General features: G+C 42.4%; 6 protein-coding genes across 24 annotated transcripts; 3 read left to right on the forward strand and 3 right to left on the reverse strand.

Moving 5' to 3' along the window:
* The first annotated feature begins 1,474 nt into the window (after window positions 1-1,474).
* Window positions 1,475-165,731, forward strand: MTSS1 (MTSS I-BAR domain containing 1). 12 transcript variants are annotated; one of them, XM_059902141.1, is made up of 17 exons: window positions 1,475-2,097; window positions 22,568-22,629; window positions 26,844-26,917; window positions 131,495-131,579; window positions 134,073-134,164; window positions 135,546-135,620; window positions 139,660-139,671; window positions 150,836-150,993; window positions 152,206-152,313; window positions 153,592-153,689; window positions 155,982-156,201; window positions 159,918-160,037; window positions 160,874-161,068; window positions 162,352-162,525; window positions 162,878-163,040; window positions 164,423-164,776; window positions 164,885-165,731. In XM_059902141.1, exons 1-17 carry the CDS (start codon window positions 2,026-2,028, stop codon window positions 165,121-165,123), a joined length of 2,301 nt encoding a protein of 766 aa, XP_059758124.1. In that variant the 5' UTR covers window positions 1,475-2,025; the 3' UTR covers window positions 165,124-165,731. The 12 variants fall into 12 exon arrangements, with proteins under 12 accessions (XP_059758124.1, XP_059758123.1, XP_059758129.1 ...); XM_059902140.1 differs by having other exon boundaries at window positions 164,423-165,731; XM_059902146.1 differs by lacking the exon at window positions 160,874-161,068 and having other exon boundaries at window positions 164,423-165,731.
* A 2,418-nt stretch (window positions 165,732-168,149) lies between these two features.
* On the reverse strand, window positions 168,150-176,724 carry NDUFB9 (NADH:ubiquinone oxidoreductase subunit B9). Its single transcript, XM_059902153.1, has 4 exons — window positions 176,583-176,724; window positions 173,382-173,574; window positions 172,687-172,800; window positions 168,150-168,373 (listed from the first exon to the last, which is right to left on the reverse strand). Exons 1-4 carry the CDS (start codon window positions 176,681-176,683, stop codon window positions 168,242-168,244), a joined length of 540 nt encoding a protein of 179 aa, XP_059758136.1. The 5' UTR covers window positions 176,684-176,724; the 3' UTR covers window positions 168,150-168,241.
* Window positions 176,725-176,784: 60 nt separating this feature from the next.
* On the forward strand, window positions 176,785-215,474 carry TATDN1 (TatD DNase domain containing 1). Of its 4 annotated transcripts, XM_059902436.1 has the most exons (12): window positions 176,785-176,842; window positions 187,288-187,353; window positions 187,925-187,974; window positions 192,050-192,113; window positions 193,975-194,118; window positions 194,220-194,262; window positions 202,486-202,571; window positions 202,661-202,701; window positions 204,384-204,460; window positions 210,718-210,788; window positions 211,940-212,066; window positions 215,288-215,474. In XM_059902436.1, the coding sequence occupies exons 1-12, from the start codon at window positions 176,821-176,823 to the stop codon at window positions 215,388-215,390; spliced, it is 894 nt and encodes a 297-aa protein (XP_059758419.1). In that variant the 5' UTR covers window positions 176,785-176,820; the 3' UTR covers window positions 215,391-215,474. The 4 variants fall into 4 exon arrangements, with proteins under 4 accessions (XP_059758419.1, XP_059758422.1, XP_059758421.1 ...); XM_059902438.1 differs by lacking the exons at window positions 176,785-176,842; window positions 187,288-187,353 and adding an exon at window positions 191,498-191,557 and having other exon boundaries at window positions 187,935-187,974; XM_059902439.1 differs by lacking the exons at window positions 204,384-204,460; window positions 210,718-210,788; window positions 211,940-212,066; window positions 215,288-215,474 and adding an exon at window positions 204,077-204,209.
* Window positions 215,475-216,077: 603 nt separating this feature from the next.
* On the reverse strand, window positions 216,078-228,132 carry RNF139 (ring finger protein 139). Its single transcript, XM_059902434.1, has 2 exons — window positions 227,661-228,132; window positions 216,078-218,140 (listed from the first exon to the last, which is right to left on the reverse strand). The coding sequence occupies exons 1-2, from the start codon at window positions 227,839-227,841 to the stop codon at window positions 216,327-216,329; spliced, it is 1,995 nt and encodes a 664-aa protein (XP_059758417.1). The 5' UTR covers window positions 227,842-228,132; the 3' UTR covers window positions 216,078-216,326.
* Window positions 228,133-228,655: 523 nt separating this feature from the next.
* TRMT12 (tRNA methyltransferase 12 homolog) lies at window positions 228,656-241,650 on the reverse strand. Of its 5 annotated transcripts, none has more exons than XM_059901383.1 (3): window positions 240,182-241,650; window positions 231,085-231,154; window positions 228,656-229,148 (listed from the first exon to the last, which is right to left on the reverse strand). In XM_059901383.1, exon 1 carries the CDS (start codon window positions 241,603-241,605, stop codon window positions 240,271-240,273), a length of 1,335 nt encoding a protein of 444 aa, XP_059757366.1. In that variant the 5' UTR covers window positions 241,606-241,650; the 3' UTR covers window positions 228,656-229,148; window positions 231,085-231,154; window positions 240,182-240,270. The 5 variants fall into 5 exon arrangements, with proteins under 5 accessions (XP_059757366.1, XP_059757365.1, XP_059757364.1 ...); XM_059901382.1 differs by adding an exon at window positions 240,032-240,094 and having other exon boundaries at window positions 228,656-231,154; XM_059901381.1 differs by having other exon boundaries at window positions 228,656-231,154.
* Window positions 241,651-295,519: 53,869 nt separating this feature from the next.
* TMEM65 (transmembrane protein 65) lies at window positions 295,520-352,034 on the forward strand. The gene is made up of 7 exons (XM_059901504.1): window positions 295,520-296,317; window positions 334,067-334,111; window positions 337,114-337,181; window positions 341,509-341,563; window positions 342,426-342,468; window positions 344,328-344,433; window positions 346,458-352,034. Exons 1-7 carry the CDS (start codon window positions 296,032-296,034, stop codon window positions 346,557-346,559), a joined length of 705 nt encoding a protein of 234 aa, XP_059757487.1. The 5' UTR covers window positions 295,520-296,031; the 3' UTR covers window positions 346,560-352,034.
* Window positions 352,035-473,647: the final 121,613 nt, after the last annotated feature.

Here is a 473,647-nt window from a genome sequence, read left to right on the forward strand (position 1 = left end):
TGGTTTCTTTTCTTACTACCCCCAGCTATTTCCCTTTGTCCTGCTTTGTGCTTCAAAGGGTCAGCTGGTCCCCAAACAGGTGCTGGCTTTTCAATGTCCTTTTTAAAGGGTCATACAAAGTAAGCCAGCATCACAGTGTACACTATACCTCCTTGGTCTGTACTTGTTTTAACAGCTCTAGATTGCATTGGATTTGGGGGTGGTAGCAGAGTACCAGGGACTTATTGGGTTGCAGACACCTAAATACCTAAGCTTTTTCTTTTGTTCTAAAACCACATGCTGTGAAGCTAAGTCGTCTGCACCCTGTGTTTGGGAAGTTGTTTCAAGATGGGTCTGGGACATAAGCGCAATGAGCTTTGGGAGAAGATTAGCACTCTTTGTGGTCTAGCAGCAAGAAGTAAAACCAGGACCAGCTTGTTGTACTTTATCTGGTGGATTTGGATTAGTTCCAGGCAGCCAGTGGCTGGAAAATTCTTGAGAACTGGGTCTCACTCCTCCGAGTCTCATCAGAATAAGGAGACACTAGCACAGAACCTGGTCAAGGGAACAGCCCAGAGTTGGGGGCTTATGTTTTAAGGTCTTTAAAAAGCTGCTCATTTGATTCCCTTCCTCCTTGCCTATTTGATGTTGATCTAAATGAGAGGTCCGGCTGTGCAGTTAGGCGGTGGAGCTGGGAAAATAAACTACCAGCCCCCAAATCAACCTGGGCCCATTTGTGCTATTTTCAGGTGAAACCTCCCAACAGGGCTCTCTGTAGTGACACCACCACCCGGTGCCCTCAGCGCGCCTGAAAAACAACCGTCCAAAGTCACGGGCAGTCAGCAATCTCCATAAACTGATGAACAGTACACGGAAGCTCTAATGTCATTTATTTTGCAATGGCAAAATCAATCCACTGTCCCAGCATCCTGCAACTTTATTGAACTCGGCATCCCGCTGCGGGATACGTCGCCGAACTCTCCTTAATTACATATTTGGCTGTTTGCAATCGTGACTCGGCGCTGCAGTCCTGATATCAGAACGGGCCTCGACTCAGAAGCCTGCAGTAGTAGCGGCAGTAGCGGCAGCAGCGACAGTTTTCCCGCCCTACCGAGCGCTCCCTAGTTGCGAGGTACTGCGCTAAGCGTGCCACCGTGCGAGTCCCGGGGGTCGGCGGCTGCACCCTTCGCGCTGGGCGGTCGCAGCCATTGTGGGGTGGGCACTCGCCTAGCCGCGTGCTGACACGCCCTCTCGGCTCAGCAACCCGCGGCCGAGATGGGGGGGGGGTGCTCGCGGAGGAGGCTCGCGCGGGGGTTGAATCCCCCCCCTCACCACCGCCCGCGTGCCTGCCTGCTCCTCTCTGCAGCCGGCGCCCCACGCGCCTCGCGGGCACGCGCTTCCAGCCCCGCCCGCGTGCGGCGGACGCACGGGCCCGGGCGCGCGGCGTCCCCGCGCCTCCGCGGCGGACGCACGGCCGCGAGCGCGCGTGCGCCCCCGCGAACGTCCCGGGGAGCCGAGCAGGAGCGAGCGCCGGGGCCGGGCGCGCAGGACTGAAAAGGAGGCGGCGGCCGCGGCTGTGAGCAACAGATCCGGGCTCCGCGAGCAGACCCGCTCTGCTGTTGGGCGATTTTTTTGTTTGTTTGTTTAATTTCAAAGACATTTATTAAATTAGAAAATCTTGCATTTTTAAATGGCGCTGGCCCTGGGTCAGCGGGTGGTTTTCTCTGCTTCAAGATGGGCTTTGCCGTTTCTGTCGTCGGCACCAGTGGTGGCCTGATTGTCAGTCTTCTCCGGGCATTTTTAAGGCCAGGAGCTGAGCGCTGCATGTAGGCGCCCTACAGAGCGGTTTGGCTTTTAAAATTATTTTTCTTATTTTGGGCAGAGAACAGTCGATTCTCGGGCATTTCGTCCTCTTTGGAGAAGAGGCTGCGAGTCGGCGGCGGGTCGCTCGGAGGCTGAAATTCCTCCCGGGGTGAGTGATCCTCGGCCCCGCGCACAGTCCAGGCAGCCCCGAGTGTGTGTCCTGTCCCTGACGACGCCGGGAAAATGGAGGCTGTGATTGAGAAGGAATGCAGCGCGCTCGGAGGCCTCTTCCAGACCATCATCAGCGACATGAAGGTAGGACGCTGGGGGCGCGGCTGCGGCGGCGGCCGCCGCGCACTGACCTCGCCGCGGGGCTTCGCCTCCGCCCTGGGCCAGCCGCCCGGCCCTTGCCTGCGCCGTGGCCTCCGGCCACCTGCGGCAGCGCTCCGGCCCGGCTGTCACCTGCTCACCGGGGCGCCGCTCCGGGCTCTGCTGGGTCACCGGGCGGGCGGCTTTTCTGGGGGTATATGATGCCTCCTGACCTCTCCCCGCTCATTGTCCCAGGGGACGGCACCATCTCGTTTCCCTGGGGGCCCAGGGCCCCGGCTCCAAGTTTTCCATTGTCTGTCGCTGGACGGAGTGTCCGCGACCCGCGGAGGCTGGATGCCTGGGCGGACACCTGATTCCCTGGGGGTACAGGGCGGGGGCTCTTCCCAGCCGTGGGAAGGAGCCCCCCGGCCCGAGAGACTGGGAGGGACCTCCCTCTCCCTTGCTGGCTTTCAGGTCCACCTGGGGGAGATCTGAGCAAATTAGGTATTAATTAGGCTCTTCCAAAGCTGGCGAAGGCGTGCGTGCCTCCCCTCGGCCCTCCCCCGGGGCGCGGAGCAGAAGTTCCCAGAGCAGTTTTGCGGGGACCCCACTTCCCCTGGCTGCGGCTCCCAGCCTGAGGTCCAGACTGGGGCACCTTAAACAACTGTATCCCCTAGCCACCCAACACAAACAGACTCCAGGTTTTCTCTTGGAAGGATTGTGGAGACTCTGTGTGTGTGTCCGCCCGCGCGCGGGCGCCCGTGTGTGTGATGGGGGCGGGGAACAACACCCTGGCATTTTCCTGCAAGGGTGGGACTGGGGAGAACCTGATCTTTTGGATGTGGATTTTCTGTGCACAGAGATAGACCAGGGCCCTGTGTTACTAATCCAAAGGAAATGTATACGAGCGAGCTGGCTGGAGGTGGGAATTGGGGGCGGTGGGGGGATTTTTTTTCATGTGTATTTAGGGAGCTTCTCTTTGGCTGTAGCCCAGCCCCAGTTTGCCTCAACAGATCCGGGGAGGTGGTGTTTAATTGAAAGCTCGACTTCCAAAACGAGTGGGCAGGTTTGGAAAGCTGTGCAGCGAGTGGGTGTGGACAGCCCCTCTTCAGCCGCTGCCTCGGCGCCTGCAGGAGCTTTTGTCTGTTGAAGTGTAAGGTTTGGAGAGGGTTCGGCCTCGGAGATGGACTTTGGGAAGGAATGCTCAGCGGTCATGGCCTGTTTCCCCCTCTTAGAACCAACTGCCACCTCACCCGGGGTGAACTTTTTCCAAGGTGCCTCCGTCCTGGTCTTTTCCATTTTGAAATCCTTATCCAGAGCCTGTGCCTTTTGTCAGAAATTGACATTCGTGTAGCCTTATCTGCAGCGGGACCCTGCTTGCCCAGGAATGCCTCTAATCCAGCCCCTTGGAATTAGATGGATTATTCCCTGTTCAAAGACAGCCCTTTCATTCCTTTGCCCCCAATCCACATTGAATAATTGAAGTGCTCTTTTGAGACAAAGCTTGGTGTTCCCTCTGTAGACTCTGGGGTATTTCTTGTTAACTGAAATTCTATAGGCCTTATAATCAAACAGGATTTGGTTTGAGGCACACGTGTGTTCTGATCACCAGGGGAAGAATTCGAGATGGGTTGGGAGAGCTGCTTGTGTTTTTTTGGAGGGGAGAAATGGATGTTTCCAGTCCCTCTGTAGAAACAAGAACCCAGTGACCTAACCCATCGGCCCACTGCAGTCCCAGAGTGTTCACATCTGGAGTTTTTTCCTCGCTCTTTGTTCCTTAATCCAGAATCTAGGCTCAGTTCTTCCAATGTACAGGTTTGAACCCAAAGCCCTTCAGAAAGTAACTCACTTGAAGGTAGACCCTAATGCTTGCTACCTGCCATCCCGGGACTGTCCTGCAGCACTTTCTGCCTGAGGCATTTGTGGGTGCTAAGGTGGCATGCTTCTCCCTCCCCAAGATTCCAGTTAAAAATACTTATTTAATGCCCTTTCAGTGCTGGATCTATAGTTTGTGGTTCCTGAGTTCTTTCCCTTTGAATTGAGTTGGGTTTGTTCAACATCCTGTTGGGAAGACATTTATTTTAAAGGTTTATTTTGTTTTGGCAGTCAAAGATTTTTAAAGCGAAGTGGAGTGGAAGATGAAAACATGCCTTGGGGTCTGCAGAATTTCAGACTTTTGGGGAATAGAGAGATAAGAAGGAAAAAGAGATGGGGGGTTGTCTAATTTCCAAGATTGTTTATGCTTAAGACAGTGTTTTCATGGAGTTTTCTTTTTAAAAGGCTTCTTCGTGGAGTAGATGGCAGTGACATTTTAAAAGGGAATTTTAAAATTTGGGCATATAGGATAAGCAGTGTATAGTATGCTTACGCATGGAGTTGCCAGCAACAAAAGTCAATTTTTAATATCTGAAATGGGCTGTCTTTCTAAGGACCTGCTTATCCTCCTTTTCACTTCCTTGAACTCCCATGATAGGTTTATGATGCCTTTGGTTCCCTTTCTGTTTGCTATGAAGGACACATGGAAATGTTGGAAACCCATTTGGAATGCCATCTTCAGAACATTTTTAGGTTATTTGCTCAGAAGTGTTGTTGGGGGTGGGGGAGAAAGGGTAAGGAAAACTTTTTTTTTTTTTAAAGTAGCATTTGATTCTCCAAAATGTACAGCAGCACAGGAAGGGAGTCAATTTCCTCTTTGGAGAAAAAAAAAAAAAAGAAAACAGCAAAAAATGGAGTAATTTCAAGGCCTAGCACCATCCATCTTCCCAAACCAAAGAACCTCAAGACATGGAAAAGCTGGAGAGGATTCTTTCTGCATTCTTCTAATGATCTTTCATCTGGCTAAGTCCTGGGCTGTCAGGGTGTGTGTTTTATCCTTTTCAGGGGGTCGGGTGCAGTGAAGAAACCCTCACTTTTCTTCCATTGGGATCCTGCAGCAGCTGTTAAATAACTTATTGATTCCTTGATGAGGGGAAACCCTGTGGTTTTTTCCTTTCTTCCATCCTACTCTGGTGGTCACTAATGAATGGTGGTGTGCAAAATCGCTTACTGGCTGCCCTTCCACCATCCACATAAATCAGGTTGTCTGGAGTGAGCTGGTCCCAAAGGGAAGGGGAGACTAGGGATTCATGTGGCTGGAGGCAAGGGCCCATCGCCAGTTTGTTTAGGGGACGGTAGCTTGGAAGTGACTGTGGAAGCCCAGATGACTGACTTCTGATGTTTAAGCACTGTTGACTGCATTAAGGAGATCCTGGAATCTTTTTGGACTTTCTCTCCAAGTCCTGGGAAAGACAGGCTAATGCTTCAAACAGCAGATTTGTGCCATTACTTTTTCTTTTTTAAAACTTGAGCTGTAATTAATATATAACATTAGTTTCAGGTGTACAACATGCTGATTTGATATTTGTACTTTTAAATTTTTTTAGTTAAGTAATTGAACCAGCATGTAGAATTCAGTGATGTTTGGAGAGCTTTTAAGACCAGAAGACCCTGGCCAAACTTGAGGGTAGCTCAGCCTGTAGATGTCTGTCTTCTTTTAATAACTAACTTAGTTTAAAAAAAAACAGTTGGACGCTAAAATCAAATATTTTCCTCAGCCTTGTTGCTCAAGAATCGGCATGTCAGGAGCTGCATTGGGCCTGATGCAGGGAGAACTTTGTACTAGGTTGGAGAGTGTGTTCGGGGTTGTATAATGTGACTGGGGGTGAAAAAAATACCCAAGCACACCTTGAATTCTCCACCCCACGTCTCACTTTAGGCAGGGGTGTCCTGTTACCAGCACCTGTGCCGAGCAGAATAGGGGCCTTGTTCAGTTTTCCTCCACTGCCCCCCACCTCTGTTTGCCACCAGTATCCTCTCTCCTAAGTTCTGCCTAAAATTAGACCTGCTGAAGGGACTTCTTGAATTCCATGGAAATCTTTTGTGGTTCAAAGACATGTCATGATATTTTTCCTTACTTATCACAAGATCAAGAATGTGGGCAGTGGATCCAGCACTGGATAATGATTTCAGGGTTTTTTTTTCACCTCTACTGTTTTGCTTTGGCTTTGGGGTTCCTGTCAGACAAGAGGTTCACTTCCTCGGTGTTTATTGAGGGCCTGCTGTGTGGAAGGCCTTTTGCTGGGCTATGAGGAGCCAAAGATCCACAAGGGCTGCCCTTGGAGAGTTGCTTGTCCAGTTCAATTCAATATGGCAGGAAGGGCTGGTAGTCCAACCTGGGGAGGGGCATCGGTCATCCCCTGCAGGCCTTCCTTTTGACTTTTCAAAAAAAAAAAAAAAAAGGGGTTTTCTCTAGGAAGATAGTGAAAACCCAGCCATGGCCTCCACCAGTGGCCAGGTGCTCTGAGGGAGGCGGGCTGCTCTGTAAACGGTGACACACAAAGGTAGACAAGCAAAGCCCTTGTAAAGTACAGATGGGCCCCATGTTGCCTTTTCTCTTAGCAAATGGCTGTGTTTGTCCAGGCTTTTACAGCTTCCTCAGTTTAGGCCTGTGGGAGAAGAAGGAGAAGTGAAGATGTCATAAAACCAGCAGCAGGGAACTGCCCAGAATGGTGCCTATTCAGAGATTTAGGGCCTATTCTCTGTAGATCAATCTTTGGGGGCTTTTAGGTGCAAATCTTGTTGTCGAGGTTTGGAAAGAAGTCATTTTTTTTGGTCTTGGCTTGAGTGTCTCTGTGGGGAAAATCCCTTGTATGTCATATTTAACCAAATTGTTTAGAACTTGTTGTTTGATGCTGTGAACGTTTACGTTCTAAGATCCTAGTTGGTAATGCCCCAGATGGAGAGAGAAGGCCATTCCTAGTCACGGTTTGCATGGAAGGTAGGCTGAGTTTGAATTTTGCCCGGTTCAGCTATCACTTAGTTCTTTCTGAGAGTAACGTGAACTCAGTGACATTGCAAGCACCGAGCTTGGTATCAGCAAGCCAAGATACAGGATTCCCAGTTAAATTTGAATTTCAGAGAAACAGTGAACAATTTTTTAGTACAAGTATGTCCCACCCACACTCTGCTGCTGACCTCTTGGCCTTCGAACTCTTTTGCCTCTTGAGGGAGGGAAAAGGAAAAAGTTAAAACAATGTCTGTCAATTTGGCCAGCTCACTTGAGGTTGTTAAAACGCTTGGAGGGTGAAAAGGTTGAAACTATTGATCCATTAGGTGCTTTATCTGTAATTTTCATCTAGGCTTTTTCCATCTTCCTAGGGACGGTCGAGAGCTGGCCAGATTCCTTCTGTAGCAAGACCATTTAGATGTTCAGATCGGGTATGGAAAAATGAGATCATTTTGAGTTTGCCATTACTTCTTGGAACTGCCTTCAGGACACTTTCCCCTAAAACCCACACCTTTGCAAAACCCACACCTTTGCAAAAACAAAGAAATACCTCTCCCTGAACCAAACAAAAGCCAAAGGACAGATTCAGCTGCCTAGGACAGCAGACAGTATGCATTTGGGACTCCTGAAACGGAACTGACTGATGCCTGAAGCCGTTTAACTCAGATTTGCAGATTGCACTGCCGATTGGGCCTTATTAAGTAGCAAACCAGAGAGACAAATGGAATAAATTAATTGGATGAGCATTGAGGAAGCCCATTGTATTTGACTGCCAAGGTTCTCCCTCGAATGAGCTGGAGACTGCAGAAGGTTGCATCTGAGTGTGTGTCACGCGCGCGCACGTGTGTGCGCCCGTGACACACACACACACACACACACACACACACACATATACACGTATGCATATACAACCCCCCTCCAAAAGCAAAACCAAAATCCACCCGGCGTTGATTCCAGAGCAGCCCACGCATTATTAATTCCCCCCCCCCCCCTTAGCCTAGGGAAGACCTTGGTATGGGGCTGTGTCGTCTGCCGCTTCCCAATTTAAGATGCTCTTGGTGCCACCTGGTCCGTGGTAGGTGCTCTGTAATCATTGCATGTAGTGAAGAGGGGGCAGCAAGGGACTCGGTGAGAATCTACTGTGTGCCAGGATTTCCCGTCATCCTCACCATCATCCCCACTTTACAGATGAGAACACTGAGGCTTGAAGAGAGTCGGTAATTCGTTTAATGCCGTGGTGAGGTGGGCTGGCATTCAGACCTTGGTTTATTTGACCTTAAAGCTGGAGCTCTTTAGAGCATGCCTAAGGTAGAGAGGGGGCTGTGGATTTATTTCCACAGCATTTCACTTGCCTGAGTCTTGCAGGAGGCCCAAGGAAGGAATCAAGGTCACATCTCTGTGCCTGCAGCCTGGAGGTGTGAGCCTGAGCTGAGATGCTGGGAGAACTCTGGGGGTGGGGGTGGTGCGCAGCTCCCATCTGGCTGTCACTTTTGTGGAAATGGTTTAATTTGTGATGTATCGACATATTGTGGCTTCCTTCCTTCTCCCACTTACCAATCTTCTCTGACAGACAACCTGCCTTTCCCCTCTCCTCTCCTTCCCCTGGGTGCGCAGAGAGGAAAGTCACCTCCATCCTTGGCTTCTGTCCTTGTCCCCATACAAAGCACCTGCAGTCTTCTCCGTGACTGGCCAGAGGGCTGCCTTTGTATATCTGGGGAGCCCATTGGTCCCTAAGGTTGGGTGACTATGCCCATCTGTCCCCCTAATTATATGAATTAAATAAGTTCACCCGGAGTTCAGTGACTCCTCAAAGAGAACTCCTTGCCTTGAACTCATTTTGTGTCCAGCCCTGGAACACTCTTGTAAAAGGGCTTTCCGTATTTAATTATTTCCCGGTCACCCTCGAGTTGGGTTGAGTCGATTGAGCCATTGCAAGACTGTGTTTGGGGAAGTTGATGGAATTGCCAAAAAACCTCCTTTCTGTGCTGATTTCTTGGCATATACGACCTTGGTCATAGTTTCTAAGTGGTTTTTCTTTTCCTGTCTAGTTTAAGTGGGTGGAAAAAAAAAATCAATGGGGTGCCTTTTGAGCTGTGTGTTTTTGTATTTGCTTTCTTCCCCTCGAAGAATTTGGACAGCAGTGAAAGTATTAGCTTGGTCAGCACCAGCCACCTCCCGAATCTTGGAGGTGGATGACGGGTTTGGTGGATGGCAGCTTTTGCCTGGGCCTCCCTTCCCTGCCACCTCCCACAGACAGGGGTCTCCAGGGTCCCGGAGGAGTGGGTCTGGCTGGAGGAGGAAGAGGCAGTTCTGGGCAGGTGTGCCCGTTTTGGTAGAATGGGCGTGGTCACAGGGATGAGCGCATTGAATTCCCTGGGAGCCATAAGACACTGATGCCTGGACCCTATTCCTCAGAGGGTCTGATTCAGTGCTTCTGGAGTACATCCTGGACATTAGGATTTTTAAAAGCACCCCCAGCTATACACAGTTTAAGCACCCTCAGCGTGTTTTCTCGATCTTGCCTAAGTCTGAGTAAAAGCATCTTTACGTGGTCACACAGCAATGAGAATATGCTTAACACTACTGGGCTTCAGGATGGTAAATTTTATGTGTATTTACTACAGTTAATAAAAATAAGAATAAATTTATAGTGAAACAACGTTGAAGTGAACAAATTGGAAAATAACAAGAGAAAAATCACCTTTAGAATCCTTGGCTGTTTTTAGTTGATCTGTAATAGTCCTGTCCAACATGATTTTCTACAGTCATGGAAATTGTCAGATACATTAGCCACTAGCCACATGTGACTTTTGAGCACTTGAAGTGTGGCTAGTGCAACCGAGGAACTGATTTTTAAATTTTATTTACTTGTAATTTGTTTAAGTTTAAATAGTCATATGTGACTAGTGGCTACCATATTGGACAGTGCAGATCTATAACATACCACCTAAGTAAAAACAGTGTGCTTGCTCGGCCACACAGCTTCCTGCCCACATTCTATTTCCTCCTGGCCACATCACTGCCCCTAAACCCCTCCTGTAGAAATTTTGGAGCTACTGCTGAGCTTGGAGTCAGAGAGGTCTGGTTTTAAATCCTGTGGGCAAATTTCTTCATCTCTCTGAGCCTCATTTTCCTTTTCTGTAAAATGGGTCTCATAAAGTACCCATCTTATAGGGTTGTTGGGGGGATTCTGAAATGAGATGGTACTTGTAAAGGGTTTCGCACAGTGCCTGGATACATGCACTCACATGTTAGCTGCTGTTGTTCTTCTGTCTTGCAGATTTGGGAATGAAGTATGCTGAAGTTTTGAAATCAGTAATTATCTCCACCACTTCTTAGGGCAAACATGACCCCACCCTTTACTGAGCTGTATTTAGAGCTTGCAGTGAAGTTGCAGGAAATGGAGAAGTTGAGTTTTTTTTTTCTTGCTAAGTAAATCACTGCTGAGTTCATTATAACCTCATCTGGCTCAGCAGGGCCTATTGGCATTTCTCTATTTGCAAACCCTCTGTCTGTATATAAAGGCAGGGAAGGGCTGGGTACCTGGCTGAGGTCCTCAGGGTGTTTAATTTAATGCGTAAAAAAAAAAAAACCTTGTAGAGATGTTTACACCAGTGTATGGGGAGACTGAGTTGCTTCATAAGGGCCATCTTTTTCTGTTCACCTTGTTTGAGTCACCCCTTCTTTTTCTGGAGTGACTACCAGGAGAAGTGCCTCATTTGCCTCTAGTCTGCCTTTTAGCAGCAGCTTTGTACTGGCTTCTGTCCCTTCCCAAGACTTGGCCATATTTGGGTTCTTCCTACCTGCCTAGTTGCTGATTATGGGCCACCTGTGACTTGGCCCAGCAGAGTGGCCTGCTCTGTGCCCAGTGTCTCCCAGCCTGGATTCCCTGGGTTCTTTGAACACATCCTGTGCTACTCATTGTTGCTGTTTGTCCCGCTTGGAAGAGCTTCTCTGCCGTTTTTGGCATTATTGAAATCTTTCTCATCCTTCAAGGCCTCACCAGAAAGTTACCTCATTTCTGTACCCTCCTCTGCCTACCAGGTCAGATGCCCTTGGGCATTTTTCCAAGTTCATGTTGATTCTACCTAGTACTTATTACCTTCTACCTTAAGTGGTTGCCCTTGGGCTTTGAAGCCTGGCTCTGCCACTTCCTAGCTCTATTACTCTGGGCAAGTTACTCTTGTTCCTTGAGACTTAATTTTCTTACCTTTAAAATGGGTAGAGTAATACTCTCCTATTAAAGTTGTGGAGGATTAAAAGAGAAAATATATGTAAAGGGCTTAGCACAAAATGAATGCTGAATAAAACTCTCTTATGTATCTATCTGAGCCACCCTAGTAATTTCCAGCAGAGTACCCTGCTGACAGCAGCACTCAGATGTTTCAGAAAATATAAGAAACCTATATCTTCGCTTTGATAATGCAATAAAGACAAGAGTGAAATGCTTTTCAGCTTTCAGCTTGTAAATAATTTGAGAGAACACAGTACACATATTCAACAAATATGATGACTGCTCTGTGCCAGGCACTGCTGGGGATTAGAGATACACCTATGACCTTGCCCGAAAATTGTTTAGTCTAGGGGAGGAACAGACAAGTAACTAGAAATCAGTGTGATCTGTGCCATGAGAGATGTCAGCACAAGATTTTGACGGGGGCCTGGGGAAGCCCTCTGATTCTCATTTGGAGTAGGAGGACAGAATCAGGGGGAGGCTTTTGATACAGGTGACCCCCAAGCTGAGACCTGAGTTTTATTTTACTTATTTAACAAGCATTTTTATGGTACAACCAGGCACTATTCTAGTGCTTTACAAAGACTCTTAATCCTCCCAACAACCCAATGACGTAGTTATTCAATACTAGTCCATCTATCAGTGAGGGACTTACTGCTATAATTCCCATTTTACAGATGGGGAAACTGAGGCGCAGAACAGTTAAGCCATTTGCCCCCATCTTAAAACTATCGAGAGGTACAACTGGGAGTTGAGCCCAGGTAGTCTGGCTCCAGAGTCTGTGCCCTTAATCCACGGTGCTGAGCTGTGTCTCACAGCATTTTAGGATTTCCTTTTCAGATTCCATAATGGGTGTATGTTATCAATTGCTTTGAAGATTATTCTACCTATAGCTTTAGGACTCAGGATGAACCAGAAAAAGCAAGAAAAATCTAGGCTGTCCTCTGAGCTGCTTCAGGAGGCTCAGGAGGCCTCCCTTTATTTCAAGAGGAGTTGGACCGGCCAGCGACATGAAGTTGTTGGGCGGTGGACTCAGCCAGGGGCCGCTGATTAGTCAGCAGAGGAAAGTATGTGGGGGGCAGGCGGGGTGTGGTTCCCAAGGGTCTGACACAGTTGTCCGAGGTGACAACCACATGACACATGTTTGTTTTGCTGGAGAAACCCCCTCTGTCAGGGTCGCCCCAGTAATGGCTCTGCAACCTACAGGACTGCACCTCAGGAAAGGGGGCTGTGTGTAGTAGGAGGCTGGAAAGGCTTCGAGATTAGTTCACAGGGAGACCTCAGTTTCGCTTCTGAGGCCCGGCTTGCCCCAGCCCGGCCGGCAGCTCTGGCAGCTGAGCAGGAGGCCATTAAGGAAGTCTTTGAGTTTGGTTTAATGGTCCCTCTTTGTTTTGAAGTGATTGTTTACTGAACCTTCAAAGCCAGCTCTCCAGCAGGATGTGATCTGGGGCCTGGATAATTGGATGAAGCACCCCAATAGGAAGCAAGTAGCGGGGAGCAGGGCCAGGAGTAGCTAGCTGATGGCCAGGCCCTTGGCGTCCGGGCACTGGGAGGCTCTGAGCTGCTGCTGGGCGACGGGGGTCATCTTGCAACCAGGAGTAGACCTGAAGCAAGGGTCCCCTGGAACCTGTCCTCTTTGATGTTGTGCCGGCCTTAATTAGGGACACCCTAATTAAATCACCAAGGAGAGAGCTTTCCTCTACATTTAGCATAAAGCATTAGCAAATGTTTTGAGAGCATTTCATGAGGGATTACTTCTCCAAGATTATGCAAGTAATAGAAAGTTAATGAAAGGAAAACTAAAACCTCAAGTAAGTAAAAAATAAAAGTCACCCATAACCACTTGATTACAAAGTGGGTTATGGACACACGTTTAGATGAAGGCTCTTGCGGCCTGTGCCCTGCCAGAAGTTTCTTTTTCCACTTAGCTTTTCACTTGTGCTTTCTGTGCATGTAATTAGAAGCCAGGTCAGTTTTAATGGCTGTGTGGTGGTCCATTGTTTTGTTTGTTTGTAGTTAATTCATTTAGTTGACACGTATTTGAGGACCTGCCATGTGCCAAGTTCTGTGTTAAGTGCTAGGGATACAGCAGTAAGTAAAATGGACGCAAATCTCTGCCCTCTTGGAACTTACATTCTAGTGGAGAGGGGGTGGGGGTCTGGGACAGACAGACTGAATAAGTAAATTGTGTTATATTTTAGAAGGATATGTGCAATGGGAAAAAATAAAGCAGGCCCAGTGTGGCAGTTTTTAAATAAGGAAGGCCTCACAGAGAAGCATTTGACATTTGAGCAACAGCTTATGAAGTATGTGGATATTAGAGAAATAATGAATGTTCCAGACAAGGGAAGAACATGTGCAAAGGCCCTGAGGTGGGAGCCAGTTACATACTGATTTGTGATTAGGCTGTGTCCAGTTTTTCACTAATTATAAGCAGCACTCCAGTGAATATATCCTTGTAGCTACACATTGATTTACACTGGTGGTTTCCCCAGAAGGATTTATCCTGGGTCAAAGGTACATACTTTCATGGCTCTTGAAACCCATTGCCAAATGCCTTTCAGAAAATGTGTATCAGTTCACATTCCCATGTGCAAGTGCTTATCACCAGCGATTACTTCTGAAGGAGCAAGGTCTGAACATCAGGACAGAGAAATTGCAGAGGCCACAGCATCCAAGACTTCAGAGGGTTGTGGCATCTTATCTAGAGCGATAATTCTCAAATCTGTATGTGATTGTAGCCATCAGAGCATGAGTGTCCCCTGGGGAATGTGTTAAATGCAGACCCCTGGGCCCCACCCCCAGAGATTCTGATTGTGCAGATCTGGGGTGGGGCTCAGGCATCTGCAGTTTTAGCAGACATTCCCCAGTGGTGAGTCTCTGGGAGGTCGTGCGGGGAGTGTACCATGAGTAAGTAGAAGTGGGGGTGGCTCTTGGGCCACCCTGAGCCACCAAGAGCCTCCTCTGCAGCTCATGAGGTGAGTAGGAAGGATCTCCCTGCTCTTCCCACCCCATCCCCGCCCCCCAGATCACACCCTCCTGGGATGTGTTCCAGGGGAACAAAATGACTCTCATGTCTGAATGTAGCATAGGCTTCTATACTTCCTATCCTTTGCTAATTCTCTTTCTTCTGCAGGGAATGCTTCCTCCTGTCCTTCTTTCTTTCCTTCCTCTTGGCCCAGAAAATTCCCTTTTGTCCTTTAAGGCCTCGGTGAGGAATCACCCCCCTCCAGAAATTTGCACCAACCCCACCTTCCAGTGCTTTATATCTGGAGTGTGGCGCTCTCCGAAGGCTTTGGGATTGGTGGCTTACACAGCAGCATTCCTCAACACTCTGGCCTGTTTTAATCCCCACCCGGTGCCTGTGCATAGTAGGTGCTCATTAAATGTCCGAGTCAGGGTGGCTGGCCTTGTATGTTGACTCATTAAAATAGCAGTTGCTGGCATTTCTGGAGTTCTAAGTGCTAGTCATCTTTATCTGCCCTCGTATTCTTTCACTTACTCTCGTTACCATCCTTTGAGGTGGGAACTACCGTGGGTATCATTTACAGATGAAGACGAGCGGCAATGGATAACTGAGTCACTTAGGGTCCCCAGTGGGGAGATCTGAAGTTGGGCAGCCTGACTCCACCCACTAGACCACACTGATCCTTTTAGACACTGGATTAGACTGCCCATCAGGGCCCTCTATCCAGGCAAAGAGAAGGACATTCAGTGGAAAGACACTAAAAAAGGGCAGTGACTATAGAAGTAACAAACACAGCCCTTTTTCGTGGTACCCACCCGGGTGTCATTCCTAATAGCCCGGCTGGGATTTGGGGCTTGTGGAGTTCAGTGGAAGGGGAAATCTGTTTAGTGGAAGGTGGCAGTGCCCACGAAGTGTGCACAGAGCCGTAAGGTCCTTTTCACAGGCATATTTATTGCTGGTGAGCTTGAGTAGGTGGGTGAGGGTGGGCGTGCAAGGAGGCAACCACTGATTATCCGAGTGGCTGCCATCCACTTGATGGACACGGGTAATTAGTGGATTAGGCAAGCCCCAATCAGAAAATAAAAGCCCAGGAATGGTTTTTATGATGGATGGGCTTACTTAGCGCCTTTCATCAGAGGATCTTGGGCGCCCTTCATCTTGTAGGTTGGGGTGGGGAAAGATGGCTTTGGGGACAGAGCTGTGACAGGCACCCACTTATGGAAGCTGCAGATTCCTGCCTTGTGCTTCAAGAAGCATGGAGTCCAGAGGCACTCCTGCTTTGGTCAGAAACTTCTTCTTGAAGCTTTGCTTTTCGTTTCCCTGAAGCCTGAGGTCACTAAGGGGTGACCCTAGAAGAAGGAGAGGGATGATGTGGACTGCGTTCCTCACACTCACCCTGGGGAGGGACCCGGTGGCAGGGCTGGTGGCAGCAGCCTATAGAGATGCTCCAGACAGGCTGTCCGACCTCCTGGTAGAAGCAGATCAGTTCTGGTATCCACAGGAAACCTGAAGACTTAACAGAATTATCCATAATCACACCGCTAATGATGGTGACTGAACATTTCCCGTGCATTTCTATCAGACGTTTTTTGCACAAAGAGCTTTTCTTTGTTTTGTGTTTTCTTTTTCACATGGTTGAGAATCTTGACCATTCCTAGGTCGACATTACAGCTTGTCCAGCGCCTTTGCAGTTGTAATCGGGGTTTATGTGTTTGGAGCCCTTGCTCTCCACTTTACTTTGTCTGGGCTCCTACTGAACCCAGTATAAAGCAGGACCCAGCCTGCCTACTGAGCGGCTTTCTGCAGCCCTGGGACTGGGCCGGGAGGCTGGGTCTGTGCATCTTGCTGCTTGCACGTCGCAGAATCAGGGCAGTGCTTGGGCCACAAAGTCGGGCAGATTTAGGATCAAGTTTCAGCCTAGACCACTAGGACGCAACCTTCCTGGTCCTTGGTTTCTTCAGCTGTGAGATAATTAGCAGCACCTGCCTCACTGGGTTTTCGTGAACACGTAGTAAGTGTGTGTATCAAGCTGTGCTCCTCCGAGTGTGGTCTGTGGACCAGCAGCCTCGGCATTACTCAGATCAAACAGGCAACACACAGGCCCCATCTCAGACCAAGGGAATCAGGACCTGCGTTTCTGCAAGATCCCCAGGTGATGGATATGAAAGTTAACATTGGAGAAACGCTGATGTATGTATCGGGCATCTAACAACTGTTTAGAACATGGTGATGCTTAATGATGATGGTGGTGACAGTGATGCTTGTCAAGGTGAAGAGAAGGGCTTGGGAGATGACCTGTCCAGTCGTATATCCAACACTTGGATTCTCATCAGCCATAACCACTGGTGAGCCAGCCTCTGTCTGGAACTTTTGAGCTGGAACCCGACTCCCTATAGCCTGTCGGCGCTGGTCCCTGTTTCATTCTCAGCTGAGCCGAATTCTACCTCCTCGTGAGCGTCCCCTCCAGTCTCTGGCTCCTCTCAAACGGTCCCTTCTCTAACCAAGGCTCCCGGCTCTTCTCTGATCCCCGAGTGGCAGCACTGGTGTCTAATTCCCTCAGCTGTCCCCTGAGGTTCTGCTGTCACAGCGGGCGGGGCTGGGAGAGGCAGTTGCTGCATTATTTATGGGGCATCGTTAACCAGCCGGGCTGATGAGTTACACACAGTTTATTCTTCTGTGCTGTGTGTGGGATGCCGTCCCAGGCCTCTGTTTAATACAAAACAAAGCAAAGCAAAAGAGAGCCCCAAGTCAGCATGACCACTGGCTGAGCCCTGTACTCGGGTCAGGCAGGTGGGCTGCCCAGCCGTCTGGCTGTGGGGAAAGCAGAGGAGAGGACAGGAACTCGGGGGTGTTCTTGGAGCTCAACCTGGAGGCGAGGCAGGGCAGGCCACCTGCATATTTGCTTAGGTGGCCACCACACTCTTGGGGAGTCGACGGAGATCAGGTGGTCTTTCTCCCTCAGAAGTAAGAGAGTAACTTCATTCTCCTGCCCACTTCCCCAAGGGACCAGGCTGCCGTCAGGTATGTGATGCGGTAGCCAGGTTCTCTTGTCACCATGCTGGTTTGGGATTTATGTCACTCGCCATCTGGATGAAGGCCCCATTTGTAGTTCAACCCTGGATCTTGCCCTGGATGGCCGCCCATGGTCACCTTGTCCGTCCTTCCATCTCCTGCTTCTCCCAGCATATATGTGCCACTCCAGTGTCCCTTGGAGGAGCCCACTTGCGCTGTTTCTGCTTCCCTGTCTTTGTTCCTCTTACCGGAAATGCTTTTCCTTCCTCCCTCCATTTTTCTGTCCTCGAGCCCACAGTTCAGCGGGGGAGACTCAGGCTCAGAGATGGCTAACTGCATGATATGAGGGAAGCAGGTGGGTCCCAGGATACTCTGCAAAAGGTGACATTTGAGCTGGGTGGTGACGGCTGAGTAGGAGTTTTCCAGATTGCTGAATCCCCCTGGAGGTTAGAAGAGAGAACAGCCTTCAGGGGGGGCTGTGTGGTGGGCGCCCCGTCTGGTGGCTGCAGAGTTAGAGCCCGTCTTCGGGGAAGCCCCATCTCTCTCCCTGTAGGGAAGTGGAGACGGTCAGGCAGCTTGATGCAGAGTCCTCCACGTGCTTGTAAACACACCAGCTTTGACGGGGAACTCTTCCATTCTCCCAGAACCCTGTGTGATCTGAGTTCTATTCTCAGCAAACTGCCAGGGCTTCACAACCTCCCTGCCCCCCTCTCCAAAGAAATTCAGGGGGTTCCAGAGGGAGGAGAGCCTGTTTCCCTTCACCTGTGACTTTGCACTTGGCAGAACCCAGGCGCTCAGTGGGAGTCTTATTTTCGTTGACTTTGGTATGTCTGGAAAGCTGTGAAACCTTTCCGTGTTCTCGGGTGAACTCCGCAGTGGGGTCTGTGTTGAGGCTTTCTCATAGCTCTGGGGATGCATGGTGAATAGCGCCCGCCAGACACACAGCCTCAGGAGACAGCTTTCTGGGACTTCTTGGTGGGCGGTGCAGATTAGAAAATTAAGGACCACATTGACTTGCTTTCTAAAAGGGTTCTCAGCGCACACAGTGTCTCGACTGGCAAATTTCTTCTGAAATTTGAGTCTGCTCCCCTTTACCCAGCCTTGTCGTCTAGAACAACCCAGCGCTTTTTCTCTCAATTACCTTTTTATCTTCCTACGAGTGCCTTCTCCCTCCTTCCTCACTTCCTCCAAGCTTTTGAATTTTTGTAGTAAAACTTTCAGGTGGGTAGAAACTTTTTGTTTTTCCTTGAAAGAAACTTTAAAAAAAAAAATCTGAAACAACCCAACATCACCTTGCCTTTAAATTTTAATAACATTTATACACTTAAAAAAAATTTCTCAACAAGGAGGTTTTTGTCTTCTGTTCTTAGAAGTTCTTTTTTTTTTTTTTTTTAAAGAATCCATTAAATTATATATTGCCTAAAACAGGTGGGCCTGACACTCTTTGAGAGACTGTCAAATATCATCAAGTGGGGAGAGAGCTGCGGTTGGCAGCCTTCTTCTGGCTGAGTGGGTGTTCGTAGGCGGAGAGCTGGGTGCTGTACCCCCTAACTGGAGCGGGGACCCTCCTTTTGTTGCTAATTTGGTAAAGACTGGAATGAGGCTCCCAATGGGGGCAGATAAGTCGTTTTTAAAGTGGTTTGAGCAGCTGTTTTCAGGCACATTCATCTGCGGTTTAAGTACTCCACCTGCCATGTACTTGGGAACGGCAGAGACATTGACACTGTGTGTCCCACTGCCTTGCTCTGTGTCTGCTTTAACTATGGTGAACTCATAGCGAGATGCACAGTCTGAACTGTACTTAGGAGTAAGAATTAGGGATCCCAGCCTGGGTGGACCATCTGACCTTGAGAGTTTTAAACATCTCTCCCAGCATCCCGAAGGAGATTCCTGGGAGCCTGCAGACGCTTGGATCAATCCTGTCAAAGGTTATTGAACACTTACTGAGTGCCTGGCACTGCTCTGAGCCCTTTAGATGTCTGACTTCATTTCTTCCTCATACCAACCCTGGGCAGTGGTGACTTACCCAGGCAGAGGTCGGATGACCTGCCCGATGTCCCATGGCAGACGGGAAAGCTAGGATTCTAGCCAGGAGATGGGCCCCTGGAGTTTGTGTTCCTTATTCCTTCCCAACATTCTTTCAGTGTTCCGTGATGTCAGTGTTCAATAACAGTGATGGAGTTATGCATCTTTTTTGTTGATCATTATAAGAAACTGGCCTGAGAGGTCAAGTGACTTACCCCCCATAATTTACTGCCAGGGCTGTGGCGAGAACTCAGGATTTGGGGCTCCCTGCGCAGGCCTTTTGCCATTCTGGTGTGTTTTCAGTGAATGTGCCTCACCTTTTTCTTTCTTAATTTATTTAATTAATTAATTTATTTTTGGCTGCATTGGGTTTTTGTTGCTGCACGCGGGCTTTCTCTAGTTGCAGCGAGCGGGGGGCTACTCTTCATTGTGGTGCGCGGGCTTCTCATTGCTGTGGCTTCTCTTGTTCTCATTGCGGTGGCTTCTCTTGTTGTGGAGCACGGGCTCTGGGCACGCAGGCTTCAGTAGTTGTGGCACTTGGGCTCAGTAGTTGTGGCTCGGGGGCTCTAGAGCGCAGGCTCAGTAGTTGTGGCGCATGGGCTTAGTTGCTCCGAGGCATGTGGGATCTTCCCGGACCAGGGCTCGAACCCGTGTCCCCTGCTTTGGCAGGCGGATTCTTAACCACTGAGCCACCAGGGGAGCCCCTCACCTTTTTCTTAAGAAATATTATGAATCATCTCAGTGACCTTCTCCAGGGGTTCCGTGGATGGGAGTGGCTGCTGCTGGGGAGAGGAGGACCTGGCTCCCGTGTCCCGTGTGCAGATCAGCGATGGTGGTTCCTTTGGCTAGAAGTTGATGGTCCGTGTCTCTGAACATCCTCAGGCTTTTCATAAAGCTTCTCATACTGTCTTGTGGACCAGAAAGAGAAGGGATGGCTAGATGAGGCTGTAATTGGTTAGTTGTACTCTCGTGCTCTTAAGGATGCTTAACTGATTTCCATCTGGACAGAGATCTCTAGTGACCAGCCAGAGGACTCTGATCTCAGCCTTTACCCTTAATTACTTGGATGTAGATGTAGAAGGCGTGTTCATACCTGGACTTGATAAGAAAATGGTAAATATATTAGGTACTATACTTGGGATTCCCCACAGTGTCTTGATGGGCCTGGAAAGGTAGCCTGAGCCCTCACAAGCTTTCATTCAACACAAATAAAGTTATGCTTTTGGGTTGAACAGACCCCCTGGGGCACAAAGATGGGATGGAGGCTAAGTGGTTTAGCAGATGATGACAGGACCTGTGCATGGGTGTTGGTGTCAATAGCTCAGATGTAGCTGTCAATAGCTCAGATGTAGCTGCCAAAAGGACTTCTGCCAGGAGCCAGTCAGACAGAATCCCTGGCCTGGTGCAGCTCAGTGTCCCATAGGGAGCACATCGCTGCTTGAAGGAATAAATCCAGCACCTGCATTTGGGCCAAGCAGGTCCCAAATGCCCAAATGCAGAATTGATGGTTGTGATCTAGCAGCATGCATGAAACAGACTTTAGGGTTTGGGTGGATTGTAAATTCACGGTGCTGTTGTTGCCAGAAATGCTAATTTGATCTTAAATTTTTTTAATGTAATGACTTCATTGTTTTTATAAAAATGATACATGACCCTTATTTAAAAAAAACAAAACAAAACAAAACTATGGCCATGGAGGAAAGTACAAACAAGAAAACAACACATTGGTCCAAATCTTAGCTCCCAGAAATATTCCATTATAATATTTGGTAGACGGTTTTCCAGATGTCTCTGTGCACATTTTCAGACAGACTTGATAGCTCGTGAAATGTATAAATGGGCACTTTTATTAACATGTTCTATGCAAGATATTTTCAAAATAAAAATATATTTAATTTTACTTTCAGTTAACAGAAGAATTGAAACTGAAGTGAAGTAATACTGAAGAAATTGCTGAACTTCAGATAACTGTTTCTTCTCTAGAAGAAATCAGTTTCTCAGACATTCCTCTCAAGGCAGTGGTTCTTAACTGGGGGTGATTTTGCCCTGTAGGAGACATCTGGCAGTGTCTGGAGACATTTTGTCACATCCAGTGGCATCTGTGAATGTTCCTGACATCTGGTGAATAGAGGTCAGGGATCCTGCTAAACACCCTGCAATGTACAGGAACCCCTCCCCTGCCCCCCACCCCAGCAAAAGAAAGAAAGAAAGAATTATCTGGCTCAGAATGTCAGTAGTGGCAAGGTAGAGAAACTGTGCTCCTAAGCATAAGAGAGAAAGATTATTAAAACCATTAGGAAGGTGAAATTATTATGTTTTAGGTCAGTTTCAGTTTTAGACTATTTTGATGGGGCTTCTATAATAAAAGATGAGATGATTAACTTCATTATAGTTTCTCCATCCCCTCTCCTTAATGACAAAATCAAGAGGTGTCATATGTTATTTTTACCTTGTCAAGGTTCGTAACATTCACATTCTAGCCTGCAGCTGTAACCGCCCCCCTCTAGTTTGCCCCCATCAGAATTGCACCTGCAGTTTTGAGTTCGTGTCTGAGCACCATACTTAGAAGAAAAGTAGAGACATGTGATGGAGTGTCCCCAAGATGCTGTGGGGATGTGAGGCAGGGGCCCGTGTAGACACAGAATTCCATCCGGGAGCTGAAGGAAGGAAAGCTGTGGATGAATGTGCTGCTTATTCTCCGTTCTTTGAAAAGATGTGTGTGGAAGCAGGATTGGTCTTAACTCTGTGGATCCCTAGAAGGTTAGAACTAGGGCTGCGTGGACCTAAAGGACAGGGTGGCTGATGTAGGTAGGCTGCCGTGGAGGGTGATGAGTTCCCTGTTAGCTGCAATGTGCTGCGGAACCACCTGTAACCATGTTGTTTGTAGGTGCTGGGCTCAAGCCATCAGCTGAGCAGCTGTATTTAGGTAACTTCCCAACCGCGAGATTCTGCTAGTCTACTAATGCTTCCCAATAGTCTCCTGTCCCGGAGAGGAGCCCCAGTCACTCTGGTTCCCCCTTCCCTGCCTTCTGGAATAAGGGTGAGAACAGCCAGAGCCATGATCAGGTGGTTCAGGGTAGAGCCTTAAATGGTCTACATATCTTGAATTTGGACCCACCCATCTGTTGACTCAAAAAAGTGATACATCCATGTATGGCTTAGATTCTGCCAAACTTGTTCCACTTGGTATCTGTAGTATTTACAGGATCACAGGGACTGAGCACATTCACAACCCATTTCTGAGCCAATACACTTGTATGTACAGTAATCTGGGCAACATGTCATAGACTGCCAAGGAAGAGAGCATATATAGAGTGTTTCCTGTATAATTGGAATTGAGTGTGCTGTCAATGTCTTCATCAGATGTCTATCACAGCGTGGCTTACTGACGTATGGCTTTGTTTTGTTGTAGGGGAGCTATCCAGTTTGGGAAGATTTCATAAACAAAGCCGGAAAGCTACAGTCCCAGCTTCGGTAAGTAGAAGCATGTCATCCCTAGGAAAACGGCAGCATCGTTAGACAAAGGATGGAATAGGATGGACCCAAGAGGCAAATTAGGGTTAGTTTTGGAAGTGTTGCAGATAGAGAAGCATGCAGTAGCGTTGCCACTTATTAGCCATGCGTCCTGACCTCTGATTTCCCGTATGTAAAATTAAACTCGTATCCGCTCTGTCTCCTTCCACTGGAATTTTGAGAGTCAAATGAAGTATTATATGTAAGGTAATAACGGGCCAGGTACATGGTAACAGTTAAATCTCACAACCCCAAGAGATAAGTAGTGTTGTTACTCCATTTTGCCGATGAGGAAACTGAGGCACAGATAAGCTGAATAACTTATCCAAAGTCACACAGCTAGTATTGATAAATGACGGAGCAGGGAATTGATCTGAGGCAGTCTGGCTCCACAGTCCATTCTGCTTACTGCCTATCCTTACAGAGTTTAAAACTTAGTTTGTATAATTCTATTTACATGAAATGTCTAGATAATGCAAATTTGTAGAGACAGAGGTAGATTTGTGGTTTCCTGGGGCTAGGTTGACTGCATGAGGGACCTTTTTGGGGTGATGGAAATGTTCTAAAATGGGATTGTGGTGGTGTTTGCATAACTCTAAATTTACTGAAAAATCGATGACTTATACACCTAAAAATGGTGAATTTTATGGTATACAAATTATGTCTCAATAAAACTGCTTAAAAACCAAGATCTAATGCTGATGTGCTCTAAGGGGCTATTATTATTGCCTCATCTTGTGCTTGTTAATATATCATTTCATATGAAATAGAAAATACGGCAACATCTTCTTGTTAAAGCTATATGCTTTTGAAATCAGTGAGGGGAGGGGTGCGATTGCACTTAGAGGGTGCTTGAAGAGGGTTGGGACATTAAAAAAAAAAAAAGCAGTTATTTTCACGACCCCTGTTCATGGCGTATTGGTTGGTTTGGATGTATGGGGATGGTTTTCCAGAGAACAAAGCAGGTAGGTGTTTTCTGGGATAAAAAGCCATGTGGATGACAGACAGAGGAGGGAGGAATGGCATGGGGTTCTTAGGACTTTGCCTGTTGGCACCAGAGGTCCCTGCCCAGAACTTTAGCCATAGGACTGGGCATTCCATGGCTCCCCAGTAGATTAGGAGAGAAGAACTTGGGAGACGTGGAACTTTCCCTGTCCATTATTCAGCTTCATGGGGCCTGGGATTTCCAGATCCATGAGTGGGCATCCAGATGGACCATGGGCTCCAGACTATGGCCCCTTTGCCACTTGTCAAGTCCTTTACCATTTCTTTGCTTACGAACCTTCGATTACTTTATCCTGGATCAGATCCAAACCCCTCTGCCCAGAATGTAAGGCCCTCTCCCCCAGCTCTGCCACTATCATCATTTATTTCAAGTAGGTTAGTCTCCATCCTGTAGGAGGTCACCTCCTGTAGTAAAACAGTAAAACATTTAAGTCCAACCCCTCCTTCCAACACTTTTTCTTATCCAGCCTAATTTAATTGTCTGGCAGGTTTTCAGGGTTGACCAAGGAAAAGATGCTCTTCCCCTTTTACCAGTGAGGAAGCTAAAGCTTAAAAGAATTAACTGATGAGTTGTCTTAAACATACAGAGTGAGGCTTAAAGCAATCTTATCCCCACTGGTACAAAGTACCATATATTTATATATATATATATATATATATATATATATATATGTATTTTAACAATACGTAGGCCTCCTGAGGGCAGGGACCATTTCTTTATTTTGTCAAACTACTAGTACCTGGCTGAGAGCACCATAGGAGCCTCAAGCACATGGTTTAATTTTCTGTGTTAGAGAACGCATAAGGATAAGACCGTAGAAGAGGCAAATAGTCTTGGAGCATGTAAGCTGAAGCACTCCTTTCTCCTGTTGATGGATGCGTGTTTGCTCTGCCCCATCAGAGAGAGCTAAGATGTCCTGTGACAAAAGCAGTCAGTGAAATATGGCTCATCGGAAGTCGGTGTTTAAAAGCTCTTAATTCGTCACACTTGACCACAGTCTTCGTTTTCACAGGAGCCCTGGTGACTGTGTAATACTCAAGGCACCTCTCCAGCTGGCTCATTAAATTTGGAAGATTGGCCTTGACTTGAATAAGAATAAATCCAGCTGTTGTATCAGATATAATTATAAATCAGAATGAGCCATTTATAAATCTCAGGGTGTTTGATAAAGCTAACTTTTCCATGGTGCCAACTCTTTAAGAAATATACTTTGAAGTGGTGTGTTTTTTTTGGTTTGGTTTGGTTTGGTTTTGGTTTTGTTTAGTGTGTATGTCATTGTGTCTTTTTTTTTTTTTTTTTTTTTTTGAGCAGGATATTCTCTTGCTCTACTGGAAAATATCAGGCCTCATTTTGAAGTTTGGCTCTGAGGGATCATAGCCCAGGTTTTCCTGGGGACCACTCCCATCACCTTCCAGGAACCTTTTGTTTCATAGCTACTCTTGCTTATGTTCAAAGGTCATTTCTTTCTTTTTTTTTCCCTCTCTGATTTGAACTCATTCCTTTTTAGTCCTTATTCTCATCTTCTTCCTTCAGCAATTTTGCATTGTTAGGAATGCTCAGTGGGGGCTGGATTCATGTGTGAAATACTTGGAAATTAACATCAGGCTGTAAATTCTGTTATAAAGTTCTTGTGAGTGAGCCTGGGGCTTGCTTGCTTGTCCTGGGTAATCACGGCCCTGAGATGCAGTGGTGCTTACTTTTCATTCAGTGGCATCTTGGACCATGACTCTAGGAACCAGGAGACCACAGAGTGCTCAAGGCATCTTCCAGTGCTCAAGGGGATGTGAAGAATTCAGAATAACTTCTAGGGCAGCAAATGAGTATAGTAACTCCTCCTCATTCTCAGCTTTTAGGAATTCAGAAGATGCTGTTTAGGTGGCATTCTAACGTTGAAAAAATAGTATCTCAGTTTCCCTATAATTATGATTTAGGGGGAAAAGTCACATAGCCTGGATCTTGTAGTAGGATGAACACGGCACTGTAAGTCATGCTGGGCTACTGGTCTCTGCCCTGGTATGAGCTAGTGATCTTGACAATCACTATGTAGCTGTGGTCTCAGTTTTCCCAACTCTGAAATGAATTGTTTAACCTAAACGATCACTCTCCAAGATTCCTTCTGCCAATCCATGTAGCTATATCGTTTTCCTACTCTAAAATCACTTTCACCTATACCATGTCTGAAAATTCACAACATGAAAGAAATGTTATAAATTTTCTTTGTAATTGACTCATTCTTAAAGTGATTCTCTATAGTATGGATTTCTAATTAGTTTTCAAAGTACACATTGAAGTGAGATAATTTTGTAGGTACTCATTAAGCAAGAATTCCTAAAAAATTAATAGGTAGTTTTTTCATTTAGTCATTTAGTAATTTTTTGTGTGTCTATTTTGAAGTCTGTTGGAACCATGAATTGAAGTTTATTTCTAGTATGCAAGTAGGTTTAATTTTTACCTAATTTTGTAAGTTATGTGTAAGGAAAGGGACATTGAAAAATGCCAGTCTGGTTTTTTTTTCCTACTGGCTTCCTATGGCAAGTACTGGATATGCCTTATTCATTTTATATATATATATATTCCACCTTATTTAGCAGAAAACTATCTTTTTATTGCCTAAAGATCCTTATTCTATTTTCCGTGCAATATACAATTGCTGTATACTTGTAAGTATGCAAAGTTTATCATAGTGCAGTCTCTTGTGAATTATCTTCATCTTTTGTCCTTTATACTTTGTCATTTCTTTTGGCTGGGGTTTGGACTATGGAATTTACATTAAGAAGAGAGATGTGTGAAAGGACAATAAAATTTAGATTTGGCAACGTCAAAAAAAAAATTTGTTCTTTTAGGCAGAAACACCTTTTTCCTCATTGGTGAAATTTTAACCTGGTGATAATTTATACTGTCAGGTGGAATGGGGTGGGAAGAATTGCTAGCATTTATTGACTAGCGCTGCATGAGCTGGACGTTATCGGGGGAGAGTGCTAATATGAGAAGGAGAAAGTTTTCTTAAGAATAAAGTGGGTCCACAAAGCCAATGGTTGTCCGTGTCCAGTCGGGTTGTCTCTCCTGGAGGGTTACTTTCAGTCCTCAGCAGTGGTTGCAGCCCTTTTGCTGTCATGCATCTGCTAGTGTGAGACATTCCTCATGCTTTTGTTTTCTGTTTGCATCTTAGGACAACAGTAGTAGCAGCAGCTGCCTTCTTGGATGCCTTTCAGAAAGTGGCTGACATGGCCACCAACACACGTGGTAAGCAGGTGGAGGGATGGCTCCCAGCGTTGACGGCGCTCAGTGTGTGGGCTCTTACCCTTGGGCGCTTTACAAGAATATAGAGCTTAAGTTATCAGAGCTTAGCTGACTCATATTTAAAAATATATAGATTTTTTAACTCTGTGGGATTCCACATCGTAGAAGCTGCAAATCGTTCTCTAGATAATAAAGTGCATGAGAAGAGTGAAAAATAAATGAAAGGAACCACTGTTTATGCCTGAGATGGCTTGTTGTGTTTTTAAATTAATTAATCAATCAATCAATTAATTAATTGGCTGCCTTGGGTCTTCATCACTGCACGCGGGCTTTCTCTAGTTGCGGCAAGTAGGGGCTACTCTTCGTTGCGTTGCATGGGCTTCTCATTGCGGTGGCTTCTCTTGTTGCAGAGCACAGGCTGTAGGTGCGCGGGCTCAGTAGTTGTGGCTCGAGGGCTCTAGAGCACAGTCTCAGTAGTTGTGGCACACGGGCTTAGTTGCTCCGTGCCATGTGGGATCTTCCCGGACTAGGGGTCGAACCCATGTCCGCTGCATTGGCAGGCGGATTCTTAATCACTGCGCCACTGGAGAAGTCCTGGCTTGATGTGTTTTTGTGATCGCTTTTAACGATGTGCTGGTTGTAGAGTCCTGAGCTGTGTGTTTGGTTGCAATTTGTTTTTCCCTCTCATGTGTCATCTTAAGATTTTCCTCAATCCCTTGTGGAATGAGAAGCAGTGAGAATGATGGGTTAGACCATTTTTTCTAGGTTCCCATAAAACGAGGAAACCTATTATAAGTAGCATCCTATTGTGTTGTGTCTGTTTATGTGTCTCCCACATTTGACTGCAAACCCCTCCAGGTATAGACTAGACGGTGACGTGTGCATGTCTGAACCCTCCGAAAACATAGTACCTGGAACACAGTAAGTGTTTAAAGTATGTTTATTAAATCAATGAACAAAGGGAACTCTTTTGAAAATTTGTAATGGTTTTTCAGTGACGGTGAATCATAGAAAAGAATATTCATAACGTGAAAGGTGTAGAGAAGAAAGTAAATCTGTCTGTATCCAGCACCAACATTAGAATTATGACATTACCCATAACCTAGAGACCCCCCCATTCAAAGGGGGTGCTTTCCTTTTCATTCTCAGAGAATCTCTCCTGCCTCTTTTTTTGCCTTCTTTCTGGGTCTGCTTGTGCACTGACGGCTATATGCCTGTTCTTGTCATTGTCTTGGTGACATGGGAAAATGTGGGTGTTGGAGGTTAGTGTTGGGGGGATTGCTCCCAGTCACACAAGAGTTAAGCTTATCTGAAGCCCATGATGGGTATGTACCTCCAGTGGGTTTCAGTATGTACCCATTTACCACAGATGCTTAATTAAATATTCAAATGAATTTTTAGTGAGGACTCTTCTCATTTAAGATGCTTGAAAACTGCTGATATTTCAGGCAGTGTCATGGGACCACAAAAATCAGTATATTACTCTACATGTCGTGGAGGAGCTTGTAGTGGCAGAGGGGCAGGGGGGATGCTATGTGCAAATGAAGAATTTCAGTGTAGAAATAATATGTTTGGTATGGTAATAGTGGTAGAACAGAGTGCTGGGAGAGTATGGAAAAGTGAGCAATTAGCTCAGGGAGTCGAGGAAATTCTCCCAGGAGAGGTAGTGTTTCTCCTCATTCCCAAGATGCCAACGGTGTTTCAGAAGGTTCCCTAGGAGAATGTGATGGAGACATCAGAGCATTGGTTTCTTCATGTGGTTTGTCAGCTTGACATGGGTCTTACCCAGTATCTTTTTCTAAGCCTCCTAAAAATTTTTTTACGTAACACGTATGTGTGTGTTATGGAACCTTTAGAATATACAAGTATAAAGAGGAATACAATGGTCATGCCAGTTGCACTGCTGTTAGTGTTATTGGGTCGGTTTTATCATATTTTCTTCGACCGCAGCAGGATCTGGAATTGGACTCATCAGTCATATGGATGTCTTTCTAGAATAGCCATCCGAGTGTGTCTTTCTTAAAAGAGTTGCTCCATTATTTTAAAGAACTTACGTATTTGGTGTTGCATTTTTGAGGCTCTGTGGTTCGTTAGTTTATATTTTAATGTTTAATTACTGGATGGGCCCTAAAGGATGGAATAGAGATGTATCCCCTGATTGTCCATAATTTCCTGCAGTGGGAACCTGGGTTTTTTGCAGACGCCGTTCCTGAGAGTGGTTCTTGGTGGGAAATTGAAGGGCCTGCAAGTTCTCATGGTTGAAGGGAGGAAAAACAATTATTTGTGGGAAAAGAAACCAAAGTAGCCTCTCTGTGGTGCTGGTGGAGGTAGAGAAGGAGTTTGGAGGTGATGTCGTTGACAAATGACAAATAATGTCACAGGGAACAAGATCGCTGCTTTGAGATTATATATATATATATATATATTTTTTTTTTTAATTAATTAATTTAATTTATTTTATTTTTGGCTGCGTTGGGTCTTCGTTGCTGTGCTTGAGCTTTCTCTAGTTGCGGCGAGCGGGGGCTACTCTTCGCTGCGGTGCACGGGCTTCTCATTGCAGTGGCTTCTCTTGTTGCAGAGCATGGGCTCTAGGCGCGCGGGCTTCAGTAATTATGGCATGTGGGCTCAGTAGTTGTGGGTCGTGGGCTCTAGAGTGCAGGCTCAGTAGTTGTGGCGCATGGGCTTAGTTGCTCTGAGGCATGTGGAATCTTCCCAGACCAGGGCTCAAACCCGTGTTCCCTGCCTTGGCAGACGGATTCTTAACCACTGCGCCACTAAGGAAGCCCCCGGCTTTGATATATTTTTAAACCATTTGATGTTAGGTCACTTTTAGCAATACTAGAATACTTTACATCTCGATGTCTAAAATCCATATGCACTGGGAGGAAATAACTTTATTGAATATGGGAGTGTGACAACTCACACGACCTAAAAAATGTATGGTTGATACAAAAAAGATATATTTTATGGAGACGATAAGAGAGAAACTTGAATGCACATCTTATGTTCAGTAAGCATCAAATTAGTTGTATTAAGTTAATTTTTACTTAACAATTGAAAAATATAGAACATGCTCTTTAGTTTAAAAAAAAGTCTTGTAACGAAGTATATAAAGTAAAATCTACCCCTCTCAGTACCCTTTGCAGAGATTGGGCTTAGTGTCTTCTATAGACTTTTTTGCATACTTAAACACATATGGGAGAAAAATTAGTCGTAGAACAATATGTAGGTTGATATATGGAATAAAATATATTCATAAGATCTTTTTCAAAAGGTAACCTATAAGAAACATTGTTCCCGTGCTTTTACTCCACAGTATAATTATCTTTCTATGTCAGTACCTAGAGATCTACCTCATTGGTTCTAGCAGCCAAATGGAATTTCACTGTCTGGATGTAGCACGATTTAATCATTTTTCTTTTGAGGAATATTTAGATTATCTCCACTTATGTACTGTTACAAGCTACGCTGCAGTTAATGTCCATGTATACATCCTTTTGGAGATCTGTGGGTAATCTCTTTTTAATGGTGTATGCACCTCCAAGGAAATGAAGACTGTTAAAAAAAAAAAAAAAAAAAAGCTTCAATCTGTTTTGGTCAGCAGCAAATATATTTGGGCTTGTGGTCATTATAGGCTGTAACTCTGATGCAGTTTGAAGTTTGATATCTACCCTCTGTGGAAAGTCCAGTCTCTTGCTTAGAGCCTTTAGATATCATTTTTTTGAGTCTTTCTTGCTGGAAAGATGAGAAGGGAATAGCAGTTATTCTTTTTTTTTTTTTTAAATTAATTAATTAATTAATTTTATTTATGGCTGTGTTGGGTCTTCGTTTCTGTGCGAGGGCTTTCTCTAGTTGCAGCAAGTGGGGGCCACTCTTCATCGGGGTGCGTGGGCCTCTCACTATCGCGGCCTCTCTTGTTGCGGAGCACAGGCTCCAGACGCGCAGGCTCAGTAGTTGTGGCTCACGGGCCTAGTTGCTTCATGGCATGTGGGATCTTCCCAGATCAGGGCTCGAACCCATGTCCCCTGCATTGGCAGGCAGATTCTCAACCACTGCGCCACCAGGGAAGCCCAGCAGTTATTCTTAAATGCGTCTCTTTTGGGCTAGTATCCAGAATCTCAAGCTAGCAGGTCTCTGGTTTCCAAAATATTAGCATTCCATATTGTTTCCCAAAGGGAATGGCTCTGAAAGGTCTTTGTCCTTTTTAGCAAATATTTTCCTGTAGCTATGAATATAATTTATTTAGGAAAATCTTCTAAAGCTAGGCATTATAAGAACAAAATCAATCTAGTCATATTACTATTAAGTAGAACGTGGAAATACATTAGAACTCTGTTTTATTCATTTTTTTTAACGAAAGAGTGTAAGTCGCTATTATAATGTACATGTTTAGGTGAATAATTAAACCATAATGAAATTTAAGAGTTAATCAACACCATAATACATACAGTTCCATTTTTTTTTGATGTTTGCACTCTGGAATGAATGTACAACTTGTGTTCGGTGTGAAAGTACACCTGTTTCTGTGTTATTGGCCGCAAAGAATTAGTGTCTCGGCATTTGTTGTACAAAGGATGCCTGACTTTTGTGAGGCAGGGTCTGCATTTTCTTCGTGTCCGTGATGGACCAGCACACGGGCTGTCATAGGAGTTGTTGAACTGACTGGTGTGCAGTTGTCTGGGTTGCTTAAAAAAAGAAAAGGAAAAGAACAAAGGTGGGGGGAGGCTTCTCAACCCTCGGTGGCTGGTGTTGGGGAGTAGCATTCCTACACCTGTAAGCGTACAGCCTGGTGCCCCCCTTTCACTGGAAGGCAGGGGCACGTCTTAGTCAGCACTGGCGCTTCGTGGCCCTTGCATCATTTGCTTGTGTCAGCTAGGGCCTTTGAGAGCATAATGCTGTGTGACTTTCATTTTTGGCTGCCTCAGTGTGCCTCTGTAATTACTTTGTAGCTTTGAAAAACCATCTCCGGGATGTTGAGATGATAATTACAGCAAACCCAGAGTGAGGAGTTTAAGATTCTAAGAAGGAAGGAAATGGATCCCCGGCCGACTAGATCATCTCTAATCACCTTTATTGAATACGTAACACGGGCTGGGCTCTGTCCTTCGTGCTTTACATGGATTGAGTCTTTTCATTCTCGAAACAGCGCTGTGAGGTCAGTGCTTATGACGTCCATTCTAGATGATGAAATCTGGACGAAGAGAGCTTCTCTAAGCCGACCAAGGTCACTTGGCTTGGAAGTGGGGAGACAGAAGCCTGGCCCAGAGTCTAGATTTTAACCATTAAATTTTGATTCCTCATTTAAGGTGCTCCTGGATTTAGTATAAACTTAAGTTTGCTTTTAAAGTTACTTGATCCTGAATGCATTAAAAAAACACACACACACAAAAAAACCCAACCTATGTAGCACCTTGGAGTAATGAGTAGATTGGGAGCCGGGATACCTGGGTTTGTCTTCTGCTTGGCCAGCTATGTGACCCTGAATAATTTTGTTTCACTTCTCCGGGCTTTGATTTCCCCACTTGTAAAAGGGGTTTCCCCAGGATCTAGTAGGGTCCTAGATGATCGCAGGTAACCTTTTTCAGCTCTGATATTCTACGATTTAAAAATCTCCTTTTGGCCCTATTAAATCTTAAAATACGAATGAAGTTGGACAGTCTAAAATTTCTCTTTCTATATTATCTTTAGAGTTTCCAATTTTCGCTTTGGGGACAAAGGGAGCGGAAGGAAGCAGAGTTAAGCAGAGGATAAAGGAGAGGGAAGGTTAGGCGAGAAATACGGTTAGAAGAGACCCGCAGTGTGTGTGCGTGAGGAGGGCAGGCGGAAGCTGGAACTTTCGCAACAGCCAGCGAGGTCCAGACGGTCAGAGGTGGACTTTAATCAGTGAGCCTGGATTGCCGAGGTTCCCTGAACTGATGAAGACAGTCTCCACAGCTTAACACTGAATGGCACAGTCGTGGTGCTTAAAAATACATTGTGTTTTTAGTGTAAAGTTTGTTAAATGCCACGCTCTCCTCATCTCGCTGCGTGGATCCTATCGCTTAGGAGGCTTGTTTTAAAGTACAGATTTCAGAGCCCTGCCTTATACCTGTGGTTACTGATTAACTGGGGGGGTGGAGTGGGGTGGCGCTTAGGAATCTCAGATTTTTTAAGGCTTCCCAGGAGAATAAGGCCTCTTGCCATCTTGCCGTCACCCACCTGTCCAATGACATCTCTACCCACGGCCGGCAGTTCCACCCACAAAAAAATGCTCTCTGCTCCCTGAATCCCTTAAAACCGTTGATCCCTTTCTTCTTGCACATGTGCATTCCAGACCTGGAGTGCCCTTCCCAGCCCACCCCCTCTCTGCCCCCTTTAGATGCTTGAGGATCTTCGGCTTGTCTTCCTAAAGCCAGTTTGAGAGTCACATCACCTGTGAACCTTTTGTCCCCACCGCTCCCACTCCTCTGTCCCCAGGGTAAATTGGGTCTCAGGCCTGAGGCCTCTGTAGCACCTTCTCCCGCTACAGTGTTGACCTCCCTGTGTGGTCACCATCTTCCCCACTAGACTCAACTGCCTCCAGGGCAGGGCCTGCATCCTGCTTCTCTCTGAGGAACCCAGGTTCCCAAATGCTGGTAAGTATCTGGCATTTAGCAGGGGGCAGACAGTGTTTGCAAGAAGCCCTTGGAGGATCCAGGTGAAGAAGGCTGTCATCTCTGGGGGCAGGAGGCTGGTGAGATGGGGTCTTTGGCCAAATTCCACTTGGGAGTTCAGAATTTGAATCTTGGGACCCTTCTCTGAGGTTGAGTCTCAGGACTGAGTGAGTTTGTATTTCATTGTAGCCAAAGAGGGCCCAGCAAATCCATGATGGGGGTCCCAGGAAGGGAACAGGTAGGTGAAAGGCAGCTACCTGCTCTTGGCTGGGGTGGGGGAAAAGGGGGAATCTTCCCTTTTAGGGGAGGAGGCGACAGGAAGCTTGTTTTCAAGAGGCAGCCAGACTGGTTTTGTTTGCCCCCAAGTTTTACTTTAACCAGGTTGTTTAATTGAAACTTCACTGGCCCTTAACTTCTGGGTTGACTTCGGTGTTTGAGACTTGAACTTTCTTTCATGTAATTAAGTCATGATTTCTACCTAGGAAGCTACTCAGCCACAAACTGAAAAAAATAAATAAAATAAAATAAGAAAGGTCATAAGAAAAACTTTTTTGCAGGCATGGAACTGCATATTCTTTGAAGATGACCTTAAAGAAACATGGACACTTTCATTCACTTAATTAAAAATAAAAAGGCATAAAACTGCAATCCGCTAATCTATAGATGTGGCGATAGTTCACTAAACTGGTTTTGTACTCGGATGGCCCAGTTCAGGTTCCTTAGTTATTGTCCTTAGGATTCTTAAAGGAGGAGAGACCTTATGAGTATTTGAGAAACAGCTCAATTGTAATTTTTCTTTAAGAGCCAAGCTTATTGTTGTTAAAGATTCAAGGATAGTGTATTAATTTTTCTGATGATCTTATTCCAACTGAGGCTTTATAGGTAATGGGGAGCAAAAGGAATCTAGCAGAATGCATGTGGAGCCTCAAAGTTTTATGGAAACCTGCTGGTGTTAATCTTACTTAGAGTCTGTATATGGTTGCCATAGGGCCAAGCTCTGATTTTCTGGAGGCTTAGCACATTATAGGTGCCCAGGAAGCAGTTGCTGATTTGTTAAATAAAAATTGATAAAGTGAAGTACTTCATATCTTGCTTGCATAGTGGATGGACCAGCAGCTGGTTTCTCTAATGTTTTAAAACATGAATCTAGGCAGGCTGTATTGACAATGACTCTCTATTGCCTTTCATTTTTGGGGTTTTGAATTTGACCTCTTGACTTTGATTCACATGAATTATTCTGAGGAAGCCCGAAGCCAATTTTGCCCTGCTGATAGTTACTTCTTTTTTTTTTTTTTAATTTATTTATTTTTAATTTTTATTTATTTTTCGGCTGCATTGGGTCTTTGTTACTGCACGCTGGCTTTCTCTAGTTGCAGCAAGCGGGGGCTGCTCTTCGTTGTGGTGCGCGGGCTTCTCATTGCGGTGGCTTCTCTTGTCGCGGAGCACGGGCTCTATGTGTGCAGGCTTCAGTAGTTGTGGCTTGTGGGCTCTAGAGCGCAGCCTCAGTAGTTGCGGCTCATGGGCTTAGTTGCTCCCCGGACCAGGGCTCGAACCCGTGTCCCCTGCATTGGCAGGCGGGTTCTTAACCACTGTGCCACCAGAGAAGCCCGGTAGTTACATCTTGAAAATTCTCATTGCTGTATTGTAGGTGGGTGTGGGGAGTAAGTAAGAGCAAAGCTATGAAAAATAACATTTTAGTTGATTAAAGCGGGAAATTGGATTAGCCAAGACAAAGCTACCTTTTCTCCCATATTTCTTGTTTGTTTCCTTTTAATTGCGTTGCTTTTTGCCAGGGCTTAACACATCCTGCGTGTGCCATGGTGAGTGACCCCAATGCGGTCCTGGCCTCATGGAGCTTTTGGGCTGGGCCAGGGCTGTTCTCTGTGATAGAATTTTCTGTGGTGATGGAAATGTTATGCGTTTTTGCTGTCCAGTATGGTAGCCACCAGCTACCTGAGATTATCAAGCACTTAAAAGGGGGCTAGTGTAACTGAAGAACTGAATTTATAATTTTTAAATTTTAATTAGTTTTAATTTAAATAGCCACATATACCTAGTGGCTACCACATGACACAGCATGGATATAAGGAGTATAACAATTCCTACGAAGAAAGGCTAACAGTAAATGTACATATTTTATGAGTCATCTGATTTATTGTTTTATATCAGAAAGCTTTACTGTATACCTAGTATACAGTAAAGCTGAGAGCTTACTGTATACCTAGTAAAGAATGCAAAGAGGTGTTGTTTCTGAGGCACTGGGTCAGTGGGTGGTAGAAAGGTTTAGACAGGCATGTGGTGGTGGAGTGTTAGGTGGAGAGGTACATGTAAACAATAATAATTCCCAACAATAAATGCTTCCACCTTCTTTTTATAGCATGTCCGTTTTATCCGTTTCATGCATTCTCAGTGGATAAGATATCATTCCAAAGGGGGTGGAAATTGGTTCTTGAGCAGAGAAGGGGGTCTTACCCTTTTTATGTATCAGGTACAGATATGCATACAGTAATACGCAGACATACGTAGGTCTGTGGAATTAACATTTTATGAGGAGGGGGGTGATTAGGAAAAATGTGTCCAAAAAAGGCTCTTTATGGGAGCAGAAAAAATGGACAAGCTTGAGAAAACTGTTTTGTGATGAAGCCTAGCTTTTAAGAAAGGTCAGCCTTTTGCTTGTTGCCCCCTTCAAGGTGCATTAAAGGAATTTTCACGAACCTGAGGAGGGTGATTGCTGTTGACGTATCTCCTTTACTTGAAATATCTTGGCAAAATGAATCCGTATTACCAGATTCTGTGGTCAGAAAGTCACCTAGTGTTGAACAGTAAGTGGATTCAGAGGCATCCAAGACTGGGTTTCCTTCTCACGGTTGTGTATTCACCATTTGTAAATATTCTGAACCGTGATGAATGCAAAGAACAACTTTAACGCTGGGTTGTGTCAAACTGCCCTTTATTAATTGGGCTTTGTAGCTGTAATCCTTTTAATGAGGATATGTGTGTGTGTATGTCTGTCTATACACACACATATCTATACAAACAGTATCTGTAACAACATATATAACAACCTTTGTGTATAACATATATATACATGTGTGTGTGTATATATATATAAACATATACATATACATACATATATATATTAGCTGAAAGAACTGAAGCATCGGACTGGTCTTAGCAGATTCTTGCTTAGAATGACAGAGAGACAAATACTCTGTTCCAGGATTACTGGTTTCTTTGTAGAGCTCATCTTTGCTGAGGGCTATGGTGGGACCAAAACCTGGAATAGCTTTACTGTAGCCTTATTCACTTCCTTCAGCCCCTTAAGCCACTCCGAATGTGTGTATATATATGTGTATGTAATCTATGTTTATATTGAATACCTATGAGTTTCAATCTTATATGAAGTACAAAAAAACTTTTGTAAATTATTGCTATTTCTAATAATATGTAACCTAGCTAAAAACTGTACGCCTATTAAATATAGCTTCAAGATATAAAGTTTCCATCTCTTCTGAGATTTTGGAGCTATCGTTGACCTAGTAAGGGATGACATAAAAAGATATAATGCCTTTTAAAATGAGCTCATAAATGTGCATTCTGCTTTGGGTTTCATTATTTTGATGTTTTTCTACTCTGATAGACCTTGAGTCCTTTTAATTCATCAGCACAATACATTTAATCCTACATATTCTGCTTAGGATAAAACAACTTTTTAAAAATGGCCCTGTGAATGTGAGGTTTGTTTTATTACCATTTTCCATTTTTTAAAAACGTGATTATTTTTTGGTTTGCTTTATATGAAACTCAGACTTGGTGTTGAGTCTAGCACAGTAGGGAGACATGTGGATTTTAAACTTTTTTTTTTTTTTTTTACAAAGCACACTATAGGTAAGGACTAGGAATAACAAAGGAATCCATATATTTATTGAGTATTTTAATTTAATAAATTTCTAAAAGAAAATCTTATTTTCTGTTTTTTTCCCCTCCTTTTTTGTGTTAAAGGAGTTAGGAGATGGGGACTTTGTATATTCAATTAATCTGATGGGCAAATTTGTATATTCCAGGAGATTTGGAATCATGAGCCAAGCATCACTGGTGCTGAAATGAAAATCCCTCGTTTCCAATCCTATCTTGATATTAAAAGTGATCCCTGACGATAGCATCGTTTCCCGCTCTACAAGTGGCTTATTATTGATCTCTGATTGGGTAGCAACAGTTGCCAGAGATGGGCTGTTTCCTTGTGGTTCCTTGTGTCCTGCCTAGATGGTATTTGGCTTTGCACTGCACCTTCCCGAAATGACCCTTGAACAGTTATTGTGCGTTAGCCTGAAGGGCACTAACCTGAGTCCCACTTTTACATACTTATGTTCTGGGTGTCCAGAGCAGGATGTCACTAGAATCCTAATATCCTCTACCAGGGAGAGTTAGGGATGTAAAAATCCCACCCCCAAGCCCTTGTGTCCAGTTAAGGCTCTTCCTCCCACTAACCAAGAGGAGCATTTGCTCCCGCTGAAGTCAGTAGTGTTTCTCTGGTTTGACTTAATTCAAGCAACGCCAGGGAAAATATGATGCGTGCTGTTCTGTTTAACCTCGGCAGCCTTAATAAACGCTGGTGAATTACATGGTGGTGGTGGTAGCAGTGGCAGTGGGGAGGAAGGTCCAAGCGTGGAGGGGATGTGTATTTTTATGGGTGACTGGGTTGGTCTGCGTGCAGCATGGTTATTTGTGTCATTAGGCAGTTTACATAATGAAGTGGTTTACTCAGCAGCTCCATCCTTCCAGCTGCCTGCAGGGCTGTCTGCACAAGCAGGGGGGACTCTCCCACCATCATCTGCCTCCCGCCCTCCTCCCCACCCTAGCTCTTTCCCTTTGCTTTTCGTTTTGGCGTAAAATAACTAATAGCCCTCCATCCCACCCCGCTGCCACACACGCAGACATACCAGAGTCACGTTTGGTAAAATATAATTTAGCATTAATGAAAAAGTGCAATTATTTGAATTCATACAGATGAGGCAATTTTTTTTTTTTTTAAACAATGCTTGCTTATGGAAGATCATTTGCCATAGAGTTGTGAACTTGGTTTGTTCTGCCTGCCTCAGATAAAAATAACCATTTGTAGTGTAAGCGTGAACTTGAAGACACTAGAAGTTGTCAAACTAGTATTTTTCTAGGCTGAGTCTATTCTGCCTGATTGCATAGCTGCCTCCCCTCTGCTCTGATAATAAAGCCCCAGCCTGAAAACATGCACAAAATGTGAAAACTACTTTGAACTAAAAATTTCACCTTAGCTGTTCATTTGTGCTCTGCTGGAAGAAACATGTGTTATTGGGAAATCACTCAGAGAAGAGAGAAAGAGAAAGAATATTGCAAAGGTCTGCCCTCACCAAGAATCTGGCAGTGAATTCTCCTGATACAATTTAAAGAAATTTGATTTTTATACACTGCTTTTGGAAACATATCTGTGGCCTGACATGAGAATTACCTGGAGGTTTGATGCCTTGTTCTGTCTTGTTTAACATAACGCTCTGGTTTTTCATTTTTAGAAGGTAGAGAGTCTCTCTTCTAGACCATCTAGTATGTAGTGCAACCTTTTCATTTTTACAGGGCACACTCAGCGAGCTGAAGTCACTTGCCTGAGGCCGCTAAGCTTGCAGGGGGGACAGTGGGATTCTCACTCTAGGTCAGGGCTTTCTGTCCTGCGGTTTCCCCTGAAAGCCACCTGGCCAACTGCTTGTTGACTTCAGCTCTTGAGACCATTCAAGTAGGAAAGAACATGAGCTATGGAAAAAAGCTCCGTCCTGGGCTCTCAGTTGATTATCGTTAGTCAAGACTTTTGTTGGCTTGTTTGTTTATACAGAATCCTTGGTTGTCTGGTTTCCCAAAATAGTTTTCCACTTCCATTGCAGTCCTTTCCTTTTCTATGGAAGATGTTTTTGTTTTCTTTTAGCCCTCTGTGTGTGTGTGTGAGTGTGTGACAGCCTGTTTTGCTTATATTTTAATCATCTGTTATGTTTGACATAAGCATATTTATCTGTGAGAATAACTAGGCTTCTTTCATCTACGTTGTCTTAGTTTTGTGAATATATTGATCTACACGCGCGGCACACACATACACACACGCACATACACACACACACACGGTATGTTTTTTGATTCCCAAATGTTTAAAATTGCCATGAGACATCTTATGTCTAGTAAAAAGATACTGCTATGGAAATCTGCAGCATTTCCTGCTGTGAGTGCCAGGGCCCAGGGACCCCGGTTACCATGGAAACCAGCATGGAGCCGCTGGGTGGTGCTTTCCTTTAGAGCTGCATTTGAGTGCATTTTGCAGTCCGCTACAATGCTGCATCTTCCCCCCACCCCCTTTCAAATTAGGAGGGGGAGAATGCTGAGTGATTACAAATAAAAAGAAACTACTGTTTCAGCCAAGGCAGAAAGAGATCTTTAAAATGTACTGTTTTAATGTGATTGTCCATAGTGGGGCAATACAGTTCTCTGAAGATGGCCAAAGGTACCTGATAAAATACAAAGGAATTGTGGAGGAGATAGTGAAAATGGAACCTTCATCCTGTGCTACTGACCTGCAGGCTTCTCTTTCGGAATGACGGGCGTGCAAGACTTACACGGGCTTTATTCCCACTGACTCTGGTTGAGCCCATTCAGTTTGTCACAAGGGCTTGACGGCAGACAAAAGACCTTCAGCACTCTGCACGTGCCTGCCACCCTCCATTTCCTGACCCCTCTCTCTCAGAACCCAGCCGGAGAACCAGATCTGAGAGCCTGGAGAGCTCCCCCAAATTTTAGCCCTCGATTTGCCATTTAAGCACATGAGTGCCATCTGTGCTTGTTGAAAGGCAGTGCTGATTATGAGAGCGGTACTTCATTCGGATGATACCATTTAAAGCCAAGCGCAAGATGGCGTTGCTTGTGCTGGACCTGGAGGAAAAAACGAACCGTGTAAACACACCCCTGACCTCCCAGTGGTGGTGGTCCCGTTGGTCACTGGCCACAGGTGGGCTTCCAGCATGTTTGTGAGGGAGATGCAGTGATCCCCAATGCCAGGCTCCCACTGCTCATCAACAGACTCCTGTTTCATGAGACTGAAGGATAATAAAATTGCATCCAACCATGTTAGATGGATGCCTTTGTGCTCTGGTGTTTGCTTTTCCAAATGTGTGTGTATAAAGCAAATGCCAGGAGTGTGTGCTATTCGGAAACAGTGAAGTACCTTGGAGCCTTTGCCTGTCGCAGGCGGCTGGGACCTTAGTCCAGCCTTGGCCTTGAGGATCTATGGAGGGCCCTCTACCTGTTGAGGCTCTCAGCTAGCCCTTCAGCTGCTTGATCTCATTGAGGAAGGTAGAAGGAACCCCGTTTTGCAAACAAGGGAAACCGGCCGGTGACTTGAAGTGCCTTGGTTAAAATGCCACACAGCTCTGAAGCAGCAGGGCCTGGAGTGTGTGTATCCGCTCTTCAGGACCCATCAATCCACCTTCTTTCCACCTCTGAGTTCAGTTGGATATATGGAATCACCTGGGAATTTAGAATCTCAGTCCGTCACTCTAGACATTTCGGGCTGCATAATTCTTTGTTGTGAGGGCTCTCCTGTGCATTACAGGCTGTTCAGCAGCATCTCTGGTCTCTGCTCCCCGGTTGTGAAAATCAAAAATATTTGTAGCCATTGCTGAATGTCCCTTGGTGGGGCAAAATGACCCTGGTCGAGAACCACTGAGCTAGACCTCTTAGGTGTTTTTATTTGGCAGTTTGATGGACCCGCGGCTCTGCCTCTTCTTGAGGCAGTTGTGGGCAGCTTGGTTCATTTAAGCTAGGCTTTAAATTATTCATAACTATTTTAGGATTTTAGAAATTTGACGGTCCATGCATTGTTTCATCTGGGAAATGACCACCATGCTGAGTTGTGTGTAAAACTTTGTGAAGAGTCCACATGTTACCAAAAAGGAATGCTTCCTTTTTACTCGAAAGGCCATTTCCCACAGTGAAAATATGCAGGGTTTTTTGTTTTTTTTGTTTTTTTTCCAAAAGATTAACTCAAATAAGAACAGTGAAGGAGTTGAACAGAGTGCTGGAGTTTTCATTCTAGCTGAGCTGCCCTCCTTCTCGGAGAGGCTGTGCCTGGGTCAGGAGGCTGGCTGCAGGCCATGCAGGCCATGTGGCCTTGGTGGGTCAGTCTGAGCGGACACCCTTTGGTTTTGTCATCTATGAGAGGACAGTCGGGTCTGCTGTACCTGCTTGTCAGGGTGACCGTGGAGCTCCAATGAGGTCGAGGCCGTGAGAACCCCAAACAGCTGTGACACAAGATTACCTGTCCCTTCTGGGGCCTCTGCTCACATCAAGACGCGGTGGGTTCCCGGTCACTTCTAGATCCCGGCACTCACTCCTGATTCCACTTCTGATTTGTTTGCCTGTCTCCTCCCAGCTTTTGCCCCTACTCCAGATCCACTGAGGTCACTGTTTTTCCTCCCAAAAGACTTTTTTTTTTTTGACATTTACAAATTCCCCTATTACTATTTTGTTTATTACTCTTATATTTTATTATGTTTTTTCTAATTATTACGAATATTTACATATATTACATATAATGATTATTTTATTATACTGCTTATTAGATTTGGGGTATTATAATGGGAAAATGAATGAATTTTGATTTTTGATTTTTTGAATTTTTGATTTTTCTTTTAATGTTTCATTTTTTTTCCTGCTTTACTGAAGTACGACTGACAAATGAAAATGTGTATATTTAGGTTGCACAGTGAGATTTTTAAAGTTGTACAGTGTGATAACTTAATATACGTATTATACGTTGCGAAATGATGTCCACAGTCAAGTTAGTTAATAGATCCATCACCTGACATAGTTACCAGTTTATGAAATGAACGTTGAGTGTTTTAGTTATCTCCCCCCTGCTGGTGGATAGGGAATCTCACCTTCCCCTGCGTGGGATGTTCTTCTCCCTTACCTCCCCCCGCATACTCTAGCTGATCCCTTAAGGCTTCTCTCAGGCAGTCTGTCCTCTGGGAACCTTTTTCTCAGTCCTCAAAGGGGTTAGGAGCTGCCCCGTTTTGCTCCAAGCCCAGAATCTGGGCACCTCCTGCTCTCTCCCTGTTCCCTTACCAACCCATGAGCTTCCTTAACGCCAGGACTCATTCATTTATTAACAAATAGTGAGCGCAGTAGTGTGCCAGGCACTGTTCTGTTTTAATGTGAAATTCACATAGCACAAAATTAACCAATTTAAAGTGAATGATTCAGTGGCATTTAGTATTGTGCAACCACCACCCTTGTCTACTTGCAAAGCACTTGCATCACCCCAAATTAAACCCTGGACCCAGGATGATGAAAGAGGTCTGGAAATGGCTAGGATAGTGGTGATGGTTGTACAACCGTGTGGATGTACTTGAATGCCGCTGAACTGTAGCCTTAAAAATGGTTAACAGTGCAAAGCCGACTTTTAGGGCAGTGAAAACACTCTGTGTGATACCATATAATGGATACGTGTCCTTAAACATTTGTTCACATCCATAGAATGTACAACACCAACAGTGAACCCTAATGTAAGCTGGGGACTTTGGGTGATAATGATGTATTTGTGTAAAATTCATCAGTTGTAACAAAGGTACCACTTTATTGGTAGATGTTGATTAGTTAGGGAAGCTATGCATGTATGGGACAGGGAATATATGAGAAATCTCAGTACTTTCCCCTCAATTTTGTTATGAACCTTAAACTGCTTTGAAGAAATAAAATCCTAATTAAAAAATGGTTATAATGGTAAATCTTAGGTATATTTCACCACAAAAAAACAAAAAACCATGCCCATCAAGCATTTACTCTTCCCTCCCTTACCCTGGCCTGTTTTGTGTTGTATTCATCATTTCCTTAGCCATTAACAAAGTTGTTACTAAATAAAACTTTGTCTTTGTAATCTCTTCAACAGCTCTGTAATGGGAGCTGTACAAAGACAACTGATTTGTTTTTGTAATCTCTTCAATAGCTCTGTAATGGGAAAAGTTATCTTTAAGGCAATTTATTTATTTAAGGGTTTTCTACTTCTCTACCAATATCTCCATAGAAATGCCTCTTAAACCAAAGCTAATTTGTAAGTTTATCTGCCCATCTTGGTTATTTTTAGTTGACATTTTGGGCTGATAATGGTGATCTTGGTTCTGTACCTGGTGATGTGTGTCTGGCACACTTGGGAACAAAGAGGTATTGAGTCTTTCAAATACATGTAGTCATACCACATCTAAGGATGTTAAAAGTTTTTGATTACTCTTTCTCACGGAGGAGACAGAAAATGAAACCATCCTTTCAGAAATCAACATTTTTACTCCGATTTTGTCCTTGAAGTATGGCTGCCTCGTTAATCCTTTTCTTTCTGCTCACAAGTCACAAAATCTTGTTTTTCTCTGTTGCTCTATAATTTATAAAATTGTATTGCAGTTGGCTTGGGTAGAATTTACTTAAGCATAGTTGAGCCTCTAGATTTTCTTTCTGGCATAGACAAAAGCATCATTAATTATGAATATGAATTCCTTTTGCAAAATGACAAGATTGAACATTTCCTCATGCCAGTATCCCAGCTGTCTCATTCTGATGCTCAACAAAGACTTCTAGAGATTGTTTTTAACAGCCATGGTATCAGATACTAAAAAGAAAAGCTGAAAAGAATGCAGAGTAGCTTACTGTTCATTTGTCTAGAAAAAAAAACAAAACATAATGAAGGGTTTTGGTTTTAATGTGGCCGTTTCCACTCTTGTGATGCATTTGAGGTCTCAAAGTTTTGGCCATGGCTGCAAACCAAAGGATCATTTCCGTTCTCTAAAGTGTTCTGCTGTTGACAGATGCAAAATTCCATTTGTTCAGATGATCAGTGCTTGAGAATCCCAAGACTCAGGTCACCTTGTTGCCCGCCCTCTGAGGAGCTGAAGCTCAGTCTTGGTTTGGCGATGGAGGTGATGGGATGGGAGGTGATGGGATGGGAGGGGATGGGAGGTGATGGGATGGGAGGTGATGGGATGGGAGGTGATGGGATGGGAGGTGATGGGAGGGGCATCGGTAGCCAGTCAGTGCTGAGCCCTCACTGTTTGCCATCACTGAATCATTATGGCCTCACCACAGTCACAGGGTAGCTTCTATTCCTACCACTGCAGGAAGTGAACTAGGGTCTGATTTCAGAACCTTCAGGCTTTTCACCACCATGTTCTGTTGCCTCAGTCCTGAGTGTGTCTGCCCAGCCATCGGTTGACCATCTCAGTGAGTCAGTTTCTGATGTTCCTACTTGCCCTGTATCCTGTATTTGCTGCCAGAGAAGTTGACCCAGATGTGGTCCTTCGTGTTAAAACCCTGGGAAGAGGTTGTCTTGCCTCTGGCCTCCAGCTGGGGTTTTCTAGACTGGAGATGGACCTATGTTGTTACATTTCTTTCCAGCCTATCAAAGAAGCCATTACTCTTGGGAATTCCCTCCTAAGTTCAGAGCTCAAGGCTCAGAGATTTTGTGTGTGCATGTGTTCATGCATGTGCTATTATTTGATAATATGCCACAGGTTGTTGAAAGACTTGGTTTCTGCTCAGTTTCTTGAGTAAGGATGTTTTGGGTCACTGTCCCCCTTCTGTTTTAAAATTTAATTTTCTGTTTTTGAATTTTGGACACTTCCTTTTTTTTTTTAACATCTTTATTGGAGTATAATTGCTTTACAATGGTGTGTTAGTTGCTGCTGTATAACAAAGTGAAGCGGCTATATGTATACGTATATCCTCATATCTCCTCCTTCTTGCGTCTCCCTCCCACCCTCCCTATCCCACCCCTCTAGGTGGTCACAAAGCACCGAGCTGATCTCCCTGTGCTATGCAGCTGCTTCCCACTAGCTATCTATTCTACATTTGGTAGTGTACATATGTCCATGCCACTCTCTCACTTCGTCCCAGTTTTCCCTTCTGCCTCCCCGTGTCCTCAAGTCCATTCTCTATGTCTGTGTCTTTATTCCTGTCCTGGCCCTAGGTTCATCTGAACCATTCTTTTTTTTTTAGATTCCATATATATGCATTAGCACACGGTATTTGTTTTTCTCTTTCTGACTTACTTTACTCTGTATGACAGACTCTAGGTCCATCCACCTCACTACAAATAACTCAATTTCATTTCTTTTTATGGCTGAGTAACATTTCATTGTATATATGTGCCACATCTTCTTTATCCATTCATCTGTTGATGGACACTTAGGTTGCTTCCATGTCCTGGCTACTGTAAATAGTGCTGCAGTGAACATTGTGGTACATGACTCTTTTTGAATTATGGTTTTCTCAGGGTATATGCCCAGTAGTGGGATTGCTGGGTCATGTGGTAGTTCTACTTTTAGTTTTTTAAGGAACCTCCATACTGTTTTCCATAGTGGCTGTATCAATTTAACCTCAAAATGGATTAAAGACCTAAATGTAAGGCCAGACACTATAAAACTCTTAGAAGAAAACATACGCAGAACACTCTATGACATAAATCACAGCAAGATCCTTTTTGACCCACCTCCTAGAGAAACGGACACTTCCTTTTGAACCAAATGCATTTGTGCGTAAGAAACTTTATTATTCTCATTTTTGGCTTACTTTAAATGGAAGCACTATAACATTAAACATGAACCCATCTGGCTTAGGTCACATGGAAAGAAAATGGGCCAGACAGTTCAATGTACTGTTGATTGACTACTTTAGAAAACATCAGGAGATGATCCAAGATGGCCTGTTATGGTCAGAGGTTGAGGAAGGAAGGGCCGGACGCCCACTTGTCAGTGTTTAAAGAGCAAGACAGACGGTTAGCCATATTTCTAAGCCCATCCATTCTTTTCCTGTCTTTCCATATTTTTTAAATTGAAGTATAGTTGCCGTACAGTGTTATATAAGTTACAGGTGTACAATATAGTGATTCACAATTCTTAAAGGTTATGCTCCATTTATAGTTATTATAAAGTATTGGTTATATGCCCGGTGATATACAGTATATGCTTGTAGCCTTTTTTTAAAAATTAATTTATTTTATTTTATTTATTTTTGGCTGCATTGGGTCTTTGTTGCTGCGCGCGGGCTTTCTCTAGTTGTGGCGAGCGGGGGCTACTCTTCATTGCGGCTCGCGGGCTTCTCATTGCGGTGGCTTCTCTTGCTTTGGAGCACGGGCTCTAGGCACGTGGGCTTCAGTAGTTGTGGCGTGCGGGCTCAGTAGTTGTGGCTCGCAGGCTCTGGAGCACAGGCTCAGTAGTTGTGGCGCATGGGCTTAGTTGCTCCGCGGCATGTGGGATCTTCCCGGACCAGATATTGAACCTGTGTCCCCTGCATTGGCAGGCGGATTCTTAACCATGGTGCCACCACGGAAGTCCCTATGCTTATAGCTTATTTTATACCTGACAGTTTGTACCTCTTAATCCCCTACTCCTGTATTGCCCCTCTCCCCTTCCCTGTCCCCACTGGTAAACACTAGTTTGTTCTCTGTATCTGTGAGTCTGCTTCTTTTTTGTTATATTTGTTAGTTTGTTGCATTTTTTAGATTCCACAGATAAGTGATATCATATATAGTATTTGTCTTTCTCTGACTTTTCACTTCGCATAATGCCCTCCAGGTCCATCCATGTTGCTGCAAATGGCCAATTTTCATTCTTTTTTATGGCTGAGTAGTATTCCATTATATATACATGTGTATATATATATATATTTGCGTGTGTGTGTGTATATATATGTACCACATCTTCTTTATCCATTCATCGGTTGATGGACACTTAGGTTACTTCTGTATCTTGGCAATTGTAAATAATGCTTAAGCCCATCCATTTTTGGTTTCTTCATAGTGTGATTTGGCTTTAGAAACTCTCTTTTTTCCTTTGATTGTATTTAGTATAAATTTGGCATGAAATGCTATTTCACATTACTGTATCTAGTCATGGGCTGTGTGTGTGTGTGTGTGCACCATAGGAAGATGTTCTACCATGTCCTTGCCTCTCCCCACTTTGTCACTCTGTCCCCCTTCTCTGAAGTAAGAACTTTGCGGGCAGCTGAGCTGAGCTGGCCTTGCGGTTAGCCACTGGCCCCGGCAGCTCGCTTCACTCTCTGTACTCCTTCCAGTAGCCTGGACCCCCGCTTCCTGAATCCAGGCTTCCTCTTGCCTCCCAGGGGCCAAGACAGGACACTCCAGCCTCCTCTCTGCTGTCTTCTTACCCCGTAAGAATTGAGGCTACAGGGAGAACCTCAGCAAGCAGTGCTGAGCCCAGCATGAGGGAGGCTGCCAAAGATGGTGATGGGCACACACGTTGATAAACGGCTTCCCCACCCTGCTCTCATTCCACATAAAAAAGACCACAAAAATCATTGCAGCATGAAATGGAAGAGAGGGTAGATGATTCTGGTGCACACTCTGCCCTGTTGTTAGTTAGGAAATTGCATGGCATGCTGGTGAAGAACCTTTGATTTAGATTAAATCACAGCCTGCTTTTTTTTGCAGCGTGACCTTTGGCAAGTTGCTTTAACCTCCGTGTACATCAGTTTTCTCGTCTGTAAATTGAACTTGATAATGGCACCTATGTAGGATTGTGCGGAAGAATCTTTGAGAATGTGTGTAAAGGGCAGAGTTCAGTGCCTGGTCCATGGTAGCCTTTAGAAGCTATTATTATGAATAAGGAGAGCTCCTGTGTATCGGTACACACGAATGTGCCAGGCACTGTGCTACGTGCTTGGTATGTATAGATTAATTTTTATAGAGAGTTGTTCTGAGACAGGTGGTGGTGCTTTAAACTAAACAGCGGTCAGGTTGCTTCCGTCATTGAAACAATATGAAGTATATGTAGGATGGGTACATTTTCATTGTGGATATTTTAAATAACACTCCCCCCCCCAACGACCACAACCAGGAATGGTACAAAAGAGTCCCTTTTGTGCCTGAAATAGCTTCTCTGATGTAACCACATGCAGGAGTCCTGCGGCTGGCATTTCTCTCTGTCGAGAGGGGATTAGTGACGCAGAGCGGAAGGTTAGTTACTTGAGTTTATCATTTGCTTTATTTTTTTAAAGCATGCTACTGCTTCCCTGTGTTGTTTTGAACTCGACAGTCTGTGTAAGGATTCCAAAGTCCAGCTTTTCACTTGGGAAGAGGCTGAATGCAATAATCCTCCTTTTTGTTTCTAACGCTGACCTTTGGAGTTTACTCCACCCGGGGGAAACCTTCCTACTCTGTGCTCTTTGGCTTCATCCCCAGGTGGCCTTGAATAGATCATTGACTTGCTTACATGTGATTAGGGAGCTCCTTCCCTGTGGTCTAAGGAAATCACCACTCTGGCCGCGAGGGTCTTTGTGGCCTGGCTTAGCTTTCCTCCCTTAGGAAGGAGAGCTGGGGTAAGAATCAATGTAGAGTAGCAGGGCGTTAGAGGCAGTGGGGGCGGCAGTGAGAGCTCCTGCAGCCTGCCCTGCTCTGCTGAGGGGCGTGCCCTTCATTCATATGGTAGAAACCCTGTGCCTGGCCCCAGCGAATGTTCTCTGACCCAGGTGATGGGTTGTCAAGTTTCTCTATTAAGAGTACCTTGGTGGTCAGGTCCTTTCAAAGGTGTTCTTTCAAAGAGACGACTATAATAGGAGTACTGTAATAGCATTCTATTAGTGTAATAGGTATATTATATACTATTAATACAATAGAAATGGTATATTGGATTCTGGAAGCTAAGTGCCCTAGTTGTGGCATGTGAAGAGCCTTTGTTTTTTCTTATAATCCTCTTCCCTATCTTTCCCTTGGAGTAATGCCCTCCTCTCCGCGTGCCCTAACCTTGCACGGGGCTTCCTTCTTTGTCACATTTAGCTGAGACTGGAGGCCGCAGCTGACTGGCCCTGGCCCCTGCAGGTTTGATGTGGAGAGGTGAAGGGCTGTAGGTGACTCATCTCCTTCCCGGTCCGGGCTGCCTGCCTCTGGGCCTTGCCTGGTACTCTGTATCAACGCCCGATTCCTGAGCTGGGGATTGAGTTGTTCTGCTTGGGAGAAGCCCCATGTTCCAGATGTGGTCTGAGCCAGTGGGAAAGACGTTGTCACTTAAAAATCTCTTCCAAGGGGACCATTCTGTCTTTCGCACTTTATGTACTAAAAACGGAAACTCCCATATGACTCTTCATTTTCCCTGTGTGTTTCCCAGGGTTTAGTATATAAATAGCAATCAGGAAAACCTGAGTTACTATTTTGCTAACCCTAGATCCTAAAAAAGAAAAGTTCTGGAGAGGATAATAAAAGACTAAAGAATGTCTTGGCAGTGGTTAGAGGAGATTTTAATTAAATCTGAAACTAGTGGCTTTGTGAGATTAAGATTGTGAGATTGGGTTTAGTCCTGGTTAAATCCAGGTACAAAGTGTTGTATGAATTTTCTCCCATTGAAGAGTTACACAGCTTCCCAAGCTCTCTCTCCTAAACCCTGTTGTGAATGTGTGGGTAATTGTGAGATGCTTACATCTATAAATCTTCTGCTGGCATTCTCTGAGGTTCACTTAGAGCCCGGATAAGGAGGAGTTACGAGTCGACTGATTGTGGGTTTTTGCACTGCACCCAGGTTTCCCATTGTGACCAAATGGCGGTTGGTTCCTTGGTTCAGCCAACATAGTCTGAGCACGTTCCACAGTTAGAGGACTGGGCCAGCTTCTGGAAGGAGCTTCTGAAGCAGATCAGCCAAGGATTGGGCCCAGAAGGGCTAACTGTCCAGAATGGGAGAGAATGCACGTACCTTAACACCTGTCCCTCAAAGGAGAAAGGAACCATTTCTATGGGTATCGAAATATTGGTAGGCAGGGGATGAACCTGATCTTTCAAATCACAGGGAACCATGTAGGACAAGTACACGTTCATCATGCAGAGACCGAGTCCAAAAGCCAGAAGGTCATTTGTCAGGTAGATTCCACTGTCATACTGGTTAACCCTCCCTCTGTAGTAAAAACAGAGGGAGATGCAAGGAGAGAGGGAGGGAGAAAGGAAACACACAGTCCATACAGTTAGGCTTTAGAGGTGAAGACTTTGAATCTGTCTGATCAAGCCCTTGGGCAAGTTTTATTTAGCACGTGTAATGTCTAGGTAGGGTTTGCGTATGAGGTCTAAGGGACGGGCAGGTCGTGTAAATGAATGAATGGAGTCAGGTTGCCAATGAGAAAGCGTGCGCCCTGTCTAGAGCAGACAGACGACCCTCTGGCCGGTGTTGTGTTGTTGGATTGTGGGCCTCGATTCTTGGATTTTTATGAACAGCACTGTCCAATAGAAGGCTTGGTGATGATGGAAGTGTCCCATATCTGTGTCATCCAGTAAGGCGGCCACATGTGGCTCTTGAGCCCTTGAAATGTGGCTAGTATGACCAAGGAATCAAATTCCTAATTTTATTTCAATTGCATTAATTTAAAGAGCCACTGGTGACCCATGGCTACTATGTTGGGCAGCGTAGTTGTAGATGCAGCCGGAATCTGGGCATTATGTGAAATCTTCTGATTTTTAAGAGTTTTCAGGCTAAATTTGGCCTATGGGCTGTCACTTTCCAACCTCCACCCAGAGATTCAGAGGAACTTTTAAAAAGTCCTAATGCTTGGGGCTCACTCCCAGATGGTCTGATTTGACTCGTTGGAAGTGGGGCCTGGGCATCAGTATTTTCTGAAGCTCCCAGGTTGATTGTAAGGGCAGCTGAGGTCAGGAACCACCGCTTAGACCCTAAACATTGGAGAGTGACAGCGCAAGATCCTTGTGGATTTTCAAATGCTAAAAAGCCTGTACTGTGTGCAGTTACTTTCAGATTCCATACGTGGTCAATGAAGATGGTTATAACTATCTCTTAGAGTAATTGCAAGGATAAAATAAAACCATTTGTTAAGTGAAAAGAACAAAAGTGAGTTGAGATGCGGGTGCTAGGCTTGGCTTACTCACTAGCCAAACTACTTGCCCTCACAAACCAACCTTGCCTCTGTAGGGGAGGAAGAAACGTCTTTTTCTATGACCTTCCTAGGTTTTCTGTCTGGGGCACTGTATATTCGACTGACGCAAGACAGGTTAACAAGAGAAAAGCATACAAATCTATTTAATGTAAGTTTTATGTGACATGAGAGCCTTCACAAGGAAATGAAGCCCCCGAGAAACAGTTCAACCTGGGCGTTTTTATAGTAAGTTTAAGGAAGAGTGGAAAGTCGTGGGAAAATGTGATGGGACAGGAGGGAATGAACTAAGGGCTGTTACTGGGGGAAACACAGCAAGGACTGTTTGTTTGGATCCCTCTCGACGCCCCTCCGAGGTCAGCGAGTGCTTCCTGCACCTGCCATTTCTCAAATCCCTTCAGTTTAAAATATTTCTTACACAGAAGCGGCATCTTTTGGGGGCAGCATATCCTGCCTTGCCTTGGCAAAACCATGAGTTAGCACTTGCCATGGACTATAGAATTTTTTAAGCGTAGTCTCAATCAGGAATGTTTAAATCATTGAATGCCAGCGGTCTCCTGAAATCACGCAAAAATGGCAGATATTTGATAGACGTTGTGCATTGATCTGGGTCTGTAAGATTCCAAAGCTGGTGTCACTCTCAGAATTACAGGTTGAAATGGAATTAAAAGTAGAGAAAGTGAAGGAAGGATAGGCGTTTTATAGTCTAAGGAGCATTTTAGGCATGCATGTTTGTTTTTAAAGAAAAAACCAACAAGTTCCCATTGGTCTGTAAGTTCCACAATGTTGGAGACTGGATCTGCCTTGTTCATTGTGTTCCTGGGGCCCTGTACATTGTAGGGGCTCATTGAACCTTTGTTGAATGAGAGGATGAATTAGTGCCTACCGGGCCCTGCACCAGAGTGTCAGGATTATTTGAGGAAATTTTTATTTTTGTTCTTATTAGGATAGAGGATTTGGAGAGGTTAATTAGTTTTCCCAGGGTTGCAGAGCTAAGTGGCAGAATCAGTATTTTAAAGTTTGGAATTGTTCCTACAGGACCATGCTAACTTTGTTGCTATAAATATGTATACTGCTAACCCCTAGCTAAAATCATCTCTAAAATGCGTGCAGTGGATCAAAGGGGGATCAACTGGGATCATGGTTTGGGAGGGATCAGCCTATTTTATCGCCTCCATTCTGAGGCTCTACCCCTGAAACCTCTTGGGGATCAAAGACCGTTAGGGGAAAAGATATATTTTGATGTCCTTTACATCCATCACCGTGACCAGTGCTGAACACACAGAGGCATCTAGTGAGTACCTACCGACCTGATTCAGAAAATATAAATAATGTCTCTTATATGCTTCTTTAGATGAGAAGGGAGTGAAACATTTAACTTTTAGAAGTAAGCAGGCACATTTTAAAATTTGTAGCCCTCTGCCAAGAGGTGATTAAAAGAGTTTTCAAAGTGTCTTGGGATTTACGTAACAGTGGTATGTGTTTTCTTTCTGAAATACACTGTTGTAACACTCCCCTTGCCTAGTTCTGTTCTGCTTTATGCAGAACTCTAAGCCTCCCTTGCCTCTAAAAAAAAAAAAAAAAAAAAAAAAAAGAAAGAGAAAACCATATATACCGCATCCCTAAAAATTCAAAGGGTTGGCAAACTATAACCCGTGTACCAAATCCAGCCTACTGCTGGCCTACAAGCTAAGAATGTTTGTTTTAAATAGTTGGAAAAAAATGAAAAGACTAATATTTTGTGACATGTGAAAGTTAATGTGAAATTCAAATTTAAAAGTCCATCCATAAAGCTTTACTGGAACACAGCCAGCCCATTTTTGTTCACGGTTGGTCTGTGGCTACTTTCGTGCAGCCGTGGCAGAGTGGAGGAGCAGAGACCGAATGGCCCACAAAGCCTAAAATATTTACTAAAGGACCCCTTACAGAAAAAGTGTGCCGACCCCTGATTTAAAGCCAAGTAGCTTAAATGTAGAAAACAAACTTATGGTTACCAGGGGGGATGGGAGGGTGAGGGATAAATTGGGAGATTGGGATTGATGTATACACACTACTACATATAAAATAGATAACTAATAAGGACCTACTGTAGAGCACAGGGAACTCTACTCAATACTCTGCAATGGCCTATATGGGAACAGAATCTAAAAAAGAGTGGATATATGTGTATGTATAACTGATTCACTTTGCTGTACACCTGAAACTAACACACCATTGTAAATCAACTGTACTCCAATAAAAATTAAAAAAAAAAAAAAGCAACGGAGCTTGCTTGAGAAGAGGGAGTGGGGGGTAGGGGGAGTAGAGGTAGAAAATTTGTTATTCCTTACTTTTCTCCTGCTTCGGGTAAAATTTGAATGTTTAAAATGAATCTCTTAAAGGTTTTCCCCCCCTCCTGATTTGCATATCCCTGAATTCAGAGTCTTGACTGGGGAAGACAAAAGAAAAAAGTTAACAAGTGGTGATAGTGGTGACAGCGAAAAGGAAGGCTCTGATACAGTTTTCAGCAAAAGGATTCATATGGTTCTCACCCCCTTCCCTTCTGTGTCTCACCCCAAGACCTTTAACAATTTGAACAGTTTTTTCCTTTGCATCACATAGGGAACACAGTATGAGAATGTTCATCTGACTGACTTTATTAGGGCTACAATGAAGAGTACTTGACACGGCACAGTGAGTGGTACCAAGCTCTCTTTTTTTTTTTTTTTTTTTTTATAAAGGAGGGTAGGTAGATTGAGAATTCATTCGGTACAAGGGATCACAGTTTTTATTTATTTATTTATTTGTTTGTTTATTTATTTATTTATTTTTGGCTGTGTTGGGTCTTCGTTTCTGTGCGAGGGCTCTCTCCAGTTGCGGCAAGTGGGGGCCACCCTTCATCGCGGTGCGCGGGCCTCTCACTATCGCGGCTTCTCTTGTTGCGGAGCACAGGCTCCAGACGCGCAGGCTCAGTAATTGTGGCTCACGGGCCCAGTCGCTCCACGGCATGTGGGATCCTCCCAGACCAGGGCCCGAACCCATGTCCCCTGCATTGGCAGGCAGATTCTCAACCACTGCGCCACCAGGGAAGCCCCCAAGCTCTCTTAATCAGTGTGTGCTGGGTGCCTGCGGCTGGCAAGCCTGTTTCCTAGGGTGAGGTTGCATTTGCCCTTTCAAGGAGCCTCTTGTGATGGGATTCACTTTATACTGTATCTGAAGCCCCAAACCTTAAATGAACAAAGAATTCAAGGGCACTGAGACTTATTTCTTGACAACTTAAGCCTCTTAACACCAACAAGGAGTTGGGTCTCTTTGCCTCGATGAGGAGTGGTCTTGGAAACCAAATAATGCCCGTGTTAATTTGCCAAAGTTTAGATTTGAGCAAATTGTCCTTCCATTTTGACGAGTGCAGCGAGGGTCTGTGAGGGTCCCTCACATCCGTGGTTGCTCACGGGTTGCCTGCCTTGCTTATATAGGGTTTTGAGCTGAAAATCTCTGGACAGTAGTGAAAGCTTTGACATGATTAAATGGTCCTGTCCGAGGGAAGGTCTGCATGTTCTGAAGGCCGTGAATGAGTTGTTGGGGAAGGTCTGAAACAGGGATGAGCGTTTGTTCTCTCCCGTGTCTCATTTACTTTTTAAAGTATTGAATCTTGGGGCTTCCCTGGTGGCTCAGTGGTTAAGAATCCGCCTGCCAATGCAGGGGACACGGGTTTGAGCCCTGGTCTGGGAAGATCCCACATGCCACGGAGCAGCTAAGCCCATGCGCCACAACTACTGAGCCTGTGCTCTAGAGCTTGCAAGCCACAACTACTGAGCCCAAGTGCCACAACTACTGAAACCTGTGCTCCTGGAGCCTGTGCTCCTCAACAAGAGAAGTCACCGCAATGAGAAGCCCACACGCCGCAAGGAAGAGTAGCCCCTGCTCACCGCAACTAGAGAAAGCCCACGCAGCAAGGAAGACCTAACACAGCCAAAAATAAACAAATAAAATAAATAAATTTATTAAAAAAAAAGTATTGAATCTTTTTACTGCAGTATCTTTACTCTTTAAAGAATTTAATGTTTTTTACAGCCTTTACGTTTTCCACACGTTAGGAGTGATGTCCAGGTTTGTGAAAGTCCTGTTATACATGCTCAGTTATGATGAATTAAAAAAAATCAGATCATTAATAAACATCTTTTCATTCCTTGCTTCAGAAAGTCCTTGTGTGTCTGACTTGGGCTCAGAAGTCCTTTGCCATTTTTCTTTCTTTTTTAACATCTTTATTGGAGTATAATTGCTTAACAACGGTGTGTTAGCTTCTGCTTTATAACAAAGTGAATCAGTTGTACATATACATATATCCCCATATCTCTTCCCTCTTGTGTCTCCCTCTCTCCGACCCTCCCTATCCCACCCCTCTAGGTGGTCACAAAGCACAGAGCTGATTTCCCTGTGCTATGTGGCTGCTTCCCACTAGCTATCTGTTTTACATTCGATAGTGTATATACGTTCATGCCACTCTCTCACTTCGTCCCAACTTACCCTTCCCCCTCCCCGTATCCTCAAGTCCATTCTCTAGTAAGTCTGCATCTTTATTCCCGTCTTGCCCCTAGGTTCTTCATGACCATTTTTTTTGTTCTTTAGATTCCATATATATGTGTTAGCATACGGTATTTGTTTTTCTCTTTCTGACTTACTTCACTCTGTATGACAGTCTCTAGGTCCATCCACCTCACTACAAATAACTCAATTTCATTTCTTTTTATGGCTGAGTAATATTCCATTGTATATATGTGCCACATCTTCTTTATCCATTCATCTGTCGATGGACACTTAGGTTGCTTCCATGTCCTGGCTATTGTAAATAGAGCTGCAGTGAACATTGTGGTACATGACTCTTTTTGAATTATGGTTTTCTCAGGGTATATGCCCAGTAGTGGGATTTCTGGGTCGTATGGTAGTTCTATTTTTAGTTTTTTAAGGAACCTCCATACTGTTCTTCATAGTGGCTGTATCAATTTACATTCCCACCAACAGTGCAAGAGGGTTCCCTTTTCTCCACACCCTCTCCAGCATTTATTGTTTCTAGATTGTTTGATGATGGCCATTCTGACCGGTGTGAGATGATATCTCATTGTAGTTTTATTTGCATTTCTCTAATGATTAATGATGTTGAGCATTCTTTCATGTGTTTGTTGGCAATCTGTATATCTTCTTTGGAGAAATGTCTATTTAGGTCTTCTGCCCATTTTTGGATTGGGTTGTTTGTTTTTCTGATATTGAGCTGCATGAGCTGCTTGTAAATTTTGGAGATTAATCCTTTGTCAGTTGCTTCATTTGCAAATATTTTCTCCTGTTCTGAAGGTTGTCTTTTCGTCTTGTTTATGGTTTCCTTTGCTGTGCAAAAGCTTTTAAGTTTCATTAGGTCCCATTTATTTATTTGTGTTTTTATTTCCATTTCTCTAGGAGGTGGGTCAAAAAGGATCTTGCTGTGATGTATGTCATAGAGTGTTCTGCCTATGTTTTCCTCTAAGAGTTTGATAGTGTCTGGCCTTACATTTAGGTCTTTAATCCATTTTGAGTTTATTTTTGTGTATGGTGTTAGGGAGCGTTCTAATTTCATTCTTTTACATGTAGCTGTCCAGTTTTCCCAGCACCACTTATTGAAGAGGCTATCTTTTCTCCACTGTATATTCTTGCCTCTTTTATCAAAGATAAGGTGACCAGGGCTTCCCTGGTGGCGCAGTGGTTGAGAGTCTGCCTGCCAATGCAGGGGACACGGGTTCGAGCCCTGGTCTGGGAGGATCCCACATGCCGCGGAGCGACTAAGCCCGTGAGCCACAATTGCTGAGCCTGTGCGTCTGGAGCCTGTGCTCCGCAACGGGAGAGGCCACGATAGTGAGAGGCCTGCGCACCGCGATGAAGAGTGGCCCCCACTTGCCGCAACTAGAGAAAGCCCTCACACAGAAACGAAGACCCAACACAGCCAAAAATAAATAAATAAATAAAATTTAAAAAAAAAAAAAAAAAAAAAAAGATAAGGTGACCATATGTGCGTGGGTTTATCTCTGGACTTTCTTTCCTGTTCCATTGATCTATATTTCTGTTTTTGTCCCAGTACCATGCTGTCCTGATTACTGTAGCTTTGTAATATAGTCTGAAGTCAGGGAGCCTGATTCCTCCAGATCCATTTTTCTTTCTCAAGATGGCTTTGGCTATTTGAGGTCTTTCATGTTTCCATACAAATTGTGAAAGTTTTTGTTCTAGTTCTGTGAAAAATGCCATTGGTAGTTTGATAGGGATTGCATTGAATCTGTAGATTGCTTTGGGTAGTAGAGTCATTTTCACAATGTTGATTCTTCCAATCCAAGAACATGGTATATCTCTCCATCTATTTGTATCGTCTTGAATTTCTTTCATCAGTGTCTTATAGTTTTCTGCATACAGGTCTTTTGTCTCCTTTGGTAGGTTTATTCCTATGTATTTTATTCTTTTTGTTGCACTGGTAAATGGGAGTGTTTTCTTAATTTCACTTTCAGAGTTTTCATCAGTAGTGTATAGAAATGCAAGAGATTTCTGTGCATTAATTTTGTATCCTGCAGCTTTACCAAATTCATTGATTAGCTCTAGTAGATTTCTGGTAGCATCTTTAGGATTCTCTATGGTACAGTATCATGTCATCTGCAAACAGTGACAGCTTTACTTCTTCTTTTCCGATTTGGATTCCTTTTATTTCTTTTTCTTCTCTGATTGCTGTGGCTAGAACTTCTAAAACTATGTTGAATAATAGTGGTGAGAGTGGGCAGCCTTGTCTTGTTCCTGATCTTAGTGGAAATGGTTTCAGTTTTTCACCATTGAGGATGATGTTGGCTGTGGGTTTGTCATATATGGCCTTTATTATGTTGAGGAAAGTTCCCTCTATGCTTACTTTCTGGAGGGTATTTATTATAAATGAGTGTTGAATTTTGTCAAAAGCTTTTTCTGCATCTATTGAGATGATCATATGGTTTTTCTCCTTCAATTTGTTAATATGGTGTATCACATTGATCGATTTGTGTATATTGAAGAATCCTTGCATTCCTGGGATAAACCCCACTTGATCATGGTGTATGATCCTTTTCATGTGCTGTTGGATTCTGTTTGCTAGCATTTTGTTGAGGATTTTTACATCTATGTTCATCAGTGATCTTGGCCTGTAGTTTTCTTTCTTTGTGACATCTTTGTCTGGTTTTGGTATCAGGGTGATGGTGGCCTCGTAGAATGAGTTTGGGAGTGTTCCTCCCTCTGCTCTATTTTGGAAGAGTTTGAGAAGGATAGGTGTTAGCTCTTCTCTAAATGTTTGATAGAATTCACCTGTGAAGCCATCTGGTCCTGGGCTTTTGTTTGTTGGAAGATTTTTAATCACAGTTTCAATTTCAGTGCTTGTGATTGGTCTGTTCATATTTTCTATTTCTTCCTGGTTCAGTCTCGGAAGGTTGTGCATTTCTAAGAATTTGTCCATTTCTTCCAGGTTGTCCATTTTATTGGCATAGAGTTGCTTGTAGTAATCTCTCATGATCCTTTGTATTTCTGCAGTGTCAGTTGTTACTTCTTCTTTTTCATTTCTAATTCTGTTGATTTGAGTCTTCTCCCTTATTTTCTTGATGAGTCTGGCTAATGGTTTATCAATTTTGTTTATCTTCTCAAAGAACGAGCTTTTAGTTTTATTGATCTTTGCTATCATTTCCTTCATTTATTTCTGATCTGATCTTTATGATTTCTTTCCTTCTGCCAACTTTGGGTTTTTTTTCTTCTTCTTTCTCTGATTGCTTTAGGTGTAAGGTTAGGTTGTTTATTTGAGATGTTTCTTGTTTGTTAAGGTAGGATTGTATTGCTATAAACTTCCCTCTTAGAACTGCTTTTGCTGCATCCCATAGGTTTTGGGTCATCGTGTTTTAATTGTCATTTGTTTCTAGGTATTTTTTGATTTCCTCTTTGATTTCTTCAGTGATCTCTTGGTTATTAAGTAGTGTATTTCTTTCTTTTTTTTTAAATTGAAGTATAGTTGATCTACAATGTTGAGTTAATTTCAGGTGTATAGCAAAGTTATTTAGTTTTATACATGTATTCTTTTTCAGATTCTTTTCCATTGTAGGTTATTACAAGATATTGAATATAGTTCCCTGTGCTATATAGTAGGTCCTTGTTGTTTATTTTATATATGGTAGTTTGTATCTGTTAATCCCAAATTCCCAATTTATCTCTCCCCCACCCTTCCCCTTTGGTAATCATAAGTTTGTTTTCTATATCTGTGAGTCTGTGTTTTATAAATATCATTTTTTAGATTCCACATATACATGATATTGTATCACATATATGTGATACTTATCTTTGACTTACTTCACTTAGTATGATAATCTCTAGGTCCATCCATGTTGCTGCAAGTGGCATTATTTTATTCTTTTTTATGGCTGAGTAGTATTCCATTGTGTGTATGTGTGTGTGTGTGTGTGTGTGTGTGTGTGTGTGTGTGTGTATATATATATATATATACCACAAGTTTATCCATTCATCTGTTGATGGACATTTAGTTTGCTTCTAAGTCTTGGCTGTTGTGGATAGTGCTGCAGTGAACATTGGAGTGCATGTATCTTTTCAAATGAGAGTTTTCATCTTTTCTGGATATTTGCCCAGGAGTCATTTTTATCGATTAAAAAAAAAGGGGGGAGAGGGGTTCGAGTGTGATAAGTTAATGAAGAAGGCAGCGCACCTCAAATATTATTCGTAGGACTGAGGTCTACCTCACAGACTTGTCAGGATCAAATGTAAAAGTGCTTTAAGAGAGAACCTGCCACATGAATGTTCATAGCAGCACTATTCACAATAGCTAAAAGGTGGAAACAGCCCTGCTGTCCATCCTGGGGTGAATGGATAAACTACTCTGATATATCCACACAATGGAATATTATTCAGCTATAAAAAGGAATGAAGTACTGGTATTTGCTACAACTCGGATGGACCTTGAAAACATTATGCTACATGAAAGTCAGGCACAAAAGGTCTCATGATTCCACTTATGTGAAATGTTCAGAGTAGGTAAATCCACAGAGACAAAAAGCAGGTTCGTGGTGGGAAGGGGAGATGGAGACTGACTGTCATGTGGGCATGGGAGTTTATTTTGCAGCGATGAAAATATTTTGGAATTAGATGGAGGTGGTCATTACAAAGTTGTGGTGAATATACTAAATGCCACTGAATTGTTCACTTTAAAATGGCTACTTTTATGTTATGTCAATTTCAATTCCATTAAAAAATGTGTGTATATGTGTATATATATACACACACATATACATACGCACACACATACATACACACACAGAACACCTGTGTCAGTGCCACCATGTATGGCACACCTGCTGAATTGCCAGGAATTGTCAGTCCTTGATGTGCTTGGTCTCCAGCCTGTAACAGAAGGAGAACTAAACACAGCTTTGCATATGGGGGGCCTGAGGCTCAAGGGTGAGGCTCGAGGGTCATTAGGAAGTGGCAGTTGTAGGACTGGCTCCTGGGTTTTCCTGTCCTTCTTCTCTATTTCCATATGATGGTTGCTGGCAGGGTGACAGAAGCTGACAAACTGGATAGACTAGGGAAAGATCAGGATTCCTCCGGAAACTTCAAGTCTGCCTCTCTCAAAGAGAGAATTTCTTGACAGCCCCCACCATGGTGCAGAAAGGATAGTCTTTGCTCTGACTCTTACTAGCTGTGTGCTTTTGGCCTGGTTCCTTCCCCGCCTCTTTGATCTGGTTTTCTTTCTTTTAAAATAGAAATGATAAGAATTATAAGAGGATCGTTAGGAGTTCTTCATAAGATGTACAACGCCTGGGAGAGGTGTAGTAAATGTAATCTGTTATGTATATACCTGCCCCTTGTACAGTCTGGTTCATTAAGTTTCTTGGCAAGCTTCAAGGAAAAGCTCTGTGCCTTTAGAGGTATATTTGCATAATGAGATGTGTGGGAACCCCAGTGACCTTAAACTGAGCTCCAGCTTGAATTGTGGGCATTTTCCCTTTTCCTGCTCTCTGACCAGGACCAGCCTTCCCGTGTCTAGAGTGGCCGGGGCTGTTCTCGCAGTTGGGTGGCTTCGACAAAACCAAAAAGGTTAATAAAGTGCTTTCCCAGCAGTTGACCTTGTGCCATTTTTCAGGTGGATCTGGTTTCTAGTTCCAAGAAACATGGCAATGTTTGTGAAATGCTCTTGGCTTAAAAAAAAAAAAAAAAAAAAAAAAGGAAAGAAACGAAAAGGAACAGTGCTTTCAGCTGCTTACATGCCACGGTTCCAGCTTGTTAATGCCGTAACAGGAGGCAAGAGAAAGATGCTGCTTCAAGCCTGGGTCTCCTTATCTTCCTGTAGTAACAGAAATTGATGCGGCCCATCTGTGCTGCTTCAGAACAAACAAGAATGAAGTCATGGTGCTTAAAATAGCACAGGGTGGCGGGGCCGACCGCAGCCCTCTCTCTCTAATCTCCCTTGGGGACTTTCACCCAGGATTTCAGCATCTCGGCCCATGCTGGGCTCACTTGGCATGGCCACATCTGGGTCAGGCGTGTGCTCGTGACCAGCTTTGCTCCATGCGCAGCCCTCCTAGGAGTGATTTTCTCCGAGAGGGAGAATGTGTGTGGTCTCCTCTTTGGCTTAGTGTTTCATTTTACGTGGCCTGCCCTCCTTCACCTCTATGGAGCTGTCATTGCGTATTTGAGAACCACTTTAAAGCAAAGCTCGCCTTACTAACATAACACATCAGTCCAGTGTGGAGCTTTTCATTTTAAACTTGGGGAGTCCCTGGAGGAGACCCTGGCTACTTAGCCCCAGAGCCAGGTGCATGGATAGGATTCTTGAGGTTTAACTTAAGAGGAGAGGAAGTAGAAGTCAGCTTGATTCTCTTTCCTGGACAATGAATGAAAGGCCATATTTCTCATGATGCCTGTCTCCTTTCTCCATAATTTTAAGTGGATGAAAATAATATGAATGGGTCGATACTGCCTTTGTGTCCCTTACAGTCTGGGTGCATCTGGTTATTCCACATGCTTAAAAAAAGTGCATCTTAATTAGCATTCCTTGAGCTAATTATGAAGCATGTATTCCAGTTGACATCCCTAAAGATGCAGGGTGGTTTTGACTGCTTAATTTCCCGTAAAACTTCTGCAGAATAGTACTTACTAGGTGTGGAGACATGTATTCTTAGTGTGTGTTGCATCGGTTGGGAATTTTCCTATAAAGCCACCGAAAATAGCAGAAATCGAGCTTTTGTTTGTCTTCTTGTTGTCCTGTGCAAATAGTTTTGATCATGATGTTTATGAATGGAGGCTCTCAATCTCTTTTTCCTAAGTTGTGTTTACAAAGGAAATGGATGTTGATCGTGGCGGGATTTCTTGGGGAAGGAGTATACTTGGAGAGAGGTATCTAAGGAGGGCTAGATGGACCCGGAAAGGAGCCCAGTTTAGAAAGACGGTGGTTGGAGCCACCCAGACCTGATGAACTTAGCAGCAGTAGGGAAGCAGAGTCACTCCAGGAACAAACAAACATACACAACCCCCCAAAAGGCAAGTGTTCCAGAAGGTCTCAGGGGAACCAATCAACATGGAGAATTAAGGATGCCTGTGTCTTGTATTTTAATATGACAGGTGTGGGTTTTGTTGTTTGTTTTCTTTTTTTTTTGGTGACCAGGCCTTTTGGACTCATGGGTCTGTATCTGAAGCTGTGTTAAAGAGATGATTTGAAGTCTTTAGTGGGAGAAGAGCCCTAAAGCCACCTTCTTTCACCTGCAGTCTCTGGAGTTGTCTTCTTTAACCACTTTAGAGATGGGATGAATTGGTTTCTAGTAATTAAGAGCTTGTTCTTAACCTCTGATGCTCCTTGCCTTCGACGTGACCATCTAAATGAGATGCTGTGAATGCTGTTGGTAGGCCCTAGGGTGCTGTACAAATGGTGTTTATCATAAGCCCACTTCCCTATTTTTAATCCTCCAAAACCATCAATTCTAAATGTAGTATGTTTGCTGAGAGCGTCCGTATATTTGTATTTAAAGTAGTAGCTCTTTGTTGATTTCTGTGACTCCTTTGCAGGTAGAACACAGTCAAAAGTTCCTAACCACAGCCTGCAAGGCTGCATGGTACCACTTCCTGATCTCTAACCCACCCCCCCATCACTTGTCCCCCCAGTTTATTGTGCTCAATCATACTGGCCAGATGTTTTTCCATCCCAGGATTATTGTACTTGCAGGTTCCTCTGCCTGGAATTTTCTTCCCCAGACTTTTGTATGATTTCAGCTCAAATGTAATCTTGGAAGGACCTTCTGACCAGTCTAGAGAAAATACCCCCATCCTCCTAATTCTGCACTCTCCTTCCCGCATTCACTCTCTCTTCCACAGCCGTGTTTTATGGCACTTGGAATTATATGGAGCTTTAATTTGTTTGCATGACCTGTTTCATCTCTTTCCTTTCCACTAGCACGTAAGTGGAAAGGAAAGAGATAAATTCTGCCCTCCATGAGGGCAACGTATCTCTGTATCCACAGTACCTGGCACTCAGTAAAGATATATTGAATGAATGAATGAATCAGAATTTTAAATGAATGAACTTAAAAATAGCCTGTGCTTGCAGGCACATCCTTCTGCGGAGATGATATTTGGATACTATTAGTAGAGCAGGAGCGAGACGCTTGGACCATCTGCCTTTATGTAGTGGAGGGAGACTCTAGTGTTACAACTATCCATTTTCTTTTACCAGAACTGAACCAAGAAAAACAAATATTAACTTCGCTTAGTCAAGTGGAATGAGCCCATTTTAGCACATGAGCTATAAAGGTCATCACTTTGCCTTGTATCCCTGAGTTTGTGTAGACAGGGATGCTGAACATCAGTAAAAAACCAACCAGAAATACGTGGTTCATTGTCTTTGACTCATTTCTGGCTGGGGCCTTTTGCAGTACTGTAGCATCCTATAAAACAACAAACAAAAAATCTGCCTTGATGTATTCCCTAGCCAGCTCTTTTTTTTTTTTCTTCCCGCCCAGTCCAAGAAATCTAGGCTATATCTAAAGGGACTGTTTTCCATTTAGGATGTCTGTCATTAAGAGCGTATATTTCAGACTTGGAGCAAGCTGTGTTTTAAAAGTCAGGCTGGATGGGTCATCACAGCTTGTGTAAACATTCGGAGCCAAACATGTTTTATTCGCCCCTTGGCTAGCATCATTTGTCACACTATCTCCGTGTAGTAAGATGGTGACACCCACGTAGTTTCTCAGGCTGTGCTTTCTACTAATTGTTTGTTGAATTAGAAAATGAGTAAGTATTTATAGGGAAAATCTAAAACTGTGGGGATGAAACCTTCTCTAATTGTACCATGTTATCACCATCTCCTAAGGATTACACTTTTGGAGTGTGTAGGTGGTGCGGGTCTTATTTTGCTGCTGGTGTTTGCTGAGAGATTCTGCTGAAAGTTTCAAGTGCAGCAAAATGAAATCCAGTGGCAGTAAACCCACTATGAAACAAGGGTTCAGAAGCCAAATAGACCAAAAATGTCCGTCTAAACCACGAGGCTTGTGTTCATTCAGCAGCTTTGACTAGGAACCTGATACATTCAAGTCGTCTTTGAAGGCCCATAGCTGGATGGAAAGGGCCCATGTGTACCAAAAGGTGTTTCTTTTATGTCACAGGAACAAAGTGAGTCAAACCTTGATAAGCTTTGTAGAATTTGCTGGATCAAAGCTTGGAGCAGGTGAGATCTGTAGATAAAGCTAAGAATGGAGTTTGGGTTCTGGGTATAGGAGTTGTTTTCAAAAGGGTGGTCAGTTTTGACTGGTTGACTGAATACACTGAGATCTTGATTTCAACTTCACTGCTTTTAGGCATCTTTGCATTTTGGTTGTCTGGTCACATTCAGAGGTATTGATTCCCACCCACGTCCCCACCACCCCCCCACCCCACCCCGCCGCCCCGATAACCAAATCTGCCGTGTTGTTGACTAGTGTCAAGGATGTATGTGAAGTTGACCTTGTAGGACTAAACAGAATGGCTGAAATAAAATGGCGGATGGGAAGTTTTTAGCTGGCCATGGTCACATGGAGTGAGGAATCCATTTGCAGACCCAGTAGGGGTAGGAAAGAGAAAGGGGAGGTTGAGAATGGAGAAGAGACGGGATGAAATTCCTGCTGTAACTGTGAACTGAGGTGTGGCAACCTAGCTTTGTGTCTTTTGGATCAAGCAGGTTTGATGACACCTCCTGTCTACAGCGTCATTCTCCATGCAGACATCTCTCGGTTTAGGGCCATAATAAAACATGCCTGACAAGATGTGGCATGCGGAGCTGATCGAGCTTGTAAGAACACAACAATGGAGTAGAATTCTGTCAGGCCGCCCTCCTCCAGCCCCTCAGCAGCACTGTGGGAATTCATGTGGCCTGTTGACCTGGGCTGGCCCCATCCTGCTGCCATCTTGGTTGTAGAGTCAGCGGTGGGGGTGAAAGCCGTGGAGCCTTTGGATCTTAGCACCGCAGCTTAGCAGCTGTGCGACCTCGTCGTAATTACAGAACCTTTCTAAGCCTCAGTTTCCTCACTTGCCTGAAATGATAATTACACCTCCCTTGCAGGGTTATTATTTTTTATTGAAGTAAAATATATATAACATAAAATTTACCACTTTCAACACTTTTTTTTTTTTTTTTGGCCACGCCACGCAGCATATGGGATTTTAGTTCCCCATCCAGGGATTGAACCTGTGCCCGCTGCATTGGACGCACAGAGCCCTAACCACTGGACTGCCAGGGAATTCCCACCACTTTCACCATCTTTAAGTGTACAGTTCAGTGACATCAAGTACATTCACATTGTTGTCCATCCGTCTCCAGAACTGTTTCATTTTCCCAAACTGAAAACCTATACCCAATTAAACAAAAATTCCCCATTCTCTCGCCCAAAAGAACTGAGATTTGAACCCAGGATTTTTGGCTCTGTGGTGTCTTTTCTACCACATCACAACTCAAGAGGGTTTGCTGTCTTAAATGTTGCACATTTCCTAAGAATTTGTTACGTTAATTGGTACCATCTACAAAGATGCATTTTTCTCAATGAACGCATACCCTATTCCCTGATCTGTCACTAAGGGTGGGTTGAGAGTTAGGACGAATGAGGCTTGCTATTGCATTCTGCTGAAGTTCTCGCCGATGACGACACTGTAGATCCCCCGGGAAGAGTGACCCATGGATGTCCTGCCCACACCTCCAACTTACAAACTAAAATCAAATTCTAAGAGAGGAGGAAATGGAGGCATTGCTTTCCCCTCCACTTGAACCCCAGCCTGCTTCCTGATTTGTTCTTCTTTCCTCTTTATAGAGCTCGCAAGGCTAGACTTCTGTCTGCGGGGCACTGGAGCATTTCCTTGCTCCTCAGATGGGAGCCTTGCTCTCTGTTCTTATTCCCACCCGCGTTTGCACCTCTCTCTCCTGAACTCCACCAGCGGTCTCCCAACCTGTCTTCCTCTTCCTCTCTCCTGGTCAGCCTCCATGTGCTGATGGGTTTTCTTTCCTGCAGTTCAAATCTGATCACCCCACTTCCCTATTTGAAAACCCTCCATGGCTCCCCATTGCTGCGTAATAAACCTCAAACTCTGCCAACTAGCATTCTAACCCTCTTCCAGCTGGGCTCATTCTGAAATGTGTGACCCCTTTCATTCTCCCTCTACTCTCCCCATCCACTAACCAGGAAGCCAGGACACTACAGGAGGCTGGAGGCAAGGAGAGGGGAGAGAGAGAGAGAGTAGCCAAGAGGAAATCCCTGAAGGCTTCCTGGAGGAGGGTGCAGGATAGAGAGAAAGTAAGCCAAGGGCCAAAGGCAAGGCTGAGTGAGTGAATGAACTTGGGATGAAATTTTATGAACGAAGGTCTGTAGAGCTAGGAAAGGGGAGGAAGGCAGTGTTCACTGAATAGACCGAGGGACAAAATAGAATTAACCACTGAGCAGATTGTTGAATTGAGCAGAGGAATCTTTAAAGAACCCCAGGGAGCGAAATGTCTTAGACCCTGCAGAGCTAATTTTTGTTTTCAGTGTTGGAAGGCAGCGCTGCTTCTTGAATATACACACGTTCAAGTATTTACATGCTGAAAGGCACCCAGCAGATTACCTGGCATAAGCCTTTGCATTAGGGCAAGTTATTTACCCTCTCCCTGCTCAGTGTCCCTATCAGGAAGAGCAGGATAAAAATAGATACTTCCTCAAACCCAAGATAACCTCAGTTAAGCTGCAACTTTAATTTTTCGTACCACTAAGGAAAGAAGTCCTGCCAATGAAACTGTGACATGCTTTTCAGAGATGTTAAAATGTGGGGCAAAAAAGGATTGGCCACAGAATTGAGCCTAGGATTGTCCTAGAATCAATGAAATACAGTATCTACTTCGTAGGGTTACTGTGGACAGTGCTGGACAGGCAGTAAGTACTCAGACTGCTGTGGTGATGGTGGCGGCGATATTTATATAGAGAAGGAAGCAGGTCTGGAGGCTGCAGTGTCTAATAACTTGATGCAAGCAAAAGCTATCAGGGAAGTGCTCTTTTTGCAGATTTCGCAGATCTCAGACTGGCCGGGTATCCAGACAGGCGAGAGCCCCTGTTGCCTGTAATTCCGTGTTACTGCAGGCTGGGACCGTGTATGCTTTTAGGCATGATACAACCCAGTGGTCATCGAGCTTTTCCAAGCCTGAGGGGAACAAAGGGCTCAATTGCAGGGCCTGGCCTCTAATCTCGCCTTAGCCCTGCACTCTGATCTATACATTCCCAACCATTAGAGAGACATTCTGTAACCATAATGGTCCGGTGCCGGCCAGAGTGCCTGGGTGCTACCAAATTAAAGGCCAGTGGGAAGCTGCGCGGAGAACCTGGCTTCTGGCGCTTGTGGTCGAGAAGCCGTTATGTAGCGACGGGCCTTGCTGGGAGGAGGTGGCCACGCCTGTGCTCAGGCGACTTTAATTAGGGCTGTAGACTTGGTTGCCCTGTGATGACAGGTTGAAGTAAGGTCTGTGGTTCTATGTCATGAAACCACTCCTGGGAAAAGCCTAGCAAAACCGTGGGCGGCACCTTGGGGATTCAAGAGAGGGTGGCCCTACAGCGCTGGCCCCTGCCCGCCATACCCCACCTGTACTGCACCTGCTCGTCACACTCAGGTGTCGAGTTTCTTCTCGCAGACCCAGACACAGGGTTCCTTCTGTGCTTTGCTTACCGTCTGCAAACACCACTCGGCCATCCCCGACTCGTCCTTGGTCTTTTGGCCTCAAGCTGGGCACCACCTCCCAGAAGGCTGTCCATGATCCTTGCTCAGCCCCTGTGCTCCTGAGATGCCCTGGCTTATCTCTTTTGTCGTGTTTTTCTATCCCAATTTTCTGTTCTCTGTGTCTTTGCATCTTATTTATCTTTGTGTCTACTATGCTCGGCACATAGTAGGCTGTTTACAAAAGGGCAGTGGAATGGACAAAGCAGAATAGCAAAGGTGATACTCTGAGCGTCCTTGGAGGAGGAGGAAGGGGAAGGCAGCCCTTGAATGCAGATGAATAGTGGCCACATGGGCAGGGGAGCCAAGAAAGGGAAGAGAATTCACAAAGTCTGCTGCAGTAAGGAGTGTGGGGGAAGGGAGGTGAGGACAGCCCTCCTTGACGTTGATGGGGGCACGGTTCGGGCAGGTGGATGATTCGGGGCTGGTCGTGCACACGTGAACCTGGGTTCCTGTTGGCCTCCTGAATCCCCAGTCCTGCTCTTGGAGGCTTCGGGAGGAGGGGGGCTATGGACCATTCAGCACGCACCAGATGCTGGGATTTTCTTCACTCTAGGGAAGAAACTCCACTGCACCTCTTTGCCGAGGCCTCTGGAAGCAGAGGGCACCTGAGGCTACAGCTTTCTCAGCAAGCGTGCGGTGTTCACTTAGCGTGAGGTTTTAGCAGGTGGCCTAAGGAGACCTCCAACCGCGGTGTGCTGCTAATTCCCAGAAGGGAGTTTCGGGCTGCGGGTGCTCCTTCTCTCCTGAAGAGACGTGCTCACAGACCTCAGGGTGCAGGCCAGCGCTGGCTGCCACTTTCTGGAGAGCACGTAGGCAACTCCTGGCACAGTGGCCCCAAGAGGTGGTGTCAAGTGGGGGAGCTGACATCCAATGTCATCGTGTGGCTAAAGAGAGCAGCTGCCCCTCCGCTCCGAAATGGCTCAGCGTCATGGCTCTATCCACTTGGACCCTTAGGGAGTTGCCCTTGATCTCTGCCTGCTTGGTATTATGGCAAAGTGCTGTCAGGGTTAGAAAAGCTGAGGGTGGGAAGGGAGGTATTAGTGCTTACAAAAAAAAAATAAGAAAAAATGACTGCACTCCAATATTTATAAATATTATAACAGTAGCTTGATTTTACTCTCTGGAGCAGAGGTTCTTAACTTAGTGTCAGAATCACTTGGGTAGCTCTTTGAAAAGTACGCGTGCCAGACCCTGTCTTCAGAGGTAGTTCAGGAGGTCAGGGACAGAGCATGGCTCCTGAGTATTTTGGAAAGGGTAATTGTTATGGGTGCCTAGATCAAGAACCACTGCCTTAGATGGGAAGGCTTCTTGGTGACAGAGACTGAGTCCTCTGTATATCTTGGGGTCCCCTGCTCTACCTGGCATGTAGTACCTTTTATCATTCACTCAGAAGTGTTTATTGAACACCTGCTGTGGGCCAGGCCCTGGAATACAGTGCTGAGCACCACTGTTGTTGGTACTCCTGGAGCTTCCCCCCGGAGCGGGGGGATCCCTGTTTGTGTTAGAAGCAAGAAAGTGTGGAGACCAGCTTCTCTTCATTCTCAGGCATCACTGGATCCTGGACTTCCCAGGTGCCATCAGGGAGGTACCAAGTATCAACAGCATGGAGGTTACCCCCTTTCCCACAGTGAACCTGGAGCCCGGCTCACCAAGAAGGGACCCCTGGAATATTGTCAGTGTTAGCAAACGGGATAAATAGATCTAAAACTCCAACCATGACTTTCCCATTGAGACTAAAGAACAGAGCCTGCAGACAAGACTGGGATGGATCCTGCCCCTTTAATGTAAAAGGAAACTGAAGTTGGCCACCTCTTTCATTTTCAAGGCTTGTCTCTTCCATCACCTCCTTGTATTCGTGGGTTAGTACTTGGTATTCATGGGTTATGTACTCGGTAGACATTTCTTGAGCGCCAACTAGACACAGAGGGCACGAAGATGAATGAAGCGCAGCCCCAGACCTTAAGGATTGCTTAGTTAGTCTGAGTTGGGAGACAGACACGTGCAGAGAAGTGTAACAGGTTCATCGCTAAAGTGGCTTTGGTGGCTTCAGTGAATAGGGGAAGCCTTTATGGGGCTGTGCTGATCCCCAGGTCCCCCCAGCCTCGTCTGTGAAGGATGAGGCTGGTCCAGGAAGGAAGCCTTGCACTCCTCACCTGGGCAGGGGAGGCTCTGCTGTATGTTCTCTCTCAGCGGTGTCTGCCCCCGTGGCCTTGCTAAGATCCCACTATCTGACCATTTGGCCAGTTTTCCTGCGTGATGGTCACGTGCACAGTCCCAACTGCAGGTTTCTTTTTGAATTAGCCTGAGACAATAGTAGCTTCTGTTTCTAAGACGGAGCGCTCTGGTGGGAACTGGGGATGATGAAACTCGCTCTTTGTCTAGATACTGTAATAATCAGCTTGTGCAGGCATGAATTGTTTGCAAATATCCATCTGTTTACAGGACCAAAAAACCCGAGAAGGAAATAAACTGACATATATAATTTTTGGAGTTGTTTCTGGGTGGTGGGTTTTATGGGTGATGGTTTCCCAGCCTTTTTACATTTCACTGTTCCCCTTTGGTTTTGGAAAAAGCGATCAACTTTATTTTAGAAAACAGGGATGTGTTAGTGAGTTTTGCTTACGGAAACTCTTTTTCCTCAGAGGGTGAAGGTTCTGAGTGATAAACATTCTACTGACCACACTCATCCTCCTGCCCTCTGGCATTTTGCTTGGGGGCTGTTTCTGGTTTTTCCTGTTCACCAGTTTGTCTCTGTAGATTAAAAATGGCCTCAGGGCTGAGAGGGGTGGTGCCTTTTAGAGGACAGAGTGTGATCCAGGTTAATTGTGTGTGCGTGTGTGTGCCTGCGTTCCCGGTCCCTTTAGGGTGTCAATCCCTCATCCTTTTGCCCTCCTGGGGAGGATACTGAAAGAAGCCCCTTCACAGAGGGGAGAGCCAGGATATCCCGGGGAGGGGGTGGACCCAGGAGGAAGGGAGGCGTGGAAGAGTTCGGGGGCTTCTGGGATTGAACTAGCTCGAAACTGCACCACGTTCAGAATTTCAGAACCATTGGTGTCATGTGCACTGAGAACGTGCTTCACAGAAAGAAGTGTTGTGACTGTGTGGATTCCCTCACGAAGCCATGGCCTCATTTTTGGCCAACGGCGGGAGGCGTGTGGGAGGGGGTTAAGCTCCAACCCAGGAGGTGCCGTTCTTTTGGAGGGATGGGGTAGTGATCTGTGCTGCTGTGGGAGAGGCCTTGCTGGTTTATTGCCGTGATCTTGCCTCCCCTGTTTAAGGGTGTGTGTGTGTGTGTGTGTGTGTGTACTTCTTTCTAAATACCAAAATATACCTTCTAATTATAAACTTGTGTCATTGGTTCTCTGCCCCCTCCCTCCGCTGTTGACTTTCTGTGGGTTAAAATGCTTCTTGTTTAGGCCTCGTGTTTCTGGGGCCCAGCCTATTCTAACCCGCTCCAATGATTATTTGTGCTGTTTTGAAACCTAACTCTGGGCTGCCGGGTGCCTTTTTATCTCCCGCAGTTGAGCCCAGAGAAGAGTAGGGCTTTTCAAAGTTCTTTTCTGACGTGGCCGTGGGTTGACGCTCTTGAAGTCCAAGGATGGCATTGGGACAGTTGTGTGGTTTTGAGATCTACCTGGTTAGAACGACTATCCCACCTGCCACATTTGGCATGGGGGACGGGCGTGTCGAGGCAGAGCCTTTGAGTCTGTGAAAATAGAGACTGTTTCTAATTCTCTGTGGCTTTTGTTATTCAAGTTCCTTGGGAAATGGAGCACAAGGTCTGGTTTTAACAGACACACAGAGTCAGGAGGAGGGATTATTCCTTCCAGTGGTGTATATGTGGATGTATTTCTACTTACGTAGTTATTTTATTTGGACTCTCATTTAATTCTGTGTTCAGGACAGCTCTCACTGCCTGAAGTTGATTTAATTGTTCCTCATAAAAATATCCATACCTTAATGTCAGGGTATTTTAGTTCATTCTGTTTCTTCTGTATATTTCATTAATTTTTCAGGATACAGGTTCTCTACACATTCATCCATCCACCTACTGTTCACTCAGCAGGCATTTGAGTGCCAGCTGTGTGCCAGGCATGGTGCTTGATGCTGCTGATTTGAAGATGTGTGAGTCACAGGCCTCTCCTTCAGGGACTTGGTCTAGGTGGACATATCCCTGGGAAACCAGCCCCAGGGAAAATGGGGTCCAGGGGCTGGAGGGGCTTCTGTAAGAGGTCAGGGAGGGCACCCAGGTGGGAGTGGAGTGGCCCAGGTGGTGTCCCATCAGTGTGCTTAGGGAGAGGATCCAGATGATGACCAGGTACTTTTATGTGGTCTCTTTTGATACTGTGACCATTGTATTTTGTTTCCTCCCAAGGATTTCTGTGGACTTTATAACTTAACCAATGGGAACAATTTGGTTTAAGTGTATTGGCTCTGTGCTTCTGAAGTCAAATCATAATTCTCAGCCTTAATCTCCTGAGAAATGAGCTGAGTAGCTCCATGTGATTTTTAGGTAGCTTTTCTGGAATAAGCCTAGAGTGGTGATCCATGTGTTGTGATCCAAGTGTTTTGCTTTATTTAAAGGGAAACTTTCCTGATATTGTCAAATAAAGGCACGCCATATCTGTGATCATTCCTGAGATGCGAGTTACTGAAATGGATTAAGACTCATGGGGAAAATTTAATAAATGATAACTTTCAGATACACAGAATCTGAGCTCTTAAATCAGTGTGGTAATAGATACCATTTGGCTATTATTAAAGTTGCCCTAATGTCAGAAATAACTATTGTGAACAGGGCAGAAAGGTCCTTTTCATAGCAAATTGTGGACTTCATCTCTGATCATCCATGATTCCAGTTATATCAGGTCCTTAACCAGTGTTAAGTTCTTGTAAAGGAATTATTTATCAGAATTAAATTGATAGATTGTTAGCATATATAACAAAGTTCAAAATCACTGGGGTTTATTCAGATTCATTTGAAATAATGCAAAGATGGTGTCTTATTCAGTTCGGGCTGCTGTAACAAAAATATCATAGACTGGGTGGCTTAACCAACAGAAATTTATTTTTCATAGTTCTGGAGGCTGTGAAGTCCAAGATCAAAGTGCCAGGCAATTCGGTTCTTTGTGAGGGCCTTCTTCCTGATTTGCAGATGGCCACCTTCTTGCTGTGTCCTCACATGGCAGAGAAAGATCATGTCTCTTGTGTCTCTTCTTATAAGGGCACTAATCCCATTTGTGAGGGCTCCACCCTCATGATCTAATTACCTCTCAAAGGCCCTACCTTCAAATACAATCACACTGAGGATTAGGGCTTCGATATGTGAATTTGGGGGTCCACAAACATTCAGCCATAGCAGTTGGAGAGGGACTTCATTTTGTAATGCTTGTTGTAACCTGACAACTTGAAATGGGTCAACAGTGAGATTTTAGGGTGGGTTCCACCCCACCTACAGATGCACATGTGAGCCGAGGGTCTCATGCTTCATTTATGGAGGTAGGTACCTGGGGGTCCTGTGCAATCCTGGTCTCCGGGTTAAATTTGGATTGGACAGTTGCCTTGTCCACAGTGTATGTGCAGTAGGCTTGGGGCTGACCCCGGAACCCTCTTTGGCACAGTGTTGCTGATGAGCCTTTGTGTCTTCACACTCTCTTTTTGCTCTGTGCAGAGGGAACTAGCCTCTGTTCACACCCAGTCCATCTGTGACTGTGTCCTTTTTCTTTTTTCTTTTTTTTAAGCTGACTGCCTTTAGTGACGTGTCTAGGGAAGAAGGAAAACCATCTTTCTTTTCTAATTTTTGTGACTTCATTTAAAAAAACTTTTTAGTATGGAAAGCAGAAAGCTTTAATCTTCATCTTTGGCTTTTGCCAGGCAAGTCCATGTCCCAGGACATGGTATAAGTTGAATATTTGTGGAGTTTCATGGACTCTGATTGCTCTCACCTGTGTTGAGGCCACTGTGGTGACCCCTTCTTGCTCTGCTGACGTCAGGAAGGGGATATGTAACTCCATACTCGGGAATTCCACGGACCTCTAGGCCCAGCTGTGGGAGTCAGAAGTCCCAGGCGCCCAGAAATGCCTTTCTCTTTGTCCAGTGGGCTGTGGCAGCAGAGTCAGCGTCTATCACGTTGCCTTTTAGAACCATTTGCAGTGACTTCAGGAACAAAAGCTTCCCTAGAAGGGGTCAGTGGACTTGGTTTGTAGGCCAGGCAGGGCTCTGTGGGCCCTCCTGGCAGGTACCCAAGCCTGGGTGTCAACAGTTAGAGCTGCAGTGATCACTCCTCTCTCATAATCGCATCATTTTCCAGGCCACATTCTGCTCTGCTTTTTGCGGGGCTGCAGAGTAGAAGAGGGAGGATGGCGTGGTGCTTCACTCGGGAAGTGCCTTTATGATTCAGAATCAAGTGCCTAATTGATCTTTTAGCCTTATTATTAGACTCTTAGAAGTATTGGTGTCGGAAAACTAGAGCCCAGCACCCTGTTCTGTTACTTTCTAACTTTGTGGCCTTGAACAGCTTATCAGTGTTACAGGCAGTCCTCGGAGGTATTGTGGGTTTGAGTCCAGACCACTGCAATAAACCAAACATTGCAATAAAACGAGTCACATGAGTTTATTTGGTTTCCCAATACATACAAACGTTACATCTGTGCTCTACTGTAAGTCTGTTAAGTGTTATAATAGCATTATGTCTAAAACAACCATATACATTCCTTAATAAAAAAATACTTTATTGCTAAAAAATGCTATCAATTGAGGCTTCATTGAGTCGTCATCTTTTTGCAATAGTAACATCAAAGACCCTTGATCACAGGTCACCATAACAAATATAATAATGAAAAAGTTTGAAATACTGCAAGAATTACCAAAGTGTGACACAGAGGCACAAAGTGAGCAATTTGTGTTGGAAAAATGGCACCGGTAGACTTGCTCAACGCAGGATTGCTACAAACCTTCAATTTATATATCTAAAAAAGCAATATCTGTGAAGCACAATATAGCGAAGCACAATGAAACGAGGTGTGCCTGTATTTGAGCCTCAACTTGTTCTTTTCTAGAATGTGCAGAAGATACTTCTTCTTTGATTGAGACGTGTAAGTAAACTGTAAAGGCTGTTTGCGTTAGTTATCAGGTTTGCTAATAGGTGGGTTACATTATGCTCCTCACAGAATAGTCATATGAATTATGCCCTCCCTTTGTTAGTACAGCATCTGAGACCTAGAAAGGTTCCCAGCTGGTTAAGGTTATCTTGTTAGCTGGGTTTAGGGTCAAGGTTCTTGGTGTTCTTGGCATAAGAATATATGTCATGTGGTTTAGTATGAACCTTTATTTATACTTAATGGAACTCTTGTTTTTCTTAAAACTCTCCATAATTTTGATGTATCCTTTCTCGTGATCTATGGAGAGGGAAGAAGGACTTCTCTGCTATATAATTTAACGCGCTTTGCATTTACAGACGCTTTTATCCCCATGGAAAGTGGCAGAGACTGAGGGAGAGGCAAGGACTTTTGCTTCTGTTACGCTTCTCACGACAGCGAATTCTTTCTTTGTTAATGACGCGTTTCTTTTAAATGAAGACTTGATGGGAGAAGAGGGTCAAACGTTTAAATACAGGTTAATAATTCATTTGGCAAAGATCTTCATCCTCAGGATTTTCTTGGCAGCCGTCCTCAGGAATGCCTCAGGCCTGTCCTTCCTTTCTGTGGAGTTGAGGCTGCTCTGTTAGCTGGCCGGTTAGGGACGCTGATACAGCTCATTACCCTCGTGTGGGGTAGTGGTAAGATATTTCCGGAGGCATCCGCCCAGCAGTAGGAGCTCTGGAATGCAAATAACCTGAGACGTTGCTGCTCTGCTTCAGTCTGTGATAGGAAAGAGGACTTCTTTGCAACCAAGGCCTCCAGCTGCCTCCTGATGGGCACTCCCGGGGTGGGGGGGGGGCGGTGGGGGGGGATCAGTGAGTTAAGATTTTTTTAAGTTTTCAGCATTCTTCGACAGCATGTTACTTCTAGTGGTTCTGTGGACTGTAGACCTCCCCCAACATTGTCACAGAAAGTCATATATGTTGTATGTCCTAGGAGGAAAGGAGTATTTCTATGCATAGTAGTGTTATGAAGGCCTGTTCTGTACTGTTTTAAAGATAGCACATATCATGGATGGACCTAGAGATTATCATACTAAGTGAAATAAGACAGAGAAAGACAAATATCATAGGATATCACTCATATGTGGAATCTAATTTAAAAACATGATACAAATGAACTTATTTACAAAACAGAAACAGACTCACAGATTTCGAAAACAAGCCTATGGGTTACCAAAGGAGAGACGTGGTTTGGGGGGGGTGGGATGGAGGGATAAATCAGGAGCTTGGGATTAACATACATACACTACTATATATAAAATAGATATTCAACAAGGACCTACTGTATAGCAGAGGGAACTCTACTCAATATTCTGTAATAACCTATCCAGGTAAAAAATCTGAAAAAGAATGAATATATGTATAACTGAATCACTTTGCTGTACACCTGAAGCTAACATGATTTTGTAAATCAACTCTACGCCAATAAAATTTAAGAAAGAAAAAAAAGATAGCACGTATCTCCTTTTCCCTGATGTTCTACCAACATAGTTGTAATGAAGAAAAACTTAATAAAAGCCACAGCATGTGGAAAGTTATTAGCCGGCCTTTTTTTTGAAGATGGCAGACTAAAGCCACACAGCGTACTTGGCATAACTTTGAGCCGAAGCCTTTCTGTACTGTCCCCAACTGTCAGTGCACAGAAGGCTGCTGGTTACCCCCTTGTTGGCACAGGAACCAGTCTGCGCTTTCCTATCAGATTCAGCTTTCTGAATTCCCACGCCATCTCCTCTCCCACTCCCGTCTGCCTTGTGCTTGTGCCCCATCCAGGCAATCTAGATAAAGGCCAGCCCCCGTGTATCTGGGCACAGAACGGAATATGTCTTGGCTTTAAATCAGTCACTTTTTTTTTTTTTTTTTTTCTTGGCCTCGCTGTGCAGCATTCGGTATCTTAGTTTCCTGACCAGGGATCGAACCCATGCCCCCAGCAGTGGAAGCGTGAGCCCTAACCACTGGACTGCCAGGGAATTCCCCAGTCACTTCCTTTTGAAAGTTGCCCCCAAATGGACAGATAGCTTGGAATACAGGTGGTCCAGGTGAGGCAGAGAATTCATTTCGGTCAAGCCATGATGTGAACGAGATTGCAGAGATTAACTCATCACAGGTGTCTCACACAAGGGCAGAACTTCAGAGTGTTTAGGTGGTTATTCATTAAAACAGAACCAACGGGATCAATATTTGGAAGCACTTTTGATGGCAGTTATTACAGATTCCTACCCAATTTCGAAAGATAGGAAGGTTCACTGTCTTAGTATGTCCATTGGAGGTGGGTGTGTCTTAAAGGCCTCTAGACTAGAGAAATACTGCTTATTTTGTACATTTAGTTAAGAGGCATGCTTGGTGTGCCTGTGACTATCTTTGTTTTTTTGTTTTTTCTTGTGCTATTCCTCACGTCCCAGTTAAGGATGGGAAGGGGGAACATTGGACTGAATTGGTGAGACTCTGTTGAATTTCCTACGTCTCAGAAATTTAGGGCTTATTTGGAGGAAGCAGAGTTGTGCTGCCTTCTAAAACAGTTTTGATCTTAAATTATGCGTAGACTACAACGGTGGTGACCAAATAGATATATGGTTGTGTGTGTGTGTGTGATATTTAATATTTGAAGAACCCGTGACTGGACATCTAGATTTGAGGCCTCTGTCTGCTATTATCTGTGTGATTTCAGATTATTCACGTAAATTTTCTGGGTCTCAGTGTCCTCATCTGTCAAGTTGGACAATGAAACCACTCAGGTCCCTTCCTGTTCTAGTGAATTAACAGGGAAATGCTGGGCCTCCTGCATGTGCCCTGTGTTTTCCAGCCATGGTAGCCTTTGCTGATTTACTAATGTGCTGTGTTTGTAGGAAGGAACTGTGTTTTTCCTATGTATTGTTTAAAGGAGCACACTCCTTGCACAGACCATGGTATAGAACTGCCCTGTCCCATACTGTAGCCACTGGCCACGTACAGCTCTTGAGCACTTGAAATGTGACCGGTCTTGATGGAGATGTATTTTCCAGTGGAAATCACATACTAGATTCCAAAGACTTAGTATGGGGAAAAAAAGAATTAAAATATCTCTTTAATAATTTGTATGTTGGTTTCATATGGAAATGACAATATTGTAGATATATTGGGTTACATAAAACATATTATTAAAATTATTTTCATACATCTCTTTTTATGTTAATGTGGTCACTAGAAATTTGAAAATTACTTATGTGGCTTGCCTAATGTTTCTCTAGGACATTGCTAATGTATAAGTACATTCCTGTACTGGGTAGGAAATTAGAATGGATATTCTCTGGGTCTCATCTAGTTATTACGGAGTTTATGATTATGGGTAGACAGGGAGGGAGGATGAGGAGAAGGGACCCCCAGGGATGGTTGAAATGGGTGGAACTAGCAGGAAAGGGCTCCAGGGGCAGGTGACCTTTAGACTGAGTTTTGAAGTTGGGGAGTGAAAATCCTTTAGGGAAAAGGAAATAGAATGGGGCCCTCTCTGACAGACAGGCATGGCCCACGCCCGCCCCCGAGGAGGAACAGGGGTCTGGGAGACAATCACAAAAGAAACTCTCCCTCTAGTATGGCGTGTATGGCAGCTCTGAGACAGGAAAGGGTGAAACCCAGCAAACAGGAAGTCACTGGGTCCCCTAATCCGGGGATCAGGGTGACCCAGGCTCAGTGCATTTTCCTGTCCTTGTGCCCCTTGGGCGATTTAGCAAGTTCTTCCTGAGCGAGGGTTTTTTCCTGCTGGGTGTCAGCGGGGACTGTGCGACTCGGTGGAGACTCAGGTCCCAGATTGGCTGAAATAACTGCTTTTCTTGCGAAGGCTTTCACGTTGTTCTTTATCTGGTCTGTGGTTTCAGAGAAGGGCCCTTCTACAGTCAGAATTCATCAGCGGCCTTTATTTAGAGGGCAGAACTCCAGAGAAATGTTTTTAATGTGACATGTTCCCAACTATAGTCATCTCTGGCCAAAAAAATGGGCCACGAGGACCGTGTTTGGTAGCTCGAAGCAGGTGGAGCTGATCAGTGTAACTTCTGTGAGCGTGCTACATGTGTGCTACGTGTGTGTAACAGAAACGCTCTTTGAGGGGGTGTGTCCTACTCAAGTTCTTGTTTTAGACTTCCTCGCATGACCAGTGGGTGCTATCAGCTTTCTTTGTGGCATGTTATCAGCTTAAGCCAGATGTCCTTTGGAAAAAGGCTCTTGTTGCCTGGTGCTTTAACACAACCTAGGAGGTGGCTTTTCTTAGATCATAATTTTAAAAATTGCCATACGTGTGTTTGGGCAATGACGGTGTGAATGAGAAGGCAGAGGTGGTCCAAAGATTTGGGTTGAAGTCAGATAGACTTGATTCAGCAGATGGCCAACATTTAATGGATTCGTACTTGGTGGTAGGCGCTGTCCTGGGCACTCTTCAGGTATTAACTCACTTAGGCCTCATGACAACCCCGTGTGCTAGGTTACTGTTTTTTCCATTTCACAGAAGAGTGGACTTGGGCAGAGGGAGGTAAATTGACATCCCCAAGGTCAACAGCTAGTAGATGGGCACCCATATTAGCTACCAAGGTCTTGCTGGCCCCAGGGATGGATGTGGAGTGGTGGATAAGTCTGATAGCTGTGATTTTGCTGCTAGGTCATACCGACTTTCTGAGCCTCAGTTTCCCTAACTCTAAAACTGGTACCCAAACCCTGCCTACTTTATGAGATTTGTTTTTTACGGTCGGTTGCCCTGACATAGGGTGATGTCATGTTAATGTCTGGGGGCAGTGTGGAGTGGTTGAAGGTTGTGTGTGTGCATGGCTCTGGTTTGTAAGTGTCCAAGAAGATGGGGTGGAAACGGGAGGGCAGGAGTGGGGGGGGGAGGAGACATGGCTGCCCTGGCCTGGGACATTGTCGTGATTTGGTTGTGTCGGACACCACATCCTGGTGACCTGGTTCCTTGTCATCACTATGTGCTCTGGCTGGAGCAACCCCTCCTCTCAGCACGAAGCAACAGGAGCCTGATTTCACAGCCCTTTAAAATGTCGTCTCCTCACCGCCCTGGCTGGCCCGTGGTGTGATTTGGTCACCATCTGGGGATCCCCCGTTCCACTTGATGCCTGTTAATAAGGTTACACACGGTGTTTGAAGGCAGACTCTGGGCGGCTGGCTAAGCTCTGGGTCTTTTCCGTATCCAGGAGGCAGCCTTCCATTTAGTATTGAAGGAGTTCATCCTCAGACAGTTCACAGTATTTTCCCCCAAGCATAAGAACAAAATCCTGAGCCTTTAACTTTCTATAACTTTCTAAGAGCATTGCACCCTTTCCTTGCATTACAGTGCTCTGAGTCTGTGATCTTTCGAGATCACGACGAGAGGGGCCTTAATGACTAAAAGTAGTATCTCAGTGATTCACATTTAGTTCTAAATTCTTACTCAGGGAGCCGTGGTGGGTCATTAGCATTAATGGAGGACCTTGAAGAACCAGGCCTGGTTCTAGGGGCTTTTTATATATGCCTTCTTGTCTGAGCCTCACAACTGCCTTGTAAAGCTGGTATCGATGCCCTTAGTGTATAGACAGAGGAGCTGCGCCCTGCCAGGGTCATGTGGTGGCCATGAAAACTGGTAAGAAGCAGGGCCCCCAGCCCTCTGTCCACACCAGCGCATTGTTTAGGTGAGGGCTGCTTCCTGCTGATAATGGTATGTACACCCTAGAGGTTCAAATGCTTTGTGCCATTTAGGGGAAAATTTTTCTGTAAAGGCCACAGAGTAAATAGTTTAGTCTTTGAGAGCCATCACGTCTCTGTCACAACTGCCCAACTCTGCCATTGTTGAGCAAAAGCAGCCAAAGGAAATAGGTAAATGGGTGGGCCTGGCTGTGTTTCAATAAAACTTTATTTACAAACACAGGCAGTGGGGCTGAGTTGGCCTGCAGTGTGTGGTTTGCCAACTCCTGATTAAGGGTTTAGTCTGAATGGAAATGGCTATTATTATTATTATTTTTTTAGTTAGTTATTTACTTACTTTTTTTTTTCACACACACACACACACACACACACACACACACACACTGTATTTTATTTTTACAAGAGATAAATAGACTGACACCAAGCATTGTAAATGGATGACCACAACAAAAGCAACAATGATTGCAATTACCAAACATGAAACACACTCATACTATGTCATAATATTGACATTCAGTCCAGTAATCCTCCACTGTAACAGCTCCTTTACTTTGCAGTAAAAATTGATTTGTATATTCTTTGCCTCTGAGTCCTTGTGGGATTTTTTTTTTTTAATTCAAACAGAAAGTCACAAAAATTATAATCATCCTCATCAGTTCACTCAGTCCCATGTAATTAATTTTTTTTTCATCTTGATCTTTTGTTAGCACTTTTATGAGTTCATCAGTTTTTCATTATGAATGCTTATTCATTCAGTTCAGCAGTATAGTCAGTTACCAGAAACCTGTACTTGTCAGAGTCTTTTCCATGAATTCCTTGAAGATGAAACCCTTTTATAGGAACATATTTGCAAAAGCATCAGAGTACACCCAGAACTGTCTGTAAATGACAAAAGACTTAAAAATGACCACGGTTAAAGATTTGATGAAAGTTCATAATAATGCAATTGACAAGGAAATTTAGTTATTTCTGAGATATACATTTTAAAGTAATAACTAGAATTATGACTTATAACATTATACCAGAACATATAAGATTTTTAGAAATTTCATGTAATGTCTGAAACATTTATATTAACATATTTCCATACAAATAACCCAATGAAAGTTTAGTTTTAGTTGTTTTGTTTGTTTGTTTTTTTATACTGCAGGTTCATATTAGTCATCAATTTTATACACATCAGTGTATACATGTCAATCCCAATCGCCCAATTCAGCACACCACCATCCCCACCCCACCGCAGTTTTCCCCCCTTGGTGTCCATATGTCTGTTCTCTACATCTGTGTCTCAACATCTGCCCTGCAAACCGGCTCATCTGTACCATTTTTCTAGGTTCCACATACATGCGTTAATATGCGATATTTGTTTTTCTCTTTCTGACTTACTTCACTCTGTATGACAGTCTCTAGATCCATCCATGTCTCAACAAATGACTCAATTTCATTCTTTTTTATGGCTGAGTAATGTTCCATTGTATATATGTACCACAACTTCTTTATCCATTCGTCTGTCGATGGGCATTTAGGTTGCTTCCATGACCTGGCTATTGTAAATAGTGCTGCAATGAACATTCGGGTGCATGTGTCTTTTGGAATTATGGTTTTCTCTGGGTATACGCCCAGTAGTGGGATTGCTGGATCATATGGTAAATCTATTTTTAGTTTTTTAAGGAACCTCCATACTGTTCTCCATAGTGGCTGTATCAATTTACATTCCCACCAACAGTGCAAGAGGGTTCCCTTTTCTCCACACCCTCTCCAGCATTTGTTGTTTGTAGGTTTTCTGATGATGCCCATTCTAACTGGTGTGAGGTGATACCTCATTGTAGTTTTGATTTGCAGGAAATGGCTATTATTATTAGGACTATTACTTTCTGACACTTTTGGAAGATGGATAACAGGTAGCTCACAAAAGATAGGAAGGGTAACTCTTTTTTGGAGGAGATTAAATCACAATCCATTCTTGCTTGAGGCTGGATATTGTAGAAGCTGTGGGAGGGCTGGCTGTGTGCACCCCACGGCTTGGTGATTGCAGACGTGGACCCCATGGGTGTTGGTTAAATTAGGCATTTTTCATCGTGGCATAGTCACAGCCATATGATGTCGGTTTCACTGCAGCTCCCGCAGCCTTGGAGTCTCACTTTATTTCACTTTGTGATGAAACATCTCCTGGTCAGGAGCTGGGAGTGGATGCAGTTTGAGGGGAGGGTGGCTTTTGCTTCCTGCCTCCTGAACCTGAGACCAGGGCGTGGGTGGCTGCTGGGCTTCCTTGGGAAATGTCACTGCGCTTCCCACTGGCTTTGGTGCAAAGGCCCCAAGCCTTTCCAAGTTAATGTATTTTCTGGAAATAGGGTGCACTCCTATGAGTGCTAGTCTTGTCGTCTTGCTCAGGAGCTAGATGAGCTTCTTTGTGGGCCTGAGGAATTAGGGGAGGAGGGCAAAGTGAGCTCTCAGTGTGTGGGTAATAGCTTTCTAATGGCTCTCTTCAGTATGAAAGGCTTAAAACTCAGGGGCATTTAGTCTTTTTTTAAAAAATAAATTTATTTATTTATTTATTTTTGGTTGTGTTGGGTCTTCGTTGCTGTGCACAGGCTTTCTCTAGTTGTGGTGAACAGGGGCTACTCTTTGTTTTCTCATTACAGTGGCTTCTCTTGTTGTGGAGCACGGGCTCTAGACTCACGGGCTTCAGTAATTGCGGCACACAGGCTCAGTAGTTGTGGCTCATGGGCTCTAGAGCTCAGGTTCAGTAGTTGTGGTGCACGGGCTTAGTTGCTCCGCGGCATGTGGGATCTTCCTGGACCAGGGCTCAAACCCGTGTCCCCTGCATTGGCAGGTGGATTCTTAACCACTGCGCCACCAGGGAAGCCCGGCATTTAGTCTTTTAAAGCACTTGGGAAACCTTGGTTCTGTTGTATCCAAATATTGCATACCATTTTCTCAGTAGTAGTTTAAGTTTTGAAGGATTTGCCATTGGATTTCTTGCAGGTTGTCTAAATTATCAAAGTATGGATTTAACTTGCTTTTAAAAATCATTGAGGGCTTCCCAGGTGGCGCAGTGGTTGAGAGTCTGCCTGCCAATGCAGGGGACACGGGTTCGAGCCCTGGTCTGGGAAGATCCCACATGCCGCGGAGCAACTGGGCCCGTGAGCCACAACTACTGAGCCTGCGTGTCTGGAGCCTGTGCTCCGCAACAAGAGAGGCCGCGATAGTGAGAGGCCCGTGCACTGTGATGAAGAGTGGCCCCCACTTGCCGCAACTAGAGAAAGCCCTCGCACAGAAATGAAGACCCAACACAGCCAACAATTAAATAAATAAATAAATAAAAATTAAAAATCAGTGAATGTGTAAGAGATGCCTTATTTAAAAGATAATTTGAGAAACTCCCGGACTTATTCTTTGTGATCCAGGAAAATATGTTTAGAAGCTTAAAAAAATTTCCTAGTATCTGATTATTTATTCCATTTATTTACAAAGAAATGCTGATTAGATGTCAGCTATATTTATTATTGCACATTTTCCAGATCATAAACTGTATAATATATAATTGACTAAAGATGAGATGGCAGAGCCATTAGGTTAAAGGACTAAAGCTTGTGAACTCAGCCTTGGTAATATTACCTTGAGAGGAAGGGAAGAAAATACAAAGGAAATGGATTCCTGGTTTCCTGAAGTTGAGGTTTCAGCATGGCCCAGGACTGCCTTTAAAAAATGAATTAAGGACTTCCCTGGCTGTCTGGTGGTTAAGACTCCGCGCTTCCACTGCAGGGGGCGCGGGTTCGATCCCTGGTTGGGGAACTAAGATCCTACATGCCGTGTGGTGCCGCCAAAAAAAAAAAAAAGAAAAGAATTAAATACAATTAAAAAAAAAAACCCACTGTCCATTAAATGTATTTTGAATACATCATCATTTTTTCTAAATAGACATATTTACAGCAGGGGGTGGTGGTGGGGGAGAAATATAGCAGGAACTATTGGGATTCGTTTGCCTTAGCAGCTCATGGTGGTACCACAGTCTTTTTGAAGTTAGGTGAGGGTCATTGACCTTTCTGCCCCTAGAGAGCAAAGGTCCTTGTGTTACCACCTGGGCTGAGGGAGAAGGACGCTGGGTTTTGTCTTTTTGGGAACTTGGACAACTGTTTTCCGCTGAAAGCTTAGAAGCTCTCAGAATAGTAAGATGCACGTGGTCATTATTGCTTTCCGGGCACTTATGATAAGGAGTTGAAGTCAAACGTTTGAGCTTAAAATTGGAAATCATGCTGAGCTATATAACAGAGAAAATGAGACTTGGGAAAATAGTTTAAAAATTGTTTTTGTAAAGGAATCACAAGCTTTAAGCTTGTGATTCCACAGTGGACGCACATTACTGTAGCTGCTCTAAGATCAGTGTTATTAGGGTTTTTGTGGGGAAGAACAATTCTACCAACCACCCTGCGTGCGTGGGAGCCCCTGTTTTGTTCTGTACACGGAAAGATGTATATTTTGACAAACCCGAGAAAGTGTCTGAGTCAGGCGACCTTTTTTCACTTTTGGGTCCCCAAGACCTATCACAATGCCAGCCTAATGGTCGGCCCCCACTAAGTGTTTATGGTTAAAAAACTGCATGACATGCCTAACTTGAGCCAGTTTATTTAGACAGACACATCCTTAGAAAAATGACTTAAGGGGCAGACACATTTTCATAAAATGTTTTAAGTCCTCTTATAGTTACCGGATCATAAATGGATGACTTACAGTTTCCTCATCCCCTGTTTGAAATTATCTCCTGGTTTCTCCATAATATTCTGCCTGTAGTGTTCAGATGTCAAAGCCTTGCTCACAGACCCTGGAAGGTTTTTTTCCCCATTTTGACATTCACTTGTTAAAATTAGGTTTGGGAAACCCCCCACTTGCTGCTCAAGGGACCCCAGGTGGAGACAGCAGATAAATGTTTAGACTTTGGTACTGTTTAGCAAAGTTAGAGACTTAAATGTAATTTCCTTTTTCCCTCCTCTTAGTGAAAAAGATTAATTATGTTTACATGATGCTAAAATTAAATTTTGGTAACATATGAAAATCAGACAGTTTGGAACTCAAATGGTGACGATATCAAGATTCCACTCTTTAAGATCCATTGTGTTATGAAAAAATTTGTTGATTAGAACTTCTTTCTTAGCGAGTGAGCATTCTGCCATGGTCGGCCACTCTGGAGCTGGCAGTGGATCTCAGGGACTTTGGAGGACCAAGATGATTTCATCTGTGGCTGAGATCAAAGAAGACAGAGATAAGGTTGCCGGGGAAACCAAAGTGCTACAGAATTATGTGCTACTCATGCATTTAAATGTGGTTTTGGTTTGGGAGCTCACACACACACACACACACAGATGATCATACATACGTGGAAATGGGCAATGCCCAGGTCTTCAAGGAAATGACCCCAAGCTTAATGTGTCTCAAACTGTGGGCCTAAGGGGATCATATTCTGTCCCCTCTTTCAGTGTGTTCAAACATCAGCTACTAACAGTGTGCCTCTAATTGGTTTTCATGAAGATAGGCTGTGGAGATATCTCTTTAATGTACTTTCTCTCTCTCCATCACACACACTTCACAAACCTTTTTTTATACTCTTTTTATAGTTATTATAAAATCTTGGCTATATTCCCCATGTTGTACAATAAATACATCCTTGTAGCTTGTTTTATACCTAATAATCTTCTACCCCTATACTGCCCCTCCCCCTTCCCTCTCCCACAAACTTGTTGATAACTTTTTTTTCTGATTTTTAAAATAAATTCTTTGCACAGAATTTCAAAAACACAGAGCAGTTATCCTCTTACAAATGTGTAAAAATAACCTGTAATTTCACCATCTGGAAATACCTAACATAATATTTTATTGTACTTCTAATATTTTTCCATAAATATGTATATACATATATACATGCATATGTGTATAGTTCAACTGTGTGAATGCACAATATTTTAAATATATTAATATATTACACATAAAGTCTGTAAGTTTGGGGTACAGATTTTAATTTTTAAATTATATTGTAATAATTTTTTCATGGCTGCAGAAACATGAACTCATATGAACATACAACTGTTTCTTCAGCCATTTCCCGGCTGTTGATTTTATCTTTGTTCCCAGCATTCCAGTATTATAAATGATGCCACAACAAGCATTACTGTGCATTTTTTTGCATATCTTATTTCCCTAGGTTAGAGTCCTAAGGTAGAATTACTGAGTCAAGGCACAAGCATTTTTAAGGCTTTTGTTCTTTATTGCCAAATGCTTTTTTTGGAAGGATTTGGCCAGATACCCTCTCACTGGATGGAGAGTTGTCTCCTTTACACTAAGTGTTAGCAGTTTTTTTTCACTCTGCCAAGTTTATTGATCGAAGATCCTTACTTTTTTTTTCTTTTTTTTTGCTAATTATATAGAGCAGAAGAATGATAGCAGCTACTATGGATTGAGGAGTTATTATGCAGGGAGTTCTAAGTCTGTTATGTATCTTTAGTTCTCACAACAGCTGTCTGAAATAGGTTCCACTATCCCCATTTCACAGATGAGGAAACTGAGGCTTAGAGAAACAGAGGCCATTGACTGTTTTCATATTTTCTTTAAGTTACATAGAAGAAAAGTGAGGTTGCCTTAAGAGACTTATTATTTCCCATTTGGGTGGGTTAATGCATATGTTACTAGCTGAGGAAATATCTGGAGTTTTAAAGCTTAGTGACACCCACATGGGTTGTTGGAAGGAAGATGGGAATTAGCTGAAACTGAGAAGGGTAAGCTGACTTTGGCTCCTTTTAAAATTGAGATGTTTTTCTTCTGAGTATAGTTTCCCCTCCCAAGGTATTTTGGGTGTGTCTTCTTGAACTTTGAGCTTTTGTTTAAAAAAAAAATCTACAGAATAAGTGAAAGCTTTATCTGCTGTGATTGATTCCATTAAAAAAACTTAAGATGTGCTGAGCTTAGGGCCTTCCATTCTGCCTGCTTTTTCATTCATACCACTTCCACCACAGAAAGTGTGTATTCTGCACTTGCTTCATTTCAGAGTTTAAACATCTTTCCAGTTAACTGTGCATTTTATGAAATGCTAAGTATTGTACTTGAAACCAAGCCACATGGTTGTCCTTCTGCAACTATTTTCCTTTTAACCTTTTTAGACTTGCTGTTTATTGAAAACAAAAGGTAAATAATTTAACTTTTTGCTGGATTTAGTTGTCTATGCATTTCTCTGCCCCTTGGAAAAAAACCACACTCGTTCTCCTGTATCCTCATTCTCAGTAACTGCAATTGGAAGGAAGAGGGAAAAAAGATGTATCCACCAGTGAGCCAGTTCTTTTGTTTAACATCCGGGACTGATACTTTCTGAATTCTCTTCTACTTGCCTCTCTTCCTTTTATCCATGTTGTTGATAAAATTAGAATTCATTCATCTTTTGGTGGGGAAAACTCTGCTTCAGGATATAGCTTCTTGATTCATTTATTTGGGCTGTGTGAGCCAAGGAAGTTACTAAAATGAAGGGTTTTTAAAGTTCTGCCACCACACCAGCTGTCCTTCTGGCTCTCCTTCTGTCTGTCTGTGCATCCCTCCATCCATCCATCCATCCATCCATCCATCCATCCATCCATCTTCAGTGCTTTCGACTTTGAAGCACGTTGCTAGCCGCTGAGGGAGAAAGGTACACAGGCAGAGAAGGAGCTCATGATTATCGAGCATTTCTATGTTCCAAGGCTGGGGCTGGGTGCTTTCTCTATATTCTTATTGAATTTTTGTGGCAGCTGTGTGAGGAACACTGTTTTAACCACTCATTCCGGGAATTGAGGCTCACAGAGGTCCTGGGGCTTGTGAAGGTCATGGTTATTTAGAACCATGTTTGTTGGGGCTCACCTTTTCTCCTGCTCTAATACTGCTCTGCTTTCTGATGGAATCGCCCAGTGTTTGTCCCAAGGCACTTACAGGTGTGTGTGACAAACCCTATCTTAACTGGCCTCCAGTGGGCAGAGATGCTGCCCTCCCTCCCCGTGGTCCACAGTGGGGGTGTGATTGCTCCCTTGTCTGTCCCCTACCACATCTGCTCCCTCCAGAGGAGTGTGCTCTGCTTCCTGGTTAGTTGTGTTTTGTCCCCCAAAGTTGTTTTTACCACTAGTACTTGCTTTTTGTAATTATGTAATTGAATGAAATATATTAACAGATGAATTCTGAGGGTGAAGAGACACGGTTTTTCTTAAAACTACATTGTGTGTTTTGGAAAGACTTGAAAAACTACGTATTAAAAAAAAATCCTGGTGTTTTAGGTATGGTTGAGCTGAATCGGTTTAAAAAGTGGTGGTGGGGGGATCGTGGTGGTTCAAATCTAGAAGGACTCTTCTCTTTGCAAGTAGTGAAACTCTCCTTAAAGGAACCTGAAACCACACATTGCAGGGTGTGGTTTTTTGCTAGAAAGACCACAGACCTCCATACAGCAGATCCATACTCGAAAGGAAAGACCTTGGCCCTTTATCACAAGACTGAATAATGAATGTTTTAAGTTAAAGTGTTTAAAGAGTGTGTATAATTTCTGAGTCCTTTCCTGCTCTGACTTCTTAAAATAATCAAACAACCATCACATCAGACAGGATAGTTTTTCTACTGACCCAGAGTGACTGCATTTCTTAGCATTGCCTCCAGTTGCTTGGTGGGAAATAGGCTCAAGAGGGTGAAAGAACAGGGAGTGGGCTGCCTGGGAGTCGAGAGAGCTGGGTTCTTAGCCCAGCATGATCAGTTGTAAGAACTAAGGGAAGCCACTCAGTTTCCTCATCTGTGAAATGGGATGAACAGCTCTTCTTCAACACTGAAGTTGAGAGGGGTCCAGCTAGTAAACAGTATATGTGAAAGAGCCTTTCACATAGTAGGTGCTCATTAAATGTCAGCTCAGTGTGATAGGCTTATTATATTAGTCTGTCTTTATAATGTTTATCTCATTCACTATGATTATTAGTTTTGGGGGGCAGGCAGTTTAGCAGAAATCTTGTTCAATTAGGCTTCCCAGCTCCCAAGTTTATGCACATTTAGACAATAACGGTCTTAACACTACATAGAAAAGAAATCTATGAGGCAAGTTAATACTATCAGAAAGATTGTCTGTTTAATAGCATCTGCTTTTATAGCACTTTAGAGAAGCTTGTTTACACAGTTTTGTTGTGAGAATTTTACATCTTCATTAAAGCAGGTTGCTAGGACTTCTGCTTGCCAACACCTTTTAACCTAGCTCATTACTGTATATGCATTTGAAAAATAGAAGTCCTTTTTTTGTTGTTAAAATGTCTAGTTAATACATCCATTTGTATCGCCAGTTCAGCCTTTCGATGAATTCAAAGTGGCCTTCCCAGTTAATTAAAATTCTTTACCTTGTGAGGGCTGTTTCTGTATTTCCGACATGATATTTATCATTTGTTTGCTTTTAACATTAAGGCACTAATCACTAGTGATTAAGAAATGGATCATTGTCCTCTGCTACTCATTCTTTCGTGGCCTCAGGGTCCCTGTCACCCTCCTGTGTCCTGACCAAAGTGGCAGGAAGTATGTCTATGATGAGTGTTAATCTAAAAACTCCTAGGTTATTATAAGGGAAGCATTTGGGGGATATTTCAGCTTCATGCTTGAATGGTAGTAATTAGCTCTGTGGCCCTTTCTGTTCTCTTGGAGCACCGGGGAGACCAGAACTGCTCTGAGGATGTGGGGACCGCAGGTGTCTGCTTATCCCACCATGGACCCTGCGGTTTCCTGACAGTGTTCCAAAGGGCACGGATCTCCTCCAGGGAAGGAACTTTGGAAATGGAATGTGCGAGTGTGATCCCTTTTCCTGTTTCTTCTCTTTCCAAGCTTATTTTTGGATGATTGGGGCTTCCTTTGAAGCTCCATTCAGCAGCATTACTGAATTCTAAGGGCCAGTTTGGTTGTGGATTTGATCACAAACACTTCTGTGTACTTTCTTAACTATGTCTTCTCCATTGATCAAAGGGAATGACCTTTAACATTGGGTAGCAGTGTTCAATCTTTAAACCTTTTGTAGTCATGACATTTGAAATTTCCTTAGATCTCTCTAAGGTTAAAAAAAATTATGATTAACATCTTTATTAGATTTATTGTCAAAGGCTACATTCTCTGACTTAAAGGAAAATACCATAAAGTCAATGTCTTCTGCCCTAAAAAAAGATAGAGGAATCACGGAATTTCATGAGAAGGAAGGGAAGGTTTCTCAGGTGATTTTTATTATGCACAGTAAAGCTTGGGAAGCACTATCCTAACTCCCAACTGAAATTAATACATCTCCTTTATAAACTCCCAAACCTGTTTCACCTCCTTAATTTATCTAACTTGTGTCTAAGTCTTCTATGAGAGCAGACTTTCTTTGAGGGCAAGTTCAGACTGATTTGGTTTCGTGTTCCCATAGCAACCTTCACACCTGGGCTCAGTCAGAGTTTGTATGAAACGAATGAATGAGCAAGTGCATGCATCCAAAGTGTAGCTATGAAACCCAGCCCTCTAGCTTTTAGAGGCAGATCACCCCTTCACTTAAAGGCTCGTCAGGAGAACACTGCTTTGGGTGAAGAATCTGAGGCCCAAATGTGACACAGAAATTCCATTCCTGCCAGGATGTGAATGGAAATGACCACCTGTTTCCTGCAGGCCCCAGCATGAAACAGCAGCTGGGCCAAGGCCAGAGGTTTGCAGATGCTCTAACCCCCTCCTGCCTGCATTTCTGCAAGTGTTTAGTGCTCACCTTCCAGTACCAAGCCCCGCACCAGCCCATCCACATCAGAGCCCTGTACTCTGCTTCCCCCTTGGGAGAAGGGCTTCCTTGGGCTTGTATCCCCCGCCTCAGCCCACTCAGGCACCTCACCCCATGCAACCCTCATGTGGTACTGGCCGTGAGTGATGCTTTTTTAAAAAAAAATTAATTAATTTATTTACTTTTGGCTGCGTTGGGTCTTTGTTGCTATGCGCGGGCTTTCTCTAGTTGGCGGCGAGCCGGGGCTACTCTTCGTTGCAGTGCGCAGGCTTCTCATTGCGGTGGCTTCTCTTGTTGCGGAGCACGGGCTCTAGGCGCACCGGCTTCAGTAGCTGTGGCTCGCGGGCTCTAGAGCGCAGACTCAGTAGTGGCGCATGGGCTTAGTTGCTCTGCAGAATGTGGGATCTTCCCGGGGGTCCCCTGCATTGGCAGGCGGATTCTTAATCACTGCACCACCAGGGAAGTCCCGTGAGTGATTCTTTATTGTCACCATCCGAAACCTCTCTTGCTTCTGTTTGCTTCTCTAGTTCCCACCCCGTTTCCCTGTTCTCTTTCACAGAATATATCCTTGGGAGGGATTAGATTAATAAATTGATTTTAAAATCTAGCCACCTTAATCTGAACTCCCTTTTGAGGGAACAGGATGGCCCTTTAGAAAAGTATGAACAAGTGTACTTGTTTTGGAGTAGACAGTCCTGGAGCCTGGTACTTACTTCTGGGGCCTTAGCAGGGCCACAGTTTCCTGGCCTTTGGGGTAAATGTCTGACTCTCTGGGTTGTTGTGATATCAGAGTGGGGGACCATGTAAGGTACAGGGCATGCAGCAGAAGATTAAAAGATCCTTCCTTCCTTAGCTATTTCCATGGACACCAGAGGAAAGTCTCATCTTAGTTCCAGGTTTTATACCTTTGAATTTTTAAATGATGTAAGCAAGTCCTGAAAGATCATGCAGTTGGTAGAGTCAGTTGCCATTGGCTCCCTGCCCACAGCAGATGCTGACCTTTGGTTCCGCTAAAGAGGCTCTGAGGCCATCACACAAGGTCATGATGGAGCCCCATGTACCAAGATGTGAGGCAGCCCCCTCTCGAAGGCGCCCTTCTCGATGGTGATGGTGTTCGGGTGCTTTCTGTTCGTTGTACAGGAATACTTGGAGACTCAATCTGTGAGCTCTGAGGCTCTGAGTGACAGCTGGGTGTGCCTTTCCTCAGCTAGGATCATGAGGCCTCAGTGATCACAGCTAAATGAACAGGGAGGGCTCTTGGGCAAATAAAGCTTAATTTGTCATAGCTGTCAGAATGATCGTGTCACATTGGCTGCCCTTTGGAAAACTTTTTGGAGGTAAGCTCCCTGAGTTAATAATAAGCTTTGTTACAGTTTCCTCGCATTTGGAGTCTCAAAACATGTTTAATAAAAAAGAGAGAAAGAGATCTGCCAGTAACTGCAAATAAACCCAGGAACTTGTGCCTGAGGCTGCTTTGGACTTAGTGTCATAGCCCGAGGAGCCTGGCAAACAGACCCTCTCACCTTTGTGTTCAAGACCTTCCTCAGAGACCCGTGCAATACTTGGTGTATGTACAGGGCATTTTATTTAGCCTAGGTGAGAATACTGAGAAAGTAAACTTCCTCATTATTTTGTTTAGCAGCCAGATGGAAAGCATGATAGCAGTCGAACAAAAGAGAAATCAGGGGGGCCATAAAATAAGTGGAGTCCACCTCGAAATAGGGCAATTGCAGTACAGACAATAACAGCTCAGGATGTCCTCGCAACAGCAGTGATTGAACACCCACTGTCTCCTGGGTCTTGCAGTGCTTTGGAGGGTGTAAAGATGAATAAGCCACTCTCTCCAGCCTCAAGCAACTTAGCGTGGCAGATGGGAGATAACCCACAATAGGTGACAGTGATAATGATTTTCCTGCGCTCTGGCTAGAGGGACCTGGGGGCTTTATAGGAACAGCGGTGTTAGGGCCTTTGGCTGGGATGTATCAAGCATTACACATTTCTCTGTTTACATGTAAATTTACAGCTGAGTGTTTTAGGAAAGAAGTCTAAGTCTTCTTAAGCTTTGGGGACCGCAGCCATGTTTCTGGGCTGACTGGAGTTGATCTGCTACCTGAAGGGGAAGCTACAACCAGCATCCTTTCACTTTATTTACTTACTTTTGAGGCAAAGTAGAGCAGCTGTGTCCTGTGACTTGTTCTCTGCATTTGTTTCCTCCTCTTCTCTCAAGTGCTGTTCCTTAGTCTTTCTCCTTTTCAACCCCAAAATGAGGTTTGCTTAGAGGAAGAAAGGGAGAGGAGAGAAGTGATGATTGGAGGGTTAAGAAGTGGGCGTTTAACGGAGCGCCTTTTATGTTCCAGGCTCTGAGCAAGGCTGATTCCGCATTAACTTAACAAAAATCCAGGGAGATTGTGCAGGGTTGAGAATGTGCCGTGTTGCCTTTTAGTAAATGAGGAAACGGAGTCAGAGGAGAGTTTGTTGTTTTGTAAAAACAAAAAGTTGAGGGTTCATTATTTTGTAAAGACAAAACATTCATTAGGGCTCTTTAAAATCATTTGCTGTCTTTTAAAACTGTCACATAGAGCAGCGTTTTTCAAACACTGATGTGCACAGGCATCACTCGGGGTCTTGTAACATGCAGGTTCTGAGTCAGCCAGTCTGGGTGAGGCCGGGGATGCTGCATTCCTGTTGAGCTCCCGGACGCTGGTGCTGCTGATTCAGGGACCACGCACTGAATACCAAGGGCGTGGACTGTACATCTGCCCGATGTTGTTTTTAGCAACAGGGGAGAAAAGGGATTTAGATCAAGGAAATGTGAAGGCTCTAGTTAGCTGATCACAGAAATCAGGCTGGTGACTTATATTTTCCAGTTGTCATAACCCTTTTGGTAAACGGTGTGTCCTTGGTGACAGGTGGAGATCTCTTCGTATTTGTAAATATTTATACAATGTGGTTTGAAAGGAGGATGAAGGAAAGTACAAAGAAACATAGGGGTCATTGGAGCTTTGTGTATCTCACTTAGAAGAAGGACTGGCCTATATAGTATCCTTCTTACTGGTCTCAAAGGAAGCTATCTGGAGAAGGTCATGGCTGTTTTGTCATTTTGATGGATGTCTACTTTCATACCTAAATTTGGATCTGGATCACACCTTGAAGTGTGAGAGCAGTCATTGCATTAATTGCTCTCGGCAACTAATTTCACTTTGCTCCATCAGTGTGGCCATTGCTCAGATCTTCCAGGGAACCATTTCTAGAACCACCATCAGAACTCTACACAAATATCAAATTGGAATCAACAAACATTACTTTAAAACCATTCACTGTGGTAAATTTGTTTTTTAAATTAGTTAATTTATTTATATTTGGCTGTGTTGCGTCTTTGTTGCTGTGCACAGGCTTTTCTCTAGTTGTGGCGAGTGGGGCTACTGTGTATTGCGGTGCGCGGGCTTCTCATTGCAGTGGTTTCTCCTGTTGCGGAGCATGGGCTCTAGGCATGAGGGCTCAGTAGTTGTGGCTCGCGGGCTTAGTTGCTCCGTGGCATGTGGGATCTTCCCGGACCAGGGCTCAAACCCGTGTCCCCTGCGCTGGCAGGTGGTTTCTTAACCACTGCACCACCAGGGAAGTCCCCACTGTGGTAACTTTGTACCCCACTGAGATCGGACCTAATTTTTCCAATAGGAGTTGGAGCCAAGTCCTGGTACCAGGTTGGGTGACAAAGCTGTTCAGTACTGCTTACGATCAGAACGTGCATATGACCGTGAAACAGTCGCAGAAACGGGTTTTCTTAAGTTACTTATAAACCTGATTCTGAATGCTGTCTTTAAATGTGAGTTCCCAAAAGTTTCTGACCAACAGTAGGTTTATTAAAGTGTTGGCTCCTAAGACAGCAACAGCCCCATGGTTGGAGAAATTTCCAGTTGGTAGCAAGATCCAGCTTATTTTTTGCTGACTTTGGCTTGTGGTGTGTGCGCGCTAATAAAGGGCAGCGTGGAGAGTCAGCTCCTTACCTCTTCCTCCCTGTTCTGTTTACCTTCTGTTAAAACCAAACCAGCAGGACAACCATCACCACCAGCCAACTCCAGATCTGTTATCTCAGGGGCGAGGCCAGAAGGCTGGGCGTGGGTGGTCGGGCAGTGATGGGAGCCTTAGCTTTGCTGCCTTTGACTCTGGAAAGCCCTGGGTCTTATTCTGTAAGCAGTAGGGCCCGATGAGGCAGGATCTGTTGTAGGAGGTTGACAAAGATGAGAGTGGTGCTGCAAATGGTTTGAGCTGGGAAGAGACAGAAGCCGGTAGACCCAGGGGCCTTTGGGAGTGAAGTGCACCGTATGGAACCAGAGACATCTTAGGACACAGTTGGGGAGCCTTGAGATGAGTGAGGGACAGGTAAGAGTTGACCAGGACTCGAGGCCAAGTGCCTGGTGAGGCTCAGGGGAAAAGCAGGGTTGTGAGCGGGGTAACGGCCAGCTGCCCGGGACAGGCTCTGACCTGCACAGAGGTGTTGGGACCCTGTTGTGTAGACAAAACCTTTACTTCGTACGTGCCTTCGGTGTCTGGAAGGGCTCACGTGTTGTGTGTCTTGTGTTTACTGGCCCTGAAGTAAAGGACATTTTGTGTCAATGGGGAGATTCTTGGGTCAAGGTAGAGACCATGTTCTCAGGGCCCCCAGCTGTGGCAACTCGCCTGGAATCAGAGTCCAGAAGAGCTGGCCTGTCCCGTCCCCCGGCTTCCTTGCCTTTGACCTCAGTGCCTGGTGTGTGAATCCAGCTTTGAGCTTTAGGCTCAAGGGCAAAGCCTTGTGGTGCTGGCTGACGAGATGTGTAAGTGCCACCGTTAGGCACTATTTTCCCTTCCTTACACAAGTGGGTCTTTGGCTCCAAGTGTGGTTGGCAGCTTTATCTCGGTGACGATGCTGTGTTAAACTGTGTATTTAAGACACAGTGGTGGGTGGCAGAACATTGCAACCTACCAGGCAGGTTCTGGAGTACCTTGGCCAGAGGTTTCCCGAAGGATGAAAGTAATGAGAGGCGGGATGTGGTGACTTGGGTTCTACCCTTAAATGTTGGCAATAGCAGAGCTCACTGCTATTTTGGGGGGCGGGTAATGATTTTGTGCTAAGTGCTTTACATGCATTATTTGTTTACTTCTTACAACTTCCTTGTCAATAAGTACTGCTTTACAGATGAGAGTCTTCAGGCCTGTAGGGCTACGTAGCTGGCTGTGAGTCACATGGCCAGTGAATAGTGTTGCTGGAACCGGAACCCAGATTCTTCTGACCTCAAAGCCTGTGCACTAGACCAGCATATCTCAAACTTGAAAGTGCCTGCAAATCACTGGGGGTCTTGTTGGGATGCAGGCCGTGATGTAGGAGGTCTGGAGCAGGGGCTCCCAGGTCTTGCTGCTGGTCCGTGGGTCCCGTTGTACAGCAAGTGTCTATACCACCTGGTATGTGGCTGAATTTCTTTGACTCTCTCTTCCACTGTTTGTAAACCAAGGACAGCAGTTCTCACTTGCTCCTCCTTCCTTAGAATTGTGGGGAGAAATCAGATCGTAGATGTGACATCTTTGAAAATCAAGGGCTTCCCTGGTGGCGCAGTGGTTAAGAGTCTGCCTGCCAATGCAGGAGACATGGGTTCGGGCTCTGGTCCGGGAGGATCCCACATGCCGTGGAGCAGCTAAGTCTGTGCGCCACAACTACTGAGCCTGCGCTCTCGAAATAGAGAAAGCCCGTGCAGCAACGAAGACCCAACGCAGCCAAAAATAAATAAACAAATAAATTAAAAAAAAAAAAAAAAGGAAAATCAAAATAATGAAAACTATCAGTGGCCTCTCTCGTCCTTTTTCTTCCCAGTCCTTCCCCTTCCTCATCCTCCAGGTCTCATGCTCTGCTCCATCCCCGAGTCGCCTTTTCCCCGTGTGCATGACATCCCTCTGTGTAACAGGGGCCTGCTTGGCTCTCAGTGGCTGTGTTGACAGATGGCATAATATGTGCAATGTGTTTTTAAAAAGCTCACAGTTAAAATGAAGATGAAGTCTCATGATGCTCACAGAGGGAATTTTCGTTGTCCGGATGATTCACTTAGGGAGACCTCTTGTTCTTCCAGGGTGTTGGGGAGGCCTTACGGTGTGCTGTCTGGGAGAAGGGACCCACTCTTCCGTCAGGCTCTGTGTGGGTTGGGATGGAAACAATGCCTGCCCAACCTCCACCAGGACAGGAGGCTACTTACATCGGAGGCGCTTGTCTGTCTCAGCAACTGGGAATGTAGACACTTGTACTTGGGGTCTGTTTTGGGGAGGGGCTTACAGAAAATCCAGCTGTAGTGTGGCTCAGTGGTCAGATCTTGGGTGTCAGAGTCAGGTACCCTTAGAGCTCAGTACCCAGCTCGAGCATTTCTTAAGCTGTGTCACTTTAAGTGACCTAATTGCCCTGAGTCTCAGTTTCCTCGTCTATAAAATGGGCATGATAATAGTACCTCCTCACAAGTTTGCTAGAGGGACTAAAATAAATGAACGTGTGTATAAAGCTTAAGCCTTGGCCTGGCTCATGAGCACTCCGTGTATGTTAACTGTCATTGCCCTTTTTGCCCCGTGGGCCCTCTTGGTGGATAAAACTTTCCTGTAGATAGTCTAGGATGACATGAAATCTATGCATGTTCCCTCCAGAACGTGCCATGGTGTAATGGGACCTGAAGGACAGACTTTGGAGCTAGACCCTATCTGGATTTGAATCCTAGGTTGACCCACATACAGAAACTTTCTCTTAGCCTCAGTTTCCCCATCTTTAAAATGGAGGTGGGGACTTCCCTGGTGGTCCATTGGTTAAGAATCTGTCTTGCAATACAGGGGACGCCGGTTCAATCCCTAGTCCGGGGACTAAGATCCCACGTGCTGCGGGGCAGCTAAGCCTGCGCGCCACAACTAGGGAGCCCACGTGCTGCAACTACAGAGCCCACGCGCTCTGGAGCCCGCACGCCACAACTAGAGAGAAGCCTGAGTGCCACAACTAGAGAGAAGCCTGCGTGCCTCAACGAAAGATCCCACGTGCCGCAATTCAGACCCGATGCAGCCAAAAATAAATAATAAATACATTAAATAAATAAATAATAAAAAAATAAAATGGAAGTAGGTGGATAATGTAACACTTGTCTCCGAGGATTGCCATGAGTGAGGATTAAATGAAATTATATCAGGTGCTTCTCACAGTTTCTGGCCCACTGTAGACACCCAAGCTTAGGAGTCTATTAGTGAACTAACAAAATGCTTGTAACTTGGATGTTCTGTAAATTGCTCTTGTCAGTGGGGAAAGAACCCCCTTTGGGATTGGTGCCATTGCCTTTGGCATCCCGAAAGCCTCCTTGCCCAGGACAGTGGACTTGAAGGTGAGCGAGCCCTGTCTTCTGCAGGTCCTGCCGTCGGTGTCTTCTAGCCCTTTTCCAGAGCCCCTGCTGTGTGGGCCTGTGGGGGATGGAGGTTGGGTTCCCGCTGGGCTCACCTGCGGTCCCAGGTTCCCTGGGCTAGCTGTGGGGAGCAGGAGATGGAGCTTTCCTGCTACTCAGGGGCATAAATGCCAGCCCGGGGCTGGGTAAGCATCCTGCTGCTGGTTTGTGTCATTGGATCTAGTGTCCTGTGGCAGTGCTTTAATTGGAACAGATAATTGGTGCTGTGTACTGGGAGCATGATCCAAGAGTGAGAAGGCCAGGAGCGGCGAGGTTGATGGAGCTCAGACTTGCTGCCTGTGACGGGAAGCACCCCTCTTCCCCTGCCAAGCTTTTAGCCTCTGCTCCTTTTAGGGACCTGTCCTGTACCTTGCATCACAGCTAGTATTCTATCCATCGGGTAGTTCTATCCCTAGGAAATGGCGATTTTTTTTTTTCTAAAGTGTGGCTCATGTGGCTTCCCCGGTCTTCTTTCCCTGGCTCTCTGTGACCTGTGGAAATTCAGACACCTCAGGCTGGCACCCGAGGCCTCTCACCTCCCTACCTGACCCCCTGGGCGGTCCCTGGGGGACCCACGGTGCTGCTCGGGCTCTGATCCCATCCTCCCTTCTCTGTGACTTATTCCTGGCACCTTCCTGTCTTCCTGGTCCCGTGTCACCTCTTCTCCTTGGCTGCAGCTCTGTGTTATGGAGGAGGAGTTGAGAATGGGGTTTTGGGACCTGACAACCCCGGTTTGAATCCTTGCTCCAACACATTCTCATCTTGTGACCTTGGATAAGTGACAACCTCTGTGAGCCTCAGTCTCCTTCTTTATCAAGTAGAGGTGCCTGCCTTGTGGGACTGTGGAGAAGGGAAAGTGTCGAGTGCCCAGTGCACGCAGTGGAGCCCAGAAGTGTTAGCTCATGCAGTGATGGGGCTCCAGTTTCTCCCTGGTCGCCAACCCTCATCCTTCAAGCACTCACTTAAATAATTTAATGGAACCAGTTCTAGATAGTTTAAGAGGACTCCGGGTCTTCAGATAGCCCAAAGGCACCGTGAAGACGCCATCAGAGGTGCCAGGGAGCGGGAGAGTCAACCATAACATAGCCTAAACATAGCCTCAGTTTCTCTTTTGAGAACCGGCTGACAGCTTCTTGAGGCCCTGGAAAGTTTTCTCTGTGCGAACTTTGACCTGGTGAACGGGAATGTGGGGAGGACCCCAGGGGTGGAGCAGTATCCTGTGACAGGCTCACTTCCGCCTCCAGGTGTGCAGGCTGGCCAGGGGCTGGGGACAAACTGCTGGCTCATCAGCCACAGTGACCGGGAGATGCCTCGGGAGACCTTAGTGCCAGGGAAGCATGCGCCAGCCCCTGCGACCGTCACCATGTAGATGCCATCCCTGCTTCCTTTCTCTTCTGTCTGCTGGAGCAGAGGCTGGGGCCACGCCCAGAGGAAGAAACCTGCAACCAGATATCCCAGATGGAATTTGCAGGGCACTCTGATCTGTTCTCACTGAGCTTTGGTCATTTCTGACCACCCTGTCCTGTGGTCAGGTACATCTCATCACCTCTTTTCCAAGGGCAGGAGGAGTGCTTCCCAATAAACACTGCCTCATGGAATGGAATCGCACTAGATTCCTATGACCCCCTGCTCTGTGGCTGAGATTGCTAATTTCTGGACTTCATGCTTCTCAGGTCTTTTTGACTGGGGCTACCTGGGCTATGGGATCGTTTTCTAGCTCAAGCATCTTGGCAGAAAAGGCAGCTGAAAAGCTGTCTGTGGGCTGGACCAACCCATGTAGAATGCATGTAGAAGGTTCTCCAGAAAAGAACCAGTGAAACATTAGAAAGGCTCCGTGTAGTGAGAAATTATTCTACTTCTGGAAGATCCATGCACCCCAACTTCCTCTCCTGTACCCTTCAGATAGGCTGTGGTTTTGCCTTTGTCTGGTTCCTTCACTCATTATCATCATCATCATCATCATTATCCTTGTCAGCATAGTGTGGTGCTTAAGAGCCCTGGCCCTGGAGGCGTAATGGGGTTTGAATCTCAGCCTCCCCCTTCCTGTCCTCATCAGGCTTTGCACAGTACCCTGCATGTAGTGGGTGCTCATTTTGCTTACATCGAAGGTGCACACTATGGAAAATTGACCCGGTAAGCCCCCTGGGAGGTGCAGGCGGGCACTGGGGACATTGCCCGGATGTAATCCTGTCATCTGGATTTCTTGGATGGACACACTGCTGTGTATGAGGGTTTGCTCATGAAAATGGATGTGTAGCCTTCCTGTTCTGTAGCAGCGCCTAGGAGTCTGTTCATTAAGAAATTAAAGAAAACTCGATGTGTTTAAAGAAGGCAGCATAGCCGCACTTGCAGCTGGAGCATTTAAGTGCCTTTCACAGTGGTTCTCAAAGCTGCAGTTTTTGTGTGTGTATTTGGGGTTTGGGGTCCCTTAACTAGCCTTCTCTCTCAGAGCCAAGACTGGGCTGCCCCTGGGGGTAGAGTTGCCTCGCAAGCAGATGGTCTGTACCAGCTGAACTTGGCCATGAAAGCCACCTGTGTTGGGGAACTAAAAGTCTGTGTCTGAAAGTACTGGTCTGTCTAAAGTTTTGGGTTTTATTATTATCCTTAAGTTCTCTACCACGCGTTCATTTCTCTGGACTGGACTCCGGCCTATAAGAATGAGTCAGAATTATTGTGATAGGTTCAATGCAAAGATTAGAAGGATTCTGCCACTTGCCCTTGTGGAGCTCTTTGCATTTTGTAGTGTATTCTCAGGTGATTTATCTCATATGTTCCCTGAGTAGAATCTTAAAAGGCCCACTTTGCTGACAAGCACGCCGAGGCTCAGAGAAATCCTTCCCAGGGTCACATAACTAGCAGGAGGCAGAGCCCAGACATGAGTCTGATTCTGCACAACAAAGAGGACAGCCGTTCACATGTGCCTTCTCATTCACTCTTCTTTCTGGCTCCCAAACCCCAAGTCCTGCCCAGAAAACCATTTCCCCTAAAAGGGGATGATTTGCATATTTGGATCTGAAACCCCGACAGATTGGGGGCCTCGTGCTCTTCCAGCCGCTGAAGTATCTATCGGGGAAATGTGGCCGTGTCGTTTATAGCATTTATCTATGAAACAAGGGCAAGGAGCTGAGTGTCAGGAAGTTTCCAGGCATTTGCCAGACATCTGCCATTTGTCATGTGGAGGGTAGGGAACAGCTTTGGGTGAGGGCTTCGTTCATTCTCGTGCCCACACCTCCCCACTCTGGGCCAGTCCACCCCTTTGGGTCAGCCTGCAGTCTCCTCCCGCTGTCTGCTGGTTGGTCTCCATTTATCCGGACAGACATCTGTTTCAGCGCCATCAACACACCTGGCACAATACAGGGATATTTGGCCCTCCCAGTGGTACCTGAGACTCAGCCAAACCAAACTGCCGCCTCTTGATTTCCGTGTCTGTTCATAGAACTCCCAGTCGAGGTTGCCTGTGCCTTGGATGTCAAACTTACTTTCCATTCCTGGTCCTGCCTCGCGCATCACCCTCCGCTCTCAGGGTGAACGGATACTGCTCCCTGCAGCCCTCCCATACCCATCCCTTCCTTTTTTTTTCTCTCTGTCACATCACCCCCTGAGTCTAGACTGCTTTGGGTCACCTCCCCTCTGAACTTTGGTCCATGCCTCTCGCCAGCCCTTCCGCAACCTGGACAGAAAATCTTGCGCCACGGCCCTGCCCTGCTCAGAAAGATGGCACTCCCTTGCCATCGGTTTGGAGCTCTTTTGTAGCTCATGTTAAACAGTATGTGTGGGCTCCTATCTCCCCTACTCTGGGATCCGGTCCTTGGGAGCAGGGCTGTCTTGTTCTTCTTTTGTCTGTACAGGTCTTTGCACACTGACGAGTTTTCTCGACTCTGTGCATGAGTGCTGACTAGCATGTTTCAATGGGGCCTGCAAGGAAATCTCTCCCCTTTGTTTTAAGCTGATTTAAGCAGCACTTATCCGTTCACCCAGGGGAGCAAAGGTTGATAGCTCTGATGAGCTGACGGGAGAAGGCCGAGTTTCCGATCTTCTCAGGGAAGGACAAGATGGCAACATATTTTGGAAGGTGTTTGTGTTTTAGGTGCTTTTTATTTGTTTGATTTTGTTTTTTAAGCCAAATGCTTAAACTGGATGGTTGATATTATAAATTTCGCTTTCTGGCCGATTTGTTAGTTCAACAGAAATTCACTGTGCAGATGAGTGAGTGGTTTTGGGAGAAGGTCAGGGCACCAAACTCTTTTGGGTGCTGGATTTATTTATGTTGGGTGAAAAGGAAATGTGGTGTTCACAGAATTGAGCCTAAACCACGTTTTCTAATAATTTCAGCCTTTCAGTATTTGCCACCTGTGAAGGTGATGGATCAGTACCTTAATGGAAATTATCTGGGGGAAATATGACAAGTTTAATACCTATGTATGAACACGTGCAGTTTAGTCCCCTGTGTTCTTTGTAAGAAGGATAAATACTTGTGTGCGTTCAGATGACAACAAATGAAGTTAAACATTTTCCATAGGGTAACCATACCCTGTAACAGCTAAATTGAGTAGTTTGGGGAGTCTTCTGTTACTGGAATCCTTCAGATGAAACAGTTCTCTGGATTAGGTATCACTTGGATGCTTCCTCTAATACCCAAGACTTCAGCTCCTGAAAGGACTGATAAAGGCAAGTAGGTTGGCTTGTTCTTACTCTTGTAGGGGGGTGGTGTGTGTGTGCCTGTACTCTGACCTTGCCCTGAGGCCCCCTCCCCTTATTTTCTTGCGACTCCAGTCAGGGAGGGTCTTTTGAACTGAGAGAGTAAAGCCAGCTCGTGGTAGCACATCACCCCAGAGAAGCAAAACCCAACCAATTCCTGAACCGTACGGTTCAGTGCCAAGAGCCCCCTCGAGAATCCTGGTGTCTCTCCAAGGGTTAAGAGGGATTTCTCTGGGAAAAGCGATAGGGAATAGTCCATGAGAGGTCACGGCCTCTGCTTCTGTGTTATCAAGAGATGATGCTACATTGCTGGCCCCGCTCCCACCCCCGAGCCTGCTTCCCAGGCTTCTCTGGTTTAGGGCAGCCCGCCCTCCCCTGAGCCCCTCTCTCTTCCTGGGGCCGACCCCTTCACTCATGAGACCATGGCCAGCGCTGACACGACACAGCCATCAGCAGTGCCTCAAACAAAACCTAAGGCCATTGAATATTTAATTGAATTATTTCACTGCGGGGATATTGTGACTCACGTTGAAAACAAATCACCTGCCTTTTTATCGGGCCCTTAAAAAAATAGATCCGTGGTTAAACATTTAAAGGTCAGAGTCATGGTGATTGCAGTGGCGTCATTGCTTTCTTTCCTTGTGGGTTTGGGTGGGGAATGGGAAGAAAGGGGCGTGTGGGAAGGAAGATGGTTTGATAGAAGTTGCCTTTATGGGTGAAGGGATTCCAGGTGGTCAGGGTGGATGTGCTTTTCTTTTCTTTTTTTTTTTATTTTTGCCTTCTCTTGTCTTGATTCTCCAGAGGGATGCCGGGAAGGGGCTGGAATGTGGGCGAGGACGGCCTTTGAACTAGACAGCCGAGCTCAATAGGAGAAACCGTATTCCCTGTCCAGTCATTCAAGATAGTGTTTCATTTGCCCTCTCAGAGCCCGGTGAGGCATTGAAATCCCATTGTTCTGCTTTTTAATTTAATTTTGCAAACAGGCAGAAGAAAAGATGTTTGGAAATTCTGGGAGTGTTGCTGTGTGCACAAGCCAGCCGTTCCTGCCACTGTAACGTCTGTCCTCACACAGACATTACTCTGCTCTAAAACTGGTTGACTTAATTAGCTTTAGGTGAGTCCTAGAAAGTGCTTTGCCCTGCTCTACCTGATGGGAATTTAAGGGGAAGGAATTGAGGACCTCGAAAGGGAAGGTGTGTGGTTGACATTGGATTGATGTTGGTAAAGACCAACTGTGAAATATTTTGAGTGTCCACTGCACGCCAAGACCTTGCTAAGCACCCTTGGGAGTTAGAGTTGGTCCGATGACCTCCCTGAGTGCCTTATCTAGCGGGGACGAGCAAAAGCTATCCCTTTCAGAAGACTGCTCCATGCCATTTTCCCGAGGGCAAACATGCCCAGCTATGGGTATGAAGCCCTAACTCCCAAGTTTCTTTGCATCTGTTGGAGAGGACAAGCAGGGAGAAAGCTGAAGCAGTGGTAAGAAAAGAATTCGGCTGTAATTTGTGTACTGTTATTCTCCGGCTTGCAGTCGATGGCTTTTTTGGGGAGAAATGTCTGCCAGGGTAACAGAGCATCAGTGGTGTGTTTGGGAGCAAAGCAGACACATGTTTCCTGCATTATACAGACGCTGGGCCACGTGACCGAGGATCCCTTCCAGTTCCGTGAGTCTAATAAACTCTGTGGTACTTAATATCTAACCAGCTAGAGATGTCAAAAAGTCTTTTGAAGCAAGTCTGAAAGAGAAACCAAATCTATTTTGTGTGAATTTGTTTGCATTCCCATTGGCTTTAATGAGCCTCGCCGCCCTCACCCACCATTTCCCAAGTGATTTCTTCCTTCCCAGCTTCCCGGTTTCCATTATTCAGCAAATATCTTTTGAGTGTTGCCCGTGCCGGGCACTGTGCAACGGACAGGAGCCCCACCTGCAAGAAGCCTAGTCTTGACGGAGGAGACAGCGTGAAGAAGCAATGGCAGGATGGTGTGTGATGGGCTGTGATGGGCGCAGAGATCAAGCAGAGAGGGGGCCACTTGCAGGCAGAGCTCCCGGAATGCTGCTCCGTCCCGGTGACACCCAGGCAGGGTCACACGGGGGCACAGACGCCGGCAGGCAGGGCAGAGTCCCAGTGGAGGGAACAGCGTGTACCGAGGCCGAGAGACGAGGGGAAGGGAGGACGGGGCATTTGGGAGCTGCTGGGAAGCCTGTCGTCTGGAGCGTGTGTGTTGGCAGTTGGTGCCGATCGTTTTTTGCAAAGACTCTCAAGTGCCAGTTTAAAAGAACATTCACAGATCTGTCTTTCTGTCTGTTGACTTTAATAGATGTCAACTCTATGAAATTCAGGTGAAATCCTCCTCCCGTGAATACTAATTACCTCCCGTTAACCGCGTGCAAGGAAATTTGCAATAACCCAATTTAGCAAGCATCTGTCCAAATCATTTGGAGCAAAGCACTTCATCTTTACATTTTTCCAGCCATTTTATCCCAAAATGTTATAAATCTGTTGTCGTGGAATGACTTTGAGGGTGTGTAAAAGTCATTGTTAAGCCCGAGACTGTATCACATCTGTTCCCTTTAACGTTGGTCATTGGAACCATACTTCAGTATGCTCATTATTAGCTGACGCTTTGGGGGGTTTGTTTGCTTTTCCATCCTTGTCCCTTGTGTCTGGGGAAGCCTCTTCTTCTTGCCCCATGTCTGTGGTGCTGTGGGTGGGCAGGCTCCTGGCTTATGAAGGCTGCTGGGGACCAGAGTCATCGCGGAGCCGATTCGGGGAAGGCTGTGCAGGGAACCCCGTACTTGGTGTCCCCTTGGGAATGAAAGGAGTGACAGCGGGCTCCTGCTCCTCTTTGCCGTCCCTCCACCTGGTCACAACGCGCGTACAAGGCAGTGCGGTTTTAGCAGGGTCACCAAGTCTGGTCTGCCAGCTGCCCAGGTGTTTGTTTTGTCAACTGCAGATTAAATATGAAAAGCTTGGCACTCAGACTCTGTCCTGTTGACGTCATCTTTGGAAACCTGTCTTGTGATAATGCGCAAGGACGCAGTGGCGGCAGCTTCCTCTCTGCATGAACGAAGGCCAGACACATTGTGAAGCAGAAGAGTGTTTTGGGTACTTGTCCGCTCGCATGTGAAAAATTGGTACGGACTGGGGTGGTGACTGGTCCTCCTCAGCTCCCCTGAGGCCTGGTCAGCAGCCCTAGGGATTTCAGTTAGACAAGCAGGTGGGGTCTGATGGAACGTGCATGGGCTTTGGAGGCACAGAACCTGATCTGCAGGCCAGCTCCCTTGCATGTTAGCTGTGTGACCTGTGGCAGGTTACTTACCCTTTCTGTGCACAGGCAGCTTGAGAATGTTTTAGAGGAAGTGTTTAGATAGTAGTCCGTCTGGAAGGAGTACTTTTACATGGTACTTATACAAGACTGAGAGAGCGTGCATAGCATATGTAAGGAGTCCCCCTTCCAAAAACAGAGTTGGGGGCAGGGTGAGGGATAAAGCACCAGGCCACCTCTTGGAATCACTGTAGTCTCTGTAGCTTATTTTCCTCATCCGTGATGGGAATATTCATGCCCACCGCAAACGTTGACATGAATACTAGAAATACAGTATATGCGTTGCCTAGCACAAGATTGCTGTCCCAAGCAGGAATTGTAACACGTCGTTGCCAGTGGCCCTTTTTTTTGTTTTGTTTTAAATCTCAGAGGTCTCTAAAGTTCAGGTATGCTCTGGTTTTCAGTGGCATTGTCAGGTGGGTGCGCTCTTGGAGGGTGCCCAGGCCCTTGGGGTGGAGAATGGTGTCTGCAAAGACCCCTTGCACGTCCCTACCCGCTCCGGCCAGAGCTGGACCTCTTTTCTCCATTGAAACATCTCAAATCTAAATAGCATTTTGCTGCTTAAAAGTTACTCTTTTGCAAACCTCTGGTTCAGGCAAGATCCCTTCTGAAGTACCAGATGGTTTTTCAAGGATCCTCCCAGCTCCCCTGGTTCTCTCATTCCTAAGGAGTAGGAACTGAATTTTAGGTCTTCTATCATTGACTGGCCAGGAAAATTTAAGTAAGCGGGTTCAGGGAGTTAATGGCTTTTGCGCCTGAATGTCTGCTCCCTCCCGACCTGAGTGGGGACTCCCTGGGACCCTACTGGCCCTCTGGTGGGTACTTGTTCTCCTGCAAATGGAAGGGAGAGGCATGGGACCCCACCTCGTGGCGGCAGCTGCTGGTCTCCCGATGATTCCAGGCTGCGTGGCGGCCACATGACGACCTCTTAGAGCAGGGAGGAAGCCCTCACTGGATGCCCAGGCCGCCTGCAAAGCATCTTTTTGCCACCAGTGTTCTGGGAAGGAATCCTGGGAAGAACATTAGGCACGGACTTTGAAGGCTGAAGGAGACACCCTGCCCTCACTCTGAGCAGAGAACCTTTCCAGCTGTGGGTCGCCTACTTACATAATCCTGATTGGAAAAACATTAGGATTTGCCGCAGGCAGAGAGCCGATGAAATGCTAGTCCTTAGGTGTGGATTTCTGCGAGTTAATCTGATTGTTTGCTGATCAATCCCTGTTTTCCTAAAGGAGCTCAAAATTTGAAATGAAAAAGCAATCAAGATTTCAACAGGGAAATGCCTTATTGCTCGAGGGGTGAATTGAGAAAGAGTTTAATTCTCTCCCAGATATTAGCAGCAGCAGCAATCACTTCAGACTCAGGAAGGGAGTGTGTTAGAGGATTGGCGGGGGAGGGGTACTCACCGGATCCAGTCATTCCATCTTCTTCCTTTCATGCCCCCTAGTCCATCATAGTACCTGTGAGGAACAGGTGCCCAGCAGCTTCCGTATCTAACGCTCTTAGGAGACCACAGACTCTTGGCAGCAGGGATGGCCTTACTTGTTTTCATACCTCCCGTGCCCAGCGCTGGCACGTGGGCAGGATGTCAGAACATACTGAGGCATACCGGTGGGCTAAGCCCACGTAACAGAGCAGTGCTGATGGTGTGTTTTTACTGCTCAAGACGAAGCACACTTGCAGCAGTGGCAGCAGCAGCAACACAAACAGACTGAGAAGGTGCCTGAGGCCGTGTTCTTAACCTCCACCAGCTTCCCAGTCAACCCAGATGCACATGAACATGGCTCTGTGTGCAGTTCATTGCCCTGGAGTCACGTGTTGCAGACGCAAGCCTAGGACAGTGCAGAGCCTTCTGACACAGTCTCGGCAGAGTGTTTGCACGCTCCTTTGTACGCTGAGCGTCTTCGTATTTGGTCTGGTGGATCCGCTCCCTGCATTTGCAAACAGGAAATTGCATTCCTGTTTCGGTTGGAGGCAGATGTGGCCCAGAGGCGTGAGGACCTGATGTTGTCACCTCTGATGGTGGCAAAGGGGAAAGTGGTACTGAGGAGGGACAGGGGATCCTGCAGGTTCAGAGGCCCTGGAGCCCGGGCTGGTTCACCCTGTGATTCTGAATGACTCGTTCTAAGGCCACCAGACTGATCTGGTCAGACTCGGCATCCCATTCCTGTGCTGGCCTCAGTTCCTCCTCCAGAGCCATCCCTAAAGCGGAAACAGGCTGAGATGAGATTGTTGCGATCCTTTGAAATGTTTCATTTAGTTTTTAATAGTGGGAAAATACATATAACAATTTCCATCTTTATATTAAAAAATGCCATTTTTCAGTGTACAGCTCAGTAGTGTTAAGTGTATTCACATTGCCGTGTAGCCAGTGTCTAGCACTTGCCCATCTTGCAAGATTGGAACTATACCCATTAGATGACAGTTCCCCATTTTCTTCTTACTCCAGCCCCTGGCTTTTCCACATTCTTTTTCCATGATTTGGATTACTCTGGACACCTCCTGTGAGTAGAATCAGACAGTATTTGTCTTTTTGTGACTGTCTTATTTCACTCAGCTGAATGTCTTCAAGGTTCACCTATGCCGTAGCCTGTGTCAGGATTTCTTGCCTTCTTTTTTTTTTTTTTTTTTTTTTAAATTAATTAATTAATTTATTTATTTTTGGCTGTGTTGGGTCTTCATTTCTGTGCGAGGGCTTTCTCCAGTTGCGGCAAGCGGGGGCCACTCTTCATCGCGGTGCGCAGGCCTCTCACTGCCGCGGCCTCTCTTGTTGCGGAGCACAGGCTCCAGATGCGCAGGCTCAGTAGTTGTGGCTCACGGGCCCAGTTGCTCCGCGGCATGTGGGATCTTCCCGGACCAGGGCTCGAACCCGTGTCCCCTGCATTGGCAGGCAGATTCTCAACCACTGCGCCACCAGGGAAGCCCCCACTTCCTCTGCTTTTAAGAAGTGTTATGATTCATATGCACCAAGTACGACTGTTGCATTTGTTGAAAGGTTTTGCCAGTGCTTCACTTGGGCCTGGAAGCCACAGCTGCCATTTTGTTGAATAGTTTTGAATGGACATTACCATTAAAAAATTTTTTTTATTAATTGCGCTGGATACAGTGTTAGGGACTCTACAAATAACAGCCAGCACGTTAGTGCTGATTGTGTGCTTGGCCCTGTGTCTCACAGGTGCCTTCTCACTGAGTCCTCTCAACAACCTGCTACTGTTACCCCTCACTTTAGAGATGAGGACACTGAGGCTTGGGAAGGTGAGGACTGGTAGGGACTGGGGGAACTGGGATTTGAACCGAGTTCTGACTCTGGTGCTTGTGCCCTTGAACCACTGTTCTTCAGGGGGCCCTGGCCAAGGACTGGGCTTTCCATTAGGAACACAGGCGAGAGGGGAGACAAATAACTAACTCAGTGCACAGAGGAGTTGTTCGGGTATGTGTATCAGAAACGCCCCGGGCTTAAGTAGGTCGTTGCAGGCAGGCATGAAAGCAGGCACTTCCTGTAGGAGCATCTCATTCACAGATCTTCCACCTGCCAATGCCCGTGGACACCTGTTTCATGAGAGGCGGTCCCTGCTGTCAAAGAGCTTAAAATGGATGTGAGTGACTATTATTTGTTATTTTATTATTTTTTTGAAAAAAGAAAAACCTATAGCCAAGGACTGATCGTTTCATCTGGGACCTCTGCCATTCACACCTGACTTTTACATTAGTTGATGAATTATCATCTTAACCATTTAAAGTATGCAGTCCAGTAGTGTTAAATATATCTACATTGTGCTGCAACAGATCTCCAGAACTTTTTCATCTTGCAAACCGACTCTATACCCATTAAACAATTCTCCATTTCCCCCTGCCCCCAGCCCCTGATAACCACCATTCTACTTTCTTCTCTATGAACTTGACCATATTAGGTACCTCATATATGTAGAATCATATAGTATTTGCCTTTTTGTGTCTGGCTTTCTTCACTTGATGTCATACCCCCGAGGTTCATCCATGTTTGTAGCATGTCACTGGATTTCCTTCCTTTTAAAGGCTGAATTATATTCCACTGTGTGTATATACCACATCTTGTTTATCCATCATCCGTGGGCAGACATGGGTTGCTTCCACCTCTTGGCCATACACCTTCTTTTAAACCTTTCTGTGGCTCCCATTTGCCTTGGGGTGAAGTTACCCATCCCACAAAGCTTGACCTTATTGCTGAGACCATTTCAAATCCTGCCCTCTCCCTCCAGCCTCATCCTCTGAGCCACCCCCATGTCTGTGATGCTCTAGCCACTTTGGACTCCTTAGAGGCCCCCAGACACACTCTGTTCCCTCTTGCTGCCTGGCCTTTGCACATGTTCTTCTCTCTGTCTGGAATGCTCTATCTTCCCAACCTTCTGGACCCTCCAATATCCTGTCTTAGCCTGTCTGGGCCCTTCTGTCTCAGCTTAGACAAGCTCTCCTTGACTCCCCAAATCTGGAACCTTATCACCTTGGATCATCCATTCCTATTTAGCTGTCGTTTTGTACTCCAGGCTTGGGAGCTTTTTTTAGAGCGAGGACTGTTTTATTGACTCATCGTGGTGTTTGTGCGTGGAGGGTGTAGAATATTTATTAAGTGCAGGAAGTGTCGTCCTTTCAAATGCAGGAGTCTCCTCCTTTTCTCTCTCTGCCCTTTTCTCTTTGCCACTAAAACCCATGTCCCAAGTTGAAAATGAGTACTTTTTTCCGATAGAAACACTTAGGTTCAGTAGTACCTGGGTTAGATATGCAATGGGTTCAGTTTGTCAGTTACCCTGAGAACATAATTACCATTCACGACATTGCTTCTTTGGGGGAAAAAATCATGTCTATTTCCAAAACAGCTGAAGTATAAACAGTTTTCTGGAACATGCACCTCTTTGGTAAGTTGAAGTCAGCTGGTGAGTCTGCTGTTGGTTTGGAAATCAGAGATGATTTTCCAGCCCCATAATGAGGGCAAAGATGGATGAGTGGTCCTCTCTACATCAGGAAAACAAATCTACCCATCCACCCAGAAAGGAGAGGAAAAGGGTGTTGCAACCTCATTCTTAGTTGAGTAATTCCCGAGAATTTAATGTGTGACTTTTTTTTTAAACATATGTGGGTGGGCCATCGGTACTACCCTCTGTTTAAACCAGGTTTCAGTAGTAAATAATCATCCCATTCTGTCCTCCAGCTGTCTGGGGTGGGAGCTGTCCCTTTGCTGAGAGTGAATTAGTCTATTTTAAAGCTTACCAAGAGACGAAACGAAAGAAGAGGGTGCGGGATGGGGGATGGCAGAGCTGGCAGTGCCATGACTCAGATTCCACTCAGACCTCATTCCAGACTTGACTGGGATAGAAACCAGACTTTAGGGTGCTCACGACTCATTGTCTATGGGAATGGTGTCCCCTGGAGTTGTGCAGTGCACAACCTGTGCAGCCATATATAGCAGCCCCAAGAGGCTTGAAGGGCCTGTGGCTGTCTTTGAAGGCAGTAACCTCCTCCTCGTAATTGATCATAACACAAATTTCTGCTGCCATTGAGGTACTAAACAGAAAGCTCAAATGCATTTTGGAATGAGGTGAGATGTAAATCCAAAACCAGATTTAGTTGAGAGAGTCTTGTGTGAAGTTGTGCGCAGAAAGGCAGTGAAGAGGTCTGGAAACAGAGAGCTGCAGTTTTGAATGTTAATAGCAAGTATCTGTTGTGCACTTAACTCCGTCCGCACAGGGCCTGGTGCTCAGCATCCTACTTGGATTATCTCTCTCAATCCTAATGGGTCTGTGGAGGAGGTACTGTCTGAGGAGGAAACTGAGGGTCAGAGTGGGTATCACCCAAGGTTGTACCATTGGTTGGAGGGAGAGCTGGAACAGTGACGAGGGATGTCCAACACCTGAACCCAGTTCTGAACCTTGGTGGGACACTGCTGCTTGGCTGGCTTGCCCTGAGCTAACTGAGAGGTGGTGTACCCGGGGGCCTGGGTCTAGATTCGTGACCGGCTGGCCCTGTTACTGTCCGTTGCAGGCGTTCAGTAACAGGCCATCTCTCCAGGGCCAGAGAAACGTTCCCTAGGGTTCCGTTCTCCCTGTTTCCTGAAGAATGAAATTAGAGGAATAGCCTGCATATGGGATTTGGTTGTTTCTCTGGTGGGGCACTCAGCTGGATGGTGGGTGTCCTGGGCTTATTAATCCACCAGATGGGTCTCAGTCTTTTGACCTTAAAAAATAAGAAAATTGGCAAAAATAATAAGAAGAAGAAAATTGGGTTTCTTTAGTCTCTCTCTTTTTTTAAGCAGTTATTAATCTGCTTTTGAATGCTTGTTTGTGGGCTGAATACAATTCTGTGTTAACCTAGTGGTTTAGTATTGTCAGGTGCCTTAACCTGTCCCTACTCTTGGGTTCACTCGTGTCTGTATCTGTCTCTCCTAGACACCCAGACACACAGATGCACACAGACACACTCTTTATACTTGGCCTCATTCAAATGTCATAGCTTTTCCTGTTTTCTTGCTTGGAACCAGAAGGTCCCCGATGCTAAGACTTCTACCTGAATGGTCAGTTGCAGCTTTGTAATAACTGGTAATTGTCTCCTAAAATAAACCAGCCTCTCCAGGGCTGGGGTCTGGTCTTTTCAGCCATCCGGACACAGAGCCATTCTTAACTAATGGCTGTCCGCCTGTGCCACTTCCTGTGGCCCTGCGTGGTCATCTGGAAACTTGGCTGACAGGCCCACAGAGGGGGAGGGCCAGCTCTTTCTCTGGACCAGGAACAAGCCTACTAACCTGCCCGTCCCACCCTCTTTGTCCTCCGCCTTCTGGTCGGGAGCCACTCTCTGCCTTTGTCTCCCCCAGTTGTCACCACTGGTTTGGAGTGGTGTAATGCCATCTCTCTGGGATGCCCACAGAATCGACACGGATTCTTACTGGAGCTAATTCCTGCCTCAAACTTTAAAGTTTGCTGATGGAGTGCTATCAAGATGGTTTGCTGGGTTCTGCACCAGAGGAGTGCTGGGTTCCTGATTGGAAACGTTGGTGGCAAACCCTGGGGGGCTGCATGGCAGCCTTTTGGGGAGACCCCTGCTCACTGGTGCTGTCTTCATATCAAATCTGTTCCCGTGAAAATAAGCCCACTTGGGTGTCTGGTATCAAGGAGAGTACTGCAGGTCATGCAAAATCTTTTTCATTTTTTCAAAGTCTTCTTTTGGGATGGTAGAAATTCTTTATAAGGCACCAAGTACACTGGAGTTTAAGAATAGATTCTTTCCTTTACACTTTTCTGACTCTTTCGCATATGAAATGAGCCATTAAGCTTGCTTCATGGTGGTGGTCCCAGGTACCGCTGCACTGGCCCAGAGTGTCTGTTGGAAGATGCAGATGGTGTCCAGAGCCATCTGGGAAGTGGTGAGCTGCAGGGCACAGTGAATTGAAGGAAGCTGCGGACAGAATGGAAGCAGGCACCTAGGAGAGCTTCCTGGGCACCTGCTGTCTTGGTACCTCACCATGATGGGGTGGTGTCAGGAGATACTTGGAGGTCGCCTCTTCAGGTTGGCTTGATCTGGAAGGCTCCTCTGCAGGCCGTGCCACTTCTCATAGCAGCACATGTGGGCGAGGTGTGGGTTTTCCCCTTCAGTAAGGTTTGCACCCACTTTTATGAATTACTTACCCTGCAATCCCTCCAGCTCACCCCGTCCTCTTCTCCCAATCCTGGTCTACATAGATGTGTCCCCCTGGGAGTTACCTAAGAATCCACATGCATTCATCTCAAAAAATGACAAGGGCCCTGGGAGAAGCCGTCCTCAATGGTGCTCTGCAGGGTGACTGAAGAGGCACATCGTGGTGGGTTTGTGTGTATGTTCACGCTCACGTGTGCGCTGTGTATACGGCAGGTGGAGAGAAGCCATGTGGTTATGCTTTTGCCATATGTAGCCTCCTAAGTGGTTTACTGAGTACCACCAGGGTCCTTGGTACTCTTTCTGTTTAGGTGACAATTATGAATTTCCAGGTAGTACTCGATGGCTGGAATTAGAAACCAGCTCTGTGCTTAAGACCTGGGAGGAGCTACCTTCCATGGCTGTTCTTGTTTTGTTCAGACTCATTGAACAGTGGCAGCCATTGCCAAAGAGGCCAGAATGCTTTACCCAAACCTTCTGCTTGGGGAGGGAAAGTTTCTTCAAATAACTCCCTCTCTTCCTAAACCTATGCTCACTCCACTCTAAGGATGATGGGGGTAGGGGGGAGAGCTCCCTGCCCTCTTCCTATGAGGGTGGGGCAGAGTAAGATCTCTGGCCCTAGAGATGTTTCAGCTGAGTCTAGGCAACTCAGGCAAGGGTGAGAAAAGAGAAATTGCAGTGACTTGCTAAAACTAGGTTACTCCTAAGGTCTCATTCAGCTTGTAAATTCTGTAACTCCGAGATGCTGAAGGTCCTTTAGAAAGTGGCTTTAAAAAATCTCAGGGCTGACTGTTGAGAATACCATCTGGTAGGTCCTTCGTCCTCCTTTATACTCAGCCAAGTGATTGTTGTCATGGCAACAGAGCTGCTCCTGCAAAGGCTTTTCTAACAGCATATAAGGGGATCTGAAGCTTCCTGAGATTCTTAGTAATTATCTTCTAAAAAAAATATGCTCGGAATATTGTGAACATTTTAATGGACCCTCTTCCATCCTAACGGGGATTTTTGAGGTCCATTATCAACTCCGTATCTTAAAACAAAAAGACTCGATTCTTTGTTTTGCCTTCCTTATTTTTCTTTTGTGTGCGTTCTTACCTGGAAGAAGACTCACCCTCTTATTATTCCTCAACAGCTGGCATGTAGTAGGGGCTCAAATATTTCATTTGAAAGGTTGGCAGAATAGCCAAACATCGGTCTAAATATTCTTTATCAAATTAGCATTTAGATATGCTCTTTCCCTAGACGATATTGAACCTTAAACGAGGCAGGCCTCCCAGAGTTCACAGCTTTTCCATCCAGAACACCTGTTCCCTTTTGTCTTCACATCATGGCAGAGTGGATCCAGGGGTGAGGCTAATACTCATAAAGAACCTCTTAGCACCGTCTCCTGGGAGCTCAGATTTAGCTCAGCTCTTCAGAATAGGATATTATCCAATTATTAAACTTTCCTTTTCTTTTTTTTGCTTTTTTGGTTTCCTTTATCTGCAAAATACCTATTGAGTCAAAGATGGGTCATGTATCTTGCCAGACACTGGGAATTCAGGGGTGGGTCAGAAACTGTCCCTGGAGGTCACCTATCAATGGGGGACACAGGCCCAAGAAGTAGTAAACCCAGGACAGTGCTACAAATGTGACAACATGTGTATATGCGTGGGAACGGGGAGGTGAGCTAGCAATCATCTGGTCCCCTTATTCGCTCCTTCCCTCCGTTATCCCATCCTTAAGTGCCAGTGCTGGAGGCCTCTGAGTTGCTAGTCCTGTGCAAGGCAGAGCAGAAACATTACTCCACGCCCACCTTTTTATACTGAGTTCTCTGCAGGCTTCTTATTGTCCCAGGCATGGGGAGGGATGGAGGCCAGTGGGAACCGAGGACCACTTTGTGACCCGCTCTCAGCTTCCATTGAGCCACTTTGCCCTCAGACGTTGTCTGATGCTCCCAAGCCTCCTCTTTTCTCTGGACCCGGAGTTGCCGTTTCTCTGTTGGCAGGAAGACGTCTGGCAGGGGTGGGGAGGCTTCACCAGCAGGAGCCTGTCCCAGCAAAAGCCCCCACGTCCTATGGGCGTGCAACACGGTGAACAGTCACGTTCGACGTGTCTCTCCTCCCAGTCAAGGACACCTGGTCCACCTGCATTTCACCTGGCACGGTCTGCGTGGTGGTGGAGTTCTCAGGGAATTGGGGAAAGGAATAGTTTTTGGACCCACATTACTACTGCTTGACCTTGAGACTCAATTGGGGAACTAGGAACTAAAATCAGTTTGCATCCCGTATGGAGGATGGGAGGTCAGGGCTGACCTGGCTTGTAGGGTCCTAAGGACACGTTGGTTGTGTCACGGTGCTGCTTTCTTGCCACCTGGAGCCTTAGACCTGCTTTCTCGGTTTGGCTGTAAGAGTCAGCCTCCTGTTGGCTGTACCAGGGTTAGAGTTTCAATTACTCTTAGGTCAGAAACCATCCAGACATTCATTCAGAAACCGTTGGGGGAAGGTACGACTTGAAATAGAAATAGAGGGGAAGAAGACACTAAGATGGTAATTAAGTCTGTTTGAATGATCTTAAGTGAATTTGGCTAGAAAGTTAGCTACAAAAGGGAACTCTGACTGCATTTCCAGTGCCACAGGTGTAGTCTCGGCCTAAGTGCAACCACTTTTCCTGTAGAATCTTAAATCTTAACCTCTCCTAATGGGTTCCTTATTACAGGGATGGGTGGGGTGTGGAGTAGGGATGGAGAAAAGAGTGGGGAGGAGGGAGATGTACTAAGAGAATTGGGAAGAGCCAGTGTTACGGGCCTAGAACTTGAAGCTTGGCATGTCTGCCAGGTCCCACTTAGTCAGGTTCGTTGAGCACCTACTATGTCCAAAGATATGCACTTTATGTGCTGTTTTATGAGAAACACAGTGTTTGTAGAAAACCAAGGGATGCTGAATTCGGCTAAGCAGGGATGGCCGTTTCTGGGAAACGATACTTCAGCGGCCCTTCCTGGGATGGGTCAGTAGCTGAAAGGGTGATTTGGGGAAAGATTCTTCTGGCAAGTAGGGAAGGGTCCTCTGCACGAATAAATAGCACCCCAGTGCCACAGGAAGCTTACAGGAGGTGAGGCATGCTGAGACAGCCCATGCCCACCTGATCCCAGGGCCTTGCATGCAGACCAGCTCGCTCACACACAGTTGAAGTGGCGGCAGTGTGGTTTGAGTCTGGCTGATAACACAGATGTCTGGGTGGCAGGGTTTTTATTTTCCTTCAATCACAGGATGGGGGTGGAGAGCAAACACCTAACTTCTCATCCACCAAATATGTTGGTACATGTTAGCAACAGGGAGATGTCTTCACAGATGGTTAAAAGTTCTAACTATGGACTCAGCCCTGGATGCAGATCCTGAATTCTCCTGTGTAACCGTGGGCAAATTACTTAACTTCTCTGAGCCCCCTTGTCCTCATCTGTAAAATGAGGATAATAATCCTTACCTTACAATGATACCTATAGAAGGAATATCATGAGATTTTAAAAATTGAATACAGTGTGCTTGCAAGTGCCTGTTAGATTGCCAACGCTCAGTAAATGGTAGCTACTCTTAATAATTTGGAAAGCAGCAAGATTGCTTCCTGAGAGATGGTAAAGTCAGCACATTCTGGCGTGGTTCAGGGAGGTATAGAAGCCCCTTAAAAGAACAGAGTAACTCTTAGGCCAGCAACACACAAGGGTAACCTGACTCTAGATACTGGAGATTTTAGGATAAACTGTCCTAAGGATAATCTCTGTCACAAGGAGTCTGGTCACCAACAGAAGCAGAGCCAAAGGAGCAGCTAAAGAGGCATTTCTGGGGTCTCAACCCTTTGGGAGAGATGGGTGCCCCAGGCTCTTAACTCTGACCCCTAAAACACGAACTGCCCTCCTCTGCTTCCATATTCCTCAAGCCACCTTGAGATTTATCCCTGAAAGCCGCCTGGGAGGTAATGCTCAGATCAGTGGCTGTGAGCATCTTATCTGCCTGACAGTTCAATTTCATGAGCTAAGAAAACGACGTGTGGTTTTGCACATCAGCCCACATCTGCATTGCTGGCACGCGTTGGCGTCCTCGAGTTGCTCACGCCTGGCTTCAGCGGGAGCATCTTTCTGCACCCATACGGCAGAGGCAGACCCCGGCAGCGGGAGTTCATGGTGGCAGATGTCGGGGAGCCGGCGGCATTTCCCAGGTGACACTCCCGCAGTACTCTTCAACCAGGCGCCATTCCATCAGAAATGAAGGTGGGGAGAGTCCCTGTCGGAACGCCTTTGCTCTTACTAGGGTTTTTCCTAGAAGTGCGAGCGTGTCCTGTTTTTGTGTTTCCATATTACCGTTCTCACTTTGCTTTTGAAACAGCAACATAAGAAGAGGAATATTGGTCTTTATGGCTGCCAGTACCGTGCATGCCAGAATCTCGTGCTTGCTGGTCTGAAGCCACCAGATGGTGGTGGGACTGTGTGTAGTTTTTTTTTTTTTTTCTTTCTTTCTTGTTTCCTCTGCTTTTTGAAAAGTCGTGAAGTGAGAGAAGCTGGGAAGTGTGAGATTGGCTGAAAGGTTGTCAGCTGATAACAGTTTGCAGTATCTTCCACCCCGCGTGTGGGTACCCCGCGTGCGCGTCTTCCCAAAACCTGTGGCCGATCCTCCCCAGCATTTGCTGCATGTGCAGTATTAGGTGCCCCGTGAACACCAGCTGGATTGTCCCACACATCTCAGCCACATACAGTAGCCCAAGAATACAGTTTCTGAACAGGAAACTGCATGTTTTTCTCTTCCTTGAGGATGGAAGCATGTTAGGACTGCCATTGTAGTAAAAGGGAAGTCAGGCTTCCTTTGTCCAGGAGCTTTCCGGGTTTATTTTTGAAAATCTTTTAAGTTTTTCCACTTTCGTCCTAAGTAACCCTCTGAAGACAAAGGGACAGATCCTTCCACTGCTTAAAATATTATTCATGTTTCTCATTCGTTCGTTTCCTTGAAATCAAATTGTGTATTTGTTGCAAGAATATTTCGGTGATTTAAATAGCACATACAGAAATGTTTGGATAGTTTTGAAACCATTTTAAGGACTAGCATAAGGTATTTGGATATTCTTCAGTGATTTATGGATGACCAGTGTCTCTACTGAGTGGCTGATATAAATGATAGATGGTCTGTATGGTAACTCATAATACCAGGAACTAGTTGTTTATCCCTTTCCCTTCCCTCCCTGTAGTTAAACAGATACAGGGCATTAAATGATGCCACCTCTCCGCTGTCCATCTGTCTGCGCCCAAGAATAAAAATAAAATGCTGAGGAAGCCAGAAGAAACAGTTTGTTTTTTTGATATTCTTAATACCCTGAGTGCCTCCTTAGACCTTTAATGAAAATGACAGTGCCCCCGACAGGAACCAGCCTTCTCACAGGGACACAGTGAAGGACGCGGATGCATTTCCCTGAGCAAGAGAAACGGCAGTGAGTGAGGGACTCCTGAGGGGGCATCCGGAGCTTCTCTGCTCATTAAAGGCAAGCGTTGGGCGCCGAGCAGTAAGGAACCACTGGTCTGTTGCTTCGTGAGTTTTCCGAGGCACCTCCCAGCCCTAAGGTCACCCTGAAATCAGTGGCTTCCGAGTTTAGATGAGCTGTGTCCCAGGAGGGCAGGGGTTGTCTCCTCCGCTGACAGTCCAAGAGTCAGACCACAGTAGCGTCGAACACAGTAGTGTTTGTGGCATATAGGAACGCCCCTTGTCTCTCCTCCAGCATCCCAGCTGCCATAAGATCATTTTTCTTACAGCGCTAAAGGGGGCTCATCTAATCCAGCCTGGAGGTCACCTGGAAGATCCGCTGCCTAGAACCTCAAGCAGGTGTGCCGGCCTCCAGCTGAGGTCCTGCTGGTCCCCTTCCTGGAGTGCCCGAGGGCTCCCTGCTGACCCTGTTGTTGGTCTCACTGTAGGGGTCCATCTAATGGCCTTTTGGACTCGGTCCCTTGGACTGAACATTTGGGTGAAATGTGGTCTTCGTTAGCTGGGCGTCACGGTTGAGCCTCTTCGGGCATCAGAATTGAGTTCCCTTCTTTATTCTTAGAATTCAGGCTCACACCCAGGTGCCACTTTGAGACTCTCTCACTCTACCGTTTGCAGTCCGTGTACCAGCATTTAAGCTTGTGAACTGAAAGCATCCCCGAGCACACTGGCTTCACCGTCAGGCGTGACGCTGGCGTGGCGGTTGCGGAACCGTGGGGGCCCCCGGCACCCCCCAGGCTGGCAGATGGTGTGCCCGCCGGGCCGGCCGGAGTGGCGGCTGCTACACGCAGACGTGGCTCCTGTGATGCGCTGCCCAGGCTGCCCTCTTGCCTGCCATCAAGGTGAAAAGACACCAGACATTTCAGGGTTCTGGGCTCTGAGAGCAGGGGCTTGAGAGGAAGGAGAGTGAGACATTCTTTCCTCGTTTGCTGAACCCGCAACCTGACGCAGGTCATTGCGGAAGTGGTCCTGGATTCCATAGGAACTTCCCTTTCCATTCTTTGTTAGCAGGAGGCTGATGACACAACGGTCTTGAGCTTTGTGACATGAAAATAAACAACAAAGAGAGATCTCGGGCTGGGGGCACCTTTAGAAGCTGGTTAACCAGGAAGGTGTGGGCCCCCGAGAGATGGACTCATTGTAGTTGCTTGACCGTGAACCTCTCAGCGCTACAGCTTTGAGTTCCATCCAGTGACCACTTGGTTGGTGCATAACTGCTGATAAGGAGGAGATCTTTCCCCGGCGGGCCCTCTGGACTATTCCTTCTTGGCCTTTGGTCTTCGAAGATGTTTGGGAAGAGGGAACTGTCAAGGAGGTGGAAGATCCCCCCTCTACCTATCTTGAGTCCTTGTGGCTGCACTAATAATAAAATTGACACAAGACAGATTAGCAGGAGAAAAAGACACACATTTTAATTCGTGTGCATGGAGGTCTCATAGAAATGGGACCAACAAAAGGGCCAAAGCAGGCAACTTTGAGACTTTTTAGACAAAAAAACCCGATAAATTTGTAAGAAATTGACAGGACAAAGAAATGTAGGTTTTGTGTGCCCAATTAGGGAAGAATCTAAACAGAGTTTGGTTTTGGCGTAGTAAATGAAAGAAGTAACAAGGTTTCTTGGCCCACATTCCCCCTCTCTGGCCAAAAGGGTGTCCTTCTACTTTCAGATGCAGGGAGGGCACCTTTCACATGAGAGATGTCTTCCATGCTTTTAGGGAGACAGAAAGGAGAGTCAGAGTGTCCCTCTTGCACTGGCCATTTCTTAAGTAACTTTAATTCAAAATAATCAGTATGCCAGTATGGCACGTTTGGGGGCGGCCCACCCTGAGCCCCAGCGGAACAATTCTGGCTTTGTTCCTTTGTACTCTTACCTTGCCTTCTGTGTACCCATTAGCTAGCTCCTCGGGGAAGGGCGATGTTAGATGCGGGAGAAGTGAGGGCTGTCACACGCTGGCTAGCGCATCGTCGTGGATGGACACTCCAGCCGGGCCTGAGTTAATTACTCTGGCCTTCGCCTTTTTGTAGGGCTTGGCTGATTATTGCTACATCAAAGCCCTACTTAATTGGCCCATCGATGTAACCAGGGCTCTTTATTTTCTCTATAAAATATACCAACCCCTGCCTGCAACAAGCTCGAAGCTAAGTAGGCTTCTCTCTGTGTCCACACACTTCTTCTACCTGAGCTGTCAGCTTAACCAAGGGTCAGTTGTGTGTGTTCCCAAACCTGTATATGCCAATTGTATGTCATTACATTATTTAATTGTAAGGTACATAAATCTTTGGGATAGGAGTGTGAAAATCAAGATTGGTTGTTTCTGCAGAATAAGTGGAATGTTTAGAAAGACAAAAGCAAGTTGCTTTTCAAAAAATATATATATTGCCATCAAATTAAATATGGATGAGGCAGTTGTAAAAGATCCGGGACAAAAATCATAAAAAAAAAAAAAAAGAATCTAGGATACCTCAGATTGTTTCACAAGAAGCCCCAACTGGAAATTACAGATGATGCATTTGGGATGTGGTATTTATATGCAACAAAGATGACATGAAACACCAATTGGCGTAAGCATTTTTTTTGGAGTACAGTCATCAGCATTTGAATCTAAGCAAGTTAGACCCTTCCCAAGGTCACGCAGTTGGCGAATGGGGGAGCTGGGCTTTCAATCCACATTGTCTGATTTCAGAGCCAAGCTCTTAACCCTTTGGCTCTACTGCTTTTCCTCCTGACCCTCACGCTAATTCAGGAGATGCCAAGGACTTTGTGCTAAGACTCCAAATCAGCCACAGTGGGAACGCGGCTGCTTCGGACGCTCTGCGGCTTGCAGGCTGCTTAGGGTCTGCCTGTCACCCAGGTGTGGGGCACGGAGGAGAGGGAGGGTGGGATACAGCTGCTAAGGTGCCCCCAGGACTCTTTTGGGGGTCAATGGGCAGGCGAGGGGGCCCACTTACACCTCAACAGGTAAGATTGGGTGTGGATAAACATACGTTTTGGAAAAAGATTTCTGATAAAAATATGTCACGGGGCAACCTACAGGTGTATTTGATGTTCGGTATGTTTGGTGGTTATGTGCCTGGGAACATGGCCACCTCTCTTAGATCTTTTAAACTTATAAACAACTGGGTGCAGCAAGCAGTTTCACACATCCACAGGAAGAGAGTGCCTGCCAGGTTAGGTGTGCTTGGTGCCTGTTTGGTGTCCAGAGTCACAGATTTTCAGAGATGCTTTGGGGCTGACAGTGCATCGCTGGCTGGTGTCCAGGGAGAAGTCACAAGCCGTTGAGTGGTTTGAGGTCAGTGTCTTACTCCCCTGCCTCTTTTTGGCCTCACAGAGGAGTTCTCCTAACCATACAGATGGTGGGACTTGTGTGCTTAGATTCTGCCTGCCGTGGGCTTCGGGCTCTTTCGTAACCCTTTGGGTATTCTCATATTCTGGACTTGAACACATTCTGCCTCTGGTTGAATTCCTGTGTCCCTAAGTCTGTGGGTGAGGGAGTTTGTGCCTGTTGACTTTGTGGGGAATGTCAATTTCATATTCTGAAATCAGTGTGTCTCTAGTGGCGAGTGGAATCTTTTCTTCATTATGGGGACAGGAGCTGCCTGTCTGAGCTTGTGAAGCTGGGGGTGGGCAGCCAGCTAATAGCTCCCATAGCAGCTGCCGTGACAGTGGAGTGTGTCAGTTGAGGCTCCCCGAGGTCCGGCACTGGAATCAGCGACCCCTCCTCGTGGGTGGACACATGTTCCCCTAGGCCAGTGCTTCTCAATGGGGGCGATTTTGCACCCAGGGGACGATTGACAATGTCTGGAGACATTTCTGGTCGACTTGACTTGCGCGGGGGAGGGCTAACCAAAACATCCCCAGTGCCCAGGACAGCTCCCTCAGCAAAGACGGATCTGGTCCACAATGTCAGCAGTGCTGAGGTCAGGACCTGCCCTGGGTGGGCCTGTCCCTGTGGCCCTCTCCCCTGCAGAGGTTTCAGAGAGCACTTTCCCGTCCAGGGGTGCCGTCTGATTCTTAATTAGCCTCCCAACAACATCAGCGCTCAGAGGGGTGGCCAAGATGCACAGCACCTTATCGTAGCCGTGCGCTTCCACCCAGGCACTTCTTACACCTCGCTTCCTCCAGCCCTGACCCCTCCTGCAGCAGAAGCCGAGCCTGAAAGAACAGCTTTTCAAGCCTTGTTCACCACCTGCACACTGTAAACCGCAAGATGGCCTGTCCATTAGTCCTCCGCTGCGTGGGGAGATGGACGCCACCTGCCAGTGAGGCGGCATGGAGGGATGGGCAATGCCACTTGATGGATGCCACCGGCCCGCCTCTGTCTGCAAAGCCACTGTGGCAGGTGGCGGTCTGGAGGGTGTAACCATGTCAGGCTTTGGGGGGGAAGGAACAGTGGGTCAGTGGCTCTCCTCTCCTTATCCCCCCACTCCCTGTGTCCTCCCCCAATAGGCATTAAAAGGTTTGTATTCTGTTTGGGACTTTAATGTGCCTCTTTGTCCTCGGTGGGGAATGCCTCCAGCTTGTTGTGGTGGGAGAGAGCCTTTCGGTATCCGTAAAAGCAGGGCTTGGATCTTAGCTCTACCGCTTACCAGTTCTGTGGCCCTCAGACAATTAGTTAACCATCCAGAGCCTCAGTTTTTTCCATTTATAAGATGAGGACAATAGTACCTGCCTCATAGGGTTGCTGCAACAATCACATTCCCTGCACCATTTCATAGCAATCCCCCAGCCAGTCTGTGAGCCCCTCCAGGGCTAGGTCTTTGTCATCTTTGGAATCACTTTAATCTTTGTTGTATGGTAGATACTTACTATGGGGTGTGTTGTATTCCCCCGCAAAAGACAAGTTGCATTCTAACTCCCGGTATCTGTGAATGTGACCTCAGTTGGACATAAAGTCTTTGCAGGTGTAATCAAGTTAACATGAGATCATTGGGGTAGGCCCTAATCCAATACAGCTGGTGTCTTTATAAGAAGAAAGAAATTTGGACACAGATACAGGCAGAGAGGAGAATGCCTTCACATATGTCTCACGTGAAGACAGACACACAGGGAAATTGCCATGTGAAGACAGACGCAGAGACTGGAGTGACGCATCTACCAGCTGTGGATTGCCAGCAACCACCAGAGCTAGGAAGAGGCGGGGAAGAATTCCTCCCCTGCAGGTTTCAGAGGGAGCAGGGCCCTGCCGACACCTTGGTTTTGGACTTCTAACTTCCAGAATGGTGAGGCAATAAATTTTGGTTGTTTTAAACCAACCAGTTTGGGGTACTTTGTTACAGCAGCCCTAGGAAACTAATACAATACTGAATAAAATGTGTGTGGAATTTGTGTCTTCTTGTGCAAAACTCATCGTATTCTGCCCCTGTGTTCATACTTTGATAGTCTAACCTCTAGGCTTTTTACTTCTTTCTTTCCACTGGTTATCTCCTTTGCAGATCACCCAGTTTTGATCGTCGGCTTATTTTTCACTAATTTATCATAAAAACCTTTGCTTGTTATGGGAGAAAGTTCTTAACGTGTATCACACTGAAAAGAATGAAGATTTTTGCCATAAAGGATCTGTGCCTCTCTCAGCAGCGAATGATGGACTTAATATTTCTTTTAGCCACGGGGTGGTTCCCGGTGCTGTGAGGAAGCACGAGGCTGTTGCTCCCTTCCCTCTTCTTTAAACTGGCAAAAGAGAGAACCAAATCAAAGTTGCTTTAAAAATAAGGAGATGTGTGACTTTGCAAAACAGGAGCCCCAGGTCCAGGAGAGCAGGCTCCCACTGCGTTAATTTGGCAGCTCAGCGAGGTCACTGGAGACTCGGGCTCCTTCTGTGTTCTGTCCACAGGACGGGCCTCCTCCTAAGGCAGGTGTCGCCACGGCCAGAAAGCGGGCTGACCACGGCAGCTGGGCAGCCTGCTTCCAGTTCATGACCTGTGGGGTCTCTTCGGTGTGTTGATCTTAAGATCAGGGACATTTTCGGGACTTCCCTCGTGGTGCAGTGGTTAAGAATCCGCCTGCCAGTGCAGGGCACACGGGTTTGAGCCCTGGTCCGGGAAGATCCCACATGCTGCAGAGCAACTAAGCCTGAGCGCCACAACTACTGAGCCCGCGCTCTAGAGCCCACGTGCCGCAACTACTGAGCCCGTGTGCCACAACTACTGAATCCTGCATGCAGCAACGAAGACCCAACACAGCCAAAAATAAATAAATAAATAAATTTATTAAAAAAAAAAAAGATCAGGGACATAGGGACATTTCCCCCAAAGGCCTCCCCATCAACCTCTCCATCTTTGTCTCATCCCTGAACCAGCCACTGCCAAAGGGGATGGCATTAGATCATTGGCCCTGATTAATCCTCTGGGGAGGAATACATGGACTCTGGAGAGTGGACCATAGTGCCCCGTGCACTCTCCCCAAATTAACAACTCCTATTCATCTTTGGTAGGCAGAATAATGCCCCCCCAAATACCCAGGTCCTCAACCCCAGAACCTGTGAATATGTTACTGTACATGACAAAAGGGGCTTTGCAGATATGATTCAGCTAAGGATCTTGAGATGGGGGAGATTATCTTGGATTATTAAGGTGGGTCCAGTACAGCACAAGAGTTCTTATAAGAAGGAGGAAGGAGGATCAGAGTCAGAGAAGATGTGAGGACGGAAGCAGAGGTTAGAGAAGACTGAAGTTGTGACGCCACTGACTTTGAAGGTGGAGGAAGGTGCCAGGAGCCAGGGAATGCAGGCGGCCGGTAGAAGCTGGAAGAGGCAAGGAAACAGATTCTCTGGGCCTCCAGAGGAACAAAGCCCTCCTGACACCTTGATTTTAGCCTGGAGAAATTGATTTTGGACTTCCAATTTCCAGAACTGTAAGATAATAAATGTGTGCTGCTTTGAATTAAAATATTTATAAATTTAAATGTAATATATTTAAAATTTAAATAAATTTAAATTTGTGGTAATTTATTACAGCAACAATAGAAAATTAGATAAACAACAAGGTCCTACTGTATAGCACAGGGAACTACATTCAATATCTTGTAATAACCTATAATGGAGAAGAATCTGAAAAAGAATATATAGATATGAATCACTTTGCTGTACACCAGAAACTAACACAACATTGTAAATCAACTATACTGCAATTAAAAAAAAACTAATACACCGTTGTTTCTCCAGGCTGACCTTGAATCAGTATAGACCTTTTGTAAGATAATAAGGATCTTGTATTTATTTTGAGTCTTCTATTGTGTGCCAAAGATGATACACAAATATTTATGTGTTAAACGAAAGACAAACCCAGTCCCTTGCTCTGCCTCCAGGTATAGCAAAAAAAAATGCTCTCCAAGTGGTCCATGTTGGTTTCTTCGGTCTGCACCAGTGTTGGGTGCAGGGAAAACAGAAACAAGTAAGATCTTGTCCTTACTCGCAAGCTGCTGAGTACATCGCAGTCATTTGATTCCATAAATATTCTCTCTGTCAGCCCAGAGCTCTTCCAGATGTCTGCTCTGGCTTTGTAACTAAAGCCAGCTTCCTCTGAAGCTTTTTCAAACCTGCTGATTTTTTTTTTTTTTTTTTTTTTTAGTTCTTAGCAAGGGTCAGGAAGAGCAGAAGACCCTGTTAAGCACATCCATAGATAGAGCTATTTTTAGAGGGCCCTGCGTGGCTGAGATCAGCAGTAATTCTAATGGTTGGGTCCTGGGGTCCACGGAGGATGTCAGCTGCCTGTCTCCTGCCCTCGTGCCACTTGGACAGAGACACTGCTATTTGGGAGTGTGCTCTGGTTCTTCATTTCCTTCTCTCACAGGAAGCCCTGCGCTGCAGAGCACAGTGGTGGGCTGCACACAGCATGTGTAGAAACTGCTTGTTCTCATCCCACAGTTCAGCTGTTTCTGGGAAGCCTTGGGCTTTCCTGGGGATGATAAATGACCAGTGGCAGTGTATGAAAATACCTGGGAAGCTAACAGAAATCGGGAGCAGAGAGATGGGGTCAGGGAGCTGAGCTCTGAGGTGATCTTTTCCAGCTGCAGAATTTTATTTTGAGGAAACTCAAACTCACGGGTAATCAACGAAGCAGCTCTCGCTCACTTAGCTCTGTGTAACAGCTTAGCAAAGATTGGAGCTTAGTTCCCGTGGTGCCAATTCAACAGTTCTAGGCTCAGGAACAAAAATTTGAGAGCTGGACCGTAAAGCCTCAACATCCATAAGAGTGTGTAGTTAAGTTAGCTTAGCGGAGTGTTTTGGGCTCTTGGCTCTGCCCTTTCCCATCTCCCTTTGTCTGTAGTAAGTGCCATGTGCTGAGTGGTTAAATGCATGGACTCCGGAGATTTGGCCTGGGATAGAATCCCACTTACTAGCAGGGTGACGTTGGCCAAATTACGGAAGGTGTTTTTCCTGTCTGGGATGATAGTAACACCAGCATACCTGGGCTTGTTGGGAGGATTAAATGAGCTCACGTGTGCAAAGCACTCATCCCAGGGCCCAGCACATCCTCAGGTCTCTACAAATGACTCACTTCCTGGGACCTGAACCATCGCTCTCCAGCACTTTGGGTGACTGCGTGCTCGTCCGTTGTGTGGCTATGTCCTAGGGTTTATTCAACCTGCTCCCTAGAATGGGATGTTATTTCCAGTTTTTACTGCCGTAAGCAACATTTCAGTGACTGTCCTCATAGGTAAAGATTTGCTCTCACCCTTAATTGTTTCCTCTGGTAAAATTTCTAGGCGTAGAATTGCTGGGTCAAAGAGGGGGCTTGTTTTTAAGGCATTCCTTGATACATGCTGCCAAATTTTCCTCCAGAAAAGTGCTAGTTTACACTCTTGCCAGCTGTGAATGAGTGTGCCAGTTTCCTTGTGTGGCCAGGTTATTAACTTTTAATTAAATGAAGGCCCAGGAAAAATAAGAGATATTTCCCTGCAGATTAAGTGTTCCTCGTCCTTGCTTATAAACAGTAAAGGCTTAAGAACCTGAAGTGAGCCCAGAAGGCAAGTGGCTCATGTGAAAACAGTGCCCTCTACTGGTTTTCCCGGGTGGAGAGGTGCAAGCTGCAGTGTAGATGGTGAGGCTCCGGTGGTCACGAACTCCTGGCAGGTGCCAGTTGCTCTAGGGCAACAGTTTACACTTCTGGCCGTTTAGAAAGTCAGCCTCAGATGACCTTTAATTCTTACTCAGTTTCTTTTACGGAAGTGTTTCTCAACTGGGGGAGAGTTTGCTCCCCAGGGAGCCCTTGGTACTGTCTGGAAACATTTTTGGATATCACAGGCTGGGGGGCTGCTACTGGCTTTTGGTAGGTTGAGGCCAGGAGGCTGCAAACCATCCTACAACGCAAAGGACGGCCCCCTAACAAAGAATCATCCTGGCCCTGTGTGTCAGTAGGGTTCAGATTGAGAAACCCTGTTTTAGAGGAATGGAAGAATTGCTCCAGAAGGCTTCTTTTCAGACTAAAATAAAATATAGAAATATTAAATAGGTATCACCATTATTACTTTATTTTTTGGTTCTGGAGACCTGATAGTTTTGCAGAATAAAATGGAAAACGGGTGGAAGTGAAGCATCACACTGGCATTTCTAGGAGAGAAGGCAGAGCGGAAAATACAGCCCATAATAATGTCACAAGTACTAATAGGGGAGGGAATGTTTTTCCTATTAACTTGATTTGGTTAAACCTGCCATAAATTACTGCGCTTTCCCTTGAAGGCCTTGTCTGTAAAAAAAAAATTAAAAACAAAATAATGGTTTTGGGGACACTTTTCCCTCTGATTTCATGAGCCCCAGTGTTTTCATAACATTTATAATTGTGCTTTCCAGTACTCAGTGCAGAGTTACCATCTGTAGATACAGTCTGCTTCCCCCTCCTCCACGCCCAAGTAAATGCTGATTTAAGCATTGTTTCTAAGGGGAGGAAGGAAGGGAACTTCAAAAATAATCTTAGAAAAGGGTGTGCCTGAAGGGAAAAGTATGACAAGAATTTCAGGAACACTAAGCTGTATTTCAACTTCCTCGACATTTGCTGCGTTTGAGGACTTCTCTCTCTCTGGTGTTACCCAAACCCATCAAAAAACATACCCTGCTCTTTCATCTTGCTTTAGCCCTGCTCTTCTCTACATTACTTGTATTCTAGAATATGTGGCTTTATGGAGTGGCTTCATTGGTGGTTCTGAATAATGCTAAGAGGATTATTTTGCCAGAAGTGGAAAAAATAAAACAAAACTACAGCTTTCCCCTAAATATCAGATACTATGTCAGATACTATTTTAATCATCTTCCTTGAGAAGTATTTTTCAGACTCATGAGTGGGTTGTAAAATCAACTTCTGGGTCACAATCAGCATCAAAAAACCAAAAAAAAAAAAAACAGAATAGAAAATATTAGAGGGTATCGTATATAGTAAAAGTAGCTTTTGTTTTGATGATGATTTCAAGATATGTAGCCATATGTATATGTTTACATCTGTGTACACAAGCCTGGTGAGAAGTCTGAAAGACCGTGGCTTGGGTTTTATAACGTGGTGAAATCTGGCTAGTTTTTTAATTCTTTCATTCTCTCTTTCAGGATCTCAGTGATTCCTCCTTGTCTTCTGTCCCTCATGTTTGCTTCTGTTGCTTTTCCAGGTGGTACCAGGGAGATCGGCTCGGCCTTAACCAGGATGTGCATGAGGCATCGGAGCATAGAAGCCAAGCTGAGGCAGTTTTCCAGGTGAGGACCGTGTTTCCCCAGATCTCAGACGCCCTTGCTGATTTCAGGTTAAGGAAGCGGTGATACGTAGCCTAACTTGCCTCAAGCAGCACTGGTTTCCCCATAACATTAAATCCCCGCAGCCCATCTCTCATCACAGCCCGCCCCTCTGCTCACTCACTGAACAAGTATTTGGCTGGGCATCTGCCAGGCAGCGGTGTGGGCCCTGGGGCTCCAGTGAAGGACCAGACAGCCTGGGGCCCTGCCTCATGGAGCCTGCACCCGCCTCTGGGATCTTCTCTGTGTGTCCCTCCTCACGCTCCATCACTGTGAGGAACCGAGCGCCCTGCTGAGACCTCCGGGTCCCCCACCCCTGCAGGGACCTCGTAGGAAGAGGAGCTGCCGTACTGGAGGGTGAGGCGTGCACTGCTGTCCTGTTACCCGGGACCTGTGTATGTCCTCCAGGCCCGCCGAGGAGGGCAGGGGTGGCTCATAGAACCTTCCACACTGCCAGCCTCTTTCACAAGCGTCCAGAATGGGTAGAAATGGCAGTGGCTGGCACGGGGGTCTACAGTCACCAGTGTTCCAGTGAGAGTGGGACGTTATCCCAAAGAGATCAGCATAATTCAGCACTTCTGCACCGCTCTGCTTTGTGAATTGCCAAGTTGCGTGAGAGGCTGTCACGGTGGAATCCCTCTAACCCTCTTGCAGGACCACCTCAGGAGGCTGCAGAATATAGTGGGAAGCACCTAGTCTTGGAGTCAACCGGGCCTAGGTTTGAACCCCGGGCTGGCCGCTGACATGCCGTAATCTTGGGCTGGGCTCTCAGCCCCTGTCAGATGGGCGTAGGAATCTCTAAAGGGTTCTTGTGCAGATGCACGCAGTGTCCACACAGTGGAAAGCACCTGCTGGAGCGTGTGATAAAATCTGGCTTCCTCCTTCCCTCCTCGCCCCTGGGGAGTGCTCCCCGAGATGGCACCCCCTGCGCCTCCTCCCACACACGTCATCTTGTTTATTCTGGGGCCAGTCCTGTGACACCTCATTCCATTTTAGTGATGAAGAGATGCCAATTCAACAGCCACGGTGTATTGAGCACCTACTATGTGCTGGCATTGTCTTAGGTGTACAGGGCATAGCCCTGATTAGGAAACACATCCTGCACTCATGAAGCTTACGCTCCAGACACTTATGTAAACCTGATAGAATGTCAGGCGGTGATGAGTGACAGGAGGAGGAACACACGGGATGAGGTGGGTGGCGGCTCTTGGACACAGGCTGGTTAGGGAGTGTCTCTGTTCAGAAGGAAGATTTGGACAGAGAGCTGGAGGAAGTGAGGCCAGAGGATGCGCGTGCGAGGGGGGTGGTGCCACTAGACCCTGGTAAGAGAAGCGGGGGTGGTACCAAAAGCTTGGAGATTTTCAGGAGGCCCAGGATCAAAAAGCAGTCTGAGAATACCTTTGTTGCAGTTCTCATCAATGCCATTCAAACAGTTTATGGGCATTCTCTAAGTTCTCAACAACATCTCTGTAATGTAGGATCGGGTCGATTCTACTTCCATTGCACAAAAAACACCGGCTCCCCTGACTCATGATTCCTCTCTGTTGAGGGCTACCTTTCCACTCATTTAACTGCAGTCTGTTTGGGAGAGTGCACAAAATAAGAAGGGATGTACCTGGAGACCCCTCACCCCTCTGATCCTCCCTAGGCTGTCCGCAGTCTACATTCATGACTTATTATCCTGAATGCACGTCAGAATCATGTGGGCCTTTTTTAAAAAAGGTAATGCTGGCCCCCTACCCTCCAGGTTTCTATCAGGTATGGGGTAAGGCCCAGGTGTCCTCAACTTTTAAAAGCTCTCCAGGGCTTCCCTGGTGGCGCAGTGGTTGAGAATCTGCCTGCCAATGCAGGGGACATGGGTTCGAGCCCTGGTCTGGGAAGATCCCACATGCCGTGGAGCAACTAGGCCCGTGAGCCACAACTACTGAGCCTGCACATCTGGAGCCTGTGCCCCACAACAAGAGAGGCTGCGATAGTGAAAGGCCCGCGCACCGCGATGAAGAGTGGCCCCCGCTCGCCGCAACTAGAGAAAGCCCTTGCACGGAAACGAAGACCCAACACAGCCAAAAAAAAAATAAAATACAATAAAATAAAAATAAAGTAACTTTCATCTAAAAAAAAAAAAAGCTCTCCAGCTGGTTCCCTTGTGCAGCCAGAGGTGTGACCCCACTGATCTGCAGCGTTGCTTGTTAATACGAGTGTGGGAATGGAAAAAGGGGCCATGAGAAGAGGTCACGCCCACCAGTCACGTGTACAGCTTCTTAACAGTCATTGAAAAGCCTCCTGAGGACGCAGTTGCTGTGAAATTGGGGGATTTGGATGTGAACTTGGGCTTAGTATGCTGCCTTGTTTTGCTTCAGGTAATTGTGATTCAGGTACGTTTTGACAACTGAGTGTAAACCTTGACAACAGAATGTGTCTGTTTAATGTCTCCTTTTCTTTCTCTTTTGGTACAAGTGCTTTAATCGATTGTCTGATAAACCCACTTCAAGAGCAGATGGAAGAATGGAAGAAAGTGGCCAACCAGCTGGATAAAGACCACGCAAAAGGTACTGGGCAAGGCGGCTGATGCACATTAGTCTCAGGTGGCATGTTGCCGGCTGCTGCCTGTGTCTCTGCTGGGTTCATTGATGTCACCCTGAGGACCTGCTCCTTCCCCACTGCTCCTGTGGACATCTCAGTGTTGGAGGATGAGGGGTCAAAAGTGATCCCACTGCAGGACTCAGTGCTGGGTTTTGGGCATGAAGCATCGCTCAGTGGGTAGCCTGATTGCGCTCCGTGACATTATTTGTGATCAGCTGAATTAAAAGTGATTTGAAACAGCAGGCTTAAATACCAGAGACGCACTTAGGGCATTTCAGCACATTGTGAAAACCAAACTTTTAATGATGTAGGCTAACCTTCAATCAGTGGGTCTCAGTACCTCCTGTGCTAGGTCTGGGGACAGAATGGTCCAGGCAGACGCCACCCCTGTCAGTCTTCCTGGAGCCGAAGGGTGGGGTGCTGGTGGTATGGAAGGGGCAGGAGACCTTGCTTCACGGATCATACAACCTGCAGTAAGTGTGGTGGAGGGAAAGCGTGTGGGCAGATCTGAGGGGATGAAACCGGAAAGGGTTGACTAATAGGTGCTACCAAGAGCATATAAGAGAGAGCCCTGCTCTGATAGGCTCAGGGCTGGTGGGAGGGAAAGGTCGGGGATGGCTTTGTGGGAACTGGTCGAGTTGGTGATTAGTTGATAAGGGTAGCAAAGGAGAGAAGTATCAGAGGTGACTGTCATTTCAGATGTTCATGCCTGGGTGACGGAGATGCCAACAACAGAGATGGAAAAGTCCAGGGTGGGTGTAGGCTGGTGGGGGAAGAGGAAGTGGCCGGTGGGGATGTGAGTCACGCGGGCTGCCCCTCCTCCGTGTCCACAGTGTCTGGCCTTGGTACTAATGTGAAAGTAAGGCAGCTGGGCCTTTCCCAGTTCTTTTCCATGTGGTCTGGTTTCTCCTGCTGTAGTCTGAGGCGCTCTTTTCTGAATTGTAACATTTGGCCAGCATCTTGCCACGTGGGTTCATTTTGGAATGAAACACTGTGGATTTGGGCCTTGGGAAAGTAGATAATACTGAAAATATTTCCTGATACTTAAGCTGAGAAATTGTGAATTTTAAAATTTTTATTAAAATGTTCCCGGGTACCATGTTTCCTCAAAGCTGGTATGAATGAATCCTGTAGGGAAAGACCCCAGTGCATTTTGTTGGTTTTCGTGTTCATATAAGCCCCTTTGCTGTAAAATGTCCTCATGAGATTTTTATCATTTCGTATTCCAGTAAAGCTGTTTATTGCATGTCATAGTTTATGCTTTTGGTGATGAAAGTAGTGGCTGTTGCTAAAGTGTTTTCTGTTGAGCTAAGTGGTAAAATTATTCAATATTCTGCTTTCTCTTAGAATATAAAAAAGCTCGCCAAGAGATAAAAAAGAAGTCCTCAGATACACTGAAACTGCAGAAGAAAGCAAAAAAAGGTAATTCTGCAAATTCTGCTAATGTGTTACTTGGGGAAAATGAGCACGTGCTTGATTTTTCTTTGAAGTGGAAAGTCTTCAATCAGACTGCCTTACATGTAATGGTCCTGTGAACAGATAGGAGCTAATAGAATCTATCTGAACTGAAGTCCCCAAGTGCAGAATATCTATTAATTTGAGACCCTTGCAAAGTTGTACCTGACTCATTCCCTCCCCCCACCCGGTCTCCAAAATTTGACAGTTTCCATGCTTATTGTGTGTTGTGATGAGACCTATAAATTTCTTGGAAGGCTTGGGATAATGCATAAAAGCCTCTTTGCAAATGTTGTATAGTAATTATTGCAGAAATTACGTCATTTTCTCCTCTATCCTTCACAGCCTATAATCTCCAAAACCCTTTATTAAGTCTCGTGAGAATGTTAGAAAAGGCTGCAGTGGGAGCCGGGAATCATTGCTGTGTAGGGAGATTTTTCATGGTGTTCATGAGGGTGGGAGCTGGATAAGGAAAATGAGACTGCTGGTGCAACATGCCCCTCCTTCCCCCCAGCTGATTGTCATTTGCAAACCAGTTAATTATCAGATCCATGACCCAGCTTTGCTCTTCCGGCTTGAACTGGGAGTTTTAAGAGAAAAATCTAGCTCCATCCACTTTGAAAGCATTTGTAACATTTTACTAAGACCTAACAAGATGTAGGGACTCTCTCTCGAACTTGAGCAGGTGACATTCCCTCTAGACTAATTCTTCTCGATACCACGATTTGGAATTTGCTGCATCACAGCTGATAAAATGGGTTTTCTCCCCCCCCCATCAGGATGCTCTGTGGGTGGGTAGTATTTAGCGTTTGTTTGAGACAACAACTTTTTAAGGTAGAAATCCCCAAAACCAAATTTCCTCTTTCCTAAGCAAGCAGTTCTCATTTGGAATTAAAAGAAACATCTGGAGAGATGGGATTCTTTGGTAGAAGAGGGGCGAGGACAGGACAAAGTTTTCAAGCTTTGGCATTTCTGAAAAATGTCCCCCCAGTTCTTATAATAACCAGGAGACCATTTCAAGATAAAGACAGCAGGATATTCACCCACGATCAGTTTTTCTGTTAGTATTGGCCCCATTTGTTTCTTTTGGATGTGTTTTCCTGGTCTTGGTGCTTCTGCGGTTTATGTTCTATCTAACTCAGGTGCCTGAGAGCTAGCATTCGACAAGTGGAATAGGGTTTGTGGCCAGTAACATTTTAGTGAGTCTAAAGGTAAATGTAAATAAAACTGCCACCATATTACATTGAATCTGAGGTTCCATAAAAGAACAGGATGGTAAGAATTTGGAGCTGAACTCTACCTAGTTGACAACACGTCAGCTTTGAGATAGGAGAGATTAATGAGTTTGGAGAGAGGGTCCAAGGAAGATCTGTGGTTTGGAAAAGGTTTGGGAATTTGGTGAAAGGGATGAGGTAAGAAAAAGTAGAGGTTTTCCTTTCTCTCTTCCAGAGTTTTCTTTTCAGAGGCCTTAAGTTCTTGGCTGCAGTGATAATCCTTTTATCTGAATTCTACATGGAGGCTGAAACAGTCTTCATCTGTCACTCAAAGTCACTGGCATTGTCCAATTAGCAGAATTTGGACCTACAGGGGATGCCTGATAGGTTGATTGCAGTGCTGCAACACAAAAGGAAGTTGCTGGTAATTAGACTTTGCCCAGGTCTGCTTAGGCTGCCTAGAGAGGATAATGAGTTTCCCATTAAGGCGCTGGATAGAAAGATTTAGGACACATGGAGGTGCCGGACTGTGTGACATGAGGGGATGCTTCTGGTCCTGGGACTCGGGCATAATTGGCTTTTAGTTGTGAGGTTTCTTGGGGGCACTTGGGCCTGAAGGCTGAGACAGTAGAGGCTGTGATCAGGGGTTTCTGAAGCATCCATCTTTTCAGCCCCAGTCGTATATCTGATGGTCTTGGGCACCATATCCTTTCCAGACAAGGTAGCAGTGATGGTGTTCTTACGCCAAGTCAGATCAGTAGCTTAGAATGTTCTGGATGATTTTCTAGATACTCCAGTGAACAACCAGAAAACAGTTTTTGTTTCTTTCCTTTATAAAAAAATTTTTTTCTAAAATATGTAAGTGCCTTTTAAAACTCACATTTTGTATATTTCTGGGGTGAATGGAGCTTTCTGGGAGGTACCAGAGTTATCATTCTGAGTGAATGTTATGAAGTGCTCTCCTAGAAGCAGTATGGCCAGAGAACGGAAACACTACAAGCTAAGGGCTGGAAGAAATCTGGTTATTAGAGACTCCCAGTTATTTTGGGGTCTGGTTAGCTGCGGTTTCCCTTTTTGCCTAAATGCCTCTCTGTCGGTTTCATCTCCCTCAAGTGCTCAAGTGGTAGCTTCCTAGACTCTTGACTTTTAAAGTGTTGGTAGTTCCTTCTGAGATTTATCCAATGCTTTGGATACATTTTTTTTTTTTTGTCCTGATAGAACTGAATCTGGTTTATACAGTGCAATAATCACTTCCTCTTAAATATGTTTTCAGAAGGTCATCAAACAGCTTTCTGCCACTCCTTTTTCCAAAACTGTGATCTTTGATCTAAAAAAATCTTCTGACTCTCCTTTTCAAAGTTTAAATGCCTTTATGCATTTAAGCATGGGTCTGGTACTTCCCTTTGACCTAGGCAGGCACATAGGGGGTGTGATTTTTGTGTGCGACTAATTTACCTTAACTTTCACTCTGCAGCTGTATCACCTTTTGCCACATTCTTTGTTTGACTCTTTTTTTATTATGCTATAGAAGGGTAATTTGTACTCTAAAGGTATTTAAATATCACTGTCAAAAAACTCTTAATGGTTTTTTGGGTTTGATTAGACTTTACCTTAAAATCATTTTAAAACAACTTGACATGTGCTCCAGCTGTGGGTGAATGTACCTATTTTTGTGGAAGGCAGGCTATTGAACACCTACTGGGCGTAAAAACTAGGCAGGGAGTTGGGGGCTGGAGGAATGGTCCCCGCCCTCCGAGAAGTTCCAGGCCAGCGCCCAGGGTCAGTGCATGGGGCAGAGCCTCCTTGTTGACTGGTCAGGGGGACAAGACAAAGGCAGCCAGGAGGGTGGGGAGGGGGTGTGGAGCTGACCCAGAAGCCCCAGGTTCTGAGTGGCATCTCTTGAACCCTCATCGAGCCCTGCTGCTTGACGTCAGCTCGTGACCCTTGAGGTCCTAGAGCTGGTTGTCACCCAACTGGGGGAAGTAAGAGAGGATCAGAAGTGGGAGACATTTTATGCTGTTTGCCCACTTCTGCCACCTTACTGTATAGCCAGTAAGCCTTATTTCTCATTTAGTTAACTCCCATATTATTATTAATTTTAATTAAAAAATTAATTATGGTAAAGCCTTCTGTTTCCATCTGTAACTACTAAAAGTATATCAGAGACGTTGAGGGAGGGAACTGGAACATTTTAATATGTTAACCCTTGAGCCTGACGTTGAGATAGTTGTTTTCACCAGAGGCTGCAAAGCTAGTATTACAAACCTAATAAACAGACTCCCAGAGTCCCATATTAGCATATTATTTGCTATTATACGAAAATTTTAAGTTCTTTAATTTAAAAAAATTTTTTTAAATTTTCATTTTCACCCCAGCTTGAACTTTCGATCCTGGTTTCCCTAGTTACTTTTCAAGTTACAGTAAATTACACTTGAAAGCTCTTCTTGTTAAAGCATCTTAATTGGCTTCTTACAGGAATATAGTCTTCATCTCTCTTTTTAAGAGAAAACCTTGCTGCATTCTCTAGGGGTGCTGATTACTAACTAGGAAGATGTCTGTTTAGATGGGAAGGAAAGACTATTAGCAAGTCAAGGAAGGGAACTTGGATTTGCAGCTCTTGGTGGATGTGAGTTTAATCGCCCCAATGTAGAATTCGGTGGCAAGCCACGGACTGTTTTAACACATGAAAGAAAGGTAAGACTGCTGCTCGAATACCAGTTTGACTTTATTATTTTCCTTTTTGTGTCAATTGTGTATCCTGCACTTTCTCACCGCACGCCCCCCCCTGCCAGTGGACGCTCTCGGTAAGTCTGTCATCCTGAATCTCTGGTGGCTGGTCACGGTGTGGTCCTTACTGTGGGCTTTCCGTGGTTGTCCAGACCTATGCTAGTTGCCCCAGTTTTCCTGCCAGTTCAGAACAATCAGTGGCGCCTACTTAATCTTCCATAACTTTAAGAAAACTCTGTGTGTGTGTGTGTGTGTCTGTTTCAATCAATCATTTTCTTTCTTTGGAGTCTGGCCCTTTAATGGGTTAGCTCAACATTCTAAGAGTCTTTGCATCCTCATAATTCAGCCTTAGACTCATGGAAAAAAGAAATACAGAGTGACTTAAACCCTCCTTTCTACAGGAAATAAATATAACTATACATACATATCTAAGTGTATATGTGTGTATTTATATCACAAACAAAACGTGGAGAGCTACGCTAAATAACTCCTCAAAATAATTCCCAAATCGGATTTGGTTGTGTTAAGCTTGCCACATATCTTTAACTTTGTCCCCCCAGGACCATATAGTTTTTTCGAAACCAACCATTTATTTTAAAAAAAATCAAAAGTATTTCTTATTTCAGCAGAGTTTGTGGAATGCTTCATTTCAAAGGTATCAGATCTTCAAATTCAGTAATCACAATGATTCTTCTTGACTGAAAATTGACCCTCATTCTGTGGGTGACAACGCTACTAAAACCTCAAGTCGCTTTCGGTGTCTCGTGGCTGTGCCTGTGTCTCGCAGAGGTCTGTCTGTGAGCTGTCCGTTTAGCTTATCTTGCCTGAGTGTGCCCGAGTGTTCTCTGAGCCTTTGCACTGAGCAGCTCCAAAGAGGTTTTTGTGTTGGATTCTGTCATCTACGATGAACCCGAACCACACAGGTCCCCTCTGACAGGTGGGACTGGGATGACCTGCCGTCGCGGGGGACGCAGCTCTGCCTCCCTCCCGTCACGTTGATGTTGGGATAGTGTCCCCCACCTTTTAAAGGTGATAATCCTCTCCAGTCCTCAGTGTTGTGGTTCTGAGACAGCTTGAACAGTTTTTAGTGCACCTTTGGGAGGAAGGTAAGACACAGCCATTCTTTTGCTAATCGTGATAAAATTCATATAACATAAAATGCACTGTTTTAACCATTTTAAAGTGTACATTTCAGTGGCTCTAGTGCATTCTCAATGCTGTGCAACCATCACTACTGTCTAATTTCAGAACGTTTTCATCACCCCAGAAAGAAATCCCTTTCCTTTTAAAGCTATCCTGCCCCATTCTCCCTCCCCCCAGCCCGTGACAGCTGTTCATCTGCTTTCTGTCTCTATGGATTTGCCTATTCTGGACATTTCTTATAAAGGGAATCGTACAATATGTGGCCTGTTTGAGGACACAGAGTTTCACTAGAACCTTTGCTTGAAAGCCTGGCCTGAGTCAGTGGAGTAAATGGGGCGTGCTCTCTGTTTTAAGTGACCGACAGTAGGATTAGGGATGAGAAAAGGAACCACGCAGCCTTTTGTGACTTAGATTCTGCCCATCGTAGGGAGAATCTCTGCAGCCCCCTCTAGTTCTCTGTCTTGCAGGGGCCAGTTCACAGGGCTGAGCCACAGTGACATATTATAGCAGTGAACTTGGGGGTAAAAACTTCAGAAAGCTGTGTGGCTTGAAGCCCTCGTAAATTTAGTTTACAAGTTTTAAATCATGTTTGAACCTGGAGATCTGTATTTTAACAAAGTTTCATGGTAGTTAAAATGTCCTGGTTTAACAAAAGAAGAAAATAATACGTATATACAGAACTTTCCCTCGGTCAGTTAGAAGTATTTACCTTGAATCTTGCATAAGCAATGACTGGGGGCCTCCACAGGGGAGAAATTTACAACTCAATAAAGTGTACTGAGCCAGGGATACACTGCTCCCTCCAGGAACTGAGACTCTAGCGGGAGGAAACCAATTATAGTCGTTCCTTGGTATCCGAGGGGCATTGGTTCCAGGACCTGCCTCAGACTATGAGATGCTCAAGTCCTGTAGTCCGCCCTCCATATCCACGGTTCCGCATCTGCGAAGTCAACCAAGGATTGTGAAGATAGTGCACGATCCATGGTTGGTTGAATCCACGGACGCGGAACCTGTGGATTTGGAAGCCGATTCCATATTTATCGAAAAAGATCCATACATAAGTGGACCCGTGTTCAAACCCGTGTTATTCAAGGGTCAACTGTAGTTTAATCTGGTGAGCTCAGCACCACGATGCGTATAAGCAGAAGATGTAGCAGCTGGGCAAGGCGCAAGGAACCCATGTACGCTTGGTGTGGGTGGGTGATGAGGAGGATGAAGAGGGATGAGCTGGTGGAGAGTGGGACGAGGGCTGCTCAAGGTAGAGGGGACAGTGTGAGCCATCACCATTTAGACGGGAGCACCAGAACCATGGGAAAGGTGACCATGCTGCAGAGGGGGACTGCGGGTGATACCCCAAGTCAGCTTTTGGGGAGACTGCCAGTTCCACCTTGGGTGGACTGAGAACCACAGTGACACCCTGTGTCAGCCTCAGCTACCTGCCTCCAGATGGTTCTATCCCTCGGCCCCATTTCTGATCAGACCCCCATACTGGACTCAACTTCTCCACCCATCACCCTTCTTTTCTTCCACGCGGAGAAAGCAAAAAGCCTGTGCAATGCTGAATCCTTTCCACTGGCGCAGTGGTTTCCGCGGCCCCTGGCTGCATCAGGGTGCATGTTTGCATTTCCTCACCCGTTTCTTCTGTGCTTACAAAACTGGCAAAACTGCAGTCAATGAGTGGATCACTCTCCCTGCCTCAGTGGTGAAAACAGTATGTCTCAGCCACCTCCATCCACTCCCCCTTTTGGTTTTTGAAAAGGAGTAGCCCTGGGAGCCCTCTTGCCCAGAGGGAACTCCCACCTGCAGATCTGAAGTCTGGCTTATCTGTTCATGGGTCAGCTGACTTTCTCGCCTGGCACAGTGCAGAGGCTTCTTTGCTCCGTTCCTACTGCCGAGTTAGGGGAGATGGAGAAGAAGCAGACCGCTCAGAAGGTGGTGTGGCCTGCACAAAGAGACCCTCTCAGCGGTTAACCCCATCTGTCGTGGGTGTGCCTCCAGGAGTGGTCAGGAACTGTCATGCCCCCAGGACCTCCTGGGCCCCTGGAGTCAGCATGGAGCCAAGGGTGGCCCGCCCTGTATTGCCGGCGAGCTAGGTTGCAAGACCCAGCCCTGGAAGAAGGCAGTGACACCCAGAAATCTCCTCTGGATGTTTTCTCCGACCACCTCCCCGTGATGCGTGTCAGCTGTCTGCAAAGGGACAACCGAAAGTAACAACGGTCCTTTCTGAAGGCTGACGTGAGGTGGTGAAAAGAGCTGGTCCATGATTCCAGGCGTCTTCCCCACTTCCTGCTCACCTCCAGTGGGCATCCCTGGAGGGGGATGGATTGCCACACCAGTGCGGTTGGGAAAAGGGTACTTTGAGCCCAAACCAATGCTTGTTCTATATTGGAACTAAAGCTGGAAAAGTTCCTTCTGAGGTCGAGGGGGTGACTGTAAATGCAGACAGGTGATCACTTAGACCTCCAGGGGTTGTTTGACCACTTGTATGTAGCCTAGCGGTCTTTCTGGATATTTAGATGCAACTGCACATAACATAGCAGGGAAGATTATTGAGTCACTGCTTCATTCTAGGCTTGGGAAAGGTGTTATAAGAGTGCACACATTTAATTATGCAGGAAATAATTGAATGGGTACAGTTTTACTAAATGGGACAACCTGTGTGAAATGGACTTTTTAATGAGTCAGAGTTAGAGAACCACAGCCTGACATAAGGTTCTGACCCTAGAAATGCCAGGTAAAGCAGTCAGCAGAGTGAGGAGAGAGAAGGGAGAGGTCAGCGGGTGATGCAGCCGACCCTGCCAGCCTGTGCTAACGGGCCGATGGGGGAAAAGCATAACGAAGGGGCAGCCCGACTCCTTCGATCTTAGTACAAGCAGCGGTGGTCAGACTTTACTTTTTAGACCCCGGTTGGCATTCGGAACGCTGTACCTAACTGCAGTCAATAGGGATGTTGGAATCTAACCCAAGAAGTTCCTGAAAGGGACTGTTGCATTTTGAGATGAAAGCATGTAGTCCTCGGAGGCCAGGGGACTCATTCGTCATACTTCACACCAGGGAACTCTAGGTAAAAACAGACCAAACAGATCCCCCCGAGGCCCAGAGCTATGAGCTCCCTTCCTTCGCAGAGTTGGTCTCTGGGAAAGCCTTGCCCCGATGCAGCTCATCAAGTGCCTTGCTTGTGACTCTGGCTGCAGATGGCTGATTGGGGGAGCGGAAACAGATGCCCTGAAACGTCCCTGTGCATGACGAGACTGTTGGCAAGGTTTGGAGCGCCTGGCTTCCCTGTGGCTGCATTTAGAAGCTGGGAAGATGCATTTACAGTGGGGGAGGCGGGGGGCAGGGAGAGCGCACAGCAGGAGCCCAGTGCTTTTCTCCGTGTTAATTTTGCCGGAGGACGAAAAGGACGACGTGCTTGAAATATCGATTCCTTGCACAACGTGGTTTTGATGTACCCCGAGAACGCTGAGCCGGTGTTGTGGGTGCAGGACTGGACGGCCGGGGTGTAGTCCTGCCCTTCTTGAGTTGCAAGCCATTCACAGTTTTCGCGGGGTTAGTTGCTTCACTTCCGGCGCCTCTCTTTCATTCATACATCCCCAGTGACCGCCGCAGAGGAGCCCTGTGAGGCAAGCGCGCATCTTCGCTCATTCAGGAAGTAGATATAAAGTGCCTCCTCTGGGCTACACCCCCTTGGCAGCCATGGAAGCAGAAGGAGCCTCTGCCCTCAAGCCGTCCCCAGGATGGCGGAGGCCTTTATGTTCTAACATCAGTCCTCTGACACCAACAGGGTGTCCTGCAAGTCACATCCGTTCAGATACTAACTATCCGGAGTTGGCTTAGCTAAGGACTCAGTCCCACAAGACTTCCTCCTCTTCAAGATTCACCAGCCACAAGTGGGGTCCGCAGGCTACCCACCCTTCCTCCCAGCCCATCTCAAGTTTAGGCTCTCACGTGAACCCCCTCAGGTTTGACAATTTGTTATAAGGACTCACAGAACTCAGGAAAGTGCGGTACTTACAGCTGCTGACTTATTATAAAGGAAACCACTGAGCGCCCAGGTGAAGAGCTCCGTAGGATGCAAGGTGGGGCGGGCGTGGGCACAGAGCTTCTGTGCCCTCGCCAGGCACGCTGATGGATTCACTGGAGCTCGCCGCTTCAGAGTTTTTGTCCCATTTTATCGTTACGGAGGCATGCTGTCCCCTGCTGCGGTGCGCCGGGTTAGAAGGACTTCAGAGATGCTGCGCGACTGCCGATGGCACCTGCCACTTCCCGAGCGCTGACCACGTGCTGGCCGTTGTGCTGAATGCTCTAGTGAATGAGTCCATTTGGTTGGTCTTACAACAACCATGTGAACCCGGTACTGTTTTTTATATTTAACAGATGAGTGGAAACTGAGGCACAGCCTGTTGAAAGAGTAACAGAAATTAAGTTTGTTTGAAAATGTTTAAGTCAAAAGAAAAAAAAAAAGGAAATGGTTAAGTCCAAAAGCTTCCAATCTTATCTGATCAAATCTCTCTCTCTTTTGATTTCTGGTTGGTTTTGCTTTTGGGAATTGATCAAAAACCGCTGCAGGATATTAAGAGTGGAAGATAATATATGTAGCGATAATAAGGATAGCCACCTTTTGGTGGAAAAAGAATTTTTCACTCCAAATTCTAATCTCCAGCATCACCTTGCATGTCTATTTCTGAAACTATACCCCCATGTTTCAGTATTTATATCCCGTATTCCATTGACTTCATATTCCATCAGTTGTAAGATGCACTATTATTTTCTGAATGATGAAAAAAGAAAAAAAAAAATGCCGATTACACTATGACATCCCCACTGACTGTAAGACATCTTAATTTGTAAGGTATAAACATGAAAAAGTGGGCATCTTCAGATGAAATTTGGTATTTGCATGAGTGTGTCAGGGGCAGATGGAAGTCATTTTGTGGGATTCTAGTGGCTTCTCCATACGTCTGTCTGGGGGAAAAGAGGACTTCGGATGTGTTCCTGACGGTGAGCTTGGCCCAGTGTGTCTTGGGTTGGTTCTTGCCCGTTGGAAAGCCCTTTGCCTGCATCTGGCTTGGTTCAGCCACGAGGCTCAGGTATGGGCTGCAGTGTGTGTAGGAAGAGGCTGGGAGGTTCCAGATAACGCTAATCACTTGACTGGCTTTTTGATCAGGCTGTTACTATGTAGAACGTTTAGCCCCTTCAGCCTTGTTCCCAGGGTTTATGTTTGCTGTGAGCATGAAGCTACAAAGAATGTGGGCTTCTGAATGAGAAAGACGGAGGGTTGCATCTGTCTGCACCTATTCCTAGCTCAGGGACTTGCAAGCCACCCTAGTTCCCTCAGTCTCAGTTTCCCCCTCTGCCAAATGGGGGTGTTAATTCCTGCGTTGAACGTTTATGTGTATGGAGATTAAGGAAAATTAAAATGTAAATGTTGGGAAAATATGGGATCTTGGTTTCATTCCAGAAAGCTTTGTGACCTCTACCTACTTTAAAAAAAAATCAAATTCTTTTCTCCTTTAGGGGTGCTGCTTTGGCCCATGACATGGCGCCCATTAATAGTGCTTTGCCCCAGGAGCATTTTTTGTAAAGAGAATAATCATCTGATTTCCCCTGTGCAGGGAGTAAGGGGCTGCTGGCTGTTGTTTAGCGGAGTTCTCCAGCATGAATCCAACCAAGACCTGGAAACCGGCAGGGGAAAAAAAAATTCTCGAGACTGAGTTGACTCAGATTTTCCAGAAAAGGTCACAAGCAATGCTTTGCTCAGGAATTTTGTCTGGAAAGCCTGTTTAAGGCACCTCCTCTCTTCTTTTGGCTGATGGGCAGCCCTGGAATTTGCTCATTTTCCATTGTTAGGCCATTTAAGGGCATGATGGTAGAGCCAGGAGCAAACTCAGATCAGGCTATTTTATCAGTGCCTCATTCATTCGCAAATATTTGAGTACCTGCCTTACACGAGCAGGTGTGCTGACAGAGAAGGTACAGCACTGAACAAAAATATTTGTGGTTTCTATCCTCGTGGGGCCTCCTGATCAGTAGGGGAGACTGCCATCAATCAAAGAACTGGAGAAATAAAGATAAAATTAGAATTGGGAGGAGTGTCGTGAAGGCTATGTATAAGGAACTTCTGAGAATCAAGTAAGAGAATTTAATCTGGTGAAAGAGTTCAAGGAGGGCTTTCGTGAAGAACCGGGACCTGCAGGATGAACAGGTGCTAGACGGGTGGGGAGGGAGAGCGGATGTGTAGGTATGGAGCCAGACCCTGGAGAAGCGCCTGGGAAGTGGACAGAGGAGGGAAGGGGGAAAGGCAGAGGGTGGTCTAAGAAGCTGACCCACGCATGCCTTGCGGGACAGGCCATGTTAAGGACATTAGACTTTTCTTGAAAGCAATGGGAGCTACTGAAAAGTGATAAGATTTGCATTTTGAAAGGAATTTGGGGCTGTTCTGGGTGAGCTGGTCCAAATGCAATCAGGGTGGCCTATTAGGGGCTGATGGAGCTGTCCAGGTGAGAGATCAAGATGGCACAGTGAGGGTGGCAGTAGCAGAGGTGAAATAGGTGACAGAGTCGAGTCCATGTGGGAGCTGGTGTGACCAGGACCTGTACTGAGGTCATCGGCAGTGGCTCTCCTCACATTGCTGATGGGAGGAAAATGAACGGGTTTTTGTATATTAAGTCAGTGCCAATACTACTCTGAATTTGTGGACCTAGAAAGACGACTGTATCTTAAAACCAATACATCCAACAGGGACATGGAATAATTTCTTCCACAGTAGTTTTCTTATAAATATAATTACATGTTGTATTAGTGAATTTAAGAAATAAACATTGTGTTTTTAGATTATGATATATCCTACATGGAAATGTACTCACTATAATTATAGCAGTCTTCATAGATTATACTTATTTTAGAATACTACAATTTGGAAGTCCTTTAGTTATAACATAATACACATTGAAAATAACTTGACTAATCATAGAATAATTTAAGTTTATATTTACCAGATTAGGTAACACTTGGTTCTAGTAACTTTGCTTTCCTATGTCAGTGTATTTTTAAAAGTCAGTGTCTTTAATTACAGATAGGTGTGTGCCTTATAACTTGTGAAAGGATGTAAAGATACCTCCCCAATTTCTTAGAGTTATAAGTTGGTATTGAAAGAAATTGCTACCATCATCAAACCTCCCTCCTCTGGAGTTAAGAACACGCTGACTTGGTCTGCAGCCCTTCGTGGTTCCTTAGCTGGAGCATCCTTGGAGAGGCTGAGAGGCTTACAAGGAGGCGTCTGGAGCAGCCGCAACCGTGTGGCCTCACCTGCAGGGCCCGGGGTTGGCCAGGCTGTTTGGCAGGCTGCAGAGACACAGGGAGTTTCATTACCAGAGGGCTTGTATCATGTACACATTCGGTGTATGTGGATTCATCTGCGCAAGCCAGCATTTTATTTATTTAAAAAAAATTTTTTTTTGGCCGTACTGCAGGGCTTGCAGGATGTTAGATCCCCGACCAGGGATCGAACCCCGGGCCCTCCTCAGTGAAAGCATGGAGCCCTAACCACTGGACCTCCAGGGAATTCCCAGAGTTTCCTCTATTTTAAAATGCTGGGGAATTCCCTGGTGGTCCAGTGGTTAGGGCTCCGTGCTTTCACTGCCGAGGGCCTGGGTTCGATCCCTGGTCGGGGAACTAAGATCCCCGACGGCAGCGTGCCGTGTGGCCAAAAAAAAAAAAAAAAAATAGAGAAAACTCCCAATCTCTTGGGGCTGGAGGTGCACCCACCCGCCCACCCTCCATGAGGCCTGTGTCAAGAGGGAGCCCTTGCTTCCCTTCAAGTCCCCTGGGAGAATGGGAGGATGCTTTGACAAGTGTCTTGTCTACCAAAAACTTGTGAAACCTGTGACTCAGGGGCCAGGTAATGTGTGAGGGTGGCTCTCTGGCATTCTGGCGGAAGGAATGGAAACAGTGACCATGGTAGAGAAACTGGAAGACCTGGTGGAATTATGGGTGGGTTGCGGGGGGCGGATGGGAGATGGTGGCTGATGACTGAGTGGAGGAATGGGTGAGTGGGTCACCTTGAAAATACAGCGAAACTTCTCAGAGCAAATTCTCACGTAATGTAATTGTTGGATAAAATCCCTCCAGCGTGGAATTAAACACTGTGTATTGCTGTACCCAGCATACGTTTGTGCTCACCTGACTAGTGAGGTCTCCACATACGGAGCACAGACTGTACTTGAATGCCATCTAAGGCGGTTTCGAGGGTGACCTTTGACTGCCCATGATATTCCCCTTTTGTGCTAACTTAGGACTTAACCCCTGCCAAAAATCCAGTGACTTTTGCTAGTTGGATGTTCTTGACGCCTGACTGCCTCTGTTTCCAAATGAAGCTTTCTCATCTGCTTGTGAGAAAATACAGAATATATTCCTACATACGAGGCAGTTTTCCCTGACCCTCTACTTTTTCAAACCAAATAACACGTTGCATTTAGTGTTCTCTACGGCAGCGGTCCCCAACCTTTTTGGCACCAGGGACCGGTTTCATGGAAGACAATTTTTCCACGGACGGGGGGTGGGGAGGGAGGTTCAGGCGGTGACGTGAGCGATGGGGAGCGATGGGGGGCGGCAGATGGCGCTTCCCTCGCTCGCCCACCGCTCACCTCCTGTTGTGCAGCCCGGTTCCTAACAGGCCTCGGACAGGCCAGGGGTTGGGGACTCCTGCTCTGTGGCATTCGCATTCTTAAGGAGGGGTACGTGGTGACTGGTCAGGCCCCTTCCCAGGAGGCGAGTGGAATCCAGTCCCTCGGCTTGAGGCAGCCGGCGGAGGAGGAGGAGGAGGAGGAGTCCAGGGTCAGAGGGTCAGGCGGTGTGGGCTCTGTCCCAACTCTGCCTGCCCCCCTGAATGGCCCTGGACAGTCCCTCCCCTTCTCTAGGCCTCCACCTCCTCTGAACTGGGAGCAGGTTTGCTTGGATAACCCCTACCGCCCCTCCACTCCAATATTCTGTTTAAAACATCTATTGAGTACTTGTTGTATACACCTATTGAGTACTTGTATACACAGATGGCATTTCACTGGGGGCTGGACTCGGAGAGTCCAAGCCTCCGTCCTGAAGGAGTTTAGAAATTCTTCCTCTGGTTCAGGTGGTAGGTGAGCATGGGAGCCCAGTGTGGAAGCTCAGGCGCTGGTCTCGGGGACAGTCCCCTTCTTGTCCCCAGATCAGGTTTACAGTTGCCACACCCTCTGACACAGTGCCTATTTGCCCATGTTTATACAGACTTCTGTAAAAGGCCAGATTGTAAGTCTTCTCAGTCCAGGGTCCAAACAGTCTGCGTCACAACCACTTTACTCGGCAGTTGTGATGAGAGCGGGTATAGACAACCTGTAAATGAATGGGCGTGGCTGGATTCAAATAAGACTTTATAAAGACAGTTGCCTCACCAAGCTCTAGAGTTGTCAACAAGGCTAGAAATGGGTGCCTCTGCATAACTGGGCTGTGTGGACAGGACCAGATGATGCCCAGGCATGGGCCAGGCTCAGCACCCAGGCCCCCTTCAGTCCTCCACCAGCAGAGACCTGACTGCAGGTCTTTCTGCTGCTGGGCTTGTTCTACAGGAAGGGCATTCAGGACTCTCCACTAGGGAATTAAAGTAACTGCCAAGGCGTCCCAGGGGCCCCCCAGAGCCAAGAGAGCTGATGCGAGCTGATGCTTGCCACCTTTGTATTCCGGGACAGAAACTTCTGTCTAAACAGAGGCTCTTTCATTGAGGATGACCCAACAAAGCCAGCTTGTGCCCATTTTTGGCAACATCCATAGGCCCTCACCTTGTTCATCCCTTAGCCTCTTCAGAATGCAGGTCAGGACGAGTTACCCCAGGAAATTTTACTTGCCATGAATAAACGAGGATAAATATGCTCTTTGGGCATTGGAAATTGGAAGTGGCTGGTCCTAGAAAAACAGCTTCTTTAAATCCTTTCTGGGTATAAATACATACTTTTTAAAAGTCCTGGAAAATTGTGGTTTCTACTCCAGCAAGGACCTGAGGGAGGAGGGCATTGGTTCCAGCAGCTGGTGTTTCAGCATGCCAAGCTTGGGGCTTTGTTTCGTTTGCAGGGCGAGGTGACATCCAGCCCCAGTTGGACAGTGCGCTCCAAGACGTCAACGATAAGTATCTCCTGTTGGAAGAAACAGAAAAGCAGGCAGTCCGGAAGGCTTTGATCGAAGAACGTGGCCGGTTCTGCACCTTCATCTCTATGCTGCGGCCCGTGATTGTGAGTCAGTGGGAAGTTCCAGAAGGCGTAAACTGCCAGTTTGGAGGAGAACCTCCTTATTTATCCTGGAGTCATTAAGAAGCTGCGGTGTGTCAGGAATCATGATGGTGGAGTCATTTTTATGGATGAATAGTTGTCTGCAAGTTGCTGATGGCTGCACGGCCCAGTCTATCTTCTAAGCACTGATGGTTCCACTTACTTTTTCTCCCCAAGTCAAGAAGGCCCTGTAGAGTGGTTCTCAAAAAGTGTGGTCCCCAGGCCAGCCGCAGCACCTGGGAACTGGTTAGAAACGTACATGCTCAGGCCCAACCCAGCCCTACTGAATCCACAACTCTGTGGGTGAGGACCCAGTCATCTGGGTTTTAAACAAGTCCTCCAGCTGATTCTGAGACCCACTGACCAAGCTGAATGCCAAGGAGTGACTGTGAGGTTAATATGGGAAAAGCCTCAGTGAATCAATGCAGACTTATTTTTTAAGTAAATCGGCTACATGCCTTGAACACTTCTGCTGTAGGTGTTCTTGAAGCCGGTAGAAGTGCCCCAGCTCCCTTTGCTCAGCCCTAGCAAGATGCCCAAATCTGAGTTCTTCCCCTGAGCATAGCACTTTTCCATGACTCGTTCTTCCCTGGTCCCACAGCTGCAGCTTGGTACATTGGTAACGTTGAATGACTGTTTCTTCCATAGTCCCCCGTTCCTGCCTCACTTGCCATTGATTAAGTTGGTGGAAAAAACAAGAAAGAAGGGGGAAGTTAACCTCCAGTGAACACACATGTGCTGTCACAAAGGGCTATCAGATCTGGACCAAAATATCTCCAAATGGTTGTCATCCACTGAAGCCGAGTGACTTCGGGGGTGGGGAGGGCGGGTCGTGGCCTGCAGAAGGGGCTGTGCTGCAGGATCCCGTGAGGACACGCAGGCGGACCACCCTAGCAGGCCCACCAGCCCCCAGACACTTCGAGGAAGGCCCACGTGTTTTCTGTGGCTCGTTCACCCCTGTTCCAGGTGCACAAGTCTCTCCATGATTATGGCTGATTTCGTTTTCCTCTCCACTTCCTCGAAAAAAGGGCTGGTAATGGCTTCAGCAAAGATGTACCAGTCCCTGCATGCCTTTTCTGAAAAGCTGAAAGCGTTAGATAGTGTCCCTAATAAAAACAGTTGGATCAAAATGATAAAGTGAATCACTCATGATAACAGGTTGTGAATTACTTTCAGGAAGAAGAAATCTCAATGCTAGGGGAAATAACTCACCTGCAGACCATATCAGAAGATCTGAAAAGCCTGACCATGGACCCTCACAAACTGCCCTCCTCAAGTGAACAGGTAGGAGTCAAGGGGTAAGCATGGGAGAGAAAGCCAAAGAGATGAAGGTTCAATGCCCTGAGGGTTCCTTGCGGCAATATCTCATTTAAAATAACATTCACGTTTTACATTGTGAAGCATAATAATCTTCCCTAGTCATTATACAGCACCTACTGTGTACCAGGCTCTGCTCTAAGCTCTTTACATAGACTTCATCTACTATTATCCCCATTTTACAGAGGAGGACCCTTGAGGCACTGAGAGATAAAGTCACTTAATCAGGTAGTTACTGGTAGAACTGGGATTTAAACCAAGCTGTCAATTTCCAGAGCCCATGCTCTTAACCATGTGTTCACCGACCCTCTAGAAATAAACTCTCCTAGGGACATGTCAGTGGTGTATCTTGGTCATCATTGTGAATCATTCTCACTGAATTTTTCCCATTCTAAGTAAGTAGTGCATGAGGATTTCTCTTATCTTATGAAAAAGGTGACTTTTTAAATGTTGATTCATTTGGTTCATGTGACATTAACACTGTATCCAGTGGGAAGAGACATATTTGGGGGAACAGGTGATAAATCATGTGCTGGCCTTTGCCTTTTGTATAAAGTTCTTATCACTGCCTTGGGAGCCAACTAGGAAGACAAATTTGGGAGTTTATATTTTCCATCCTATGCAATTGTGTTTATCAGACTACAGCCTGCAGGTATTCATTCAGTAAGTAGACATTTATTGAGCACCTACTGTATGAATGGAAGGTAGACCTTATACTCAAACAGCTCTTTGTCAAGTAAGGGAGACAGATGTAGAAGTAATTGTGAAAGAATTGGTTTGCTCTTGATTCTGTCAGGTTTTAAGGGTCAAACAGGGCACAAGTGACCATTGAATATCAGGTAGCTAAGATGTAATAAGATCAACACATCCTGAAACCATTATTGTCTATGTGGTGGTGTAAGCAAAAACCCTACAAATTCTAACCTTGGGTGTAAATGGCTCTTATAAATTGTTAATGTAACTAACTGTAAATTTTTCTCTTTCTTTTTTGACGGATATGTCATGGTTTTCCTCCCCTGTCCGCATTAATTATATTTTTGCTTGTCTCAGAAAAAGGTTTGTGACGTTGATGGATTGGTACTATGATTCTTTAATTAAAAAAAAAAAAATCTTAACAACATGTTTTTCTTTGATCCCCACTCCTCGATGATGGCAGAATTTCCACGTTATGATGGCTGTTAAGATTGGACAGATAACGTTTCGCTTCTCAACACCTTGCTTACCCTCCTGGCTCTGTCCCCTTAGGTGATTTTGGACTTGAAAGGTTCTGATTACAGTTGGTCGTACCAGACTCCACCCTCTTCCCCCAGCACCACCATGTCCCGCAAATCAAGTGTCTGCAGGTAAGTGAGACCGGGCTGGGCCACTGCTTTGGGGACACAGCATTTTTCTTTATGCTAATGTGAGCATTAGAGCCAGTCTTGAGCTCTAAAATGGCTCATTTTAAACAGGAAATGGTGATCAGGTGAAAGGATCCCATCATGATTTTGGTCTCACTCTTTAGTCTCTGGATTAGTTTTGGGTCATAAGGAAAATCCCATCAGGTCTTAGACTAGTGGCCACAGCTTTCTCGCTCAGTGTGCGTTGTACGGATTTTCCCATCTTATGAATTCGCATTGGATCTTCCTGTTTAGCAGAGTAAGAAGCACATGGGCTAAAAAAAGGGCAAACAGAGGTTGATTCTTGTGCAGACTCATCTTGCTGTCGCCAGAACAAGTGAAGGCAGTCACAGTGGCTCATGCCCTCATTTGGCCCCCAGTTTTTGTCTCAGGGCTTCATAAAGTGAATAGAATTCTTGATCTGTTAACCACTCCCACCACTACCATCACTGCTCTGTTAAGCACTAGCGTTACCTAGTGACTCACAGCGGGAATCCATTGGAATAGTTCTGCCATTGGCAACGCTGTTTTCTGGCAGTTTTCTGTTCAGCACCATTCTTGGCTTGCTGACTGCCAAGTTTCTTCTCTTCCCGTGAGGGTGGAAACATCCTCGTGCATCATTCCTTTCTTGGTACACTTCACCTGCTAATCTTTTTCTTTGACTTTTCAAAGCCAAATGAATGTCCACTTCCTGTGAATTAGCCTTGAGAGTAAAAAGCAGGATGGATCTGCCGAATCTGTGTCTGGTAATATCTCTCTACACGTGTGTGTGTGTGTTTCATTTCATAGTTGAGCTTGTGCAGTGAACACGGAGCAGGAAGTTCAGGCTTAAGACGCTCATCCTGACGTTCAGCAACCTGAAGATGTTGGTTTCTTGTCATCCTTTGTGGGCTGTGTGTGTGTGTTCGTGTGTATGACACATCTACTTAAGTTTTTTACTGAGGATGGTTTTTGTTTGGTAACCAAGAAAACTTTATCTCGATTAGTATAAAACAAAGCTGCATGAGTATCTTTTCTTTCTACAGTTTTAGTTTCAATAGAAAATCATGTCACATGGACAACACCAGTTCTGAGCTTGCTGCAGTGGAATTGCAGTGAGCTTTGTTGTCAGTCTCCAAATGCCCTCTTCTGGCTGACTGGGGGAAAAGCAAAAAATCATGATAATTATCCCTGGCAAATGTCCCCAGTGATTTCCCTCCAGCACACTCCCCTATATCTGTTGGAACATTCGCACCAAGTAATTCTGGTGGAGAACAGTCACTCAGCCCTAGACTACCTTATTAGCTGTCTGAGTTTGCAAAATTTGACAAGAATCTCTTGCGGGTTTAGGAGCAGAAACCACAAACATTCTAATCCCAGGCTGGGTTGTTTATTTCACGCCTTCTGATGCTTCTACAGCTGCTCTCGTATGTCAGCTCTGCTTGTTTGGACCACGAGACTTTGTTCAGTTTTCTGGGTTTCGTAATCTGAGTGATTAGACAGAGTGTAGGACGTGTCTCTCACGACTGGAAATGGAACGCAGACAGAACACCAGAGGGCGTGTGTCATTTTCTGAAATCCTGTTTACTGTTCCATCCTGGAAGCAAACAGCTTAGATTGATGACCTTTAGTCCCTGAAAGCTGCTTGCCTCTTGCCTGGTGTTCTGTTTGCTGGGCCCATGGATATTTTAACAGAGAAACACCTGTGTTCAGGGTCAAGCCATTCATTAAAGCACCAACTTTGTAAATAAAATGTAAAACACATGGACACAAAGAGAGTTGATTTGCTGATATTCTGTACGGGGGACTCCTTGAGGAGTCTCTGGGTGCCGAGTGATGGTTGGCCGGGTTGACTTTGGTCTCCTGGACCCAGATGGTCCATCGAAAGGAGACACGTGGACGTGGGTGTTCCAACCGGGTCATGCTGAAGCCTTAGCGGTTTTGGCTTCAGGGTCACAGTTTTTACGAGCAGATGAGATGAGCCCTTTTCATGCCGCGGACATCAGGTCCCCTGGCTTTGGTGGTAGGTGACAGAGCAGAGCTTTTGAATCACGGGCCTCCATCCTAAGGACGCCTCGTTGTGCCGTCGGAGAACTGAGTCTCTGTGGCTGGTGTTCCCCCCTTGCTCACGGGAAAAAAACGTTTTGTTTACTAGCTTCATGATTGGGTGTTTTGAAAACATGGCTCGCCGTTTGCACTGCTTCTTGGGGCAGGGGGCTGATTGCGTGATGTCGTTCTCCCCTGTCCTCTGTCCCCCTTCCCCTGCTGCCCCCGCAGCAGCCTGAACAGTGTCAACAGCAGCGACTCGCGGTCCAGCGGCTCCCACGGCTCCCACTCGCACTCGCCCAGCTCCCACTACCGCTACCGCGGCTCCAGCCTGGCCCAGCAGGCGCCCGTGAGGCTGTCCAGCGTGTCCTCCCATGACTCAGGGTTCATCTCCCAGGACGCCTTCCAGTCAAAGTCGCCATCCCCCATGCCGCCGGAGGCCCCCAACCAGGTAAGGGCCCTTGGCTCCTGGAGCAGCCGCAGCACCTGGGGCCTGGACCACCCTCAGTGGCTGGAACCAGGGAGGGACCTGGGCTTGGACAGACCCCTGTCTTCTGACGGGAAACCTCTGGTTTAATTTCTCATCTCTAGAGGAGCTGTTCCCCTGAAGGGAGAGATACCGTAAGTGGGGGGGGATGGAAGCTTACGATCATCATGCCGGTGATGGTTGAGTCACTGCATTGATTTGGGGAGTTTTCACACGTACACAGACTCAAAGAGGTTTGGCCACTCCCTGGCGTCCTTGTAAGTGCCCGGCTTAGCGCGACGTAGTAATTAACGGGCATTTGCCAATGGGGGCGGAGATTCTGTCATTGAACAGTGCCTTGGAGACCTGCCCTGGCACCCTCAGCTTCCTTTTATCGATTTGTGTTGAGAATGAGAAAGCATCTTCAGAGCCCACGCAGGTAATTCTGTTGGCACCTTGCTCCCGGGAGAAGGGGAGGTGTTGAGTCTCTTTGACCACAGTTGGGTTGGATGGCGCTAGGCGCCCAGCGCAGTGGGTCCAGCCAGAGCAGAAGGCAGGAGCCGGGCATCGGAACACCCTTCACCTGCTCCCCTCTGTCCGCTTTTTGTGCCAGTGGGTTGGCCTCTAGATTAGTAAGCAGCACGACCTGACCTATAGACACCGGGAAGCGTGAACCTCCAGGGTGCCTCTCAGCACCATCCGCTGGGGAGCATGTGGCTCCGAGCCCGTCGTGTACATTTCGAGGCTGACCACAGCCTTTGGTTCAAGATCCTTGGGATTCAGAAGGTCACGTGCTTGTCTTGTTCATCCAGGTATCCAATTTGCCTGACAGTCACCGAATATCTCCTGTGTGCCAGGCACCGTCCGAGGAGCTTCTGCCTGTGTTAACTGTGTAGTCCTGCCAACAACCACGCAGAGTGTTGTTGTCCCTGTTTTGTTGTGGAAACGGAGGCTCAGAGATGTAAAGCAATCTGCCCGAGTTGCACAGTTATGTGACCTGCAGGTTGGGGATCTGGAACCAGGGTTCCTGGCAACTGGTCCAGCACACTTTCTGTACCGCCCTGGCCATAAGGTGCCCCTGGCAGAGTGTTCTGGGGAGCACTCTACGTAGAAGCAGCACCTGAGGTGTTCTGGGAGCCTAGGTCACTCGCCTGGCACGTCTGACGTTGGTGAACCCAGAGCTGCTCAGCCCGGTGCTCCTTTTGGCATCTTACAGCCGTCCCCGGGGACTGTGGCCTGGCTCTGTCTTCCTGGGGTCGACACTCAATTTCAGATGGAAACGCTCGGAGCCAGGAGCTGCAGCTTCAAGTCCTGATGCGCTTGGGGTGCCTTGGCTCAGTCTTTGAGGGGTCAACACCCGCCCCCTGTCCGTCCCCACTATGTGTGGTGCTCAACCGCACCTGCGCGTCTTGCAAGCAGAGAGTGAGAGTGGTCAGAGGGGAAGCAGGGATTTGCAATTTCTCAAAGGCTTTTCTAATGTGCAGCGTCATCCTGTGTGTGTTTTTAACAACTGACACATTAACAAAGTGTTGCGCACTGACACTCCTTTCTAAAAAAAAGAAGCTGTGTGCTCCAGCCTTGCTGTGCGTGTGTGGATCAGGCTGAATGAAGTGGGCTTTCTGTCTCCAGTAACGTCGAGGGAAGCAGAAGGTAGCTTGTTGGGATTTACTGAAATCTGAAAGCCGGTACCCAAGATATGCTTGACTAGCAACTCCAGGGTAGTTTTAATAAACTCAGGGATACTGCAAAATTTAATTGAGAATTCTATTTTTTTAAAAAGGCATTACAGCTGCCTTTAAGGCAGAGGGGAAATTTAAGGAAATTGTACACATCACACAGGCCAGAGGGTACAATCTCCTGGAGGAAGTAGTGTTACCTTAATTTGGGTGGGAGGAAGGGAGCAAACATCCGCAAGGGGGAGATCCCTCAGGTACACGGCTGTAAATGAATGCCGCGTGGCAGGATGTGTTCAGAATTCTCCCGTTTTCCTCCACTCTGCTCTTTTCAAATTGTGCCATGTGTGCCTAGGAGTGAGGGACCACGTGTGCAGCTAGGCTCCTGCCTAGAACCGTTCACTCCATCAAGGCAAGGAGTTCTTCAGGAAAAAAATGAGTAGAAGTCAAAAGAAATATGAACCTGCAGTCCTGGGGTGATTTACTGGTTCTTTTTTCAAATTGAACATATTTGAGTTACAGGAACCAAAATAAATAGTCCTGGTAAATTACAGTGATAACTGATTTTTATTTATAGTTGATTAAGCACTATATACATAGATGCACAAACACAAGATCTCATATAATCTTCATCTGATAGATATTATTGATCCCTATTCTAAAGATGAAGGAAAATTGAGGTTTGGAGAGATTAAGCCCATGGTTCCTTGACTGGGAAGTGGCAGAAAAAAAAGACTTCAATCTAAACCTTCAGACTTCAGATCCTGGACGGTTAACCAGACACCGAGCTGGGGAAGTGGCCAGAACCTCCACCATGGGGCCTGGCCTTGCTTGGGCTCCTCGGAGCTGCATGCATTGTGGAATGCCTTTTCAGTTCCTTGCTCTTGCAGGATGGGAGGCTAAAGATCTGTCCTTTTGTAGGAACCTTTCTTTGGCGGGTGAAAGGGGTGGACAGAAACACGGATCTGGCCTCCTTGCCAGTGAATACAGGGACACTTCCAGGGGAATAGTAGAGAAGGCGCAGACTTCCTTATACAAATGGGATGAGACTGCAGTTAACAGTGAAGAAAAAGCAGATACCTGGGTGGGCCCGAAGCACTATCCTGGGGGACCCAGTTACATGGAAGAGATGGTCATTGTCACTCATCCATTCAGCACTTTTAAACACCTGCCACATGCCAGGACAGGACCAGAACATCGCGAGGTAGTGGTGAACTAACAGGCAGTCTCTGCCTCTGCCGAAGGTTAGGAGCTGGAAGCAGGTTCCCTGGCCCACACCAGGAGACTGGCAGGGACTGGAGGTTTAATAAAATCAGGCTGAAGAGATGTTTTCGCAAGCCAGACTTCCTTTCTGTGATGTCCCAGATCTCGCCAGGATGCTTCATCTCTCCCTACGACGGCCACTGGAAACATTGCCCTAACCACTGGACGTCACTGCCTCAAACCTCAAAATCACTCCCCAGGCAGAGAGACCTAAAATCATGTCTTGTGAAGATGCAGCTTCATAGCTGGAAGCCACCCACATCCAGAGGTTGCATGGGACGAAGGGAGAGAGTCCAGGAATTAGAGCCGTTCTAGGCAGACATGGAGCAAAAAACCCAAGTTGGGGGTCAGTCCTCTTGCAATAACGCCTGGACACCTGAGAGATGTAAAAGTCATGGCATCCCTTGGGCCCTGGGCCTATGGCACTAGAGAACACAGGGAGTCCAGCACCTTGACCACACTCCCCTGTGCCAGGCGCACACACAGATGGCGGGGCTCTGGGGGCCTTGCAGTCCGGCAGGTCTGGGGCTCGCTGGGTCTCATGCTTCCTCTCTCTCCAGGGCTTGGAAGCCTCTGTGTGGGTGCAGCTTTGGGGGAAAAAATAACCCTAACCCTCTGCTTCTCTCATCCTTCCCTCTTCTGTATATTTGTCTGTCTCTCTGTGCGTGCCCTTCTCCCCTCCTGCCCCCCCCATCTTTTTATTTTTTATGACCGTTCTTTTTTGGTGGCGTGTGGTCCCCTCGTGTGGTCCCTCCCCTGCTGCAGAACTCGTCCAGCTCGGCCTCCTCTGAAGCCTCGGAAACCTGCCAGTCAGTGAGCGAGTGCAGCTCGCCCACCTCGGTCAGCTCAGGCTCCACCATGGGCGCCTGGGCGTCCACGGAGAAGGTGACCGGCTGGGGTCCCAGCCTCTCCCCCATCCCCTGCCAGCTGCTCCCCGCACAGCCGCAGGAACCTGGAAACTCAAAATCTCCACCAAGAGTGGCCCCTCTTGGGGACAGAGGGAGGGACAGGACTGAGGGCTTTTTCCAGAATGGGTGCCTGGCCCTGAGCAATGACTTCGCGGTCGTCCGGAGGGAGAGGAAGGGGTATGGGGAACTCGGAGGTGTGAAGGCTTCTTCCCAGGACGTGGATGGTCATCCATCTTCCCCCTTCCCCTCCCCTGCACCCCACCCACCATGGCCTCCTCTTCACCGTGCCCTTGGATGTGACACTTCACTGCGTCAGAGGCTGTGTGCTTTCCTGCCTTTTAGTTGCAATCACCCCACCCTTCACCCTGATTTGGAATCTGCTCCTGAACCGTGATGATTTTGGAAACCTGGAATGAACAGCTTTCAGTTGACAGTTTTGAATTTAAAAATTTGCACAATGAGATGAGCGAATCACCATCACTATGAAATTATTAGTGAAATAAGCGAAAACCATTGAGAGCACCACACATTAGGGACACTGATCATTTCCAAACTATTCTAAAATGTAGATAAAATATTTCCCCAACTGAATACTTACTTGGTGTCAAATACGCGGGCATTGTTTGCACCGTAGCGCTTTTCTCTCGCATCCTGGACCATCCATGAGTGGCAGAGCCCCGATGTTTGTTTTATTTGCAAATATTCAGATCTCCCCTGTCCCTTGAATGTCAATGCCATCTTGTATCTCCACACTCATCCTGTTATATTAATTTTTTTTTTCCTTTTTTCCTCCCTTTTTTTGTTTGTTTCCAGTTGTCTAACGGGTTTTCTCACTATAGTTTATCAAGTGAGTCCCATGTGGGGCCCGTAGGGGCGAGCCTTTTCCCTCATTGCCTGCCCGCCTCCCGCCTGCTCCCTCGGGTCACCTCTGCCCACCTTCCAGACTACGCTCATTATTACACCATTGGGCCCGGCATGTTCCCGTCATCTCAGATCCCTAGCTGGAAGGTTTGTGTCTCTCCGCTCTCCTCTTGCCCTCTCCCCCGTCCCTCATTGCCTCTGTGCTCACCCCTCTGCTGCCCCACGATTCCCCCCCCCCCCCACCCCTTTCCTCTCACACTCTGCCTTCTTCCCCATAACACCTCCTCCCTAAGTAAATCCCCACCGGGGAGAACCGGGAACCAGCAGGCGGCGCTGAGATAGGAATGTCCACATGGAGCTGAGATTGGAGGAGCTCCCTTTAGGAGACACCAGTTAAGCCCCATTAGACCCCAGTAGACCCAGATGCGGCATTGCAGGGATGTCGGTCCCAAGTTGTAAGTCCAAGTTCTGCCCTCCTGGGGGTTTCCTGAGGGTGTCACTGTTACCAGGGAGGGGCTGTCCTCCTCGGCCATGTTGCCCAGACTGTTCCCTTGAACCCTTACGGGGCCATGGTAACAGAACCATGCCCCAAAATGTGGTGTGGCTTCTTATGTTTTTTCTTAAAAGTACCTGCAGACTTTATTTTTAGTCTTAATTGTTTATAGTAAAACATGTTTGCTTTAATATAAAAACGAGAAGTTTTTATATTATTTCCTAGCAAGTCCGATTGATGCCAGGAGGATATTCTACCTTTATTTGGAGAGGAGGTCCCTAATTTGAATAGTAGGCCCCTAGGCGGCCCGCCATTGCGAGCAGGCCTTGACTTCCTCCCTCACAAGTGGTGCGGACCCCTCAGAATCTTTCTTCTGGCCCAGGGGCCTTCCCTTCCTCTGTGAGGACCTCAGAGAGCACATCCTGAAGCGCCCTTTGGGGCGGGTTCCCGGAAGTGAGGTCCAGCCTCAGGGAGAGTGGCTGAAGTCCCTTTAGCGCCCCCTGGTGGCCACTCTAGGCGAGTGAGGTCCTTTGAGCTGCTAGGCCCCGCAGGGGGCCCCCAGACATGGGAGGGGAGGGCCTGGTCCCTGGGGATGTGCTCTTCACTGGCCGGTGCCTTCAGACACCATAGGCAGTTGGTCGGTTGTTTGATGGCTGTAACTAAGAGTCTCCCTCAGGCTACCTGCCCTGTTGTTGCGGGTTTTCAGTCTTTGGGCGGATGTGAGGAAAGGGGACGTACCCAGGGGACCCCCAGAGGATTTTCTGCTCCCTTCCTCTAGTGCCGGGTGAGGGCAGAGGAGGGGCTGCTGGCCTGTCCCAGCCTGAGCTTCCCCCGAGGGGACCAGCTACCTTCTGTGGGCGGGCAGCTGTCTGGAGGCTTCTGTGGCCTCCCGGTGGAGGCAGAGGCCCTGGCGCCTGACCACACTTGTTCCACTTAGGACTGGGCCAAGCCAGGACCTTACGATCAGCCACTGGTGAACACCCTTCAGCGCCGCAAAGACAAGCGAGAGCCAGACCCCAGCGGTGGAGGCCCCGTCGCAGTGGGAGGCGCGCCCACCGCCGCTGAGGAGGCTCAGAGGCCGCGGAGCATGACCGTATCGGCCGCCACCAGGGTGACGCTCTTGTTCTCTACAGCTGGCTGGGCCCCTCGGGACCTGGCGGGGGCCACGTGCTGGCCAGCAACTGGAGGGATCCGAGCCCCTTCCCCCTACTCCCTGCTACAGCATTTAGAAGGCCCCCAGGGAAGGCCTTATATGGGAATTAGACTCTAGAACTTTCTAGAGCCTGGGTAGGGTCCAAGCAAATTGGCAGCCCCCTGGGCCCACAGACAGTGGCGGTCACGGGAGCAGAATAGGAGTCCTGTTGAGGCCCCCACTGGACGAGGAGTGCAGAAAGGCTCTGGGGGTATCAGACAGGGGACTCACGGCCCCGGTGGCTCATCCGTCTCTCTCCTCCCACCTGCAGCCTGGAGAGGAGATGGAGGCTTGTGAGGAACTGGCCCTGGCCCTGTCTCGGGGCCTCCAGCTTGATACCCAGAGGAGCAGCCGGGACTCGCTTCAGTGCTCCAGCGGCTACAGCACCCAGACCACCACTCCCTGCTGTTCCGAGGACACCATCCCCTCCCAAGGTAGGAGCCTGAGCTTTCCAGCCGGGCTTCCTGAGCAGTGCCAGGTGAGGAAGGGGGCCCTCCCCGCTGGGCGGAGGCAGACGTGCGGGAGTCCGTCCAGCCACAGTAGAGCATCTTGGAATGCTCTGGAGGGCTCGTCTGTAGTTGTCGGGTCGCTGCCATGCAGGAAAGTGGCCAGATTTCACAGCTTGGTTTGTTTTTCACCATCAGGGTACAGGGATGTCCCAATTTGAAGGCAGACAGATGCTGTTAATGATAACGACATCATTTGTGTTTGGCACTTCGTACCAAGCACTTTCTTTATTTTCCCATTTATTCTTCACAATCGTTTATGTCATAAGTCTATTTATCCCCATTTTACATACATGGAGACTGAGGCCCAAGTTCACACAATAAGCAGCAGAGCTGGAGTTTGCGTCAAAGGTCTGTCAGAGTCTGAAGCCCAAACTCCAGCCAAATTCTCTATGAACTTGCCTCCCTCACCGCCTTCCCCAGCACACACACACACAAGCCAGCAAGATGGCAGGCTAGCCGCTCGGAGAGATCTGAGAGAGCTGACCAAGCCTATCGGCAGTCCTTCAGTCCAAGTCTCTAGGACAATGGGTCTCAGTGGAGGGCCACTTCGCTGCCCAGGGGACATTTGGCAATGGCTGGAGACATTTTTAGTGGTCACTACTGGAGGGGGTGCTGCTGGCATCTGGTAGCCGGCCAGGGACGCTGCTGACCACCCCTCATACAGCACACAGCCCCGCCCCACCACACAGGACTTACCCGAAGGTCAGAGCGCTGCTCTTCAGAAACGAGCTCTACGATGCTCCGTCTGTATGCTTCCCCCTCCCACGTGACCCCGTTTTTGGAGAGAAAGTGAGCACCCCTCACTGATGGTGCCTTGTTTTCGGAGACTCGTTACCAGTAGCTCCACTGCTTTTCTAGCCCTCGCCTAACGAGTTGGTCATGAGGGAGGTAGTGAGGTCTGTGATGGTCCGTGTGGGGTTTGTCTCTCGCGTCAAATTCCGGGCTGGAGGGCCTGTAGAGGTTATTTGCTCTTTCCTCCCCCTTTACTCCTCCCAGAGGCGCTCAGAGGTAGCCTCGCTGCGGCCTGGCGGTTTTGCACTCGTCACCGCTCAGCGGTATCTGAGTGCGGGGCTGCTGTGTCCAGCGCTGCGCTTGGTGCTCAGCGTTCCCTTGGTGAACGAAACGACGGTCCCTGTCAGGGAGTTCTTAGATGGTGAGGCCTGCTAAGGCTGGCCCGGAAACCCCGGGAGGCTTGGGGTGAGATTGCGGGTGAAGTATGGCCTCGGGGGCCCTTTGTCCTCCCAACACAAAAGAATCAAAAAGCACAGCCACTGCCTCGGCGATTTCTAATCAGATCCTGTGATCAGTTTCAGATTACGATTATTTCTCTGTAAGCGGTGACCAGGAGGCAGATCAGCAGGAGTTTGACAAATCCTCCACCATTCCGAGAAACAGTGACATCAGCCAGTCCTACCGACGGATGTTCCAAGCGAAGCGCCCAGCCTCAACTGCTGGCCTCCCCACCACCCTCGGACCTGCTATGGTCACCCCAGGGGTTGCAACCATCCGACGGACCCCTTCCACCAAGCCTTCTGTCCGCCGGGGGACCATAGGAGCTGGTCCCATCCCCATCAAAACGCCCGTGATCCCTGTCAAGACCCCCACCGTCCCAGACCTCCCTGGGGTGTTGCCAGCCCCTCCAGATGGGCCCGAGGAGCGGGGTGAGCACAGCCCCGAGTCGCCGTCCGTGGGTGAGGGCCCCCAGGGTGGCACCAGCATGCCCTCCTCAATGTGGAGCGGCCAAGCCTCCGTCAACCCTCCTCTTCCAGGCCCGAAGCCGAGCATCCCCGAGGAGCACAGACAAGCAATTCCAGAAAGCGAGGCCGAAGACCAGGAACGGGATCCCCCAAGTGCCAGTGCCTCCCCAGGCCAGATTCCAGAGAGTGACCCTGCAGACCTGAGCCCAAGGGATGCCCCGCAAGGAGAAGACATGCTGAACGCCATCCGCAGGGGCGTGAAACTGAAGAAGACCACGACAAACGACCGCTCAGCCCCGCGCTTCACTTAGGCTCTCTTAGGCTCACAAGAAATGCTGCCAGTGGGGAACGAACTGTCTAATTAATAAGACCTAGTTTGTCTTGATCCATTCCAATCTGTAATCAAACAAAAGATTTTGTAGGCAACTCAGAACACAGCTCTTTTGAAAGTACTCGACACCTTTAGATAAGAATTAAAAGCAACATATGTAACTGACATAACCTTGATCTTTTAATTTGTAAATATTTTTTCTTTCTGCACATTTTAATCTTAAGTTTCCCTTTTGATTTTTCTGAAGGTGCCAAATTCCATTTTTTACAAGTCTTTGTAAAATTTTAAATGCATAATAAGGGGGGGAGGTCGGGCAGGGGAACCACGAAGTAGTAATTTCAGAAAAAAGGATAACTATACTTAGCTTTTTTTTTTTTCTTTTCTTTTCTTTCCTGCAAGCTTTTGTAGATGCATTGTAGTAGTCTGGCTTAGACACAAATTCAAGTTATTGTAATGTACAAACAAAATGGGTAAGGGGTAAAAATCCTTATTCAAGTATACTACACTCGGGATGAGAAAAGCGGGAGTCAGTTGATGCGCAATATTAGGAGTGAGGGAACTCTGGAAATGGTAGGCTGTGTTGGGACCGGGGGGGGGGGGGGGGGGGGGAGGGGGGGGGAGGGTCGCGGGAGGGGCACACTGTCAACACAGCCGATCCTGTTACATTTAAGAGTAGCCTCGTAGGTTGAATTTCTAGTAGCTTCATGGTAAATGCATCCGAATAAGCCACACTGGATTGCAGTGTTTGTTTCTGTAGGGTGTTTAAGGACTTCCTTTCTCCCACCGTTGCTCCTGACTGCACACAGCACCCACCTCCAGTCCCGTGCATGCTGCCGCCACCAGGTAGACATAGAGCCCCCCACTTCAGTTACCTGTTAGTTATACCCACTTTCACTGAATCCAAACACATCCAGAAGGGTAAGGCAGTTTTAAAAATGTGAAAACATTTAAAAATGATTGATAGCAGGGAATTCTTAGATACAGCAAATGCCTTTTACTTAACCGTGCCTAGCAGGCTGGGTGCGTTGAAAAGCCCAAATATTTTGGAAAAACTGGAGCGGATTTAACAAGGGTAACCAGCTTGGAGTCTAGCAACTTGCCAATGTGTTTACCAGTCTGGGGGCTTGTTTTTCTTATCTTCTTTTAAATAATGGCAGTTAACTGGCTTCATACTAAACATCAAAGAGAGGAGGATTTATTTCTCGTCACTGGGAATCTGACCACCATACTGTCCCTTTTTCTTTGTATTCTAGGTAATGTTTTTTGGAATGGATTTCTGTCTTTTCTTTTCTAAGTGAAAGTTAAATTTGTTATAATGCCCATCCCCTAAAGCCAGCAGAGATTTGCAGATTTAAAGGGATCACGTTTGGGGAATGCAATGGTCTTTGTTTAAAAAAGAAAGCCAGTCCCTTCGGGTCAGTTGAAAGTGCTCGTTTAGGACAGAACCTCTCAAGGAATAGGAGCCTGGTGGGTCCCACAGACCCTGCAGATCTCTGTTGGCGCCAATCTTCAATTACATAATCTTCTGCTTTAATACATAACTGCATTGGATGTGAAAGAAACGTACTTGTATAGTCAGTGTTCTCTATATTAACATTTAACACTGCTGTGATTGCTCAAAAACATTTTATGTTATGGCTTTCAAGCAAAGGCATGATTATTAGAAACTGTTTAAGCTTTTTTTCTTTGAAAAACAAGCTCCATTTACAGAATATAAGCAACAGTAGTGCCTGTGGTTTAGCCCACCAATCTTGATGACTAAAAGTAGCTGATGCATTGTGCATATGATGCTTGAGATGGTTTTTGCAAAAGCAGAAATCACTGCAAGGTAATTACGATAGATAAAAGTGGTATTTTAAACCTTTGAAATAAATGGATGTAACTGTACCTTGGTACAGCTTTTCACTTGTTTAGTTTTTAAACGTTAGTATAATCTGAATAAATTTAATATAAAATGTTGCCAAATTCAATGTAGAAAGAATGTGACAAAACGCCTTGGGTAGTTCTGTTTGTGTTTTTGCATATTGTAAAAGCAGTGTCACAGCTAAAAATAAAGAAATCGTTTCTAAAGGTAAATTATTGTGGTTTAGTTGCTAGTTTGTACTGAGAGTTGACCTCTCCCTGTGCAGTTTTTTGTTCTAAACTTGTATAAATAACAATTGTGTAACGTGTCTCCCTTTTACCTTGTATCAGTTGCTTCAGCCTACATTATAAATAAAGAACCACTAGAAAAAAAAAGCCCTGCATTTCAAGTCTTATTAAAATTCAGGTGGAGGTCTTAGTGAAGTGTTAGAAAAATGGACTGAGACTCAGATTGAGCTTAGTTAGAAAACTGACAACATCATTTTTGTGCACTTTAAGAACACTAGTTGCCTGAACAGTGAGTTACCAAGAACTAAAACTAGTTGGGCTTGGTTGAGCTTTAAAAATGGCTTTACCCTTAAAAAAAGAAACCTCAAACATTTAGAGTTCTGCTACCCTTACCTTTGTGTCTGCAGACAATCCAAGCTACGGTAGAGGGAGCAAAGCTGGAAAACTGCCTCCAAAATAAGTGTCACAAAAGTGTCATCCACATTGGATGCCATCAAACTCCACTCCTGAGAACCCCATAAACTCCACGCTTATTTGCTGAATGCGTGCTTCTTAGCGTAGTCCTTTACTCAATCAGAGCTAAAATTCCACTAGTGGAATCTAGAAAACAGAAAAGGTATCTTATGTCCTCAGTATTGGCATGCCTCTTCTTGGCTTCTTATGCCCTCCAGTCACTATAGCTAGTTTAAGCCTTCAACTCAAGTTTGTTCAACTAAATCTTCAGAGTAAATCTTGTATCTGGTTCTGCTGCAGTTTTCCCTCGATAGCATGTGTTATCAATATGACTTAATGGGGAAGAACAGAATACATCTGACTACGTTTCAGGTACTTTTCTTTATATGCTCAACTGCTAAGAAAACGACAGTGGCCCAGTCACCTGGCATCATGTTACTCCTCAGAAGAACACGTCAGTCGTACCATATGGAGTTATTTTATTAGGGCAAGTGTATGTCCTGTAACTTATTTCACTTGCAAGCGTGACTGGTGAGGCATCTTCCTCTCTTTCTCTACATGGGCCGCTCCCGGGGCCTGGTCACAACATGCCACCACAGTGGGGGCAAATCACCTTCCTTTCGGGCTGGGGGCAAAGCTTCAGTTCTGGCACCACCAAGCGGGGTTTCCTCCTGCAGCTGCTTAACCTAGAAGCGGGGGTAAGGAAGGAACAATTAGAAAAGGAGTGGAACTGACTGTCCAATCTCTCTGCTACAGGGAAGTGTTGGCATTGTTTCTACTGTGTCACATGACACACCCTGATCCTCACTACTGAAAAGTGTTGTTTGTATATACCTGCATTCTTTTTTTTTTTTTTCTATGTAGTGTCCTTCCTTGTCTCTTGTAACATTCTTTATTTTAAACTCTATTTTATCTGATATGAGTATAGCTACTCAAGCTTTCTTTTGATTTCCATTTGCATGGAATATCTTTTTCCATCCCCTCACTTTCAGTCTGTATGTGTCCCTAGGTCTGAAGTGGGTCTCTTGTAGACAGCATATACATGGGTCTTGTTTTTGTATCCATTCAGCAAGCCTGTGTCTTTTGGTTGGAGCATTTAATCCATTCACGTTTAAGGTAATTATCAATATGTACGTTCCTATGACCATTTTCTTAATTGTTTGGGGTTTGTTTTTGTAGATCCTTTTCTTCTCTTGTGTTTCCCACTTAGAGAAGTTCCTTTAGCATTTGTTGTAGAGCTGGTTTGGTGGTGCTGAATTCTCCTAGCTTTTGCTTGTCTGTAAAGCTTCTGACTTCTCCTTCGAATCTGAATGAGATCCTTGCCGGGTAGAGTAATCTTGGTTGTAGGTTCTTCCCTTTCATCACTTTAAGTATATCATGCCACGCCCTTCTGGCTTGTAGAGTTTCTGCTGAGAAATCAGCTGTTAACCTTATGGGAGTTCCCTTGTATGTTATTTGTCATTTTTCCCTTGCTGCTTTCAATAATTTTTCTTTGTCTTTAATTTTTGCCAGTTTGATTACTATGTGTCTTGGCATGTTTCTCCTTGGGTTTATCCTGTATGGGACTCTCTGTGCTTCCTGGACTTGGGTGGCTATTTTCTTTTCCATGTTAGGGAAGTTTTCGACTATAATCTCTTCAAATATTTTCTCTGGTCCTTTCTCTCTCTCTTCTCCTTCCGGGACCCCTATAATGCAAATGTCGCTGCATTTAACGTTGTCCCAGAGGTCTCTTAGGCTGTCTTCATTTCTTTTCATTCTTTTTTCTTTATTCTGTTCTGCAGCAGTGAATCCCACCATTCTGTCTTCCAGGTCACTTATCCATTCTTTGGCCTCAGTTATTCTGCTATTGATTCCTTCTAGTGTAGTTTTCATTTCAATTATTGTATTGTTCATCTCTGTTTGTTTGTTCTTTAATTCTTCTAGGTCTTTGTTAAACATTTCTTGCATCTTCTCGATCTTTGCCTCCATTGTTTTTCCGAGGTCCTGGATCATCTTATCATTATTCTGAATTCTTTTTCTGGAAGGTTGCCTATCTCCACTTCATTTAGTTGTTTTTCTGGGGTTTTATCTTGTTCCTTCATCTGGTACAGAGCCCTCTGCCTTTTCATCTTGTCTATCTTTCCATAAATGTGGTTTTTGTTCCACAGGCTGCAGGACTGTAGTTCTTCTTGCTTCTGCTCTCTGCCCTGTGGTGGATGAGGCTATCTAAGAGGCTTGATGGGAGGGACTCTATACCTGCATTATCTTTATGCCCACCTTTTAACTCGGACACAAAAGCTGTTCTCCTTACATGTTTTCCCATTCTTAAAACAGCAATGCTGAGAACAAACCCTCCTACCCCACCCCACTCATTAAGCAAAACCCTGACAATTACCATTCCAATTCCCCCTTGTTATGGTCCCCCCCACCTCTTTCCCCCCCAAAATGTTTATTTTTGTGTCTCAGCTAAGAGGTCTCCAAAAGCACTATTAAGAAACTTCAATTTGAATACATTAGGGATGTTAATTTAAAAGCCCCCCAAATAGCAATGAGGACAAGAAATAACATGAAATCACAGGTACAAGTGCGCTCAGTTCTGCCCCCACTGCCCAGCTACCCCTTTTCCAGCGATCTCCGAGACCATCACTGTCCTAATAGAGGAGGAGACCTAAGACACCCACTTTCCAGATCCATGATTTTTTGAAGCTTCTTCCAGAAAAACCAGCTCTGGATTGTGGCTAATCTGAGCCTCAAGCACACGTGCTGTTTAATAATGTCAAAGAGATGGAATTGGTAAAGGAAGAATGTTTTGGGGAGAAGTGGTTATCACAGAGTTCAACTGCAGGATGAATCTGCTGCTCTCCATGAATAAATATGCCTCGAGTTCCCAAATGCTGACATACTTCTTAGAAAACACTGCCCTCCTTGGTCACAAAAGCATGAATTTAAGTAACCCACTATCCAACCAGTGTCCCCTTCCAGCTCATTTGCTTAAATGCCGCCTTGAAAATAATTCTTGAAACTCACAGATGCTGCCAGTTCACAGGTACTCACACCCAACTTGCCCTGCTTTCTGCATCAGCCTCCCTGTCTACTTCCCTCTTTTATCCAGCTAGATTCCATCACGACAATCACTCCCTCTTGAATAAGTTCCTCGTCACTCTTGACCGTGGACAACCACACCGTCTACCTTCAAACCTGCAACCATACAGCTTAGTATTGCTAAAGAGAAAAAAAAATACTGGAACAAACTGGTGTCACAACATGTTAATTATTCCCAACTTCACATGGGCCTTCACCACCACGTGGCAATCTTACTATTATTCTCCAGCAAGCGCATCCTCTGCCCACAATTATCACACCTTTTCCACATTCTCCAAACATGCTCTGCCCACTTCCTGGCTTTTCCTGACTTCACTTAAAAAAGAGAAGCCATCACATCGAAGTCTGTCATTTCCCCATCATCAAAACTTCTAACCCAAATGTATTTATACACATCTTTTGTCCAATTAGAATGGAGGAAGAATCCCTTCTCCTTCCAAAGGCCCCCACACATGCCTGGGATCCCACCCCTCTTCTCAAAAACTTTCCTTCTGTACCTATTCCACCTCTCTTCAGCATTACCAATTTCTCCCTCACCCCAGATCTAATCAGCATATACGCATCATTTATCTTAAAAGAAAGTAATCCCTCGGCCTCCAGTTACTGCCCCATTTCTTCGTTCTCCTCAGGAAATCTTCTTAAGAGTCATCACTCCCTCCTGTTTACTCTTCCTCACCTTCTGATCAGTCTTTGTGTGACAGAAATGGCTCTAATCAAGGCCACTAATGCCCTTCCTGTAGCCAAAACCTTTGGATGTTATTTCCAGTACTCACTCTATTCCATCAAATCAAAGATGACTTGGCCCCAGCCATTCTTGTTTTGTTTTGTTTTTTTTTGGCCGTGTGGCGCAGCACGTGGGATCTTAGTTCCCCCACCAGGGATCGAACCCATGTCCCCTGCAGTGGAAGTGCAGAGTCTTAACCACTGGGCCACCAGGGAAGTCCCCCGGCCATTCCTGAAACACTTTCTCTTGGATCTAAGGATCTCAAACATTTCTGTGGCTTTCCCTCCACTTCCTTTACTGGGGAGAGGGCACCCAGAGAAGGCCCTCATTCTATGGCTTTTAAAACAACTGATAACTCCCGCATTTCTATTTTGAGCTCAAATCTCTCCTTTGAGTTGAGTTCCAGATTCGTACATCCAAAGTCACCCTCTGACACCTGCACCTGATGTCTCACAGGATTCTCAAATTTAACATTCGTAAATTTAACATTTAAAACTGAACACTTGATTGTCCCTTTGACATCTGTTTTTTCTCCTCTTCCCTATCTCAATAAACACCACCACCAACCTCCAGATGTTGAAGCTTAAAACCTGGAAATCATTCTTGATTCTTCCCTGTCCTTCGCTACCCCCCGCCCCCACCCCCCATCCAATCACTCTTCACATCCCTGCAGACAATATCCTGAATCTACTTCCTTCCATATCCACTGCATCCACCCTAGTGCTAGTTGCCATAATCTTTGGACTACTCTACTGCAGTAACCCCAAACTGGTCTCTCCAATTCTCCACTTGCCCTCTCCAACATATTTTTCACACTACAGCAAGATTGACTGACTTTTTAAAAATATAAATCAGACATCATGAGTGGAAAAATACCCAAGGTGCTGGTGGAGAAGGTTAAGGGACTGTAGGGTAGAGCAAGGTCAGGCAGAGGACTATGGAGGGGAAGGAGGGAAGAAGTAAAATCAGAGAACAGAAAAGCCGAAAGACCAGGGAACACATTTTAACCTATTTCTAAGATGGCTGTAAACGTTACATTTAACACACTTGAAAGAGAAAGTATATCAGAGGCAAGGAGCCAGAGTAACTGTCGGAGCTGGAATCTGGACCTCTGCACATGGGGAACCAAACTTCAGCTCCTTCCAGGTGTTGACCATGTGGGCCAAACTACATGGTAAAACAGGCAACACTCACCTCTCGCTCCCAGCTTTCTCTCCGCAGTTTCTTCCACTGCTCTCTCTTGGCAAAGTAATCAGGATACATTGCCTTCTCGGAAGGATGCCAGTCATCTAAGCACCACTCGGGAACCTGTCAGGAGAGGAAATCACGGCGTCATTCCACAGGATACATTTACATGTCACGGGTAGGGCCTGCTCAAGGGACAGAAGACAAAAATCAAGGTGCATTTTTATAACCATTCGAAGTACCAGACTGTTTCTGACGCTAAGCAATAAACAGCAGAGGACCGAGACAAAGGAGAATGCCTTAGAGTGAAACAGCCTAGGGATGAAAAACAGCAAGGTCAGTCCAAAGAGAACTGGCATCATTCCTCCCCTACCTGAGTTCTCTAAAGATCCAACGTGGCTGTATGTTATTTGAAAATATCACTTAGAATACTAAGCACCAATTGAAATTGGTTAACTTTAAGGTCCAAAAATGAGTTATTTACCAATTCCTTTAGCACTTTGCTTTGCCGGAAAGTTAACTACAAGACCTTGGCACTGAATTTGGAAAGAAAAGTCGTGATGGCATCTGGGAGAGAGAAAACTGACACTGGAAAAAAAAAAAAGTGTAACTGTCAGGAAAGAAATGTCCTAGCTGCCCTTAAAAGGGCAAGTGGTTTCCAAGGCTGAGGTTCGGGATTTGAGACACCTGTGGTCCTCACCTACCTTGTAACACTCGTATCTCTCGTAGGAGGTACCCCCAGGAGACTCAGGGAAGATGTATGGCTGAGGATGCTGACAGTGCCAGAACTCTTCCTCTGCCTCCCTCAGCAGCTGGGTGGCCTTCACCATGTCCTTTTCATTCTTATGTTCATCAAACCGAGCTCTCATCAAACAAGCAAAGTACCGGTATTTGTCCCTTAAACCAAAATGATTTTGGAGATTAGAAATGTTATCTACTCAATCAGGCAGTATTACTGTCTGACAAGAGGCGGTACTTCCACTAACACCTTTCAGGTGAATAGCGTGACTTCCCAGCCCCTCCCTGGACCCTGTCAGTGGAGCAGCCTCATCATTACGATGGCTTCCCTGGCAGCCCCCAAACACCAGCAACAAGCTACTGTATTACTGATAAATACAACCTAACCCCTTTCCCCTGTCTCCTCTATCGCCTCTGTAGGATCATTCAACATTCATTCAATGACAACTTACTGCATTTCCTCCTACCTTGTGCTAGGCACTGTGCTAAATTCTGGAGACACAAAGATGTAGAAGGCACGTATTACTGATACATGGTGCAAAGAGTGGTGCTCAAATCAGACAGACCTGGGTTTGAATTCTGACTCTGACACTAGCTGCCTGACCTTAGGCAAGTTTCGGTCAGGTTCTAGAAGAAACCATGGGCAGAGATCATTTACGGGGCTTTAAAATTTTTTTTTATTTTTCATTATTATTTTTTTTTATTGTAGTTGATTTACAATGTTGTGTTAGTTTCTGGTGTACAGCAAAGTGACTCTGTTATACATACATATATATACTTTTCCATATTCTTTTCCATTATAGTTTATCACAAGATATTAAATATAGTTCCCTGTGCTATACAGTAGAACCCTGTTGTTTAGTTTATATACAGTAGTCTGTATCTGCTAATCCCAAACTCCTAATTTATCCCTCCCCCCAATTTCCCCTTTGGTAACCATAAATTTTTCTTTGTCTGTGAGTCTGTTTCTGTTTTGTAATTAAGTTCATTTGTACCTTATTTCAGATTCCACATATAAGTGATATTTATCTTTCCGTTTGACTTACTTCACTTAATATATAATCTCTAGGTCCATCCATGTTGCTGCAAATGGCATTATTTCATTCTTTTTCATGGCTCAGTAGTAATGGGGCTTTGATAATCCAGGCCACAGATGACAAGGGCTTGAAGCAGGCAACAGTGATGGATGGTGACAAGAGAAAAATATTTAGACTACAAAGTTACAAGAGTAGGCTATGGAGTCAGATAGCTTAAGACTGTTTCAGCTCTGCAGTTCCTAGCTATGTAACCTAGGGTAAATTATTTAAAGTCTTTAGGCCATGGGTTCCTCCTCCATAAAAGAGTTAATAACAGTACCTGTATCTTAAGGTTGTCCTAAAGATTGGAAAGCTACAACATATCAGCACACTTCAGACAGTGCTTAGTACATCCTTAGTGCCCAACGTAAGCTACGAATATTATTACACTGGGGAGAGAATTTACAAAAATCAGTGTCCAATGGCATACAAGTACGTATGTCGCTGGCAGAGGGGCAAGTAGGGAGTACTTGAAAATAATGCTAAGACTTAAAGCTGAGTGACTGTATTACTAGTAATGCCATTAGCTGAGGCAGGGAATTTGGGAAGAGAATCAAAATGAGGTAGTGAAAAGAAAAATACGTTCAGTTTTAGAGAACTGTAGGTAATCTAGCAAACAGCTGGAAATACAGCTCTACAGACAAGTGAGCATAGGTGGTAACTCAAGTCCCAGCATTAGATGAGGCTGCCCAAAGTATACACAGCAATGACCAAGGGCCTAGGATGGACCCATGCAGAACAAATAGCGCTATGAGGGCAAATGGAAGGAAAAAAATCAGGCAAGTACTGAGAAAAGATGTTAGTGAGATTTAAAGAAATGATGAGTCAGTGTTATCATAGTAACTACTTTTATCCTTTCCTCCAAGATAATATTAATATTCTCAGATGTAGTTCAGCACTACCTGAATTCCTGATGGCTTGACTTCCTTCATCTTTATGAAAGATAATTCTCTGTTATCTGTTTGTTTATATGTCCATCTTCCTCATTCATCCATAAATTGCTACAGCTGAGAAAGAAGCCTTATTAACTTTTGTCGGCCACCATAGATCCTGAATTGCAAATTGTCAGATGAATAAAAAAATTAGGGAAGTAACTAACCCTACAGCCTTGAACCTGGCCATCTTCCTGCCTAGCAAAGAAAAGTAGGTCGATGACTTTACAATAATCCCAACTATACAATCTAGGCTTCCAGGATCCTCTCCGCAACTCTTCCAGACATACTCAGTTTCCCATTGTTTAGAGGTTTTTCTCAGAAGCCCTTCTCCTGGGACTAGGTTTTAGGATTCTCCTAAGGGCACGGAGGCGTGGCATTCATACATCTTGGGTTGTCACCCCATTGCACCCCATTGTCACCATGCATTCCATCTAGATCACGAAAACCTATATGTTTTAAGACTGTGTTCTAAGACTAGTCCCAGATGGACAGAGGGAGGAAAGAAGAAGAGAATTATGTGGGAGGTAAAGAATTATGTGGGATGTGAAGCTAATGAAAAGGACTGAATGAAGCTAAAAAGAGGAAAGCTGATGGGAGGGGTGATGATGATGTGTTGGAGTTAAGACACCTGAGTTTTAATCCTGGCTCGGCCACTTACCAGCTGCTGGGCCTTGAGCAAGTCAGTCTCTTGCCTCTTATTTTAGCCTCTTATTTTCTCATCTATAAAATAAGGCTAAATAACCCCTAACACCCAGAGTTGTGAGGACTAAATAACGCATTTATTATTACTGCCAGTACCAGGAACGAGAAGGTCACGAAGGAAGCTATTATTTAGTGAGCGCTGGAGGCATGACCATTTCCATTTTTGGCACCTCCTTTCTCTTAATCGTCATGCAACCCTCTGCGCTGGGTCCCGCGTCCGTTTTCCTGATTAGAAAACTGAGGCCCGGGCCAGATAAACAAGTCTTCAAAGTGTCCCATATATGGGCGACGAAACCTGCATTCGAACCCGGGTCTAGGGGAGGGCTCCGCGGGGCAAAGGGCCGCCTTCCCACCCCGTCCCAGAAGTCCTTGAGCCGCTCGGTCCCCAGAGCCTCTCAGCCTCTGTGGCGGCCCCCGAGGTCACCTCCCCGCGCCCTGGGTCCCCCTCGCCCACCTGTGGATGCACCACGACTCCAGGTGGCGCAACGCCCGCTTATAAAGCCGCAGCACCTTCTGCTGGTGGGTCAGGTAGGCAGCCGGCGCCGAGAACGCCATGTCTGCCGGTTCACCTTCAGCGGCCGCAAGGGCTCCCGGGAAACCGGACGTCGGCGGCGAGGGGGCGGGGCTGCCGGAGGGGCGGGGCGACTGACTGCCGCTTCCGCTTCCGTCAGCGAGGAGTCGGGGACGCAGTCATGAGTCGCTTCAAATTCGTAGGTAAGGCTTTCTCCGGGTTTGGGGCCTTTCTTTCGGTTCCCGGGACTCGCGCACCGCGGCCACAGGGCCCAGAACGTGAGCTCTTCGGCTTTTTGAGGGTTGAAAGTGCACTCCGTGGAGGAGGGTGCGGGGAGGTCTCTGGGTGTTGGTAATGTTCTGGATCTCAGTATGGGTGCTGACTTCACGGGTGTGATTCTTTGTGAAAATTCACGAGCTGCGCAGTTACGATTTATGCTCTTTACAACATATGTGTTGTGTTCAATTAAAAAAAGGAAGCAAAACTACTAAAAAGCAAACGAAAGGCCTGTCACTATATTCCGCTCCATCCCACGTGCACCTCCCCGCGGTTTCCCGTTTCCTTGGCGGAGAGGAGGATGGCTCCGAGGGACTCGTTGACTCACTAATTCATATCACAGTTCATATCACAGTTACTGGGCGCCTCTGGTGGGCCAGGCACTGGCCTGGGAACACAGACACGGCCCCTGCTCTGCTGGCATCACCATCTGGTGGGGGAACTGGAGGACATACACAGTGGAAAGTGAAACAAGTTTTATACTTGGCAAGTACAATAATCCATTCGGCATCGGTAGAACAAGAGATGGAGAATTCGACAGGAACTAAAGGAGTAAGCATATTTAGTACCAGACTTAGGAAAGCCTGGGGGAGGTTGTAAGAGCTAGGATTGGAAGGGTGACTTGGAACTCAAATGTGTTCCTGAGTTTAATTTTCTGTGTATAGAGTAGAGCTTCACTGAAGGCTTTTGACAAGGAGCATTCATTAAGTAAATCATTGAATGCCAGTTACATATTGGGAGCCTTGAGCTATGGGATACAGCAGTGGGTAAAGCTGGGCATGATCCTTGTCTTTGTGAAGTTTCCAGCTACCTGAAGGTGGAAAACGACAGTGATCACGTCTCTGCTTTAGTAAGGTAATCCTGACAGCTGTTGTGTAGGTTTGGTGGGTCATAGGGAGAGACAGGGAAGCATTTCAGAGCTTGAACAAGGGCACTGGAAAAGGGAGAGAGAAATGGAAGAGAGATACATATGCAGCATTTAGCAGCTGAGTGTTTATGGCAGGTAAGGAAGAGTGAACAGTCAGAGATGACTCGGTGTTGGGATAAATACCTAAACATGAAATGGAAGCATGGGTAGCTTGGCAGTGGGTGGGAGATGTAACGAGATCCATTTGGATTAGGTTAAATTTGAGATTCTTACGGAACATCCAGGTGGAGACATTTACTGGGCAATTGGAAATGTCTGGCACTCAGGAGAGAGCTTAGGATTATAAACTTAGATCTAAGAGTTACTTTAGACAATATTTTTTACAGAGACATTGTGCTAAGTATGTGGAATTATAAAAAGAATCTAGTGGTGCAGTTAGTTTTCAGACTGGGGAGGTATGTACAGTCAAAGCAAATGCAGGGGAGAATGTTTAAGTGGCACATTGTTAAAGTGCCACAAAAGAGGTTTTTAAAAATGCTGTGGGAGAGCCTGGGGTGGGGTTGGGGGATGGGAAGGTCATCAGAGGTTTAGACACTTTCCAGGTGTGGTGTCTCTCAGCCTGTTTATTGCAATCTGTGATATAATTGATGGGGGAGATGGGGTAAGAGCCATGAAACACCCCACAAAGAAAAGACAATTATTTTTTTCTTTTAAAGGTTTGTGTTTGTATTGTAATAAAAAAACTAAATCTCTGCCTCAGGTTTTGTCTCCTTCAATCCATCCTCTATGTAGCCTCCAGAGTGGTCTTTATAAAAACCAAGTCAGCTTCATTTTTCTCGTGCTTCAAATCTTTCAGTCACTGTCCTCAGGACAGTTGAAGTGCCTTAACATAGCATACAGAGCCTTTCTGTGGTCTGGTCCTGCCCACTTTTCCGGCCTCATCCTTTTTATGCTCTATAAACACTTGGAGGTGCTGTTTCTTGCCTATGGTAAGGTTTTAGAGTGGCAGTTTGGGGTCGTAATGTCCCCTCTGCCTCTAATATCCTCTTTTTTTTTTTTTTTTTAAATAAATTTATTTATTTATTTATCTACTTTTTGGCTGTGTTGGGTCTTCGTTTCTGTGCGAGGGCTTTCTCCAGTTGCGGAGAGCGGGGGCCACTCTTCATTGCGGTGCGCGGGCCTCTCACTATCGCAGCCTCTCTTGTTGTGGAGCACAGGCTCCAGACGCGCAGGCTCAGTGGTTGTGGCACACGGGCCTAGTTGCTCCACGGCATGTGGGATCTTCCCAGACCAGGGCTCGAACCCGTGTCCCCTGCATTGGCAGGCAGACTCCCAACCACTGTGCCACCAGGGAAGCCCTCTAATATCCTCTTGCCTGTTTGATTTTTACCTGTTCTTTAAGACTACATAACTCTACCCTTTACTTTACCCCGTTATTTTATAATTAAAATATGTATCTGCCTTTCCCACTAGACCACACTCTTTTAAGGCAGATACTTGGTGGTATTTATCTTTGTTTCCCAGAGGCTTAGTACAGTGACTGTTCAATGGAAGTATGAATGAGTGGGTAAAACAAGATGTGTTATATTAGTACTAAGTTCATAAGAAAATTTATAAAGGAATCTCAACCAGATAAGCTAGAAAAGACTTCTTAAAGAAGGTGGGTTTAATTGGAACAATTTTTTTTTTTTGTATGCTCTCCTTCATTTCCACTATCCTGAGGTAACTGGTGTCTAAAGTTTATATCCTTCCCATATTTTTAAATTTATACAGAATCATAAAAATATGCAAACATATCCGATGTGTTTGTCTTTTTTACAACAAAAATGGAATCATACTATACATTCTATCTTTGTTTTGTGACTTACTGATAGTTAATATTTATTCCATGCCATTTAAAAAGTTCTGCCTATGACCCACTACACAAATCTCTGCCCAAAATAGTCATGAGCAGTACTTTGGAAAACAACATATTAGGCCCATGGACAATTGGTCCATGAACAAGCTTTACATGGAACAGTTGCATGAAGAATTAAACCAGTGGAGGAAGTTCTCTGGTGGTCTGGTGGTTGGGATTCGGCGATTTTATTGCCATTGCCCGGGTTCAGTCCCTGGTCGGGTAACTGAAATCCCACAAGACGCCTGGCATGGCCAAAATTTTTTAAATTTAATAATAATAATAGAAAAATTAAACCAGTGTTATAAGAGCAGCCTTAGATTTTGATTTAGGACAGCTGACTATCACCAGGTTGTAATCCTAAATTTCCCCCTTCTCAAATTGTGTAACCAATGGCTGCCCCTTACAACTACAACCAGTGTTTCTAATGTGGGGAAGGAGGGCGGGAAGCAGATGTATTTGTGTTTTATGGGAAACATTGCTCCCTCCTAGAGGACACTTCAACATTGTGTCCTCGGTTATACTTGAGACTAATTTCTGTGACATTGAGTATCATACCACAGATGAGTATATCCTCAGTCTGAATAGCAATAAGAATCTATGCTTAATCATTGCAAAGTGATAGAACTTGGGATGGAGTGGAAGCTCCCTTTTCAATGCTGGCTGGTTCATGCTCTGGAACTCACCCACCAAAGGTCACTTAAGGATATAGAGTGGAGTATACCCCAGGAGTGATGGGGTGGCAGCAGTGATGTGTAAATCTTGATGCATTTACAAAATTTATTTGGATGTCTTGTGTTTAACTTTGAAATAACATAGTGCCCTTTTAAAATTAAAACATATTTTATCCCCTAAATCTTCCAAAGTAAAATTGATACTCCAGGGAATCTCAGGGTGTTACATACTCTCTGGAATACCCCTCCTTTGAGAAGCATAGGTTTAAGGTGATGCCTATCTAGTAGCCTCTGCGCTCCCTCCCACCAAATGAGCCAGTGAGCAGCTGGCAGTAATTAGTAGCAGCCACCCCTTGGGGCCACCCGGCTGGGGGCTATTAGGTATCTAAGATTTGTCTATAGTTGTGTTATTTTAGCGGGATTCTGATCCTGCCCTGTGTCCTTAGAAGCAGGCTGATTGGGGCTGCTGGCCGTCTCTTACAAATCCCATCTCGCTAGGCACTGGGCCTTATTCTCTATTCTCTGTCTTGGATTCCCTTGAGCAACCTGGTCATTCATTCATTCATTCATTCATTCTACAAATATTTACTGAATCTCTGCTGTGTGCCACCTGATGTGCTAAATGCTAGGACTCAGTGGTAGGTAGAAACTAGGTTACAGTCTAGTGGTGGAGACAGCCTTTTAAGTGCACTAATGACTTTACCACAGTGACAGAGAAGAGGGCACTGAAGAAAAGGAATATGGTTCTCTGGGCATTTGATGAGGAACAGAACTTAGACTGGGAGGTCAGAAAAGGCTTCCTTGAGGAAGTGTCACTTGGACTGAGCTCTGAAAGATTAAGAGTTAAGTAGGCAAAGAAAGGCAGGGGGAAGGTTCCCAATACAACAGCCTGTGCAAACGTTCTGTGGCAGGAGGGTGCATAGCACTTTTGAGAAACTGAAAGAAGACCAGTGGGTCTGGAGCAGAGAGAAATGGGGAAGGGGTTGAGGGAGGAGGGAGAATTGTACAGAATCAGCTAGAGGTTTGCAGAGCTAAGATCCTACCATGTTAAGGATGTATCAGGAGTGACAGGTAAGAGTACCATGATCTGACTTATGAATGAAAAGAAACCTTCAGTCAGGTGGAGAACAGAATGAAAGGGGGTCAGAGTAGCATCCAAGCTGGAGTTGGTTGCTTCAAGTGTTATGGTGGTAGTGGAGATGGAAAAGAGTGCACAGATTGAGAGGTTAGGAGATAAAATCCGCCTACTTGGTATATACAGATTGAGAGAGAAGGTGATGTCATAGATTGTCTTAGTCCGTTTTGAGCTGTTGTAACAAAATAGCACAGACTGGGTAGCTTATAAACAACAGAAATATATTTCTCACACTTCTGGAGGCTGGGAAATCTAAGATCAGAGTGCCAGCATGATTACGTTCTGCTGAGGACCCTCTTCCTGGTTCGTGGCTGGTGCCCTCTCACTGTGTCCTCACATGGAAGAAGGGGCAGAGGATTTCTCTGGAGCCTCTTTTACAAGGTGGTCTTGTCCAAAACAGTATCCAATCTGGAGCCATGCATTTGAGTGTCCTTCAGATTTTTAATCTAGCACAGAAATTGGCCAGCTTTCCCTTAAAGGGTCATATGGTATATATTTTTTATTTTGCAGGCCATATATCTCTGTTGCAACTACTCAACTCTGACCTGTCACTCAAAAACAGCCATAGATAGGTACTATATAAACAAATGGGTGTGGCCATGTTCCAGTAAAACTTTGTGAACACTGTGAAACCTTAGTTTCTTATAATTTTTACATGTCATAAGAGCTATTCTTTTGACTTTTTTTTTTTTCAACTTTTAAAAAAACGATTCTTACCTTAGGGGCAAACAAAAATAGGCAATGGCGCGCAGGCCGTAGCTTGCCAACCCCTTGATCTAGCGCATTTCTTCATGGCACTGCCTTGCAGAAGCAACTTGGTCTGCCATGTAGTGGTGGTTAGTTTGTTCTCTAATCGCTTTTATTTCCTGTAAACTTGAAGTTATATCTAAAGGCTAAAACAATCGTAAATTCTCTACTTGCTGTCCCTTTGTATCCCTAGATCATGGCGACGGTGGTATGACATGATTCACTGAGACCAGTGAGGCATCAGTTTGGAGATGTATTTTTCTTTTGGTTACAAACAGTTTTTCACTCTTATATTGTTTTGAAAAATAAAACTTATTAATACTGGCAACAGTTTTTAGCAGTAATGCAGGTAATGCTTTTAAAGCCAGCTAATTAAGGAGAAAATTAATGGAAAAGAAACATTACTTATCCTTATAAGATGGCATGCCACTAAATGTCTGAATCCCTCAGTATTCCACCCCCAATCAGAGTTAGTGATTTTTCTGCTTTGCCTTTTTTTCTTGTCGTGCTCTCTCACCCTTACCTCTCATGTACTTAGTTTTTCAAGCTAGAAGTCGATGTTTGTACAGGATTTAATTTTTTTAGTTTACTGACAGTAGGCATACATCTGATAGGAATTTTTTAATTTAAAAGATACTGTCCCTTATATATCAGAACATTTCGAACAAGTTAAATAAATAGGATTTTGACTGGTTTATTTTCGTGGTTGCATCCTGAATCATAAACAAACTGACTTACATTTGGCTATTTAATAATGAGGTCTTGATTGGGAGTGTTAACCACTTAAGGTAGGATGACAGTATAGCTACTGTTGACTAAAATTCCATTTGTTGTTTGCATGTTACAGAATTTATACTGTGCCCAGTAATAATAATAATAATTACATTTTATAAGGCTTTTAATTTGCAAGATACTTTCACATTCATTTTCCAATTTGAGCCACATTTCACTCCTGGAAGGAGAAATTTTATGCCCACCCTACTAGTGAGGAAACTGAGGCTCAGAGGCCTACTCGTTTGCCCAAAATCATTCAGCTGATGAGTCATAATTCCAAGAATTCTGACTCCAAAGCCCATTCTCTTTCCAAAACTGCAGTTCCCCATTTTATTGTATTTCTTGGAAGTTGCTCACAGATTGAATATTTTTTGATGATCAATTTGAACTTTTCTTTGACTCCTCTATGTTGACTTGTTAATTATCTTAATCACTCTGTTGGTGTTTTCTGGGGAGTCGGTGGGTGGGGAGTGATAGGCCCAGAGGCCACCCAGAATAGGAGAGAGGAGACAGAAGTGAATCACAGTGTCCAGAAAAAAAAGCTGCTTGCCTCCGTAGGGGAGGAAAAACTTCCTCCTACCCTCTTAGGTTCCGTGGCTGGGCCTAAGAATAAAACTGACATAAAGCAGATTAACAGGAGAAAAGCATACTTTTTTTTTATTCATGTACCTGGGAGTTTTCAAAAGGAAAATGAAGACCCAAAGAAGCTTTTAGACCAGAAAGCTTACCAAAAGGCCAAGTGGGGATGTGATAAGACAAAGGGACTTAAGTTATGTAAATTGTGGGACAGTGACTAGGAAGAAATGGGGAAACTGATGGAGGATGGGAGTTATTTTGGGTTTGGCTGTACAGATCCATTTCGACTTGACTCCCAGTCTCTGGTGATAAGAATGTTCTTCTCTTCCTGGTACAGGGAGAGTACCTTTCTCATGGGAAATTTTATGACCCATTTTAGGTAGAAAAGGAGAGATTACGGATCCTTTCCTGCATTTGCTGTTTCTTAAGTGCCTTCAGCTCAAAATAACCAATATGGCAAAGCAGCATATTTTGGGGTGACATCCTGAGCCCCTTCACCAAACTTGACTAAGGTGAAGCAGCCTATTCATCAGAGGATAGAAAGCAGCTTTAATAACTGGCTGGGGAATACACTTCAGGCAAACCACATGTCAGAAAGGAAAGGGGGGCTTCCCTGGTGGCGCAGTGGTTGAGAATCCGCCTGCCAATGCAGGGGACACGGGTTCGATCCCTGGTCCGGGAAGATCCCACATGCCGTGGAGCAACTAAGCTCGTGTGCCACAACTACTGAGCCTGTGCTCTAGAGCCCGTGAGCCACAACTACTGAGCCTGCGTGCTGCAACTACTGAAGCCCACGCGCCTAGAGCCCGTGCTCCACAATGAGAGAAGCCACTGCAATGAGAAGCCTGCGCACCGCAATGAAAAGTAGCCCCCGCTCGCCGCAGCTAGAGAAAGCCCGCGCGCAGCAACGAAGACCCAACACAGCCAAAAATAAATAAGTAAATAAATAAAATTAAAAAAAAAAAAAAGCAAAAATCTGATTCTTTAAAAAAAAAAAAATCTTAGGGCATTTTCATCACCACAAAAAAAAAAAAAAAAAGAAAAAAGAAAGGAAAGGGCCAAGAGCTATAAGTCACGAGAGATTCTTACGTAAAAAGGAAGAAATTGGTGGCTGAGCCAGTGCAGGATATCGTAAAGCCCAAGGCTCACCTGGGTCCAAAGCTGAATATAGATCTTTGATGTACACTATGACTCGGGCCCTCAAAGACTGACCCACATCAGGAAGAGGTAGGTTCTAAGAAGTGGCATCACCTGGAGTTGGCCTCAGGCTGAGCATGGAAGAACGATTTAGCATCCATTCCTGTTAAGGTTGAGACAGGGACAGGGCACGGGAAGGCTTCATAAACTGAGCCTCCAAGTTAATCTTCAATTTGCTTTTAAAATTAGTATCATAAAGTTCACTAGTTAAATTTGCTTGCTGCTGTTTCATTTGTTTTTCACTTGGTTTTCTAGCAAAAGATTGCTTTAGAAGAATTCTGATCTCTTTGTTGCACAAAGGGGTAATGGGCTAGAAGAGACACAGGCCGTTTCTGTGCTCCTAATGCTCATCCGTGGTGGGTGATTGTAGACTGACCGTATGAAGGATTGTTGCAGGCAGAAAGACCTCTGCTCTCTTCCCTGGGTTCCTTTCTCAGTCTGCCCCTTTCCTTACTTGAAAAGAAAGTAGATGCTGATTTCTTGTGATATGGGCCATTCCACTGAACCCCTACCTTGTATTTATAGTATTTGGTAACATTTATGTGTTAATAGCCCTTTAAAGGGTATCAATTGTGAATTCATCTCCTACCCTCTATTGACATATATGCTGTTGCCCAAATATCTTTGAAGTTTTTTGCATTGTGCCTTTCTCTTGCTGTTACAAATGACTAGAATACTCTCCCCACCATCTCTTGGATTATCCAAATTCCCATTCATCTTTCAAGGTCTGGCTTAATGTTGAAGCAGCACAGCTTGTTGAGGGCTAGCTTGGTAGAAATCAGAGTGAGACTATACCAAGAAGCAGCTGAAACTCAGCAGAAATAATTTGGGGGTCTGTGGGTAGGCAACTGTCCTACCCAACCATGAACTTGGAGGTTCTCCTAGGGCTAAAAGCTAAAGGGTGTATATTTTAAATAGGGAAGGTGTTTTTGTTGCCCATGGCCATCACAAGCTGACTTCACATCTCGTTATTCCCCTCGTCGCCTTATACTCTGCAGCAGGATTTATCAAGAACGGCACTTGGTGTGGGGGTCAGATTATTCTTTGTTGTGAGAGGCTATCCTGTGCATTGTAGGATATTTAGCAGCACCCATGGCCTCAAGCCTAGATGCCAGTAGCACTCCCCTCCGTGTGACAACTAGAAATGAATACAGACATTGCTGAATGTTGGGGTGGGGGAACGCAGGGAGGGGAGAGGTTAGAAGAAGAGAGGCACTGCAGAATCGCTCTGCATTGTGAACCTCAGCTCCACAGGCACAGTGAGTCTCTTCCAGGAGTCTCTTCCAGTTCTCCGGATGCAGTGTGTACCTATACACACCTGTATGTAGAATGCCCTTTTCTGTTTGTCAGCTTGTAAGCTTTAGCTTTCAAGATCTAGCTCTCCTGTGAAGCTTTTTCATCATTCTTGCCAAAACTGTTAGTGCTACTTCTTTGTGCTCCAAAGCACAAAGCTGTAAAATAATTATTTACAAGCTTAAAAGTGTATAGAGATCCTACTATATGCCAACTGTTGTGCTAGGTTCTAGGGATGCAGCATTGAAGACGATAAACATTTCTTGCCTCATGTTGCTGACAGTCCGGCTTCTTATATATCACAAATTATATTTGTAGTTCCCATAGAGACTGTAAATTCCTGGAAGGCAGGGACCAAGCGTCGGCTCTTGTTCATTACCCCCTAACTCCTTACATAGTATTTGACATAGTGTTGGTCTTCATAAGTATTTGGTGAATAAAGGAAATAAATAATTTATTGCCCTCTCTGCATCTCCACTCGCATTACCCTAATTCAGGTTCTCTTCATTGCAGATATGAGGTCTTGCCTGTTTCCAAGTAAACTATCCTGACTCCATTTGCCCCCTTTAGATCCCACCTTCTACAAAGACACCAGAATGAGATGTCCAGAATACAAATCTTAAGAAGCCATCAGTGCTTCTTGTTGCATCTGGTATTTTAAAGACAAGTGTCTGTAACATAGCTGAGTCTGCCCTTTTCTGGTCACTCCCTTCCCTACACTTCTCTCCACCAGTCAGAACAGCCTGTAGCTCTCCATGATCACCGTGCTATTTCAGACCCCAGAAGCTTTGCTTCTGCTGCTTCGTCTTATCTGCAATTTCCTGTCTTCTACTGGGTAATTCCAACGCATCCTTTAAGATTCAGTTCAAGAATCCATTCTTTCTGGAAGCCTCTTCTGGGCTAACTACCAGACTAAGTTGGGTGGTCCTCCTCTGTGTCCCACAGTGCTAGTATCTACTTGTGATTTCTTAACTGTCTGTTAATGGGAATGCCTTCCCAATTCTGCAGTGAGTTTCTTGAGAGCAGGACTTAATCTTTCATCTTTGTATCCCAGGTGTCTAGCATAGTGACTGACAAACAGTAGGCACTTAGATTTTGTTTGAATGAATGAATGTGTGAATGAAAAGGTTAGTAACAGGACCTTTTATTTAAAGTAAAAGTTTCAAATAGAGGCTCTTAATGATCAGGTGTTTTATTTTTGCTTTCTACAGATATTGGTATCAACTTGACAGATCCTGTGTTCAGAGGAATTTATAGGGGGGTTCAAAAGCATCAAGGTAAATGTTTCTTTTATTAAGGTAAATAGTTTATCTGTGAAGACAAACTTTCTGACTCAAGGGAGACCTTAAGAAGCTTCACGGACTCTTACAATTGAAATATTAAAGAATTTATTATGCATCTTGGATAAAACTATAAACAAAGTGAAACACATATAAGCTATATTGGTAAACCATGATCATGAACATTTATAAAATACCTATTACAACAAAGTATTATCAAGCCCTTCTTATCTGTAGAAGTTTATAACTTTGAATATAGAACTTTAGATAACCATATGCATAAAAGGCAAACCATAAAGCCAAACAGACTTTTCCCCTTTGTGGTCAACAGAATAAAAATACAATTGAATGGATAACTATTCATCTATTTTGCCTTATATGGGTTTCTTTTTTTTTAAAGTATCTCTAGGTCTTTGCTTATTATATGATAAGCACTCATCAAATAGTATTGATTTGACTTCAGTAAATGTGATTTTTCTATGTATTTTTCTTTCAATAAAGGATAATTAAATTATGGGTAAGTGAATTTTTAGTTACATTTTCTTAATGTGGGGTTCATCTTTTACAGACGACTTACAGGATGTAATAGAGAGAGCTGTTCAGATTGGTGTTAAAAAGGTAACATTTCATTTTTGTTACCCTTATGGTTTTTTTTTTTTAAAACTAAATTTTGGTTAAAGTACTGCAGAAAAGAAGAGAAAGAGCCAAACCACATTTAGCATTTTGTGATATGTATTGTCAACATGTAATATTAGCAAGTTAATGAAATAAAATATCAAAATATTCTGTTCTCAGCAATTTAAGTGACACAAACCTTGTGAGTGGTTCTTCCATGTGATCAGAAGTGTAGTAAATGGCCAAGTCTCGCTGGAAAAGTTTTTTAAAACCCATCTAAATTACCAGGCTTCTTAAGAGGCAACTATTAGTAGATTTTGTAACAATTTAGCATTTGTTAGAAGTAAGCAATCATCAAAAAGACATGTATCTAATCACCAAGTTTAGCTTTTATACTATATATAACATTGCAAATAACTGAGAGAACACTTTAATTTTTATGGTGATAATTTGATAATCAGGAGAATTCCTACTACTTTTAGAGAGTTCTAAGCAAAAGAATTTTAGTTCGTGTCAAAGTTTTTGAATAGATATTTCTTTTTAATCAGTATTTTTTTAAAGTAGCAAGCTAGCCCACACATGCACACAAGAAATAAGATTACGTTCCATAGGGGACTTCCCTGGTGATCCAGTGGGTAAGACTGCATACTCCCACTGCAGGGGGCCTGGCTTCGATCCCTGGTCAGGGAACTAGATCCCACATGCAGCAACTAAAAGAACCCGCATGCCACAACTAAGACCCAGCGCAGCCAAATAAATAAATATTTTTTAAAAAAAAGATCAAGTTCCATAGTGTGGTATCAGGGCATTTAGTAGCTACTGTTTCTAAGTTAAATAAACCTCAGTTTTAAAAAGTGATACTCCTGGCTAAATGAGTTCTGCAGTCTCCAACTCTAAAATTGTATTAGTTATTATTCAGAAGTAATAAGAGGATAAAAGTTACAACATAATTTCTTATTATGTGGTCATTCTTTGCTTGGTAAATCACTTTATAAAATGTTTTTCTGCAAAGTCTGAAATACCAAGCTCCTAAATTTTGTCAACTGAAAAAAAATGCACAACCTAAAGGTTGAGAATTATGTTTTATTTGGCATACTTGCTGAATTACCAGGCTTCTTAAGAGGCAACTAGTAGTTGCCTAATCCTCTCAGGTGGCTCTGAGGGACTGCTCCGAAGAGGTAAGGGAGGAGCCAGGATATATGGGAGTTTTGCCAAAAAAAACAAAACAACAACAAAAAAACAGGTAGTGGAACCTCAAAAGATTACTGCTAATTAAAGAAAAAAATCTCAAGTTAATGAATTTAGCAATTTTCTACATATGGGAAGATGCAAGAGTCTGGGCTCATTGAAATCATTCCTTTGATGTGCACCTTCACTATCTAGAGCAAGTATCCTGTTTTTCTCCATCCTGAATCCCCTCAGGGTGAACAATCAGAGGCAGCTGCAGTGGCTGAGGGCTTGATGACCATAACATCCTTTGTTGACTGATATGGTAGGAGACCTTTTTCATAGACAGTTTTCGTGTGTCATCCATGAATAGTTTAATCTTAACATTTATAACACACACATGGATTTAGGAATGACAGAACTGAAGAACTGAAATCAAATTTACTTGGACATGGTTCCAAATTGAAATTTAATCCAGTACCTTGTAGCTTTATGGTAGTGATTAAAAGCACAGTTACGGCATCACAAACCTTGGTTCCAGCCCCAGCTTCCTTCCTCAGAGCTTTGTAACCTGGGGTGCTTCATCTCTCTAGACTTCAGTTTTCTCATCCCTAAATCAAGAATGATAATAATAGCTAATAAACAGAGTTGTTGTGAAGATTAAATAAAATATAGAATGCAAAGCAATTGATATTGTACCTGGCATAAAGTAGGCAACATTTATTATGTTCATGGTGGAAGCAGTCATTGTCATCATCGTCGTCGTCGTCATCGTAAACTGGGAGACGAAAGTATATGTCCCCTAGTCTTGTCCTTACTTTTTCATCTATTTGGGAAAGTTACAGGTAAAATAAAAGGTAGATTTGATTAGAAACTATTTTACGTAATTGAAAACTGGATGTGGGCACCTGATCCTTTTTTTTTAAAAATTTTTATTGGCGTACGGTTGATTTATAACGTGTTTCAGGTGTACAGCAAAGTGAATCAGTTATACATATACATATATCCACTCTTTTTTAGATTCTTTTCCCATATAGGACGTTACAGAGTATTTTTTTTTTAATTTATTTATTTTTGGCTGCATTGGGTCTTTGTTGCTGTGCGCAGGCTTTCTCCAGTTGTGGCGAGCGGGGGCTTCTCATTGCGATTGGTTCTCTTGTTGCGGAGCATGGGCTCTAGGCACACAGGCTTCAGTAGTTGTGGCATGTGGGCTCCGTAGTTGTGGCTCGCGGGCTCTAGAGCGCAGGCTCAGTAGTTGTGGCACACGGGGTTAGTGGCTCCGCGGCACGTGGGATCTTCTGGGACCAGGGATCGATCCCGTGTCCCCTGCATTGACAGGCGGATTCTTAATCACTGCGCCATCAGGGAAGTCCCCACCTCATCCTTTATTAAAGAATTAGGTAGTGTTAGTAAACAATAGTTTTCTCAATATTTTTGTTACTATATACTATGTTTTACAGGCAGAATAGATACTCAGTGTCTATCATTTCAGAAGTTTATCACTCTGTGAAAATGTCTGTTTATCATTTGCACTATCTCCTGTGTTTTCTATGTGTTCTATTTACGTGTGTACCTAGAATGAATTCTTCATTTTAGCTCAGTGAGTCTCTTGAAGTATGCTTTAAATTTTAAATCACTTCTTCAGAAGAATGTGCACTTAAGCAGCACTGCCTTAGTAGTCACCATCAACACATAGCTCTTTAGTGACATTTTCCCTTAAACAGGTTAGCAAAGGTGGTGTTCTAATTGCAGTGGACTCTGATAGCTACCTCTGTAGAAGGGATTCCTTGCCAAGAGCTATACATTTCCCTACAAAGAATTTTATCAATATACATTAATCCAGTGATTGTCAAACTTGGCCTCAGAACCCCTTCATATTCTTTAAGATTATTGAGGACCCCAAAGAGCTCTTATGTGGGTTCTATCTATTGATACATATTGTATTAGAAATTAAAACAGAAGTTTTAAATGCAGTTATCTTTGAATAACACGGGTTTGAACTGTGAGTTCACCTAGACACAGATTTTTTTCCAGTAGTAAATACTACAGTATTACGTGATCTGAGGTTGGGTGAATATGTAGATGTGGAACCCCTGATACAGAGGGACAACTATAAGTAATATACAGATTTTCAACGGCGCCCCTAACCTCCACATCGTTCAAGGGTTAACCGTATCTATTTATTAATTCATTTTAAAACAGTAGACCATTATGTAAAATAAATAACATATTTTTATGAAAAGTATTTTCTAAACCAAAAACATTTAGTGACATGAGTGGAATTTGTATTTTTTTTTTAATATCTTTTAAATGTCTGACTTAATAGAAGACTGCTGAGCTTTCATATCTGTTTCTGCAGTCTTTTGTGATGTTACACATCATGTAGCCTCTGGAATACTTCACTGCACACGCGTGACAGGTGAGAGTGAATAAGGCAAATAACATCTTAGTATTATTATGATAATAGTTTTGACCTAACATATCCCGTGGAGAGTCCAGGACCACACTTGGAGAACTGTTTAGTCAACACTATTGAATCTCTAATTTAGATTAACAGAATTCTAAATTCAGAAGTTTTTAGTTACTCATTCTTTCCTAATGTGATCTCTGTCCTCAAGAAACTCGTGGTCTAATAGGAAAGACAGACATGTGAATACATTTTAGTAGGAGTCACAAATTCTTTGTAGTGTGTGTATGTGTGTGTGCGTGTGCGTGTGTGCGCATATGGAGAGGGTATTCAGGATCCACTCTGCACAGGATGTGATCTTTCAGCTGAATTTTTAAAGGAGGGTTGGTGTGTGACAGTCAAAGAGAGAGAAGCATTCTGGAAAAAAGCAGCAGGAAAGCACGTTTGGGAAAATGTGGTTGACACCCTGTTAAAGTGGACTTATTTTATTTCTTTCTGTTTCAGTTTATGATTACAGGTGGAAATCTACAAGACAGTAAAGATGCACTGCATTTGGCACAGACAAATGGTATCCTCATATTACTTTTACCCCTCAAAATGTGAATTAAGTTATTTTGAAGAAGTCTTTCTGAGAACTGCCTCAGGTACAAATACTGTAGACACAACAGGAAGATAGACCAATTTCAGTGTGACATGATTAAGATGAAAAAATTGAAAGTGCCCATTGTTATATCAGATGCTTGATGAACCCTCTTGTATTTAGTAAGGATTATTTTAAGATTTCAGTTAATGAGAATTAAGTTCACTAGGCATAGAATTTAACCTCAGATATTCCTGATGTAGAATTTTTGTGTATATGCCATAATGTGTTTAAGATATGAGTTGCTTTTTATTTGCTCTTTTTTAACTTAGGTTGTGAAAGATCATTTATTAAGTATTCATCATGCAGATCAGAGACACTGTGCAAGGCACCAGGAATGCAAATAATAATATAATATATAATCCCTCATATGCTCACTTTATGTTCATATATTTGCATTTATTTAAAGTCTGTAAAGTTTTAGAGTTGATTCCTACCAGAATCCTAGTTACATAAAACACCTCCTTTATCTGGCATTCATTTACCTAACCTTTTTTTTGTTTGTTTTTTGCTGGGGAGCGGCAGGGAGCATACTTCATGTGCTAGACACTGAAGAATTAGGCATTCCATGTTATTTTTCAAAATACTAGTTTGTTCATTAAAAGCTGTTTTTTATTGAAATCTTTCTAAAATGCATACTTCTGTTCAAGATCCACTGACACTTTTTCTAAGTGATTAAAGTCATAAAAATAATCATCTTCCCAGAAGCTTTTGATGTGTATAAGAATATTATCTTGAGTACTTGTTATTCCCCAAACAGATATGCTTTTAAAAGTTCTCGGATCTCCATTGTCAACCCTTTTCCACTCCTCTGCATATACCTGCTACCTCACTGCTTTTTTTTTTTTTTTAAATATAAATCTGATTTTTTAAAAAAATTAATTAATTAATTTATTTATTTTTGGCTGTGTTGGGTCTTCGTTTCTGTGCAATGGCCTTCTCCAGTTGCGGTGAGCGGGGGCCACTTTTCTTCGCGGTGCGCGGGCCTCTCACTGTCGCGGCCTCTCTTGTTGTGGAGCACAGGCTCCAGACGCGCAGGCTCAGTAGTTGTGGCTCACGGGCTTTGTTGCTGTGTGGCATGTGGGATCCTCCCAGACCAGGGCTCGAACCCGTGTCCCCTGCATTGGCAGGCAGACTCTCAACCACTGTGCCACCAGGGAAGCCCTACCTCACTGCTTTAAAAGCTCCTTTTATGCATGAACATATTCGTGGGAGCCTGAGGAAGGCAACAGGTCTCTCCCATGGGCTCATCAGGTGCAAGAGCCTTAAGCTTCTTAAGCCCTTTTCAACCTCACACTTGTGTTCCATACAATTAAGATACCAAAGTACAGCCTCCAAATAAGTGAGCTTTATTTTCTATTAGAAAAATGAATCCTACTTCCACCTCTGTTACCCTTTTTAAGGGAAAGGAATGCATTTTAACTGTTAATACATGGAACCTGAGTCACATGAACAGTGAATATTAAAGATAAAATTGTAGAAAGAAATGTCATTACCTAAGAAATTGTTTCATTTTCCATTCAAAAGGCTCAGTAAATACCAAACTTTGGAAGAGTTGAATTATATTTACCAGTACATTAAGGCAGTTTTCATATTCATGTCCTACTTTATTAGTATTCCAAAAATTCTTATGTGATTAACCCAGTGCAATTCTGGTAGTTTGACTAGTTTATGGGTATTGTTAAAAGCTGACCAGTTGAAATTATTTGATATTATATCATTTTTGCATATTAAGTATAAATATGAAAAAATATCTTGAAAATAATCCTAAGACATTATTTTGTGCTAGATATGTTTTTCAGTACAGTTGGGTGTCATCCTACAAGATGTGATGAATTTGAAAAGAATAACCCTGATCTTTACTTGATGGAGTTACTAAATCTCGCTGAAAACAACAAGGGGAAAGTTGTAGCAATAGGGGAATGTGGACTTGGTAAGTGCCAACTTATCCCGTTAGAGTGACTTTGTTTGAAAATAATTGATTTGTTGTGTCCAAGTCATGAGTAATTATTGATTCTTTTTTATCTTTTAAAGATTTTGACCGACTGCAGTTTTGTCCTAAAGGTACTCAGCTCAAGTAAGGAAATTTGTTGTCTTTAGAAATTATCGTATTGTAAAATCTTAAGGGCGATTTTTAAGTAGATTTTATCAGTTCAGAATGTAGTTAGATTAAGCATGAGGGTTTTTTTGTTTTTCCCTTTGTATATTAAAAGTTAAGTGAAACAAATTCCATGCATACTTGAATGGAATTCATAAGGTATGGAAGCATATAGTTCCCTAATTGTTTAACCATTTAACTTGATTTTAATGGTAGAAACAGGGATGAGTTTACATGATAGACTTTTGATTTTTTTTGTTTAATAATTGCATTCACACATGAACCATTCCAATAAAATGAATTAAATTCTGTTGTGGGGCATATGATTTAAGAATAAAAGATATTATTAATAAAAAGAGATTATAGGATCAATCACCAAAGCTAGAAAAGCATATTTTACTCTTGCTGGGTGTTGGATATTGTCAGTTTGGAACCTGAGAATCCTTTCATAGGATCCATGTTGGGAGTGGTGGCTTCTGAGAAAACTCCAAGCTCACAAGCCTCAGAGACTTCTTATAACCCATGGCCTGTAGCTGTTAGTTGGAACTCCTGCCACCAGACTGGTGGGTAGTGTTGAAGGCTGAAAAGAAAAATTATGTTATAGGTTTAATTTAAGACATAAGCATTTTGTTGAATTTCAAAAACAGTGTATTAATTGTCAAGATAGTAAAACATTAAAATGAGTTTCTAAAGGAGGCTAATTTCATTATTCATCTATTCAGCAAATATTTATGGAGTAATATGTGCTAGAAACTGCTGGGAACTCATAGTATACAAAACTGTGAATAAGGTATAGTATCTGCTCCTAGAGCCATTTAAGAATAAACAACCCTCCATCCTGCTTAGTTTCTCATACATGAAAGAGGAGTCTGGATCAAATTCTCTCAAGATACCATCTAGCTCTCTCATAATATTTAATAATTAACCATTTTTTGTCATATGATCTTGATTAAGCCAGTGCTTGATGGCCTGAAGGGACTTTTTAAATCACACCTGCCAGAAGTGTACTTGCTCCCGCTCCCTCCCCTGCCCACACACGCAATCCCGGCGTGTCTGGTCCAGGTGAAAGTGCCTACAGTGAGGAGCAGATTGACCAGTGAGTCTGTCGTACCCTGGACGTCAGGGTCCAGAATTCCTGAAGGACCGTAACCAAGTGACACAGGATGGGTTAGAGTAACGTTCTATGGGCTCTTCCTTTCACGCTTCACAGTTACAGAACCTTTCAGAGCTGCTTAGTTAGCAGCATATTATTTGCCGTGTTTTTCAGGGACATTCACGTGATTACTGGCAGGATTATTAAATCTCTGTACCTCTCTCGAATATCATGTAGGTCAGTTCACTTAACCTTAAAAGTTCACATGTTCACATTTAAAAAGAGAAACAGTTCGCTGTAATAGCTTCTTCAGTTAAGCCCACAGATCTTAATTCCTCCACTTTCATGTCTGTTTTTGGCCAAGACGAGCCTCATGAGGCAAACAGATTGTGTGGTGTGACCATTGAGGACAGTGGCAGAGTCCTCCATACGACTTTCCATCCAGATGACTTAAACGGATTCTAAAATGCAACTTAAATACTTTAAACCTGATTTGTGTGTGTGTTTAATGAAAACATTGATAGTATCAGCTCTCTTTTACTGCTCCATCATCTTCAGATCAGAACTTAAAACGATGTGTATATAGCAGTATATAGTTTATGCTTCAACACACATGCCACTTGTCCAGATGTTGATCTGTAATAGAGTTGAACTCCATTGATTAAGTGAATGATTACCAAGTGTCTCCTCAGTCTGATACAAAGAAGAATAAGTGCCTCTACAGATAAGAGAGGACATAAATAATTAAAATAGGTTGGAAAGTGCTATCAGAAAGGTATGTAAACAGCAGAGGGAAAGACTCACTTTCTGGGGGAGTCAGAAGGCTTTGCTAAGGTGACGGGATGTGACCTAGGCCTCTTCCAGAACAGGTAAAGCTAAGGACGAATTAAAGTACAGTAGAAATTTTGAATAGATGGGCAGTTCAGTTTGAAATTGCATTTTATTATAGATCATCAAATGACTTAGTGAGTAAAAAAATGACAAACCAGTAGTAATTGCATTTGGATTGTTGTTATGGAAACATATACCCATGTCTTCTACCTTTGCTCCCTCCTTTCCTATAGCACATACTAACAGCATCACCCCTATTCTCTGCCACACAACACTCTGTACTTGTTTCAGCATTTCTCACATTGTAATAAAAGTGTGTTTGTGTTACCACTTCCGCTCCCACAACAAACTAGTGTCTCTGAGTTCTTCAAAGGCACAGACCAAGCCTTCCTCATGTTCTAGTTCCTATGGCACCTAGCACAGTACTCTTAGCACATCGTAAATGTGCACTGAATTTTTAATAATAAGGAAAGTGTCTTTTTGATTCCTGTAGAGCATGATGGATAAAAAGCCTATAATTCAGCTTTTACTGTTGAGTCTATTGAAAGAATTTAGATTTTGGTCTGTGCTTATACATGCCAGTTGTCCATCTGAAACAATTAACTAGTGTGTGATTGTCATTTTTGTTTTACTTTTTAAGTAAAAACATACAGTAAAAAAAAAGACCTGTAAGAAGAGAAAAATAGAAAATAAATTAGTATAATGGATTAGGAGGCAAGACCAAAAAAAAAAAAAAACCCACTACTGTGCAATAGACAAAGTATCTGAAAAATAATGGTAAGTAAAGGCAGTAGACAACATAGTATTAAAAGACCTTTGGAATCAACAAATCTTTAGGTTTGAATCATAACTGCCTTTTGGTACCTATATATTCCTTTGTAAATCTCAATTTCCTCATCTTTAAAATGGGGATAATACCGCCTGCCTTTCTTAACATTTAGTATGTAAAGGCCATTGTGCCGTGCCTGGCACAGAGTCAGAGCTCCATAAATTGTGGCTGTTGTATTATTCTTAGAAATACTGCCAACCTAAAGGAAGCTACTGGCTATAGTTTCTGTTTGGGATTTTTGAAAAGTGCTTTTTAAAGAGCAAAAAGAGAAGAAAAGCAAGAAGACAAGGAAAAGACCTGATTTAGTTATGGAAAGGTTAGCCTTTAGGCATGCCCTGTATTTTCAGTTTCTCTGCCTGGTGCTACTACACTCCTTTCCTTGTTGCAAGTTAGAGTTCTGTTCACTTGAGTGGGAGGCATTTGCTTTGGGCATTTTTCTTGGGGTTTTAGCATGTTAGTACTGTGCAGGTCTTTTTTTTTTTAATCAGACATCAGACAAAATTTCAAAATAATCATTTGCGGATTTAGGAAACCTCAGAGATGATGGCAAGGAGTGCCTCAGTCTCTCCTCTGGCTTAGAGGAGGGAGTAACACTGGGTTCAGGTGTACTGGTGGACCGCTTTGGGTCTTCTGGATTTGCCTCAATCCAAGTTACAGGCATTCCTCTGAGATATTGGGGGTTCAGTTCCAGACCATCACAATAAAGCAAGTCACAGAAATGTTTTGGTTTCCCAGCGCATATAAAAGTTATGTTTACTCTATACTGTAGTCTGTTAAGTGTGTGATAGGATTATGTGTAAAAAAACAATGTACAGACTTTAATTTAAAAATACTTTATTGCTAAAAAAATGCTAACCATCATCTGAGACTTCAGCGAGTCAGTCTTTGTGCTGGTGGAGGGTCTTGCCTCAGTGTTGGTGGCTGCTGACTGATCAGGGTGGTGGTGCTGAAGGCTGGGCTGGCTGCGGCAGTTTCTTAAAATAAGACAGCAGTGAAGTTTGCTGCATCGATTGACTCTTCCTATCACGAACTATTTCTCGGTAGCCCACGATGATGTTTGATAGCATTTTACCCACAGTAGAACTTTCAGAATTGGAGTCAGTCCTCTCAAACCCTGCCACTGCTTCATCAGCTAAGTTTATGTCATGTCATTTCAACAGTCTTCACAGTATCTTCACCAGGAGTAGATTCCATCTCAAGAAACCACTTTCTCTGCTCATCCATAAAAAGAAACTTCTCATTCATTAAAGTTTTATCATGAGATTGCAGCAATTCAGTCCCATCTTCAGGCTCCACTTCTAATTCTAGTTCTCTTGCTGTTTCCATCACATCTGCAGTTACTTTCTCCACTCAAGTCTTAAACCCCTCAAAGTCATCTATGAGTGTTGAAATCAACTTCTTCCAAACTCCTGTTAATGTTGATATTTTGACCTTTTCCCACGAATCACGAATGTTCTTAATGGCATCTAGAATGGTGAATACTTTCCAGGTTTTCAGTTTACTTTGCCCAGATCCATCATCTGTGGCAGCTATAACCTTACAAAATGTTTTTCTTAAATAATAAGACGAGAAAGTAAAAATTACTCTGTGATCCATGGGCTGCAGAATGAATGTTGTGTTAGCAGGCATGACAACAACATGAATCTCTTTGTACGTCCCCATCAGAGCTCTTGGATGAATGGGTGCATTGTCAATGAACAGTAATATTTTGAAAGGAATCTTTTTTTCTGAGCATTAAGTCTCAATAGTATGCTTAAAATATTCAGTAAACCATGTTGTAAACAGATATTTTGTCATCCAGGCTTTTGTTATTCCATTTACAGAGCACAGGCAGAGTAGATTTAGCATAATTCTTAAGGGTTCTAGGATTTTCAGGTTGGTAGATGAGCATAGGCTTCAACTTAAAGTCACCAGTTGCATTAGCCCCTAACAAGGGAGTCAGCCTGTCCTTTGAAGCCAGGCATTGACTTCTCCTCTCTAGCTATGAAAGTCCTAGATGGTATCTTTTTTCAACTTAAGGCTGTTTCATCTACACTGAAAATCTATTGTTTGGTGTAGCGACCTTCATTCATTATCTTCACTGGGGTCTTCTGGATACCTTGCTGCAGCTTCTGCATCAGCACTTGCCGCTTCGCCTTGCACGTTTATGTTCTGGAGGCGGCTTCTTCCCTTAAACCTCATGAACCAACCTCTGCTGGCTTCAAACTTATCTTCTGCAGCTTCCTCACCTCTCTCAGCCTTCACAGAATCGAAGTTAATTAGGGCCTTGCTCTGGATCGCGCTTTGGCTTAAGGGAATGTTATGGCTGGTTTGATCTCATATCTAAACTACTAAAACTTTCTCCATGTCAGCAGTAAGGCTGTTTTGCTTTCTTGTCATTTGTGTGTTCATGGGAGTAGCACTTTGAATTTTGTTTAGGAACTTTAACTTTGCATTCACAACTTGGCTGACTGGCTCAAGAGGCCTAGCTTTTGGCCTGTCTTGGCTTTAAACATGCCTTCCTCACTAAGCTTAAACATTTCTAGCTTTTGATTTAAAGTGTGAGACATGAAACGCTTCCTTTAACTTGAACACTTAGAGGCCATTCATTGTAGTGTTATTAGTTGGCTTAATTTCAATGCTGTTGTGTCTCAGGGAATAGAGAGGCCCAAGGAGAGGAAGAGAGACCAGGGAACACGCTGGTAGGTCAGAACACACAGAATATTTGTTAAGTTCGCTGTCTGGTATGGGCAAGGTTTGTGGCTCTCCAAAACAATTGCTATGGTAACATCAAGGACCACTGATCACAGATACAGTAATGAAAATACAATAATACAATACAAATGCAATAATGAAAAAGTTTGAAATATTGCAAGAATTGCCAAAACGTGACACAGAGACACAAAGTGAGCAAATGCTGTTGGAAAAATGGTGCCGACAGACTTGCTTCATGTTAGAGTTGCCACAGATCTTCAATTTGTAAAAACAAACAAACAAGAAAACAGTATCCAAGAAGCTCAGTAAAACAAGGTATGCCTGTAATAACAGCTGGTACTCTGAAGTTGAACTTTTCAAGCCCTTGTCCTTAGCTATTGTTGACCCTAAAATGTAAGAAGCAGTAATATTTACAATCAGAAGCAAATCACAGCTTTGCTAAAATGAGCAAATCTAACTCAAAGAATGATTCTCATTTATGAATTTTTAAAAATCTTAAAAGAAGCAGAGAAGTCTCTTAATAGGTGCCACTGGTGGTGCAGTGGTTAAGAATCCACCTGTCAATGCAGGGGACACGGGTTCAAGCCCTGGTCCAGGAAATTCCCACATGCCTCGGAGCAACTAAGCCCGTGTGTCACAGCTACTGAGCCTGCGCCCAGAGCCTGCACGCCACAACTGCTGAGCCCGAGTGCCACAACTACTGAAGCCCGCGCGCCTAGAGCCCATGTTCTGCCTCAAGAGAAGCCACTGCAATGAGAAGCCCGCACACCGCAATGAAGAGTAGCCCCCGCTCACCGCAACTAGAGAAAGCCCATGTGCAGCAACGAAGACCCAATGCAGCCATAAATAGATAAATAGATAAATAATAATAAGTAAATCAATAAATACTTTTTTTTAAAAAGCTGAGTTAAAAAAAAATAGGTGCCACTTCCTGCCCTTTAGCTTCTGTTGTTATTCCTAGTTACCATAGTGGGTTGTTTTTTCTTTAAAGACCCTAGTCATTTGATGTTAAGTACCAATTATCCTCAATTTGTATTATTGGGAATGACTTTTTACCACATGGTTTTCTTATGATACCTAGCTGGCTTGAGCACGTCGACCTTTCTTTTCTCAAATTATATAAAATTCTGTAAGCACGTTGCTTGGGCATCTGTTATTTTCATAAATTGTACTTCTGCCTACTCTGCGATAGGAAGGCTTATTTCCAAGCTGATCATTAGATTCTGTAAATCTGTGGCTTGGTTGTATGGCTGTGTGTAGCCAGAAGCCAAATACAGAGTAAAGTTTACATAATGACTGGAGAACACTTAATTGCTGACATTTGAATTACTTTAGAGGTTCTGGAAATAGTGACCAGTAGTAATTATTAAAATATTTTTTTCCAAGTGTTCGTTTATATTTCCTACACTGTGAAGTTTCAGCACCATGCTAACTAAAAATATTTTTGCTTATTCTAGTCCAGCAGAATCTGGAAAAAAAAAACCAAAAAACATTGGATAATAAAGACATAGACCACCAATTTTAGGATGACTGTTTCTTTGAGAAGTACATTTCTATTTCTAATTTTAAAATGTAGCATTTTCAAGAGTTTTACAAAGGGGGTACTCTTAGGAAAATAGTTGTCTAGCACTTCAAGGAGACAAGATATAGGAAAACATAGCAAAAGAGATTTAAGTTATACACGGAGAAATTGTTCCCCCAAATTAGGGGCCTAGAAGAGGTGAAACCCCTTAAGAAAATAATACGACATCTGTTGTCTGTAACTCCTGGTTTAGCTTAAACTACATGACCATTAATGAGAACGAGAGGGAACATTGCTGAAATGAAAAGACACAGAGAACTCCCACCCTGTCATGTCCTCTGGATATTGTCCTTAAATGCTGGGACCAGGAAGAGGCTTCTTGAAAGCCTCTTGTGTGTTGTGATCTTGGACAAGGTCTTACACCCCTCTGACACCAGCTCTTGTCCTATCTGTCCTAGGGTTATTTTGAGGATTAGATGAGACAATGGTATAAGGCACTTAAAAACCTTTTTATGAAGTACTCTAAAATGTTCAGGACTGCCATTTTATCATGTAGTTTTCATTTTTCTGAAAAATAGAGTATTTCAGTTTTTTTGCTCATTTTCATAAATTCTTTGTGTTTAGTTTTTAAGGGAATCCTTCTTTTTGCTCAGTGGCAATAACTCCTTGTATAACAGCACACAGAAAACACTGAGTGTAAAGCCTGGCCTCTCACTGGAGTGAGTTGATTCCCGCTGGCGGTGCTCAGCCAGCTCTCGGGACAAGGGGCTGATGGCCATGTGTTTTCGGCCACCAACACATGCTTCGGGGAAGGGATCCCACGGGTGATAGGAGGGTGTCCACTTCATTTGTTGGGATTTAGTCAGAAAGCAAGTTAAAAGTAATTATTTGGGGGAACAGTCTCCATCACTGGAAACTTAAACCTTACAGCTCTTTACTTCTAGCCATCAATGGTAAAATGCTACCTAATTTACCTGGCAGTTACAATGGAAAAACTAACATTTCTGAAAACAATTTTGTAATCCCAGAAAATGAAGTAACCCTTTCAGGAAGTTTTTATAAAAGCTTTCGGCTAGGTCTGATGTGTTTTAAATGCCTGAATTCACTATTTCTGTTCTATCATTTCTAGAGAATAAAAGCCCTTTAACTTAAAAAAAAAAAAAATCGTGACAATGATTTTTCTCATGCTAAAATAAAACTTTTAATGAGGAAAATTTTTTTCCCATTTTGCAGATATTTTGAAAAACAGTTTGAACTGTCAGAACAAACAAAATTACCAATGTTTCTTCATTGTCGGAACTCACATGCTGAATTTTTGGGTGAGTTAAAGCTAAAATCTCATTTAAAATTTAAGAATTTGCAGAAATCAAGCTATTTGCTACAAGTTGTTTCTGTTTTAAATTCACAGACATAATGAGAAGGAATAGAGATCTGTGTGTAGGTGGAGTGGTAAGTATAGAAACTGCTTTTAATAAATGATGTTGGCCTCTATAAAGTGATTCAAATGCCAGCAATAAAGTTACTAAGGTTCTGCTCTCTCTTATTTGAAGGGCATATAAATTTACTGTTGAATCTATAGATCAGATATGGTACAAACATAAACCACACTATTTTAGTTACATTTACTTTGTTCAGAGTACAAGAATGAGTACAGAATGCTGTTCACAAGAAAACCCCGTGAATTTAGTCCTGCACATTGTAATAGTCTGCATGATCTTCTTTTTCTCTGCTTCTTCCATCAGCCATTCTTTAATGTTCTTCAATTTAAATTTTGAGCAAAATATAAACGAAATTTAATAATATTTTAAAATATTTTAGCACTCTTTTCAGGTTTGCCTTCTTAATTTCTTGTCAACTGTAGTTATTTACTATTACCACTCTGATTAGAGACACATTCTCATTTCTGTAGTTTGCTTCTGCTCGAAACACTTCTCTATGGTCATTTCAGTCATTAGTCTTGAGAAAGTTCCATAAATATTATCTGTCTATCACTTAGCTTGGGTATCCATAGCAGTGATTTTTAATTTTTTTTTTTTTTTTTTGGATCATGGACTCCTTTGAAAATCTGCCTCAGAAAAATGCTCATATGTACAATTTTCACATGTAATTTTAGGAGAGACTCACTGGTCTCTAGCAAAAAGCTGTTATCCACATGTAAGTGGACTTTCTCAGTTCAGGCCTGTGTTGTTAAAGGGTCAGCTGTAGTTTAAAAAAATTAACAGCAACAACAAATCCAACCTAAATGTTTGACTTTTATCAAAAAAAAAATTACCAAATAAATTAATAACTAATTTTCTAAAATGGTTTATGAGGGTCATATTTAAAATTATCTTACATTGTTGGAGGCTATGTTTTCTTTCTAGTCAGCTGGAAGTGCTGAGGGGAAGAACAAACCCTTTTGAGCAGCTGTGTAACAGTTATTTTTGAGAAACATGTTACCCACAGTATATTCAGACTCTCTGGATGCTATATTAACGTGACTTCACTTGTTAGGTGTGTTTAAAGGAGTCTTGTCACTTACTGTTTTGATTACATAAATACATCTGAAGTGTGAAAAATTTTGCTTTAACTCCTTTATCTTTGAAGGAGAAAAATTCCATCTCAATCCTTTTTGCTTGCTGAGCTGATATTATTGACTGTATAACAATTTACAGTTTCTTAGTGATGTTCTTAGAATCTCTTTATAGATCTTAAATTTTTCTCTTAAAATTCACTTGTCTTCTAGAAAAAAAAAAAAGTATCCTCTAACAGAAAAATTGAACATTTAAAAATGTTTTTTAAATAGTCTTGTAACATTTTACCTTTTCCTCATGCTTTTGCCTAGAACGTGGCCCTCTCCTCCAGTCCCCTCCTGGAGGTACAGCAGTAGTGCTGGTGCAGAGACCTCAGCACAGCCACAGACAGAAATGCTAGGCAGACATCTCCGTCTTGCCTCGTCACATTGGAGATGATGACAGGTTATAACTGCGAAATTTGATTTGAAAATAAAAATTGTAGGGGCCACATTTGAAACCCCATGTTCAAAAAACCCCTACCGCGTTTATATTTTTGCTTAGAAAGTCCTATTAATGTTATTTAGAATTTTAAAGAAAAGTAATTATTATAATAAAATTATGCCTTCATGTCCTTAGGTGCATTCATTTGACGGTACCAAGGAAGCAGCAGCTGCTTTGATGGACTTGGGTCTCTACATAGGATTTAATGGTTGGTAGGTCCTTGCGTTGTTTTTTGGTTTTCGTTTTTTTAACTTTTATATTAAGCAGATTCCTTAAGTTGTTTTATAGGGAATTACTGATAAAGATTTAAATTTGTTTTTATTAAAATTTGTGTGTTTTGCATTGACCTTGGTCTGTGAATTTTAGTGATAAATGTAGGAAATTAAACAGAATGTTACTATTACAAATTAAAGCTTGAAAGCTATAAACTGCTATCCTGTGTTCCAGTAATGGAAAACAATTTTCTGTTGAGATTAGCAGGTAGCTTTCTCTAGCAATGCAGTTTATTCTCGGATCAGTTTATCCCTTTAAAACGTATGTGTTCATAGCATTGCATATACATATACACAAGTGATGTCCACCTATGGGGGAAAGGTCATACTATGACATAATCGTCTTCTATATCTCTGTAGGCCAAGAAACTGAGGCTCAGAGAAGTTAAGAAACAGGTGTAAAGTCACTCAAAGTGTGAGAACCTGTATCCTCTTCCTCACTTGGTGACCTTCCTGCTGTTATACACACTAAACCTCATGCACCCAGTACAGTCTGCTAGCACAGCTGGGTCCCTGGGCTCATTTTCTTCCAAATAATTTGGTGAGCTTCTACCAGTGTCTTTCCTCAGGTTATCAGTGTAGTTCATGAAATAAATTGCAAAATAAATTGCAAAAAATAAGACTTCCTTTCCCTCTTCAGTGTTTCATTTCCTTAAAATCACTACTTTTCCAAGTACCTTTTTTTTTTTTTTTTTTTTTACTATACTCCACTTTGGAAAATAGAATCACGAAGTTAATTATTTGCTACAGAGTTCAAACTTATTTAAATGTCCTAGATGCTTCTTTCATATTTTAAATAAATTGATGATTTAATTAATTTATATATTAATATGGAAATAATGCATGCATAAAGAAGTAGTACTAAAAGACTTATAAACACAGTCTCCCAGCATGCCATCTACCCCAAGTTAATTTTTCCAGAGCCAACCACTTTACTCTTTATCGCCTTGTATCTAAATATTACATATATGTTATTAACTCTTAATTCATTCCCTTTGTCTATTTCCATTAAGGTGTTTGAGCACTTTAGTTCTTATATCCAATACTGCCCCCCCACCTCCATTATTTCCTCTATAACCCTCTCAATGTAGTTATTTGAGAATTTTTGGTTATATGCATATTACATGTTTTCATTATTATGTCTGTATAAAATATTGTTGACTGCTGAACCATGTGATGTACCACTTTTTTATTTTCCTGGAGTAACTTTCCTCATATTTTTATTTACTTGTCTTTCTTCAAAACTTGAAGCCTTCTTCACACTTTCCAACAACTCTGTAAAATGCTTTTTTCTATTTTTCCACATGAGGAAACCTGTGTGGATAATCAGATAATTCTTTAGTTCCTGACCCTTCCATCTTTCTGCTACAGTTTGGACTAGTGTCTTTTCTGTGATAGAACTCCTATTTTAAATCTCATGTATTCTATTTTGTTTTGATGGAACACTTGTTTGCAAATGAATTAATTCTGCTCTTCCTCTTGAAAGTTTGCCTGGACAGTCAATGAAAGGGGAAAAAAAAAAAAAAACTTTGACTTGATATTTTTTCTAGGCATAAAATTCTAGATTAGAGATCATTTTCACTGAGGATTTACAATATTCCAGTTATAGGTTCCAGTCTCTATTCTGTTTCCCAATACATTACCTGTGACATACTTTTTTCCCTGTGGAATATTTTAGTTATTTATCTCTGGTATTATCAAAATGTGCAAAGGTGTTTTGATGGGTTTTTGTTATTCTCAACTGGCTCCTTCCAGCTAGAGGCTCATCTTTGTCAGTCCTGAGAAGTTTTCTCAAAATTTTTTTTTTTCTATTCTTTCTTTGGACCTCCCAGGCTGATACTCTGATCTCATTTTTTAAAATTATTTATTGATTGATTGATTTTTGGCTGCGTTGGGTCTTTGTTGCAGTGCGTGGGCTTTCTCTAGTTGCGGCGAGTGGGGCTGCTCTTCGTTGCGGTGCGTGGGTTTCTTATTGCTGTGGCTTCTCTTGTTGCGGAGCGCAGGCTCTAGGTGCGCAGGCTTCAGTAGTTGCACCACGCAGGCTTAGTAGTTGTGGCTCATGGGCTGTAGAGCGCAGGCTCAGTAGCTGTGGCGCACGGGCTTAGTTGCTGCATGGCATGTGGGATCTTCCTGGACCAGGGCTCTAACACGTGTCCCCTGCACTGGCAGGCGGATTCTTAACCACTGCGCCACCAGGGAAGTCCCTGAGCTCATTTTTTTATTCTACAATTTCTATCTAATTTTTTTCCTCCTCTCAAACAAGTGCTTTATTTTTCAACTTTTTTTTTTTTTTTTTGGCTGTACCACACGGCTTGAAGGATTTTAGTTCCCCGACCAGGGATCAAACCTGTGCTCCCTGCAGTGGAAGCCTGGAATCCTAACCACTGGACTGCCAGGGAAATTCCCTTTTTCAACTTTTTAAGGAAGCTTACTTAAGCTTTTGTTTACAGTCTCTGAAAGCTCTCGTTTTTTTTCCTACCGTATTCTTGTTTGGTAGATGCAGCATCTTCCCATCTCTCTAAAGATATGTTATATATATATATGCCATTTAATGCTTTTATTTCCTCTGAGTTCCTTTTCCTCTTTGTTTTGGTCTCTATCATGATAGAGGCTTTCTTCAAATGTCAGGCAGTTCTTTGCTGTATATTTTAAGAGTGAAGGGGGAAAAGCTGTTGGAAGCTCTGTGGGGAGATAGCCCATCAACTGCAGGCCCACAGATGGCCAACTGACTTTCTCACCGGGGAATTCTTAATGTCAGCTTGTCAAGATCTTGCTCTGGGTTTGTTCAGTTTCTCCAGAGAAGGCTCCTCTGATCCCTGCTGGGAGAATGGGATGAGAATTCATACACATACCTCTGTTCTGGAGCAGGATGGTGCTGGAGAGAGGGTGTCTCCATTCAGTAAGCAGTCCATCTCCATTTCTATCCCTGCCTCACCCTGCACTCCTCTGTGTTGCTTGTCTTCCAGTGCAGAGACTGTACACACATCTCTCTCTCTGTCTCTGCCTCTCTCGCTCGGGCCAGGGTACAGGGCAGTTGTCATCTCTGCACCAATTTATTGGAAAGTAATCTGAGAATCCCATCTTCTCTTTACCCTGACTTTTCAAACGATCCCCATTTCAGTCCCCTGCCCTACCCCAGCCTTTCTAGGTACCTAGTTCTTCCCGTTCTTAGAACTTCCTTGGGAGAATTGGTTTGCTTACCTTCAGTATCTCTCTCTACAGGCACATAGCACTTAAGTCACTTAGCACGTAAACACAGATCATTTACCATTTCTCTATCTACTTTCTGCCTTATATTTTGTGATGAGGAGTTAGAAATGTCTCCGAGTTTCATCAAAATATGCTGTTTCTTCTTATTTTGGGATGATTTTCAAGAGAAGGGGGTAGAGACCTTTATTTCACCAACTTGAACTGTACGTATGTCTTAGAGGTTTCTAAATGATCTTGAGTTTATAAAGACTTGGCTTTAAGCTAATTACCTGAGATTTTTTTCTCCTACATTAACTCAGAATTAATGGGTCAGTAGTTTATTTAGTCTAAGTCAATATTTCTATTCTTCTTTTGAAGTTCAGTTTAGAGTAGTCTTAACCTGAGTTTCTGGGGTATGGTAATTTAATCTGTTTACATTATGATATAGTCTTTGGTTTCTAAAGATTAAATTAGAATTTTTCCCCCCAAGAAAATGGGAAAGTTTCAAATTTGACCATAGAATTATGCAGATGCTCTTCCTTAAATGGGAAACCTTATTAGAGATTCTGGCTTTGATTAAAAATATTTCTTCTGATAATATATAGTTCTGTATTTAGATCAATTTTTTTTAACCGATGTGTAGTTTATTTAAATGTTTCAAGTGTACAGCAAAGTGATTCAGTTATACATCTTTTCCATTATAGTTTATGACAAGATATTGAATACAGTTCCCCGTGCTATACAGCAAATCCTTCTCGTTTATCTATTTATATATGGTAGTATACATCTGTTAATCCCATACTCCCGGTTTATCCCTCCCCGCCTCCCTTTCCCCTTTGGTAACCATAAGTTTGTTTTCTATGTCTGTGTAGAACAGTTTTTACAAGCATTAATATATGTAGGAAAAGAGTCAATCAGACAATTTGTTTTCATGAGATTAAAAGTATGCAAATACTCCAAAACTTTGGTGATGTTTTAAATTTAGTATCCATATCAAATATATCAGCATATTTTAGAAAATATATTGACCAAGTATTAAGCTGGCTGAAAATAAGAATTTTGTTTTTTCTAGAGAACACTAACAAAAGGCTGGTACTTACGGCAAACTGGACACACATTTCCCGCCTACCCCTCCTAAAATCCTGCTAAAATAAAATTATATTCAAAAAGGAAAAGTAAAGAAAACAAGGCCAAAGTTTTGCTAATGGAGAAATGTTCTGTAGATTTCTGGAAGACAGATGAAATTGGAAGAGAAAACTTAGACTGTACCACTAAACGGCCTCAGAGGAGATGGGAGCAGGTGTAGCAGACAGAATCCCAGAAAGGCTTCGGGCTTAGAATTGCGACCAAAACAGGGTGATTGAAGGCCTATACAGAGAAAGATACCAATCCCCATATCCACTCCCACGCACAGAGTTCAGAAGCAGCAAGCATTTATACTCAGGGGGAAAAGTAATTTTTTCTCAAGAAAACTGAACAAACTGGATTATTGAGGACTAAGACTTGGAATGCTTATGTCGATCCCAGAGGAGAGCATTCAGTGGATGGAACAGGATCAGCCAGGAGTTGATAATTGATGGGGCTAGGTAATAAATACATGGAGATGGGAGGTTCTGTGTTATTCTAGTTATGTGTATATTTGAAACTCTCCATGATGAAAAGTTATATCAAGTCCTGAAATTAAAAATGCAACATAAGGACAGTATTAGTTCGTCATCACATATATAGCAAACCATCCCAAAACTCATTGACATATTACAGTAAAATTTTTTTTTTTTAAACCCTCATGGGTCTTTGGGTCAGCTGGGGTTTAATTGATAGAGGTGAGCTCTGCCACAGGCTCCATGTTGGGTTCAGATCTTCACCATGTGTTTTCATTCTGGGTGCCTAGGCTGAAGAGGTAACAGTTACTTAGTGCATGCTAATCTCAGAAGATCATGAGAGTGCCATTGCAAATCACGAAAGTGCATTCCAAGCCTCTTGGCCATATCATCCCATTGGTCAAAGCAAGTCTTGAGGCCATGGCCAGATTCAGGTTCCTTCTTCCTACTAAGAAATCATGGCAAGGGTGCAGATATATAATTCTGTCAAATGAGAGAGAATTGGAACCAATAATCCAGTCTATCTCAGGGTGTGAAAATGAAAATTAATTCCCCAGAAAAAAAGGTATGAAAGAAACAGGGCCTCGGAGACCAATCCAGGAGTCCTAAAATTGACTAATAAAAGCCCCAGAGAGAAGAAAGAAAATGAAAGAGGAAAAGTCCTGTTTTTCCATAATGTTTTCCCAGTTAGGGGTGGGGAAGAGTCTAAACTGGAAGATTCCAACTGCCTAAATGGATGAAAAAGTTTTATGCCTGGACACATTATCAAGTTTCAGAATATCAAGAGTAACGGAAGATCTTAAACGTTTCCAGATTTGGGGGTGGGTTGCAGTGGGGTCTAAACGGGAATAATAAAACTGACATCTCCTAACCAGCTTTCTAGTTTCATACCATGTTAGATACTCATAGTTCTAACAGTGATTGTGATCTTCATCCTTTGTGAAGATTCTATTTCTGATTAGTGAAACATGAACCTTGAGTATCTGATTCCTTCATACCAGTGAATCCCTGGGTATTTGGCCCATAAAGAAATTGGCCATACCTTCAAATGCAGCCTTATGAGCTCGAAATTATGCAAATTACCCGGAGACGCAAATAAATTCTTTTCAAAGAATTGTTTAACATAGACTGTTACAGAAAGTTATTGGACGATCAACTGATAGGCACAAAAAATTGCACCCCCTAAAGGCAGGATCTGGTTGGAATAGATCTTAATCTGGATTCTGTAAGGATGGGAATGTGCAAATACTTTCTAAAGTATACTTCCATTGTAGCCAACCAAAGTTTTGTTTCAGGATTTTGGGTTAGTTCTGTAATCTGTTTTAGACAAGTTTATAATATGAAAAAGTTGCTGTTCATTAAATGCACCTTTTTATTTTATATATGAATAACTTTTTTTTTTTCAAGCTCACTGAAAACTGAGGCTAATTTGGAAGTTCTGAAGTCAATACCTAGTGAAAAATTAATGATTGAGACTGGTAAGTTTGCTTTTAGAACTTAATTTTCATATTAAACCATACCCAAAAAGAGCTAGAGAAAAGTAAACAAGTATTATTTTATTAGCATGCTCAACCTCAACAATTATACTTTTCAGGAAGTCTTTGGGAGTTGTAATGGAAAAATATTTATGCAAGCAATTTTTTCAATTTTAGAAGTCTGACTAAGCCTAAGCACTTAAAAATGGAATGTCAGACTATGTGGTAACTAAGGAGGTTGTTTTATTAAACAAGGAGTCTTAGCTAAGCATTTCACCTCAGGGTTGCAAAAACTATTCAGAATTTTTTTTAAACAATGTCTTCTTTGTAATGGCTTAATTGTACAATACTTTTTAAGTAAAGTGCAAACATTTAAATCAAATTGGATTTAAGAATTTTAGAAATTAACCTGCTGCCTCTCAAAATAAGACAAAGTTAGAAACTAAAAATTTTCTCTCTACCCTGAACTCAAGGCTCTTCTTATACACATGGACTTTTTTAGTAAAGTCAAGACGGAGCCATTCTGAAGAAATCAGGTGTATTTCCCTGGGGAGTCATGAAAACTAAATTATCTTATTAAAAATACAATGGTTGTAAAATGTATAAGCCATTATAATTCTTTATTAGAGATTTAGGTAAATAAATAATCCCAGTATTCAAAGCCACTGTTTTTGGGACTTCGCTGGCTGTCCAGTGGTTAAGCTTCCACTGCAGGGGGGACGGGGTTCGATCCCTGGTCATCAGGGAACTAGGATCCCGCATGCCACGTGGCATGGCCAAAAAAACAAACAACAAAAAACAAAAAAATCAAAGCCACCGTTTTACATTCAGTAGGGGCAAATAGAAGTTTAACTTAAATGTTTTCATGTCACAGTTGTATTTCTTTTAGCTTTAGATTTTTTAAAGCATACCATACACCAACAATACTGTTAGTGGGAAAAGAAGAAATAAAAGTTTAAGAATTTGTACAGTTCAAGATTTTATCTTGTAGTTTTCTTAAAGCTGTTTTCTGTTGCCTTTTACCATTTTTTAAGCTGAATCGTGGCGTATATTTTACAGGTTATATAAGTTTGATAATATTCATTAAAAAAAAACAATAATTTACAAAGGTAAAAATCTCTTTGAGAGACTTCTCTTTCTTTGCTTAACTCTAGATGCACCTTGGTGTGGAGTCAAAAGTACACATGCTGGATCAAAATACATAAAAACTTCATTTCCCACGAAAAAGAAGTGGGAAAATGGGCACTGTTTGAAAGACAGAAATGAACCCTGCCATATAATGTAAGTATTTTGTTTTCATGGTCTTCAGAACATTAAAGTCAACCACCAAATGCCATTTACAAAATGAACTCAAGGGACAGAATTAAAGTTGGGTGAAATCCAAGTGAAGTTATCAAAGACCATTTTAATGCAGTGATTTGGAGGAATTCGTACCGAATTGCTATGTATCAGCTCCTTTTTTCATATCCTCTCAACCCAGAGTGGTTTTATTACAGAGTAAGAACTTCATGTGATTTTGGTCCTTTGTCATTTTGTAGGGAGGGAAAAAGATCTTAAAGCTATCCGTACATAGAATCACCTTACCTCACTTAAGTTCTGTTATCTTGCAGGTTTCCTGCTGATGTATAAAAGCACAGTCTTAGCAGGAGACCTTTTTTTAATGGTATCTGTATTTTAAGTGATTTGACAGCTTGAATAAACCTAAGAAATAACACAGTTCTTTAAGCCTCTGAACAAAAGGACAAATTATAGAAATGATTTCCTTTTTCCAACCGAGAAAAAGGGCAGAACTTTATAGAATTTTATTTCCTAGGGAAAAAACAACTAATTCAGAATCATTTTTTTAATAATACAGAGAACATGTGAAAAGAACGGGGTTATTACCCATCTAACTGCCAAGGAGCTGTACAGCATATTGTAATTTATAGGAAAAGTTTATTTTAATGGGCCTGTCATCCAGTTTCTTTTGTTGCACAAGCAGTAATTTAAATCTGACTGTATCAATCTAGTATGGCTTACCAGTTCAGGCAACTGGATATATTTATCACACATTCATAAAAATTAATACTGGATTGTTGTAATAATTCCTTTAAGATGCTCCATCTTTTTTTAGTAGTTTTAACAGGTAAGAGTATATTAGATAAGCCAGATCTAAAATTCAACGAGCAGAAAAATAAAGAATTATTCTATAAAGATACACTGGAAAGATTATTAACATGCTGATGTTGGCAAAGGCTTTAAAACTGAATGTTTTATTAAATCTGTAAGGTGAGGAATATATTTAAACTCTGATTAGTAAAGAAACACTTGTAATTTTTATGAAATGTAGGTACTTGCAAGTTCAGTCCAGAGACATTTCAGTAATTCTTTGGAGATTTAAAAGGACACTAGAGACAAGAAACTGGCAGTTGTCCAGCAGCCAGCTTAGAGGAAGTAGTTGCCAACAGTGTATCTAAATTGGTTTTCCACACTGCCTTAAGCTTAAGTAAAAGTATAGCTGTTGACTTTAGCTACATACTTGCAAGACAAAATTTTAAGGTGTTTCTAAATGCAGACTATTAAGAACCAAGAAGGCTTTTGAGTATCTACTGCAATCATGAATACCAGTTCTGAGTAGGCAGAGCTTGGGAAAATCAACATTTGCAAACTGAAAAATTTTAAACCACATTTCAGAAATACACATGCCCCTAGTCTAATGCTAAATACTAATTAGCAAGTTAATTCCTACTTACAAAGTCATTTTTATAAACTCCATCTGTTAAGAGTTTTATGTTCTAATTATTTGTATAGAGACCTCTGCCCCCCTGCCCCCATTAGATTATAAATTCCTTGAAATACATTTTGGAGCTCTTGCCAAATATCAGGAAAGGTACAAATTACTGAGATTACACAGAAGAATCAAGACCGTTCCCGCCCTCATCCCACCAGATGAGTAGGTACATTGTGCCAGGCACTTTGGTTACGGCGTTAACCAAGTCTGACAAGGATCCTTCTGGAGCAAACAAGCAGATAAAAAGTATAATCCAAGATAGCAGTGCTGTTATAGAGGTATGAACATATGACTGGGACCACAGGACAGAGCAGCTGCCTGCCCAGAGGGGAAATGGAGTGCTTAACTAAGGTGACGTTTCATCTGTTTACTAAGTTGGACCAGGAGTTAGGCCAGACCAAGACAAACACCTTCAGCGAAGGCAGACTGAGGAAGCGCTTGCAACAATGACTGCAGTGTGGCATGAAGTAGGATGCTGGGTGAGTGACAGGGAAGGTACTGTGAGGCCAGAGAGTGAGGGCTTTTGTGTGCCACCCTTAGGAATTTAGATTTTATCAGAACCCAAAGGATTTTAAGCAGGAAAGCTATTAACTGGTATCAGTGTGGAGAAAGGACCAGAAGGGAGATTGGTGGCAGGAATCATACTGATTTCCCAGTATTATGTATTCATTTCCAATTCCAAGTAGTTAATAGAAGAAAAATCTAGTTTGCTAAGAAAATGGAATCTTTAGTGTCACTTTCAGTGTTAACAGATTTGCTTTTAGCCTATTTTGACTGTCAGATAAAAACTGTGTAGTCAGTTCATTTAATGTAAACAAGGCTTTTGTTACTCCTATAGAATTTAGAAGTTCCAGTTCATCTCTAATCTCTGTCCCTGATTCCTTTAGGTGTTCATATTTTAAAAACCCATAAAGGGAACAAAAAGCTTAAGACAAAGAATATTTCAGTGTTTAATTCTGACTTTGAACTTTCTAATTCATGTATAAGAAATATCGTCTACATACAATATTGCTAGAAAACAGCTACTGATAATTATCATTATTCTAGGGAAAGAAACAGAAAGATTCACACCTTTCTGTTGCAGGGAAAAACATACAGGAAGTTCTCTCTCCCCATCCCCCCTAATGACCGTACATTGTTCTAAGTAACTCGGTCTAACTTCCTTTGTTGTCACTGTGCTGGTGGTGATGCAGCAATTTCTTGCTGTCCTTTACGACCAGTTCTCTAAGCAGTGGCTTTCAAACTTTAACTGCTATCCCCACAATACCACACTGTGACTCAGTACACTTGCATGTATAAATAAAACCCAAACAAAAATGAAACGGTACTTCCCTTACTAAATGCAGTGAGCTTTTCCTTTTAATTTTTTAAAAGCGCATCATGACCCACTAATGTGTAATTAACCCACAGTTTAAAAGGACTCTTCATTTCCACTGGGTTAATTCCGTAATTGTGGTACACATAATATGGGCTGGTTTTATAATTTACTTGAACCTGGTTCCTGGCTCTAGTTATATGCAAGACTGTCTCAGAAATTTGTCTTTAACTGCTCTGTTTTAAATATCCTAGCAGTTAAACTTTCTGTTAACGTTGCCGAAAACTTTAACGCCTGTTAGGCTTTTTATGTTAAAGATGCTAAAACAGTATCTTTTCCTTTATGTGAAAAAAGATAATACCTTTAAAACAGAGTATGTACTTAGAAATGTAACCATCCATTTTTGTTCTGTTTTAGTCAAATACTGGAAATAATGTCAGCAGTAAGAGATGAAGATCCACTGGAACTAGCCAATACGCTATATAACAACACTATTAAAATATTTTTTCCTGGCATGTAATTGGTATGTGTCTCCCATTTTTCCATCATGTATATAAAATTTCATGGTAAAACTTAAAAGTTTCAATAAAGGAATTCTCTGGAAGTTGTCTAAAGAGGTATTATATCAATCACTGTATGCCACCCATGAAGTCAGATGAGAATTTTTTAAAGTCACTTAATGTCTTAGTTTAAAATAGTGAAAACCCCCAAGTATTTCATGTTGTAATCTCTTCAAAAGTTCAAAAGGACAATTTTATGTCAACTCTGCAAACAGACTGGCTAACAAATATAGTGATTTTTACATCAAAATTAAAACAATTAGCACATCCTGGTTTATACCAAAGGTTAGTTGATATATAAATAAGCCTATTTCTCAACTCACACACTCTCTGAATTGTGACTTTCAAACCCAGCTCAACCACAATGCTACTCTCAAATTTCAAAAAAGTGTCTCAGTCACTTCTGGCAGCCTATTTTTTCCCTTAGTTTTAAAAATACTCTACATTTAGCATTTATCCTCTGGTACAAATTATTTGATTTCTTTGATTTAACATGGTTTCCCCTGATCTGCATTTTTATTCTCTCCCACCCATTTTAAAGAAAAACTAGGGTCCAGAGTTCGACACATTATATACTTTCATTGAGGAATCTTTGGCACAGTTGACGCACCATATTATTACATCTATTAAAAAGTTATTTGTTCAAATTTGTCATAAAAATGTGAAAATTTTATTCTATGTACAATAATGTACACAAATTTAAATAGGTCACCAAAGAGACCAGAAGTAATTGAAGAGGTATATTTACAGTAGCACATCACAGTAAACGGAAAACCATTCACAGATTCAACATTGATACTGTTTTTGTGCTTGGTTACACACTGAAGTGAAGCGTATTACTCCATGTTGGATGAACTGAATTTTAAACAAATACCTCAATGATTAGTAAATGCTATTTAATCAGTATCATCATTAATCAGTTCCTCAGCTGCTGGGCCTGTGTGCTGAATCACTCCGTTTCTTTCTCTCTCAGCGTCATCGTCACAGTCTGAACTGTCGTCATTCAATTCCCTGTCAGATTCAGCAGCAGCTTCTCTTACAGCTTCCTCTGGATTTTCATTGGGTGCAATAAATCCATTGTTGTTAGATAGATTTGAATTATCCTTGATATCATCTTCAATGTACACTTTTTGATGGCACATTGGACAAGTATCTTGAATGTACAGCCATTTCCGAAGGCAAAGTGCATGGAAATAATGATTACATGGTGTAATACGAGCAGATGTTGTAAACTCATGATAGCAGATTGCACATACATCATCTATTTCTTGTAGGCGGCTCCCTTTTATTTCAGGAAGTGAATTAATTTTTTTTACAGCAGTTCTACGATTCATGAATGTCTTCCAGCCATTTTTTGCTTGTAAGTAGATGTTAAAATAGGCATGTAAGCACATCATACAAGCCCGAATTTTACTTCCTGACTCAAACATCATAGTATAAGCCCCATTTCCAAACATTACCACTCCAAATATAAATTCAATAATATTGCCTGTTGAACGAACATAGTAGACATAATCATCAAGCTTTTCCCAGAGGACATTATAGTAGCCATCAATCATGAATAACGTATAAACAGTGAGAGAAACAATTACTTTTAAGCAGAGTTCCACACAAAAGGCTGTAACTGCAAACAACCATGTATTTAGTGCATAGTGATGCCAAAGAACATAACTGAGTATAACAGGAAGAATAAACAGGCAAGCAGAGACAAAGAGCACAGGAAAATGTCTACGGAAAGATGACACATGAGAGGCACTGAGAGACATTAATACAGGGTCTGTCATTCCGTGGATGAAATGCAGGACTGCTGTTAATAAAAGGCACATGTTTCTACTTAAGCGAATAAGTCTCTCTTCTGGTCTTAGCCCACTTAAACCAGTCTGAAGAGCCAAAATAAAAAATAAAACAGGTGCTACAAAGCCAAGCCGCCTGTCATCTTCTTCAGTTGATCCAATAAAGGCCAATATTCCAAGACCCAAATAATGGGCTATTGAGGAAATTACAGCACTCATGCCCAGTACAGTGAGTGTAGAATCACACCCACTAATTATAAGATTACAAATGAGGTCCCAGAAATCATCCCAAGAAATGACGAAGGAATCAGTTTCATTTGCCATCCTTAAAATGTACATTAATACTGTAGCCTGAGCTGTAATTCTTGTTAGCCAAAAGACTCTCAGTACATCTGGGAAACGAATCCTCTTCCATGTGTCCTCCATTAATAACTGTAATCCATAAATTCGATACATGTGCCTCACTAAAAGATAAACGTATCTTGTGGAATAATAAAACCACTTAAGTTTCACTGCCAAGACAAGCACTGTATTTAATGTGAGAATCAAGGAAGAAGTAAAAACTAAAGTCTCTCGGATGTGTAATGGTAGCTCTGTGATTAAGCCTATTACAGGAACCAAGAGATCCAAAATAATTAACTGTGAATAGACGGAATGAATTTGGAGTAGTGTAATGTATCCAATTCCAAATGTTAGCTGTAGAACGATGAGTGCCATCCACAGCGAGGGCCCTTTTCGAGGAAGCAGCTCAATTCCAAAAGCTGATGTGTTGTAGGCACCATAGAAGTCAATGTGCAAAGCAGCATAATAATTTACCAACACTGAGGTTGCGGCTAATAGAAAGGCTGAGCTGTACATGTAAAACTTGAAAAGTGATCGCTGTGACAAGGTCAGAACAATACTGGATACAAATATACCTAAAAAAAAGAAAGGACATTCGAATGAAACATTTTTAAAGAATGTTTTTTCCACTAACAGTTATGATATTCTTCCTTTAGTAAGGAAGTATGAATATTTTCAAACTGATGAACGTTAAGCCTCAAGACAATTTAGGCTTAAAGGCCAATGAATGTTTTTTGTAAAGTCAAAGTTCAACAGGACAGATCAAACATATTATCCTTAAAAATCCTACCCCTTATTTTCTAATTTCCAAAGTAATTCAAGTAGTATTATATGTCCAGACACCAAATTACTAAATTATCTTCAAGATGAGTTTGTCATGGTATACACAGTTTAAAAAGTTTTAAACTTGAAAGAACATATTCATAATTATTAAAAATATTTAAGATAATTCCATTACAAAAACATTAAGGATTAAAAATAACCCAAGTGGAAAACTTTTGTTCCTATTAAATCTGAGATTTCTTTTTCTTAAACGTGTTCTTTAGGACATCAAGTTTAAGTTTCACACTTACCCCTAATTCCTCCTTTTACTCAAACTGAACTCCTGCTGGCTCTTATTTTTCCTGCTCCTTAAATCTGAGTATTCTACCTCAGGTCCAAATTCACTTTTTTTCTGTACATACTTTCCCCTACAGATACCAGACATTTCCTCCAAGTTTCCTTTTTCCTGTATGTTTGAATCTTTTTCTTCAAATAGTCAACCCTTTTTACTGTTCTTCAAATTACAAAAGTAACATTCAGAAAACCAAAACATGTTTGAATAAACCTTCCCCTCCCCCGCTCTGCAAGCAACCAATGCACAGTCTGTTGTGCATCCAGCACCATCTTTCTTGGTGCTCTGACAAATTTTTAAGTGAGATTACGATAAATATTACTATCCAAGGTTTCAACTATGGGAACCACCTCCAAATATTCCCCTATTTCCACTTCTACATTACAACTGCAACACTCAAAATTTCTAAACCCTACTCAACCTACTCTCGCCTCAAACAGCTCTTCCTTGCGATTTCCAGTTTCAGTTAGAGGTACCATTGTTATTCTCCTAACAGTACCTCTAGCCCCTCATCCTCAAACTCTGACAATCAGTGACAAATTTTACCAATACCTATACCTCCCTTTTCTCAGTGACACCCACATATTACTCTGTCTCTGAAAACTCTCTCATCCAAATCCATCTACAAGCCATCACCAAATTGCCTTTCTTCATGTCTCTGCTCAAAATACTGCAGCAGCTCTGAAATTACTATCAATTAAAATCTACACTCCTTGTCCTAACATTCAAGGACCCAATTTGCTTTAAAGTAATATTCCTCCCAACACACACACCAATGCTCCAGGTTTCTTTCCCAAACATACCCCTTCTTCTCTGCCATAATTATAGCTGTATTTACATTCTTCTCTTTGCCTGGCAGAACGGCCCCATCAACTTCCCAAATCCCTGACTGTTCAAATCCTACCCATCCTACAGACCCACTTTTTCTGATACTGACTGTTCCTTCAGCATATCTACAGAACTCGGCAAAACTCCTAATACTCATACACCACCTGATACTGAAGTTTGTAGTTATCTGAGTAGGTACCTACCCTATTATAGGGTCCTTGATAGCAAGCAAGGATCCTACCTTTTACATCTACAGATCCTGAAATATTTTGTAGAAAATAAAATAATTGGGGAAATGTTTCTGTTGAATTCTGTGTTCTATTTTTAAAGGCAACCATAAAATACAGCCCACTTGGAAATTGAAACCTATGAAAAGGTAAGACAAAGCTGAGAAATCAGACCTTGGAGTACAGAAAAAGTGACAAACTCCAAATTAAACATCCATCTATCCACCTGATTTCAGCATGCAACCAAGACCAACACTGCATAATACAATAGAGCCATTCCACAATCTACTGCAGTTAAAAGCAAGGGCCAAGTTCCTCCAAATGATGACTTTGCCCACAAACTTAAAATTTTATCCTGTGCCTATTTGTCAGGTCATTTGTGAAAAGGACAACAAAAGAAAACAATCACCTGGAAGATATATCAACCTCTGCGCAAGAACCACCCAATTCGCTGAACAAGTGGGCCACTAATAATCCTCCCAAAGAGCCCTTTCAACAGAAAATGGGCTTTTTTTTTGAGCAGGTTTAGAAACCCTTCCTGTGGACGGTAACAGGAAATGGAATTTACTCAGCCACCATATGCCATATGTAATCTTACTTTCTCTACACAGAAAAACAAAAGTATTTTTTCCTGAAACAAAACTTAATCTCCTAAAATGCATCAAAACAAAACCAAGATAACTTCAGTTCTATTATATGCTACTTTTTAAAAGGGAGAAAGTCAAGCAGGGACTGTAAATTATTTTTAACTTGCGATTCACAAAGTGGTACATTAATCTTTACCTGTGAATATTCATGAACTTTGCTGTAACTTATAACCAGATTTTTTTATTCTAATAGCTTTTTTTCCCCTGAAGCTTATTTTTACACAGATTAAGGAATTATTTGGGTTTTAGAAATACTTCTGGACAGAAGAGAGTGTGATAGACAAATAATGTAGTGAGACTAAAACCTCAAAGTTTGGATGTCTCCTAGCAAGTATACTACTCTTTTTTTTTTTTTTTTTAAAGTAAACACCCCTAAAGTTGATTTGTCTCCATTTAATCTTTTCTTAAAAATTAATTTATTTATTTGTTTTTATTTTTGGCTGCGTTGGGTCTTCGTTGCTGCGCGCGGGCTTTCTCTAGTTGCAGTGAGCGGGGGCTACTCTTCGTTGCGGTGCGCGGGCTTCTCACTGCAGTGGCTTCTCTTGTTGCGGAGCACGGGCTCTAGACGTGCAGGCTTTAGTAGTTGTGGCATGCGGGCTCAGTAGTTGTGGCTCACGGGCTCTAGAGTGCAGGGCTCAGTAGTTATGGCGCATGGGCTTAGTTGCTCCCTGGCATGTGGGATCTTCCCGGACCAGGGCTCGAACCTGTGTTCCCTGCATTGGCAGGCAGATTCTTAACCACTGCGCCACCAGGGAAGCCCCTGATACTACTCTTTCTTGATTAAAATTACTCCCCAAGATTTAATAATGACCAAACATTTCAAGAATAGTATAAAATTATTTTAATTCCTACCCAAAGTTTATATGTACACGAGGTTCTTAAATTTTTCCTTTATACTCATGTTCCTGTGTATGGAATGTAGAATCTGCTCTCATTTCATAGGAAAAAAAGTCAATTTTTCAAGTCTCTCAAGTAATATTCCCTCTCATGGCCTTCGGGAAGTGTTGTCAATAATATCAAAGTTTCGTTGCATTTTCACAACTTCAGACATGCAACTCTTGATATTTAACCTGTAGGCCTAAGAAAATTAAGCCCCAGGACAGTTTCCTCATTAGGATTTAAGAGTGACCTGCAATAAGTAATCAAGGCTATATATAAATGCTACTTTATAAAGAAAAATCACCTTGGGACAGTGGCGCATAGAATTAACTGGAATCACAACTCAGGGATCCAATTGTCCAGCGATTAGAGAGCTTCACTAAAGTGCTCAAGGTAGGAAAAGCGGCAGGTATCAAAATCAATTCAGAGCTTTGACAATATACATGAACTCAATTCATGAAAGAGTTCAGTGTCTTTTCAATTTGGATTACCAAAAATGAGCAAACAAAACAAGCTGAAAACAAAAAACAAACCACCATGCATGTTACACAGCAAAATGTTTAATTCTTTTATGTGTAAAGTCCATTCATACCTTTAACCTTTCTGGAAGTTGGGGACTAAAAATTAGAAGGAAATAAGACATAACTCCCCAGGTACCTTAAATACCTTTAATATAAAATCTAAAGCAAGCTGTGGAAAAACATTTCAATGCCTGACAGAATAAAGACGGAACAGTACAAAAATAAATGTTTTAACTACATTACTCCCAAGGGAACCCTATGCAATGAAATACAAAACAAAGTAAATAAAACATCTTGGGGTGTCAGTCTGTAGGTGTACTTGACAAACTATAGCATAAAGAAAATTTTTCTATCAAACTCTTTAGGTTAAAAAAGGGTATTCTAAGTCTTTTATTAGTAAGATAAATTTTGCTTTTTTGCTTTTTAAATTTTTAACAACTATGTGTTTATTAAAAAGAAACATATGAACATGATTTTTTTTAAAAGTTCAACTCTATAGGTATTAAAAGTTAACCGAGCTTTGCATAAATAAACACACATTCATGGATAAATACTTGTTTTTGCTTTTTACCCAAAGGAGATCTCATTATAATAGTGGAGTTTTTTAACCTTTTCTAAAAATTACATTTCTGATTCCTCATCAAAGAGGGCACCTTTCGATTTACTGACCATTCATGTTTCTTCCTCTGTGAATTGCCAGTTTATCTTTTGCTCATTTATTTACGGAGTTGTTTTTCCTTATTGAATTGTAGTCATTTAAAAAATACTCTGACTACAGATTCTTTGTAGTTATCTGTAATGCAAATATCTTCTCCAGATGTGTGGCGGCTCTTTTCACTTTCTGATGCCAGCTTTTGATTAACAGAGATTTTTAATTTTAATATCATTGAACTTATCAATCCTTATTTAATACATTTGCTTTCACATATTTCTAAAGAACTTTTCCCTTACTCTAACGCTAAAAAAAAAAATTCTATATTTTCTTCTAAAACTTTTAAAGTTCTGCTTTTCACATTTAGATATTAATCCACTTAGAACTATTTATATATATATATATTTTATAAATGTATTTATTTATTTATTTAGGCTGTGTTGGGTCTTTGTTGCTGCGCGCGGGCTTTCTCTAGTTGCGGTGAGCAGGGGCTACTCTTCGTTGCGGTCCACAGGCTTCTCATTGCGGTGGCTTCTCTTGTTGCAAAGCACGGGCTCTAGGTGCGGGGGCTTCAGTAGGTGTGTCACAGGCTCTAGAGCGCAGGCTCAGTTGCTCCGTGGCATGTGGGATCTTCCCGGACCAGGGCTCAAACCCGTGTCCCCTGCACTGGCAGGCGGATTCTTAACCACTGCGCCACCAGGGAAGTCCGAACTATTTACATACTGATGTGAGGTAGGGATCCAGTATAATTTTTTCCACATGAATAACTAAATAACCACTAATTGAATAGTCTGTATTTACCTCAATGTATTGTATACTTCCAATTCTACCTCTGAAACACATCAAGTTTCTCTACATACATGGGTGGTCTGTTTCTGGGCTTTCTATTCTGTGCTATTTGCTGGTCTATTTGTCCACCTCAGTAGTTCTCAACCAGGATCAGTTTGCACACCCTCCCTTCCCCTCCAGTCGTCTGGCCACAATCCCCACACCCCCACCAAAGAATTATCCCATCCAAAATGTCAACAGTATCTCTGCTGAGAACCCCTAGGCTATCCCAATGCAGTCATAATTACTACTGCTTCACTTTGCTTTTACACTTCACAGGTTTTCTGAGTTCTTTCTACAGCACCAAAAATAACTATCTCATGTTTTTCAACAATTTCATTGCATGGCTGAAACTGATAATATTGTACAATGAACAGATTCTCTTTAAATAGACATTTAGATTAACAATTTGTTTTTGTTTTGTTATTACCAACAATGCTTCAATGAATATCCTTGCCAACAGTTTCTGCACAACTATATCTTCAGGCCAAGTTCTTAGAACTGGAATTGTGAGTCAAAAGGTATACGATGAATTTTAGTTGATAGCACCAAATGGCTTTACATAGAAATAACACCTTACAAAAATTGTTTAACTTCATCTATCTCCCCATACCAAACTAGTTTTTATTCAAACTTTGAATTCTTCACCAATCTCATAAGTGAAATTTTGTTTTAACTGCATTTGTTAAATTATAAATGAGGCTGAGTAATTTTTGCTTTGCTTACTGACCATGTGCATTTCATTTACTGTGAAATGCTTATCCTGGGCCCATTTTTCTCTGGGAGTATAAGTTTTTCTTATTGACAGAGTAAAACTTTTATTAGTACTTCAACTAAATATGACGCAAATATTTTCCCCTTAATGCGTCATTTTTAAGAATCTTTGTAAAAAAAGAGTTTTTTCATAAAGAAGTTTTTCATTTTTATGTACTCAAATTTATCAAATTCTCCCTTGTAACTTCTGGATTTTCTTTTATGTTTAGAAAGGACTTTCCACTTCAATGAATTGTCATTATATGAGTAATACTATTAAAACAAACTCCTATGCTTGCATTTTCTGCCTTGGATTTAGACTTGTTAATTCAGCATTACGCTGCACTGGGCTGCATTTCATTCAGCATTGAACACCTCCTAAGAATAGCTTAATAGTCTTAAATATGATCTTATTTGGATCTCCAAATGAGATGCTTTATATTCTGACTTGCTGAAATTCTCTTATTAGTTTGATACCAAATAAAAGTATAGTAGTAATACTTTTTTGTAGGGGTAGGAGAGTAAATTCTTCAGACACTGAACAAAACTGGATGCAGAATAGATTTCCATGTTTACAATTCCATTTTAAGGAAAAAGGTGAGAGTGACAAATTTTGAGATTTATATACAGTAGCACAGAGAGGTCTACAATTATTAAAAAACTAACCAGGTAGAACAATTGATTTCAACCATCCTTTGGTATCTTTTACACACAAACCTGTCACTTTCAATAATAAATAAGATGCTTCATCGAATGGTCCTCAAATACTTAAGACATTTGTTTTTATTCAGGATGAAATGTTTTACCACCAAAACCAGTTTTTAATAATTTTATCATTCTTACAAATGTCATAAATTAGCATAATTACACTGCCATAATGTGAGGAGCAGTCAAATGATAGATTTGGAAAATATTTTGTATATCTCATAAAGTCTGACCCAGAGAATACTCTGGGATCAAAATTTTCAAATAAACAGCAACAACATTTTGCTGATGACTTCCCAAAACTGAAATATCTGTAACACAGTATGGTCTTAATTGAAGTATTAAAAAATTTTTTTAAAGCTACCATGTTTACCAGTAGCCAACAATTAAATGGCCCTTACTAGGTTCCAGGTACTGTTACAAGAACTTATGTCCTTAACACGCTATAAGAGAGAGACACCATTATGATCCATCTTTAAAAAGGTACCGATAAGAAAAGGGAGGCACAGAGCAGGTGTAACTTGCCTGAGGTCACATTCTTCTTTAACCTCTCAAATGCAAACTTCCATGATTTACTACAAAAATAAGAAGCATGGATATAGTACAAGGAAAACACCAGATTACTTTATTCAGTGTTCTTAAACTACAAAAGATTTAATTAAAGAAAATACTCCTTTAAAGCTCCCTAGCCTGAAGCTCAACTCTGAGCACACTGCATTAAAGCACCTGGTCCCCAAGGGGCTCTCAGAGGCTCTGTAGTTACATGCCAGAAGAACACTCAAGACAGTGGCTACACTACTGGCAGAATGAGTATGTGAATCCTCTCAAACCCAGTTTTGTTTTGGTTTCTTTTTTCCAGCTCCTCCACCATGGCCTCCTCCCTCCTCTCAAAGCAGAAGTGGGGAAAGCCCCTCCTACCACCCTCAAGTCCATGTTACAATACATTTGGTTATTTAGTGCCCAAAACAACACTTGGTAATCCCAAATTTCACAAAGCTCCCTAGAGCCTCTGCTCTCTCTCTAGCAAACTCTCTCTTCTCCTGTGGGGTTCAGGAATAGAAATGCTCAGTGTTCTCCATTTCTCAGTCTCTCCAACCCAGGAATCAGCACAGGTCTTGACTGCACGCATGTCATCCATTAATGTGGAGAGGCATGGCGGGGAGGGGTTGGGAGTCTCAGGATCAGCTGGGACCACCTTTTTATAATGAGACAAGCAACTGCCTGTTAATTTATGATCATGATGAGTGACTTCTAACTGGCAGGAATAAAATGCTTTCCCAACAGGTCCCCATTCTTATTAATTTCATTGTAACATTATTTAACTAACCTCACTTGTATTCCCTGACTATCAGAATTAAACAAAATATGTTAAGTACAAAACATTAAAGCTAGCTTATGTTCTTTTTTTATTGTGGTATAATCAATAGATAACATTATATTAGTTTCAGCTGTACAACATAATGATTCGCTATTCCTATACATTGGAAATCACACAGCTCCATTTTTGCCACAAATATGAGGGCATTACATTTTGCAGTGGTAAGCAGGACGGCTGGATTAAGTAGCTGGTGGGTTACTGAGAAGTCTTGTGCTAAAGAACATCACGTTCACATCTGTTATTTTTAAGATCTAGCATATGATCATTATTATAGCATTCTGTATCTGGATTGCAGCTGTACTGAGGAGGAAGATGAACCATGCCTGATGTCAGAAGATTGTTAAGCCTAGGTGCTGGCAACCAATTACTTGCTGTGTATCAAAAGCAAAACACTTAAGCTCTATCTCTCAGTTTCCTCATTTGTAAAATGAGAATACCACCACCCACCCTCCTTTGAGGGATTTTTGAACGTTAGGTTAGATAATACCAGTGAAAAAGCACTGCAAAAGTAAAGTACCAAACAAATGTAAAGTGTTGTCATAAACAAAACTTAACATTACCACTTTTTTAAAAAGTAGAAATAAAGCAGCAACAGATGGCTCCTAATTCAGAAAGGCTTGGTAAGGATCTCACCATCAGCTCGTCCTCAGCAACACTTCAAAAGCACAGCCTCACTAAAAACTAACACAAGAATTACCTCATCAACAAAATTTGCCACGTTTCAATTACTCAAAAACTTCTTTTAAGCGTAAATGTTCCTCACTCTGGTAATGCAAGTGAAAATGGGGAGTGAAGTATAAGATGCTTTTAACACTCCATTCATATGCAACGAAGACACTGATTTTCAAGTCTTATCACTTCCTAGCCACGTTTTTATAACCGTTCTCAATACCTTCTTCTCTATTCACGGAAAATTTTAGGACTCGTTATAAGTATCGCCTTCTTCGTGAGGATTTTTGTAACAGTTTCAAGGTCTGACATTCTCTTTCGTTTGGATGTCATTTAAATGACAACATACGAGTACTCTGCATTTTAAAAAGGGGGAAACTGAGGCCCAGGCCTCGGCACAACGAGCCCAAGGTCACACACGACGAGATCAAAACGTAAGCAGAGTTGCTGTTTTTCCAAGGCTGTCGCATAGAACGCGGTAAGCCAGTACTCATTCCCCTAGAGAAACAGCAGGCACAGAGCCGCATGCTCACACCTCGCTGCTTTCTCCCCGCCCTCGCTCAGAGGCAAAAATGAACAGGAGGCTGATTCGCAGGGAGGACCGCTCCGCTGTCAACTCTGAGACAAGTGTCATCTCCTCCTCCCGCCCGGCCCGCAAAGACGCCCCCGGGGGGGAAACGAAACTAGCGCACACACACACACCACCGCCTGCGCGCGCGGCTGCCCTCTCCCTCTTGCACGTCTCAGCCCGCGAAACTAGTACACACACACACACACACACACAAACACACATACACACACACACCCCACGGCCTGCGCTCGGGTGCCCTCTCCTTCCTGCACGTCTCGGCCAGCGGAGCCGTCCCCGGACGCAGGCTACCCCGTCCCCCTCACCAAGGAGCCGGAGTAAGATCTGGAGCCCGATGCAGAACCGGCTTTGGCTGGAATCGTAGTAGGAGTTGAAGATGGCGTCGATGATGTAGAGGCAGGGCACCCGGAGCGCCACTTCGAGCGCCGCCCAGACCTGCTGATGGGCCATCCGCACCTGCTGCTGCGGGGGCCCCACCGCCGCCATGAGCCGCTGCCACACCGGGGCTGGGCGGGCCGGGCAGGGCCGCGTGGGGCAGGGTGCGGGACGGTGGCCGGGGGCGGAGGCGAAGGCGGGCGACTCCGCCCCCGCCCTCCCTCCTCTCGTGTCTCTCTCACGGCCCGCCCCGCCGCCCGCTCGCGTCTCTCGAGCTGGAGCAGGCGGCGGAGGCGGCGGCGGAGGCGGCGGCGGCGGCTCCCGAGAGGCCTGTGGGTGTCGGTGTTTCCGGCCGGCTATGGTCTGGCTCCTCCTCCCTCCACCGCCTCCCCCGCCCGCGGAGCCACCATCTTGACCTCGCCCGCCCGCCTCTGCAGTTGCTGCTGTTGCCAGGCCCGGAGGCTGCGCCCGCGGTCACGCGAGACCGCGGAAGCCGCGCGCCGACGCTCGCGTCATAATACGGCGCTAGGGGCGAGCCCCTCGCGGTCACCACGCTCGGCGTAGCAGACGTCCCTATCGTTGCCATGGTTTCCGCCCATCTCCGGGGCCGGAGCCGCCTTTGCTGCCACCCAGTGGCGCAGGCGCTGTTGGGCAGCCGCGCCCTCCAGCCTCGGGGTGGGCGCCTTACCCGCAAAGGCGTTGGCGCCGTGAGGCAGTCACTGCTTTCTCGGGAGGGAATTATTAGCTGCTTTATTAGAGCCCATTAAACGTCCCATAAACATGATTCAGAATTGCTTGGCAGGAGGAGAGCCAAAGGGCGCCGCCTGCCAGAGCTACTCCACCCCACCGGGAAGCCGGGTCTGAGCGGCCGACCCTCCGGGGAAGATGCTACAAGGCCGCCTGTCGGAGGCGTCGCGGCGTGCGGTGTATGGAGCGGCCGCCCTTCGTGGTATTGGGTTGGGAGTGGTAGGCGCTACCGAGAAAAACATCCCTCTCATCTCTTTGCACATCATCCTTTCTATCTCCTACCCGATTAGGCAGAACTGCGGACCGTGGTCGGCCACATTATACTAATGTCAAGGGCAAGAACCGTTTTTTTGGTTTTTTATTTATTTTTGGCTGCGTTGGGTCTTTGTTGCTGCACGGGGGCTTTCTCTAGTTGCAGCGAGCCGGGGCTGCTCTTCATTGTGATGCGCAGGCTTCTCACTGCAGTGACTTCTCTTGTTGCGGAGCATGGGCTCTAGGTGTGCAGGCTTCAGTAGTTCTGGCATGCAGGCTCAGTAGTTATAGCTTGCGGGCTCTAGAGTGCAGGCTCAGTAGTTGTGGCGCACGGGCTTAGTTGCTCCGCGGCATGTGGGATCTTCCCGGACCAGGGCTCCAACCAGTGTCCTCTGCACTGGCAGGGGAATTCTTAACTACTGGGTAACCAGGGAAGTACCAAGAACTCATTACTAATGTGACTTAAGGGCAAGAACTCTGACCTCTGTCTTTGTTTCTAATCTTTGAGGTAAGAACACCAGGCAGTGCCTTCTTTCCTTCTCAGAGCAGAAGAGGTCATACTTTTTTGTTTTTGTAGAGGATCAGAACATGCCACCCCAAAATATGTTACTTTGACATGATTATTTTGAGCTGAAGACAGTTGAGAAACAGCAGGAACAAACAAAAAGCTCTCCACCTCAACACTTCCCTCCTTCCCATTTGCCTAAAAATAGGACATAAATTTCTATTGGTAAAGGTGTCTCCCTCCCCCTTACCAAGAAGAGGACAACTCTTAGACTCAATCACTGGCAAAGCTTATTAAGCTCATCCTTATTATCCGTTAGTTCCCCCCCATACACTCACCTTCCCACAGTCTGCCACCCCTAAAAGCCTAAACCCCTTTTCCTTTATCACTTCTCTACAATGTATTGTTCTTTGTTCCGATGCTATATAAGCCCCAAATTGTAGCCACCTCTTTGAGTTATTCAACACTTAGTTTCTCCCAGACGTACGTGCATGGCATGAGTTAATAAACTCTTGTGTTTCTCTTGTTAATCTTTATTTTATTGGTTTAATTTCCAGGGCCCCAGCCACAGAACCTAGGAAGGAAAAGATTTTTGTCCCTCCCCTACACTTTCTTGCCTATCCATGTTTTAACAGTTTCTAATCTTAATTTGATGCACAAATTTTATTAGTATAAGAATTTCTCATTAAAACTAACTTCCACCTTGGGCCCAGAACTTTCAGAAGTGGTGGCACAGTTAGCTTACATATGACTTCAAGCATGTCTCTTTAAACTCACTAGGTCTCACTCTCTCCATCTATAAAATGAAGGTTTGAATAAGATCCTGGCAAGTACTTTAAAATACTACCTTAAATCTAAATTTACATTAATGAGGTAGTTTTTAGAATGCTTTTAGGGATTTTTAAGATAAAAGATAAGCTTTCAAAGAAATAGCTGCAGTTCACTGAATCTAATCTCTTTGGCTTCTACATTGATTTCAATGTTGCACAACTCAGGTATATATTAAATTGAGTCTACCCAGAACAGTATGTGGGGTGGCTGTGTGTGTGTGTGTGTGTGTATTCATAAATTACCTATGTTCAAAAATAACAATCTGTTCATTTGGCTTTAATGGTTCAGAAGGCTTTTAGTAGCTCTAAAAAGCCTTTAGATGTAGAATGTGTAAAAACTACTTTCAATTTTCGGTTGATACTTACATCAGCCAAGTCTTTGTTACACGCAACAGGAACTGATTCTGGGCTATCTTAAGCAAAAAGGGAATTTATTAAAGAATTATTTTAATTATTCTTCAGGATTTCAAGTTCCAAGAGTGACTATGCAATTGGTCAAGCTTATTGGACCATGTATCTGTACCCAAGCTGTACCAGAGGGCAGGTACAAGCAGCTTCCTTAGTGGGAGAAAGCAGCAGGAAACAAGCACTTAGAATTACCCACCCCAGCCCTCCCTGCCAATGTATTATGTACTTCCTTCAAACGGAAGGTGGGGATGCTGGAAGAAGGGTAGGTATTGATAGCCACAAAAAGGATAAATACATATCATAACTTTATCTCAGACCTTGGGAATTACTTGGAAAATAATCTCTGATCCTAAATTACTTTATAGTTTTTCTCATTCATTAAAGTAAATTTCAGATATGCTCATGGAAATTCAGCTATTTGAATTTTCTGGTTTTGTAAATGCCAAATGAATAGGAAGATTCTGTTGTTGTTTAGTTAACAAAGGAAACATGAGAGAATATAGTGGCATTTGGAGTCAACGTTGAGTACATACTGACTGACTTTGGTTCATTCATTCATTCATTCATTCAACATTTACTGAGCACTTTCTATATGCCTGGCAGTATGCTTACCCACTTCTGCTTCTCACTAGTTCTCTGTCTCTAGACAATGTACTTAAGCTCTAATCTTCAGTATCCTCATCTGGGAAAAAGAGAAAAAAAGGTTAATAATGTCAGATAAGATACAAAACATATAACATGTATTATCCAATTTAATCCTCCACAACCCTGTCCAAGGACACAGGCAATTAAGAGTGGCAGGATTCTAACTCACACTTTTCAGATTCCACAGCCTAAGATCTGATCCTCTGCAAGTAATTGCTCATGCTTGTTACACAAATTAAAACAATATGTTTTAAGTACTTAGTATGGTATATGGTAAACAGATTATAGGAGAAATACTCATTGGAACCCCTATGATACTAACACAATACTGTGTTAGTACTGTGAAGATACTGTTTATTAGTTTGGGTTGTTATATGTGATAACCATTCAGTAGTACTGAATTTATATTAGGATATAAATATATGATAGGCTCAAATATGTTAGTCATCTAAGGTGATGGTTAAGAATAATCTGAGGGATTAGATACTGCTGAGAGGAAGAGTACAAGTAATACTAAGTTAAAAACATCTGTCAAGGCAGGGAACCTAGAGGAGATGTATATAGTATCCCTCTGACAGACGGGAAATATAGGATCCTTCACCCTGGACGGGATCCTGTCATCCAGGCTTCTGATAATCACTTCTAATTTCATAGCTACACCCAAATGAGTAGAACAAAAGCTTCAAGGTGAAAGATGCAATATTGCAAAGATGTCAGTTTTACTTTATAGGTTCAATGTAATTCCTCCCCCCAAAAAAATCTCAGAAGGATTTGTTTTCAAAAAATTGACAAGCTGATTTTAAAATCCGTAAGAAAATGCAAAAGGTCAAGAATAACTAATGCAATCTTAAAGAACAAAGTTGAATGATTTACAGTATCATATCAGGACCTATTCTAAGGCTCTAATTTAGACAAGATGGTATTGGTGGTACATGGATAGAAAAACTGACCCATGGAACAGAAGAGAAAGTCTAGAAATAGCCCCACGCATATACAATCACCTGATTTATCATAAAAGTGACACTACAGTGCAGTGGAAAAAGGATGATTTTTTAAAAACAGCACTATAGTGGGACTCTATGGATACTACCTAAGGACAGCATATAACTTAATGGTGAAACACAGTAGAGGCATTCTCCCTAAAATTAGGAACAATTTAACATTGTATTAGAGGTGAGGGGGTGGGAATAGAGCAAGTTAAAAAGCCAGAAGCTTTCCTTTTTAATCAAGACTTAGCTGTTTTTCTTGAATGAATGCTCCTTAGATTGTCGCAAGCCTTTAGTTTCTAGAATTCTGAAAAGGTTGATTTTTACAATTTTTGCCAGTGTTCTCATTGCTTTTTATGGAAGAGCCAGTTTTTAGAGGTCCTTATTCTGCCATTTTGGAAGTTGCCCATTTTACTCCTGATATTGGGTAGGAAAGTATCAAAGAGACACCCTAGTGGATGCATTGAGGGTGAAATATATTCCTTTCTGCCCTCATTGTCAGTAACTCCACTTCCTCCTGATCAGATTCAATTACTCCAACCAGGATGGTGATTCTTTCTTGTCTGCTGGTCTCTTGGCACAAGGAGCCTAAAAGTACTGGGAAACCTCAGTAGGTTAAAGTTTAATGGATCTATTAACTGTGTCTCCTGATGAAACAGTTCCCCTGATAGGAACCAGCCCCCTAGAGCAGGGGTCCCCAACCCCCGGGCCTATTAGTAACCGGGCCACACAGCAGGAGGTGAACGGCTGGCGAGGGAGCAAGTGTCATCTGCCGCTCCCCATCGCTCCCCATCGCTCGCATTACTGCCTGAACCATCCCCCCAGTCCGTGGGAAAACTGTCTTCCAGGAAACCGGTCCCTGGTGCCAAAAAGGCTGGGGAGCGCTGCTCTAGAGCAGAGCTGTGGGGATGGGAAACACGTGGATCAGTGGAGACAGAAAGCGGGTGTATTAATTTCCTGCTGCTGCTGTCACAAATTACCACAAACTTCGTGGCTTAAAACAACACATTTATTCTCTTAAATTACGGCGATCAGAAATCTAAAATCAAGGTGTCAACAAGGCTGTGTTTCTCCTGAAGGCTTTGGGAGAGTATCCGTTTGCCTTTTTCAATTTCTGGAGGCTGCCTACATTCCTTGGCTCATGGTCCCTTCCTTACATCACTCCATCCTCCTGCTTTGGTCATCAGATCTCCTACTACTTGCTCCCATCTCCCTCTTACAAGGACCTCTGAGATTATATTGGGTCCACCTGGATCATCAAGGCTATTCTCCCCATCTTAACTTAATCACACCTGCCAAGTCCCTTTTACCATGTAAGATCACATATTCACAGGTTCTGGGTATTAGGACATGGACGTATTTGGGGGGCCATTATTTAGCCTACAAGGGGAATTCTATTTCTACTTTTTCATTCCCAGACTTGCACTTTCTGTCTATACTGGACATGGCACTATATAATGAGTTTGATTTAGTATACTGAGTCCTGGTGGACAGCATCCCATCTTCACATCTTCCAAGCTTTTGCTGCAGTTTCAAAAGGATTTTTCACCACTCCATCGGGCCAGCATTTTCTAGACTCTGTAGTATGTGATAGGACCAGTGAATCCCATGGTCATGAAACAGTCCTTTGCTGTAAAGTAGGTCCCTAGGTCAAAGGCAATATTATGCAGGATACCTATTGATGGACCAAACACTTGTAAACCCTTGGACAAGTAGTCTGGCCAACATCTTGTGGGCAGGAAAGGCAAACTCATACCTGGAGACAGGAAGATTCTAGTAAAGGTCAGTCACTGTCCTTCCAGGATAGGAGCCCGATGTAATCAACTTGCTACCAAGTAGCTGCTTGGTTTCCTTGAGGGATGCTATTGTATCAAGGGCTCAGTGCTGAACACGAGGGAGTGGCCACTTGGTGAGTGGAAGCCATGCTGTTGGCCTCTTGCTCACCTGCATCCCTAGGACATGACAATGTACATGAGCCCATTGTGCCAGTACTGGGACAGCTGATGGCTGCGGTTGCTTAAGTTACTGGCCAAGTCTGTTTACCTAGTTGTTGAGTGCCTGTTCTGTGGTGGATTATCCCTGGTAGGCATTGTTATACAACACAAAGTTCTTTACTCATGTGCCGAATCCCGCAGATTTCTCCACTGCTTCTTCTCCAGGCTTCCCTGTCCCTGATCTAATCTTTTTCATGCCAGGCCCCTGATCATCTAGCCAACTTATCTGCCACTTGCCAAGAAGATATATTCTTACTTCAAACCACTTCTTTTTCCACACAAAGTGGATGACCAGGAATACTGCCCCAAATTCTGCCTTTTTGGAGAATTCACCTGTCTTTTAACAGCACTCCTGATTTGGGCTGTAGGGCAGAAGTCTATTTTTGTTTTGAACCCATATTCCAATAAACCCATCGGTGAACTTAGCTTGGGCTTTTTTGTCCTGAATCAGCTAGACAAAAGAGCCTCTCAAGCAGCCACAGTTGTGAACTGAGGGAGGGACCCTGGTTCAAGAGTTATACGTATGATACGGGAGTCTGGACCACCTGCCTATGTACCTATTCATTTCCCCTGGCCCTACTTGTCACCGATCCCAGGTGTACCACTTCCACCTTATGATGGATTGACTTGGTGGGTCTGACAAAACCTAGCTCATGAAGGGTTACTTGATGTCCCATGAGATGCTCAGTTCCTACCAAGGCCCATCAGCTTGCAAGGAGCCATTTTTGAATGACGTGTGGTTCTCCACTGCAGATGCTTTGGCCTTGCTACAGAACCTAGTAGTCTACCTTGCGATTCTCCAGTTGGAGCTTGCCATAAACTCCCATGGCTGCTATGCTTATCACAGATACTCTTGTCCCGTAGACTCTCCTGTATTGAATGGCCCATGCAGTACGGCTAATTACACTGCAGGCTGTACCTGCTACAGAGCCTTTATGTGCTCTGGATCCCACTGAAAACTGGCAGCCTTCCAGTCACCCAGTATATGAGTCAGAGCAGTATTCTCAAGTTCTGAATTCCCACAAAGAAGCCTGGAGCTTGATGTGCATTCTTGGTGGCAGAATATTGATAAAATGAGTGAGATGCAAAAATTTGTTCTTTACTACGAAGGAGACATCTTGACATTCAAGCAGACCACTGCACCCTAAAAATTTCACTGATGTAAAAGGTTGCTTGTTCTTATTAGTGATTATTTCCTATCCTTGGGAGTATAATATGCTAGCTACTTATTGTTTACCTGGCCCAAGTAGTAATGATGTCAGGAATGTAATAGGTCAGTGTGACATTCCATGGAAGGTTCAGATGGTCTAGATCTCTTCTGACTATATTATGATAGAGGGTGGGCAAGTACTGTTCTCTGTCCTATATGAATGCAAACTGCTTCCCATCCCACACCCTCAGCACCCAGTTCAACAGACTCTCATGGCTCCTGTTGGTACATGTAGGTTAGGTCCTGCATCTCCTTTGGCACATATGCCCATTTGAAAGTGCTGAAAGTAGACACACAAAGTGAAGGGAAAGGAGCTGCAGGACAGCTGCTTCACCATGGTGCTGCAGAACTGCTTTGTTTTTTCCATAAAGTTTTGCTACTTTTATTTGAATTTTGAAACTGTACGTTTAGCTTTGATTTTAAAATAAAATTCAATTACTAAAAGAAAAAAAGGGAAACTAGGACAGTCTATCCATCTGTATCTACCTACCTACCTAATATGTGTGTGTTATACCAAAATTCAGTTTTAGCCTCATATTCAATATTTTCTACTTACCTTGGATTCAACCTTGACCTTTAAAAACCCAAAGAGACAAATACCTATTTTCTCACTGTTTCTGGCCTCTCTGAAATTGTGATTGTTGGTCAGGAAATCTTGCAAGTTATTATCATATCTAATCAGAAAGATATCATTGCTAATATTTTAATATTCATTTTATAATATAGGTAATTCTAACATAATTCTAAACATAATTGTAGCAAGAAATTCTTATGTGCTTTACATGTTGAAACATTGTCAGCTGAAGTGTGTATATTATTGCTAGAGTGAATTTCATCAATAATAATGATTGTGAAAGCTAGTACATTTACGTCAAAACAATTATTATAAACTTCTAAATAGTTTAAAAAAAATTGACAAAATTTATGAAACAACAGCCCTCAAGGCATCGGACATAGGCAATGAAGAGCAATGGTCCATGAGAGGTGCAAAACAAACCAGGTGAGCCATACAATTGCTCCAACTTACAGCCTGGAGAAGTTTTCCAGGCTGTGGCATGAGGATGGAGTGGAGGCCAGCAGTCTGACTCCCTGAGGTGAGGAGGTGAGTCCTGGGAGCCCAGGTAAGTAGAGTTCACAGGGTAGAATGCCAGGGAGGAAAAAGCCACACACAGAGGGAACTCCAGAGATCTGCTGACCGTTCCCTTAAAAGTTTTCAGCTGAGTAATGATCAGCCCACATGATAGGAAACTACCAAAAGCCAACAAAAGACCCACCAGAAAGGATAATAGGAAACAATACTCAAGAGCTCACACCACACAGGGTGGTGGATAATTCCTGTTCCTACGTACAGCAAGAGTGGAAAAATCTCATAATTCACAAGGCGTCAGAGAACGAAGAAAGGTCCTGCTTCAATAATGGAAAAAAATTAATCCTAGACCATATGCTGCTCTAACAAATGCTTAAAAGCAAGACTCAAAAAGACCAAACTGTTTCCAAGTAACCTAACTGTATTCCAGAACAAAACTCAAAAATGCTTTTAAAAATATGAAAAGTTTTAATCATTTAAAATAATAGTTTAGTTTGAAAATGACTAGTTTTATGGCTTGCCAATGTGAAGTGGCTGCACCTTGAGGCTGTTCAGAGTGACATATACTGGGTTTCTTCTCACACGTGTGCCCAGGGTGGAAGAAACTGAATTAAAAATGCTTTTTCTATATATTTGTGTCTCATCGTTTTAAATTTCTGTTTGTATATTTTAAATATATACATTATACTCGTGTATTAATACATGCATGTAATTTATTAAAATTATGGAGTGAATGAATAGAGCAGCTCACGGTCGAGGGAGTTTGATAAAATCATTATTATTGTTTTTTAATCCCAACTTCTCCATCAGGTGGGTACATTAATCAGCAACTAATACTAATGCCCGCAAAGGAAGCCTTTAGAGCTTTTACAAATTCCTGGATTGAATTTGTAAGGACGCATTGAGCCTCCTGACCCCTTCAGTCTTTTCCCCTTGGTTCCACTAAATGTCTCTTCTGGGTCAGGCCATCCAGCAGGTGCTTGGAGAAAACTGTACTGTAAATGGATATACTCAGGTGGAGAAAAGGCTTAAGGGACCCTTATTCTCTTCCATCACACGTAACTCCTGCTCACTCTTTAACTCTCAACTTAGGCATCCCTGCTCCCACCTTCCCAGCCACCCTCTCCACCTCCCATAACCCAGATCCTATGCGTGCCTGTAAAAACCCATTTGTTTCTATATGTGCACTTAGTACATAGTACTGACATTGTTTCATCTGTGTCCATGTCACCAGGTGGTGATTCCATTGTGGGCAGGACTCAGGTTTACTCACCTCTACGTCCCTGGCCCTCCGCACAGTGCCTGATGGGGAAATTCACAGAACATCCTAATAAACCAGTGAATGGCTTTCAAAATAAAGTCATTCTGCTGTAAGTCAAGCAGATGTGCAGCAATCCCTCACAGCCAAATTGGGAAATGGTAGTTCCCCTCATACAAAGACTGAAACATTCACGATATACCAGTCACTGTGATGACAGTTAACGTATGTTAACTCATTTAAACCCAACAACTTCCCTTCAGGATATGTTCAATTGTTAACTCCAGCATACAGACGAGAAAACGAAATCATGAGAGATTCATGACTTGCCTCAGGTCACATAGAAAGTAGCGGAGCCAGGAGCTGAACGAGTGGAACCTAAATGCCACGAAGGCAGAGCCCATGTCAATCTTCTTTCCCCACTAACACTCAGGGCCTGATACGTATAACAAGTTGAATGAATTCATTTGGGTGCAGGTGACATCAGCTGCCTCTCCCACAGCTTATGGCAGGAAGCTAACTCCTCAGCCCCTGGACATGCGGCTCCCTGACTCATCTCCCTCATTGTTTCTCCCCCTGGATTGGCTCAAGCTCCGGCTGGCATCTTTAGCTTGAGGAGAGAACGCTGTAGGCACAGGTGTGAGAAGAAACCCAGGGTGTGAAATGATGAAGGCAAACGCAGGAAGGCCGTTCTGTGGGATGGGAATGGAATCTAGCAGGCTCGCTCTGAGGGGTCACATGATAGCCAACATTTCCTGGGGGCCTACTCTGCACAAGACACTGTTCTTTTTAATCCTTACAGCAACCCCCATCTTCAGCACATCTCTCACTGCTTCTTCTGTTCCAAACTGATCTAATGGCAATGCTCCAAACACTCTGAGCTTCCAAACTCTGGCACCTGTCAGTCTCTTCAACCAGCACCTGACTCCACTTAACAAAATCTCACCCAGTTTTTAAGAGCCAATTCAAACACTACCTCTCTGAAGACCTCCTCATTCAATTCTCAGAGCTTTTTTTTCCTTCCCCACCTTTACACTTCTGCAACGAGCTATCACTCATACGGCACTTACTGCGTTCTGACTCTTTCAGCATTTGTGTTACGTCTGTTGCTAGCTTGGGAGCTCCTCAGAGACAGTATCTAATGCCTCTTCATATTTCCTGTGGCTCATGTTGATAGTAGGCATTTAATATTTTCAGAACAACACAAGCAGCACCAATCCTGTCCTTACTGGCACTGCTGCAAGAGAAGAACAAGCAGCCCAGCCCAACCGCAGCCAGACAAATGCCAGGTACAATCATAATCATGATAAAGCCACACTTATCCTTTTTCTTTTTTTTGGCCTTGCCACACAGCTTGCGGGATCTCAGTTCCCCTACCAGGGACTGAACCCAGGCCACAGCAGTGAAAGCCTAGAATCCTAACCACTAGGCCACCAGGGAACTACCAAGCCACACTTCTGTTTCCTTCAACAAGCCCAGATGACTTCAAAGTGCACCAAAACAAAGCTCTGAAAATTGATTCTCGACAATTAGTCATCCTAAAGGTAAACAGTGATTCCTTACACTTAGTCATTCCAACAGTAAACAATGGCGCTGGCAGACAGCCATAAAATAAGGGGAGGCTTGGAAAACTGCACAGCATCTCACATTCCTTAGAGCTCCTTATGTTGGCCCTGATGTTCTCCGCCAGGGAAGGAAGATGGAAAGGCAGTCTGAGGCCTGTAAAAATCTAAGATTTTAATTCAAACTTTAAAAATTAGCTAGCAATTGGCAGCTACTGCACAAGCTAAGGCTGGAAATCTAGTTTCCCTGCCCTGTCATTTAAAGCAGTCATTCTTAACACTTTCTCTACTATGATAAACCTAAGACACACCCTCCCCGCACCTACTCATTTAGGAATGCTAAAGTAGACGAATGGAGGTAATACACTAGAGGAATTTTTGTCCTCTTCCATCCCTAATTTAGTCAGTCATAATAACCAAGCAGCACCACTTGAATGCCTTGCTTTGGACCCCACTGCTTAGACCCATCGATTTTATTTCTCAAATCCATTCACCTCTCACTGCCACCACCCTAGTCCAAGCCACCATCATCTCATGCCTGAACCACCACAGAAGCCTCCTCTCCCGTCTCCCTGCTTCCATCCTGGCCCCACTCCAGGTGAGTTTCCATACTGTAGCTGCAGTGATTTTGGAAACAGCACTGTGTCCTTCACTCTAAAATAACCAATGCCCTGTGCATAACTGTTTATTAGGTGACAGCCATGTGAGACCTTGCCAAGAATCCCTCATTTTGCAAATGAGAAAATTCAAGGCCAAAGGAATACTGGAACCATGTACCCCAGATTAGCTAGAACTGAGGTCACAATTCAGAACTCACCAACTGCACAGCCAGGCCTCATTTCAATGAGCCACGCTACTTCTCCCAGATACGTAGCTCATTCTGTAGGGTGTTAACGGAAGACAAATGAAATAATATGTATTGATTTAGAGCCTGCTTTTAGGGCCACAAAATATTAAAATAGATTACCAGGAGACAAGAGGGGTGAGGCCCCAGCCTGAGTTGATGCTTTAAGGGCCACTCACACGTAGATCCTCCTGTCTCAGGATCCACCTTCTCTAGCCAACTAGAGGACAGGGGCGGCATTCCAGATCCAGGACTACGTGATCCACGTGGGGAGCATAGGATTTCACTGGTTGGATGTGCAGGATTTGTGTCTTCCACGGTTTCCCGTGCACCTGTTGAAGAAGAGTGGCAATTCGACTTTCTGCAGCTTCCGCCCACCTTTGCCACTCTGGCTTGGTGGTGGCTGACAGCATTTTTCTCCTAGAATCTCTGGCAGCTCCATTTTTCAACTGGTTGGTGATCATTTGCTGAGGAGAAGACCAATACTCCTTTTCCATTTCACTGCTTCCAGGAGGCTGGAGAGTCTTCCCTGGGAAAGATTCCACATTTTGGTGAATATGCAAAATGCCTCCAGCATCCTGTCTTAGCGTTTGGCAGGCAATGGGCCAGCCTTCTTCAGAGCTGGGAATCAGCCCCAGGTTCACCCTGTCCGCAATGCTTGAGAGCTTCAGTTTTCTGTTATCCCCAAAGTGTATCTGGCATCGATCAGCTACTCCATTGAGCTCAAGGTTATTTCTCAGAGCAACTACAGCATGCGGGTTCCACTCGCAGGCATGGACGAAGGCAGCACCAGCATGAACTAGGAAAGGCAAGGTAAAATAACCAATCCCTGCATAGAGATCCACCAGCACTTCTCCAGCACAGGGCAGCGATGCCACACGAAGCTTCTCGGTGATGTTTCCGAAGGAGAACATGCACTGGGTCACGTCAAACTTATATCGGATCCCATTATCCACATGCTCTACCCAGCCATGGTCGCCCAGCAGCAGACTCACTGCTGGAGTTCGAGTGCCATCCGGTGACACCCGCCCTCGTTTGGCCAAACGCTGGACGTCAAGGGCCGAGGCAACCGTCTCCCAGAGTTCTGGTTCCAGATTTCTCCATTGCTTGGCTTGGAAACAGTCCTCACTCAGCAACAAGAGGTCACCATGTCGTTGCCAAGATCGGGGCAGATCAGCCTCCAGCTTACCTGACCACGTCACTCCGCGGCCCTCTACCCAGCGTCTCACCTCAAGACACAGCCTTTGGGCAGGTGAACAAGCCTGGGCCTTCTTTGAAAGAACAGGATTCAGGAGCTGCGTTAGCACACAGGTGCTGCCTGGAGCCACACGATTCCTCAGCTCCCGCAGGTGCTGCTCATGGAGGCTCTCTCCCAGCACCGGCAGCGCCACGGTGCCATCCGGCATCTTTTCCACACGGTGCTGTCTCTCCAGGAGTTTCTGCTTCTCGAGATATTCCCTGTATCGCTGAGTAAACCGAGGTTCAGTCACAACTGCGACAACAGCCGCGGACTTCCCGCCTGCCCTGTCCATGTTGCTGTGCCGCATTCCCTGGGAATCCCTCCGCGCGACTCCGAGTCCGCTTACTTCCGTCCGCACATCCAAGCGCAAAGACGGAAGACGGGCGCGCACGCCGCTGGCCGGGGCCGGAAGTGACGTCAAACCGGCAAGGCGGAACTATATGATATTATCGCGCTAGTTGATGAATGGCGCCGACGTTGCCGTTGCCGTGTGAGGCCGCTGCCGCCATCTTTGTTGTGGCCAACCGTTACTTGTTCCTGCCTAAGGGGAAATTAATAACAAGCAGGAATTCTGCCGGCTTAAAAATTTCAAATTAGTTGGTATCCTCCAGAACCCTCAGATACTCTCTGCAATGCTGCTCACAGATCAAAAGAAAGAAGTGAACCTGGAATGATGCAATGAATTTGGAGAAAGCCTTCCCTTAGTACCGTGCTGCGCGTAAATCTGGCACTTAAATCTCAGCCTGAGATGGAACTGTGCCCAAGGCTAAACACATTCTAGGGACACCAGTCTCCTTTCGCTTCCTTTATAAAATTGGCCAAACCTTTTCTTGTGCTCTTGCCTTTGTACTTTCTGTCCCCTTTGTCTGAAATGCCCTTCCCCTAGAAGATACAGTGGCTGGCGATTTGTCTGAAGGTCATCTTCTTGTGAGGCCTTCATTAAACACTCTCTTCCCTCCACATTATGTCTATTTAACACTGTAATTTCTTCTTTAGCTCTTGTTTTGCTATTTATTTGTTTACACTTAAAAGCCCCTCTCCCCCGGTAGCAAATAATGTTCTCATAGATAAGGGATATTCTTTTTCTGTTTACTGCTATGGCCCCAGCATCTTGTATAGTTCCTGGCCATGAGTAATGGCTTGGCAAATACTATAGTTATTAAGAGAATGATTGCTTTGAGCACAAAGAGACTTGAACATGTTCATACTTATTTAACTATTAACCCATTCCATAAATGTAGAAATGATCATAAATTCAGACAAAGATTGATACACTAAAATGGTCCTTGTTGTTTTAAACCTAAAGATGAAAGGTTAAAAGAATTATGGTACATCCTTTTGATGGAAATACTATACAATTATGATGATGATCATATGAAATTTTAATGACATGGGATGTTACTCTTATTGCAGTGCTAATTGCAAAATCTATAATTGTGCCTTAGATCATGGCATATTATTTATTTTTGTACATAAATAAATTTATTAGGGCATGCTCTAATATGTGAACATTGACGCATTGAGATTCCCTGTATGTGATGCAATTACAGATGATTCCATTTTCTTTTATACATTTTCTCTAGTTATAAATTGTATATGATGAACAAATGTTATTTTTATTTACTAGAAAAATCTTCAGAAAATCTATGATGCAGTCAGGAAAAATTTTTTTCTGGGTCTCAAACAAATCGAAACTCCCTTTATTATTTATAGCAGGGGATGGAAGAAGTCATATCTTACAAAATGTTCTTTCTCTAGGTTTCTTTCTGTTCCAACGTCAGTCTGACATCTTGCAACAATAATTAAAATAAGGTCATACAAACTTTGACCCAGACTACACCTTACTTTTAACCTGAGATAAACAAAATATGGGGGGATATGATTGAAAGCCAGCAATGTCTGAGTGTTGGAAATGGTCCTTTTAAAATTGCAGATTTACAAATGAGCCACACTTGTAGATGGCCACTTTGATCCCCGTCACTCAAGCACATGACCTCACTTTCCCCACCAGTTCCATCACTTGAACTGATTAAAAATCAGAACAAAGCAAAAGTAACCAGCAATGACCATAATAAACAAGCTTGTAGACAACCCACGAGTTCAAATACAGAAGAGGATAGTTACTTAGTAAAGGAGAAGTAGGCTAGGGAGATTAGCTGGAGAGTAGAGGGGAGGTTGGGCAAACTTTTTCACAAACTGGCCCGCCCAGAGTGGCCAGAAAGATCTAATTCCACCTTAATCTCAGTCACAGAGACCCCACCTGGAGATGTGTTTGTATAACCATCTCTTCTTGATGAGACGCCAGCATACTGAAGACCAAGGGATCATATGCCTCACAAGAGGCTACATTCAATCCTTTAAGGGCGTTCCCCCCTGTAGGAATGAGGTTCTGAACTGTGTTGGGCTGGCTGTATATACAAGAGCTTTCGTCCACAGCTTGAGATATCCTGGAGCCTGAAAATAAGGAGGAATAATTGCTTCCCTTTAATTATTTTTCCCTTCCTACCTTTCTTCACTCTGCTGGCTGCACCTGGAATGCCTTTCCCTTCCACTGGGTCCCTCTTCTTTTGTTCATTCATTTCAGCATCACTTCTGCATATTTTGAACACCAACTATTTGCTAATCTCCCCAAGTGCTAAGCTCATTAAAGCACAGAGAATTGAATAAGATGCAGTTCTTGCCATCACACAACTCAGTTTTGTGTTATTGGTACATTCACAAATAAGTTTAAATGCTACTGGAGTTTCAGTTTCTTCATGCTTTGTGAATGTGGAGAAGAGATCAAGCCCTCCTCCTCTTACCTTTTGAAGAACACATCCTGTTGCTTTTCCTCCTCCCTCACTGAATGCTTCTTTTTATGGGTATAATGGTCTACCATTTCCTCCCTACGTGGTATCTCCCAGGCACTTCAAACTCAACACTTCCAAAATGCACTCACTTCTCCCCACTTCTCTTTAGCTCGTGAAATGCCCCTGCCAGTCTCCTAGACACTCACGTCAGAAACCTGGGACTTTTACTTATGCCTTGTTCTTGCCCTCGGTGTTTAAAACAAAGCCATCTCCATTTTTGATGGACTTGACCCGCCTTGACATAGTTCCACAGGGAATCTCCATCTCTCTGTCCACAGTGACATTGCCTTAGACCTTGTCTCACAGCTTCCTGAATGGACATCTGCCTGTGTTTATTTCACTGATAACACACTATTACTTGACTCCATTTATGTTATGTCAATGTATTTTTTTCATAGACTTAAAAATTTTTTAATTGACTTATAATTAACATAAAATATTATATTATTTTCAGGTGTACAGCATAGTGATTTGATATTTTTATACATTATGAAATGATTACTGCAATAGGACCAGTGACCATCTGTCACCATACAAAGTTGTTACAATATTACTGACTATATTCTCTATGTGTACATTACATCCCTGTGACTTATTTTTCTTATAGATGGAACTTTGTACCTCTTAATCCCCTTCATCTATTTCATCCATCCTCCTTACCCCTCTCCCCCCTGGCAACCACCAGTTTGTCCTCTGTGTCTATGAGTCTGTTCTCTTTTGTTATGTTTCTTCATTTGTTTTGTTTTTTAGATTCCACTACAAGTAATATCATAGGATATTTGTTTTTCTCTCTGACTTATTTCACTTAGCATAATACTCTCCAGGTCCATCTATTTTGCTGTAAATGGCAAGATTTCATTCTCTTTTATGGCTCAGTAATATTCCATTGTATATATGTATAACATATCTTCTTTATCCATTCATCTATGAATGGACACTTAGGTTGCTTCCATAGCTATTGTAAATAGTGCTGCAATGAACATATGGGTACATATATCTTTTCAAATTAGTGTTTTTGTTTTCTTCAGATAAATATCCAGAAGTGTAATTATTGGATTGTATGGTAGTTCTATTTTTAATTTTTTGAGGAAACTCCATACTGTTTTCCATAGTGGCTGCACTAGTTTACACTCCCACCAACAGTGCACAAGGGTTCTCTTTTCTTCACATCCTTGCCAATACTTGTTTCTTGTCTTTTTGTTGATAGACATTCTGACAGGTGTGAGGTGATATCTCACTGTGGTTTTGATTTGCATTTCCCTGATGATTAGTGATGTTGATCATCTTTTCATGTGCTGTGGACCATATGTATATATTCTTTGGGAAAATGTCTATTAAGGCTCTCTGCCCATGTTTTAAATGGCGTGTTTGTCTTTTTGATATTGAGTTGTAGTTCTTTATATATTTTGGGTATCAACCCCTTGTTGAATATATCATTTGCAAATCTCTTTCCCCTTTCAGTAGGTTGCATTTTCATTTTGTTGATGGTTTCCTTCACTGTGCAAAAGCCTTTTTAGTTTAATGTAGTCCCATTTGTTTATTTTGTTGCCCTTTTTTTGCCCTGCCTGAGGAGACATATCCAAAAAAATATTGCTAAAGACTGATGTCAAGGAGGTTATAGCTTGTTTTCTTCTAGGAGTTTTATGATTTCAGGTCTTACATTAAATCTTTAATCCATTTTGAGTTTATTTTTGTACATAGTGTAAGAAAGTAGTCCAGTTTCATTCTTCTGCAGGTAGCTGTCCAGTTTTCCCAACACCATATATTGAAGAGACTCTCTTTTCCCTAAGTATATTTCTTGCCTCCTTTGTTGTAGATTAATTGCTCATATTTTGGGACTCTCTATTCTGTGCCATTGATCTATTTATGTCTGTTTTTGTGCCAGTACCATACCATTTTGATTACGATGGCTTTGTAGTACAGTTTCAAGTCTGGGCATGTGATATCTCAGGTTTTCTTCCTTTTTCTCAAGATGTCTTAGGCTGTTTGGGGTCTTTCATAAACTTTGTTTTATTATAAAAAGAGCTACATTGTCACATTATAAAGCATATTATGCCATAAATGAGTATTCCATTATTGTATGTTGGCTTTAAATAATTCATATTATGATACCTGGAGTTTGAGACTTTGTAATATTTAATTTATAAAAACTTAAAATAAAAATAACAAGTTTTAATAAAATATCTTATCTGAAAAGTTCTCACTTTAATTCATTAGTGGATAGGTTTACTGCATTTTTAACGTTCTATAATAAAATCTCAATATGAATTATTTGTTTGTCTTTTAACTTATTGATTTGTAGTGGCTTAAACGTAAATGGTAAAATGAATATTCAAAACGCATGGGTCATAACCTGAAAGCACCTTTATTTTGCCTTACTACTCACTGGGGCAGTCCTTCCCCTGTTCATGCCTGAAGACACAAACCACCTGTAGCTTTCCTTCTTTGATCCATTGGTTATTTAGGAGTGCATTGTTTCATTTATAATGCTTGGAATTCCCAAAAATTCATTGTCATTGATTTCTTTTTTTCTGATCAATCAATTAATTAATTAATTAATTTATTTTTGGCTGCATTGGGTCTTTGTTGCTGCATGCAGGCTTTCTCTAGTTGCGGCGAGTGGGGGCTACTCTTCGTTGTGGTGCGTGGGCTTCTCATCGTGGTGGCTTCTCTTGTGGCAGAGCACTGGCTCTAGGCACGTGGGCTTCAGTAGTTGTGGCTCGTGGGCTCTAGAGCACAGGTTCAGTAGTTGTGGTGCACAGGCTTAGTTGCTCCACCACATGTGGGATCTTCCAGGACCAGGGCTCAAACCCAGGTCACCTGCATTGGCAGGCGGATTCTTAACCACTCTGCCACCAGGGAAGTCCCTCCCTTGTCACTGATGTCTAATTTCAGTCCACTGTGGTCAGAGAACATACTTTGGTATGATTTCAATCCTTTTAAATTTATCAAGGCTCGTTTTATGGCTTAGCATATGGTCTATCCTGGAGAATGTTCCATGTGCTCTTGAGAAGAAGAATATGTATTCTGCTGTTGCTGGGTGGAGTGGTCTATAGATCTGTTAGTTGATACCTTTACAGCTCATGCTCAGGTAAAATATTCTATTGTCACCACAATTCACAAGCATAGTCTCAGTTCAGAAACCAGACTGTTTAGAGTATATCTAAATGCATGGCCTTTTATTCCCCTGTATTCAACATACTCTCTCTCTTCGTTGCAGCTCACTTTCATGACTGCTCTCACTGCAGTCTCACCTGGTTCTTCCTGAGATTTCAGGCCAATCGGCACATCCTCAGGAAAACCCTCTCTAACCTCCTACCCATCTCACCTATAAGTCAAATCCTTATCAACGATCTTCATAGCACCATGCTCTTCTCTTATATCCTTCCCAACTTTTTCTTTTTTTTTCTGTTTTAATAATACTTTTCCATTTTTAAGTTTGATTAGTGGCTATCTCCCCCCAAGTATGTATGTTTGAAGGGGCAAGGAGCTGGATTTCCCCCTCATTATTATATTTCCTTATTGCATTTAGGAGGGTCCACCACACATAGTACATCCTCATAAAGTATTTGTAGGATGAACACATAAGTGAGTGAATGAATGAATGAATGAGGAAAGGAAAGAAGAAAGATCTGCAGAGTTTATGGCCAGAAAGAATTTTAGTTCCAAAATATTGCCACTAGATGGCAGCAATAACCAGCAGCAAAGTAGTCGAAGCCTCTGAATTCTTGGGTTTCAGAGGGTTTGGATTTTCCTGGCTTCTCAGGGGTCGTACCCTTTCCCATGGGCCTTTTTTCATCAATCTCTATTAGACATCCCTTACTGACATGGTTAATCCGGATGTGTGAGTGTATTTGTCAACAAGTAACGGAAACCTCCAAAACAGCGTCTCTGCAGTGGGTGGAGAGGCATATATATTTTAATATAAAAGTCCAGGGCTGGTGTAGCTGTTCAGGAAAATTCTCAGTAACCCAGGCTCCTTCTCAGCCTCAGTGTGACCCTTTCATCCTTGTGGTTTCAAGACAGGCACTACACTTCTAGGCTCTGTGAGCTCACTGGGGCAGGAAGAATAGGGCAGAGCAAGAAGAAATAAGAAATGCCCACCATGTGGACTTCCGCCTACGCCTCTGGGACAGAAGGGTCTTATTGCCATCCCTCCCCCACCACCGACTGCTGGGGAGGCTGGAAAGTGGGTTGGTTTTACTTTCTGATTATGGAAATAATTGAGATGCATGAGGGAGAGTGAGCGAAAGTCAAGCATTTCTGTAGGCAGTAAGTGAAAAAGCTCCTGGAAACAACAAAGAGGTTCTGGAGAAGGATTTAGAATGAATGACAGGAAGGAGACATAAGAGCCAAGAACAGCATCTATTGAAAAAGTGTTAATAAAATGTATAGTTTACCTAAGAAAAGGCTGAACTGACTCTTGTTGCCTTCACCTTCACCCAGCAAACTCCTATGTGTTTCTGAAAATTCCGATTCAGACTGGGGGGTCACCTTTTTCAGGAAGTCCTTCCAGGCTTCTCTCTCCTTTTCCTCCCATCTGGGTTTTTTTAAGGACAATGTAAAACCAAAGATTTTAAGTTGTTTTTAATAGTGGCACTGAGGAAAATAATAATGTTTAACAAGTGCTTACCATGTGCCAAGCACTGATGTCAATGTTTTATATTAATTAGCCTTTCCAAGAACTCTATGAGGTGTGTACTATTATTGTTTGTGTTTTAAAGAAAGAAATATTGAGGTTGTCACACAGCTAGGAAGTGGTGGAGCCAGGATTCGCATAAAGGCCAGCTGACTCCTGAGTCTACATTTTTAACCACCTATGCTGCTTTCAAGAACAATTTGACAACACTGATTTTCACAGGGCTCCAAAATGATTCAATGCACCCCATGAGTATACAAGATGGTCCTAGTGGGTGAGGAGGGGAAATACTAAATTTTTCTTATTTTGATTTATTTTTTATATCTCATATCTTTAATTTCTATATCTGCATATATTTAGTAAAGTATATAATACATTAGTACTATAACTCTTTTCCAAAATTTATAAATAAAAATATAGACACATAGTTTAGAGCTCTCTGGATTCGAGTTGCTGGCTTAAAAGCCTGGGACCTGTGAATAGAGTGGCGCAGTCTGAATGTACATGTATTACCAGGTGTCTCCACCAGGGGGTGCATTCATGGGAAAATAGACGTGCTTAGAGATTGCATCACTCTGTGTGGCTGTAGTGAGGGCTCTGAACATACTCCCCACCTTCCTTCTGCCCACAGGATGCTTCTTACCCACCTGGCCAGTCCATTCACCTGCAGGCTTTAGGAAATCTCTAAAGAAGATGACCTATCACAGCCCAGGGAGAATGCTGAAGGGCATTCCTATCCCTCATCTCTCCCTACACCCTCCTCACCTACCTACACCCTCCTCACCTACCTACACCCTCCTCACCTTGAAACTTAGCTCAGGCACCACCCCTCCTACCTTCCCAACCATGTTCCCTCCCTCCCTCCCTCTACCACACCCTCACGTCTGGAGGAACTCATGCCTCTGCTAGGGTGCCCTTAAAAGCTCTGTTCATTTCTCACACGTAGCACATGCCACTGAGTACAGAGATCTACCTGGCTGGACAGTGACCCCTTCAAGATCAGGGGTCCATGTTTTCTCTATGTCCTGACCCTCAGCACAGTGCCTTGGCGAGGAGGTGCACAGTAGATAACTATTCGTTGAGAAATGACTTTTCAGAGTCAGGTCGTTCTGCTTTCAGGTGACTAGATGTATAGCCACCTCACCAGCTGAGTTAAGGCGTGTGTACACAAGGCTCACCCTCGGCATAGCAGCAGCTAGTGAGTTTCTTTCCCATCCTCAGAAGCAGATTTACTGCGACAGTAATGAAGCTAAAGCTTCAGGTCCCCTCACTTGCACAGGCCCCTTCCAAAGGCCCTGCATGGGGCCCTTCACCATCGTTTCACAAGGTCATGTGTTTTTGTAAAATTTGCGAAAGTAAGACGTCTTCACCACAAATGGTTAAGATCGCTGTGTCACTCCATGCCGCCTTCCCCTCTGACCCACTTCCTTTCTTGTAGGGTGACCCTGGAGTGGCTGCAGGCATTTTGGGAACCAAGTAGGTTAAGCTGAGAATACATGTAGTTTTGGGTTAGTGGGATACATTTACGCGCTTGCAGTCACTTCTGTGTGTGGTTAAGTTCTAGCTAGCCATTCAAGTTTGGGAGTAGTTTCCAGGAATATTCCTATGTTTGACTCCTGACTCACGGGCATCTTGACACAGTGCAGGCCAGCTGTCCCATGATGACGTGAATGTGTTCTCTGGTGCTGGGCACTGGAAGGATATGGGCCATGGAGGAGAAACCAGGTTTCAAAAGTAAGAGATCAGTAACTAGAGTGCAGAAAATTCTTTTCATCTTCAGACAGGTACAATTTTAAATGTAGGATTTGGTTCTTGACAATGTCTGGTTAAAATGGAATTTCTATCCTGCTAGGAATATACTCAATAATGCAGCACATATAATCATAAATACACCATACATTAAAAAAATTTTAAGAGTAGTGTATCTAGCCCAGACAAAACTGTAATTGGAAAAGATACATGCACCCCTATTTCATAGCAGCACTATTTACAATAGCCAAGACATGGAAACAACCTAAATGTCCATCAACAGATGACTGGATAAAGAAGATGTGGTATATATATATATATATATATATATATATATATATATATATATATACATACACACACACATACATACACACAGTGGAATACTACTTAGCTATTAAAAAGAATGAAATAATGCCATTTTCAACTACATGGATGGACCTAGAGATTATCATATGAAGCAAAGTAAGTCAGAAAGAGAAAGACAAATACCATATGATATCACTTATATGTGGAATCTAAAATACAACACAAATGAACATATCTACGAAACAAAAACAGACTTACAGATATAAAGAACAGACTTGTGGTTGCCAGACTGGGAGTTTGGGATTAACAGATGCAAACTGCTATATATATATATATATGTAGGACGGATAAACAACGAGGTCCTACCGTATAGCACAGGGAACTATATTAAATATCCTATGATGAACCATAATGGAAAAGAATACGAAAAAGAATATATATGTATAACTGAGTCACTTTGCTGTACAGTAGAAATTAAACACAACATTGTAAATCAACTATCCTTCAATAAAATTTTAAAAAATTATGGTACCTAGTGAAAAATCACATTCAACACAAGGTCAACTCACTAAGACCCACTCTTCCAATTTAAAAACACACAGTACTCATTAAACTGCCTGCATGGGGGAGTTCCTGGCTGTCCAGTGGTTAGGACTCGGCACTTTCACTGCTGTGGCCCAGGTTCAGTCCCTGGTCGGGGAACTAGGATCCCACAAGCCGCACAGTGCAGCCAAGAAACAAACAAACAAACAAACAAAAACTGCCTGAATGGAAGAGAAAAGCACAAAGCTGCAGGCTCATGTTCCAGCCTCCCTGTCTTAGTCGTTCTACATTCACCCTCCAACCTCAGGAGTATTCAACTTTATTGGTTTAGATCTCATTTTGGTAGAATAGAGCAAAAGCATAAAGAAATATCCCACAAGAAGAAACTGGCTCTAGGACAAGAACACTGCCCTTAGTCATAAGAAGGGAAGGAATAAAAGGGCAGCCTGGCTATCAGATGGCGGCAGCACGGTCAGTAGCTGCGGGCAGCAGGCAAAGACACACACCCGAAGGTTAGGGTTCACCTTAGCCCTCCTTTGAGTTTCCAAAAGAATCACCTGTCACTCAACCCATTTGTCTTAAGTAAGCCTAATAGGTAATCTCTCTGACAATGTGATTGGATCCTTTTTTTAAACCAAGTGGTTGCTGACTGAGGATTTTCCAAAATGTAACATTTCTTGTGTAAATCAAAATAAGAAAAGAAAAATCCAGCATTACACTTCCCTGTGCCAACTACATCAGTGCAGCTCAAGACAGAAAATTAAATAGGACAGGGCCAAAACACACTTTTCCCATAAAAACTCCTCTCTTGGCCATGAATGGCCCCGGACACTTACCCACTACATTTAGAACAAGTAGGGGCTGCTTTATTTTCTGTAATTCAACTTAATTTCTAACCTCAAGGTTCCCTTCCTCCCAACTGACAGAAAATTAAACTCATTCCCGGCAATCTTCCCACTGAGGATTAGGCCATAGTTTTGGAGACCCTCCTGACACCTGGAACTTTGACATGATTTCAAAATTATGATGATGCCAAAGTATTGGGTAACGAGGTTACAGCTGCGACTACGATTGTCTGCATCTGCCTGGCCTCCTGGGCCTCCCACCGCACTTGGGTGGGTCAGGGGGACTTTGGGGGAGCCTCCCTGTCTTGTCATTTGCCCAGACAAACCCAGGGGCCATTCTGGAATGTGGGGCCTGTTTCCCTCTTCACCCAGGACCTATAGCACCTTTCTCCTCTCTCATTACCCCAGTCCCAAATTTTTGCAGAATTTCCCTTTTTAAATTTTGCCCCCAGGCTTCCTGCTGATGGAAGAAATGTTCACATACTGAGGTAAGAGGAAGTCATTCTGGCTTCTACATTATTTAAATTGAACTTTAACATGCTAACTAGAACAGCCTGTTTTGTGGCTTATCAAACATACATCATACACCTTCTTCGACCAATAAAGAAAAGGGTGCATTGGCCAGAAGTACAGAATGTTGACTTTAAAGATAAAGATTAAATGCCTCCCTTCCTGGGATGTCAGTGCTGGTCCTCCTTCAATGATAAGCCTCCCTTCCCAGGTGCCAACGCCATAGGGACTCGCGGTGTACGTGCTGATCTGAACTTTTTGAAACCTTGAAGGAATGTACCCCTATCATGTTTGATGTTCTTTGTTCTGACAAGACATAAAACTGTGCTGAAAATCATGCTTCGTTGGAACAGTTCCTCAGGGCTATTTGAGAGGCTGGCTCCCGGGCTATTCAATTTAGTGCGAATAAAACTCTTTTCTATTCCTATTATAGACTGTATATTGGTTATTTCCATCGACACTGCCAAGATTTTTAGTTTGTATCTGGGGTTCTTCCCTGATCCTGGGGAACTGGGCTTTTGGGGAAAAATTTCAGGAAGACGGACAGGCTATTTCTCCTCTCTCCTGTTACATCCCTTCCGAGATGGCGAGCAGTGAGCCTCATAAACATAAATGGAGACAAAGAAAAAAGGGATGGGGAAAAGCAAAATCAAGTAAATGAATACTTCAAAATATAGCCAAATGCATAAATTTATTCTGAGTGTTCTTGTTAGGACTTGTCCTATGAAAACCTTACATATTATTTCACATAGTCTGTATGACAGCTCTGTAAGTTGAGCTTTATACCTTCTCTATTGAGGAAACTGAGGCCCGGAGAGACTTGGTAACTTGTGCAAGATGGCACGACTCATGTGTGGGTTTGAACGCAGCCTAAGCAACCCTCGAGGGGCTGCGGCCATGGATGGTGCTGTCAGGGCAGGGCTGTGGGCTCTCGCTGTGGACTCTAGGACAAGTCTGGTGTCAGGAAAGACAGAGCTGCGCCTGTGGATGTACCAGCTCTGCCAGTTAATAACTGTGTTATTCTGGACACGTCACTTAAGTGATCTGGGCCTCAGTGTCTGTATCAGCAAATTAATAATGTATAGCTAGATTCTCTGGACCCCAGTTTCCTCACAAGAAAATTAATAATGCAGAGCTGGATGGCTTCAAATGCTTTTTCTAGTCCAGGCATTCTCTGGCTCCAAACCATCTTTTAAATTCCAGTCACCACAGTGATTTCTCTGAAAGTGATCCCACAGTCCCCTGACACACACACACACACACACACACACACACACACACACACACACACCATCAGAATTATCTGGTGGAGCATGTATAAAAAGCAAATTCATACAATCAACACTGAGCAGCTACACGACACCAGATGCTGTGTGAAACGATGGGAATACAGAGGTAAACAAGACAGACATGGATTTAGGTTTTTAAGGAGGTTCTTGTGGGGATTGGTCCATTCCTGGCTCCATCACCTTCTACTTTGTTACCTGAGGCAAGTCACTTAAGCTCTCTGTGCTTCAGTTTCTTCTTCACAGGTGTGACAATAATTGCACTTCTTACAGAGTTGTTGGAGTTCAAGAAGATTATGGATAGGAAGCCCTCAACACAGTGCCTGGTATATAGTGAATAATTAAAATTTCTGGCTGTAATTGCTTCATCATCATTGCCCCAGAACTATGCTGTGTCATGGGAGATGTTCAGAGATGTGTTTTCAATAAGCGCATAAATACATACATTATTCTGCATGGCAAAAAAAAGAAAAAAGACAGAAAAAGAATGATATCCACGCTAGTACCTTGTTGGTGTTGCTTACTTTCTTATTCTGTTTTTTGACTCGGGAATTAGGTATACTAGAACCCACTTCACAGAGTTGTTGGGAGATTTACAGGAGAGGACAATTTACGGGAGGAGATTTACAGGAGAGGACCTGTGGCTGAGATGGCCACAGGTGTTTAATATCAACGAGGGGAGGAGAGTGCATCTGCGGAGAGGCACTCCCGGTCTGCACCTGATCAGTTCACAGGGCGCCAGGGGGAGATCCCTGGGGCAGCCCCCCACCCTGCCCCCAGGGGGCTCCATCCCAGGAAATGGCACTGCCACCTGCCCAGCTTTTCAAGAACAAGCTGTAGGAGTTGTCCGTGCATCTTCCCTTTCCCAATCCTTACAACGGTCCTTCAGCAGGTTCTATTTGTTCTAGGTCCAAAACATACATACCTTGTGTCCTCAACTCTCCATCCCCATCGTCTTCAGCCTAGTTCAAGTCACCAGCACCTCTTGCCCAGATTCCTCTGGCCTTAAACTGGAGTCCCCATTTGTACCTAGAATTCATTCTCTATGCAGCAACCACGGCTCTCATTTTAAAACATAAGTCTAATCATGTCTCTCCCCCAACTTAAAACCCTCCAATGTCTTCTCATTGCTTTTAGGACAAAATCTAACTTACATGCTGCCCAAAGCCCAGCATGATCTGACTGCTGCCCAGCTGCACAAAATGGTCCCAGCCTCTGCTGTCTGTCAGCACTTATATCAGCTTTTTCTCTTGGGGATGCTCTTCCTCAGATCTGCACATGGTTCCCTCCTTCTCATCCTTGAGTCTCAGCTCAAACATTACTTCCTCATTCAGAGCAGCCTTACTTGCCCATCTTGATTAAAGTGTCTTTTCCAAGTTGCATTTCCTCAACATCATGCTAATTTCCTGAGTGCATTCTCATAACCTGTTATCGTCTTCATTTGTTCATTACTTTTATATTGTGTATTTTCATTTCTTTCCACCAAGTCAGAGAGTTTGCCTGTCCTGTTCATCACTGTATCTCCCAGTGCTTAACACAGTGATCGATACATAGTAAATATTTAATAAATGCTTCTTGAATGAATGAATACATAAATAAAGGAACCCATAAACAAATGAATGATTAAATAAATATAAATGATGTTTACTCCTGCTAACCTCCCATTGTCCTAAATCCAGCCCTGGACAGGAATCTCTTGCTCTGTTCTGCTAACTGATGTATATTGGGATAGGGTGGCCTGTTGAGAGACTCAGCCCATGAAAGGGGGCACTCAGAAGGAATCCAAGGACACAACCTGCAAACACCAGAGATTTATCTTAGAATACTTCCTAAAGGGTCTCTTGACTGGAAGAGTGCACTCCAGACAATAAGGGGCACTGGCAATGCTGGAGCATCAAAGCTCCATAAAAATAAATCCACAAGTTGCAGGGTTGGGTGATTGAGGGGCTACAGTGTCTGGTACGTGCACCTGGAGGAGAACATTCAGGTGTTTTGATGGTGCTGGTTTCCTGGGCCAGCCTGAGGAAATCAATGGAAGAGGTGGCAAGGGGCAGCCCAGTTCAGTGTGGTTGCCCACAGAAGCACTCTACTTGGTAGCTCAGAACTTCTAATGGAAAGGCTTTCCATCTCTGCTTCTTACATAAAGGCAGCCAGAGCCAAGGAGCGACTAAGGAACCTAGCCCAGCACCTGCAGTGCAGGGAAAGGTCTACAGGTCCCCTGGTTTACTATCAAATGAGCGTTAAACATGATTCCTCTTATTATTTAAGCAACACTCTCCTTCTTTTACATGGAATGCATTAAGAAAACCTTACATCCACACATATATGGTCAACTAATTTTCAACAAAGATGTCAAGAATACACAATGGGAAAAGGATACTCTCTTCAATAAATGGTGTTGGGAAAACTGAATATCCACATGCAAACGAATAAAATTGGACCCTTACCTTACACCATATACAAAAATAAACTCAAAATGGATTAAGACTTAAATGTAAGACCTGAAACCATAAAATTCCTAGGAGAAAACTCCTTGACATTGGTTCTTGGTAATGATTTCTTTGGATATGACATTAAAAGCATAGGTAACAAAAGCAAAATTAAACCAGTGAGATTACATCAAACTGTAACTGAGCAGGACCTTATGGGGCCTTCCTGGAACAGACTGCCCCCACCATGTCCTCTGCCTGCCTCTTGTCTGTACAAAAAACTTTAGCCAACGAATAAATTTAATCAGAAAAATGAGAAAATACACAAACAAAGGAAAGCAGTCAAGCAAGACAAAATAATAATAGTTTAGCTATTAAACAAAGTCAAGACCCTTTAGTTTCTCCTCAAGGACTATAGATACTATTCTGACCCATATACTTGGAGCTGTTTTGCAGATATTGAAACCCCCCAGTAGAAGAAGTTAACTGTATGCTGACCACAAGCATGTAGACCCCAAACCAGTTAAAACCAGAAGGACTAGTTAACCAGAGGTTTATGGCTCAGATAACATTCCAATCACAATCGAGACATGACAGCTACTTAGAACCATGTGATGGAAATTATCGTCTATGAAAAGAGAAGATTACCCCCTCCCTAGCACATAGCCCTTTCCTCTTTTCCCTATATAATCTCTGAACAAAACCTGGGGATTTGGGAGTATTAGTTTTTTGGGACATGGGTCCACCTTCTCCCTAGGATTGCCAGCTTCCTCAATAAAGCTCTCTTTCCTTTTACCCGACACTTGTCTGTCAGTGTTAGATTGATTGATTGATTGATTGGTTTATTTACTTTTGCCACGCCATACAGCTTGTGGGATCCTAGTTCCCCAACCAGGGATTGAACCCAGGTCCTCAGTGGTGAAAGCGCAGAGTCCTAACCATTGGACCACCGGAGAAGTTCCACAGTGTTAGATTCTTGAGTGATGAGCAGCTGAACCTGCGTTCAGTAACAAAACTAAAAGTCTTCTGCACACCAAAGGAAACCATCAACAAAATGAAAAGGCTGTCTATGGAATGAGAGAAAGTATTTACAAACCATGTATCTGATAAGGGGTTAATATCTAAAATATATAAGGAACTCTTACAACTCAATAGCAAAACAAAACAAAACAAAAAGCCAAATATCCCAATTAAAAAATTGGTAAAGGAACTGAAGAGACATTTTACCATAGAAGACATTCAAATTGTCAATAGGTATATGAAGAGGTACTCAAGATCACAAATCATCAGAGAAATGCAAATCAAAACCACAATGAGATATCACCTCACACCTGATAGGATGCCTATTACCAAAAAGACAAGAGACGGGCTTCCCAGGTGGCGCAGTGGTTAAGAATCCGCCTGCCAATGCGGGGGACATGGGTTCAAGCCCTGGTCTGGGAAGATTCCACATGCCGGGGAGCAACTAAGCCCGTGTGCTACAACTGAGCCTGTGCTCTAGAGCCCGAGAGCCACAAATACTGAAGCCCATGTGCCACAACTACTGAAGCCCGCATACTTAGAGCCTGTGCTCCACAACAAGAGAAGCCACTGCAATGAGAAGCCCACACAACCCAACGAAGACCCAATGCAGCCAAAAGTAAATTAAAAAAAAAAAAAAAAAAAAGACAAGAGACAGCAAATGCTGGCAAAGGTGTGGAGAAAAGGGAAACCTCGTACACTGTTGGTGGAAATGTAAACTGGTACAACCTCTATGGAAAACAGTATGGAGTTTCCTCAAGAAATTAAAAATAGACTTACCATATGATCCAGCAATCCCACTTCTGGGTATATACTGAAAGGAAATGAAATTACTATCTGGAAGAGATATCTGCACCCCCATGTTCACTGCAGCATTATTCACAATACCCAAGACGTGGAGACAACCTAACTGTCCATCGATGGATGAATGGATAAAGAAAATGTGATACACACACACACACACACACACAAACACACACACACTCTGGAATATTATTCAGCCATTAAAAAGAAAGAAAACCTGCTGTTTTGACAACATGAATGAAGCTGGAGGGCATTATGCTAAGGGGAATAAGCCAGACAGAGAAAGACAAATACTCTATGATTTTACTTATAGGTGGAATCTAAACAAACAAACAAAGAAGGAGAACTCAGAGAAACAGAGAATAGAATAATGGTTGTCAGGGGCTGGGAGGTGGGGGAAATGGGGAGATGTTGGTCAAGGCATATAAACTTTCAGTTATAAGATGAATAAGTTCTGAGGACCTAATGTATCGCATGCTGACATAGTTAAGAGTATTGTATACTTGAAATTAGCTAAGAGTAGATCTTATGTGATGGCGCCAAAAAAAAAAAAAAACGTATATGAGGTGATGGATGTTTTAATTAATTTGTTTGTGGGAATCCTTTCACAATGTACACATATATCAAATCATCATGCTGTACACTCTAAATATATTACAATTTTATTCATCGCTATTTCATACCTCAATTAAGGTGAAAAAAATCCTTAAACCCTCCACACTTCTATAATAGTTTAAACAATTAATGAAACAATGGTTCAGCCAGGAACTGCTAAATGTCAACAGTTTATTTTAATGAAACCCCCAAAGGGCCTCTCTCAGATCCCTATCTACTTAACACATGCAAAGTGAGACACTGTTCCTAACTCTTAATAAACAATTTATGTAAACTGCTGAGCCCCCATTCTAAACACATAGATTTTACCCTAGTCTCTCCAGGGAGGAGGGGAACCGCAAAGGAACTCCAGCCAGTTAGGTCCCAGCAACTTACAAACACATACCTGGCAGAAAACGTAGCAGTTCCTGGATTTCACCTTACTTTCTTTATGAAAAAATGGGTGTTTTCCTATTCCTTTCCCCAACACTTTTTGTTGCCTTTCACATTTCTAAGATGCTCCAACTATAGTTTATATTGCTTACATGACCACAACCAAATTTTTTTTTAGTTCTCCAGGTTATACTTAATGTATATTTGTTATACATGCCTCTCTACAACTTGTATGGCTTTATGTATCCTTTAAGGTTCCCAAGGCAAATACAATTAAGTTACAATTCATATGAACTGTTAAATATCTACCAGCAAATAATATTCTTGCCACATTCTGAAGAATGTTCTATAATAAATGTAGTGGGTGGAATAGTGTGCTGCCTCTCACTCACGTCCACTTGGGATCTCAGGATGTAACCTTATTTGGAAATAGGGTCTTAGCAGATGTAATTAGTTAAGATGAGGTCATACTGGATTAGGGTGGGTGCTAAATCCAACGACTGCTGTCCTTATAAGAAGAGAAGAGGATGCACAAAGATTCACACAGAGGAAAGAAGGCCATGTGATGATGGAGTCAGAGACTGGAGTGAAGCAGCTACAAGCCAAGAAACCCCAATGACTGCTGGAGCCCCAGAAGCTAAGAAGAGGCAAGGACAGGTCCTTCCTTGAAGGCTTCAAAGGAAGCAGGGACCTGCTGACACCTTGATTTCAGACTTCTAGCCTCCAGAACTATGAGAGAATAAATTTCTGTTGTTTTAAGCCACCAACTTTGTAGTCATTTGTTACGGGAGCCCTAGGAAACTCACGTATGTAATAGGAAACCCATACATACAATCTTCTATAAAATAGAAACTATCTTCAGCATCGCTTATTCATTCGTTTGTGCATCTACTCCGCTGTCATTTTTGTGTTCCAACGGGAAGGGGCCCTGACCTAGGTCTGGGGAACATGTGGATTACAGGTGAGTTTCTCTCCCCAGGGTCCTTAGAAGACCCACGCTAGGGTCAAGGGCCAGCTTCATGGGTGTGCAGCCTGTGTAACAGCACATGGCTGGGGGCTTAAAGTAGCCCTGTGCTTGGTTTTACACTCTGCTCTTGCTGTCTTGAAAATCTTAATTATTTTTTATCAAAGGACCCCTCATTTTGCACTGAGCTCCACAAATTATGTAGCTCATGCTCACTAGAATAGATACAGAATTACTAATGTTACAAAGAGGGTAGAGAGGAGAACCCATAATCGGAGGGGATGGTTCATTAAGGCAGCCAGGTAGGATGAGTTCCTTAAACGAGGAGTTTGTTCACAAAGTTCCTGTGCCAGGAGGTCTTTAGGGCGGAGGGAACATGTGTGATTGAGAGGACAACTAAATGGACTTGGGTCGTGCTAGCACCAAAAGTACCACTAGGGGGTGCTCAGGGAGAGGATGACAGAGAGACGAGGGTCAGATCCTGAATGGCCTGTGGGCAGTGCAGAAGGCCTTGGATTTAATGCAGAAGGTGATGGGAACCACGCAAGATATTGACCCCCATCCAGGTCAGATCCCCCAGGTTTGTTCCTCCAGGATTTCAGCTGAGCCATCCTGCGCTCAAAGATCCAGTCCTCTCAGACTTGTACATCTTTTCTCACGTGGTTACACCAGGAAAGGATCTAGAGAGAATCAGTCCTCCTTTCATGTGTTTACTGCTTTTTTTCCTGAGTAGTAACAAATTACATGAATAACAATATGTGTTCAGAGTCTGTCAGGACTTGCTAGCCTGAAATAGGATGGTCCAGGAGGACTTTCTGGTGAAGCTCCCTGGGCTTGGCCCCTCTGGGGTGTCCAGATTGGTCATCTCTATAGCAAGGTTCATGCAACACAGGAGATTTTCAGGAACATTGGACTGTGGTGGGCTGAATAATGGATTCCCAAAGATGTCCAAGTCCTAATCCCCAGAACTTGTGAATATGTTACCTTACACAGTAAACGGAACTTTGTGGGTGTGATTAAGGATTTTGAGATGGGGAGATTTTCCTGGATTAGCTGGGTGGGCCCAGTGTGATAACAGGGACCCTTAGAAGAGGGAGGTACGTGGCTCAAAGTGAATAGTAGGAGATGTGAAAACAGAAGCAAGAGGTTGGAACGCTGCGAGGAAGGGGCTAGAATGTAGGTGGCTTCTAGAAGCTGGAAGAGGCAAGGAAATGGATTCTCCTTTGAAGTCTTCAGCCCTATCATCATCTCGATCTTAGAGTCTGACTTCCAGAACCATAAGAGATCAAATTTGTGTCGTAAGCAACTAAGTTTGTGGTACTTGTTACAGCAGCAGTAGGAAACTAATGCAGATCTTTAACAAATATTTTAACTCATGTTTTGTGAAGTTCTATCTTTGTGTATGTTTATAATGTGTGTAATACAGTGGTACAATACTATGTGCATATATAGTTTAAAAAGAAGTGAATATACATATATTGGGGCCTTCAATCTGAATGATAGATGTGTGCCCAATTAAAAATTTTTAGACCTCTGGGATAAAGTAAGGGTTATAGAAGTCTACATATAATAGAAATTCATATAATTATATAAATTAATTATAATTAATATAAATTCTCGATGCAACTATACATGTACTCAATAATCACAAAAGAAAGAGAATATTGCAGCTAAGCAGCTAGCAATATTTTCCATACATTTGGTGGTTGCCTTAACATAGCTTAAAAAAAGTAAAAGTTTAAAACAAGAAAATTCTCTGTTCTAGCCTGTTCTCTTGGCTAACAGGCTGTAGAGCATGTGCCTGGACTTATAATCCTATGATGCTGTCATTGCCCACCCATATAGGTCCCCAGACAATTATTTCTATTAAAAATCAGTTTTAGGGACTTCCCTGGTGGCGCAGTGGTTAAGAATCTGCCTGCCAATGCAGGGGACACGGGTTCAAGCCCTGGTCTGGGAAGATCCCACATGCCGCGGAGCAACTGAGCCCGTGAGCCACAACTACTGAGCCTGCGCTCTAGAGCCCGTGAGCCACGACTACCGAGCCCGCGTGCCACAACTACTGAAGCCCGTGCGCCTAGAGCCTGTGCTCCGCAACGAGAGAAGCCACCACAATGAGAAGCCCGTGCACTGCAACAAAGAGTAGCCCCCACTCGCCGCAACTAGAGAAAGCCCACGCACTGCAACGAAGACCCAACGCAGCCAAATAAATAAATAAATAAATAAAAAATAAATAAATAATCAGTTTTACTACAATGAGGCATCACCTCACACCAGTCAGAATGGCCATCATCAAAAAGTCTACAAATAATGAATGCTGGAGAGGGTGTGGAGAAAAGGGAACCCTTCTACACTGTCGGTGGGAATGTAAATTGGTGCACCCACTATGAGGAACAGTATGAAGGTTCCTTTAAAAACCGTATAATCCAGCAATCCCACTCCTGGGCATATATCCAGAAAAGACAAAAACTCTAATTTGAAAAGATACAAGCACCCCAGTGTTCATAGCAGCACTATTTAATAGCCAAGACATGGAAGCAATCTAAGTGTCCATCAATAGATGAATGGGTAAAGAAGATGTGATATATATACAATGGAATATTACTCAGCCATAAAGAAGAATGAAATAACGCCATTTACAGCAACATGGATGGACCTGGAGATAATCATACTAAGTGAAGTAAGTCAGACAGAGAAAGACAAATATCATATGATATGGCTTATATGTGCAATCTAAAAAAAAATGATACAAATGAACTTATTTACAAAACAGAAACAGACTCACAGACATCAAAAACAAACCTATGGTTACCAAAGGGGAAGGGGGTGGAGATAACTTAGGAGTTTGGGATTAACAGATATACACTACTATATATAAAATAGATAAACAAGGACCTACTGTATAGCACAGGGAACTATATTCAATATCTTGTAATAATCTATAATGGCAAAGAATCTGAAAAAGAATATATATATATATCTGAATCACTTTGCTGTACACCTGAAATTAACATAACATTGTAAATCAACTATACTTCAATAAAAAAAATTTTTAAATCAGTTTTAATTCACCCAAGGATGTTATAGTTGTTTTGAAATATTGTTGATGCCAAACTCATTTTATCAGACATCATTAAATAGGGTCAAGCATTAGTATTTTGGGGATATATCCTAGAAAAATCTATTATATTTTCATCCAAGCACATTGCCTTGTTTGATTTTAAGGGAAATAATTATACAAATAGTCATATGTTTAGAAAATTTTCTGTAACTTTAAAAATAATTTTCAGGCTTTTAAAAAAGGTAAAGTAGATAGTTGGCCAGATCAGAAGTGAAAGATAATACTAATAGCAGGACTAAATAAATTTATAATGTTCTGAAAGGCACTGTTCTAATTACTCTACATTTATTGACTCATTTAATCCTTATAGCAACCCTGTAAAGGTAGCTGGCATATCCCCAGGGGTTTTGCCATCAACATGACATACAAACAACATGTGTATGGAGCCCCTACTGCGTACACTGAGATAATGACTGTGAAATACGGCCAGATCCATATAATAGCACTTACCTCCAGTCAACTTATAGTTATTTGTGTTTATCCTAACTTCTACATCCCCATACCCCAACAAGGGTATGAGCTCTTTGAGGGAGTGACTGTGCCTTTTATAGGCATTTCTTTGTGTCCTTTAGAGAAAAACTATAGGCTTGCCATTTTCCAGATCTCCTGCTGTCCTGTTCACTGCTCCTATGTACTTTCACTCCTGATTGCCTGGGCAGCAGGTTGGTGGACTTTGTGCGGCCTGTTACCCATGGCCTCTGATTGGGGGAGGGCCCTGAGGTACAAAAATGCTTACTCTATCCTCCTCACCAAGTGGTTACGGGGTGGGGGGAACAGATGAGACTGGGCTCTTGGGCTCTTGAGTCACAGAGCCCTTTGAGAATGGCCCTCTCCAGAAAAATGTACATATAATCTAGACTCTGCCTACAATTTCAGAGGAGTCACTTCTGGACTCCAGAATTTCTTCCACTTCTACTTCTTCCAGTAGACACCCCACAGACCCCAGGTTATACACACCTGATGTGCATGAAAACAAATTATAAATGAAAAAGACTAACTATGGCAGAGGCTGCTAAGAATATTATTTCCCGGGAGCCAGATAAGTGCAAGCTACAGTCTCTTAGTCCCCTTTCCTGCCATCAGAGTGATGATCATAGGCGTTCCCCATGCCTTCTGTCTCTCTCCTCTTCTCCCCCAATCCAGTCTCAGCATCCTGCTTGGGGATTTACACAGTGGCTGTGTATCAAAGGTTTGTTTTGCAGGGAAACCTGGCCTAGTGATAACCCTTAAGAATCTTGTCATATATTAAAATATATGTAATGATGTTGAAAATCAAGTAGCAGTCTGGTAGCTTTATTTATTATGGGCCCAATTGGAGTTTATGGGCTAGCTTGGAAACAATATATTATATATTTAATACGACATTTACTTATAAATATTACATAATTATAATAGTCGAGTTTATATTATATATTATTAATATATTTCTATTATCATTTCTATTTATATAGTTATTTCTAAAGAAACATACACACATATTTCTATAGAAAACTATGTTAAGAAAACAGAAACCTTTGTGAAATAACCTGTTTGCAAGTTGGGGTTTTCTTATCCTGCTTTAAAATTTTTGAAGACATGTCATTGAATTTAATACATTCTAGATGATTTGTCCAAATTATCCAAAAATGGGAGGAATGGAAAATACAAAATCCCTCCCTCAAGGAATTGATAGAAAAGTAGGAATCTGATAAATACTTATTGACTTATAATGCACAGACCTTTGAAACCTGGATAACCTGGCTGCTTAATATGTCACCCTTCCTGCTATGAATTAAGACACCAAAGGGTAATGATTTCAAAGGTGCCTAATTAACAACAAAGGACTACTTCAGAATATGGGGTTCATTAAGTACAATTTAATCATTAAGACAATGTTTCTTGTACATGCTTTCTGGAAAAATACCTAATCATTTCATTCTGTCTTAATCGCCATCTCAATTATAGATTATATTTGAACTTATGTACCAAAGGTTACTCGAAAGGAAGGGAGCAATGTTATAAATAGAAACAATAAATTATTTACCCAGAGCTATTCAGAAAATAGTAATCAAAACTGGAACTAGGCTTCTAAACACACTGTCAGTATTTAAATATTTCAAGGTCAAAGTCAGAGTAAGCAACTGGTCTTAGATATTTTTAGCAGTAGCTGCAGTTAAGATTTAACAGCACTGTTCAGGTCTGGAAAATGTCATACACTGAGTATTGAAATTCATTAAGAAATCCCTAATCATTAGGGTTTTGGGAGACAGGCAATGGAAAGAATGTTTTGTTGGGTTCCTACTCTGAGTCTGGTGCTCTATGATCTTTACATAAATTGTCACATTTAATTCTCACAATAACCCTGGGATGTGGACTTTTTTAATTCCCATGTTATAGATGAGGAGACAGAGGGGAAATAATTTGCTCTAGGTCACAACAGCTAGTAAGTGGCAGAACTAAATTTCTTTTAAATGCAAAAAATAAACTGCAGAGAAAATTACAAAGGAAGACAGTTATAATGAATGATAGTAAAATGTTGCATTGATTTCCTTTTGCTGTTAAAAATTACGACAAACCTTATCGGCTTAAAACAACACAAATTTATTATCTTACAGGTCTGGAGGTCAGATATCTAGAACTGGTCTTGTGACACTAAAATCAAGGTATTGACAGGCCTACATACCTTCTGGAGGCTCTCGGAGAGACTCTGTTTCCTTGTCTTTTGAGCTTCTAGATGCTGCCCACATTCTTTGACTTATGACACCCAGTGAGCAATTGCATCACTCTGATTCCATGGTCACAGCTCCTTCACTCTGATTCTCCTCTCTCCCTTTTACCTTGTTAAGGACCTTTCTGACTTGATGGGGCCCACCTGGATAGCCTAGGATAATCTAATCGTGTTAAGATCCTTAATTTAATCACATTGGCAAAGTTCCTTTTGTCATGTAGGGTAACATATTCACATTCTGAGGATTAGGATATGGACATCTTTGTTATGTCCGTAACATAACATAATATAACCATTATTATGTCTACTGAAAAGTTATAAAAACAAATTTGTGATATAGTAATGTATGTGATTCTTCAAGAATGTATTAACATGGTCCATGTTGGGTCCAATAACTACTATAATGTTGAAGTAATGTTGAGTATAAATAATATTTTGAGATATCTGCAAAAATGATAATATGATATAAAACATCTATGATTACTACTGTGTGATCAATGTTAATGATACTATGGTTTGTTGCCTCTATCCATAATTGAAGATACTGCTAAATTTCAGTTAGAGGTTTCTGACAATAAAGATGTAATTTTTTCCCATTCAAGTTTAGGGACTTCTTGAATTTTATCCATGGACTCCAAGCAGGGAGGGGAACGGGCAGGAAAACCTCTGCACTGAACCAATAAGCAAAATTCATCAAGAGTCAGTTTTGAGTCATGATGATATGTGTCTAGCTTAAGTTCAAAGACACAAATACTTTACTTTATGGATCAAAACAAGGCTAGAACTTGAAGGTAAGGGAGTCTCATTTATTCAACAAATGTTTTTTGAGAAACGTAAAGCAGTTCCTTGGCTCCAATGTGAGAGGAACATTGAAATGGGTTCTTCTGTCTTCTGCTGGAAACAGCAGTCGCTTGGAACCTTGGCTCTACCACTGTGTGACCTTGGAAACGTTATTTAATCTCCACATATCAGTTTTCTCTTGTGAGACATAAAAGGTTCGGCTTATATGATCTTCATCTTCACATCCAGCTCCAACCATCCCTTCATGTACATAATATTTATTGGAAAATACTGTTCATTTTAATGTTTCTTGGAAGTTCTGATTGCAATTTATGAAGTCAATTCTGCTCTCTGGGCTGAGATTTAGACTACTGCAATGTTGATGGGGTCCACTGGAATAGCTGGCAAAAATTTCATCAACTCCTTCACTGAAGTTGAATACAGATGAGAAATCGTAAAGCAGCCCAACTAAGTCATCCTCTTACCTTCTACTGGATTTACAGAAACCTTCTCCAGTTTACATTGCCTAACATTGTGGCAAAGAAGAGAAGGCAAGAACCAAAAAATTTTCAAAAACGAAATCCAAAAGCACTGGAGCCCAAGAGGATAGGGTAGGGTAAGGGAAGGGATGCTGCCCAGAAATAATTTTCTGGAAATATGCAGGTGATTTTTTTCTTTTTTACAGAAGCATGTGAGTCATGGGGACCTGATACATTAGTACAGTACTAAATTTGGGTCTTAAATTTAGTACTTTTTTTTGCCTTGCCATATCAACACTGAGAAGAATAATTTTCTTGGACAAACACACCCCAGGTTATAAACAAACAATTTACCAAGCTAGTTTTTATGAGTTCCAGCCATTGACAAATTATAGATTGTAAAAAAAGTGAATGTTTACTGGAGAATAATTTCAGCAGTTCAATGTGAATTGATAGCACTCATCTAAGCCTTTTATTGCTTATTGATAAAGGTTACTATTTTGGATATCCAGTGAATACCATCACTTCTCAGTGATGTACTTGCAAGCCCCACTCCATTCATTTTAGTGATGTGTTCTTAAAGCTAAAATAATGTATTCTTTTATTTTTTCTTCTTTCCAAGAATATTTTAATATTTGGGGACATAGCTTGATTATGCAAAAAAGATCTTACATATCTTGATTATGCAAAAAAACATCAATGGGGCAAACAAATAATGCTGGTGCAGAGAGAAAAATTGAACTTGAAATTAGTAAATAATTAAGAATCTAATTTGGTGGCAGGCACTGGGCTAGGTTACTGGGGCTGCAGTGGGGCATTAGACAGACAAGGTTCCTGCTTTCAGACAGCAGTAGGGGCTTCCCTTGTTTTAGTGTGCTTTGCTTTATTGCACTTCACAGATACTGCATCTTTTACAAATTGAGGGTTGGCAAACCTGCCTCAAGCAAGTCTATCAGTGCCTTTTTTCCAACAGGATCTGCTCACTTTGTGTCTCTGTGAGACACAGATGTTTTCGTTATGGTATTTGTTATGGTGATCTATGATCAGCGATCTTTGATGTTACAATTGCAAAAACATGATGACTTGCTGAAGGCCCAGATGATGGTTAGCATTTTTTAGCAATAAAGTATTCGTTAATTAAGGTATGTACATTGTTTTTTTTAGACATAATGCTATTGTACACTTAATAGGCTACTGTAGAGCGCAAACATAACTTTACGTGCACTGGGAAAACCAAAAAAAATTTGTGTGGCTCATTTTCTTGTGGTGGACTGGAGCTGAACCTGCAGTACCTCCAGGTAGGCCTGCACCTCCTAGTGGGGTGAATCTCTCAATTAGCAAAGAAACAAATAAGTACAAAAGGTGATTTCAGATCATGATGAGTACAGTGGAGGAAATAAGGCAAGGATGAAGTGACAGAAGGGCTTGGGGGGTGGGATCTACTTCGCATTGAGTGTTCAGAAAAGACCTCTCCCACAAGGTAGCATTTGAGCTGAATTTGAATGATCAGTCGCCAGCAACGTAGAGATCTGGGGGCAGACTATCCTAGCTAGTGGGAAAAGTACATGCTCCTTCCTGATGCAGCAACACACCTAGCACAGCCAAAAAAACAGCAATTGGTAGGAGTTGAGACCAGGAGAAGCAGGCAGGAGCCAGTTCATACAAGAGATCTAGACCAGTATAAGGAATCTGGATTTTAAGTACAATGGGAGGCATGGGAATTTTATTTTTTTAATTTTTTATTATAATTATTTTGGCTGCGTTGGGTCTTTGTTGCTGCGCACGGGCTTTCTCTAGTTGCAGCGAGAGGGGGCTACTCTTCGTTGCGGTGCGTGGTCTTCTCATTGCAGTGGCTTCTCTAGTCCTGGAGCATAGGCTCTAGCTGCACAGGCTTCAGTGGTTGCAGCACGTGGGCCCCAGGGCACGCGGGCTTCAGTAGTTGCAGTGTGCGGGCTTAGTTGCTCCGCAGCATGTGGGATTTTCCCGGACCAGGGATCGAACCTGTGTCCCCTGCATTGGCAGGCAGATTCTTAACCACTGCGCCACCAGGAAAGTCCCTTTTTATTATTTTTAAAAATTTGTATTTATTTATTTATTTATTTATTTATTTATTTATTTTTGGTCATGTGGGATCTTAGTTCCCCGACCAGAGATCAAACCCGTGCCACCTGTAGTGGAAGTGCGAAGCCCTAACCACTGCATTGCCAGGGAATTCCCAGCCCTGGGAATTTTAAAGCACAGGAATAACACATGCATGTTTATAAGCTTTTACAGTTTCTTAGAATCATGAGTGTTCAGAACTTGAAGGGATTTTAGAGATTACTTGGTAAAGTTTTACTTACATATGGAGAAAAATTAAATCTCACAGGAGGTAGATGATGGATCTAAGGCCATACAGATAGCGCAGGTAGAGAGCTAGGACTCGTCCCAATCCTGGCTCCAGAACCAGTGTTCTTTCTACTCTAGTACTTGGCCTTGTCATCATAAGCTGGTACTGATGGGGAAGAATTCAGGACTTTCTTTTGAGTCTCTTTGAAAAACTGTTCCTAAGCTACAAGATGATCTATTAACAGGAATGCTGTAGTCATCAAGCTTTAAAACCAATTAGTGCAAAGTCCTTGCTAATGTCCTGGGAGAAGTCAATACTAAATTGGGGTGTCAATTGCACCATTGTCCCATGAACCCAATGACTTCTCAGTAAGCTTGTCTACCTACTATTCCAATTGCCTAACATCCTGGAATCAGAATTTTATAACGAAATGGACCTTTGTGTTCATTTAGCCTAATCTTTTTAACAAGTAAATTGATTTACCTGTGTTCCTCTCTGAGGACTCTCAGTGGTTTTTTCCTTTTTAATAAAATACCGTCTACTTATTTACATATTATTTACACTGCAAATCTGAGTTTGAGATGCTCAGGATATTTGTTGGTGGTGGTAGGAGTGCTTCGTTAGAAATGTCATTAAACCTGGCTGATTCATTTATCAGGAAACAATTTAATGAGCACATAGTATGTGCTTACAGTCTAAATCTAAGGGATACAGGGGTGAATGAGACAGAGGATGTCTCTGCCATCACAAAGCCTGTGCTATTTTCCATTGAGTTTATCAGTTAAAGAAACCTAGAGGATCAAGATAAGGGGAATATAAGTGTCAGAAGTTTTCACAGCCATTTGGATTAGCATCAAATAGCCAGGAACCCAAATATGCCATAGCTGTAGCCAGAATGATGGTTGCTATAAGCTCAAAGCTAGATTCTTAATGTCCTAATTATGTGACTGCAATAAGAATATTGCTATTTTTATAGTCCATTTATAGTTCACAATACACTTAGACATACTCTTTTCATTAATTTGACAAGCATTTTTTGTGCACCTATTATATACTGATAGGCACCAGAGGCCCAAAGCTAAACAAGATAGGCACAGTCTTTGCCTTCAGGAAGCATAGATAAAGCTGGGAATAAGATGTTAATCAAGTAACTGAAAGAGCCATGAGGGCTCTGTGTGTGTGTGTGTGTGTGTGTGTGTGTGTGTTTGTGTATGTGAGATGGAGGCACCTGATGGGGGACATACTCTGGTTTGAGGGAAGTGAGAGTGAGAGAAATCTTCTTTGAGGAAGTAACAATGTTTCAGTTGAGACCTGAGGGATGGGTAGAAATGAACTGGGTAGAAGGAACAGAAAGGCAGAGAGAGAAGGAGGGGGCCCCAGGCAGAATGAAGAGTATATGAGGGTGTCTAAGGCAGGATGGAGCTTGGAGGGTTCCAGAAGGGACAAAATACCAGTATGTCTGAAGCTTAGCACAAGAGGGGTCAAGGTAAAGCTGGAGAGGAAGCTCGTTCCTGGCAATGCAGGGTATATGGCAACAGTTGTGTACCTTGTCCTGATAACAAAGGGAAGCCTTTGATAAGTTTCAAGGAAGTAAGTGAGCTCCTGAAATTTGCATTTACTAAATAATTGTCATTGCTGTGAAGAATGGATCCAGTGTTGGAGACTGGTTAGAAGACTGCTGTTGCATTCCAGGTGGAAGATGATTGTCTAGGCCAGAGAAATGGTGGTGAAATGGAAAAAAGTGGACCTGAGTGAAAGTTGTTTAGGCTTTGGAACAGCAAGAAGTAGATCTGGAGATACCGTAAAGAAGATCTCCCAGACTTCTGGCTTGAGCAGCTGGGTGAATGTTAATATTGCTGTTCAGTAAGACAGAAAACATTGTAAGAGGAAGTGACAGAGAAATAGGGGTAAAAAGAGGACTTTTCCTTATTTTTTATCTCAACAACCCTGTTACGTAGGTATTACTTTGGAGATTTAAAAAGGGATGAAAGGAAGACTCAAGGTCACACAAACAGTAAGTGGTGGGGCTGTGATCTCAACTTTTCTTTTGACACCAAGTCTCATGCTTTTTTCTACTATACCACATATTGGTTAATCTTGATATCAATTGCACAAATTCCTCTGTGGCAGAGAAAGATTTCAGGGGAAAAGAGGAATGTCTGGGAGACCAGGGTTGGGGAAGGGAATTTCTTGCTCCAGGATTCAGAGGACAGTTAGGGCCGTGCAGGGTGCTGGGCCAACAGAGGGACATTTCAAAATCCCACAAAGGTCAAGACTTTGGGGCCAGAAGCATGCACTGAACTTACAGTGTACAGACTGGAATCTGGAAGCCAAGAAGGATAAGAACGAGGAACGCATGTTGTAAAGAAATAGGAACTGGTCCAGGGATACGGCCCAGAGCAGCCACAGCTCTCTGGACTTGCTTCTGCATCCTGGCAGAGGTCATCAAAAGTCATGAGCACCTGTACAACTCATGGGCCTCACTATCCCTTTCAGTCACTCCAGCTGCCCAACTAGTGCAGGCTTGGGAAAGAATGTGTTCCCCAGGAGCTCCTTACTGTGGGACGGTCATCAGATTTGTTCTAGGAGAAGACCATTCTATTTACATGTTGGCAGTTTTCATCCTGTCTTAAATTGTTGTTGAATCCTTTACGACAGTGAAAGTATGTCTTGGACCTCCAATAGACTGTAAGTGTCTTAAGGGCAAAAGGCTGTGCATTATGATTTGTATCCTTCATTTGTTCATGGCTGAAGTATTTATTGAGCATCTCTTTTGTCAGGCACTGTGGTAGGAGCAGGGATTTAGCAAAGAACAAGACAGATAAAGTCCCTATCTCGTAGAACTTATCTTTAATAAGAAGAAATAAGACTATAAAAAAGCATCGAACTAAATGGACAAGGTTATTTCAGATAACAAAAATTGCTAAATAATAAAACAAAGTGACATGAGTGAGAGTAAATTGGGGAGAGGCAACTCTTTATAATGTGGTCAGAATGGTTTTGACAAAAAAAAAAAGCCATGGGGAAGCTGAGAAGCAAAGTGCTACATGCAGGAGAAACAGCAGGGGCAAAAGTCCTGAGGCAGGGACAAGATTGGTCTGTCCCAGGATCATAAAGCGGGTTTGTGTGGATAAAGTGTGGATAAAAGGCAGCATTTAAGGAGATGGGATCTCAGATGTGGACAGAGGCCAGATAGGTCATAGAAGGCTCAGTGGCACTCAGTGAAGAGTTTCGATTCCATTCCAAGTACAAAGGAAATCCATGGGGACAGGTAGAGAGGGGTTAAGCAAGAGAGTGACATGATCTGATTTATGTTCTAAGATAACCATTTTACCGGCTTTACGGAGTATGGATTTAAATGAGTGGAAACAGGGAAACAGGCTATTGTGGTATATAGACCAGAGATGACAGGCCAGGACTAAAAAGGTGGCCATGGAGATAAAGGGAAGTAGTCATATTTGAGATATATTTCGGAAGCGAGCCCAAAGCATAAAGAAATCTTTATTATTATTTTTTTTATTTCAGGGTTAAAAGATAACTCCAAGACATTTTATTTTTACAGCTTTATTGAGATATAATCTGTATACCAAAAAATTCATCCATTTAGTGTCTTCAAACCAATGGTTTTTTAGTATATTTACAGAGTTGTGCAACCATGATTATAATATAATTTTAGAGCATGTTCATCATTCCAAAAAGGAAGCTCACACCTATAAGCAGTCATTCCTCTGTTCCCTCCACCCAGCAGCCCTAGTGTATTACCAGGAACTTGATAGCTTAAAACAACAGAAACTTATTTTCTCACAGTTCTGGAAGCCAGAAGTCAAAAATCAAGCTGTCAGCAGGACTGTGCCCCCTCTGAAGGCTCTAGTGGAGAATCCTTCCCTACCTCTCTGGCTTCTGGCAGCTTCGGGCATTCCTTGGCTTATGGCTGCATCACTCCAATCTTTGCCTCCATCTTCACATGGCCTTCTCCTCTCTTTCATGTCTTCTCTTCTTGTCTTATAAAGACAATTGTCATTGGATTTAGGGCCCACCTGGGGAATCTTGGATGATTTCATCTCAAGATCCTTAATTACATCTGCAAAGACCCTTTTCCAATAACATCATATTCATAGATTCCGGGGATTAGGACACAGCCATATCTTTCTAGGGGCCATCATTCAATGCAGGACACCTAGGCAATCACTACTCTATTTTCTATCATCTCTGTAGATTTGCCTTTTACAGGCATTTCACATTTAGGATTTTGACCCAAGAATTTGGATGGATAGTAGTGCTGCTTACCTAGGGCTAGACTGGGGATAAATGGTATAGAATCATGAGTTCTTTGCCTTTGTCACATTTGAGATGCATATTGGACATCCAGCTAAAGATGTCAAGTAAACAGTTAAATACATGAGTCTGGACATGTTAGTCTGAAGACAGAGATTCGGGAATCATTGGCCTATAGATGGCATTTATAGCTATGGGACTGAATGAGACCACCTAAGATGCAAGTGTAGGTAGAAAGAGAAATAAGCTGAGGAGCAATCCCTAGAACATGCCAGGGTAATGCAGAGGAACTTTTAAAGAAGACTTAGAAGAAGAAACTGCCAGTGAGATGGTAGGAAAACCAGAAGAGTGTTTTCCCAGATGTCCAAAAAAAAAAAAAAAGGGAACTCCCTGGAGATTCAGTAGTCAGCACTCCATGCGTCCACTGCAGGGGGCACAGGTTCAATCCCTGGTCGGGGAACTAAGATCCCTCATGTCTCCCAGCACGGCCAAAAAAAAAAAAAAAAAAAAAAGAGCATTTCTAGAATAAGAGGGTAGTTTATTACTGCACATACCTTTGAGATTTGGAAGAAAATCAGTACAAAGAAGTGAACACTGGATTTGGCAACACTGCCCTTATTAATTGTCAGATAAAAGCAGTTTTGGTGCAGTGGTGGTGGTGGAGGTCTAACCGAGAGGGTTAAAGAGTAAATGGGAAATGAGGAAGTGGAGATGCTGACCACAAACACCTCTGTCAGAAGTTCTGCCCTGAAATGAAACAGAAAAATGGGGCAGTAGCTATAAATAAGTGTGTTCAAGAGATCTGTTTTGTTTAAAGATGGAAGATAATGGAAGGTGCTTTTATGCTTTTATCCAGTAGGGAGAACTTAAAGATGAAAGAGACTGGGGGTTAATTCTAGCAGTAGTCTACCGGAGTAGGAAAGCTCCATAGACCACACCTCTGATGAGAGCAGGAACCCTTTATCTATTGTAAAGGGAGAGAAGGCCCAGAAATGGGCACAGGTAAAGAAGGTTGTGATGCCCCCCAGCCACATGTGGCTTCTTAGGAGCGGGCACGGATATCTGGCAAATATTTGAGCTTAGCCAGAGTTGACAATTTGCCAAATAAGGAGGATGGAGAGAGAGGGAGGTAAGCAAGTTAACAGTGTTTCAAAGGGAATCATTATAACGCCATGTAATGTAAGACGGGCTCAGAGGGAAGGGAGGACACAAGGATTGGTGGATAATAAAAAAATAGTAGAGTCAATGGATTAAAGGTCCCCGTAGGGTCAAACACCTATAGTGAGGAGGAGTAAGAATAAGAGTATCTAAAAGGGTAGAAAGTGATGATCAGAGAGGGAAGTGCATTAATTGAACATTGAGGTATTGACATTATTTGTGATGTCCAAGCCAGGTATGACCATGGGGATTAGTGGCTGAAGAAAGGGGGAGCAAAGAATCATGGGAGGGAGATGAGGTCATGGATCTGCAAGGTCAGAATGCCTAGTACAGTGCTAAGCAGAGAGAAGGATGCCAATAAATAGTTGCAAGCGGCAAAGACGGAAATACATTAATCCTTTCTAACATTTATCGTGTTACGGTTGGTCTTAACGGACCCTGTATTTAGTGTATTATCTTACATAACTTTTTCTCAAATGATATATTTTCCAATGCCTCAGGGACAACATTACATGGAGACATCATTTGGGATAGTTAAAAAGGGTAATGATAAGGGGAAATTCAAACTGGAGATTAATAAAGTCATTAAATGTGAAGCTAGTCAGGCAACAGATAATTTACTGAGGGAAATTGCTGCTGGAGCTATCAAGAAGAGAAATAGACTTTTTGATTTTGAGAGACTTTGAAACTTACACAAAGACATGTCTGTGCCTGAAGCTGGCTGGGCTTCTGAGGGGAAAAACCTTGAACTCTAGAATCACAGAGACCAGAGGTTTGAATCCTGCCCATCATTTATTAGCTGTATGACCTTGGGCAAGTTACTTAACCTGTCTGAACATCTGGTTTCTCATCTAAAAAATGAGGATTAAAAATAGTTCCTACCACATAGGATTTTTAATAAAGATAAAGAGGGGTAGCCTATATTAAAGGTTTAGCACAGTACCTGGACCATGGTAAGCACTCAAGAGGTATAATCATCATGATTATTATTATCTATAAACTGGAGATAACAAAAGCTACTTTTTCGAGGCTAAGAGGATTAAATGAGATGAGGTATGCAAAGTACGTAGCATATGTGGGGTCTTCCATGTGGTGAATACTAAATAATGATTACATATTACTATGAAACTGATCAGCAGGCCTAATTATTTAACTTTATAGCAACTGGGAAGTGTGGAGGAAGAAATAACTTAAGTTTTGCTTACATTCATCAAATAAGCTGTATTGAGTTTTGCTTATGTGGATTAAATGGTTTTCTCTACTTGGGGGATTTTCAAGCAGTCTCCATTTTATTTTATTTTAGCAATATACCACCTATTTAAATCCATTCATCTGTTCATGGACACTTTGGATGTTTTCATATCTTGGCTGTTGTGAATGATACTGCAATGAACATGGGAGAGCAGATATCTCTTCAAGATACTGATTTCATTTCCTTTGGATATATACCCAGAAGTGGGATTGCTAGAGCATATGGTATTTAGTTTTATTTTTAACTTTTTGAGGAATCTTCATATTGTTTTCATAATTGTTGTACCAGTTTACATTCCCATCAACAGTGTAGGAGGGTTCCCTTTTATGCAACCATTGCCAACACTTGTAACCTCTTGTCTTTTTGGTACTAGTCATGCTAACAGGTGTGAGGTGATATCTCACTGTGGTTTTGATTTGCATTTCCTTGATGATTAGTGATATTTAATGCCTTTTCATATAACTATTGGTCATTTGAATGTCTTCTTTGGGAAAATGTCTCTTCAGGTCCTTTACCCATTTTTAAATCTTTTTTATTTTTTTGCTATTGAGTTGTAAGAGTTATTTATATATGTTGGTTATTAACCCCTTATCAGATGTATAGTTTGCAAATACTTTCTCACATTCTGCAAGTTGCCTTTTCATTTTGTTGATTGTTTCCTATGCCATACAGAAGCTTTTTACTTTGGTATAATCTCACTTATTTTTTTTTTTTGCTTTTGTTGCTAGTGCTTTTGGTGTCACATCCAGAAAATCATTACCAAGACCAGTGTCAAGGAGCTTACTCCCTGTGTTTTCTTCTAGAAATTTTATGGTTTCAGGACTTACACTTAAGTTTTTAATTCATTTTTAGTTGATTTTTGTGTAATGGTTGAATTTCATTCTTTTGAATGTGGATATACAGTTTTCCCAACACCATTTATTGAAAGAGACTATTCTTTCCTCATTGTGTATTCCTGTCAGATATTATATGTACATGCATGGGCATATTTCTTGGCTCTCTACTCTGTTCTTTTGGTTTATGTGTCTGTTTTTATGCCAGTACCATACTGTTTTGATTACTATAGCTTTGCAATATAGCTTGAAATGAGGAAGTGTAATGCCTTCAGCTGTTTTTCTTGCTCAAGACTGCTCTGGCTATTCAAGGTCTTCTGTGGTTCCACATGCATTTTAGGATTTGCATTAAATCTATAGTTGGCTTTGGGAAGTATGGACATTTTAACAATGTTAATTCTTCCAATTCATGAACATGGTATATTTTCCCATTTATTTGTGTCTTCTTCAGTTTCTTTCATCAATGTCTTATGGTTTTCATTATATAGCTCTTTCAGCTAATTGGTTAAATTTATCCTAAGTATTTTATTGTTTTTGGTACTACTGTAGATAAAATTGCTTTCTTAATTATTTCTCCAGATAGTTTATTGTTAGTGTATAGAAAAGCAACTGATTTTTGCATACTGAATTCATTTATTAGTCCTAACAATTTTTTGGTGGAGTCTCTAGGGTTTTCTTCTTTTTTTTTTAAATACATCTTTATAGGAGTATAATTGCTTCACAGTGCTGTGTTAGTTTCTGTTGTACAACAAAGTGAATCAGCCATATGCATACATATATCCCCATATCCCCTCCCTCTTGAGCCTCCCTCCCACCCTCCCCATCCTACCCCTTTAGGTCGTAGCAAAGCACTGAGCTGATCTCCCTGTGCTATGCTGCTGCTTCCCACTAGCTATCTATTTTACATTTGGTAGTGTATATATGTTGATGCTACTCATATGAATCATGTTATCTGCAAACAGAGACAATTTAACTTCTTCCTTTTCAATTTGTTTTTTGTTTGTTTGGTTGGTTTTTGTTTTGTTTTGTTTTTTGTTGTTATTCTTCCTTTCCGATTTGGATGCCATTTTTTTTCTTGCCTAATTACTCTAAGATTTCCAGTATTACATTGAATAGAAGTGGTAAGAATGGGCACCCTTGTTTTATTCCTGATCTTAAAGGAAAAGCTTTCAGCTCTTCACCATTGAGTATGATGTTGTGGTTTTGTCATATATGGCCTTTGTTATGTTAAGGCACAGTCCTTCTATACATAATTTGTTGAGAATATTTATCACAAAAGGCTGTTGAATTTTGTGAAATGCTTTCTCTGAATCTATTTAGACTACCATATGGTTTTTATCCTTCATTCTGTTAATGTGGCATATCACATTTATTGATTTGTGTATGTTGAACCGAACCATCCTTGCATCTCAGGGGTAAATCTCACTTGATTATGGTGTATGATCCTTTTAAGGTGCTGTTAAATTTGGTTTGCTAGTATTTGTTGAGGATTTTTGCATCTAAGTGCATCAAGAACATTGGCCTATAATTTTCTTTTCTCGCAGTGTCCTTAACTTGCTTTGGTAGGAGTTTAATGCTGGCCTAGTAAAATGAGTTTGAGTGGTCTCTCATTTTCAATAAGCACTCCCAGCTCTGTCTGATTCGAAAGCTAGTGAGTGCTCTTGGCAACTGCTTAACACAGTTCTCACTACTGATGATAAAAAAGAAGCTATCATTTACTGAGTGTATATGATGTATTCCAGGCATTCAGCAAAACTCTTCACATACATTACCAGCATACCTCAGAGATATTACGGGTTCGGTTCCAGACCATCAAAATAAAGCAAATATTGGGAATTCCCTGGCGGTCCAGTGGTTAGGACTCCATGGTTTCACTGCCAAGGGCCTGGGTTCAATCCTTGGTCAGGGAACTAAGATCCCACAAGCCACGTGGTGTGGCCAAATAAATAAATAAAGCAAATATTGCAATAAACCAAGTCACACAAATGTTTTTGTTTCCCAGTACATATAAAGGTAATGTTTACACTATACTGTAGTCTATTAAGTGTGCAGTAGCATTATGTCTATGAAAACAGTGTACATACCTTAATTAAAAAATACTTTATTGCTAAAAAATGCTAACCATCATCTGAGCCTTCAGTGAGTAGTAGAAACATCAAAGATCAGTGAGCACAGAACACCATAACAAATATAATAATAATGAAAAAGTTTGAAATATTGCAAGAATTACCAAAATATGACACAGAGACATGAAGTGAGCAAATGCTGTTGGAAAAATGGTGCTGATAGACTTGACTGACGCAGATTTGCCACAAACCTTCATTCGTAAAAAATGCAGTATCTGCAAAGCTCAATAAAGCAAAGCACAACAAAATGAGGTCTGCCTGTATCTCACTTAAGTATATGAACGGCTTTGGAGGGTAGGTAACATTATTGTCTGAATTTTGCCAAGAAGGAAATTGAGGAAAGAAGGCTCAAAGGGGCTAATTGGTCCAAGGATATGCAGTCCTTAAGGGGCAGAGTCAAGATTTTGGCCAAGGTTAATCTGACTCCAATACCTCTGTTCTTAACCTTTATTTACATGGTGGCTACAATAACAGGTTATGGCTTCTCAATTTTAATAGGACCTTTCAGTTCCCCCACCCTCTATCTTTTCCTTAACAATCATATAATATTTTCCTATCTTTCTGGGACCTGAGGTTTGAAGTCAGCTGGTCTAATTATGATAATAGTTCCTAAGATCACTGCTCTTTTTTGCCTTTCAAATGACAGTATATCGTAAACTCAAATATTAATTGGCTGAATGGTGGTTACCAGGGAATGGGGGGAGAGGAATAGGGGAGTTGTTCAATGGGTATAAGGTTACAGTTACACAAGATGAGTAAGTTCCAGAGATCTTCTGTACAACATAGTGCCTGTGGTTAACAATGAGGTATCATGTGCTTAAAATCTGTTAAGAAGGTAGATCTCATGTTAGGTGCTCTTACCAAGAACCAAAACCAAAACCAAAACCAAAACAAAAGGGACACAAGGAAACTTTTGGAGGCGATGGATATGTTTACTACCTTGATTTTGGTGATGGTACCATGAGTGTATAAATTTGTCTAAACTTACCAAATGATATACATTAATTATGTGCAAATCTTTTGTATACCAGTTATACCTCAATAAAGCAGGAAAAATATTGATTGGCTACTTCATTTAAAAGTTAACAAATGGGGACCTACCTGGCAGTCCAGTGGCTCCACGCTCCCAATGCAGGGGGCCTGGGTTCGATCCCTGGTCAGGGAACTAGATCCTACACGCATGCCACAACTAAAGAGCCCGCATGCCGCAACTAAGGATCCCACGTGTCACAACTGAGAACCAGCAGCCAAAATAAATGAATAAATAAATAAATATTTTTTAAAAAAATTCAACAAATGTATTGAGTGTGTATAGGTACAGGATACCATGCTTGCTGTTCAGGGTAAACAAAGATGAATTAGACAGGGAAGTTTCCTTCAAGCTGCTTATAAGTGAGGCACCCCATGTACTAGAACACAAGGACTTCTTTCAGAGAAAGTGATGAGGGGCTTCAGAAAAGGAGCTCATGCCTTCCTGGAAAGCATCTCCAAGAGGACCTCAGGCATGGGAAGGCATTAGAGCTGGGCCTTGAAGACTGGGAAGGACTGGACACGTAGAGAAAATGATCATGAAGGTGCTGCAAGCAGAGGTGACAACATGAACATAGGCATGGAGAGTGGAATTCTTGGCAAGCACCAAAGGAGTGTTTGGCTCAAGAAGGGGGAAGTAATGAGAGATGTGGCTGGAAAAGCAATTTCTAATTAGACCAGGAGGTCCATTAGTTAATAAGGGGATGTATTGGAGGTGGAGATTAGAGGCTTAGAGAGGGAGTTAGTCCCATAGTGACATAAACAAATCCTGATGGCTTAAACTCTGTCAGGGTCAGCCAGGGTGGAAATGAGGAGCTAAAAACATTTAACAGGTAGAATGTATAGCATTTGGCAAGGACATGTTAGAAGTGAAAGAGGAGGTCAAAGATGGTTCAAATTTTGAGTTTGAGTTGGGAAGGTATACAAAGGAAATACAGTAGGAGGAACGGGTGTCAAAGGCAAGATGATATTTTGGGGACAGGTTAAGAAATAATAGCTAGAAACCACTTTAATAATTAAAAGCACAATAAAATGTTCTGAATCCTAAAACTGTACATGAATATCCTAGACACGTGGATTACACATGTGGGCCCAAAGTAGCAGTGTGCAGGGTCATTAAAACACAAATCACAGGCAGCATACCTTTGACCTAGCTAAGCTAACAGACTAGCTGTTAAAGACATTAACTAAACATTTGATTAACAACATTTGACTGCCTTTTAGAATTCATCTCCACTCATCTCAGCTCCTCTTCTTAACCCACTATAATCTGACCTCAGGTCCCAGCACTTAACTGAAATTGCATGGTAAAAGGTTATCAATGATTTTCCCATTGCAAATCCATAAGAGCACTTAAAAATTATTTTTGTCAAAGTTGTATTTAGTTATAAAAGTCAAAGAGTTCTACACAGTTTATATTCTATTGATATATATTTTAAAAAAAGCAGTTCCCAACTCTGGATCTCCCTATTTTCAATTTTTATTTCACAAACGCAACCACTGGACTTCCCTGGCAGTCCAGTGGTTAAGACTCCGTGCTTCTGGGACTTCCCTGGTGGTGCAGTGGTTAAGAATCTGCCTGCCAATGCAGGGGTCACGGATTTGATCCCTGGTCTGGGAAGATTCCACATGCCGCGGAGCAACTAAGCCGGTGCACCAACAACTACTGAGCCTGCGCTCTAGAGCCCACGAGCCACAACTACTGAAGCCCACGTGCCTAGAGCCCATGCTCCGCAACAAGAGAAGCCACTGCAGTGAGAAGCCTGCACACCGCAACGAAGAGTAGCCCCTGCTCACCGCAACTAGAGAGAGCCCGTGCGCAGCAGTGAAGACCCAACACAGCCAAAAATGGAAAGAAAAAAAAAAAAAAAGACTCCGTGCTTCCAATGAAGGGGGCGCGGGTTCGATCTTTGGTCTGCCCCAAGGTGTGGCAAAAAAAAAAAAAGGCAACTATTTTCAATTCTTTTAGAACTCTCTTCTGGGTACATATTAAGATTATGCCTATTATTTCTTCATTTTTTGGCTTTCTTACTGTGTTGGCTATCTCCCATTTGTCCTTTGGATCTACTCTGTACCCTTCTCCTTGCTCTCCATTCAGAGAAACTCACCTGTATGGACCACATCAATGTGTTGATGAATGCACCCTTTGACTTCCAGATGAGTTAGTTCTTCCCCAGCAGGGAGAACCTGGAGAGGAGATCAAAGAGAGACAGAAAAGACACTGAGAGCAGAACATTTATTCCCCCGTTTCCCTCCTTGACCATCTAATCTAGCCGGCTGTGTCCTCAACAGGAGGTCACTGCTTCTCTCAGGGAGGCCTTGTCTACGTGACTCTCATTCTAGACTGTGGTCCCCATGCACTCCGCTCACCCCTGTGAGCCTAGGGTTGGTGACAGTGCAATTCCTTCTAAGCCCTGGGTGACTGCACTATCTCTTGGGGTTCCCCTACACCCATACCTTTGCAAATAAACCCTCCTCAGATGACCCTATTTAGAGTGGACTCCCACCCGTGTCCTATGGTGACGCTAGCTGGCACGCTTACTACGCAAGATAAGGATTTAGCTTTTCTACTCCCACTTCCTTGCCCTACAGCACCTATACAGATAAACACGCAAACCCACTTCTTATTATGTTTGTGTCTCCCACAAATTCATATGCTGAGGCTCAACTCCAATGTGATAGTATTTGGAGATGGGCTTTGAGGGAGGTAAGTAGGATTAGATGAGATCATGGGGGGCGGCCCTCACGATGGGATTAACACCCTTATAAGAAGAGACACCAGAGGGCTTTGCCTCTCCCACACCTGCAAAAAGAAGAGGGTATGTGGGGCTTCCTTGGTGGTGCAGTGGTTAAGAATCCACCTGCCAACGCAGGGGACATGGGTTCGAGCCCTGGTCCGGGAAGATCCCACATGCTGTGGAGCAACTAAGCCCATGCGCCACAACTACTGAGCCCACGTGCCGCAACTATTGAAGCCTGTGTGCCTCGAGTCTGTGCTCTGCAACAAGAGAAGCCACCGCGGTGAGAAGCCCACGCACCGCAACAAAGAGTAGCCCCCGCTCTCTGCAACTAGAGAAAAGCCCACGTGCAGCAGGAAGAACCAACAGAGCCAATAAATAAACAAATAAATTTATTATTTTTTTTTTTAAAAAGAAGAGGTTATGTGAGCACAGAGCTAGATAGTCGCTGTGTACAAGCCAAGAGAAGAGGCCTCAGAATGAAATCTACCTTGCTGACACCTTCATCTTGGACTTGCAGCTTCCAGAACTGTGGGAAATAAATTCCTATTATTTAAGCCATGCAATCTATGTATTTTGTTATGGCAGCCTGAATTGACTAAGACCCTTCCCCTGGTGCCCATCTGCCTAGTTTAGATATATCATCATTTTTGGTTAGATCAGTGTTCTGTATTATTATAATTCTGTAAATACTATTTACCTGTGACTTTTAAATTTATTATAATTTCTCCCTAATATAATTTATTACTAGAGTTAATAATTGCCTCAGTTGTTTGCTTAGTTTTCTATCACTAGTCCATTCCCAGACTCCCTTCCGTAAGCGTAACTCTCCTTTACTATTTAAAATACATCAGAAAAATTCATTAAGTCCACCTCTTTGTTAGAGGCCCACCTCCCAGAACCTTCCATTGCTTTGCTCCCACGCAGACTAGCTGCTCTCTAGAACTGCCGTCCCGTGACTTCCCATTTCCTGGATCTCTTGGTTTATCCCTTCAATTTGATGGAATGCATCTTCCAGTTTCTTCCTGATATGATGTATGGGACAGAAATATTTTGAGACTTTCATGTCTGAAAAGGTTATAATCTACCCTCACACTAGACTGCTGGATATAGAATTCTAGATTGGAAATAACTTCCCTCAGAATTTTGAAGTTATTTCTCTGTTGACTTCTAGTCTCCAGCATTGCTGTTGAGAGTCTGAAGCCATTCTAACGGGATTATTTTTATTGAACTTCCCTTGACAACCATTGACTTTGATGCTGGGAACTTTTAGAATCTGTTCTTGGTTCCTAGTGATCTGAAATGTCATGATGACAGGCTCTGGAGTGGGTCTTCTTTTTATCTAGTGTCCTGAGCCCTCAATGAAATCTCAATCTGGGAACAAATGACCTTCACTTTGGGGAAATTTCCTTCAGATTTTTTTTTTAATTAATTAATTTATTTTTGGCTGTGTTGGGTCTTCGTTGCTGCACGCGGACTTTCTCTAGTTGCGGCGAGTTGGGGCTACTCTTTGTTGTGATACTTGGGCTTCTCATTGGGGTGGCTTCTCTTGTTGCAGGGCATGGGCTCTAGGTGCGTGGGCTTCAGTAGTTGTGGTTCATGGGCTCAGTAGTTGTGGCTCGCGGGCTCTAGGCGCACAGGCTTCAGTAGTTGTGGCACACGGGCGCAGTAGTTGTGGCTCGCGGGCTCTAGAGCGCAGGCTCAGTAGTTGTGGCGTACGGGCTTAGTTGCTCCGCGGCACATGGGATCTTCCCGGACCACAGCTCGAACTCGTGTCCCCTGCATTGGCAGGCGGATTCTTTTTTTTTTTTTTTTTTTTTTTTTTTTTTTTCACACACACACACTGTATTTTATTTTTACAAGAGATAAATCGACTGACACCAAGCATTGTACATGGATGACCACAACAAAAGCAACAATGATTGCAATTACCAAACATGAAACACACTCATACTATGTCATAGTATTGACATTCAGTCCAGTAATCCTCCACTGTAACAGCTCCTTTACTTTGCAGTGAAAATTGATTTGTATATTCTTTGCCTCTGAGTCCTTGTGGAATTTTTTTTTTTTTTTTTTTTTAATTCAGACAGAAAGTCACAAAAATTATACTCATCCTCATCAGTTCACTCAGTCCCATGTAATTAATTTTTTTTTTCATCTTGATCTTTTGTTAGCACTTTTATGAGTTCATCAGTTTTTCATTAGAGTTCTGAAAATGCTTATTCATTCAGTTCAGCAGTACAGTCTGTTACCAGAAACCTGTACTTGTCAGAGTCTTTTCCATGTATTTCTTGAAGATGAAACCCTTTTATAGGAACATATTTGCAAAATCATCAGAGTACACCCAGAACTGTCTGTAAATGACAAAAGACTTAAAAATGACCACGGTTAAAGATTTGATGACAGTTCATAATAATGCAGTTGACAAGAAAATTAGTTATTTCTGAGATACACATTTTAAAGTAATAACTAGGATTATTACTTATAACATTATACCATAACATATAAGATTTTTAGAAATTTCATGTAATGTCTGAAACATTTATATTGACATATTTCCATACATATTTCCATACAAGTACAAATATAAGATTTTTAGAAATTTCATGTAATGTCTGAAACATTTATATTAACATATTTCCATACATATTTCCATACAAATACAAATATGATTTTTAGAAATTTCATGTAATGTCTGAAACATTTATATTAACATATTTCCATACATATTTCCATACAAATACAAATATAAGATTTTTAGAAATTTCATGTAATGTCTGAAACATTTATATTAACATGTTTCCATACAAATAACCCAATGAAAGTTTAGTATTAGTTGTTTTGTTTGTTTTTTTATACTGCAGGTTCTTATTAGGCATCAATTTTATACACATCAGTGTATACATGTCAGTCCCAATCGCCCAATTCAGCACAGCACCATCCCCACCCCACCGCAGTTTTCCCCCCTTGGTATCCATATGTCCATTCTCTACATCTGTGTCTCAACTTCTGCCCTGCAAACTGGCTCATCTGTACCATTTTTCTAGGTTCCACATACATGCATTAATATACGATATTTGTTTTTCTCTTTCTGACTTACTTCACTCTGTATGACAGTCTCTAGATCCATCCACGTCTCAACAAATGACTCAATTTCGTTCCTTTTTATGGCTGAGTAATATTCCATTGTATATATGTACCACATCTTCTTTATCCATTCGTCTGTTGATGGGCATTTAGGTTGCTTCCATGACCTGGCTATTGTAAATAGTGCTGCAATGAACATTCGGGTGCATGTGTCTTTTTGAATTACGGTTTTCTCTGGGTATATGCCCAGTAGTGGGATTGCTGGGTCATATGGTAATTCTATTTTTAGTTTTTTAAGGAACCTCCATATTGTTCTCCATAGTGGCTGTATCAATTTACATTCCCACCAACAGTGCAAGAGGGTTCCCTTTTCACCACACCCTCTCCAGCATTTGTTGTTTGTAGATTTTCTGATGATGCCCATTCTAACAGGAGTGAGGTGATACCTCATTGTAGTTTTGATTTGCATTTCTCTAATAATTAGTGATGTTGAGCATCTTTTCATGTGCTTCGTGGCCATCTGTATGTCTTCTTTGGAGAAATGTCTATTTAGGTCTTCTGGCAGGCGGATTCTTAACCACTGTGCCACCAGGGAAGTTCCTCCTTCAGATATTTGACAATTTTCTCCCTTACATTTTCAAAACTACTTTATCTTCTTTAACTCTCTTGCACCTCCTGACCTGATTCTATAATTTTGTCACTTGTCTTCTATTTTGTTATATTATCTATCATATAGATATGATAAAGTTTTTCTTGGTGTTATCTTCCAATCTTTTTGCTACATTTCTCACTTTGTCATACTTTAAATTTTCAAGTAAGATTTTTTTGTTTTCTGTTTTTAATTGTTTTCCATTTAAAAAATTTTTTGGCTGCACCGCGTGGCATGTGGGATCTTAGTTCCCTGACCAGGACTCAAACCGGCGCCCCCTGCATTGGAAGCTTGGAGTCTTAACCACTGGACTGCCAGGGAAGTCCCTTTTGTTTTCTGAATGTTCCTACTTTTATAGACTCCTATCTTTCCATAGATGCAGTATCGCTTCTTATTTTGCAAAGATGTTAATGTTATACATTTTCAAAAGTTTTATTTTGCTCCCCATGTCCTGAGTTCCTTTTTGTTTGTTTGTTTTTTTAAGACTATTTTGGTTCTGTCTTTCCATCTTGAAGGCTTTCTTCAGCTGACTAGTGAATTTAGGCTCTTAGCTCATATTTTGTCTTTAAGAATGAGACATCAAAAAGCTAGAAACTGTGACTGGCAGAACTGGTTAATTGGTGGCCTGGTTACTTACAGGGTGGCCTGGCTGTGCTCTTTTATTGGGTTCTCAGAGAGGAATCCTCCAATACTATGGTTAACAGAATGCTGTTGAGGCAGAGCAGGAGAGTGATAGGGATCCATGAGTCAGTCTGTGGCATTCACTTAATCTCCTTGTTTGGGGTGTGCTTCCCTTGCCCTCAGGTGCTCCTGGAGCCCCCAAGCCTAGTGTCTCTCCACTAGTAAACTTCTAGATTTCTCCTGGGGTGAGGGAGTGGCAATCTCCCAGCTGCATGGGATCTGGGTTTATTAACTGCTCCATTAAAAATTTTCACCTGGGGCTTCCCTGGTGGCGCAGTGGTTGAGAATCTGCCTGCCAATGCAGGGCACACGGGTTCAAGCCCTGGTCTGGGAAGATCCCACATGCCGCGGAGCAACTAAGCCCATGAGCCACAACTACTGAGCCTGCGCGACTGGAGCCTGTGCTCCGCAACAAGAGAGGCCGCGATAGTGAGAGGCCTGCCCACCGCGATGAAGAGAGTGGCCCCCGCTTGCCACAACTAGAGAAAGCCCTCGCACAGAAACGAAGACCCAACACAGCCAATAAATAAATAAATAAATAAATAATAAAAGTGTTTAAAAAAAAAAAAACCCTTTCTTGTGCTATTATAAAAAAAAAAAAAAATTTTCACCTGGATCTTCTGTTTTCAGCTCAACTATATCTCTACCTTCAGAGGTACCTGGTGCCTCCAATTCCTATACTTTTTTGAGGCTGTTACTAAAATGAAGCTTCTAGGTTGTTCCATTCCAGTTTACTTTCCACCTCCCTCTGATCAGTCAGGTTAGTTACCACTCCTCTACCTGCTTCCTGCTTGTATTACTGTGTTGATGTCATCTATTCTCCCATTAACTCTGTGCTTTTTTCACCCACTTACAGTCAACACATCGTTTCTGATGAGTACTATCTTGTCCTTAATTTGCTTGATTTTGCTGCTGTATTTGAAACTCTAGACCACTCATTCTAGAAACTTTATCATCCTTTGGCTTCTGTGGCCACCTGTTTTTTGTTTTCCTTTTGCCACATCATCTTACCTTCTTCTCTTGGTTCTTTCTTCTTCCACTGCTTATCCCTTAACTGTTGTTGTTTCCCAGGTCTCTGTCCTCTTACATTTTCATTTACACATTTTCTATCCAGTGCATGGATGTAACCACTTCCTTAATGCTGTTGATTCCCAAATCTATATCTGTGGCCCCAGACCCACATAAAGCTCAGAAACAAGACAAAGGAAACAAGGACCCTGTTTCCCTATATCTTAATCCCAAGGAAAAACAAACACCCTGGAGCCAAAACAGGCGTCCTTTTAGATAAAGAAAATAGAAGGAGTGAAGGGAGGCATTCAATGTAAGAAACAAAGTAGGAGCTGTACTAGTCATATGATATGGGAGCTTTTGCCTAAATCACAGTGACTGAACACACAAAAAAGTTTATTTATCTGTCACACAAAATCTGCTATGGATTGGGGCAACTCTCCAGGGCAGCTGTCCTCCTATATTGGCTCACTACTTCCCGCCTCTTCAATTTCATGGAACTTCCATTTCAATACATGTTGTGAATCTCACCATGCTAGGAGAGGACAGAGCTGCACAGCTGAGCACAGGCAATTAAGTGCCTGCATCTGGAGGTGAAAATGTGCCAGTCAGGTTTCCACCCATTGGTCAAAGCAAGTCACATGGCCACCTCCAACTTCAAGGGGACAAGGAAGAGCAATCCTCTCACACCCTGAGAATCGATTCTGTTGAACAGTAGTAACTGACAGCAGTGAAAATATTTGGTCTAAAATAGAAAATTTGGCCTTAAACAAAATATCTTTTTATTTTTATACTTCCAGTCCTAGCTTGGTGGCTGGTACAGAGGGGGGAGGAGTCAATATTATTTGAATTTAGGTATGTGTTAGAAGATGATTTAATAAGTCTACTTGAAAAGGTGTTCAAAAAAGTCTGAGTTGATGCCTTATTTTCCTTCAAAAACAGGAACATTCAAGAATCTTTCCGCTGATCTTGCTGCTGGGCTTAAAGTTGGAGTAATTTTTCAAAAATAGTTCTTGGGGCATCTAAATACTTGGAAGCCTCATTAAGAATTCAAGTTTAAAGTCTGAGGAGAAGGCATTTCATAGCCCTGTTGTTTACATTTACCTTGGTCAACATCCCTACCCAGCCTCAAACACAACAGGCAATCTGGAAGGGGGAAAAGTTACAAAATATTGCCCTGAGTCAGGTAGGGGTGTGTGTGTGTGTGTGTGTGTGTGTTTGTGTGTGTGTTGATATGAATGGGTATTATGTGTGCATATGCACTTCTCATGTTGTGTGGACAGTCATAGTTGTGTTGCCTATAGGTATACTTATGGACAGATAAATATGAACCTCTTGGAGTATGAAATTAACACATGAGTTCTGAGCTCCAGTTGATAGCCTATCTCTTACATTTTCCATCCTACTTCCATGAGATACTCCTTCTTGCCCTGTGATGGACACTTTTCAACATATAGATTAAATTGTTAAAGATTAAGTACCAAAATGAGGTGGTGATGAGAGGCAGTAATAAATGACTGCTGTAGAGGAATGCAAAGGATCCAAAAGAGAGACTGTCTGTTCAGGATTTACTTAGGATTTTCCAGGTGTTTTTCATACCAAAAGTGTTCTGTAGTTCCTCTCTTTAAAGCTTTCTATTTGTTTAAATTATCAATATATACACTTATCATAAAAAATTCAAGCAACAGAGACAAGGGCAAAGAAGAAAGTTAACAAAATCATCCAATATCCCAAGAATAATGATGACCGGTATCAGGCGAACATCGTTCTGGGTGTTTCTAATGTTAGGAACAGAGAGGAGGACAATAAAAATCATTGTCCTCTGGTTTTCCTCCTACTTTGCTGGCTCCTCTGCCTCTTCCAGTGTCTCAGGGGTGAAGAGTCCCAGGGTCAGCCCCACATTCTCATCTCCATCTTTACTTTACCCACTGGAAATCTGGCCAGGTCTACAGCTTTCAATGATACCTAGATGCTGATGGCTCTCAAATTTATATCTCCAGCCTTGTCCTTTGGAAGCCAAACAGCTAGACTGCAGGGAGTTGGAGAGTGAAGAAACATTGAGAAAATAGAGATCCAGTTGGATTCTCTTTCTTTTAGCTCTGAAGTTATATGAGCCTCCGATACTTGTAGATACACTGATACTGCTAACACTAATTTTTAAATCTTAATGCCTTCTAATACTACCTATCATTTTTTGACCACCTACTACATGTTAGGTATTGTGCCATGTGTTTCACATATATTAACTCATCTTATGCTCATGACTCTGTGAGGTGGTATTTTAAGAAATAACAAGAAACCCCCAAACCAAAACTTCGCATCATAGACAACTTGTCTGAACTGAAACAGCTAGTAGGTATTAGAGTTAGGATGTAAAGTCAGGGGACCCATGCTCTTTCTGGTATGCTACACTGCCTCCATTTGCATTGCAATATAAATTTTAGTATCAGTTTGACCATTTCACACACACACATACAGAGACACAAACCAAGTTCGGATTTTGATTGGGATTGCACTGAATTTATAGATTAATTTGGGGAGAACTGTCATCTTATATCAATGCTATTGACTGTTCCAAACGTGAATTGGTCTTTTCCTCCCTTTATTTAAGTCTTCTTTAATTTTCCTAGTAAGATTTTGTGGTTTTCATCGTGAAGCAGCAATCGATTCACCACAACCCCAATGAGGCAGGGGACTTCCGGGGGTCAGAATACTAAGACTTGATGGATAGGAAGTATAATAAGGGAACTGCAAAAATGTGGGCAGAAAAAAATGATTAAAGGTCCCACCAAGTAAAGCAACAATTTCAAGAATTTTAAAGTGGACAGCAATAGCGGGGTGTATAACGTATTGTAAGATGCAGACAGCAAATGGCCTTATGCCCTGCCAGCAATAGGGATGCCAGGAACTCTGGAGAGTATGTGCATAATGTAACCTACTGTGGACTGTTGATTCAGCACCAACTTTTCATGAGGAGGAGACTGTGACTGTTAACTGAGGCATGATGGTTGTCACCTTTAAAAGTGAAGAGCAGGTTAGGCTGAACCCAGGCCAGGATTGCCTTCTGGGCCCTCCTCTCCCTCTTCCATTTCTGTAACCTTCTCCAACCTGCTGGCACTACCTCCTCGGCACCCTCCCATTTCCTCACAACCTCCCTCTTGCCACCCACAGTTAGACCTGCCTTATCCTATACTTCTCCATAGCTCCATACGTGGATCCCCCCAACCCTCCCCGCTCCCCATCTCCTCCATTTATATTTAGGGTATTCAAGTGTTCAGAGAAAGAGAGTGGATAGAGGATCCACTTAGTACACATTACATGTGTATTAAATGACAGCTAGGTAGCTATTTCTCAAATTAGGGTCCAAAGACCTAATCCTAGAGGTTTGAGAGGTCCACAGGAATTTGGATAATAATAATTTACTGAGCACTTACATGTTCCAGGAGCTGTTTGAAATACTTTACATGTATTTAGTTTCACTATAACCCTCTAAAGCAGATGCCCTTATGTCCATTTAACAGACGAGCAAACTTAGCAACACGCCCTTATCCCCATCAAAGAGATGAGCAGTCATGGAAAGGTTGAGTTATTAGCTCAAGGTTACACATCTAGTAAACGGTAGAGTGGGGACTCAAACCTAGGCAGTCTGGCTCCAGAGCTAATGACCTCAACCACTTTGCAGTGCTGTCATCTGGGGCTTGACTGGGACTAGGTGGTCCAAGATGGCCTCACGCATGTGCCTGGTAGTTAGCTGGGGCTATTGGCTGCCCCCTCCTCCTCCATGTGGCCTTTCCAGCAGGATACTCTGGACCTTTTTATGTGGCAGCCAAATTCCAAGATTGTACCATAAGTCATAGAACAGATAGGCTTTTTTTTTTTTTTCCAAAAACACGACATGATTATATTTTAATACAAAACACCATAGTAAATTGATGGCAATAAAATATGGTATTTCATTTGCATTGCACGATAAATGGTTAACATCCTTAGTCATAAGTGAGTTCTTAGAAACCAGTAACAAAGACATTGATATACCAAGCGAAATGAAAAAAAAAAAGAAGAAAATGAAATAACACAAGTGACTAGTAAGGATTAAGCATATATGTAGATAGGCTTATAGACCAAATTAAGATGCTTGAATCACACTGTTTATGTGGCAGCTTTAAAACATGTCCTCAAATTCTTTGACACTGTTTCCATTGAGAGGTGGAGGTCCATATCCCCTTCTCTTTTATATGGGCTGGTCTTAGTGGCTAGCTGGTAGCTAGTAGAATACAGTGGAAGTGACGCTCCATTACTTCTTAGGATAAGTCACTAAAGGCCATGAACCTGGTTCTTTTCAGACACTCGCTCTCAGGGAAGCCAGCTGCCATGTGGGAAGTCTGACATGTTGGAGGGGGTGTGTGAAGGTACTCTGGTTCACAGTCCCAGCTGAGCTTCCAGCCAGCCAACAGCCAGCCTCGAATGTCAGCCACATGAGTGTGCCATCTTGGATGTCCAGCCTAGATGAACCTTTAAATGACTGCAGCTGCAGTGACATGTGATAAGAGACACCAACAAAGAACTGCCCAAGCAAGCCCTTCCTGAATTTCTATCTATTTCCTGAATTTCTATTTCTATTTCTGCAAAATAAACTGGCTATTTAAGCCACTAAGTTTCATTTAACATGTTCACTTAAAGAGCAGCAACAGTTTGCCAACCAATTTAGAACAGAATGAGAAGCAAGGAGAAAGAAAGGAGTAGATAAACAAGCTTAGGATAGGGTATAAGCAGGGTGGAAGGACCATAGCACTTAAAACTTAAAACCATAGATGGCATGCTTTTAAGGACCAGAGTGGAGGGTAAGTGAGGGGTTTTGGCAGACTGAAGGGGTCTGGAATCAACATACATCTTACATACATCTGAGTGATACAGAAGCAAGTGTGTCTGGTCATAACTGTAGCTGGCCATTAGCTGGCTGAGCAGCTAGGGATTTATCTGCTTTTCTTGTGCAGAGACTACATGAGGCCATAATGGGGCTATAATGGGTATCACTAGTTGGTGGCCAATTTAGGAATGACATAGTTGTCAGTCGAGAGGTAGTATGATTCATGCCTTACTAATATTTAAAGTTTACTTGATCTATCTCCTTCTATCTGAAGTAGCACTTTCATTTGTTCCATCCTTTTTATCTATGTTCAACACATATCCATTTACTCTGCGTGTAACATATCTCATAAGCAAATTGTGTCTACATTTTTGTTTCTCTTATTTTCTATAGCAGAACTGAATATTCATAAAGCATACAGCAAACACATTACAGCAAGCCCCAAGGAACAAGCACTTAGAGCATGGCTGTGATGTCCCACTTATTGGCTAAAGCAAGTCACGTGGCCGAGCCCACAGTTATGTGGGACAGGTCTACACAAGGGAGTGGATACCATAAGGCATGATTATTGGGACCACTACTGAAACAATCTAACACTAACACGTAGCTAGGAAGTGGTTGATCCAGTTATCAAATTTTCAGCAATCTGTTTCTGGAGCCCAAACACAAAACTGGTGTCCTGGAGACTGCTGGGAATTCCTACTGAAGAGCTTTTTCAAACCTCTCTTCCCAGGCCCCAGCCCAAGCCCAATGAGTCAGAATCTCTTGGAGGTAAAAGGGATATGGGGGGAGGGGGCGGGTGGTGGTGGTAGAAATCCCAAGAATTTAAATAACTCTGTAGAAGATTCCAACACACACTGGGAGGTGTAGGGGGTTTCAAAGACAAGAAAGTCTCTACACTCAAAGAGCTTCCATTTTCCACAGAGAAAATTCTTGTCATTATTACACCAGAGGCACTGCCCTGAAATTTAAAAATTTAAAAAATTGCTTTCCATGTTTAAGTTAGAGCAGTGGTTCTCAAATTTTGTGTGCATCAGTATTAACTGGAGAGCTTCTTAAAACGCAGATGGGGCCCAACCCCCAGTTTCTGATTCAGGAGGTCTCTGGTGGAGCACACAAATTTTCATGTCTCACAAGCTCTGCTGTCCAGGGACCACACTTTGAGAACCACTGGGTTACAGCAGTAGGAGGATTTAGTGATACCGTTCCTCCCTTGACTCGCATTTATATATTGCACTTACATTCTTATAGCACATCTACTGCATACAAGGTCTCGGGCTGGGTGCAGCAGTGGGTATGATAAGGATAGGATTTAGATCTTGATTACACTTGAGCAGATTTATTCTCTAAGTAGATCTATTCCCTAAGAAGACAGGAAGCCTAAGTGTCTTTAGACAGGTTCAGATGAAGCAGAGATCTCCTCCCTTGGCAAGAGATAAATTAAAGCTTGGAATAGCAGACCCTATGAACTGGGGCCTTGAAAGATGCCTAGGACACGTGGAAATGGTGGAGGATCGCAGAATTCTTTCCACCTCGGCACAGAGAAAAAAAACAACCAAACAAACCTGGACAACCACCTGGAAAAGGTCTGTGACATTCTTGCCTCAGGCTCCAGCGTCTCTAAGCTGCTTGCATCAGAACGGGGAAGGGGTTCTCAGTGTCAAGGTCTCAGTCTCAGACTCTTCTTGGGAAAGGGGAGAACTGGCCTAGCCCTCTCTCTGGGGCTCCCAGAGCGGGTGCCTCGGAGACCCGGTTGTCTGGCCGAAGTCTGGGTGTGCGCGACTTGGCGAAGGGCGCGGCCTGGGCGCTTCAATGTTCCAAAGCCTGAGCAGGGCGCTGTGGCCGGGCCCGTGCCGGGCGAGAGGGCCTACACGCTGGAGCATCGTTCAGAACCAGCCTCAGATTCAGGCACGGCGCTAGCGGGGGCCGGGTGGCAGCCGTACTACTCTGCCACCCGGAGGCCAGCGCAAGGGGCAAGGTCCCTCTCTCTCTCCACCTTCACGCTTCAGAGAGGGTGGGGACACGCGTGCACGCTCTTTAGCCCCGAGAAAGCGCGGCCCTCAAGCCTGCACAATGCGCCTGCGCAGCCCTGCCTCACCCACCCCCGCCTCTTTCCTTCGCCCCGCCCTGTTACCCCCTATATTGCCGCTAGGGGTAGCGGCGGCGGCTGTGGTCTGAGAGCGCGGCTGCTTTGAGGGCGCGGAAGCCGTACGGTGTGGGGACTAGGGCTGGCAAGAGGGTGGGAAAACCGGCGAGAGAGGAGGGCGGTGCCGGGGAAGGGCGGCGCGTGGCTGACTCATCCCTCTGGAAGATCAGACTGACAGACACAAACCCTTGCCGAACCCGCCCGCCCGCGCCGCTCCTCTTTGGTTGGGAGGCGCCCGCCCGCACCGCCCGCCCGCCTTCTCCGGGAGCGCTCTCCCGGCCCGGCCGCCTCAGAGAAAGTTTTTGTCGTCGGGAGGGACCGGAGGCGCCGCGAGCCTTTGGGAAGGGAAGGAGGACTGAAGAGGAGGCTCCAGCCGCGCGGGCCCGGCGAGTGCATGGTTCCTGGCGCCCCGGCTGCCTGTCAGGAGGACATCGGGGCGGGGTCGGGCTGAGCCCAGCTCCTTCTTCCCGCGGGCTCGCCAGAAATCGCCCTGCCGGACTGCCGCGGGGCGTCCCCGCTCCTCAGCCCGCCATGTCCCGGCTGCTGCCGCTGCTGAGGAGCCGGACCGCGCGCAGCCTGAGGCCGGGCCCGGCCGCCGCGCCCCGCCCGCCGTCCTGGTGCTGCTGCGGGCGGGGGCTGCTGGCGCTCGCGGCCCCGGGCGGCCCCCGGGAGCTGGGCACCCACCCCAAGAAGGAGCCCATGGAGGCGCTGAACACGGCGCAGGGCGCGCGCGACTTCATCTACAGCCTGCACTCCAGCGAGAGGAGCTGCCTGCTCAAGGAGCTGCACCGCTTCGAGTCCATTGCCATCGCCCAAGGTAAGGGGGGCGCGAGGGGGGCGAGCCGGGGGCGGAGGGGCGGGTGGCCAGAGCCCTCCCCTACCCCGCCTGCGCCGCGGCCGCCCGGCCGCCCCTCGGCCTGGGCCCCTTGCCGCCGGCCCCCTCGCCCGCTTGGCCTCGCGCCTGGGACGTCCGAGGGGGCGGGGGGAACTCTGCGCCTCCTGAGTGTCCCCGGGGCAGGTAGGACGGGCGCGGATCGTGCCAGGCAGCCAGGGCCAACGCTTGGCTGGTTCCTCCCCAGCCTCACAGTTGGAGCTTCAGCCCCAATTACCAACCGACGTTGATTTGATTTTGTTTAGATTTGCTGTGCCCCCCGTCCCCCAGCCCTCCTGTCCCCCTGTAGTCCTTGCTGCTTACTTGTGAACGTGCAGCCATGCCGGTGGCCTGCGGTGCGTGCTTCCAAAGCGCTACAAAGCCGAGAGGCAGGGGGAAACTTCGCTAAATGGTTATCAAAGGAAGATGTGTGAGGGTCCGAAAGAAGGGATGTTGCTTTGTTAAGGCAGACGTGTTCTCAGCGGCTTGTTTGCGTACACCTCCAGTTGGATTCATTTAAGCAGCCGAAGGAAACATTTTCCTGGGAAACTGAAAGCGTGGATCAGACCAGCAACTGCAGATACATACTTGCCAGCCCATCACAGGTTTGGTGCTGCCCAAGTTAGACTCCCGTTTTTGTTGTGCCCCCAGAGGATGAAAGAATGCAGTAGTTAAGAAGGTATTTTTCTGGAAAACTGTGGCTCTGCAATAAAAAGCGGACTTCTGCTCAAAAATAATTTGGAATGGTGAAAGCCAAGCTATTTTTAAGCTAACCTGTTAAAAGAGGGTATTTTTCAAACCGGTGCACCATGCTGGTATGTCAGAATTTGAGTCCAAGTGAAATAGCTAAAAAGTCAGAAAATCAGAAGGATGAAAGGGGCCAGTGATCAAATCATTCAGTCTTAAGATACTTTGGCCATTTGAATACCGTGATACAGACAGAATACATTGCTGCTGTTTTATGTTATACATTCTGGTGTGTTTGAAAGTTTTTTTTTGTTTGTTTTTTTTGGGTTTTTTTTGTTGTTTGTTTGTTTTACCAACCTACACTCAAGGTTGGTAGGTACATAAGCATTCCATAGGTTCCGTAAGTTAAGAGCACATTTATTTGGAGCAAAGCATCTGATCTGCCGCAGGCACTTGAAAGTGCTTCTTTGGTCTGTGTTCAGGAATGGAGGAGAGAATTGTCTACCTCATAAGCAGGACTTTTGTACACTACTTCTTCAGAAACTTTTTGTTAGTTGTGCCTTTTAACTGCTTTTTTTTTTCCTCCGTTCAGGGAATTGTGGACCAATTTATGGTATTGGATGATTCCAGACATTGTCTACCCACAGTGCTTCTATAGGAAAAATGTAACATCACAATCAATTCGGTTACTAAATGTAATCATGATATTACATGAAGTCATTATCAAATACTAGCATATTTGTGAGCTATGTGTGCACTCAGTGTGTGGTTTTAAAATATTCACTTCTGAAAATGTGACCCTTGGAAAACTATAAAGACATTCATGCTAGAGCATTCGTTTTAGGAATCTTTCTCCATGGGCAAGACTGTTTGAACACACATTTGGCCTTTTCTAAGTAATTTCTTGGAAATTCTGCATTAACATTGTTACAAGATTGGAGGGCCTTATTAATATGATTTTATGACAGTTCATGAAAAGCATGTCCTGTGATACAAATGGATAAATTTTGCCTCATACCTTATTATTTTAGCACATGCCAGTAAGAATGCTACATTTTCCAGTGAAAATAGAAAATGTATTTTAAAATTTAACATGGTTTTAAATATTCTGGAAAGGACCTATAAACTTCAGTCAATGGAGATCAGTTAGCGTCAATTAAACTTAATAATACATAAGTTATATGAGAGAGAAGTTGGTAATTTAAGATGTCTTTGTTCAAGATAAAGGATATAGGAAACAATGTGGTATTCAAATGCTTATTTGACTTAAAAGCTAAAGAACTTCAGAGTTTAAGTCAACTAATTTTGCCAGTGTTGATGACTAAATTATTGCTCTTTGACTCAAATGACACTTATTGATGATGATGGTTTAATTTTTAATACAGTCTTAGTGTTCCTCGTTGTTTTCAATATCAATACATATAGTTTCTATGGAGATAACTGGAATCATCACTAGTAAATTACCCTATTCATTAACCATTTAAGGTAGAGAGGATTTATTATGTTGAGAATGCATACAGCTCATTCTATTGCTGAAATCAATTTTTTCCCCAGACAAATGAAAAATTGCCATGTTTTTCTTTTATTGTTGCTTTTTGAGTGTTTTTAAATGCTCAACCCATGTATTAAATATGTGTGTACTAAGTGCACTTTCTAATGAAATAAATTATGTTAAAAGAGCTGTTTCTTACAATAGGAAATCTTATGTGTTCTTGGAAAGAGTGCTTGCATGATCTAATGAAGTGTTTTGGATTTGGTGTGGAAACATTACAGGAAAAGAAAAATCTGTGCTTTGAAATGGAAGTGGGGTCTACTGTTGAAATTTGGTATATTTGCCCTTATCTTTCTTATGTGTTTATCAGTAGGCATTTGATATAGTCTGTGACAAGATAAAGCTTTAGAATCAGTTTGTAATAGATAAGGCAGACTTTGTGAGATGTCTTGTTATAGTTAAGTAAGATATTGTGATTTTTAAATTACAAACTGATTTCCTTCCTAGTTTTAAAAAAGTTGGTGTTCTGTTCTCAAGTTATCTGCTCAACCTGCTCTCTATTCTTCCAGAAAGAGTCCATAGTCTTCTGATAGTGTGCACTGTTGGTTCATTGTTTTTACAAGTAGGACTGACAAGCTGATGTTATTACTGTTGCCTTTTAATTTTAGCTGAGCTTTTTAAGCCAAATTTGTTTTCAAGTTTTGCAGTTACTATTTCTATTTATAATTATTTTTTAAAACTTTTATAATACTTATTTGGTTTTTGAAGGATGAGCAGTGCTCATTGCATTAGTTAGTTCTACATTGCTGTACAACAAATTACCCCAAAGCACAGTGGCTTAAAACAAACATGTATTGTCTCATGGTTTCTGAGGATCAGGAGTCCTGGGGCAGCTTAGGGGGATGTTTCTGCCTCAGGGTCTCTCGTGAAGTTGTAATCAAGCTTTCAGCTAGGGCTGCATCATTGAAGTCTTGACTGGGGCTGGAGGAACCAGTTCCAAGAAGGCTCACTCACATGGCTGTTGGCTAGAAGTCTCAATTCCTTGCTGTGTGGGCCTCTCCACAGGGCTGCCTGAGTGTTTCAAGACATGGCAGCTGTCCTCCTTCAGAATGAGTGATGAGAGAGAGACACCTAAGCTGGAAGCCACAGTCTTTTATAACCTGGTCTTAGAAGAGGTAGTCCATCCTTTTTTGCCCTCGTCATACACTGTGGGAGCATACTATACAGGCAGGGTGTGAATACCAGGAGGTGGAAATCATTGTGGGGGTCATCTTGGAGGCTGCCTTCCACGCTTATTTAGGTGTTGTAATTAATGCTCATTGGAGAATTACACAGAAAGGTAAGAGCTGGCTTTTGGGGAGGCACAATGAAAGATGTGATTTGAAAAAAGGACCTTCTTAGGGAATATTTTTGTTAAATGTGTACTTAAAGTATTTTAAAAATGAGATTCGTTTTATATATAGCAAATAAGGGATGTTTTGGGGGAACAGAGCAGTTTTTCTATTAATGTTAGATCTTAATCAGCTTGCATTTTTTTTCTGTTTCTCTGTGTAAGTGATAACTGTATATGTTTAAAAAAATTTTTTTTAGAAATTTTTTTTACCATTTATCTACATCCATATAGATACACCATATAATTCTAAATTTAATCTTGTAGTTCCCCACCGTTGTGATTATTTACTTAAGGTAGCATGAGGAGTTTTGTTTTGAGAACTTGCCGTATAGCATACTCAGAATACATAGAAACAAAGATGATTTTTTGTGGAGTTCCAGTCCACTAGGGATCTTGGACTCTTAACAAGAGTATCCGCATTTTTCTCAGCTCTTTGTATAGGATTATGTAAGAAAGTGGCAGTGCTGTTAAGCTATTAGCCTCTAGATGAATTGGAGATAATCTTGGCTTTTGCTCAAAGAGAATAAGAAAGAGGGCAAGAAAACATTTCATACTCCAAATTAAGATTTGTGAATAAAGATATTTAGGTGCCTTAGTTGAAACAGTAAAAGAGGAATAAAGGAATAACTAGACCTGCAAGAGGAGAAGAACAGGATGAGGATATGAAATGTGGATTGAGTCAGGAAGAGTGAGTGATCTCTAATAAGCTGAGAGCTTCTATATCCTGGCCCTGGATAAGTAAATGAAGCTTTGTTACAATCAGTTATTTTACCAATATGGAAAGAACCTAATTATAGCAGTATATTCCAGCAAGCTTAATTACGATACTTTAGAGTTAATGGGAATGTTGGAGTAGCACTGTAACTAGAGATTACTGCCTAGAAAACAGATCATATAAATAGGAATTTTTTCTTCCATTACAAAATGGATATATTCTATTTAACAATCTTTAATCATCATTTAACATGTAACTTGAGGTCCAGAGTTATTTGTGACATAAAACAATGACCGTTCCATTATTTCTCATGATTTTGTGGATCAGGAATATAGGCAGGGCTCAGCTGGGTTTCGTCTCTTTCACGTGGTATCTATGGGGGTCACTCGGTAAACGGCTGGCAGATGAGCTGGTCACAGAGTCCAAGATGGCTTCACTCACTTGTCTGGCACTTTGTTGGACATGGCTGGAAGGCTGGGTTCAACTAGAACTATTGACCAGAGTAGATGCATGTGATCTCACCAGTATGACAGTCTTAAAATGGTCAGGACTTCCAGAGAAAATGTTCCAAGAGAGCTAAGTAGAAGCTGTAAGACTTTGTTATCAGTTTCCCATTGTTGCTGTAACAAATTGCCACAAATATAGTGGCTTAAAAGAACACAAATTTATTCTCTTAGAGTTCTGGAAGTCTGAGGTCCAAAATTAGACTTAAGGGGCTAAAATAAAAGTGTTAGCAATGCTCTGTCCTTCTGGAGGCTCTAGGGGAGAATCCGGTCCTTGTTTCTTCCAGCTTTTGGTATTCCTTGGTTCTTGCTCACATTAATCTCTGCTTCGGTTGTCACATCATTGACCTTTTTGCCTGTCTTTTATAAGGACCCTCGTGATTACATTTAGGGCCCACCTGGATAGTTCAGGATAATCTTTCTCAAAATCCTTAACTTAATCACATCTGCAAACTCTCCTTTGCCATATGAGGTGATGTAGTCACAGGTAGGAGGATTAGGATGGGGACATATGGGGAGGGGTATTATTCAACCTACCACAGTTTATGACCTAGCCTTGGAAGTCCCAGAATGTCATTTCTGCTGCATGCTATTGGTCAGACAAGTCACTAAGACCAGTCTAGACTCAAGGGAAGGGAAATTAGGAGGAGATATTCTATGTAGGTAACCATAACTAATAATTGTAGTTTGTTCCTTTATATCAGTTCCTTTATATCCGTTATAACATTTAAAAATTAATCGTTTCTGTTGGAAATCTTGTATTACATCTTTCTTTATTGATGCATACCAGTAACATATTAGTTTTTGTTTGTGTGCCTTAAGACTTTTGACCATTCGTTCTTGTACTGAGTGCCAGTATAGTGATAGTGATTCGTTTGATTGATAGATATGTGTAGAGACAGAGGGAGACAGAGATGTATAGGACTCTTTCCTCTGTATCAGGATATCTTAGCCTTGGCGGTATTGACGTTGGGGCTGGTAATTCTTGTTGTGGGGCTGTCCTCCACATAGGATATTTAGCAGCATCCCTGTCTTCTAGCCACTAGATGCCAGTAGCACCCTCCCACCCTCCTCACCCCAAGTTTTGTGTCCCAAAAATGTCTCTAGACATTGCCAAATATTCCCTGGAGGAGACACTGGGTGGGAGGAAAGGGAGGAATTTAGCAAAACCAATCTGCTTGAGGGCCATCGCTTTATATGAAATGCTATATCAGACTCTTCACCTCATTATCAAATAAACGAGCTTTGTGATAACTCTTTTCCTTGATTGTGATGCCCTTTCACTTCTAAGTTCTTAACTAAATTCTAAATATTAGACCCTTAGAAAACAGGGCTTTCAGATAAGTCAAACACTGCCATAGTTGAATTCACCAGTAATTTGCTGGTGTTCCTCTCAATAGTCACTGTTTTCTTACTTTTTATAGCAGTTGTGACAAGCAAATTTTTATAAAGATGTTTGTAGATAGGAAAATTGCAATAATATAAAGTCTGCAACTTTATAGGGTCATCCAAAGGGTCAGGCAGAAATATAAAGATAATGGATAATCTTGAATGTTGGGAATGATCTGATATTGAACCACTATCAGTGGCGACTGTTTTAGTTTTTCTAAAAATAGTGATGAATTTGTATAACTATACTCTCAGCTGGTTTTCTCTGGCACGAGAGAATATAAAGCTAACTGGAACAAATAGGAACTAAACTCCTGAGTGCAGATTTTATTAGCATCTTGCTCGTCAGCTGAATTAATTAGTATGTAAGATTCTAGCCTTGTCTTTGACTCATAGGTTTATGCTTTAAGTGAATGAAAACAACAACATGAAAGCAAGTAGTTATTTGTTAAAATATAATAACGTGGTTACCTCAAACCATCTGGTAAATGACTCTTCTAGACAAAGGACCTTGCAGGTAACAAAACGTCATTCCTCTTTTTTTTTTTTTGAATTTTATTTCATTTTTTTTATACAGCAGGTTCTTATTAGTTATCCATTTTATACATATCAGTGTATACATGTCAATCCCAATCTCCCAATTCATCCCACCCCCACCCCCGCTTTCCCCCCTTGGTGTCCATACGTTTGTTCTCTATCTCTGTGTCTCTATTTCTGCCTTGCAAACCGGTTGCTCTGTACAAAACATCATTCCTCTTAACCTCTGAAACGTTTACTTTGACTGTGTTTGATGGCAACATATTTGAACATACTGCTTTTTTCTCTGCCTTAGTAAAAGTATAACGAGCACAGTTTTGCTTGTACCAGATGTCCGAGTCCTTGTATACTGTATTTTAATACGATGATTTTCTTTGGGGCTACTTAACTTCTATTTGTAGAGATAATAGTCATCACACCAGATGCCCCCAGAACGCTGTGCTGTTTCCGTTGGCATGCTTTCAGACCGTGTCATAGTGCTGGCGAGGTGTGTCGGATTTGTTCTGCCCCTGCCCCAATCCATCCCCAGTGCCCTCGGACCGCTCTGCTCTATCCTCATTCATCCCTTGTGGTAAACTTTGCTGCTGTGGAAGGAGGTCTGCTTCTCGGGCGTCTCTGTTGTTGTTTCTAATGTCTGCTCTTTGTCACTCTTCCATGGTGTTTTTTTTTTTTTTTCTTCCAGTATCTCTTTCTCTCTTCACCCTTATGCTATTCAGTAGGGTTTAATCTTGATAGACATTTCAGGGTCACAGACCACTACTCTCCTGTCTCTCCAGCTAGCCAGTTACACCTATCACATTGCTATGGACCTCTGACTCTTCAGATCTCACACTGAAGATCTTGTATTTCTGCTAATGTTACGATTATGGCCGTTCAAAGGATTGTTGTTGTAAATACCTGAAAGGCACTTAGGTTCAGAGAAGTTTAGGCTAGAATGGTGTTCTTTATTACTTGGTTTAGTTTAGATTTTCTGTCTTTTTTCTGAGTTTTAGGGTAGACTATTTAGGGCATTGGGTTATTAAAACATTTGTAATTTTAAAAATAGCATGATATTTTGTAATATAACTTCTGAATTTCTGTTGTATAATGGTTCTTATATTTTATAGAAGACATCCCACTGCTACCACTATTGCTGCTGCCAACACCATTTTCATTACCATTACTTAGCAGTTATTGAATGTTTGCTACAGACATACTGAGCTAATTAAGTGAGTTTTCATATAATTATTCTGTTCACTTCTGTTGGAGAGAGAAGGAATTATCTCTATTCTATGGATTAAGATGCTGAGGCTAAGAGGAGCTTGCCCAAGATCCTAAAACCTCTGTGGCAGAGTAGAGTTTTTAGCTTAGCTTTGTTTGACTTTAGAATCCCTGTTCTTATTATTGCACCTTTCTGTAGATATTCATACCTGGAATTTTTTTAACATGTGCTGGGAAAAAAGGTAACAACTCAAATGCTCAATAAAAGTCACATGTGCTGGTAGTATATCTTAGTCTATCTTTTATATGTTTGCATAATATACACATTCAATACAAAAGCAAATATAGCATTGTTACTTTTAAAATAAGGGAAATCAAAGTAAAATCAGTGTGCAAAAAAGTTTATAAATTGTGGGGGGATTTTGAAAAAGTCAGAAAACTAGTATTTGGGACTTCCAGCTGTTATAAATCTTTAACTTTCTAACCGTCATTCTAACTTTCCTTTAGATTTTTAAATGAGTTAAAAAAAATCTAACATGCTATTCATAGAAGACCTTTCTAAACTTAGAAAATTTATTTGTGTAACAAATATATGTTACTCTCCCTACCATAATAGACTCGGTACTGGATACTGGAGGCATGTCAGAGAATTAATTCAGGGAAATACTCTCATGAAACCTACATTTTTGAGAGAGGAAAGATAAGAGCAATAAAGTAAATAATAAAATAATTATAGATAGTGTGTGCTATTAGAAGAATAAATAGAAGGACATTTACTTTACTTAAAGTGATCTGGGAAGGCCTCTGTTTAGGTAATATTTAAGCTGAAAATAAAGGATTGAGACGAAGCCATTCATTCAGACAGATGGAGAAAGAGCATTCTCAGAAGGAAAAGCAAATACCAAGACCCTGAGATAGGAAGGGACTTCACATAGTGTAGAAATTGAAAGGAGGCAAATATGAGTGAAACTTAATGAACAAAGGGTAGAGTAGAATGGGATGAGATGTAGGTAGGCAGAAGCCAGATTAGCCAGGACCTTTCTGGGTAAACCATATGAAGGCCATTCAAGCATTTAAGCATTAGTGAAATGGTATTTCAAGAGCCCTCTGACTGCTATTGGAGAACAAATTGGAGGGTGCAAATGTGTAAGCTGGGAGACCACTTAAGAAGCTGTTACAGTAGTCTAGGCTAGCAATGATGGTGGCTGGGACTAGGTGGCCATAGAGATGAAGAGGAGGAGATGGAGTCAAGATATACTTGTGAGAGTGAACTGATGGGACTTGCTGATGGGTTAGAAAGGGTCAGATAATTAAGGGAAAGGAAATAGTAAGTGATGACTTAGGTTTCTGACTATAGTGACTGAGTAAAAAGTGTTATTATTAACTGTGAGGGAGAAGACTGGGGAAAGAATAGATTTGGGGGTGTGGAACTTGAAGTGTTAATTTTGGACATGTCAAATTTTAGATACCTTTGTGAATATAAATGGAGATGTCAAGTAAGTAGGTATGTGTGTTTATGCATGTGTGTGTATTTATACACTTAAATCTGGAGCTCATAGAAGTTTAGGCTGAAGATGTAAGTGTGGGTGTCAACAGCTGTGTATAGATGGAGAGGAAGATCCAGGACAGAACTCTGAAAAGCACCAATGTTTATTGGAAGGGAAGATGAAGAAGGATTAGAACTAGAGGGAGACTGAGGAGTGTCTACAAAGTCAGGAAAAATAACAAGAATAGTGTATTCCAGAAGCTAAGTGAAGAAGGCAGCATTTCAAGAAAGAGGGAATGATCTGATGCTTTAGATGGTTCAAATAAGAGGAAGACTGGCGAGGTGGGAGGGTGGAGTAAAGAAGGTCTATTGGATATAATAACGCAAAAGAGAGTGATGTCTTTGTCAAGAATTATGTGGGGAGAAGCCAGATTTTAGTTGGCTGAGGAGGGAGTATCAATAAGGAAGGATTCAACTCTTTAAAGGGAACTTTGGATATGGAGGGCAGGAGGTGTTGGGAAGTAGCTTGAGTACTACTAAGGTTCCCTCTTTCCTCATCAGTCAGAAGTCTGAACTTATTTTAAATATATGTTACTAGTTTACTCATTTTTTACAGAGTCCTGTGTAGAATTCTAGTTTATCAGAGAAAAATGTAATATCACAGGTAAGCAAATTATACCTCTTTTTAGCAGTATTGTGTAGAAAATATACAGGCCATTTAGCAAGTAATGTCTTTTCATTTTCTTTAGTAAGAAGCTTAGAGAAATCAAGAAGATGATTTGAAACTCCACTTTCAAATTAAAATACCTGAAGGCTAGGGAGAACATTTTTTTCCTGGGATGTGGGACTTTAAGTGCTAAAACTGAAAGAGTCCCAGGCAAACTAGATGGTTAGTCACCCTACCTGCCCACGGGTGACAGTATTTTTGCCATTCTCACAGATTAAGGCTTTTGACTCATAGGAGAGGTTGAGAAAGGGATCCAGGTAGAGTTTCATGTCCCTTCTGCACTACTGCTTTTTCCCTTCCTCTAGGTCTGTACCACAGTGGACACTTTATTAGGGCTCCTTCTATTACATTTTGTGTCTGGTGAGATTTCTGGTGAAAGAACCTGCAAGAAGGTGCAGACTCCACAATTTATTCGTACCCTAATGCCTTCACACTGTTGCACTGGCTGTCACTCTGCCTTCACCTGTTCCCTTACTATTCTAGCAGTATGCTTATGGTGTCCGGTTGCATCTGTCTCAAGTAAGCATGTGCTAACGTCTCCTCTGTCCTTGCAGGTGCCTGCTTCTCTTTTGATCTAGGGCCAATTGTTTGCTTTGTGACTTGAGTTCTCTTATGGGTTTGAAATAAGTCATAAATTTGAATTTAGTTTGACTTCATTTCACTGTAAGGGTGGGAGCAATACTCTTTGTAGCTCTCTATATCCCACAGTGAAAACTAGAACCTGCTTCACAAAGTTTAATGTACATATAAAATGATCTGGGAATCTTACTGAAATACAGATGCTGTTTCAGTAGATTTGAGGTTGAGCTTGAGTTCTGCATTTCTAACAAGTTCCTAGTGATTCAGTGCTACAGATCCAGGGGGGCAATATTTTGAGTAACAAGGTTATATCAAGTGTTTTTGTTTTTAAGGTGAGAAAGTTGAGGTCATGTAGATAAACTCAGGCATCCTTGCATTTTGAAAGGAAGCAGGCAAACATGTGAGAGTGATAATGTAAGATGTGGCATATTTTGTGAGCTGGCAGAATTTTGCTTGTGTGTTAGAAAGATCTTATGGTTTAAAAAAAATTATTATAACTTTTTTTTCTACTCACAGGGACCTGTTAACAACATTATAAAAAGTGTGAATTGTTAACACTGATTTTATAGTTATGCAACGATCACTTTTGAGTAATAAATACTGTGTAATAGATTTATTCCTTTGTTCTCATTTCTTTTTCTTTCCCATTATTACCTTGAATATACTGTTCATTGGTTAGTCTCATTTCTTCAGTGAACCATGTCCTCTTGTCATACTTTTTTTCTTCTGCTTTTCTTCATCCTGTTCTTCCTATGTTTTCCCCACTCAATTTTGTATTACTTTTAAAATTTAGAAACAATCTCAAATTTCTGAAAAAGTTTCAAGTGTAGTACACTAAGATTTTTTTTCCTTCCCCTGAATCATTTGAGAATAAGTTGCTGACATGATGCTCTGTCATCCCTGGCACAGGGTAGGTTCCTTGGGAGGCAGTCTCTGAGACAAAATTTAGCATGCAGGAAGTTTACTGGGAGTGCTGTTTGGAATCCTTACCTTAGAAAGGGAAGGGAAGGAAGGAGTTTTGGGCAGAGGTAGAAGTAAAGTGATGCAGTCTCAACCGAAGCCTTAGCTGAACCTGAGGAGAGGTCTAGAGATAGAACGACCCTTCAGTGCTGTCCTGAGTTGGATGAGAGGTCCAGGCCTCTTCCTCTGTGAAATTACATGCGGAACTGCCCTGGGCAGGGGGCAGAGCCTTGGGTGAGGCAGCATTCTTCAGCTGAAGCAGTCCCCTAAGAGGACTGTCACTGAGGGCTGTCTCTCGGAAGGACTTCGGGCAGCTAAGGATCAACTGTGCATCACGATGCCCACTACAACTGGAGTACTTTAGCCTATACTTCCTACAAAGAAGAATATTGTCCCATATAAGCCACAATATAACATGGATAGATTACTACCATCTTATTCTCTGTCACTCAGGTTTCACCAGTTGTCCCAATAATGCTCCTTTACACCAAAAAAATCCAGTCCAGAATCACATGTTGCATTTAGAATTTCCTTTATTTGAAACAGCTTTTCAGTCTTTCCTTTGGCTTTCATTACCTTGATAGTTTTGAGGATTACAGACCAGTTATTTTGTAGCGTATACTTCAATTTGGTTTTGTCTCTTTCCTCATGAATAGATTCGAGTTATGCATCTTAAGTAGGAATATCACAGAAGTAGTTTTATGTTCTTTTTTCATCCTATCAGTTGCTCATGATTTTTCTTTGTTCGTGATGATGTTAACTTTTTCTTGATTAACCATTTCCTTTGAACATTTGACGAAGTAATATCTATCTGAATTATCCACTAGAGAGTTACTATTTTCCTTTTTGTAATTAATATTTTGTGGGGAGGTACCTTGAGTCTATGAAATATCCCATTCCTCATCAACTATTCAAGTTATGAATTCATATCAATATATATTCATGGATTCTTACTCTATTTAATGGGTTACAATTGATTACTTTCATTTTTGACCCTCAAACAGTCCCATATTTCACCAGTGGTAACTCCTTCAAGTTGGCTTCTGTGTCTTTTTGACGTCTCCGTTACTCTTTGAACGTTTCCTTACTTTCTGGCACCATGAGATGTTCTAGGCTAATCTTAGCACATTTCCTACCCTAGCCCTGGAATCAGCCATTTCTATAAGGAGCCCTGTTTTTTTTCGGTGTAGAATGGTATTTAGAAACCAAGACGTGCACATTAGGTGTACTCATAGCTATTAGGGTGTTGCTGTTCTCAGGCCCCCACAGTGGACAGAGTTAGTGAATATATGAATGTATGTATTTATATACATAATAAATATTATTTATATTTCTCTATCCATATCTATTATAACATAAGAGTTCATAACAATTTTTCCAATCCTGATCCAACATCACAGAGTACATTCTTGTTTCTGTCTTTCTGTATTTCTAACTTTATTTTCTGATGGAAAAATACCTGACTCCCATTATCCTTAATATATTTATTCTTTTGATCATTCCTCCTACATGTCACCAATATCCCATCACCACCATTGAATTTATGCTCATTTCATTAAATAATTCAATTTTTTTTGTTATGGCAGTCAGTCCCTGCTTTACACAGTTCCCATAAGCATGAATTTTAGTAACCACGTTTTAGTTAAATAACACCAGTCCCCAACAACAAGGTTCAAATTTTATTTACCACGGTATATTAACTCTGAGTAATTGCATAAAGTATTAACTTTGCTGCTAGCTCCTCAGTCCACAAATCACTGTGTAAAAACAGGGGGTGCCTCATGATTGTGACCAATCATATCACTCTTTCACGGTCTGTCAGTGATTGGTCACTACTTATCTGTTATTCAGTTCACACACAGACAGCAAAATGTGTAGTTGTGTTGCCTCCTTGTCTCCCAGTGATAAACCTATAAGACGTTTAAAAAAAAAAAAAAAAGATAATGAAAAGGGAATGGACCCAAAAAAGATGAAAATGCAGCAAAGAAAAGTGATAATGCTGAAGTGAAATTTTAATCAAATGCAAATGAGGTTATAGAAGAAATAGCTGACTGTGGGAATGTTCGCACTGCTGTTGAACTGCTGCCATTTGAGAGACTCCAGATATGCAGCCAGAGGAGCTAAGAGACCGCAAACTTATGGACATGAATGAGGAAAGTGAGAAGGTTGTGATGAAAAGGATGATGTTCCAGAGAAGTGACTCTGGTAAAAATTTCACATTAAAGGAACTGTCAGATATTTCATGATATTAAAAATATGAAAGATAAAATGCAAGCTATTTCAGACTTAGAAAGGAGTGTGACAATTCACCAAGGCATAGAAAAGATGCTTGTTCCATTTTGTAAGTTATATGATGAGAAAGAGAGTGCTAGCACGATTGAAGCGACTTTTGATCATTTAATTTTTTTTTTACAAAGCATAAAACACTTTATTTCTCAGTGTTTCTAATATTTTAAATTACAGTATATTAAATAAATATCAGTTTTACTATTTAAAAACTTTCCCTATATATTTATAACTGCCAGTAAGAGAATTTTTAATGTTTTGGAAAAAAAAATTTAAGGTCACAGAACAATTATGGTTTTTCCCATCAGTTATTGTTTGCTTTGCAGCTTGCATTGTCATTTTTATGTCCCCACACTATTGTGCAAAATGAGAACTGCCCATATTCTAGCATGTTTCACTTCAAACTTTCATATATATTTGAAAACTTATACATATTTTATTTATATTATTGCTTGAATACATTGATTTAAAAATATTTTTAGCATGCAGGTATCCTAAACCCGAGATTACTATTGTGAAGTGAGCGAAGGAGGTATCATCAGCAGAGACCCCTGATAGTATTGGTATAGTACAATCTTGCAGTATTGATTGTTTGTCAGATGTTTAATGCAACTGGAAAAGCATCTATTTGACAGAACTTCTTGCTTGTTTGAAGTAGAATGCTTTGGTTATAGTGATAGTCTTTTTTTGTTGTTTGTTTGTTTGTTTGCATCAGTGTTTTAGACTGTCTACAGAATATTTATTTTTATTATTTAACCCTAGACCTTGTGGATATGATCAACTAATAATTGCATGTTTAATTAACTGAAAGATTACATTTATGATCTTAACAAAAGACAAAATCACTTATATTTAATTATATTTAAATAACGTATTTTCAAAGTTGTTGAAATAACGAGAGCAAGTGAGACGTAAGAAGCAACAAAGATTATGAATATCTTTAGGATGAATGAGTAGGATAAAAGGACCACACACAAGGAAACCTTCAGAATATTGTAAAGAGAAACTGTGTTTAAGTAACTGAACTTTAGGGAAATATATTTTAAGAGTATATTCTTGAATAATTTGGAAGTCTTATGTAAGTTCACTTTAAGGCCATTCATGAACTTTTTTCAGATTCAACCTCCATGCAGCTTGATATCTAACTTCTGTTGTGCATTGTGATGGTGGTGGTAGAGGAGGAATTGTGTTAACTGAGTGTGTGTGTGTGTGTGTGTGTGTGTGTGTGTATGGGGGGGAGGGGAGGGAGAAATAAAAATATTGCAATAAATTCTTCTCTGTCCATATTTTATTTTTTGATTACTATTTAATATATATGCGTTGCCTAAGAAGTATAACACAATGTTTGGAAAGGAATAAGAAATATTTTATGGGCCAATTGAAATTTTGTAAAGATAAAGGATAAATATAACTCAGTTTTCTTAGGCTGTATATATAGTAAATAGTAATCAAAAAATAAAATATGGACAGAGAAGAATTTATTGCAATATTTTTATTTTTTGATTACTATTTAATCTATATGCGTTGCCTAAGAAGTATAACACAATGTTTGGAAAGGAATAAGAAATATTTTATGGGCCAATTGAAATTTTGTAAAGATAAAGGATAAATATAACTCAGTTTTCTTAGGCTGTATATATAGTGTCAAGAGCAGAAACTAAACTGTAAGAACCTCCGAGAAATGGAGAGACATATAGTGTGTGTGTACACACATACACACATGTGTATATATTAACATATTAGGGCAGTGCAAGAATCCCCCAGTTTGCTCTACTTTGCCAATTCTAATGTAACTCTGAAGTTAAAAAGTTTAATCTCAGTGTGTATGCAGAAGTTAAGCATTTAATGAAAATGTCTTTTGAAGAAAAAAGGTTTAATTTTGGGTTGTTCTGTAGATTGATTAGTTAGTCCTCATTTTTAGGACAATGTAGGGAAAAAGGAATGATACTTATTCTATAGATAATGGCAAATGATATCACTAGGAGGTAAGGTGCTGCTGAACAGTAACTAATCGTAGGATTTAACCTGTCAGCGATCAGCCTTTGAGACTCAGTCTTCAGTTATATCCCTACTCACTGTAGCGTGCTTCTTCATGAATGTTTAGGTGGTATGCCTCTTATTTTTTTTTTTAATCCTACTAGCTACATAATAAACAAGAAATATAGAATCAGAATCTTAGAGCTAGAAGGGATGCAGAGACCCTAAACTCCTCATTTTATGTAATATGAAACTGAGATCTAGAGGATTTATGATATAGTCAAGATTTGGTGACTAGTTATATATATACATATATAGCAGGGCAGGGATTAGTGTCAAGGCTTTTGGATTTTTAGTTCAGTGCTCTTCAATATAATAAATTTCTTCAGGGTTAGCAGGGGAGATTAGCGCTATACTATAGGGTATCCTGTTGTTCTGAAACCAGTAGAAACCATGTAATTTTCCCATTCAGAAAATATTTTATTTGTTAACCATAATAAATCAGTTGATTTCCTCTTCTTTCTTTTAACTTTGATGGATTTGAAAATGATGTATATGAAAGGGAATGATATTTTAGTGGAGAAAAAAGGAATTTGAAAAGGTATTAGTATTTTAGTTAATTGCATTTTTACTTCAATTTCAAATACTAATGCATGACCAATGTTTTGACAGTGTTTTATATATTCATATACAATTGATTCTTGGTTCTTTTATGTTTTGCCATTGAGAATTTACTCATTGAAAGCGAAGTAGAGCAAGAGAATGAGAATCTGGGTTCTAGACCAAGTTGTGTGTCCTTGAGTAAGTCACCTGACATCCCTGGACCTAAGTGGCTGAATCTTCAAAATGGAGAATTAAGTCAGTATACTACCAAGTGGGCATACTACTGGCATTTGGGCTGGATAATTCTTCATTATGAAGGGCTCTCCTGTGCATTGTAGGATGTTTAGAATCCCTGATGCTAGTAGCATTTCTCAGTCATTATCACATCCACAAACAACCCTGCATTTCCAGGCATTTTCCAGGGTGAGGTAGCATATTGAGAACCACTGGCAGACTGTTTCTAAGGATCCTCTCAGCTCTAACATTCTGTGAAAGAATTTTTATTTGGGGAATGATTGAAAGGGAAAAAGGCAATGCAATGACTGAAAATTCTTTGCTCCTTCCTAATATTAAGCAATTTTATTTTAAAATGAATGTTTTCTGGGGATTTATGTCACCATACCCACAGATATACCAACCACTTATGATGTTCCAAGATGAATAATTTTTTTATAACTCACTTTAAGCTTTCCATCTATAATATAATGTATCCATGTTATGTATACTTAGTTATATGATTTTTTTAATTTAATGTTATATAGTACTGTTTCTCTCTATACCTAATAAGTAAAAGTAACAAGATCTGACTCTTTTTTTTTCTTATTTTGGCCACACCACGCAGCTTGTGGGATCTCAGTTCCCCGTCCAGGGATTGAACCCAGGTCGCGGTAGTGAAAGCGCCGAATCCTAACCACTAGACCACGAGGGAACGCCCCAGATCTGACTTTTTTTAAAAAAGTTGTATTGTTGTTTTAATATCTTAGCCTTTAAAAAAAAAAGGAAAATCATTATATATAGTAATTATTTGCCTTGTCTCTTTTCCTTTGGCATGAAGGAAGGGAAGGAATATAGTCTGTGTTAAGTAGTGTATATAATTACTCCAAATACACAAGTAAGATGTGTAAAAGCAACCACAAATCAATAGTATGTTTGATTATCCTAAAAAAAAAAAACTCCATGAGATGACAGACATAAGAGAAATAAATTACTGTACATCTAGTATTTACTATTGCTTAAGCCAGAGTTAAATAATTAACAGGTTACTACATTAATGAGGTTAATAAAGGTGATGATTAATTGGGTACTATCACCTTCCTCATCATTACTGCTGGCCAACTCCTGTCCTCAACTGTTATACCACTGGACCGCCTCAGACTAGGAATTGGTTAGCTGCCCTTAAGTAAACTGGATCCCAGTCTAGGTTGCACTGAAGCCCCAGGCTGCATGTTACCTTCCCCTGAAGGTTAGTGAAGTGACAGTATTGCATGATCTAAGTAAAAATTTCTTTACTAAATAATGTACAAGTTGCAGTAAACTTTTAAATGATAAATAAAATTACAAAATCATACTTAAATACTTTTTTTTTTGGTCTTAGCTAAGGCATGTATTTAAAAAATAATTTATATGTCCTTTTATAATTAATAGTCATTATTTTAAAAGACAAGACCTGTTAATTGAAATTTACTAAATTAAAAAGTTCTTTCAATTTCTAAAGTGTTTCATTTTTCAATTGGAATGTCAGTTTTTATAAGTATATTGCTTAGTCATATTAATTTGTTTCTTTTAAAAAATATTGCCTTGTAGCTTTATAAACCCTTTTTGGTGCATGTTTGATTTTTTTGGCATTTAATATGATTTACTTTGCTTAAATTATTTTGCATACAGCATGGTTTGCATTTTAAGTTTGTTTTCTTTAATGTGTTATATATTTATTGTAAATTTAACCTTACCCGTTGGAACTCTTGGTTCTGTTAAAAGTCTAAGCAGTTTTCTATTTAGAAATATGGGTAACTGAAACCTGTAATCCCCAAAACTGTTGTTTAAATGCAGCAGTTCCATCTCTGTTCTTTTCATAAATCTCTTTTTAGGTCAAATTGTGATTTGTGTTTCCAAGGCTACTTACTCTCCTTTCTCAGGGAAGATGCTGGGGTGGGGCTTAGAAGAAATACTAGGTGGTCAAACGATCAGAAACTGCATCACGGGAAGCTTCAAGGGTACTGAGTTATTTGTAATTAAAGGAATAGTGCGTGCATTAAACTGTTCCTTTAATGTCATCTCAGGGTGATGTTGGCTTCGGTACTTTTCCTGCTGTCTATTATAAATGATTCTGAATTTTTCCCTTGATTTGTGATCTTATATTGATGTTTATGTCCATGATAATAGACTGAAATAAGTTACCACATTTAGAATTATCGTTGCTGTGAAAGCGTATTGGAAACCAAGACCTTTCTTTTTGTTCTTTAGATTTTCTTTCGTTTCAAGTTTGGATTTATACTTGTAAAGTATGGTTAAATTTAATGGAAGGTTTAACAATGAAAATGACAGATCATAGTTTTTTGAAAATTATTTATTTATTTTAAAAATTGAAGTATAGTTGATTTACAATGTTGTGTTAGTTTGAGGTGTACAGCAAAGTGATTCATTTATACATATGTATACATCTATCCTTTTTCAGATTCTTTTCCCTTATAGGTTAAAATATTGAGTATAGTTCCCAACAAGTTATAATTTTTATTACATAATGTTATAGAACTCACTCTGTCGAGGGGGGTAGTTTTGTTTTCCAGCACCACCTTTGTAAACACGTTTTGTTTTATAGCAGAGGCTAAAATGAAGTGTAGGTGTTCCACTTACTTTCTTCTACTGAAGTATTTTGATTTTCAATTTAAGATGTATTTCTTAGTACAGTAACTTATTTAAAAAAGAAATACACTAGGCTTAGTTTATCCTAAAAGATATTTTAGAACCACTTGTCGATATTGGACTGAAGATTTTTTAAAAATTATTTTTAAGGGGAAATATAGTAATAAACTCCTTTGACCTGTCCTACCTATTTGTTGTATTGGAATCTTTTGCCACTTAAAATAACTTGGCAATTGATTGGGGTCTGGAAATTTCTTTCAAGAATTTTGTTTTAATGACATTTGACCTATATTCCGAAAACATGAGAATATTTTTAGTACAGTGTAACAATAAAAAAATAAAAATGTAGCAAGATGGGAGTAATTTAGCATACTTTTTCTGAGAGAAATTTTGCAAAATTTAAAAAATCCTTCAATGTATGCCCTTTTTTTGGACTCAGTAATGCCACTAAGAACCTACCATAAAGAATTTTCAGGGGAACATAAAAAGATTTAGGTACAGGTTTGTATAAGTGTTATTTATAAATGTGAAAAAGAATAAAGAATAAATATCTTGTCATAGGGGATTAAACTACTATGTATCATATGATGAAATAAAATACCACCAATACAATTATTGCCTTAAAAAATTTAAGGGGGAAATATTCACCACATAGTGCTTTGTGAAAATGGCAGAATACAATTTTGTGTATACCTCTCTATAGAAAAAAGATTGAAGGATAATACATCAAAATGTTTATTTCTGATAAATTATAGGTAGTTTGAAGGTTTTTTTTGGTTTGTTTTTCTGAGTCTCATTAACTTTTTACAGTAAAGGTATATAACCTTCGTAGTTGAAAAGTGTAACTTATTCATTTAGATAAACCAAAGGAATTTAGTATTTTAAATGTTATTTTCTAATTTTTACTTAAAAATCGCTCTTAAGTAAAAAAACTCAACATCCTCATCCTTTTCATATATGTAAATATGAATAAATAAATATTTATGTGTGAATTATATATGTGTGTATATAAATATGGCTTATTTAATGTAAGATGTTTGCAGTAAATTCCTATGTTTTTTTTTTTATTAATGGAGGCTCTACAGTATTTGGGGGTTCTTTTGGTGCCTTCATTTCATTTTTTATTTTATTTTATTTTTTTACTGGGGTATAGTTGTTTTACAATGTTGTGTTAGTTTCTGCTGTACAGCAAAGTGGAGTTCCCTGTGCTATACAGCAGGTTTTTATAAGTTATCTATTTTATACATGTTAGTGTATATATGTCAATCCCAATCTTTGTTATATCCAAATTGATATAACAGTCAGTTTTGACTGAAAAGCACAAAGGCACAAGGCATTTTATGGCCAGGTTACAGGCAGTTGTTTTGTTCCCAGTGGTTCTATTCTAAAACTTGCATGTTGCATATTCCTGAAAAGCACAATTTAAAAGAATTTTCCTACTTTATTCTAAGCATTAATATAAAAGGTAAATCTTAGTATGTTTATAGCACTGATAAAAGTACTTGAATATATGTTACATTTTAGTTATGAAGGATTCTAAGACATTTTGGTAAAACCTAGTAGGAATTTTCCAGGATTAAAACAAATGTGAGGGGCTTCCCTGGTGGCGCAGTGGTTAAGAATCTGCCTGCCAATGCAGGGGACACAGGTTTGAGCCCTGGTCCGGGAAGATCCCACATGCCGCGGAGCAACTAAGCCCGTGCGCCACAACTACTGAGCCTGCGCTCTAGAGCCTGCGTGCCACAACTACTGAAGCCACGTGCCACAACTACTGAAGCCACGTGCCACAACTACTGAAGCCCACGCACCTAGAGCCCGTGCTCCACAAAAAGAGAAGCCACCACAATGAGAAGTCCACACACCGCAACAAAGAGTATCCCCTGCTTGCCGCAACTAGAGAAGGCCCACTCGCAGCAACGAAGACCCAGTGCAGCCAAAAAATAAATAAATAAAATTTTAAAAAAATAATAAATAAATAAAACAAATGTGAGCTTTAAAATGGTGATATTTGTTCTTCTATGACTAGAGGTCATTGAAATAGTGTAGTATAGGCTTGGTTGTAGGAATACTGTCCCAAATATATGTCTTGGGAAAAACTGCTTCTTAATCTTACCAATCAAAAAATTATTATTGTTTATTTTTCGCCACAGGAAAAAAAAAACTGATTGGAATTCAGCTTAAATTAGAGCCTACAGTTAGCTAATTTCCTTTCTCACCAGATGCCATTCTAGCTTTAAAAAAAAAAAAAAGAATGATAAACAATTGGTCAGGAATTTATTTTAAAATAAGCTTTTAGAACATGGCCTGGGGATTTGGAAACCTTTAGATCTGTGTCCTACAGCAAAGCCTGGGAACCCCTGGCATAGCTGGAGATAATATCTGTTCATCTGGTTTTCCCATAGTGCTTAGCAGTGTGTATATATTAGGAGGTATCTGTGTGCACAGGGAGTCTGATCCAAAGGTGTCAAGTTTAGACTACCTGATGACTAATCAACAAAGAAATGCAGTAGCGGGACTGAAAAAAACCATGTCCCACCAACTCATTTGCCCAGATCTAGGAAGTCTCTTTCTTGTGTGGCCTTCTCTGAGTCTCCCTTCAAAAACTCTCTCTCTCCCTCCCTTTTTAAAAAATCTCTACATTTGTTCCTCATCTGTTTTTCTTACCTTGCTCTGTTTCTCATTTCTCCCTTTGTCTTTCTCTTCCTAATCCAACTTCTCCCCTTTTTAAGTGAATATAGTATAAAACAAATATTATATACTTATATTTATATAATAAAATATAAAAAGCTGCTGGATTAAATATATTTTTATTCCTGAAATAGGAGAAAAAAGCCTTAATTTGTGTTTTGTTCTCTCTTCTAATTTTTATGTGACAGTGACCCTCAGTTTTATATCTCCTAAACAGATAATAATTGAGCATTAAAATGATGATTCTGATGCACTATAATATTCCAATTCATCAAAGAAGTATTTCTTTTTAAAGAATTCAATATTACTTAGGTAGTAACAGTATTTTATAAGCTACATCAGTTCTCTGGTTGCTTTAGTTAACTAGAAAACTAACCGGAATACCTCATTCTTTGTACATTCTAAAAAATTAGAATTTCATTTAATAAAAGTGAAATTGCTTTAAATGTTTTAAACTGTTTTCTCTAATCTTCCTGGGTTACTGAAGCAAAACAAAATGTTGAAAGCGTTGAAAATTTTTATATTTAAACATGGAAAGTGCTTTCTTATGTTTTCAGGATTTATAATGAATATCTTAGGTGCTTTTTAATTCGGAAAAGATTTGTCTATACAATAATTGAATATATTTATGTTCTCAAGGACAGATCAGAAGGAGAGATAGTCCCACTTAAAATAATTTTTATTTGATTTGGTATGGTATAAATTAGCAGTTTGCAAGAACTGTCTTATTTACTCTCCCTCCAACAAAGGCTTTTAACTGTGAAATCAAAAGGAAAAAAATTTTATTTGTAAATACTATCTCATAGACACATACAGATAATTTTCCTAATCTATATGTTTCTAAACATGGAACCCTGTTAAGCACAACTCCTTCAAACAATGAGAAATATCAGAAAGGGAAAAATGTAAGGAAGTCTGGATGTTAGTTGTTTTTTGCCACTATTGTGAATAAACACACTTTGGGAAAGCAAAACAGTTATCATTCCATTAAAATTTTTTCTGTCTGTGTTCATGAGGGATATTGGTCTGTAGTTTTCTTTTTTTTGTAATTTCTTGGTTAGATTTTATATTTAGGACTATTCTGGCCTCATAAAATGAGTTGGGAAGTATTTCCTCATTTTCTGTTTTTCTGAAAGAGATTATAAGTTTGTCTAGGGTTGGTGTTTGCTCTTCATTAATATTTGATAAAACTCATTAGTGAAACCATCTGGGCCTAGAAGGTTTTTTAGTGTGAATTTTATGGAAAGGTGCTTGGTAACAAATTTGATTTTGCTACTAGATAGAGCTGTTCAGATTTTTTGTTTCATCTTGTATCAGTTTTAGTAAGTTGTATTTTTCAAGGAATTTGTTCATTTCATCTAAGTTGTTGAATATGTTGGCATAAAGTTATTTGTAATATTCTCATTTGAATGTCTGTAGGATCTGTAGTGATGTCCCCTGTTTCATTCCTGATATTAGTAATTTGTGTTCTCTCTTTCTTGATTGGTGTACCTAAGGGTTTTTTAATTTTGTTGATCTTTTCAAAGAACCAACTTTAGGCTTTGTCTATTTCCTTTATTGTTTGTTTTTTATTCATTGATTTCAGCTCTTTTTGTTACTATTTCCTTCTTTCTGCTACTTACTTTTGGTTTCCCTTGTTCTCTTTTTCCTAGCTTCTTAAGATAGTACCATAGGTTGTTCATTTTAGCCCTTTGTTTTTAATATTAGTACTTAAAACTAGAAGTTTCCCTCTAAGCATTCACTTAGCTGTTCTGACAAATTTTGATATGCTGTATTTTCATTGTGATTCAGTTTGAAAAATATTTTCTAATTTCCTTTTTGATTTCTTCTTTGGCCCATGTATTTAGAAGATGTTATTTAATTTCTAAATTTTTTTCCTAGATATCTTATTGTTATGGGTTCCATTTTGGTCAGAGAACATATTCTTTACAACTTTAATCATTAATTTATTAACGCCTGTTTTGTGGATCAGCATATGGTCTATCTTGATGAATGTACCATCTACAATTGAAAAGAATATGCATTCTGTAGTTGTTGAGTGTAAATGTTTAAATATCAGTTGAATCAAGGTGGTTGGTAGTGTTCAGATAATGTGTTTTTTACTGATATTTTCCCCTAGTGTTCTGTCAGTTACTGAGAGAGAAGTTTTTGTATCTCCAAGTGTGATTGTGGAAATGTTTATTTTCCCTTTAATTTTGTCATATTTTGCATCATGCATTTTGGGTTTTGTTTGTTTTTCTTTTTATTTTGGTTGCATTGGGTCTTCGTTGCTGCGCATCGGCTTTCTCTAGTTGCTGCCAGCAGGGACTACTCTTCATTGCAGTGCGCCGGCTTCTCATTGCAGCGGCTTCTCCTGTTGAGGAGCACGGGCTCTAGGGGCGCAGGCTTCAGTAGTTGCAGCATGCAGGCTCAGTAGTTGTGGCACGCGGGCCCTAGAGCTTGTGGGTTTCAGTAGTTGCAGTGCGCAGGCTCAGTAGTTGTGGCTCATGGGCTTAGTTGCTCCACAGCATGTGGGATCTTCCCAGACCAGGGATTGAACCTGTGTCTCCTGCATTGGCAGGTGGATTCTTAACCATTGCGCCACCAGAGAAGTCCGCATCGTGCATTTTAAAGCTCTGTTATTAGGCATAAACAAATTGTTATTATGCCTTTTGATGAATTGACTCTTACCATTTTGAAATGTCCCTGGTTCTGGTAATACTGTCTTTAAGTCTACTTTATCTGTTATTAATATAGCCACTCCAGCCGTTATAAGCTTACTGTTTGTATAATGTATCTTGTACCATTCATTTACTTTCAACCTATTAAAGTGTAATTCTTGCAGGTATCATATAGTTGGGTCTTACTTTTTTATCCATTTTGACAATCTATGCCTTTTAATTGGATTGTTTAGTCCATTAACATTGAAAGTAATTACCGATATAGTTGGATGTAGGTTTACTATTTTACTATTTGGTTTCTGCTTGTCCCTCTGTTTTTTGTTCTTCTGTTCTCATTTCCTGCATTCTTTTGGCTTAATATGTTTTAGAATTCCCTTCACATTATTTATTTAACTTTCTAACTATGTCCTTAATGCATTTTGTCTGTATGTATGGTTGCTCTAGGAATTGCAAATATGCATTCTTAACTGTTTTCAGACTGCTTAGAGCTAATAGCACTTAGAGCCTTCGTACCACTTCATATACATTGTAGAAATATTGCAACCGTATTTCCAAATTGGTCCATTTGTAACCTCCTTCATCCTTTATGCTTTGATGTCATATGTATTACATCTACATATGTTATAAACTCCACAAGGCAGTGTTGTAATTTTTGCTTTGGACAATCGGGTTTACTTAAATTACTAGGAAAAAAGTAGTTTTTTATATTTATTCAGTATTTACCATTTCTGATGCTCTTCATTCTTCCCTGAATATTTTACTTTCCAAATGGTATTTCCTTCCATCTGAAGAAGTTTCTTCTGCATTTCCTGTTTTGCAGATTGGCTGGCAACACATTTTTTCATAGTTTTAGTTTAACTGAGATACAGTTTGCCTTCATTCGTGAAGGATAAGGATATTTTTCTGGATATGCAATTCTGGACTGACAGCTTTCTTTTTCTTTCCGTATATTCAAATCATTGTTTTCTTTTACTTAATGTGTCATTTTTTTCCTGACTGCTTTCAATATATTTTTTTCTTTGTCATTGGTTTTCTTTATATTTATCCTACTAGGGGTTCACTGAACTTCCTGAATCTTTTGAAATTTTTGTCGTCCCCCCAACTTTGAGAAAGTTTTAGCCATTATTTATTTTAAAAGTTTTTTTGGTCCTTTTCTTTCTCCTCACCTTCTGGAACTCCAGTTATGCATATATTGACCTTTTGATATTTACCCTCAGGTCCCTGAGACTCTGGTTTACTATTTTTCAGTCCTTTTATTCTCTGTTTTTCAGATTGGGTAATTTTACTGATCTATCATTATGTTCATTAATTGCTTCTTCTATCACCTTCATTATGTTTTTAAGCCTATCCAGTTAATTTTAAAATTTCAGATGTTATATATTTCAGTTCTGGAACTTCAGTGTGTTTTTTATCATTTCTATTTGAGCATTTATTTTTTTTTACATCTTCAAATATAATTTTAATTACTACTTTAAATTCCTTGTCTGCTATTTCTTTTTTTTTTTTTTTTTGCAATACAATAAAAAAATTTTTTTTCAGAGTGTCATAAGTACAAAATTAAGTGCTCCAGAGGATTTCAGAGGACAGAGTCCTTTGGGCTAAGAAAATCAGGGCGGGCTACTGGGAGGCCAGGCATCTTTGGGTGAATGATCTTGGCTTTCCACAGAAACCAGCTTTGTTGGTTCTACCACATTCTTTTTTTTTTCACACACACACACTGTATTTTATTTTTACAAGAGATAAATAGACTGACAGCAAGCATTGTACATGGATGACCACAACAAAAGCAACAATGATTGCAATTACCACACATGAAACACACTCATACTATGTCATAATATTGACATTCAGTCCAGTAATCCTCCACTGTAACAGCTCCTTTACTTTGCAGTGAAAATTGATTTGTATATTCTTTGCCTCTGAGTCCTTGTGGGTTTTTTTTTTTTTTAATTCAAACAGAAAGTCGCAAAAATTACACTCATCCTCATCAGTTCACTCAGTCCCATGTAATTAATTTGTTTTTTTTCATCTTGATCTTTTGTTAGCACTTTTATGAGTTCATCAGTTTTTCATTAGAGTTCTGAAAAATGCTTATTCATTCAGTTCAGCAGTACAGTCAGTTACCAGGAACCTGTAGTTGTCAGAGCCTTTTCCATGAATTTCTTGAAGATGAAACCCTTTTATAGGAACATATTTGCAAAAGCATCAGAGTACACCCAGAACTCTTTGTAAATGACAAAAGACTTAAAAATGACCACAGTTAAAGATTTGATGAAACTTCATAATAATGCAGTTGACAAGAAAATTAGTTATTTCTGAGATATACATTTTAAAGTAATAACTAGGGTTATGACTTATAACATTATTCCAGAACATATAAGATTTTTAGAAATTTCATGTAATGTCTGAAACATTTATATTAACATATTTCCATACAAATAACCCAATGAAAGTTTAGTATTAGTTGTTTTGTTTGTTTTTTTATACTGCAGGTTCTTATTAGTCATCAATTTTATACACATCAGTGTATACATGTCAATACCAATCGCCCAATTCAGCACACCACCATCCCCACCCCACCACAGTTTTCCCACCTTGGTGTCCATATGTCTGTTCTCTACATCTGTGTCTCAACTTCTGCCCTGCAAACCGGCTCATCTGTACCATTTTTCTAGGTTCCACATACATGCGTTAATATACGATATTTGTTTTTCTCTTTCTGACTTACTTCACTCTGTATGACAGTCTCTAGATCCATCCACGTCTCAACAAATGACTCAATTTCGTTCCCTTTTATGGCTGAGTAATATTCCATTGTATATATGTACCACAACTTCTTTATCCATTCGTCTGTTGATGGGCATTTAGGTTGCTTCCATGACCTGGCTATTGTAAATAGTGCTGCAATGAACATTCGGGTGCATGTGTCTTTTTGAATTATGGTTTTCTCTGGGTATATGCCCAGTAGTGGGATTGCTGGAGCATATGGTAATTCTATTTTTAGTTTTTTAAGGAACCTCCATATTGTTCTCCATAGTGGCTGTATCAATTTACATTCCCACCAACAGTGCAAGAGGGTTCCCTTTTCTCCACACCCTCTCCAGCATTTGTTGTTTGTAGATTTTCTGATGATGCCCATTCTAACTGATGTGAGGTGATACCTCATTGTAGTTTTGATTTGCATTTCTCTAATAATTAGTGATGTTGAGCATCTTTTCATGTGCTTCGTGGCCGTCTGTATGTCTTCTTTGGAGAAATGTCTATTTAGGTCTTCTGCCCATTTTTGGATTGGGGTGTTTGTTTCTTTAATATTGAGCTGAATGAGCTGTTTATATATTTTGGAGATTAATCCTTTGTCCGTTGATTCCTTTGCAAATATTTTCTCTCATTCTGAGGGTTGTCTTTTCGTCTTGTTTATGGTTTCCTTTGCTGTGCAAAAGCTTTGAAGTTTCATTAGGTCCCATTTGTTTATTTTTGTTTTTATTTCCATTACTCTAGGAGGTGGATCAAAAAAGATCTTGCTGTGATTTATGTCAAAGAGTGTTCTTCCTATGTTTTCCTCTAAGAGTTTTATAGTGTCCAGTCTTACATTTAGGTCTCTAATCCATTTTGAGTTTATTTTTGTGTATGGTGTTGGGGAGTGTTCTAATTTCATTCTTTTACATGTAGCTGTCCAGTTTTCGCAGCACCACTTATTGAAGAGACTGTCTTTTCTCCATTGTATATCTTTGCCTCCTTTGTTATGGCTTAGTTGACCATAGGTGTGTGGGTTTATCTCTGGGCTTTCTATCTTGTTCCATTGATCTATATTTCTGTTTTTGTGCCAGTACCATATTGTCTTGATTACTGTAGCTTTGTAGTATAGTCTGAAGTTAGGAAGTCTGATTCCTCCAGCTCCGTTTTTTTCCCTCAAGACTGCTTTGGCTATTCGGGGTCTTTTGTGTCTCCATACAAATTTTAAGATGATTTGTTCTAGCTCCGTAAAAAATGCCATTGGTAATTTGATAGGGATTGCATTGAATCTGTAGATTGCTTTGGGTAGTATAGTCATTTTCACAATGTTGATTCTTCCAATCCAAGAACATGGTATATCTCTCCGTCTGTTGGTATCATCTTTAATTTCTTTCATCAGTGTCTTATAGTTTTCTGCATACAGGTCCTTTGTCTCCCTAGGTAAGTTTATTCCTAGGTATTTTATTCTTTTTGTTGCAGTGGTAAATGGGAGTGTTTCCATAATTTCTCTTTCAGATTTTTCATCATTAGTGTATAGGAATGCAAGAGATTTCTGTGCATTAATTTTGTATCCTGCAACTTTACCATATTCATTAATTAGCTCTAGCAGTTTTCTGGTGGCAGTTTTAGGATTCTCTATGTATAGTATCATGGCATCCACAAACAGTGACAGTTTTACTTCTTCTTTTCCAATTTGTATTCCTTTTATTTCTTTTTCTTCTCTGATTGCCATGGCTAGGACTTCCAGAACTATGTTGAATAATAGTGGTGAGAGTGGACATCCTTGTCTCGTTCCTGATCTTAGAGGAAATGCTTTCAGTTTTTTACTGTTGAGAATGATGTTTGCTGTGGGTTTGTCATATATGGCCTTTATTATGTTGAGGTAGGTTCCCTCTATGCCCACTTTCTGGAGAATTTTTATCATAAATGGGTGTTGAATTTTGTCAAAAGCTTTTTCTGCATCTATTGAGATGATCATATGGTTTTTATTCTTCAATTAGTTAATATGGTGTGTCACATTGATTGATTTGCATATATTGAAGAATCTTTGCATCCCTGGGATAAATCCCACTTGATCGTGGTGTATGATCCTTTTATTGTGTTGTTGGATTCTGTTTGCTAGTATTTTGTTGAGGATTTTTGCATCTATATTCATCAGTGATATTGGTCTGTAATTTTCTTTTTTTGTAGTATCTTTGTCTGGTTTTGGTATCAGGGTGATGGTGGCCTCATAGAATGAGTTTGGGAGTGTTCCTTCCTCTGCAATTTTTTGGAAGAGTTTGAGAAGGATGGGTGTTAGCTCTTCTCTAAATGTTTGATAGAATTCACCTGTGAAGCCAGCTGGTCCTGGACTTTTGTTTGTTGGAAGATTTTTAATCACAGTTTCAATTTCATTACTTGTGATTGGTCTGTTCATATTTTCTGCTTCTTCCTGGTTCAGTCTTGGAAGGTTATACCTTTCTAAGAATTTGTCCATTTCTTCCAGGTTGTCCATTTTATTGGCATAAAGTTGCTTGTAGTAGTCTCTTAGGATGCTTTGTATTTCTGCGGTGTCTGTTGTAACTTCTCCTTTTTCATTTCTGATTTTATTGATTTGAGTCCTCTCCCTCTTTTTCTTGATGAGTCTGGCTAATGGCTTATCAATTTTGTTTATCTTCTCAAAGAACCAGCTTTTAGTTTTATTGATCTTTGCTATTGTTTTCTTTGTTTCTATTTCATTTATTTCCACTCTGATCTTTATGATTTCTTTCCTTCTGCTAACTTTGGGTTTTGTTTGTTCTTCTTTCTCTAGTTTCTTTAGGTGTAAGGTTAGATTGTTTACTTGAGATTTTTCTTGTTTCTTTAGGTAAGCTTGTATAGCTATAAACTTCCCTCTTAGAACTGCTTTTGCTGCATCCCGTAGGTTTTGGGTCATCGTGTTTTCATTGTCATTTGTCTCTAGGTATTTTGATTTCCTCTTTGATTTCTTCAGTGATCTCTTGGTTATTTAGTAACGTATTGTTTAGCCTCCATGTGTTTGTGTTTTTTCATTTTTTTCCCTGTAATTCATTTCTAATCTCATAGCGTTGTGGTCAGAAAAGATGCTTGATATGATTTCAATTTTCTTAAATTTACTGAGGCTTGATTTGTGACCCAAGATGTGATCTATCCTGGAGAATGTTCCGTGCGCACTTGAGAAGAAAGTGTAATCTGCTGTTTTTGGATGGAATGTCCTATAAATATCAATTAAATCTATCTGGTCTATTGTGTCATTTAAAGCTTCTGTTTCCTTATTTATTTTCATTTTGGATGATCTGTCCATTGGTGTAAGTGAGGTGTTAAAGTCCCCCACTATTATTGTGTTACTGTCAATTTCCTCTTTTACAGCTGTTGACAGTTGCCTTATGTATTGAGGTGCTCCTATGTTGGGTGCATATATATTTATAGTTGTTATATCTTCTTCTTGGATTGATCTCTTGATCATTATGTAGTGTCCTTCCTTGTCTCTTGTAACATTCTTTATTTTAAAGTCTATTTTATCTGATATGAGTATAGCTACTCAAGCTTTCTTTTGATTTCCATTTACATGGAATATCTTTTTCCATCACCTCACTTTCAGTCTGTATGTGTCGCTAGGTCTGAAGTGGGTCTCTTGTAGACAGCATATATATGGGTCTTGTTTTTGTATCCATTCAGCAAGCCTGTGTCTTTTGGTTGGAGCATTTAATCCATTCATGTTTAAGGTAATTATCGATATGTATGTTCCTATGATCATTTTCTTAATTGTTTTGGGTTTGTTTTTGTAGGTCCTTTTCTTCTCTTGTGTTTCCCACTTAAAGAAGTTCCTTTAGCATTTGTTGTAGAGCTGGTTTGGTGGTGCTGAATTCTCTTAGCTTTTGCTTGTCTGTAAAGCTTTTGATTTCTCCATCAAATCTAAAGGAGATCCTTGCCGGGTAGAGTAATCTTGGTTGTAGGTTCTTCAACCTTGGTAACTGACTGTACTGCTGAACTGAATGAATAAGCATTTTCAGAACTCTAATGAAAAACTGATGAACTCATAAAAGTGCTAACAAAAGATCAAGATGAAAAAAAAAATTAATTACATGGGACTGAGTGAACTGATGAGGATTAGTATAATTTTTGTGACTTTCTGTCTGAATTAAAAAAAAAAAACCCACAAGGACTCAGAGGCAAAGAATATACAAATCAATTTTCACTGCAAAGTAAAGAGCTGTTACAGTGGAGGATTACTGGACTGAATGTCAATATTATGACATAGTATGAGTGTGTTTCATGTGTGGTAATTGCAATCATTGTTGCTTTTGTTGTGGTCATCCATGTACAATGCTTGCTGTCAGTCTATTTATCTCTTGTAAAAATAAAATATAGTGTGTGTGTGAGGTTCTTCCCTTTCATCACTTTAAGTATATCATGCCACTCCCTTCTGGCTTGTAGAGTTTCTGCTGAGAAATCAGCTGTTACCCTTATGGGAGTTCCCTTGTATGTTATTTGTCGTTTTTCCCTTGCTGCTTTCAATAATTTTTCTTTGTCTTTAATTTTTGCCACTTTGATTACTATGTGTCTCGGCGTGTTTCTCCTTGGGTTTATCCTGTATGGGACTCTCTGCGCTTCCTGGACTTGGGTGGCTATTTCCTTTCCCATGTTAGGGAAGTTTTCGACTATAATCTCTTCAAATATTTTCTCTGGTCCTTTCTCTCTCTCTTTTCCTTCTGGGACCCCTATAATGCAAATGTTGTCGTGTTTAATGTTGTCCCAGAGGTCTCTTAGGCTGTCTTCATTTCTTTTCATTCCTTTTTCTTTAGTCTGTTCTGCAGCAGTGAATTCCACCATTCTGTCTTCCAGGTCACTTATCCGTTCTTCTGCCTCAGTTATTCTGCTATTGATTCCTTCTAGTGTAGTTTTCATTTCAGTTATTGTATTGGTCATCTCTGTTTGTTTGTTCTTTAATTCTTCTAGGTTTTTGTTAATCATTTCTTGCATCTTCTCAATCTTTGCCTCCATTCTTATTCCGAGGTCCTGGATCATCTTCACTATCATTATTCTGAATTCTTTTTCTGGAAGGTTGCCTATCTCCACTTCATTTAGTTGTTTTTCTGGGATTTTTTCTTGTTCCTTCATCTGGTATATAGCCCTCTGCCTTTTCATCTTGTCTATCTTTCTGTAAATGTGGTTTTTGTTCCACAGGCTGCAGGATTGTAGTTTTTCTTGCTTCTGCTGTCTGCCCTCTGGTGGTTGAGGCTATCTCAGAGGCTTGATGGGAGGCTCTGGTGGTGGGTAGAGCTGACTGTTGCTGTGGCGTCAGAGCTCAGTAAGACTTTAATCCACTTGACTGTTGATGGGTGGGGCTGGATTCCCTCCCTCTTGGTTGTTTTGCCTGAGGCTCCAACACTGAAGCCTACCTGGGCTCTTTGGTGGGGCTAATGGCAGACTCTGGGAGGGCTCACGCCAAGGAGTACTTCCCAGAACCTCCGCTGCCAGTGTCCTTGTCCCCACGGTGAAACAGAGCCAGCCCCCGCCTCTGCAGGAGACCCTCCAACACTAGCAGGTAGGTCTGGTTCAGTCTCCCCCAGGGTCACTGCTCCTTCCCCCGTGTCCCGATGCACACACTATTCCGTGTGCGCCCTCCAAGAGTGGGGTCTCTGTTTCCCCCAGTCCTGTCGAAGTCCTGCAATCAATTCCCACTAGGCTTCAAAGTCTGATTCTCTATGAATTCCTCCTCCCATTGCCAGACCCCCAGGTTGGGAAGCCTGACGTGGGGCTCAGAACCTTCAATCCAGTGGGTGGACTTCTGTGGTATAAGTTTTGGCCAGTCTGTGAGTCACCCACCCAGCAGTTATGGGATTTGATTTTACTCTGAGTGCACCCCTCCTACCGTCTCACTGTGGCTTCTCCTCTGTCCTTGGACGTGGGGTATCCTCCTTGGTGAAGTCCAGTGTCTTCCTGTCGATGATTGTCCAGCAGCCAGTTGTGATTCTGGTGCTCTCGCAAGAGCTTGTCTGCTATTTCTAACATTTGAGTCACTTTTTAAAAAATTGAAGTATAGTTGATTTACAATGTTGTGTTAGTTTCTGGTGTACAGCAATGTGATACAGTTATACATACATATGCATATCTGAGTCACTTTTGAATTGGTCTCTATTGTTTTTTATCCTGAAAATGGGTCAGGTTTTCCTGTTTGTGTAGTAATTTTGGATTGTATCCTAGTCATTGCTATGATTATTATGTTGCAGAGACTCTGCATTCTGTTTCATTCTTCTGAAAAATATTGACTTTTGTTTATTTGTTTTAGCATGCAGTTAATTGTTAGGCTCAAATTGCAAACTCTGTCTCTTGGGCTGCAGCTCAAATCTTCAGTTATTTTACCTTTAACTGAGATTTTTGGAGTTTTCCCTGCACAAGCGTGGTTTACAGGTCAGCCATATATTTGAACCAAATGTGTATACAGAATTTAGGGCTCCTCCTTTCTGACTTTATTCTTTCCAGGACTCCCCTCTCACTTTCCAGTGGCTTTGGTTACCTTGCACCCTGCCCACTACTTCTTTTTTTTTTTTTAACATCTGTATTGGAGTATAATTGCTTTACAATGGTGTGTTAGTTTCTGCTTTATAACAAAGTGAATCAGCTATACACATACATATATCCCCATATCTCCTCCCTCTTAGGTCTCCCTCCCACCCTCCCTATCCCACCCCTCTAGGTGGTCACAAAGCACCGAGCTGATCTCCCCGTGCTATGCAGCTGCTTCCCTCTAGCTATCTATTTTACATTTGGTAGTATATATAAGTCCATGCCACTCTCTCACTTCGTTCCAGCTTACCTGTCCCCCTACCCGTGTCCTCAAGTCCATTCTCTACGTCTGTGTCTTTATTCCTTTCCTGCCCCTAGGTTCTTCACAACCTGTTTTTCTTTTTTTTTCTTTTTTTTTTCTTTTTTAGATTCCATATATATGTGTTAGCATATGGTATTTATTTTTCTCTGACTTACTTCACTCTGTATGACAGTCTCTAGGTCCATCCACCTCACTACAAATAACTCAAGTTTGTTTCTTTTTATCTGCCCACTACTTCTTTAGGCCAGAAAGACTGAAGTTTTTTTATTAAGAGTTTTAGTTGGTCTACATGTTGTGGAGTAGGCCAAAAGCTGAGTTAAATGGGTAACTCATTTAGTTCCATTCTTTCTTCTAAGTGTTGATTCCTCTCCAGAATCAACCTACTTTTGGTCATTTTCCAGTGCTTTCAGATATTTATTTATAGTTATAGTTGTTCTGTGCAGGAGGATTGGTCTGATAGAAGATTATTCAGCCAGTATTGGAAGTAGAACCAGGATTTCTTAAGCTAAAAATGGTTGGAGAATATGGTGTGGTGATGTACAATCTTAATAGTCATCTTCTTTTAAAATATTTAGAAAAGAAGAGAGAAATTATGATGCATGTAACACATACATACACACACAGAGTAACTGAAAGAACTGGTTTTTCTAACTCCAAAGTCTGCTTAATAAAACAGTAGATGAGAATACATTTCCATGTAAGTGTACATAGTTTACCATATGTCAGAAGAAAAATTTTATGGTTAAGATGTATATGTAGGGAAATAAAGCTTTGGGGCTTATTATGACTATTTTCAGTGGGGTTAAATTGGCAGCCATGACATTTTAAAACTTGTATAGATTGCTGAAACCTTGGGCTTATTTCCAAGATTGAGTTTTGCTGTGTGTTATACATCTAATGTTTTTAACTTTTTTTTTTAATTATTTTTAAAATTTATTTATTTTATTGGTTTTATTTTTGGCTGCGTTGGGTCTTTGTTGCTGCTCACGGGCCGTCTCTAGTTGCAGTGAGAGGGGGCTACTCTTCGTTGCTGTGCGTGGGCTTCTCATTGCGTGGCTTCTCTCGTTGCAGAGCACGGGCTCTAGGTACGCGGGCTTCAGTAGTTGTGGCACGCGGGCTCAGTAGTTGTGGCTCGTGGGCTCTAGAGCACAGGCTCAGTAGTTGTGACGCACGGGCTTAGTTGCTCTGCGGCATGTGGGATCTTCCCGGACCAGGGCTCGAACCCGTGTCTCCTGCATTGGATGGCAGATTCTTAACCACTGCGCCACCAGGGAAGCCCTTTAACTTCTGATATGTATTTTTCTTTCTTTCAGTTAACGTAGTAAAGAAGATAATTTATAGTGTCAGAATCCTCAAACTGATCAATTTATGATTCACAATTTTTGATAGATACTTTCCATTAAAATTTTCACTTTCTAGGAAATGTTCCTTTCATATTTACTCTTATTACTCCTTAGGTTCTTTATGATGCAGGAGGCAAAAATCTGTGCTTTGATTTTACTTTAATCTCTGTGCCAGTGGTTTTCTTCCCTGCTCTGTCTCCTTTACTTTATATTTCTTCCTTTTTCTCTATCTTTAAAAAACATTATTTTTCATTACCTTTAATTTTTTAATCCTTATGTGTACTTGGAAAGACAGATTAGGAATACTGGTTACATTATTTGATTTTTTTTTTCCTCTTTACCGCTACACGTTATACATTTGCCTAGCCCTTATCCTTTTGTCTTAGGAGTTGTAAAATATTTAAAATATTTTGCTCAATATGTAAGGAATTTGAAGAAGAAAAAGCAAGGACTCTGTATATTCTCATTATACTGGGAAGGTCCTGCTTGTTGAATTTTTAGGTATTTCAAGACGTTCCAGTCAACTGACAAGGACTTCTCCTCACAGTGTCAGAACTGTAGTGATGATGAGAGTAATGCAACTAGGAAATAGTTCTGGTATGTAACCACTTTTGCATGTTTACTTCACCAGAAAACTCTGTGGAAGTACAGTGATATCTTATATTTCTTGTTAAAAATTTGGAAAACTATTTGCATGCTTTCAAAGTAGATTTTGAAGTAACAGTGCTAGTCAAAGAATGGAAAGTATATTATAAGCAGATGTAAAATTCTACAAAGTTTTAGGATATCTTCATTTCTTAACTGTTCTAAAAAAGGAAAAACAAAACTTAAACTTGCATTCTTAGAACTTTCTGAATAATTCAGTAATTGCCTAAACTCTAGGTTTTAGCGTATTTCTTATTGTAAAGTCTTTATGATACTATATGCTTTTTTAGTAAAATAACATTTACTAATATGATTCATACTCCTTTTTATATAGCTTATTAATGGAGATTTATTTGCTTTTTCCTTTTTAAAAAATAAATTCTTCAGTTCTTATGTTGTCATAGATTATAAATAAATATTTTAGAAAATATATATCCAGTTTGTAATGAATTTCCTTGGACACTTCAGTTGTTTGTACTAAATCTTTAGAGCAGAGCGATCCATGGTTTGGGTTCTTCTGTATAGGTTATCAGTTACTTCTGTTGGATTGAGTGAGGATAAAGAAGGTGGAATTCTCTGCCATTTTACCATAGCTTACTCTTCCTTATAAATGGTGAGTTGTTTATTGTTATGCGATTAGGTAGGTAGATTCTTTGTAATAACTGTTAATTTTTAGATTTAATGATGGCACTTGAAGTTACTTACTTTGATATATATACTTGGGAAAACTTTCTGTGTTTATTATGACATATATTATAAGTAATATTGCTATTTGTTGAATGATACTCTACTCTTTTGGGTCATTTTATTGTGTAGAATATTCTAATTATCCAGTAGTATAGGTTTCAAAACTCAAAATATTCAGTATATTATCTAGGGATATTAATTAAGGAACATAACACAATCTGGTGAAGTTACTGGTGTAATACATTGCTTTAAAATATTATTTTCCTATTTTTAAAGGACATCTAGGTCTACTTGAGTATTATCAGTGTTTGTTTGGGTGTATATTTCTTAAGTCATTTAGGGTTGCCATTTTCAAGAAGGGTGGCTATATTTCTGAAGTTTTTTTTTTTTTTTCACTGTAATTTGTGTGAACAGACTCATTATATAGATACAAGGACTTACAAAAAACCAAAAAGCAAATGATTTACTCAGGGCTATAGGGTCCATGGTAGGCCTGTAACTAAAGCTCAGTTTTGTTTTCTAGCTTTGTAATTTAATCTATACCAAGTAATATTTCCTGTATGGATAACTTTGATCCATTAACCTAAAGATAATTTATGAAAAACTCTGCTATTCTCTCACTTTGTAATTCTGCTGGTATTTTCTTCATTGTAATAAAAAAGAAATCATGCTATAGTAACTAATTCTTGACCACACCCTTTCTTTCCCCTTCAGAAAAATTGGAAGCTCTACCACCCACCCCAGGACAGCTGAGATATGGTAATGGTTCTATAATTGTTAAATATTTGTGCATCTGTCTTTTGGACTTGAAATAACTGTGTTACTCATTAATAGTACAGAAGTCAGTAAGTTAAATCATTCCAGATAGAGTGGATTATCTTATTTATTATGCTGAAGCAAAAAGTTTGTAAACTTGGTTTAAGACATATTACAGTATTATGGAATTTCTAAGATTGTTAACCATATCTATTATTGTTTAAATATTGTTACCATCTAGAGATAGAATTATAGTAGAGGTTTTCTTAATTCCCAAGAAAAAGGGTATGTTTAGTTTGGATTTAAGTTGGGTAATTTCAGAACTAGAATTTCTAGGCTATTTTCTTTGGTGGAGAAAATACTCTGATTTGTTGTTTGTAATAATGAAGACAGTAAAGTTCATTTTAAACCACCAGGAAGAAGAGCTTTACAATGCTGCTGGTGTGCTTTCTTTATTATGATTGGAATAAATATTCAAGGGCTAATACCAAAGTAATGTAAAATAGTTTGGGATCTTAATATAAAGACAGTGGAAGAAGAGAATTATTTAGCGGTGCAGTGAATTTGAATAGGTTGTAAGTTAAAGCTAAATATTAGATGTGATTTGCTAACAACTACTGAGTTAGAGAATAATATTTCCCAAAGGAAACTGAAGAAATTGGTAGGATATCATTACATGCTGGAGAGCAAACTTGTATAATTAAAATTTAGTAGCCAGTTCTTTTTAATAGTTCTTTTTACTCTCAGAGGGAGAATATAATTTGTATTAGAAATAAGTAACTTTTCCCAGCTATCAAAACAATTTAAGAATTCTTTAAGATGTTTCTTTCCCAGGTAATCTTTTTTTATTCTTCTAGCCTGGATTCATACAATCAATATCCATAGCACTGTATAATGCTATTACCATTCTGGGGGTCATATTGAAATTACCTGCTTATATGGCTGTGTTATCATACCCAAACTTCTTGAGGGCTGGTAACCAAGTATCTTTGTATCTCAAGTGCCCTGTGGAGTGTCCAGTACGTGTTTATTTGACTTTCTGAAACTTATAATTTTCCTTTGGAATGAAAATAAATTTTTATTTACAGGACACATTTACTTAGGTCTAAACATCAAAGCATAATATATTTTATAGTTCCAGGTAATTATTATAGCCGTGTAGCAACATGCCTTGGTTTTATGACCAAGTTTTTACTAAGATAGCAATTAGTCTAATCTTAAACTTAGTTTAATAACCTTGACACCTAATTTTAAGATATTTATAACTAGCCAGTTTTAGAGATGCCATCAAATTAACCCTAAAATGTTTAGTAATCCCAAAGGTTTCATAGTTACTTTGCCATATTTACATTTCAAAGATGATTGAGATGTCTGGAGAGTCTTCTCTCCAGATATACATTTAAGTAGCTCTCTTTTCACTGTAAATGTTTCATATGGTGAATTTTTAAAATTTCATTATATTCTTTTGACATGTCAAATCTGTAATATTTTTTTGAAATTCTGTATGTGTTTTAGAAGCTGATTATTATAAAATTTTGAATGTCTGGTCATTAAGCAGCTGGATCTAGGCAAAAGTCAAAGAACTAAGTCTAGACTCTTTAATTAAAAAATCCCATTTCATTAATGTGCCACTTGATTTTTATCATCTTTCATAACTTTTAAAACAATATGCTTTATAATTTAAAAGATGCTGCTTTTTACCTGGGACATTCTTATGTGATAACAAGAAGAACTCTGAAATGACCTAGGATATATACTATTTTCCCCCTTGATCTTAGTCTTCGACAGTGCTTGTGGGTAGAAATGTTTCTTGTTTTACTGGTTATTAGCCTTCCCTGATTGGGGTAGAGTGGTATCAAATTTTCATAACTTCTGGATTATATTTTAATTATACTTTCTGTGGACTTAACTGCATTAAAAGAAAAAAGATCTAAAGGCACTGAACACATATATAACCAATTGGTTTAAGGGACTATTTTTTGGATGTGGTATAAAACTCAGAGCCTTGATGTTTATTTTTAAAAAGTCCTCAGTTGAATGGATGTTGACTATACCTTGGCAAATTTATAGAATAACTAGAATAAAGTCTTAACTATCCCCAGCTTTTAATCTGTTTCACAGTCTTCCTTCAATTCTCTTAATCTGGAATTCTCTTCCTTTCCAAGTTAGTTGTCCTCAACTTATTTAACTAATGTTTATTGAGCATCTACTTTGCACTAGGCATTTTGCAGTGTGCTGAAGATGTAAATAGGAAAAAAAATGAAGCTAAATATATTTTTAAAATAGGTATTAGTTCTTCCTAGTTACACTTCTGTTTTCTCAGGTCATTCAGATTATGTACTAGATAGGTAGGGTGAGATGTGCCTTTGGTAGGAAGAGATCAAGTTACATTTTCATTTAAATCAAATATTGTTTGTTTTATTTGGTGAAAGCTATCAGGGATACTGATGTGTTGATGGGGGAAAGAGGACTTTGAACACAGATGTCTAAGACAGATGAGATAATCACATTTTCCTAACATTTGTTTAAAAAATTGTTTAGTGAGTGTAAGTGACCAGATAGCTTCCCTGATATTTGATTCACAACACTTTTTATTATTTCTAATATGGAGATCAATTTTATGGTATCAGTCGTTAGGTCTAAGAGAGAAAAAGATTGATGTCAATAGTAATTTAACAGGTAAAACATGGTACTCATGTATTTATTTGTTCTGTCATTAACTGTATGTAATTTGTACGTGTGTGCGTTGCCAATAAGGAAACACAAAAGCCTAAAACAATTAATTTTACATGTTATGTGTTTTTTATTTTGTTTTTTCCCCAGTATATCTTCCACCAAGTATATAAACAGAGGACAAGCAGAATCTTTTGTCTATGGGGAATGGAAAGCAAATTCCAAAACTTAAATCAAATCTATTTATGAGAGTTTAATCATATGGTCTGTTTTTGTCATTTTAAAATTATAGAAATCTTAAAACATATTTTTCTGTTTTTGATGTTTTTCAGTATTCATCCACAATGCGATTCCTTTCATAGGGTTTGGCTTTTTGGATAATGCAATTATGATTGTTGCAGTAAGTTCTTTCAACCCTTCTATTTTGAGTTAATAAAGAAATTAATGTGGTCTAAATTTTCCTAATAATTTACATATTGTAGCTATAAAGTTTTAATTAATATCATAATGAACAAGGCTATTTTAAACTATATTTCAGGTTAATTAGACTGTAGCTCAGTTTTTAAGACATCATATCTATTAATCATCAAGACTTTTGGTAAAGCATTGACAATAATAAACACATATTTATTGGGTCTATTTTATCCTGTTCTAGTTTCAACATTCTTACTAAAGAATAAAGTATGTAAAATTTTCTAATGTTATTTCATTGTATCAGCAGTTCTCATCATGTGTATGTTATTAATTAGTTCCTTGTCCAGTTTTCCCATACAAAAATGTTTTAAAGGGTGTTTGGATATACAGTCTATCCATTTAACCCAAAGATGATTTAAGTTTCAATTCAGAATACTGTGAATAATGAACCCTTCAGTCTTTGTTCCATCGTAGTGTTAAAAAGTTCTCCTTTGCTGAAGTCATTTTAATTTAAGGTTGTTTCTTGCAAGTATTGTTTAGTCTCAGGGATGGCTGATTTATCTTTCTTACTCTTCTGTGACACTTTTTGTCACTAGATAACCAATATTGGATCCAGATTATAAAGTCATGATGAAAATGCAGGTCTTCTGAAACTGCCCAGTGCTCTATCCACTTCTCTTCACTGACTCAAACTTTTAAAAAGGTCTATAAATTCTAGATATTTTGTAGGAGACCGCTCAAAAAAGAAATGGAATGATTTTAGGATTATTGAATGTGAGGGAAATATATTTGAGAGATGCCAGGGTTTTTTTTGTTGTTGTTGTTTGTTTTTGTTTTTTGTTTCGGTGTTTTGGAGGTCACATGTACTATAGATGGATACAAATAGAATATTTAGTTTCAAAATAGGGATAAAAGTATAATTTACATAGTATGGATTATAAAATTTGCTTAAAAAATATCTAAAATTGGTTCATTCAAGAATGGTTTTCTTTGGTATGTAGTCTCACCTTATGTCCAGATTGATAGGGATCAGATATCCAGAAAGTCTAGACATTCACCTGGTTGAGGAAACACAGGGTTCACACAGCAGGAAGGTATCTTGCTCCTTAAGCAGTCACAGAAGATACTGTAGCATGCACATAATTTGAAGGTGATAAGCACCCATTAGATACATAATTCTTTAGCAAAGTAGTCTGGTAAGAGCCTCTAAAATACAATTTCAAAACGCTAGTTTTTTTGACTGATTATGACATTTTCCTATTATGTATATAAGAATCAATTTGGCTATTTTATATATCTGTGAATATGAGAAACTTATTCAACCATACCATACTACCTTTTCTGAAATTACTAAAACCTTGAGTTGGTTAGATTATTTAAATAGTTAATGTAAATAAAGTCTAATTGTAATGAAATCCCCACTATGATGAATTTATAAGCTATATAGTTTAAGATTTGATGTGTTCTTGAATAGATTGTCTGAATTAAAGCTTCTCTGTTTCATTTTTACACTCAATATTTTAGATTCTCTTTATTGACAGCTGGTACCTCTCGTTCTACCATCTTAATAATCATTTGTTTTTTTCACCTCAGTTGGGCAGACCTTAGATATTCAAAGGATGAAAGACTGTCCTTGCTACAGGGAAGTGTTGAGATGATATATTTTGCATAAAGAGGGGTGCAGGGAGATTTTGAAGAGATATCAGAATAGGGAAACTGGGTAGTTTCTTAGATCCTGAATAAGACCTTCACAGTATGGTCTTATTATTTCTTTGAAATAAATATCTAAAGTAACAGATATCTGTGTTTAAATACAGATACCAACAAGACAAAACAAACAGAACAACCACATTCTAGAGTCAAATTATTGTAATGTTCCTATTTTGTATTACTCAGGCCTGTGTCTCATTACTAGTGTAACTGAGAGTGGACTATTTTTCCAGGCCTGAGATGGTTGACTCTAATTCAGTAATATTTGTTTTTCTGGTTTACATTGAAATCCAGTTTCAGGAACGTATCACCCGTTTTTTATTTATATAGTACTGAAATAAATAATTAAACTACTGGCTTAAACCTGATTAAGAGTAATAGATATGGCAAAAAATATTATCCTGTGATAATTGCAAAATAATTCAAAAACAGTTAAATTTTCCAAAGAGGCTTTTTAATAGACTGCTAAGACTAAAATCCATAAATAATATAACTGTAGGATCTATGAAAAGGGAAATAAGTGAACATTATTATCTTAAGAATGTTTTTCACCTTTTTTTTTTAAAAAAAAAAAAACAAAACAAAACACTGATTGCCTCCAAACATTGTAGGATAGCTATGACTGTTTGAAGATAGTAAGTCAAGAAGATATTTCATTCTTCTTTTCTATCATGCCATTTGATGTTTTTCCCGTTCGGTATACTCTCTTAACTGCCACCCTAGTTGTAGTCATGTAAACAAATTCCTATATAACTTCTCATAGTAGGCTTGACCTTTATTCTTGGCTGCTGTTCATACTAAGCTTTTGATTTCATAGTTTTTTATTAAATTTTTATATTATTGGGATTGCTTTTTATAACTTATAGTGGGTTTTGGGGGATTATTTGTCTTACAATTTAATTAGGATAGAATTGATTAAAATTCTAGCATAGATTAATCATATTAAGGTGATGAACCAAGTATAACTTTAAGACAACTAGTATTAGGTTTATTTATAATTTCTACCTCACCTGTTAACATAAAATTTGATGTAACTATGGGAAAAAGGAAAGGAGTGGATAGTCCATTGCCTTCAAACCGACCTTGACTTTATATGAGGCTTTTCATGCTGTTTGAAGGATCTTTGCGTTCTTAAATTCAACCAAATGATTAAGCACTTAAATGCTTTATAAATACATGTATTGGCAAACAGATTTTTGGGGGGTCATTTCTAATGATTCATTTCTAATGATTCATTGATGTTAAAGATGCTGTATTTATTTTTTTATACACTATAGCTGTCAAGTGCTTCTCTTCTATAGTAATGCTCCTGATTTTTTGGATTCCATATATAAAGATACTTCTTCATGCCTGTTTTCTTCTTCAGAAATCTGTTTCTTTGGGTATCTTTACAACCTTGTAACTTTAAGTGCCTGGGAGACTTTTGTACATCATGCTGTTTGGTCCATACTCTACAAGAATTATATTTTAAAGGAGTGGAATCAACAGGCCTAGGGGAAAGAAAATTGAGGAAATTAAACTTAGCTTCTCTTCAATTTTGTAAATAATTGAGTAATACAATATTTCTATATTACCAGATAGGACATTCTTTTTTTTTTTTCTCCACAAATATCATTGAGATTTGTAGGGCATTCTTTTTTATTCTCCATAAGTAGTATTGAGATTTTTTAAAAAGTTTTAGAAATTTTCAAGCATCAGTATTCAAGAGAGCTTTTGAAATTAAGTCCACTTATGGCCGAATTGTGTAAGGATTAGAACTGAATTAGCACAGTAGATTGTAGGATTTCTTCTTTATTCTATGCAATAATCCATTAGAATGGTTTAATCTTCTTCACTTCAGTTCCTTCTCTTTAAAGTAGAAGTAAAAATACGAGCCCCTCTTTTCTTGAGAGAAATGAGATAGACATAGAAAATCTTAAACTCTCAATAAATTCAGTGGAAATACAGTGGAACCTCATTTTTGCTGTAGCTCTATTGTATTAAATGCTATTGTTGCTTATAAATGAATCATACAGTCTCATTACTTAACGGTTAAAGAACTAAGTGTTTTAAGGATAATTTTTGAAGTCTGATTTTTTGGGTCCCTAGAAACTGGTTTTGTCTGTCTTTTAAATCTTTTATAGGGTAAATATCAATAGTATAGTTGTATCATTCAGAATTTAAAATTTAGATGAGTTGGTTGTCTTTGTGTTAAAAGCATTAAAACAACTTTCTATGGTAAGAAAATATAAATTCTAGATTATTAATTATGAATTATATTGCTATGTGTGTTGCTATTTTTTATTTTTATGAAAGCCTAATTTTAATAAATAAAATATTGATGTTATTTCTGCATGAATGCATATATTGGGTTGACCAAAAAGTTCGTTTGGGTTTTTCCATAACCTCTTATGGAAAAATCCGAATGAACTTTTTGGTCAACCCAATATTTAATAATTAAGTGAATTGCTATAGTATATGTGTATATTTATGCATATTTTATATATATAATTTTGCTGATAACACATTGATTATTTTACCTCTTTTTATTAATGTTTTGCTATTCTTTGATAGTCACTTCAGTTTTAATTTTTAAGATTAATTTCTTTGTAATCATTTTTCAGGGAACCCATATTGAGTTATCTATTGGAGTTATTTTGGGAATTTCAACTATGGCAGGTATTTAATAATAGTAATGTTATTATTCCATTGTATATTTATGAAACATTTTAGTAGGTTAGGTTTAGAAGAGGATACTTTATTTGAATGAGTTTATTTACTGAGATGTCTCTTAGTTTATCTACGTAATCCTATTCCTCTAATTTTTAATTTCGTATATGTAGCACATATTTTTCTGAGAAAGTTTAGGTACTTTAAGTTAGTTAATGGGTAACAATAATCTACTAGATTGACTATATTAAAATTTTTTTTCTCTGAATTCAGTGTTACCCTAAAACCTTCCTACTCTTTTTCTCTATCAAATTATTTATTTTCAAGTTGGGCAGAAAAGTCAAGGAAGGAAATACAAGATTGAACATCTAATTTGGTTCTATCTCCTCTTTCCCCCCAAATACCACTGTACTCTTCATGATGGTGACATTTGGGAATGATTCTGTGTTGTTTTATTCTATGGAACACGTGAAGTAGATGAGTTAATGAAAGAGACATTTCCTCTCCTTGATTTTCTTGAATGTCACAGCTGTACATATAGCTTTACTCTTTAACTTTCAAGTATTCAAATTCCCTTAAATATTTTCTGAAAGTTAAACTACAAAATATTGTACAGGTGTTTTAATACTGAAACCAAAATGGAAACTGGCTACCACATTAGAAAAAACCTACTACTTGATGGAGGTAGAATACTATAATCTCAGAAATATTGTGTTCTATTTTGGAGATCTCAAGATTCAGAGCTGTCGAATGAACTACTTTGGATATTGTCATTGTAGTTTAGAAATGTGATAACTCTTCCAGAGCAGTGCTTTATTGATTTTTCTGACTTCTATGTAATAATTCACTTGTCCATTTTTCATTTTTTTAGCTGCTGCTTTGGGAAACCTTGTGTCAGATTTAGCTGGTCTTGGGTAAGTTCATTCATTTATTCATTTGTGCATGTGTGTACTTGCTCTATTTCTCTTCTCCATTCTCCTTTAATTGAGAAGGATTTTAAAAAGGGACATTTATTTTTGCATGTGTGTTTTATAACTAAATTTTTAACTTTAATGTTTCTAAATCAATAGCACTAAATCTTTGGTGTGCATCAAATATAGATGTCTCGCTCACATCCCAGTCATGCAGAATTAGTGTCTCTGGGGATGGGACCCTGACATTTGTGTTTAATAATCTTCTCAAGCAATTCTGATATGTGCAAAATTTTTTCTAAAACTACCATAAGGTAAGTTGAATTTTCATTTACTGAAGTGTTTATATGTATTTTATAAACATTTCCAAGGGTGAGACAGGACTAAAAGTAAGAACCCCTATCATTATTTCAGCCCCACCCTCCTCCCACTAAACCCAAAGATGAGAAATATGGCTCAAATGTGAGGATACTGACTGGGCATGTTTTCTAGGGAGAGGAATTTTCAGAGAATAATGGCCAAAACATACAGGGACTTGGCTAGTTTTTCCTCTTTTTATTCCATGTGGCAGGAATGATGAAACAAACTGAGGATGCCTACTTGGAAAAGGCCAGCTTTCTCTCTTTCTGTTTTACATTCTCTCTTCTAAGTGGCAGATGGCCTGGGCTGCTTCCTGAGCTTGGGGAAGCCTGGGAAGTATAAATTAGACTAAGTTGGCATTAATTTTTGTGATAAACATATTTTCTCTTGCTCAGTCTTTGGGTCTGTTTCTTCCTTTTTTGGTTCATTAGAATGGTAAGTTTTGAGATTTGGATCTGAGTCTAGTAGAGGTCTCCTTAGCCCTATAATCTGGAGAAAAGCAGCTTTATATATGACCTAACTCTATATATTAGACTTCTGCACTGGAGTTTGGGGCCAAAGCTAATGTTAAAAACACAGTTTCTTTGTTCTGGGCCAAAGCAGAGATTTTATATTCCTGGAATTCCTGACATAAACCTATAATGATATTACCCCTTAAACATTCCATTTCCCAGTTTCCAACATTAAGGTTAATAATGATAATATTATATAGCTACTGTGACAGCTTTCTATATTTAATAGAATCAAATGATCTAATAGATCTCTAAGGCCATTTGGTTTTGGATTGTATCATTAAACAATTATTTTTTTATTAGAGATAAAGATTTGTTGGGAGTCTTATATTTAAGAACTACTTCTCCTCTGACTTTTAAAAATAGCATTAGGTAACAAATACCACATTTTATCAATCTTAGTTGCACAGGTTTTTAGAACTTAACATATCTGACATTGGGATCCATCTTATAATTGATGGTATGCATAGTTTAATTGGCAATTTTTTTTCTTTCTTACAGTTCTTAAAGATTGTATCCAATAAGCAATGGCAACTTAGAATTGATAAATACTTGCAATTGCCCTGAAAATTGTAGGCTGTTTTTCTTAGTATATCAATCTGATAAATTTTGGAAATTTTTGTTTTCTGATGATAGTTATTAACTTATATGTTAAAGTGCTTTGCTTTGAATTTGGAATAAATGAATAAATTAGAAGTGTTGTAAAAATTTTTATATACCTTTAATTGTTCTTTTTAAGGTAATGGTAGAGAATAATTACTCTAAGTTAATTAATTTACCTGTGTATTAAATATGTCAGTCTGAAAAATTTTAAACCAAATATATTTATACACAATGAAGATGAAAGTTGTAAAAGAATGTTTATACCATTTCTAGAGTGCCAATTACAGGTATAGAATTATCTTATCTTTGTAGTAATTAGTTTTTCCTATGTGAGGACATAGTGTGTCTCTTTAAAAACTTATATTCTGTCCTCTTGTATTTTTAAAGACTTGCAGGCTATGTTGAAGCTTTGGCTTCCAGGTTAGGTCTATCAATTCCTGATCTCACACCAAAGCAAGTTGACATGTGGCAAACACGTGTTAGTACACATTTGGTGAGTACTTTATATGGCTTATGACGGTGAATTTGGGTAGCCAGAGCAAGACACTGTATTCAGTCCCTTGAGAAATTTGAGACTAAAATTGATTTGAGTGGAGTTTTTAACAAAAACTGTCCAAGCCTTGGCAGCTTCAGAAAAGCAGTAATTTTTTATTGACTATTTTTTGTAGGTATACTTGATTTTTGAAAAATTCTTTGTATGATTCAGTTACTGTTGAGGAGTATCAGTTATGTGCTGAGACTGAAGAACATAAAACGAGTAATAGACTATAGTTCTTTTTAAGGATTGTGTAGGTAAGGAACCAGACATATTAAATAAATTATAATTTAGTGTGACATATTCAGTAATAGAGTTATGCACCAGATATAGCAGAAGCACCAGGAAAAGAATTAACTCTTTGTGGAGAGAAATTTCTTTTGGTGTGGAGATTTCTTGGTGAGTATTAGATCTAAGCTTATTTTGAAATTATTGATGAGACATTTACTAGGTGAATGAGAGAATTCCAAGTATATTGACTAGCAAGTAGAAAAGCATGAAAACTAACTGGAAGTTCCTAGCGGAGAGAGACAGACTGCATCTGCTTGGACCCTGTCTGTCTCCCTGGTACCTAGCATAGAGTTTGGTACTTTGTAGATTCTCAGTAAATGTCTGTATGAAGACATAAAACTTAATTCAAAAGTGTATAACCTTAATAGTCATCATAGGAATGCATCATTTAAAAATCATTTATAAAAATTAAAAAATATTTTTTTAATGTAGGTGAGATCGCAGAAAAATTGTGTGTACGTATACATATAAATATATTGCAATGGGTATACACATATTTGCAGTTTTGTCTAGAATAGATAGCATGGCAGTATCCTATGATTATGCACAAATATTCATATTATTTGATTTTTAAATAAATCATTGAGGAGGAGCTATACACAGAAATGTTTATTGTTCTGTCATTTGCAATGGTGAAAAAGTAGCAATGATTTTTAATGGTAAGGAGAGCTTGAATTCCCTGGTGGTCCAGTGGTTAGGACTCGGTGCTTCCACTGCATGGGGCCCGGGTTCAATCTCTGCTCAGGGAACAAGGATCCCACAAGCCACGCGGTGTGGCCGGGAGAAAAAAAAAAAAAAAAGAGCTTTACGTAGATTATAAGTCCATCAATTCAGTGGAATTTAGAAGTTTTTTTATTAAGTTTATGAAACAGTTTGGAAAGGAGTTTATTATAACATGTGTGGCTGTGGGGGGAAGGAATAAGGCAGAAAACAAAGCTATGTTTACATAATGATTAGACCTACATATAATTAGGTGTATATGGGGATAAATATTGAAAAGGAATATATACAAAGGGTAGCAAATACAAATATGTTGAGAGTACTTGGTGAGATATTTCCTTTCTTCCTATCTCTGACATTTTTAAAAAGTGTTTTTCTACTTGAATACTTCTCTAATGTTAATTTATTTTTTTAAATAAATTTATTTATTTATTTTTGGCTGCATTGGGTCTTCATTGCTGTGCGTGGGCTTTCTCTAGTTGCGGTGAGCGGGGGCTACTCTTTGTTGCAGTGCGCGGCCTTCTCATTGCAGTGGCTTCTCTTGTTGCGGAGCACGGGCTCTAGGTGCGCGGGCTTCAGTAGTTATGGCATGCGGGCCCAGTAGTTGGCGCACGGGCTTAGTTGCTCCGCAGCATGTGGGATCTTCCTGGACCAGGGCTTGAACCCGTGTCCCCTGCATTGGCAGGTGGATTCTTAACCACTTCGCCACCAGGGAAGCCCCTCTAATGTTATTTTTATGGCAATTTGAAAAAAAATTTTTTTTTCCTTGTTGCTTTGAACTTTACATATTATTTGTTCTAGAACCTTTTGTACATTATTTTTATATTTAAGTTACTATGATCAAAAGAAATACAGTCACAGTTGAATTTTATAGTACATAGTAATTTTTAATTTTTATCAGATACTTAAGCAAGGATTCCTCTTACAGGGGTAAATTAACTGTCAAAAAATCTTTTCTTTTGTTTCCATAGGGCAAAGCTGTTGGGGTGACTATTGGCTGCATTCTAGGAATGTTTCCTTTGATTTTCTTTGGAGGAGGTGAAGATGATGAAAAACTGGAAAAGAAAAATTAACTCTCTTAGGATACCTATAAAAAGATGTAAACTAATGTACCTCAATTATTAAATATGCTGTCACAACATTTAGGAATTAAGACAGTAACAGTGCATAGATAATGGGATCAACTAATTCAGCATGTATTATGGAAAACACTAACTTATTGTGGCTTGGTTTTCTTAGGACATCTTTTTTAAAAAACTTTTGTGTAAATTGTTGAAATGCTTTTTCATCAATGGCAGTCAACATTTTACCTTTTCTTTTTCTTTCTTTATACACCAAAATATCATTTAAGTATCAGTCATTGATGTGCTGTGCTGACTTGGGGTTTGCCTATTTGTTACTTACCATGTGTACATGCATGAAAGCATTTTCTGTTGTTGTTCCCTTATAGTTACAATTCAACCTTAAGATTTTTTCCAAATTACTGAAGATGTTTAACATCAGTTAAAGATTTTTTTTACTCTTTTTGGCAACATCAATTTTGTACTGTTTCACAGTAAACATTTACAATCATATAATTTCAGTCATTTAAAAAAAACTCTCACATCTATTCAGAATGGACAGAGACTTTAAGTATTTTAAGTACCTATCACTCATTTTAATTTTCAGACCTTATTGTCTCAAGAGCCGGAGATTAATCAGGATGAACAATTATGTGGTCTCCCTACTACATAAAACCATATATGTTAACAAGTGTATTATTTTGAGTTGGTTTTTTTACCAATTTAATTTCTCAGTTTTGAATAATACATAGTGATTTCTGACTCCTAAGGGAAAGTCATTATTTTAGAGTATTTTTAATGGGGATTGTGGAATTAAGGTGTGAACACTTGGAAAATTAAGAGGCAAAAAAATTTTTTTTTCACAGAAGTATAAAATGGAAACTGTCAAGAAGGTTTATGGTATGAGTGGTGAAGTTGAGGTGATATTTGTAAGGTTAATAAAATACAAATAATACTGTTTGGGAAGGCTTTTCTCCCCCCCAAATGTCTTCTCATCTGAATTGAATGAGTTTGAGTACTCATAATTTTGACATTGTTATAACTTCTTTAGCGGATTTTATTTCTGGATAACTTCTTTTGAGGTGAAAAATAAATATTTTATGTTTTGCTTTTTGGTATATATAGCCTAGTGGTCAAAAGACATATGAGGAGAAATTCTTTCTCCCTTTTTTGGTCCCTTTTCTTTTTTTGTGGTCTTTAAATCATATTTTAGATTGAAGTTACTTATGTCCAGTCTTGTGTATCTGATTTAGGCATAGATAGGATTCATATCTATACTTGTGAATCATAAATTTTAATTTTATGAACCCTTAAAGTTTGTTAGCATGTGGTCTGTTACACAGGCTAAAAAATTACTCTTAACTGTAAGAGTAGTTGAACACATCATGGGGGAGAAAAACAGAAATTAAAGTTACTATTTGGGCCGCTGAAATTATTAATTTTGCTAAATAGATGCAAAAGAAGGGAAACTTAAAGATGGCTCTATTTACAGCTACCTTATTTTTAAAGTTTTATTTGCACATATTTACTTTGAGGTCTTATTTTCAGAGGAGCTGTTTTTTCTCACAAGGCAATTTGTCATAAATTCTCTTCTGTGTACTTCAAAATGGTTTTAGTGGTGTCCTTTAATCATAGAATATAAAAATAAATATATAACATTCTTATTATGTACAAATACTATGACAGTCTCATTTGATCAAATTAGAATTTTAAAACTTAACATTTTAAATAGAACTGTGGTTTGTATCTTCCACATAATACCACAGACACACCAAAATTTTTATTTTATTATTTCAGATGATAGGATTAGAGTGATTATTTTTTAAAAAAAAATTTTTTTTTTTGGGTAAATGTTTAAGTGCTTTTGTCCCTAACTGTATTGCCAGTCCTTTCTGTTCTCTAAAAACATATTTTATTGTGGTGCTTAAATTTTCTTTTTATTAATTAAATCCCATATCCAGAAACTTTGCCTGTGAGTTTAGAAAGGGCATTTGATGAGTGCTTTCATTTTTTTTGCTCGTGAAAATAACCCAGTCCTACAGAATCTTTTTAGCTGAGCGTCTGTAGAATTATTTAAAATGTCAAAATATGGAACATATAACCTTCATATTGAAAAGTATTTTAACTTATGGACACAATAAAAATTTGCATCATTCAGGTAATTAGTTAAAAAAAAAATGGAGCCCATTTGTCCTTAAACTAAGGTACACATTTTTTTCAAGATCTTATTCTATACTAGTATGGTGCTTTGCACAAAGTGACTTCTGAAAAATGGTTCCCTTTAAGATAATGACTTCATATAACCATTGTTTCATATTACTTGTCACGAGGAATTTTATTTCAGATTGAAACTGGAATTCTTATTTCTCATATTAGCTGTTTCTTTTTTGGGAGCAACTATAACTATGGTTAAATGCAACGTGAGCTGTGTCAGTACTCTTTGTTTGAAATTCATGTTGTCTGTGTATTATGATTTATTGACTTGTTTATGCATGTAAATTGGGTGCATTTTGTTGGCACTGTATGTTAAGTGGTGACCAATGTTTTTACAAAGGAATTGAACAAAGAAAAATACCTTTTAAGAAATTTTGGAATGTGGTTTTGATTTTGAAATTTGATTTTCTTCCTAATCTCAGAAAACCCTGGTTATTCTGTAGCTTAAAAGAAATAGGATTAATAAATGCAGATTTGTTACAGGGTTGTAGCAGTGACACTGAGACAGTAAAATGGAACTATTTACCATTTCCCTGAAGTCCACACTTGAGATACAACATTACACATTATGAGAGAAGGATGATTCCCATATTGAGATAATTTGATCTTTAATAGGATGTCAAAAAAGCTTTAGATAGAGAGATTGGCGAAAATTACACTGATGGGTATTTATTTACAGCAGAGATACCCAAGCCTTCTATGTAATAACACCCCATTTACTTTACTCCGTTTTTCCAGAAGGTGAATTTTGAAGGTAATGAAAGTTTTATCTTTTACACCAAAAGTTCAGGTAAACCATTTTGAAGTAAATCTTCCTAATTTTAGAATTATATTTTCTTGCCATCTTACGAGTGTATTAAATGTAATATAATATAATCTTTTTCTTAGTGGCTAAGTGTCATCTTTATGGACATTGTTATTGTGCTGTAATGCAGTACCTTGGGAATCTGGTTTTTATAGTTTTTCATTTTCCTCCCATTTTTTTGCTGCTGTCACTTCTGGCAATTGCTCTCTCTCTCTTTAATTTGCTGCTTCTTGGTTGTGTGGACTTAGAAGCTAGATAGTCAGTCTTACCCATAAATTATTTGGGAAATATTAGAAAATAGTCTGTGGAGCCCGAGTGAGATGATGATGTCAATGATGATGATGATGGTAAATACAATGTTAGCTCCCTTTTATTAAGTACTTATTTGTTGCTATGTACTGTAGTATTTTACATACATAATCACATTTAATCACTGTAATAACAATGTTAAGTTGGTGCTGTTATCATCCCTATTTTGTATCGGGTGAATTGAGACGTGGAAAGGTTAGTTTGCCCAGGGTGTCACTATTCATAAGTGGAGTAGAGTCTGGTTTTGTCCAGGTGTGAAGTCTGTGTTCTGAACAACTTACTATGCAGTTGGGACATCAGTTGCATGGACTCTGTAACGTCTGTTCTCTGTTCAGTTTCCTTTCTGCCTCTATATTTATGGAGTTATTTTCTCACTTGCAACTTAAGGGAATTGTACTTAAAATCTCCAAGTCCATTGAACAAATCTTGTGTTTTTGGTTGCATATTATGTACTAGGAACTGTTCAAGGCTCTGAATGAACAGCCAGAACATCCGTATTCTCATGAAGGTTATTCTGTGGGGGGCATGAGTTGGGGAGGAGAATATAGGAAAGCAAATGTACACTTAAATAGTGGTGATAAGTTCTGCAGAGATAAATGAAACAAGGGGGATAGAAAGTACCGGTGGTCATACGTGGGTGCTTATTTTTATACAGGGTGGTCAGGGAAGACCTGAAAGAAGTGAGAACATACACAGCACAGATATCTGGGAAGAGAAGGTATCACGCTACATTCTAGGAGGTTGGTGTTAAGAAAATCCCCACCATATGAAATATATTTCAGTTTGGAATGCATTGTAAGATTTTTTTTTTTTTACTGAAGTATAGTTGATTTACAATGTTGTGTTAGTTTCAGGTGTACAGCACAGTGATTCAGTTTTATATATATATATATATATATATATATAATTTTTTTTTCAGATTCTCTTCCCTTATAGCTTATTATAAAATATTGAGTATAGTTCTCTGTGCTATACAGTAGGTCCTTGTTGGTTATCTATTTTATATATAGTAGTGTGTTTATGTTAATCCCAAACTCCTAATTTATCCCTCCCTGCCTCCTTTCCACTTTGGTAACCATAAGTTTGTTTTCTATGTCTGTGGGTCTGTTTGTTTTGTATATAAGTTCATCTGTATCTTTTTTTTAGATTCCACATATAAGCCATATCATATGATATTTGTCTGGCTTACTTCACTTAGTATGATAATCTCTAGGTGCATCCATATTGCTGCAAATGGCATTATTTCATTCTTTTTTATGGCTGAGTAATATTCCATTGTAGAAATATACCACATCTTCTTTATTCATTCGTCTGTTGATAGACAGTTAGGTTGTTTCCATGTCCTGGCTATTGTAAACAGTGCTGCAATGAACATTGGGGTGCATGTATGTTTTCGAATTATGGTTTTCTCCGGATATATGCCCAGGAGTGGGATTGCATGTAAGAAGTTTCCTTGTTTGTTTTGATTATTCATGTTTTCTGCATTAAGCCTAAATATTAATATTTAAATATTAATATTAATGCCCTGCATATTTACTTACAGTAGTAAATGGAAATGACTCAGAAGCATGGGGAAGCTATCCTAGAATTCATAAAGTCAGTGGATAACCAACCTATCAGCAAGTAATTTAGGGTTTGTTGTGTGCTCATAATGAAACCTTACTAACAGATCACTTGTTTTTACCAAAGTAATAAATGTTATTGACATATGGGTTGTAACACTGAAATTAGTTTTTCTCCCCTGAGGTTTAGAAATGAAGTAGTAATTAAAGCAGGAACTTGTAACATTTTAATTTTGAAGCTTCAGAACTTTCAGGATCTATTGATCTTATACTGACAGCCGTATGAAGCACATGGTGTTTTGTATTGGTATTTATATGAAATTTTATGATGTCATACCTAGGTTAATGCTATTGATAAGTTTATGAATGAAAGAAATTTCAGCAATTTTTTATTGACTTTTAAAGATTAAAAAGATGGAGTAGGCATATGGTAGATTATATAATTTCTCCACAACTACAAGTCAAACCTTTGTTTAAATGAGTAAAATGTGAGAATGGTGACTGAAGAGTTAAACTCAAAGGAACTACTTTCAGGGGGAGATGGGGGGAACCCTCAAAAACTGTACAATAAAGGAATTTTCTGTGAGAACTGTGAAATTCAGTAAAGATTTGGTATCTGCTAATAATATGAAGGCTATACATTTATATAGTGCTTTACCACTTATAAAATATTTATGCAGATGCAAGATATAAGTGGAGTTTAAGAGAGGTAGTTGAGTCAAAGAAAGCTGTTAGGCACCTTAATTAAAATTAAGATTTTTTCCTTTTGCATATCAACCTCCCCACCCCCACCATTCTTGCTCTGCAGTATTGATTCTGCAGTGTGTCTGTATCTGTCTCCTTTATGTCTCAAATGTATTTTTTCTCTTCCTTATTTTCTCTTCTTTTCCTCAACCTCAGACTGATGGAAATGGAAAGTGCAGTTTTTAGAATGTATTTTATGTCCCACACTGTTACTTTAAAAGCATATAAATCAAACATTTTCTTTCCCACCGCTACTTGGGACAAGTACAAACAAGAACAAATCTTAATTTAGTTCATTCTTTAATTGTTAACAGCTTTTTTTTTTTTTTTAATTTTTATTTATGATTTATTTATTATGTTTATTTTTGGCTGTGTTGGGTCTTCGTTTCTGTGCGAGGGCCTTCTCCAGTTGCGGCGAGTGGGGGCCACTCTTCATCGCGGTGCGCGGGCCTCTCACTATCGCGGCCTCTCCCGTTGCGGAGCAGAGGCTCCAGACGCTCAGGCTCAGTAGTTGTGGCTCACGGGCCCAGTCGCTCTGCGACATGTGGGATCCTCCCAGACCAGGGCTCGAACCCGTGTCCCCTGCATTGGCAGGCAGACTCTCAACCACTGCGCCACCAGGGAAGCCCTGTTAACAGCTTTAACTGTTCTTTCTTCCATACCGACTCAGGTAAAGAGCCCACATTTCATCAGAGGAAAAAGATCTGACTAATTGTGCTTTAAATGTCAGTGCCCCAGAGGATGGGATCTCATCTGTCTTGCTTACATCTCTATACTTAATGCTCCGTACAGTGCCTGACACACGGTAGATGTACAGCAGAGATTTGTTTAAAGAGTGAATCATTACTACCCACATCACTATGCTCTTCCTTCTAGGTATTTGAATTCTGGCTTGACTCCCAACCCATTCTGTATCAGTACTGTATAAAAACTGTATCACTTCCTATGTCACATTCTATATCACTTCTGAACTTCACACATTTTGCTTCAAGCTGATTGGTTTGTGGTTCATCTTCTACCCATGAACTCCCTAAAAAAATCAGGAGCCTTCAGACCACACTTCTATACTTTGAGAACCACTGCCCTGAACTTTTCTAGTTAGTTTAGATTAGGTTTAGCTGTAAGTAACAAACCCCCAAAATAACAGTAGCCGAAATGAGATGGAAATTTATTTCTCTTATATAAAGTTATCGTGGCATGTTTCCCAGCGTGAGTATAAAGGTTATGCTCCACAAGGTAGTCAGAGACCCAGATTCACATCCTCCTGCTTCATCATGTGTAGCTTTTATTCACAAAGTCACTTCATGATCTAAAGTGGCTGCTTCAGCCCCAGCTATCATATCCATACTCTACCCAGGAGGAAGGAACTAAAAAGAAAGGTGAAGGGCTTAACCAACTTTTAAGTTACCACATGACTCATCTACTTATCTATCAAACCTCTATTACATGAACACACTAAGCTGAAAGAGATACTTGTAAATCTCTCCATTCTGTATGGCCAAGTGTATGGCCAAAAATTGGAAGAAGGGAGGGCATCTTGGAAGACACCCAACCACAAGGGATTGGGCTCAAGTTTACATGCAATGACTGCACTCAACTCTGGGAATGTGCCATTTTCTCTATAATGTCTTAAACTGACTCTGGTATCGGATAACCTATAAGTGAAAAAAGTATCTGCTCTTACACATCCAGTATGCAATAACAATTTCTTTTCAGAAAGGGAAAGAATGAGCAACACGGCTATCACTAGTTGCTATAAATTATTAAATCCACCACCACATCACCCAGCTTATTTATTTGAAGGCAGTGGAAACTCATCATATCCTAGTTTCTTAGAGGCTCCACAATGCCTTCAAGCAGATTTTTAAAAATGGTTCTTCTAGTTGATCTCTGTGTGAGCACTGATCTGTTGCAAGTAACTGCCTCAGTAGTTCTCAAACTGGGAATGATTTTGCCGCCTCCCCAGGGGATATTTGGTAACATCTGGAGACATTTCTGGCTATCATAACTGAGGGGTAGATAGCGGGTGCTACTGGCATTTAGGGGGTTTGATGCCAAGGATGCTGATAAATATCTACAGTGCACAGGTCAGCCCCCATAATAAGAAATCATCTAGCACAAAATGTCAGTAGTACCAAGATTAAGAAACCCTGCATTATAATGTTTTGGCTTTAGTATTTTAAAATTTTTTTTCAGATTTTCTTTTTCTGATTTTACATTTAAAAGATTTTTTCTAATGAAGACTTTTAAAAAAAATTTATTTATTATTTATTTATTATTTATTTTTGGCTGTGTTGGGTCTTCGTTTCTGTGCGAGGGCTTTCTCTAGTTGCGGCGAGCGGGGGCCACTCTTCATCGCGGTGCGCGGGCCTCTCACTATCGCGGCCTCTCTTGTTGCGGAGCACAGGCTCCAGACGCGCAGGCTCAGTAGTTGTGGCTCACGGGCCCAGTTGCTCCGCGGCATGTGGGATCTTCCCAGACCAGGGCGCGAACCCGTGTCCCCTGCACTGGCAGGCAGATTCTCAACCACTGCGCCACCAGGGAAGCCCAAGACTTTTTTTTTTTAATTAATTATTTTTTTGGCCGCACCAGCGGCTTGCAGGATCTTAGTTCCCCAACCAGGGATTGAACCCATGCCTTCAGCAGGGAAAGCGCAGAGTCCTAACCACTGGACCACCAGGGAATTCCCTACATTTAAAAGATATTCGTTGGTATACAAAGGTATAAATTCAAATTAAGGATCCTATTTAATTCAATGTCAGTTAATAGAAGAGAATAGATATTGAATTTGTATCTTACACGTATTTATCTTCATAGATATATGTGGAGGATAACCTGGTAGATAAAGTACATTTAGAAGCTGAAAATATTGGTCTCAATTTCAGTTGAGAATTTGTGATGAAACATATATGCTTGGAAGTTATTTACACGCAGATGTTAGTTAAAGCCATTGTAATGTACAGGTCTTTTCATTTTGTAGAACGTAAGAGAGGAGGTCCTAGGACAGAACTCTAAAGGTGGCTGGGAGTGGGGGTAAGGATAACAATCACTGGTATTTAAGGACTTAATTCCTCTACATGACCATCTCAAAAGATGCAAAAAAGAAAAAAAAAAGAAAAAATCCAATGGAACAGTCAAACATCCATACTTGATAAAAATTCTCAGCAAACTACAAATAGAAGGGAACTTCCTCAACCTAATAAAGAGCATCTATGAAAAACTCACAGCTAGCATCATACTTAAAGTGAAAGACTGAAATGCTTTTCCTCTAAGATCAGGAACAAGGCAAGGGTATATTCTTACCACTTCTATTCAAATTGTACTAGATGTTCTAGCCCGTGCAGCAAAGCTAAATGAATGAATGGCATTCAAATTAGAAAGAAAGAAAACCATCTTAATTTGTAGATGACAATCATCTGCAATTAGGAAATCCTAATTAATCTACCAAAAAGCTACTAGTAGTAATAAATGAATTTCTTAAGGTGTCAGGATATAAGGTCAACATACAACAATCAATTGTATTGGGTATTTTCCTGTCTTTATTTCACTGAGGTATAGTTGATTTACAATATTGTATGTTTCAGGTATACAAGGTAGTGGTTCACAATTTTTAAAGATTATACTCTATTTACAGTTATAAAGTATTGGCTATATTCCCTGTACCATACAATATATTCTTGTAGCTTATTTATTTTCTACATAGTAGTTTATACTTCTTAATCCCCTCTCCCAACTGGTAATCACTAGTTTGTTCTCTATATCTGTGAGTCTGTTTCTTTTTTGTTATACTCACTAGTAGTAGTTTGTTTTATTTTTAGATTCCCCATAGAAATGATAACATACAGTATTTGTCTGTCTGACTTATTTCACTAAGCATAATATTCTTCAGGTCCATCCATGTTGTTGCAAAAAGTTGTTGAATTAGTGTTTTCATTTTCTTTGGATATATACCGAGGGGTGGAATTGCTGGGTCATATGGTAGTTCTATTTTTAGTTTTTTAAGGAACCTCCATACTGTTCTCCATAGTGGCTGCACCAATTTGCATTCCCACCAGCAGTGCAAGAGGGTTCCCTTTTCTCCACACCCTCTCCAGCATTTCTTATTTGTGGTGTTTTTGATGATAGCCATTCTGACAAGTGTGAGATGGTATCTCATTGTGGTTTTGATTTGCATTTCTCTGATGATTAGCAATGTTGAGCATCTTTCCATGTGCCTGTATGGCCATCTGTATGTCTTCTTTGGAAAAATATCTATTCAGGTCTTGTGCCCATTTTTTAATTGGGTTTTTTTTTTGATATTAAGTTGTATGAGGTGTTTCTATATTTTGGATATTAATCTCTTATCAGTCATATCATTTGCAAATATTTTCTCCATGTAGGCAATGATTTTAATATTGCTATGAAGCTGCAGTAATCAAGACAATATAAAGATAGACATATGAAAAAGAAAGATAGACATGGATCAATGGAATTTGTCCAGAAATAGACCCATGTATATATAATCAATTGATTTCAACAAACGTGCCAAGCCAATTCAATGGGGGAAATGGTAGTTTTTTACAATAAATGGTGCTGGAACAAATCGATATCCATACACACACACACACACACACACACACACACACACACACACACAAACCCCAAAACAAAACAACAAAGAATCCAAATGAACATCAACCCTTACCTTAAACTAATATACAAAGAAATTCAAAATGAATTATAGACCTAAATGTAAGAGGTAAAAGTATAAAACTTCTTGAAGAAAACATAGGAGAAAATCTTAGCAACATTGGTTTGTCAATTGTTTCTTAACTGGGATACAAAAAGCAAGAACTAAAAAAGAAAAATCAATAAAATGGACTTCATCAAAATTAAAAAAAAAAAAACTTTTACTTTTCCAAAGATATTGTTATCAAGTGAAAAGGAAAACTACAAAATGGGAGAAAATATTCAAAAAACATATATCCAAGAAAGTACTTCTATCTAGGATACATAAAATCTCTTATATCTCATATCTAATAATAATAATGTAAACAATAAAAATACGCCAAAGATTTTAAAAATTTTTTATCGGAGTATAGTTGATATGCCAAAGATTTGAACTATCACTTTACCAAAGAAAATATATAGGTGGCATATTAGCACATGAAAAGATGCTCAGCGTCACTAGTCATGAAAATACAAATTAACACCACACTTAATGAGAACCGCTAAAATTGAAAAAATTCACCGTACCAAGGGTTGATGAGGATAATAATACTACTGGTAGGGTTTTTAAATGGTACAACCACTGTAGAAGTCAACTTAGCAGGTTCTTAAAAAGGTAAACATATACCTATCATATTACCTGGTCATTCCATCCTGAGGTTTTTATGCAAGAGAAATAAATGTATATGACCACACATATGCACTAAAGTACATAGCAACTTTATTTGTAATAGCTCCAAAATAGAAGCAACCCAAATGTCCATCAACAGAAAAGTGGATAAACCAATTGTGGTCTATCCATACAATGTAATACACATTAGCAATGAAAAGGAACTCTTGATACATGCAACAACTTGGGTGGGTCTCAAAATAATCAAGCTGACAGAAGACAAAGAGTACACATTGTATGATTCCACTTATATAAAATCCTAGAAAATGCAAACTATAGTCATGGCAAACATCTGGTTGTCTGAGGATGGAGAGAGAGAGCAGCAAGCAGGATTATAAAGGGGGTCACAAGAAAACTTTCTGGGGTAATGAAACACATACATTGTCTTGATTGTGATGATGGTTTACAGGTGTATACATATGCCAAGACTCATCACATTTTACACTTTAAATATTTGCAATGAAGCTGTATAAAATACAGCCCCCCCCCCACCCCGCACAAAAAAAAGAATAACAGGAAAAGCATTAAAAGCCATTACTACTGTAAAGTTTTCTTTACCACCATCACCCCCTATCCACTGAGCAGGAAATAATTTCTAACTCTTCTTTATTCCCAAATCACTTTTTACTTCCATTATAGTACTTAACAGATGTCTCAGTTGTTTATCACTCCAAAATTTAGTGGATGAAACCAATTATTTACTGTCACATTTCTGTGGGTTGGCTATGCAATTACACTGCTAGTTTTGCCTAGGTTCAGTCATGTGACTGTAGTCCAGCTGGTAAGTTGGCAGAAGCTGGAGGGTTTAAGATGGTTTTGGCATAGATAGATGGAAGGCTGGGATCTCTGTCACCACTTCGTAGTGCCATTTCGTAGTCTAGCCAAATCTTGGCGTGGCAGTTGGGTCCCAAGAGAGTAAAGGTAGGAATCATGAGGTCTCATAATGCCTACGCTCTGGACCTTACACAATGTGCTGCTGCCACCTTTCCTCACTCAAGAGAAGTTACAAAACCAGCCCAAATTCAAGGGGATGGAGAAATTGACTCCCGCCTTCTGATGTGAGGAACAGCAATGTCCTATTGCAAAGGTGCATGGACACAGGGAGGCAATGCTCATTGGAAGCCATTATTATAATAATCTATCCTTTCAGATTATCCTTTATCATGGACATTTTTTTGGTACCCATATCCCTTCTATTGTAAGTTCCTTGAAAGTAGTATCTTATTCATCTTTTATTTCCCTTTGCAACGATCACAGACCTCGTTTCCTGGATGATGAGAGAAGTAAAAGGAAAGTGAGAAGAAACTAAAATTGAAAATGTATTATTGTCGTGGTAGGGTGGAAAAAATCCCGAAGTGTTTAAAATAATTTCCATAGCAAGCAAAAGCAAACAGCAGCTATTGATAAGCCATCAGAATATCTTAATAATCACAGCATTTTTATAGCAAAATAGGTAAGGGCAATACAATCCTCAATTTTATAGATAAGAAGACTTGCAAAACTGTTTTAGTAGCTAGACCTTATTTAAATACAACTCTTCTGATTCAAAATTCTAGGCTTTTTTTTCTTCTTCAAATTTTATAGGATTGTATTATGTTAGACAATTGGAGAAAGGGGTGGATAACTTTGGGATTTTCAATTTACAGAAAAAAACATTCTGGTGGTTAGTACCATGCTTTTCATATTTATATTTTTCTGTGTAGAAAATGAAAGATTTTAGAACAATGCTTAAGGTGCTTAAAATAAACGTTGTTCATTTATTTCTAGTCCTTTCTGTTTCTAAGCACTTAGATTTCAAGAGATGAAGTATGTTGCAGAGCAGCTCTGCCAAAAGCTGAGTCCAAATTCTTTAGTCTTTCCTAGAAATTGCAGCCAATGTTTTGCCTATTCGCTATTAACACATTTACCCTTTGCATGCCATCTGATATTTGGCATGTTTTGTAAATAGGCTGACAACTCTAGGCTGGATCCCGGCTACATTTAGGTTTTATAATTATATCTTCCTGCAGTATTCTTCCCACACAGACAGCTAATAAATAGTTTAACTAATTTAAGATTCAGCCTTTCTCCTTGTCTCTGTAAAATTTAGAAATTGAAAATGCAATTCAGAAAAAACTATTTTCTGTACTCACTCCTATTATTATATGTTTGGTGTCCAGCAAGGAACCAGGTTATGAGGGAGGTGGGTCAACAGAATCATGAGATCCAATCCCTTTCCTGAGGATCCTCTGGTATCAGAGAGATGGACAGTCTTTGGGTGTCTGCAAGCTCCAGAATTCTGTGATTCTAAGTGAGTGACCCACATGGTGCACAGTGTTGCTGTTAAGTTCTTGTAATGAATTATGTTATAGTTTTTTTGTTTTTATATAATTCAACACATTGGGCAATAAAGTCATTTTGACACTATTCATATTAATCTTTACTCTGCAGTAAGACTTAATGTAACCATTTAAATAAAAACATTGAATTATTCCAATTCAGGAAAAGTATAAATGAAATATAGCAATCTTAGAGGGCAAGACATCAATTTAGTTAAATTCTCCATGAGCCCATGGCTCCCTGTGGATACCATTAATTCACATCCGTTGTGTGATGCCTCAGCACTGAGGCCAAGGCTATAACTAATTCATTCTCATGTCCTTAGTATTTATCACGATAGCGTACTGTAGGTTTTCCTTCTTTCTATATTTTTTTATTAGCCTCAGTATCAATTTTGAACTTCTGAAGTCTTGATAAGAGACTTGCAAATTCATTAAAAATACATGAATAGATTGAAACCCTTTTTTTTTTTTTTTTTAGACTTTGGGTTTCTATTTATTTATTTATTTATTTATTTATTTATTTATTTATTTTTATGGCTGTGTTGGGTATTCGGATTGAAACCCATTTTTAATGCTCTTTTTAAGCCTTCAGCCTCTGAGCCTCTGAGGGGAGTGGTTGCTGCTGATAGACCTGGCAGTTGGTTATAGAGGAAAATCTTCTTTCTTTCTTTCTTTGTTTATTTATTTTTAGTTTTGGCTGCGTCAGGTCTTCGTTGCGGCGCGTGGGCTTCTCTCTAGTTGTGGCGTGCAGGCTCCAGGGCTCGTGGGCTCTGTAGTTTGTGGCACACGGGCTCTAGTTGAGGCGCGCGAGCTCAGTAATTGTGGCACGCGGGCTTAGTTGCTCCGCGGTGTGTGGGATCTTAGTTCCCCGACCAGGGATCGAACCCGCATCCCCTGCATTGGAAGGCGGATTCTTTACCACTGGGGAAGTCCCAAGCAAGATCTCCTTTCACAGCTGAAGTCCTTTGCTTTTCTAAAGTCATGTTAATAGCATTGATCATTTGGAATCAACAGTTCTAAGCTAATCAATTCATAGCTGTGGGAACTTACACACAAGGACTAATCTCTCTGAACTCTCAAAGTGTCCCCATTTATAAAATAGAGACAGTAATACCTCCTTACAGGATTGTGATTACGTATTTATCATGCCTGGTGAAATGCTTGGCACATAGAAAGTGCTCATTAAATGGTTGTAGTCAAGATAGCAGTTTTTAGGACTCTTCCTGTCTCAATTTGGTGGTTAAATATTTGGGAAAAAAATGGAACCTGTTGAATATTTTTGAGCTGAGAAATAATGGGAAAGTGAAAACATTCCACTTTCTCTTTCTCTTTGGGCAGGTATAGTGTGACTTTAAGTATTGAAGTCTCTGTCCATCAGACACATCCTTGATGAAAGTTAAGCAACCAAAAGATAACCCAGATCAAACACATGGTTTTGAAGTTATTTTGCCACTGCTACCCCTAAAATAACTGCACTGAAGTGCAATGATTTGGAGCCTTCCAGTATTTTTCTTGTGTGTTGTGGAAAGCTGGTAAGGTCCTATGAAATTCCTATGGTTTCACTGAAATAATATTTAAAACTAAGTCTCCAGGTCTTTTGTTTACCAGCTGTTTGATCCTAAGCAAGTCATTCAGCTCATCTGCAAAACAGTCCTAGTCACTCTTATTATTATCTCACAGGTTTATTTTAAGATTGAATGAGACATTACATGGGGAATGGCTTTGTCATTGGGATGACTGTTTTCTTAAGTTATATTAATGCTAAACATCCATGGAGGTGAAATGGGGACTCCATTTAATGGAATACTTCAGAGATACCTCCTTTCTCATGTGAAATAGGACTGACTACAATACACTGGATTCCTAAGTAGATACTTAATCTCATAGCACTAAATTCTTTTTTTTTTTTTTTCCTTTTATTTTTTGGCTGCGCCACACGACCTGCGGGATCTTAGTTCCCCGACCAGGATCGAACCCCCTTCCCCTGCAGTGGAAACTCGGAGTCTTAACCACTGGACTGCCAAGGAAGTCCCTCATAGCACTAAATTCTTAATGGACTGTCTATTTTAACCGTTTTAGCCTTTCTCAATCACTAACCTGGTTCCTCCTCTCCCCTAGGTTGTATGTATCTACCATATTTTGCTTATGATGGTTGGACTGGGGGAAACTTGTCACTTACTGGGTCGCCTTTTGGATCTGCCTCTCTGCAGAGAAATTGGCCACTTGATAATTTTATTAGAAAACATTTTGCTCCTGTCAAGAAAGGCCCATGGTTTACAAAAGATGCATATGACTTGGTAGCTGGTCTGCCTAGTTTTGGAGTGCAGAATTATGGAACCCATTGTTTCTGTACCCCTAACCCCTATTTCCACCCTAGGCTTTATCAGCAATAAGGCTGCTATTTTTATCTTCAACTGCCTGGCTATTTGTTTCTCAAAATGTTAAGAACTAAATCGGAAAAAGAAGTATTCTTTATTACTCCACCGAGAAGTAAGGGCTAACTTATCCAAGACTGACTCCTCATAGGGTAGCCTCTGAAAAACGCCATAGAAACTAGCTCCAGCTGAGAGTTTAAGACAATCAAACCAATGTATGGCAGAAATCTGAGGGGCAGTTTAGTTGGACTGGTGCTCTCACAACCAAGATACCACGGTAACCTGGGCTGCATACTGAAGTTCTGCCATGTTATACAGCTGTGATTCCCCCCCACCACCACCGCCAGATCTGACTCCAACCTCTTGATTTTGACAACTGATGAGTGCTGGGGTTATGATGTAAGGATAGAGCCAAGGTTCTGCCCCATCATATTGCTGAGATCACAAGTTTTGGACCCTAGCCCTTGGTCATATCATGTGAAGGACCTGTGCGCTCTCAGTCATGCACCTTAAAAGCCCCACAGCCCAAAGACTGAGCTTTCTCTTCCAGAGCCTGAAGTTCGGCCTTGCTAGATCCTTGTGTGCTCTTTGAATACATTGGGAAGCAAGGGCTCACACACCTACTATGGCTTTTGTCTCTGAATTAAGCCCCACCCTTTACATGTTCCAGAAGACGTGTGTGTGTGTGTGTGTGTGTGTGTGCGCGCGCGCGCGTGCACGTGTGTGCGCCTTGCTTGTTCATCTTTGGTTGCTGTCCCCTCTAAACTTCAGCATTATCTGCTCAGGGATTATGACCGTGATAATGCCTGATCAATGGAAGTGGGGTCAAACAAGGAGAGTGATTCAATGGATTGAGGCTAAATTAGGAAACAAACTTAGAACCTCAAAGGACAGTGAAGATGGAGGGATGTTGTAGTGAGGACTGTACAGGGGGTAAGACTTGATATCTTAATGAACTTATAACCAAATGTGGCACATGAGGCCACACCACGGTTTCTACCCTTTGCTTCTAACCTTTGTTCCTGGGGGAGACAACTAATATGAGGGGACAAGAAGGCTGGGGAGTTGGCAGAATCCCAGTGTGCTTCACAGGATCCTAATACGCTTCTCAGGCTGGTGGTGGAATCCTAACAAAAGGCCTTTCTGCCATGTTGGTTCCACGGAGGGAGCACATGGAGGAGAAAGTAGCATTGGTAACATACTCTGTCCTCCTCTTGATGTTCTTTTCAGGAAACTGGGATCAGAGAATGTTAGAACTGGTATGTGTTAATTTAAAATGTTTCTTTTCCAAGAATCTTGGAGTAAAATGTACACTCTAAAAAAGCGCTCTGTGTTTAAGCTATAGCCTCTTATACTCACTAGGACATGACCATATGCCAATTTAAGAAGGTAGGTCTTACAAGACAGTGTTCAAACTCCAGAGTATGATGCTTAGGTCTTTTGTGATCTGGTCCCCTGTGTCATGTCCTCCAGGCTACAAGCCTCCCTTGTCCCCTGACCCCTTCAGTCTTGTGCTGTTTGTGCTCAAGTTTTATGAGTCCTCTTGCAGTTGTCCCAAGGTGCCATTCCCTGGCCCCTACACCCCCTCATTGAGATTGAGATTCTCACTGCGTAGAGCAGACTTCCTTTCCTTGCCCACCTGACAAACTCCTGCTCATCCTTTTTAAGGCTCATTTCAGGAGTCAGCAAAACCTTTCCTGACCCTTTGGGAAAGGGTAGAGTCAGGTGCTCCCCCGGGCATTTTTAGTACCCACTACAGTACCTGACTTATAGTATGGTGTGTTCAAGGAATACTCAAAAGGAGAGAAAGTATCAAAAGCAAATGATTATAGAGTGCCCACTGGGCATTGTTCTAATCACTCTATATGCATTACCCCCACTTAATCCTTACAACAGCCCTGTGAAGTAGGTACTATCACCATTCTATTTTATCTGAGAGGAAACTTAAAGAGCTCAAAAATTAGTCCAACTTTACACATCTACTAAGTAGCAGTGCTGGTGTTTGGACTCAGTCTGACTGCAGAGTGTACACTCTTGACTACAGTACTGACCTGCCTGCAAGGAGCTTAGACTGGCAGGGAGGCAGAAAAGAAGAGAAGGACACCTGGAGGGTCCGATGCTTTGTACACACTGATGTCTGCTTACTTGGCTATTAGTTTTTCCTAAGCAGCCAAGCAACATGCCTTAATGGTTGCTGCAATATAATACCATTCTGCAAGAGACTTTTGTGATTATAACACTGCACCATTTTTTTTTTTTGTCCTGGCATGTGTTCAGTTATTAATTAGGGTATAGACTTTAGAGTTAAGAAAAAAAGAAGCTCTCTAACAAATACATTTTCCACCCAGAACTGTCTAGAGATACATTCATGTAGAAAACAAATGAGCAATGAAAAATATAACTCTCAGGAATCAGAACTTTCCCTGGAACAGGGGGAATTGGTAATATAGGCCCAGCTGGATTTCAGAATTGCTACGGACCAGCAACTGCTGTGTGCCTTCCATTCCTTTCCATGGTGAATAGGAGTATCTACTGTGATTATCCTGTCTCTTTCTCACCAGTATGTGGGGAAAAACAGTTTGCCTCAAGTTCACAGGTTTTCAGATCTAGAGGAAATATACCTGAGGAGTCTCACCGACACTTCAAACTGAATTAGATGAAAAGACCTTGGACCCTGAGCCTGAGACTGATGCTGTAATAAGATGAGACTCTTAGAGGTCTTGGAATGTGGGAGGATTGTGAGCCATCTGGGACCAGAGAGCAAACTATTGCAGTCTGTTTTATTGGTGGCCCCAGGAAACAATGCCTCTTGGCATTCACAGCCTTGTGTAGTCCCTTTGCCATGAATCTGGGCTGGGCTTAGGACTAGCTTCAACTAGTGGAATGTAGCAGAAGTGGCAGCGTGTCAGGTGCCACCGTGTCAGGAAGTACTGCTTTGCTTTGGTGCTGTTGGGAGCCTGCGCTGCCATATAAGAAGTGTGACAACCCTGCCAGAGGGTATGTGAAGTGGCCTGAGAGATATCCTGCCATCCCAGCATATCAACTGAGCCCAGCCCCCAGCCAGCCCACAGCTGAATTCATCCAATGAGTGACCGCCATCAAAATCAGCAGAGGGCTTGTCCAGCTAAGGACAGTCTGGATTCCAGAATAGTGGAATACAAAGGTGGTGGTTTTAAGCCACTCAGTTTGGGGAGCGTTTGTCACATGGCAATAGATATATGAAATAGGACCAACTTGAACTAAAATAGTTATAACACTACCTCTTAAAAAGAAGAATGGAGATGTTTATGGAAAATAAATCTTCGGTTTGAGTGAAGTTAATTGACTAAGTTGACTCCATCACAGTCTGAGCATAAATCACAGTTGAAAAGACTGGCAGGCTCAACACGCTGCCTCTATCCAGCGTCTTCTTGGAATTTGGTGTGGGATGTGCGTGCATTTTAAAATCAGGAAAAGGGGGGGAAAATCAACTTCTAGTAGAGCCTAGAGATTTGTTTATGCTTTTTAATGCGAGAAACTTGAGATGGCTTTCCTCCTCTGAGAAAGGTATACATTGTAATTCTGCACAGCTGAGAAAACATGTTTCCACTTTCCCTCCAAATCTCACTCCTCACCTTCCAGCCGCGTGAAGAATGGTTGCAATCCCTCAAACGTGCCAGGGGCTCTCGCATCTCTCTGCTTTGTTCGTGTTGTTCCTCCTGCTTCTGTGCCGTGTCCCCATCCGTCCATTAACCTCCACACTCCACCCACTTCTTTTTTTTTAATTAATTAATTTATTTATTTTTGGCTGTGTTGGGTCTTCGTTTCTGTGCGAGGGCTTTCTGTAGTTGTGGCAAGCGGGGGCCACTCTTCATCGCGGTGCGCGGGCCTCTTACTATGGCGGCCTCTCTTGTTGCGGAGCACAGGCTCCAGACGCGTAGGCTCAGTAGTTGTGGCTCACGGGCCCAGTTGCTCTGCGGCATGTGGGATCTTCCCAGACCAGGGCTCGAACCCGTGTCCCCTGCATTAGCAGGCAGACTCTCAACCACTGTGCCACCAGGAAAGCCCTCCACCCACTTTTTAAAAATATAAATTTGGTGTTTATTACGTATACAAGCAAGTAGCTAAATGAAGAGAGAAATAAAGGCTTACATTTAAATGGAATCTTCATCTTTCTTTTAAGTGAAGAGGATTTGATGGTGTAGAGTCCTTGACAGTTTGTTCTTCATGCTATGTGCTGACTCCTTGTGATTCTGGTTTTTTCTTCCAGACACTCACAAACCATCTACTTCATGACCTGCCCCTTGCTGCCTCTTCAACACGATCTCGTGCCACTCTCCCCCTTTCTCTTGATGCTCCAGCCACGTTGGCCTTCTTTCTGTGTCTCACACTCACCAGACTTTTCTGCCTCAAGGTCTTTGTCATGCTGTCTCCTCTGTGGAAAATGCCTCTTCAAGTTGCTTGCAGGAGTGGCCCCTTCTCAATATTCAGACCTTGGCCCCAGGTCCTCAGAGAGGCCTTTCCTGAATTCTCAGTCTAAATTTCCCTCTTGTCCTGCCACAGATCCATCTATCACAGGAGTTTCTTTTTTACCTTTTTTTTAACCGTAATTAAAAATACTTTATTGCTAAAATGCTAACCATCATCTGCGCCTTCAGCAAGTCATAATCTCTTTACTGGTGGTACATTCCACCCACTTAGTCCCCTAGAAAATGTGCAGGTGAAGCTTCCACTCAGTGAAGAACTTCCTGACAACTCTCCTTCTGTGTCCCCAAGCAGGCTGACCCACCCCTCCCCCAGCCCTCCACCCCACTCCCCGCTTTGTGACACCACCATACTCTGGTTGTTTTGTTTTGTTTTTTTAGGGTATTTATTTTACTTTTGGCTGTGTTGGGTCTTCGTTGTAGTGTGCGGGCTTCTCATTGCGGTGGCTTCTCTTATTGCGGAGCACGGGATCTAGAGCACAGGCTCAGTAGTTGTGGCGCACGGGCTTTCTTGCTCCGCGGCATGTGGGATCTTTTCGGACCGGGGCTCGAACTCGTGTCCCCTGCATTGGCAGGCGGATTCTTAACCACTGTACCACCAGGGAAGCCCTATACTTTGTCTTTACCTCTGTTACTCGGCTACACAATTCCTAGGATGGTTTGTTTGCTTACCTTTTGCTCCTTCTAGACCATGCATTTCTACTGGAAACAGGGAGAAATCCTACTGAGATGACACATGAATAATATGTGGCAATAACTGCATGATTACAACTTGGCCCAAGATCAGTGGTTTTCAAAGTTCTGATTGCATCAAAGTTGCTTGTTAGGGCTTCCCTGGTGGCGCAGTGGTTAAGAATCCGCCTGCCAATGCAGGGGACACGGGTTCGAGCCCTGGTCTGGGAAGATCCCACATGCCGCCGAGCAACTAAGCCCATGCACCACAACTACTGAGCCTGCACTCTAGAGCCCGCGAGCCACAACTGCTGAGCACGTGTGCCACAACTACTGAAGCCCATGCACCTAGAGCCCATGCTCTGCAACAAGAGAAGCTACCGCAATGAGAAACCCGCTCACCGCAAGGAAGAGTAGGCCCTGCTCACCGCAACTAGAGAAAGCCTGCGCACAGCAACGAAGACCCAACACAGCCAAAAATAAATAAATAAATAAATAAATAAATAAGTTAATTTTTTTAAAAGGTGCTTGTTAGAAATGCTTATTTTCAATCTCCAATCCAAGATAGTCTCATTCATTTGGGGCTGGAGGATCTGCATTTTAACAACTCCCAGGTGACCCTGATGCAATTGGTCAGGTGACTCCATTTTACAAACTACAGCCTGGGTTCATCACGTCTCCTCTGGCCTCTTACTACTTAACTCTGGGCAGTTTCCCTCCAGCAAAGGAGGAGCCTGGGATGGTATTTGGTGAAAAATCAGGGGGACACATTTGGGTAAAATGTTCCACCCTAAAAGTCAAAGGCATACACTAAAATAATAATTATTTGTTGATGTTATTTATTCCCATTTGCCCTGACTTCCTTTTCCACTAACAGTCAAGAACTGGCCATATTTAAAGCTGCTCTGGTTGACTTTTTTTTTTTTAAGGCACTCTGTGAATAGCTCCTCAAAGCTAGAAAAATTCATGCATTTTAAAATTGAATTGTGATGAGCTTATCTGTCAGCTGCATGATGTTTCCTCAATTATTCTGTCTGGGCAATAAATCCATGATTATTGAAGGCAAGGGCTATTCATTAGATATGTTCATACAGTCCAGTTCAAAGGCCCAGATTATCTAAACTGACAGTAACTAAAACAACTACCATTTATTTACCTGTTGCTTTGTACCAGGGTTGTGCTCAGTGTTTTACATCCATTTTGTTCTTTAATTCTCATTATTGCCTTTGAGACAGGTTTTATAGATGAGGAAAGTGGGGCTCAGAGAAATTTAAATAACTGGTTCAAGGGGTAGAGCTAGGATTAAAACAAAGTCTGCTTGACCCCAGCACCTAGATTTCTATACTACACCGCAGGCCAGCTCCTTAGAGCGTGCCTTTGTAGGTTACAGATGGGAGACTGATGCTGGGGCACATGGCCATTTAATATCAGGGTAGAATTTAGGACTCAGGCCTCCTGACCCCTAGCATAAGTTCCTTTTCATTACTTTACATATGAGGGGAAAAAAAAAAAAAAAAGGAAAACTAGGATCATTAGTGATTAATTCTGGTTAAAAAAAAAAGAGAGAGGAAAAAAAACTCTGATTTTCCTTTACTTGCATAGATAATTTGGGAAATTCTTGATTCCTCCGGAAATCGTGGTTTTACAAAAATACTTACCAAAGTCTAAATTACACTGTTATATATGGACTTGGAACGGATGATCTGGGCCCTGCCCTGTCTCCACAAACTGCTATTCCCCTAACTTTGTAGAAATGCTAAAACCATCACATGATCTTCTCGGTCCATTCTGAAGATTCTCAAAACCTCTGCAGGCCTTGTTAAACCCGATCAACCATTGCAGAGCCTTTTCACAGAGAACTGGCAAAGGATAATAGCTAAACCATGGGAGGTGTATTTTAGACTGAGAGCAGGCTGGTTTTATGAAAACCCAGCAGCTTGTGTGAATATTAATGTATAAACCAGAAGCAGAAAGCAGCACAGGCAGTGCCATGAGCAGCTAAGACTGTGGCTTGATGTGACCAAGACCCTACAGCGTGGCAGAGGAGACCCCAGATCAACAGGGGCACCTGCGTTTACTCTCAGCTCTGCCCGTGACTGGTGAGACTTAGGCAAAGCTCTCAACCTGTGTGGATCTGGGTTTTTTGTTTTAAATTACACTAATATTACCTAAGCTGTTGGTGGAGGTGAGAATCGGACAAGAATGTCAGTCAAAGAATTTACCACGACTCTTTTCTCTGTATGTGTTTGTTTTTGTTTGGTTTGGTTTGGTTTGGTTTGTTCACTTATTTATTGTTTGATTATTAGTTTTTTAAATTCCACATGTGAGTGAAATCATACAGTATTTGTCTTTCTTCCTCTGACTTATTTCACTTAGCACATTACCCTCAAGGTTCATCCATGTTGTCACAAATGTTAAAATTTCATCTTTTGTTATGGCTGAGTAATCTTGTATATATACACCACATCTTCTTTATCCACTTATCTGTTGATGGACACTTAGGTTTTTCTAAGAGGGGGAGGGATGGTGGAGCAAAATGGGTAAAGGGGATCAACTGTTCGGTGACAGATGGAAACTAAATTTTTGGTGGTGAGCACCCTGTAGGGTATACAGAAGTAGAAATGTGTACACATGAAACTTATATAATGCTATAAATCAATATTACCTTAATAGAACAAATTAAAAAAATTTTTAATTAAAAAATGTAATCAACTAAATAAACAAACAAAGAACTTACCACATGTAAGCTGTTAGGAAGTTAAGTGTCATCTGCCATCTTTGCTGGTTGTTTTGTGGTTTTTCAACATAACTTCATAGCTGATGTGATCAAAATTACTGCTCACAGCAGGAGTGCAGCCAGCACTTGGTGGAATAGAACTGCTGAATATTTATGATAATTGAGAACTTCAAAGATGAGTTTGAACTGTACAGATGTCACCCTTATCCCTTGTCTTCTGGCAATTTAAGAGCTGACAGGTTGTGCTGTTTCAAGATCTCTGTTGCTTAAAGTGCGGGGTGTGTTCATTCACTATGATATGCAGGATAGAAAAACACTTTAAATGTATAATTAGATATTTAATTTACTGTATATATTTTTAAGGATTCATTTGAAAAAAATAAGTTAAAATTGAGTCATTTAAAATATATAAAGCAAACAATAAGGATATGACAAAAATCATGAAAGTGGCATACAAATGTCTACAATTTAAGATCTACTCCTAGAATATAAGTCCATAATTCCTTAAGCCAAATTCTTGGAGCCAGGTGTGTTCCAGAATTCATAGTATCTCATATGTTACTTGACACCCCCAGAGGTAACTGGAACAGTACTCTCAAATCAAACACATTGTTATTTCTGCAGTAAAACATATGAATATTCACTCTAAGTGAGACAAAGTCTACAAATAGACTCACATCAGTTCAGGTCAAGTATTGCAGCCAAGGGGACTGCCCTGGTGGTCCAGTGGTTAAGACTCTGTGTTCCCAATGCAGGGAGCAGGGATTTGATCCCCGGTCAGGGAACTAAGATCCCACGTGCTGCACAAGATTCCGCATGCCACAAGGGGTGGCCAAAAAAACCCAAAACAAACAAACAAAACGTATTGCAACCAAATGAATTACAAAAAAATATTGGTTTTCAGATGTTTTTGCATTTTGGAATTGTAGATAAGAGATTTTTAACCTATAGTAAAACAGGCCAAGGGGAAAAAGAGGTAAATCCAAGAATCTTACACCTTAACTATTCTTTGTAGCTTACAGAACACTTTCCCTCTCATTATCTTATTTGTGAGGTAGACACCCCTGTATAGGTGAGGAATCTGAGGCCCAGAGAGGCTAAGTGACTTAGCCACGATCACACAGCTCAGCTGGTAACCAGCCAGGTGAGGACCAGAACCCAGGTCCCCTGCCTCCAGGTTTCTGGATCTTTCCATACCATAACCCACACATCATATAAATCTGAAGAGTCGAACTTGCAGAGGCTGAACGCTTGAACATGTTCCCTGGAGCACAGAGAGGCTTTCCTCTAGGGAAGTGTCTTATCAGACTGTAATTTCCACAGGGAGGCTTCTGGAGGGGAAGGATGAGAGAGGAGGACAAAACCTTGACCTTTTAATGCTGAACTACAGATGTATCCGAGGTAGTTGGTTCAATCTCTTCAGGCAGTACATAAAACCCAGCCCAGGAACTTCCCTGGTGGTCCATTGGTTAAGACTCTACGCTTCCAATGCAGGGGTTTCGGGTTCTATCCCTGGTTGGGGAAGTAAGAGCCCGCGTATTGCACAGTGCGGCCAAAAAAAAAAAAAAAAAAACCCACAAAACCAAAAACAAATAATAACAACAACAACAGAACAAACAAAAAAACCCAGCCCAAACGCTTGTTATGGTCCAGTGGTATTTCAGAGAAGCCATTGCCTGCTACTTCCAGGAAGTCTAAAAATAGTAAACATTTATTGACACCTGCTATATGCCAGGCACTCTTCCCCGTAACATTTTGGGGCATTATTACTACTCCCCTCCCCTAGAAGAAGAAATGAGGGTTCAGAGACATGGCCAAGGTCCCATAGCTGATAAGTGACAAGTCAGGTTTGGGCCAGGTCTGGTTCTGCCTGGGGGCCACACACTCTTACCTGATACCTTGCACAGAGCAATGACAGTGCTCTGGCTTTCCCATCCGCCCCTGGGAGGGACGCCTTCTCCCCTGACCCCAGGCTGCTGATGAGCATGCAGACAGGACAGGTTGGTCTGAGGAGTGGGAACCACACGCGCATCTTCCATGGTCATCCTGAGCGAGGCTACAGATGAACTCAAGGAATGTTCTATTTGCAAGCTGCAGATGGAAAGACCCTCAAGGATTATGGTGTGCTCTAACTGGGTGCTGTGTTTTGCATGCCTATCGTCTCAGAAATCCCAGCGCGAGATGATCCAGCCTCCTGATTTTGATGGTACAGCCTCCGGCAGCAGGGAAGTTTGAGGAAGCGTGCTGTATTCAGGAAGCTACAGTGGGTGCATATGGTTGGAATGTAAATGAGTGGAGTTGGAGGAAGGACTGGGGACAAAGGTTAAATCATGAAAGGCCTTGTTGTTCTCACTAAAGAGATTAGATTTCGTTCTCTAGGCAATGGAGAGTCACTGGTTTGGAGTTGGGGAGCGACATGGTCATATTTCCATGTGTGATGTCTCATTTGACTTGGAAATCAGGGACTGTTTCCTTGAAGAGGTATCAGTTAACCCAGGACTGCATGGATGGATAGGATGTCAGCCAGCAGAGATGGCACAAGCAGCTGTGACAGCCAGACGTGTTCAGGGTTCACAATGACATGAATCAAAACAAGCCATTTCCATGTATTGAGCACCTACTATGTGCACTGGCATGCATACACACACATATCATCTCTTTAATCATGGCAGGATCCCTGCAAGGAAAGCTGCAGCTCCTAGAACGCAGAGGTGGGATTCAGACCCATTCCCGTTAGACCCCAAAGCCCATTCTCTTCCCAACCCACAAGTTGCCTGTCCTGTGGAGTTCAGTCTCGGCCCAGAGTAAAGAATGAGGTGGGAGAACAGAGGCTCAGACAGAGATGAAAGTTGGCATCATATTTTAAAAAGCCTTGACAGCTTAGCGGCTGTTTCAAACTTGGTGTCTCCGGTTCCCATACTGCTTTCAAATATACCTGTGCCCCTAATGGGGCTGTGTTCATCAAAGTGAGATTATTATGTGCAAGAGAGGAGTGTCCCCAAGGAACCAGTTTTAATCCAGGATTCGTTTCCCTGGCTTACTGTTCCTTTGTCTCTGTACTTTTCTCTCTTTATTTTTCTGAGTCTATATACTCTAGGTGAAAAGAGATGTCATGAGAAAGAATTCCGGGAGCAGGCCACACTGCAGCTGACACTGTTCAGAAGGTGGTGTTGAGGATCTAGAGATATTCCAGGGTTGGCTAAGATGTGGTGCATGTGAGTTGGCTACTGGGCTGGGCCTGTGGGGGTATCATCATCCTTAAGGCAGCCTTCCTGCTCCCCTGCACCTCCTGAAGTTCAAGGCATTTACCGTAGGAGTCACGCGTATGCCTTTGAAGCAATCAGAAACAATAGCATGCTTATGTGTTCGGTAATGACTGAGAGAGAGTTTGGTGATGGGAGAAAGGTGAGGTCGTCATGGATGGTGACAGGCAGGGAAGGCTCCCAGAGCTCACGGGAAAGGCCCTGTGTCTTGAAAGCTGTGCCTTCCTGGAGCCCAAATGCTGGCTGTCCCTGACTAACGGGCCCAGCTTGGGGGACAGCATGGAGATGGGCACTTCCCTGGTGTGAACACATTCCATGAAAGCTGATCCATTGATAGCACTGGGGCCTCCACACGCCAGTAGCACCAAAGATTAACCTGGTGGTGGAGTGGTTACTGCTACATATCCCAGGGGATAGATAGATATATTATTAGCAGCCAAACCTCCCTCCCCAAACCCTCTGGGATCATATGAATTAAAGTAAGACTGGGCAAGGAGGAGAGGTGAGCACCCAGAGGACCAAAGGTAACCTGACTGTGGTTTCCCTTGGCCCAGCCTTTGACCTGGCATTTCTAGAATAAAAGCAACCAGAGGGACTTTTAAAAAATGATATTGTCAAAATCCAAAGAAGACCACTTTTTCTGAAAAAGGACAATGACGCTTTGCATGTGTGTCATGCTAAAGTTCATGAAATGGCCAGGGCCCTCACTTATCAGTGTACCTTTGACCCTCTTTTCTTTACATAAAGATTTCTTTATGTCTTTGGGAGCCGATCTGAGTCTAATTCTTACCATTGAGCCCCTGGGGTACAGCTTCTCTTGGCCTCACTCCCAGGTTCTCCCTTTCTGTCTTTCCAAAGGCTCTAGAATCTCACCCCTTAGATATTACCTTTCCTCACTCTGGCCCCACTCATCACTGGAGATTTCTCTTCTTGTTGCCTCTAAGGACAAGCAGATGGGCTCCTCTTGTTTGAACGTTTTTTATTCTCCACAGATAGCAGAGAGACCAAAATAGCAAGCCCAGGGAGGTCACAAAGTTTAGGAAATCTTACCCAATTCGAGCTGTCACAGACTTTTTCTGGAGGTGCTGACAAATGGAAAGTGGTCCAGTCCTGGCCTAGCCCCTTACCAGCTGCTGACCTCGAGTGAATCAACTACTTACCCCTACCGAGCCTCAGTCTTCCCTCTGGAAAATGGGGACAATAGCACCTGCCTCCTGGTGTTGATCTAGAGATAGATGAGATCACACACACAGCACCACACCTAATGCCCAGCATGTCATAGATGCTCCACAAAGAACAGTTTTTGCTGAGCTAGTCATTGGTAAGGCCCTTGGTCTCCAGCTCTCTGTCTTCATTCCTAAAAGAGAGGGACGTCCCTTCCTCCACGAAGACCACTTTTCAAGCTTATAGGCTACAGATGGAATATCCAGAATCACGGACGTCAACCAGTCTCTCCAGCCGCCCCACCTGTCCATAGGGAGTGACTTGAAGTTCTGAGGATGCAGGATGGGGCCAGCATACTCTTCATTGGGCCCATATGGGTAAAATGCCCCCTGAGAGGAGTTCCTGGTAGTTCTCCTTTCTCACCAAAAAAAAAAAAAAAAGCCAACTGTTCTTTTTCCTTGTCACAATCTCTCCTCCATCTCAAAGTAGTGAACATGAGGCCACACCATTGTTCCTGAGGTCAGGAGGCTAAGGTATCCAGCCATGTTCACCATCTTGGAACATGCTTCACATCAAAGCTGAATTTCTGTTGGGTCCTTGACCATCTCTGCAGCTCTGTGTTAAAGGTTTTCTTAGAGATCAATCAGGTCAGAACTTCACCGTCAGCTGGGAGAGTCAATCACTGCTCCATCAGGTTGGGTATTGGTCAGGCCAGTGAGGTGCCAGCGCTGCCCTCCTCTGAGGACCCACATCCATGGCAGGCCTGTCACTTCCACAGTCTCCCACAAGGTGTTCACACACTTCGAATCCTATTTAAGGTTTGGGATTGGGCTAGGGTATGGATCCCTACCATCACTCAACGGAAGTTCTCTGAGGCATGCACATCTGCCCCCTTGCCCTATGAGAGTATGATTGGATATGCAGAGCTACAAAGCACGCTTTACCACTCGTGGGAAAAGGAACCAATGCTTACTGAGTGCTCCACGGTGCTGAACACCAGAATCAGAATGTCGCATGCATTATCTTGTTCTCTCTCTCAGTAGCCCTTTAAAAGCAGGAAAGAGAGACTGGAAGAGGGCAGTGAGCTTGATGTTTCCCTAGGAACTCAGACGAAAAGTTTCTGTTTAGGAGTCAAATCAGGAAAACCCACTCAGTGGAGATTGGGAGCAAACCAAGCAAGTATCTGTTGATGAGAAACCGAGGACTTTGGGAAACTGCAATCAAGGTGACCTGCTCCTAAGGAGTCTAAGCAGGGGTCTTTGGAATCCACTCAGCAGAAACTATTCACTTGTAGTTTATGGTTTGATGAAAGACTAGGGGGAGCAAAGGTGAGAATGAGGGTGAAGAACAGAACAAGGAAAACCGTTAAAGAGCCAGGGGTGGGCTGAGCCTTTCAGACTCTGGCCAGCGGTGTGTCTGCTGCCCCATGGGCATCAGCATTCCTATTTTTGGATAGATGTTATCCTATCATGTATCAATGTACACACACCCCAACTCGGCATCGCCACTCATCAAGCAAGCTTCTGATTGTAATTTTGATGCCCAGGTATTTGATATATAGGGAAAGGCAGTTGAGAGGTGCTGAAGTGGGCAGCTGGGCTTGACTGACAGCTGTACTTCTCATCTTAAACTAAGAAACAGGCATTCTGACTCGTGTCTCAGTCTCTAAGAAAAGGTGCATGCCCTGTATGCCCCAAGGTGGATGCTTCCCTCTGAGACCAGAACTGGTTACAACCTTCTGCAGCACGTTCTCACACTGGCCCATCTGCACAAACTCTAAGAACAAGACACTCATTGTTCTAAATCAATGAACGATCATGGATGCACTTAGTGGTTACTAATTAAAACAGCCACCCAAGGAGAACAAAATCATTAAGTGTAAAAACTGAAAGGGTTAAGGTGATTACAAGGGGATGCTCAAACAGGTGAACTGGAGGAGGCGCATCAGAGCCTCACATAGCACCACATCTCCTCCCTTCCCAGAGATGACTATATAAATCGGGTCATTTTACCTCTACCGGGTAATCCCAATGTCCAGAGTGGATACACTGAGATCCAAGGAGCAGTATTTATCTAATATTCACCAGAGCCTTTTTCTTTCCTTGGTGACTTTTATTATTTTTCTTTTTGGAGGAAAATACTTCACTTAGAAATGTCAGCAAATTGATAATGTTTACAGAGGGCATTTTAGTAACACAGCACGAGGCTGGGAGGGAGATGACTCATATGCGACACGGTTTCTGCCAGGGCCACTCTGTACAGCTGTGCAGGTCATGCTAGAGTGTGTTATTAGCACTGTAGTCTCTGCAATTGTCCCCCCCGCTCCCCAGCTTTTGCAGTGCAATATGTGGTATATCGGGGCTCTGGCCCATCTAGGGAGCTTATAAGGTAGTTGCGATTTGAAGGTTACAGCTGCATTGTGGAGCTCCCCACAGAACCTCGGATGTGAAACATTTCGCAGAGTGTAGGAACTGGGACTAAAAACTGTGAAATTCCTTTTGTGAGTGGTTTGGTGCATATTCATGCGAGGAGCATTCCAGTGAAGTGACTAGAAATGAACAAGGATCCCAGACACGGTAAGAAGCTGCATTGTGGACAGAAGTAACTGTCTGCTCCAGCCTCAACTTTGGGAGCCATGGTGTCTCTTCAGGAAGACTGATAGACCCAAAAGAAAAGTATCCTTTCAAGTGCTGTGGCTCTTCCCCCTCTGCCACTGTCCAGTGACACCTTAAATATAATTGGCTCTGGAAACAGAATTCCCCAAAGCCACCATAGAAATGAGTCAACGTGGCTTATCTTAACTCGTGAGTTGATGTCATAGAAGTGACTGAATATTGGGGAATGCAAAGAGACTGTATTAGTCAGCTCCGGCTGCCATAACAAAGTGGCCACAGACTGGCTTAAACAAGGGAAATGAATTTTCTCACAGTTCTAGAGGCAGGAATCTGAGAGCAAGGTATCTATAGGGTTGATGTCTTCTGAAGTCTCTCTCCTTGGCTTGTAGATGTCTGTTTTCTCCTTTTATCTTCACATGGCCTTTTCCTGTGTGTGCACATCCCTGGAGTCTTTCTGGGTCCAAATTTCCTCTTCTTATATGGACACCAGTCAGATTAAATTAAGGCTCAGGGACTTGCCTGGTGGCAAGGTGGTTAAGAATCCACCTGCCAATGCAGGGGACAGGGGATTGATCCCTGTGGGAAGATCCCACATGCCACAGAGCAACTAAGCCCGTGAGCCACCACTACTGAAGCCCACGCGTCTAGAGCCCATGCTCTGCAACAAGAGAAGCCACCACAATGAGAAGCCCGCGCACCAAGTAGCCCTGCTCACCGCAGCTAGAGAAAGCCCGTGCGCAGCAACGAAGACCCTATGCAGCCAAAAATAAAAAAAAAATTTTAAATTAAAAAAAATTAAGCCTCAATCTTTTGACCTCATTTTAATTTCATTGCCTCATTAAAGGCCCTGTTTCCAAATACAGTCACATTTTGAGGTCCTGAGGGTTAGGGTTTCAACATATGATTTTGGGGGCAGGGGGACACAATTCAGCCCCATAAGCATCATAGGGGAAAAAGAGATTGTACTCTCAGGGAGGCATGAATGGCTGCCAGAGAGAAATCTAACCAGAGATGCATCAGAGGCTCACCAAGAAATACAACACCCAGTCCTCCAGTCTGGGCCCTTGGATCTAAGTCCAACCTGTCTGGAGGAATGTGATGGGACAGGGTTCTGAGGAATTTGTAAATACCACAGCAAAGCAGAAGAATACCTCCACCTCGAGAGCATCAAATCAAGGGGAATGAATGGGAAAGGGAACAGGCTGTTTCACTGAATAAGAAACTCCATATGGAATTTGAAGGGCCACTGGCCCCAGAGGGCTGCACTTCTCAGACAGTACCCGTCACAGAGGACACACATGGTGATATCTGAACATAACTACACACCATCCCTAGTAGTGTGGACAGTTAAGTTGAGGTGACACATGTTCAACCAGTGATGTATGTTAAACTTGAGTTTGTTGTATTAATCCTTCTTCTATATGGTCCTTCTCATCTGTGAGAGATGATAATAGTGAATGACTATTAAAACTATTTACCTGTACAACCCTTTCAGGTGGGTTTTAATTGAGAGCCAGGACCCAAAGTTAAACCAAAAGTAGATGTCAGCTCTGGGATTTGGACTCTAGCCTGGCTCACTCCATAACCCACATATATCACCACTGGGCTATGGTCTCATGCAGAAAGTTCTGGAAAGCAGGGCCTGGGGGCTGGACTCTCAGCTTTGCCAGTAGTCAGGCAGGCCATCCTTGTTTCTGCATATTCCCTTCCATGACAGAGAAGGGACCCTGGTGGAGATGGGGCCTAGGGAAGTTATAAAGCTCCCTAGACTCAGTAAGCAAGAATTGCCTTTGAAACAGTTCAAGTGTATCTCTGCCTGCAGATAGCATCATGGTGATAGTGGTGGTGGATGGGAGGATTAATTGCTACTTCTTCTCTGATCCTACATTCAATTTCCTTGGTTAGGGAAATTGGCTTTCTCAAGAGGTTGAGAAAGGAACATTGGTAATAAAATTCAGAGAGATGGATTACACTTGGATATTCAACCTTTTCAAAGCTAAGCAATTGATTAAATCCTGCCTGTTTGACAGTGATGGATGCCTGAGGAACTATTCATGCCCATTTCCAAAGAATGGCTTTTCTTGTGTCTAAACAAAGTCAAGATGATCACTCATTGACCCCTTTCTCTGGAGTCCCTGCCAAGAGGCCAACTCTTGATAGGTTTCTAGAGCCCAAAAAGCATAGTATGGAGATGCTGATGGTGGTTGTCCATGGGAAAAGACATCAGTCCTTATGACTGTTTGATTCCCAGTTCATAGTAACTTGGGAATATAGTATGAAGGGTATTTTTTGGCCTATAGTAGCAAATGCTATTTATGTATTTGAAAAAGTGAAGAAGATCAAATAAATGTATCCAGTCACTAGATTGACATCTCTTTGAAGAGTCAGGGAGTTGAGTTGCCTTGATGACTTCTCACTCACACATTTAGTAGCAAAATAGCAGTTTAAACATTTTAAGAACCGTCCTCTAATATATTGGGAAGAGTATGAGTCTGTTGATCAGGAGACATGGCTCCTAGCTCCACTCTTTCGTGATCTATTTATTCCAGTTCACAGCATGCCCTCAACAGGCATGTGTGGGATGAATGGATAAATGAATGAACTAGAAGCAAGACCTTGGGTGAGTCACCATATTTGTCTGCCTCAGTTTTCTCATGTCGAACCTGGATAAAGCTTGACCTCTAGACCTCTCAGCAATATGGTGAGGATTAGATGGAAAATAGAGAATCATAATCTTGGCTAGCATGTTTCAGTACTAACAATGTGATAGGAACTGTTCTAAGTGTTTACATATCTCATCGTTTTTATTTCTAACAATGATTTTTTAGACCTACAGCAAAACTCCGAAGTGTATCTAACTATGTCTAATTCCTCTCATTCCAGTCTTGTTTGAACCCCTTTCAATCAGGCTTTTATCTGCACCCCTTCACTGAAAGGGTTCTTGCTAAGGTCACCCATGACCCCACATCATTAAATCTCTTGCCAGTCTGTGCTCATCTTATTTGACCTCTCTCTTCAGCATCTGCCCCAGTTGGTCCCTCCCTCAGACCCAGTTCCTGCCACCACAACCCCATACCTCCTCCATACCCCACACACTGCTGGCTCCCCTTCCCATTTTCCATGATTCTTAGTGGGGAAGACCTTTGGCAGACTGTGGGGTCCCTTCCTTGGCTCTGTGAGGGAACTTAATCCCCACTCCACCTCACGTACTGAGGGACTTCATTGACAGTAATAATACAACCAGTCCCTTCAACCAAAGTTTTGGGAAAATGGAAAGTCACACACTTGCAATCTAGCCCAACCCTCCCTGATTGATAGGTAAGAAACCAGGGCCCCCAGGTCACACAATTAGCTAATGGTAGGGCCAGGACTAAGCCCCCAGCTGCTTGCCTCCTAGCCCAGTGCTCCAGAAAGCAATGTCTCCTACAAGAAAAAATAAAAATAACAAACAAAGACTATAATGGTCTACAAATCAAGGCTACACAACTCTGCTTCCAATATTGCACTCCAACTTTCAAATAATTTGGAATTTAAAATAAGGTTTGAAAAGTGTCTGAAGTTTCACATTTTCTTTAGCTAATAAAAAATTTAACTTTCCTGACAAGTCTTACTGTCATCACTCTTAAGCTGTGTCTGTCAGGGGCCCAGGTGTTGTTTTTGATGAGGAGAAGGTGACCTCAGAGGATACTGTCCAAGGACAACAGAGGCAATAGAATAATCCAAGTCAAGCTCAGGGTGGAGTGGGTTACTTTTGAGCTTTCTTCCGTTAACCTAAAACAATAAAAGAGCCAGCTATTTAACCAGTGACATAGGTTTATTCAGGAGCAGCAAAGAATTACAATTCAAACATGCAACTATGGAGAACCACATCCAAGTCCAGTAAAGCAAAGGAGAGGAAACTGTTTTACAGAGCAGAAGGGGAAGTTGGGAGGAGCTAGTACAAACAAAAAGTCCATTGGAGGAAACTGGGAGTTCAAAGTATAGTGGCTTTTTATTGGCTGAGTTTGACAGTCTCTCACTGGCTGAGCTGTTGCCAGGCAAGGAGAAAATCTTCACTCCTCCTGCTGGCTCTAGTAAAGCAGTGTCGATTCGTGCTGGAGATGCAAAGTAGGTCTCTTTCTGTTGGGATCTGTATTGACCTGGAGTGGTATGTGCATGAGAGCTTCCCCCTTCTGGCCTCCCGACTCTATTTTAGTGAGGTTTTCCATTATTAATTTTCACACTTTACAGATATTCTTAGACCTGCTTTTGAATATATTGTACCATTTATTGAGCCTCTATTATGTGCCCAGCATTGACTTTAATTTGGACACATTATGACATTGAACACTCACAAAATTCTATGAAGTAATAATAACTACTATCTATTGATCAACTACTATGTGCCAAGAACTTGATATTTACTATTGACAGTTCTCACAAACCCACTCCCTTCCTCACGGTTCCTTCAAGGCCAGAAACCCAGGTCAGTGTTCGCTATCCACCACTGGTCCTCGCAGGAAACATGGGCACTATTCCAATTTTACATGTGAGTAAGTAGGCATGAAGGGATTCTGTGAGGTGTCCAAAAACACACAGCAGTGGTGAGTTGACCCCAGGGCAGCCCAACCTGTTCACTTACTACTCTGCTTATTGCTATGGCCTCGTTAAATTCTTCCACCCAGGTCAAACTGGGAGCATGTAGCTCTCCAAGTTAGAAACTCGTTTCTGGAGGTTAGAAACTCCCAACTGGATTGTTTAAGATAGTTCCAAGCACTTCCAAGAAGAGTCCACTGCACTTACGAAGGCTAACCCAGGCTATTGGTCAAGCTTGGGAAGCTGGGAGCACATCACTTTTCCATGGAGTCCACCACCAGTTCATTACCTCCCAGGCAATCACTTTCTGGATGGTGGGAAAAGCATTCTCTAAGAACAAGAACCCTTTTGAAAGCCCCACAGGAGATTGTAAAAAGCTCTGAATGTTGTTTACAAAGTAGCAGATTAGGAAGAGAAAATTGAAGTTGGCCCTGTGCCAGAGAAGAAAAGTTTGTTGTTGTTGTTTTAAAAATTTAATTAAATTAATTTTTTATACAGCAGGTTCTTAGTAGTTATCTATTTTATACATATTAGTGTATACATGTCAATTCCACTCTCCCAATTCATCCCACCCCCACCCCCACCCCCCTGCCGCTTTCCCCCCTTGGTGTCCATATATTTGTTCTCTACATCTGTGTCTCAATTTCTGCTCTGCAAACCGGTTCATCTGTACCATTTTTCTAGATTCCACATATAAGCATTAATATACGGTATTTGTTTTTCTCTTTGACTTAGTTCACTCTGTATGACAGTCTCTGTGTCCATCCACACCTCTACAAATGACCCAATTTTGTTCCTTTTTACGGCTGAGTAATATTCCATTGTATATATGTACCACTGTACATATATCCATTGTACATTTATCCATTCATCTGTCAATGGGCATTCGTTCCTTTTTATGGCTGAGTAATATTCCATTGTATATATGTACCACTGTACATATATCCATTGTACATTTATCCATTCATCTGTCAATGGGCATTTAGGTTACTTCCATTACCTGGCTATTGTAAATAGTGCTGCAATGAATATTGGGGTGCATGTGTCTTTTTGAATTATGGTTTTTTCTGGGTATATGCCCAGGAGTGGGATGCTGGGTCATGGTAATTCTATTTTCAGTTTTTTAAGGAACCTCCACACTGTTCTCCATAGTGGCTGTATCAATTTACATTCCCACAAATAGTGCAAGAGGGTTCCCTTTTCTCCACACCCTCTCCAGCATTTGTTGTTTGTAGATTTTCTGATGATACCCATTCTAACCGGTGTGAGGTGATACCTCATTATAGTTTTGATTTACATTTCTCTAATAATTAGTGATGTTGAGCAGCTTTTCATGTGCCTCTTGGCCATCTGTATGTCTTCTTCGGAGAAATGTCTATTTAGGTCTTCTGCCCATTTTTTCAGTGGGTGAGAAGAAATGTTTAATTAACAAGAAAAACAAACACAGGGAATCCAGAACAGGGCTGTTTTTTATTTTCGTGGGTTTTTTTTTGTTCTGCTTAACTAAATGATTCTTTTGTGTCAATCCTTTGCTATAAACATAGGCTAATCTTCCTTTCCTCCCCCAAACACTGGACAGATTTTTGCCCATGGCTTGTTGTATGGCAGAAAGGAAGGATATTTCTTATGTACTATGTGAAATAATCCGCTAGCGGTGTTGGATTCATCTGTTCAGGTCATCTTCACCCAGTCCAGTGAGGTTAGCTTCATTTTCAGACTCTCCTCTTGTCATCTGATCCCTCGCTGGTTCCATCCACTAGCTGGACTGAATTAGGAGCCAGAGGAACCTGGCTGACTCAACCTTTAAAGTTCAGCCTCCCTGGGCATTAAGGAGGTGTTGAGGGTGGAGAGTGAATCTGGAGGGGCAAGTGGAGACTGCACGTCACAGCGCCCATGCTGACTGCCTGGAGGTGGGCATGATGATCACAGTGATCCAACAAGGAACTTAACCTGACTTTGAACTTGGCTCATTGATCCTGCAGAGGACTGGGGCTCATAAGCAAGCCCAGGTCCTCTCAAAGAACGTCCTCAGGATCTTTCCAAGCCTGGAAAGCTACGCCTGCTGGCAAGAAGCCATTTGATAGAGTGGACGGGGACCGACTAGGAGCCAGGAGACATGGGGTCCAGTGCAGTTTCTGCCATGTAGAGTGTGTAACCATGGACAGGTCTCCTTTTTCTTCTTCTTTTTTAAAATAAATTTATTTATTCTATTTTATTTATTTTTGGCTGCGTTGGGTCTTCGTTGCTGCGCGTGGGTTTTTCTCTAGTTGGGGCGAGCGAGGGCTACTCTTCATTGCGGTGTGCAGGCCTCTCATTGCGGTGGCTTCGCTTGCTGTGGAGCATGGGCTCTAGGTGCACAAGCTTCAGTAGTTGTGGCATGCGGGCTCAGTAGTTGTGGCTCGCGGGCTGTAGGGTACAGGCTCAGTAGTTGTGGTGCACGGGCTTAGTTGCTCTGCGGCATGTGGGACCTTTCTGGACCAGGGCTCGAACCTGTGTCCCCCACAGTGGCAGGTGGATTCTTAACCACTGTGCCACCAGGGAAGCCCTGTTATTCTTTTTTAATTAAAGATTTTTATTCTTTGGGACTTCCCTGGTGGTCCAGTGAGTAAGACCCCATGCTCCCAATGCAGGGGGCCCGGGTTCGATCCTTGGTTGGGGAACTAGATCTCGCATGCATGCCACAACTATGAGACTACGTGCCGCAACTAAAAAAGATCCTGCGTGCTGCATCTAAGACCCAGGGCAGCCAAAATAAAAATAAATAAATAAATAAATATTTTTTAAAAAGATTTTTATTTCTTTTCTTCCCCCCCCCAGTTTTATTGAGAAATAATTGACATATATCATTTATAAGTTTAAGGCATACAACATGATGGTTTAATTTACATCTATTGTGAAACGACTGTCACAAAAGGTTCAGTTAACATGTATCTTCTCATATAGATACAATAAAAAGAAAAGAAAGAAGAAAAGAAAAAATGGACAAAAAATCTCCGTGTGATGGGGACTCTTAGGATTTACCATCTTAATAACTTTCCTGTGTATCTCACGGCAGTGTTAGCTGTAGTCATCGTGTTGTACACTGCATCCCTAGTACTTGCGTATCTTATAACTGGAAGTTTGTAGCTCTTCATCACCTTCCTCCAATTCTCCCTCCCTCCACCTTCTGCCTCTGGTAACCACAAGCCTGATCTTTTCTATGCGTTTGTTTGTTTTTAAAATTCCACATATTAGTGAGATCATTAGTGAGACATTTTTCTGTCTCTGTCTGACTTATTTCACTCAGCATACTGCCTTCAGGGTCCATTCATGTTGCCTCAAATGGTATGATTTCCTTGGTTTTTTTTAAATGGCTGATTAATATTCCATTGTGTGTGTGTATATATAAATATATATACACACACACTATATATATAAATATAAATACATATAATATATATTTATATATGTTTTTATATATTATATAACATATATAATAATAATTTTATATATTATATATAATTTATATAATATATAATATATAATATAATATATTATATGTAACATAATATAATTTATATAATTATATATAATATATATAAAACATCTTTATCCATTCATCCATTTATGGGCATCTGTTTAAGTTTCCATGTCTTGCCTATTGTAAATAATAGTGCTATGAGGGTGCAGATATCTTTTTGAATTAGTGCTTTCATTACTTTTGAATATATTCCCAGAAGTGGAATTGCTGGATCATCTGGTAGGTCTCTTTTTAACTTTTTGAGGATCCTCCATACTGTTTTCCATAGAGATTGTACCAACTAACATTCCCACCATCAGCGCACAAGGGTGCTGTTTTCTCCACATCCATGCCAGCATTTGTTATCTCATCTTTTTGATAATAGCCATTCTAACAGGCATGAGGTGATATCTCACCTGTCTGAGCCTTACCTCTAGAGCATTCATTGCACTTGGTTTGGATGGGGCCTGGGCATTGGTGTTTTATAAACATGCTCCGGGTTATTCTCCTGTTCATCCAGGATTGAGAAACACTGCATTAGACCATCACCTCCAGTTCTGGGATTCCACTTTTGAGGATTAAGATCTCTTTAGTTCTAAAACTTTACTTTTCTATGGAAACAGCAAGAAGGAAATAAGCATTTTACTGAGGATCTGATAGCACATTTGTGATACTTATTCCTTATAAAAGTCTCTAGGCTGACATAGTTATCATGCCCATTTTCATAGTTGAAGTTACTGAGGTCAGAAAGTTTTGACATTCATTCAGCAATGTTTACTGAACATATACTGTGTGTCAGGTACTGTTGTAGGTGCTGGGGACACATGATGAACAAAACAGACCAAGTCCCTGCTCTCATGGAGCTCATGTCCTAGTCTAGGAAATGGACAATTTGGGCTACCAAAAGTTCCTCATTTGTCTGGGATCATGAATACCTGTTATTTTTAGCATGCCTTTTGGATTCTTGAATTGGGTTGTCAAGGAACACATCCCTGAGGAGGTGACACATGAAGGCAGATGTGAATGGCAGAGACCTGGGACACCAGGCAATGGGAACAGTAAATGCAAAGACCCTGAGTCAGGAATAATCCTGTCATGCCGAGGGACCAAAGACAAGGCCCAGTGAGCACCTGGGAGATGGGAGGAGATAAGGTCAAAGAAGTGGGTAGGGCAGATCTTGGGAGCTTTGTCGGGGACAGTTTGGATTTTATCCTAAGTACAAGGGGAAGGCTTCAGAAAGGTTTAAGCTGAGGAGAGCCAGGATCTAATTCAGTGGTTCTCAACCAGGAAACATTCGGCAATGTCTGGAGACATTTTGGTTGTCACAATTGGGAATGGGGCTGGGTGATGCCAGCTCACTGGGCTGGCACCTAGTGGGTAGAGGCCAGGGATGCTGCTTAACATCCTACATCACACAAGACAGAAACCCGACTCCCCACACATAACAAATATTCAACCCAAAATGTCAGCAATGCTGAGGTTTTTAAAAGATCATTTTGCACTGTTGGTGGGAATGTGAAATGGTGCAGCCATTGTGGAAAACAGTGTAGCAGTTCCTCAAAAAATTAAAAATATTATTACCATATGATCCAGCATTATCACTTCTGGGTATTTATTCAAAAGAATTGAAAACAGGATCTCAGAGAGACATTCGTACACCCGCAGTTATAGCAGCATTATTCTCATAGTCGAGAGGTCGAAGCAACCCAAATGTCCATTGACAGATGAATAGATAAACTAAATGTGGTCTATACATACAATGGAATATTATTCAGCCTTAAAAAGGAAGACTATATTGACACACGCTACCATGTGGATGGACCTTGAGTAATTATGCTCAGTGAAATAAGCCAGTTACAAGAAGACAAATACTGCATGATTCCACTTATATGAGGTACTTAGTGTAATTAAACTCATAGGAACAGAAAGTAGAATGCTGGTTGCTAGGGGCTGGGAGTGGGTAGGAAGTGGAGAGTTGTTTAATGGGCACAGAGTTATAGTTTTGCAAGATGAAAAAGTTCTAGAGATTGATTGCTCAACAATGTGAATATACTTAACACTATTTAAAAGTGGCTAAGATGGAAAACTTTGCTATGCATGTTTTACCACAATTTAAAAAAAAGATCAGCTCACCCTGGCTGTTGAGTGGAGAATGAACTGTTGGGTGTCAACTATAGAAGCAGGGAAACTGGTTAGCAGGTTATTGCAGTAATCTAGACTAGAGATAATGGTGGCTTGCATGTAGTGGATGGCGATGGAGATGGGAGAAGCGGCCAGATTTAGGACATCTTTTGGTGGTGGAGCCAAGAGGGCTTGCTGATGGTTTGGATGTGGGAATTAGGCCATATGCCCAAAGTCACTCTGCTGATAAATGGCAGAGCTGGGACTTGAACACAGGGCTGACTCCAAAGCCCATACTCTCTCTCCAAATATCACAATTTCCAACATCATCTAATGGACTAAAATCTCACTGGGATAGCATTTCTTACCATTTTGGTCCATTTCATGCTATTGGGTAGGTGGCAATTACTTCACAATATTGTCTTCTAAAAAACGCCATGACATATATTTCTCAAAGCCCTAAGCTTTCAAACACTGGTTTTATTTCAGCTCATTGCCCACGAGCTGGTCTTTCTGCCAGCAGCTCCCAGCTACACTGCCTCGTTTGCAGTTGTGCTTTTGTGCGGCTTTAATTGTGAGGGAGAACTGCAGTAATCAGCCTGTGGTTTTCCGTTTCACCTGTGGATTGAGTTCAAAGAGCTTATTCATGCTGGCAGCCAAAACTCTTCTAATTCTGCAGATATCGCTTCCAGTACCTGGTGGGGGCAGACAGCAGGGGGGGATCTCTTAGAAACTTGTTTTCACCTCTGCTCCTTAATGTTTAGGTTGCTAGGAAACCAGACAAATATCAGAGAAAGGGCTTTCTGAGGTCACCTGAGACCCAGCTTGTGTTAATGGCCACAAATTGCAGTCAAGCTTCAGCGGTTGCCAAGGTCTCCCAAAGAGGTTGAGTTAAGGGTACTGTGTCTGCATTGCAGGGCTGGTTTATTCTCCTTTTCCTTGACTTTTTCTTACCTGGCCCAAGGAGAGGCCCATAGGGAACTAAGTCATCAAATCTGGGAGGCCAGTGAAGCCTTGCTCCTCCATTCTCTGCTGCTATGGAAAGTATGCTTGGATCTGGGCCAAGCAGAAACTTTCTGCCATCTCTGACAAATACATCTTCTCGGCAAATAATGGTGTCGCACATATGTGGGTGGGTAGGGAAACCCAACAACCTCTTTGAGAGTTATTCTTACGGACTCCTCCTCCCCTATTCTTTTTTTTTTTTCACACACACACACTGTATTTTATTTTCACAAGAGATAAATAGACTGACACCAAGCATTGTAAATGGATGACCACAACAAAAGCAATAATGATTGCAATTACCACACACAAAACACACTCATACTATGTCATAATATTGACATTCAGTCCAGTAATCCTCCACTGTAACAGCTCCTTTACTCTGCAGTGAAAATTGATTTGTATATTTTTTGCCCCTGAGTCCTTGTGGGATTTTTTTTTTGTAATTCAAACAGAAAGTCACAAAAATTATAATCATCCACATCAGTTCACTCAGTCCCATGTAATTTTTTTTTTCATCTTGATCTTTTGTTAGCACTTTTATGAGTTCATCAGTTTTCCATTAGAGTTCTGAAAATGCTTATTCATTCAGTTCAGCAGTATAGTCAGTTACCAGAAACCTGTACTTGTCAGAGTCTTTTCCATGAATTCCTTGAAGATGAAACCCTTTTATAGGAACATTTTTGCAAAAGCATCGGAGTACATCAGAGGACTCCTCCCCTGTTCTCTAGGGCTGAGGTTTATGTAATGGATGCTGTGGCCATAAAGCAGGTGTTCCCAAACTGTGGCCCCTGGACCAGAAGCATCGGCTTCACCTGGGAACTTGTTAGAAATGCAAACTCTTGGGCATTATCCCAGACCTCCCAAATTAGAAACTGTTGGGGTGGGGGGTGCTGAGGCCTCACAATCTCTTTACAAGCCTTCTGGGTGATTCTGATGTGTGCTGAGAGCCGCAGGAAAATCTAGTCTCCGAATCCAGCATTTGCCAGCCGAGTTTATGCCGTGGTTCTTTTCCACGAGCTTCAGTCTAACAGGATGAGCTAATGCACGCCAAACATCTGGCATGCGTCAGGGATGCCGAATCGACCCTCTTTCAATAAAACCCGCTTTCCAGTGAACTACGATTTGTTAGCTGGTAGCTGGAGTTACAATATGTGTTCAAAAAGAAGTGACTTCTGTTACAACCTAAAGATTATTGCTTTAGTGTGACCTGTCTTATCTCAATATAAAATCTGAATCACAGAGCTTTTACTGTGATTCAGAGTCTCTGCTTCTCAGAACAGGAAGCTGGGGTCATGAGGATCTGTCCTTTCTGTCATTTGAATTCTGCTAGTGGTGACTTCTGCACACATAAGGGCGGGAAGACAGAGAAACCCTCTCCTTCCTCACAGCCCCTCAGGTCCAGAAAATCTCCTGGGTCCAGAGTCTGATGTCCTCCCCACTGGAGACTCATAAAATCTCCTAAGAAGTCCAGGACTCTGGGCATGGCTCCCAGGGCAGCTAGCTGCTCCTTCTCCACCACCCGGAGACGCTGCCCTCTGCCCTCTGGGGCTGTCTGTAAAAGGCCAGTTTGCAGCTAGGGAAGATATATAAGCTTTCTGTGCTCCACCCCAAACGCTGAGGGGAAGGTTTATTGGAGGGAAGAGAGAAGAAAGATAGATGATAGCAAATTCCTCCCTGATCACCAAGCACTGTTCATCTTGTATCCTCTTCTCCTCTTAACTCAGCGTGGGATAGTGAGATTTCAGAAATCATGACTATTTCAGGGCTCACTATGTGCCAGACGGTACACTCAGTGCCTTACACACATTACATTATTAATTCTCACGATGATCCCCAAAGAAGGTTTAATCCCCATTTTACAGATGAGGAAAAGGAGACACAGAAATATCATCATTCTGCCCATGCCTTTCAGCCCATAACTAGAATTGTAATGGAGGCAGGATTCACACGCTGGGGATGGGCCGCAGAGCCTGGGATGCCACTCCCCAGGCTATGGTGTGATGCTGGCAGCTGCTGAATTTTGATGGCCCAACATCCTGGTACAACCTGGGCTTCAGGGGGACAATTGACACAGCAGTGGTCTTGACTTGGCTTACACACAGGGATTGCCTGGGAAGCTTTAAACAGATACTAATGCCTGGGTCCCTCCCTAGAGATTCTGATATAACTGCACCGAGGTGTGGGCTGGGCACTGGGAGTTTTGAAAACTCTCAAGATGACTCTAATAGCAGCCCAAATTGATAAACTCTGGCATAGGCTCAAATGGAGCTTGGGAGGCAGTTAAGTACCTGGAGATATGCAGGTTTGGCTTTGATTTTTAGACCCTTCAGAATGTAATCTTCTGTAATCAAACACATACAAAAATAAACCTCATCCAGTCCCCAAAGCCCTCCACCAACATGGAAGCTGGCATTTCTACAAGCCAGAAGGGAAAGGAAATCTTTGCCAAGTTTAGAAAAAATTCCCTAACTTTGAGCACTACTTGACCAGTGTCTTAACAGCCTCTTTTTTTCCAAAAACAGAAATAATACATTCCAGACACATCATCTGTTTTCTACATAGCTTCTTATGTATTTAAGTTAAAAATTACCCTGATTCAATGATAAAGTAGCACGATTTTCTTTTTTTTTTTTAACACCCCAGAATTTATAAATCCAAGAGAATATTTCTCTCTTCAAATAAATCCATTTGAGAATGAAGTCCCCTGTTGTAGTGCTGTTGTCGTTGCTCAAGACTCGGTGGGGATTCTTTCAGAATTGCCTCAGAACTATATTAATTAAAAAACTTCATAGATTATTTAATCATTGCCTTGCTCTTTGATCAAAATTCGATTTACTTCATTTCTTTAATGTCTGTATTCCCCTAATTTGGCTCTGAATAATGTCTAGCAATTTTTGATATTCTAGTCTGCAGTCAGTGCATGTTTTGTCAGCAATGAGTATGTGCAAAGGAGCGTGGCCCAGACACTGAAAGCATCCCAGGATTTGTGATGTGGCAAGTAATGAAATGCTATCTTCTTATTATAGCAGTCTGTTCTTATGTGTGTTATTTTTTTCTCTCCAACTTGGCCCTTCTGTACAACACCTAAGGTCTAAGATGTCTTGGAAGTATCTCCCACAGTCCCTGTGCTTGGCACATAGTGAAGTTTAATTAGTACTTGTTGGTTGATTAAACAGTGGTCATAGGTTTTTACACCCACGTGGATGATTTTTCTAAACAGAGGACTGTAGACAGAGAAAGATTCGTAGGACCAACCACTCATCAAGTTGCCTCACTGTTTTTAAAAAAATTATTTTGATTTATTTTTAAAAATAATTTATTTATTTATTTTTGTCTGCACTGGGTCTTTGTTGCTCTGCGGGGGCTTTTCTCTAGTTGCAGTGAGAGGGGGCTACTCTTCGTTGCAGTGCACGGACTTCTCATTGCAGTGGCTTCTCTTGTTGCGGAGCACGGGCTCTAGGCGCGTGGGCTTCAGTAGTTGTGGCACGTGGGCTCAGTAGTTGTGGCGCACGGGCTTAGTTGCTCCGCAGCATGTGGGATCTTTCCGGACCAGGGCTCGAACCCAGGTCCCCTGCATTGGCAGGCGGATTCTTAACCACTGTGCCACCAGGGAAGCCCTCAGCCTCTCCTTTGAACCATCATTAAGTTCTCCCTCTTTTGGAAGGTGTCTGTTGGGGTTCTGACACAACTTTCCCCTGATCCATATGATGAGTTGTGTCCAAGAGCAACAGATCAAGGTGAAAAACAAATACCAACCAATAAAAAGAAACAGCCTGATATTTAATCAGTATTGAAGGTGTCTCAGTTGTGTCTCATCTGACACCTTTTCGTTTAGTTTCACAGGGATCCCAGGAGATTGGCAGAGGTTAATGTTCTCACTTCAAAGGTGCAGAAATTGATCGCATCAGTAGTTGGGCACCAATGACTTAACTGGAGACACACTCCCTGGAAACCAGGTGCCTAGGAGGAGGCTCTGGCCTTCTGGGGGAAAGCCTGTGGTTCTCTCAGCATCAGAAACTTCTCCTTTGGAAATGTGGGAGTAATGATACTGTTTTTATTGTTGGTCACAATTCTCTGGTTACTATTCATAGCTGTCCTTTGCAGAAATGTCTGGCTGTCTCAGCTCTGCTTTGGGGAAAGAAGATAAGGACGTATTGGTCCAGCTTGGGCTAGAGTTTTAAGTGAAAGGAGGATAGCTGTGGGGTCCACTGTTGGGATGGCCATGGAGCTGAGCAGGAGAAAGGCAGGACCCAGGGGGCATGTTGCACCTCTTATCGGCTGGGATTGTGCGTGAGTTTGCAGGACTTCTGTTGCTGTGCTAGGGATTTTGGCAGGCGGAAGTCCCTCTGCTCTTTGGAAGGACCCACCAGCTTTGCAACACCTTGTTTCTCAGTGTCCGGGAAGATTCCTAAACTGCGGAGGCAGAAGGCCTGGGTCTGAACCCCCAATCTGCCCTAAGAACCTGCCTAAACTTGGGAAAGGCACTACACTCTTCTGTGCTTCAGGATCCCAGCTCTTAAATGGGTGTCATAACCCCTGTCCTATTTCCCAGTCATGAGAATCTAAGAAAACAATAGAGAATGAGTAAAGACAGTGCAGATCAATATACTTGCAAATCAAGGCTTTCTCAGACACCCTGGGTTTCATTCTATGAACAAACAGAATAGAAGATTGGCTTTTTCATCCATCAGTGACAGTGCCAGAATTGAAAATATTTGCTCTTGGAATTGAGACAAGTGTGTCTTAGCATCCAAGGCTAGCCTGGACTTTCACATGTGACTTTGACCATATTTGCTGCAGTAATAATTCTGTTTTCCCCATGTCTCCCCTGTGTCCATCCCCACCCAGAGTGTCTGTTACTGGTTTTAACCTTTCAAAACAGTCACCCAGCTTCAGGGTGACCTGCTGGGTGGGTAGCTCTCCTTTCTCCCTGATTACTTGCCTGCTGAGTTCTTCTAGGATGGACACTCACAAACTCTCCCTTCCCATCCCTCCTGCAAAGAATGAAGTCTTAAGCTGGGTGTCGATTGTGATTTGATTTGACAATGAGCTTGTGTGTGTGACTAATCTCAGAAGTGACAAGTGGTTTCCTTTCCCCTTTTCTTAAAATAACTGATTTGGACAAGAAGAAATAAAAATCTAAGCATGTAAGAGTTGAAAGAGCACTTGCCCAGTCTTCTCCCTGGAGGAGTGAAGGGGAGAGGAGGAATTATCACCCATCTCCTGGGTTTGATGAGAACTGTGGTATGCTGCTATGTCCTGTGTGTGTCCTGGGATCCATTGACTGAGCCTTGTTGGGCCAAGGGTAGGAGAGAGGGGGTCCAGAACTGTCACTATACTTGTAGCTAGGTAACAGTCCTAACTGGAAAGGTGAATAAGGCGAAACGGTGCAATCTTATCTGTAAATGGGAACACTAAACTGGATGATTTTGAGGTCCTTTCAGTTCGACTTAGTTTAGTTCAATGGTTTGGCTTTAAGATGAGAACAGAAATTCAAATTTTACCAAGGCATTTCTGATCCACTTGGCCTTATATGTTATATTCGTAAAATAGATATGTGAACCTTGAAGAACTTCAGAAAAGCACAGCTTTCTATATTGTCTGCTTGTTAGTGATAATCTAAGACATTTCAAAGCCTGATGCTTTGACAACCAAAACCACAATTATTATAGGAATACTTACTGAGAAACTATGTTAAATAGCACAATGTAGAGGGGATCCTACTCTTTTCTTCTTTGCAATTAAGTTGGAGAGAGGAGGGAGAGATTCATATACATAAGAAAATAACATGTGGAAAATTTATTAAATGCCAAATTAGAGGGAAGAATCAAGTGTTGTAGGACCCATGGAGGAAGGAATGGCAACATGTGACTTGTAAGAATGGAGAAGCTGACTCAGGAGGTTGGCCTTAGAGAATGAAAAGTATCTAAAATAGTCTAATACATGGAAACAGAGAGTAGAATGGTGATTGCCAGGGGCTGGGGGAGGGGGAAATGGGAAGTTGTTCAATGGGTACAAAGTTTCAGTTATGCAAGAGGAATGCAGTTCTAGAGTCTGCTGTACTACACAATGTATGTAGTGAACAATACTGTGTAGTGCCCTTAACGATTTGTCAAAGGGCAGCAACAGCAAGGCAACAACAAAACAAAGAGGCACAAGGAAACTTTCAGAGGTACTGGGTATGTCTGTTACCTTGATTGTGGTGATAATTTCACAAGTATATCCCTATGTGCAAACTCATCATATTATATACATTAAATACGTATATCATTTTTATCAGTTTTTTGTGTATCATTTATTCCTCAATAAAGGTGTTTAAAAAGAAATGAACAGAAAAAGGTGGGGGGAGGCGGGGGAGAGAGAGAGAGAGAATGAAGTGATTCCAGGCAGTGAGATCCTATGAGTTATGGCAGGGAAGCAGAAAGCACAGGGCTTATTTAGGAAGCAGCAAATACCCCAGTGCAGCAAAAGCAGAATGAGGGCAGTGGGTGGTGGAAATATTGGCAAGAAATTAAATTTGAGACAGTTAAAGAGGACCTTGAAGCCCGAGTAGATTCAGATAAGAAATAAGGGAGTGACTTGATTAGATTTGTATTTAATAATAATCTACTGATTATTATCAAGAGGAATTGCTTTGGGTGAGACTGGAGGCAGAGAGGCCAGGCAGGGAGACCAGTTTTTACAACCACAGCATCTCTATGAGAAGATTTTTCCAAGGCAACTCAGATTCCAGTAGACCTTTTATTTGTCTCCATGTGTGCTTGTCACATGCCCTGATTTCAGCTTCAGAAAATAAAATCCTGAATCACAGATGGTGTGATTGCTAATCTTGTAGATAGGTACTGATTGATATGTTTCCCAGGCAATTTGTGCCGTAAATAAGGACCACCTGGAAGGAGATGCCCTTGTGCAAAAGAGGGTGGGAATGTGAAGCATCGTACAGGCTACTGGCGGAGGTAAATTCTGGCTTTTGGTGCCCCTCAAACTCACAATGCTGATTGCCACATACTTCAAATACAGTTAAGGCCACCTTTCTCTGTGGGGATCAGGCCATTTTACTCTCAACCAGCCCCACCCTTCATGCTGCTGTTCACACCTCACTCAGGCTCTTTTTATTTTCTGCCTCCCTCTCTAGTTACATGTGTATTTATCTTTTGACCTTCTCCACTGATGAGAGCTCTTTTAGGGCTTGCTGAGACTGTAGTTCATTTTGTATATGGTAATTCCCCATCTATCAATATTTGTGGAATCGCAGAATCTCAGACTGTAAAGGACCATAAAGATAATCCATTCTAATGGTGCCCTTAGACATCATAGACCATTTCTGGATGATTTAGATGGATAGATGAATGAATAGATAGATGGATAGTTAAATGGAAAGGTAGGTAGATGGGTGGATGGATGGATGGGTGGTAGATGGATGGGTGGGTAGGTGGGTGGCTGTGTAGATGGGTGGATGAGTAGAAGGATGGATTGATAGATTGGAAGATGAATGAATGGGTAGATGAATATTACAGGTGAGGAAAGTGGGGTTCAGAAAGGCTTAGTGCCTGGCCCACAGTTAACCAGTTGCTGTTTTGTAGAGCTGGGGCTCAAATGAGCAGATTCCCAAGACCATGCTCTTAGTGATTACACTAGACTGTTCCTCATTGTGGGTACTTGCTAGGTAGAGCTTGTTCAACTAATAGCTAAAGTAATCTTTCATTCCAGCACTTCATTCAACAGCTTATAGCTACTCATGATGGGAGAAGGTTCTTCCCTCTTCCTTCTCCCCACTTTCCTAACCGAAGAAAGAAGAATATAAGAGATGACAAGTCCTTTTTTTTTCCCCTGGACCCTGTTATTCTGGGAGCCATCCATGAGCAGTGTGGGTGGTGAGAGTCTTTAACAGCCTTCATTTCTAGGCCACGATGGTCAGGGATTCTGAGGGAGCCATCTAGATCAGTTCTTCTGCCATTTCTAATCATCAGATTTACCTGGGAAGCCTTAAAGCTATATACAGACATTTCCAAGATGCCATCTCTAGATTTCTCTGAGATATGCCTGAGAATGTTTGTTTAATATAGATAACCAACAAGGACCTACTGTATAGCACAAAGAGCTAGGCTCGATATTCTGTAATAACCTAAATGGGAAAGGCATTTGAAAAAGAATGGATACTTGTATGGGTATAACTGAATCACTTTGCTGTATACCCGTAACTAACACATCATTGTTAATCAACTACACTCCAATATAAAATAAAAATTTTTTAAATAAAAAATAAAAAGTTCCCCAGATAATTTTAGTCATCAGACAGGTTTCGAATCTCTGGTCTAGATTATAATGATATATAGATATATGAATAGGATAATCTTATTGAAGTCTGTTAATCAACTCATTCTGAAAATATTTATTATCACATTCTCTGTAAATCAGGATCCTAGAAGGGACCTAATGGCAAGTTCCTGCTGGATATTTTGAGGAGCATTTAATCAATTAGTTGTTTTTGAAATTGAGGGTAGAGTTTAAGAAAACCAATGAAAGGACAGTGCAGTGGCTCAACCAAGGACCCACAGGGAGTTCTTTATTTTTTTATTTTTTTTATCTGGTTGTGCTGGGTCTTAGTTGGGGGATCTTCACTGGGGCATGCGGGATCTTTTTTTTAGTTGCGGCATGCAGGATCTAGTTCCCTGACCAGGGATCGAGCCTGGGCCCCCTGCATTGGTAGTGTGGAGTCTTAGCCACTGGACCACCAAGGAAGTCCCCACAGGGAGCTGTTCCTACCTGTAGGTCTGAAGTGCAAGGGGAGAGAGCAGTCACTGGACCCCAGAAAGAGTGAGGTATGTGGAGAAGGTACCTTGACAGGAGAAACGGCCTCCACTGGGACACCATCAACCCATAGCCACCCAGCAAGGAGAGAGTTAGGGAACTAACACCCCGACATCACTATTGATCAAGCCCAACCAGAAGCTAGAGGGCAAAGGAGCACTTTGATGCAGAACACAAAGGTCAGCCTCACAGGGCACAGAGCTGGGTGGAGCAGGGTGTAGGATGGGTTAAGAAGGGCAAATCCATGGTCACCAGCACATCTACAGCATACTTGACCCTCTGCTGGGTGTTAAGGCTCCAAAGAGTAACAAGACATGGCCTCAGCCCCAGGGAACTCAGAAATTTGCTGCATAATTACCTAAAGGGACACCCCCCAACTCCCTGCTCCCTCAGTGGTTCCTAGGATGCTGGTGATTGGGGGTAGAGAGGGGGGAAAGTATGTCCACTTCTTCATGCTTTTCATCTTGCTATTGGATGGAGCTCATTAAGCAGCCTTTTTTCCCTGGGTGAGGCTCTTTCACTGGAAGATGTTTACAGCAACTGTAAGTAGCGCTTTGCTTTTTCAGATGTAGAATTAAAGTCAGTTACCTTGCTCCGGGGTAGATGTTCTGGTTGTGGTCAGCCATCTCTGAGTGTTTACAATACTGAACTCTGTCCCAGTGACAGGGACCAACACTTAAGTGGATTTAGGAAGCAAAGGGCCACAGAATTTATATATTTTGCCAACATAATTTCATTTTTCATATGAGAAAGTCTTTGGAGATATTTGGATCACTGAGTCTAATGAGAGAGTGAATTAGAGTTGAGAGTGAATTAGAATTAAGAGTGACTGAGCGTGAAAATTGTTTCCATTGTTGTTCTCAAGTATATGGGAATTTGCTGTAGCACTGATATCTCCAGGGATGATCGCCTTCCTTTCTTCAAATGGATGGAGTGCTGTTAAGTGATTGTGGAATCTAAGACCCTTCTGTACCTTTAACCCATTACATGCCTTTGAGCCTGACCTTGAAGAAGCGGACTCTTTCTGGTAAATTACCCTTGGTGCTAATCATTATCTCTATCACCGTAAATACTGAGCATTTATCACAAGTCATGCCTTGTGCTAAATGCTTTGCATGCATTTTACCATCTGACATACTATATATTTTACCCAGATTTGTTACCTTTCCTCGCCCACTAGAAGGATGGGGATTTTTAAAAAATCTGTTTTGTTCACTGCTCCAACTCCAGCAGCTTCAACAGTGCTAGCACAGCATAGGCATTCAGTAAACATTCATTGAGTGTACAGGTGAGTTATCTCAACTATTTCTCACAAGGGCTCTAGGAAGTGGACATTATCCTTTCCACGTGAGGATGGGAAAATTATGACTTGGATCTTAGATACTTTTGAAGATATTTTAATTTTTTGCAGGAGGGAGCTCTATCTGAGGCTCATAAGAAAAGAAAAGATGCATTTCACCAGGAAAATATAAAGAAAATAAGATTTAGCTCAGTTTTGCTTACAGAAGGCAGTTATGTGAAGTCTTCACCATGGACTTGTTTTCCGGAACTGTATATTTAATCCTCTATATACTATTAGCATCTGTGTTGATGGTGGAATTATGCTCATGGGCTACAAGGCAGATGTGGAAGGGAGTAAACAAGGATGAAGCACATAGCACAGCCAAGCCTTTATGTAAAATGTTACCTCGCTTCCTCCTCACCAGCCTGGTTATCACCCCCATCTCACAGGCTGAGACACCGAGGCTTGAAAGCAGAGACAATATTTCCCTGGGGCTGCATGACCAAGAAGAAGTTGTCCATCTCTTCCCCTCCCCATCTCTCTATGAGCCTACGTACCTATTCAGCTCTTGGACAGAAAGGCCTTTGTCACCATAGTATCTCCACTGCCCAGCAGAGTGTCAGATGTGTAGTAGGTCCTCCTAAACACCAGCTGAGTTGATGGAATTTCTCCAGAGTAAATTCAGGGGCACATCTTATCTCCAAAACACTCTCAGTTCCTTACTCATGGTTGAGAATTTATTGTGCAATTTGAGCAGGGAGGGAGTGAGAGGAAGACTGGTCTCTCTTTGTTGATGACAAGACAGAGATGGTGACTAATTTGGCAGGTTTTTATTTTTATCTTATCCAGCATTTCCATTTTTCTCTGGCCCTTTGATTAATTGTGTGGCTCTTGGTGCGTGTGGGTCCATTTTGTGCTTCATTGCTGAGTCTTACAAAGTGCTGTTAAATCAGTTAGGTTGGGGGGAACGTATAAAAGAATGGAGGAGGGGAGAAGGGGAGGGAGAGAAGCTGTGTGACTTAGCCGTTCAGACCCGGTCATGGGGCTGCACTGAGAGGGGCTTCCATCCACAATCTCCTGTGCCGGGTGCCGTGTGGATCCTACATGGATTCTGCCTCCAGTGTGAATGGCATCTGGTAGAGACAGAGATGGGACCTCCGTACACAAAGCTGAAACACCAGGGGTGGGGTGTGAAGTGCCCCAGGAACAGCGCCAAGAAAATGCTCTGAGAGTTTAGAGAAGGGAGAGAAGATTCCTGTTCGGGGGTGTGTGGTGATGGTGGGCAGAAAGGATCAGGGAAGCTTTTCAGTGTTTGGAAGGAAGAGACAGTGTTTGACCTGGGTCTTGAAGGGTGATGGGATGGGCTGTGCAGAGAAGGTGGGAAAAGCATTCTGGGAAGCGGGCATTTCCTAAGCCCCAGCAGAGTTTGGGAAGCGCAGAGCATGTATGTTTAATAGTAGCTCCTCTGGCTGAAGCAGTAGGTGCACAGAAGGGAAAAACTGAGCTGTGAAGTGAAGTCTGTGGACTGGATCCTGGGAAGCCCAACTGCCAGTCTGGGAGGCATTTAGGTTCAGTGGCCAAGAGTCCTAGATTTGGAGTCTAACCCCCTGGGTTTGAAATTTGGCTTGCTAGCTGGGTGACCTTGGAAAGCTGCCCGATTGGCCATCAAAACACATTCAACTTGCCCTCTCCTTGACCCTGTAATGAAGCTGCAACAAAGATTCAGATAAACTGTAAAAAACTTCACACAGGCACATGGTAAGTGTTCAATAAACGGTAACTGCTATATCGTTGTTAAATATTTTTTTAATTATTAGACAGTAAGAGTCCATGAAAGGTTGTATTGAAACATTTAAGAAAGACAGGTGGAATATACTTTCAAAATATCTGGGATCTTTTGACTCCTCTGGTGACCATCTTTTATTACTGAATTGTTCATGGAAATAGATCCTTTATTTTTGGTGTGTAAAGGGCATAACTCCATTTATTGTATTAAACCATTGTGTAGACAGTAATATTGCATTTGATTTTTAAAAATTAGACAATTTAACCCAAAGCAATCTACAGATTCAATGCAATCCCTATCAAACTACCACTGGCATTTTTCACAGAACTAGAACAAAAAATTCCACAATTTGTATGGAAACACAAAAGACCCCGAATAGCCAAAGCAATCTTGAGAAAGAAAAACGGAGCTGGACGAATCAGGCTCCCTGACTTCAGACTATACTACAAAGCTACAGTAATCAAGACAGTATGGTACTGCCACAGAAACAGAAATATAGATCAATGGAACAGGATAGAAAGCCCAGAGATAAACCCACGCACATATGGTCACCTTATCTTTGATAAAGGAGACAAGAATATACAGTGGAGAAAAGACAGCCTCTTCAATAAGTGGTGCTGGGAAAACTGGACAGCTACATGTAAAAGAATGAAATTAGAACACTCCTTAACACCATACACAAAAATAAACTCAAAATCGATTAAAGACCTAAATGTAAGGCCAGACACCATCAAACTCTTAGAGGAAAACATAAGCAGAACACTCTATGACATAAATCACAGCAAGATCCTTTTTGACCCACCTCCTAGAGAAATGGAAATAAAACAAAAATAAACAAATGGGAGGACTTCCCTGGTGGCGCAGTGGTTAAGACTCCACCTGCCAATGCAGGGGACACAGGTTCGAGCCTTGGTCTGGGAAGATCCCACATGCCGCAGAGCAACTAAGCCCATGCACCACAAGTACTGAGCCTGTGCTCTAGAGCCCAGGAGCCACAACTACTGAGCATGCGTGCCACAAATACTGAAGCCCGTGTGCCTAGAGCCCGTGCTCCACAACAAGAGAAGCCACTGCAGTGAGAAGCCCACACACCACAACGAAGAGTAGCCCCCGCTCGCTGCAACTAGAGAAAGCCCATGCAACGAAGACCCAAGGCAGCCAAAAATAAATAAATAAATAAATTTATTAAAAAAACAAATGGGACCTAATGGAACTTAAAAGCTTTTGCACAGCAAAGGAAACCATAAACATGATGAAAAGACAACCTTCAGAATGGGAGAAAATATTTGCAAATGAAGCAACTGACAAAGGATTAATCTCCAAAATTTACAAGCAGCTCATGCAGCTCAACATTAAAAAAACAAACAACCCAATCCAAAAATGGGCAGAAGACCTAAATAGACAGTTCTCCAAAGAAGATATACAGATTGCCAACAGACACATGAAAGAATGCTCAACATCATTGATCATTAGAGAAATGCAAATCAAAACTACAATGAGATATCATCTCACACCGGTCAGAATGGCCATCATCAAAAAATCTACAAACAATAAATGCTGGAGAGGGTGTGGAGAAAAGGGAACCCTCTTGCACTGTTGGTGGGAATGTAAATTGATACGGCCACTATGGAGAACGGTATGGAGGTTCCTTAAAAAACTAAAAATAGAACTACCATATGACCAGCAATCCCACTACTGGGCGTATACCCTGAGAAAACCATAATTCAAAAAGAGTCATGTACCAAAATGTTCATTGCAGCTCTATTTACAATAGCAAGGACATGGAAGCAACCGAAGTGTCCATCGACAGATGAATGGATAAAGAAGATGTGGCACATATATACAATGGAATATTACTCAGCCATAAAAAGGAACGAAACTGAGTTATTTGTAATGAGGTGGATGGACCTAGAGACTGTCATACAGAATGAAGTAAGTCAGAAAGAGAAAAACAAATACCAGATGCTAACACATATATATGGAATCTTAAAAAAAAAAAAAAAAAAAAGGTCATGAAGAACCAAGGGGCAAGATGGGAATAAAGATGCAGACCTACTAGAGAATGGACTTGAGGATATGGGGAGGGGGAAGGGTGAGATGTGACAGGGTGAGGGAGTGTCATGGACATATATACACTAACAAATGTAAAATAGATAGCTAGTGGGAAGCAGCCGCATAGCCCAGGGAGATCAGCTCAGTGCTTTGTGACCACCTAGAGGGGTGGGATAGGGAGGGTGGGAGGGAGGGAGATGCAAGAGGGAAGAGATATGGGGACATATGTATATGTATAACTGATTCACTTTGTTATAAAGCAGAAACTAACACACCATTGTAAAGCAATTATACTCCAATAAAGACGTTAAAATAAAAAAAAAAATTAAGTAGGAAGAAAAACTCAATTTAGAGCTCACTTAAAAAAGATTTACTGAGCACTGCTTATGTGTTAAATACCAAATTAAGCAGTGACAATACAAAGATCAGTGGTCCATGGTCCCAGCTGAGTAGGGAACATTGACATGAAAACAAACACAAAACATGGTTAACTTTGGTAAAAGAAGTTTTGCACAAGTTTCTAAATTTAGGAAATTATTGAAATAGCTCTAGGTAAAATACCTGCTGCTACCTGGTGACAGCATACGTAGGTCTATATTTTTTATAGTAATGCACACCCTTTTCATGGCTAAATCAGTAAATTCAAAACAATGGAATTAAGGCAATGAAAGCAATACAACTGTAAACGTTATAGAGCAAGACACCCTGGAGTTATGTTATGAGCAACTGCAGTTCAGTTCTAGGAATTCTGGCGACACCTGAGATACCGTGTGGTGGACAGGCTGACGAGCAATTGAATGCTCTACCTATGCCCACTTAAGCATAATGATTCACTTAGGAAGGGAAGAGACATATGGTCATTGTCTTCCTTGCTTCCTCTGAGCCTGGCACAGTATGCGCACAGCACTTCATATATGCCATCTGTTTTGATACTAAGCAGTAACCCTGTGCAGTGAAAAGTATGATTTCCCATTTTATAGACAAGACAGCAGAACCAGAGAAGCTAAGCAACTTTCTTAAAGTCACAGAGCTGGTAAGTGGCAGAGCAGGTATGTCAGACTCTCAAGCTCTTTCTGCACTTGCATTCCAGACTCTCGAATATCCCACTTGTTAAGTTGACAAGGAACAATTTTTAATCAGCCTAATGCAGATGTATTGCATCCTGACAAAGAAACATTCCCTTTGCGATGAGTCATTGATCATCCACTCTACACGGAGCGGGAAGGTGGAGGTGGCAGTTGCTTCTCTCCTGCTGTGTGGAGTGGTGATAACTGTCTCAGAGAGTCTGTCTGCATCTGCCCCGTGTTTCTGACTGCCTGGCATCGTAACCAGCGCCCTCCTCTAATGCTGGCTGCTTCTGGGGCAGCCTCCCTCCAAGCGGTTCTGAGACCCTAAGGCTTCATTTCCTCTGCAGAGCTGCTCCTCGCCCCAGGGCCAGTGAGCATCCCCCAAGCTGCGCAGGTGTACGTCTGACCCGGCACAGTACAAATGCTGACTCACTCGGTGCTGAACAGTTCAACAGTGCTCTGTCTCCTAAAACCCACACAAGTAAGGACTGACTAAAAACCAGATGTGTCCGTAAGAGGAATAAAGGTGATCACGCTGTACGTTTACACTGTGTTTTATGGTTTATGCTGAGCTTTCTCATGCCTTCATAAGGGTAGCAAGGTACTGTATTATCATCACAACAGCTCTACAGGGGACGTGTTCTTATCACCCCTATGTTACCCAGGAGGGAACTGAAACAGAGAGACTATGGTCTACTCAAGGTCACAAAGGTGAGAAGTGACAAAGCTAGGGTTTGAACTCAGGCAGTCCAGCTCCAGGAGTAAACACACTTAACCACTAAACGACACTACCCTTTGTTGTGTCAGGTGGTCCCATGTGGACACTTCTAGCTCCACTTGCCTGTGACTTTGTTGGTCTGTGTAATGCTCTGTTGGGTTAGACCATTGTGTAGGCTTGTCTATGCAAACTGGAAACTGACTAGATACTTACAGGAAGGAAGAGGGCATGGTGAGAATGGGCATCCTTCTATCTGGAGTGGGGGTGAGGTGAGATGAGGTGGGGTGAGGGGAGCTCTTTCCTCTCTGATGAAAGAAACCAAGAGGATGTGAGCCTGCAACACTTGGCATTTCCAGTTGTTAAACTGGTTGATGTGGACACAGTGATATTCTTTTCAACAAATGCAAAGGGAAAATGTTTTGACAGATGAAGCAGAGGAAACTATTTCTTAGAGATCCAAAGTCTGGTCCCTTGGGCTCTCTGCTCACAGGTGTCTGTTTAACATTAAGGCTGTTCTTTGTGTGGGTATCAAGAGGGTAAGAGGAAAAGTACAAGCCAGATTTCTTTTCTCCACATGTTGAGTTGGGATCCTTGAAATTAAATTCATTTTCTGTCTTCCTGAGTCATGAACTGAATGCCATGCACCTGGCACATTTGCTGGCGGGTATAAATAGTCTGGCAGGGAGGCTTCTGCTAAATTAGCGTCTCCCAACCCTTCAGCTAGGGACACGCCAACCCAGACTCTCTATTGGTTTTACACCAGCCTCTCCCAAACACATACCTTTCAAATGTTTGAAACTTCGCCTTATCATGTAACTTATGAACAACTCTATGCTTAATGCTTAGAACCTGTTCTGTGAAGATCAGCGCAGCTGTAACGTGCAGCTGTAAAATTGGTTGCTGACCCCCGAAAGCTTACCGTTTGGTGAAGATAAACCCATGGGACCATCAGTAAATGCTATCTACGCCCATGACCTTCTGCTCCTCATCAGGGATAATGTCCTTATCATAGCCCTCCTTTTATGATTATGTTTTTCTTTTTCATAATACTGACTCCATGGCACTTTTCTCTTTTGTCCTTCATAAGATTGCATATTCTGATTTTCCTTTTCTCTCATTTCCTTCTCTCTGTGATTGCCCCCCATCTGACCCCCGAAATAGGTTAGCAAGTGCCGGTTCTCAATTTATCTTTTTATTTTCTTGATGACAGTTTCTGGTTTTGGTGGAGTAACATGTTATATTATCCTGCTCACTAAAAACAATTATGAAATCTGGGCAAAATACTTAAAATACCTTTGAAAGCTTTGGGGAACAACTGATAGGCAGGAATTGGAGGTACTATGGTCCTTGAAAGAAGGGCAGCAAATCAGATGAGCTCCCCATTCACCTCAGATTATTCCCCGAGTCTACTTCCTATTTCCCAGGAAGGGGAATAGAGCCCTAGTGGAAAGCATACCTCACTGTGTTGAGTAGACAGAGGTCTCCTCAGCACTTGGGGCTGCCAGAGAGGAGGGAACCACAGATAAGTGAGGCCCCAAATATGCAAACAAATTCCCTGGATTCATTAGATGACTCCTAAGTTGCACATGCATGGAGTGAGATTCCAGGATACCCAGAAGAATATAGCACCAGGGGTGCTAAAGCACTGAGAAGAGATTTCAGCAACTGAGTAGTGCTGGGGGAATAGAGGATGGAGTTCAAGTCTTGCCAAAGACTTTTTTAGTGATCCTTCTTTGGAAATTTCACACCAACAAATATTTTTCCCAAGAAAATACAAAATATAACTACAGTCAATAGTTGTACTTAAAGTCCATCAGCTTCTCATGTAGAATATTTGACACAGAAACCCATATTTGCAACTTACTTAGAAGTATATTGCCATAGATTTCATATGGAATGTATAGTAAGCTCCTTAATCTATAAATTGGGATGAACCATGGAAGTCCTTAAAAAATGGGATGGGACACCCATAATCAGAAAGAACTATACACAAAGAATTCATAGATTGACAAGGATTGGAGACCACCAATTTAGAGAAGACTTGGGGTACTGGAGGTATAAAATCTCTGCTGGCTCTTTTTTCTTTTTCTTCTTTTTCAAAGCTTGTGGAAGCCCACCCAATCTCTAGTCTTTAACCATGACTTTTGTGTAGATTGTTCCCAAGTCCTCACCATTCCCAGAAATTCAGGCCTGATTTTCCAGCTTCCTGATACACACGTGTACCTGTGTGTCCCACTGAAATCTCAAACTCAATACGCTCTACACTGAGTTGCTCATTGTCTCTCCCAGACTGGCTTGCCCTTCTTTTTGTTAAAGGCACCGCCATCCTCCTTCATTCCCAGGCCTAAAAGTACAATCACATTTGGCTTCTTCTTCTCCCTCAGAATCTCCTGCAATTAATTTCTCTCCTCCGTATTACCACAGCTACAATCTTAAGTAGGTCTTTGTGCCTCTTACTAGGACTAGCAATTGCCTCTTTTTATTTTAAAAAAATGAGATATAATTCACATACTATATTTAAATGTTAAAATTCAGGGATTTTAGTATATTCATAAGGTTTCCATCATCACTATCTATTCCTAGATCTGAGCTCTAATGGGAGGGTCAGATATGATAAAAGGTAAAGTCACTGGAATAAGAAGGAAATAGGTAGGGGTTCGGGGGGGGGGGGAGTGGGACTCCTTCACTATCAGATCTCCAAGCAGGGAGGCCAAGATACAAGAGCCCTGACATCCTGTTGTAATGTTGAGCTTATGTCTCTGTGGCACTTTTCGTATTTTTTTTTATTAGAGCATCATGGCACACTATGAGGCAGACAAGTCAGGTTATTATATCCACTTGAGAGGAGAAAAAACAGAGACTTGCTGAGAGGTACCAAGACTTGTCCAGGGTTGTATAACTGGTTCCTGCAGTTCTGGTCTGGACTCCAGCCCAAGCTCTTTCCAATGGGCCACATTTTTTTCCAGAGTAAAGAGATTACGTTGGACCTTATATTAGGGGACGTAGATACGTAAATTAGAAAAGGATCTAGGTAGAAGTAAGCACCTTTCTTTTAAAGTATTCCTCAAGGGACTTCCCTGGTGGCACAGTGGTTAAGAATCCCCCTGCCAATGCAGGGGATGTGGGTTCTATCCCTGGTCCGGGAAGATCCCACAGGCCGCGGAGCAACTAAGCCCGTGCGCCACAACTACTGAGCCGGCGCTCTAGATCCTGTGAGCCACACTACTGAGCTCTCATGCCACAACTACTGAAGCCCACGTGCCTTGAGCCCATGCTCCGCAACAAAAGAAGACACCACAATGAGAAGCCCGTGCACCGCAACGAAGAGACCCTGCTCATCGCAACTAGAGAAAGCCCACGTGCAACATCGAAGACCCAACACAGCCAAAAATAAATAAGTAAAATAAATAAATAATAAAAAAAATTAAAACTAAAACTATTATATGATCCAGCAATTCCACTCCTGGATATTTATCTGAAGAAAAGGAAAACATTAATTTGAAAAGATAAATGCACCCCAGTGTTCATTGCTGCATTATTTACAATAGGCAAGATATGGAAGCAACCTAAGTGCCCATCAATAGATGAATGGATAAAGAAGACATGGTATATACATGCCATGGAATATTACTCATCCATAAAAAAAGAATGAAGTCTTGTCATTTGAGACAAAATGGATGGACCTGGAGGGTATTATGCTAAGTGAAATAAGCCAGACAAAGAAAGACAAATACTGCAGGTTTTTACTTATATGTGGAATTAAAAACAAAACAAATGAACAAATATAACAAAACAGAAACAAACAGATACAGAGAACAAACTAGTGGTTACAGGAGGGGAGGGACAAATAAGTGAAGGGGATTAAGAGATACAAACTACTAATTATAAAATAGATAAGTCACAGGGATGTAATGTACAGCACAGGGAATATAGTTAACAATATTACAATAACCTTGTATGGTATGGGTCTTAATCTATAAAAGTATCAAATCATTACGTCGCATACCTAAAACTAATATAATATTGTAAGTCAACTATACTTCAGTTAAAGAACTAAGTAAAATGGTAAAAATTATAAATTGTATGTTATATATAGTTAATCACAATCAAAAACAAAAGCTGCACTTTGGTCAGCACCATCCCAAGCCTGCCTGATAAGGGCAGTTTGCATGGCCTCACTTAGTATCTGTCCTCAGTGGTGCAGTGGGACCTGGCACTAGGCTGGAGCTCAGAGCCAAAGGGTTTTTTAGATTTTTGTTTTATTTCAGTCCAGTCAATCATTTAAAAAAAAGCCCTCACATCCACCAGATGTCAGGGATTGTCCTAAGCACTAGGGAGAGAAGTGAAATTTAAAGCTATTTCTCTGCTTCCATCTGGTGGAAGCCATCATCATCTCTCCCCTGTAGTTTACATCATGTTCCTTTCCAACACAAAATCTCCCAGTGGCTCCCCACTTGTCTCAGAGTAAATGCTCATGTCCTCTCCCTGGCCCATCTCTTATCTCAGTCCTCTCCCCGTCCTACTCTCCCAGGCTCACTGGGCTCCAGCCTCTCTGGCCTCCCCACAGGCCCAGGTGCACACTCACCTCAGGGTCTTTGCACTGAATTGCTCTTCCAAGCACTTACTACAAGCTGTAATAGTCCGTGTGATCATTTCCTTACCTGTTTCATGCCTTCATGAAGATATCACCTCACTGATGGAATTTTGTCTGTTTTGTTCACTGAAGTATCTTAATCAGCTGGAACAGTGCACTCAGGAAATATGTCTTCAATTGAACAGATGAATGAATGAAGGAGGGACTTTGCAATGTAGTGTGGGAAAATAGGACATGTGGTTAAGTGTGCAATCTTTTCTTTTCCCATGGTCCTCTTCTTTTTTATTTGCATCTCTTTGAGCTCTAACCCAAATCTACCTTGTGCTGAGAGGATAACGTCCTCCTGTATCTCCTAGCACCCTGGGCAGAATGTTGCATGATTCCTCCAGCACTTGGCACCAAGTTCTGCATGCAATGGGCCCTTAATACATTATGGGCTGATTGAAGAAGGATCCAAGTCTTGCAGACAAATGTAACAGTTTGGGGGCTGATGGTGACTGTGGGCTGTAATATTCAGGGAAACAGAATGGAACTCTGGAGCTGGACCCTGAGTGTGGAAGTGGGAGCAGAAAGGGAATTCCAGGCAGAGACTGGAGTCAGCAGAGGGTTGGAGGCTGGAATGCATTTGGGGCCTTTGGATTGAGGTTTCCTCCTGGGCAGGGCAAGGGTGTTGGCATCTTTTGTTACCCTGCCTTCTGCACTATTGCCCATCTTCGGTGTCTGGACCCCTCTTCCTTCAGCTCACACCCCCGCCTCCTCTATGCCCTGGGAATCGCCTGTGGGCCTTGTGTCAGGAGTCAGCAGGTGTTTCCATTCACTGATCCAGCGTGCTGGCCAACTGAAAGCTCATCTGTTGCCTGGAGACCTCCTCCCCAGGTAGCCAGACTTTCCTGACCCTCCATCCCCTTTCTTCTCTCGTGAGGACCTGCGGGCCGCCCCCTCCTTTGTTCTGCAGTGAACTGTGTTACCCCCTCTGGCACTGGGCCACCCTCTTGTGAGTTTGTAGGTATCTGTTTCCTCTGTTGAGCTTTAAGTCCCTAGAGACCAGGGTTGAGGGTGTATTTGTATCTTTTATCACATCGGTATCTTTTATATGGCTCATAAATTCACTGACCTGTGTGTTGATTTGAGTGAATTCCTGAGTCGATGCTGCTTTGCAAGGCAGAGATGGGCCCAGAGTAGCGTTCCCTGTGAGCACGTGGAAACGGTGGGTGCTGCTCTGAAAGGAGGCCCTTCCCAGGGAGACAATGACGATATTTAGCATTTACTGTGTACCAGGCGGTGCATCGCTCATTTTATTTATTCCCCAGAACAGTCCTGTGAGGTAGATTCCATTAGAATCTCTGTAGTCATGCTCGTGCCGAATCCTCCCAACCCCGCTAGACTGGATTGTTTTAAGCTCGGTGAGAAGAACATTCATAACCTTTAGGACTCAGTTCACATGTCACCTCCTAGGAGGAGCCTTCCCTAACCACCCCCGCCCCTCGTCTAAAGCATCCCCTTCCTGGGAATTCCCTGGCGGTCCAGTGGTTAGGACTCAGCACTTTCACTGCCATGGCCCGGGTTCAATCCCTGGTCAGGAAACTGAGATCCCGTAAGCTGCGCGGCGCAGCCAAAATAAATAAATATAGAAAGCATCCCCTTCCTGCCACTGGCCTCCATCACAGCACCCCTCATCTTTCCTTCCAAACACTTATTACAGGATAAAATTACTCATCGATTTATTTTTTCCTTTTCCTAAATTTTCCATCTCCCTTCCCCCCAGTGGTAGTTCCACAAAGACAATGGTCTTGGTTGGGTTGCCCAGTGTGGTGCTATGCAAAGTGCCTGGCACGTGCACTTTGTAGGCATACAACACATGTTTCCTGAATGAATGACTCTGACCTAATCACTTTGTACCTTATTTACTGCCTGTGAAATTTTAAGGGCTCAATACATTTCGATGCTTCACGGAGATGGTTTAGAATTTCTCTCTCTTTATCTGATTCTTCTAAATTCAAAAATATTTTTACAGATGTTTTCTCCACAAAAATTCTGTGAAGCTGGTTATTTTTTTTTTTTTGAAAGAAAACATGCAGCACCTACTATATGCCAGTAGCATATACACTTAAGTAGGTAGTGCAAGCACTTTACAAATGTTAACTCATTTAACCTTCATAACAACCCTGTGAAGTAGGTACTATTATTCCCATTGTACAGAGAGGTTAAGTAATTTGCTCAAGGTCACACAGCCAATAAATGGCAGGGCTAGAATTTAAACCCAGGCAGGCTGGCTCCAAAGTCCATAACTGTCATGCTATAATGTTTCTTTTCAGTCCATTCAGGAGGAAATGGGTAGCAAAGGGAAGAGAGAAGGTTATCATTTATTGAACCTCTACCAGGTTCCAGGTACTCTACTAGGTCAACTCAATTAAGTTTCAAAATTGGATATTATCCCAATTTTATAAATTGGAAAATTGTGACTCAAAAAGATTAAGTAACTTCCTGAAGGTTACACAGGTAGTTGGTGGCAGAGTTGGGATTCAAACTCAGATCTGTTTGGTTGTGGAGTCTGTATATTTCCCCTTCTTTACACCAAATGGAAACTAATAAAAGCAGGCCCGGAATTAGAAACCTGGCTCCCCTTTTGGAAGCATCGCGCTTGTTACACAAGACCAAGAGGTGGTCTCCCTAATTTTGCTATAACGGAAAAGCAGCTTTTCACGTGACCAACGTGGTTTTTCTTTGCAGATCTGCTGAGTGCCATTGGTCAGGCCCTGTCTCATGACGGAACCAGCCCTTGGTTAGTTACCAGAACAGACGGCTCAGCCTCTCTGAAACTCCCTTCCTTGATTGTAATATGGGGGCACTAATATTCATGGTTCCTGCCTTAGTGGCCTGTTGCAAAGATCTAATCACATACGCTTATGAAGAGAATTTGAAGACTATAAAAGTCTGAGAAGGAAACACAGAACAGTGGTGCTTGAAGAACAAACCCTGGGGGACCAAGGACAAAAAACCTGGCAGAGCCTATGCTGTAGCAATTTTGAGTGAGTTCTCTGTAGGTATATCCTTGACCTAACTTCTGTTTCAAAGTCATGATTTTCAGGTCCATTTCCTTCCCATTGGCCCTTCTATTCTGGAGATGCTGAGCAAAGCAAAAATCACCATCCATCCATCCATCCACTTATTCATTATATAATAAACATCCCAGTTACTGGAGATAAGACACAGTGACCAAAATAATGGAACTCCCCCATTGTAGCCCTAATGGAGAGATGTGTGTGTGTGTACACACACACACATTTAGTATATTATTGAGCACTTAAAAACCACTAAAGTAAGTACTTTACACATATTTTCTTATTTAATCTTCACAGAAACCTGATGATGAAGAGATTATCCTCCCATTTTACAGACGAGGAAACTAAGGCTTGGAAGAGTTAAGCAACTTGGCTAAAGCCCAGTGATTAGAAAGTGTAGAGCCAGGATTTATTTTCAATTGTAACTCCAAAGACCAAATACCATCCTGATGATGGCACTAAACTATATGAATATAATTGCTTTAAACTTTCCCCTTTTTTTCTGGTGGGTTTTATAGCCTTTGCTGGTGTTTATCAATCATAAAGCTATGGGCATCAGGCAGATTGTAAAAATGTTTACCTGGGACTGGCTCAGGAATGTATCTTAGGGGTTGGTATGAATTAAGATGGAAATAACATTGGCCTATAATGGAACAAAATCCATTCCACAGGCATGGATGAGTGATGTTTGGAAAGTAGTATTAGAAAGTGGTTAGTATATTGATGACTTAAAAATCTAAGCTTTTAAAGCTGAGCTCACATGGAAACTTCTTTTGCCTGACTGTCCTGTTCCATGCTCTATCAGTTATGGTTTTATCCGGGCAACCATGAGTGATGGGGAATAAGGGATGCATCACAGACATTAGACTTTACACACTTGCAGCAAGTGGTGGAGAAGTTTATGTAAGAAAAAGTTGCTCCTACTGCTGGTGCTGGACTTGAAGTTGCTCTAGGTCAGCAAGGCCAGCAGTTGGGAAGAAAAGATGATGTGAAGTGGAACAGAGTGAGGACATTTGGAGCCCACAAAGACAGAGTAGAATCCAGGAAGGCAAATTGGACCCATGAGGACAAGTTGGAAATTGCATCTTTCTCGTGCTGCCTCTAACTTTGATGATGTGGGTGACCTCCAGAAAAGTGGGTGTTCTTTGTCACAGAGCTGCACGTGCTTCCATCCCGGGACCAGAGATGCTGGAGGAGGAGATCCAGTGGGACCTGGAGGAGCTGCTACCCCCGCCGACAGCAAGAGCCAGCAGATCTGTGACAACATGCATGAGATGCACCGGCCCATGGTGCTGGTCCACCAAGACCTTCAGATCATAAGGGCTGCTTCCAAATATTGTAGATTTCACTTGTGACCAACGTTAACTCAGAACCACTCAGGGAAGAGAATTCTGGGAAACATATTTCTAGTCTAGCCAAGTTGGCACAATACAAAACCTCCACACATGCTGATCACTTATGAAATTTGCAAGTCCACACAACTTAGCAATGAATTGGGTCCCGATTATATCATCATGTCTTCTGACCTGATGGTAGCTCCTTCCTTTCAGAGCTCTACTTTACAGTTTTGTTTCCTATTGGTGCTTAGTTCAGTGCTAGGCACACAGAGGTCTTAAATGGACGGCTGATTGAATATGATCCCTCCCTGCCTGTCTTCTCTATTTAGCAACCTTAGATGTTCATAACACGTACTCCCTTAGAAATCACTCCGTTTATAATATCCTCAGCAGCTGATTACCCAGTTTCTTTCCCAGCCCTCAGTGACAGGTGTGATGATTTCTGGAGTCGATCCCCCAATAGCTATGGCTCTTAGCATTGCAGAGAAATAAAAAGCGTGAAGAAACTTAGAATTTACTGATCTCTTAGCATCCACCAGGCCGACTCATCCACAATCCTTCCCAAGCCTGGCTTAGAACAAAAAAACGCAGAAATATTTTGTTTTATTCTTATTATAATGTCTTAGTTTCATTCAAATTTCATTTTGTTTATTTGTTCATCTGTTGAGTGATGTCTTTTAACCTCTTTGACAACCTACATTACACAGAGGGTTGAAAGAGAGGCTTATGATCCTGTCTTACTCAGGAGTCTTGTTTTGTTTTGATATTCTTAAATTTACAGAGCAAACACAATATAAATTATACTTTGAAGATCCTCAGTTACTCAGTTTAACAAAATGGAGTGAGATTACACCAGAGAGGGAGTCTCAATTACCTGGGGCTACCAAAAAAAGAGAGAGAGAGGGAGAACCTAAGAAAACGATTCAGTAAGCATCTGCTCATCCACGGCTCTGCTGCCTTGAGATCATGGTAGGTCTCTCTGAGTTCATTCTAGCTGTTTAACTCATTATTTAAACTTATTAACATTTCACAACAACCGTTTCCACAGCCACAGACAATATTTCTTTGGAAAGAGTGCAACGTTGGAGTCAAACTCTTCCTCACTCTGTGGTTTGGGTAAATAATAACGGCTTAATAATGACGGCTCTCATTCATTAAGGGCGCACAGTATGCCAGGCACATTGCCAAGCATCTTACATACGCTCTCTCATTTATTAAAAGCAGGTACCATCATTGTCCCATCTTGTAGAAGAGATGACTGAGGCACAGAGAAGTCTTGCCCACGGTCACGTAGCAAGTAAATAGTGAAGCTGAGAACCAAACCCGTCGTTCGACTCCAGAGCCGATGTCATAAGCACTCCTCTGTACTTGGCTTTCCCACCTGCCTTGGCTTTCCCACCTGCCAGCTGGCACAGTAACATCTAATGTTTAGTTTTGTATGAATGGGAGATAAAGAATGCTAAAAAAAATATTAAAAGTATCTAGCATTTAGTAGAACATTGATAGATGGTATTTTGCAAACAACAGCCTTGCTTTTCTCAGGGCTTTTGTGCTCCATTTCTTTTGGCCTCTTAGACATTCATTAAGGGAATTTAGTGTCTCTGCCTCATTGAACTTAAGTCATTTGGCATCAGTGATCACTTTGCTGGTAAAGTGGTTCTCGGTCTCTTTGCCTGGCTCTTTCTCACCATGGTGTGTGTGTGTGTGTGTGTGTGCGTGTGTGTGTGTGTGTAGTGGGTACGTGCACAGTGAGTGTATCTGTACCGAGGCACGGGGGGAGAGCTGTCATGTGTTTAAAGCTGTGCGCATTAATCAATGAGCAGGAGAGGCAGGAGGCTGTGGGGTATGTCAAAGTCAGTCACTGCCTGTCCTTGAGTGTCCTGGCCTCCCTGTCTCAGTGGTCTTCCTGCTCCACTCAGGCGTGGCTCTCTGAAGGATGCACTCATGGTCGTCACTGTGATCCCCGCAGCAGGCAGCTGGCAGCCCCAGCCAGAGGGAAGAGACAGGGGCCAGAGTGCAGGGTACTTCTCAAGGTCACAGAGCTTGGTCACAGGTCATCTGCTTCTCAGTCCAGGCCCCTTTAAGATTATAAAATACTTTGAGCTTACAAAAAGTAAACTAATGAAGCGCGGGCCCCTCCCTAGTGCCTGCTACTACGGAGGCTGCCTCTGCCTCCCATGCTCTGTGAAAGGTGACAGGTCAGGTGTTCCGGCTCTTCTGGAGGGAATTGTTGCCCGTTGGAATTAAGTTAACCTAGTTACCTTGTGACTTTATCTCTCTGATGGGCTCCAGAAAAGTTATGATTGTTTAGGTTATCTAGTTACTTCTTACTGTTAGGTTGAGAGAAAGATTCTCTTTGCATCTTTCTACATCCTAAGTGAAATGCAACCTCAGCTACTCAGTTGTCGTTTAGATTTCTCAAAAGTAGTTGCAGTAAAATGTCAGCTGGGCTGTAGTCATCTTGAGGCTTGACCTGGATAGAAGTCCAAGATGGTGCAACACACAAGGCTATCTGGTGCTGGTTGTTGGCTGGGACCTCCACTGGGCAGTGGCTTGGGCTTCTCACAGCATGGCGGCTCAGCTCCAAGATGCAGCATCTAAAGAGCAAGCACGCCAAGGAACCCAGGTGAAAGCTGCTAGTCATCTTTTGCCTACCTCTGATGTCACGCAGCATCATTTCTGCCATCCCAGGGTCAGCCCCATTCACCATGTGAGAAGACTACATGTGGGCACCAATACTATGGTTCACTGGGGGCCCATCTTGGAGATGGGTTGCCACAATGATTAATGGGCCCCATATCTTTTTATTCCTGTCTTTTTCTTTGCTCTTTTGCAATAATTCTCATCTGAGGGGCATCGTGGTTCAGTGAGTTATTGTACTTTTCTGAGACTCAGGTTCCACAATTATAAATTGGGAATAATGCTCCCCTGGTTATCATTAAGAGGGAAAGTTGTCATGTAGGCACTCAAAAATGCTAGTTATTGTAATTGACTCAGATGTCTTGAATGCTAAGTACAGGCTCTGTACAAGGCTCTCTACATATGTTATTTCATTTAATGTCCAAAACAACCCTGTGAGGGATGTACTAGGCTTATCCTCACTTTACAGATGAGAAAGCTGAAGTTCAGAAAGTTTAAAAAGCTTGCCTACTGCCGCACAGTTAAGAAGTGGAAGATCCATGCTTTTAATCACTGCATATGTTGTCTTTATAATTGTTTGTGCATACCTGTTATCTCCCTCAAAAACTGGAAACTTCTTGAGATAAATGGTTTTTTGTTTTTTTTGTTTTTTTGTTTTTTTAATTTATGGCTGTGTTGGGTCTTCATTTCTGTGTGAGGGCTTTCTCTAGTTGTGGCAAGCGGGGGCCACTCTTCATCGCGGTGCGCGGGCCTCTCACTATTGCGGCCTCTCCTGTTGCGGAGCACAGGCTCCAGACGCGCAGGCTCAGTAATTGTGGCTCACGGGCCCAGCTGCTCCGCGGCATGTGGGATCTTCCCAGACCAGGGCTCGAACCCGTGTCCCCTGCATTGGCAGGCAGATTCTCAACCACTGCGCCACCAGGGAAGCCCGATAAATGGTTTTATATTAGTAATTTTTGTATTCTTCCCAGTTCCCAACTCAGAGACAGGCACAGGGTAGATGCTGAAACAATGATATTTGTTAAATAGATAAGAGACTAATTGACAGGAAGCATGGGAATATAGAAATTCTCAGCTAGCACGGTGACAGCTACATGACTCTCTTTGGTAGAAATTTTTTAAAGATTTTTTATTTAAAAATTTTTTAAATTTAAAAAAATTTTGGCTGCGCCGCAAAGCTTGCGGGATCTTAGTTCCCTGACCAGAGATCGAGCCCGTGCCCCCTGCAATGGAAGCACAGAGTCCTAACCACTGGACCGCCAGGGAATTGGGAGAACTTTTTAACCTCCTTTGTACCCATTTGATTAAATCCTCAAGGTCACAGAGAATGCCCCCTGATGGCTCTGGAGGAGGAGGGCTGACGTTGATTGTATTTACCTATTTTTACTGTGGTGAAATCTTATCAGTTTCAACCTGATACCAAACCCCGAATAGTCTCTACACTGACATTAGTTTCAGAGATTCTTTACAGACTTTTAAATAACAGCCTGTGCTCAGCAGGACACATTTAGATTTATTACCACTCTGAAAACCTTGTGCTTTGATGCAAATCTCATCCCCATCCTGCTTCCCCAATTCTCTGAACCTTAGCTAATTCTTAAAAGCTACTAATCAGAAAGACAGTGATAAAGGCTTCTGTGTGGTTAGAGAGCTAAGTACAAGAGAAAATAATGATTTACAAGGTCACTCTGTCCCCACACCACCCTTTGAAATTCTGTTTCTGTAAACTGCCATAATTAGTTGTTTTTTTTTTTTTAATCGGTGTTCTTCAAATGAAAAGAGTAATGACTTCCTGCAGGATTATAAATAGTAATAGAGTGGCTGACCTAGACCACAAATCACGGCTTATGTGGCCAGCGTTAGATGTCAGGAGGAATTAATTAGAGAAAGAGATAAACAGCCCTGCAGAAAGGATGATGTTCCTGAAAACTCTGCCCAGAAAGGACTTGGAAGGGCCTGAGACAGTCTATGGTAGGGGTCCCCAATGCCCCGGGCCGCGGACCGGTAGCTGTCCACGGCCCGTTAGGAACCCGCCCGCACAGCAGGAGGTTAGCGGCAGGTGAGTGAGCGAAGCTTCATCTGCTCCTACCCATCGCTCCCCATCACTCCCCATCGCTCGCATTACTGCCTGAACCTTCCTCCGACCCCGCCCCCGTCCGTGGAAAAATTGTCTTCCACAAAACCGGTCCCTGGTGCCAAAAAGGCTGGAGACCGCTGCTCTACGGGAACCCTGAAACGATCACTGCCTCTGTATTCTATCACCCAGTGTTAACGCAGGATTCTGTCAGATACACTCAGCTGGCTGCTCACATTTGAATAACACCCTCCTGCCCACTCCCAGCCATACCTTACATCCCTTGATTCAGAATCTAAGTGGAAGGAGTGGTAACAGGAATATTGGGGCTACTCTTATCTCTTCTATGGCACCAGTTATAATGATAGGTTTAGATAAAGTCATCTAGGAAATCTAGTGTTAGGGAAGGGTCATGGATTCTTAGAACTAAAAGGTATGTGAGAACAGAGGTTCTCAAAGTGTGGTCCATGGACCCATGGGAGGTCTGAAACCCTTTCAGGAAGTATGTGATGTCAAACCTATTTTCACAGTAACGCTAAGATGTTACTTGCCCTCCGCCATTTTTATTTATTTATTTTTGTGATGTTGACACTTCCACCAAAGAGGCGAAAGCAATGTAGATAAAACTGCTGGCACCTTTGTGCAAATCCAGGCAGTGGGCCCAACTGCTCTGGTAGTCGGTGTATTCTTTACCGTCATGTACTCACCATAAAAATAATACCTCTTTTACATAAGAATGTCCTTGATGAAGCAGTGAAGAGCATTAATTTTATTAAGTCTTGACCTCTGAATACACCTCTTTTTAATATTCTGTTCAATAAAGTGGAAAGCATGGTGCACATTAACCACTTCTGCTGTATACTAAAGCACAGTGGTTGTCTAGGAGAAAGCAATTGTGCTGTTGTTGAGTTATGAGCTGAACTAGCCAGTTTTTTTCAAGGAACTCCATTTTTGCTTTAAAAGCAAAGTGACTCTCAATCTATGGTTATTTAGACTTGGGTATCTGGCAAATAGTCTCTCAAAAATGAATGAAGTAAATCTGTCACTTCAAGGCAACTTACTGGCAAAATTTGTTGCAGTGATAAAATTCACATTTTCAAGTGAAAATTAGAATTTTGAAACTCTTATATCTGGTAATGTGACCCTGGACAGCCTCCCAATAGTTGCACATCTTTGGAGGCTTTATTTAGCCTCCTACACCCTCTCATTTGACAATGAGAACATTGAGTCCCATGAGAGATAAGGATATTTGCAGAGAATGTCAGGAGGATGATCTGGGGTCAGGATAGGTGAGGCTCTCTACCTCCACTCTTACCAACTCATGGTTTGGAAAGTCTGCTTGAGACCCTGATCTCACAGGCAGGGCCGTTTCTCCTAACCCTTGTACCCTGCTCACAGAGTTGCCACTGCACACACAAATCCAAGATACTGATGACCTCATATTCCACAAATCCATAGAATACAATATGCATGATGCCATCTTGAATTGTGTGACACAGTGTCTCTCCTTCCTCAGTGATCAGGGATTGAGAGTAATACTCTATTCAACAGTTTTGAGGACATCAAAGCCACTTAATGTCAAAAGTGAAGTTAATCATCATTTAGTTCATGTCCAGATACGTAAGGTAAGACCAGATGACCCACAGCTTGGGGCTACAGCATCCCCACTGTTTGTGTATAATGTGCACCAAAATTTGATGTTCCTTCTCTCTTAAGAGTTCCTTTGTCCCAACTACATATCTCTATTCACTATAACCTATTCCATCCCATCCCACCATCCCATATACTCACCACCAGGCTGTGTATATATCATAGTTCCAGGGATAAAGTGTCCATGAAGTCTCTGCCTGTTAGGGTCTGGCAGGATGGACCATGAGTGGGTTCCTGGAAAGACAGCAAAGAGGGTTTTGCAGCTGATAATCAAATACTGTCAGGATTTAAGACTATTAAAATAAGAAGCAAGCAAATGCTCTCCTTCCCAAATCCATTTTCCCAGGAAATGGCTTTTGTAGTGAGTTAAATGGCAGCCTCCAAAAAGGTATGTCCATGTCCTAATCCCCAGAACCTGTGAATATTACCTCATACGGCAAGAGAGTGAGTATTACATTATATGACAATAGATGTTATTAAGTTAAGGATCTTGAGTTGAGGAAATTATCTGAGATTATCCAGGTGGGTCTTAAGTGCCTCTTCAAGTGTCTTTACAAGAAAGAGGCAAAGGGAGATAAGATGGAAGAGGAGAGGACAGAGACACACAGAGAAGGCAACGTGAGGACAGAGATTGGAGTGATGTGGCATGAAGCCAAGGAATGGCGAGGAATGCCAAGAGCCACCAGAAGGTGGAAGAGAAAAGGAAGAGATTCTTCCCTGGAGTCTTCAGAGGGGGTGAGGCCCTGCTGACATCTTGGTTTCAGATTTCTGACATCTCGGTTTCAGATTTCTGGCCTCCAGAACTGTGATAGAATAAATTTCTATAGTATTAAGCCATCCAGTGTATGGTAATTTGTTACAGCAGTCCTAGGAAACGAATACACCTTTGATGGTGTGGGAACAGGCATACCAGCTGCTTGTTAATAAATAAAAACAACAACAAGAATAAGAGCTAGTACTTATCGAATAGCCACTCTTTGCCAAACACCACACTAAACACTTTAAGGCATCATCTCAATTAATTGCGTGACGACTTCATTAGACAGGTGTCGATGTCATCCAGAATTTTCAGAGGAGGAAGATGAGACTTGAAGAACTGGGTTACAGGGCTAGTAAGTGAAGGAGCTGAGATTAGACCCAAGGTCTGTCTGACCCTGTCTGTTGGGTATCATCAGTAACCTCCCAAATTACTCCAGGCACAGCCCATTCCATTGGGTGGGAGAGTCAGGGAAAAGAGAACAGAGCAGAGGAGCACCAGCGGCTGAGCAGAGAGAGGGCCAGGATTCCCAGGGGCACTTTAGCAACTGCCACACCGAGCCACCCTCAAACCCTGCCCGGGGAAGGGCAGGGCTTGGTAGGTCTGTGGTCTGTGTGGAGGTGGGAGGGAGTCCTGGGGTTCAGAAATCCTCTTGGTCACGATTTAGAGCCAAAGACTGTCTTCATGGTGGCTCTCACTCCCCATACCTTCTGCCTTGATTGGTAAGGCAGCCAGGAAGCACGTATTTCACGCAGAGTGAATGTTATTGACTGATGTCAGTGTTGAGAGTCCTCTGTCCTCTTAGATGAGTCCGAAGAGAGTCTGCCTAGATCCTGGTGAAGCCCCCTGTGAGGAGCCTGCTTGTCATGTCATTGTCATTCATGTCACCTGAAGGCACTTGGAGGCAATTTTCACTTCCTTTTCTGAGGTCCAGTTTCCCTTTGATCTTACATATCTGGCTCCGGTCTATAAACTCAGCTCAAGGAGCTAATTCATGCCAGCTCACAGGAAGGGGGAAAGTCAAGCAGAGCTCTCTCCTACACCAAGTTCGACGCAAAGTGCTTAGGGACAACCTGGGCAGGATGAGCTTTGTGAGGTGCCAGAGCTTTGCTAACATCATGCCAGTGGTATTGGGAGCAGAGAGGGCTGGGCTGCGCTGGAATCTAGGCGTTTGCATGTAGTGATTTGGGATGAAGGAGTTGTTGCATTAGAGTAGCAGAAACAGGCTGAGGACTCCAGCAATAATTCTTTATTATAACTAAAGACAATTGAGAGAAACTTGATCTTTTCCTGTAGCCCACAGCTCACAGGACTTACAAGGAACTAAACTAATGGTAGAGGACTCACCATTTACTGAGCACCTTGGTATGCCAGGTGTTTCACACATTTTTTTTTTTTCTTAAAGTTTGTGGGGTTTTTTTTGTTTGTTTTTTGTTTTTATTTTATTTATCTTTGGCTGTGTTGGGTCTTCGTTTCTGTGCGAGGGCTTTCTCTAGTTGTGGCAAGCGGGGGCCACTCTTCATCGCGGTGCGCGGGCCTCTCACTGTCGCGGCCTCTCTTGTTGTGGAGCACAGGCTCCAGACGCACAGGCTCAGTAGTTGTGGCTCACGGGCCCAGTTGCTCCGCGGCATGTGGGGTCTTCCCGGACCAGGGCTCGAACCCGTGTCCCCTGCATTGGCAGGCAGACTCTCAACCACTGCGCCACCAGGGAAGCCCCACACATGTTTTTAATTTAATTTTTGAAACAACTCAAAAGCATTATTTCTCACATTTTGTCAGATGAAGAAACTGAAGCTCATAGAATTTATGTCAGTTGATTTGCCAAATATAACTAGTAAAATGACAGAACTGGAATTCCAATACGAATCCACAGTCCGTGTATTGCCCCATACCATGCAAAATAAACACTATGATTAAACTACATTGTTACCCTTGCATGTACAATAAAGATGTGTCAGGGGCACTTGAAAATATCCAAAAGAAACATATACTGTTGTGCAATTAGATATGTAAATTTAAAACACTTTTTTTGGTTATTTTTGATAAATCACCAAGTATGTGCTGAATTTTAAGCCAAAATATCCCCAAAGTAACATTCGTCAACCTACTGAAGGGCTAACTGGCAGTGGCCATTGAAAAATAACAGGCATTTCTGCAGAATAGCACCCATTTTCCCTGGGGAGTGGCTCATCCTTCTGTCAAACAATATTTATTGAGTTTTTTGATAACCCCACAGGGACATGGAGAACTAGATGTTGGTAGGGGACACAGAAATATAACAGAGGATACTGTGTAATAGATGATTTGGTTGTCCACCAGCCCAATGGCAGGGGTCTGGACCACATGATGTCCCAGGACCATCTTCTGCCTGGACCCTTCTAGGTGGGGATGTCCCAGGACCATCTTCTGCCTGGACCTTTCTAGGTGGTATCCACGACCTCCCTGCCACTCAGCTCTCTAGTGCAGTGTACTTCAGAATGTGGTCCATGGGTCAAGGCTGGTCCACCAAACGTTTTTTACCAGACTAGGAGAAAATAAGTATAGAAACTGAGAGCAAGTGCTTGGAAACATTTATAGCAATTTGACATTCATGACAATTTTGTTGTATTTTCCAAAAGTATTGATTACAATAAATTGGAAATTAAAATATCTGTTCCTTCAGCACAGTTGGAGAAGCCCATCTGAGCATGCAAATTTAGTCACACATAAAGCCCTCTGACCAACTAAAAATAACCAAAAAATGTGTTTTGGATGCACATGTATAATTATATGAATGTATCTACTTAAATCAGATCTATTCAAGTCTTCCTGACTCACCTGTGTTGTATCTGTCACATTGTTTGTTTGTTTGTTTGTTTATATATATAATTAATTATATATATATTTTTAATATAAATTTATTTATTTATTTTTTGGCTGTGTTGGGTTTTCATTGCTGGGCGCAGGCTTTCTCTAGTTGCTGTGAGTGGGGGCTATTCTTCGTTGCAGTGCATGGGCTTCTCATTGCAGTGGCTTCTCTTGTTCCTGAGCATGGGCTCTAGGCATATAGGCTTCAGTAGTTGTGGCATGCGGGCTTCAGTAGTTGTGGTTCGTGGGGTCTAGAGTGCAGGCTCAGTAGTCGTGGCACACGGGCTTAGTTGCTCCGCGGCATGTGGGCTCTTCCCAGGGATCGAACCTGTGTCCCCTGCATTGGCAGGCGGATTCTTAACCACTGCACCACCAGGGAAGTCCCACATTGTTTGTTGTTCCAAGTATTTATTTGTTTAATTTCACCATAGTATAGTGAAAATAGCATTCTATTCTATTTTTCTCAGGAAAAAAAATCCAAAATCCTTAGCAGCAAGCCAGGCCCTTAACAATCTAGCCCCACCTCCCCTCTCTAGCCTCCTCATCATTGTCTTTCATACTCTGTGCCTTGTCCAGGGTGCTTACTCTGCCTGGAATGCCTCTTCCTTTTCTTTGCCCGGCAACTCTTGTTTTCAGTCTTTAAGGCTCAAGTCAAACCTCATTTCCTTCCCCCAACCCTCTGCTCTGCTTTAGTCAATTTCTAGTCTGTGATCTCATAGTACTTTGCACAGGCCTGGTTCATAAGGCATGGTGGTGTTTAATTACACATCTGCTGCCTGGCCCACATCCTCTCCCTGTGCACCTAGCCTGAAACCAATCATGCTTCAAGAATCAGACCAAAGATCGTCTCCTCCATGAAACCTTTCCACACCACAAATAGATTTAATAGCTTCTTATTATACACTGTGTTTTTATTATACATGGTACCCAGTTCCTTCATTCACTGAGATCCTGTGTTAGATTCTGAAGAAAGTTTCATCACCCAAAAGGGCAAAGACCTCACATTCTAGAGGAAAGAGATTTTTTAAAAGGAAACAAACAATAAACACAATCATTTCAGGAAGTGATAAGTACTGTGAAGGAAATAAACCAGGGTGATATGATGGAGCATGATGGAGATGGTCCGGGAAAGTCACAGAGAGGATGAGGCCTGAAGGATGAGAAGTAGCCAGCTATTGTAAGAACAGGGACAAGTGTGTTCCAGGCAGAGGGAAGAGCAAGGGCAAAGCCTCTTGGGTGGGAACACATTTGCCATGTTCCGGGGACAGCCAGAGGTCTGCGAGTGGGGCACAGTGACAGAGGAGGAGTGGGGAAAGAGCCGAGGTCAGAGAGGGAGGCAGGGGTCAGATCTCTAGGGCTTGGTAGCCCTCGGCAAGATAAGAGTTTATTTTAAATGCAGTGGGAATCCGATAGAGAAGGTTTAAGCAAAGGAGTGGTATAATCTAGTTTATTTCTCTCAGAGATCATTCTGGCTGCTATGTCAGGAGACAGTGCTGAAACACCACTTAGGAGGTGATTGCAATAGTCCAGGTGAGAAATGATGGTGGCCTGGACCATGATGGTAGTGCTGGAAATGGGGACAGGAGGAAGGACCCAGGTTAAGTTTCAGAAGCTGGGCTGACAGGAGTGGGTCATGGTTTGGAAGTTCTACTGTATGTAGTATTACAATGCTTCATTGAAGGAATGTTGGAGTTCTCTTTGGCTCTGAATCTGGGATTTACTGAATGGTCCAAACAGAAAATACCCCAATTACAAAAATTTCCACCAGGGAAACAATGCAGATTTGATTATGTACTAGCAGGAGTGTAGGTGTTGGCATCTGAGTTGACAGGCATTTTTCTGATCCAACTCTGCCCTTACGTCAGAGGAAGAAATTATCGGCCCATCTTGGCAGAAAAACATCCAATATAAAGCCCTGCCCTCTTGGCTGACAATGAATCAGTATGATACCTTGTTTGAGCTCCATAGTTTTATTCTAATATTAATCAGGTAAAAGTGTCCAGAAGACAAAGTGACAAGTCTCTGGACAAGGAAGGGTATGACAGCCAAGGATTCACTTTGCTGTTTGGTCCTTTGTTTTTGCCAGTATTTCAGAACTCCTTAGGAAACTGGCGGAATCAAGATTTGAATCAGCATGACTCCAGAGCCTATGCAATGAGGCCCAGGTACACATTAGTGGTGACCGCACTCATTATCACGATGGATTCGGACACTAACAAGCAGGTGGATCGCAGGCGAATCTGGGTACCAATCACATTTCACCTTCCTGTGCTTGAGTCTGTGCCCAGAGAGGAATATGATCACAGCTCTAGCAATAGTGATAGCCTCAAATCTGTGGGCGAGCCCAACAGATCAGAATTAACTTTTAAAATTGGGGCAGGAAAAAAAAAGGCTTAGCTGATGATGCTTATAATGGACAGTATGACAAATGCTGATCTTTCTGTCTTAAGATGATATTTTAAAAAGGCTTCTGTCATCAAAATTCATCAGCATGGTATTCATTGCAGAGACAGTGTTTGGAATACTGACGTATGCTAGCTAACCAGTGTATATTGTACACCTCCTGGGAGCTAGGTCTGGGGGAGGGGGAAGGAATAGAGAGATGAGAATGTTGTAGTAAGTGCCCTGCAAAAGGTCAGTTGTTCAATTGATGGACCATTGGGTGAGGCAGGTTTGGAGAAATGGATACAGTACAGGGGTGAGTGTGGTCAAACCTTGAATAATTGGAGTAAACAAAGGGCTCTGAAAACAGAGAAGGAAGCCAACAGTTTGTATGATTTATAGTGCAGTGTAAAGAACATCAAATTTGGGGCCAAATAGACTATGTTAGGAATCCTGCATATACCACCCACCAATGTCTTCACCTTGGATAAATCAGCCTAACCTCCCCAAGTCTCAGTTTGCCCATCCCTGAAACGGAGGATAATACTTATCTCCAGAGTCTTAGTGAGAAACAGATGAGATAAAATATATACAGTGTCTAATGAGCTAGCACATAATTGATGCTCAACAAACGATAGAAAATGTTAATATAGATTCTTAGGGAGAGTATTGCTCTATTATAATTTCTTTTCTCTTTCTGATAAAAAGTCACCATATTCTGGGGCACCTTAGATTCTCCAGGGAAAAAGAGGTTCTGATGTGAGTATCTGTGCCTGAATATTCTAGATGGACAACTGTAAACCCATGCGATGGGATGGGTGATGGCTCAAGAGCTGACATACTGGGCCTGGGAAAGAATCATTAGATTCCAAATAAGCAGTGGGTAGAAGGAAAGCAGATGGGGTCTCCGGGCAGGAGAATTAGGGCAGAGGCTCATATGCAGGGGCTGCAGGGCGCCACAGGGACCGTCTCATTCCACCTCCTCACCGTGCCAGAGAGGAGCCTGAAACTTAAAGAGATAGTAATGATTCTCAGACTCTTAGAGGCAGAGCTGGAACTGCAACCCGGGTCCATGGATTCTGTTGTTTTCCCCTTTCCTGTTCCTTGTTTCCTGAAGGCTCTGAAGGCAGATGGCAGTGGATGATTCAGACACTGAGCTTAGAAAGTCAGAGAAGAATTTAATTTCTTAGCTCAGCTCCTCTGCTTAACTATGGGAAACCACTACTTATATTCCATTTGAGAACGATTCTGTAATCATAAGAGTGCACTTGTCCGGACACAAGGCAGAAAGAAAGAAGCAAGGGCAGCAGTCCCTGATTCAATGTGCTAGCTGGAGCATCTCGAATGGATTCTAATTGGCTGGTTGGTTGATTGACTGAACTCTGTCTCAAACGTGGCCCGTACAAAATGATGTTCAGATGCCAGAAATCTCTTGGTATAATTTGGAGAAAGAAATTAAAAATCATAGACTTAAAAAAATGTTGGAGTACAATTATTACATAAAAAGTACCTAACTAAACCTATTGTCTGAGAGAACCCAAAAGAAACTCCTTTCACCAAGCCTCAGGTAATATGTTGGTGAAGAAACGACTAGTATCTTTGAAAAATGCTTGAGGTGCTATTTGTGACGACCAGGGCTGGTGATAGAAGGCACTGCAGTTGAAGGGCCTTCTTGATTTCACCGAGGATCTGGGGGGCAGTGGTCATATGGCTGCACTCAGACACCAGAGGCGATGGCTGTGCAGTCAGAGTAAGCAGCCCTGCACAGGTGCTGGCCCTAACAGTCTGCACGTGAATCCAGAAGGTGTCTAACCCCATGGTGCCTCAGTTTCTTCTTTTGTAAAATAAAGCCACATCTCTCTAATCTGCTGAAGGATGATACGTATAACATAATTACCTAGCGCCTGGCTCATAACAACTTCTAGACAAATGGTAGCTATTATTAGCTGTAATTATGGGATTCTAGGGGCTGAACATTAAGGAGATAAGAGGGAGCCTTATTTTCACTTCCCCTTCAGGCCCTCCCATTCCCCCTCTCTACTTCTGAGAGGGGAGAACTTCTCAGGTTCTTTTAAGGACCCTTGTGATTACATTGGGCCCACCCACTCAGATTGTCTAGAATAATCTCCTGATTTTAAAGTCAGCTACTTAGGGGCTTCCCTGGTGGCGCAGTGGTTGAGAATCTGCCTGCCAATGCAGGGGACACGGGTTCGAGCCCTGGTCTGGGAAGATCCCACATGCCGCGGAGCAGCTGGGCCCGTGAGCCACAACTACTGAGCCTGTGCGCCTGGAGCCTGTGCTCCGCAACAAGAGAGGCCGCGATAGTGAGAGGCCCGCGCACCGCGATGAAGAGTGGCCCCCGCTCGCCGCAACTAGAGAAAAGCCCTCGCACAGAAACGAAGACCCAACACAGCCATAAATAAATAAATAAATAAATAAAGTCAGCTACTTAGAATCTTTTTTTTTTTTTTTTAAAGAATCTTTAATTCCGTCTAACAGTCTTAATTCCCCTTTGCCAGGGAACCTATGTAATCCATACTCATAGTTTCTGGGGATTAGGACATGGACATTTGAGGGGGAGGCATTAATTTTTCACACCCACCAAATAGGGGTATTACCTTAGGCAAGTTACTTAAGTCTTTAATCCTCCGTTTCCTCGTTTGTGAAGTAGGAATAATTACCCACATGTTGCTGAGGTGCCGTGAGGATTAAATGAGGTAAATACGCGTCGAGTCCTTAGCACCGTACCGTGCGCGTACCAAATGCTCAGTCTTTGTCACGTTCTCTTTCCTTTCTCCAAAGTAAAGTACGCAATGTGGAACGCCAAAGCCTAGGTCCTGAGCCATAATGCCCTTAAATGACGCTGCCCGCGACGTCCCGGCCTTCCTAACGGCGGGGACCGCGGAGGCTCGGGGGCCGCCGCGCGCCCGGGTCACGTGGTCCCCCCCTGCCTTCTGGGCTACCTACGCACGCCACCCTCCAGGTTCCTGGCCCTTGGCATTGATTGTGCTGGGAAGGAAGTGCTCTTCTGGTGTCCCCAGGGGGACAAACGAATCGCTCAGCGTGGACCTGGCAAACGGTTCATTCTTCTAAGAATGACGACAGTTATCCAAGAGGAAACAGCACTCAGAGCCCAGGGACTTGCTCTGGACACAGACGAAACTTGCAGTGATATTTACTGTTCCAGGTGACCTCACATCCCTGATGTCACCTGAGCCTCCTAATTTGGGCAAGGGGGGATGGGAGCCACCACCACGCGGCCACTGGGGAAACTGAGGGGGTGGAGGGTAAATAACTTGGCCGCGGTGACACCGTATCTCAGAGCCTGGATCCCAGCTTCTCTCCACGCCCTTTTGCCTTAGTCTCCTATCTGCCAAGAGAAGGTGGGAAGGGGAGTGGGCGGCCTCATTGAAGTCTCATCTCCTTCTCTGGTTTGCCCCCCGCCTGCTCCTACCTCCAGCAAGGGGGGTTGCCACAGAGCACTTCCTGACCACACACCTGGGTAGGGTCCATTCACCCCAGGGCTCTGATGCCTGGCGACCACTCCGATAAAGCACTTGGTGCTTTATTTCACTCAGTCTCACGCTGTTGGCTGTCCTGTGTTTGATGCTGATTTCTCCTAATTCCATGGGTGTAACTGAATTGATGAAAAGAAAAAAGAGGAGTAGGGAATCCTCTATTCAATGGTTCTCACCTGGGGCAGAATCATCCCCCACCCCCGGAGAACCTGAGAGCGTCGTGCGGGGCATTTTGGGGTATTACAGTGGCCTGGCGTCCACGGGCAGGGGGGGCTGATCATCCTCCAGTGTGCGGGGAGCTCACTCACCACGAGACAGCGAAGAACTGTCTCACCCACAATGCCAACCGCACACCCACGGCTCTCAGTGGACAATCAGCTCTTGTGAAATTAGAACTACCTCTATTTGATGATCCTTGTGGCTTATCTTGTAACTCTTCCTTGGGTGAAAAAAGTTGTTAAAGGTAAAGAAGAGCTATTTTTTTCATGAAATGATCAATTCCACAGGTCGTTCGTAGGTAGCAGGGTGTGGTAGATAGAGCAAGGGCTGGGGATTCAGGGGTGGACACAGCCATCAGTAACACAGATTCTGAAGCCGTGCTGCCCTGGTCGATAGTGTGGCTCTACCATTACCAACTCTGTGATCTTGGCAGGTTAGTCAATCTCTCTGTGCCTCAGCTTTTACTGTTTGTAAAGTAGGAACAACTGCAGCTACCCGGTTTTGTTGTGCCTGGCACATCGTAAGAGTCTACTAAATGTTTGATATTGCTATTAAAATCGCTACCATCTGTGGAACCTTGGGCAGGGCACTTCTTGGCTCTGTGCCTCTGTTTCTTTACAGGCAAGTGGGGATAATAATACCGACTTCAAAGTGTTTTTGTAACATCAAATGGGAGAACATATGTAAAGGGCCAAGTATGACACATGTGGTCCTCATGACAACCTCATGAAGATATTACCCCCATTCTACAGGTGAGGAAATTGAGAGACAAAGAAGCTACATAACTTGGCCAAAGATACAGCACTCATAAGTAGGAGAGCTGAGATTGGAGCCAAGGCTGTCTGGCTCTAGAGACAGCATGTCCAACCGTCGCAACCATTAGCTGCTTTCGTCGCAGCCATTAGCTGCTTTTCATTAGGAAGCAGCTGGAACAATACTTGGCAGCCTGTGAGCATTCCTCGCTGGCAGAGAGACAGTTCTGACTTTTAGCTGTGCCCTCCACCAGGCAGTGGCAGGATTCCCAGGCTCTTGTCCCAGAGAGACAGTGCTGTATGAGCGGTAGCTGGGAATCAGGAAACCTGGAATCTGGTTCTTGCTCTGCTGTTGCCCTGGCAACCACCGGAGGTCATGCGATATCGCAGGGCCTCGGTTTCCCTCAGGGGAAGGAGGTAAGAGTCCAGAGATGCTACAATGACAATGGGAAACTGGTGAAGGGACATGCCTTTGTGTCGCACTGTCTCTGTTAGCGTGAGCATCCCCCTGGGATGGTGTCATAATGGGACTTGCAACACAGCCAGTTTGGGGCAAAACCTCTGGTCTTCCCTTGGACTATGCACAAAGAGGAGTGAGTTTCTACAGTAACAAAGAGAGTCAATGTAATACAGGGGCACCCTCTCGAGGACCAGGCAGCAGAGGATGAGCGTATGAAAAGCCTCGGGAGAGCGCTACCATCCATTAAGCACCTACTATGTGCCACAAAGTTCGAGTTCCTGGTCTTAGTCATCGACCACGATGAAGACCGTGGTGATCCACCATGTTGGCAAGTAGTGAGGGACAATGGTTATCGGGTCAAGTCAATTCATGACCAAGACTTAGAGTCAGATAGACAGGGAGCCAGGTCCCAACTCTGACACTTATAGAGAGCTGAATCCCCTCCAACAAGGTGTGTAATCTCACTCAGCATCTTCTTTTGTCAGATAAAGCCGTATTCCCTCAACGTTTGCTGAGAGATGCTACATGTAAAGTGCTCACCACTTTAATGTCATTATGGGATTCTAGAAGCAGAACATTAAGGAGATGAAGAGGAGGCTTATTTTTCCTTTCCCTTCGGTCCTTGCCATTCCCCCCTCCCAAGTACCAGTTTTATTTATCACTTTAAGCCCAGGACTGTGCCCCAGGCTGCAATGGACTGTCCTCACAATACTGGGGATGACAAAGTCCTAAAGCCAGACCCTTTCGCTCCTGCAGCAGGGGCTTTGGACCAGATGGGAGGTTTCCATAACAAAGTGGAGTTGGGCGGAGGGTAGGGGAGGAGGAATTCCCTCTGCTCCCGAACGATGCAGACATGGTTCTCAAACTTCAGCAGCCGTCAGAACCACCTGAAAGCCTGGTTAGGCCACGTGGCTGGGCCCCGCTCCAGCGTTTCCCATTCAGGAGATCTGGGCTGGGGCCAGAGAATTTGCATTTCTAACAAGTTCCAGAGCTTTTGCTCTTCTCACTAAGCTATGTTGACTCTTACCAATTTGAAAGGCTATTAAATGCACCTTATTGAAGTGGTGTGATGGCCGAAAGATATTGATACTACGGGTTTGAGGACCACAGTTGGAGAATCACTGAGTTAGAGAAGTGGGGTGGACAGACCTGGATGCTTCCGATGACTTTCTCTTTCTTGGAGAGAGTGTTTTTGTTTGTTTGTCTTCTCTGAGTCACCTAATGAATCATCGTTGGCTCTGCTACTAATATCACTGCTGAGCAGGCTGCCTTGAGAGTGGGGTATGAGACGGCCTCTGAAACCAAGCGCCGCCTGGACTGAAGCAGGGCAGGGGGCCTGGGGCCCCTCGGGAAGCAGGCTCCTTGTTCACTCAGCTTCAGGGCTGTCCCTGCCTGCCTGCCTGCCTCACCAGAGCATGTCACCCTCCCGGGGCCAGGCAGGGCTTTCTTCTGAGTTGGGCTGACTCACTTCCTAGAGCAGAGCCAGGGCCACGGGCAATCACTGGTAATCTGGGGTAACTGGACACTGGACTCAAATAGACCCCTTGAAGAATGGACCGCATCTTTTCCCACAGTGGCTGTTGGCAGGACGGGATGACCTGTGCCTGCTGCGTGAAAGGACACTGATGAAGTTTGGACGGAAGCAGCCTGGTGATTTTGCCAGGTGCTCAGTTCCCTTGGATCTGCCTACACACCCCCCTCCCCCCCCGTGAATAGCATTTGATGGCACTTGTCAGCTCAATGTCATTTGTCAACGCTGTTCTGATTTTCCATTCCTCTGTCCCCTCCTGTCCCAGGCTCCACCGCCTGACATAGCTTGGCTCTCCTGGGTCTCTTCCACACGGGTAACTCTGACTCAGTGTCCCCCACGACGCCCCCCCTCCCCACCCCATCACTCTGGCCTGTATGTCGATCAGCACGTGAGGATTGTGGTATTTTTCCATATACTTCTTTGGCTGCCTTTTTGTTGATATTAAGCCATGTCAGCAATACAGATTCCTTTCCTGAGAGAACTTTGTGGCACTCCAGTAAATGCCAGGCACGAGGAAAGACTTCCATCATGTGGAGCAGAGTTGTGCCCCCCTCACATTTGTGGCAGACCCCCCTGGAGTCCTGGGCACGGAGAACAGTAGGGCTCTGCATCTGGCAGGCGTCTGTTCCGCAGGATCACAGATAAGCTGTTCCCATTTTTCTTCCGATGCTGCAGAGAAATGACAAAATCCAGGACCAGAGTTTGCACAAACCAGAGTTGGAAGAGATCTGAGAGCTCATCAGGCCAAAGGGTGGCAAATAAATTTTATTTCGTGCCAGTTGCAACTGACTGAGGGTGGCTGCATGACACTGCATTAGAAGCCCAATTTGAGCCCGGGGGGAAATGCTGTCCTGATCTATAGTCACGTCTGTCTTGGGCAGAGGATGGGAGGGTGGCCATTTGTGGACCATATATTGCCATCGCTGACCCAGCTCAGTTCTCTTCATTTATGGAACAGGAGACTAAGTTCCAATGAAATGGAAGGACCTTCCCCAGTTCACATAACTTGTTAGTGGTGGATTTAAGAAGAGGACCCAGGTTTTTAACATTAATTCTATACTTTTCTATTTGCACAGGAAGAGAGGCTTTGGAAATATCAATAGATAAGCCTGAATTCAAATCCCTAACCCATCATTTACCAGCTGTGACTTTGGGCGTGTCACTTAACATCTCCGTGCTTTGCTTTCCTCCTTTGTAAATGGAATAAAGGCACCCATGTTATTACTGGGAGAATTAAATGTGACAATGGTATGTGTAGCTCAGGGCCTCATGCATAAATGTTTGATTTCTCTCCTATTCCCAACAGAAAATGATATCCATTATTAAGATGACCTCCTTGGGAGCAATTTGCACACCACAGCAATGATTTCATTGTATACTTGTAGATCTGGTTTGTTCCCTTGTGAACTCAGGGTTTGGGACAAGATTACCATCAAGATTCCTCCAGATTTAAAATTGCTATGACTGTAAATAAATAACTTTAAAGGATTTTTCTTTAGTTGTTTCTATGAGCTGGTACTTGGTAAATGAGCCCTGGAGGATTTCCTTGCGTCAAACCGAGGTCTTTCCAGGTGCAAAAGCCATTTATAGCATTCTAATCTCTTCCATGTTGTGCAACTCATGGCCTGAGACCTTGGTACGTCACACTCCATTGTAGTAATGGGTTTTTTTCTCTGCTGCCTGCTGTGGACGTGTGTCTTGCAAGGGCAGGAATTAGGCTGAATCATCACAGTGTCCCAGCATCCCACACAGGGCCTGGGTGCTCAGCCCATGGTGGCTGGCTTCATCTCTAGGGGTTGAGGACAGGTGTCCCAGGCTTCGCCATGGCTAGGGCTTAGGACTTGCAAAGCCCAGAAATGAGTTCATCTGGAACTCTGGGACTCTGGCCCATTCACTTCCTCTCACAGCCTCTTGACTTTTCCACGCATGAAATGGGGAAGCTGCTCAGTGACCCTTCTGTCCTTGAGGCAGGGGCTAAACGGGCAATCAACAAAGGCTGCTGCCTCTTGACGGGGAGCTGGATGGAGCCACACACATTGGTATGAACAGCTGTACCTCTTCTGAAAACCATTTCAGGTTAACCAAAGCATTCTGCCCCTAGGAGGAAGGGAGGGAGGGAGGAGAAGTTGGGCCCAAAGAACTGGGCTCAAGTGAGATTTATAAATAGGAACATGGAAACTCACGGAAGAAGCCAAGCAAGGCAAAGGAGAGCAGGCAAGTCTCAGCAAGACCATTCTAAGATGTAAATAACTAATGAGAGAGGAGCCAGATTTCTTGAAGACGCCTTGAGGGCCATTATGTAACTGTTTCCCCAGACTAGGATCACAGAAGCAGTTTGCAGCTGAGAAACATGGCCAGGGATGAAAGAAAGCTTTGGTGCTTACACTGCTCATTCATTTATTCAGGCAACAAACAATTCTTCATTGCCTCGTGTACACCTGACTGTGCTAGGTACAGGGGAAACAATCATAATTAAGGTATCATCTCTGTTTCCGGGATGCCAGAATTTAACCAGGGAGAAAGACACAAAAATAGCTTAGAGAGGCAGTTGTAATGATCACTATGTCGTGACATACACTGCTTTGTATTCTATAGCGTTTCTCATGGTGGACATCCATTGTTCTGTCTGCCTGGAACTTGTCCGCTCCTCCTTGGCAATGTATCCCCCTCCTTTGGGGGGTATTGTCCCCTAGCCTGTCATAGTCTGAATAAGAGTGTATGTCTCCATCTCTCTAAACGCTGGTGATAGTCTGGGGAACACACACTTGACTCAAGTCAGGACAATCAGAGTCCTTCCCTGGCATTTCTCTAACTGGAACTCAGGGAAATAAGCACCTTTTCTCTCTGGAAGTAGAGCTGTGATGGGGGGTCTTGTGCTGCAGAGACAAGTTTCCTGCTTCCAAAAGGCTGGCAGTTGAGAGAATAAAAGTGATAGACAGGGAGAAGCAGAGATAAGGTACACACACACACACACACACACACACACACACACAGAGGGAGAGAATGAGAGAGAGAGAGAGAGGTGGGCAGCTGAGGGCATTTTAGTCCCTGGTTTCAGCTTTCGCCCTATTTCTCCAGTGGTTTAGAAACACCAGCTAATCACTTCCCTTTTGTGTTTCAGCTCAAATTCAGTTTCTGTCACCTACAACCAAGGGTCCTGACTAACACACCCTGCCCCCGCCAGGGAGAAAGGCAAGGGAACTGGCATTAGATACCAATAATGGGCCAAACATTATGCTAGACACTTTGCAAATGATCTCACTGAATTCTCAAAATAACCTGAAAAGTAGGGCTCAGTAACCCCATTTTATCGTTAAAAAGAGAGGCTAAATAAGTTGCTCACAATCATAGAGTGAATAAGTGAAACCAAAGCAGGGAATGGTGCTAAGCCCTGGGCTATGGCGGCAATCAAGGCAAATGCTCTTCCTGATTCAAGCAGTTATAGGATTAAACACACAATCACAAATAAATACTTATACATTATGGTAGGAATTTTGAAAATAAAGGGGAAGGAGGTAGAGAGAAGTATTGGCTTAAGTACTGAAGGCTAAACGATGGGAAGGGAGGAGGGAAGTCGGCAGCAGGTGGAAAGACCAGAGAGTCAGAAGTGCGTTGGCTGGGAGCAGGGAGACCAGTTAGGAGAAGGATGCAGCAGTAGCTGAGGTCAGGATGGCAGAGGCCGGCACTGACCTCGGCTGCGAACAGTAGGAGGATTCGAGGGGATGTCGGAGTTGGATGCAGCAGGACTTGCTCAAGGATTAGACGTGGTGGGGAAGAGAAAGCAAGGCTGGCTTCCCAGTTCAGAGAAGCAAAGAGGGACCCCTCCATGCCTCGGCTGACATGGTGGGACGAAGAAGGGGACCCATGCCAGGGGTGCTGCAACCATTTTGCCGTAGGGGAGGGTGAAATGAAAGAAGTAAAGAAAATACGATATTATACTTGACATTCTGATTGCCGTTTGGGGGTGTGGCCAAGTTAGTATAGCAGGGAAGACAAAAGTAAATGCAGTAAAATCTGTCTGGAAAGTGGGATTCCTTAGCAGGTTGGATGACCCTGCCCAAGAGTGATGGCTGTGACAAGAGCTCCCATGGGGCCTGTCTCAGAGGACAATTCTTTGCACACATCTCTGGTACTTGGGGCCTTTTTTAAGGAGGAAGGAAGTGAGGGAGAAATATTCTGATTCTCTAAACTGTACCTCAGTCAGTCGTCCAGCAGCCTACCTGGAAAACTCCACAGTTAGTAGGAGAGTACACCGCTAGTTCTCCTTTCTCAGGACCTTCTGAAAGTTACGTTAGTTTAATCCATTAGCTGTGAGATTATTTCACTGCCTTCAACAAATAACAGGAAATACCTCACTTGTCTGTTCAATCCAGTTTCTTATCATGGCCTCAGCCAAATTGTAAAAGGGCTTCCCACCTAGTGGTAATGATGCGAATTGAGTGCTGTACAACCAAGCAGGTGTGCCTTGCACAAATCCAGGGGGTGTCATTCACAGAGGTGACAACGTGCCCGGTGTGCCCTGGAGCTGAGTGTGCCAAACCCACACAATTACTCTGGTCTTCTAAAAGAGGATCCCAATTCAAGTTCCAGCTTGATTTCTTAATGGTTATGAGAATCTCGGAATGAACCCCTTCATCTCCCTGGGACTTAGTTCCATTGGCTGAAAAACAGGAAAGGAAGAATGGACCAGATCAATTTTTCCAAAAGTATGTTTACTGGAACACTCAATTCTGTAGGCTATTACTAGGTCTTATATGGAAAAAAGATTCCAAGATAAACCAACAAACAAAAATTAGATTTGAAAAGTTAAGATGGGATTTTTTAAATGGACCTATCCTAACCTATAAGATAATAATGTACAAAATGAAACAATAAAAGTGGAATTAAAATTTCAGAGTTTCACCAGAGTTTGACATTTTTGGACCAGGAATATATTTTTATTTTTCAAGGCATGACTGGTCCTATACTTGCTAGTACATCACTTTATGGCTGGAGTGACAGTTAAAAAAAATTTTTTTTAATACAAATTATTTTGTAAAGTTATGATACTAAAATTAGAAAATACAGATCAGTGAAAGGGAAAATTGAAACCACTCAAGGAATAGAAATATTTATAAAATACTTCGTTTCAATGTAAAAACTAAAATCACCTGCCATTCACAGAAATCCACACAAGTAACATTTTGTGTATTGCCTTCTGGAGACTTTCTCTCACTATATACTGGTATTGCCAGATGGGAGGATGATATTTGGCAAAGATCCATGATCCCAGATTCCTGAGTCGTGACCACAAGAAAATATATGCATAAAGGATGAGGCCAGACAGCACAAGCTTTCATTACACTGAGACTTTTGCTCCAAGTCCTATGATGCCCTGGCCTGGGCGCATGGAGGCTGCCTTTTATCCAGGTTACATGTATTCCAAGTGGTGGACACAAGAGACGGTAGGCTGAGGAGACACCACAGTCCTTCCCCTGTGTCAAAACCACACCTAAGTGCTCGGTGTCTTACTACTTCAATGGTGAGGAAAATGTGTTCAGAGACAGCAAGAGAGCACGTCCAGAAGACCCAGACCACAGATGTCAGAATCTCATCACCCCAGACCTCTCTAGAGAAGGTAACGCACCTCACTCTTATTGCAACACCAGTCTGGAGGAATGCAGAGAATCCCAACAGACTGAATCCAAGATGGGGAACATGTATGTGCACAAAAGCGGGGTCATGCCATTCGATAGTAATCATCTTTTTCTTGGGTCATTTAACCTGAGGATGGTGGAATAACTGCTGTTGTCTTGTGGCCTCTTAGACCACAAAGTTGGCGACAATCGATGGTAGAGTTGTTGGAAAGATCTCTCACATTCTGAGCAAAGGGTGGAGGTGGGAAGTTGGCAAGGGGAGACGGACAGGGTTGGGGGGGTTGGTCTCTGAGGGCCCTCCAGCACTTGTGCCCAATCCCTTTGAAGAGTAGAAGGACTTCCAGCCCTTAAATTAGTGTTTCCAAGGTATAGGGTGTGCACTTCTGGTTCTACTCATGAAGATTTAAGGTCATCTACAGGCAAGGCATGAAACAGCATCGACTCAGAGTGAGGGAACAATTCCCTTTTCAATTTTCTTTCAGCCTTTCCAGTTATATCTAGAGAAAGCAGCCTTCAGCAGTGTCTTCAGCAAGTAACACTATCTAGTTAGAATCTGATAAAATTGCTCCGTTTTCATAATCATCATTTTGAGCGACAATCAGTTTTTGCAAGAATTACAGCAACAGGGAAAGATCTTCCCGATATTAGTTTTCCATTCATGGTAGTCATATAAAGTTTCCTTTTAAAATAAACTTAAGTTAAAAAGGGACTAGATTTAAAGAAAGCTATTGAGCAAATAATAACATGGCTGGAATACAAGTATGACAAAAACATGAAGGTGGAACACAAATGATTGAAGGTGAGGAGAGGCTGTGGAGGGAAAGAATTTGCATGAGGTGAGGATGTGCAAGCTGGGGATTCCCTAATAAGGACAGACCATTTTTGCCCACCTCCCAGATTGGTTTTTCCAGAAAGATAGTGATGCACACTAGGGCCAGGTTTCCATGTCCAGGGAACGGAAGAGACACTTCTCTGTGATTCTCAGGTACTGTGAGGCAGGATAGAAATGTTGGGTATTGGAAGTGGAATGAGAAAAGGGAGCTGGAGTGGCAGGCAGAGCAGGAGGGGAGGTATTTGTGATGCATCCTTGGGGAGAATCAGGACAGTGAAGCAATGCATCCTGGGACTTGGGTCCTTCTGTCTGTTCTCAGGAAGGGAGACAAAACAAACTAGACAACTGGTGGTGGATTCTGCCATGTTTTGCCCTGATATTATCATAGGCAAAGTTTCAGGTCCGTAAGCCCAAACATTGAGGAGGGAGTGGGCCTCCGTGATACCTTATTGAGTGGAGGAATAAACACCCTGAGTTTCTACTTACACTGTTCCCCACATCCTCTCTCTGGAGTCCTCGCTGCTGTCTGGAGAGGCTATCACTGGGGTAGAACCTGAGTTTTCACTTGAAGATTTGTCTACTTGAATACATCCCCTGGACAAAAACAGAGCTGCCCAGCAAGACCTGTGACATATCAGTTTGACCAGAAAAACTTCAAGTTAATGAAAAAACTCCTTCTGATTTTAAAATTATGTTCACGTACATTGTCACATTTCTGAAAAGCACTTCCAACGGTGCCTGAGGCATATTAAGCATCATAGAGATGTTAGCTTTGTCACTGTTGCTGTTATTATTGTTGTTTTCGCCCTCACCCTGAGAGGTAGACAAGGCAGTGGTCAATATTGGAGTCATTTTATGGACAAAGAAAGAAACTCAGAGAGATTAAGTAACTTGTCTAAATCTGTACAGTAAATGAATGGTAGAGCCAGGACTTGAAGCCAGGTTTTAAGGCTATAAATCTCAGCTTTTAAAAAATGATGAAACATCTCCACTTATAAAGTTCTCTCAACTGTGACTTCATTTGTCACCTAACAAGCCTCTTAGGCAGGTAGCACTGAGGCAGTGGAAGAGCCAGTCACAGATGTAAATCCAAGTTCTATCGCTCACCAGCCCTGTGACCTTGCGCTGGTTTCTTAGCCTCTCTGGGCCCCAAGATTTTCATTGGTAGATGGGCTGTGAATGAGGATTGAGGAAGATACTTTGGTGTACGTCTAATGCTCAGCACACAACGGCAGCTGTTATAATCACAACAGGGTCCTTTTTCAGAAGAGAAAACAGACTCAGAGAACACATGTGACCTGCCCAAGTTCTTGGGTTTCCCAATTCCAAGTTCAGGTTCACTGCACCATTCTGCCTCACAGTCAAAGTGAGGCCGTTAAAGAATATTGTTAGAACTGGGAGTTGGAGGGAAAGAGAAGTGGTGTGAGCCTGTTCCAAACTGAAAGCCCTCTGCCAAGAAGTGTGAGGATGACCGGTATTGAAATGATCTGAAAGATCTGACTGCAAGAACATTTTGAATTCCCATTTTTCTAAGTATCTTCTCCTTAAACAAGATAATGCAGGTGAATCAATAATAATGAGTTCTCTTTCCTCTGAACACGTCCCAGAAGTAAATAAACGAACCAGAAAAAAAGACTTTATTTCTGATGTTACAACCTTGGGGGAAATAGACCAATGAGCATCATGCACTAATTTTGATGGACAGAAGGGATGGGAGGAAAGACAGTCTAAGACTTTGCTGCCCAAATTCTGGTCCTCAGACCAGCAGTGTGGGCATCACCAGGGAGTTTGTTAGACATGCAGAATCTCAGACCCCGCCCCAGACCTCTTGAATCCGAATCTGCAGTAATACTGGGTCCTACCCCTGGAAGGTTTAAAGTAATTGGTGTGGAGTGTGGCCTGGACATTAGGATTTTCAAAGCTCCCCAGGTGATTCTAAGGGGACAAGCAGGGAGAAGAGGCAGAGCAGCTATAGCTGGCCTACTGTTATTCTGTTGAGACAACAACTTCAGACAACCTGGGGGCTCTGATTTTAATTGGAGACACTCAGTATACCAGCACCAGTCTACCTGGAGCCACTGAAGTGTCTTCTGCCACTAGCCACAACCATCTTGCTGATGCCTGGACCACAAAGACACGTCGCCATGAATCATAGGCAGAGATGAGGAGTGGAAACGTGAGTACCAGGACTTCCTTCTATTTCTGCCATCGTCCGCTATACCCAGTCAATAAGTCCAGTTTCTTATTTTTAAAAGCTTCCTATTGAGGTCTCGACTTGGTTGACCCATGGGGTGTATTAGGCAGGATTTAGATGAGTCTTAGGCTCAGAGCTTATGAAACTACAAATCCTTCGAGAAGAGGTCAAAGGAAAAGCTACTTTCTGTCAACCACACTCTATTGGGGATTAGTTTTCTCTTCTCTTTCTGGAGTTGGTTTGCTTGAACAAGGAAACACTGGACCCAGGAGAAAGAGATCGACCTCAGTGAATGGAGTTAAAGGGTGAATAGGACTAAAATGTAAAGAGGGTCGGGTACCAACCAAGTATCTGCTCCTGGAGACATTGGAGAACAGCCAACCTAAATGTTAACTCAGGAGCGACCACTGTTCTAAGGGCTTTGCAAGATAAACTGAATCCTCACAATAGCCCTATAATGTAGGAACTGCTGTTTTACTTTACAGAGATTATCACTGAAGCTCAGGGGCATTCAGGTTGCTTAGCTAGTAAGGGCTCGAGCTGACCTTCCAGCCCAGGCCTCCACGGACTCCCAAACCCATTTCCTCCCCTATACGCACTTTCCACCAAGAAGTAGCATATCAGGATTCTAAGATGAGATCATTTTAATTCTGGAAAAATGGAGGGATAATTTGCCAAAGAGGCCAAATGGGAAGAAGAGAGTTAGATAAGGAATAATATGGAAGCACTCTTCCGTCTGAGCAGCATTTAGAAGAGAAAAAACTTCCTCTTAATTAATTATTTATTTTCGATTGAAGGATAGTGGATCTACAATATTATACTAGTTTCAGGTGTACAACATAGTGATTCACTAGTTTTATAGATTATACTCCATCTAAAGTTGTTACAAAATAATGGGTGTATTTCCCTCTGCTGTAACTGCAACTTAACTTAGATGAGTCTTCTTATGGGGACAAGGAAATGTCCTTGTGGTCTTCGGTTTAGCACAATTTCATTGTAACAGGGCCGTGGAGTCCTAAGTTCCTGAGGACAAATGCTCCATTGCTTTTTGCCATTAGCAAGTTACTGCTGTTAATGTCAAGTAGATGTTCAGTGATTATAAAGTAGCAAAAAGAATGTTCAGGTGCTTGGCTGTTGCATGCATCTTTTGCAAGTTTATTCAGCCAGTGTTCACCAAGTGGATGCCTTTGTCTCACCCTATATTTTGTGTGTTATGGACACTCTCTAATTCATCCCTGAGGAGTGAGCACAGTATTTTGTTTTATTTTATTTCATTTCATTTCATTTTATATTTTATTTTGCCGTGCCACGTGGCTTGTGGGATCTTAGTTCCCCGACCAGGGATTGAACCCGGGCCCTCGGCAGTAAAAGCAAGGTGTCCTAACCACTAGACTGCCAGGGAATTCCCAGTGTTCCATTTTAGAGATGAGAACATTGAGGTTCAGTGAAGACCTGAATTTGGTCTCAGACTCTCTGACTGTAGAGCTTGTCCTCTTTCCTGGATACTCTCTTAACTTTACACTCCACAGGTTCTTAAACCTCAGTGGACATTCGATGCACTTGAGGAGTTGGTTAAAAGGCAGACTCCTGGGTCCTCCTCCAAGAGATTCTGATTCTGGAAGTCTGGAGCTGGGCTCCAGAATTTGCATGTTCAGTGGTATCCACTAAGTGACTCTAATTCTTCTAATTCTGAAGACCACAGTAAGTGATTACTGTATCAGTGCTTCCCCCAGACCCAGTCCCAAGAGAAGGAGAAATCCACAGCCCAACTGGAGGTGGCAGACACACAATGGATTATTACAACACAGCACAGTAATTGCTAAGTGGGGGACGTGTCCTAGGAAGCTCAGACTTCCGTTGTCCAGGTAGAAAGAAACATGGGGGTTGGAAGTAAGTGGTACAAGGCATGGTTGGGGGGTGTTGCACCAAGGCCAGCAGAACGACGGACCCTTCCCAGCACTATGTTGACAGCAGATGCTCCCTTTCTGAACACAGGCTTCATGCCCTTGCTCCTAGCACTGCCCCACCCAAACACCATTCACACATATCCCCTCAGGAATTAAGTCCTGTTGGTGGGCACTTCCACAGACCTCTGAAATCCATCCACTCTTTTCCATCCCACTGCTGTTCTGCTGTTACCTTCATGCAGTCTGCCGTCTCTCTCCTCTGCCATGCATTAGCCTAGTCTAAAACATCCACCTTTGCTCCCCTCCATTCACTGTCTGCGCAGGATCCAGGGTGATCTTTTGAAAATGCAAATCAGATCACATCACCCCACCCCCAATGTAAGCTCCTCTGCAGATTAAAGCCCCCAATCTTTATATATCCTGTTCTGCAAGCCCCTTTGCTATCCGGCCCCAATTATTTGGCAGCTGTGTTGCTCATTTCCTCTCCCCCCAGCACTTCTTGATCCCCCATCCAAAGTCCCTGGCCTTTTGCAAATATTGTTCCCTTTGTTGGGGATGCTGTCTCTTCCATCTGGGTAACTCCTAGAGCATCCTTCTTTCAGGGCTCTGCTGGGATGCTACTTCCTCACGACCCCCAGTGAGTTGGGTGCCTCCTCTGTCCCCCACAGTCCCTGCGTGTTTCTCCTCCTTGCACTCTGCACTCAGCACCCTGCATTTTAACTGCTCACATCTCTCTCCTTGCCACAGGGCCATAAACCCCACAAGGACAACGGCCCATGGGTCGTGACCTCCCCGTGTGCCTGAGCCTTGCATGGCGCTGTGCTCATTCTGCACTTGTTTCATATTGTCTGAGTGCATGAATGCACAAAGGTGGGCTTGAGTGCCACCTGCCAACTAGCCTGGTGGTTCAGTCTCAGAGTCTCTTCCAGCCTCATGCCCGAGGCCCCCTTTCTACTCACTTTCTTCCTGGGCCTGATGACCTGATGCAGTGCCCCAGAAATCTGCAGTTTTGACAAGTTCTGTCAGAATGCTGATGGAGGTGATTCATGGATCTCACTTTGAGAAATTCTGCTGGGCCCCTTTCAGGCAGACCTGAGGGGTCGGGGCTTGTCTTCCATGTGGGAAGTGGGGCAAATGTCTGACCATGGGCCATGGAACTGAAGGGGGAGAAGAAGAGAGGATAAAGGAGGGCATAGGCAGTTCCTGCTGGCTTGTCCTGATGTTAACAACAACAATGACACGATAATAATAACGGTGAATATCATGGAACACGTATGATGTATTAGAGCCCATACTAAATGCTGTGTGTGGATGGTCTCCTTTAATCTTTACAACCACCCAGTGAGTTGCGGACTACCATCCCCCTTTCAAAGATCATGAAGGTTAGAAAATTTAAGTAATTTGCTCAAGCTGCTAGTGAGTGGCAGATCTTAAATTCAATCATCCCATGACTTTTTCCAGAATGGAGGCATGGCGGGAGCAGTGATTCCGGGGAAGAGAATGAACTGAAGAAGTAGAAAGGAGCAGGTGGGGTGAAGGGGAGAGATGGGGTAGGGTGAGAAGAGAGGAGCCAGAGGCACATGAACCTCTTGTCCTGATGTTCTCAACTAAAGGGTCCCTTACTGTGTAATAAGCCCGGGAAAGCAAATTGGGGTGTCCCAGTCCAATCAGCCCAAGACCACCGAGACAAACTTATTGTCCGATACCGTCAGTGTCATTGACCCATTGGGATGAGGGAGGTCACACGCCAGAGGACCCATGGGGTGTCTCACCAAACAAAGGAAGGATAGAGATATTATATGATTGGGGCAAGTGTGGAGTGTAGGTAAAATTTACAGTTGACCCCTGAACAACATGGGTTTGAACTTCACGGGTCCACTGATTTGTGGGTTTTTTTCAGTAAATGCACACAATACTACAAGATCCATGGTTGGTTGAATCCATGGATGTGGAATCATGAAAATGGAGGGCTGACTGTAAAGTTTTGCACAGAATTTTGACGGTGTGGTGTTGGCATCCTTAGCCCTGATGTTGTTCAAGGGTCAACTTTAAAAGAAACAGTTTTAATAAGCTCAAAGCAAACCAGATCTGTGGATGTAGGATCAAATCAGCTCTGGATGCAAAGTGGATGCGGACTCCTTCACTACAAAATGAGGGTAGGTATGGACAGTTGAGTCTAGAAAAGCCTTATTGGACACTCTGTACCTGGGCTGGAAATGGAGTTTGTTTCTCGGTATCAAAGTAACTTAGATTCTCCAGGCAAGGGTGGGGCATTTCATTCTTGCTGATATAACTTCAAACAACCAAGTTTCTGATAGTGTATGGTTTTAGAGCCCAGAGTCTCTCAGTGTAAGAAAGTAGCAGTCACAAAGAAGGGGGATGTTATGACACTTTGGGGGTTATCTCAGCAGTAGCCTGTTCTGGGCAGAAATATTGTCTCCTAGCACTCAGCAGTTGACTTCATCTATGTCTGTTACCATATTATTTTATCTGTGTCTTATCTGTATCTACAGCCATTATCTGTCCTATCTATCTTATTTGTGTCTAGTCTGATGAAGAGCCAGGCAGATTTTTACTTTCTTGTGCTGGGCTAATTTTTATTTTCTCAGGGTTTGTGAGTATATTAGCTTCTTGTGACTGCTGTAACAAGTGCCATAAATTAGGTGGCTTAAAACAATAGAAAAATTTTCTCTCATAGTTCTAGAGGCTAGAAGTCCAGGATCAGGAGGTTGGCAGGGCTGTTTCCTTCTGAGGGTTCTGAAGGATACTGTTCCATGCCCCTCTCCTAGTTTCTGGTGGTTGCTGGCAGTCCTTGGCTTGTAGGTTCATCACCCCAATCTCTTCCTCCATCTTCACATGGCCCTCTCCCTCTGTCTCTCTGTCTTCACAGGGCTGTTTTCTGTGAAGGACACCAGTCATATTAAATTAGGGGCCCACCCTATTCCAGTGTGATTTCATCTCAGTTTAGCTAATTAAGGTCACATTCTGAGGTACTGGAGGTTTAAGACTTCAACATATCTTTTTTGGAGGACACAATTCTCCTCATAACAAAGAACAGAACAAACTTGTTCCTGAGTCAGGACCTAGTGAGACTTCGTGCCTCGCCATGACTCAAGTGTGGCATGCAGACTAGCAGTTTCAGCATCACCTGGAGCTTGTTGGAAATGCAGAATCTGGGACGTCACTCCAGACCAATGCATCAGAAGCTATGTTTCACCACTATCCCCAGGTGACAGGTTTGCAGATTAAATTGTGAGAAACAATGCACTAGCTGACAGCATGTGAGTGGTCCCATGGACATACAAAACCATGTTTACATGGCCAGATTTGAACCTGTGTGCTATTAGGAATTAAGATCCTGAACAGCAGCTGTCTCCCAAAGAAACTACTCCATACCAGCAACTCTAACAGTGGCAAGGAACCAAAGATAATGGGTGGATTTGGGTGGAAGTCTTGCTGGGGTCTTAGAGTAGGCTGATGGAGAAGGAAGAGGAGGGGGTAGTATGGGGGCTGCTAGAACTACCCCAGCTGCTTCCAAACCATGTGACCACCACTTAATACCCTGACCTCACTGTCCACAGGGGTAAAGTGGAGTGAATACCTCTTACCTTGGTGACTGATGTGAGAATTAAGGGTGAAAATATGCCTAAAGAGTCTAGTACAGCATCTTCAGGGAAAAATGCAAAGTGAAGAGTGACTGGGTCCACCCTTGGAGAAGAGGAAGCTTGACAGGTGGGGTAGCTCATTCAGTCATTTCTTCGTTCATTCAGCATTTGGTACCTACGACGTGCTAGACCCTATCCTAGGCACTGGGAATACAAATAGGAGTAAGTCCTCCAGTGGTTCCCAGTCAAAGGGAGGAGAAAATGAGGCAGATGTTGAGGCACCAACAACACAGGCTGAATCAGGGACTTCTCACGGTGTGGCTGGCGGGTACCAGGAGGGGCCTCCCAATCCCCGCCCGGCTTGCAGCAGGCACGCTAACTCTGGTCCCCACTGTGTGGTTTCACGCTTCCCCACCTCATTTCTTCTCATTAGTTTGGTTCCAAAAAATGATGGATGTGAGCCTGTAGCTGCCAGATCTTAGAGTCTAACTGATTAAAAACAACAGCAGTGACAAGCAGGCAGTTTTCATAGAATGAAAGCCAACTTAATCATTGATCAGATGTTACCGTAAGCACGATGCATGGATTATCTCATTCAACTTTTGAGGCAAAGCCTTTGCAGCTTATACCAAGCTCTGGCATCAGCAAACCTAGGTCTGAACTCTGGGTGATTTGGATGAGTTACTTAACCTCTCCAAGTCTGTTTCCTACTCTTTTTTTTTTTTTTTTAACAACTTTATTGGGGTATAATTGCTTTACAATGGTGCGTTAGTTTCTGCTTTATAACAAAGTGAATCAGTTATACATACACATATATCCCCATATCTCTTCCCTCTTGTGTCTCCCTCCCTCCCACCCTCCCTATCCCACCCCTCTATGTGGTCACAAAGCACCAAACTGATCTGTCTGTGCTATGTGGCTGCTTCCCACTAGCTATCTATTTTACATTTGGTAGTGTATATATGTCCATGCCACTCTCTCACTTGGTCCCAGCTCACCCTTCCCCCTCCCCGTATCCTCAAGTCCATTCTCTAGTAGGTCTGCACCTTTATTCCCATCCTGCCCCTAGGTTCTTCATGACCTTTTTTTTTTTTTTTAGATTCCATATATATGTGTTAGCATACGGTATTTGTTTTTCTCTTTCTGACTTACTTCACTCGGTATGACAGACTCTAGGTCCATCCACCTCACTACAAATAACTCAATTTCGTTTCTTTTATGGCTGAGTAATATTCCATTGTATATATGTGCCACATCTTCTTTATCCATTCATCTGTCGATGGACACTTAGGTTGCTTCCATGTCCTGGCTATTGTAAATAGAGCTGCAATGAACATTGTGGTACATGACTCTTTTTGAATTATGGTTTTCTCAGGGTATATGCCCAGTAGTGGGATTGCTGGTCATATGGTAGTTCTATTTTTAGTTTTTTAAGGAACCTCCATACCATTCTCCATAGTGGCTGCATCAATTTACATTCCCACCAACAGTGCAAGAGGGTTCCCTTTTCTCCACACCCTCTCCAGCATTTATTGTTTGTAGATTTTTTGATGATGGCCATTCTGACTGGTGTGAGGTGATACCTCATTGTAGTTTTGATTTGCATTTCTCTAATGATTAATGATGTTGAGCATCTTTCATGTGTTTGTTGGCAATCTGTATATCTTCTTTGGAGAAATGTCTATTTAGGTCTTCTGCCCATTTTTGGATTGGGTTGCTTGTTTTTTTGATATTGAGCTGCATGAGCTGCTTGTAAATTTTGGAGATTAATCCTTTGTCAGTTGCTTCATTTGCAAATAGTTTCTCCCATTCTGAGGGTTGTCTTTTCGTCTTGTCTATGGTTTCCTTTGCTGTGCAAAAGCTTTTAAGTTTCATTAGGTCCCATTTGTTTATTTTTGTTTTTATTTCCATTTCTCTAGGAGGTGGGTCAAAAAGGACCTGTATGCAGAAAATTATAAGACACTAATGAAATAAATTAAAGATGATACAAATAGATGGAGAGATATACCATGTTCTTGGATTGGAAGGATCAACATTATGAAAATGACTATACTACCCAAAGCAATCTACAGATTCATTGCAATCCCTATCAAACTACCACTGGCATTTTTCACAGAACTAGAACAAAAAATTTCACAATTTGTATGGAAACACAAAAGATACCGAATAGCCAATGCAATCTTGAGAATGAAAAATGGAGCTGGAGGAATTGGGCTCCCTGACTTCAGACTATACTACAAAGCTACAGTAATCAAGACAGTATGGTACTGGCACAAAAACAGAAATATAGATCAATGGAACAGGATAGAAAGCCCAGAGATAAACCCACGCACATATGGTCACCTTATCTTTGAATATCAAGAATATACAGTGGAGAAAGGACAACCTCTTCAATAAGTGGTGCTGGGAAAACTGGACATCTACATGTAAAAGAATGAAATTAGAACACTCCCCAACACCATACACAAAGATAAACTCAAAATGGATTAAAGACCTAAATGTAAGGCCAGACACTATTAAACTCTTAGAGGAAAATATAGGCAGAACACTCCATGACATAAATCACAGTAAGATCCTTTTTGACCTACTCATTTTTAAATGGGATAAAAATGGTACAGACGACAGTGCCTGGAACATGTCGATAACAGTATTGTGTTGGATAGGACTGAACATTGTGTGTGTCAGTGGCAAGGGAACACCCAGCCACTGTTCTCTTCGAGAGACGCTGGTGTTACCAGTTCTCAGCTATCAGCTGGGTATTCAGGAGCCCCTGTGATGCTTCAGCATAAGTCTTACTGGATTGCAGGAGAGAGAGGAGGAATCAGACTTTCTATTTAGAATAACAGTCAAATTGACATTTCTCAGACTTATTTCTAAGCCATTATGAAGAACTCAATGATCTGTGCTAATGAAGAGACATGAACATCACCTGGGAATGACTTTGGGCTTGAGCTTCAAACTCATTTTAAAATTTGGACTCTGGCAGTAACCCAATTACCTGATAAATTTTGCCTCCTTTTTTCTCTCTCTCCTTCATCTGCCTTTCAGTGGAGGGGCTACGAAAGTCTAGAAGGGGAGGAAGGAGGAGGCTCAAGTTGATACAAAATCAGTTGGAAGACTTACTATCATCCTGCTCTAGTGTTGTCCTGGAACTTCTCACTTTCTGATAATTATAGGTTTTCTGCTTTCCCCCCACACTGCAATCTAAGCTCCATGGAGTAGTGACTGGCTCATTGCTGTCTCCCAGGTACCAAGCACAATGTCTGACACATAAAAACCCAAGGTCAGGGACTTCCCTTGCAGTCCAGTGGTTAAGACTCTGCGCTTCCACTGCAGGGGGCGTGGGTTTGATCCCTGGTTGGGGAACTAAGATCCCACATACCGTGTGGCACGGCCAAGAAAAAAGAAAAGCCCAAGCTCAATAAATGTAAGTTGAAGGAAGGAAGGAAGGAAGGAAGGAAGGAAGGAGGGAGTGACATACTAAAGAAGTTGTTTTAACCCCTGACTATAATTCAACAATACTGTGGGCTTTAAAAAAATCCAAGTTTTCAGATTCTCCATCCTGGAAATTCTGATACAGAAAGTCTGGGCATGGGGTCCAAGAAAGGGCACTTCTTAAAATCTACTCATATCTCTGGAAAGATCCAAGAGAAATTAGTGACATCATTTGCTTCCGGGGAGGAGAATTGACTAGTTGGGGGCCATGGAGGGAGATTTTTAACTGAATGTCCCTTTGCATTTTTTTGCTTGTGAGTCATACATTACCAGCTCATAAAAGAAAACAAGATTTAAATTAAAGATTAAAAAACACCCTAGGTGATTCTGATGTGCAGCCGGGGTTGAAAATAACCAACTGAAGACAAGTTGTTATGTCTCACCAGGAGGTGGGATTGGGAAGACGGTTCAAATGTAGGCTCCCGTGCTGCTTGCGTAATGGGCTATCGCTGAAGCAGGCCAGGAGGGGAAGTTTCTGCACTGACGTATGAGGTCAGTTAATCAGCTGGGGAGAAGGAGTGGGGCTGTTGTCTGTCATTCCAGGTGCTCAGGGGCCTTGCAAGCCTGGGTTTGAGTAAAATAGGCAAGAAATTTCCTGTGCTCTGTGATAGCCACGCATTTAATAAGAAGCCATTTTGTCCCCCTCCCTTTTAAAAAAAAATTTTTTTATTGTGGTAAAAGTCACATAATAAAAAACATACTATTTTGACCATGTTTAACTGTACACTTCAGTGGCACTAAGCACATTCACATTGTTGTGCAACTCTCACCATCATCCATCTCCCAAATTGTTCACCTTCCTAAACTGAAACTCTGTCCCCTTTAAACACTAACTCCCCACTCCCCCCCCTCCCCCCAGCCCCCCAGCATCTACCAGTGTATTTTCTGACTCCATGATTTTGACTATTCTACGTACCTCATATAAATGGAATCAAACAGTATTTGTCTGTACCTAGTGTATATTGGAATGCATTTTTAAAGTTAACTTAATATATGTCCTGCAAACAGACTGTACCTTCTCTTTTTTTTCCCCTGTGCTATACAGTAGGCACTCATCAAGATGACTGGTGAGTGCCCCTTGTTTGGTAATCAAAAGCTCACCAAAAAATCAGATAAATTTTCTTCTTTGGCTCATCAGATTGGCAAAGATTAAGAGAATAATATCTAGCATTAGAAGGCTAGAGAAACAGAGAGTCTTATACACTGTGGGAGAAGACCGTGCTACTGGCTTACTGGAAAGCGATTTTGCAATTAAAGCCAAAACCTTAAAGGCAGTTCATGGTATGTTTTGACTCACTCATTCTGAATGATCTATCTTATGGAAGTGTTCAGCCAAGTGAACAAATTTATATACATAAACATGTTGACCATAGTATTTATAACAGTGATTATATTAATATAAAATTATATTTATAATTTTCTATTATAAATGATAGAAAAATCCACCAATATAGGATCATTTACATTATGGTACATACACACAGTGGAATACCTTGCCACCATCAAAAATGTAAAAAGGACATCATGATATAATATTAGATATGCATACTAATAGTTCACTAATAGTTCACTATTAAAAAGGTAGAAGTGATTTTTTTTAAGCTAGGGGTATTTTGTTTCATTCTAATCTGAGTGAACCACACATGGGTGTATTTTTTCCTCTGCATCCACAGCCTCCCAGGAGAGCATAGAGCCCTGGCTCCCTTTCCATGTTGAGGGTCTATTGTTCTGTGTGAAAACCTGAACTTATAAATCAGATACTTGAAGAGCCGAGTCTTTGCTCTGTAAAATAATTCACTGTGGGTTTTCTTTATCTATTTACAAATAGCAAGGGCACCAAGTACATCTTGAATTTCATTTGATTTACACAATTTAGGAAGTAAGAAAGACTTCAGGAACCGATCAAATTCCAGAACTTCAGGGTGTCTCTAGAATCTATTTTACACAACTTCCCATTGATGACTATCTCTGGATGGATGGATGGATGGATGTCACAGGGATGATGAGTGGGGCTCAGCCATACTAACAATAATAACCACTTGTGTAGGGGAAAACCTACAGCTTTTCCTCCTGTGAATCTTTCTTTACCACTCAAACAGAACACTTCACTTCTGATGCTTCTGGTCACCAAATGTGTGAAGTTTTTTCCCCACATCAAGCAATTCTCCATGACACCAGCTGAGTGTCCTACAATTTAATTCAGTTTGGACACTGTTTACCCGGAGAAAGTGTCAAATCCCACAGGTTGAGGGCTGAGTCCCACAAGACTGCTCCCACCTGACCTCAGATGCCAATCTCAAGTAGTAGGTCCCCGGGTTACCTGGGACTTCTGTTCGACTTGGATACAAATCAGAGGTTCCCACAACCCCCTCCTCAGATTCAATTAATTTGCTACGGTGGCTCACAGAACTCAGGGAAACACTTATGTTTATCAGCTTATTAAAGAAGCTGCTATCCCTTTGAGTAGAGGTCTGCCACCTTTCCGGTACGTGGATGTGTTCACCAACCTGGAAGTTCTCTGAGCTTTTGTGATTTTTTTGGAGGCTTCATCACGTGGGCATGATTGATCATTAACTCCATTTTCAGCCCTTCTTCTTTCTCGAGAGAATGGGGGCAGGGCTGAAATTCCAAGTCTCTAATCGTGGCTTGGTCTTTCTGGTGACCAGCCCTCATCCAGGAGCCATCCAGGAGCCCACCCAGAGTCACCTCATTAGAACAAAAGATGCTCTTATCACCAGGGAAATTACAAGGTTTTCAGGAACCTTGTGTCAGGAGCTGGGGTCAAAGACCAAATATGAGAACAAAAGATGCTCCTAGTACTCTTATCGCTTAGGAAATTCCAAGAGTTTCAGGAGCTCTGTGCCAGCAAAAGGGGGCAGAGACCAATATCTATTATCTATTATCGCATAGTACCCTTCTTGAAAGTCACTTGTGTCAGGTACTTTACAAGCACGGTTACCTGGAATCCTTACAGGAACCATGAATGGTTTCCCATTTCATAGGAGCAAACCAAAACAAAACAGGAAGAAAGAGGCTGTGACTTGTCCAAGACAAGGAAATCACCCTCACTCTGTCTACCGAATCACGCTGCCTCTTGTGAGTCCTCAATGCTTTCAAGTCAAAGGTTGGCTGGCCCAGGGGAGAGGAAGATGCAGAGGGGCGATGAAGGCCAGGGGAAGGAACGTCATCTGCCTGCAAGCTGTGTGATCAAAGCACAGCCCGTCACACCCAACGTCAACATCGGCAAGCCCAGCTCTGTCCCACCCCTTTTCAGATGTGTAATTGGGTCAGCCGTTCTCCTCCCCCTCCACACTCCAAATTGAAGTTGTTAATGTACTAGAACTGCAACCAAGCTAAAATTAGTTTAGCTTCTTTCTCCAAAGGCCGTCTTTCCCCCTCCTTGAAGAGAATGGATTTACATAATTTTATTCTGAGAGGAAATAATCACTCAGCCTTTTAAAAAATGAGCCTCTTTAAATATGTGTTTTTGCCCTCTTCAGTTACCTTTTGCAAGCCTCCTGGCAGTTCTGCTTTATGATCTTTGTGCTCATTTCAACACGGGTAATAATCTCAACAAAATGGGGAGGCAGGCCGAGCAGAAAAGGGCAGGGGAGCTGGGAGTGCAGGAGCAAAAGGAAAGCAATGGGACCTTCATGAATGGCCCTACCCCACTGCTTCCTCATCCAACTGAAATCCGAGGGGGCCCCAAATTATCTTTTAAAGTGATAAAGCTACACAGGCAGGACTCATGCAACTTAAGATACCCCAGATCTACTGTCAGATGGGGCAGGCCCCTTTGCTCCTTTCAACTGTGAACTTTCCCATCTGGAAAGCAGGGATTATAGTGATCTCACCGGGTCATTGTTTTTGTTTTTGTCTGGGGGGGGAGATTGTTTGTTTATTGTAGGACTGCATGAGCTTGGGGATTGATTATTGTTCACATGATGGTGGTGCCAAGCAGGGGCTCTCTTATTTTGGGTTGTACTCCCTCCTTGTTCGCTGGTTGACCTTCTCAGTGTGTTACTAGGTCCACATTTTGTCCTTTGTTGTACCTTAAGCCTCACGGTAACTGGGACTGGATTTCCTTGTGAGCCAGATGACAAGGCTGCGTGTACTTAGGGAGTTTGGACTCTAGTTTTTTCCCCCCAGACTCTGTATGTCCAGTTTCAGGAGCTGAATGTTTCTCAGGCACAGCAGGCACAGTAGGTGCTCTGGGGGTGATTGCCTGGGCTGAACCCCTCTCGTCCAGGCACGTGCCCAGTTCTCAGGCCCCAGTCCCTGTGTCCTGGTCAGTATCACACAACCGCTCGTGCTCCTCACCCCAACTGGCCACGGATGGTTTGATTTTTCTTGGTCAGATGAATACCTGACCAAGCTGGGCTAATTAAATTTCTTCCCTGGAATTTGGAATTTGGAAGAAAGGGGCAGAGACTGGGATTCATGTGCCCGGAAGCAATGACAGTGAAGGCCAGTGACCTGCTGTTGAGTCCCCTCAACCATCTGACACACGCCGCTGTTGTTCCTTCCTTAACTATTTATTTTTATATTTTATTTTTTTTTTGCTGTGTTGGGTCTTCGTTTCTGTGTGAGGGCTTTCTCTAGTTGTGGCAAGCGGGGACCACTCTTTATCGCGGTGCACGGGCCTCTCACTATTGCGGCATCTCTTGTTGCGGAGCACAGGCTCCAGACGCGCAGGCTCAGTAATTGTGGCTCACGGGCCTAGTTGCTCCGCGGCATGTGGGATCTTCCCAGACCAGGGCTCGAACCCATGTCCCCTGAATTAGCAGGCAGATTCTCAACCACTGCGCCACCAGGGAAGCCCCTTCCTTAACTATTTGATGAACTTTACCAGTGACACCATCTGGCATTGTGGGGACATTCTGCACCATGAATTCAATTTCTTTAATAGACATAGCAGTATTTGAACCATTCATTTTTCTCTTGTTAGTTTTGGTAAATTGTGTTTTCCAAAGAACTGGTCCAGGTGCTGAAGTTATTGGCATAAAGTTGTTTATAACATTGCCTTATTATCCTCCTAGTGTCTGTAGGTTATATCCCCTCTTTAATTCCTAATATTAGCAATTTTGTTCTTTCTGCTTTTGTTGTTTTTTTTTAATTGAAGTATAGTTGATTTACAATGTTGTGTTAGCTTCAGGTGTACAGCACAGTGATTCAGTTATAGATGTATATGTATATACATATATATATACACACATATATATACATACACATACATATTCTTTTTCAGATTCTTTTCCCTTAGAGGTTATTACAAAATATTGAGTATAGTTCCCTGTGCTATACATCTCTGTTTTTTTCTTTATTATTGATATTTTGGGCTTTTTTAACATTTCTCTTGTTTGTTTTCCATTGCTGTTAACTATTTCATTGATTTCTGATCTTTTCTTTGTTATTTTCCTTCCTTGCACATGGGGTTTAATTGCTTATCTTTTTCTAACTTTTTAAGATAATTTAGATCATTAAGAAAGTAGATAATCTATTTCAAACCCTTCTCCTTTTACTTACTGAGATATAATTGTCATATAACATTATGGAAGTTGAAGGTGTACAACATGTTGATTTGATACACTTTCTATACTGCAATATGATTACCACTGTAGCATTAGCTAACACTTCTATCACATCACATAATTATTATTTCTTTTTTTGGTGTGAACAATTAAGATCTAGTCTCTTAGCAACTTCGAAGTTTATAATACATTATTGTTAACTATAATAACTATACTGTGGATTAGATCTCCAGGACTTATTTATCCACTAGTTGCCTTAAACAGCATCTCCCCAGTTCTCACCCCTCAGCCTACTCTGTTTTTACAAGTTCAGTCTTTTAGTGTTTCACTTTTTAGTGATATCATACAGTATTTGTCTTTCTCTGTCTGACTTATCTCACTCAGCATAATGCCCTCAAGTTCCATCCATGTCGTCTCAAATGGTAGGATTTCTTTCTTTCTTGTGGTTGCTAAATATCCCATTGTGTATATACATCACACTTTCTTTATCTGTTCGTCTGTTGACAGACACTTAGGTTGCTTCCCTATCTTGGCTATTATATATAATTGCATGAATATAATATTATATTGCATATAATAGTGCAGATACCTTTCCAACATCCTGTTTTCATTTCCTTTGGATATATACTAGAAGTGAGATTGCTGGATCATATGGTAGTTCTATTGTTAATTTTTTGAGGAAATTCCATACTGTTTTCCATAGTGGCTGAACCTATGTTCATTCCCACCAACGGTGAATTAGTGTTGCCTTTTCTCTACATTTTTGCCAACACTTGTAGTCTCTTGTCTTCCTGATAAAAGACATTCTAACAGCCATTTATCAATGAGGTGATATCAATGAGTTTTGATTTGCATCTTGCTGATGACTAGTAATGTCAAGTATCTTTTCATGTACCTGTTGGCCTTTTGGATGTCTTCTTTGGAAAATGTCTATTTAGGCCCTTTTTTTTTTTTTTAGGCCCATTTTTAATCAGATTTTTAAAAATTAAAATTTATTTTGAGATAGTTGTAGATTCACCTACAGGTTTTTTGTTGTCATTGAGTTGTATAATGTATAGCGTATAGTGCTGATGGTAGCTGATAATTCTATCAAATACTGAGAGTTAAAAAAACATTAAAATTGTGTTAAAATATCCAACTATGATTGTGGATTTCTCTCTTTTTTCTTTTAGTTGTGATCAGTTTTTGCTTCAAGTATTTTAAGCCTTTGTGATTAGGTACATACTCATTTGGGATTGTTATGTGTTAATGAATTGATACTTTCATTATTTAGAAGTGTCCCCTTTTATCTCTGGCAGTTCTTTATCTTGACATCTACTTTGTTATCAGTATAACCACACCAGCTCTCTTATGCTTAGTTTTTTCATGGTATATTTTTTTCTATCCTTTTGCTTTCAAGTTATCTATGCCTCTGTATTTAAAATACATCTCTTATAGACAGCATACAGTTGGATCTTGCTTTTTTAATCCAGTTTGACAATACCTACCTTTTAATTGGAGTGTTCAGTCCATTTTAATTTAATTATTTATATGGCTGGACTTAAGTCTGACTTATTGCTATTTGTTTTCTCTTTGTCACATTTGTTTTCTTTTTTGTTCTTCTTTTGGAACTTTCCTAAACTAAGTTAAACTAAGGTCAGATCACCTTATCAAATCAGGGATTGAAATTATTGGAAGTCTCGGTCCTTGGAAGGGACATTCCATTTCCCATTTACTGTTATTCCTAGGTGGCCTTCCTGTTGTCCAACTAAAAGCCTTGCATATTTTTCAAGGCCCCTCCTCTGTGGAGGATGGTGAACCCATTTTATTTCCCTCTATTCCTATGAGAATCCCAAAAAGCTCTACTCTCAAGCTCAGCTTTGGTTTTGGAATCAACAGTTGAAATGAATACTAAAGGAGCTCCATTTTCTGGTGTCACTTCCCTTGGCTGTGCCAGACCTTGGTCCTGTAAATTCTCTTTGCCTTGGTAGCTTTCTGATGCATTCAAATAGGCATTATTTTGTGTAGGTTTTCTTGTGGTCTTCAGTTGGATAGTTGGTCCTAGTCATTGATGATAGCAAAACTCACCATTAATATTTATAGAGAAATCAACTTAGAAATTTCAAGGCCTTATCTGGAAATCTGGGCTGTGTAACTTACTGCTGTATAATTTGGGTAAGTCATTACCCTGCCCTGAAATCTGGGTTCCACTACTGGCCAAACACTCAGAAATATCTGTCCTTCATGTGTTTTGGGGGGCCTTGCAGGGGTTCACCTTGAAAAGGAATTGTTGTTTAATATTTTTTTCCTTTCTGTGGAATGAAACTGCTTCATCAGTCATTATGTAATTAAGTTTCTGAAGCAGTTAAAAATTTTTATTATCTGGAAGTGTCCATGTGATTTAATCACAGTGTGTTAGGAATAGCAAAACTTAATTCTGTTCTGTACCCATATCTCTCCACAAATATTATTAGTTTTAATTTTAATTTATTTTAGCATAATAAAGGCTTACCCAAACCTCTAGTGACATTTTCAGGACATAAATTTAAATGTCACCTGTTATCTCATCAGCTTGTGATATTTATGTTGTTTTCTCAGAGTTGGAAGGAGTTACGAGTCATTATTGATTAACTGATTTACAAGAGTTTGGTTTAAGGAGACTTACAATGGAAATGTACAAGTAATTAAGTAATTTTTGCTTTCAATCATCCTAATCTATTTATCACATTATGGACTGAAATTTTTGTTCCTTTTTAATTAAAAAGGGGGAGGGGGTGTATTATATAAGAAAGCAGTCAGTGAAAATGGAGCCCAGAAGCAGAATGGGAGGAGAGCGGCTGGCTGGGAGGGCGGAGGAAAAGGTTTGAAGAGACTTTGAGGATGCTAAGAGAGGAAATCTTAAAAGTTCTCATCACGAGAAAAAAATATCCTGTCCCTGTGTGTGGTGATGGGTGTTAACTAGGCTTACTGTGGTGATCATTTTGCAATACGTACAGATATCAAATCATTATGCTGTATATCTGAAAGTAATATACCTCAGTTTTTTAAAAAAAGAAGAGAAAAATAAAACAAAGCAAAACAAAAAAGAGACAAAATTTGTCATGGAAAAAGCAATGGTTTGGAAGTTAGGAGACCTGAATTCTAGTCTCTGGGCTTCTCCGAAACATCTGTGAAGCTTTGGGCAGATCATAATTAATGTAATCATACTAATTCATTTCATTATAATAATCTAACAAGCAACTTATTGACTATCTTTTATGTGTTCGTATGAACATGTAGATGAATAAGACAATTTAGCCACTAAATCATCAACAACATTGTATTGTTTCTCCTAGAATGTGTTGAATTGGGTCAATGTTAGAAATTCAGGCTTCTGATCCTACCTGTGGTGCCTGGCTGTGACTCTGACCCTCAGTTTCCTCAAATGGGAAATAGATTTAATCAAATACATCTTGCTTACTCCTTAGGGGTGCCCATTCAGTTGGTAGACAGATTTTACATAGCCCTATACGTTAGGCACCTTGCTAAGTACAAGGGATACAGCCACGAATGACACTGACAACCTGCTCCCATGGAACATACAGACAAGTTTATAAGCTATGGATTTGATTTTCCTGCGGTAAATATGCTACAGTGTGGGGTTGAAAAGTGGGAAATATCAATATATACTGTTATTCACCTCAGATCAGAACCTGAACAAATGCCTTCATTTCCCCTCCTTTTCTTCTCTCTATATTTAATTGAACCAAGGGAATAAAGAAGCATTTAGACAAACCATGGACACACCATGCTTCCTGAATAAAGAACAGTAACAGAAATGGTAACTCTGGGATTTCTCTAAAAGAGCCAAGGGAGTTTTGCAAATTGATCTCTGGGCTTTTGGGGATGTCCTGAGTTGGACTTCCTAGAGTCTGCTGGGAACTGAAAAGAGTTGAGAGCACAGGGTCATACTTCTCACTCAAGATGATAGACTGAGCATGGGGAAAATGCCCTCATTTCAAAAACACATAGAAATAATAAAAATATTTTAAAATATTCACATATAATTAATGAACATTAAAATTAAAAAGTAAAATTATATGTATAACTGAATCACTTTGCTGTATACCAGAAAATAACACAACATTGTAAATCAACTATACTTCACTTTTTAAAAGAAATAATTTTTTTAAAAAAATGTAAGAAGGTAAAATTGAAAAAAAAAGTAAAATTATGTAATAGCATATTAAAATAAGGTAAAGAAATCTCAGCCACATCAGATACCAGGAGACACTGGAGGATCAGCCTCCAAGTGTTGAGCATATGTACCCTTGGTTTGTTTTCAATGATAAAATGATGTTATGGCTTATTTTATACAAATATGAAAACTAATAGGCTCTTCCTTACATCAGATAATTGTGCAACAAGGATAATAAATCATAGGGTGTTAAGGTACATGACTTCAGAATATTCTTGGGAAAATTTCCAAAATACATTGGCTATCTAACATAAAACCAAGCTCTTTATTGAAGAAATCTGTTGATATACTTGATCGGCAGTTTCAAGGAATTCAGTGTATATTAAAAAATAAAAAGAAAGCAATTAGAGGATACGTACTTTTGAAGCTGAAATTCCTTATCTAGCCAACTGTAAGCGAGGGTGAAGGAGCGCTCTATTTCCACAAGCCTTCCAGGTGATTCTCAGGCGCACTGAAGTTTGAGAACCACCAGGCTTGAGCATTCTCTTGATAGACATCCTGGGAGGGCTTCTCCTTTCTGAATGATTCACTGTTAACTCCTTCCTTCCTGCAAATATTTGGAATTTGACTCACCTATTCTTTCCCACTTTTACCAACACCCGGAGTGGGTTATATACCAGGGACAATGTCTTAACCTAAAAGAATGAAATTACAATGGGGCTGAGTTTCAGATACCCATAAGGCAGGTGTGTGTGGAACACGAGGGGCTGAGTTAAGATGTGGTATTTGGGGAGCTGGGTGGCTTCCAGCAGCTACCTCATTCGATGGGGTGTTGCCTACTTGTGAAGCAGATCTGGTCCATGGGAATGTGAGTCATCCTTATCTTCCCTCAGCCTCAGTCCTCAAGGAGTGGAGGTTCCTCTATCTGAGTGTGTCTGCCTATATGTGTTTAATTATTTCTTTGCTCCAAGACAAAGCTTGAAATGGAATTTGCCATAAACTTATATGAAGGGAATGAGACCCATCTGCTCTGTTTTTCAAAGGGTTTATTTTTAGTCTCTTCAGCGGTTGCCCCACAGAAGCTCTTTAAAGAAGATCTTTTCTTCCTGCTAATTTGAGTGTTGACTGTCTGTTTTCTCTAGGTCTGAGTCCAGTTTCCTGACTGAAGGACTTGTGTCAGTTATAAAGTGTTTATTTTTTCCTTTGGGTAAAAGGAAAGAAAAATGCAAGTTTCTATCAGTCACCAGTAGAGAAGTAGCTGGAAGTTTTGGTATTCAGTCCTAGCAGACTTGTCTCATCATGGTCCCATTATGGTCCCAGAGCCCAGAACTAAGAGGGGTGGGTAGAAGGTGGTCTGGGAGCCTGCAGTATCACTGATACCTCTCAGACTCAGTCTCAGCTTAGAAACTACCTTATTCATCTTTGGGTCTCCAGCTCCGAGCACAGGGATGATGGTGCCAACCAGGAAATGCCTTTTGGATACAAGAATGGATGAAAGAATGAATGAATACATTTAAATTTTTCTAGTTGGATTGGTTTCTATGTATCCTGACACCTAAGGCAAAAAGTCAGTCCCTTGATCCCTAGTTGCAAATACGTAGACAGTATCCTACAGCATACAGAGCACTCCCATACTCACTGTTTGTGATCGAGGTCCCCGGGGGCACTCTGAAGCTTGGGGGAAAAGTGCCTCCCAGCTCCACTCTGGATGAAGAGCCTGAGTCTTGGGGACATTTAAGGACATATATTCAGAAAGCAGCTGAATCAAGACCAAAAATCCATCTCTGTAGAGTCTCCCGTCAGTTAGGTGGGTAATAGAGCAAATAGAGCAAATTGTATCTTCAACCATGCTTGCTCAAAAGGTAGCAAATGCTACTGAAATGGAGAGCGTAACATTAAATCACACTTTCAAGTCAGCAAAGGTATTTGGGAATAGGGTAGGGAAGGAATAGGATGATACAGTCTGTGTTTTGAGAGAATCCGGATAAGTACTTAAGTTGATTACAATTGAGAAGGGGAGAGTTGTGGAACGTCTTAAAAATTGCAATACTACCATAATCCAAAGGTCATCCAGGGTAAACTTGGAACATATTTTTCATTTTCCTTACTCATCTTTCCGCATCAATTGATAAATACTTCCAGAGTATACACCCCATCTAGCATACAGGAGAAAATGATCTCATTTTAAAAATGAGTTTTATTATATAAATAACTGATCTTTTCTTATTCTTTTTGTTTAACTATAATTTAGTGGGGTTTTTTTCTGATTACCATGTTACAGATGTTTATTTTAGAAAGTTGGGGGAAAAAATAGAAAAGCATTAAAAAACATAAAGATCACCAGTAGTCCCACCATGGAGAGCAGTATTTTTTTTTTTTGTAATTCTATTTTTAGGTATTTATTTTATTTTATTTTATTGAAGTATAGTTGATTTACAATGTTGTGCCAATCTCTGCTGTACAGCAAAGTGATTCAGTTATACACATAAATGCATTCTTTTTTTTAATATTCTTTTCCATTATGGTTTATCCCAGGAGACTGGATATAGTTCATTGTGCTATACAGTAGGATCTTGTTTATCCATTCTAAATGTAATAGTTCTGAGAGGAGTACTTTTGAAATTGAGGGTAACCATCAGTTAGATCCATTAAACTTGTAACCTGCCATCACTGATCAAGCGCGCTTTTACTATTTCTGCAAAAAACTGCATGCCCTCTAAGTGTCACGTAGCCTAAACCATAAGATGTTTGCCCTAGTTGCTTTTCAGAAACTTGTAGTCAGTTGGAGCTTGAGCTGGTAAGATTGGTTAGGACCACTGACCCTCCAACTGGGCATGCATGAGTGTCCACTTGGTGACCTTTTGACCTCAGAGGACCAAAAACTCTACCCTCAGAACATGTTAATGCATCCATTTGCTGAACGCGAGTCCCATGAAAAAGCATGTAACTTAGCTGCACCTGCGCAGAATGGCGACTACCTCACCTTTTCCTTGTCTCCAATCACCGTTCCCCTTGCTCCCCATGCCTCAGATTTACCCATAAATGTCCCAAGCCCCTCACCTTCCGGGAGGTGGATCTGAGACTAGTTCTCCCATCTCCTGGCTTAGCTGCCTCGTGAATAAATCCTTTTCTCTGCTGCAAACCTTGGTGTCTCAGCGTTTGGCTTGCTGCACGTCTGGGCAAACGAACCTAGTTCGGTAACACTGTTAAGGTGGTGTTGTATCTACCTCTCAAATTTTATCCTCTCACCCACACCCCATCCACTAACTGCCCCAGTTCTCATCAGCCTAGGGGGAGCCCTGGAGCCACTGTAGGAAGAAACCCGTCTGTCCTTCTCTCCACTTTGTAGTTCCCTCTTTAGAGAGAACATATTTGCTAAGGCTTGAGGAAAGTGTAAGGTGACCAACTTGTGTTCCGATTCATCAAGGACTTTCTGGTGTTAGTCTTGAAAGCCCCACATCTCAGGAATGCTTCAGTCCAGGCAAACTGGGATGGTGGGTTTCTCTCTGTCTCCTCCTCCCACCCCATTAGCAGAAAGGAAGAGCATGGACTCATCCATTGGAGGGTTGGTGAGAGGCTGGGCATTCAGCAGCCACACTGCTCTGCTGGGCAAGGTCAGGGTGCTCATTCATGGCAGGGCTCTTGCCTCTTGTTGGATCTGTGCCCGGGCACAGAGAGCCTCATGATCTCACCATTCTCTGGCTTACTTAGCAGCACCTAAAGCAAAAAAGCAAGAGGTAGATTGGTTAATAAGTTCATCCTACCATACTGGCCCATCTACCTTCCATGCAGGGCAGGGCAGGGGGATGATTTTCTGGAAAACCACGACTGTAAGCAAGTTATGGGGACCTTGCTGTTATTGATAAAACTGATACTCTGGTCCATGTTTGGCTCCTGTGTCTATTGTCAACTGGTTACAGCCCAGAGGGAAGGGGAATGAGTAACATGTGGTCCCAATCTCCAGCACAACAGTGCCCTGATGGACACACCCCTCGAAAGTAACGAGAAGACTAAGGTTTTGGGTGTGGATGCTAGGTTAGGCTTCAGAATAATTTGGCTCATTGCATTATTACCTACAGCTAGTATTTCTGAGCATGAACTGGGTGCTTTGTACAATGGAAAATGGGAAATATGAGAAAGATTTTTCTTTGCAGGAGAAGCCAGTTGGAAAATGAGTGTATTGAGTTAATGACTTGTGATTTTTACAACCAGCTGGTGAATCTTCTAAGGGCAGGCAGGGTGTGACTGGAGTTGGCAGCTCTAGTTCAGTGAAGGCTGAATCAAGTTCAAAGATGAGGTCTCTAACTACACCCCTCCTCGGCAATTGTGAGGCAGGTGTGTCAGTCTTTACTCTCTTCACCTACTTGCCCTTCTTTGGCATTGTTGGCTCCCCCATTCCCCTCTTACCCCGCTCCTTAGACACCAAACACCATTTTTCAGGAGCTCTCTCATGTTTGAACAACTCTTCTCATCAAAATTGATGCATCCTTGGCAGTTTCTTACAAAACTAAACATACTCTTACTATATGATCCAGCAATCATGTTCCTTGGTATTTATCCCCCAAAGCTGAAAACCCATGTCCACGCAATACCCCACACACAGAAGTTTGTACCAGCTTTATTTGTAATTGCCCAAACTTGGAAGCAACCAAGATGTCCCTCAGTAGGTGAGTGGATAAATAGACTGTGGTACATCCAGATAATGGAATATTAGTCAGTGCTGAAAAGAAGTCAGCTATCAAGCCATGAAAAGACAGAGGAAACTTAAATTCATGTTACTAAGTGGAGGAAGTCAGTCTGAAAAGGCTACATACTGTATGATTCCTGCTATATGACATTCTGGAAAAGGCAAAACTCTGGAGACATTAAAAAGAGCAGCGGTTCCCAGGGGTTAGGAGGGAGTAAGGGATGAATAGGAGAAGCACAGAGGATTTTTAGGGCAGTGAAACTATTCTGGATGATACTATAATGATGGGTATGTGTCCTTATATATTTGTCCAAACCCATAGAATGTTCAGCCCCAAGAATGAACCCTAATGTACACCATGGACTTTGAGTAGTAATGATGTGTCAAGGTGAGTTCATCGGTTGTAATAAATGCGGTGTGGGATGTTGAAGTGGGGAAGGCTGTACACATGTGGAGCAGGGCGTATATGGGAACTCTCTGTACTTTCCGCTCAGTTGTACTGAGAGCCTAAAACTGCTCTAAAAAATAACGTCTATAAAAAACAAACAAAACTGACCTGTCCAGTGGTCCCTTCCCTCAGGAGTGTGGGACAAAAGGCAAGGAGGGATTGAACCTGCCACATGGGTAGGTTCAGTGTCTTGACAGCTCCTTCTGCCTGTACACAAGGTTCCCACTGTCCCCAAAGAGGCTCGACTCTGACACTTTCTGAGTAGGAGTTTCTCTAGGTTCTGACTCCCACCCTACACTTTGGCCCTTCTTCCTCTTTCTGGTCTCCCCGTATTCCATCCTCTTGTCTCCTTCCCTGTCTAGGATCCCTGCAGATTCGGGTCCAGATGGATGGTCTTCCTGACTTTGGTTTTGGTCTCTACCCAGATTTCTATGAATCATTTTTTTCTCCCACCCCACACCTCCTGGTTTCTGCCCACACAGCACGCAGCAAGTGTCCTGGACCACCAAAGCCAACAGCCCCTGGCACCAGAGGAGCCAGCAAAGCCAGTCTCTGGCAGGCTTCTCAGCCTGCCTGTCCTCAGAGCAGACAGCAAGGAAGCTGCTTAGTTCCCAAGGCAACCCTCTCCAGGTCCAGAGAAGGGAGCTGTCGAGGGGCAGAGCGGTAGGTCTGCCAGCTCTTTCCTCCCACGGGGGATGTTGTGGGTTGAGAGGTGGGTCCCAAAGGGAGGCCAGATGTGGAGCCAGCACATGAGATCAAATAACAGCTGACATTTTCTTTGCCTTCCTGCAAAGCAGAAAGCAGTTTCACACCCACGTCTCCATGTTCACAACACAGCCCTTGGGAGGGACTGTAAGGTCAGCCTTGTGGGGAAGAGGGTGATACAGATGAGAAAGCATCAGTTTTAAAGCCCAGCAGCTCAGGATTCAAATTCTGGCCAAGCTGAGTAACGTTGGCCAGTTACTAAGCCTCTTATCTGTAAACTGGGGAAAATGCCTTCCTCACAGGGTTAAGAAGATTCAATTATATACTGTATTAATACCCCCTAGCAAAGTGTGTGGCCTACTCGATATTAGCTGTTGCTGATGGCCGAATCCTCCAGAGAGAGTGGGAATGGGAGAGAGCTGCTCGGCTGAGATCTGTGTAGGGGTCAGGGACCATGCAGTCCTCTTGGGGTTGACAGTGAGCGGGGAGAGGGGCACTGTCCCCTCTGAGCCCAGCCACAGCGCAGCTCTGGTGCAGAGGAGCACTCAGCTATTGTAGGAGCTGTGGTGGCCCAGGGAAATGGCAGTGGTTTCAGCTGAAAACACAGGCTTTGTGAAAATTAATTCGTTGAAAGCTAATTTTCTAAAAGCCAATTCACCAACTGACCAAGTCACTGAATTATTGAGGTTTTTTTTTTTTCACATTAAAAAAAAAAATGCTTGTTGTTTATTTATTTATTGGCTGTGTGCACAGCTTGTGGGATCTTAGTTCCCTGACCAGGGATCGAACCCGGGCCCTTGGCAGTGAAAGTGTGGAGTCCTAACCACTGGGCTGTCAGGGAATTTCCCTGAGTTATTGAGTTTTTACAAAGCTTTAGCTTCACCCCTGCTCCTGCGCCTGCCCTGGCCTCTGCTTGTGTGTGACTGGTGCTGATGGAGGGGAGAGGGATGTTCTTATATGTGAGTTACCATCATACATATTTGGATGTGAACTTCTGCCTCTGCTCCCAAATCTGGCCAGACCCTTCCTCTTGCTCTGCCTTTCCTCTACCAATTTTTACTCAAATGGGTGCATTTTTCCTTAAAAGCAATTTAATAGCATCTGTAATTTTGAAGACACGTGCCTTGCCATTCTGCATCATTAAGGATTGCTATTGACTGTAAGCCACAGAAAACCTAACTATCAGGTTAAGGGTTGTTTTTTTCCCATGTAATGGGAAGTCTGAAGGGCACCAGTGCAGAGCTAAAGGCTCCTTCATGCTTTGTGATGCACTATCATTGATCTTGGCTTCCATCCTCATGTGGAGAGATGGCTGCTGCAACTCCAAGCATCACTTCTACATTCCAGAAAGGAATCAGGGGATTGGATAAAAGAAAAGAACTGTGTCCCCCTCTTGTCAGGTGAACCAGAACAGTTCAAAAGCTCCAGCCAGCAGACTTCTTAATGCCTGTCATTGGCCAACATTTGTCCCATGGCCACCCTAGTCTCTGCTTCTGTCTGTATATCTGTTCCTGCCCTGCTGGAGGTGAAATGATGATGGGTAAACTGTCCTATGCCTGGTTTAAGGTTTTATTTAAAAGCTTCTGGGTCTGTGTAATCGAATAAGACTTTTTAGGAGGCTGAGTTTCTGTCAATCAAATTGGGTCAAGAGAGTCCCGACTTTGGGGTTATTACTGTTACTGTCATCACATTTCTACACATCAGTCAATAGGACCCGAGAAAACTCAGTATGCAGAGGTGAATAAGGCACGATGACAAGTACATATTGATTCCAGGGCCAGATAAAATGTGTCTGGATCATAGGAGAGGTCCAAACAAAGTATACCGGGGTTTGGCAGAAGGAAAGGTGGGAAGGACCAAAATGAGCAGAGCGTCATGTACTTCTGAGCGCATTGTAAACTGACACTAATGCAAATTGACTTCTACTTTGTGGCCACCGCTGCTGCCTCTGCATGCCTGGATCCTAACTAAGACTCCAGCTGAGCTTCCTGAGTCAAAGGAAGTAGAGGGCCACCTGGGCGTTTCCTAAGAGCCCCAGGTGGACTCTTAGGAGCTGTAATTGCCTCTGGTGAAGGAGCTCAGGAAAGCCATAAAAATGATTCACCACAATCTGAATCGTGTTGTTTTATTGAAAATCACTTGGCTTACAGTTAGCAAGCAGTTTCATTAAATCATCATAAACATCACAAAGACTGGTACAGGCAGAACATTAGGTAATTCTTGAGGGAGAACATAGTCTATATCCAGTATATTATAATGTAATTATGCAGCCAGCAGAAATTCTCTCTACTGTGTATTAGAAGGAGTGAAAACAATGTCAAAAACACCACCACATATGTTGACCTTCTAATAGCTACTCATGACATCATCCACATTTGTAATTCTAGTGCTATAGAAATCTGCCGAATTTCTAAGGCCATGGTTAAGATTTCCCAGGCAGACACCTGGTTTGGAATAAAATAGCACCAGACTCCCCAGCAAAGTCCCTGTGTTCTACATGTGCGTTGACATCTTTAATTGCAGGTTAAAAAAAAAAAATTGGGAATAAGGAGAGAAGATGGTTTAAAACCCAACAGAACTTCACTGTAATTAGCTATGGAGTCCTAATTTTTTGATCCATAAATTGCAAATAATCATACCCAAATGCGGAAAGCATTACTACTATCCACCAACATCTGGTTCTCCTCTGCCTCTCAGTACAGGGTGGGGGGATTATAGTTCGCTGCTCCTTTGAATTTGGGCATGTCCACGTGACTCATTTTGGCCAATGAGGTGTGAGTGGAAGTGTCATGTGTTACTTCTTATGGAAGGCAGTGTTGGAGACTCATTGCTCTGTTTTCCTGGCTGCATATTGTGGAGTTAGTGTTGATATGGAGGGTCCCTATGACCAAAGCAGCCTAGGATCCTGGGCAACATGTGGAGAGTTGTTGAGACCCAAAGCCAAATCTGTGAGTGAGAAAAATTATTAAGATCAACCTCAGAGGTCTTCCCTGGTGGCGCAGTGGTTGAGAGTCTGCCTGCCAATGCAGGGGAAACGGGTTCGAGCCCTGGTCCGGGAAGATCCCACATGCTGCAGAGCAGCTGGGCCCATGAGCCACAATTACTGAGCCTGCGTGTCTGGAGCCTGTGCTCCGCAACAAGAGAGGCCGCGATAGTGAGAGGCCCGCGCACTGCGATGAAGAGTGGCCCCCGCTTGCCACAACTAGAGAAAGCCCTCGCACAGAAACGAAGACCCAACACAGCCATAAAAATTAATTAATTAATTAATTAATTAAAAAAAAAAAAAGATCAACCTCAGAGATGTGGGAGGTTGTTTGCTACTATAATATATCCTAGGCCATCCTGATCATAGACTCCTCATAGGGTCATCATATGGATTAAAGAAGATTATCTATGAAAATATCTAGCATTCCAGCTGCAATAAAAAGCTGCTACTGGGGCTTCCCTGGTGGCGCAGTGGTTGAGAATCTGCCTGCCAATGCAGGTGACATGGGTTCGAGCCCTGGTCTGGGAGGATCCCACATGCCGCGGAGCGACTAGGCCCGTGAGCCACAACTACGGAGCCTATGCGTCTGGAGCCTGTGCTCCACAACAAGAGAGGCCATGATAGTGAGAGGCCCGCGCACCGCGATGAAGAGTGGCCCCCACTTGCCGCAACTGGAGAAAGCCCTCGCACAGAAACGAAGACCCAACACAGCCAAAAATAAATAAATAAATAAATAAATTAATTAATTAATTAAAAACATTAAAAAAAAAAGGCTGCTACTGTTAGTATTATGTATTAATGAAGCACAGAGAAACACTTAAAGGTGAGGTTTTCAACAAATGGTGCTGGGAAAACTGACTATCCGCCTGCAAAAGAATGAAGTTGAACCTTTACCTAACACCATATACAAAAATTAACTCAGAATGTTTCAGCGTCCTAAACATAAGAATTAAAACTATAAAAGTCTTAGAAGAAAATGTAAGATAAAAGCTTCATGACATTGATAATGATTTCTTGAATATAACATCAAAGGCACAGGCAACAAAAGAAATGATAGACAAACAGGACTTCATCAAAATTTTAAAAATTTGTGTGTCAAAAGACACTATCAACAGAGTAAAAAAGCAAGCCACAGAGAGAAAATATTTGCAAATCACATCTCTGGTAAAGTATTAATGTTTACCTTCTGTTACCAAGCAGGAAAGAGAAAATAGATATTTGGTAAGTAGCTAGCAGTTTCTGGGATGGTTGAGTGCCTCTACCCTGCCTGTTTCTTCACATAATTTCCAAATCTAAGTTCTATGAGTTCTATGCCTGATTTATAAAGAGCTCAGTTAAATGTTTGCACTCCAGAAGTTGTTTTCTGCATTAGGGTGGGGGGATTTCTACTATAAGAAGTGGCAAAATGAGAAAAGAAAATTGAAAAGATCTGGGGAGAGCATGGATGAGAGATGCCAACTACATTCTCTAACCATCAAATGCAGTGGTTCAAGTAAAAAGAGAGGCTCAAACATGCATCCACACTGTTGTGTATAAGATACTTGAAAGGTTTTAGGGGACCTGGATGAACCCCTAGGACATGGATGGACCTTAAAAAATCTCTGAGGAATTTTCTGACTGGAGGCGGCCCCACCCACTTTAAATCAAGCATTAGGCAGCCGCTTATAAAGGAGAGAGCAGGAGGGCGGGGGCGGGGCGTGTGGCAGGAGGGAGGAGTCTGGGCTTGGATCTTAGATCTGTTACAAATGAGCTGGGCTAGCTTGGACGTCCCTGCAGCTGTTTCCTTGTCTACAATGTGAGGCTGTTGAGAGAATCAGTGAGAAGATACATGTATTACTTTGTAATCTATAACAGCACACAGCAAACATTAGTTATTTGTTACTTAAATAATAAGCTCTCATTAATTTGGATACTATGACATAGAAGACAGTATATTAGACATTTTATAATCCTCTACCTCTATCCCCAGTAGAGGTCTACTACCCACAACCACAAATGCCCAAACACAGACAATCCTAATAAGATGGGTATTAGCTTCATTTTACAGATCAGAAAGATAGGATTCACAGTCGCTGAGTAACTTGCTCAAGGTCACACAGCTAGTGTCTATACCCAAGTTTCAGTGCTTTTATCTCAGTCTCCAAAGCCCATTTTTCTTTCCACTAGTACAACAATTCAGTGAAAAATAGAGTGCTCGTTTCTCAGATTGCCCTTTATAAACTAGGGAGAGGAGAGACACAGGTTTTCTCCTGAATTGGAAGGAACTACTGATGTGTTAAAGGAAAGCTGAATTGAAGAGGCTTATTTGAAAACTCCTGAAGCAGAAATGTGAGAGGAAGTGGCAGAGTCCTTTCATAACCAGCTCCGAACACACCTCATCCATTGTGCTTGAGAGGATTTTAATTAGTCAGGGAAGGACTGAATGATCCTTCCTTTTTTTCCTGAGACAATTGTTGCTTGAGAGGCTGAACAACAAATGGAAACATCTTGTTCCAGAGAGAAAAGCGTCTGTGGAGCCTCCTTACTTCATACACCATAATCATCCCACCGACTTTCAAAGCTCTGCTGAAGTGGCTTTCAAATTGGGCTGAATTAAAATGCTGGGGTGATATTCGATGTAGTAGAATAATGCTTCCCTCTGCTAAAAAAGTCCATGTCCTAATCCCCAGAACCTGTGCATATGTTACTTTACATGGCAATAGGGTCTTTGCAGATGTGATTAAGTTAAGGACCTTGAGGTAGGGAGATTATCCTGGATTATCTGGGTGGATCCAATGTACTCACATGGGTCCTTAAAAGCAAGAACATTTCCGGCTATAGTCAGAGAGAGGTGTGACTACAAAAGAAAGGCACAGAGGGATGTAAACTTGCTGGCTTTGAAGATGGAGGAAGGGGCCACAAGCCAAGGAATGCAGGCAGCCTCTAGAAACTGGAAAAGGCAAAAAAACAGATCCTCCCCTAGGGCTTCCAGGAGGGAAGGTAGGTCTGCTGATATCTTGATTTTAGCTCAGTGAGGTCTGTGATGAACTTCTGACCTACAGAACTGTATGATAAATTTGTGTTGTTCTAATCCACTGGGCTTGTTGTAGTCTGTTACAGAATCAATACAAAATAAATACACTTGGGAGTATTATTGGTTGAAAGTTTCTTCGTCCATGTGCCAGAACATTTCTAAAACATAGGTCTGATCATCTTTCCTCACTTCTAGATACAACTAGACTCCACATACTGCTGATTCCACCTGTAGAAATGATACTTATGACACTAGCTACTATCCTTTGAGGACTGGCTTCATGCCAGGCACAAGCTACACATTTTACATACTTTTTTTACGATCTACATGACTCTTGCCAAGTAGGTAATAATTCCTTTTTTTCAGATGAAGAAGTTAAGACTCAGAGATTGTGACCTGCCCAGGTAGAAATGACACAGCCAGGATTCAAATTTCCCTGTCCTCTCTGGCAGGCATCTTGGGTGCCAGAGATGGGGGTGAAGGTTGGAGAACCTCGCCAAGGTTCCAGAATCTGCTCTTCCTCTCCATCTCCATGGCTGTGGCCCTGACACAGGTCCTCATCTCCCACCAGGGTTTTGACTACTGCTTCTGAAAATGTCCCTGGCCTCTGGATCTCATCTTCATCAATCCATCATGCACTGTAGGCAGAGCAACTTCTCCGATACCTAGACTGGTTCTTGCCACTTCTCTGTTTAAATTCTTCCAGGGGCCCCCACTTTCTGCTGCATAAAGTCCAACCTTCTTGGCTTGGCATTCAAAGCCATTCATAATCTGACTCTGAGTACAGTCCATCCCACTCCATGCTACAGACCCATCAACGCTCATTTTGCCCCAGAATATGCCATAGTCTTTTCATCACAGTATATATGAACTTCCTTATGTGATAGACAAGGAAAGTATAGATCAGAGATGTGAAGTTAGCTGCCTTAGGTCACACAGCTTGTATAAAGTAGAGTCAATACTAGACCCCCAATTCCCCATTAGACCACCCTGGAGCCTTAGAGAGATCAGCTCTGATCCCTCCTCTTCCCTCCTCTGCCACAATTACTGAGTGAAAATAATCATCCTCTCTTGTGGGAAGGACTGCAGTACCTCCAATCTGTTCTCCATGTGGAATAAAAATCTAGTCATTCTTTTCTATTGCTTAAAAATCCTTTGCTATCCACTGCCCTTAAAATGAAGACTGAAGCCCTTAAGGGTGTGGGCCCTTAGATGGCTTTCCAGCCCCATCTCAGGGTCCTTTGCCTCTCACTAGGTACCCACCGTCTTTTAGACCCCTTCATGTGCCTCACTCCCTCCCTCCTCAGGGCCTTTGCACACGCTATTTTCCTCTGTCTAGAGTGCTCTTCTTCCTCTCCATCTTTCTTCCTTATCTTTTATCTCCCTTCAGTCATTACTTCCCTAGGAAGCCTTCCTGACTGCCAGAATGGCTATGGGTCCTCCTTAAGATGGTCTTTCTGCTCCCAGTACTTGGCCCCTATTCGATCCATCAGTCTGTATTTATCTGTGTGTGATTATTTGATTAATATCTTCTGTCTATCAAACCCTATGCTCCTTTAGAGCAAAGATTTAGTTTATCTGATTGTGTACTTTTGAGTCCCTAGAGTTAATCACAGCAGTTGGAACAAGGATGGAACTCAATAATTAGCTGTTGAATGAATAAATTCCCCAGCTGTGAAGTCAATCTCAATTTCCATTTATGTGTATTTTTGAGGGAAAAGAGCAAGAAAGGCACCAACTGTTTCAACTACTGGAGACACAGAATTGGATATCATGTCCTGTGAGTTGCTTGGTGTTGTTGCTGGTATTAATTATGTTTTGCTTAGTTGGTTTGGGAGGAAAGATTCAAATGCTGTTAAAAAAACAAAACGAAACAAAACGACTCTGAACCAAATTTAAGCAGCAAGAACAACTCTAATCCATCAAATGAATAGATTTAAATTAATCCCATTTAAGAACACAAGTACGGACTCATGACAACTTCTTGGGAAATGGGTTTTCTGCTTCAAAATCTTTTTAATTCTTAAGCGTAATATCTTTAGGGTCAGGGCTGCACAATTAGGCCTAGAACATTATTTTAATTTATTTTTTTATACACAAGACAGGCCATGAGTGATAACCTATGTGTAGAACACCAGACAGAGCTGATTCCTAAATTATTCTTGCTTACCCCTTCTTCTCGCACATTTCTTATAATACCATCTGATCTGAAAGTGTTTCAAATACTTTTGCTAAAGGCTTTTCAGCATTCCAACATCTTTTGACATAAAAGTAAATTTGATGAGCTCTACTCTATTTAACTTAGAAGAATTTTCAATTTTTAGCTTGTATTTATTGGATTTGAACATTGGGTGTTGTTTTGTTGACCTGACTTGTCATTTTACTGTCCAGAATCCAGAAGAAAGTATAATACCTTCCTTCCAAATCTGTCCTAGAGTAATGCTGTTCTTTTCCTTTTCAATGTCACCATAAATGTATGTTGTGCTTTTTCCTAAACCTCATCCATGAAACACATTCCTTACTTAGTGATCTAGAAAATATT

The sequence above is a fragment of the Balaenoptera ricei genome, chromosome 17, assembly GCF_028023285.1.
Source record: "Balaenoptera ricei isolate mBalRic1 chromosome 17, mBalRic1.hap2, whole genome shotgun sequence".
Classification (NCBI taxonomy): domain Eukaryota; kingdom Metazoa; phylum Chordata; class Mammalia; order Artiodactyla; family Balaenopteridae; genus Balaenoptera; species Balaenoptera ricei.

Coding starts and splice junctions, on each gene's coding strand:
- MTSS1 (XM_059902140.1), top strand. CDS start 2,026: ATGGAGGCTGTGATTGAGAAGGAATGCAGCGCGCTCGGAGGCCTCTTC. Junction 160,038..160,873: donor CCTGGGCGTCCACGGAGAAG/GTGACCGGCTGG, acceptor GTTTGTTTCCAG/TTGTCTAACGGGTTTTCTCA. Junction 163,041..164,422: donor GGACACCATCCCCTCCCAAG/GTAGGAGCCTGA, acceptor TCCTGTGATCAG/TTTCAGATTACGATTATTTC.
- NDUFB9 (XM_059902153.1), bottom strand. CDS start 176,683: ATGGCGTTCTCGGCGCCGGCTGCCTACCTGACCCACCAGCAGAAGGTG. Junction 173,575..176,582: donor GAGTCGTGGTGCATCCACAG/GTGGGCGAGGGG, acceptor TTTTGGTTTAAG/GGACAAATACCGGTACTTTG. Junction 168,374..172,686: donor GAGAAAGCTGGGAGCGAGAG/GTGAGTGTTGCC, acceptor CCCCGCTTCTAG/GTTAAGCAGCTGCAGGAGGA.
- TATDN1 (XM_059902436.1), top strand. CDS start 176,821: ATGAGTCGCTTCAAATTCGTAG. Junction 187,354..187,924: donor GGGGGTTCAAAAGCATCAAG/GTAAATGTTTCT, acceptor CATCTTTTACAG/ACGACTTACAGGATGTAATA. Junction 187,975..192,049: donor TTCAGATTGGTGTTAAAAAG/GTAACATTTCAT, acceptor TTTCTGTTTCAG/TTTATGATTACAGGTGGAAA.
- RNF139 (XM_059902434.1), bottom strand. CDS start 227,841: ATGGCGGCGGTGGGGCCCCCGCAGCAGCAGGTGCGGATGGCCCATCAG. Junction 218,141..227,660: donor GATCTTACTCCGGCTCCTTG/GTGAGGGGGACG, acceptor TCTTTTTTTTAG/GTATATTTGTATCCAGTATT.
- TRMT12 (XM_059901383.1), bottom strand. CDS start 241,605: ATGCGGCACAGCAACATGGACAGGGCAGGCGGGAAGTCCGCGGCTGTT.
- TMEM65 (XM_059901504.1), top strand. CDS start 296,032: ATGTCCCGGCTGCTGCCGCTGCTGAGGAGCCGGACCGCGCGCAGCCTG. Junction 334,112..337,113: donor CCCAGGACAGCTGAGATATG/GTAATGGTTCTA, acceptor GATGTTTTTCAG/TATTCATCCACAATGCGATT. Junction 342,469..344,327: donor TCAGATTTAGCTGGTCTTGG/GTAAGTTCATTC, acceptor GTATTTTTAAAG/ACTTGCAGGCTATGTTGAAG.